General features: G+C 44.7%; 4 protein-coding genes and 2 long non-coding RNA genes across 15 annotated transcripts; 4 read left to right on the top strand and 2 right to left on the bottom strand.

Moving 5' to 3' along the window:
• Positions 1 to 96480: 96480 nt before the first annotated feature.
• LOC310742453 (ferritin heavy chain A-like) lies at positions 96481 to 99419 on the top strand (the record flags this gene model as incomplete). The annotated part of the gene is made up of 4 exons (XM_083571982.1): positions 96481 to 96681; positions 97659 to 97805; positions 98508 to 98633; positions 99252 to 99419. Exons 1-4 carry the CDS (start codon positions 96580 to 96582, stop codon positions 99417 to 99419), a joined length of 543 nt encoding a protein of 180 aa, XP_083428108.1. The 5' UTR covers positions 96481 to 96579.
• Positions 99420 to 140861: 41442 nt separating this feature from the next.
• SLC4A4 (solute carrier family 4 member 4) lies at positions 140862 to 493014 on the bottom strand. 9 transcript variants are annotated; one of them, XM_083571036.1, is made up of 27 exons: positions 491627 to 493014; positions 450888 to 450961; positions 435513 to 435683; positions 390519 to 390654; positions 380528 to 380688; positions 379295 to 379447; positions 372177 to 372272; positions 370726 to 370802; positions 361163 to 361320; positions 359621 to 359708; positions 357717 to 357871; positions 357049 to 357162; positions 356507 to 356681; positions 349886 to 350019; positions 348112 to 348383; positions 340777 to 340847; positions 336843 to 337031; positions 335848 to 335961; positions 334140 to 334301; positions 329337 to 329515; positions 328622 to 328694; positions 324771 to 324839; positions 320607 to 320780; positions 317994 to 318155; positions 312011 to 312090; positions 305327 to 310758; positions 140862 to 141091 (listed from the first exon to the last, which is right to left on the bottom strand). In XM_083571036.1, the coding sequence occupies exons 1-26, from the start codon at positions 491656 to 491658 to the stop codon at positions 310656 to 310658; spliced, it is 3372 nt and encodes a 1123-aa protein (XP_083427162.1). In that variant the 5' UTR covers positions 491659 to 493014; the 3' UTR covers positions 140862 to 141091; positions 305327 to 310655. The 9 variants fall into 9 exon arrangements, with proteins under 9 accessions (XP_083427162.1, XP_083427168.1, XP_083427169.1 ...); XM_083571042.1 differs by lacking the exon at positions 372177 to 372272 and adding an exon at positions 314186 to 314282 and having other exon boundaries at positions 379268 to 379447; positions 491627 to 493011; XM_083571043.1 differs by lacking the exon at positions 372177 to 372272 and adding an exon at positions 314186 to 314282 and having other exon boundaries at positions 491627 to 493011.
• On the top strand, positions 141334 to 143183 carry LOC310742571. Its single transcript, XR_014538569.1, has 3 exons — positions 141334 to 141447; positions 141911 to 142366; positions 142984 to 143183. It is a non-coding gene; the product is annotated as an uncharacterized lncRNA (long non-coding RNA).
• Positions 212183 to 261839, top strand: GC (GC vitamin D binding protein). Its single transcript, XM_083571488.1, has 13 exons — positions 212183 to 212480; positions 232151 to 232220; positions 233910 to 234042; positions 235235 to 235446; positions 240024 to 240156; positions 247750 to 247844; positions 249313 to 249442; positions 251771 to 251979; positions 253537 to 253669; positions 256135 to 256226; positions 258190 to 258322; positions 258626 to 258726; positions 261686 to 261839. The coding sequence occupies exons 1-12, from the start codon at positions 212417 to 212419 to the stop codon at positions 258680 to 258682; spliced, it is 1461 nt and encodes a 486-aa protein (XP_083427614.1). The 5' UTR covers positions 212183 to 212416; the 3' UTR covers positions 258683 to 258726; positions 261686 to 261839.
• Positions 391237 to 422676, top strand: LOC310742547. Of its 2 annotated transcripts, XR_014538538.1 has the most exons (4): positions 391237 to 391382; positions 391757 to 391911; positions 413504 to 413610; positions 419228 to 422676. It is a non-coding gene; the product is annotated as an uncharacterized lncRNA (long non-coding RNA). The 2 variants fall into 2 exon arrangements; XR_014538537.1 differs by lacking the exon at positions 391757 to 391911.
• A 69297-nt stretch (positions 493015 to 562311) lies between the features above and the next one.
• DCK (deoxycytidine kinase) lies at positions 562312 to 574892 on the bottom strand. Its single transcript, XM_083571917.1, has 7 exons — positions 574287 to 574892; positions 571415 to 571530; positions 567824 to 568017; positions 566351 to 566498; positions 565700 to 565815; positions 565242 to 565341; positions 562312 to 563614 (listed from the first exon to the last, which is right to left on the bottom strand). Exons 1-7 carry the CDS (start codon positions 574354 to 574356, stop codon positions 563588 to 563590), a joined length of 771 nt encoding a protein of 256 aa, XP_083428043.1. The 5' UTR covers positions 574357 to 574892; the 3' UTR covers positions 562312 to 563587.
• Positions 574893 to 576716: the final 1824 nt, after the last annotated feature.

Genomic DNA, 576716 nt, shown 5'->3' with positions numbered 1-576716 from the left:
GCCAAGCCATCACGGCAAGCTCTTTTAAAGCCACCCAGGTTGGTGGCCTTCACTTCGGGGGCGAGTGCCATAGTTTAACTCTGCACTGTGTGGAGAAGTCCTTTTTTTGCCTGTCCTGATTCTTCCATCATTCAGCCTCATTGGATGTCCACGAGTTCTGCAGTTACAGGAGAGGGAGACAAACTTTTCTCTATCCACTTCCTCCATGCCATGCAGATTTTTATCCACTTATGCCATGCTGTCTCTTTCTTGCCTTTCCTCCAAACTAAAAAGGCTCATTTAAAGGGAACCAGGTGGCACCATGGTCTAAACCACAGAGCCTAGGACTTGCCAATCAGAAGGTCAGCGGTTCAAATCCCTGCGACTGGGTGAGCTCCCATTGCTGGGTCCCTGCTCCTGCCAACCTAGCAGTTTGAAAGCACGTCAAAGTGCAAGTAGATAAATAGGTACCACTCCGGCGGAAAGGTAAACGGCATTTCCGTGTGCTGCTCTGGTTCGCCAGAGGTGGCTTAGTCATGCTGGCCACATGACTCGGAAGCTGTACAGTAAAGCGAGATGAGCACCGCAACCCAAGAGTTGTCTGTGACTGGACCTAACGGTCAGGGGTCCCTTTACCTTTACTAAAGGGAACCAGGAGTAGCCCTAAATGCTCCATAACTTGATTATGAATGCTTGTCTCATTCACATCCTCCTTCAATGAATTTCCAGTGCTGCCATTTGGGGAGTTTAAAGTTCTCTGTCTCCTCTGCCCTGTACTTTGTGTTTAATCAGCACTTATCCAGCCCAATGCAATCAATTCCCATTTACACAAATGTGACCTGACCTGTACTTTGTCTTCTAGCACACTGACAATGATTTCCCCACCACCACCACCACAGGAGCATCCAGGTATTGAGGGACTGCATGTGAACTGAAATTAATCAAACAGCAATCTTTGCCGTAAACCAAAATTTACCAGACACAAACACAGAGACAGAAAGACAGATAGTGCTGTAGGCACACACCAAGTCTCAGAATCCGTGGCCTTTGTGCTTAATGAAGTTTAAAAGAGCAGTCACAGAGGGCATTTGAAAAGTTGCCAATCATCTGAGGCACTGACTTTGAAAACCAGCAAGGTACCTTATGGAGCAAATCAGCTTGAAATAATAAAAAAGGCTACACTAAATATGTAATAAGAAAAAGTCTTAAAACAGCACAGCACAGCACAGTCAGGACAAGAATTTTTTTTAAAAGAGATTGTCAAAGCAGAGAGAAAGCGTTAAAAGCAGTAATAAACTCCTTCATGGATCACTGCCTTGTCGTGGCAAAGGGGCTTGAATAACTCAGAGAAGCTATGAGCTATGTCCCAAGACGGACAGGTCATAGTGGAGAGTTTTAACTAAACGTGATCCACCTGGAGCAGGAACCACCAAGTCACTCCAGTATCCCTGCCAAGAAAACTCCATGGACCAAAACAACAGTCATAAACAATGTATCCTAAATACGGTAATTGCTTTTCTCCCATATTTATTTTACAATTCCCCATCAGTTAATGAGAAAAGAAATTGCATTTGAAAATGATCAATAGGGAAAGTAATTTTCAGCGAAATTCTTATAGGTGGAGTGCCAGAGTTTTGTTGTACTTAGTTTCCCTTTGGCGTGGCCATGGTGTGTTTGTGAGTGTCTTTTCCCCCCATTCATTTTTTCACATTAACTCACCAGCGGTCTGCACTTTGCAGCCTTCCTGGGTGCTCACACTTCAGCTCAAAGTCCCAGGGAAGGCAAGTCCCTCCTTATGGCCTTTCCAGATTGCAGAGAGCTGGAGAATGGTTTGCAGGAAACAAAAAAACGCACACACCACCTTGCCTCACCTTGCAACGATAAGGGCAGCTCAATAACCCACCACCTTTGCAGGAATTCTGAAGTCCCCTGGGAATGATGCACAAAAATGGAAGCCCCTTCCACAGGTGCAGAAAACTTTCCACAGACTGAAGGGCAGAACCTGGCTCAACGCTATCCTAAATATTCAGAATACACAGCCTTTGAGGGCAGCAGGGGGTGGGGGGTGGGCAGAGGTCATAGCACAGTGGTTAAAAAACTACCTTACCAGGCTGCCACCAAAATGTTGCCCCCAGAGGGAGCTATCCCTTTTCCAAAAGATCAGATTCGGTCTTTGGAAAATATCAAAGCCATGTGCATCTCTGCACTACAGTCAAGGTTGTATGGACATGAATGTACAGTGGTACCTCAGGTTACGTATGCTTCGGGTTACATTCGCTTCAGGTTACATACGCTTCAGGTTACAGACTCTGCTAACCCAGAAATATTACCTAGGGTTAAGAACTTTGCTTCAGGATGCGAACAGAAATCGTGCTCCGGCGGCACGGCGGCAGCGGGAAGCCCCATTAGCTAAAGTGGTGCTTCAGGTTAAGAACAGTTTCAGGTTAAGAACGGACCTCCAGAATGAATTAAGTTCTTAACCCGAGGTACCACTGTATCCTATCAGTGGCATTAAATAATAATTTGCTGTTTCACTGTACAGTAAGAAGAATGCCCTTTATAGTCAAAAGATCTGCTTGAAATGGAAGTAATTTGCCAACCTTTGCGACAGGGCATCTGTTGGGCAGTTTTTAACTCCAGCATGAAAGAAGTTGAGGTTGTCAATGGAACAGCTAGATTTTTTTAAAAAAAAAATGCAAACCCTCAAAGAAATGGTTCACATTCCATTCCTCCATTCAAATAATGATTTGGTATAATGATAGGCCTCTGTTGCATTCAGGGCTTAAGGAAGCAGCTGGAAAATGAGGGGGGAAACTCTGTGGTGAGATTAGTTGAATGGAACAGATGAATCCTGCAGCTTGCGACAGTTACTGACTGTACAGTTGACATGTGTGCTTTGCTGATAATTACTTGTCTTTGAATGTCAACCATTACTCTGGGCACAGAAGAAAGCAAAAGCCAACAGTGAATTACAAGTAGTAGCTCATGAAGATGCTTCCAAAATTCTCCCTTTATGAATAATTTCCCTCTCCTTCTGGATTCCAAATTCCAAATTCTCTCTTCTGAAATCAATGCTAGGGGAGTAGCTGGGGAAACCCAGCCAGATGGGTGGGCTATAAATAATAAAATTATTATTAATGCAGTAGGAGTGTTTGACGTGCATTTCCAAATTTTGCACAAGCACAAAGGAGAGCCCCCCAAAATTCCAAAATTCAGTGGATCAGTTGGACAGCATAAGAAAGAGTGGGAGTGTTTAATGAAAAAGCAATGTGATAATACCAATAGTGAGGCATCTGATCATAGCCTGCATTTTTATCAAGGCTTATATTTTGATCAGATTCCTGTATTCTAAAAATGAGCTTAAAATTCACAAATGTTTCTTTCGAGACAGGGAACCAGCAGGCAAGGTCTTTGTCAGAGGCCCCTTTGGTTTATTGCGGTCATAAAACAGGCTGGGAGCAAAAGGTCACACTGACCATACAAATGATAGAATACAATCAAGGTTGCAAAAACAATTAATTATTGTGCCTCCCATTAAACTTGAGCCACATCTTCCTAAGGTTAAAAGGGCAAGAGCTAATACAAACAGCAGCTGGCTAGGGAAGAGGCCTCTCTCTCTCTGAAGCTGCTTTGAAGCTTCAGAGAATTTAGGGAACTTAGGGAACTTAGCTTTTACTAAGTTCCTTTTTACTTAAGACAAGATCTTTGCTTCTAAAAATCTATATATGTTATGTATGAAATATATTGGCTTAAATGTAATTATGCAAAGGATTTAGAAAGTAAGAAATTATAGAATCATAGAAGAAGTTGGAATAGACCACGAGGGCCATTGGGTCCGGACCCCTGCCAGACAGAGAGACGCCATCGGAGCACTCCTGACATATGGTTGTCAAGCCTCTGCTTAATGACCTCCAAAGAAGGAGATCTTTCATTGATAATGTGTGGGAAGGTGAACAAAAAGATCTGTTCAGATAAAATTAGCCACCATCTGTTTTGGAGTGAATAGGGCAATAGGGCAAAAGATGAAATGTTAGTTAAGGCGCCTAGTCTAGGGCAAAAGGTTATCTGGTAATTAAGGTGCCTTGTAGAGGTTAATGGCTGTTTGCCAATTATAAATAGAAGGAAATATAGCTCTTTGTCTCCCATAAAAGGTAATAGGAAATGGGTGTATCTTTTTTGATTGGTTCTAGCAAACAGCCAATAGGAATTTTAACCAGGCTGATTGGACAGAGGCAGCCAAAGGAGGAGCAAGGGGGCTGAGCTGAGGGAATATAAGTGCTGGCCATAATGACAGGAGGCCAGGCCAGAGCTTGGTAACCTTATACCACTGTGCCTCACATTTATTTGTCTGACAAATAAATTATTATTTTAATTTCTCTATTGCTGCGTTGAATATTTCATTCCAGCTAAGCGTTAACCACAAGCAGGGTGCTACAATAGTACATAAAAGCACATGGGAAATGAATTACAACCACATTACGACTCTGGGGTTGCAGCACTCATCTCGCTTTACTGGCTGAGGGAGCCGGCATACAGCTTCCGAGTCATGTGGCCAGCATGACTAAGCCGCTTCTGGCGAACCAGAGCAGCACACGGAATTGCCGTTTACCTTCCCGCCGGAGTGGCACCTATTTATCTACTTGCACTTTGACGTGCTTTCGAACTGCTAGGTTGACAGGAGCAGGGACCGAGCAACGGGAGCTCACCCCATCGCAGGGATTCAAACCGCTGACCTTCTGATCGGCAAGTCCTAGGCTCTGTGGTTTAACCCACAGCGCCACCCGTGTCCCTACAGATTTATATAGTAACCAACAAACCACTGATGAGAAAGGTAGCTATAGCTTTCTGCTTTACAGGTGCTCAAATGTATGATGTGCTTGTGACCATGGTCTTGTAACATCCAGACAGCACTCCTTCAAGATACTTTGTGTGGGCCTTTCTTTAAAGATTACCGTATTTTTCTGTGTATAAGATGCCCCCATGTATAAGACGCCCCCAAATTTTTTAAACCCAAAATTAAGAAATTAAGTTGTTTAGCTTTTTTTTGGGGGGGGGGAGGTCTCTTCCACCAATCGCTCACCCGCCTGCCCGCCACTGCAGATGACTTGCCACAGCCACTGCCGAGCGCACACCTTTAAACATTGCTGTTGCTTCTTCTGTGCTTTACTAAAAGTGTCCTGCTACTATTTAAAACTGTTGCTGGGCGTCTTGTTTTAAAATTGTAATGATATGGTTATGCATTTTTTTCAATAGTTTCATATTGTTTCAATTATGATTGTAAACCACGTTTGGAAGACTTCCCCACCCGAAAGGCAGCATATTAATTCCATAAATTGCTTGAGACTCTGTTTATTTATATTGAGCAATATGATATTTTTTCACATATATAAATAAAATGATGAACGAATGAAATACGAGTCAGAAGCCTTGCCAAAATTGACATTACAGAATTTCTGGACATCTTTGTCTGGGCAACTGTAAATAAAGAAATAGGTTGATAGATCTACAGATAGGTATTTTTTTATTTTTCCCAGCTTACTGCAGACACGCTTTCGAGAGACCTTCTTAAAACATTGCTGTTGTGAGTTTTGTGAGCTGTCATGCTTCAGTGGCCATCTCCCTGAACAAAATCTATAGCTCTAAGTGATGCCGGTGGGCTGTGTGTGTGGGTTTCTCTTTACCTTTAACCCGCACAAAAACGCTTCAACGCACATGCATAAAAACACAGGCACCAAGAAACGCGCAGCCTTTTCACAGGCCGGAGAAGCTCGCTTTGAACCCAGTCAATAAAAGACTGCAGGACAGCAATTACGTTTTCCGAACTTCTCTTCAATCCCAAGTGCCTAACTGCTTCTTAAACAAGAGGTGGGCAGAGGCTTACTGGGTGATTTTAGTGAATGCAGCATAAGAAGAGGAGGTAATGGGGTGGATGGGGGGGAGGCTTGGACAGTCAGCCTGGTTATGGGAATGGGTATGTTAAGAGTGTGCCCTGATTTTTATATTTGAGATCTGGGATGTGTGTGCAGAGTATGGTAGAGCTTAGTATTGGCTGCAGGTTGTAACAAAACTGCACCAGTTGGCGGGCGCCATCAAATAAAGTCAATGTGCTGGTCCTGGGGGTAACCCGTGAAACGCAGTCCAGGACCAGACCAGAATCCAGAGGTTCTGCTAGGAGTCAGTCCGACAGGGCCAAGGCAGGACACGAGGCAGGAAACCAGGCAAGGACAGGTACAGGATCACAGGCAGGATCTAGCATACAGCAATGTTGTTCCCACAACCTGGGGCAGGGTCCGACAGCCTTTTATCTTTGTTGGGGTAGCAGCCGGTCCTGATCCCCCGGTGACTCACCTCCCTGTTTTGCCCGAAGGCAAGCACTCCTCCTGCGAGTACTCAGGTCTCTCCTTCTCTCAGACCTTAGTCTCTGCAGCTCAGGAGACTTCGGTGTGTTACTAGACCCAGGGGCCGCCTCAGCCTCCCCTGACCCAACCGGTAGTGGAGCAGCTGTAAGTGATGGCCCCACTGAAGGCAACAAGGTAATCCCCGCATCTGGAGCCAGGGCAGGCTCAGGCCCCTGACTCGGCCCAGCTGGTGTTTGTTGCAGGGGAACCTATGCAGACTGGGACTCTTCAGGACCAGGCCCCAGACTTGCTTCAGATGCTGCCTGAGGCAAAGGATCCGGTGCAGACTGAGACCCCTCTGGTTCCGAGTCCGAGTCCCAGGCAATCACAGTCAAGTTAACAGGACAAACATGAAACATCATTATTAGCAGGTGTTGTAGACAAGCTGGAGTCAGGGGAGGGATGGAAGGCAGCAGGTGGGGAACCCTCAAGGGAAGAAGGCTCAGAGTCCAGGGAGTGGTGGAGGGATGGCAATGAGTGGTCAAAGGGAGAAGAGGGAGCTGACTGGGAAGAGGAGGTGTCAGCAGAAGAGGTCCATAGGCTCCATCTCCACATTGCCAACAGAGGCCCCGTGGCAGAGGTGGAGCGGAGGCCCCAACCCTGTCATTGCCCCTGCGCCAGAGAGCAGTGGAGGCAAGGCAGCAGGCGTCATGATCTTTCTTTCTTCTTCGTTTCTTTGGCGATCACTCGTAGCCGAGTAAGATTGTCTTCCAGAAACATGGTTTTAACAATGACTCCATAAGTGACTGTGCAAACCACACAACCTTCCACAGTGGGGACATAGGTTTCTGGGTGGAAGTTGATGACGGTGAGGGTTTGCCAGACATGCCTTCCCCTTAGCATGTTTCCTCCTTTCGTCCTGAGTTCAAGGGTCTTCAAAACCCATGATACCTTTGGTAAAGGCTGTTCTCCAATTGGAGCGCTCACAGGCAAGTGTTTCCCAGTTGTTGGTGTTTATACTACCAACCTAAATATCTTCGCAGAAGCTTACAAAAAGCTTGGCCTATCGCTCAACATCCAAAAAACCAAAGTGCTCCACCAACAAGTACAAAATAACCCCTCTGCAGTGCCACAAATCCAACTCAGTGGTGTAACGTTGGAAAATGTTGATCATTTCTCCTACCTGGGCATCATGACATCACATGGTGTGCACCCACAACCTGGGACTCAAGTCAGTGCTTCTGGTCGCAAGTACAGGAGCCATATTGAGATGCTACATTTGCATATAAGACAAGTACACATATCTGCTGGAAGTGTAAAGAAAAAGGCGGCCTCTTCTGCCATATGTGGTGGATGTGTAAGGTAACAAAGGCATTCTGGGAAATGATATATAATGAATTGGGGGGGAAATGTTTAAAGTATTTTTTGTTAAAAAAGCAGAAGCTTTATTAATCAGGAATTGTACGTACCGAGATCCCAAAAGAGCAGAAAAGACTTTTCATGTATGCAACAACAGCTGCACGGATGTTACTAGCCCAGAGATGGAAAGAAGACAAAGTCCCTATCAGAGAAGAATAGCAAACTAAGCTGTTGGACTACGCCAAAATGGCAAAACTGACCAGAAAGCTCAGGAACCAAGAAGACCAAAACTTCAGTAATAGGGGAAAATTATAATTTACCTGAGAGACCACTGTAAGCAAATGAAAACATTAGGAGGATTACAATAACACTTGTAATGTAGAAGATGCCATGGAAAAAATGGAGAGACATAAAATTTGGATGATGAAATAATATGCAGTTGAAAAGATTTTTAATAGGACCCGTGGAGGGGAAGGTGGGAAGTCTAGAGATTTGGAGAAATCTCTAAATAGGGATGTGCATTTTGTATTGTTATAATTGGCCACCTCATGAGAAGAGAAGACTCCCTGGAAAAGACCCTGATGTTGAGAAAGATTGAGGGCACAAGGAGAAGGGGATGACAGAGGATGAGATGGTTGGATAGTGTTCTTGAAGCTACCAACATGAGTTTGACCAAACTGCAGGAAGCAGTGGAAGACAGGAGTGCCTGGCGTGCTCTGGTCCATGGGGTCACGGAGAGTCAGACATGACTAAACGACTAAACAACAACTCTACACTTGTAAAACCAAATGAAAATTATTATTATTTGGGGGGGGGGGAGAGATGCTACATTCACCACTGGCAGCTGTAACTGGAAGCATCAGAAGGATTTATAGTGCTATCAAGATGCTCTGAAAGACACCAGCCATTTTGATATTATGGATGTGCCACACCCTGCATCTTGCTGAATGGAAACGCAGGAAGCCTGGCAAGCTTCCTGTGTGTACTTGCTGATTGTTTTTCTAAAAAGGGGAAATCTTTTCTTTTTTTAAGGTCTTCCTGCACTGACTTTTTCTAAAGCAAAAAGACTTAACTTAAAAAACAACAACAAGCAACTACCAGGAGCATGGTACACAGTCTTCCCCATGTCTTGCAATTGCAGGACATCCCAATGGAGGACATTGTGTGGTTTTCAGGCAGTGTAGACATGCAGATTGCAATCCACCAGGGAGTTGATCTGCAGAATGACAGGGAAAAAACCGCTCACAAAATCCCTTAGCTATCTTGAAAGTAAGGTAAGTGCAACTCAGACCTTTGATAATTCTTAAAAGCAGTTTCTTTTATCATTAATTAAAAGGGTGGACAGGGAAGAAAATTTCAGCACAGCACTATTCCAAGCTGCTGGCATTTGTATGCCTCATCTTTAATAACCAGGCTTTCATTTTCATCACAAATTAATTATCAGGTACATACCTAGGCTGCATCTTTCTACAAACAGAAAAATAAATTGCTCGCATTAGGGTGCACTTTGCCATCAGTTGATCTATTGTATCTCCTGTAGCCCTGAAGGTGAGTAGAATAATTTGTCATGCACAGGTTGGGGGGGGGGTGTGAGCAGAACCAGCCCTCCCCAAAAGCAGCACCCCCTCACATGGAGTGAACAAGAGAGGTCCACAAATGTTTGGACCACAGCATCAGTTGGCGGGGATGTGTTGCTGACTTGTCTGATTTAAGCCAACAGCAAAGAAGACTCTGGTTCCTTAAACAAATAGATGCCATATTTGTTGCACAGGCTATCCTGTGACATTTGGCAAATAGAAGGGGGAAAAAATGGAGGCAGTGAGAGATTTTACTTTCTTGAGCTCCATGATCACTGCAGATGTTGACAGCAGCCATGAAATTAAAAGACGCCTGCTTCTTGGGAAAAAAGCAATGACAAACCTAGACAGCATCTTAAAAAGTAGAGACATCACCTTGCCAACAAAGGTCCGTATAGTAAAAGCTATGGTTTTCCCAGTAGTGATGTATGGAAGTGAAAGCTGGACCATCAAGAAGGCTGATCGCCGAAGAATTGATGCTTTTGAATTATGGTGCTGGAGGAGACTGTTGAGAGTCCCATGGACCACAAGAAGATCCAACCTATCCATTCTGAAGGAAATCAGCCCTGAGTGCTCACTGGAAGGACAGATCCTAAAGCTGAGGCTCCAATACTTTGGCCATCTCATGAGAAGAGAAGACTCCCTGGAAAAGACCCTGATGTTGGGAAAGATGGAGGGCACAAGGAGAAGGGGACGACAGAGGACGAGATGGTTGGATAGTGTCTTCGAAGCTACCAGCCTGAGTTTGACCAAACTGTGGGAGGCAGTGGAAGACAGGAGTGCCTGGCGTGCTCTGGTCCGTAGGGTCAGAAGAGTCGGACACGACTAGATGACTAAACAACAACATCCTGTGACATATTCATTTTGCTATGAATATGCTTGTCCGTATCCATTTTGTGCTAACGAAACCCTTGGCATTTGCATAGCTTTGGGTACTTCTAAACTGCATCCCTGTAGTTTGGGGATTAACGGCAGAGCAATAAGAGTGGATCTTGCAAGCTTGTATTTCGTGCCTGGGAGGTTAAACTCCCACAGCCTATTACAAAACGCTCTGAGGACCTCGCTGCCCTTCTTGCATTTGAACAAATTTCTTATAAAGGTCAATTTAATGTGGATGCCCGTCTGGACATTTGGGTGGCTTATATTGATTTATATGTTTAAATGAAGATGGAATTATTGATCGTTATTGTATTTTAATGTGAACTGAGGGTTGTTGTTTTCTTCATCTGACCCCTCCTGTTTTTGGTTCCCTCCTTCCTTGCTTGATATGTATATCAGTAAAAAAATGATAGTACTGAGTAGATGGCTTTAGGAAGAACACAGAAATCTGCCTTATCCCATGTGCTTGATACAGTCCAAGCATAAAGGTCATGACAATACAGTGGTACCTTGGTTCTCAAACTTAATCCGTTCCAAAACCAAAGCGTTCCAAAACCAAGGCACACTTTCTCATAGAAAGTAATGCAAAACGGATTAATCTGTTCCAGACTTTTAAAAACAACCCCTAAAACAGCTTTAACATGAATTTCACTGTCTAACGAGACCATTGATCCATAAAATGAAAGCAATAATTAATGTGCTGTACTATAAAATAAATAAGACAGTATTGTAGATAGTAAAAATTGAAATCATTATTTTTTCTTACCTGCACTGATGATAGTCATTGTTTGGAGAGGGGTGACTTTTATCAATTTTCACAGTCACACTATCAATCAATCAATCAGTAGCTGAACTGGGTTCCACGCAGTCACAACAACAAATTAACTGAAAAGGCCTCAAAAACAAAAACACAAAAAGCGCCAAACTTAATCCATTCCAGAAGTCTGTCTGACTTCTGAAATGTTCAAAAACCAAGGCACAGCTTCTGAATGGTGCAGGCGCCCCAGAAACAATAGTCGCCAGCCGCATCAGACGTTCAGCTTCTGAAAAATGTTGGAAAACTGGAACACTTCCGGGTTTTTGGCTTTTGGGAACCAAGGTGTTTGAGAACCAAGGTACCATTGTACCTGCTTCTGTGATCAGGATTCCTCACTTCATGTAATTGAGGGCCAAGGCCTCATGACCCCGCAATTCCTGGAAGAAATAAATAAACCACACTGGACAACAGCATATTGGTTTTGGGGTTCAAATAAGGGAAGAACTTTTATTGGTTACAGAAGGGAATGGTTTGGCGTAGGCAGTGGGTAAAGCCTTTGCTATTGTACTCCAGCCCGTCAGCTGGAAGTGTATCTAAGTGTAAGCCACATCTTGGAGGGGGTGTCCTATGACTTACATCAAATAGGGGTACCCCCTACGGGGTCCTCGTTGGAAGAGTGGGATGAGAGTTATCACCGGGAAAGCACCATGCTGGCTACTTCAGCCTTAAATAAAAGGTAGCATCACGTCACAAATTATCAATGCCACGTTTGGGGAAAAATAATATTAGGTAGGGCTGCCATCTTGGCTATGGCAACATTCCCACCACACATCTGAAGCGCTAGCATGCCATTTTAAACAGCCCTGGCTTTGCCCAAAGAATTCTGAGTGCGGTAGTTGTTGTTAAGGGCGCTGAGAGCTGTTAGGAGAAACCTGTTGGAGCAAGGATAGTGAAATCACAGCTAAGAAACTCAAATCATATATATGACTGACAGCCTTCTTTGGAAATTAAACCAATGTCCAGACTTTAACATTCTAAACTTTACTTGCAGAAACTTATAGTTATCGATAAATTAAAACATAATATTTGCAGTCACATGCTTCTCCAAGCATGGGCTTACAGTCTCTTCTTCCAACTGTGTTTTCCTCCCATTCCAGAGCTCAGCACTCAGCCTTCCATATCTCAGTTAGACCATGCCTTGCAGCTCCTTTGAGAGATTTCCACTTTTACCGTCTCCTGCAGCACTGTTCTCTTTCAAGCAGAGAAGAAGCACTCCAACACTCTACTCAACTTAGCAGTGTTCACAGTGGATGCTAAACACAGCTAGTCTCTCCTTCATGAGATACCTCCCATGTGACCAACATTAGCCAATCACATGAGACCTACTAGACAACTCTCTAGAATTTGGTTACCAACTAACCAAATTTAGACACATAGTAACGCATACAAACATTTACCATTTCAGTGAATTAAATGACTGTACTTAACATTCCCCCTCCCAGAACTTCAGTTCTCCAAGTTCCCAGTGAAGAAGGGTTGATCATTAAACCATTCTGGGAACTGGGGCTTTGCAAGGGGAATAGGGGCTTTCTCCTTCAACAACAATCAGCACCCTAACAAACTACAGCTCCCAGAATCCTTTGGGGGAAGCCAGGGCTGTTTAAAGTGGCACCACAATGCTTTAAATGCATGTTGTGAATGTGGCGTTTGTTTAGACGAAGGATGAGCTGACCACTGATCCCTTCCCTTTAAAATGGGGTTGGATAAATCCACAGAGGATAGATCTGTTTGTTGTTGTTGTTGTTTAGTCGTTTAGTCATGTCCGACTCTTCGTGACCCCGTGGACCAGAGCGTGCCAGGCACTCCTGTCTTCCACTGCCTCCTGCAGTTTGGTCAAACTCATGCTAGTAGCTTCGAGAACACTGTCCAACCATCTCGTCCTCTGTCGTCCTCTTCTCCTTGTGCCCTCCATCTTTCCCAACATCAGGGTCTTTTCCAGGGAGTCTTCTCTTCTCATGAGGTGGCCAAAGTATTGGAGCCTCAGCTTCAGGATCTGTCCTTCCAGTGAGCACTCAGGGCTGATTTCCTTCAGAATGGATAGGTTGGATCTTCTTGCAGTCCATGGGACTCTCAAGAGTCTCCTCCAGCACCATAATTCAAAAGCATCAATTCTTCGGCGATCAGACTTCTTTATGGTCCAGCTCTCTGACTATTATTCAGGACAGTGGGGGAAAGAACAGAGTTCCAAGGCAGTTTGCCTGTTGGGATTCCAGGTGCTAGGCATCTAAACACAGGGAAGGGACTGTTGCCTTTGTGTCCTGCTTGTGGACTTCCCAGAGGCATCAGATTGGCCCCCATGGAGAAGAAGACGCAAGACTGCAGATGGGGCTTTGCTCTATTCCAGCAGGGCTCTTCTGATGTTAAATTGGATTAGTCACCACCAGCAGAGCTGCTTTGTAATTGTAATTGCTCTGATCACAAGCATAATTCTCCAGGCAGCCTATGAAAAGACTCACGGGCTACTCCCTTTTTGCTATGTTTAATGCCACTTTAGCTTAAAATCTGTTTCCCAGAATATGTTGACTTATCTGAGGGAAATACGCAAATGCCTCTGGAAAATGTGCTTTTCTCAACAACCGATTTTTCTGCAGCAAGGGAGCCTAAGCATAAATAAATAGTGCATAAATGTTTTCCCCACATTTCTCTTTTACCATTTTCCATCAATTAATGAGAAAAGAAATTGCATTTGAGGAGTGCACTAAATACGTAAATTGAAGCTCTCTAGACACAAAAGGCTTACTTTCTGATGACACATACATAAGGTGTTTGATTCATTTTCAATGATACTACATTGCTGAATCGTGTTCAGGTATGTGAATCACCCATAAGCTGGCAATTCTATGGTGCACATTGCACTCTCGGATGCTTCCCAAGAACATGATCACAGGAACATAGGAGGTTATGCCAGTCCATTGGTCCATCCAACTCAGCACTGTCTCCATTGACTGGCAGCCGGCAGTGGCGTAGCAAGGTCAGGTGGTACCCGGCGCAGAAAATTTATTGTCACCCCCCCATTGAATTTCCCCCCCTGCAAAAATGGTTTGCTTTTTTGGGGGGGGGAGCCAAAGTTGCAGAGCTCTTTTGGCAGAGCAGGAGTTGTTGAGCTTTTTGGGGGGAGTCAAAGTTCTTCAGCAGAGAGGAGAGCCAAAGTTCTTGGCTGCCCTTCAGAGGGACAGCCAGCGGGTAGACCTTTTCGGCACCAGGAACCCTGCGCATGCAAAAGCCACACAGTCTCTCACAGACGTTAAGTGTCACACAGCATTTTGTCACCCCCCTCGGAGGTGGCACCCGGAGCAGACCGCACTGACCGCACCCACCTTGCGATGCCTCTGGCAGCTGCTCTTTGAGATTTCTGTTGGGGTTCTCTCCCAAGCTGTAGGTGCCAAGGAATGAACTTGAGACCTTCTGCCACTGAGCTATGGCCCTTTCGTTAAGAAGATAGAAAAATGCAGAGAGCTTTTTTGTTGTTGCTGTTGTTACCGAGCAAGCGGGGATGAAAGCTGATTTTGAACTCAGTAACCCCTGGACTCCAGTGCAGATGTACTATGTACATGATGGGACAAAGCAAAATGGCAGCCTTTTGTGGGCTGGATGCGAAAATAGAAACTGCAAGAGTGTGGGTGTTAAAACGTGAGGTCTTTGGGGAGCTTTCCAGTGATCAAATCCTTCCGAGATGCATCTTCCACTATCACTGCCAGCTTCTCAAGTTGACTGATGTCTTCCATCCTTCTGCATTGCTATGCAGGACTCTTCTGTGCTATAGAATAACATTGTTATTTATGGCTTTTGTGGCTTTCTTTTATTATATTTAATGTAAAACACATTTGCTATTTCTGTAACCCACCTTAGGACTGTTGGGTGGAAAGTGGACAACACGAGAAATGTAATTTCTCCCAGTCGGCTAGTTTAGACACCAACTCACACATCTCTCTTTGTCATCCATCTGGGCAACCAAGAGGCACTAGCAGAGTTCAAGGACACATTCCAGCCAAGCAAAAGCATTCAAGGAGGATATGAAGTAAAGTTGGTGAGGCGTGTGGCCTTGGGAGAAGGGAAACCTGGAGTCTCCCAAGGCCCTGATGTTCCCAACCCATAGTTCAGAGATTTATATGCACTGGGATCCAAGCCTTTCAGACATTGTAGGGTGTGCTGACATTGGGGAAATAGGCTGCTTCCCTCTCCTCAATGAATGCACAAGGAAGTGTGGTCTGGACACCTCTAACGTCATTTTAAGGAAGCTTGCCATCCATTGTAAGAGTGTTTGTTGATGGAGCCCTCATAAGTGTTCAACAAAGCCCAGGGCTCCAACTTGAACATGGTTGCTAGACACAATGGCTGTGTTCTACCTCCAGAGGCAGTATGTCTGTGATGGCCTGGGAATCTGATTCAGAGGCTGAACTGGAGGAATCCCAGCCTGCACAGGAGTCCCCGCCTCCAGGGCCGGCTGAGCTGGGGCAGGGCCTTGAATCTGAAGTGCCTGCACCTGTGCCGGATCCTCAGGAGCAGGCACCAGGTGAATCCACTCTGGCTCCGGAGGTGATTGAGGACACATTGCCTACAGGTGCGCCTCTCCCAGCCCTGTCAGGGGAAGGTGAGTCTCCCCCTGGGTCCAGTAACCCTCCAGCCTCTCCTGAGCTGCAGAGGCTCAGGGCAGAGAGGCGGAGGGAATTGGTTTCTCCCAGGAGGAGTGCTCGCCTTAAGGCCAGAAGAGGCGGGTCACCTGGGGGCTGGGACTGCCCCTGGCCTCAGAGAAGATAAAGGCCAGTCAGCCCGGTCCCAGGTTGCGGGAGCAACGTTGTTGAAGACCTGTTTCGGCCAGCACCCAGACCTGTTCTTCCAGAGTTCCTGTCCTTGCCCGGCTCCTCGCTTTGGACCCCGCTTCGCCCATGGAGGACAGTCTCCAGACCCTCGACCCAGGCCCCTGACCACGCCTCACGGTAACCTCCCCCCGGGACCAGCACAATGTCACTGAATGTCAGCTGTTGGGAATCACAAGTGGAGAGAGCTCTCTTGCTCTCCTTTTGAACTTCCATTGAAGCATCTAGTGGGCTGGACTAGAAGGGCCATTGGTCAAATCCGGCAAGTCTCTTCTTACCTGCTTATGGAAACTGCTGGAATAGACGATCCACAGGACTCCTTTCAACACTACGAGTCATTTTTCCTCTCCAATATGTACTTAAATTCTCATTAAAGTTATTATGTACCCAATTAATCTGGTTCACTGCTCTTTTTAATATCACCCTTCCTGGCTAATCTTCTTACGTGCTATTCATATTTGAGGAGCCCCCTCCGCAATCAACCTAAAATGTGAAGTTTTTCCATGTTTCTAGTGAAGGCATCAGTGTGCATCTAGCGAAACATCGAGCAGCGCTGCCTTCGATCTCAGAATCACATGTTTGCTCGAGCGAGGAACAAGCAGCATTAGCAAGGTTATTTCTTTAAAGAAGGATTAAGAGCAGGTTGTTCTGCAGAAATGTAATTCATAACATTATTTTGTCAGTCATGCCCACTCTGAGAACGGCTATGTAAATAATAAGGCACTATAATGATTGTTTTCAGATTCCATGCATAAGAATTGAGAACAAACTACTGAACTCAATAATAGGCATGTTTATACTTGGTCCAAATATGTGGTTGTTTGTTTTTTAGTTTGTATACCACCCCCTATATGGAGATCTTGGGTTCCATGATCACTGCAGATGGTGACAGCAGTCACGAAATTAAAAGACTCCTGCTTCTTGGGGAAAAAGCAATGACAAACCTAGACAGCATCTTAAAAAGTACAGACATCACCTTGCCGACAAAGGTCCATATAGTTAAAGCTATGGTTTTCCCAGTAGTGATGTATGGAAGTGAGAGCGGGACCATAAAGAAGGCTGATCGCCGAAGAATTGATGCTTTTGAATTATGGTGCTGGAGGAAACTCTTGAGAGTCCCATGGACTGCAAGAAGATCAAACCTATCCATTCTTAAGGAAATCAGCCCTGAGTGCTCACTGGAAGGACAGATCCTGAAGCTGAGGCTCCAATACTTTGTCCACCTCATGAGAAGAGAAGACTCCCTGGAAAAGACCCTGATGTTGGGAAAGATGGAGGGCACAAGGAGAAGGGGACGACAGAGGACGAGACGGTTGGACAGTGTTCTCAAAGCTACCAACATGAGTTTGACCAAACAGCAGGAGGAAATGAAAGAAAGGAGTGCCTGGCATGCTCTGGTCCATGGGGTCACGAAGAGTCGGACACAACTAAATGACTAAACAACAACAAACATATGGAAATCTCAGGGTGGTTCACAACACAAAAATGCAAGGAGAAACACACAGAATGCATAATAAGAACAAGAACAAACTAATAGCCCCCCCCTTTTCACAACACATTTAAAGCCTGATTAAAGAGGAGCATCTTTGCCTGGCACATAAAGGTGCATAATGAAGGCACCAGGTGAGCGTCCCTGGGGAGAGCATTCCACAAAGGGGGAGCCACTGCAGAGAAGGCTTGTTCTCATATTGCCACTCTCTGGACTTCTCATGGAAAGGCACACAAAGAAGAGCCTCAGATGATGACCTCAGGATCTATGTAGGTTCATATGGAGAGAGGTATTGCAGTCCTGCACCATTTAAGACTTTATAGGTCAAAACCAGCACAAAACGTAATTTGCAGCCAGTGCAGTTTGGTCAAGATCATTGTAATATGTTCAAACCATCTTACCCCAGTAAGCAACCTGACTACCGAATTCTGCACCAGCTGAGGTTTCTGAACCATCTTCAGAGGCAGCCCTACATATAGCACATTGCGTGGAATGCCTTCCATTAGCTTCAGCTGGTGGTCCAGCTGCACCCCTATCTGAAGAGGGATGGCCTAACTCCTGTTTATGCTCTGGTAACCTCTGGATGTACATTTCCAAAATATAAGATAAAAAAACAAATAAAATAAAACCTACATATAGCAACAGTGTTTGGTGTTGTGTAGGCTCCTATGATGTAAGTAATGGGCCCCACCTGCTAGCCTGCTCCCTAAAATATCACTGGTTTGCTCATTTCTGTATATAGGGTGCCTACATTCTGCATGTGCAAATGGCTTTAGATAACTATTAGGTCCATAAATTACCATATAGCGTATATTCAACACAAAAAACAGTGACAATTCGTTGTTGACAAAGGTCAGATGGACATATAAAGGGCCCCATTACCTTCAGTAGCTTAGGGCCTCATCAAACCTAAATCCGGCCCTGGATAATGGGGATCCATACTGGGGTGAAGGAATTCTCCTCTATTTGTCCCCATGCCAGTTTCAGCCTATTGGTTAAAATGCCACTGTTGAATCCATAACCAAGACAAAACAAGGAAGGAACCAGTCCCACTGACAGGAGTTGCAGGAACTGTAATAAAGTTTTAGTAATTAAATGTATGAGAAAATCCTTTTTTAAATGCATCCTACTTTTTTTAAAAAAAGTGCAATGAGATTCCTTTTATTTATTTATTTTAATAAGGGAGTGAGGGAAATCAGTTTCATTACAGACCTGTGTTCAGGAGAGCAAAACCCTTATGTCAGTTACCCTGAAGCAATAATGAACTCCTAAATCCCAGCTTAACTTTCTTGCTTTAATTAGTCTTGTAAGTTTTAATTGCATGTTTTTGGAAGGACGGCGTTGATTGATTAAATTCATAATATAGGGGCTGCTCCATGGGGTTTAGTTTTGAGGCCGTGCTTGCAAAAAAAAAAGGCAAATACGAAGTGAGACAAGGGGAAAGTTGCTCAGTCCATTGATCCTCCAGGTGCAGGAATGGTGAAGCTGCAGCTCTATGGTTGTTCCTGGACTACAACTCACATCATGCCTAGCCATTGTCCATGCTGGTTGAATGTGTTGAAGTCGCTGTGGCTGATGGCTAATCAGCAACATTCTTTTTTTGTAGACTCAGGTGAGAAACGGGCTGTCAGTGAACTGCCATCAGTGCCGGAGGGAGAGAGCAAAATCCAGAGGGATTCCAGAGAGCGTCCCGGGATTGGGAGAGGCAGCCCATCTTCTGGGGAAGACAATCAGCGTAGCACCAGTGGAGAAGGGGGGCAGATGGGGGAAGCGGCGAGATAGTCCCATGACTCCTTGCCGGGGACCAGCGGGGAGAGTAGGGGTCCTCCGCTGCCTACGCCCTCCTTGTGCAGAAGGCTTTCGCGCAGAGAGAGTAGGAGGAGACTAGGCGTCAAAGAGCTTCTTTGTTGGAAGAAGTTTAAGAAACGCCCACTGATGGATTCTGCCAGAGATTGAGACAGCCACGGGTGAGTGGCTGTCCGGACAGAAAAGGTTCACTCAGGCAACCCAGCCAGGTGTTTGCACCGGCTTACGCACGAGCAACCCCTAGAACCATTACATGGGCCTTTTTAGTAGTGACCCCTAAGCTATGAAACAGTCTCAGGGAATGGTTGGTTGAGGAAGAGTGGTGGGAGACAGCTGCCCAAGAACACCCCCAGGGAAGACACAGAAGATGACAACGTAGTTGCGTGTCGAGGTCCCCAGGGCCACCCCAATAACTCACACATCACACGGAATTTTTTGTTTAAGGTTTTTGGCATAATTTTGGCCACAACTTTATTAAAATACAAACATGTGAGTGGTTGCTTAGGCATTGGTTGCAACTATCTGCCCCCACCGTGGGGGACAGACTGACATTCCGCACGCCTGCGAAAGTCAGAAAAGGAGATTACACTTGGGGGTAGCGACGGAGCAGGGAACCTGCCCTCAGCCCTCCCCAAATGCAGCCAGGAGCTCTTGCAGTGGTCCGAGCCCCCTTGACAGGGTGGACAAGCAATAGTTAGCTCCCAATTCCTTTAACGGAATCCCTTGCAGCAGCAGCATTAGAGGGGCAGGCACAGCCCATCCATGCCCCTCAACCAACCAAACCATAAACCAATGCCTAACCGCAACCTTACAAGTTGTGACAATTTGCTACACAGTAGGCAAAAACCAAATGGCCCCAGCCAATCAGCCAGATGGACAAAATTCCTACCGGGCCCTGCCCCAAGAGCAGATGACCCCATGACAGGCATAGCAAGGTCAAAGCGAACAACCCTAATTCTAGGGAGGGAGGGACTGGCAATCCGACGCACGGGCGAAAAGAGGAAGCCCTAGCCTCGTGCAAGGAGTTTTAGCAGTTCTGGCTGTCAATCAACAAATGGCAACATTAACTTCTTCCCAACAACAAGGGAAGCCCAATCGCATCAGTGGCCAACGGTCAATTAGCCCGCCCCACAACTTTGGAGTGTCCTGGCGGCCCCCACCGCAACACATGCTCTCCATGAAGGAGAACACGCTATGTCAGAATGTGGTGGTGGGACACTGAGTAGCAGTCTAGGGAAGGGACAATCTGGGAGGTGCTAGAAGCAGGGAGGTTGAGTGAACACGCAGGGAAGTAGGCTCTTCCAGGACTTCCAGTAGTGTGAGTGCAGACAGTCCCGGTCCTGCTGGCTCTACTCCCCCTCTGACACCCCACTTGAGCAGAGTCCTGCATGTTGCTGAGCAATAGTCCAGACAGGCCTAGAGGAGGAGCCTATTGCCTTGGTGCAGCCTTTGTCTTCTTGGGAGGGATCCAGAATAAGAGGCTCGAGGGGGCACTTTACCATGAACTAATCTACATAGGTGAGTTATAATGTTGTTGTTGTTTAGTCGTTTAGTCGTGTCCGACTCTTCGTGACCCCATGGACTAGAGCACGTAACCTGATTGGCCTACCTAACGAGGATGCAAATGGTAAGAAGAGACTCTTTTGTGGATTCAAGGAGAGTAAAAATTGCCAGCTCTGCCAAGGGCATATAATTGGATAACCAATTATACTGTATGTGTTGGCTCACAGAAACAGCTACCTGTGGCTTTATGACCCTGAACAGGAAACAATGGGTGCTTATGAGTTCACAAGTGGGAGAAATTGGGACGGAAGGACAATGCAACATTGAGTACAGGAAGAGCTGAATTTCTTGCTTTAGACCTGCTGAACACTTCACTCTTCACTTTGTCTGTCCTTCAACTGCTTTGTGACACCTTCTCAGAAGGAGAAACTTCAAGAACCGGTAAATGTCTGGATCTATGTTCATTGCAATTGTACTCTGATGCTTCACATCTCTTCGTGGGGTAGGACATGTTTACAAGCTGGAACATGTAGAGGGCAACCAAGATGATCAAAGGTCTGGAAATCAAGTCTTATGAGGAATGGTTGAAGGAGCTGGGTATGTTTAGCCTGGAAAAGAGGAGACTTAGAGGAGATATGATAGCCATCTTCAAATATTTCAAGGGCTGTCACATGAAAGAAGGAACAAGTTTGTTTTTGCTTGCTCTGGAGCATAGGTAGGCAAACTAAGGCCCGGGGGCCAGATGCAGCCCAATCGCCTTCTAAATCTGACCCGCGGACAGCCCAGGAATCAACGTGTTTTTACATGAGTAGAATGTGTGCTTTTCTTTAAAATGCATCTCTGGGTTATTTGTGGGGCATAGGAATTTGCTCATTCCCCCCCCCCAAAAAATATAGTCCGGCCCCCCACAAGGTCTGAGGGACAGTGGACTGGCCTCCTGCTGAAAAAGTTTGCTGACCTTCTCTATAGGGTAGGACTTAAACCAATGGCTTCATGTTACAAGAAAGGAGATTCTGACTAAACATCTGGAAAAACTTTCTGACAGTAAGAGCTGTTCAACAGTGGAACCGTCTCCCTCGGGAGGTTGTGAACTCTCCTTCCTTGGAGGTTTTGAAGCAGAGATTGGATGGCCACTTGTCATGGATGCTTTAGCTGAGATTCCTGAGTTGCAGGGAGTTTGACTAGATGACCTTTGGGTCCCTTTCTACTCTACAAGTATATGATTCTATGTCAGGGGTTCCCAAACTAAGGCCTGCAGGCCGGATAAGGTCTGAGGGACTCATTTATCCAGCCCGCAGCAACCCCTGCCGCCCGCTACTGCCGCCCTCTCTTACCGGCGCGGCGCTGCGCAGCTACCCACTTCTGGGTCGGAGGAGCAACGGAAATAGCTTGTGCACATGCACGTTATTTGTGCATGCGCAAGCATTATTTCCAGTGTACATCCAGGTGGAGGAGGCCCGTGCACATGCACACAAGCTATTTCCGGTGCTCCTCCGACACAGAAGTGCGCCGGAAATTGTGTGTGCATATGCGTATGGGCATGTGCTCCCCCGCCCTCCGGCCCGCCGTGTACTCGGCACTGGAGACACCGGCTCGAGGCACAGTAAGTTTGCTGAACCCTGTTCTATGTGGCCAGATTAAGCTGCTGGTAACATCCAGGTAATAAAGCAAGCACCCAAATGCTTTCAGAATTCAAATTGGATCTAAGAGCTTTGTGGTTGCAAGAGAGAGGGTCTTTAAATGTATGTATATACATTTAGCCCAGCATTTTCTGCACCAGATTCCCAGATTCCAATAAATCTGCCACCATAACAGATATAACCATGGGTGATAATTATAATGAGAACAATTACAACGATGGCTTTATGTTTATGCAGTTTTGGACCACATCAGCTCAGAGACTTTCAGCAAGCTGCTAAGCAGAAGTGAGCTTTATTCATAAAGTTTACGATGCAAACATCTGTTCCTATAACTTTGGTTTCCAAATGATTCCTCCCTACCCTGACTGGGGAGGTGGATTATGAGTGGAATTTTCGTATTCATAAATCAATATTAAACTATCTGGCAATAAAGCTTCATGTCTGTACCAAGCGTAAGATAAAACCATAAATCCATTCAGGTTCGTTAGCTTTTATTAGTTTCAGCTTTTAATCACATTGTAATTTGAGCTTGCAAGTCAATATCCTGGCTTAATTACTTGGAGTCTATAAACAAAGACAAACAAAAAAAAAAAGAACATTTAATCAAGTGATATGTAAATAACCTAAGAATCCCATTTGTAAACCACCCTTAAAATATTTACATTGAAGAAAAGCACCGTAACTGACACAGGCTGCTGTGTGGCTGTTGTGTAGGGTTGGGCATTTGACTGGCCAAAAGGAAGAACAGGCCAGAATATTCGCAAAAACAAACAAAACTCCTGCCTTTTACTTGTTAGTGATTAATACAATTATGACTGCAGCTTGCAGCAACTCTAGAGAGCTTATTAAAGCTCTAAAATGGCAGGAAATATATACTGGCAGTCTCCTACTTGGCATTCTTCAGAAATTCTAAAAGCCATGACGTTTTAAAATCAGTGGTTAAAGTCAGCGCAGGTTCGAAAGGTTTCATTTGCCATTTTGAGTCAAAATGGTACCCAGTTGTATCCAAACATTGGCAAAAAAAAAAAAAACCCCTGCTCCTTGATCTCAGGAACCATCACTCAACTTTGGTTACAATATCTTGAAAGGTGTCCAAACACAAACAGCACACAGATAGTCAGTCAACTTTCCAAAACATGTTATTGTTGTTTAGCCATTTAGTCGTATCCGACTCTATGTGACCCCATGGACCAGAGCACGCCAGGCACTCCTGTCTTCCACTGCCTCCCCCAGTTTGGTCAAACTCATGCTGGTAGCTTCGAGAACACTGTCCAGCCATCTCGTCCTCTGTCGTCCCCTTCTCCTTGTGCCCTCCATCTTTCCCAACATCAGGGTCTTCTCTTCTCATGAGGTGGCCAAAGTATTGGAGCCTCAGCTTCAGGATCTGTCCTTCCAGTGAGCTCTCAGGGCTGATTTCCTTCAGAATGGATAGGTTGGATCTTCTTGCAGTCCATGGGACTCTCAAGAGTCTCCTCCAGCACCATAATTCAAAAACATATAGCACACCATATAACTTTGCAAAACCAATCAGTGCCAGATTCCCCCTCCATTTAAAAACAAGGGCCACCATAATCTAGTTTTGCTTCTTCCCGTGGCATAATTAAAAATGCTTTTATTCCAAATACTAATTTGGCGGAATCAATTTCCCTTGTGGAGGGTGCCGTGGTTTCATAAAAAGTGAAAAATGCATTTGAAGTAGAGCAGGCATGTGCTTATCTCTCCTATTGTTTCCCACCCAGCCGGGAGGCATGGTAAAAAATATATATAAATAAATAAAAAATGCCATCCATTAACTCAAATCCAGGATTCAATTTTCTCTGTGTTGTAAGTAGCTTGGCTGCAATCTGACTGCTAATAAGGACAGTGTCACCAAAGGACTGTCATACATGGATGGAATACAATACATAAGACTGTCTGCTTCCTTCCTTTATCATTCACAGCTAGCAGGACTGGTGCATTTCTTTTTTGCCATCAGCAGATTCAACAGTTAAGATTCAGTCTCAGTGCAATATTTTTATTACTTTAATTTATATACCGCTTATTGCCAAATCAAGCTTCTAAGTGGTTTACAAAACCAGGTGCCGAAACATTAAAATATAAGCATTGATGATTAAAAATTATTTATTTCATAAAAATTATATACCACTTGATTTTGTGTGTGTGTGTGTGTGTGTGTGTGTGTGTGTGTATAATCTCAACAGCAGTTTACAAAAAGAATAAAACAATAAAATTATAAGGAAAACAGCTATTTAAAACATACAAAAAAGTGGTTAAAATCAACTATAAAATAAAATGAGATTTAAACACAGTTCAATGGTCTATATATCTGGGTAGGCTTGTCTAAACAAAAATGATTTTAGCAAATGCCAAAAAGGATACAGGGAAGGTACCTTTCTGATAGCGATAGGGAGGGAGTTGCAAAGTGTGGGTAATGCCACACTGAAAGATCGATTCCTTATAAATGCAGAATGAGTATTATGTGGCATCTGTAACAGTAAAATAAAACAATTCCATTAAACCATTAAAATAGAAACACATATAATTAGTGCTTTTTTCTGGGAGGATGCAGGCGTAATAATAATACTATTATATATAGATAGTATATATATAATAGTATAGATCTATAGATCTATAGATCTATACATATTTACTTGTATCCTGCCCTCCCCAGCCAAAGCAGGTTCGCATACCCCTAAACATTTTGCGAATCTAACGGCAGAAGAAATTTTAAAATTAAAAATTATAGTTTCTTCTCTACCACAGTGAATCGTCAGTTCTGTTGCTACCTCCGATGGTGGCCTCATTTCCTTTCCCAGTGTTTCCTGAGCCTCAGACAGAAGCGAGCGTTTAATGTGTGAAGCAATGTGGAATGTGTGGCGTTTTACTGATGAAAGTTTGGCCTCATTGAGGAGCAATATTTGAATATGAGTAGGAAAATTACTAACGACATCTGGCGACGGACACCAACAGCAAGCAGAGGAATCGGAAATACATTAGTGCACACAACCTCATGCCAACGTGGAAGATACTGTGAGCTGTCAGCTGTGTAATATGAGGTAATGTACGTTCTTTGTACTTTTGTCCATTTAATGTATTTATTTTTCCCAATTTGAACTATAAAATGGTGATTTTCTTGAGTCAAAATGAGAGTACAGTGGTACCTCGGGTTACATACGATTCAGGTTACATACGCTTCCGGTTACAGACTCCGCTAACACAGAAATAGTGCTTCAGGTTAAGAACTTTGCTTCAGGATAAGAACAGAAATCGTGCTCTGGTGGTGCGGCAGCAGCAGGAGGCCCCATTAGCTAAAGTGATGCTTCAGGTTAAGAACAGTTTCAGGTTAAGTACAGACCTCCGGAACGAATTAAGTACTTAACCCCAGGTAGCACTGTACCCCTAAACATTTTTTTTTTTAGAAAAAAAGCCCTGCATATATTTAAATTAGCATCTCCCCCCATCCTATTCATGCCACACAACAATTAAGAGAGGAACCTCAGTCAAGCGAACAAGAGAATGCCAGATAGATAGATAGATAGATAGATAGATAGATATAGATAGAGAAAAGGTAAAGGGACCCCTGACCATTAGGTCCAGTCATGACCAACTTTGGGGTTGCGGCACTCATCTCGCTTTATTGGCCGAGGGAGCCGGCGTACAGCTTCCGGGTCATGTGGCCAGCATGACTAAGCCACTTCTGGCAAACCAGAGCAGCGCATGGAAACGCCGTTTACCTTCCCGCTGGAGCGGTACCTATTTATCTACTTGCACTTTGACGTGCTTTCGAACTGCTAGGTTGGCAGGAGCTGGGACCAAGGAACGGGAGCTCACCCCGTCGTGGGGATTCAAACTGCCGACCTTCTGATCAGCAAGCCCTAGGCTCTGTGGTTTAACCCACAGCACCACCCGCATCCCATGGATGATTGATAGATAGATAGATGATAGATAGATAGATAGATGATAGATAGATAGATAGATAGATAGATAGATAGATAGATGATAGATAGATAGATAGATAGATATAAAAGTGAAATTCCAATACAGACGAATCCTCTTGCATTTCTAACCCATACATAGATTCTACTTAAGATAATATCTTTATAATATAAACGCCAGAGCCGCAATAGCCAATCGATATGTATCCATATAAAACACATGTTGGCAAACTGGATACATGTAAATATATCAGTCAGTTAACACTGACATTCACAGTGCACATGAAACAGAACATTTCACAGCCAATAGCCAGATGTATTTTGACTGCAGTGTCTTCTTCAGCAACAGATCAAAAATTCTGAACACCGGCTTGAGCACAAATCCAGAGGTTATAATCATGCTGAAGATTTGCTTAAATTAAAAATCCCCTTCCTGAGTTTTCAAAATGAAAACTGTAACTCTCTTAATCTTCGTCTAGACAGCACTGGCCAACATCCCCAGAACACACACACACACTGCAAATATTATTGTTTCGAACAAGAAATATCAGCTTATAGGACGGTAAAGATAATCCACACTTCCATACATTGTAGCTTTTATATGTGGAATAGCATTTATTATATATTCACAGGCTGCCTTGTGGTTTTTGTATTCATAGATGGAAAATAAAGCTTGGTTTTTGCTTTTCCTATTTCGGCAAGGAATATTTCAGCAAACTCACCTTCCATTCTGCTTAATTCATTACATCATAGTTGCAATGACCTGTGGCATCCACTAGGCTCAGCACCCAGTGTGGTGGAACTGGTCATGCTGCCTTAAATCCACCTCGGAAAAATTTTCACTTCTCATATTTCAGCAAGAAGTTCATTCCATTGTACAAGTACCACCAGCTGAAAAGCTCACCTCCATATCACTGCCAGCTGATAATCATCAGGCTGTGGCAAGACACACTGGTGACAGGGAGCAGCCACCAGGACCATATAACATCAATCCTGAAAGACCTACATTGGCTCCCAGTATGTTTCCAGGCACAATTCAACAGGTTGGCTCTGACCTTTAAAGCCCGAAACGGACACAGTCTTATATACCTGAAGGAGTGCCTCCTCCCTCATCGTTCACTGAAGTCCAGCTCCAAGGGCCTTCTGGTGGTTCCCTCACTGTGAGAAGTGAAGCTACAGGGCCTTCTTGGTAGTGGTATCCACCCTGCTGAACACCGTCCCATCAGATGTCGAGGAGATGAGTATCTATATAGCCTTTAGAAGACATCTAAAGGCAGCCTGTATAGGGAAGTTTTTCATGTTTAATGTTTTATTATGTTTTTATATATGTTGGAAGCCACACAGAGTGGCTGCGGCAAGCCAGTTAGATGGGTCGGACATCACCATTCTTCTTCTTCCTCCTCCTCCTCCTCCTCCTCTTCTTCTTCTTCTTCTTCTTCTTCTTCTTCTTCTTCCTCCTCCTCCTCCTCTTCTTCTTCCCAGGCTCTGTTTATTTATCTTAATGCAAGCTGCATTGACCAATAACATGGTCCAGAGTTGTTTAGGGCTTTAGAATTGTTTAAGTATCAAGAACCTAAAACTGACGTGGTGGCGAATAGGCAGCCAATGCAGGACCTTCAGGGCTGGGGTGATATGTGCCCACTAAGGGGCACCTCTCATCACATAGGCCATGACATTCTGCACCAGCTGCAGCCAATATTTTGCCCTGTGGATATCTATGGATGCAAAATCTCATGTGGGTTATGTGCAAGAGTTCCAAGGTCAGAAATGGGCAGGATCCAGTCTGCTGAACACTGCGATGGGACAAAGTGTAAACTCAAATAATATGAAGGGTTAATTTATTTGGAAGCTTTTTTAGGCTGCCTTTTAGGGCCATGGCAACACAAGGTGGCTCTGTGTGTGTGTGTGTGTGTGTGTGAAACATCTGAATATAATACAGTTGCCAATGATAAGGTTTAATCTTGGAAATACCAAATCTTTCAAGTAGTTTACCCATGGACTAGAAACATGATATTTTGTGAAAACATAGGCAAGTCTCTACTAGAACTTATAACAGCATCTCCAGGTTTGTATACTGGCCCTGCCTTAAATACATACATGTGGTATTTTATCACTGTCCTCTTACAGAGCAATTCTTGTCCCAAGATTCACTGCCTGGAGGACGTTAGGATGGAGTGGGGGTGACCTCTTTTTGTAAAAGTGTACTTCTGAGAGCCAGTGTTGTGTAATGGTTAAGAGCAGTGGACTCGTAATCTGGTGAACCGGGTTTGCGTCCCCATTCCTCCACATGCAGCTGCTGGGTGACCTTGGGCCAGTCACACTCCTCTGAAGTCTCTCAGCCTCACTCACCTCACAGAGTATTTGTTGTGGGGGAGGAAGAGAAAGGAGATTGTTAGCCACTTTGAGACTCCTTAGGGTAGTGATAAAGGGGGAAATCCAAACTCCTCCTCCTCCTCCTCTTCTTCTTCTTCTTCTTCTTCTTCTTCTTCTTCTTCTTCTTCTTCTTCTTCTTCTTCTTCTTCGACTCCCAGCTTGCTGTGACTGTGGATATCAGCAGAGATCTGCCATGGTTGATACTTTTAGCTGGCAGACGCCATTGCTGAGCCAAAATAAAGAGTGCTGCTATCGACCACACACCCACCCCACAACACTTGTTGGCATCAGTCTGTCTTGAGAGACAATGGAGTATGCCTCCGGGGGTGAAGAAAAACCACTGAATTAGCAGCACCAGTGTGACCTTTCCAGGGTGCAAGCCTGGGCACTGCATGGAGGTCCTGGGCTGCCCAAACAACAAGGCCTCTTGACCTTGCTGATGTGGCCCAAAGGAAAGCAGAATTAGGCACCAGCTGTGCTGCAGAAATTGCCAGAAGGAGGCATGAAAAGCTCCGTCCAACTGCTTTAGGGTCTCCACTCCAGATTTGTGTAGGGTTCAATCCTTAGCCTTTTCTTCTCCTGAAGATATCTCATGAAGCAGTGGAGGTTTAGGATAAGAGCTGCAAAGCTGGGTAAGGAAACATGACAAGTAGAGTTGCAAGTAGGTGGTTGGGCAGAGGGTTTCCTGACCAGTTCCCCAAAGGCAGAGATATGGGAAGGGTAGGTGAGTTCATTCCCGTAGTTTCAAGAGGCCCTGAAATGGGATCCTCTGGATAAGTCTTTTAAATTTTATTTTATAGAATTGGGCAGTGTATTATTTGGAGGCGCAAATGGGGTCCATCAGCCTGGAAGATAGCCCATCTAAGAGAAGAAAAACTCTGATCCTAAAGCCCCACACAATTAGGGGCTAGAAATCTGAACAGACAATGAGAGATACCCCAGCTAGAGGAATAATCTGGTGCTCTTACATAATGTCCAGGAAGTTTGTATTTATAGTTTCATTTTCTCCCATACAAAACTTTCCCCTACCATTTCAGTGACATATTGTCATGCCAGCACAATAGAAAATATATTCCTGGAACAAGACCAGGTTTCTCCATTATTCAGTCTCCTTTCATTTAGCTGCAGAATTTTTCAAAGTTCACGGCTTCACTCTTTGACATGGATTTGGAAACTGCCAACAGGGAACAATTCTTAAGCATTGCTGTTTTATTCCCTCCCCACCCACCCCCTTTTTTGGGGAGAAGTAGACTGTTTCTGAACTCTTCCAAAGTTTCCTTCAGCTGCGGTTGGGTGAATGCTCAGATTTGGCAAAATGAAAGCCAGGAGCTCAACTCAACACACCTCTTAATGACATGGTGGCTTCATGTGCACATTAATTCACTGGGACTCAGATTTCACTTCAGAAATTGGGTCCATTGAGGATTTGCCACGACAAGTCAATTTAGAGAGCAGTTGACCAAAGGACCATTGGTAGCAAACATAGCTGCAGATGAGAGATGAAAAGTACAGATAAGAAAAGTGAGCAGAATACAGAAAGGAAAATGATTTAGGAGAAAGCTTACGGTACATCTTAGGGATAAGGAAGGAGAGGCAGTAAAAAAATATCACAATAGGGGGAACAAAACAGTAACAATGCACTGTTAAGCATTATTCAGCTACATTTCTCCCCCGAGGCTGTATAATTAAGAGATGGAACCTAACTGAGAGTATTTACTGGTACAACAGGAAGCTTGATTTGGTCCCTGGATGATTCATCTAGTTGGGTTCTCAAGCTGAAGGCACCATGGTTGGTCAGAGATGCTGCAGGTGTTCTCAGAGCCCCTCTTGAATGATGGTCTGGCCACAGCTTGCCTGCTGCTTCAAGAACACGGCTGGCCTGCAGCCCCAGCTGTGTCTGTACAGCTGGAGGCAGTAGAAATGGGAAGCACGTGTGGTCCTCATCAACTTCCAGAAAGACCTTAAAGCCTACTTCAAACTCTTGGTGCAGACGAGCATGTCATACAACCTCACTGAAAAGCTGACAAACAAGTTAGAGGAATAAAACATATGGACACTTTTGCAGGAGGCTGGTGGAATTTTATTGTCTTTAAAAATACACCAGAAAGTGGATGGCCAGTCCCTAGAGTTTGTACTCACATATGGTTTTCATGACAACAATTTTTCAAATGGTATATATACCTATGTATAGAAATATCTGCCTTTATATTGTGGGAATTATTATCACAAAAGTGAAGGTGTCGGTTTTCCAGGTCTCACCACGATACGTGCCTTCTTTAAGGGAGGACCCAGTTAAGAAAGACTGGGAACCATTCATGTCTTCTATACAGAATCAGTGTAAAGAAATGGACTCACTTGCAGGGTTTGATTAAACACTTGCAACTAACAAAATAAATGTAGGAACTAGAATGAGGGTGCTAAAATGATAAGAGAATAATAATAATCATGTTCAAAATGTTAAAGAATAAGAACAAGCAGGGAGAGATAATATGCCAAAAAACCAGAAGAGGAAGCTGAGGGAAGTCGGGGAGGGGAGGGGGAAATTGGGGGATGGTATCTTTGTTATATGTTATGATATTTTGATGTTAAAAAATGTAAAATCTCAACAAAAATATTTTTAAAAAAGATTTTGATTATGCAGCACAAGTGTAAAATGGCAATAAAAAGCTGGCAACAACAAGAAGGGGGGGAATCAAAGTACCGTATATGTTCTGGATGTGCGCTGGATTCCATGTGAAGTGGGCAGGGATCTGTTGTGCCCACAAAATTGATTTCATGCTGACAGACCCTCTGTCAGGCTTCACTCCAGGACAGTCAAGGGAAGAGTGAAGCAAGAGCTATGTGAATCTCAGCAGGTCTTGTAATTGCTCAGGTCGATGTGGAAGAAAACCTCTCAGGAGGTCTCTCTGGAGAACCACCTGATTTGCTTCAGCCTGTAAGAGCAAGGAAGACTTCATGGACAGTGTGGTTGGCCTCCCCGAAGCCCAAGAGTGGCTTCTCTAGTGGGAGTGGACCTGCAACAATGGTCTTCTGACAAGAGCATCAATGAGGTGGTGGCGAGGTTGGAGCTGTGAGGGCACACCAGTAGGCACACTTGATTGGCTCCACCGGTGTACCTAGGCAAGCCTGACCTCACCCCCCTGCCCCAGTAAACAGCAGTGTTGCCCCTGCCAGGAAGCTCTTCCTGCAGCAATACCTTCCATTGTCTTCCATAAACACAGTTTTAACAGTGAGTCCGTAAGTGACTGTGGAGGCCAATTCTGGATCCACACGTCCTTCCACAGTGGGGACATTGGTTTCCGGGTGGGAGTTGATCACGGTGTGAATTTGCCAAGCATGCCTTCCTCCTAGCACATTTCTCCCTTGCGTCCTGAGTTCAAGTGACTTCAAAGCCCATGACACCTTTGGTAAAGGCCGTTTCCCCAATTGGAGCGCTCACAGGCCAGTGTTTCCCAGTTGTCAGTGTCTATACTACGTTTTTTAAGATTTGCCTTGAGGCAGTCTTTGAACCTCTTTTGTTGACCACCAGCATTACGCTTTCCATCTTTAAGTTCGGAATAGAGTAGTTGCTTTGGAAGATGATCATTAGGTATCCGCACAACATGACCAGTCCAACGAAGTTGATGTTGATGAATCACTGCTTCAACACTGGTGATCTTTGCTTGTTCTAGTACACTGGCATCAGTTCGCCTGTCTTCCCAAGTGATGTGTAAAAGTTTTTGGAGACACCATTGATGGAATCTTTCGAGTAAACTATTAAACGAGGAAGCTTCTGCCCGGCTTAGGGATGGAGGCACAATGCTCACATGTGTGGTGCCGGAACATCACAACGTCAGCCCCACCCCCTTGCCTTTGAAAACTGGTGCTTCTGGCCCTAACTGCTCCCCTATGAAAAATTTCGCAGCACACCACTGGCAGAGTGGTTCAACAAACAATCCCTCATCCTAAAAAGACTATGGGAATTGTAGCTCTGTGGAGGGAATATGGGGTGTCCTAAGAACCCTTAATTACAGTTCCCAGGATTCCTTGGGGGAAGCCATGACTGTTTTAAGTGGTTTGATCCTGAATTAAATGTGTGGTGCAAATAGCATTTCTTACCAAAAACCAGCTGACATAGAAACAGCCCAGGGGCAGGAGACTCCTAACGGATGTGGTCTTTCAGCAGAGCTGTCGAACTGAGCCCTGCTTCCCATCTCTCCCACTGAGGCAGCCTGATGGCTTCTGCCATTTGACAGTTGACGGAGCTGGGCTTTCAGCAGAGCTGGTGGAATGATGAAGGTACGCAGGGCCATTTCCTCTGCTTATGGCTTAGATGTTTTTCCTCAGCTTTTAAAGACAGATTTTACAGCCTCTCCCCCCCCCTCCCCATTCCTTGGCTACACCAAGTTAGCTTTGATCAAATAATACGCACAAACATCTTCCTGCCAATATTGCTTCTATAATATTTATGAATATCATTTCGGAGGAGCGTTTAAACTTTGATGATCTGCTTTTGAAGAAGAGAAGAAATGTAACTCTTATAGAAAGAAAAGAAAGAAAATCAATCAAAACTGTGTTGCAGATGGAAACAGACTAGTTCTAAATAGTTGTCTTTTCTCCTGTGAATACTTTGTCCCTATCTGGATGTGGGAAGAATTTTTATTCCTGTATTAATGGGCTCTGAAGTGTTATCAGCTTTTTTCAAATCCCTTGTTATCTGGTGGGATAGCACCCCTGAACCACCTGGGATGATGATACTTCTCTAAATTCCCTTGTTTAAAAGCCACCTCTAGCATGATACACCTGAATAGGACATGATTTCAAATGCACCAGCCATTGTGTTAGAGCAGCATGCCTCCATTGATAGTGCAATCTTGTGCAAGTCTACTCAGAACTAAATCTTACATGCATTCAATGCCCCACTGAACTCAGTAGGATTTATGGTCCACCTGCGCAAGGCAGAATCCCTCCCTCTGGCTCAAGGAAGAGGCAGAGCCAGAGAAATCAAGCAGGAAGGATAAGAGATGTTCTGGAAAGTTCCCTTCTCCCTCCATAGCTTCCATGCGTACACACAGGCACGCCAATTAGAAACAGGAGCAGATTATTATCATCAATATCAACATCACCACGGGTTTATCAATTGCCTTCTAAACAACCATCTCAAGAAGGTTTACACATTAAGCAGGCAACTATATCTGAAGGAGCGTGTCCACCCCCATCGTTCTACCCAGACACTGAGGTCCAGCACCGAGGGCCTTCTGGTGGTTCCCTCACTGTGAGAAGCCAAGCTACAGGGAACCAGGCAGAGGGCCTTCTCAGTAGTGGCGCCCTCCCTGTGGAACGCCCTCCCACCAGATGTCAAAGAGAACAACAACTACCAGACTTTTAGAAGACATCTGAAGGCAGCCCTGTTTAGGGAAGCTTTTAATGTTTGATGTATTACAGTATTTTAATATTTTTCTGGAAGCCGCTCAGAGTGGCTGGGGAAGCCCAGCCAGATGGGCGGGGTATAAATAATAAATGATGATGATGATGATGATGATGATGATGATGATGATGGAGGATGTGGTGTGGGGAAAATATAGGACCAGGATACAATGGCGGAGCTTCATGCTCCAGCACCAGGGGGCGGAGAGCAGGTGGGAGCGGGGCTAGCATGCGTCCTGGGGGCTTGGCAAGCCACCTGTGGGGGCGTGGCGCCCAGCAAATGCGGGGGGCAGCCGCGATGGCACCCCACTGGGATTGCGCTGCCGGGGCGGTGCGCTCCCCCAGCACTCCTCTTCCTCTGCCAGTGCCAGGATACTTTTTTTTTCCCCAAGGCCCATGGCAGTGTGGTCTAATGCTTAGAGTGTTGGGCTGTGAGCTGGGAGACTAGGTTTCAAATCCCCGCTCAAGTCATGAAGCTCACTGGGCAGCCTTCCTTTATTTCTTATCTTCTACCAGCAGTGGAAATCAGTCCTGTTCCCCCTGTATAATTCCTAGGGATAAAGGGGCATTGGGAAGGGCTCTCTCTCAGATACAAGATTGCCGTCACAACTTGCCCCCTCAAAAAAACCCCACAGCCTCTTACCTTCATTTTACTTTCTGAAATAAATGTCCTGCTCGCATCGGCAACAGGCAGACACACTCAGAAAGATGTCGCTATACGTTGCCTTCAGTGTACATGACAGTGGCAACTATGGTTGAAAAAATTTGTTGGAAATCAAAGTTCTGTGGGGGGTAAACCACAATTCCCAGAATTCTTTGGGGAAGCCACATGTGTTAAATTGTATAGTACATCTGGTTGGCCACCATGGGAACCGGATGCTAGATTATATGTGCCATTGATCTGATACAGCAAGCTCCATTGTTCTTCTTATGATGTTATATGCATTGTTGTTGTTGTTTAGTCGTTCAGTCGTGTCCAACTCTTCGTGACCCAATGGACCAGAGCACGCCAGGCACTTCTGTCTTCCACTGCCTCACACAGTTTGGTCAAGCACATGCTGGTAGCTTCGAGAACACTGTCCAACCATCTCGTCCTCTGCTGTCCCCTTCTCCTTGTACCCTCAATCTTTCCCCAAATCAGAGTCTTTTCCATGGGACTCTCCTCCAGCACCAGAATTCAAAAGCATCAATACTTCGGTGATCAGCCTTCTTTATGGTCCAGCTCTCACTTCCATACATCACTACTGGGAAAACCATAGCTTTAACTATATGGACCTTTGTTGGCAAAGTGATGTCTCTGCTTTTTAAGATGCTGTCTAGGTTTGTCATTGCTTTTCTCCCAAGAAGCAGGCGTCTTTTAATTTCGTGACTGCTGTCACCATCTGCAGTGATCATGGAGCCCAAGAAAGTAAAATCTCTCACTGCCTCCATTTCTTCCCCTTCTATTTGCCAGGAGGTGATGGCATCAGTGGCCATGATCTTCGTTTTTCTGATGTTGAGCTTCAGACCATATTTTGCGCTCTCCTCTTTCACCCTCATTAAAAGGTTCTTTAATTCCTCCTCACTTTCTGCCATCAAGGTTGTGTCATCTGTATATCTGAGGATGTTGATATTTCTTCCGGCAATCTTAATTCCGGCTTGGGATTCATCCAGCCCAGCCTTTCGCATGATGAATTCTGCATATAAGTTAAATAAGCAGGGAGACAATATACATCCTTGTTGTACTCCTTTCCCAATTTTGAACCAATTCAGTTGTTCCATATCCAGTTCTAACTGTTGCTTCTTGTCCCGCATAGAGATTGCTCAGGAGACAGATGAGGTGATCAGGCACTTCCATTTCTTTAAGAATTTGCCAGAGTTTGCTGTGGTCGACACAGTCAAAGGCTTTCGCATAGTCAATGAAGCAGAAGTAGATGTCTTTCTGGAACTCTCTAGCTTTCTCCATAATCCAGCGTATGTTTGCAATTTGGTCTCTGGTTCCTCTGCCCCTTCGAAATCCAGCTTGCACTTCTGGGAGTTCTCGGTCCACATACTGCTTGAGCCTGCCTACATAGCCCAAATCTAAACTGGCTTTGAGCAGCAGGCTGCTGAAGTGGCGGGGGCAGGGGCACACAGGGGCAGTTGCACTGGGCGCAAAATTGTTAGAGATGCAAAATTTCAACACCCGGTGCTGCCTTAATACAGCTGTATGCTTCTGTTGCTGAAAACGGCTTCTCCATGCGAACCAGGAAGTCACCTCTCCAGACAATGGAACCCCTCTTCTTTTCTTAGCTCTGTGGCTGCCATCTTCTGGGTGACGTGGACACCATTAGGCAGTTGAATGTGCATGTGTACTCTGTCCATTTTCCTCCCTCTGTGTCTCTCTCACACACACACGACCCCGGGTACTGGCAACCCACGCTATGCCACTGGGTTGCTGACTTATGGAAATTACTGCTGAGAGGGTAAAATTCCTATTACTTTCAACATTCAGAAAGAACCTTAAGGTTCATGGAAGGATGCGTTTGTACTCTAACTTTCCACATGCACAGCTGCAGCAAATAGTTCTCAAAGCTGCTCATTAAATCCCATATTTTCAGTGACATCGAGAGAAGTATCGCTAGGAGGGAGTTACTTCTAGCACTGTGTCCTGTTAAAAATTAACAAGCCCCTGGTCCTTGCAAATTTACCTTCTTAATAATTTTCCTGGTTTCATCACTCCTGGTAATTTCCAAGATTAATATTTGGAGCAAATACATGTTTCTGCAGCCAAAACTTTGAATACCGTTAAGAAGTATGTGTAAGGCACAGAGAGTATTTATTGCAACAGGATGTCATACGTGGGTGTTCTGTTAGGAACACTCCTGCAATTCCCATCACGAATATTATACCACAGATTTCTTAATTCACTTGCTGACTTCACTAATGAGAGAGCTTTAGTTTCCAGGCTTTTGGGTACATTAATTAAATCTGCTGGTTTCATACGCTCTTATGGACTTGGGATTTGCAGGGTTGATGGTATGTAAAAAAAGCATACTGCTAATTAGGAATGAGCTGCATACTCCCCCGTATCGATTTTCAAGCAGAAATTAGCTAATTAGGAAGGTGAGGGAATGCTTTGACTGTGTCAATATTGCGTGTTTGTATGTGCTGTTGTTATTGTCTCCCTTCATGGCAGCTCCTATCAGAGACTGAAGCTTCAAACCAGAGTATAGATTTGTGAAACCAAGTTACCAATATATATATATATATAGAGAGAGAGAGAGAGAGAGAGAGAGAGAGAGAGAGACCAGAGAGGAGTGGTCTATTTTATTTTCTGCCACTTTCAGGGTGGGGAAACTCCACTTCCCACCATGATTTACTAGGCATGACTAGGCGAGGTAGATTAGGATATCAGCTGCTGCATTTCTCTGTAGTATCCAATTTGACTCTTATTCATGCACAAAATCATCCAAATGTCATAGACCGAATGGAGCAAACAGCACGCAGACCTAGTGGTGGGAGGAAAAAATCCTTAAATAAGAGACACGGGGGAATGATTAATGGACTTCAATGTCTGTACACTAATGCGCAAAGTATGGGAAATAAACAAGATGAGCTTGAGCTCTTGGTACAGCAAACTAAATATGACATAATAGGAATCACTGAAACCTGGTGGGATAAGTCCCACGATTGGAATGTAATAATGGAGGGATACAATCTATTTCAGAGAAACAGACCAGACAAGAAAGGAGGAGGAGTGGCGTTATATGTCAGGGATGTGTATACCTGTGAAGAGATCCAAGATTTAGAACCTCAAAGCCAAAGTGAGAGCATTTGGGTCAAAATTAAGGGAGAGAAGAATAACAGTGACCTCATTGTGGGAGTTTACTATAGATCCCCAAGCCAAACGGAGGACATAGATGATGCCTTCCTGGAACAGATGGCCAAGCATGCAAAAGGAAGGGAGATAGTAGTAATGGGGGACTTCAATTACCCGGATATTTGTTGGATGTCAAACTCAGCCAAGAGCATAAGGTCAAACAGATTCCTCACTGGCCTTGCAGACAACTTCATTGTCCAGAAAGTGGGAGAAGCAACAAGAGGAACAGCCATTTTAGATCTGGTCCTAACCAATGTTGATGACCTGGTTAGTGGGGTAGAAGTGGAAGGATCATTAGGCGCGAGTGATCATGCTCTTCTGAAGTTTACTATACAGCGGAAAGGAGCAGCCAAGCATACTAGGACTCAATTTCTCGACTTTAAGAAAGCCGACTTCATAAAACTTAGGGAAGTGCTTGGTGAGATCCCATGGACAGTAATACTAAAAGGAAAGGGAGTTCATGATGGCTGGGAGTTTGTTAAGAGGGAGATAGTAAAAGCACAACTTCAGGCAATACCAATGAGACGGAAACACGGAAGGTGCCTAAAGAAGCCAGGGTGGCTATCTAAAGAACTTTTAACTGAGTTAAGATTAAAAAAGGATGTGTACAAAAAATGGAAAAGGGGGGAAACCACCAAAGAGGAATTCAAACAAATAGCCAGCACGTGTAGACACAAAGTCAGAAAAGCTAAAGCACAGAATGAACTCAGGCTTGCTAGAGAGGTTAAAAGCAACAAAAAAGGCTTTTATGGGTATGTTCGTAGCAAAAGGAAGAACAAAGAAACAGTGGGGTCACTCAGAGGAGAAGATGGTGAAATGCAAACAGGGGACACAGAAAGGGCTGAACTCCTCAATGCCTTCTTTGCCTCAGTCTTCTCCGATAAAGAAAACAATGCCCGACCTGAAGAATTTGGAGCAAATGATTCAGCAGAGGAAACACAGCCCAGAATAACTAAGGAGATAGTACAAGAATACTTGGCTAGTCTAGATGTATTCAAGTCTCCAGGGCCAGATGAACTGCATCCAAGAGTATTAAAAGAACTGGCAGATGTGATTTCAGAACCACTGGCAGTCATCTTTGAGAATTCCTGGAGAACAGGCGAAGTCCCGACAGACTGGAGGAGGGCAAATGTTGTCCCTATTTTCAGAAAGGGGAAAAGAGAGGACCCAAATAATTACCGCCCAGTCAGTCTGACATCAATACCAGGGAAGATTCTGGAGCAGATCATTAAGCAAACAGTCTGTGAGCACCTAGAAAGGAATGCTGTGATCACCAATAGTCAGCATGGATTTCTGAAAAATAAGTCATGTCAGACTAACCTGATCTCGTTTTTTGACAGAATTACCAGCCTGGTAGATGAAGGGAACGCAGTGGATGTAGCCTACCTTGATTTCAGCAAGGCATTTGACAAGGTGCCCCATGATATTCTTGTAAAGAAGCTGGTAAAATGCGGTCTTGACTATGCTACCACTCAGTGGATTTGTAGCTGGCTGACTGACCGAACCCAAAGGGTGCTCATCAATGGTTCCTCTTCATCCTGGAGAAGAGTGACTAGTGGGGTGCCACAGGGTTCTGTCTTGGGCCCGGTCTTATTCAACATCTTTATCAACGACTTGGATGATGGACTCAAGGGCATCCTGATCAAATTTGCAGATGACACCAAACTGGGAGGGGTGGCTAACACCCCAGAGGACAGGATCACACTTCAAAACGACCTTGACAGATTAGAGAACTGGGCCAAAACAAACAGGATGAATTTTAACAGGGAGAAATGTAAAGTATTGCACTTGGGCAAAAAAAATGAGAGGCACAAATACAAGATGGGTGACACCTGGCTTGAGAGCACTACATGTGAAAAGGATCTAGGAGTCTTGGTTGACCACAAACTTGACATGAGCCAACAGTGTGACGCGGCAGCTAAAAAAGCCAATGCAATTCTGGGCTGCATCAATAGGAGTATAGCATCTAGATCAAGGGAAGTAATAGTGCCACTGTATTCTGCTCTGGTCAGACCTCACCTGGAGTACTGTGTCCAGTTCTGGGCACCACAGTTCAAGAAGGACATTGACAAACTGGAACGTGTCCAGAGGAGGGCAACCAAAATGGTCAAAGGCCTGGAAACGATGCCTTATGAGGAACGGCTAAGGGAGCTGGGCATGTTTAGCCTGGAGAAGAGGAGGTTAAGGGGTGATATGATAGCCATGTTCAAATATATAAAAGGATGTCACATAGAGGAGGGAGAAAGGTTGTTTTCTGCTGCTCCAGAGAAGCGGACACGGAGCAATGGATCCAAACTACAAGAAAGAAGATTCCACCTAAACATTAGGAAGAACTTCCTGACAGTAAGAGCTGTTCGACAGTGGAATTTGCTGCCAAGGAGTGTGGTGGAGTCTCCTTCTTTGGAGGTCTTTAAGCAGAGGCTTGACAACCATATGTCAGGAGTGCTCTGATGGTGTTTCCTGCTTGGCAGGGGGTTGGACTCGATGGCCCTTGTGGTCTCTTCCAACTCTATGATTCTATGATTCTATGATTCTATGAAAATCATGCTGTTTTAGAGCTGGAAAGGGTTTTGGAGCCCATCTAGGACTGCCCCCCCCCATGCTCAGTCCAGAGGTCTTTCAACTACAGCACCCTCAAAATATACATGTAGGAATTTTACTTTATAAACACCAGTGCCTAAATTTGAAGAAACAAAAAATATTGTGTGTGTTTTTAAGTGGATAGTGTAAATTTGTAAATTTCAGGGCCCTGCACACCTCATGCGGGTGGTCTAAACCACTGAGCCTCAAATCCCCAGGATGGGATGAGCTCCCATTGCTCTGTCCCAGCTCCTGCCAACCTAGCAGTTTGAAAGCACGCCAGTGCAAGTAGATAATTAAGTACCACTGTGACAAGAAGATAAACGGCGTTTCCGTGCGCTCTGGTTTCCGTCCCGGTGTTCTGTTGCGCCAGAAGCGGTTTGGTCATGCTGGCCACATGACTCGGAAAGCTGTCTGTGGACAAATGCCCGCTCCCTCAGCCTGAAAACGAGATGAGTGCAGCAACCCCAGAGTAGCCTTTGACTGGACTTAACCATCCAGGGATCCTTTACCCTTTACTTTTCACATACACACCACTGGAGGCTGGCTTTTGGAGTCTCTGGTCTGAAGCATTCTTTGGCACTTCATACTTACGCTGGCAGCTCTTCTGTAGTATCCAAGACCATAATCCTCTGCCAGAGACTTTCATAAACAATCGGAGTGAAACTCAACAGCCTGGTACCTGCCAAGTATCTCTGCTCCTTCCAAGCAGCCGTTGCCACTGGCCTTGTGTGTGAACTTCAGTGATACTTTCTGCTAGCCCTTTATGCTGAAAGACAAAAGCACAACAACACCAAGATTCATAGCTGTTGGGAGAAAAATCTTAAGGAGCCCACAATCCATGTAGCTATATTTAAAAGAGATGGATGAGTCTAAGATGAATTTGCCTACCATTCTGGCTTTACAGTGCAAATTTCTCTATAAATCACACGCTCTGTGAACAATCAAAGTGCTCTCTTTTAAGCTGAGGAGCAATTACTTCCCAAAGACCAGGATAAATGATTCAGGATTGTTAGGTCTTATTAGAATTTCAGAGCAGAGGGTCTAATAGTAATACTAGGACACATGAATAATTGTTCTGGCAACAGCGGCGTCAATGGTTCATTCAGTATCATAGGACGGTGGGGGACCTCATCCCAGGAAGAGGCATGAGAACCTTGCAGAGAACCCCAGCTCAGTAGGGAATTCAGAAGAGCCCGCTGACCTACCCAGCCTCATGGATATCTTGTTGATCTCTGGTGATTTTCATTCTGGTTCTTAAGATGAAACCCTTCTCAGGTGCAACAGTGAATTCTGCTTGCAGGTCCAGGCGTTGTGTCCTCCAATCATCATCATCATCATTTTTCACCATCATCATTTTATATGTATGCCACCTTTCCATAGTGAAAACAATGCACAAGGTGGCTGACAGCATGACAAGATTTACATAATTACCAACTTAACAAAAGTCATAAATGATAAAGGAAGCACATTAATAATAACAATAATAATAATAATAATAATAATAATAATAATAATTAATTTATTTATACCCCACCCTCCCCAGCCAAGACCGGGCTCAGGGCGGCTAACACCAGGTATAAAAACAATGGATTAAAATACAACTTAAAAACAAGATTAATATACAACATTAAAGGTACACAACCAAATGGAAAACAATTTCCACATAAATCATAAAAAGTCTAAAACTAAAAATGCAACGTTAATATCAGTAACAAATTAAAATGACATAGACAAAAAATAAAATACAATTTAAATAAAAACAATTTTAAAAAGGATCCATCTCTGTCGAGCAGCAGCAGCCCTTTGTGTGGCGAGTTCCCCCTTCCCACCAGTAGAAATAAAGACACTGGACAACATTATTTAGGTTAATGGGCTAAAATTGGCCACAACTTTATTGGTTACAGGTGATGAGTGGCATTGGCTTAGGCATTGGTCCTAAACAACTATCCGGCTTCAGTCTGTCTTTCTGAGAGGCCGGGAAGGGTTAACACAAGCAGGGGGAACCCTGCTGATGCACATCAACTAGGCACTCCCCCGGGGTCACCGCTCGGGGGCGTGCCTTGGGCCCTGGCCTCCATAGGCTTCCAATGGGGCCATGCCCCCCAGAGTCCTTTACCGGACTACCCTTCACTATCCGGGGGAGGTGATGGTGCTCCTCTCCCCCATTCATCTACATAACAATACCAATACCAATGCCTAACCGCCAAACCGTGGAAGTTGTGACGATTTGCTACGAGGTAGGCGAAAAAACCAAATGGCTGGTGCCAATTTGCCAAGTGGAAAAATTCCTACCAGGCCCCTTAACGGCGACCAACCGAAGTCCATAGCAAGGTCAATAGAGAACCTTGAAGGGTGGGTGGGAAATTCCCCAGCTGATTGGCAGCAAAAGAGGACGCTCCTCTGCCGCGCTTGCCCTTAAATGGGGCAAGCCACACCCCCTGAGCCAGCTGATGGCTGGCCAGGGAATGACGCGGCAGAGGATTCCTCTGGTCGCGCGGGGCTGGGAGTCAGCCTCCGCGCGAGTGTTGGGGGTGGGAAGCCCGTAACACCACCTCGTCCTTAGGTTGGAAGTGGCTTTACGGAGCCCTCCATGCCCCACCCCAAGTCAGGTGTAAAGAGGCACGGCAGGGCCCTTCAGGCTCCCAGCAGGTCAGTCCTCAACCCAGATAAGTAATACACCAATACAGCAGGTTTGTATCAAAACAAACCACACCTTTATTGAATACAGATGAAAGACGTTTGGCTTGGGCATGGGGCAATCAAAATACCACCCACTGGAAGTGATATGTAGGTCAATCCGGGGGGGGGGGGTCCTGACTACATGAAATAGGGCGACTCCCGCAGGGACTGCTGTTTAGGGAAGTGCCTTCAGCCCTGGCCCTGCCTGGGCACATGAACATGGCCACTCCCATCAGATCCCTTTAATGGGATACCCCAGCGTTTGGAGGGGCAGGAGGAGACTACAACCTCCCCTCCATCCAAGACAATGGATTGCCCCAATGCCCAACCGCCAACCGAGAGCAAACAGGTAGTTCCCAGGCACAGGCTGTTTAAATGGCCATGGGGCAGACCTGAGGGGAGCCTTCCCTCTCCATTGGCCCCACCCACTGGCACAGCCCAGGTCCCAGCCTGCACCCCATTTGCCAAAGGAGGGTGCAGGCTAGGATCCGGCTCCTGATAGGCCACCAGGAAGGGCACCAAAGCCATTGCTCCTCCATCAGGGCCCCAGGGGAGCCCTGCACTAAAAGGATGAGTGGTCTTCCCATTTTAATATGAGAAAAAGGTATACCTTGGCTAGAAGAATTCTGAGAATCATTGCTCTATGGCCAAGGTGGTGGATGGCTGATCCATAAGGCATTTCTTCTAAGACCTGTCTGTGGCAACAGGATCCTGCATACCCATCAGATCTTTCCAATTTAACCCAGACCACTCCAAGTCACATTGTTAAGAACAACAACCAAGGAATGAACTGGTTGTAGAATTTTCCTTTCTTTTGCTTTGCCTCGCCTGATAGAGTGCATTTGATACTCTAGCAGTGGCACAGATGCCGAACAGCATATTTACCTTGTACTCTTATAACAATCACATCACTGGATTTATAGTGTGTCTGGTCTGCCGTAGGGGTCAAATAAGCACACAAGCAATGCTCATTTCGGCAGCTCTCACTGCAGATTGAGATGCCATAAAGTTTAACTCGTGGAATGTTATCAGTCTGAGTCAGAGGCTGTTACCAGGCTGAGTTTGGGGGCTTTGTAGTACCCTTTCATGCCAAAGACCTGGAAGGGTAGGCAATGATCAAAAGTAAAAATACAACAAAAATAAGAATAGGTAAAGGTAAAGGGACCCCTGACCATTAGGTCCAGTCGTGACCGACTCTGGGGTTGCGGTGCTCATCTCGCTTTATTGGCCGAGGGAGCCGGCGTTTGTCCGCAGACAGCTTCCAGGTCATGTGGCCAGCATGACTAAGCCACTTCTGGCGAACCAGAGCAGTTCTGGCATTTACCTTCCCGCCAGAGTGGTACCTATTTATCTACTTGCACTTTGACGTGCTTTCGAACTGCTAGGTTGGCAGGAGCAGGGACCGAGCAACGGGAGCTCACCCCATCGCGGGGATTCAAACAGACGACCTTCTGATCAGCAAGTCCTAGGCTCTGTGGTTATGGACAAATCTGTAAGTTTCAGTTTCTCTCTTTTTTTTTTAGTTCCCCACATTTCCACATCAGTTTGTAATATCTATAGCCAGTGCTTTTTTCTGGGGGATTTGGTGGTACGCATACCCCTAAACATTTTGTGAATCTAGGTTTGGCCTCATTGAGGGGCAGTATTTCAATATGAGTAGGAAAACGAGAGTACCCCTAAACATTTTTTAAGAAAAAAAGCACGGGTTATATCCACCCATCCATCCCTGCTGGCCTCCCTTGGGCAGGGGTATATTAAAGACCCCCATGTCCATTCCCTCAGCTAATTCCATCCCCCTCTTATTTCTTCACACAAATGACCACAGTCATGTCGTTAAGTTCACAGCTTTTATTAGGGATGAAGTACTATGGCACTAGGTATGCGGGTGGCGCTGTGGTCTAAACCACTGAGCCTTGGGCTTGCCAATCAAAAGGTCGGTGGTTCAAATTCCCTGCGACGGAGTGAGCTCCAGTTGCTCGGTGCAAGTAGATTAATAGGTACTGCTCCAGCGGGAAGGTAAACTGTGTTTCCGTGCACTGCTGTGGTGTCGGTGTTCCATTGCACCAGAAGTGGCTTAGTTATACTGGCCACATGACCCGGAAAAACTGTCTGCGGAGTGGACAATCGCTGGCTCCCTCGGCCTGTAAAGCGAGATGAGCGCCGCAACCCCAGAGTCGTTCATGACTGGACTTAACTGTCAGGGGTCCCTTTACCTTTACCTTTACCTTTACTATGGCACCCTCTAATAGCTACCCCAGCCATACAGCAGTACCTCTCCTTGGTTTAGGGTTTTAGACAGCTTCCCCCCCCCCACACACACAGAGCAAGAGTCAGACAGTGGTTCCACTCAAGAGTGTTTGGGTAGCCAATAAATACAGTCCAGTAATTCCTTGTCTGACAGCTTTATCTCTGTGTCCCCTGGTGCTAGCATAAAGGAAGGAAGGAAGGAAGGAAGGAAGGAAGGAAGGAAGGAAGGAAGGAAGGAAGGAAGGAAAACTCTTTCTCTTCCTTACCAGGCAGTGGCGGAGCTTCATGCTCCGGCACCGGGGGGTGGAGAGCAGGTGGGGGCAGGGCTGGTGTGCGTCCTGGGGGTGTGGTACGCCGCCTGTAGGGGTGTGGCACCCAGCGCGGGGGGGGGCAGCCACAATGGCACCCCACCGGGATCGCGCTGCTGGGGGCGGTGTGCTCCCCCCGCCAGTGCTACCAGGACTGTCCTGCTTCCCTGGGAGTTGAGGCAAAGGACTCCACTGAATGAGGTCTGTCTCGGTGTTTGCTCCCTTATGCCACTCAGGAAGGCTCATTTCATCAGGCACTAGGGCTTCTGCTCATTAGGCCCCCAGGTTCTGCCAGCCGCCTTTGAGTTGGTTTCAGAGCCAGCTCTGCCATTAGGCAAAGCGAGAAGCCCCCGAGGCAGCAGCCCTACAGCGCAATGCCTCTCTCATCAGCTCTGCTGCCAGTGCAGAAGCAGCAGCAGTTTTAGCCGAAATCATGCAAGGTGTTGCAGAGACTGGCATCAGTGCCAGCAGCAGAAGTGGCAGGAGGTAGTGATGGCTACCAACTTGGATGGCTTTGAAACAGGACAGGATAAATTGCTGGCCAATAGGGCTATACATGGCTTCTAACTATGATGGCTGTTCTCTGCATCCACAGTTGAAGATAGTAATGCTTCTGAATACTAGTTACTGGAAGCTAAGGGAGGGGAGAGGGATGTGGGTGGCGCTGTGGGTTAAACCACAGAGCCTAGGACTTGCCGATCAGAAGGTCGGTGCTTCGAATCCCCGCGACGGGGTGAGCTCCCATTGCTCGGTCCCTGCTCCTGCCAACCTAGCAGTTCGAAAGCACGCCAAAGTGCAAGTAGATAAATAGGTACCACTCCAGCGGGAAGATAAATGCCGTTTCCGTGCGCTGCTCTGGTTTGCCAGAAGCGGCTTAGTCATGCTGACCCCCATGACCCGGAAGCTGTACGCCGGCTCCCTCGGCCAATAAAGCGAGATGAGCGCTGCAACCCCAGAGCCGGTCACGACTGGACCTAATGGTCAGGGGTCCCTTTACATTTACTAAGGGAGGGGAGAGTGCTCTTGTGAATCCTGTTTGCGAGCTCCCCATGGGCATCTGGCTGGCCACTGCGAGAAAAGGATGCTGGACCAGATAGCCCATTGGCCTGGTCCAGCAAGTTCTTCTAATGTTCTCCTGCATCCCTAGAATAGGCATCTTTTTCTACCTACGCCTGCTCCTCTCGTTGTTCTGCTCCCCCTCCCTTCTCATCAGTAGAAATGAGTTAAGCAGCCCCCACTTCTCCAGAGGCAGCAAAACATAAGAGCAGAGCTGGAATTTGGAAGATAAGCAGCTGCAAGAATGGGAGGCTTCTGTGACACAGTAACGTTCAGGCTTTCCTTTGAAAGATGGGTAAAAGCATATCCAAAGCATGTGGAAAGAAAAGACACAAAGAATAGCCACCTGGGGGCCATGCCAGCTTTGGGAAGTGAGTGCATGGGCACAAACTAGCTTGTTGCTACAGCAATTGCTTTGCTGTTGTTCCTCATAGAAAACGTTGACTGAGAAGGGTGTGGGCTTTAATAATGTTTTTGGATGGCATGCATATTTGTGGTACGACAAGGTTAAAGCACACAAAGCATTTAAAAACCATATTGTCAGAAAAGCATTGTTTAATGTCTGGATAAGATATAAAGACTTACTTGAAAATAAAACCCCAAGGTGGTTGTCACCAATGGAAGCAAAGGCTCAGAAAAAGCTCAATATGGAGGCCAAGTGGCCGAAATATTGGGAAATATTGGAACAAGAAGGAGACAAATTGAAATTGCAGAGTTTTGAAAAATTAAAAGATAAAGTGCGAGACTGGCTTCATTATTATCAAATAAGAGAGGCCTACAATTTGGATAAAAAAATTGGCTTCCAGGTGGAAAAATCAAAATTGGAAACAGAACTGTTAGATCCCAAAACTAAGATACTTTCAAGAATGTATAACTTGCTGTTAAAGTGGAATACGCAGGATGAAACGGTTAAATCTGCTATGATTAAATGGGCACAAGATATTGGTCACAACATTATGTTTGCTGACTGGGAACAGTTGTGGACCACAGGTATGAAATTTACGGCATGTAATGCCTTAAGAGAGAATATTATGAAAATGATTTACAGGTGGTACATGACACCAGTCAAGCTTGCAAAAATCTATCATTTGCCCGATAATAAATGTTGGAAATGTAAAGAAAAGGAAGGTACATTCTTTCACCTTTGGTGGACGTGCCCAAAGATTAAGGCTTTCTGGGAGATGATATATAATGAAATGAAAAAGGTATTTAAATATACCTTCCTGAAGAAACCAGAGGCCTTTCTCCTGGGCATAGTCGGCCAATTGGTGCCAAAGAAGGATAGAACTTTCTTTATGTATGCAACAACAGCAGCAAGAATACTTATTGCAAAGTATTGGAAGACACAAGAGCTACCCACCCTGGAAGAGTGGCAGATGAAGGTGACGGATTATATGGAATTGGCAGAAATGACTGACAGAATCCGAGACCTGGGAGAAGAGTTGGTGGAAGAAGATTGGAAGAAATTTAAAGACTATCTTCAGAAATACTGTAAAATTAATGAATGTTAAAATGATGTTGGATTGAAAATAAGTGGCATTAGCAACAAAGTTAATAATATGCAAAAATGAATTGAATGGATGAAAATATAGAGTTATAATATGTTAAGATACAGAGTTAAGATAAATGAAAGAGGATAAGGATTTGCTGATTTGATTATTTAAATGGGAATACAAAAAGGGGAGGTGTGAGGAAGCCAAGGAAATAAGCTAATGAGTTCAAAGTTACAAAGTTCAAAGTCCTTTGTATTTTGTATTTTTATTCTTCTTTTTTCTTTTTCATGTATTTTTCTATGTTCTTTTTTTTGGTATCTTTTTCTTTTTGTATGACCTTTTTTCATTTTGTAAACTTATGTTTTTGTAAAACTTCAATAAATATCTTATAAAAAAAAAATAGAAAACGTTGACTGATTTGCCATTGAAGCATCCTGGAGGCTTATCTCCAGCCCCCATTTAAAGCCCCATAGGATTTGCTGTGAAGCGTGGCACTGCTGCTGTTCAGCAGATGGGACCATCGTTTGGGAGTCCCCAAGGAACTTTGGGATGCTTATTTCTTTATGGCTTTTCTGTGCTGCTCGTTGGGCAGACCTCGCCAACCTGCTGGCGTAAGATTAGTAAAACAATAAGCATCCAGTTTAATATTTCTTTTGAAAATGTGAATGGACCTGATCCACACCAAGATGCAAATATTTCACACTTCTCTTAAATCAGCAACAGAGGTCTTGGCTTGAAATATGCCCAAACGAATGTGTTTTTTTAGGGTAAAATATATTTGGAAATGTATACGTTGCAAGAAAGTATGCGTTTGAATATGGAGGGTTCTTTCTTGAAGGCTGTTTCTTGAAGTCACAGATTGATGTGGAAAGAGGACACAAGCCACCCAGATTGGTTGGGGAACCCAGTCAGATGGGCTGGGTACAATAAATAAATAAATAAATAAATAAATAAATAATACAGCGGACGCTTGGGTTGCGAACGTGATCTGTGCAGGATGCACATTCGCAACCCACAGCAGCGCATCTGCGCACATGCGGGTTGTAATTTGGCACGTCTGCACATGCGCAAAGCGTGATTTAGCGCTTCTGCACATGGGCGACCACCGAAACCCAGAAGTAACCCGTTCCGGTACTTCTGGGTTTTGGTGGTCCGCAACCTGAAAAAACACAACCTGAAGCATCTGTAACCCGAGGTATGACAATAATCCTCATCACTTTTGGGGTAACTTCACTTTGAGCCTAGGGAATGCACGAGAGGCTGCATAACTTTCCAAACAGAATATTGCAAATGAAGTTTGTGTTGAATGATTTCAAGTAACTGACTGCACCTTTGGCTGCCAGCCTATATTTGTGTGTGTGTGTGTGTGTGTGTGTGTGTGTGTAAACGTTTGCATAAACAAGTGCCTACTGGTTCCTTAACTCAGCACTTCTAATGGGAACAATAACTTAAACAATGTGTTCCGCCAAGCATACCCCACCATTTTTAATCACTTTATGTGAAATTGACAATGTTTGCTGAAGTCAGCAGCAGGTTTTGCATAAGCAGATGCAGCAGTTTATTACCCTGAGAAGCCTTCAGTAAAGTTTCCAAAACAGCAAAGCCTCAAGCTAGGTGAAGCAAACTTTTAGGATTCTGACTTTAATCATGCATTTTGGGTAGGGCATCGGGGGGCAGGGAATTCATTGTTTCAATCATAATCTAACACAAACCTACCCAATTTGCGCTTCCTGAAACAATTTCATAACTCGAAATTCAGCTTTATCCTTCGAAAATCACACTTCTCCAAATTCTGCGTGGCAATTCTGCAACTCAGGAAATGTGTACAACAATGAATACGTTAGGCGATACTGTGCACAGAAACGTGTGTATTTGTGATTCAATTGTACCAAAATGCATCCTACTAGGAGAAGGTACTTTCAAAACTGTGCGTGTTTAAGATAAATGTACATGGGAATACGGACAATGTCTTAGATGTCATCTATAATGAATTGAAAGAAATGTTTAAATTCCCTTTTACAAAGAAACAAGGAAGCCTTTCTGCTCAGTATCATTTCTATGGAAATCAAGAAAACTTTTTTTTTAATAAGATATTTATTAAGGTGTTTTTTTTTATAAAATATTTATTGAAGTTTTCAAAAAGTTTAAGAAAAAACAAAACACACACAAAAAAAGAAAAAAACCCAAAACAAACATATACCTTTCAATAACATTTTTCCTTGACTTCCCCACATCTCCTCTTCTTGTATTCCAATTCAATTTTTAGTTCAACAAGTTCCTTTATTATATTTAAATCCTTTTTGTTTAACCAATTTTAACATAAATCTCAATCTTAATACATCAAATCTTATTCTTAATACCTTTTTCTAAAGTCGACCCCAATTCCATTTCACGATTTCCCCATTTTAATCTAAAATAGCAAAACAGATTATTTACAAGAAAGAAAAAAAAAAGAATATATTTATACCGCCTTTGGATAGCCAAAACCCCACTCCCCGCTTTTCCCGGTTTCAATCTCCAACCACTGTCCATCAGTCCATCTGGTATCAGCCTGGTGATCTCACATCCGAGGCCCTTAAGTCTCTCTCCTTTCCTCTCTGCCGGTTTTTTTGATAGTCCTTTGTGTTAAACGCCAGATCTCGGAGAAGCTCTGTCCCCATAAGGTCCATACTTCTTCCTGCCAGGCCACCATATTTAAAATTGTAATCCAAATCTTGTTTTTTACTTCTTTTAAGTCCAAATGTCCCAGGAACTCCTGCTTCCACTTTGGTCAAATTTGTCTTTCCCTTTAAGTCCATCTTTACAGGCCTCTGGCCTGCCAGGTCTCCATATTTATAATTGTAATCCAGATCTTGTTTTTTGCTTTTTTCTTTAATCCTCTGCTGCATTATAGCTCCTCCTTCCTTTCCCTCTAAGTTGTCATATGTAGCTTCTTCAAATTTCTCAAATTCCTTTTCTTGCTCAGCTGCAAGAGTTTTTAGTTCAAGGGCACAGTCTTTTTGTTCTGGTACAGAGACTTGAGTCAAGTCCCTTCCAATTTCCACAGGTTTGTTTGCTTTTTCATTCAATATTATGACATTTTTAGACAAAACAATGCTTTGTTCATGAAGTTTTCCCAGGCTACGAAAGATCTTCTCAAGTGCCGTCTGTATTTTTCCACTTACAGCCATTCTGTAATGTCCCAGAGCCCCCTCTAGGGGAGTACTGGTTACTTAGTATTCCTTCCAGTTGTAAATCCAAAAGTCCTTTATTTTCCTTGATTTTCGACAATTTGTTACCTAAATGTAACAAATATGACCAGCCGAGGCAATAGAAACAAAGTTCTCTCTCTTTTTTTTCCCTCTCAGCTTTGACAGCTAATTTGACAGCTGTCAAAGTCTTTTAAATCTCTCCAACAGGCTCCCTCGCGGATCGCTCCCGGGTCCTGGGGGAGGGGTAACAATCCACTTTCAGAATTAATTCTTATCCTCCAGCACATTCACTTATACTGCCAAAACGTGAAATTAGTTACTTTTGACTTCCCACGAAGAAGATGTTCTTTTCAACCTTAGTTATCTAGTCCTTGCTTTAAAATGTTTACAAAAGGGGGAGACGGACTTCCTCTTTGCGCCTTCCCCGCTCGTGCCGAATCAAAAAAGGTGATTTTTAATATCCAATTTCCATAATACTCACGGATTGTTACTTTTAGTCCAAATTTCAAAGGAAGAAGTCAGCGCTCTCCAACCATGGCATGCGTCTTCGCTTCGCGGAGACGGGTAGACAGCTCTCAGCTCCGCGCCGCTCACCCCTGGTATGTTCCGGAGCCTTTAAAAAGGCTCCTTTGCAGCGGGGGGGGGACGCAAATGGAGCCCGCCGAGCCTTCAGTTCACAGGCTTCCCCGCCTGTGATTTTTTTCGGGTCCCCGCTTCGCCGTAGCGGTAGAACCCTGGCTCCACGAAGCAGATTTCCTCCGGAGATCGGAGGAAATCCGCCATTACAGTTGCTGGCGCTGACCGGAAGTCTATTTATTAAGGTTTTTTAAAGTATTACAATAAAATGAAAAAAAAACATAACAAAAATACAAAATAAAAATAATTAAAAACACACAAATTTTCCATTGCTTATTTTCCTTTAGCTTGTTTCCCAGACCTCCTCATACCTCCCTTTCTTGTATTCCACCTCAAATTGTTGGTTCAGCAAATCCTTACCATTATGTTTTTACCTATTTATAACCCTTTTTTCATATTCTCTTAAAGCATTACAGCTGGAAACCACTTAATTTCTATCCAACATCATTCTAACATTCGTTAATTTTACAATATTTCTGTAGATAATCTTTAAATTTCTTCCAATCTTCTTCCACCGACTCTTCTCCCTGGTCTCGGATTCTGCCAGTCGTTTCTGCCAGTCCCATATAGTCCATCACCTTCATCTGCCATTCTTCCAAAGTGGGTAAATCTTGTGTCTTCCAATACTTTGCAATAAGTATTCTTGCTGCTGTTGTAGCGTACATAAAAAAAGTTCTGTCCTTCTTTGGCACCAATTGGCCGACAATGCCCAGAAGGGGACTTCCGGGTTGGCGCCATCGCCGAATGGCGGACTCCCTCCGAGCTCCGGAGGGAGCCGGCTCGGCAGGGGCTGGGTTTTACCGCACCGGCGATGCGGGGACCCTTAGAAACCACGGCCACGGGGGCCGTGGACTTGGAGACTCGGCTAGCACCGCTAGCGCCCTCCCGACTCGTGAAGGAGCCTTTTTAAAGGCTACGGATCGGGTGCCGGGGAGAAGCGTGGTGCTTTGAGTCCTCTGCCATCCCTGCCGAGCGAAGCCGCATGCCATCCGGCGGAGAGCGCTGACTTCTTCCATTGAGAATTTGGACTTTTAACAACAACCCGTGAGTAAATTGGAAATCGGGTTTAAAAGAAGAAAAATTTTTGGGATTTGATTTTTTTTTTTTTTTTTTATAATATATTTATTGAAGTTTTCAAATAAAGCATATATTAGATAAGCACAACTTATCATTGTCCATTTAACATCTCTCAATTGTTACATGGGACTCCCCCACACCTCCCGCATACACTTACATCATTATTAAATTAATTTCAAACAAATTATCATTTAACTCATCTTAATTAATAATCTTAATTTGGTTTGACATATAATTCAGCCTTAAATCTAATTTAATGGTAGACAATTGTCTGCACTGGCATCCAATTCAACACTCAGCCAAATTACAATATTTTTGTAAATAAATCTTAAATTTCCTCCAGTCTTCTTCCATCCTTTCTTCTCCCTGGTCTCGAATTCTGCCGGTCATCTCGGCTAATTGCATATAGTCCATCAGTTGCATCTGCCATTCTTCCACAGTGGGTAGCTCCTGAGTTTTCCAATTCTTGGCAATTAATATTCTTGCTGCTGTTGTTGCGTACAAAAAGAATGTTCTGTCCTTTTTTAACACACTCTGGCCGACAATACCCAGGAGAAAGGCCTCTGGTTTCTTAGTAAAGGTGTATTTAAACACCTTTTTTAATTCATTATATATCTTCTCCCAAAAGGCCTTCACTCTAGGGCAGGTCCACCAGAGGTGAAAAAATGTTCCTTCATTTTCCTTACATTTCCAACATTTGCTATCAGACGAATGGTATATTTTAGCCAGTTTAACAGGGGTCATGTACCATCTATACATCATTTTCATCACATTTTCCTTCAACGCATTACATGCAGTGAAGTTCAGCCCAGAGGTCCACAACCTTTCCCAATCCTCAAACATAATATTATACCCAATATCCTGCGCCCATTTTATCATTGTTGATTTTACCATTTCGTCATGTGTGTTCCATTTCAGCAGCAAGTTATACATTCTTGAAAGTACCTTAGTCTTAGGTTCTAACAGTTCAGTTTCTAACTTTGACTTTTCCACTTGGAATCCTAACTTTTTGTCATTTTTAAACACTTCTTTAATCTGAGCATAGTGTAACCAGTCTCGCACTTTGTCTCTCATCTTTTCTAAACTCTGCAATTTCCAGTTGTCACCATCCTTTTCTATTATCTCCCAATATTTTGGCCAGTTGGCCTCCATATTGGCTCTTTTCCGAGCCTTAGCCTCCAGGGGTGACAGCCACCTCGGAGTTTTATTCTCCAGTAAGTCTTTATATTTTGTCCAGACATTAAAAACTGATTTTCTGACAATATGGTTCTTGAAGGCCTTATTTATCTTAGCTTTATCATACCATAAATATGCATGCCATCCAAACGCATTATTAAAACCTTCCAAATCCAAGACATCCGTATCTTCAAGAAGTAACCAATCTTTTAACCAGCAGAAAGCTGCAGCTTCATAATACAACTTTAAATCTGGCAGGGCAAAGCCCCCTCTTTCTTTCGCATCTGTTAATATTTTAAATTTGATTCTGGGCTTTTTGCCCTGCCAGACAAATTTAGAAATATCTTTCTGCCACTTCCGGAAACACTCTGTCTTGTCTACAATCTGCAGTGTCTGAAACAAAAATAACATTTTTGGCAATACATTCATCTTGATGGCAGCTATTCGGCCTAACAAAGAAAGTTTTAGTCTTGACCAACTATCCAAGTCTCTCTTAATCTCTGACCAACATTTTTCATAATTATCTTTAAATAAACTCAGATTTTTTGCTGTTATGTTTACCCCTAGGTATTTAACTTTTTTAACCACATTTAGTTCTGTCTCTTTCTGAAGCTGTTCCAACTCAATATCTGTCACGTTTTTCCCCAAAACTTTAGTTTTTTGCTTATTTAACTTAAATCCTGCCACTCGACCGAAGTTTTGAATCAGTTGTAGTACTCTTTTCAAACTAGACTCCGGCTCCTGTAATGTCAAAACTAGGTCATCTGCAAAAGCTTTAAGTTTATATTGTTTCGCTCCGACCTGAATCCCTTCCACCAACCGGTCCCCCCTAATCATATTCAGGAGCACTTCCAGAACCGAAATAAACAGTAATGGGGAAATCGGGCAGCCTTGTCGTGTACCTTTTTCAATTTTAAACTCTTCTGTAACCACATTGTTAACTATCAGTTTAGCCTTTTGTTCTGAATATATTGCCTCAATCCCGTTCTCAAACCCCCGTCCCACTCCCATTTCTTTTAAATTCCCCTTCATAAATTTCCAAGATATGTTGTCAAAGGCTTTCTCCGCGTCTATAAAAATTAAAACTGCTTTAGTGTTTATGTTTGTTTGTAAAAGTTCCAATATGTCTATGATGTTCCTTGTGTTAGTAAACATATGTCTGCCCGGGAGAAAGCCTGCCTGGTCTTTATGGATTATCTCACTTAAAACTTTCTTAAATCTTCGTGCCAAAACATCTGCAAATATTTTGTAATCCACATTTAAAAGGGAGATGGGACGGTAATTCTTGAGTTGTGTCTTTTCAGTTTCTGACTTTGGAATCAATGTGATAAATGCTTCTTTCCACGATTCAGGCGCCTTCTTCCCCTCCATTATTTCATTACTGACCTCCAACAAAGGTTGTATCAAATAATCCTTCAATGTCTTATAGTAGTTAGAGGTCAGTCCATCTGGCCCTGGTGATTTGCCCTGTTTCAGACTCAGGATGGCCTGTTCAATCTCTTGTCGTGTTATTTTGCCATTTAAAATTGTTCTATTTTCTTCTGACAGCTTTGCTAATCCATTTCTCTCCAAAAATTGTGTAATCTCTATTTCATCTTGTGGCCCTTGAGTATATAACTTTTTAAAATACCTCTGGAAGCACTTTCTAATCTCTCCCGGGTTCTGAATGTTCCTTCCTTCAACCTCTAAGTTTGTTACTGTATTTAATCTTTGTCTCCTTTTCAACTGCCAAGCTAGCAGTTTCCCACATTTATTTGCCGATTCAAAAGTTTTTTGTTTCATTGTTTTAATCTTCCATTCTATTTCCTGATTTATCAGCTTGGAATATTGCGCCTGATAAAGTTTAATTTCTCTCAGAATCGGTTGGGACTTCGGGTTAGATCTTAACTTCTTCTCCAACTCTTTGATACTTTCCAGAATTTTATCTTTCTTTTCATTTTGCAGTCTTTTCTTTAAGGAATTCTGTTGAATCAAGAACCCTCTCATCACAGCTTTACTTGCATCCCAGATAGTTCTTTTTTCCACCGTAGTGTTCAAATTAATCTCAAAATAATCCTTTAAGGTTTTTTGGGCCTTCTTTACAATTCTTTGGTCTCTAAACAGGCCATCATTCATCTTCCATCTAAAGGAGCCGATTGGGATCAATGTCATATCCATTCTCAAGGCGTTATGGTCGGAGCATGTTTTGGGGCAGATTTCCACCTTCCTCACCTTAGGTGCCAGACTTCTAGTTATCCATATTTGGTCGATTCGTGTCCAAGTCAGTTGAGCTTCAGAAAAGAATGTTCCTTCTCTTCCCAGGGGGTTTCTAACTCTCCAGATGTCAACCCAGTCCATATTGTCAGTCATTTCAAAAAAGGTCTTAGGTAGTCTTCCCTCTTTAGTAATGTTCTGGTTCTGTGACTTATCCATATTTGTTGATACGACCCCGTTCATGTCCCCCATCATGATGACGTTGTTGTAATCCAGATAATCCAGCATGGTCTCGTGCAACTTCTTATAAAAATCCGATTTTCCTTCATTTGGAGCATAAATTCCTAATATCAAAATTTTTTCTCCTTGATACTGTACTTCTATTGCGAGGATTCTTCCACTTTCATCTTTAAAGAGAAATTTTGGTGAAAGGCTCTCTTTTGCATAGATCACTACACCTCTCTTTTTAACTGTATCCGATGATATAAATTCTTGACCAAGCCTTTTATTTATTAACACCTTTCTATGGAGCCTAATCACATGTGTTTCTTGTAAGCATATAATGTCCAATTGTTCCTTTTTTAAAATATGAAAAATTTTAGACCTTTTTTCAGGACTGTTACAGCCATTTATGTTCCAGCTCAAAAGCTGCAGAGACATCCTGGATAGGTCTGGTTATTCTTTCTGGGGTGGTACCTTGTTCTCCGGTCCTTGAGGATCCGAGGGGGCGGGCTCCTCTGGAAGTTCTGGCGCTGGCAATCCAAGTCCTTTGTGGAGGTCTTCTCCGTGTGCTCCCAAAAACTTGTCTCTATCTTCCACTGTTTTGATTTTGATCTTTCTCCCTCTGTAGGTAAAGGATAATCCTTGTGGAAACTCCCACCTGAAGATAATTGCGTTGCTTCTCAACAGTCTTGCCAATTCCGTGTAGTTAGATCTAAGGTCCAGCAACTGCTTAGGAATGTCCTTGTAGATTTCAATTCTCTTGCCCAAAATGTCTAGTGACTTTTCGTAGTGCAGGCCCAAAATCTTGTCCCTTTCCTCCTTTGATCTCAGTGTTATCAAACAATCTCTGGGCTTCTCTGTCCTTCTGACTCTGCCAAGCCTGAAAGCAGATACAATTTTAAAGTCTTTTTCCTCTAACTTCCAAAACTTGGCAAATTCCTTAGTTAGAAATTCAATAAAATTATCTTCTTCCACCTCTGGTATTGACCGTATCCTCAAGTTGGTCTCCCTGTTTCGCAGTTCTGTCATCAAAAAGTAAATCTGATGTTCTCCAACTTGTTTGCTGAGTGGTCTTACTTCTTTCTCAAGTTCTTCCAATCTTTGACTAGTATCTTCAGCCAGTTTACGATTTTCACCTACAGCCTCCTTTAATTCTCCAATAGACTGGGCATTCTGTGCAACTTGTCCAGTCAGCTTATTCAAGCTTTCTGTGTTCTGTTCAATTTTAGCTGTATGCAAATCAGCCTTCTTGTCCAGAGCCTCCAGTTTCTCCAAAATTTTCTCCAAGACAGAGCTACTTGTCCCTGAAGCCATATCTCCCAGGTGCAGCTCCTCTGTCTCACCCTCCCCTGCCTGTATTAGGGAGGCCGCCTCTATGTCTGGAGGCAAAGTGGAAGGCAAGGCCGGCACAGAAGATCTACGCTGTGAGGCTGCAGATAAAGTTAGAGTTGTTTGTTTAGTCCTTCCTCTTCTCCTTGCGCCACTCATTCCAAAGTTATCTGTAATCCAAGGTCAATCCAAGTTGTTCCCATGAGAAAGCAGAGTCCCAGATACAATAGTCAAACAGAGGCCGGGAAAGGGAAAGTAAAACAAAGTCACTGCTGTAAGTCCAAAATCCTCTAGAGGGAGCTTAATACGTCTTCAGGGAAAAGATCAAATCCAAGTTAAACTTATAAATTTAAATCCATGTCCATCGCCTCCACAATGTATTATTTTTAGCAGAGTAAAACTTAAAGCGAAACAGTGTTTCTTACAGTGCCTTGACTGCAACAGTTTCAAAGTATCCAGTTCCAACTCAGAATGTTTCAAAACCTGAATTCAATGTATCCAAAGTTGCAAACTGGTGCTCATCCAGGCAGCTCCAGCACCAGAGATTCTTATTTATTTTATAATCCACTGGTGCCACAGAAGAAGGATATCAATGCACCCCGAATATGACCAGCAAAAGTCAATAGCTCAAAGTCTTTCACTCAGAAAACTGCTTTAACAGGGTGCCAGCATTTAGTTAACGCATAACTTTTTGTCTCCACTCCTCCTGCTCTTTGCTTAAAGTTCAGTATAGCGGGAGATGGGCTTCCTGCTTATCCTCACTCCGTTTTCAGCCAGATTTCAACTTTTTTTAAAAAAGTTTTAAAAGTTTCATAAAGTTCTCAAAAAGTTTCAGAAAGTTGACAAAAGTTTCAGAAAGTTTTCAATGTCCAAATTTACTCACGGGTTGTAGTTTCCAAAGTTCAGAAAAGTTGCAGGAAGAAAGGACAGCGCTGACCGGCAACAGCAACGCGGCTTCACTTCGCTGTTTGCGCAACGACCCACAGCGCCGCTACCCCCTCCGCGATCCGGAGCCCCTTACGGGGTCCCTTCAGCGTTTTGGGGGCTGCTTCTGGCGCCCGCCGGGTCCCGAGACCACAGGCTTCTGCCACCTGTGGTTTTCCTGAATGGGTCTCCGCTTCGCCGTAGCGGACGACCCGTTTACAGCGGAGCTCCCTTCTCCTTACTCGGAGAAGGCAGCCATTACCGGTCGCGCCGCCTCCGGAAGTCTGAAATTTTTGGGATTTGAGACGAGCGGGGGGGGATCTAAAAAGGAAGTCAGTCCCCCTCCCTATTGTAGACATTTTAAAACAAGGATTGGGAAGCCAAGGCCCAAAAAGAACGGTATCTTTGCTAAATTAAGAATTCCATGATGGGAAAGTACAAGAATTGTGCTGGAGGAAGAATTGAAGGAGAAGGAAAATGCACCCCCCTCCCTGGGAACCGGGGCGATTGAGGAGTGAGCCTGGTGAAAAGAGCCGGTGATTTTGACAGCTGTCAAAGTAGCTGTCAAAGTCGGAATATTAAAGAGGATTTTATTACAAGGACCTTGCTGGTCAAATTTGTTACAACTTGATATAATTTGTTAAGACTTGAATACAAAATGGCGAAAATACGGAGAACAATCGGATTTTTGGAAACAAAGTTACAACAACCCCCCTAGAGGAGTTTCGGGACATTACAAAGATGGGCGTAAGCCGGGAAAAATACAACACTCCGGAATTTCACAGAACTGGTTATCTCCTGGGAAAGCTGCAAAACGGAAACTGAATCTTGTCTACAGGGTGTTTAGACTAAAAGGAGACAACAGAATACCTTACTGAAGAAGGAAGGGACTGAACGCAAGTTTTTGTTCCTGAATAACAACAACCCATGTAGAGTTACTAAACTTCTGAATAAGAAAGTTTTAGCAGCGGAACAAGAGGAAGCTGGACTATAACCTTGAAAGAACAATGGGGGGAATTTTATAATTTGACATTTTTAAAGATTTAGGAATTAATTTTTAAAGAAAGTAATCCTAGAAATGGGAAATAATTCTGCAAGGAGTTGGGGGAAAAATGGGATTGATGGACTTAAGATTTCCAGGCTGGAAACATAGATTGGAGGATAAGGGAAATTAAACCGGGGAAGGGGAGGGAGAATTAGAATCCAAAGGCTTGCAACTATTTTCTGAATTGGTTTTCTTTTTTCTAATATATTTTTTATTTTTTTATACTTTTATTCTGTGTGCTTTTACTTTAATGGGAAAAAAGGGGGACATTGTGGAAAGAAAAGGGGGTGGGCTATGGGGAGAGATCTTTTGCTTTTTTTTTATCAAGGGTGTTGCATAAGGTTTGTATAAATTTAAATTTGAACAATGGGGTATATAAATTGTGCTTTAAATCAGAAATAGAACTTGTGGAAACAACAATATGAAAGGGGAATACAGTAGGGGTGGGGGAAGGGGGGAGTCCCAGAAAGTGGATGTTTGAAAATAAGGTTCTGAATGTATCTTCATAATTTCTTTTCTTCTCTTTCTGTATTTTGGAAACTTCAATAAATATTATTTAAAAAAAAAAAAAAAAGACAATGCCCAGAAGGAAGGCCTCTGGTTTCTTCAGGAAGGTATATTTAAATACCTTTTTCATTTCATTATATATCATCTCCCAGAAAGCCTTGGGAAATCAAGAAAACTTACCGGTATAGACCTTTATTTATGTACACGACCACAGCGGCGAGAATTTTGATAGCCAAAATTTGGAAAACTAACAATAACCCCACAAAATCTGACTGGTTAGCAAAAAAGATTGAATATTTACATCTTGCAAAACCAACAGGGAGAATAAGAGGAAATACTATTCAAAAAGTTAATAAAGAAGAGTCAATCTTCAGAGAATATCTTAAAAATTATACGGACAAGGCAAGACTCCTGGCAGATACAGAGCAAATCTTGAAGATAGAGGGAAGGAATGGTAAATTTGATTAGATAAACATAAAGGAAAAGTAGAATAACTAATATGATATGCGTATAGAGTTAAGTTTGGAAACAAAGTATAAAGAGAAGAGTTGGAAGTCAAATATCTGTGGTGTATACGTCAGATATGTAGGTATGTATTTTATGTAATGTATGTAATGTATTGTATTGTTTTTGTTAAGTTCTATGTAAATTGATCTATAATAACAATAAAGATCATTATTTAAAAAGGAATACTGACAATGTTTTGATGACTTTTGTTAATAAATTTGCAAACTGATGCAGAAAGGAGGCAAATTGACGATATTTTTTTTAAAAAAAGAGAGATAGAGAAACTGAGAGAAACCAACATTGTTTGAGCCATATATCCATGAGATCATAAGAACCTCCTGCTGGGTCAAGTAAAGGGCATATCTTGCCCAGTCTCCTGTTTTTACGGTGGCCAACCAGATGCCCATGGGAATCCCATAAGTAAGAGCTGAGCATAGTAGCACTTTTCCACCTTACAATTCCTTTGTTGTTGTTGTTTAGTCGTTTAGTCGTGTCCGACTCTTCGTGACCCCATGGACCAGAGCACGGCAGTCACTCCTGTCTTCCACTGCCTCCCGCAGTTTGGCCAAACTCATGCTGGTAGCTTCGAGAACGCTATCCAACCATCTCGTCCTCTGTCGTCCCCTTCTCCTTGTGCCCTCCATCTTTCCCAACATCAGGGTCTTTTCCAGGGAGTCTTCTCTTCTCATGAGGTGGCCAAAGTATTGGAGCCTCAGCTTCAGGATCTGTCCTTCCAGTGAGCACTCAGGCTGATTTCTTCCAGAATGGATAGGTTTGATCTTCTTGCAGTCCATGGGACTCTCAAGAGTCTCCTCCAGCACCAGAATTCAAAAGCATCAATTTGGCGATCATCCTTCTTTATGGTCCAGCTCTCACTTCCATACATCACTACTGGGAAAACCATAGCTTTAACTATACGGACCTTTGTTGGCAAGATGATGTCTCTCCTTTTTAGATGCTGTCTAGGTTTGTCATTGCTTTTCTCCCAAGATGCAGGCAGTACAGTATATCAATTTTAATAATAATAATAATAATAATTCCTGTTCACATTGTAAATGAGCAGAGACTGTACGTCTAAATGGTTCCTGTGTTGACTATATCCCTGCACATAAAAAAGAAGAGTTTCCCCAGACAGGCTAGCTTACGGTATGCAGGATTTTTTGCTTAAATGGTGGAACATTGCAGCATGCAATCCCATGTCTGAAGTGATACAGGCCATGAAGAGTTTTACCAAAGATAAATGGATAACTGGCTCAGAGATAGTTGTGTTTTGGTTTAGTTTTTCACCACTACTGAACTCAGGAGTGCTTGCTTCTGACTGCGCAGATTCAACTTGCAGAACAAAAAGAGTTCTTAAGAAAAGATCTCCAGTCAGCTGAAATTCAACCATTAACTGTCAGTAGGAAACACAATTTCTTGTTTTTATTTTATTTTTGCTTTTAGCTTTATGATTCTTTGGTTTGGATTTATGCTTTCTTCCTTTCAAAGTTTTTTTCTGTTTTATATTCTTTATTGAAAAAATAAAAAAGCACACAATTACAAGTGCACAGAGTAAGATAAGATACAAAAAAGAGGTGAGGAGAAATAGTACCCATGTAGAAAACAAAACAGAACAAAAGAAAAAGAAATTGTGTACATTTTAAAAAGAAAAAAAGAAAGTTATAGTAGTTAACCAGACTTTAACCTAATAAGGTATTTATAAAAATGAATTCCAAATACCATTAAATTTTTCCATGGCACGTCTATGCTTGTATTTATGCTTTTAGATTGTTGTAAACTGTTGTGATATATTTTATAATGCACTAGGATAGAAATATTTTTATAAATAATAACTAAATAAATATAGCTAAGGAGTGTGATAGTTTATTCTGCTAGCATTAAGCTTTTAATGTTTGATGTGTTATAGTATTTTAATATTTTTGGGGGGAAGCCCAGCCAGATGGGCGGGGTACAAATAAATAATAATAATAATAATAATAATAATAATAATAATAATAATAATTATTATTATTATTATTATTATAGCATTGTAGCAAATATTCCCATACTTCCCATATTTTTGCATCCAATTTGGCTGGTTTCAGAGATATTGGATGAGGTCCTATAGATGATTTTTCCCACTCCAGTGCAACATAATTAAACTTGGGAAAATGGGAATACAAGGCAAATTTCTACTTTTGTGATATTACTCTCCATTCCCTACCTTGCACCAATACCCTGATGTCTCTTGTAATAAAAAGAAAACCTTGAATAGGCCTGTCTTAATCAATCTACCTTTGTAGGTTAGTTAAATCAGTTGTGCTCACTGAGAATGCTGTTTTTAACACTGATACTTGGTATGATCAGATGTGAACCAAACACATTCTCGTATAATTTAGGTTTTGATCATATGCCTAAGTAACTTCTATTTAAAAATAGCTAATGTCTGGTGCACTTTTATTAGCTGCTGCTAAAATTATTTTGCTTTGATGATAGTAGGCTACGTTTAATCAAAACTGTTGCAAAAGTAGCAGTGTATGCATTTTGGCACATCAATTATCCTTCCGATCCTTTCATGTAGCTGAATGTTTTGGATAATATAGTATTATTTTTCTTTGATGTCTGAGAAAGTTTGGGGAAATGAGGAACTTGAATCTTGGGGAGTTGAGTTTCTGCAAATAGGTGGTAGGGGAAGTAAATTGGAGGTCAAGGAGTCTTCATTAAAAAAATAATAATACTCTGTGTGTCCATGTCTCATGTTGCCCCCTTTCTAAAATTTATTTATTGGTGTTTTTTCCTTTTTGTAAGTCCACCTAAGCATAAAATAAAATAAAATCAGGATTAAAGGTTTTTCTCAGGATGGTAGACGCCATGTGTGCTGTGCCCCATTGGTGCAATGCTGGTGGCACTTGCCCTTCTTCTGATAGAAAATGCTTTGGGTGGAGGACAAAAATGGGGGGTTGAGGAGGGTCAATGGGGGGGGAGTGAGAAATGTCCCTATTTTCATCTGAGGAATGTTGGAGGGTTGTTGTTGTTTAGTTGTGTCCAACTCTTCATGACCCCATGGACCAGAGCACACCAGGCACAACCACTGCCTCCCCCAGTTTGATCAAACTCATGTTCATAGCTTTGAGAACACTGTCCAACTATCTTATCCTCTTACGTCCTCTTCTCCTTGTGCCCTCAATCTTTCCAAACATCAGAGTCTTTGATTAGATAAACATAAAGGGCCTCAATCTTACGACCCTGATATTGGGAGTCTCACCTGATAAGAAAAATGGTTTTGCAACAGAAAAATCCAAATTGGAAATGGAATTGTTAGACACTAATGTTAAAAATCTCTCTAAAATGTATAATTTGTTGTTAGAATGGCATACAAAGGACAAACAAGTTAAATCTGTTATGATTGATTGGGCAAGAGATGTTGGACACAATATAATGTTGGAAGAGTGGAAAAGGCTGTGGAAGAAAGGGGTTAAGTTTACTGCATGTACTGTATTAAAAGAAAATATTATGAAAATGATGTATAGATGGTACTTAACCCCAGTGAAATTAGCAAAGATGTATCATACAAATGATAACTTATGTTGGAAATGCAAAGAAAAAGAAGGTACTTTCTATCATATGTGGTGGATGTGTCCTAAGGTGAAAGACTTCTGGGGAAAGATATATAATGAGTTGAAAAAAATGTTGAAAAATACATTTATTAAAAAACCAGAAGCCTTTCTACTTGGAATAATAAGATTGGAATTGCCCCCAAAAGATGTTAGACTGTTTTTGTATGCCACTACAGCGGCAAGACTTTTATTAGCCAAAAATTGGAAATCGCAAGAGATATCAACAATAGAAGAATGGCAGATGAAGATGACAGACTTTTTGGAGCTGGCCGACCTGACTGGAAGAATCCACGACCAGAAAGAAGAGGAGACACAAGAGGACTGAAAGAATTTTAAAGAATATTTGGCTAAATATTGTAATATAAGATAAAGAGAAATTTCTTGGAAGTAATAATTAGGCTTAGGGGTAGAACAAGAATATATTGTTAATAAATATTAAGGATTAGAATATTAGTAAAGGAGAAGAAGTTAGTAAATGAAAGAAGTTAATATTATTAGAAATACGAATTTGGAGAACTGTTAAACAGGTGATATAATAAAATTCAGTTAGAGGGGATTCGAGGAAGTCAGTTATCAATGTAATGAAATTAGGATTTGGAAGTAAAAAATCTTTTTTATGTGTTTTTCTTTGTTTTTGTGTATTGTAATGTTTTTCTTTTCTCTTGTTTCTTTTTTATGTGATGTGTGAAAACCAATAAAAAAAATTTGGAAAAAGAAGAAGAGAGATTGGGAGTCTCATGCTCTACGAACTGAACTACTCTCAAGGTGAAGTACTTGAAGAGGGAACTTCCTTTAGAGGTGAAGGGCAGAAGGAAGCCAACATTGGCCCAGAGGCCAAAAAGTAAGCAAGGCTCACTGTCTGCCATACTTAAATAAAGCCGCTCTTGTCTGAGTTTGCCTAAAGTGCCTGGAGTCTATTTCTAAGAAGGGCAGCTGTGCTAGACCACGACACTCCCACTTGCAGTCTCTGTGCTACACTGTTCTCCGTGAATCTCCTTTTTTAAAAGCTGTCTAGATAAATTGGCTCTGCAAGAGTATTTTCTAATGACAGAATGTCGGGGGAGGCATTTCCCCCTATTAAGTGTAGCACTCTAAATCAAAGAACTCCGCCTAAGATCTCAAGGGCTAACAATCTTAACAGCGCTGTTGTTTATTAATGGGGGCAATGGTTTAGTGCTTCATTTTTCATTTTCCCAGAATTGGCTTAGAAATCTCTTGACCTTTTTGCCACTCGCATTTCCATCCACAGCGCCATTGTAGCAAATGGCACTTAACCCCAGCAACGTCAGAAGAACCACCCAAGAAAAGACAGATTTCTCTAGTTTCTCTCCTCCTTCTTGAAGTGTGAAACCCGGGAAGGTTACAGACAATATTAAGTTAGAGATTTCAGAAGGAACATTTCTGGGTACTAAAAAAGATTTGGGGCATGCACCTATATAGTCATAAATTTGCATACAAATGTCATATGTTTCTTTATATGTATATGCAAATTTAGATACCATACCCCCTCAACTGTTCTGATTTAATCAGGATATGCCATTTGGGTGTGGGTGGGTGCTGTCACGCAACATTGTGGCTGCAAAAGATGCATGTTTCGGGACAGGGCATGTGACTCGTGCAGGTATTTAGCAGAGTCCCTAAATACTGAATCCTGGTCCAGTATGGTGACTATATCACCAAGAAGGTCAGACCTCCTTTATTTACCTTTACCTTACCTATTAGGATAATAATCCACAGTTATTTACTTATTGTATATTCATTAATTCGTACCCAATTCCATATCTTCCATTGCCATTTCCTGTTGGCCATGATTTCCTAGCTTAATTTAGAAAGAAAAGTTCTCTCATTTCCACTTCTTCCATTCATCTTCCAAACAAATTGCCAGGTGCTTGGTGGCTTCTTCCTTTGAGTTCACTTCAGCTTGTACACAAGATCCTCCCTCTGTCAGCTTAATTTCTGCCATTTCAGGATGTTTCTGAATGTTTGTATCCATGGTTCCAACCTCTACTTCAACATCACAACATCACCATTTGTCTGTTTCAGTCTTCCAGACACCTGTGTGGAGATCCTCTCCCACTTTACCATTCCACTGTCAAATTCAGGCAGATCTTGATCAATATTTTTTCTCCAGAGATCCTGTGGATTCTTTAGTCTTGCCTTTCTCACATCCATTTTCATTCACCATTCTGCACATCTCAGCTCTTCCAATTGCTCTTCCAAAAATCTTCCACATGATACCAACAGCCAGTGGGGTATTTGTTATGTAGTGAAGTTCTCACCCTGGGCCAGCAGGGGGTTACTGTAGATAGTTATGCAAATAAGGGATCGAAAGTGACGTTCAGTGATTGGATAGTTTTAGAAAATTGTTACAGTTACGTTGTACTGGAGCTCTATATAAGCAGGCTGACTGAACCCTTCAGTTCAGTTCTGTCCTGGCCTGTGAATAAACAAGAGCTGTTTGAAGAATCGCTGTGTCGTCTGATATGTTCACCCACAACTTAACAGTATTCAACAGTCTCTTTGCCATATTGGATTCTGTTAGTCTTCCCCTTAGCAGCCTCTACTTTGAAAACCTTGTGTCTGTCTCTTTAAGTAAACAGTGCATTCCATTCCCATGTTAAATAAAGTTGTACTTTTACAGTACAGACAGAACAAAGAGTTACAAGTAATAAAAAATTCAGATTTTTAACCAACCAGGGCAACTTCATCCATTTGTAAACTTTCATAATCACTGGTAATTAAGATAAGTTTTTTTGTTTTATTGTTCTGCCTGTTAACCAATGTTTTGTTACTCGTTCATTAGAATCATTTTGCGAAGGAGGGGAGAGCTCGGTCATTCAGAAGCGGTTGATTCATTTGGACTCCTCCCATTTGTTTTCATATTTTAGTTTGTGTCTGTTGACCTATCTCTCTGAAATTTGGCAAGTCCAGTGCTGTGAAGGAGTAGAAGGGAACCCAAACGCTTTGTGTATACCAAAGTCCCAAAGCTCAGGAGATTGGCTGCGTCTCCCATTGAAACAAACAAAAAACAACTGGATGATAAATTAATGGGTTTTCATTCAGAACCCATTATTTGTGATTTCCATTTGTTTTTGTAACTGAAATAAATGAAACTTTTTTTCATTTTCCTTTGTTGGAGCTATTTGACTTTATGGTCAGTGGATTATTAGACTGGTAAGGTAAAGGGACCCCTGACCATTAGGTCCAGTCGTGACCGACTCTGGGGTTGCGGCGCTCATCTCGTTTTATTGGCCAAGGGAGCCAGCGTACAGCTTCCAGGTCATGTGGCCAGCATGACTAAGCCGCTTCTGGCAAACCAGAGCAACACACGGAAATGCCGTTTACCTTCCCGTCAGAGCGGTACCTATTTATCTATTTGCACTTTGACGTGCTTTCGAACTGCTAGGTTGGCAGGAGCAGGGACCGAGCAACGGGAGCTCACCCCATTGCAGGGATTCGAACCGCCAACCTTCTGATTGGCAAGTCCTAGGCTCTGTGGTTTAACCCACAGTGCCACCCGCATCCCATTAGACTGGTAGATATATATATATAGGGTTTTACCATTGCTCTGTACAGAAAAATAAAACTTATTACATCATATATAACAAAACAATAATTATCTGTTGGGTTATAATCAGTTTCCTACAATCAGTAAGTAGGAGACAGGATTTATACACTGAGAGGGTCAGAGGTTCCCCATCTCTAGTGGAATTTCGCCCTGCACTGATCCACGCCTTGACTAGCTGACCACCTAGTAATCTCCTAACGCTATGATTCCAGGATGTTATAACTATGGACCTCTAACACCCCAAATCTGTCTATCTGAATAAAGGGGAGAGCCTTAACACATCTCCATTCACTGAATTTTCCTTGAACTTGCTGCATGGTTGCTAGGAAATCGCAGGCACAACACAATGCTTTAAAAAAACTGGTCACACTTCTCCCATTACTTAATGCACTGTTAAGAGCTGGCTTCAAAATTACTTCCATGGCCAGTGGGCTCACAGCCATATCATAAAAGCCAGATGTCTCCTGAATGCTTTTCTAAAGTTCCACACGCACCTTTGACGTAGGAAGAAGTTAAGGGCAAACAGCTGTGAAATTGGGAAGGATAAACAGCATCACAGGGGGCACAGCCTGGCAGCCGGATCCTGCTGTCTCAGATATGTCCCAAATGTCCGGCCCATGCCTCTGGGAGAGGAGTGAACTCATCTTGTCTTGCTGAGTGCTCAAACATAGACTCATGGAATCATAAATCAGAGGGCAGAATAATAATAATAATTATTATTTATTTGTTTGTTTGTTTATTTATTTATTTATTTATTTATTTATTTCCCGCCCATATGACTGAGTTTCCCCAGCCACTCTGGGTGGCTTCCAACAAAAGATTAAAATACAATAATTCATCAAATATTAAAAACTACCCAAACAGGGCTGCCTTCAGATGTCTTCTAAAAGTCAGATACTGTAGTTGTTTATTTCTTTGGCATCTGATGGGAGGGCGTTCCACAGGGCGGGTGCCACTACCGAGAAGGCCCTCTGGCTGGTTCCCTATAACTTCACTTCTTGCAATTAGGGAGCCGCCAGAAAGCCCTCGGTGCTGGACCTCAGCGTCCGGGCAGAACGATGGGGGTGGAGACGCTCCTTCAGAAGAAAGGGGGAGCAGAGCGGAGCTCAATGAGTCTTTTTTTATATTAAAAATATGCTTTGTGTGTCCATCTCTAATCTTGCCACTTTCTAAAATTTATTTATTGGTGCATGTTTTTCTTTTTGTAAATCCACTAAAGAATAACATAACATAAAATCAAGATTAAGAGGTTTTCTCAGAACGGTAGAAGGTGGGTGTGCATTTGCCCTTCTGATAGGAAGTGGTCTGCAGGGGGACACAAAAATGAGGGATTGAGGAGGGCCAATTTGGGAGGGAGGGAGGGAGAAATGCCCCTATCTTCTTGATTTTCCTTCTTGTTTTTCATTACAAAACTTACATAGGGAAAAAACACAATTCTACAAATCTCTGATTCTTATGGAACATTTCCTATAATATATTACAGCTTTGTTCTTCATAAGCAGCTAATAGATCAAAGTCGTTAGTGCTAGAGAACAGTAATGTTCTTCCCACATTTGTTACATCTCATCTCAGCTGTGAAAAAGTGTTAAATGGCTGTATCTCATCATTCTGCTCCATGGACCTTTCTCTGAAATATCACCACGTAAGGGGAAATCAAGATGTCTCGATGGCAAAGCACAGGAACAAAACAGACAGGCAAGATAGCCCAGCTTTGGTGGTCATTAAAAGCAAGGTATAAATAGGAAAGAGAACTAAAGACAGATTATTATTATTATTATTATTATTATTATTATTATTATTATTTATATCCCGCCCTCCCCAGTCGAAGCCAGGCTCAGGGCGGCTAACAACAATAAAATAATATAACATTCTAAAATCATTTCATTAAAAAATTACTTCAAATCAAATTGATGGCAACCATTGGGCTAGAGTTCTGTGAAGATTGCCAAAGGAGGGAGTCAGGCTGTGCCCTGGCCAAAGGCTTGGCGGAACAGCTCTGTCTTGCAGGCCCTGCGGAAAGATGTCAAGTCCCGCAGGGCCCTAATCTCTTGTGGCAGAGCGTTGCACCAGGTCGGAGCCACAGCCGAAAAAACCCAGGCTCTGGTTGAGGCCAGACTAACCTCTCTGTGGCCTGGGACCTCCAAGATGTTTTTGTTTGAAGATCGTAAGTTCCTCTGTGGGACATACCAGGAGAGGCGGTCCCATAGGTACGAGGGTCCTAGGCCATATAGGGCTTTAAAGGTTAAAACCAGCACCTTAAACCTGATCCTGCACTCCACCGGGAGCCAGTGCAGCTGATATAGCACTGGGTGAATGTGATCTCACAGCGAGGACCCCGTAAGCAGTCTCGCTGCGGCATTCTGCACCCGCTGGAGTTTCTGGGTCAGTCTCAAGGGCAGCCCCACATAAAGATGTGCTGAGCCAAGGCTGGGGTGTTGCACATCTCTGTCTCACAAATGCACATGTACAGGATTGTTTCGTTGGTCTTCCTTTAGTAATTTTCATTTGCTCTGGGGACGAGCAGGAGGAAGCTAATGGGTCACTCTGGGAAACAAAATACTAGAGTGGGCTAGTCTTCTATTCCATCTAGCAAGAGAGTTATTCTGGTTTGGTACAGTGGAAAAAATAGCATGTTTGTTTCCATAGAGATAACTTTGAAGACCAGGTGGGCTCAGTATCTTAGCCTTCAATCCTATACCTCAATACCTCATTGGGGCTTGCTTCTGGGTAGATGTGCACGGGATTGCATTGTTAGTGAGGAAAATCACTGCTGGAAGAACCCGATGGATAGATAATAATGGACGAAGGCATGTCCTGCATCTTTGAGCTTTAGCATGGGAATAAAACAATGTCCATCCTTATCTCTACTACCAGACATGATCATTCAGGAGTGCCGACTTGCCTCTCACATTGAGGGGGCCCAACCACGTGACGTGATCTTCACTTTTGCTTGTCCCAGCCTCTGCCTGGCTCCTGGGGTCCTGGGCTGCAGAGGGGCGCCATCCCCTGCCCCAAAATATTGGGGGGCCTGAAGCCCCTTTTGCCTCCTGTAAATGCCCCCCCATGATCATTTGATTCTTGAGAATCCATAGCACTGCAACCAGCATCTCTTTAATAGGCCACTACAAATCTTGTTGACACTCTATTATTGGCCCTCATCTTGTGCCTGTAATAGCTGTCTTGGCTGACCCTTTCTATGAGAAGCAGGTAATAGATCTCCTGGGAATTTAGCAGATAATAGATCTCCTGGGAAAGCTTTTCCAGGCTTTCTATGCCAGGAGCAGCTTTTTGAGCTGAACTGTTGATAGTTATGCAGCTCATGAAGTCCAAGGAGCCATCTCAGAAAAATGGCTGATAACAACTTTTCTACATGCTGTCTGGATGATGTCCTGAGTCCCTTCCTCTTCTTGGGATCCTGTACCCAGCGTGGTTAGAATCTGACAAGAGGAGTTTGCTGGACTAGTCACACAGGTTTCTTTGTAAGACAGTGGTCTTAGCACCCCAAAAGAATGAGCAAGGCTGCAAGAGCTACAAATAAGTGATTGTGTGCTCCAGGCAAAGGGGTGAGTCTCCCCCCACAACCTTGCTGCTAGGTAGAAGAGCTTTAGTGCATCATTAATAGCCCCAATCTCTCTCCCTCCCTCTGTCAGGCTTCTGGGAATCCAACCTCCCTCCCTCATGGCTGGCAGCCAAAAATGGGGAAAGAAGATATTCTTACCATGGTGTTTTCTTTAATATTCACAGAGAGAGATGCAGGAGGCTACCTCTCAGATAATGGCGTTGCTCCAAGTAAAGTCCCACCCCCTATGTCTCTCCTATTCTACGTCGCCCCTGTGTTGGCTAATCTGAGCTTTCTGCCTCTAAGCTTTCTGCCCTACTACCCTTAATGCTCGCCTTGTCCTGGGAGGGGGGCAGGATCAGGAGTGCTTTCCAAAGGCTCTGAGTCTGTCAGTTGTCTCTCCCCTGGTGCTGCTTCTTCTTGCTGTTCTTCTCCCAATATTTCCCAGCTTCTCTCCTCTGCAGCCTCTGAACTTTGACCTTCTGCAAACCACTGTTCTAAATCTATACTGTCCTCCTGTTCTTGAGAAGGTTCAGGAGAAGGAGGGGTCGGGTCTGTTAGAATTCCTGATCTATGATTGCAGTCATGGGATTTTTGTCTATCACATGAAGGTGTATGATTTGACTCCACAGAGTGGGAAGTGACGGAGACAGGATGTTTGTGTAACTGTGTTCCGTGAAGTGGGACTATTTTCTTTTGTTCTTTTTCTCTTTGCTGTCTGATGCTAGAGAGAGAGGGAGCCATGTTGCAGTGCTCCGTGTGTGTTTATATGTAAATAAAGTAGATTAGCCAAAATGCTGAGTTGCTGAGGTCTGTAATGCATGATGCGCAAACTCTGCAGATCCCTAAGTGTGCCAGTGTCTGTTGGCATCGATTGCTGTGATGTTCGAGCAGAAGTTTTGAAGCTCCCGAACGAAAGACCAGGAGGGAGAGAACATGCCAGTCGGGCATGTGTCTCTGCCAGGGTCCTACTCGAGTGTAGGCTGAACTCCTGACAGGGTCCGCACCATTTCTCCTCCATCCAGCCTCTGACTCTCTCCTCTCTTTCCCCCCAACCACAGAATGTCTATAGCAATAGTGTTCAATACGGAATAGAAACAAACTGTGAAAAAGTCTCTATGAATTGAAAATGGAAACGCCATATGTACTTTTCCTTGTTCATTTGTTTGTTTTGTAATACAAAAAAAAAAACCACCTTCAATAAAAACTACCGTTAATTTTGGAAAAGAGCTTACTCAACATTTTAAAAATAAAAATAACACAGAGAGAGACAGGAGAAGTCACTCCAGTGTAAGGAATTGTCGTGGTCCAAAGGGTGGCTCCAGGTCATAGACCTAGGAAGTAGCTGCCTTGCAGCAAAACACTGACCTCGGTGAGCTGCGCAGAGCAATTATGTTTGAACCATGATGGTCTGTTTTTGGTAGGATGTCCATGAAAGGAGAAGGAGTTTGCAGGCACTAGTGTCAAAGCTCTATCAAGGCTTTGAGGGATTGTGATCCGTCCCCTAGTGGCAGTCAAAAGGCAGATAACCAAAAGAGTTCTTAAAATAAAGGTAAAGGGACCCCTGACCGACTTTGGGGTTGCAGTGCTCATCTCACTTTATTGGCCGAGGGAGCCGGCGTACAGCTTCCAGGTCATGTGGCCAGCATGACTAAGCCGCTTCTGGCGAACCAGAGCAGCGCACGGAAACGCCGTTTACCTTCCCGCCGGAGTGGTACCTATTTATCTACTTGCACTTTGGCGTGCTTTCGAACTGCTAGGTTGGCAGGAGCAGGGACCAAGCAACAGGAGCTCACCCTGTCGTGGGGATTCGAACCACCGACCTTCTGATCGGCAAATCCTAGGCGTCCCTTAAAAGAGTTCTTACCACGTTATTAATTCAGTATTCACAGAGAGAGACAAAAGAACGCTGTCTCTACAATAATGTTGTTGCTCCAACTGAGCTCCTTCCCCCACCCTTCCTAGCAACAGCACTTCCCTTTATGGTGGCCGCCAAGGGCTAATTGTCTCCGAGTCCTTCGCTCTTCCAATTTCCATGCACGTTGAGTTCCGGGAGAAGGGGGGTCAGAAATGCTCTCCATTGATAATGTGTCAGCTGGCTCCTCTGGCTCTGGCTTCCCCTTCTCTTCTCCCAACATTTCTGTTCACCTGTCTCCTCAAACCACTGCTGTAATTCAATACTGCCTTCCTCTTCTCTGGAAGGTTCAGGAGGAGTGGGGTGGTCTCCACCATTCCTCCTTAGTATCGTCCCCCTCAGTCCAGTCCCTGACAACTAGTGAGAGATTGGGAATGAGATCTACCTAAGAGCCGGAGAGCAGCATAATGAATGTTTAAAGTGGTATGGCGCTGTTTGAAATGAGCAATACAGATAGGACACTAGAGTTCTTTAAAGACTTCTGGGTAACCAGAAGACCTACTTTCTGACACTGCTTCTGCAGGACCAAGCACTCTGGGCTCACCACCTTCCACTTGGGTAATTCAGTGATTTGGCATATAGAGTGTGGTTGGATGAATCAATCACATCAGATACATAGGCGATAGGAGATTGTCAGACTAGATCAGCACTTGCAACTTCTCAAGGGTGCACATTCCAGAGCTGACAGAGGCTGGGAATCTAAGCAAGCCGAGGGAGATAAGGACACTGGAATGTGAACTGGAATGTGAGAGGGAGGAGCGGAAGCCGAGTGGCATAGCTTCAGAAAAATTCAGAGAGCAAGCAGAAGATAGCTCAGAGATAGAAGGGGGGAGGCCGGGAATAGCTAGCCCAAAAACTCGAAGGCGCGAAAAGGTCAGTGAGAGGAGGGGGAAAGAGCGGAAGCGAAAGGGTTTTTTCCTCTGTTGGAAGAAGAGGAAGGGGTGGAGTTTAGACTCGGCAACTGCTAACTTGGAGTCAGATACGGAGTGAAGGAGCTCCGGAGTGATTTATGTGTTTGAGCAATAAACCTGAGATAATTACTGCCGGTGTCTCGCTTCTGTGGGAGAGCCAAGCCATTACAGCACAGTTCTTGTTCTTGAGCAATGTAAAATGTGTTCACTTCAAATGGAAGCATGTACTATCCATAATTCAGTGGGAAAGCATTTCTCTGCCATCTAAGGTTTATGAAATAACGGACTAAGCATAGCCTGGACTGGGGAGGTGATGGTTTTTGTCTCTGCCTATACAGCAAAATGTCGCTTCGTATAATATTTTATGGGTAGTTAAAAAGAATTGTAAAACTCAGTATCTCCATTTTTTTATGTGGACCCACAAATTCTGAAGAGGCAATCCATGCACTTTTTTGCAATATCAGTATTGGTCTGTAAAACTGGTAAGGGATGGAAGAGAAATTCTAATTTGCTTGCATTTTAATAAGAAACTACCTAATTCACACTTTTCTCAAACCAATATTTGTTTGTTTGTTTGTTTGTTTAGCTATTTATTTATTTATTTTATATACAGTGGTACCTCGGGTTAAGAACTTAATTCATTCTGGAGGTCCGTTCTTAACCTGAAACTGTTCTTAACCTGAGGTACCACTTTAACTAATGGGGCCTCCCGCTGCCGCCAGCCCGCGATATCTGTTCTCATCCTGAAGCAAAGTTCTTAACCCGAGGTACTATTTCTGGGTTAGCGGAGTCTGTAACCTGAAGCGTATGTAACCTGAAGCATCTGTAACCCGAGGTACCACTGTACTGCCCTTCATCCTAAGATCTCAAGGCAGTTCACAGAATAAAATATAAGATAAAAACACAAGAAAATAAATTAAAGCAACAACAACAACCTTATCCAAACTGAAACACAGGTATCTTTTGAAATTTGTCCATCAAATTTTTCAACGCAGCTCTCTAACCAAACAATATGTATACGTTTTGCACGTTGAAACTGCACTGCAAAATCCAGGGAAGTTTGTGATTGGGCTGGAAGTTGCATTCCAATTGGCAAGCAAATTTGGCAGCTTCAGATCAGTTTGCCCCAAATTAATTCCTCCCCCACAGCATCCTTACCTGCCACTCACCTCCATATAACAACAACAACAAAAAGCCTTCACCTGCTAGATTTCTGCATATCTGGCAACCTCTAACACAAGTTGAGCCAAGTAAAAAGATTACCTCTTTAATTCCAAATGATTTATCATGAATTTGAGAAAAAGCTACCAATAAGGTTTTTTGTCAACTTTTTTTTCTGCTGACATGGCTTCTCTGTCTCTCACACCTGTGCGAGGAGCAGAAATTCAGTGGGCAAATCTTATCTCAACCTGCACATTCCTATGCCAGGAAAAAGTTCACGGCCTGAACTTCTACTTGCCATGGAGTTGATATAGCTGGGGAGCAGTGGGGATTTGCAGCCCAACCTCCCACAATTCTCCTATTGCACACACAAGCAAAAGTCACATACTCACACAACCCACCGCCTCTCACGCCCTTGCTTTCCCAAATGCAGCCCACTACTTCACCACTTCCCAGATCCTCCAGCTAAAACATTTCAGGATTTCACATTCATATGAACCAGGACTGTTGGTTGAAGGAAGAAGACTGAATCACTCAGTGTATGGATCCTTTATTGTGCCAACAAGTCATTAGAAATTTAGGTTTTAGTCTTCTCCCTTCAACCAACAGCCCTGGTTCATATGAACGTGAAATCCTGAAATGTTTACACATCACTTGGGAAGACAGGCAAACTAATATCAGTGTACTGGAAGAAGCAAAGATCACCAGGGTTGAAGCAACGATTCTTCAACATCAGCTTCGTTGGACTGGTCATGTTGTGCGGATGCCTGATGATCGTCTTCCAAAGCAACTACTCTATTCTGAACTTAAAAATGGAAAGCGTAATGCTGGTGGTCAACAAAAGAGGTTTAAAGACTCTCTCAAGGCAAATCAGTATAGTATAGCAAATCAGTAGTATAAACACTTGACAACTGGGAAACACTGGCCTGCGAGCGCTCCAGTTGGAGAACAGCCTTTACCAAAGGTGTCATGGGCTTTGAAGACACTCGAACTCAGGACGCAAGGGAGAAATGTGCTAAGAGGAAGACACGCTTGGCAAATCCACACCATGATCAACTCCTGCCTGGAAACCAATGTCTCGACTATGGAAGAATGTGTGGATCCAGAACTGGCCTCCACAGTCACTTACAGACTCATTGTTAAAACCATGTTTATGGAAGACATGGTTTTAACTCGGCTACAAGTGATCGCCAAAGAAGAAGAAGCAGCAAATTTAGTATACCCTAGAGCAGTGATCACCAGCATGGCTCCCACTGACAGCAGTGTGTCGGCCAGGACTTCCGATGGTGCCCTCAAAAGGTCTCAGAAAATATTGCTCTCTACAACCCTGCAGGGAAGGCATTGCATCAAACAATTGCTATCCCACTCTTCCCAGGGAAGTTTCCTGACCCTTGTCTCTAAAGTGGAGAAGCAGGCTGTTGTGCAAGAGTTCTCCTGTATAAGGAAGCTTTTGAATGTTTAATGTTTTACTATGTTTTTATTTATGTTGGCAGCCACCTAGAGTGGCTGGGGCAACCCAGTCTGATGGGCGGGGTACAAATGTATTATTATTATTATTATTATTATTATTATTATTATTATTATTCCGCTTTGATTTCGCCAACTGAACTTACTGATATGTGACCGAATTCCACCCCAAAATACTAACAGTTGGTGAATGTCCATAGTTCTCCCAGTCGCTGAATAGTACAGTGGTGCCCCACAAGACGAATGCCTCGCAAGACGAAAAACTCGCAAGATGAAAGGGTTTTTCGGTTTTTGCGTCGCTTCGCAAGACGATTTTCCCTATGGGCTTGCTTCGCAAGATGAAAATGTCTTGCGAGTTTGTTCGCTTTTTTCCTAAAGCCGCTTGAAGAGGCGCAGTTGCGAAGGACCGTGCTTCGCAAGACGAAAAACATCGCAAGACGAAAAGATTTGCGGAACGAATTAATTTCATCTTGTGAGGCACCACTGTATAGGGTACTTTCAGGATGCTCTCAGTGGCTCCTGGCTAGTTGCCCAGGAAAGTATAAAGACAAGGAAAAGTTTCTTACAGTCCTTTTTTATTTCAAACTATAGAGAGAAGCTATAGAACCCAGCCTCTTGGATAATGGCGTTGCCCTGAGCGAACCCGTCTCTCCCACTTCCTCATTCGTCGACGTCATCAGCTCCTCTACGGGTGTCGCTAAATGCCCTCTGTCTTTGAGCTCTTTGCTCTCCTACTTTTAAGGCTCGCCGGGTTCTGGGAGATGGTGGGTCTGGAATGCTTTCTACTGACAATGTTTTCAGTCAGCTCCTGCTCTTCCTCTCCCATTATTTCCCAACTTCCCCCCTCATCTGCCTCTGAGCTGCGACCTCCCGTGAACCCCTGTTGCAAATCTATACTGTCTTCCTCTTCCTCCTCCCTGGAATGGTCAGGATGGGGAGGTGGTCTCCACCATTCCTCCTCCTCCTCTGCCCAGTCCCTGACAGGTACAGGCAGAGCTGGTCCAATATATTTTGCTACCTGGAATGGATATGATTGCTCCTCTCTCCATTCCACAGATAAAAGCTGGCCAGAGTGGCAGCTGAACCTCACTTCAGCACTGGCCTCTCCTGCACATGAGGCTAGCAGAATAGCTCAAGGGATGCAGAACACACACAAATCTGTCCTCCAGCAGAGACTAACAACCAGAAAACTACCACTGCTGCTGCTGCCGCCCCTCCACACCACACATCAGCTGCCACCCGAGGCAGCTGCCTCACTATGCCTAATGGCAAGGTTGGCCTTGCTTGCGATCCCCGGGGAAATTTGGCTGACCACTGCTGGAAACAAGACGACTAGTGCAGTTGCAAAACTCCATCTTGACAATGAATGAACACCATTCTTTATACAAGGAAAGGGACTGCAAGGGGATATGGACAACTCAAATCAGATTCATCAATAGCAAGCATGATGACAAATAGGTTTCAGCTGGTGTTCAAATGCACAGATTTTCTTTCTGCAAAGATGTTATCCCTTTTTCAATATTTGAGTATGTTTGGATGGTACCAATTCAGTGTTTTCCATTGTCACTCAGGCTTGATGCCAGATCTTGCTCTTTTCTCTTTTGAGGCATCAAACATGAAATTTTTCAAGCTGTCATTCAAATAAGCTTAGGAAACCATGAATCCTGTGTTCTCTGCAGTTTTCTGATTCCCTTCTACCTATCTTTTCCCAAATAAAGAATTAGGGGTGCTTATGAAATCCTCTTCCTTACAAGTTTCTCCCTGGATTTTTTTTTGGGGGGGCGGGATGTTCAGAGTAGTCAGAATGTATACCCCAGCTATTTCTCTTTGCTTTTCGAATTAAAAGAATCCATTCTCTGGAAGATTGCAGCACTTCAGAAATGAATTTACCTTGGCATTCCCCTGACTGGTTCTGGATGCTGTAGCTACTGTAATAACATTCTGATGATCCACTTAGGCACTTCACTGCATCACTATTCATTTGAGTTTATCTGGTATGTTGTGAATAACTTTGACATTTTATAAATGAAAAGCAGTATATTCTCTCTTTCTCTCTTCAATTATACAAGCACAAGAGTTCTCCTATGAAGACAAATAAGAAAGTTCTATCATTACAAGCCTCAAAATCCCATGAAAGGACGTTTCGTTTGCATTCTAAAGAGAAACGACCTAATTTGCACTCTGTGAACCAAAAGGCCACTATATCTAAAAGTTCTCCAAACTGAGCAGTGCATTTCTCCAACCAAACACTATGTACCAAAATGCATTATATTAGGCGGAAATGCACATAAAAACCAGATATTAATGAAAACAAAAGACAAAAATACATTATATTAATAAAAACTGCATACAAGCATTTGATTCCTAGGAGAAAATTGCACTAAATGCTGATGAATTTTCCTGAGGATTTTTCCTAGCCAAAATTGCTGCAGAAAAGTGAAGAACTGAATTGAAGAGAACCAAAAACTTTTTTAAAAAATATTTTTTATTAAGTTTCCCATTTTAACAATCCAATCAAATCACATTGAAGGTTCCAAATTATACAAATACATATCAAATAGTCCAAATATTCTACCTAAATTATAATTTTTTTTGTTGGTACTTCCCATGCTTCAAGTTCGGGGGGGCTCTGATCATCTCATATCTCTGCTGCCTTGAATAGTCTTTCCAATAGTTCCTTTAAATCTTCCTGTTGTTAACCTTCCTTCTTTCATGGCCTCTGAGTTGTTTCCACAAGCAAGTTGAAATAAGCAATGATGTGTTTCTGTGTGAATTTTATGTGTTTGACTCTCCGATGTTGTTGCAGTGTCTCCTCATACGCTGCTATTTATGCCAAATCAACCCAAAAGTCATTTCACTGCTGGCAGACGCCATCTTCTCTCAGTTCCAATGAAATCAAATCTAGGTGTTTGCTCATTAATTTTCCCAGACTGGTTGCATCAAACATTAACCTTTCCAGGGGAGATTTACCAAATCAGACTTGAAATACAGATATAATGACATATCAAGAGCTCACCTCCCCTATATCTATTTATAACTCTGCAGCTCGGTCTTATTCCATAATGGCGAATTTCCAATTAAAAATTGCGTCACATTCTAAGAACCCGTCCAAAAAATTTTGAACTCTCTCCAGCGGCTAACAAGATCTTGCTTCTTTCTAAAATCAGCATTTGGAGGGTCTTTTATCTTCTTCCATGCAATTCAAGAAACAGAAGCTTTAATTACATAATATTTTTATTTCCACACAGTTTATATTGTCCAATCTCGCTTGCTGTAAATAATGTAAAAGGTTCTTCGGGGGGGGGGGGTTGCCAAGTATTATAATAAATCAAAGTACAATAGTAAAAAAAAAGGCTTTACCCCCCCCTTTTCCGTTCCGTTCCAACATACCAACTTAAAAGTTATCCTTCTTCCACTCCGTCTCTTTTCGCACCTCAGTGGCTGGCTTAATTGGCAGATTAATTTCCCCCTCCTCACTCGATGCATGTCCAAAACTTAAATCCAGTTTTTCATCTTAAGTAATAGAACTTGGTGTGCTCGCGGGGACAGCATCCAGTAGATCTGAACTCCCTCGGGGGCTTTCCATCCAGTGCCCCCCCTCCTTCTTTACGAACTTGGGGGTGGTTTATTGGGCATCCGCGGATGAGACTGCATCTTCCCTTACCCCAGGAAGAATTTGGGAGGCTGATTACTCCCATCTCAGCCTCTAATTACCCCGTGGGAGCTGGAGCGATGGTATTGTCAGCCATCTTCCGTGGCCCTTCAAGCGGAAGTGAGGAGAACCAAAAACTTAACGAGAACCAAAACTGATGGATTCTTCCATCCCTAACTGGGTTTCAGATTGACCTTTGCAAATCCTTTCCTTCCAAGTCCCTCTAAGCATCAGAAAGGAAGATAGTACATATCCAAATAAAAACAATGTTATAAAGACCCAGGTGCTCACCTAGGGTCTGTGTTCCTTTGAGAATAAAGATGCAGTGGAGATGGTTATAGCTTTAAGAAATATGGTTTGTTCACATATTTACACCTGAATTTGGATGGAGGGAGTCCAGATCTTACAGCATGGTCATTTCAAGAGGGGCTTGTTCCCCGTAGCTTTCCACAAGGGCCGACATTGATGCCAAAATCCAGCATCATCCGAGCTCTGCAAGTTCAGCTTTCTCCCGATTGCAGTGCAGAGTGTTTGAGAACTGGAACATTCGCAGGGAAACCAAAATACTTGTTTACAAAGCTATTGTACTGCCAACCTTACTGTATGCTTGTGAAACATGGACCACTTATAAATGCCATCTCCAACTCCTAGAAAGATTCTATCAACGGTGTCTCCAAAAAAATTTACACATCACTTAGGAAGACAGGTGGACTAATACCAGTGTGCTGGAAGAAGCAAAGATCACCACTGTGGAAGCAATGATTCTTCAACTACAACTTTGCTGGACCGGTCATGTTGTGCAGGTGCCTAGTTATCGCCTTCCAAAGCAAGTATTCTGAACTTAAAAATGGAAAGCATAATGCTGGTGGTCAACAAAAGAGGTTTAAAGACTGTCTCAAGGCAAATCTTAAAAAATGTAGTATAAATACCAACAATTGGGAAACACTTGCCTGCAAGCGCTCCAATTGGAGAACAGCCTTTACCAAAGGTGTCATGGGCTTTGAAGACACTCAAACTCAGGACGCAAGGGAGAATCGTGCTAGGAGGAAGGCACGCTTGGCAAATCCACACAGTGATCATCTCCCATCGGGAAACCAATGTCCCCACTGTGGAAGGACGTGTGGATCCAGAATTGGCCTCCACAGTCACTTATGGACTCACAGTTAAAACTGTGTTTAAGGAAGACAATCTTATTTGGCTAAGAGGGATCGCCAAAGAAGAAGAAGAAGATGTTCCCCATAGCAGCAGGGCAGCATTGGAGCTCAAGGCATCTCTGTCAGCCTCCCTTCAGCCAGCCTCACACTCACACATCCCACTCACACCATCACCTTAGCAACCTTTGTGTGCCCAGGGCAAAGGATTCCTCTTTGTGGGTCATCAACACCTTTGTCATGTTAATGGATTGGTTTATCCCCTCCACCCCCTACTTATGGGAAACTGCCTTGGCTCATGATCTTAAATTGAATGCAGCAGTGCCTGGCTTAGTTTTTATTAAGCAAATTTGTCTTACTTCATGGATTTAAGAGTTTGCTCAATTTTCAGCTCTTTGCTGGCTCTAGCAATGACGGCAAGTTGCCCCTCCTCCAAACTCATAAAGGTAAAGGGACCCCTGACTGTTAAGTCCAGACGCAGACGACTCTGGGGTTGAAGCGCTCATCTCGCTTTACTGGCCGAGGGAGCCAGCGATTGTCCACAGACAGCTTCCGGGTCATGTGGCCAGCATGACTAAGCCACAGCAGCGCACGGAAACACCGTTTGCCTTCCCACCAGGGTGGTACCTATTTATCTACTTGCACTTTGACGCACTAGGTTGGCAGGAGCTGGGACCAAACAATGGGAGCTCACCCCATCGCAGGGATTTGAACCGCCGACCTTCTGATTGGCAAGCCCGAGGCTCTGTGGTTTAGACCACAACACCATCCGCATCCCCCCCCCAAACTCATAACAATATGTAAAAAGAAAACAGATAGTTGGTAAGACCAAGGTGGCAACTCATGTCATAACTACCTCTGCAATCCTGTGCCAACTTGCCTGGATATCCCTGGATATATGAAAGATTGTGGAAAAAGACAAGAAATTGAATTTTTCATCAAATAAGGTGCTTGATTGCGCAACACTGGAAAAGAAAAAGCTGTGCTGAAAATTGAAATATGAGGAAATAATGTGTTGTGAAGTGACATAAGTTATTCTGGTATTAGCATAGTTTATTAGATACATAGAAGGCAGGATTTAAGAAGTTGAGAACTTACAATACTGAAGCAGACACAGAGGAAATAAATAATAAGCCACTAGCTGTATTAATATTTTGGCTGCCACTCTACAGTCACCTGGGTGTAGGTCCCATTTAACTCAGTGGGGCTTATATCTGTGTAGACATGTATAAAACTGCACTTTTGATGCTGAGTGAATATGCGTGGTCATTTGAGATTCAATTATTAAAGGATGATCGTCTGAAGATTAGTATACAAAATATGTTATGATGTATTTTTTATATATTTATACATTTATAATTTATAAACAAAACACATAAACAGACTAAAAGCTATTCATTAAAAACCAAGGTGGCAGTGGGGGAATAAGCCATGAATTTGATGTTTGGGGCCAATGTAGTCAGGTATAAAAATTTTAACTTGTAATGTCTTCCAGACACAAGACAAAGTGTGTGGAAACATAGAACTGCATAAGCCTTATTATTACTTTCCCAGTTCCCAGCAGGCTGTGCTGGAAGTAAGCAGACATGTGACATACAACAATCTACACATCTGTTTTAAGGTGGAACGGAACATCATAATCCTAACATCAGCAACCTTTTTCAGCCATGGGCCGGTCCACCGTCCCTCAGACCATGTGGTGGGCCGGACTATATTTTGAAGAAGAAAAACAATGAATTCCTATGCCCCACAAATAACCCAGAGATGTGTTTTAAATAAAAGCACACATTCTACTCATGTAAAACACCAGGCAGGCCCCACAAATAACCCAGAGATGCCTTTTAAATAAAAGGACATATTCTACTCGTGTAAAAACACGCTGATTCCCGGACTGTCCATGGGCCGGATTGAGAAGGCTTTTGGGCTGCATCCGGCCCATGGGCCTTATGTTGCCTACCCCTGGTGTAAGGGGAGTGGTGAGCCCTGAAGGAGGGATAGGGACCCGAGAGCTGTGAGAAGGGGAGGAGCCTAAGTGAGAGGGGGCGTGGCCTCTGTTGAGGTCGTGCCCTGATTTGCCTCACTGGGATGTTGGAGGGTATGCTGCTACGGATAGAGCCTTGCAACTGTACAGGAATTATGGTGTCTAGCATTGGGCTGGATGCCAAAACTAGATATGAAATAGCAGAAGCTGTCGCAGCCGTCTTTTGAAAATCAAACAGGAAACATTGAATAGGCTTTTCATTTCTGCCTGAGCTTCAGTCTGAGCTTGACATGAGTGATGTCTCTGTTCCATCTCACCCTTAGTATGAAGGGACACTTCATTCAGAACCCAATAGGCAGAATTCAGTGTCTGAATAGAAGCCCATCTTGGGTGTCATTTTGTCCTTTTCCTGTGCCTGTCATTATTTCAGTTCAGGGACATGTCTGCGAGTATAAAACCGGCACCATTAATGAACAGAGTCTGTCACCATGGAAGCAAGTATAATTATCTCATTTTGATCAGAATGTGTCCTACCTAAGTTCCAGCTCATTCTAAACCAGCATCTGTTCCCTGGAGCTTTGGCTGTTTTCTATCTAGCAAACAATGGACAGGCCTCATCTCTTTGCAGTAGGCAGATAGCTGGGGGGTGGGGGCAGAGTACTCCTTGACCTCATTGCCAGCTGTCCCAGCTTACTTTTTGGAACCTCACCAGGGCTCTGCAGGCATTACTTACTGCAATGTCCACTATATATAGACAGTGGCGTAGCAAGGTCAGGTGGTACCCGGTGCAGAAAATTTCTTGTCACCCCCACCCACCCACACACATTGAAATTATTAAAAGAAGGGAAAATAAGATACTTACAGTTGCAAGTGTTATTTTCTGGTTTATTTACTTAACATTGTAACATCATAGTTTACGACTAAGTTTTGTATTACCTGTGGAAGTTCGTCTTCTGAAGTTGTGATCAGATTCTTGGGCTTGAGAACCACAAACCGAGCTGATATACTTTCCACGTCTTTGCAGCGAGTGTTGATTTCTTGATAAAACTTTTCAATTCTTCATTCAACGCGAGTGGTTCACCTTGAGCCTTTTATCCAGGTATCATTCTCTTCTTTCTGACGGTTCTTCTTTTCGCTAAAGGAATGTCCATCTCTTCACAGGTGTTTGTTGCAAACTGTACAGTGGTACCTCGGGTTACAAATGCTTCAGGTTACAGACGCTTCAGGTTACAGACTCCGCTAACCCAGAAATAGTACCTCGGGTTAAGAACTTTGCTTCAGAATGAGAACAGAAATCGCGTGCTGGCAGTGTGGCGGCAGCGGGAGGCCCATTAGCTAAAGTGGTGCTTCAGGCTAAGAACAGTTTCAGGTTAAGAACAGACCTCCTGAACGAATTAAGTACTTAACCTGAGGTACCACTGTAGTGCTATTTCCATGATCTCATTTCTTTTGTCTTTCGGAAAGATCTTCAGATTTCTCATTTTGATAACACACTTCTCAAAACTGATTCCAACAATCTGTAGGTATTTCTGAATGTAGAATGAGAGTACTGAGTAACAATGCAACTGTATGCATGCTTAATTCTGAGTAAACCCCACTGAGTTCAATGTGGAAGGCTCTCCCTCAATATACACCTTTAGGTGCCAGGCAGAAACATTCCTCTTTAACCAAACCTTTGGCTGATTGACATTCAGTGCCCTTTAAAAATGTGTTGAGGAGAGGCGGAATTGGGTTGTTTTTATCTTTTATTATGTATTTAGTGATTTTATGTTGTGATTTTATGTTGTAACAGTCCTGAGACCTGCGGTATACAAATTTAATAATAATAATAATAATAATAATAATAATAATAATAATAGGACAAAAGAACTGGATAAACTAGGGGTCAACTGCAAAGGGGACTCATATTTAATTTGAACATTTTATATGAGAACTGTCTTTTATTCTATAGAACAAAGAATTTTAGTAGATTAGCCTGTGGTTTTACTGTATGCTGTGTAGTGACTGTTAAAGTTTTTTGATGATGCCATTGCCTTCAGCTAGTGCAATAAAGAATTATAATGATGTTGCTTTTTCAGAGAGTGTTAATTGGATAGGTTTGCCTTTAAATGTAACTCAGTGGAATTTCTCCCCCATTCTTCCTCTTGAGGCTTAACAGCTTGCAAAGCTGTCTGCCCAGACCGTGTACACACAAACCCTATGCAACATATCATTGCATTTTCTAACCCCTTATATAGAAATCACATCAAGATCAGGGTAGTAATCGCCTAGAAATTCTGCAAGGAGAGAAGAAGGTCATGTGGGCCAGACAGGATCATGGTCACAAGGTGGCAGGAAAAAGAGACCCTCCTGAGAGGAGGGGAGGAACTTGCTGCTCTGGCACCCATGCTGTGCACCCGGGGGCAGGGCCATTGGGGCAGGGCGAGCGTCCCAGGGGGGCACCGCCCATGGCGAGCATCCAAGGGGGCACCGAGGCGATCGTCCCAGGCGATGAGCCACCCATGGCGGGCTACTTCCTGGGCAGGGCGGGGAGGGAGCCACACCGCTTTGCCAGCAGCCTTCCTCCCTTCCCTCTTCATTTTGATAGCTCAGGGGAGGCTCCCCCCCCCCCCCCCGGAAGCAGCTTGGGAGCAGGGGGCAACGGTGAGCCACCAGCCTGCGACTCCCAAGTCTCCCCCGAGCTGTCAAAACGAAGAAGGAAGGGGGGGAGGCAGCTGGCAAGGCTCGGGGTGGGCTTGGGAGTCACGGGCAGGGGGCGCATCGAATGTCACCCCCCCCCCCAGTGAGGAAGGAACCAAATGCTGTATAATACTGTTTTATAATTTATGATAATTTAGAATTTAAATGTATTTTCATGTACCGTGGTACCTCGGGTTAAGTACTTAATTCGTTCCGGAGGTCCGTTCTTAACCTGAAACTGTTCTTAACCTGAAGCACCACTTTAACTAATGGGGCCTCCTGCTGCCACTGCACCGCCGCTGCATGATTTCTGTTCTCATCCTGAAGCAAAGTTCTTAACCCGAGGTACTATTTCTGCGTTAGCGGAGTCTGTAACCTGAAGCGCATGTAACCTGAGGTACCACTGTAATGTTTGATACTTCCAGCTGATGAAGGTGAATACATCAAAACAGGGCCCTGTTCTAGTTTCTGATCCATAACTGACTTCTGACTTCTGCTCAACGATTGAAACTAAGACCTTCACGTCGAATCTGACTATGGACTAACATGAACTTATCTCTACTCATAAACTCTTATCTCTAATATTGTAACGAATTATACATATCCTTATGAGTTTGAGTTTGTAATCTCTGTTTGAGTTTGTAATCTCTATTTGAGTTTGTAATCCTTGTCAGAATACATACCTTTGAATGGATTAGTTTTTGTTACAAATGACTATTGATTTGTGAGTAGGGACCACTCTCACTATTGAAACTTAAATTGGCCAGAGTTCTTGCAGTACTTTTTTCTTGGTATATTTAATCACAAGAACTCCAACTTATTTAACCCCCCTCAGTGATGACACTCGGGGCAGCATGCCCCCACCGCCCCCTTCCTCCGCCTCTGCCTGGGAGTCTTCCTTAAGAAATGCCACTGTACTCGAGACTTAGAATGATGGAATCATAGAACTGTCAAGTTGGAAGGGGCCACAAGGGTCATCCAGTCCAACCCGCTGTGATGCAAGAATTTTTTGCCCAACATAGGGCTCAAACCATTGATCATGAGATTCTCACGCCCTACCGGCTGAGCTATCCCAGATGCATCCTGAATATTGGCATGGGAAAGAACCGAAATGCTTTTTGACGATAGTTCTGAGGGCTGCAAAACAAGCGTTCTAATTGTGTGGGAAATGATTCATATTTAGAATGTAATTGCTAGCTTCAAAAATCATCTTCAAAAGAGCAGCGTTTCTATTCTGGAAGGTAAACTTGTGATGTGTACATCTTGTGAGTCTCAATAGGGCTGCGTTTCAATCTCTAAAAGTTTTAGGTACATAACCAGTGGCGGGTTTACATATAAACTAAACAAGCTATAGCTTAGGGCTGCACTCTCTTGGGGGCCCAAGGGCCCACAAATACTAAGATCCTGCCCTACACAGCCATAAACGCCCAAACCAAAGTTGTGTTGATGCTTCTGTAGTTGCCAAGGACTTGGCTATGCATTCTGCACATTGGAAAGGGGACTTCTATTCTTGCAACAGCTACTAATAAGGGCATAAGGCTTCTACTTTGGAAAGTACTCTATAATTAGGGCTATTTCGATGATATTATTTTTGGCTGACTCTCCTCGGTGGGCAAATCATGCAAGATTATTCCGGGGGAAATAAATACAGCTAAAATGTAGTATGGCTAGGTGATTAGTCTTTAATGAAGGAGCTAATTTTGAGTGGGGTGCAGGTGTGCCCCTTGACTGGCCTTAAAACTTCCATTTCAGCATTCATGTGTATATGGTTTGCATTGAATGCTTCAATGTGACTTTCTCCATAGAAGCCAGGGAAGAATGTCTGGGGCGACAGCCTGCATCTCAGGTTGCCAGTGTGGTGGCAGAAGGTGTTGGTGAACTTGCCAGTATCTCTGCCCCAAAAGATCTCACTAAATACAGTGGTATCTCTAGATGTGAACGGGATCCATTCTGGAGCCCCGTTCACATCCTGAAGTGAACGCAACCTGGGTCTGCACGTGAGCGGGTCGCCGCTTCCACGCATGCACGTGACGTCATTTTGAGTATCTGCGCATGCACGAGCAGTGCCTGGAAGTAACACGCTCCATTACTTCTGGGTCGCCGCAGAGTGCAACCCGAAAACGCTCAACCTGAAGCATATTCAACCCAAGGTATGACTGTATCCCTTTAAAAACTTACAGTGCATGAGAGACTGTTTGTTCTTCCTGCTTAGATCCCGCTTGCATTAGCTCAGCCTTATGTAACTGAACATGCCCTGTCATATAACTATATAACATTCTTGTTGATGCCAAGAGGATTAATATTGGGTTCTCGTACATTTTTGCAAATCAAATTGTATTCTCTAAAGCAGGCATGCAACTCTATAGAGACTGTGATCTACTCCCAGGATAATAAAACTGGGAGTGAGCTACCCATTGTCATTGCACATACTTATTGAGCTTTTTTTTTGGGGGGGGGGAACCAAAGTTGTTGACCTTTTTTTTGGGGGGGAGACAACTGTTGTTGAGACTTTTTAAGGGGGGAATCAAAGTTGTTGAGGTTTAGTTTGGGGGAGAGGCAAGAGTTGTTCAGCTTCTTTTTAGGGGGAGAGACCCTTGGAATAAGTTGCTCATGCAGACATGTCTAAAGTCTGATTCCAGGGCCTAATCCTGCCCACTGGTCGGTTTAATCCAGCCCCTGTGGCAGTTTATTTCCTCGGGTAAAATCCTGAAAAAACCTCAACAACTTCAACTTTGGTTGGCCCTTTGGTTGGCCCCCAGAGCCCTTCTCTTCATCAAATCTGGCCCTCTTTGAAAAAAGTTTGGACCCCACTGCGTACAGTCTGCAGCTCTCACTCCTTCATGCACTTTGACTCACCAAAGCTCCAGTGGTGGCAAGGAGAAATAGAAATAGGGAGTTGATTGATCAGGGTCATGTGATCGACCAGGAATGCTCAGCAATCAACCAGTAGATCAACTGTGTGTTGCATCCACAAGAGACAGAAATGATGGTAGCCACAGGGCGTGGCTGCAGGCTGCCTGCTTGACAATGAAAGGCTGTGTCACAGGCCCGGCCCAACCATGAGGCAAGGTGAGGCAATGGCCTCAGGCAGCAGGATTTACCAGGGCAGCAGATCCCAGTGTCAATCTTTCTCACCACCCCTTGTTCCTGATGTAACTCTTCCCTCACCCCTTCTTCTCCATGGGGAGGGAGCTGCCATTTTGGGATCCAGGTGCCAAAATGTCCTGAGCCAGCCCTGCTTTGTCATTAGGTACCACTGCTGTGTGAAGCTGAAAACTGAGCAAGATGAATATAGCATCCCTGCTTGAAAATGAATTTCTTGAGCCTTGGATAGTAAGTTCAATCCACCGCTAACAATATAGATGATCGCCCCATGACGGAGGATATATGCCTTGCCACGAATGAGTTATCTAATCTCTGGCATGGAAATTCAATTTTGGAAAATGTTGTCAAATGTCAGGCTATGTCTCTGATGTCAGATAAATAATAAAAATAAAAATAAAAATTGATTACCTTCAGGAATACTGACAGCAGTATCTGAGACTGCCTTCCTGCTTTGATAGAATGGGTGTTTGCTAGTCAATCAACCTCAGTTTCATCCTGAAAGATTACATTCAAAATTCAGAAGGTGTGCTACAATATTAGGATGGGTGTGATGGGATTATCCTACATTCCGCTTTTTAGCTTTATCATTCTTCCATATTTTATAATTATTTTAGCCCTGTTATGAGGATATGCCAAGGAATAGCATGAGTCTGATCACCTCTTCCTCTGTTTTCTTTTTCTAACTCTGTTTTTAAAAGCCATGCCAAGAACAGACATTAAGCAGGTGATGCTTTTTCCACCAGGGCATCTCCATGATAGAAAAGTGTCACTGTGCATTAATCCACAGGAGCTCTGTCATTCATAAAGTTGGAAGCCTCACTTAGAATAACTCTTTATCATGTATGCACACACACCCCACCTTAAATACTTAACGCAGACAAACAAAATGCTGCACACCTCATTTCTCCCAGTGTGTTAATGTTTCTCTTCTGGTTCTAATGTATTTCATAAAACTAACAGCCTGGGGAAAACAGTGGTTAAGTAAAAAAAATGAAGAAGCCAAGAGTGAAGCAGTTTCAGGTTGCCAAGGGAATTGGAATACTGGGGCACCAGCAGTTGCGATGGGGGGATGGAGGGAGAAGAGAAGGAATGGGGGAGCTAGTGCAGAAGAAGAAAGTGGACTCAGCTACATTAGTCAAAAAACCAACATTGTGAATTCATTATAAACATGCAACACCAGATGGCACTAGAAGGCAAAATTATTTCTAAGTGATTTTTACATAGCGGTTTTTTTTCTTTTGTTATAATGATTTAATTTCTGACTTATTTATAGCGTGTGTGGTTTCCCCCCTGTGTGTAGATGCACCCAGTGTGGTGGAGGTGAAATGATGGGAGTATAAAATTCTGAATAATATGGAGAAAACGGATAGAAAAATGTTTTTCTCCCCTCTCCTGGAACACTAGAATTTGTGGACATCTGGACATCCAATGATATATGAGGATGATCTTCCCATGAAGGGATTCAAAAGGAAACAATGTGAAAGGCCTAAAACCAAAAGGCCATATGATTCCCTCCAATATTTCTCCGATGAAAATAGGGACGCCCTATTTCATGATGATGATTATGGTGGTGATGGTTGATAATAATAATACAAATAATAATTTTATTATGCGTACTGGTTTGCCCCAGCTACTCTGGGCAGCTTCCAACATATATACAAATATAATGAAACATTAAAAAGCTTCCCTATACAGGGTTGCCTTCAGATGTCTTCTGAAGGTTGTGTAATCACTTATCCTCTTGGCACTGGGGGTCACATAACTCCATACCCTCCAACGTTTCTCTGGTGAAAATAGGGACGTCTAAAGGAAAAGTGGGGCATTCCGGGATCAAATCAGAAACCGAGATGACTTCTGTAAATCCAGACTGTCCCTAGGAAATAGGGACACTTGGAGGGTCTGCCATGCCACCGTTTAATTTTTTGGCAGAGCTTTTCACAGAATTGAAAGAGGTCATTTATTCAAAGGTCATTTATTCAAACCCCAAGAGTGCAGGAAATCCTCTGTTACCCCAACAGGTCGCCATCCAGCCTCTGCATAAACCTCCCATGAAAGTGGCCCTGGCACTTTCTGTGGGAGTCTGTTTCACTGTCAAATTCCTGTGCCTTTCACAGTTCTGCAGACAGATAGGTCCAGGGGCTTCTTGTGGTGAAAGGTAACTAGGAAGTACCGTATTTTTTGCTCTATAAGACTCACTTTTTCCCTCCTAAAAAGTAAGGGGAAATGTGTGTGCGTCTTATGGAGCGAAAGCAGGCTGCACAGCTATCCCAGAAGCCAGAACAGCAAGAGGGATTGTTGCTTTCACTGCGTAGCGATCCCTCTTGTTGTTCTGGCTTCTGAGATTCAGAATATTTTTTTTTCTTGTTTTCCTCCTCCAAAAACTAGGTGCGTCTTGTGGTCTGGTGCGTCTTATAGAGCGAAAAATACGGTACTTTCATCCATAAGCCCTTATGAGGAGAGTTGGGGCTTATCTCTTTCTTACTTTAAAATAATTAAGAGGAGAACAAACGGCTCATGTTCTTTCTTGCACGTTTTTTTTAAAAAAACTTGGCAGCTTCACAACAGCTTTTCTTTTCCAGTGTTTGTTTGTGTCTTTTGACAGGCTTTACATTGTGAGGCAATCCAAAATGTTGCCTGCCGATTTCTGAATAGCTGTGAGGTTGTTTGGTTTGTTAAAGCAGAACAACAAATGTTTTGTTTTGTGTGTGGTTTTTTTAAAAAAGCTTTTAACATCCTTTTTTTTAAAAAAACCTCTGTTGCTGTGCTTTAACAAATAAATAATAACTCCAGAGCTCTTCAGTGCTCTACAGGCAACTTTTGAAAAACCCCTGAAAAACCCAGGGAACTATAGAACTATAAAGACACTGGAAGACAAATAGAGATATAAAAGGTAAAGGATCCATGGACAGTTAAGTCCAGTCAAAGGCTAATTTGCTGAAGACATCCAGTTCTGTTGCTTGTTTACATCTGATTCAGTTAAGGCAGTGAACATGGAACATCAGTTACCAGGCATCTGTAGTAGACTGGATATGGGCCAATGAACTGAAGCTCAGTATTTATTTATTTATTTGTGGCATTTATGCATCATATCCTCTAGGTGGTTCACAAATTAAAATCAGTAAAACACAAAAATGCAAATTCTCAACTAACAACCAATACAAAGACAGCACCAAGACAAAAATTAACGTAAAACCAACGTAAAAACTAGAGATGGAGACACTTGTGTTTGTGTTCAGTAATGCTTCAGTATTAAGAACCCTCCTTTGTAGAAGTCAATGGTCTCAAGGTAAATTTTTAAAAATGTAGTATAAACACCAACAATTGGGAAACACTTTCCTGCAAGCTCTCCAACTGGAGAACAGCCTTTACCAAAGGTGTCGTGGGCTTTGAAGACTCTCGAACTCAGGACGCAAGGGAGAAACGTGCTAAGAGGAAGGCACGCTTGGCAAATCCACACCGTGATCAACTCCCGCCTGGAATCCAATGTCCCCACTGTGGAAGGACATGTGGATCCAGAATTGGCCTCCACAGTCACTTACGGACTCACTTTTAAAACCCTGTTCATGGAAGACAATCTTACTCAGCTATGAATGATCGCCAAAGAACATAGTAAAGTCGTGCATGAGCTCTGAGCTAGCTACAAAAACCATGGGCAATGTTTTGTGGCAATAAATCCTGTGCTCTTAAATTTTGTACACCAGCAAGGTATTTAAAATCTGGACAGGTATAAATCATCTGCTAGCTTTTCCCAGTGGTTTAAGCTAACTGCCCAGCAGTTGATCATATATTCTCCTCCAAAGGAATTCGAGATTTCTTGCACCTCTCTATAATCCTGCTTAATCCTTATAGTACTATGCCCAATTTTAGCAGCATCTGCCTTTAAGAAACCTTTAGCCGCTTGACTTCCAGAAGTCTGGATGCCTGGAGGAACAGGTGAAGGCTAACACACACCTGAGCGATTATCTCACTAAACTGAAAGACCCCTTTGAGAGTCCCTAGGATGGTAATAGGGGAATACCTGTTTGATACACTCACATTGCAGAAGAGCACCTGCACCCCTTTGCTGATACCTCATATGCTGCCACGTGATTTGGGGGGAGGGGACGTAAACTCAGACATGCTGTGTCTGCTGTAGGGAAACAGAAGGTTGTCTCAGGGAGGGAGATAAAGGACAGTGGCCACATAGCCAGTATCCAGTGGCGTAGCGTGGGGGGTGCAGGGGGGGCGGGCCGCACCGGGCGCAACATCTGGGGTTAGGGCAAATCCATGGGTTAGGGGGCACAAATCCACGGGTTAGGGGGCGCAAATCCACGGGTTAGGGAGCGCAAATTACTTGCCTTGCCCCGGGTGCTGACAACCCACGCTACGCCACTGCCAGTATCTGATGTATTTTTTGTTTCTTCCAAAAAATATTAGTGGTAAACCAAAGTTTTGTTCTTGTTCTGGGGGCCACAGAGAACTTACCTCACCCATTTGCTAAGTACTGTATTGGCTGTTGGTCAGTTTTTAAGCACAGTTCAAAGTGCTGGTGCTTGCCTGTAAGACAAGGATTGGAAACTGTGGTCCTTCAAAAGCAATGGTGGACTACAACTCCCATCATCCCTGGCTACTAGCAATGTTGGCTGGGGTGTATGGGGTTTGTAGTCTAACAGTATCTGGTGTGTGGGCTTGTCTAGGGTCGAACCTCATGTTCTAAACTGGTACTGCTATATCAGTCTTCTGTATTTGCCCAGGGTTTTCAACAGATCATCTTGTTCAGAGGTAGCCAACGTGGTGCTCTCCAGATCTTGTTGGCCTCTGACTTCTATCAGCCCCAGGCAGTATGGCTTGTGGTTGGGAATGCTGGGAGCTGGAGTCCAGAAACACCTGGTGAGGGTTCAAATTATGGGGCAAATTATGGGGGCAGGGTTCAAATTATGAAAACAACATTAAGTGAAATACAGGATAGTTGTACAGTGCAGGTTAAGTACTTAATTCGTTCCAGAGGTCCGTTCTTAACCTGAAACTGTTCCTAACCTGAAACACCACTTTAGCTAATGGGGCCTCCTGCTGCCACCGTGCCTCCAGAGCACAATTTCTGTTCTCATCCTGAAGCAAAGTTCTTAACCTGAAGCACTATTTCTGGGTTAGGGGAGTCTGTAACCCGAAGCGTATGTAACCTGAAGCGTATGTAAGCCGAGGCACCATTGTATTAGATTAAAGTACTGTATGTCATATAAAGCAGTAGGTATAAGGTAGGAAAAGCAATAAAATGTTATGTCTTTAAAAATGCAACATTGGGAGGGGAAGGCATGGAGAAAACACCCAAAGATCTGGCTTAACTCCACCTGACATTAACGATGTGATTAGTAATTATCTGTTTAAGAAAAATAAAAAAATACCAGGTGTGTGGGATTATTATCAGTGTACTGCAGAAAGGGAGGTTTGAGCCTTCCTTCCCCCAGGTGCAAACTCAGTGAAATCTGCCCCACCCTTGCAGTAATTAACATTGGAGGGGGTACCTCCCATTGATAGCAATGGAAACACCTACTTGATTACTCCATGGAAGCAGGGGTGGAAAGTCATTAGAAATTATAGCTGGGGAAAGATGATTTACCCTGCATCCTGAGAACAATCTTCCCGCATAGACCTAGTACTCAATTAAAAAATAATAATCACACTGCCCAGTTGATAATCACATGAGTACATAGCTGTCAACGTTTCCCTCTTTTTAAGGGAAATTCCCTTATTCCGAATAGGATTCCTCGCAAGAAAAGGGAAAAAGTTGGCAGCTATGCATGGGTAACATTATATGTAGAGTCAGATGAGGAGGGTGGCGCATCATCCTTCACCCTGGGCACCAAAATGTTTTGGATTGGCTCTACTAGACTGCATCGATTAGACAATACTATTCCCAGTTCTTATGAGGGCTGTAGTTCATTGACAGAGCATCTGCTTTGCATATAGAAGATTCCAGCTTCAGTTCTCAGCATCTCCAGATGGGGCTGGAAGATAGCTTAATCCATTGTTTCCCAAACTTGGGTCTCCAGCTGTTTTTGGACTCCAACTCCCATCATCCCTAGCTATCAAGACCAGTGGTCAGGGATGATGGGAACTGTAGTCCAAAAGCAGCTGGAGGCTTTCACTGCCCACTAGGCATGATAGCTATGTTTTATCTCTACTACCAGCGGCATTGTTCTTCTGCATACCAGTTGCTGCTGACCACAAATTGCTGCACTCATTTCTTGCATTCCCATAGAAGAGAAGAAGAAGAGTTTGGATTTGATATCCCGCTTTATCACTACCCAAAGGAGTCTCAAAGCGGCTAACATTCTCCTTTCCTTTCCTCCCCCACAACAAACACTCTGTGAGGTGAGTGGGGCTGAGAGACTTCAGAGAAGTGTGACTAGCCCAAGGCCACCCAGCAGCTGCATGTGGAGGAGCAGAGACGCGAACCTGCTTCACCAGACTACGAGTCTACCGCTCTTAACCACTACACCACACTGGCTCTGGCACATAGACCACATTGGCTCTGGCACATAGGCCACTGTGTGAACAGGAAGCTGGCCTAGATGTGTCTTTCTCCTGATCCACCAGGGCTCTTTTCATGATTAGACCCCCGTGAATAAGGGAGAGCCACATAATGCCTCCTTCAGGCCAAAAGGCTATGAGATAAGGCAGAGCCTTTGTTCAACACAGCTGCAGGCTCTCTCTTCCCACCTCCACCCCCACCGACCAACAGCTGAGTCATTAACCCGCCCACAAAGCCAATTGGAAGAGAAATTCTATTGGGCAGCACTGCTGCTAATCACTAGCTGGCCTGCCTCTAAATGGTATACATATAACACCTGGGATCCAAGCAGCTTTACAGGACGTTTGTGTTACTGTTTGTTGTTGCTGTTTGTGTTTGCTGTAACGTGAAGATGGTGTCTCAGGTGTGCCAGAACTACCATGCTGACTGCCAAGCTGCCGTAAACCGAATGATTAACCTGGAACTCTATGCTAGCTATGTCTACCTGTCCATGGTAAGTTCTTCTTTGCTATCTTTGCTTGTTGGGGAGAATAAACTTCACTGGCTCCCCCCCCCCCAATGTAATTTCACCCTTGTCTGATCCTATGCATATCTCTTCACAGCTAATGTGCACTGAGTTCAGTAACATCTATTTCTGATAAGGCTTGGCAGATAGGTTCCAGATAGGCCTTGCAAGGTTCCTCAAATGTCCTCCACTATTAATGCCTATGGGATCTTGCAGGTGTTAAATGTTTCTCTATGAAGCCTGAGTTGGGAGAACATAGTCCTGTTGAAGAAACCAGGCAACCATATATCACCTTGAGCTCACTGGAGGCCCATCCAAATGTTGCCATCTAGCAGGGTGGATTTGATTTAAATCGCTAGTCAATAAGACTTGATTTAAATCTTTTTTTTTTACAGAAAAACTCATCCTTGCTGGTGTAATCTTAATATTTACAACCAGATGAAGATTTCATTTTTGGAATAAATTTTCTGAGTAGTTTTTTACAGTTATATCAAAAATTACTGATTTGGTTATATAATAGATAATTATGAAATTGCGAGGTTTAATAAGTTAACTGTTTATATTTGGACACCTTTTCTGCTGTACTTTATTAGGAGAATAATAATCATTTCCTTAACAATTTAAACAATTAACTAAAACAATAACATTGTAGCATATGTATCCAGGTTTGTTAACTGATGTGGTTAAACAATTTTTTTAAAAAAACTTAGACTGAGTTTTAGCACACATGAAAAACTTAAAACAAATCCTTATTTCCTGATAAATAGCCTTTGGACTATAATGTAACTTAAATAGAAAACTATCTTTAGAAAGATTTTTTTCCTCCCAAAGAATTTTATTTTAAAAATCCAATTTAAATTTTAAAAATCCAATTAAAATTTTGAAAAATCAATTTTTTTGTTTTTAAAAAACATGTTAATTTTTATCCACCCACCCTGAAATCTAGTAACTTTGTCTCCTTCTAGTCCTACCACTTTGACCGTGATGATGTTGCCTTGCATCACTTGGCCAAGTTCCTGAAAGAGCAATCCCAGGAAGAGAGGAAGCATGCAGAGAAGTTCCTGCAGTACCAGAACAAGCGGGGAGGACGCATCCTGCTGAAGGACATCAAGGTGAGGTGAAAAGCGAGAGGTCTTTGGGCTGGGCTGAACATAAAAGAATATCTTGGGCCCTGATGCAATATCCCTTACCCATAGCTGTCAAGTGTCCCTTATTTGAAGGGACAGTCCCTTATTCCAGCACCATGTCCCGCTGCTGTCCCTTAAATGTCCCTTAAATGATGTCCCTTAAATTTCAAAGGAAGCAGCTCCTCTCCCTCCCTCCCTGCCGGCCAGGGTGGAGGGAGGCTCCAACTGTGTTGCTTGGCTGCGTTGCTCACCCAATAAGTCTAAGAACGACTGGGGGGTGGAGCTTGCATGCCTCGTGTGTGGCTAGTTAATGCAAGCTGAGGTGTTTTTTGAATGCTGGATGCCATTTTGTTGCACGTGCTGCAGCAAACTTTGCAGTGCAAAGCCAGGCCGGGGAGCCATCTTAAGTTGAGGCTACATAGGCCTTGTGGTGCATGTGATTCAGATTCTATTCACTTGAACCTCTGGTTACAAAGTTGGTTGGACAGTGTTCTCGAAGCTACCAGCATGAGTTTGACCAGACTGCGGGAGGACAGGAAGACTGGAGTGCCTGGAACAGGTGAGGCTGCAGGTCCCTTATTTTGGCTGCTGGTCCCTTATTTTCAAGGCTGCTGGTCCCTTATTTTCAAATCTGTAAGTTGACAGCTATGCCCTTACCTCTCATCCTTGCATCCAACTCTTGCACAGAAACCAGAGAAGGACGAGTGGGGCAACAGCCTGGATGCCCTGCAGTCTGCCCTGGAGCTGGAGAAGGTGGTGAACCAGGCCTTGCTTGATCTGCACAAGCTCGCAACAGAGAAGGGAGACCCTCATGTGAGTTTTCAGTAACGCCACATTGTCCAGAAGCCTTCCTTATATTTAGGAGGCTTAGAGGGATGAATGCACCATAGTTAGCTGTGATAGAGGAAAAAGCTATATAAAAAAGCTTTCCTTCCTTCCATAAAACCAATGCCTCTTACTTCTTTCCTGCCTCCATGGCATTTGAAAACAGGAAGACTCAACTAGAGATGGACAAATCTGTCAACTGCTTCTTTTCTTGGCAAGCAAGCCTGTTTGGTGTATAACAGTCTTTCCTACAATCCATAAAATTATTATTTAAATCTAGAAAGCCTTTCCATGATTTGGTACCATGAGTGTCTGTTGGTTTAGCTTGTCATCTAGAGAAGGTTAATGCCACATGCCTTATTCCCCCTTGTGTCCTTCTTGTTTGAGGACAGGTTCACAAAAGCTTGTCTTAAACCAGGGGTAGGGAATCTGTGGTAATCCAGATGTTGTTGGATTACAGCTATCTGACTGCTGTCCAGGCTAGCTGGTGGGATCTGAAGTCCAACAACATCTGGAGGGCCAGAAGTTCCCCATTATCTATACTATTCTATAACCTTGCAGTGAATACTTGTGTAGTTGACCAAAGCTTGTCTCTGATCTTTTCAGCTATGTGACTTCCTGGAGACGGAATACCTGGAAGAGCAGGTGAAGGCCATCAAGCTGCTTGGAGACCACCTCACGAACCTGAGGCGCCTGGGGGTGCCCCAGAATGGCACAGGAGATTACCTCTTTGACAAGCTCACCTTGGGAGAGAGCAACTGTGCAGCATCTTAAAATGTTATAGCATATGATGGTGTTAAAAAAATAAATTATTGTCCTAAATGCAAAGTGGTGTGTATGTGTGGTGCCCTCATATTATTGGAGAAGTTGCTGGATTGTCTCATACACTCAAAGCAAACTGATCTCTTTCAGATCTATTTAGAGCAGAGGTTCCCAAACTGTGGTCTGCAAGCTTCATTAGAGTGGTCCATGGCATATTTATACCAGCACAATTAAAAATTATAGCCACTAGTACAGTGCCTTAGAACTGCTAAAAGAGGCAGAGTGGTCTGTTCAACAAATTTCAAGTGTTGGAGGGTGGGTAAGAATGTTTAAGAACTACTAATCTACACTAGCCTGATGTCCCCCAGATGATTGGACTACAGCTCCCATCATCCTCAGTTGGGGCTGATGGGAGCTGCAGTCTAAAATATCTGGAGGGCACCAGGTTGGTTAAGTCTGATATACAGTGTGTGGGCACATTATGAGTCCCCTCTGAAACTGACTAACCAATTCATGAAAGGATGGAATGGAGGTTTTTATAAAATCTTCTGATCCACGTTGGTTGCCCTCTCCATGTTTGGTAGCAGTACACATCTTGACTAGAGATGTAAAACTACTCTTGTGGACAATAATGTAGAACAAAAGTGGGGGGAACCTCTGGCCAAGGGGGCTGATTGTGGCTCTCTCTCTGGCCCTTGAGACTCGCCAGCTCCCTCAAGTGCTTCTGCCTGGCTGTAATGTGTCCTTGAAGTGAGGTTATGCCTCTTGTCTGGATGGAGAGAAACCTTTGGCCTTTCTTGCCTGCCCTACCTGTAAAGCAGTGATGGCCAAACTTGGCCCTCCAGCTGTTTTGGGACTACAACTCCCATCACCCCTAGCTAACAGGACCAGTGGTCAGGGATGATGGGAATTGTAGTCCCAAAACAGCTGGAGGGCCAAATTTGGCCATCACTGCTGTAAAGGAAACAGTGTGTGTTGATCCACCTACTTCTGCCTCTTTCTCCACCCATTGCCAGCATGTTGCCCATGAGAGAATGTGGCCCTCCAGCTGAAAAATGTTCCCTGTTCCTGACACAGGACATGAGTGATGTAAGGTTCAATATTCTGCACATGCATTGGAGAAAGGCACAGAAGCCTCATCCAGTTGCCCCCATGCTGGCATCTCCTGCGCTTTGCTGTGGAGTTAAGTCACCCTGGTCTGATGGACTCTTGTCTTCCTCCCTCTAAAGCTGACTTGTCTCACAAGCTGAAAAAGGTCTGCCATTTCCCTCGCTGCCTCCCTCAGGATCCCCAGTCCACATAATGAGAAGACTCTTTCATAGACAAGTGATGGACAGGAGGTGTGGATTCACTAGGTATGAATTGTAGTGTTGAAGTGATGATAGAAACTGTCCTGATCTGGTAGAGTCTTCCCTTCCTGTCAGGTACAGGAGGCAGCTGAGTTTTTGATAAGCGATACAATAATCTGTTGCATTTCCATCGTATTAGACAGAAAGGAAATGAGAGACACTTCTTGTGCATTGAGCTGGAAATACTTCAAGCTTATACAATCATAGAATTGTAGAGTTGGAAGAGTAATCTAATCCAATCCCTTGCAATTCAGGAATATCAACTAAGGCATGCTTGACATATGACCATCCAACCTCTGCTTAAAAACCTTCAAGGAAGGAGAGTCCACCACCTCCCTAGGGATTTTGTTCCATGGTCAAACAGCTCTTACTGTCAGAAAGTTCTTCCTGACGTTTAGTCAAAAACTCATTTCTTATAACTTGAAGCCATTCGTTCAGGTCCCACACATGTGACTTTAGCCCTTTAGCAATTTGAAGATGGCTATCAAATCTCCACTCAGACTCTTGGAAAGAGTTTTCCAAGCTAAACATACTCAACTCCCTCAGCTGTTCCTCATAAGGCTTGGTTTCCAGATCCTATTAATACCTAGCAGTATTAGCAAACACAAATGTACGCCTTCCTTTTGTCTTTTCGCGGGTTGTGTGTGATGCTTTTCATTTTCGCCAATGTGAAAGCAGCTGCCCTGATTACACTCCACCCTCTTTCTTTCCACTTATCAATTGCTTCCAGCAAAACACCTCAAAGTCATTTAAAGATAAAAGCTTCAACAGTGCAATTTCATGTATAAAAGGAATCGAAATGATTCCATATACGAAAACCATTTCAAATCCACAGATAGAGAGCATGATTTTACAAAAAAAAAAGAGAGAAAACACTCAGCTGAAAAAGGCTTGTTGCCGGAGGGGAAGTAGGTTGCTTGTTAGAATGCATGTTCCATCAAATACCCTCATTCTCCCAAAAAGACTAAACTGATGGGCCTGTGTCAAGAGCTGTAAGGTGACCCACAATAAACTTTTTGAGTTTCACACAGCCTGTTCAATTCTTCCGGTTGACAGACTGTTTGTGAACATTCTAAGGCACCCACGTTCTCTCAGCCAACGAGACTCACAAGCTCTACTCCTCAAAAATAAGTGTACAAAACATTATACCCAACTGATTCGCTCAAAGCATTTTTTTAAAAAAAGTTTGAATGCAGGTTATCACTCTTTTTGCCATGCCATGCTTGTGAACTTCAAAGCACTGCCTGGCTGATCACTTGCTAAGAACAAAAGAGCTTTGGTGATTGAAACAGGGCTCTGAGCAGGAAGATCTGCCTGACCATGGAACATAAGAGCCTTACGAGATCAGACTAAAGGCTTATCGAGTCCAGCACCCTGTTCTCAAACTAGCTAGCTACATTCCCAGCAACTGGTCTTCAACTACTCCCAACAGTGTAAACACAACAAAACCATCACTGCTACTACCAATTGCTAACCTTATTCTCCACAAATTTGACCTTTTACATCCATCCAAGTTGGTGTAGAAAAAACATGGGGTCTTAATAAAGGGATCTGGTATTGACAAAGATAGAACATGCAAGGTCATCCCCAAAAGCAGCAGGATGAGTAGATTTTTCTACTGCATTGTTGTGGACCCTGATTTCTTTTTTTAACTTTAATCATCAGAGAAAGGTCTCTGCTCGTTGCAAAATGCTGTTTCTATGGTGATACTTTGTCAGGAATTACAGAAGTGGCCTGTGGTGCAGCTCGAAAGTTGAGATTACCTTTTAAAAATGAAATTTTAGAAAATCTGATCAAATTTCAGGGCTTTCCTTGAGAGAGTAGAATTACAAACCACAGAGAGAAGGGTATAATATGAAAATGTATTATACCAATGAAAATTGATTGCAAAATGCAGGTTTGGGGGCAAAATTGCATACAAATATGGGTATACAGTGGTACCTCGGGTTAAGTACTTAATTCGTTCCAGAGGTTCGTTCTTAACCTGAAACTGTTCTTAACCTGAAGCACCACTTTAGCTAATGGGGCCTCCTGCTGCTGCCGCGCCGCCGGAGCATGATTTTTATTCTCATCCTGAAGCAAAGTTCTTAACCCGAGGTACTATTTCTGGGTTAGCGGAGTCTATAACCTGAAGCATATGTAACCTGAAGCGTATGTAACCCGAGGTACCACTGTATTAGGAGAAATGTACACACACACTGGTGTGCAAATGCGATGAATTTAATTTAAGACTGGGCAAATGAGTATCATAAGAAAACCCTTCTGCATCAGGGCATCTGCTCTCTGGAGTGGGTAGAAGATGTCCTCTCTGGGCTCTGGGGGGACAAATCTCCTCACAAACTGGAGGCACAGTGAGGCTTTGTTGAGTCTGGTCAGGTTTCTCCCCCCACTTCTGGGTTTCTGGGGCCCAGCTCAGCCTGGGAACTTCCTGTGCTGCCCACCTGAGAGGTGCCACAACAGCACTCTGGCACGCTCTGGCTGGTTTGTTTGTTTTTTAGCCTTGACAAAACCTAATTGTTGCAAATGTCTGACTCCCATTTCTTCCTTTCCTCAGCAAAGCGCAAAAGAACACTTCGTTGATTCATATTCTGTATCACTTCCCTACTTAGTTTTCAAAAAACCACTTATTTTTGTTCGTTTGGACTGAGCATTTAAGATTATTTGTTGTTGTTTAGTCGTTTAGTCGTGTCCGACTCTTCGTGACCCCATGGACCAGAGCACACCAGGCACTCCTGTCTTCCACTGCCTCCCCCAGTTTGGTCAAACTCATGCTGGTAGCTTCGAGAACACTGTCCAGCCATCTGGTCCTCTGTCGTCCCCTTCTCCTTGTGCCCCCAATCTTTCCCAACATCAGGTTCTTTTCCAGGGAGTCTTCTCTTCTCATGAGGTGGCCAAAGTCTTGGAGCCTCAGCTTCAGGATCTGTCCTTCCAGTGAGCACTCAGGGCTGATTTCCTTCAGAATGGATAGGTTTGATCTTCTTGCAGTCCATGGGACTCTCAAGAGTCTCCTCCAGCACCATAATTCAAAAGCATCAATTATTTGGCGGTCAGCCTTCTTTATGGTCCAGCTCTCACTTAAGATTATAAGTGAAGCTTTCATTTAAGATTATAGGATGTAATGAATATGAGCTGGAACAGAAGTCATGGCAGCAAATGCATTGGGGCGGGGAGGATGTGAGAGCATTTTGAGCTAGACTCACTGCATCAAGGTCCCTGCAAGCGTAAATAGATCAGCACAGGCTGGTTCTCATGCCAACCGCAAGGTTGACTCTTTCCATGCTGTAAGCAGAGGATAAACCCAATTTATTCACAGCAGGCAAAATGTGGATTGGCCGATCATCTTACTATGGTGTGGGTGTGGGTGTGTCAACAGGAAGCTCATAAGAAGCCCACAACAGGTGCCGCAAAATCCTTTTTCCTTGCTGAATTAGCTTATATCTTGCATACTGGCACAGATAATGGAACTTAAGGCTGGCAGGGCAGAGGTGGGAGGGTGAGAAACTGATTCACCTACTGCTAGTCTGGCCCCAAGATGAACCTTATGCAAAAGATGCACCTGGACTTTGTCCACTAAGGTATTTTGGGGGGATTCACCACTTTCATTTTCCTTAAACCGCACTGTGCTGCTTTTCAATAGGATTGATTTACTGTTTTTACTTGTAAGATCGCATTGTAAACTTCCCTAGGATCTTAGAGTGAAGGGGAGGTAAGAAATTTTGAGGAAGAAATAAACTGGGAGCCTGCCCACATGAATTATTCAGCTCTGGGGGTGGGGTGGGGAATGTATTTATGAGACATCCATTTTTGATCCAAGCCAATATTGTGTGTGCACCAGCCCATATATCACACATTTTTAAAAATCAGGTTTTAAAAATGTATTTATTAACAGCTGCCTTTTTTGAAATGAGACGCCTTTGCGCCAAATTTTTTTGATGATGGAAGTGTTTTTAACAGGTTGTACACGGGTGACGCTGTGGGTTAAACCACAGAGCCTAGGACTTGCTGATCAGAAGGTTGGCAGTTCAAATCCTGCGACGGGGTGAACTCCTGTTGCTCTGTCCCAGCTCCTGCCAAGCTAGCAGTTTGAAAGCACGTCAAAGTGCAAATAGATAAATAGGTACCGCTCCGGCGGGAAGGTAAACGGTGTTTCCATGCGCTGCTCTGGTTCTCCAGAAGTGGCTTAGTCATGCTGGCCACATGACCCGGAAGCTGTACGCCGGCTCCCTCAGCCAATAAAGCAAGATGAGCGCCACAACCACAGAGTCGGTCACGACTGGACCTAATGGTCAGGGGTCCCTTTACCTTTACCTTTACTGATTGACTGGATTCTGTGCTGCTGGAGTCCACGTTCTGACCTTTGGATTTTTTTTTTAATAGTTAACTGACCATGAGCTTATTCCATGAACATGTAAAGCTGCTATGTGAAAAAGGATGCATGAACCTATCAATTTACTGGAAGCAATTTATCCCAATATAATGTATTTTATGTGTTATTTTCACTAATATATTCCTTTCTATGCATGCTCCCCCCCCCCAATATATGGCCCTTTCAACCCATTCATTGCTTGGAGAACCACATCACAAAATTTGGAGAAGTGCGCTGTCAGGGGCTCGGGAGCAGGAGCACAGGGGAGAGAGGAAATGGAGAGCGAAGGGGAAGAATCCGAGGGCAGCGTAGGGGAGTATGACAGTGACCCGAGAGATTCCATGAGCTTCTCCAGCGAATCAGAAGATTCCCAGAAGGGGGCGCCGATGGTCAGGGCAAGGGGGGTCCCAGGGGGGATGCACCAGAAACAAGGAGCCAGCGGGGACCCCCAAAGCAGCAGCGGGGGATCAGGACCAGTTTCCCCACCAGAGCGTAGTGGGGGGGAAGAGTCACATGTGTCAGGACCAGCGTCTCCTCCAGCGGGGAGAGAAGATGAGTCAGGGCTGACCACGCCTCCATCGGAGGGTGGGGGAACGGAGGGGAGGTCAGTTGCAGCTAGCCTCCCTGAAGGGGGAAGCAGTGACAGCAGCAGTGAAACGGTCAGGAGGAAAGTTGCCGGCTGGGCGCGCGCGCCAAGTTCAAATGTACAGGCGCGAGGGACAGCAGGAGACCCGGATTGGGAACCAGCTCCTAAAGCCCGCCGGAGGGAGGGGGAAGGCTCAAGGGATTCAGCGTCAGAAGAGTCTAGAAAGGGCGAGACCCCGACGGACAGGCGGAACCAGAGGCGGAAAGAGCAGAGGAGGAGGTGGAGCAAGGCTAGAGTCTTAAACTGGTGTCTGGGGGGAGGAGATTCAGACGGAGCTTCAGCGGTCTAGAGTTTGAGACGTAGAGCTGCACGCTGTGGCTGTGGAAGTGAAACTGAACTTCAATAAAGACTTTCGTACTTAACAACGAAGCGGTGTTGGTCCTTTGTGAGCTGGGACCTCGCGCAGCTCTGACATATGCGTTTTGAAAAGCAGTTGCATTTTTGGTCTATTTACTGTTTCAAGAGGTGCAGATTAGGTAGGTTAGTATGAAAATGTGGATCTATTTTCCCCCTCCATCCCTATGGGGAAGAGGGCATAGCTCAGTAATGGAACACCTGCTTTGCATGCAGAAGGTCTCAGGTTCAATCCTCAGCATCTACAGATAAGGCTAGGATTGTCCACTCTGTGAAAACTCTGGAAAGCTGTAGCCAATCAGTGTAGGCATGGAGCCAAGTACATCACTTAGGTAAAATATGAAACGACCCTTTGCTGCAACAGATTTATGCACCATAGATTTTTCCATTAATAGTTTTGGCATCTGTACTGTTGCATTCTCTTTTTGTATATTTCAGTACTAAATCTCTTTCTTAAAGCCCATTTAATCCAGATGGCTTGCAATGTGTGTGTCTCCCCTCTGAAAGTTAAACAATTAATTCTTGCCAGGAGAGAGTATGCATGATGGGTCAACTCCTGACACTTGCTGAATAAATCCTGAATTGCAGATGTCATCGCATTGTTTAGGTGTTACAATGGATGCTGAGCTTTCTGTGCAAATCTCCTCTTTTCCTTTTCCTTCTGCAGAGGAGGGAGACATTTTCTTGGTGGCACTTTGACTTGCATAAAAAAACACAACAAAGGAATCGGGGACATGCAAAGGACTTTGAGTCATGTAAAACAGGCAAAGGCAAAAGAAGAGTTGTTTGGATCCTGTGGCTGCTGCAAACAGGGCTGTGAGTCACGGATAAAGCAGGTTGGATAATTTTGATGTTCAATGAACTGCAGAGAGCTACAAGGCAAAGGCGGAGTGTGTGCAATTGTTTGCTTCAGAGTGGTGAGATTGCTGGACTCTTAAATTACCTGGTTCAGAACATGCATTTGTCCAGCATCTATTCCTGTTAAACTGAAGCACTGAAAACAACACCTCAAAAACTGGCACTTTTATTATTTTGTAGACTAGACTGCCGTATTTGGTGTGCACAGTTCAGAACCAGGTTACTTGAGAGACACTCCCTGCATCTCTCATATAAACCACTGCAATATGCAGGAGAGTTTCTTGAAGTCTTCAAAATAGCAGAAGCCCAGCTTCCATACTACAGTGGTACCTCGGGTTACAAAGGCTTCAGGTTACAGACTCCGCTAATCCAGAAGTAGTACCTCGGGTTAAGAACTTTACCTCAGGATGAAAACAGAAATCGCATGGCGGCAGCGGGAGACCCCATTAGCTAAAGTGGTACCTCAGGTTAAGAACAGTTTCAGGTTAAGAACGGACCTCCAGAAAGAATTAAATTCTTAACCAGAAGTACCACTGTACTTCAGAGCAGGGTTTTCAGTATGTCTGCCTCTGTTTTGTGAAACAGCTTCTCTCTTAAGACATGACAGGCACCCACAATTTCTAATTTTCTGAAACCACTGAAAATATTTTTGTCTTGGCAAGCCAGTGTGGTGTAGTGGTTAAGAGCGGTAGGCTCGTAATCTGGGGAACCAGGTTCGCGTCTCCGCTCCTCCACATGCAGCTGCTGGGTGACCTTGGGCTAGTCACACTTCTCTGAAGTCTCTCAGCCCCACTCACCTCACAGAGTGTTTGTTGTGGGGGAGGAAGGGAAAGGAGATTGTTAGCCACTTTGAGACTCCTTCGGGTAGTGATAAAGCGGGATATCAAATCCAAACTCAAATCCAGATGGGTGGAAAGGGCTTTGGTGTTTACCAGTGGCATAGTGTGGGTTGCCAGTGCCCGGGGCTGCACGGAGGCCCAGCAACGGAAGAATGCAGCTGCACTGAGGCAGCACTGTGTATTGAAATTTTGTGCCCTTAACAAGTTTGCACCCAGGGCAACTGCCCCTCTGTGCCCCCTCCCCGCACACTGCACCCCTTGTGTTTATTCTGTATGGCTTTGTGTTTGCTGGGTGTTTATTCTCTAACTTCAATTGTGTCTTCGTACTGTTCTGAAAAAACAGTAATACTATCTCACCCCCTACCAAAAAAGTTCTCCAGCTCAGAATGTTAGTAGATTTTTTTTGTTTTCAGGGCATGCAGAATCAGCCTCAGCAGGCAGAGTGCATGAGCAAAGCTCTTTAATGTTGAACCCTCCACACTCACTAAAACCTGAGTGTTCTGCATTTGAGACAGTCACAAAGACTCAACCCCTTCTGGAGTGAGCAGCAAGATACTTAGGCATCCCTCATGACAGTAGGTTCAGTATTAAAATAAGTCATTTCCAGGCACTCTTCCTCATGCATTGTTAATCTGTAAAAAAAGCAGGGAGGGGGGGATTCATTAGTTCTGCTACCTGTCACTATTCTCCTTTTACAGTTCCCAGGGTTCTAAAACCTCCATGAAATCAAGAGACTCGTTGATTCAGAAGTCCATCTTCTAACTTATGGCAAGCAGATGTGTGAGTTTGTGGGAGTTTTGGGCGGGGCAAAGGTGTGCATGCGATGTCATGCATGACACAACATCCTGACGCCAAGCCCGTGATGTCATCATGTCAGGAGGAGCCAGAGTGAAATATACTTGGAGTTGAGCGCTGATTTCATGCTCTTTATTTCAGCTCATGGTAAACAGTGAATGAGTGCTTTCCCCCAAAACCTCTGGCTATATATGCATTATTTACACCATGGGTCCCGTGATGGCTGATTCAACTCCCCTCCTGGAGCCTGATTGGACTGTTCCTGCAGGCCAATCAGGTTGCTGATTCACTTCCTCCTGGAGCCGGATTGGGTGGCTCCTGCAGACCAGTCAAGCTGCTGCCTTTGAGGATCCTACCTCCCTATTCTTCTAGGATCCAAGCTCAGTACATAACACAGAGGTGAACCAGACATGTTGGCCATGTAGCTTCAATGGTCAGCGGCGCCTCCTCTGCCTTCTCCTGGCACAACCCAGGCAGGAGGCTGCTTCTACTCTCCTTCCCCTCCCTCTCTGCAGCAGGAGGAGGAGGAGACAGCCACTGGAGCCACGCCACACTCAGATCCGCATTCAGCCTCCTTCACCCCTCAAAATTTGGGGGTGGTGTCTTGTTGACATGCAGAAGGCCAGGAGACCAGCTGGCCAGCCCCAGCTGGGCCATCTCCTTCCAGCTGTCCACTGCTAAGACCCATCTTCCATTGGCCTCTGCTCTGACATAAATCAGCGACCCGGGCTTCAAAGCCAGGGCACACTATCAGCCATTCAAACTGTACACACAGAATAGGCATGAGGCTTGTGAAAGCATACTACAACTACAGATTTATTCATCATAGATCAGGACAAAGAAACATGTTGTCTCTCTCTCTTCGTCTTCTCAGAGGGACCGGGAAAAGCAAAAGCAATACACATAATGGAAGTTCCCAGCAAGCTGTGCTGGAATGTAAACAGACATGTGACACGCAACAGTTCCACATGTCTGCTCCTTAAGGTGGAATGGAAATTCTCAACATGTCTGGCCCCCTCCCCAAATATATGGGGGGAGGCAAAATAGCTCAGCCCCCAGGAGTTGGCACCCCTGATGGCAAGTAGACTGGTGATGGAGAGGAAATGGCAGAGCCGGTATGCTTGCCCCTGTGCACCCTTACATATGCACAACTTTGCACATCCTCATATTCAAGAATTTGGATATATGGGTCAAGGCTCTGTCAAGGCTTCAGGAAAGCTGTTCCTCCCCAGGTTGCAGCAAGAGCAGAGAAAACGAGGTAGAGTCCTTTTTAATGAGTTTTAGTCAATCCTAATAGCGAGAGACAAAAGAACGCAACAAGCATTGCTGCAAACTGGGCTCCTCCTCCCTTCTTCCTAGCAACAAGGCCTTCCCTTACGGTGGCCACTCGTGGACAAATGTCTCTGATTCCGTTGTTCCTGCATTCTTAACGAACGCCGAGTTCTGGGAGAAGGGGGATCAGAAATACATCTGGCTGCCCTGCCGCATTTCCCCACCCCACCCCCTTCTTCTAACACTGCCCAACTTTTCTGTTCGTTTATCTCTGAGCTGTGACTCTCCTCAAAGCGCTGCTGTAAATCAAGGCTGCCTCCCTCTCCTCCTGCAGTATCAGGGGAACCATTCCTCCTCCATCTCACCCACTTGAGTCCGATCCCTGACAATATGTATATGAAATATTACACATTCTAATTCAAACCTGTGTAAAAAAGAATGTTATATCAAACAGTATAATGAGAAGGATGGGACGGATTGTGTTGATGAGTACTTTTACTATGTACCATATTTTTCGCTCTATAGGACGCACTTTTTCCCCTCCAAAAATGAAGGGGAAATGTGTGTGCGTCCTATAGGGCGAATGCAGGCTTTCGCTGAAGCCTGCAGAGTGAGAGGGGAGAGCCCCAGCGCCAGCCCCACAAGGTCGGGGGACAGAGGGAGGCGGAACACCGCCATCCCGCTGTCTCCCGAAGTGGTTTGGAGGCTGATGGCGGGGAGACCCCGCCACCAGTCCCGCAAGCTCCGGGGACAGTGTGGAGGCGCAGCGCGTCTTCCTGCTGTCCCCGGACCTGGTCTGAAGGCGGGCTGCGGGGTGAAGAGCGCTTCTCTCCGCTGCCGGCACCACAAGCGCCTGGGGGGGAAATAATTTTTTTTTCCTTTATTTCCCCCCCAAAAAACTTGATGTGTCCTATGGGCCGGTGGGTCCTATGGGGCGAAAAATACGGTAAATAACTTTATCTTCTTCTTTTTATTTCTTTGTTTCTTATCTTTGTTACTTCTTTATTTTTTATTTCTTTACTTCTTTATAAATTTTCTATTTTAAATAACTTTCTTTTTTCTACCTGTTAAGAGATAGTACATAATGTTTGTATAGACATGCAAAATTTTTAATCAATAAAGAATATTATCAAAAAAGGGGGGGGGGAGGAAAAAAGAAAAATTTCACATTCAGCACTGCTGGGGTCAAGCCAAAGACCCATCTCATCCAGCAACATGTTGCGTGGCGAGTTCCCGCCCCCCACCAAGGATAAATAAAGACACCAGACACCAGAATTTAAGGTTAAATGGGTGAATTAGGCCACAACTTTATTGAATTCAGGAATGAGAGGCAATGGCTTAGGCATTGGTCCTATCGACTATCCAGCTCCAGCCCATTTGCTGGAGACACAGGAAGGGTTAACACCATAGAGGGGGAGTCTCCTGCTGAGGCACGTCAACTAGGAGCTCCCCCGGGTCACCGCTCGGGGGCGTGTCTTAGGCCCACACCTCCATAGGCTTCGGACAGGGCCACGCCCCCCGGAGTCCTTTATCGGACCACCTTTCGTTCTCTGGGGGGAGGTGATGGCGTCCCCCCCCCACATCCTCTTAACCACTTCTAACCCTAACCCTAACCGCCACACGAGCAATCGCTCGCCGCCAATACTCTCATGCCTGAAACCAATCCCTTATCCCCTTTGCTATATCAGTCAGCCAAATATCATTTCCCACATCCGAAAGATGTATGCCATCAAGCCGGTAGAGGGCCTCACAGTTGAAACGTATGCCCGGGTGGTCAATGACCCTCCCACCCAGGGCTGCCACTCTACGCACCACCGCCCGATCCAAGGCTTTCCTAGCCCTATTTATGGCTATCGATTGGCTGGCTGGGTGAATGATGCGGCCGGGATTCCCCTGCTCTCGCGGGGTGTGAAAGCAGCCCCCGCTCACGTGGGGTGGGCGTGAAGCCTGCAACCCCACCTCCTGGCCAGTTCTCTGGAAGTGGCTTTCTCATAGTGACCAGTGAGAAGCCTGCAAGCAGCACCTGGGTACTCCAGCATTCTGCTCACCTACTATCCCAAGCAACTGGTCTTCAGAGGCATTCTTCCTCCAACAGTGGTGGTAGATCATACCCATCATGGCTAATAGCCGCTGGAGGCCTTATTCTTCCTGAATTTATCCTCCTTTAAAGCAATCCAAGCTGGTGGCCACCACTAATAGTAAGAGCTCTTTGACAGTGGAACGGTCTCCCTTGGGAGGTGGTGGACTCTCCTTCTTTGTGTGATGGCCTGGGACTCGGGTTTGGACTCAGAACCAGAGGAGACTCATTCTGCACCGGATCCTTTGCCTCAGGCATCATCTGAACCAAGTCTGGGGCCTGATCCTGAAGAGTCCCAGTCTGCACAGGTTCCCCTGCAACAAGCACCAGCTGGGCCGAGTCAGGGGCCTGAGCCTGCCCTGGCTCCAGATGTGGGGATTACCTCGTTGCCTTCAGCTGGGCCATCACTTACAGCTGCTCCACTACCGGTTGGGTCAGGGGAGGCTGAGGTGGCCCCTGGGTCTAGTAACCCACCGACATCTTCCGAGCTACAGAGACTAAGGTCTGACAGAAGGAGAGACTTGCAGGAGGAGTGCTCACCTTCGGGTGAAACAGGGAGGTGAGTCGCCGGGGGATCAGGCCCGGCCGCTACCCCGACAAAGATAAAAGGCTGTTGGACCCAGGTTGCTGGAGCAACATTGCTGTATACTAGATCCTGCCTGAGATCCTGTAGCTGTCCTTGCCCTTGCCTGGTTTCCTGCCTCGTGTCCTGCCTTGGCCCTGTCAGACTGACTCCCAGTGGAACCTTTGGATTCTGGACTGGTCCTGGACCGCGTTTCATGGGTTACCCCCAGGCCCAGCACAGGCCTTGGAGGTTTTTAAGCAGAAGTTGGATGCCCATCTGTCATGGATGCTTTAGCTGAGATTCCTGCATTGCCATGGGTTGGACTGGATGACCCTTGGAGTCCCTTCCAACTCTTTGACTCTATGATTCTATGATCATTGTCTCCTGTGGGAACAAATTTAACTCTGCACTGTTTGAAGTAGTACTTTCTTCTGAATCTTTGTTGGATGTCTCTGAGTTCTAGTATTATGAGAGTGGAAAGAAAACTCCCCATCTATTTTCTTCACACCATGCATGATTTTATACACCTCCAGTGCTTTTGACTTCAGCAAGCTGAAGCAAGGGAAGGTGGTGTATTAATAGTAGCGAATGCGGAACTCGAATATAACTTTCACACTCAGACATGTGGCATAAATAGACAATAGGTTTTTTTTCACCTCTTTGGATAATTTTACTAATACAAAGAATGTTAAGCTGAATTTTCTGTAAAGTTTCTTAAGCTTTCAGATATTAGAAGAGCCTGTGACAATTGGAAACCTAGTCCAGCATCTTGTTCTCAGTGTCTAAACAATTGCCTGTAGGAAACTTGCAAACAGGAACCAAGCAATGACCGCTCCCCACATTAAATGGGGGGCACCAGGGGATCGGCCAGGTAAGGGGAGGGACCACCCTGCCCACACAACATAAGGTGAATCTTACCTGCGAAGCGTCAGTTGGCTCCAGAGCTTCTGCCACCCTCCCCTCCCTCAGTTAAGCCTTCTTTTGCAGGTTAACCTCTTCTCCACAGGTACGCAGGCGCTGCTACGTCAGGGTCGCTGTTGAAGGGCCGGAAAGGAATTTTCCTGCATTGGCAGGTTTTGCCTTCCCCGTAGCAAAACATCACAACTTTGGCGGTTTCAGGCCTTGGGTGGAATCCTTTAGTCTAGCTTCCTAAATGGGGGGGGGGCGTGAAGTGGTGACCCACCCACCCCTTGTGCGGTGATCCCAGGGTTCCCCATTAAAGGGGTCTTGAGGGGAGGCATTGGCCATATGCTGAGAGGTTGTCATTGCTCTCCCCTGTGACGGCAGCGAAACGGGGGGCGGGCTCTATGCTTGAACATATGTATGACCCTCATACCTACGGGACCACCTCTCCTGGTATGTCCCATGGAAGACCTTACAGTCTTCAAATAACAACACTTTGGAGATCCTGGGCCACAGGAAGGTTAGGCTGGCCTCAACCAGAGCCATGGCTTTTTTGGCCGTGGCCCCGATCTGGTGGAACGCTCTGTCACAAGAGACTAGGGCCCTGCAGGACTTGACATCTTTCTGCAGGGCCTGCAAGACAGAGCTGTTCCACCAGGCCTTTGGCCAAGGCACAGTCTGGCCCCCTGCTTCAGTAATCCTCATAGAACTCTAGCCCAATGGTTGCCATTAATTTGATTCTGAATTGATTTTAGAATGCATTTTAATTAATTGACTGTGATTTTCTGTAAATTGTGCTATTTTTACTGTTGTTCCGGCTTTGGCTGGGGAGGGTGGGATATAAATAAAATTTTATTATTATTTATTAAATACATTTAGCCCAGCATTTTCTCCACCAGAATCCTAGATTCCAATAAATCTACCACCATAACGGATATAACCTTGGGTGATAATTACGATGAGAACAATTACAATGATGCCTTTACATCTCTTGTGGGAGTCATTGTAATTACAATGGTGCAATTAGGAAAAGCGGTGGACTCTCCATCCTTGGAGGTTTTAAGCAGAGGTTGGATGGCCATCTGTCATGGATGCTTTCGCTGAGATGCCTGCATTGCTGGGGGTTAGGTTAGATTACCCCTGGGGTACCTTCCAACTCTAAGATTCAATGATTCATAGTTTGACAAGATGCTCTACAAAGAAGCCCTTTTCTTTATCTGACCTAAATCTTCCATCAATCAGCTTCATTGGAGTCCATGAGTTCCAGGGTTATGACAGAGGAGGGGGAAGTTTCTCCACTTTCTCCATGTCCATACAGAATTTTATAAACTTCCACCATGACACCTCTTAACCCCTCCCCTTTCTCTAAACTAAAGAATCCCAAGCACGGCAACTTTTCCTCATAGGGGAAACCTCTCCTCATAGTCACTCCAACGCCTTGATAATTTTGGTTCCACTTTTCTGAAGCTTTTCCAACTCTAAAGGTACCCCTGACCATTAGGTCCAGTCGTGGCCGACTCTGTGGTTGCGGCGCTCATCTTGCTTTACTGGCCAAGGGAGCCGGTGTACAGCTTCCGGGTCATGTGGCCAGCATGACTAAGCCGCTTCTGGCGAACCAGAGCAGTGCACGGAAACACTGTTTTCCTTCCCGCCGGAGCGGTACCTATTTATCTACTTGCCCTTTGACGTGCTATCAAAGTGCTAGGTGGGCAGGAGCAGGGAACAAGCAATGGGAGCTCACCCCGTCGCGGGGATTCGAACTGCCAACCTTCCAATTGGCAAGCCCACCCGCATCCCTTTTCCAACTCTACAATATCCTTTTTGTGATGAGGAGAATTATGCGCTCAAAGTCATGGAGTCTTGTGTCAAAACATTTGTGGAAACTGATATTCAAAGGTGCGGGGGGGAGATGACTAGTTAAACACACACAACTATCCCTGTTTGAGTCCTGGATCTGAGAAATCCATTCATTGTTAAGCTGTCACTCCACCTCCACCCCCAGATACATTTGATTTTTTTAAAAAAAAAAATCTACTCCAGCTACAATGCACACATCAGCTATAACTCTGTAGAGGAGGAAGTCTCTTCAAAGCTACTGTTTTGATTCAGATACACATATACACCAAGCTGAACATTCCAGTTCTGGGGAATGTCTGTGGCTCATTGCATCTGCTTTGCATGCAGAAGGTCGCATGTCCAATCCTTGGTATCTCCAATCAGGAATGGGAGATACAGTGGTACCTTGGGTTACATAGGTTTCAGGTTACAGACTCCGCTAACCCAGAAATAGTACCTAGGGTTAAGAACTTTGCTTCAGGATGAGAACAGAAATCGCGTGGCGGCAGCGGGAGGCCCCATTAGCTAAAGTGGTGCTTCAGGTTAAGAACAGTTTCAGGTTAAGAACGGACCTCCAGAACAAATTAAGTTCTTAACCCGAGGTACCACTGTACCTTTTCCTGAAAATCCTGAGAGTTGCTCCCAATCAGTGTGGACAATGCAAGGCTGGATGGACCAGTATAAGGCAGTGATCCACATTCCTATGAATCAATTCAGTAATCAAGCAATCATCCGAATTTATAATCCATGCCGTTGATAAGCTAACAGTGCAATTCTGCACAGAAGTAAGCCCCGCTGGGTTCAATGGAACTGATAGCCAAGGTAAACACATGTAGGATTGCAGCTAAGTGTTATTTAATTGAGTGTCTGCCCTACATCAGGCAGCTACGAGCCTTTGAATTCTTTGGATCTTGGCCTTTGTTTGAAATTCAGCATTGTGTGTGCTGGCAGGGACACAGCCATTTCTCAGTTCTTTGTTTCTAAGTGCGATGACATCTGAGCCTTCCTGAAACTTTTCATCTGAAACATTCCGTGTACTATGAAGCTGGTTAAAAGCTCACCAATACAAAGAGCTTTTGGAAAGGCACTTCAAAATAATAGAAGTCTTGTGTTCCTTTTTTATTGTCGTTTGAACTGTGGGGATGCTGTTGAGCATTTTCTCATTAGCTGGCTGACTTTTCTGGTTTTATGGTCATCCCAACCATCACTGCAACCTACAGGTGGCACTGCTGAAGTCGAAGCAGTGGAAAGTTTGTCCTGTGAGAAGTTTGGACTGAGTCCAGATGTCCGGAACATTTGCAGCATTTCCGACAGGCGACATGAAGCAAGGCCAGAGATGCAGAGCTTCAGTGCAGAGTTGGTGACCAGCTGTTCCAGGACTGAGGTGCAAGAATCTTTTGTGCTAGATTCTGAGGCGAAGGCACACCTTTGTGGAAGATAGAACTGGTTCATCACAGAAGGATTTGATCCACCAGTCGAGTGGAGATTCCTTGGGGGTGCATAACATATTTTCGTGGTATATTTTCATTTGTTCACATGGAACTAAAAAGCTGTAACGTTGTGATGTCTAGTGTGTTTTTCATTCCAGGTCAAGAAGCCCAGCTGGTGCAGCGTGACTGTTCTGTTTATGGCAACAAACAGAGTGAAACCATCCAGAAGAACGAAAGCGACATGATACGATACAATACGATACGATACGATACAATACAATACAATACAATACAATACAATACAATACAATACAATACAATATGATAATCATTATTGTCATTGTCCCATACAGAACAACGAAACTGAAAAATCTACATCAGACATTCAAAAACCAACAAGCCTGCTATCCCAACTATCCCATCCTGGTTAGCCCCAAAAAACTCTGATACCCCATATTTGAATACAATATACTCACATAGAGACTACCTTAGGTAAAGGTAAAGGGACCCCTGACCATTAGGTCCAGTCGTGGCCGACTCTGGGTTGCGGCGCTCATCTTGCTTTATTGGCTGAGGGAGCCGGCGTACAGCTCCCGGATCATGTGGCCAACATGACTAAGCCACTTCTGGCAAACCAGAGCAGCACATGGAAACGCCGTTTACTGTCCCGCCGGAGCGGTACCTATTTATCTACTTGCACTTTGAAGTGCTTTCGAACTGCTAGGTTGGCAGGAGCAGGGACTGAGCAACGGGAGCTCACCCCGTCGTGGGGATTCGAACCGCCGACCTTCTGATCGGCAAGTCCTAGGCTCTGTGGTTTAACCCACAGCGCCACCTGCATCCCAGAGACTACCTTACACTGCGTTTAAAACCAAAATCGCATTTGGATAGAAACTGTTTCTCAGGTGGCTAGTTCTAAATGGCTTGTTCTTGCTATGTTATAATGTAAACAAAGCGGATGGTGGAATGGTTCGAGAGACATGTAATGTTTTGTCTGTTAACCATGTTCTTCATGCAGGATGTAAGCATGAAGCTCCCAGATTGCTGGTATCTAACATGAAGATGGGCAGGTGTTCCAGCTGTGTTTGAGGGCAAAGCAATGGGGGAGACAGTATGGGTATCCTAGAAAGGCACCCTATTGGTGATGATGTTTCTGATGGTAAAGAAACAGAGGCCATGTCAGAAAAGGTTTCTGATGGGAACTGTGACAAGATAAACCCGGAAAAAGCCAGGATGCCAATGGATGGGTCTGACATGTGGGTTGAGACGTCACGAGGCAGGGAGCTTGCCTTTTCTCTAAGCTGAAATGCCTCAAACCCTCCAACTTTTCTTCATAGGGGAGTTGCTCCATCCTCTTGATTTGCCTATAGCCCCTCCCACCCCTAGCAAGTGGCCCTAGAAGGTTGCCCATCATGGAATGTGGTCTTCATGCCGAAAACATGCTGTTGTGCATGGCACGAAACCAAATCTTTAAGGATCAGCTGGCAGTCATGGCAGCGTGAGCTTGCAAAGAGTAGTTTAGAGGTTCAAATTCCTTTCTGCAAGGTGGAAGCTCTTGCCCACATTGATGTGGCCAAAAAAAACCGACTCTGTTTGGTACTTTTCAGCTCTCTACCACTGCTACATTCTGTACTGGTTTCCATGACAAAATGGCAGACCTGGTAAACAACATAATTGCCGTGCCAGAAGCAGAGCCAGCTTGCAAGGAGAAGGAACTGAGTCATTGTGGCAAATTATCTTTGAGGGCACTTGGGAGATCAATGCACTAACCAGCATATTAGAAATTATTAGAGGATTTTTAAAAGGCATGTGCAATTAAAGGAAATCATGATGTTTTCTAATGTTAAGTTTGAATAGCCTTTTTTTTTTGTTGTCACCGCATTATGCCGTAAAATTGGTCTCCAAAACTAGATCTCCCCTGACGTGGCTCATTCTTTTTGTGATAGTTTACATGCTTGGGATGGAACAATTTGCCCCAATCATCATTCCCATTTGCACATGGTGAACTGAGAGCAGTGCCATTTGGATGCTGTTATGGAGGTCAGCTGAAAGGCACTGACTTCAAGCTCTATGGAATCAGGTGCACTGTGGCATTTCCCATTGAGAACTCTGCAGCCAGACTATCCTTGAAGAGCCATGTAAAGACACCGCCCTGCTCAGTGCTTGGAACAACAATGATCTGCAGTGTTCTTTGCAAGCGCTACCCAGAGCCCTGTTTGGTGCTTTACAGCTGATCAGTGGCACCTCAAAGCAGTGCACAGGGATCCTTGCAAGCACTGTGTAGTGTTTTGATGTGCCCATGGTCATTGGGAATTCAAAGCGTCCCATCACTGAGCATCTAATAATACCAGGTGATTGGCACATGGGTTCCCCACCCACATGTCAAATCCCCATGAGAGGCGACCCACCCTGGTTTACTGTATGAAAATCCCTTCTTTCAGATAGCTTGTGTTGACTTGGCTCATACCTGCTGGTGTACTACAGCATTTGGAGAACAGCCTGAATTTCATATCAATTCACAAACAGGCTTCGAAGACCTCGGAGTTAACTCTCCATTAATGCTCCATAAATATTTTAGCATATTTTCATTCGTTCACATGAAGCTTTCCACTTATTTTGGCATAAAGAGCAGCTGCACTAATTAAATCCCTTAAAATATCCCACATCCTCCACAAATGGCTGACAAGGATGGCAATTCACAAGCAGTCAACAGGGGAAAGGGCACCACTGATGGAAGTCTGCAGTCAATTAAATATCAACACAATTTATCGTAGCCATAAAGAACAAACGTAATAAAGTGCTTTGCAGGGCTCACTCCTCTTCAGCCTTGCTGACTGGCTGGCTCAGCATCCATGAATACTTAACACAGGACCGAAAATCACAAAACGTTGCAGCTTTCAAAGCTACCCCTAATCCTCACCACAAGAGGTTCTCCCTTGTGCATGGAACTTTTCTGATGGACCTGTCCTCTGTATCTCTTCCCCTCCTGAAAAGAGGTTGGCACCAACTAGAAGCAAGGCCTTTTCAGTTGTGGCTCCTCAGTTATGGATGGCTTTCTGTCTTGAAGTTTTCTGTCTGAGCTTATTGGCAGTCTTCCAGAGGTAGGACTGATTACTTTCGTATCAACAAGCCTTTGGACATCAATTTTAATGACCTGCTGCTATGTCTTTTGTCATTTTTAATAGAACTTACTTTGTTTTTAGGTTTTTTTAAAAAAAATGGGATGCATATTGACTTATTTCTATATGTTATCTTCTTTCTAATGGGCCTCAAAGGACCTATTGGGTGGGAAGGTGTGATAAGAAATGGGGGGAAGAATGAAACAAAGCAGAACAAAAATGCTTTGCTTCCTGAAATCCTCCCCTGTAAATTTCGGTGCAGAATATTCAATAGACATTGTTATACACATATTCAGTGTATAACATGCGCCCGTGTATAAGACTACCCCTATTTTGGGGGACTCCAAATTGAGGAAATGGGGGGAGATTGCCCAGAATTGTTCAGCTTGGGGGGCGGATTGCCAACAATCGCTCACCCGTCTGACCGCCACTGCCAATCGCACGCATCAATGAAGACACCAATCATCTACCCGCTCGACGCCAGCAGCCGCCAATCGCCCACCCAATTGCCGCAGCAGCCAATCGCCAGCAGACCTTGTCGCAGCCAACAACCGCAGCCAAAAACTGCACAAACGCCACTGAGAATCTCTTGCTCATGGCAGCCACCAATTTCCTGCGCCACATCTGCACTTATCCGTGTATAAGACAGGGTTTCTTATTTTTTTAAAAACCGCTAAAAATTGGGGGTTGTCTTATACATGGAAAAATACTGTATATGAACAGTCAAATGTTTATCCAACTGAATATGTGGCATTCATATTTGACAGACGGTGATGTTTGATTTTATATTTGATATCTGACTCTGATCTATTCCTTTCATTTTTAATATTCTGCTTTTATATTTTATGGTAATTATTGGCCAATGTGCAATGATGTTTTATACTCGACCTGTATTTGTTCATTGCTCTGTAGCGCCATTTTGAATGTTACCATTGTGAATTCGTAAGGCAGAGTGGGGAAGCTTTTCAAGATTGAGGACTATCATCCCTCGTGAATATTCTACCAGGGGCCATGCACCAGTGGTGGGGGGAGCAGAGGCAAAAGCGGACAGAAGAAAGGACATAACTTTTTACGAAAAGTCGGGTTTCTGCACAAATGTGCACACCCCGTTCCAGCCTCCATCCAGGCAACAAGATACACTGTCGTGGCTGAAGGACATAGTCAAGCCAGGCAAAAACACCTGAGAAGAGTACAGAGCAAGGCTGGTGCTGTTGTCTTCAACCCACATAGGTAATACATAGTTAATTCACCCGGGAACAAAAATTTTGTTGCATTGACACCTGAAGTTGTTCTAACCTAATTTTGACGTGCTGATTTCATATCTGAAGTTGGTTTTGTTCCGTAAGCTCTAGGTTTTTTTGCAATTCATGTTTTTCACTTTTCACCATAATCTTTGTTTTTCACAATGCAAGAATTCAATATTTTATTAAACACGTAGCCAAAGTAGTACAATATGAGTATAAAGGTAAGTGACTTATATAGCATTGAACACGACATGTATAGCATTGAAAATGACGTGTATCTATGTACAGTTGGAGGCATGCAAAAAATGTATTCCCTTGGGATACACGGTATACTGGGGAACAATTTTTTTTCATTTTCTGTTGCATGAGATTGATGATGTTCTTATACAGTGGTACCTCGGGTTACATACGCTTCAGGTTACAGACTCTGCTAACCCAGAAATAGTGCTTCAGGTTAAGAACTTTGCTTCAGGATGAGAACAGAAATCGTGCTCCGGCTGCGGCAGCAGCAGGAGGCCCCATTAGCTGGTGCTTCAGGTTAAGAACAGTTTCAGGTTAAGAACGGACCTGCGGAACGAATTAAGGACTTAACCCGAGGTACCACTGTATGTTCTTTCAGTGCTGATTTTAAATCTGAAATCGGTTTTCATGTTCGTGCTATAGTTATCTTTCAATTTCCGACTTTTGCTGATATGTCATATTTGCACTGGGGATAAATGGACACTGACACGTTGATCTACCCTAACCACATGGTAATGATTGTTTTGCAAACTTAATTTTTCTTTATTTTTATAGTTTTGTAACCTAAATATTTGGTTTTCTTCAAGTAGACCAGTGATTCCCAGTTGTCGGTGTTTATACTACTTTTTTTAGATTGCCTTGAGAGAGTCTTTGAACCTCTTTAGTTGACCACCAGCATTACACTCACCATTTTTAAGTTCAGAATAGAGTAGTTGCTTGGGAATACAATAATCAGGCATCTGCCTATAAAGTGATTTGCCTATAAAGTGATGCCCACCCAGTTGACTTAGCTTCTACGTTGACAGGAAAGTCTGTTCTGTCCAAAATTATTATTTTACTGGCTTATAAATTAGGTTTTTTTAAGTACCTTGTTTATATGCCTGTTCAGCCACTTTGCCAAACAATTATTCCACAGGTTAAAAAAGAAAAGAAAAAAAGATGCTCTTCAGTGATTGGTCTCAGAAAGTTATTATGGGAATGTGCCGTAATGATTATGACATTAACTACCAGCTGGAAGAAAATGTAGGGCATGTTCCAAATTAGCTCTTGATCTTTTATATAATAATGGGGGGGGGCGTCAATAAATGTCAGCAATAAATAACATGCAAGTAATTTGTAAAGAAGGTTATAACTAAGTGCTTTCCTTTAAATTGACCTTTAAATACACACACACTGTTTTTGCTACATACTGCTATTTCCAAAATTATGCATAGCGTAGGGCTGCCATACATCCAGTCAAAATGTCTGGGGAAGCCCAGGGATATGGCAACCCATGTTGGAAGTATACTTTTTTGGTGAATTTCCTTTAAAATAGTGGAAAAACTTCTTTTTTAGTTTCTGCAGAAAAGCTCATCAACTTTGCCCCCCCCCCAAAAAAAACCCTTTGTTTCCTGATTTTCACCCTAACATACTGGCACTGCTGAATGTTGTCCCTGGGAATATTAACATTTATGACCACACCTTCATTTTGCAAACAGGACTAGAAACATACTAGTTCCCTGGTATAATGTAGGCAAATTTGCACCATGGCTGCTCTTCCACTGGCAGGGTGGGCAAAGGAGGCAAAAACTGAAGCTGAAATTTCTCTTTCAAATAATACATTCCCCCTCCCCATTCAATTTCCTCTGTAAAGTGTTATCAGAATTTCTTTTGACTCTGTGTTGTTCAAGTGACTCTGATAACTATTTTAACCTTCAAGCATGCAATCCCTCCCCTGCAGCATAAAGTGGTGCAGTCCTGGAAGGACTGTGTCGTGTGCTATTGTGACATTAAAGGATCCAAAGATAATCAGCTGATGGTTTTGGAACTGGATTAACAGCTTCAATGTGAATGTGCAACGGCACACGCACACGCCTGCACGTAGTGTGTGCGGCGGCTGGCGGCTCCTTTTCCTCTTCCTCTCCGCAGCCAGTGAGGCACCCTTTTCTGTGGGGAAGGGCTCAGACTTGGAGCACACATACTGTTGGGAATTCCATTCCACCCTTTGCTGCAGATATGTGGGATTGCTACCTGTCACATGTATGTTTACATTCCAGCACAGATTGATGGAGTCCCATGAGTGGAACATCCGCTCTGTATTGCTTTTGTTCTCTCCCTCTGAGAAGAACGACAAGGAGAGAGGCCATGTTTCTCTTTGTCCTGATTTATGTATAATAAATGCGTAGTTTAGTACAGTATCCATGCCTCGAGCCTGATCTGTTGTGTGTTTACTCTGCTGAGTAATGTGTGCTCCTGCATGCACCGCAGCAGGAGTTGCGGACGCACGTCGGAGGAGGATGACTGATGGATCTCCGCAGCGGCAAGGCTGAGAAGGGAGACACTCCAGCTGGGGCCAAGCCAGCTGGCTTTCCATCCACTGTTCCAACATACACCCTGCAAAAGGGTGTCTCACTGGCTGGCTGGCTGCTGAGGGTGGAGCTGAACTGGGTGGGGAGCACCGCGGGGCCTCCAGAGTCTGTCTGCCTCCTCCCACTCAGCCGCCCTACAACTGGGAGGGAGGCAGGGGGCAGACCATTTGGGCAGAGCGGAGCTTGTGCGCGCCCAAGCCACCGCGTCTCTCCCAGGAGAGTCACGTAACTCGGGTGCGCTGCAGGCCCCGCAGTGAGTGCCACCCAGCATTTTGTCACCCCCTCAATGGTGACACCCGGGGCGGCCAGCCCCTATCGCACCCACCTTCCTCCCCACCCTGTCTCAGAGGCAGGACCACTGCTGCCTGCTGGCTTTTCTTATTGACTTTGTGGGTGCCCAGGCACCCAAGGCCCCCTGGACTTATCTCCTATGAACACTACCTTGTCCAACAGTTCAATGTATTGGCGTTTCATTTAAATGTGGGCCTCTCCTCTGAAGTGTTTGCAACCCAGCCCAATTTTTGTCTCTCAGAATCAGCAGTGAGCACTAAACAGTTTGGATAGATAGATAGATGATAGATAGATAGATAGATAGATAGATAGATAGATAGATAGATAATGGAAAGCTATGACTCAACTTAATGTGCATAAGCTCCAGAATAATGCACATAACCTCTAAAAAAAATATTTATGTCATTGTTGAAAATATGACATTTCCCCTCAAGCTAAGTGAAGAGGTTATAATTCACGTTTTCAAGCTAAAATTAATTAGCTAGCTTTTAGCTCTCTTCAGGGATCTCTGCAACTGAATGATGTTGACAGATGGCAGATTTGCCCAACCTCGCTAGAGCAGAAGGACATAAATACAAGTTAATCCAAATGTATTGTTTATTCTCTCCCCCCCCCCCCATAAGTCTTCACACTGCCAGGAATTGCTTTAAAAGAGTGTTTGAAGCAGCACTTAATTGTATTTTCACATGGTCTTTATTTATAATTGTTTGTTTGCTATTAAATACTGTTGTTATCACGGCCATTAATACAGAATGCTTATTACGCACTGTCAAGTTCACCTTGTGGCGCAGGTATGAGACTTGGGAGCCCACATTTTGCCTTTGGATTTGTTTACTGCAACTCCTGACACGTTCGAAAGCTGCCACTTCCTTCCTGTTTGCTTCCCCTTATTTTTTTTAACTTCGCTATCAAAAGTAATGTCTTTCCTTCACTTCAGTGTAGTTTCAAAACAATTGAAAGCAGTGTTGTTATATTTGAATATATTTTTGTTTGGGTTTTTTTTTATGCTTTTAAAATCTGGTTGTATGGATTGGGGAAAACACAAATGTCCCCCAGCTGTCTGAGATCAAATTGGTAGGCTTCTGCCATGTGTATTCTATTTATTTAGAGAATTTACAGAACTGTAGAAGGGACCCCAAAAGTAATCTAGACTAACCCCCTGTAATGCTGTTAAGATATCTGCCCCCCCCCCGCCGCCTTTGTGATATGAGGGAGAAAATCAGCAGCTCATTAATCCTCCTCTCTACCCCACACTCTGGGACTAACTAAGGTAGAGCCAGTGCATAAGTCAGTTCGTAAGTCCCTATTTATGAATTCTGCACCAACCATGTTGTTTAGTCATTTAGTCGTGTCTGACTCTTCGTGACCCCATGGACCAGAGCATGCCAGGCACTCCTGTCTTCCACTGCCTCCCGCAGTTTGGTCAAACTCATGTTGGTAGCTTCAAGAACACCATCCAACCATCTCATCCTCTGTCGTCCCCTTCTCCTTGTGCCCTCCATTTTTCCCAACATGAGGGTCTTTTCCAGGGAGTCTTCTCTTCTCATGAGGTGGCCAAAGTATTGGAGCCTCAGCTGCAGGATCTGTCCTTCCAGTGAGCGCTCAGGGCTGATTTCCTTAAGAATGGATAGGTTTGATCTTCTTGCACTCCATGGGACTCTCAAGAGTCTCCTCCATCACCATAATTCAAAAGCATCCATTCTTCAGTGATCAGCCTTCTTTATGGTCCAGCTCTCAAACTTGCATACATCACTACTGGGAAAACCATAGCTTTAACTATACAGACCTTTGTTGGCAAGGTGATGTCTCTGCTTTTTAAGATGCTGTCTAGGTTTGTCATTGCTTTTCTCCCAAGAAGCAGGCATCTTTTAATTTCATGACTGCTGTCACCATCTGCAGTGATCATGGAGCCCAAGAAAGTACCGTATTTTTCGCTCTATAGGACGCACTTTTTCCCCTCCAAAAATGAAGGGGAAATGTGTGTGCGTCCTATGGAGCGAATGCAGGCTCCCTGGCTTCAGCGATAGCAAGGCAAAGCCTCCAAAGCCTGCGCTCCGGAGGCTTCGCGTTGCTTCCGCTGAAGCCAGGAGAGTCTGCTCTTTGAGGCTGGCGGTGGGGAAAGCAGCGCTTCCCCCATCGCCAGCCCCAGAGGATGGGGGGCAGCGGGGAGGCGCGCAACGCCTTCCTGCTACTCTCCAACCCTCCTGTGGGCTTTTGCGGGAGATGGGGAAATCCTGCGGCCCGCAGGAGCCGCGCACCCTTTAAAGAGCGCGCAGCTCTTGGGGGCTTTTCCCCAAGGAGGGAGAAGGGACTGACTGGCCGAGTCCGTCCCTTCTCCCTCCTGTGGGCTTTTGCGGGAGATGGGGGAATTCCCCCACCTCCCACAAAAGCAGGCAAAAGCCGTGCGCTCTTTAAAGGGGCTGCATGGCTTTGCTGGCTTTTCTAGGAGGTGGGGGAATTCCCCCACCTCGCAGAAAAGCCTGCAAGAGCCGCACAGCCTTTAAAGAGCGTGCAGCTCTTGGGCGCTTTTCCCCAAGGAGGGAGAAGGGACTGACTGGCCAAGTCCGTCCCTTCTCCCTCCTGCGGGCTTTTGCAGGAGATGGGGGAATTCCCCCACCTCCCGCAAAAGCCGCGCGCTCTTTAAAGGGGCTCCGCGGCTTCTGCTGGCTTTTCTAGGAGGTGGGGGAATTCCCCCACCTCCTAGAAAAGCCCGCAGGAGCCGCGCAGCCTTTAAAGAGCGAGCGGCTCTTGCGGGCTTTTCCCCAAGGAGGGAGAAGGGACTGACTGGCCGTTTCAGTCCCTTCTCCCTCCTGGTCGAAAAGCCCGCAGGAGTCACGTGGGGCTCCTGTGGGCTTTTGTGGGAGGTGGGGAAATTCCGCCACCTCCCGCAAAAGCAGGGAGAAGGTCTTGGAGTAGCGCACAGGCTGCGTGCAGCCTGTCCACTGCTCCCAGAGCTGCGGGGGAGGGGTGTGGGAATCATATTTTTTCCTTGATTTCCCCCCCTGAAAACTAAGTGCGTCCTATGGTCCGGTGCGTCCAATCGTGCGAAAAATACGGTAAAATCTTTCACTGCCTCCATTTCTTCCCCTTCTATTTGCCAGGAGGTGATGGGACCAGTGGCCATGATCTTAATTTTTTTGATGTTGAGCTTCAGACCATATTTTGCACTCTCCTCTTTCACCCTCAATAAAAGGTTCTTTAATTCCTCCTCACCAACCATACCCAACCACTATCATGCAGGCTCTGAAGAGAGATTTTGGCATGGCAATGAAAAGCTTTTGTCAGCTAAGCACTTCTGAATTTTCTTCAACTCTCCAAGCAGGGGGGAAATATAAAACTTTTCTCATTTCTGTTTGCAATGATGCCTCCTTTACTGCTGCATTCTGCTTTTGGCATTCTGTTCCTTTGGAACTGATTTCTTATTGCCTTATCTGACCACCAAATGATCTTACTTGGCAGTAGGAAGCAGCAGATAAAACACTAGAATCCCAGAGACTGAAAATGCATTTAGCTCCCTTTCCACCCATCATATTGAAACTTGGTGTGATCCCAGATCCCTCCCATGTGGAAGAAGCCTTAAAAAAATATATCAAACATTGGCAACTGTAGCTGCTTTCATCAGTGTAGAGAGGCTAATTATAAGGTATCTTGGGTACCTGTTATGATCCACCATGTTTTTAGGGCCACTTGGCATACCTTTATTGTCTATTGAGAATTTGGATATTTATGAACCCTATCCATCTTTATTCGCAGAGCAATATTTATTGCAGAGCAATAAAGATATCCATCTTTATTCCAATTATCACAGATAAATTCAGAGCAATATTTATTGCAGAGCAATAAAGATATCCATCTTTATTCGCAGAGCAAATCCTGCTATTTTTTTATTTTTTTTTCATTTCTGGAGAAGCATGAAAATAAATCAGTGCCGCTACAACACGCCATGAAAGCACTGAACAGCGGAAATGTTTCCATTGTATTCTTCTTTTGAGACAAATAATTTCATGCACTGCAAGAGTAGTTAATCGATTCTTACCCATATATGTCATTATTCAAAATATTACCCTTGTTCTGCTTCATTTCATCAATTCAAATGCTCTATTTATAGTGATGCTGTTGGCATAAAAAAAAAATGCTCATGTTGATATTAGTTTCGAAACTTAACTTCCGGGATTTACAACACAGATATAAGATTAAATGGTGCTCCATTGATAATTGGGCACCCAAGGTCTCTGTGTTATTTTCAGCATCAGCAAACAGGAGGAAGCTGTCCTGACTCCCACCCAAAACACAACAGAAGAGGCTCTTACTTTTTGAATTCTGAATTTATTGTTATTCACATTTTATACTGTATTTTATGCTGTTTTTTGTTGCATCAATTGTTTTAAATTTGTTGTTAGCCACCCTGAGCCCGGCTTTCTGAACCGGGAAGGGCGGGGTATAAAATTATTATTATTATTATTATTATTATTATTATTATTATTATTATTATTATTACTTTGCATGGCATGCAGAGATTTTTATTTAGGCAAGTCACAGTACAGGCTCAGATGCAGACACAGCACTAGGGGGGTCCAAGAGTTCAGGAACCAGGCAAGAAGTTCAGAACTGAGCAGAAGCAATGAAGATGTCCCAAAAAAATTCCACACCTTCACACCAAGCTTTTAAAGGTGAGGCATAGAAGCGTCTCTTCAGGCAGGAATCACTCCCCCAACCCCCACGGCAGGTTGCCAGGAATGGATAAGACAAGGAAAATCCTTATCCCCTGCTTTTTATTCAATATTTTCAGAGAGAGGCTTGGGAATGCAGCCTCTTGGAATAATGGCATTGTCCTGAGTGAATCTCCATCCCCTCCGTCTCTCCCACTTCCTCGTGTGTCATCACTACGGGTGCTGAGAAGTGCCCTCTGCCTTTGAGCTCTTTGCTCTCCTACTTTCAAGGCTTGCCAGGTTCTGGGAGGTGGGGTCTGGAATGCCTTCTAAAGACACTGTGTCTATCAGTTGTCCCCCACCCCAGTGCTTCTTCCTCCTCCTCTCCCATTATTTCCCAGCTGTGATGGCCTGGGAGTCTGATTCAGAGGCTGAACCGGAGGAATCCCAGCCTGCATAGGAGTCCCCGCCTCCAGGGCCGGCTGAGCTGGGGCAGGGGCTTGAATCTGAAGGGCCCTCACCTGTGCTGGAGCCTCAGGAGCAGACACCAGCTGAATCCGCTCTGGCTCCAGAGGTGATCGAGGACCCATTGCCTGCAGGTTCTCCTCTCCCAGCCCTGTCGGGGAAGGTGAGGTTGCCTCTGGGTCCAGTAATCCTCCAGCCTCTCCTGAGCTGCAGAGGCTCAGGGCAGAGAGGCAGAGGGAACTAAGTGCTCTCAGGAGGAGTGCTCACCTTAAGGCCAGGGGAGGCGAGTCACCTGTGGGCCGGAACCGCCCTAGGCCTCAGAGGAGATAAAGGCCAGTCAGCCAAGTCCCAGGTTGCGGCAGCAACATCGTTGGTTACCTGTTCCTGCTGGCACCCGGTCCTGCTTTCTGCCAGAGTTCCTGACCACACCCGACTCCCTACCTTGGACCCTGCTTCAGCCTTGGACCACACCGCACGGTAACCCCCCGGGACCAGCACACCAGCTTTCCCTCTCAACTGCCTCTGAGCTGTGATCTCCCTCAAACCCCTGTGGTAATTCTGAACTGTCTCCTTCTTCTCTGGAAGGGTCAGGCTGGGCAGGTGGTCTCCACCATTCCTCCTCTGCCCACTCCCTGAGATCTGGAGATGTTGAGGATTAGACTTGGGTCCTTCTGTATACAAGGCTCTGCTGCTGAGCAACGACCCTGCCCAAGAGGATTGCGTCTCTCCTTCTCAATGAATATTACATACATTAATTTAAGCCTTCTCAAAGGTTCCTCGGGCCTTTTGCACACCCAGATTGTAATAATCTGCACTGTTATTTCATTCTGATTGTAAGCAAGAGGCGGCTGTCAAAAAACTGACAACTAGTTCTGAAAAGCAATTACGGGAAACATTTATTTATAAAGCCAACCAGTTGTGTCAAATGCTGCACTGTTTGCATCGATTCCAAGGGACTAAATTGTGGGATTTTGATCAATAAAGGAGAGCAGTAATTAAAAAGTGGAATAATTAAAATTAAATGGATATTGGCTCAGCAGTTTTAGTAGCTGCATCATAGCCTACAGGAAGTCAAGCAGGGAGGAAAAGTCGGAAAGACAAATTACTGACCATAACTGACATATTGATGTTTAGCTTACTAAAAATGATTACCTAACCATCTCTTTTCTGTCACTTTCTCAGACTATGGAAACAAACAGGTTGTTCCCAAGAGTTTGAGTTGGTACCTAGAAATTGCTCATGAGAGAAAGCCATTGAGAAAGAAAATGTAGCACATCAGAACCAAAAATACATCTACTAAACTACCCATCATCAACTGCAAGGATGGAGGGCCTGATGGCTTACACATGTTGTATTACTGCAACTCCCATCAGACGCAATGTGCATGTCCAGTAATCAGGGGTGATGGGTGTTATGGTTCAGCAGCATCTGGAGGACCAAAGGTTCTTCACCCATTGTCTGGTTCAATGTGGCCCCTCTTGCCATGGATCTCTAGGGCTTTAGGCTGTTATGAAACAGTCCTCCCAAACTCGCCACTCACCTGTGCAGGTGGCAGATGTGTATGTTAAGGTTTGCCTCTATCACCCTTCAAGTGCTGTACTCATATAGAAGAAGAAGAGGAGGAGGAGGAGGAGGAGGAGGAGGAGTTTGGATTTGATATCCCACTTTATCACTACCCTAAGGAGTCTCAAAACGGCTAACATTCTCCTTTCCCTTCCTCCCCCACAACAAACACTCTGTGAGGTGAGTGGGTCTGAGAGACTTCAGAGAAGTGTGACCAGCCCAAGGTCACCCAGCAGCTGCATGTGGAGGAGCGGAGACATGAACCCGGTTCACCAGATTACGAATCTACTGCTCTTAACCACTACACCACACTGGCTTATCTAACTGTTGGAGATGCAATATGGATAATGCTTCTCTAAAACATGTGTTTCTCCATTGTCCTATACTGAAAGATTTTTGGCAGAAGGTAACTGAAACTATCAACAGAACTGTACGGAACAACCTTACATTTACAGAGCAAAATATCCTCTTGAATTATATACCCGGCACATGGAACCTTACAAGAGGACAATACGAGTGGATTCTCCATGCCCTTACCACAGCAAAAAGACGTATATTGATGAATTTGAAAAAATTAAAATGCAGCTCCCTTCTATGATTGGATTGAAAACTTCTACAAACTCACAACATATGAACAACTTGAATATAAACACAGACTTGCCATGGACAAATTCAATGATATTTGGAATCCATTCTTACAAATACTGTAATAGGTTAAGTTGCGGTGAAGTGCAATAACAACCTTGTGAAGCATACAGTTTTGGGTCGCCCCCCCTTTATTTTCCCTTCTACATGGGTTCTCTTTCTCTTTTTCTTTCTCTCTCTTTTATTTACGTCTCACCATGTTTAGAGTAGTGTTGTACGGAAGTGAGAGCTGGACCATAAAGAAGGCTGATTGCCGAAGAATTGATGCTTTTGAATTATGGTGTTGGAGGAGACTCTTGAGAGTCCCATGGACTGCAAGAAAATCAAACCGATCCATTCTGTAGGAAATCAGCCCTGAGTGCTCACTGGAAGGACAGATCCTGAAGCTTAGGCTCCAATATTTTGGCCACCTCATGAGAAGAGAAGACTCCCTGGAAAAGACCCTGATGCTGGGAAAGATGGAGGGCACAAGGAGAAGGGGACGACAGAGGACGAGATGGTTGGACAGTGTTCTCGAAGCTACCAGCATGAGTTTGACCAAACTGCGGGAGGCAGTGGGAGACAGGAGTGCCTGGCGTGCTCTGGTCCATGGGGTCACGAAGAGTCGGACACGACTAAACGACTAAACAACAAACAACAACAATGTTTAGAGCACATATAATTATGTACTTTTTGAACTTTCAATAAAGATTTTTTTAAAAAAGGTTCTGTACTCATGCATGGTTCTAAATCACACAGAGTCACTACAGGTAGCAGGAGGCTCCCTGCTTCAGACTTTCTCTCTCCATGACTTGGAGGACAACGGCGATGGGGGGGCGGTCGTGCAGGTCAGTGTGCTCACTTCTGCTCATTCTGTTCACTTCTACATTCTACACATGAGCAAAAAGCCTGAAGAGACCCAAAGCTTCCCCACCCTTGCACACTGAATGTTTATGATTAGGAATACATGGTCCTTCCTTGCAATAATTATATCTGTATTTCATCACACTGTTTTTTAAAAGAAGAGGAAGCCCTGCAAAATTAGTTCGAGTAAACTTTTCTGGAAAACAATTTCCCCCCATAATATTCTTTATTGATTTTCATTTGTACACTCCACATACACATATTGTATTACATTTTACATTTACACCTGCTCCCAAGAGCCGACTTCCCTCCTTCCCACTTCTGGCCTTTTATATCACATCTAACTTTTTCGCATTGTCTTCATCCGTTTTGTATATTATTGTTTGTTCTCCTTTTGTATTTGTCCATAGAGTGTCTATAGTCAAATAAATCCTCCTGTATATACAATTCTTATTGTGTGTATATTCATTTACAACTAACATTGGTTACATTAGTCACCTTGTACATTTTACTTTTTATTATTTTCTTTATTCAGAAATTTTCTTTGTATTTCACATTATGAGGTTTATTTCAATTCTACTGGTTTCACTATTTCACCTTATCCTTCCTATGTATGAGATAATTTTTCCCATTCTTTTTTAAATGTTTCATTGCCTGTTGTCGAATTTCCCCCATTCATCTAGCTATTTCTGCATATTCCATTACCTTCTGTCGCCATTCTTCTACTGTTGGTACTTGCTGTTGTTTCCAAACCTGGGCTAACAATAACCTCACCGCTGTTGTTGCATATAAGAACAGTTTCTGGTCATTCTTAGTAATGTCTTCTCCTACCAGTCCCAACAAGAATGCCTCTGGCTTTTTCAAAAACGTATATCTAAATATCTTCTTTAATTCATTATATATATTTTCCCAAAACATTTTTACCTTATATTTCCTTACCTTTTCTGGAAATTTTTAACTGCTCTAGAAAGCGACATTCTTTACTTTGGTGTCTCTGAGATTACATGGTAAGTACTGCAGTAACTATATGTGTCTTCATCGTGGGTGGCACCAGAGGGGTAGGCAGTCAACCCCCCCAAAAAAAAAAAACCCCAAGCAGCTTGACCCTCACTTTCTTCCTCCCTCCATTGCAGGACTACTGTCTTTACCAAATACGCACTGTTATTTTTCTTTCAGAGAACTTGCCCACTTAGAAATACACTTTGACCCTTCTGTTCTCCCCCTTAAAAAAATTATGGTGCTGCCACCCTATTAAGTCATTACTGCTGGGTTGTTGAATGGTTTTTTGACAATGTGCTCTTCTAATGAGGTCGCCCATTGTAAATCAACCTTTGAAAAGAGCATATGTTGTATCAGGAGGTTAAGAAAGGGCATCTCAAAGTATTAATCAGAGATGTGAGAGCTCTACTAATCAAAGTCCAGTTTGGAGAGGGAAAGAGTGTCTGCTTATAATGAGAAAATGAAATATTAAGTCAGAAGCAGTAACTTAAACAGGGGGGGGAAATAGCCTGCAGAAAGAGGACTGAATAAATTCTTCTTCAGATAAAGGATTTTTGCTTCTGGTGTGATTGGTAATTAATCCACTTTTGAAGGAGCACCATGCAGATATACTTAGCACAGATGTCTCCCAAACTCTCCAAAACCCATGGCCCATGATGCAATGTTCTCCGAGGGAAGGATCATAGCTTAATGTTTTGCATACAGAAAATACTGAGTTTACTCCCTGGCACCTCCAGGTAAGACTGGGAGAGACTCCAAGGGATGTTAAGTATGATTGTTTAATGTACATTGAAATGGTATATATATTGTATACTGTGAAGTATGGCTGGAAATTTCCATGAAGTTTGATAAGAGTCTACCTGGTTAATCATTAGTGGGGCTGTATCTCTGTGGCTCAGTCACAAGGTGATTAGTTCACAGTCACATGGAAGAGATACTATTTCAGGTCTATGCATACTGTATACTAATCTGGTAGGCATCCATGTTGGGTGCTTCTTTGTTCTAAGCTACTGAAGAGAATGCATTGCAGGGGATTGGGCTAGATGATCCTTGAAGTCCCTTCCAACTCTACGATTCTGATTCTATGATAATTCTCTTTAACTTATATAAGAAAGTACTGATTAATAGGAGGGGGCTCTTGATGAAGGTTTTAGTGCCATATCCCTGGGCTGATATCAATACGCAACCACAGCAATAAACACATTTATTTAGATATGGAGTCAAATTGAGACGGTGGCTTCATGTAGAGCAGCATAGCAACCACTGTTACAGCAGAATCAGATATTCTTTTCTTGGCTTTATCTGCTTTTTCATCCACACTTGGACCTTTTTAGTTGTTTGCCATATGCAAGATTAATATAATAATAAAATTTTATTTATATCCCGCCCTCCCCAGCCAAAGCCGGGCTCAGAGCGGCTAACAACAATAAAAGTAACACAGCATTCTAAAATCAAGTCATTCTAAATTCAATTCAGAATCAAATTAATGGCAACCATTGGGCTAAAGTTCTATGAGGATTACCAAAGGAGGGGGTCAGACTGTGCCTTGGCCAAAGGCCTGGTGGAACAGCTCTGTCTTGCAGGCCCTGCGGAAAGATGTCAAGTCCCGCAGGGCCCTAGTCTCTTGTGACAGAGTGTTCCACCAGATTGGGGCCATGGCTGAAAAAGCCTGGCTCTGGTTGAGGCCAGCCTAACCTCCCTGTAGCCCGGGACCTCCAAGATGTTTTTGTTTGAAGACCGTTCAGTTTGCAAAACATCCTGATATCTTACTACTCTGTTTCTAGAAGCCTCTAGGTGCCTGTAGCAGCAGGCGTCAGAGCTGATTGCTATAATGGAGAATCATCTTCTAGCTTTCCTACCACCTCTGTGCTAGCTTCTTCATTCATTCATCCGCCTGTAAAGCCCGGTTCCTTCAAACCTAGCTTTCTCCTACTAGGTGCCCTAGAGCTAGGTTGATGAAGTAGTTAAGAGTGTCATGTTAGGACCTGGGAAACCAGAGTTCGAATCCCCTCTCAGCTATGAAGCTCACTGGGTGATCTTGGAGCAGTCTTCATCTCTCAGCCCAACCTCTCTCCGAGGGTTGTTGTGGGGATTAAATGAGGGAGAGAAGCATATTCGATGGAGAAACTTTCTCCTGGAAAAAGTTAGCCAATCATGGCAAGGTAGGAGAAATGACCAATCGAGAGAGACTGGGGACGTTAAAGGGAGAATTGGACAGTTTAACAAGCAGATTGGATGTGGCTAGGGAAGTAGCTAAGAGGCCTTAGGGATTTGTCAGGCAAGATAAAGTGGTTTAATTTCCTCATGTGGAGGAAAAGCACATAGAAAGGGAATAAAGGTGTTTTACAGGCAGAATAAAAACATATAGCCATTCTGGGAAGAAATAGATTTAATCGAAGCAGTTCTGTTGTGTGGGAATATAAGTAAAGTTCTTGTTTAAACCTGAAACAATATTTCTGACGGGAAAATAAATGTTGCATCTTTAAGAGTGAGACAGTCAAGCTTTATCCTTCATTGTGTGCTTGTTAATAATAACACAGTTTTCTTTTTTCTTTTCTTTTTTTATTCGTAAGATTTTTAAAAAAACTTTATTCCAAAACCGAAAAAGAATTACAAACATCAAATTCAAAATCCATATTTGTTTTGTAACATAAGCCTATTACTTAGCTGACTGGATTAAAATATACCTAATTGCTACAGACTTCCCTTTGCTATATATAAATGCAATGCAATTAGAAATATTATATTAGAATTTTTTATAAATTCCCCTATACCCCCCACTCCCCTTCACCCATGTGTGATCTCAATATTTTTTTTACTTCTTCCATCTTGTTGTGTTGTTGTAGTTTAATAATTATTCAATTAATTCTTTTATTATTTCCTTGCTTACCCCTGCACGTTTTACACATGATCTATTAATATTCCAGTTCCGGAACCATATTTTTTCATGTATTCCCTCACTCCATCCCACTCTTTAATTATTCTCTGATTTGAATGGCCTCTAATGATTGCCGTCAGTTTTGCCATTTCCACAAACTCAGAGCTTGCTTTGCCATTCTAATAATGATGGCATTTCCTCCCCCTTTAATAATACAGTTTTCATTTCCATTGTGCCTCAGCTTTGTAACAAAGTAAGTAAGTAAAACAAATTTATATCCCGCCCTCCCCGGCCAAGACCGGGCTCAGGGCGGCTAACATCAGATATAAAATACATTAAAACACAATCAAACAATTGATTAAAATACAGCTTGAAAATTAGAATCAGGATAAAATTAAATGACTGCCCACGAATTACAACCATAGGGGTCTGGAACCTCAAGTATTCATCAGGGCCAGCTATCCATGTTGATCCCACATAAGCCGATAAAAGGGCCAAAGAGGTAACTTACAAGGTCCCATAGATGGGAGGGTCAAACTGGGCCAGGTGGAACAGCTCTATCTTGCAGGCCCTGCAAAAGGATGTCACGTCCCACAGGTGGTTAGTTCAGGGAATAACTTGTCACAGGAGCCCCAATATTGAGAGTTCTTGCTGAGGATTTGTATTATATGTTACCACAGATCTGTGCTGCATATGAATAAGGGATATCGTAACATCCCTTATTCATATGCAGCACTGTGAAAGCCCCTGCACAATATTAAGTTTCCTTCACAAGAACACTTTAATATCTCTATCCTGTTTCTATAATCTGCATGACACCACATTGCCCCTGCCTTATATGTGCTAAGATAACATGGGAAACACCCCACATTTCCAGGTGAACTGTCTGTATTTTCTTGGAGCTGAAAGGCACTGTCAGAGCCATCATGTGGTACAGCTTTTGCTGGGCTGTGCCATTTCAGGCTGAAACCGGCAGTGGGAATTGGTTGTTTGAATTCTCTCCCATATTGAAAACTCTGTGCAAATATAAAACACTGAATGTCAGCAAGAGCAGTTCTAGTTCAGTCTTCTGCCTGCCGTGCTAGTTTCCCATGTGCAAGTAGCTGTTAGGTTTTGCAAGGAGGAAAACTCACACATTTTCCCCACCTGCAGTCTGAAATGGTTCCACCCAATGACAGTTGCACTGCATGGATGTGCTGATCATGCATTTCAGTCCTGTATCAAAACTGATGAGTTGCTTGAGCTTTCCCTGGGAGAAGCAGTTTATCAAATCAGCATGCCTTGTTAGCAAAATGCAAGCAAAATCAGCTCTCATTTACCTTCTCCCCTCACTGCTTTTGCATGTCTTCTCCCCCAGTGTCAAATTTTATATTGTAAGATGCTTAGGGCACAGACCTACTAAGTACCACATCCATTGCTGTCAATCATCACCATGATCCCAAATGCCCAGTGGGTGCTTTTGTTGGGAATGCCATTGTTGTATTGCCAACCTCCCATAAGGAAACCGTCCCATTTTATTTTGACCTGTCTTTGCAGAAGCCTGAAAGCAGGTGACTCAAATGTCATTTGGCTGAAAGGCCCAATAAGGGTGAAATTGGAAAAGGCTTCCAGCCTGCAGATAAGTAGTTCAATGAACTGACATGAAAGCTTTGTGCAACTGTGTTGCCTGGATTAGAACCAAGATAGGAAATGACAGCCTTTGTTGGATCAATGTCCATCTCCCCGAAAGCCGCTTCAAATGTTTCTCTAAATCATTTGGTTCCGATGCTGTGCTGCACTTTATAACACCCAAGTGGCTGAAAGCAGATGGCAATACAGTACATCATTTTACATTACTGCATAAATCTCAAGAAGAATTTGCATTTTTTTATTATCTAGTGCTCACTCAAACAACATATTTAAATGGCTTCCTGCATAGCTAATAAGATAAATTACATTTTACTCACATGCCTTTTATAATGAATGCATAGAAAGGGCCAGAATCACATCCACTAGACCCATCACCAGGGGCAGAGGAAGGGGGGGTGGTATGACCTGGGTGTCACCATTGAGGGAGGTGACAAAATGCCGGACGGCACTCACCACGGGGCCTGCAGCACACCCAAGCCACACGTCTCCTCTGGGAGAGACGCGATGCCTTGGACGCATGCAGGCTTCATGCTGCCCAAATGGTCCACCCGCTGCCTCTCCCCCTGCTGTAGGGCGGCTGAGTGGCAGGCAGACTCTGGAGGCCCCACGTTGCGTCCCGCCCTATGGGCGGCTCACCCTGCCCCTGGACGATCATCATCATTATCATCATCCCAAAGGCGATCAGGCCAAAGGACCATCTAGTGAAACCAGCAGAGTGGCTACAACTCAAACGTGAATAAGGAGGGAGACAGGGCTGTCAGGACTTCAGCCTACACTCAAGTAGGACCCTGGCAGAGACACATGCCCAACTGGCATGTTCCCTCCCTCCTGGTCGATCATTTGGGAGCTTCAGAAGCTTTCTTCATCTCAAACATCACAGCAACCGATGCCAACCGACATCGGCACACCTAGGGATCCGCAGAGTTTGTGCATCATGCGTAACAGACCTCAGAAACTCAGCGTTTTGGCTAATCTACTTTATTTACATATAAACACACACGGAGCACTGCAACATGGCTCCCTCTTTCTCTAGCATCAGACAGCAAAGAGAGAAAGAACAAAGGACAATAGTCCCACTTCACGGAACACAGTAACATAAACATCCTGTCTCCATCACTTCCCACTCTGTGGAGTCAAAACATATACTGTCATGTGAAAGACAGAAATCCCATGACTGCAGTCATGGAGCAGGAATTCTAACAAGGACACCCTGATATCATAACCCAAGTTGAAATGCTGCCTGGGGTTCACGGATCAGAGAAATGGCAGAATTGGGGTGATCTAATATGCCCCCAATGACTCACTCCTGACTCTAGACACCCCACAGTCACACCTGGAACTCCAAAAAAACCAAGTCAGTGAGCCTGATGCAAAGCTCAAGACTGACAGCACCATTCTCATCTGGCATCACAAGGCAGTCCATTTCAGAGCCTGCTGATAAACAACAAAGCTTCCTAAAGTACAGTCAGGTTCAGAGCCCCACAAGGACACCAGATGCAGTGAAGCAACCAGAATTGTTCCATCAATTCTCAATTGCTGTCTAGTGCAGAGATATAGAATCTCTGGCCCTTTGGGAGACCCTGGGCTCCAGCACCCACAATCCCTGGCCATTGACTATACTTGCTGGGGCTGATGTGAACTGGAGTACAACAACAACAAATGGCGGGCCACAGGTTCCACACCCCTGGCCACTGTGGTTGCTGGCGCAACAGCTCTATGGATCAGCTACTAATTCCACAACTAAGCAATACGTAGTTCACAAACGTGCTGAAGCTGCTGGACAGCTCCCCTGTGCTCTTGAAACCAGGTTCATTTCCCCAGATATGCCGCAACACCAGAGCACACCAGAGCAAGAACCATGGCAATGACAGTCAGGGCTATGCTCCTGGCCGAACTAGCAGCTTTTAAACCCTTTTAAAGCAAGGGTCTGGGGAAATGAGAAGACGCTAGATCACAGCCATGGAAACTTCCCTCTTCTCTGCTGAGACCATTTGGAAGAGGGCAAAAACACCCCTTAAATTGTCACTGACTAACTCTCCCACCTGCGCATGGGTGTTGAGTTTGAAGGGACTGTTTCATAACAGCCTTAGGAAGCCATGGCAAGAGTTTACTGTATTCAACTAGATTAGGGGTGAGGAATCTCAGGCCCTCCAGGTGTTGCTGGACTACATTTCCCATCATCCCAACCGGACACGTTGTCCAGGGCTGATGGGTGTTGTAGTCCAACAATCATTGGAGCACCTGAGGTTCCTCAGTTCTGAACTACATGGACAAACAGTAAGGCCCAGTTATAGGTCGGCTCATGGCTGGATGCATGCTACACTAAATCACATAGGTAATATTTCATTTTGAAGGCATGAACTTTTAAGGAGTGGTGTTTGCCCAACAATGTTCCTGGTAGGATCATGTCTTCCATAGAAAAGTGTTCACACCAGAGCAATTCAGTGTGCAGATAATGTTATAGGCTTGTTTGCTTCTGATCGTTCATCTCCTTTACTGTCTTCCATGTGGGAGTGCTCTTGATGACGCATTGAATGCTTTGTCTGAAGCAGCAGATGGCCAGCCCTTTCGAGTGCATTCTCTTCATGTTTTATCGCCTGTTAAATATCACCTGCCCTGAGCCCTGGCTGAAAGAAAGGAGGAACTAACACAAAATTTAAGAAATAAACAACATTCTGAAACTATTTCGCTTTTCTAAAGCCTTGGCCAATGACTGGTTTTTTTTTAAACTGGCACATAAGGACCAGTACATTGGCTTCCCTGCTGTCACATTTTTTGATGAGCTGAGGCACTATGTACTTTAACCCCTTCCTCTCCAGTGTGAACATTAATAGTGTCCTCAGTGGAGTCCTCCCCCAAGTTTGCTCCAGTGTGCCTTGGCTCATGAATCCAAGGTATGATTGTATTATAATTCTGACCAATATTGCAATTAATTGATTGATTGATAACTTTCTAGACCATTGTCTAAGGTGGTTTAGACATAAGATCATTAAAAAATAGTTAAAAACACAAATAAAACAAATGTGTATAAAACAAGGCTAAAAGCCTAACAAATGCACACTCATGGCAAAGACCCATTCATTCAGCTGGGAAAGGCTGTTTCTCCCACATCCCAAGAAACTAGCCAGCCAACTATTTGCATGAAGGAGTTTAAATAATGATAATAAATATATTTATACCCTGCCCGTCTGGCTGGGTTTCCCCAGCCGCTCATTGCAAACAATTGCGCCTATGACAGAACCAACCAGAAATTTCATTGTGGTGGTGATGGCATTTCAGAGTTTATTGACAGAGGACACTGTTCATTCTCAAGCAAGTTGCTGGGATCTTGTAGGGCGAGGTTGCCTCAGGTAGTCTGATGGGGGATGGCTCTCGAGTGTTGTTTAGTAGAGACTGAACAGGGCAATAGCCTGAGGCTTTGGGTTTCATGGGGCCTGACATGTTCTCTTTCTCCTCCGCCCACCTCTACGGCTTTTGCCACCTGGGGAGAAAAAGTAAAGTAAGGTTTCCATAGAATCATAGAACTGCAGAGTTGAAAAGGACCCAAAGGGTCGTATAGTCCTTGTGATGGGTCTTTGTTAGTACATCTGTCCCAGTGCTGTTTGGTGCACTATTATTATTAATTTCATTTATAAATCACTTCCTAGAAGCATCTCAAAGCAAGTTCACAGTGCAATAAAACATGTCTAAAGCAATCATATATATAATAACAGTTAATTACTTACACACACACACATCTCCCAAATCCAAACCAGTCAGCAGCTAGGATTAAAAAAAAAATCCACTTATTAGACTTCTTGAAATAGGAAAGAAAATTAGGGCCAATGTAATTCTAAGGTCCGTATAGTAAAAGCTATGATTTCCCCAGTAGTAATGTATGGAAGTGAAAGCTGGACCATAAAGAAGGCTGATCGCCGAAGAATTGATGCTTTTGAGTTATGGTGCTGGAGGAGACTCTGGAGAGTCCCATGGACTGCAAGAAGATCAAACCTATCCATTCTTAAGGAAATCAGCCTGGAGTGCTCACTGGAAGGACAGATCGTGAAGCTGAGGGTCCAGTACTTTGGCCACCTCAGGAGAAGAGAAGACTCCCTGGAAAAGACCCTGATGTTGGGAAAGATGTAGGGCACAAGAAGAAGGGGACGAGATGGTTGGACAGTGTTCTCGAAGCTACCAGCAGGAGTTTGACCAAAGTGCGGGAGGCAGTGGAAGACAGAAGTGCCTGGCGTGCTCTGGTCCATGGGGTCATGAAGAGTCGTACATGACTAAATGACTAAACAACAACAACAAAAATTCTAAGGACATATGTTTCTGTCAGATTTCACACCTTGGTTCTATTGGAAATAAGGTTGAAATTTGGTCTCTGCCAGTTTTTGCATTATTGTTTTTTTATAGTTTGTTCCCTTCCACTTGAATAGTAATGTGTGAACTTAAAACCATAGAGACAGTCATGCATTAATGTGGATAGTCTTTGTTTTGTAAAATCTTCCTGAGAGCTATCATCACCATTTTCTTTTCTTTCTTTGCCTTTTTTTCTTTTTATATATTGCAATTTTATTTCATCTGCTCAAACAAAACAAAGTTAGCATTTTAAGAAATTTAAAAATGACACAATATGGTAAAAATAGCAGAGAATTAACTGAAGAACCTCAAAAGGGGGTAAAACTAAATGCATGAAAATTCAACATTCATTAGTGTTTCACAGCAGCCAAACTTTGTAGCTTTTCTAAGCAACTAAATATATGTCTTTTAAAAGGTGGGGTGGGGTTCATAGCTGTCAAGTGTCCCTTATTTGAAGGGACAGTCCCTTATTCCAGCGCCATGTCCCGCTGCTGTCCCTTATTGATGGATGTCCCTTAAATGTCCCTTAAATGATGTCCCTTAAATTTCAAAGGAAGCAGCTCCTCTCCCTCCCTCCCGGCCGGCCAGGGAGGAGGGAGGCTCCAACTGTTTTGCTTGGCTGTGTTGCTCACCCAATAAGAAGTCTAAGAACGACTGGGGGGGTGGAGCTTGCATGCCTTGTGTGTGGCTAGTTAATGCAAGCTGAGGGGGGGGGGTTGAATGCTGGACGCCATTTTGTTGCACGTGCTGCTGCAAACTTTGCAGTGCAAAGCCAGGCCGGGGAGCCATCTTAAGTTGAGGCTGCATAGGCCTTGTGGTGCATGTGATTCAGATTCTATTCACTTGAACCTCTGGTTACAAAGTTGGTTGGACAGTGTTCTCAGAACTACCAGCATGAGTTTGACCAGACTACAAGAGGACAGGAAGACTGGAGTGCCTGGAACAGGTGAGGCTGCAGGTCCCTTATTTTGGCTGCTGGTCCCTTATTTTCAAGGCTGCTGGTCCCTTATTTTCAAATCTGTAAGTTGACAGCTATGTTGGGGTTAAAATTCTGAAAAGCAGCCTTCATACCATGTCGTAGTATTTACTGTGGTTCTGAAATGGAGCAAAATCTAAGACATAGGGGTGAAGATTAGGTGAGTTCACATCCACCATCCTGACTTTCATATCCATCTTGCATGGTTTCCAAATCATCCCTTTAAATCCTAGGATTCTTTTGGAGGATCTCTGGGACTGTAAAAATGTTATACAGTCACTATAGGCTTATGTTTTTTAAAAGATATACCACTCCTCACATGGAGGCTCACTGGTGATGTGCTGGTTTTCTCCAGCTTTCATTCCTCGCTTTGTTTTCCTGGTGCTGGAAATATTTCAAGAGAGAGTGACATGCTGTTGATGTACATTATTTAGCAGCCAATCATTTAAATATCAGTTATTTACCACTGTGTTCTGCTCTGTTGTTGATACTCGGCTGTGCACCACGACTGAGAGTGCTGTGTAGATAAATAGGGGAGGACACCGAGTCGCCTCTCTTTGTATCTCAAGAGCTTTTTCACATGCTGAAGACTTAATTGGCATTGACAAAAGCTGTTTCCAAAAAGAAGTACATGAATGCATTGCAAAATTCCAATGCTGAGCTGAAACCAGTCACTGGTTTTGCAAAGGGCTGGGCAAATTATTTGGCCTTCTTACAAAAAAAAAAAAAGTCCATTCATTTATTCAACATTCATTCATTTATTTATTTTACACTTTTTATAGTGCATCCGTCTCCATTTATTTTCACAGTGGGGAAAGGGGAGAAATTGGATTCTGTTCCTATTTAAAAGCAAACTTATCTGAAAAGCACTTTCTGAAATAATATGAGAACCAAAAATACAGCCGTCCTCCAAATTGCATACAGTCGTACCTTGGATCTCAAAAGCCTTGGCTCCCGAAGAAATCGGCTCCTGAACAACAGAAACCCGGAAGTGAGTGTTTCAGTTTTTGAACGATTTTCAGAAGCTGAACATCCAGCGCAGGTTCTGTGGCTTCCAATTGGCTGCAGGAGGCTCCTGCAGCCAATTGGAAGCCGCGCCTTGGTTTTCGAACGGTTCCGGGAGTCGAATGGACTCCCGAAATGCATTCTTTTTGAGAACCGAGGTACGACTGTACTTCTTTACATTTTGCATTGCAGTTCTCCAGTCATGTAATAGGCAAAAAAATTCACATACTAAGGTAAAGTGTACATAAAAATGAGGGGAAACAACATACAGAAATATACTTTCTTGGGGAAATTTTTGCTTTGCAAATATGTGTATGTTAGGAGAAATTTGCACTAAAATCCTCATGAAGCCTATTCTTTTAAAACAACAACAACAACAATCATGAACTGATGTGTAAATGTTGAGACCTAAAGAGTACCAATTGCTGGGAACTGCAAGTGAAAAGTGGGTTCTCATACTCAGGTCCTGCTTCCGGGCTTCCAAGAGGCATCATGCTGGCCAATGTGAGAACAGGATGGTCAGCTGGGTGGGCCTTTGGCCTGATTAAGCAGGACTCTCCTTATGTTGGCAGGAGATGCTTCCAAGCATGGTCACCAAATGCCCTTAGAAGGTGCTTTCAGACCTTCCTGCTCAACACAGGAAGGCCAATGTTAAAAAGTAGGCAAGATCATCATGCACATGAGGCTGTGTGTGTGCAGAACATTGGTGGTAGCACTGACATGCATGTTCCATGCCTCCTATTCACATTGGCCTTTTTAGTTCAAGCATAGGTTTTATGGAGGCTTATGGGCAGTAGAATCACTGCACCAAGGCTGGTGAAACCCACCCAAATTTGAGGGAGTCCTTGGCAAAAATAGCATTGGCGCCGCCTTCATGTTCACAGAGGGGAGTCTTACCTTGTAGCACAGGTGAGTGGCTACTATTCTTATTCTTAATACTAATTTAATTTAATTTTTTGGGCTATGAGAAGCAGCATAGTTCTTGAGAAGCACAACCTCTTGGCCATTTTGTTCCCTCCTGTTTTGTGCTAACGTAGGGAATTGGTGGGAGAGGAAACAAAATGGCATCTGGCACTCGCAAAAATGGCAGCCACCAATGGGTTCCACCATATTTTCTGTTGGCTGCCATTTTGGGTTTTTTTCCAAAAGAAAAAAAGATGCTCTAATGCACCAAAGCATTAGATGAATGCACAGGAAAAAGGTTCATGATAGCAGAAGGGGACAAAAGAATAGGAGATCATCTGAAGGGTGGGATGTGGAAAGAACTGTTGTGTAAAAGGCCAGTTTGAATGGGCCCTTCATCATCACCACTAACTAGAGCAGGGGTCAGCAAACTTTCAGCAGGGGGCTGGTCCACTGTCCCTCAGACCTTGTAGGGGGGGTGGACTATATTTTTTAAAAAATAAAATGAATGAATTCCTGTGCCACACAAATAACCCAGAGATGCATTTTAAATAAAAGGACATGTTCTACTCATGTAAAAACACGCTGATTCCTGGACCGTCCATGGGCTCGATTTAGAAGGTGATTAGGCCGGATCCAGACCCCGGGCCTTAGTTTGCCTACCCATGAACGAGATTGTGCAGGAAGGTGGATGTCATGGAGAAAGTTGACCAGCCCAGTGGTTCCCAAACCTTTTCAGGTCGCTGCCCGCTTGCTTCCACAAACTCATCCCCAGTGCCCTTTACCCAACAGAAAACATTTTTCAGAATAGCAGTTTACACAGCCCACTAAGGAATATAATAGCATTCAAAACTGTAACAACTAATGGCACATTTATTCAAGTCGAATTAAAGCTATTTAGTTTAATAAAGCTGGAATGTACATTGACTTATTCACCAGCACATAGCTAAACTATGGAACTCACTCGTACAGGAGACAGTGGTAGCCAGAAATTTGTATGGCTTTAACAGAGGCTTGGACAAAGTCATGGAGGAGAAGGATACCAAGGGCCACTAGCATGATGACTATGCTCTGAATGCTTCTGAATACCAGCTGCTGGAAACCACAGGAGGGGAGAGTGCTCAGGTGCTCAAATCCTGTTTGCTGGCTTCCTTCAGGCATCTATGTGCGCTCTATGTGGGGCTACCTTTGAAGGTGACCCGGAAACTACAACTAATCCAGAATGCGGCAGCTAGACTGGTGACCGGGAGCGGTTGCCGAGACCACTTAACACTGGTCTTGAAAGACCTACATTGGCTCCCAGTATGTTTCCGAGCACAATTCAAAGTGTTGGTGCTGACCTTTAAAGCCCTAAACGGTCTCAGCCCAGTATACCTGAAGGAGCGTCTCCACCCCCACCGTTCTACCCGGACACTGAGGTCCAGCTCCAAGGGCCTTCTGGCGGTTCCCTCACTATGAGAAGCCAAATTACAGGGAACCAGGCAGAGGGCCTTCTCGGTAGTGGCACCTGCTCTGTGGTACACCCTCCCACCAGATGTCAAAGGGAACAACAACTACTAGACTTTTAGAAGACATCTGAAGGCAGCCCTGTTTAGGGAAGCTTTTAATGTTTGATGCATTACTGTATTTTAATATTTTGTTGGAAGCCTCCCAGAGTGGCTGGAGAAACCCAGCCAGATGGGTGGGGTATAAATAATAAATTATATTATAAATTATTATTATTATTATTATCTGGTTAGCCGCTGTAAGAACAGCATGCTGGACTAGATGGGCCATTGGCCTGAGCTAGCAAGCACTTCTGCTGTCCTTATCTCCAGTGGCCATTTCCCCTAGAATGTTGGCTCTCCCATGAATGAACAGGGTTGATATAGGAGTTTAAGGACAAGTGAACAAGCTATTGAATAAAGGCAGGGTCAAGTCAAATAAATATTCTTGCTAGGAACATGTTCATTTCTGAAAGAGGCAGTTAATTACCGCACAACGGTTTTGATCATTAATAATAATAATAATAAATTTTATTTATACCCCACCCTCCCCAGCCAAGACTGGGCTCAGGGCGGCTAACACCAAATATAAAACAATTGATTGTAATACAACTTGAAAAACAAGATTAAAAGACAACATAAAAATACAGCCTCATTTCAGCAGAAAGTCAAAAACTTTTCTGGGGATGAAAACGTCAAGTCCTCACCAAGGCCAGCTATCCAGACTGGTCCTACGTGGGCCAGAAAAAAGCCAGGGAAGTCCCCAAGTAGGAATTCCATCACAGAAGGAAAAAGGGAAAAAGAAAGAGGGGATCAAATTAATTCCAAGCCAAAAGCCAGGTGGAACAACTCTGTTTTACAGGCCCTGCGGAAAGAAATCAGATCCTGCAGGGCCCTGGTCTCATGAGACAGAGTGTCCCACCAGGCCAGAGCCAGTGTTGAAAAGGCCCTGGCTCTGGCTGTGGTTAATCTGACTTCCTTAGGGCCCGGGACCACTAGGGTGTTGCTATTTATGGGCCTTAAGGTCCTCCGTGGGGCATACTGAGAGAGGTGGTCCCATAAGTACAAGGGTTCTAGGCCATGAAGGGCTTTAAAGGTCAAAACCAGCAAATTAAATCTGACCCTGTACTCCACCGGGAGCCAGTGCAGCTGGAAAAGCAGTGGGTGAATATGCTCCCATGGCAGGGCCCATTGTTATGAAGAATCCTCTACAACTGCATTGGCCAACTTGACGCCCTTCAGAACTTTTTGGGCTACAACTCCCAGAAGTCCCAGTCAGCATGGCCACTTGACAAGATGATACGGCTCAGGGTGCTTGCAGAGGCCTTCCCTGGTGCCCACAGGGGTCCTCGCCCCCTTATCCACTTCACCTCTGCTAAAATTATGCTTGAAAGAATCATTTTGTTGAACCCAGTAGAAAAGGTTGTGTTGTGTGCTTGGTTGCAGGATGTGTGTGGTACTCAACAATAGCTTTTCCAGGATGCAAATGTGCCTATGGTCCCTCAAAGATTGGTGCAACCTGGTACAGATGGCCAGGTTACCCCAAGTATCTTGGCCATCTCCAGTGGTGGTCAGTGTCCATTGGGACTGGTAGAGTGGAAGGCAGGGAGGTCAACAGTAGATGGCGCCAAAGCTAATGGCAGACACAGCCACCTAATTCTACTTTTCCTCCCATTCTCCTCCATAGATGTCCACTTTTCCCAAGGGAAATTCCCTTATTGTGAATAGGATTCCTCGCAAGAAAAGGGAAAAGTTGACAGCTATGTTCTCCTCCCTGCTGAGTTCTATGAATGGCAACACTGAGACTAATCTGGAAGAAGCTGCCCCAGGCAGTGCTACTCCTAGGCTGGATGTAAGAAAGAAGGCAAGCAGCTAGGATGCTGTTTGGGGGCTAGCTGCAGTTGGTGGGCCCATGCCCTATTTGCCTGAAATGAGCCAGCCACCACTGGTTCTCTCTATGGGTCACTAGAGGCCCAAAGAGTTACCCCATGTCCACACCAAACGTGACCGCATCTCAAGAGGGGCCCAAGACACAAATCAAACCCTGAGACCCACCTTTTCTCCTTCCGCCGCGTCTTCCCCTCCTCCTCCCTTTGCCCCGCCGTCCGGAGCCACCCCCACGGCGTCCCCTTTTCGCCATCCATTTGCAGTTCCTGCTGCTGCTCCTGCTGTGTTGGAATCTCGCCATGTTGTTTCAGTTCCTTTGGTGTGCAAGGTCTGGGCGAACAGCAGGAGCCCCACCTGTGGGCTGAACGGCAGCCCTGATGTCTCTGGGATGTTTGCCTTGGTCCCAGCCTGTTATAGGCCGGCTGTCCATTGTGACACTGAGTGAAGCCACAAGGTGTTACTATGGGAACAATAGGCTATTTACCCATGATGCACTGCGATGAGTTTTGCCCTTTCAATCCTGAGCATAGCAAAGACAAATTGTAAATCTTTCAGGGGGACACGTTTGTTTGTTTGTTTGTTTGTTTGTTTGTTTGTTTGTTTCATCTGAAGATCTCAGGGTGGTTCACAGCATAAAAATACAAAATACAAACACAAAACACATAATAAAATTGTTTTGCGCTTGAAGGGAGCTCGCTGCAGGCACAGTGGGTCCTCTCCAGTCTCCCTGGCTTCCCCTGAAAGTCACCAGCTCCCCCTTTGCAGTGAACCGGAAGTCTCAGTTCATAGTAAATCCTTTGTTCCTACACATTAGTTCTGTTAATTGAAACCAACTTTGTCAAAGTCAAATATTTCAGCCAACATTTCTGAACTGCTGGGGGTTAAGAGTTTTTCCAGTGCTCAGCCCACGATAACTTTGCTGCAATCTATAAATTTGTAATCAATTATTTCATTGTGCTGGATAAAGCATTTTTCAGTAACATTAAATAATTCCAGTCCATAACATTAAGAGCTATTAAATGACATTGATACAGTAATTTGTTCAGCTCCTGAAAGCAATAGCTCTCTCCAACTTTTGCCTTTCTGGAAACGGAAGATTCAAGTTGTCCAGTCCCAACGTCCCAGAGGGGGTAAAATTAACAGTATGCTAATTACTCTACCTTATTCCTCCATATATCTATGGCCACATTATGCCAGTTTCAACAGGAATGTCTTAAACTAATTCTGCAAGATTCACATTCTTGGGGTTTGGAAGAGAAAGAGAAAGCCGCAGGTGAGGAGAATATATCTCTTTCCATCCTTGCCTGTCCTGGAAGAAAGACAAAATAGAAATATAAGACATGCTTTTTTAAAAAAATGCTTCCCTTTTTTTAGTTTAGTTTGTGGTACTCTTTGTGCATAAAGGAATAAGAACCCCCTGCTATTTTTGCACCATTTCAAAGAAATATTTCTGCTATGAAGTTGATGTCACCTGGTGCTGTTACTTTGCAAAATGACATGCAGTTCTTTGCTTTCTTGATATAAGGGGAGGAAAGCTATTGAAAATTAGCTCAAAAGCTCCCCCCCCTTTCCTTAAGACTTTTTTTTTGTCAGTGGGAGTTATAGCTGCACCAAGATATTGTTATTTAAATCTGGTAATTATATGCCTCGGCAGATTACAGACCTCACAGATGCAGTCCATGAGATTTGTAATATAATTGAAGCATGGTATATCAAAAGACCATGTACTGGAGCCATTAGCTGCTCAAGTAAGGAAAAAAATGGGTTTTTTAGCTGTTAATAGCACTCCGGGTTCTGTTCTGTGTGACTTTTCCAGCTAACGCCTTCACTCCAACCTTCATGGAGCTAAAACTCATCTGGCTCCGAAAAAGATCCCCTGTGAATTCTGACAGTAAATATTTTCCAAGGTTATCCCTGGTTTGGCAGCTACTGATATTCTGCACTGATAATGTGTAACACTTTAGTAATACTAAATATAGTAGGAAGGGGGAGATCCAGCTTGCATTTTTAGGTGAACCTAATGAATTCTCCCTTTCCGAAACAATACACAAACAGAAACACAGCGATCTTTCAAGATTCACACTCTTTCTGAATTTTGCAATGCAGTTCTCCAGCCAAGCAACGTGTAAGAAAAGATTCATATAGTAAAGTGTGCACAAAATGCATATATAGTGTAGACAGCATATTCTATTGGAGAAAATTACTTTGCAAAATTATGTACATCAGGTAAAAGTGCTTGATGAATTTGATCGTTGCAAATTGTGGCAGGAACTGACCTGAGCTGCTCCTCTTGGATGTGGAAGGCAGGCAAACTAATACCAGTGTGCTGGAAGAAGCAAAGTTCACCAGTGTTGAAGCAATGATTCTTCAACATCGGCTTTGTTGGACTGGTCATGTTGTGTGGATGCCTGATGATCGTCTTCCAAAGCAACTACTCTATTCCAAACTTAAAAATGGAAAGCGTAATGCTGGTGGACAACAAAAGAGGTTTAAAGGCTGTCTCAAGGCAAATCTTAAAAAATGTAGTATAAACAGCGACAACTGGGAAACACTGGCCTGCGAGTGCTCCAGTTGGAGAACAGCCTTTACCAAAGGTGGCATGGGCTTTGAAGACACTTGAACTCAGGACACAAGGGAGAAATGTGCTAAGAGGAAGGCATGCTTGGCTGCAGCCCTAACCCTCCTTAATGCAAAGCAAGGAACATTTTAGTCAGTAGGATTTTATTATTTACTTTTGAATAGACATGGTTAGGACTGAATGACTAGTTTTCCATCAACACTTGCACTTTTCAAAGGTTCTGGCACAGTTATTGGCTCAAAACCACATTTTAAATATGGGCATTTTGAGAGATATTCAGCTACGTTTTACTAACGGGAGACCCACTGAAATTAATGAGCATACCCAGATGATCTATCTAACCTAGTTCCAAAGAAGGGGAAGGAGAAGAAAGTAAGATGATGTGAGGTGTTCCTGAAATTTTATCTGAACTGGCTCTAATATTTATATCCCCTTATGTGCCAAAACCACATAACACTGGTCTTGAAAGACCTACATTGGCTCCCAGTACGTTTCTGAGCACAATTCAAATTGTTGGTGCTGACCTCTAAAGCCCTAAATGGCCTCGGCCCAGTATACCTGAAGGAGCATCTCCACCCCCATAAGAGAAGGCTCCGAGGGCCTTCTGGCGGTTCCCTCACTGCGAGAAGTGAGGATACAGGGAAGCAGGCAGAGGGCCTTCTCGGTAGTGGCACCCGCCCTGTGGAACGCCCTCCCATCAGATTTTAAGGAAATAAACAACTATTCGACTTTTAGAAGACATCGGAAGGCAGCCCTGTTTAGGGAAGTTTTAAATGACTGATGTTTTAATGTAATTTTACTATTTTGTTGGGAGCTGCCCAGAGTGGCTGGGGAAATCCAGCCAGAAGGGTGGGGTAAAATAAATAAATAAATAAATAAATAAATAAATAAATCTGTTACTATTATTATTATTATCTCATTATCTTTGCTGCTGATTTTTTAACTTAAAAGAATATCTGAGAAGAAAGGGGGGTTAGTTTCAGATTTTGACTGAAGGCCGATACAGCCGTACCTCGGAAATCGAATGCCTTGCGAGTCAAAAGTTTTGGCTCCCGAACACTGTAAATCTGAAATTGTGTGTTCTGGTTTGCAAACATTCTTTGGAACCCGAATGTCCATCGTGAGTTCCATGGCTTCTGATTGGCTGCAGGAGCTTCCTGCAGCCAGTCGGAAGCCGCACCTTGGTTTCCGAAAGTTTTAGAAGTCGAAGGGACTTCTGTAATGGATTCCATCTGACTTCCGAGGTACGATTGTATTTGTTTCATTTTCATGACATTATACATTATGCTGTTTGAACTTTAGAAATACCCCTTTCTTGACTTTTAAGTTACTCTAAAACTATCTGAACTGTCTGAAGTCCACTCTATCACTACAGGCCAGCATTTCTTCAGCTGAGTTCCTACATAGCAAGACACTTGACTTTAGGTCATGTCTGAGAACCCTGCCTTTTCTTTCAACCCCAGTGTAACCGCTTTGAAGCCCCAAGAACATATTTCAGCTCATATTCAACTTATGTTAGTAAGCAGTGTTAACAATACTAGCTTACCCAAGTTTCTTTCTCTTAAATCCCATTCAAGCAGTGGGGGACCAACATTCTGGGAGCCCTGAAGCTTGCGCTGTTACAGGAGGCCCCTTCGCAACCAGAGATGAGGTCTGGGTAAACCACTGTTTTCTTCCTCATTGGGGTTGTTCTGCAGATCACCAAACCTTTATCTCTAACTTTGGGATTGCTGAAATATATACAACAACAAAAATAATCGATTTGAGTCGTGCAATGTGGACTAAATTAAATTCTGGGACTCCTCCAAGTTTAGCGGCCCTGAAACCTTCATTAGTTTCTTAGCAGATCCACCTCTGCACTCAAATTCTTCATTTTATTTTCCTTCAAGAGATAGGGAAAAAAGCAGATCTAATAATATTTTAAGCAAATATTAAGTAAACAAAGGTAGGTTAAGAATTCGGAGGAGAAAATGCAGCGGCTCTCTAGGTGAATGGTTACAGGAGTAGTCAAACAGAATGAAAGAATCAGCTGCAATCAAAATTATTTTGGTTCATATATTTATTTTTTCACATAATTGTTCTGAGATTATTAGCACCACCTTTAGGATTAAAGATTGCCCAGACCCATAATTGTTATTTAAAACTTTACTAACCAGAACGTCTTCAAAATACATCAATGATACATCCAGAAAGCTGTATAAAGCATATGCATTTTCATATATAGGCTCTTCTTAAATATACGGTCAGAGGAAAAATCAAAGCTGTGTCTCTCCCATAGCTTGTATTAGCTTACATCCAGCCTAAGGCTGGGCAGCTCCTTCAGAGGCATCTCATCACATCCTTCTCACACTGTGCCCAGGAACAAAAGACAAAGGCTAACCCCCTTCAACTTTGCAACTGAATCATGCTAAGGTTAAACACTCACATGAGTGCTAGCAGAGAACAACAATAGTTAGTTATCAACTCAGCTAGAAGCTGAGAGACAGCTCTTTCCAGCTTGTTGTTGTTGTTTAGTCGTTTAGTCGTGTCCAACTCTTCGTGACCCCCTGGACCAGAGCATGCCAGACACTTCTGTCTTCCACTGCCTCCCACAGTTTGGTCAAACTCATGTTTGTAGCTTCGAGAACACCGTCCAACCATCTCGTCCTCTGTCGTCCCCTTCTTCATGTGCCCTCAATCTTTCCCAACATCAGGGTCTTTTCCAGGGAGTCTTCTCTTCTCATGAGGTGGCCAAAATATTAGAGCCTCAGCTTTCCAGCTTAGTACACTGCAATGGAATTTTAAACATACATATAGGCATTCTCCATTTCAGTGTGCAATTAAACAATTATACTTAACACACACACACACAAACAAACAAACAAACATAGGCACTATGGCACTACTTTTAAAAATCATGGTTTCCTACAAAGAATCCTAGGAACTGAAGTTTGTTAAGAGTTCTGAGAGCTGATAGGAGACAGCTACAATTCCCAGAGCTCCCAGGGAAGAAGGATTGATTGCTAAACCACTCTGGAACTGTAGCTCTGTGAGTCTTCATTCTGGGTGTGTGGACAAAAGGATAGTCCCTCAGGACATCCCTGTGGATGCAGAACACAGTTCATGCCTCGTTTTCAAAACATGCTTCACTGGTGACTGGATGCAAAATGGCTTTCTTCTGGATCGTTGTGGAAAATTCAGTTCTTTATTAAATTGTAAAATTTGAACATCTGAACATCTGTCACTGGTTATCTGAGGTCTGTCTCAATGGCACACTACAAATACAGGGCAGAATAGAAAACAATGCCATCTGGCATTCTGGTATGACATGTAATGGGAGGGAATCCTATCTTTGCCTTTGCCTCAGGCATCAAAATATCTTGGGCCACCCCGGAATGTGTGAAAAGAGAGCTTCTTCTGCAGAGCCACCACCCACGTTGTCCTGTCACAAATAGCTCAATGTGTGCCTGTAAACCTGTCTTGTTGGAGAAATGGAATGTTGCACCTTAAGAAAGCTTTTCAGTCGCATCACTGAAATTATTTGTATTATTCCTGTCACTTTAATTTCTTTGGAGTGTCAGCATGCTACGAGGTAAGGCGATAACTGGAACAATCTTGCAGTTCCATTTTTGCATTATTCTGACATCTCAGGAGAACAGGTTTATTGAACACTTTCCCCGCTATTGCAAAAAGAGATTTGGGAAGGAATTTGAATTATTAAATCTTTTGTGTACAATTGAAGTGTGTGGCAGGGGCGGGGTGCCACGGCATCATCTCTAGATAAGTCCTGGTGGGAAAGGAAGAGTAAGAAAATGATTAAATTCGATCGCGTTGATTAGAGGAATATCCATCCACTTGGCTAATGAGCCTGGGAATCATTTTTACATCAGCACTGACAAAGTAGAGGCGACAGAATGTTGGCTGCTAGACAACAGCATAGAGAAGTAAAAACATGCAGAAGAGCACAAACGCATTGGAGTGGCTAAGAGAAAAATAGCTTGAATTTTCATTTTTTTAAAAATGTGGAAGCCACTGCATTGCAGGTCAAAAAGATCCTGGATTTGGCTACATTGGCAAAGAAAAAGTGTGTTGTATGTGTTGTATATGCATTATAACACTGTAATACTAGATGGCGCTGTGGAGTTCTGTTTTTGCCATCCCGATTTCCCATACAAAGTTTAGAATGCGTTTAACTGAAACTCTTCTTTGATGTGTCTAGATACAGCCCCTGTTTTGCCCCAAACTCCAATCCCCTTGTCTTCTCTGAGCTCCACTATGGGCTTTCCAATTTGAAGCCTGACTACAGGTTGATAAATTATCAATGTCAGTTTCTTCTCGTGAACCAAAAATGATTCGTTGAAATAAAAATAACCTGACAACTATTTTGAAATAAAATAAAATCTGTAGGAGTCTTTCGCTTTCCCCCCTTCAAATGCACTCAGTTTGAATGCACGTTGAATTATTCAACAGGTGACTCTACTGCAAAAAGTCACCATGCAACATAGTCTTGCATAGGCATGGACATTCGTGGAAGGGGAAACAGCTTCATAATTTCCAATTCCTCAGTTTCCAATTAGAAAAAAGAGAGAGTAGGTTTCCTGCATTGCCTGTGGCATGAGGCAAAATGTACTAGCATTATTTTCAACGTTTTTGTAAGAAACTAGCACGCTCCCACTTTCAGCGTCTTCTTTTGTCCTCCCTCAGAAAGAATCCTGCAGACACCAATGCAAATATGCAATGACGGATGCCTTCTACAAGTAAGAAAGAGGTTAGCACTGAAAAGCTTGCACATGATATCCATGCTTGTCAATGGAAAGAAAAAACTGATGCATTTTCTCAGCTTGGTTGCATTTATTCCATACCGAAGCAGAAAGAACACGAAGGACCATGGACTGGTGTACACTTCAAGATCTGGTCTATGTGTCTTCTCCTAAGATAAGATAAGATAAGAACATTTCTGTAATGGTTGACTGCGACAACACCATCAGGGATGGGGAGGTGAGTGGGGACTATGGTGTGTTGTTTGTTACTATTACAATTTGTTGCTCCTTGCGTATCAACTAAGGTGCTAAAAAGATAGAAGGACAAATATTAGCATGCTGCACATAGAGCCACTGATTGTTTCTGCAAATGGAGGAGAAATTAATTTGGTCTGCTTTTTGCAGTAAACGGAACCAATCCATTGCTGCCAAACATCGTGGTTGACCGTCTATGTCAGGATTTACAGTCTCCCTCTCACATCAAGAGGCAGCAGGCTGGCAGTTTTATGGTTTTTCAGATTTATTAGTATTTACACAGAAGCTCCATCGGAGCACAGTCAATCATCACCTTCACTAGAGATGCCAGTTTAGCCCACCAAAGCGCGGGCTTTGCATAAACAGGAAATGCACCACTGACTCCTCCTCTTCTTGTGGGCATGATGCCAAGCCTGCAATCGGCCCCATCTGAAAGAGCAGAGTGATTCTGGCACAGATTGGCCGGCCTCCCCCTCTCCCCCTGAGAGCTGTGTCTACTCTTCCTGCCTTCCGTCTCCCTGTGAATTAACGACAGGCAGTCTAGGGAAGGAGATGTTAGAATTCCTGCTCCATGATTGCAGTCATAGGATTTTTGTCTATCACATGACGGTGTATGTTTTGACTGCACAGTGTGGGAAATGATGGAGACAGGATGTTTGTATTACTGTGTTCCGTGAAGTGGGACTATTGTCCTTTGTTTTTGTTTTCTCTCTTTGCTGTCTGATGCTAGAGAGAGGGAGCCATGTTGCAGTGCTCCGTGTATGTTTATATGTAAATAAAGTAGATTAGCCAAAGTGCTGAGTTGCTGAGGTCTGTCATGCAAAGTGCGCAAACTCTGCGGATCCCTAAGTGTGCCTGTGTCGGTTGGCATCGGTTGCTGTGATCTTCGGGCAGAAGAAAGCTTTTGAAGCTCCCGAATGATCGACCAGGAGGGAGGGAACATGCCAGTCGGTCATGTGTCTCTGCTAGGGTCCTACTTGAGTGTAGGCTGAACTCCTGACAGGAGGGGTTCTGTTTTCCCTCTGCCTGTACAGAAGGCAAGCCTCCTTCTCTTTCTGTCTCCCTTCCCCCTGGCTCCTTGTCTTCTCCGCTTTCACTCGGAACACTCTTGACAGTCCAGATGTTTGTTCAACTAGATGGGCCTTTGGTCTGCCCCAGTCTGCCCTGTGCTCTCTAAGCCAATGTGCTGCCCTCCAGTTGTTGTTGGCCTCCAAAGCCCATCAGCCCCAGCCAACATGTCCAATGGCTAGGGATGATGGGAACTGTAGTCCTACCAGATCTGGAATACATTATGAAGACCTTCCTTGGAAAATCAATACAACACAGGTGGTTAAGAAAGCCCAACAGAGACTCCATCTCCTCAGAGTATTGTGAAAGAACAATGACAATCAACATTTGATGATCTCCTTCTACAGGTCCACAATAGAAATTGTCCTTTCATACTGCATCACGGTGTGGCACGCTGGTTTGACATCAGCTGATAGGAAGTGCCTACAGAGGGTGGTGAATACAGCACAAGATATTATGGGCTGTCCCGTGAATCTGCTGGATGAAATAGTGGAAGAACGTTGCCTCAGGAGAGTGAGGAAAATTCTCAGGGATGATTCACACCCTGGCCGGCACTTTCTTGATCTCCTGCCCTCGGGCAGAAGATATAGAAGCATGACTACCCTGCAGCAACAGGGTGAAGAACAGCTTCTATCCTTGGGCTGTTAGGCTGCTGAATGAAAAGATAACAACAGGGCAACTGACTTTCGGGTTTGGTGGGTGTGCGTCAGTAAACGAGGGGAATTACGACTAAGAGAGCTGAATGGGGGGTCCTCGTGTAACCTCACTGTATACAAGTTGTACAAGTGACAATAAAGTATTTCAATTTCAATTTTCAATTTCAATACATCACATTGGCTCCCCGTGCTCTGCTACCCTCAGGTGTGGTGGGGGATGTTGTCCCACCCCTAGTGGGGAAGGAAGACTCAACTGCCAACCAGTTGACTTGAAATAGGACCGTGCCATCCTGTTCCTCACACCAACATGGCACAGGCTAGCCCTGTGCCATCCTGTGTAAACCAAACAGAAGAGATTTAGCATGCACTTGACACCCATACTGTCAACAGTCCGAGGGAAGCATTTTTCACCAGTTGAACATTCTGAATGTTTTTCAGAGAAAGCCCCACAAAGAGGGATTTAGGGAATAATCCAGACGCAGAATACACCAGGAAGAGCAGACTTTTGAACAGGTGAATCTCCGACTTTGCTCATCCAAGGCTATGTGGACTGATGGTCCTTATCCCAGAGATGTTCTGCCATAAGTCCCCCATCCTGTCTCAGTCAGGGCTCAGAGGACTCAGCTCAGTTCTGAGGCTAGAGCAATTTGTGCAAAGGGGGCAGCCTGGGAGAGTGGTGAGGGCAGGATGGAGGAGAGGGAGACTTACCCCTATTCCAAACCCCCTTCAGCTTAGTCACATGACTTAGAAACCTGTTGAGGTTTGTGAGAAACTGCAGCTTTGAAGTGGACAATTAGTGAGTTGACAAGAAGCCAAGTAAAGCAAGAGTACGTAAGAAGTCTGCTTGGAGATAGGGAAGCCTAGCAACAGGTGGTGATTGGCTAAAAGTTCTCCCTTATAAGCAGCATGACACAGTAGTTTGGTGGTGGAGTTCAGAGGTCGGTGTGTAAAGTTTGACTTGAGTCTGTGTATACAGTAACTTGTATAAAGCTGTGCTATACTCTGTATATAATAAAAGCAAATACAAATCAAGTTACTGTTCAGCACGTTATGTTCCTGAGTCGTCATCCTGGACTACACAGACTAAGCAGCCGGTAGCAGAGCATTTTGGTTGAGATCCATCAACAAAACCTAGCAGAAGTTACACTGTCAAAAGGGGTGGCTGTGACATTAACATTTGATAGTGCTGGAGGTGAAATAGTTAAACAGGTTACCCAATCAGAACCCAGGGGGTGGAGTCAGAGGGACTATAAAACCAGCTCTGGGAGGGGCAAAGGGAGGAGTTCGTTGGGAGATGGGTGGTTGGTTGGAGTGGGAGTGAATTGGGATAGAGTCTGTGGGTAGGTTGAGTTAGTGTAGCGAAATAAGCTGAGTCAGGAACAGTTAGGAGCTAGGAAGACAAGTCAATATCTGAGAGGTGGTTTAGTGAGTGAGAGCAGGTAGCGGAAGTTATAGGTCTGGATAGGCACCCCATGATTGTAACTGACCGATACCGTTTACCACACGCTTGTTAAACTGCAATAAATAAACAGAAGTTTATGTTCCAATTTAACCCTGACTGGACTCAGTATTGTACCAGGTAGGGCCTGGGTGGGGGCAGCGAGAAATAAAGTGGTGGCACAGGGGTCAATAGACAGTGAAACGTCCGGGGACCCTGTGTGATCGCCACAGTGGCGTAAGTCAAACTCTGTTTTAAAGCCTTGTTTTCCCTCTGGTGGGCTCAGGCCAGTAGAGCTGGCTGTACTCTTGATCCCAAACAGAGCTGGAACAGGGGTAAGTTACACTGTTATAATTTACCCTGCCTTCCTATAGTTTGGATAGCTCTGCCTTAGACATCTTTTCCTGTGATTACCTGCTTTCGTTCACAGAGGAAGAGAGGCAATCTATGGTCTGACTGGCAAATCTCAAGGGCTAAACTTGCTTGAGGTTTATCTTTCTGGGCCTGCTCTCCCACTCTGAAGATTTAGGCAGCAATTTTGCAGCGTGGCACTGCGCAAATTCTCCCATCGCCGCCACCCCGCCCCGGTCCTCTGTATGTAGCAAAGAGAAGCAAAGTTATCCATCAGAACAAAAGACCTGAAATGAAGCTGTAAATCTTGCTCCGCTGCCAGGCTGATGGCACGGGTGATTCAGCCCCCAGAGAATGGTCATAATTCACTTCCTTCTTTCATTTCTGATCCCCTGGGGAGAATGTTAAATTAAAAATTCTAAGTTGAAAGTCAATGAACTACTGCAAATGGATCAGTATGCATCTTTCCCTTAAGAAACAAGAAGCAGAAGTTAATAAATGAAGCAGTCATCACTTCTTACAGATATATGTATTGTGGCACGCCACCCCTGAGTGAATCCCTGAGTGAAGTGAGATTCCAGGAGTTCCTGGTACTTACCCAGGGTTCATATTTCCTTTGGGGAATGAGACACAGTGAAGACGGTGGTGTCTTTGTGATATATGATTTATATATATAACATGAGCCTATGATGGAAGGGTTCGTGGGGTAACACCCCAAAACGGCCCTGTTTTTCCCATAGCAACAGCCTTGGTAAGATTCAAGCAGAAATCTAACATGGTGCGCTCTCTCTCTCTCTCTCTCTCTCTCTCTCTCTCTCTCTCTCTCTGCCTTTCCAGCTGGCAGCCTTTTTGCATCCAGTTTCTACCATAGTAAAAGCTATGGTTTTCCCAGTAGTGATGTATGGAAGTGAGAGCTGGACCATAAAAAAGGCTGATCGCCAAAGAATTGATGCTTTTGAATTATGGTGCTGGAGGAGACTCAAGATCAAACCTATCCATTCTGAAGGAAATCAGCCCTGAGTGCTCACTGGAAGGACAGATCCTGAAGCTGAGGCTCCAAGACTTTGGCCACCTCATGAGAAGAGAAGACTCCCTGGAAAAGACCCTGATGTTGGGAGAGATTGAGGGCACAAGGTGAAGGGGACGACAGAGGACGAGATGGTTGGACAGTGTTGTCGAAGCTACCAGCATGAGTTTGACCAAACTGCGGGACGCAGTGGAAGACGGAAGTGCCAGGCGTGCTCTGGTCCATGGGGTCACAAAGAGTCGGACACAACTAAACGACTAAACAGCAACAATTCTAACTAACAGAACTCCTTCCCTAACCTCTCTACTCTAAACTCTGGCTTTCTGCCCAGGTTAGCAGTTTGCACCTCCACCAGCCAGCTTGTGCCAGCGGTCTACATCAGCTGTGTTGTTCTCTTTACCTTGAGGACTTTTCTGTTTTTACCTAAGGATTGGGTTATACAGGAACTTACAAGAAGAAACAGTAAGAAAAGCTAAGAGAAGAAGAAATGCATTAATACTGGAATTAGTCTCACAGGTTATATACCGTACATATGAACTGTATATGTTGCACGTACTGGGCTAGACCTTGACGTTAGGAAATAACCCAAAAAATGTTTACAGTTATTATTATTCAGCCTGTTGAGCATTGTGTATTGTGATAACTGTATTTGCGTAGCAAGGGAGCTAGAGATCAGCAACAGCCAGAGGGCAACGCCTTCCTTGCTCCTGCAGTTAAGCAAACATAACTTTGATAAAAGGAACTGGCAGCAACCACCACCACTAAGTATGTTGCACACTACCACCAGCATTAATGCTGTTATAAGAAAAAACTGCTCCTTTTCCCTTATGGGGTACCCAAGAGCCCATACAGAGTCCCTTTGTAGGTTCTCTATCGGTAGGAGAAAATAACAGAGGCCAACCAGAGAATATTGAGAAGCAAAGCAGCTAGTAAGCCTGATCTTTATTAACTTTTGCAACAGGGTGCTCACTGCCACACGCAAGAAGCAGGAGGGACCCTGAACAATGGCGCACAAGCCCTTATATAGACATTTCAAATTGCCATCCCTGGAGCCCAAGACCACCCCCAAATACATCATACAAACATCAGAGAAGAGGCAGTCTACAACAGAATTCTGTCTGACACAAAACCTGTTGATGGGTTTAGGTAAAGATAAAGGGACCCCTGACCATTAGGTCCTGTCGCGGACAACTCTGGGGTTGCAGCGCTCATCTCGCTTTACTGGCTGAGGGAGGCGGCGTACAGCTTCCGAGTCATGTGGCCAGCATGAATAAGCCGCTTCTGGTGAACCAGAGCATCGCACGGAAACACCGTTTACCTTCCCGCCGCAGCGGTACCTATTTATCTACTTGCACTTCGTGCTTTCAAACTGCTAGGTTGGCAGGAGCAGGGAACGAGCAACGGGAGCTCACCCCATCGCGGGGATTCCAACTGCTGACCTTCTGATTGGCAAACCCTACACTCTGTGGTTTAACCCACAGCACTACCTGCGTCCCTGTTGATGGGTTTACCTGGCTGTTAATGGGTTTAGTGGACAGCCTGGCTATTCTTTTGTGATGATAACGACTTAATTCCTGAGCCCTGGTCACAGGCTCACCCTATTCATATCTTAAATATGCCCTTAAGGCAGGATTTGTGAGCAATGGGGAGGTTTTTCTCATTTCCTCCCTCCTTGCACAGAAACATTTGAGGTCAGTTTGAGAGAGATAAAATGGTTTCAGGACTTTTTCCTGTACTGTTTTCAGACATGTGGTTTATATATACATAAGACCTTAAAATTCTTATAACAATGCCCTCCTTGCCAGACATTCCCTGATTATCAGTGCCTGATTATCAGTGCCTCCATGCCAAATTCAAGGTGTTGGCACTGACCTTTTAGGCCCTATGCAGCTCAAGACCAGGTTATTTATCCCTCATATACCTAGTTGGTCTGCAGGAGTTTATCCTAGAAAGATATATGCAGCCCACTCCACAGCAACTCAGAACAGAGCTGTTCTGTACAATAACATTCTATGGAATCGCATGTTGTGATACAAAAAGCACCCCCGATCTGCGCTTGCTGGAAACAACTGAATACATTTTTGTTTCGACAGCCTTTTCCAGCTGGGTGAATAAGTATCTGCCATGGGTGCCTCATTTCATTGTTTTTCTATTCATTTGCTGGTTTTTTCTGTTTTGTTTTCAACCGGGTTTCTTCAGCTGTTTTTATTTACACTGCGTCCGTCGCCTCAAGGCATAAAAATGGGAAGTGAAATCCTCATCCTCTTTCTCAGAAAAAGAAAGGGAATGCACACCCTTCCCATTCTGTCACCAGCCAAAGTAGTGTTTCTGGCAGCTAACAGATTGAGGTTGAATCCTGACAAGCCAGAAGTACTGTATTGGGGGGACAGGGGGTGGGCAGGTGTGGGGGACTCCTTGGTCCTGAATGGGGTAACTGTGTCCCTGAAGGACCAGATGCGCAGCCTGGGAGTCATTTTGGACTCACAGCTGTCTATGGAGGCACAGGTTAATTCTGTGTCCAGGGCAGCTGTCTACCAGCTCCACCTGGTACGCAGGCTGAGACCCTACCTGCCTGAGGACTGTCTCACCAGAGTGGTGCATGCTCTGGTTATCTCCCGCTTGGACTACTGCAATGTGCTCCATGTGGGGCTACCTTTGAAGGTGACCCAGAAACTGCAATTAATCTAGAATGTGGCAGCTAGACTGGTGACTGGGAGAGGCCGCTGGGACCATATAACACCGGTCCTGAGAGATCTGCATTGGCTCCCAGTACGTTTCTGAGCACAATTCAAAGTTCTGGTGCTGACCTTTAAAGCCCTAAATGGCCTCGGTCCGGTAGACCTGAAGGAGCGTCTCCACCTCCCTCGTTCAGCCCGGACACTGAGATCCAGCGCTGAGGGCCTTCTGGCGGTTGCCTCATTGCAAGAAGTGAGGTTACAGGGAACCGCCCTGTGGAACGCCCTCCCTTCAGATGTGAAGGAAATAAGCAGCTATCAAGACATCTGAAGGCAGCCCTGTTTAGGGAAGTTTTTAATATTTAATGCTGTATTGTTTTTAACACTCAATTGGAAGCCACCCAGAGTGGCTGGGGAAACTCAGCCAGATGGGCGGGGTATAAATAATAAATTATTATTATTATTATTATTATTATTATTATTATTATTATTATATTGATGCTTTGCCCGCAGCAACATTTAAGGGAAGCTTAAACGGTTTTGCTAAGAAGACAGACGTAGGGATGGTCCTGCAATGAGGCTGAGTGATGTGGTTGCCTCAGGTGGCAGATGCTGATGGGCAGTGAGTGGACAGAGCTCTGTGTGAGCGTGTCATGAAGTCTCTCCTGTGCCCCTTAAGCTAACCTGCTGCCCTCAGATGAAATGGTGGATGCTGAAGAAATAGTCATGCCATACATTTAAAGCACATGGCTTCCCCCAAAGGCTCCCAGGACGTGTCATCTGTCCCTGGCAAAAGAGCAATTCCCAGCACCCTCAACAAACTCCAGTTCCCAGGATTCCTTGGGGGAAGTCATGTGGTGTGTATGTGTCAGGGAACTGCCATCGGAGCCAAGAGTGGAGGTAAGGCTCCCCAACGATGCAGGAGAAGGGACCAGCAGGGAGAGAGAGAACACTTCCTTTGGGGAAGGAAATCGGCGTGACACCAGGAAGAAAGGGGAGCAGGGAAGGACTTCGGAGAGATGGCTCCAAGACTCTTCCACAGAGACCAGCGGGGAGAGCCCAGGACCTCCGCTGGCCATGCCCACTCTGCGCAGAAGACTTCCGCGCAGGGAAGCTAGGCGGAGACTTGGCGTCAAAGAGCTTTTATGTTGGAAGAAGTTCAGGAAACGCCCACTGACAGATTCTGCCAGTGACTGACACAGCCACGGAGAAAGGGCTGTCCAGCCAGGGAAAGGTTTAGTCAGACAACGTTGCCTAGAGCAGCAGCCCCCTTACGCACGAGCAACCCCCAATTCCCTTTACAGTATGTGACCTCAGTTGCCAACCTGGTCAACTTTTGTAGGGGGGAGAAATCCTGTTCTTTGCCTCAGGCAGCGAAGTGTATTGGGCCAGCCCTGGTCAGATATGTAGGGGTGTCAAAGGGAGTATAGATAATTTTGATGTGGTTAGCAAAATTGTCTGAGCAGGGTTTTGCAGAATTTTAAGAGGCCAACAAATTTTGCCGATAATGAACTCTTATGTCAGTTTGAAGTGTTCTTCTGCTCAGGGGAATGTGTGAGAGAAACTAACCTCCTTTCTAAAAGATCAGTGAAACTTTCAGAGAAATGAGGGGGTTGTATAATTATGGTCCAGTGCGGTATCTTCAGAAACATTCTTAAAAGGTTCTGGAAAAGAAGACAAGGAGAGATTTTAAAAGTCTTTAAAAGGAAACTTGAAATAGATGTTCGTGTACGTTCATATATAGAAGACGCCTTGATGCTTTCTTTGCTGATCTGCGTAATGAGCTCTGTTTTGGATTTATCAAGGCTATTCCAGTCAAAGAAAATAAGCCTCTATAAATAGAGAATCATTTCGGGTTTGAGGTACAATGTAAAAGGCTGGCAGACTAAAGAAAGTTGATGATCGTTGGAAAAACACACCCTATTTAGCTCGAATACTTGTCATTTTCTGTGAAGAGGAGGACAGGGAAATAAGTATTGACTGCATCTTTCTTGACAAACTGCTAGAATACCAAAAGTTAAGCTGTTTATATTCCTGTTGTTATATGGTGTTGGCAAGAAATCAGATTTTCAGACCCTCAATTTGAATATCTAAGTGTAATCTGTTTTTCCATCCAACATTGCTCTTTTTTCCAACACTAACTCTGATCTTCTCCTGTCTTCTAATATCTAGCTGCTTCTTTTCAGCTCCCTTTTTCCCATCTCCTCCATGTAATTTAAAGCAAAGCACAGCTGACCCTTTCCAGTAACAGATGCCTTCGCTGGCGATGCAAATTTCTTGCCCAGGGTGACTAATGTGTGTGCTTTTCCAATCTTGTCCCCCTGTTAAAACAATATGTCTTAAAATACTCCCACGCTATCACCCACAAATGGAAGAAATTATTATGAATATGTGCAATTTAAATGTCAGAAAATGAAAGATAAGTGAAACCAGGCAGTAAAGCCCATAGGACCAAGCTGTAATTATTATTTTTGCCCTATCTGTTTATAAGTATCAGATCAGATCAGATCAAAAGACAGAAAATGAGAACACTTAGGGATCAACAGGGAGCAAGTTTGCCGTGGTAAAAGATTCTATTTTCTAGCACATGTAACTGTTTTTTCACTTTGTTGAAGGTTGGCAGGTCTGCGAAAAGGCTTTCACATCTGCCTGAGCTAACACAAATGTTATCCCAGAGTCATCCATCCCAGATGTATTGACAGTAAATTCCCCTTGGCATGCTGAGAAATCTCTCACATTCAAAAAAATTGTTGTACAGCATAAGGCATGTCTACATTTGTTTCTATATAGAGCTACTCCAAACTAGATTTTCACATGTATACACACACACACACACACCTTTTGCAGCTTCTACAGGCCAAAAGTAAGGCGACTATCTGACACTCATTTCCCAGGGAGTAAAACCCATTGAATTCAGTAGGACTTACTGCTGAGCAGACATTTGTTTATTTATTCGTCAGAAATCTTGATAGCCCTCCTTTTGTCAGTGCAGATACCAGGGTGCTATAGAAAAGTAATCATAAAATGTACTAAAATACACCATCACACAAAATTATGGGGCTAAAAATAAAAAGTGGATGAAACACCATTCAACAAAATGCCTAGGGAAATTTTATTATTATTATTATTATTATTATTATTATTATTATTATTATCATTATCATCATCATCATCATCATCATTATTATTATTATTATTTGCTTTTGAATTATGGTGCTGGAGGAGACTCTTGAGAGTCCCATGGACTGCAAGAAGATCAAACCTATCCATTCTTAAGGAAATTAGCCCTAAGTGCTCACTGGAAGGACAGATCCTGAAGCTGAGGCTCCAATACTTTGGCCACCTCATGAGAAGAGAAGACTCCCTGGAAAAGACCCTGATGTTGGGAAAGATTGAGGGCACAAGGAGAAGGGGATGACAGAGGACGAGATGGTTGGACAGTGTTCTCGAAGCTACCAGCAGGAGTTTGACCAAACTGCAGGAGGCAGTGGAAGACAGGAGTGCCTGGCGTGCTCTGGTCCATGGGGTCACAAAGAGTCAGACACGACTAAACGATTAAACAACAACAAAAATTATTATTATTATTATTATTATTATTATTATTATTATTATTAACCCTTGTATCCCACCTTTCATTGGAGGAGCTCAATGTGGCTTACATAGTTCTCCTCCCCATTTTATCCACACAACCCTGGGAGGTTGATTGGGCTGAGAGCAGGGCGAGGAGGTTCAGCCGAAACTCATCAAGACTCCGTTCTGGGAGCTCTCCAGTAGGTGCCATTGCCATTATAAGAGAACAAGGGAAGCATTCGTGGTCAGTTACAGCACCTCTTTTCTAGAAAAATAGCACTGGCTGGGAGTAGGTGGTTGACCCAAGCTCACCCAGAGAGCTTCATGGCTCAGCAGGGATTTTAACCTTGGTCTCCCAGGTCATAGTCTGACACTCTAACCACCATCAATGCCAGTTCGCGTTCTCCAGGTGTTTCTGAACTCCAATTTCCGTTGGCCGTGCTTGCTAGGGCTAATGGGAGCTTCAGTTCAGCAACATCTGGAGGGTCAAAGGTTCCCCACTTTTTCTGTAAGGAGGAGGGGTTTTCCACCGACAACAGCAGCACAGAGAAGGCTTATAGGTAGAAGGAGTTAAGTGAGCTGGCAACCACCAGAAACTGATGAAAGTAATTTCCTCCTAGCGAGTAACGGGACTGTTTGACCATGCCAGAATTCCAGTATCCGTCAAGATGAATCTACGGCCAGGGAAACAAAGAAAGTAGCAAAAGATTATTCAAAGATGCCTCTTTTTAAAGCCCCCCCCCCCCAGAGCAAGAGTAAACAAGCTTGCTCCATCTTCCATGTGGCAGCCCTTGAGAAATTTGAAGATGGCTATCTGTCTCCTCAGTTTTCTCTTTTCTAAGCTAAACATATCCAGCTCCCTCAACTGTTCCTCATAAGGCTTGGTTTCCAGACCCTTGATTCTCTTGGTCACCCTCCTTTGCACACGTTCCAACTTGTCAACATCCTTCTTAAATTGTGGGGCCCAGAACTGGACACAGTATTCCAAGTTTGGTCTGACCAAGGCAGAATAGAGTGGTACTATTACTTCCCTTGATTTGGACACTAGACGTCTGTTGATGCAGCCTAGAATAGCATTTGCTTTTTTTGCTGCTGCATCACCCTGTTGACTCATGTCAAGCTTGTGGTCTACTAAGACCCCTAAATCATTTTCAGATGTACTACTAGTAAGCCAGGTGTCCCCCGTCTTATATTTGTGCAGCTGGTTCTTCCTGCCTAAGTGTGGAACCTTACTTTTCCCCCAGTTAAATTTTATTCTGTTAGTTTGGGCTCATTTCTCCAATCTGTTAAGGTCATCTTGAATCCCAGTTCTGTATTCTGCAGATTCTTGGGATGGGGGCATTAACCCACCCACCTATTCCCATTTCATGAGCTGCTACTTTAACAGCAGTCATTATTATTTGATGCAGACCTGGGGGGAAATTCTGTCTCACCTAGATGTCTTATCCCAGTGCATCCCTGGGAAATATTTCTAATCTAGCAAGCTTTGCACTGTGAAAAATAAAACTAAGGTTTATTTTAAAGCCACGTTATAAATTCCTGACCATCAGTGTCTGGAGGTAAATGCTGGCTCCCCATATTTGTCAGACTAGCAGAGTCCTGAGATATGGATAAGAACCATAAAATCATCTGTCTTCAGATAAGAGCACTTTTAGGATCTCCACCTAATTGTGGAGGTGTTTGCTTTTAGTGGGAGCGAGGTTAATAAGCACTTTTTGACTTAAACAAGACACTTTGGTCGCACTTCTTAAAAATAATTGTTTTTATTGAAAGATTTTCATGGATAGCAAAGGTACATGTAGCGTCTCTGTTTTCGATTCATAGAGTTGTGGGAAGAGAGAGGTGGGAGAAAGAAAGAAAGAAAGAAAGAAAGAAAGAAAGAAAGAAAGAAAGAAAGAAAGAAAGAAAGGAAGAAAGGAAGGAAGGAAGGAAGGAAGGAAGGGAGAGAGAGAAGGAAGGAAGGAAGGAAGGAAGGAAGGAAGGAAGGAAGGAAGGAAGGAAGGAAGGAAGGAAGAAAGGAAAACACTTTGGGGACATGAAGAAATGGTAGGAAATGCCCCAGTCCCTCTATCAATGGATGGTAGCCATGAAGCCCATTCACACTGAGTCTCCTTTATTCAGCAAGTGTGTGTGTGTCTATTAATGTTCATCTTTGTAATATATTGTCTAGGCAATGAAGCACAAAGAGTGTAAGTTGAATAAAGAAAACAATAAAAGAACATTGGCTCTTATTATATAAAATCTGCCTGTGGTAAATCGAGTGCTTTTGCTTTTATTCGAGTGCTTTTATTTCCTTAGTCTTCTGTCATGATCATCATTGTTGGACATAAATTTCCAGATCTCCAAGAGTAGAAAAGAAGGCAGTGGGGAAACTGGCAAAAAGAGACTTTCAAGTAGAACTTTTGTAGAGAAGTTCTGCTTGAGAGTCTCTTGAGAGTGTGTAGTTTTTTACACAAAATTTGACATTATTCAATTCACTTTCAGTATAATAATTTCTTCCATTTTGACTTCCTATCTTTACATTTGTGATGTTTCTGTTGTATTCCTTTATCTACTGCCATAACTGCCATTTATTTTCTATTGTATTATAACTTATATTGCAATCATTTATTTATCCTTCTTCCCTTGCTCGCAATTGCATTTGACTATAGTTTTTTCTCTCAAATAGTATGAAAGGAACCAACACTCTTTGACAAAGTTCTCCTCTATTGGATCTTTTATTTTGCTGTCAACTTCACCACCTCTGCATAGTCCATTAACTTTAAAATCCATTCGTCTTTCGTTGGGACTTTTTCTATTTCCACTTTTGCACATGCAGGATTCTGGCTGTAGCAGTAGCATACATAAACAACTTAGCCATCTCTTTTGGAACCTTTGCCCCAGAAGAAATACTTCAAGCCTTTAGGAAATAGCTATTTCAAACATCTTCTTTAATTCATTATGTAGAACTTGTCTACAAAGTTAGACAATGTGAAATGAGGTTTAGGCAAATTCATTACTTCTGCTGATGCCTAGAATAGCATTAGCTTTTTTTGCTGCTGCATCACCCTGTTGACTCATGTTAAGCGCCTGGTCCACCAAGACCCCTATATCCTTTTCACATGTACTGCTAGTAAGCCAAATGTCCCCTATCCTATATTTGTGCATCCTGTTCTTCCTGCCTAAGTGCAGAACCTTACATTCGTCCCTACTGAAATTCATTTTGTTAGCCTGGGCCCAGTTCTCCAATCTGTTAAAGGTCATTTTGAATTTTGATTCTGTCTTCTGCAGCATTAGCTACCCCTCTCAGTTTCATGACATCTGCAAATTTGATGAGCATCCCCTCAATTCTTTCATCCAAGTCATTTATAAATATAGTTAATAACAACGGGCCCAGGACAGAACCCTGCGGCACTCCACTTGCCACTTTATTCCAGATAAATGAGTACTCTTTGAGTTTGGTCAGTCAACCAGCTACAAATCCACCTAACAGTTACCTCGTTCAACCCACAGTCTACCAGCTTCCTCATAAGAATATCATAGGGGACTTTGTCAAAAGCCTTACTGAAATCAAGATACACTATGTCCACAGCATTTCCCTGATACACCAAGTTTGTAATTCCATCAGAAAAAGAAATCAGATTAATAAAAAAAAAATCAGATTGGTGTGGCATGACTTATTTTTGAGAAACCCATGTTGGGTTTTAGTAGTCACAGCATCCTCTTCTAAATGCTCACAGACCGATTGTTAAATTATCTGTCCTAGGACATTCCCTGGTATTGATGTCAAGCTAATCTGGGTCTTCCTTTCCCCCCTTTTTGAAGATGGGGTCACAAAGGGTTATTTCCCATGCAGGTGCAATTTGAGGCCTGACAGTGTTTTGGGTTGTATAGTGGTACCTGATACTTCATGTTACAGATGCTGCAGGTTACAGACTCCACTAACCCAGAAATAGTACGTCGGGTTAAGAACTTTGCTTCAGGATGAGACCAGAAATCGTGCTCTGGCTGCGTGGTGGCAGCGGGAGGCCCCATTAGCTAAAGTGGTGCTTCAGGTTAAGAACAGTTTCAGTTAAGAACGGACCTCTAGAACGAATTAAGTTCTTAACCCGAGGTACCACTGTATGTGTGTATGCATTTAACAATAGCTAAAGAGCTTTATCATGTTATCTTATGCTGTAAACTCAAGATTTTCCCAAGTCACCACATCCTTCTGAAATAAAAAAAGAACAACTATCTCAGATGTTTACTCCAAAACCACAAAGAAGGAGATCTCTGTGAAAAACATCAAAGTGTGCTGAGATCTTTATCTGTGGGAAAATAGATTTTCAGCTCAATGAGAAGAATTGTTGGCCGCAAGCAAAGTTAGGTGGTCTCTGAGCTGAAGATGATGGGAAATGCCAACAAAACAAGTTCACAACCAACACCCAGAAGCCAAGACCTTCTGTTCTTAGATAATTCATTCATTAATTTCATTCTACTTTGGATTCCCTCCCTCCTCGCTTAAAGTGTTATTCACAGCATCAGTTAAACACTGGGCTGCTATGTGATCAGGTGTCCATTGTTAAAAATGTGGGCTAACCAACCTCATATATCCCACATGCTTAAGTCTAATTATTGCATGAAGGTGCTAATGTCATAGAGGAAGGTACCCTGCCAGGCTTAGCTAGGTCACTCCCTCTCACCTTCGGAGGAAGGTAATCAAGTGTATTGTTCTTCTTCAGTCTACCTGATGAACTCACCATGTGAAGAGGTTCAGCTGGTTGCTCCAGTTTAGCCACATGGCTCTAACATGCCACTCCTGAGTTTCTAGACCAATAATTTAGGAACTTTCAGCACAGTAACTAACTTTCACTGCCTGTGAAACTTTCTCTGAATGCTGAATGGGAAAGCACATGAATCTGACCTTTGGAGAGTTTGTAAGTAAACCATTTTTGCCTTACCAAATGTGTGGTCTTTTTCTACGTTAGGGGAAGAGATTGCTATATTTTAAAGGTCTAACAGGCTATATTTCCATGATTTACTTTGCTGAATGTTTTGTGATCTCTGCTGGGGTTCTGTCACCAAAGAGTACTTGCCCCAAACATGGATCTTGGCATCCATGAAGTCTCCTTACTATATATATCTATTTTTTTCCTGGAACCAACAACAGCAAAAAGAGTAGACCTTAATGCAGGGGTACACAATCTGCGGCCCTCCAGATGTTTCTTTACTACCATTCCCATCAGCCCCAGCCAGCATAGCCAGTGATCAGAAATGATGGGAAGTGTAGTCTGACAACATCTGGAGGCCGCAGGTTGTGCACCCCTGCTTTAATGCTTAAAAAGCAATAGACAATATAGTTTTCAAGATGCTTGGGTTTCTGCTTTGGTTGGTCTCTGTGCAGGAGAATGAGATGCTACAGAGAGCAAGAGGGCTCCGCCCTGCAGAGAACACACTGGAGAAGCAGGATTGAATACTCCATTCACCAGCTGGTGAGCCAATGGTCTGATCCTGCTGGGGACTACTTCCCCAGTGCATTTCCTGTGGGAAACATGTTGGTGAAGCAAATGATTCAATCCTGCTGAGCTGGACTGTGTGAGCAGGGGCAGAGGAAGGGGGTGCGGCGGGGGCGGACCACTGATGGGGGTGACAAAATACCAGGCGGGACTCACTGCGGGGCCTGCAGTGCACCCAAGCCATGCGTCTCTCCTTGGAGTGACACGGTGGCTTGGGCGCACGCAGGCTCCATGCTGCCCCCAAAGGTGTTGGCATGCAACCAAGGAAACAGGGGCAATTGACAGGCCCCCAGCTGGCTCCAGCCCACCAGCCAGTGTGCCAGGTGATCTCTGGTCCTGGGTGCAGCATCAGTGACCCAAGCTTCAGAGGCTAGGGCATGCTACTCAGCAGAGTAAATGCTTACACAACAGAAGTGTCAGGAGAAGTTGTGTAGGCATATTCACAACCAGTTTATTCGGCATGCATCAGGACAAAAGGAAACATGTCTGAACTCCTTCGTGTCCAAAGCAAAACAGAAAGCAGTACGCAAACGGAAGTTCCTAGCAAACTGTGCTGGAGTGTAAACAGACATGTGACATGCAACAATTCCACACGTCTGTTCTTAAGGTGGAATGGAATATCCCAACAAAAGGTTGCCCGCTGCCTCTCTCCCCACCCCCCACCCCCCAGCTGTAGGGCGGCTGAGTAGGAGGAGGCAGGCAGACTCCGGAGGTGAAGCGTCCTGCCCCAGCTGGCCCCACCCCACAGGCGACTAGCCTCGTCCCTGGGCACAGGGCATACACACCACCCCAGGCACCCGATTGGCTTGCCCTGGTGCTGTATGTGAGTAGGTGCCCCTACCAAGAACAGACATGTGCAGCCATAGCTCCTTTTCTGCATTTAGTTCCCTGCTCCCTGAGACAGATGGCTTGAGGAAGCCTGACCTGACTCACAGTGATCTAGGGCTATCTCCAACTGACTCAGCCAAAGCCTGAATCAAGCCAATTCAGTTTGGGGATCGGCCAGATTGGGTGGCACGGTGTGAGCAGAAATGCTCTGGATGCTTAGCTCAGTCCCTCCGTGATCATCAGGGCTGCAGCTGCTGAATTCCTCCCCTTCATTACGCTGCCAAAAGTGAATACGATGATCTTGAGACATGGCAAACACCTCTCAGTCTCTAATCTGGCTCACAGGCTGTGGGACATTGAAATCCCATGGAATGAAATTTTTGAGGCTTGCAATCAGCTTGTGGAGTCATTCAAGCCTGTGACTCATTGATTTTTTGGTTTTGTGTTTTTTTTAAGGATTAGCTTGTTACTCAGTGAGCTGGAACCAAAAAAGAAAGACAGAAAGAAGTGGTATCTTTGCATACTTGTGGACAACTAATCTTCTGTTGCTAATTGGAAAGTATTGAATACATGACACATTTCCATGTCGCCATTAGAAATAACTAATCCCCTTGCAACGGTGACCGGAATGTCTAATTATTTCCCAAGGGAAGGAGAAGGTTGAGTTGGTGTTCTAAGATTATTCTATGTGAAATCAGGCTCTTTGAATGGGCACAGCAATCAGCAACGGTGATTTGCAGCTCCACGTTTCACTTGCTGATCATTCTATTTTTTTAAAAAAGCACAGAAGTAAAAGAGAGAGGGGCACATGGTGGGCGACAGACAGAGATAAATCAGTAAATGCCTTTGCAGCCGAGGATGTTTGGGAAATTTTGGGATACAGTCCATGGTTCTGATGCTGCATGTTTTCTGAGATTAAAAAGCCATTTATTCACTTGCAATCAGCAGGCTGTCATGACTGTGTTTCAGACTTGGAAGAAATCAGAGCCACCAGAATTGGAAGTTTGGGTACTCAACATTTGGGATATTGTCCGCATGATAATATTTACTCGTGCAATTAAGCTTAGAAGGGGGAATAATAGATTTGTTGGGGGGGAGTCTTTTTATATCTTACTGGAATGAAAAGAATATGTCTGGTGCAATTAAACCCTTTTATGTTGTTGGGTGAGAGATTTTTTATAAATGTATCTGTAATATGGGAACAATGACTAACCGCTTGGTATCTTTATGACTTGATTACTTTAATAACCATTTTACACGCAAAAAGAAAAAGAAATGAAATGTTTACAGATTGTGTGTCTGTGCACGCATGCACGGTTGTTTTTATTATTATATTGTGAGATCAAGATGCATTACAGAAATATATAATAATATGTATACCCGGTGCTTTTTTTCTGGGGGTACTCAATGGTACTCAGTACTGGCACCCTTTCTTTTCCAAATGTTAAAAATGTGGCACTTACTGTAACAACTTCATAGTGAGTACCATTTTTTTTCTCCCCCCCCCCCCATGTATACTTCCCTGCGAGAAGTGAGGTTTCAGGGAACCAGGCAGAGGGCCTTCTTGGTAGGGCACCCCCCTGTGGAATGCCCTCCCATCAAATGTCAAGGAAATAAACAACTATCTGACTTTTAGAAGACATCTGAAGGCAGCCCTATTTAAGGAAGTTCTTAATGTTTGATGTTTTATTGTGCTTTTAATATTCTGTTGGGAGCTGCCCAGAGTGGCTGGGGAAACTGGCGGGGTATAAATAATAAGTTGTTGTTGTTATACCTCTATGTACATTTATCTATTAATGCATTCAACAATTTTTGTATAAATTTTATAGGTCTATCATAAATTTTATATCTGGTTTCCTCAAAACAACCATCACATCCTAATGTGACCAAGAATTGGAAACTAAGATGATGCTATGCCAACAATTGCCAAAATGGTGCCCACAGGGGCACATACACCCTCAGAGGTCTTCGCTTGTGCCCTTAGGGTCCTCGCCCAAGCTCCTCCCCCTGCTGACCTTAAGTTTGAAAGAAGCATTCTCTGTTGCAGCTACTGTTATAGGTTGAGGTGTGTACTCTGTTGCAGACCACATCTGGTGCCCATGACAACTTCTCTGATTTGCAAATGTGCCCATGGACCCAAAAAGTTTGGCAAATCCTTGGCTATGCAAATAAATGCTGGGCCCATTCTCAGTGGCCGTCACAGTTTGCTGTGGGGGAAAGCAGGTTGGAATGTAATCAAGAAAGGGCTAAAATTGCCCTTTGGCCAAGATGCTGGGGTCACCAAGTGTGAGTTATTCCACCCCCCATTATTGTCACCGAAGGTACCCCTTTATTTTCTGCACTTGGGGACATAAGAAAAGATCAGCTGGATCAGACTAAGACCAATGTAGCTGAGCTTCCTGTCTCTACCACCATCCTGACTGCAAAAGTACAAATGTCAGTGTATTAGTGTTTTAAATATCCTCACCATTAACTCATGCTTAAAGGAAGGAGCTAAGGTGTGTGACTTGATGAAGAGTTTCAGCCCATAAACATTCTACTTAATGATCAGTAGTCAGAGAGCAGCTTGTCAGTTCACTCAGGGTGAGACCACTTTAATTAACCTTTTAAAATGAACTGTGATATTCATCCTTTTTTCTTGCAGTTCCACTCCGACATCCTTCTGTGACACAGTCACCATTATCTTCTGGCCAAGGACCATTTATCTGGTGAGGACAGAAATGTCAATTACAACAATGTAAGGTGAACACCCCTAGTCATAAGTTGCAAATGGAAAAGAATAACAACGAGATGCTGTGCTTCACTATCCTATCCTGCACTTCTCACCAGGGCTTGCCAATCAGAAGGTTGTCGGTTCGAAACCCTACAACGGGGTGAGCTCCCATTGCTTGGTCCCAGCTCCTGCTAACCTAGCAGTTCAAAAGCATGTCAAAGTGCAAGTAGATAAATAGGTACCACTCCAGTGGGAAGGTAAACGGCGTTTCCGTGCACTGCTCTGCTTCGCCAGAAGCGGCTTAGTCATGCTGGCCACATGACCCGGAAGCTGTACGCCGGCTCCCTCGGCCAATAAAGCAAGATGAGCGCCGCAACCCCAGAGTCATCCTTGACTGGCCCTAATGGTAGGGGTCCCTTTACCTTTATCTTAAAGATAGCATACATCTTTCCCTCTTTCAAGTAGTTATGGTACCAACGTTTGAAACCTAGGGGATGAGCTTGAATAAGTATACTTAAGAGTTCCCAGAGGTCATTAAGAGCCTAGAATCATAGAATTGTAGAATTGGAAGGTACTTCAAAGGTCATCAGGTCCAGCTCCCTGCAGAGGTACATCTTGGTAACATGACACCTTCTGCAAGGTCAAAATTTGAGGGGGGTCAGCCCAAAGCCAGGTAAGGGAAGCACCAGGCTTTGGGAAGGAGGTGCGAGTCTCTAGCAAGGTCCAAGAGCCCTCCCACCTCCTTTCCAAAGCTGGGAAAGTGCTAACTAGGCTTTGGGAAGGAGGTTGGGAGGTGTCCCCCTTGGCCCCTGGTTCAGAGGAACCAGTTGTGCTGCCCTAAATCTGCCCCTGTCCACTGCAGCCCAGAAATCACAGCTAAAGAATCCCTCACAGCTGGCCAGCCACAGCTTCCAGTGAAGGAAAGACCACCACTTTCCGAGGTAGTCAATTCCACTGTCAAACAGCTCTTGCTGCCAGAAAGTTATTCCTGATGTTTACTCGGAATCTCCTTCCTTGTAATTTGAATCAATTGGTTCAGGTCCTACCAGCCGGAGCAGCAGAAAACATGTTTCCTCCATCTTCCACCTGACAGCCCTTCAGATATTTGAAGATGGCTGTTGTATCACATCTCAGTCTTCTCTTCTGCAGGATAATAACACCCAACTCCCAGAACTATTCCTCATTAGTCTTGGTTTCCAGACCATTGATCATCTTGGTCACCTTCCTCTGAACATGTTTCAGTTTGTCAATATTCTTCTTAAATTGTGGTGTGCAGAACTGGACACTGGTTGGTTGGTACCTGTGATGTCAGTAGGAACAGTGCTCACCAAAACAAACACAAAAAAACCTGGATCAATTTGTGCTTTTACAAATTAAATTTTAAAAAATCAGCACATATTTTTAATCAAAAATGTAATGGCTGACTAAATAGATAAAATGAGTAATCATTCTTGTGGCAGCTTTAGCATCTGCATGCAAAAAAAAACCAAAATAAGAATTGCCCTGCTGGATAAGACAAAGTCCAGAATCCTGTTCTCACAGGGGCCAAACAGATGTCCCCTTTGGGGAACATAACATTTTTGAAACTACTTTTTTTAAAAAATAATAATTTGATTTTAAAAGTATAAAATTATAACAATAACACCATACACATACACATTTGGAGATTCCTCCAAATCTCTGGACTTTCCCCTCCGTGGGTCCTAATATTAAACCTTTCCTACTGCATCTTTTTCAATAGTCCATATTTTATATAAATTCATTATCTCCATAGAACTTGCTACATTATGAGTGTTATGGCAATCCTGCTAATGTTTTCGTCTGCTTACAGTGGTATCCAAAGTAAATTATACATTTTCCCCATTCTTTGTTAAAGTTTTTTTTTAAAGATATTTATTGAAGTTTTACAAACAAAAGAAAATTACAGAATAAAAAGAAAACAAGAGAAAGAAAAGGAGAAAAATACAAAAAATACAAAAATACATAGAAAAAAAAGATACAAAATACAGAAAAAATATATAGAAAAAATTAAAAACAAATCAATTTTTTCATGTCTTAAATTTCGTTTGCTTATTTCCCTGACCTCCTCACACCTCCCTTTTTTGTATTCCCATTCACATGGTTAGTTCAGCAAATCCTTACCCTCTTTCATTTATCTTAACTCTATATCTCAACATATTATAACTATATATTTTCATCCGTTATCAATCCATTTTTACATATTCTTATTGACCTTGTTACTAAGGCCGCTTAATTTCAATCCAACATCATTTTAACATTCATTAATTTTACAATGTTTCTGCAAATAGTCTTTAAATTTCTTCCAATCTTCTTCCACCGACTCTTCTCCCTGGTCTCGGATTCTGCCAGTCATTTCCGCCAGTTCCATATAGTCCATCACCTTCATCTGCCACTCTTCCAGGGTGGGTAAATCTTGTGTCTTCCAATACTTTGCAATAAGTATTCTTGCTGCTGTTGTAGCATACAAAAATAAAGTTCTATCCTTCTTTGGCACCAATTGGCCGACTATGCCCAGGAGGAAGGCCTCTGGTTTCTTCAGGAAGGTATATTTAAATACCTTTTTCATTTCATTATAGATCATCTCCCAGAAAGCCTTAATCTTTGGGCACGTCCACCAAAGGTGAAAGAATGTACCTTCATTTTCTTTACATTTCCAACATTTATTATCGGGCAAATGATAGATCTTTGCAAGCTTGACTGGTGTCATGTACCACCTGTATATCATTTTCATAATATTCTCTCTTAGGGCATTACATGCCGTAAATTTCATACCTGTGGTCCACAACTGTTCCCAGTCAGCAAACATAATGTTATGTCCAACATCTTGTGCCCATTTAATCATAGCCGATTTAACTGTTTCATCCTGAGTATTCCATTTCAACAGCAAGTTATACATTCTTGAAAGTATCTTTGTTTTGGGATCTAACAGTTCTGTTTCCAATTTTGATTTTTCCACCTGGAAGCCTATTTTTTTGTCCAAATTATAAGCCTCTCTTATTTGATAATAGTGAAGCCAGTCTCACTTCACTATTAAAGTGAAAAGTTTGTTAAAGTTTTGGTCTTCTTGGTTCCTGAGCTTTCCGGTCAGTTTTGCCATTTCATCATAGTCCAACAGTTTAATTTGCCATTCTTCTCTGGTAGGGACCACTTTTGAAACTACTAGCCAAATCAAAACTCCTTGCCTAGCTCATAATGGCTGCAGTCAAGGCCCAACACTCCAACCCATCATAGTTTCTTTTCTTTCCCTGAAATTGTCATGAATGAGACAGCTCCCAGTGAAGGTTTGCAGCCAGCTGAAGAAAGCAGACAGGAACAGAGAGAGTTAACTGTCATGCAGGAGGAACATCGGCTAGCGCCGACTCCCCCAGCCCTTGGAATGCCAGCTGATAAGGAAATGACTGAAAGCGGGCGGGAACCTAACCAAAGCTCTCCAGGAGCTCAAGTTGGCATGAAAACACACAGAGATAGTACATCAGAGCAGGAAGAGGTTGGGGCTAGTTCAAGCTCCCCAAGGAGTCATTGAATGAGAGGGCTGCTAGATCGGAAGCAAAACCAGAGGCACAGAGGACGATGGTTCAATATATTCTGTCGAAAGTGAAAGGATTCTTCAGAAGGGTCATCTTGATTGATGATGTCAGAGGCTGTGTTATAGCCGTCCAGAGCTATCTGTTTGTTTTGACAATAAATCATCCTTTTTAATTAACTACGCTTGCTGTGTTATCAAGTGGGAACCTGGACTCCTGACAGAAATGCACCCTTGTGGCATTTGAACTTTTTTGTAAGTAGAGTAGGATTGCAGAGGAGATTTTTTGGGGGGTGGGGGTCAGGAAGGGAGGGTTTATTTCCGTTCCATTTCTTACTTTCAAAACTGTTCAAGTTCAGAGTCAGGGCACATAATCAACAGTCCTCATGTGTGAGCAGCAACAGCTTATTCTGAGCAACATCGGCACCCACACCTGCATGGGAAACCATTAGCATGCGCTGGGGGCTGCATGAGCCCATCCAAAGCTTTCCCCATAGCCTCTGTGTTGGGACATAATTCCAACCATAATTGCAGAAATGGCCATGAGCTGTCTCTATGTACTACAGCAGCAGCACACTTGTGCACCAAGGGAGATGATGGTGGAGAGCAAAGAGTTATAATAGGGCCCTGTGGGAGCCACTCCACACCTGACTTACTCCGACCATTTCGCTGGGGCGTTAAGTGAACCGCGCAAGCCAGTCAAATCAGGTTCAGGACTTGTCATATTGAATCACAGCATGGAGTTTCCATAGCAAACAGAAACAAACTTTTTCACATTTGGTTTCTTCTTCCAGGCTCAGAAGGGGTGGGGGGCAGTGGAGTGGAGCAGGAAAGGAAAAGAAGAATGGTATTCAAAATGTGACCTTTTTATTTTATTTTATTTTATTTTTATTTTTTAAAAAACTTTCCAGGAGATTTTACAAGGGGGAAAAACACCCGCCAGACAGTCTGCTAGACGATAAAAGAAATAATATCAATAAAGCAAGGCTTGTGAAGCCGTTGTTTACTGCAGGATATTGTTGCTTTTAAAAGAAAGGCCAATGCAAAATTAATGACAGGGCACGAGTGGAAGGGAGGAAATTCAGCTTTTGGCAATATTCATTGTTATTCACAACCTAGGCAGGGGTGCTGCAAAGTCTAAGCCAGGGGTCAGCAAAGTTTACCTCGCCTGGGTCAGTTCACTCCCATGGAGATCACTCCGTGGGCTGGATCGCGTCTATGCAGATGCAATTTCCAGCACCGCGGAAGCTAGTCCCCACTCCGTGCTGCGCTGGTTTAGCACAGCACATGGGACTTGCCAAGTGGGTGGCTCGGTTCAGAGCGGCTTGTGGGCCATTTAAATGACCCCCATGCTCCCCTTGTGGCCCATGGGCTGCAGGTTGCCAACCCCTGGTCTAAGCAGTCCACAAACAAGTCATCAAATCTTACCATCTTTCAGCTGGAAGCATACTAAACATTCGCTTAAATCCATAAGCATCTAGGATGCAGCTATGTGGCTTAAGTTGCTCCCAAAGTTTGCAGAAAGTGGAGCCCAAGCCTAAGGTTGTGGTTCCTTTCTGAATGAACTTCCATACCCTGCTGAGAAAATGATGGTGTGTGGACTGATTTTACGTGGCGAGTTCCCGCCTCCCCCCAGTGGAAATAAAGACACATGACACAATTATTTAAGGTTAATGGGCTAAATATGGCCACAACTTTATTGGTTACAGGTGATGAGCGGTATTGGCTTAGGCATTGGTGCTAACCGACTATCCGGCTTCAGCCCAACCGCTTGAAGGATTAACCACCAATAGGGGGAGTCCTGCTGATGCACATCAACTTGGAACTCCCCCAGGGTCACTGCTCGGGGGCGGGGGCCTTCATAGGCTTTGGACAGGGCCACACCCCCGGAATCCTTTATCGGACTACCCTTCAATATGCGGGGGAGGTGATGGTGTTTCCTCCCCCCTTCCATCTACATCTTGAAGCAGGAGCCAGTCTCCAAAGCAAAGCCACTCAGATGCCTCCAAGAATTAAAGGCAGGAAAGGGAAAAGAAAAAGACACAAGGCACAGGCTCCCTAGCCAGTACCAATAAAAATCTGCACACAAGCTCCTCGCAGGAAAAAACAAAACAGGAGCAGCTGAAAAAAAACCAAACCGGAGCAGTTGGCTGGAAGCGGCAAAAGAGGGAGCTCCCCAACTGCACCTGCATTAAATAGAGCAGGCCACGCCCCCCCGGGCCAGCCAATTGGCTGTCTGGGGGGATGACGCGGCCGGGGATTCCCTCAATCGCACGGAGGCTGAGAGCCAGCCACTGCGTGCATGGTGGGGGCGTGAAGCTCGCAATCCCACCTCCTTTTGTTTTGTTTTTTTAAAGATATTTATTGAAGTTTTCAAAAAATAGAGAAAAAACAAAAGAAAAATTAAAAAAAGAAAAACACACATAGAATTTACATTCCTTACTTTCAATAACATATTTCTCTGACTTCCCCACACCTCCCCTTCTTGTATTCCAGTTCCAATTTTTAGTTCAGCAAGTTCATATCCCCAAATTTTACCTTATTATATTTAATTCATTTTAGTTAACCAATTTTAACATAAACCTCAGTCTTTATACATCAGTACTTATTCTTAAAATCTTTTTCTAAGGTCGACCCCAATTCCCTTCCACGAATTCCCCATTTTTATATAAGTAGCAAAACAGAATAAAAAGAAACAAAGTATAATTGTACACCCTTTGGATTCCCAAAGCCCCACTCCCTGCCTTTCCCGGTTTCGAACCCCAACAAATGTCCATCAGTCTATCTGCTGTCAGCCTGGTGACCTCACATCCGAGGCTCTTAATTCTCTCTCAATTCCTCTCTGCCGGTTTTTTTGATAGTCCTTTGTATTGGACACCAAATCTCGGAGAAGCTCTGTCCCAATAAGGTCCATGTTTCTTCCAGCCAGACCTCCATATTAAAAAGTGTAGCCCAAATCTTGTTTCTTACTTCTTTTAAGTCCAAATGTCCCAAAAACTCCAGCTTCCACTTTAGTCAAGTTTATAATCCATAGGTCTTCAGATCTCCACATGAGGAGATCTCTCCATTCTTCATTCTTCAATTCAAACCAGATTTTCATCATCCCGTTCTTATTTTCCTTTATATCCATCTTAACAGGCCTCTGGCTCTCCTTAATCATCTGCGGCATTGTAGCTCCTCCTTCCTTTCCCTCCAAATCATCATATATCTCTTTCCCCACTTTCTCAAATTTCTCAGATTTCTTTTCTTGTTCAGCTGCAGAGATTTTTAGTTCAGCTACAAAAACTTTTTGTTCAAATGCAAAAACTTGAGTCAAGTCCCTTCCAGATTCAGTAAGTTTATTTACTGTTTCATTCAGTGTTGTGACATTTGTAGCCAAAACATTACTTTGTTCTTGTAACTTTCCCAAGAGAAAGAAAACCCTCTCCAGTTCAGTCAGTATTTTCCCACTTGCAGCCATTCTTGTAATGTCCCAGAACCCCCTCTAGAGGAGTTCTGGTTACTTAGTAGTCCTTCCAGTTCCAACCCAAAAGTCAAATTAGCTTTTTCTTCTTTATTTTCAACAATTTATTACCAGATTGCAACAAATATAACCAGCAAAGACAACAGAAACAAAGTTCTCTTTTTTTCCCCCAGCTTTGACAGCTAGTTTGACAGCTGTCAAAATCTTCTATGTCTCTTCAACAGGCTCTCTCACGGATCGCTCCCGGGTCCTGGGGGGGGTGACAGTTCCGCTCTCAAAGTTAACTCTTATCCTCCAACAAAATCGCTTATATTGCCAAAACGTGAAATTAATTACTTTTATCCACCAAAGAAGAAGGTGTTCTCTCAACCTTAGTTATCTAGTCCTTGCTTTAAGATATTTACAAGGCGGGGAGACAGACTTCCTCTTTGCGCCTTCCCCGATCGTGCCTAATCCAAAAGAAAAATTTTCCCTCTTATAAGTCCAATTTCCGTATTACTCACGGGTTGTTACTTTTAGTCCAAATGTTCAAAGGAAGAAGTCAGCGCTCTCCGACCATGGCATGCGGCTTCACTCCGTAGGGGAAGCAGTCGACTCTCAGCACCGCGCCGCTCCCCGTCCCCCGTTCCGAAGCCTTTAAAAAGGCTCCTTCGCGGGTCGGGGGGCGCAAATGGTGCCCGCCGAGTCACCAGGTCCACATTAGTCCTTCTTCCGCTGTTTCATTCTATCATTAGGTATTACTTTATTAAATTTCCCAGCATTGTCCTGTCATTGGTTTCTTTAAAACTGCTTGAGTAATTGGAGCAAATGATGCATGCACTAATTTGAACGGTTTTCGGGACTCGGTTAACAGAGAGAGAAAACGCCAGGTTCTATGGGGAGGCATTCTGCCTCTCAAGGCACTCAGCGAATCATCCATGGTACAGCACTAGCAGCTGCTGTAGCAGATTTGGCCACCCTCCTCAAGAAGATAAGAGAGAGAAGCTTAAGAAGGCAAGGAAGTATATAGCCACTGACAGGCTCCTCAAGGTAATCTTTGTTTCAGCTTAGCACAATTTCACCTGCAAGAGTTGTTACGTTCCATTGCTTCCACGTATATTGGAACAGAGACACAATGTCTTCCTCCATATTCTGTCCGCCTGTAAAAGCTGCAGTCTATAAACTCCCCCCCCCCCCCGCTTGTTTACAGCTTGCCTTTCTTGTCCCGAACAATTATCCAGTTATCCCAGATGGATGAGCAATTGCAAGAAATCATCTGCTCAGGGTCACCTTCAGGCTGTCAGTATTTTGCAGGTGAGATTCAGGTTCATCCCAGACCTTGAGGTTTGTGCAATGAAAGTGGATGAAAGGTCCATGTTGCTCCTGTGCAACAGATCCATTTTTACAGTGGTACCTCGGGTTAAGGACTTAATTCGTTCTGGAGGTCCGTTCTTAACCTGAAAATGTTCTTAATCTGAAGCACCACTTTAGCTAATGGGGCCGCCTGCTGCCGCCACGCCGCCAGAGCATGATTTCTGTATAAAGAAGTCAGTATCTTTGTGGTTTGGAAAGCGATGGGGAAACATGTTGAAAAATACGGGGTACATGATTAATGGGAGGGTGTATGTATACCCCACTAGCACATGGAGATTAATGCAAGATGAATGTGCATTGTTATATAACCATCCTACAAACAAATCATTGTGAATGCTCAATAAGACCCAATATAATCTATCATCCACACAGATGTGGGGGGATAAATTCAATACAGTCCTAACTTAAAGGCAAACCTACCTAATTCACTCCTGGCATCACATGGGGGACCCATGAAATTTGAGGTGCCAAGATCTGCCATTGCCTTTACCCACCAGCTCCTATGCAAGCTTCCATCTTGAGTTGTTCCACTGATGCAGCAACAGCTCTCTCCTAATCTCTGGCCTTCCTGATAAAAGAGACAAGAGGTGAACTCATAATCCATACTTATTATGCACTGTGCTAAAAAAAAAATGAGGCATAGCAATGCCCTTTGTGCCACAGTGTGCAAATTTTGTGTACCGTATTTTTCGCACCATAGGACGCACTTTTTCCCTCCTAAAAAGCAAGGGAAAATGTGTGTGCGTCCTATGGAGCGAACGCAGGCTTTCACTGAAGCCTGGAGAGCGAGAGGGGTCGGTGCGCACCGACCCCTCTCGCTCTCCAAGCTTCAGGAAGCTCTCCACTAGCCATGGGAGACCCAGCTCTCCCACGGCTAGCGGAGTGCTGCATTAATCCCGAAGCTTGGGGCGTGCGGAGCTCAGCGCGCCCCAAGCTTCTGGGTGCCGGCAAGGTCTCCGCTAGCTGTCTAGCGGAGACCTTGCCGGCACGCAGAAGCTTGGGGCGCGCTGAGCTCCGCACGCCCCAAACTTCGGAATTAGCGCAGCGCTCCGCTAGCCGTGTCTAGGCTGCGGATGGTAGCCTGCTTCCGGAAGCGTTGGGCGCCCTGAAAGCAGAGCGCCCGGCGCTTCGGGAACATATCCGCAGCCTAGGCAGCCCTGCGGGAGGTCCCGCAGGGCTCTCTAGGCTGCGGATAGCAGCCTGCTTCCCGGAGCGTCGGGCGCCCTGAAAGCAGAGCGCCCGGCGCTTCGGGAACACATCCGCAGCGTGGGGAGCCCTGCAGGAGTTCCCCGCAGGGCTCCCCACGCTGCGGATAGCAGCCTGCCGCCCGGCGCGAGGGGCGCCCTGAATCAGAGCGCCCCTCGCGCCAGGCAGACATCTGCAGCGTGGGGAGCCCTGCAGGAGTTCCCCGCAAGGCTCCCCAAGCTGCGGATAGCAGCCTGCCGCCCGGCGGGTGGGGCGCCCTGAAGCAGAGCGCCCCTCGCGCCAGGCAGACATCTGCAGCGTGGGGAGCCCTGCAGGAGTTCCCCGCAGGGCTCCCCACGCTGCGGATAGCAGCCTGCTGCCTGGCGGGTGGGGCGCCCTGAAGCAGAGCGCCCCGCGCGCCAGGCAGACATCTGCAGCGTGGGGAGCCCTGCAGGAGTTCCCCGCAAGGCTCCCCAAGCTGCGGATAGCAGCCTGCCGCCTGGCGGGTGGGGCGCCCTGAAGCAGAGCGCCCCTCCCGCCAGGCAGACATCTGCAGCGTGGGGAGCCCTGCAGGAGTTCCCCGCAAGGCTCCCCAAGCTGCGGATAGCAGCCTGCCGCCCGGCGGGTGGGGCGCCCTGAAGCAGAGCGCCCCTCCCGCCAGGCAGACATCTGCAGCGTGGGGAGCCCTGCAGGAGTTCCCCGCAAGGCTCCCCAAGCTGCGGATAGCAGCCTGCCGCCCGGCGGGTGGGGCGCCCTGAAGCAGAGCGCCCCGCGCACCAGGCAGACATCAGCCAGCCCCACAAGCTCGGGGGACAGCAGGGAGGCGCAGCGCCACCATCCCGCTGTTCCTCGACCTGGTTCGGTTTCCCTGACCTGCTTTTGGGGGGGAAATAAAGGGGAAATTTTTTTCCTTTATTCCCCCCCCAAAAAACTAGGTGCGTCCTATGGGACAGAGCGTCCTATGGTGCGAAAAATACGGTAATTATTTCTATTTCTGCAGTCATACGGAGCTATCCAAGGTGCTTAAAAAGCCTTGCCCGCTAGGAATCTTGCTCATTTCCCTTTCCGCCTTTGAAAGTTGAAATTAGCATCATCTGCATAGGTTCATGCCTATTTTTGCAGCCCAATCTTCCCAAACAAAATAAAGAAGTTTTGTGACATGTCTGTGGCATCAGAGTGCAGTCATTTCAAGTTGGGTATAGTCATACATTCATTACATTTAAAAGGAAAAGGAAAAAAAGATCTGTGTTCCACCTTGTCACTGATGCCCTCAAGACAGCTTAAGATAACAAACTAAAATACATAAAATATATAATAAGAAAGCCATGAAAGTTGCAGATGAAACAATTTTTGTCAAAATCCACTTTGTAAAAATTAATCAAACATCAGCAAGCAGCAGGAAGTATATTAAAGGACACTGCTAAGAGCAGTAAGGATGATGCCCAATGATGAAATGTAGAAATAAGCTTTATATTGAGCAGGGGTGCATTTTGGTCTTTTGAATTTCTGCATCACCCTGTGGGAAGGCAAAATTTGCAAACCCTCCCACCTCTTGGCTTCTCTTCTGCACATTCACTACATCATATTTGTGCCACCCTGCAGCACCCCCCTTTGGCTCAGTGCTCACTGCATGGGAACCTGTCACGCTGCCCTAAGTCCGCTTCTGTACTGAGTCAAGCTATTGGTCCATCTAGTTGAATATTATCTGCAGTGACTGGCAGCTGCTCCCCATGGATTTAGGCAGGAGTCCCTCCCAGCCCTACCTAGAGATGCCAGGAACTGAACCTGAGACCTTCTTCATTCAGGGTCAATAGTCTACCGTCTAGGGATGGAGCTTCATAGTTGAACACCATCCCAACTGAAAAGTCCACCTTGCTAGTAATGAGCTGGGACACTGAGAAAGGCATTGCTAAAGCAGATGTCAACTGTTGGACAAGTTTATGTCCACTAAAGAGGTCCTTTAGATATTAAGAGCCAAATCTTCTTCTTCTTTTTTAAGATAACCAACCCATTTCTACTTTAGCCACAACCCCAACCAATCCACTGCCAATAGTATATTCTTCTTCCCTGCAGATTTCTTTACACAACTCTTCTCTACCTTTTAGGAACATAGGAAGCTGCCTTATACTAACCCTAAGACTTTTTTTTTTTGCCTGTGCAGCATATTCTTTACCACTAAGCTATGGCCCCTCTCCTTTCAAGCAATCCATATTTAAGCTGCAGGACAGGGTTTTCACATCACACTAAGCCTTGTTTATGAAACTACAGTCCATTACCGCCTGCCAAATCCATCCACCAGCAAGTCCATCACTCACAATTCCTTCTTGCCAATGACTACCAGGCTAGATGCTAAATACAAGGCTGCCTTTGGGTCTTCTGCTAGACCAGCCACCCTTATCAATCCCCCAAATTCACATTAGGCACTCATATGCTGCCATCCATCCTACCTTTCATATCTCTCTTCTTTATCCTTCCTCAACATAATATTGTGACATTCCCCACTCCATCCCTCAGAACAGGGATGAGGAACCACTGGCGCTCCAGATGTTGCTGGATTCCAACTCTGATTAGCCCAGATTTTTGGCTGCGTTTGGTGGGAGTTGGAGTCCTGCAACATCTAGACAGCTACAATCTCCACAACATAATCTAAATGAATGTGCTTTCCTGCTCATTATGATACCTTGGAATATACTTGTTAACCACCACAGCAATGTAGAATGACACAATATGCAGGAAGAAGGTCAACCCATTTATAGTAAAGATCTTCTGAATTCACAGGCAAGGCTCCAGCTGCGCTATACGTTTAAAGCTGTATCATATCACTTTTAACAGTCATCGCTTCCCCCAAAGAATCCTGGAATTTGTAGTTTCTTAAGGGTGGCGCTGTGGGTTAAACCACAGAGCCCAGGTCTTGCCGATCAGAAGGTCGGTGGTTCGAATCCCCGTGACAGGGTGAGCTCCCGTTGCTCGGTCCCAGCTCCTGCTAACCTAGCAGTTCAAAAGCACCGCAAAGTGCAAGTAGATAGATAGGTACTGCTCCAGTGGGAAGGTAAACGGCGTTTCCCTGCGCTGCTCTGGTTCACCAGAAGCGGCTTAGTCATGCTGGCCACATGACCCGGAAGCTGTACGCCGGCTCCCTCGGCCAATAAAGCGAGATGAGTGCCGAAACCCCAGAGTCAGTCACAACTGGACCTAATGGTCAGGGGTCCCTTTACCCTTTACCTTTAAGGGTGCTGGGAGATGTTAGGAGACTCCTATTCTCCTCACAGATCTACAATAACAGAGTGGTTTAACAGTCAGAGGGAACTCTGGCTATTGTAGCTCTGTGAGGGGATGGGAGGTGTGTCCTATGAATTCTTAGCACTCTTGACAAAGGACCATTCCCACGATTCCTTGCAGGATCTCATGACTACTCATAGTAGCATGATACTGCTCTAAAGGTTTTGTGCAGGTGTGGCCTTTGTTTGGTTGCCATTTCAGGGGGGAAATCTGAACATAGTATCATATCAGTCTCCCTTCATTCAAAGCAAGGGACAGCCTAGTTAGTACCACTGATTATGTCCACAGTTTGAAAGTTGGCTTGCACTCTGCAGGGGAAGGTAAGAAAATGCCTCTCTCAACAGCTGATGGGTGAAGAAATAACTGCATATAATGAAGCCTATTGTGCCCTGTCCTACTGAGATGTCTTAACGATTGCAGCCAAGGCAGGAAAGAAAATCTGTTCCACAAGTTTACTCTCTATTTCCGACTTGTAAGGATATGATGCTCCCTCTCGGTGATGAGGGAAAATTATATAACAATCGGAAATAGTCAAAATTGCAATTTATTTATTTATTTATAATGTTTATTTTTTCCTAGGGGGCAGGAAGATGGGGGGGAGGGAAATAATGGCCTATCTAAGCCAAAACCTGGCCATTTCGCATCTTAGAAAAGCTACACCAGTACTAGCAGCTGAGCTGTAATGACCCTGCTGTAATGAAGATTGCTTTCACTAGGGGAAATAGCTTGAATAAAAAATAAAAGAAAACAACCTCACGTATTCTTCTTCTTCTTAGGGAGCAGGGTGTGAAATTGTGTTCTTCTTTTCTAGAACAAAACGAGCAAAATGAATCATGTGTAATGGAGGCTTAAGAAAGGAGCGGCTGTGAGCTTTTGTAACATGGCATTGGAGACAACACCAAAAAAGGCTTTCAGTAGATTATAATGTTAGCCAAGAAATTGGTCTGAATAAAATGGGCTGCTTGAATAGGTGATATTAGAGTGGGAGGGACAGAAGGAATTGAAGGGAGTGCACCAATATTTGGCCTCCTGGGCCAGTGGACAGATGAACGGACAGACACACACACACACATTCTGATTAGGTACTCCAGGCAGCACCTTTTAAATTACCCACAATTCCCCTGAGAAGCATTGCTTGGATCTTTGTGGGAATTTTAAAGGGCAGTAAGTATCTGCCCATTTCAGTTTCCCATTTTATAAATTCAGTTCTCCACATTTCTGCATCAGTTTTGCAAATTTTCATTTCATGAAAACATTTCAGTGCAAATTTATCTTATTTGTATGCAGTTTTGACCAATATGCACATATTTTTTTGCATGTAATTTTCCCTGATGTGATGCATTTGGGCTCCTTTGAGAGAAACAGAGGAACAGAAATTTAATTAATATTAAAATAGAATAATTTTTGCATGTTTGTTTTCACTAACAGCTGCATATCTACGCGTACCTTTCTCGAATATATGCAGATGTTTTTCCTACACATTGGTCGGGGAACAGGATTGCAAAATTTGGAGGAGTGCATGAGGACACTTGTGTTTCAGGTCTAGTAAATGGTTTATGAAGTGGGAATTAGGTAGATTCTCCTTGAAATGCGAACAAAAGCAAATTTCTCCCCCATCCCTCGTTGCTAGTACCACTCACATGGTTTGGAGCACTGCCACTGCAACCAGATAATGCTCCAGGGACACCTGACAGAATGGACCCATCAAGGGACATTTTGCCCTGGAAACATACCATAAAACCTGAAGCCAGTTCTAGAAACCTTGGTTCACACACATTGTTTATAATATAAACCACTCTGTGATCCTCAGATGAAGGATGGTATAGAAATATAATAAATTATTATTATCAAACCATGGCTTAGTGTTACATGGAAACCTTACCCAGCAGCTTAACTATGGTTTGTTTACTGCAAAGAAACTACAATCTGTAAACATGGTTTCTTGTTGGTTTATGTACCTTGGCTTGTTTTAACTATGGCTTGGTTTTATGTGTGAACTGAAGACACTTCCTTAATCATGGTTTGTATGGTCACCCCACTAAGTTACAAAGCCACAAGGCAGAAAAACCCCCAGAGAAATAAGCCATGGTTTGTTTAAACTTCATAGACTGCTAAATAAACCATGGTTTTAACAACTGTGGCTAAGTGATATGTATGGACCACACCAAAGCAAGCACACCTTTCATAGCTGAGAAGAGCAGAGGTTATTAGAATTACTAGTGTCCTGTCGGGAACATTCTCACAATGAAATATCATGTATAGTCAATGTGATTTAATACATTTTCCAATGACATTTTTGTCTTGGCCCTGGATGACAAAACCAGTGACCATGCTAGCAAAAATCTAGTGTTAATTCACAACAGAGATGGGGAACCTCAGGACCACAGGTCTAATAAGTCACTTCTCATTTAGCCCACAAGGCCATTTTGGCCAAACCACACCTACCTGCCCTACCCCAGATATCATATATGATGTAAAGTGCAGGGCAAGACCTGGCTCAGCAAAAAGAGAGATCTGCAGGCACTGACAATCAGCTAATCAGGAAAAGGGCTTCGCATAGCCACCTTAGTTTATAATAGTGTTCCATTTTTCTTTTAACAACTTTGTTTATTTTAGTTTTGCTCCTTCGGATAAGTACCCTTAAGCAGTTCAAGCAGTTCGTAATGTTCTCTGAAAACAAAAATTGCTACTGTTTCTCGGGAATTATAAATTAGCTCTGGAACAAGAAGCAACAGGAAGGACAGATATAAATAGGAAGAATAATTACAGAGAAAACCACCTATAAATTAATGACCTCTGTTAGAGATGGGGAGACGGGCAGTTTTTTAGGCCCTGAGCCGCTCAGGAACCCACTCACCAGGAGCTAGTATCATTGTCCTGGTTCTCAGTTGTTGCCAGGCTCACCTGCCTGATTAGAGTACTGCTCTGTTTTGAGCAATGGCCTCAGCAGTACAGTACCTGGGATAGCTCTATGTAGAGCTCAGGCTGGACTAGAGTGTTGTTTCAGCAGCTGTCATCCTTGGACTGAGCCTTAAACAGGAGCTGCAGCTGTATCTCAGTAGCTGCCTCTGCCTTCCATGAAAGGAACCTCTTCATTGAAAGGGGATCAAGCCTGCTTTAGCAGTACAGTGGTACCTCAGGTTAAGTACGGTACTTAATTCGTTCCGGAGGTCTGTTCTTAACCTGAAACTGTTCTTAACCTGAAGCACCACTTTAGCTAATGGGGCCTCTTGCTGCCGCTGCGCCGCCACTGCACGATTTCTGTTCTCATCCTGAAGCCAAGTTCTTAACCTGAAGCACTATTTCTGGGTTAGCGGAGTCTGTAACCTGAAGTGTATGTAACCCGAGGTACCACTGTAATTGACTCTGATGGAGTGTGGGTGACTGAGGTTCCACTAGGGCTTCTGATGTGTATTCAGAGGAGGGCAATGCAACCTTCTTGGGCTAAGGGAATGGCACAATGGCTTGCACAGATGCTTCCAATCTGCTATGTACCTCTGGGCCCGATCCTGAGGGCAATTCCCTTTCACAGTCTGAATTCCCAGCCTCATCCCCTAAAGAAGAGGAGTCTTACCTCAGGGTCATGATGGCTCTGTTCTGCCTCCACTGTTGGAGAGAGTACTATTGTGCTCACATCCTTCTTGTGGGCTTCCCATAGGCATCAGGTTGTGAGCACAAGATGGGTAGCCTATGATGGGCCACTGGTCTGATATAGCAGTTTCTTCTTATGTTCTTGATTTATTTGTGTGATTCAGCTCAGCATGCATCTCATTCTAGAAACCCTTTGAATCAACGTCCTTTGAGCCCAGTGATCTGGGATGCTGAGCCAAGTTTCCCTCATTGTTTGTGATGTGTTTTTGCAACAGGTGGCGGTCCTGCACTCTCAAAACTAGCATGTTTGCTCCCTCCCTTGACCAACTGGTCATTAACATTATGCCCAGCTGTGTCTTCTGGCAACTTAAAGACCATTTCAAACATGGCTTTTTGTCTGCACCTCCAGGCTCCCTGGAGCACCATTTCCCTAACATCATCGTTTAAAGCCGGATGTGGTGTCAGCGGGTTCAAGCAGACCCAGCCGCTGGGGAGTGCCTTTTGAAAGGAAGTTTATTAATGATTAGATCTAATGCTGTGTACTCACTGTGCAAACAGCCCAAAGGAGACCACAGGGAGAGAGAACGAGAGCCAGAAGTACATTGACCTCCCCCCTGTTTGCTGAATGGCGCTCTTACGGGATTTGAGCAAAGTGTCGGAGAAATGAGAAAATATTTAACCAGCTCTGCAAAAGCACCACTGAAATGTTAACTTAGCAATGGAACTCCCCAGAGCTGCTAATGGTGCAAAGAGATGAACATCACCCTAGCTGGTTAAAAGGCTGTTATTATAAAGGTCCCTTGCATCTGTTAAGCACTTTTGCAGCTCAACATTTTACAACACAATTCTCCTTCTTTTTTTAGGTGGGGAAAGAGTAGCCTGAAAAGCCTGAGTTGTCCCAAAGCTCTTCAGGAAGCTAATGGTTGAACCCACACAGAGGCAGCTCCCATCACGACCACTCTGTGCAGGCACTGGCTGCACCGAAGAAGATGAAACCGTAAGACTTGTTGGGAGGCTCACAAAGTAGGTGGAGTGTTATTACAGCGGAACCTTCCGTTCCGGAAGACCATCCAACTTCCAAAATGTTCAGCCGTTCGACTTCCAAGGTGCATTTGAAAATGGAAGCATTCACTTCTGGGTTGTCAGCATTCGGGTTCCGAATTGTTCAGCTTCTGAAGCATTCAGCAACCGAGGTTCCACTGTACAGTGGTACCTCGGGTTAAGAACTTAATTTGTTCTGGAGGCCCGTTCTTAACCTGAAACTGTTCTTAACCTGAGGTACCACTTTAGCTAATGGGGCCTCCCGCTGCCACCGCACGATTTCTGTTCTCATCCTGAAGCAAAGTTCTTAACCCGAGGTACTATTTCTGGGTTAGTGGAGTCTGTAACCTGAAGCGTCTCTAACATGAAGCGTCTGTAACCCAAGGTACCACTGTATAGGATATAGCAAAAGTCATTTTGCACTGAGCCACAGCACCGACCTGTGCCCTCAGAAACTCTGTAAAAGGAGCACACGTTCTCTTAGGCATACTAGCATGCCAGAAAGAGGATTCTAGCCTAGCCTTCTTCCAAAGAAGAGGAGCATTTCAGTGTGTACTTCCATACCTACACTCTGTACCCAATCTGCGGTCCTAAATCATGCAAAACACTAGGAGTGAAGTTGTTGTTGTTGTTGTTGTTGTTGTTTAGTCGTTTAGTTGTGTCCGACACTTCATGACCCCATGGACCAGAGCACGCCAGGCACTCCTGTCTTCCACTGCCTCCCACAGTTTGGTCGAACTCATGCTGGTAGCTTCGAGAACACTATCCAGCCATCTCGTCCTCTGTCTTCCCCTTCTCCTTGTGCCCTCCATCTTTCCCAACATCAGGGTCTTTTCCAGGGAGTCTTCTCTTCTCATAAGGTGGCCAAAGTATTGGAGCCTCAGCTTCAGGATCTCTCCATCCAGTGAGCACTCAGGGCTGATTTCCTTCAGAAAGGAGAGGTTTGATCTTCAGCGCCATAATTCAAAAGCATCAATTCTTCGGCGATCAGATCCCCTTCATGGATCACTGCCTTGCCGTGGCGAAGGGGCTTGAATAACTCAGAGAAGCTATGAACTATGCTGAGCAGGGCACCCAAGATAGACAGGTCATAGTGGAGAGTTTAGACCACCTGGAGGAGGAACCGGCAAGCCACTCCAGTATCCCTGTCAAGAAAACTCCATGAACAAAGACAACAGGAGTGAAGTTAGTTTCAAGTATATCAAATGCATGTGTCAGATGGCTCGTGGCATGCAAGAAATTAGACTAATCCCGTCAAGGCTTGGAGCACATAGTTACTGAAATGATTTAACAAGTGAAACTTTATGTAAGAGAAGGAACAGGTTGAGCCAGGAAACACAGGTGATAAAAATGGGCTAGAGGTGCTCGCCTTGGAACAACGTGGAAAGGCTTAGCGTAATGGGAAAGCTGCTCTGCAGGGGAAGAAGGGAGATAATTAAAAACAGCCAAGAAGAGGGAAAAATACAAGCAGTTATATTCGTGGGAAAGGAGCAGTAATTGACAGCAACGTTAACACAATTATAGCCACTGTGATAATTAGATGTATAATTTCCCTGCCATTCTTACAGCTAATGGCAGGATGTGTACAACACAGTATAAGAGGAAACCTGGCTGGTGTACAGAACACTGTGGTCAAGGGAAACATAGGTGAAGTTCTTCAGATGTTGTTGAACTCCATCAGCCCCAGGAAGCATGGCCAAATGTCACAGGCAATGGGAGCTAGAGTCTAACAACATCGGGAGGATTCCCCATTGGCTACTCCTACATTTAGGATGAGCAGAACAGCCCTAAGTCTGCAACTATAGATGGCAAATCGATCAGCAACTTAAAAGTTGAGTCCTAGTCAACTAAGGCTACACTACTAAGCAAGCTTACTAGGAAGCAGGGATGAATGATTATTTTACCTGTGAAGTTAATCAACTGAAGGTTTAGTTGATTAAGAGGTGGAGGCTAATTTTGATGGGGATGGGACTGTGAATTATAAGCTGTCAGTGACTGGACTGAACAGGAGGAATGGGAAATGAGCCCTTGGTCTGATCAGCTCCTCTCAAAAGAGGAGGAAGAGTGGGAAGTTTCACCCTCCCAGTCTCCAGCAGTTTCAGGAAGAGAGGGAGACAGGGATGATGTAGAGCTGAATGAGGAAATGCCTAGTTATGCGATAGTGGAGGATGATGAGGGGGAAGTTAGAGAGCAGACAGCAGAGACCTCCCTGGAGAGCATGGGAGACCCTCCTAGTCCAAGGACTCGCTGGTCCCTCTGCATTCAAGAACAGAGAAAGCGGAGGAATGTGACTCCTGTGACTTCCAGTCAGTGCGGTGTAGTGGTTAAGAGTGGTAGTCTCATAATCTGGTGAACCGGGTTCGCTTCCGAGCTCCTCCACACGCAGCTGCTGGGTGACCTTGGGCTAGTTACACTTCTCTGAAGTCTCTCAGCCCCACTCACCTCACAGAGTGTGGTTGTTGTGGGGGAGGAAGGGAAAGGAGAATGTTAGTCGCTTTGAGACTCCTTCAGGTAGTGATAAAGCGGGATATCAAATCCAAACTACTACTACTACTACTACTACTACTACTACTCTTCTTCTTCTTCTTCTTCTTCTTCTTCTTCTTCTTCTTCTTCTTCTTCTTCTTCTTCTTCTTCCTGTAGGTTTCCAGGATGTTGTGGGAGATGGAAGAGGAGGGACTCAGAGTAGCCAATGTCTCCTATGCATGGAGACATGGATCTTTTATCTTGCAACCAGATGACTGAATGAAAAGCCATTAAATACAAACTGTTTGTTCTGCTTACCTCTGAGGCTACCGGGGGAAGAGAGGATACTCCACACCTGACATAAGCATGCTCACTTATTTTTGTTATTTTGTTTTACTGTGCCACAAAAAAAGACGACTTGCCCTGGGTTCTCTGGGATTGATAGTGTTACCACATTGCAGTGCCCGCCTCTGCTACTCCAGATTCAGGGATCTGAATCTTTCTATTCTTTCAATTGACCGAGGGCAATGGAGCCCATCGCCCATCTCTTTGGAACAATATTCGCCTATCCTGAAGAAACGAGTGGTCCATGTTCAACTGCTGTTCACATGGAACCCTTCTCTACTTCGGCCTTCAAAGCTCTTAAAAATAAAAACGTTATTAGAGGTTTTATTTAAAACAATAGAGTTTTAAAAATAAAAGGTCAAAGGTGTTCTTCCTTTCATATAACATATATTTTGTTTCGTATCTAAGATATTTCTCACCTTGCATCTGTGGTAGAATTCTTTTTTTAAAAAAGATGTCTTTATAGTTTGATCAATTGCTGTTTGCTACCCTGTGCTCATTTTAGAGGAAGGATATAATTTTAATAAAAAGTACATATTTATGCCAACTTTGTTTTGTTTTGTTTTCAGTGGCTTTACCATATCCCAATCATGTGGGATAAAATGGTCCAGGAATCTCTCTTGCTACTGTGATTTTGCTAAAAGTAGCTGTGCATTTAGACTACTACTTAAACACCCAGGGAAGGCTTGTTTTCACTTTCCTGTAGTTTAAGCTTTGCTCTTGACTGCCCTTTCTGTGCTTGCCATATGCACCAGTTTCACATCAGGACATTTATTCTGAAATGGACCGATCCAATATCCCACAAGGATTGCTGATCTTTACCAACAAGTGTCCTGAGCATCCGGTTTGGCCTTTTGAAATGTCTTCGGGGGATTCCGCTCCATCCCTTCAAAGGCAAAGAGCTGATATATCACATGCCATCATCCATAATGCACCTAATCTTTCCCCAAGGAGGTCCCAGGCAAATGCAGGGGGGGGAGAGAATGGGACTCAAGGGTTTTGACAACAATTCACTGTTACTGGTTAACTATCCAGAGCAACAGAAGAAATGGCAGGTACCTAATGTGCTCCAAGTGCTAAAGAATGTAGCTCAGTGGTAGAGATTCTGCCTTACATACAGAAGCTGCCAGGTTCAGACCCTGAAGTCTGCTGGTAGAGCTGGGGAAGCTCCCTTCTTGAATCTCTGGAGAGCCACTGCCCACCAGTGTAGACAATAGTGAGCCAGGTGAAACAATGGACTGACTGAATATAAGGCAGCTTCCGATGTTCCAATTATCCCTCTTATTTACAAGGGACAGCCTAAGAACATAGTGGCACCTGTATTGCTTTGGGTTTGATCAGTGACATGCAGTCAGTGAGCTAGGGGGACTAGCTAAGGTTACCAGACTTTTTTTCAATGAATCCAGGGACACTTTTCAACTTCAATGGATTTTGTATGGGGACTGATTTGTAAATCCGGGGACTGTCCCCAGGAAATGGGGATGTCTGGTAACCTTAGACTAGGCTAGTCCCATAAATGTGCCCAGTAAACTGAGGTATTCAAAGCTGGTGCCTTCTTCTGAAAACCTGGTAAGGTACCATACTCTTTATTGTCATTGTCCCATACAGAACAATGAAATTGAAAAATCTACATAAGACATTCAAAAACCAACAAACCTGCTATCCCAACCTGGTTAGCCCCCTAAAAACTCTGATACCCCATTTTTTAAATACAATATACTCCCATACAGACTCCTTACAATGCGTTTAAAACCAAAATTTCATTTGGGAAGAAACTGTTTCTCAGGTGGCTAGTCCTAGTCTTTATAACCCTGTACCTTCTTCCAGAAGTCAGATGCTGAAAGAGATAATTTCCGGTGTGCGCACTATCTTGCACTATCTCTGCAGCTTTCTTATGGCACCTGGAAGCATAGATTTGATCCAAGGTGGGAAGAATGCACCCAATTATTCTCTCCGCAGTCTTTACAACCTTGGACAGCATTGTTTTTCCCCTGACCGTGCAGCTCCCAAACCACACACACAGACCATAAGTTAATACACTCTCAACAGTACAATGGTAAAATGCCATCAACAGGTCCTTTGAGAGATTGTTTTTCCAGAGGATTCTCAGAAAATATTACCTCTACTGTGATCTCTTCATCAGGTCTTTGATGACTTGGTGGGTTGACGGACCTAATGAGCACAGCAGCTTATCCCTGTTAGGTCTTGCAGATCACACACTCAGATCCGATGGGATCCAGGATCCCTCCCACCACCTGCCCAGCTTTGAGAAGGAGGCAGGAGGACTCCATTATCCTATCAGGTGCCTGGTGCCTCCTTCCCAAAGCCTGGGAAGCTTCTGTCTGGCTTAGGGAGGGAGGCAAGATGCTCACAAGCATGGCGTCAGGAAATCAACTTCAGCCTTCCCCCAATCGCCCTTGTAAACTAGTGCCTCTGACCCTAAGAAAAAAAAATCACCACACAACACTGGGTTTGATGTGGGTGGGAAGGTGGGAGAGTGGCAGTGTGAAGCACAATGCACTTCGTGTCTGGATACACATGGGAACATGGGAAGCTGTCAGAGACTGAGTCAGATCATTGGTAAAACTGGCTGGCAGTGGCTGTCCAGGGTTTCGGGCAGAAGACATTCCCAACCCTACTTGGAGATGCTATCCAACATCCAACATCCCATTCTCACAGTGGCCAACCAGATGCCCATGGGAAGCACACAAGCAGAATCTGAGCACAGGTGAACTCTCCCTTCCTGCGCTTTCCAGCAACTGCTATTTGCAAGCATACAGCCTCTGCCATTTGTAGTTTCATCCTCCATGAATTTGTCTAATCCTCTTTTACAGCCATCCAAGTTGGAGACAGTAAGAGATTTTACTTTCTTGGGCTCCATGATCACTGCAGATGGTGACAGCAGCCACGAAATTAAAAGATGCCTGCTTCTTGGGAGAAAAGCAATGACAAACCTAGAGAGCATCTTAAAAAGCAGAGACATCACCTTGCCAACAAAGGCCCGCATACTTAAAGCTATAGTTTTCCCAGTAGTGACGTACGGAAGTGAGAGCTGGACCATAAAGAAGGCTGATTGCCGAAGAATTGATGCTTTTGAATTATGGTGCTGGAGGAGACTCTTGAGAGTCAGGTGGACTGCAAGAAGATCAAACCTATCCATTCTTAAGGAAATTAGCCCTGAGTGCTCACTGGAAGGACAAATCCTGCAGCTGAGGCTCCAAGACTATGGCCACCTCATGAGAAGAGAAGACTCCCTGGAAAAAACCCTGATGTTGGGAAAGATTGAGGGCACAAGGAGAAGGGGACAACAGAGGATGAGATGGTTGGACAGTGTTCTCGAAGCTTCTACCATGAGTTTGACCAAACTGCGGAAGGCAGTAGAAGACAGGAGCGCCTGGCATGCTCTGGTCCATGGGGACACGACTAAACGACGAAACAACAACAACAAGTTGTTGGTCATCACTGCCTCTTGTGGGAGTGGATTCCATAGTTCAACTGTGTGCTGTGTGAAAGAGTATTTCCATCCAGTTTTCTCCATGCCATGCATTACTATATGCACTTCAGTCGTGTGGCCTCTTGCTCACCTTGTCTCTATCCTGAAAAGTCCCAAATTTACTGAGATTGGAAAACAGAGGTATTGTTATTAATTCAAAAGCTTCACTCCAAATAAAGATGTCCACAAGTGTTGCAGTCATTTGGCTCGAGATACAGAACTTTCTCCAAAGCTATGTTTCATCACATGGGCACTTTGTTTGTCCTGGCAACCTGTCAACTTGCATAAGTCAGGGACAACCTGGCACCAATGACCCTTTTGAAGAATAGGCTATCTCAGGCTCCATTTCTGGGGTCAGAGAAGAGATGACAAACTACAACTTGTCAAATCCATTTCCTGTGCGGCTAAACATAGGGTGGGAGGGGACAGTGCAGAGGCAGAAGGGACAAGAGTGAAGGATACAGCAAAAACGGATCTCCTGATCAGGGATGAATCTCAAAGCAGCTTACAAACAATAAATAACACTAACATAGTAGAGCATAGAACATCACAAGTACGGCGTAAATAGTGTAAAATAATTCACAAATCTTCAGTAGAACAATTACAATCTATAAAACACTATTAACAAAGAAGTTTGCAGGTTCGATCCCCGTGCGGGACACTGCATAATTCTATTATTCTATGAAGGCAGTAACTAAAAAATAAGCTAATTACAGCAAAAGTCATATTATGTGATTAACAATTCAATACAGCATTTATAATCTATTTTTTAAATAAATATTTATTCAATTTTCCAATTTTATACAAACACAAAAAGAAAAAGAAAAAGAAAAATATTAAAAACAAATCAATTTCGATATCAATTTTTCAATAACATGTTTCTTTGACTTCCTCATACCTCCCCTTCTTGTTTTCTAGTTCAAATTGTTAATCCAGCAAATCCTAATCTCTTAACATTCCTTTTAACTAACACCTTATTTTCCAATCAACTTTTTAAATTTTATAACTTAAACAATATTAATCCCAATTCTTTTTATCATAACAGCTAGAGACCACATAAATTCAATCCAGCATCTTTCAAAGTTCATTAATTTTGCAATATTTCTGTAAATAGTCCTTAAATTTCTTCCAATCTTCTTCTGCCGACTCTTCTCCCTGGTCGCGGATTCTGCTGGTCATTTCTGCCAGTCCCATACAGTCAATCAACTTCATCTGCCATTCTTCCAGAGTGGGTACATCTTGCGTCTTCCAGGGCTTTCCTATAAGTATTCTTGCTGCCGTTGTAGCACAGCATTTATAATCTATAAAACAGTATTAGCAACATTAGCAAAGTAGCAACTAAAAAAACAAGCTAAGCGCTGCTAAGTTCATGCACACACTCTCCACACCTCCATGACTTATATTTTTTCACTCTGTTCAGTTCATGAAAATACACACAACCCCTGTTGCTGAGCCAGCTCAGCCAGATGTTCTGTGAGCTGGGATCCTCAGGTAGCTGGCCATGGTGGAGATGATGGGGCACTCGGGCCTGCTGCTGGAGGTAAAGTGGATGTTGGCTCTGGGTAGCCAACCCAGGTGCCATTGATGAGGAACTCACCCATGTCACCCTCAATAACCAGAAGGTCCATTCCCTCTTGAGGAAGGCTCAAGATGAGCCTGTTCCTCCAGAGCAACTCCCCTGGTTCCTGCCTCTTGCCACCTGGCCCAGGGCGGGGCCTGAATGACCTCATAAGGACTGTGGCTGCGGCTGCTGCCCAGCAAGGACTGGGGTATTTGGAGGGAAGTTGTTGGGGGAGTTTTTGCTGTTGTTAGTGATATTAACTTTTTGTATCTTTATTTTTATGTGAAAATTGTTCAGTTTGGTTATGTAGTTTTTAATGTTTTTTATGACTACTTTGCTTTATTTGTAATTGTGTAAATCTTTTCATATTGTAAGCCGCATTGAGCATTGTTTTAACTGTAGAAAGGCGGCATACAAATAAAATGATGATGATGATGATGATGATGATGATGAAGAGTTTGGATTCGATATCCCGCTTTATCACTACCCGAAGGAGTCTCAAAGTGGCTAACATTCTTCTTTCCCTTCCTCCCCCACAACAAACACTCTGTGAGGTGAGTGGGGCTGAGAGACTTCAGAGAAGTGTGACTGGCCCAAGGTCACCCAGCAGCTGCATGTGGAGGAGCGGAGACGCGAACCCGGTTCCCCAGATTACGAGACTACCGCTCTTAACCACTACACCACACTGGCTCCCATGATGATGATAATGATGATGATGTATCTGAACTTCTTGGTGGCAACATAGGTGATACATAGATGCATTTGTTTTGTGGCAAGGAAACAAAGCAGTTCTGGCATGTTTCGGCAACTGTCATTACTCAGTTATTGAGTTGGCATTTGAGAACGTTGGGTGCAGTGTGCCTCTGAATATCAATTCCTGGGAAGCTCTAGTGAGGAGAATGCTTAAGGACTTCCCATAGGCATCTGGTTGGCCTCTGTGAGAACAGAGTGATGGTCTAAGATCGACCTTTGACCTGCTTACATCACTGCTTACATTACTGGTATTGCTGGTCTCTTTTCAGGGCCCTTCATTTGGGAGGAGGTGGATATTGCTGTACAGCCTGGATTCTTGTCCAGCCAATTCTGGTTCCAGTTTGGGATTTTCTGTGGAGCTGAGATCCAAAAGTGTTTGAAGCTTATCTTAAGAAAGTAGCATGAAAGGTCCGATTCCACTGTATTTATTTATCCCGCAGTTCCAGCAGTTTTCTTCTAGAAATAAAGTTTACTTTGAAAGTTTGGGATCCCCCCCCCCTTTAAAAACTTGTGCAAATTTTCATTAAAACTTCATTAATTCCTCTTACTTTCATGGATTGACCCACAAACTTTCTTTCTTTTATTTATTCAGGGCTGAGTCCTCTCTCTTGCTAATAGGGGTCATCATTTCTCTCTACTCCTGTTGGAATTTGAAGTGGGAGAATTGATCTTTCTCTTTCTTCAGGGACTTCCTGGGCTCCATCAAGATTATAATATTGTAAAAGCCAACCAGCTTCATTACAGTAGATGTCTTTGGAGCTTGTGGGGAAGTTACCTTTTACCAAATTCTCTAGAAATGTTAATCCTTATTAGATGGCGATTAAAACCCTCTTTACTTAAAATGAGAAATGTCAGCTGCTCATTGTAATGTCACGTTAATCTTTCTAAACACAAAGCACAGTATTACAGACAAATGCATTGCCTTTGTGTCAACCCTTTTCTCATTGTTAGTATTCCCTTTCTCCCATTTACAGCTTTTATAAATGAACGGGACCCTTGTCTCACTATGCCTCACCTGACACAGTGACAGTCTGCTCTTCATAAAGAAATTGCATACAGGAGCATCATGGGTTGTCCCCTGATGGTGAGGCTCAAGTATCATTGGTCCTGTACTTGGAATACTCAGCCAATAGAGATACGCCAGGAAAGCTTTCTTTCAACCTCTAAACAACTGCCTAAAACTTTGGACAAGAATCGACCAAATATGGATAACTAGTGGGATGGCATCAAAGGTCAAGAAAGTGGAAATCTGCCCAAAGACTTGCTCCGACCATAACGCTGTAAAGATGGAAATGAACTCAACAACAGCTGGTTCCTTTAGATGGAGGATGAATGACTCCCTATTTAGAGATGAAGAGGTATATAAAAAGGCCCAGAAGGCAGTTAAAGACTACTTTGAGATAAATCTGAGAACAGAAGTGGAAAAAAGAGTGGTTTGGGACGCAAGTAAAGCTGTCATGAGAGGATTTTTAATACAACAGAATGCCGTAAAAAGGAAGAGACAGAATGAGAGAAAGGACAAGATCATGGATAAGATAAAAGAAGGAGAAAAAAGACTGAGATCTAAACCAAAGTCTCATGAAATCCTGAGGGAAATCAAGTTTTATCAGAGACAATATATGGAATTGATGAATCAAGAGATAGAATGGAAAATAAAACAAATGAGACAAAAGACATTCGAATCGGCAGACAAATGTGGGAAACTTTTGGCATGGCAGCTGAAGAAGAGACAAAAGCAGAATACGGTTACCAACTTAGAAGTTGAGGGAAAAAACATTTATAAACCTAATGAGATTAGAAACTGTTTTCAGAGCTATTTCAGGAGACTTTATGCACAAGGGCCAGTGAACGACAAAGAAATTGAAGAATTTCTTAAAAAATATGGATTACAAAAAATTTCGGAACAAGATAAAGTGATTTTGAATCAGAAGATAACTGACCAAGAAATTGAGGGAGCCATTCAAAATATGCAATTGGGAAAATCTCCAGGACCGGATGGACTGACCTCCAGATACTACAAAGCTTTGAAAGAATGGCTTATGCAACCGTTGAAGGAGGTCTGTAACGAAATTTTGGAGGGGAAAAAGGCACCTGATTCGTGGAAAGAAGCATATATTACGCTTATACCAAAGACAGAGACTGAGAAGAACCAGGTCAAGAACTACCGCCCTATATCATTACTCAATGTGGATTACAAAATCTTTGCAGATATTTTGGCAAAAAGACTGAAAAGAGTTTTGGTGGGGGAGATTCATAAAGACCAAGCGGGCTTTCTTCCAGGAAGACATTTGTCAGATAATGTGAGAAATATAATAGACATTATGGAGTTATTGGAAGTTAATATTAATACTAAGGCAGTATTAATATTTGTGGATGCGGAGAAAGCCTTTGACAACATTTCTTGGAGTTTTATGAAAAAGAATCTCCAAGGGATGGGGGTAGGCCAAGGTTTTGAAAATGGTATAAGTGCAATTTATTCTGAGCAAAAAGCAAAACTGATTGTAAATAATGTGGTCACTGAAGAATTTGCTATTGAAAAAGGGACACGACAGGGATGCCCAATATCCCCACTACTTTTCATATCTGTCCTGGAGGTTCTATTAAACATGATTAGAGAGGATCAGCTGGTTAAAGGGATTCAGGTCGGAGCTAAACAGTACAAACTGAGAGCATTTGCAGATGACTTAGTTTTAACTTTACAAGAGCCAGACACTAGTACGAAAAGAGTTTTAGAACTAATACAAGTATTTGGTCAAGTAGCAGGTTTTAAGTTGAACAAACAGAAAACGAAAGTACTGGACAAAAATCTAACAGCTGTTGAAAGGGAAAAGTTCCAGAGTGAAACTGGTTTAATGATAGCAAAGAAGGTGAAATACCTGGGGATTAATTTGACATCTAAGAATGTGAATCTATTTAAAGATAACTATGAGAAATGCTGGACAGAAATTAAGAAAGACCTAGAAGTATGGTCAAATTTGAGACTTTCCTTGTTAGGCCGTATTGCTGTTATTAAGATGAATGTCTTGCCTAGAATGTTGTCTTTGTTTCAAACATTGCAGATTTTAGACAAAATGGATTGTTTCAAGAAGTGGCAAAAAGACATATCTAGATTTGTCTGGCAGGGCAAAAAGCCCAGAATAAAGTTTAAGATATTAACTGATGCAAAAGAAAGAGGGGGGTTTGCCCTGCCGGACTTAAAGCTGTACTATGAATCAGCGGCGTTTTGCTGGCTGAAAAGTTGGCTGCTTCTTGAAAACACAGACATTTTGGATTTGGAAGGGTTTAACAACAGATTTGGCTGGCATGCATACATATGGTATGACAAGGTAAAAATCCATCAAGGTTTTAAGAACCATATTGTTAGGAAAGCATTGTATAAGGTTTGGACTCGATACAAAGATTTGCTGGAAAACAAAACCCCCAGGTGGTTGTCACCAATGGAAGCTAAGGAAGTGAAAAAACTTAATATGGAATCCAAATGGCCAAAGTATTGGGAAATTATAGAACATGAGGAGGGGAAAGTGAGATTGCAGAGTTATGAGAAGTTGAAGTCTAAAGTAAGAGACTGGCTACATTACCACCAGATAAATGAAGTTTTCAAACAGGACAGGAAAATTGGCTTCCAGGTGGAGAGGTCAAAATTAGAAACAGAGCTTTTGGAACTCAATACTAAGAATTTGTCAAGAATGTATAACTTGCTGTTGAAATGGAATACACAGGATGAGATGGTTAAATCAGCTATGATTAAATGGGCACAAGACATTGGCCATGACATTATGCTTGCTGACTGGGAACAGTTATGGACTACCGGTATAAAGTTTACGGCATGTAATGCCTTAAGAGAGAACATCATGAAAATGATCTATAGGTGGTACATGACCCCAGTCAAGCTTGCAAAAATTTATCACATGCCCGATAATAAATGTTGGAAATGTAAGGAAACTGAAGGTACTTTCTACCACCTTTGGTGGACGTGCCCAAGGATCAAGGTTTTCTGGGAAATGATTTATAATGAAATGAAAAAGGTGCTTAAATGCACGTTCGTGAAGAAACCAGAAGCCTTCCTCCTGGGTATGGTAGGCCAATTGGTGTCAAGGAAAGACAGGACGTTTTTTATGTACGCTACAACAGCAGCAAGAGTATTATTAGCAAAGTATTGGAAGACACAAGAACTACCCACACTGGAAGAATGGCAGACTAAGGTAATAGACTATATGGGACTGGCTGAGATGACCGGCAGAATCCGTGACCAAGGGAAAGAGACGGTGGAAGAAGATTGGAAGAAGTTTAAAATCTATCTTAAGAACGGTTGTAAAATTAATGAATGCTAAAATGTTTTGGGTAATGCAAAACAGAATTGCAGTGACTAGCAATTGGATATGAGAAACAAGATCTAAAGAAAGTCTTATATGGAAATTAGGGGATGCTGAAAAGATTGATAACAGGGATGCAGAAAGGGGAGGTATGGGGAAGTCGCCGAAAGAAGGTCAAGGAAAAAATGTTAAGAAAGTATACGTGTTTATATGTTTGTTTGTTTATGTATTGTCTTGTATTGTCTTTTATTATGTGTTTAAAATCTAATAAAAATTTTATAAAAAAAACAACAACAACTGCCTAAAACTTTACTGTTCTGCCCAACATACACTGGCAATTAAAAGTACATATTTCTATAATGGTTAGTTGATGGCTTCTGGTTTTAAATTTGCACATGCCTTTATTATTTACATGTATCATTGTAAGCTGTTTTGATCAATATTTTTATGATACAGCTGATATGTTTAAAAATAAATAAAATAATACCATCAGGCCCAGCAAAGGAATGCATTCAAGGTCATTTAATGCAGACATCCTAGCCCATAATATGAGTTGCAGTAGGCTGTCTCACTGCCTTTCTCCTCTCCAAAGCCTTGCAAACAAAGCACACCCTCATTCCTCTAAGGAAGATATGAATAATTACTGATAAACTCCAGGACAGATTGCACCATGCTTTGGAATGCAGTAAATAAATCAGAGGACAAGACAGTGATATTGAGAAAATTGACTGAGCTGGAAAATTGCATCCATTCCAAAAGCTCATGCAAGTGCAATGGAAAGGAAGAAAAATGGAAGCTGTTTCCACTGAGTGGAGTTCCTTAGTCTTCATTGAGTCACAATGCTGAAAGAGAGTCATTGTCATCACACAATGTTCAAATCCATAAGCCTTCTTCATAAGCATTGCTTATGAAGTTGCTTCTGGGAAATAACATGAATTAGCTGGGCTTTTTAGTCTTCATACTGTGGTTTTTTAATGTGGTTTTAATTGATCTACTTTGTAGGCAGAGCATGTTCTGCAATCCAATCCCATTCACTCAAAGTTAAGCCCAACCGAGTTCAGCAGGAACTTCTATGAAATAGGCTTGGGACTGGGGACTTAACATTCTTGATGCCTACAAGGCTCAATGGTAGATCATTTGGCTTTGCATGCAGAAGGTCCCAAATTCAGTCTGCAGAATCTCCAGAAAGGGCTGGAACAAGGCTCCCTGCCAGAAACCTAGGGGAGCCACTGCTAGTCAGTGTTGACCACTCAGAGCTAGATGGACCAATTGTCTGACTCAGTGTAAGGCAGCTTCCTATGGTCCCATGGCTTTGGAACACACCTTTAATTGCTGGGCTTCCCTTGAAATTCTCCATGTCTAAGGGCTATCATTGCTCAGCCTAGGTCCCATCCTGAACAGGAAGGCTTTGTTGCCCTTTCCTTTGTGAAAGCGATGAAATGATAAAATAATATACACTCAGAACAGCAAATGGTCAGCTTGGCTAAGTAGATTCACTCCTGTAGCTGGGACACCTTTTCTAGCTAGGAAGATGCTTCACCACGTGTGGCAGCTGTATACAAAACCGTGAGTTCCCAGTCTGATCTCCCAACTGCTTGCTTATCTGAGCATCTAGGTTATTCTGCTCTTCCCTATAAGTCATGGGTGGCCTAGAGGTGGCCCACGTTTGGCCAAGGGAGTCAGATCTTTGTCTCCCTGCATGGACCAGCTTTGATAGGTAGGTGGGTCATGATGATTTCAGCTGTCATGATGGCAACAGCTGACTGATAGCAGACCACTACGGTCTTCCAACCCAACACTCTGGCAGTTCTGGATCATTCTGGGTGGCCCAAACTAACCCAGGATGATCTAGAGTTATCTTGACCCAACTCAGGTCAAGCACCAGTTTCCTTGAATCAGCCCTATTTTAAAGGGCCATCCTTACCATCATTAACCCTTGCCCAGTATACCCATAATACCTCGTCGTGTCTCATAAGGGTTGTTTTTTTTAAAGACCTTTTGACCTGTGAAAAGAAGAAAAGAGATTGTTTAAGAGCTATGGGAGACGTCTTGCGATGAAAGTTTTTAATAGCCTCAACCTGCTAAGTTTTATTGAAAAAGGTCAAGTGGTGGCTTGACCGAGGGGTGAGCTCTTACATAAAGGATGAACACAAAAGGTCCCATTTGCTCTGATTAAAGCGAAATCCAGGCACTTTCCCCAGCTGAGCTTGTTCAGTCAATACTGGATGTAAGAAGAATGCACAGAGTGCGCAGACTGTGATGGAGGTTTGAAACCCCATGGATGAATGACTGAGTTGGGAAACAAAGTGCAGCAATCTCCCTCTTTGCAACAGGTGAGAAGCAGTCCTGTCACAGAATGCAGGGTGAAATTTGAAGCCCTTCTCGCATATTCTTTTGTTGATTCCATTTATATGCTACCTTTCCTCCAGAGAGCTTGATACTTCCCCTCCTGCCCATTGTATCATCAATTGTTCTGTTTGGCCCTTGGAAGTGTCCTCAGACCACACGCCCTGCTCAGCCACATCTTCCTTGAGTGTCATTGTTGTTGTTTGCCTAGCTGGAACATATCCTCGAATACTCTAATAGCTCTTGCCTGCCTGGATGAAGGATAGTGAGGGGCATGCAAATGTGTGTCAAAATTAGCCCACACGAAGAAAAAACTAAGGCCAGAGCCATATGCTGAGGAAGGGTCAAGTAATGGCAGGGTCCAGGGGAGAGGTGAAAATATGAGGGGGTCTTCTAGGGAGTTGAGGCAAAGAAATGACCATGATTAGGGGTGAAAGAATGAAAATTGGGGGGGGGTGTCAAGAAATAACAGGCTGTGGTGGAAGAGGAATTAATAAAGCCTTTGGGTGAAGACTTGATTTTTAAAGAAAATAAGAAAAGCTAGCCAACTCATACAAAAGATAAATTTTTGGTTGGTTGCACAGTCCATTTTGTCTCTGGCCCCACCCACCACTGGCATGTGCCCCTCCCAGAAGGTTGTCTAGAAGATAATGTGGACCTTGAGGTGCAAGAGGTCTCCCTCTCCCCCACACCCATTTTACAAGAATGGTTGCTAAAGAAAACCAGACTGTAAAATACTTCTAGAAGCGTCTGATTCACCCCAGAAAGTGTTTTTCATGAAACAAGAGCTGAGCAAGGATGAGCTCATCATTCCCTATTTCCAAAAAATGTGCAAACAAATTCAGCCTAAGGTCCCTTGCCTCTGTCCCTTGCTCTTGCCATGCTTACTACCCAGGATAGAATAGGAAGGTATACATTCCAATAAAACACAGCTAGAATGTCCCATGAAATATATCAAGACATCTCTATGTCAGGGGACTGAATAGGATATTTGTAATGGGATCAGCCCTCCTTCTGCCTGTCTAGTTATCTGCATTGGATGTTTGCAATGTGTTATATAAGCACCATGATATCTGGCAGACTAGACTTCAACCTTTGTCTCAGGAGGAGATTAGCTCTGCATTGTACATGCAAATGTTTTATTTAAAAAGCTCGGCTCACTCACTCCACTTGCTTGTCTTTTGTTAGAAGCTGTGGACCTCTTGGGGGGGGGTGTTTGTGTGTGCATATGCAACCTTATACAGCGTCAAGACTACCTAGTTCAGAACAGTGAGAGTGGGGGACCTGTGGCCCTCCGAATTTTGTCGTCCTGCAGCTCCCACCATCCCTACGCATTGGCCATACTGCTTGCACATTGCTTTCCCACCCCATGCATTCATCTCCCCTGAACCCAGAGCAATTCAACCAAGCCAGCTGGAATCAGAGCACCACACATTCAATTTTGTTGAAGAAAATGTTCCATTTAACATTTGTGTAAAAGCCTGAAGCTTTCTTGTTAGGGATTGTGGGAAAAGACCTGCCAAAGAAATTTTAAAAACATTTTCATGTATGCGACAATGGCGGCAAGAGTATTAATAGCACAAGGATGGAAGAATGAGGAAACCCCGACTAAAGAACTGTGGCTAGAAAAATTGATGGACTATGCGGAATTGGCAAAATTGACACACAAACTACATGACAAGCATAACTGTGACTTTAAAGATGAACGGGAACCTTTTACAAAGTACTTGAAGAAACAACAAAATGAACTGGACTCCCTTGCAGGTTTTGAATAAACATTCACAAACTCTTTATTGGTAATATACAGACAGATAAATTGAGGATCATTACAATTTTATAACATGCAGACAAAATTATGTACTGAGAAACCAGAGAAAGGAACTGAAGGAAGTCGGGGGGGAGGGAGGGTTTTTTCTTTTCTTTTTTAGGGGGGAGGGGGAAAATGAGGGGGGAATAATGTGGATTATGTATGTCTGTTAAAATTGTTATGTTGGAATTTTTAATAAAAACACTCAAAAAAAACCCCACAATTGTATTGTCAGTTATCTTGGTTTATTATTATTTTTGCAGATGCATTTCGCAAGGTTTCAGAATAGAGCTCAGCTGCTGTTCAGGGTCAAAGGGTTTATCCATACATGTATCAGAGAGTGGGTTTGTAACATTTGTGGTTGCAGGACTGATCTAGCCTTGCTGACAGCAGTTCTTTGGAGTCTTAAGGAGATGTCTCTGTTTCTAAGCTCTGCTGCCAGAGGTCCTTTCAGCTGGGAATCTCAGAGGATGCCCTGAGACCTTCTGCATCCATGCAAAGCAAGTGCTCTGCTATAGTTCTTCTCCTCCAGCTCTTACAGTACCCCGAGTGGCAATGGATTCTGCCCTGTCCATCACAGCTTGTAGGTTCAGCTCCTGGATTTGAAGACAAGAATTCACAAATGCCCAGGAGCAGATTGCCAGTTTTTGATTTCCCAAGTTATGGTACCTGGATGGAGCCATCAGGAAGAGTGAATGACAGATCCAGGGCAGGCAGGCAGGCAGTTATATTGCACATAGCCAAAGGCTGCCGCAATATACACAGAAACATTCAACAATTAAAAGAAAATATACTGGATTGATACAAAAAACTTAAAACATTTATATTATCAAGACATTACCTACTCTAAACTATAAAAGTACTTTAATATACAAGTTAAGACATTAAAAAATAAAATTTATAAGCTAAGATTATCACATGGCCACTAATATATTAAGAAATAATGTTAACTGATACAATATGCCCTTGTGAGTTCTTTCAAAAAATTCCCCTCTTCCCCCACATAGAAAAAGACTACATATTTGGTAAGTTTAAAATACTTTACTTGCACACTCTCCAAAGGTCAAGTTCATGTGCATATCTATACAGCATTTAGAAAAAGTTACACACGCAGTAAAACTTGGCTGAGCATCAGTGGTGAAAGTTCCTAAATTATTGGTCTAGGAACTCAAGAGTGACTTTTAAGACCCATGCAGTCTGAGCTGCAGCAACCAGCTCTGATCTCCTCACACATTGAGCTTCTCTGGTAGATTGGAAGCTTCATCACCTAGTCCCTCCCAAGGAGAGCTAAGCCTGCCAGGACAGCTTACTTTATGATGTTAACCCTTTTGTGTATTAATTAGACTAAAATATGTTGGTTATATGAGACTGGTTAACTCACAATACTGATATTATATCTTAATTATCTCTGTGTATAGCATTAATGCACTGTGTCATTTTCACACTAGAAAAGCCCTGCTGGATCAGACTAAAGATCCAGCATTCTTCTCTCCCAGTGGCAATCAGATGCCCATGGGATGCCCATAAGCATGAGTGCTATAGCCTCTTCCACTAAAGATCTACAGCAAGTGTTATTCAGAGGCACACTGCCACTGATACTGACCGGTACAGTCTAGGGATGGGGAGAAAATTGATTTAGTTTGCCTTTAAGGGTGGTCTAGCTTCTTCTGGGAAGATGCAGCTGGTAGTAGAGGAGGTCTTTTCGCAGGGAAATGTGATACCTAGTTCTCCTTCCTGCCTGATACCCCACCCACTGACAGCCCTGGATCCCTTTGGGGCATCCAAACTGACCCACAGGGATCTGTGGCTGTCTCAGCCCAAGTTGTCTAAGGCCCAGTTCCCTCCAAACAGGCCTGATTTGCATTGGGATTCTGGACAAATCTGGTGCACAGTGCCAGAGTCTACTCTTTTATTGGATAAATGTGCCACATTTGATGCGGAGAGTCCTGTCAGAAACAAGATGTTGCAGCAGAGGGACCACATAGGTCCTCTCTCTTTTATGTGCCAAAACCGAGCATTCTTAAGTTAATGTTTAAAATGGAATATGGTCTGGAGTCTGTCAGCACCCACCAGGGTCTGTTTGCCTGATGAAGAAGCTTCAGTTTATCTCAGCCAGGCCAAGGATGCATGCCCCCTGCCCCACCCCAAAATTAATGATTGATCAAAAAAATTGGGAGTAAATAGATATAAGTGGCATAACAAACTTTTCCGCCGCCTTTGTGAAGCAGCCCAAGGGAAGCAAACCACGATCGTATCATCTTCCCTTTAAACTTGTGCAATTGTCAGGGGACGAAAATGAAGGCCGTCATCATAACCGCCTTGCTGCTCATGTTAACGTATAGCCATGCAATCGAAAGAGGTAAGGACTTTAAAAAAATATACATATGTATGCAGGCACACGTTGTGTGTTGCTGCTGTGGAAACTTCCATTGGAAATTTTGGGTTGCCTCCGACAGCAAAGAGAAAGGGTTCGATTTTGGTCTTTCTAAGACCCTGTCAAGAGCTTCATAATACGGGCAGAAACGTTTGAGAGGATTTGCTTGCACTTGGACAAGAAATTGCTGTTTCAATGGGTTCGTAAGCTACACTGATTGCTTCTGGTCCTTGCTTGGCAGTGAGAAAGAAACTCATTATCACTTGCTTGGGAAAAATGTGTTAAGCAAGTGAATTTGTAAGAGTGTTCTGAAGCAGTGGCGTAGCATGGGTTGTCAGCACCCAGGGCAAGGCAAGTAATTTGCGCCCCCTAACCCGTGGATTTGCGCCCCCTAACCCTAACCCCCAGATGTTGCGCCCGGTGCGACCGGCCCCCCCTGCACCCACCATGCTACGCCACTGTTCTGAAGAGAAATATTTTGTGTGTGTTTGTGTGTGTGTGTGTGTGTGTGTGTGTGTATGAATTGCTTGGGCATTATATGAACTCCTAGATTGTGTGTGCCATACTTCCACATGTATGTTAAAAGGTCTGAAAGAGACCCGTCCCAAGTCACAATTTGTGAAAATGATTTTGCTCACCTACATGTATCACTGGCACCCCTGCTTGTTCAGAACTTAGAGGATGGAAACCTTTGAACCTCTACGAACCATTGGGTCCATTTAATTAATAAATAAAACAATTTATAAATATTAATAAATATATAACATATAGTGGTACCTCAGGTTAAGTACTTAATTCGGTCTGGAGGTCCGTACTTAACCTGAAACTGTTCTTAACCTGAAGCACCACTTTAGCTAATGGGGCCTCCTGCTGCCGCTGCGCCGCCGCTGCACAATTTCTGTTCTCATCCTGAAGCAAAGTTCTTAACCTGAAGCACTATTTCTGGGTTAGTGGAGTCTGCAACCTGAAGCATCTGTAACCCGAGGTACCACTGTAATGTAATAAATAATTGAAATGAATAAAATTTGACGCTCACTCCCATTAGCCCTAGCTAGCAAGGCCAATCATTATTTAGCTTCGAATATTTATTAAGTTTGTTAGTCGCTTTATCTTGCCCAAGGCAAATCAAAGCGCCGTACAACCAAAACAAAACAAAAAACCCACACATAGATTCATTAAAACAGAGTGTTGGGGGTAAAAACATTCCCCCCACTTCTAATAGGCCACAGATAGTTAGAGTCCTGGTTACAGAGAAATGTTTTGGCCATGGATACTGGAATTTGAATTGAACATCTGGAAGGCCACCGGTTCCTCATCCTAATATATAAATGTCCAGAGTCCAGGCAGGCATGACCATCCTCTGTATGTTCATATGGGTTTCACCTATCAAACCCCGTAAGCAGAACTCCCTTGCAAATACTTCGATTTGTACAATGGGGCTCTCACACACACACCCCACGAATCTTCTATCTGAGGTATTCACCGTCGCACTAGATGAATGTTCCATCTGCACAAGGGTATCAGTTTACCAAATTAAATGAGCCCACTCTCCTCCTGCCCCAAGCACCTTGCACACCCCCAAATTGGCGCTGGGGCAGTCAAGAGAACCCCCAGAAAAGCACATGGGAAGGATAGCTCCATCCAGAAAGCTGATGTGCTTCTGCAGGCAGAACATTCATCTCTGCATGACGTCAAATCCCACCCAATGTCTGGAACAACAACTCCCGTCTTTCTTGCCCATTTGTCATGCCAGATGAGGCTGATAGGAATTGTCGTTCAGCAATATCTTGAGGGCACCAGGTTGGGGAAGTCTGAATTTGATATCCCCTCTAAAGACGAAATAACAGTTTCCTAATTCATCCTAAAAAGAATTCAACAAAGCTGCTTCACTGAAACCTGAACCTCTACAAGCACACAATCCCTAATTATGCTCACTGGTGGGTATAATATTTTTTTGTTGTTGCTAATATAGAATTGAATTTAACAAGTGGCAAAGATTTCAATTGTAGAACTAGAGTTAAGCAAAGAGAATTTTTTTTTTTTACTATCTCCTGATTTACAAAGCCAGCCACCCACTCAATTCCTCTACCCAACCCATATTTCCCAGTAAATACCAGTTCTGAAAAAGGATTTCTTTTAAAGCATTTTGACACAAAGGGAAAATATTAATTAAATATGAGAAGTAGTGGGAGAGGGAAAGGGGAGGGCGGAGGGCTCCTTGCAAAAGGGTGAGATTCCAGTAGAAAATTCATGTTGGATTAGAGAGCAATTCTAAAAAGTTCAGCCAGGAAAGAAGTCTAAATGTGACCCCAACCTTGCTACATTTGTAAAAGAACACCCCTCCTGCAATGCCTAATTTGTTCTTAATATGCAAGATTATCTTTAATTATCAAATCTAAGATAGCTATCTGGAGGATCCAACATTGGCCAAGGCTGCTCTAAGACAACTTGAACTCCAATATTTATTTATATGCTCAGAAAATCTGAATAAGTATTGGTATAAATATAGTGCAGGCATGTCCAACAGGTAGATCGTGATCTACCAGTAGATCACTGGACATCTGCGGTAGATCACAGGTAGATCATTGGTTCCCCCCCAAAGAAGCTGAACAACTGTCGCTCCTCTAAAAAAACTCAACATTTTACTTCCTTCCTGAAAAAAATCAACTTTGACCTGAACCCCAAAAAAGGGGGTAGATCACAGCCAGTTTTTAACTGTGAGCAGATCACAGTCTCTTGGGAGTTGACCACCCTGATATAGTGGATATCAACAATCCTTGAATTCAAGAGATAAATCATAGAATCATAGAATTGCAGTAAGAGACCGAGATGATCATCTGGTCCAACCCCCCTTCAATGCAGCTATCCCATAGAGGGATAGAACCTGCAACCTTGGCATTATCAGCACCACGCTCTAATCAACTGAGCTATCCAAACAGGCAGCCTTCTAGCAACTGTTCAGATATATCCTTCTAGCATTTGAACATTCTGGTTGGCCTATCCCAGTATGCCAGTTGATGCAAAATTGTCCCCGTTTGCCCTTCACCTCACCACTCACCTGTGTTAGAACACTCTGCACCTCCAGGCATATCCTCAGAAATTTCGTGAGCAAGTTCTGTCAGGGCAAGAGGCTGCCTGATACTGAGTCCATCTTGCTCAGAATTATCTACAGTATCTGTCCGTGGTTCTCTAGAGTTTCAAGCTCAAGTTTCTCCCAGTCTTACCTGGAGATGCCAGGGATTGAACCTGGGACCTTCTGCATGGACCTTCTCCCCAAGCACGTAGCCAAGCTCAGACGTTGAGTGAAGGAATAGAAGTCCTTGGAATACAATAAGATGCCTTGGTCCCTCTAGCCCAGTAACTGGCAATGACTATCCAAGGGGTCTCTCCCAACCCTAACTGGACATGCCAGGGATTGAATTTAGGACCTTCTGAAGACAAAAGATGCTCTACCACAGAGCTGTGCCCCCTTCTTCAGTTGCTAAAAGCACATTTTATTTCTAGGAGTTCCCAGGGTAAATGCATTATCTGGTGGAATTCCAATCACAAAAGGATGAACCCACCTTTGCCATGAGAATATTGCGCATTTCCTCTCCTTTTGATCTGCGTTCAGACACCGACAAGCTCTTTCTCTTAAGACCTTTTCAGCCATAGAACAATACAACTCCCCAAGGCAAACGAAGGTGACATTTTCACATTGCAAGTAGCTAACAAACAGGAACAGGGAAAACACAGGGAGCGGATTAGATGATAAAGAGCTAAATATGCACACCGAAGGATTAAGTATTGAAGCTATTCATACTTTAAAAAAAATGTGTTTTGGAACAAAAGAAAGAAAAACGCTGCGGAGTCTGCTTAGAATACTTTCTTTGCTTCAGCAGCACATATATTAAAATTGGAACAAAACAATACAAATAAGTTGTAACTCCGCCGTCAGATACAGTGGCTGGAAACTGCAGGAAGGGAGACCATTACTGCCCTCACGTCATAGCCATGCCTGCCAGCTTCCCATAAGCATCTGACTGGCCACTGTGAGAACACAATGCTGGGTGAGATTTGCCTTTGGCCAGATTCAGCAGAGCTCTTCTTATGTTCACAGTGTGAGTCCCTCTTTTCTATTATTATTCTGCAATGTTACTTTCACAGCTGGCTGGAGAGATGAAGCTGCCATATTCTGAGTCAAAACTTTGGTCCATCTAGATCAGTATAGCTCTGCGTGACAGAGGCTCTTGGGCTCTTACACTGGAGGACCTTCATTAGACCTTCTCCCAGAGGTGGTCAGGGGTGAGGAACTCCCAGTCTGTGGAGCAGATGAGGCCTGTGGTCCCTTAGAATGCAGCTCACCTCTTCCCAGACTCTGCAGGTGGAACGTTCCACAGGCAAGGCATCAGGTCTTCCACCGGACTATGAAAGAGCAGCTTCCACCAGCCTGGCAACAGGAGAGCCTTTTAAGGATGCATGAGATTGTACCTGCAGTCTAGGGTATGGGAACAGTGTGTCCTATGGTTTGGGTGGCACTGTGATCTAAACCACTGAGCCTCTTGGGCTTGTCAATCAGAAGGCCGGCGGTTTGAATCCCCACGATGGGGTGAGCTCCCATTGCTCTGTCCCAGCTCCTGCCAAACTACCAGTTTGAAAGCACGCTGGTGCAAGTAGATAAATAGGTACCGCTGTGGCTGGAAGGTAAACGGTCCAGTGCCGAGGGCCTTCTGACAGTTCCCTCACTGTGAGAAGCCAAATTACAGGGAACCAGGCAGAGGGCCTTCTCGGTAGTGGCACCCGCGCTGTGGAACGCCCTCCCACCAGATGTCAAAGAGAAAAACAACTACCAGACTTTTAGAAGACATCTGAAGGCAGCCCTGTTTATGGAAGCTTTTAATGTTTAATAGACTATTGTATTTTAATATTGTGTTGGAAGCCGCTCAGCCATTATTATTATTATTATTATTATTATTATTATTATTATTATTTTCCATGAGTTCTGGTTTCCGTCTGGTGTTCCGTTGCGCCAGAAGCGGTTTAGTCCTGCTGGCCATATGACCTGGAAAGCTGTCTGTGGACAAAGGCTGGCTCCCTCAGCCTGCAAGATGAGCGCCGCGACCCCATAGTCGTCTTTGACTGGACTTGACTGTCCAGGGGTCCTTTACCTTTTCTTTTTTTACCTTTCCCTTTGTTTCTCTCACAGTTGCAAGACAAAGATATCCTTGCACTGTTTTGCATGTGCGTTTCAAAATGCACAGTTATCCTGCCATATAGTATGAGGGCGGCATTAGCACAGCTAGGCCCATGCTATTTAGGCAAGCTAGGCTAGGGATAGGGAATACAGTGGTACCTCGGGTTACAGACGCTTCAGGTTACAGACTCCACTAACCCAGAAATAGAACCTCGGGTTAAGAACATTGCTTCTGGATGAGAACAGAAATCATGCTCCGGCGGCAGCAGGTGGCCCCATTAGCTAAAGTGGTGCTTCAGGTTAAGAACAGTTTCAGGTTAAGAACGGATCTCCGGAACGAATTAAGTACTTAACCCGAGGTACCACTGTACTCGGCCCTCCAGATATTGCTGAACTTCAACTCCCATCATCCCTTGTCCTTAAACATGCTTGCTGGGGCTGATGGCAGCTGTAGTCCAGCAACATTTGGTGGGTCAAAGATTCCCCCATAGCTGAGCTAGGCAGTTTTTGAGGGAGTTCCCCACCCCACCCCACAACTATGCTACAGATTGTTCCCCCTTACCAGGAGCTGCCAGTGGGGAGGGGCTATTTGCAGCTGTGTTGCTGCCACCTACTAGAATGGGCAGGGGGTGGCAAGGTCAGGGCAGTTTGAGCACACAAGTCAATTGGGCACTCCCATTGGGATGCCCAAACTGCATCAAGGGCTCCACAGCACTGCCTCATCACTGTTGCAGGACATGGTACCAATACCATTGCCAGACCAGGTGCACTGAACTGCCTCTGCCAAGTGAGAATTGGGGTGCCAGAGTTGTGTGCATGATGTCAGAACAGCGAAGGAGCCAGAGGGTGGAGCTGGACGTGGTGTCAACATGGCTCCTCCTGCTGCTGCCACTGGCTTGGGGCTGCTTCCCCACACCAGCTCCTCGGAAGCAGCAAGAGGAAAAGGAGCCGCCCACTGCCCCCCTCATTGAACATGGGGGTGCCCCTCCCCCAAAATATTGGGGGTCCCCAAAAGTGCTCGGCCCCCAGGAGATGACACCCCAGCCTCTGCCCACTGCTCACCCCCGCCTCTTGCCCTTACAGGCATTTCTCAAGAGAAGCAAATAAATTATTTGCAATAGCTACACAACCCTAGGCGGGGATCTTCATTCCCTGTGGATCCAAAGGTAGATGTGGAAGGGGCTTTCAGTCTTACCCTTGCTTAGCAAGGGCTGCTTTCCATCTCACCACTTCTCTCTCTCTCTCATCCCAACCACGGCCCCCTCAGGAGCTAAATGTATACAGTGGTACCTCGGGTTACAGCCGCTTCAGATTACAGACTCCGCTAACCCAGAAATAGTACCTCGGGTTAAGAACTTTGCTTCAGGATGAGAACAGAAATCGTGTGGCGGTGGTGTGGCAGCAGTAGGAGGCCCCATTAGCTAAAGTGGTACCTCAGGTTAAGAACAGTTTCAGGTTAAGAACGGACCTTCAGAACAAATTAAGTTCTTAACCCGAGGTACCACTGTAGATGGAAGGGGCCAATATTTATGGCGGTGAAAGGGTGATGGGGCAGAACAAAGCTCCTTTTCCGCCCCCTCCCCAAGGGCCAGGCTATGGACAAGCACACATCTCCTTTGTTAAAGGAGGAGATTGTCTGTCTACTTTGGAGAGGCTTCTTGTGTCATTGCAAGTGCACCTCTCTGGTTATTTGGCAAACACATTTGTTCATTTGTTCCTGGGACAGAAGGCGTTCTCTCTATCGCTCTCATGCCCTCCCTCATTAAGCCTCAGAGTATTTTCCTGAGCCTAAAGACTACAAATTACATAGTAATTAATGCTTCAATTGCTCTGGAAAGGCAGTTGAAGTGATGCTCTGTTTTTATCAACGCTCTAATTGGATTTTCTTGATGTGATAAATGGAGAGGTCTCCACATTAAGCAGCCAAATGTGTTTTCAAAGCCAGTAAAAGTTCCGGGAGCTTCTTCATCTGCAGCCCTCTTTGACTAAGCTGTGTCCCAGGCCTAAACAACAACTTATTATTATTATTATTATTATTATTATTATTATTATTATTATTACTTATACACCACTCCACATCCAAAGAGCTTAGGGCATTTCACAAAGTAAAATAAGCCCACAGTGTCTATAGTGTGCTCCAATGGCTCAATTTGCCATATTTTTGCCTTGGGGACCAAAAATTATTTGCTTTTTGACCAGGTTGTCATGTCCCATAATACACACACTTCCCCCCCCCCAATCTCATTATTGTGTTAAATCAAGAAAGGTTTGCAGAGTCTTTTTGTAGATGGTGAGGCAGAAGTGGCTAAGAGCTAAGCCAAATTTTATCTATTTTTTGGAGAAATGTTCTGAGATTTCTTTCTTTTTCTCACCCCTCCACCCTTCTGCAGCCCCGACCTCTAAACAAGACTGACTTCTGGCCTTTTCTTCTTGTGTGTTCGCCAGTGACCTCACTTCCTGCCAGGGAAGTGAAGGAAGACCTGTCTTCTCAAAGGATCTTTAGCTAGTAGCTTCTGCGCTCTTCAATCATGCAAAGAGATACTTAACGAAATTGGCTAGAGCCATTAACTCAATAAATGGATTGGTTTGAGAACTTAAAGATACCCTTCAGCTGCAGAAGCCCATCTTACAGATATAAAGCCACAGGCTTGAAGACAACATCACACCTAAGCCTTTTCTGTCCTGCCACCAAGCCAGTGTGGCGGTAGTCTTGCAATCTGGTGAACCGGGTTCGCTTCCCCACTCCTCCACATGCAGCTGCTGGGTGACCTTGGGCCAGTCACAATTCTTTGAAGTCTCTCAGCCCCACTCACCTCACAGAGTGTTTGTTGTGGGGGAGGAAGGGAAAGGAGAATGTGAGCCACTTTGAGACTCCTTAAAGGGAGTGAAAGGCGGAATATCAAATCTAAACTCTTCTTCTTCTTCTTCTTCAAGCCTACAATATTGTAAAATTGGTCATCCCTAGCCTAAATCAAGATTATCACCTTCGCAAAAATTACTTTTCAGCTTAAGAAAGGAAAACTCCATACCCTCCAACATTTCTTTGAGGAAAATAGGGATGTCCTATTAAATAATGATGATGATTTTATTATTTATACCTCACCCATCTGACTGGCTTGCCCCAGCCACTCTAGGTGGCTTCTGAAATATATAAAAACATAATTAAACCTTTAAAAAACTTACCTACACAGGGCTGCCTTCAAATGTCTTCTAAAGCTTGTCTAGTTACTTACCTCCTTGACTTGGGGGGGTCGCATAACTCCATACCCTCCAATGAAAATAGGGATGTCTTGCCATGCCCTCCAACATTTCTCCTATGAAAACAGGGACGTCCTAAGGAAAAGCAGGACATTCTGGGATAAAATCAGAAACCAGGACGGCTTCTGTAAATCCCGGACTCTCCCTGGAAAACAGGGGTACAGTGGTACCTCGGGTTAAGTATTTAATTCGTTCCGGAGGTCCGTTCTTAACCTGAAACTGTTCTTAACCTGAAGCACCACTTTAGCTAATGGGGCCTCCGGTGGCTGCCGCGCCACCGGAGCACAATTTCTGTTCTCATCCTGAAGCTAAGTTCTTAACCTGAGGTACTATTTCTGAGTCTGTAACCTGAAGCATATGTAACCTGAAGCGTATGTAATCTGAGGTACCACTGTACTTAGAGGGTCTGAAATTCTCAGAGTGGTTTAAGAATCAATCCCACTTCCCAGAAAATTCAGAGAATTGTAGCTCTGGGAGGCAACTCCTGCAGCCAAGCTGGTACCAAATGTATTGTTTTCCTTTCATTTGGACCACAAAAGCGAGGCCTGGAGTGAGGTCCTGTCGTCTGGGCAGCCCAGGACCTCCATCCACACTGCCCAAGCTTGCGTCCCAGGGAGATCACTTTGGTGCTGCCAACATCACCCATGATTATTTGAGGGATACCATGACTGTTTAAAGTGGTATGGTACTGCTTAAAATGTAGAGTGCAAACGGGACCTGAGACGTTCTCCACAGCTCTGGCTAGCCACCCGAAGCAAGCTCCTCCCCGATTATCCTGTGGCTGCAGCAACTGTTTTTGTAGGCAAAGGTCATTAGAGCAGGATAATGACCCTGAGATAACTGTCCTTCTCAGTTGCACAAGACGGCCTTGACCAAACAGAAAATACGTGTGCAGGGTGTACTAGTCCTATGCTAGATTGAGAAATCCTTGCAGGAATTTACCAGAAATAAAAGGCATTTCAGTGCCGGAGTGATGCTCGCTTATTAAGCTGCAGATAAAAACAGGCTGTTGTTGTTGCTGCTGCTGCTGGATAGCATTTGTTCCAATTGCTGCCACTGCTACGCTATAAGATCTGTAAAGTCTCAATAATCTGTGTCTCCCAGTCCTTACTGGTGATGCCTAAGACTGAACGTGGGACCTCCTGTGTTATGATGATGATGATACAAATTAAATTAAATTTGTTATTAATTAAAATTGTATACTGTCCTTCATCTGTAGATCTCAGGGTGATTCACAGCATCAAAATAACATAAAAATAACAAAATAACAAAAGAAAAACACAAAATGCATAAAAAACCAAGAACAAAAAAGCACAAACGAATACTACTCCCCCCACACAAGCACATTTAAAAGGACATAGGATGTTAATCAGCCAAAGGCCTGGTTGAAGAGGAACACTTTTGTCTGGTGCCTAAAGGTGAATAGTGAACTTCCCCTGGGAGAGGATTCTAGCTCATGGGAAACCACTGCGTTCTCATGTTGCCACCCTCCAGATCTCTCGAGGAGGAGACACACAAAGAAGGGCCTCAGAAGATCATCATCATCATTATTTTTAATTTGTATACCACCTTTCTATCTTGCAATGCTCAAGGCGATTTACAATGGATTGAGGTTGAATCCTGACAAGACAGAAGTACTGTTTTTGGGGGACAGGGGGCGGGCTGGTGTGGAGGACTCCCTGGTCCTGAATAGGGTAACTGTGCCCCTGAAGGACCAGGTGCGCAGCCTGGGAGTCATTTTGGACTCACAGCTGTCCATGGAGGCGCAGGTCAATTCTGTGTCCAGGGCAGCTGTCTACCAACTCCACCTGGTACGCAGGCTGAGACCCTACCTGCCCGCGGACTGTCTCGCCAGAGTGGTGCATGCTCTGGTTATCTCCCGCTTGGACTACTGCAATGCGCTCTACGTGGGGCTACCTTTGAAGGTGACTCGGAAACTACAACTAATCCAGAATGCGGCAGCTAGACTGGTGACTGGGGGCGGCCGCCGAGACCACATAACACCGGTCTTGAAAGACCTACATTGGCTCCCAGTACGTTTCCGAGCACAATTCAAAGTGCTGGTGTTGACCTTTAAAGCCCTAAACGGCCTCGGCCCAGTATACCTGAAGGAGCGTCTCCACCCCCATCGTTCTGCCCGGATGCTGAGGTCCAGCGCCGATGGCCTTCTGGCGGTTCCCTCACTGCGAGAAGCAAAGCTACAGGGAACCAGGCAGAGGGCCTTCTCGGTAGTGGCGCCTGCCCTGTGGAACGCCCTCCCATCAGATGTCAAAGCGATAAATAACTACCTGACATTCAGAAGACATCTTAAGGCAGCCCTGTTCAGGGAAGTTTTTAATCTGTGATATTTTAGTGTATTTTTGGTTTATATGGAAGCCGCCCAGAGTGGCTGGGGAAACCCAGCCAGATGGGCGGGGTACAAATAATAAATTATTATTATTATTATTATTATTATTATTATTATTATTATTATTACAAGCTGAAGAAACAAAAAAATGTACATCTTATAACAATCTAATGCAATACAAAAATGTGATAATAAAACATATCTTTAAAATAGGCAACCTCCATCAAAAAAGTAACATTCAACAATCATTAGAATATTATAAAATAATATCAACATATAAAAGTTAAACAGAAATCCACTCAACAGTTACAATAATATCTAAACTATAATCAGTAAAACAACGGCAAGCCACAGTACATAAAACAATACAATACACATTGAGAAGCAGAGGGTAGGGCAAGGCAGGTGGAAGGAGGCCTTGCCTGAAGGAGTCTCTCCCCTCACAGTTCTTCCTCCGGGAACAGCTCCCTTATGAGGACTCCTAGGGCCGGATGGTGGGGCAAGGCAGGTGGAAGGAGGCCTTGCCTGATGGAGTCTCTCCCCTCACAGTTCTTCCTCCGGGAACAGCTCCCTTATGAGGACTCCTAGGGCCGGAGGGTGGGGCAAGGCAGGTGGAAGGAGGCCTTGCCTGAAGGAGTCTCTCCCCTCACAGTTCTTCCTCCGGGAACAGCTCCCTTATGAGGACTCCTAGGGCCGGATGGTGGGGCAAGGCAGGTGGAAGGAGGCCTTGCCTGATGGAGTCTCTCCCCTCACAGTTCTTCCTCCGGGAACAGCTCCCTTATGAGGACTCCTAGGGCCGGAGGGTGGGGCAAGGCAGGTGGAAGGAGGCCTTGCCTGAAGGAGTCTCTCCCCTCACAGTTCTTCCTCCGGGAACAGCTCCCTTATGAGGACTCCTAGGGCCGGATGGTGGGGCAAGGCAGGTGGAAGGAGGCCTTGCCTGATGGAGTCTCTCCCCTCACAGTTCTTCCTCCAGGAACAGCTCCCTTATGATGATCTTAAGATGATCGCAGGGTGGAGGTCAGGGTGGAGACAGGTGGTCCTTGAAGTATTGTGATCCTGAGCCATTTAAGTCTTCATAGGTCAAAACCAGCACTGTGAATGCTCTGATTCTGTGATTCCTCCTCTACAAAAAGTCCCAGAGTTGTGCTCCCTTCTGCAGCACCACCGTCTCTCCCATGGCTACAATTCCAGAACCCAGTTAACCCAAAACCTTGTGGAAGAGTCATAGCTCAGTGGCAGAACATCAGCTTTGTGTGCCAAAAGTTCAGTCCCCAGCATCTTCAGGTTAGCTGCGGTTTTCAACCTGTGGGTCCCCAGATGTTTTTGGACTACAACTCCCATCATCCCTGAGCTCTGGCCTTGCTAACTAGGGATGATGGGAGTTGTAGTCCAACAACATCTGGGGACTCAGAGGTGTGTATTCCTGCATCTCAAGGGGGTTGAACTAGGTGATCCTCATGTTTCCTTCCAACTGTATGATTCTATGACTGATCTTCACAAAAGGAGAAGAAACTTTTGAAAACTTGGAACTTGAAAGCAAAAAAATAATAATAATACTTGCGGGTGTGTTGGTTGGATGGGGAGGACTAGCATACAAATCAAAACACGGTATGTATCTGCAAATATCTGCAAACAAACCTAGACAGCACCTTAAAAAGCAGAGACATCACCTTGCCGACAAAGGTCCATATAGTTAAAGCTATGGTTTTCCCAGTAGTGATGTATGGAAGTGAGAGCTGGACCATAAAGAAGGCTGATTGCCGAAGAATTGATGCTTTTGAATTATGGTGCTGGAGGAGACTCTTGAGAGTCCCATGGACTGCAAGAAAATCAAACCTATCCATTCTGAAGGAAATCAGCCCTGAGTGCTCACCGGAAGGACGGATCCTGAAGCTGAGGCTCCAAGACTTTGGCCACCTCATGAGAAGAGAAGACTCCCTGGAAAAGACCCTGATGTTAGGAAAGATGGAGGGCACAAGGAGAAGGGGGCGGCAGAGGACGAGATGGCTGGACAGTGTTCTCGAAGCTACCAGCATGAGTTTGACCAAACTGTGGGAGGCAGTGGAAGACAGGAGTGCCTGGCGTGCTCTGGTTCATGGAGTCACAAAGAGTTGGACACGACTAAATGACTTGTTGTTAGCCACCCTGAGCCCGGCTTCGGCTGGGGAGGGCGGGATATAAATTATTATTATTATTATTATTATTATTATTATTATTATTATTAAACACATCTGCAAATATAGCCCAGGTTTCGATTCAAACAGTCTTTTCAGGAGAGAAATACTCCATGGAATTGAATGTAAAAGTGGATGCAAAAGCCAGCACCATTTCCCCAGATTCCCCACTTGCATTTTAACCGATGGCCGTCTCTCCGGAGGCCGAGCCAGCACACTTATGCAGCTACTCGGTGAGATTAGCTATTCATTAATAAGCCCTTCAGCACAAATGGAAGCTACGTGAGTTGCAATATTCTCTTTTGAGGTTTCATAATGGAGATGCAGTGTGTTATTTCATTGGAATCATATTGACTTCTGTATGTTTCTCCAGGATATTTCCAGCCAGAACAATATGCGCTAGCAAATCCTCTCTCTTTTGACAATGTGTGTCACAATAGTGCCCTCTTCGGGTTCTTACCGGAACAGAAATCTCCTTCTTCCTTTTGTTAACAGGCAAGGGGCAAGAGAAGCAACAGGATAGTCTAGACCCCAAACCAGCCTGATAAGGCACATCTGTTAAGTGTGGGGTTCTCAGAGTGGGCAATACCACCCCCTGTGTGGCAGTGCAATTACCTGGGAGGGGGCACTAAGAAGCAGGGGGCACTGAAGGTGTAAATGACTATGAGACTTTGAAAAACTGGTATCACTGAATCAAGTTCATCAGTTTTGTTGGATGAATTGAACTAAATAGTTTCAATTGGATTTTCAATCAATGTGCACCCAATTGTTACTGTTTTGAATTTCATTGTGTTGTTGTCTTCCTTAGTGGGTTGTGCAAACCGCTATTTTGAATAATGGTAGGAGGCATAGGGGATGAGTTTATGGGATGGAGGGATTCACCTCCTGTGACCCCTCTACCACCCTCTTGCCTCTTAGGAGTATTGTGGAGGGGGTGACATGAACAGTTGCCCTGGATGCAAAATTGTTAGGGGCACAAAATTTCAACACCCGGTGCAGTCTCAATGAGCTTCTGTTGTTGGCCTCGGTCTAGTATACCTGAAGGAGCATCTCCACCCCTATCATCCAGCCCGGACACTGAGATCCAGCGCCGAGGGCCTTCTGGCAGTTCCCTCATTGCGAGAAGTGAGGTTACAGGGAACCAGGCAGAGGGCCTTCTTGGTAGTGGTGCCCGCCCTGTCGAACACCCTTCCATCAGATGTCAAGGAAATAAGCAGCTATCCTGTCTTTAAAAGACATCTGAAGGCAGCCCTGTTTGGGGAAGTTTGGGGAAGGCACAACAAAAAATTGTAAAACAGGGTCTGAGTAAAACACTTTGAATTTTTCTCTACTGTCAAGCACTGTATAAATTTTATAAAATTCACAGGAATTCACTGTTGGACTGTCTCCTTTCCACTCTAATACCATCTTCAGCAGAACCTATATCCATTGTGAAACAATTTCAAATGTTCAGTTTGGTACAGGGATGGAGCAGGGGAGAAGGAGCCAGGAGCCTTCTAGTTATCTGTTGGACTACAACTCCCATCTTCCCTGACCGCTGGCTGTGCGGGCTGGGACTGATGAGAGACAGAGTCTAACAACTTCCAAAGAATCACTGATTCCACATCCCTGCCTGTAGAACTCACTTGCTTTGCAAGATCTTGCACTCATTCTAACTTTTTCTCAAATGTTGCTTCAAAAAGACGAAGAATCCTGCCTGCTTCTTGCAGCTTTTGGCACTTCATGGATTGCCTCTGTTTATTTATTTATAGACTTGAGTAATGCACCTTCAAAGTGAATATTATGTATGCTGCATTCTCTAACGCTCCCATACTTTCTTATTTTCTTTTTATACTGCATTTAATGAACCTCTCTTTTTTCCTTTGCATCCTCCTCCATTTATTTTCAAGGAGCCGAGTCTACTTTTCACTCATTTGTTTCCCTTCGTTGAAAATACTGCTGGGAGCACCTGGATGGCGCCGATATGGTTGCTTTTAGTTTTACTTATTTTATTATTTCCCTGAAATACCATCTTCGCATTCTCTCCTCTTTCTCTATTCTCCACTTCTGTAGACTAACCTGCATTTTTAAGAATGCAGATTTATTTTATCAGTCTTTTTTTCTAAGATGCTTGTTTTCCAAACTTATACAGACCAACTCAGTATTGATTATTCTTCTGTTCCTGTCTATTTCTCTACCTCTTTGCTAGTTTCTACTCTCCAATGCCCTTGGCCTCTGTACTGAATCGCTTCCTAAAACAGAAGTTGTAATCTTTCTGTTTTCTCATTATTATTGCTCTAAGGCAGTGGGGGGGTCATTCCCAGGGTCAAAAATGGCCCTCCAGCCCCCTCTATCTGGCCCTCTCAGAATGCATCCTAGACTAACCTCCTCACTGGTGCTGCTTCACAGACAGGCTCCGGCAGATTGAGTGGATGAGACTAAGAGTGGGTTCAGTTTTCAAGAGAAGGCTGTTTCTAAACCTGCTGTAGAGGGAACTGAGTGGCAGATGGGGCTCGCCCATCTAGAAGAGAAGTTCTGACCCTAAACCTCCCCTACCTTGTGGGATATCTTCAGGAGAAGAAAAGGCTAAGGAGCATACCCTACACACATCAGGAGTAGAGTCCCTAAGATCGTTGTGTTAGAATTCCTGCTCCATGATTGCAGTCATTGGATTGTTGTCTGTCACATGATGGTGTATGTTTTGACTCCACAGAGTGGGATGTGATGGAGACAAGATGTTTGTGTTACTGTGTTCCGTGAAGTGGGACTATTGTCCTTTGTTCTTTTTCTCTTTGCTGTCTAATGCTAGAGAGGGAGCCATGTTGCAGTGCTCTGTGTGTGTTTATATGTAAATAAAGTAGATTAGCCAAAATGCTGAGTTGCTGAGGTCTGTTACGCAACTGCGAAGACTCTGCAGATCCCTAAGTGTGCCGATGTCGGTTGGCATCAGTCACTGTGATGTTCGGGCTGAAGAAAGCTTTTGAAGCTCCCAAACGAAAGACCAGGAGGGAGAGAACATGCCAGTCAGGCATGTATCTCTGCCAGGGTCCTACTTGAGTGTAGGCTGAACTCCTGACACGTTGGATGGTGCCTTCCAGCAGCTCCTGGAGCCAAGCTGGTGCCAAACGTATTGCTCTGCTTTCCTTTGAGCCTCACTGGCGAGGGCAAGAGAAGGGTCTTGTTGTCTGGGCAGCCCAGCACCTCCAGACACACTGCCCAGCCTTGCACCCCAGGAAAGTCACTTCAGTGCTGCTAATGCAGCTGCTTGACTTCACTCCATTGTCTTTCAAAACAGAGAGATGTCAACGATTCACGAGCATGCAGCTTGATTTGCATGTGGGGTGTTTATACATCTTCCCATTCATCTTTCATTCGCCCGACACTTTTCTAGGCATTTTTCTTTTCACTCACCAGGTAGCAACAAAAATCCATTGTTTAAAGTGGATTTAAACTGCCAGAGTATTTTCACCCACTCTTAACTGCACAAAACTTCCTTGAATCCCACCACTCTTCTGAATAATACCCTTCCCCACCCTCTCACTATATATAAGCGTCTGGTGACTTCTGTTTCAGTGTATCTGAAGAAGTGTGCATGCACACGAAAGCTCATACCCGGAACAAACTTAGTTGATCTCTAAGGTGCTACTGGAATGAATTTTTATTTTTTTTATTTATTTATTTTTTTCTTTCGCCTGTGAAGAATGACAGTCTCAAGGCTCCCAGAGGAAAGCACAAATCCTTCCTTCATTGTTGCATGGGTTTCCATGCTCGCTCTCTCTACACGAAGCCTTTGACCGGAATTAATGAGCAGAAACAGCAATTTCCCTTAGAAATTCTCAGCTTTTGCTTCTAGAACATAACATACCCATTTCCAAAATGTGCACTGAGGATGAAAGAAGCAGCGGTAAAAAGGATGCTGGGATTTTTTATTTTATTACATTTTGCAGCCCTATTAGCCTTAATGAATCAAGAGGAGACGAGAGAGGAATTGTGGAAATTGGGGCCCTGGAGGGGAGGAAACGAGAGAGGTGGGTTTAGGATAAAATATCTTCCCCTTGGTGATTGTCAAGACTCATTTCAGCGCCGTAATTGCACTCAGTGGCAATTGCTGAAACAGTGAGCTGCCTTTAAGTTGTGACTTACGCCTCTCCAAAGGTGTAAGCCATCTTCTAGAAACTGTTCCTAACCTGGAGTTATTGAAGAATAAACAGCAGTAAGCTTTCAGGATCTTTAAGCTCAGCCATTATCAAGCAAGCAACCTTCCCCCCCCCCCCCAATTTTTATTAAATTTTCTGTTTTACATTTTAGAATATTCGTTTAAACAACCTTAACATATCCATGACTTCCCTTCTTTTTCCCTTCCCATGATTCATTTTTCATAGCATAAATCCCTGCATATTTTATATAAGCTAAACCATTGGGTATTCCATTATTGCGTCCATGAAAACTTATTTACACAGTTGAATTTATCTTAATGCTGCCCACATTTTCAAATATACACAATTTCCCACCATATATTCAATAAACATTTCCCAATCTTCTTCAAACATATGTTCTTCTTGTTATCAAGTGGGCAACCTTGCAGGAATCTGGAGAAGGGCACATCTTTGAAAGATGGACAAATGCTTTCCGTTATGTTGTGGGCCACCCCACCTACATCAGGTGTGACGTACAAAAGAAAGAACACAAAACAGAGTTGAAGTATGGAACTTCTTCCCAATGGCGACAATGACGGTCCCCAGCTTAGATTGCATTAAAGGAAGATTAGACAAATTCATGGAGGGGAAGACTATTTAAAAAAAAATTATTAGCAATTTCAACATAACAAATTATCAAACCATATAGTCACATACACTATTTTCCCCCCTTCCCCCTTCCATCCCTCCCTCCCCCCACCAGAGACTTCCCTCAGCTCCTCTCTCTGATTTCTCAGCACATATTATTCTCTGCATGTTATAAAATTATACATATCCTTACATTATCTCTCTATCATGTTACCAACCAATAAATTTGTGTATGTTTATTCAAAACCTGCCAAGGAGTCCAGTTCATTTTGTTGTCTTTTTAGATAATTTGTAAAAAGCTCCCATTTTTCCTTAAAGTCACAGTTGTCCTTGTCCCACAATCTGTATGTCAATTTAGCCAGCTCTACATAGCTCATCCATTTTTCTTGCCACTGCTCTTTTGTTGGGATTTCCTCCTTCTTCCATCCTTGCGCTATTAAGACTCTTGCCGCTGTTGTAGCATACATAAATAGATTCTTTGTTTTTCTTGGCAGGTCTTGTCCTACAATCCCTAACAAAAATGCTTCTGGTTGTTTTTTACAAATGTCATTTTTTTAAAAAAAATAATATTTATTAAAGGTTTAAAGATTACAGAAAAAAGAAGAATGAAAAAATGAAAAATTAAATAGAGCAAATCAATACCTCACAATACATAGGAAAGAAAAAAACAAAAAACAATACAGTAAAACAGAAAAAAGAAAAACAAAAGCATTTAAAAACACATCCAATATTTCCATATATCTTTCATTTACTTGTTTCATCGACCTCCTCACACCTCCCTTTTTTTGTATTCTAGTTCAATTAGCTACTTCAGCAAATCCTTTCCATCTTACTCAATTTTTTTCCCATAATTTATCTTAACCCAATCTAACCTTAAATTTTCCACTTTGACCCATTAACAATCTATTTTTACTTAATTCTTTATAACATTTCTGCTAAAGCCATGTAACTTCATTCCAGCATCCTTCTAACATTCCTTAATTTTACAGTATTTCTGTAAATAAACTTCATTTTTTTTCCAATCTTCTTCCACCGACTCTTCTCCCTGGTCTCAGATTCTGCCAGTCATTTCTGCCAGTTCCATGTAGTCCATCAACTTCATCTGCCATTCTTCCTGGGTGGGTAGATCTTGTGTCTTCCAGTACTTTGCGATAAGCATTCTTGCTGCTGTTGTAGCATACATAAAGAAAGTTCTATCCTTTTTTGGCACCAATTGGCCGACCATGCCCAGGAGAAAGGCCTCTGGTTTCTTCAAGAAGGTATATTTAAATACCTTTTTCATCTCATTATAAATCATCTCCCAGAAAGTCTTAATCCTTGGGCATGTCCACCAAAGGTGAAAGAATGTACCTTCAGTCTCATTGCATTTCCAGAATTTATTATCGGGCATTACATTTTAAGGCATTACATGCTGTAAACTTCATACCTGTGGTCCATAACTGTTCCCAGTCAGCCATCATAATGTTGTGTCCAACATCTTGTGCCCATCTTGTGTCATTTTAAACATTTTTTTCAATTCATTATATATAATTTCCCAAAATTTTTTTAACTTCTCTACTTTCCCACCACATATGATAAATTCATGGAGGGGAAAACTATTGATGGCTAGAAAGCCATGATGGCTATGCCCTGCCTCCACAACTGGAGAAAGCAAATGTTTCTGAATGCCAGTTGCTCAAATCCTGCTCACAGGTTTCCCCCAGATATCTCGTTGACCACTGTAAGAACAGGATACTGGACTAGATGGACCACTGACCTGATCCAGCATGCTCGTATTATGTTCTTATTATCAAACTCCACCATGGCTCCGGAGAATTCAATCCTCATTTTACTGATGACTGGTGACAATGATGATAACAGTAACTGGGGTGATATGGTAGTTCTTTCAAATGCAAACGGGCTTTTGAATTAATTGCTCTTCCTCCTGCTTGGTTTTTCAGGACGGGATTACATGAGAGACAAAATCTGTCAAGAATTCAACCACTTGGGGAAAGACAAATTCCGTTCTCTGTACGTATTTTTGAAGGCGATGCTTATTCAGAGCCGCACACCTGCTGTCCTTCAGACCAGCCAAAATGGGGTAGCTCTGGTCGTAAAAGGGAGATATCAAATATCTGTTTCTGAACAGGGCTGCCCCTGTTTGGTTTCGAAAATACTGAGCTAAGCCGGGGGGGGGGGAGGAGCCAGATCAGAACCCAATAACTTAAGGAGAGAGTTTGGTGGATCACACAGCCATTTGGTAAGGCAGGCTGAATCTGAGGGAGAAATAATAATAATAATAATAATAATAATAATAATAATAATAATAATTTATTTATATCCTGCCCTCTCCAGCCGAAGCCAGGCTTAGAGCAGCTAACAACAATAAAAGTAACACAGTTTACATAAAATCACAATCAATTAATTGAAATATATTCTAAAATCAATTCATTCTAAAATCAATTCAGAATCAAATTAATGGCAACCATTGGGCTAGAGTTCTATGAGGATTACCAAAGGAGTGGGTCAGGCTGTGCCCTGGCCAAAGGCCTGGTGGAACAGCTCTGTCTTGCAGGCCCTGCGGAAAGATGTCAAGTCCTGCAGGGCCCTAGTCTCTTGTGACAGAGTGTTCCACCAGATTGGGGCCACAGCCAAAAAAGCCCGGGCTCTGGTTGAGGCCAGTCTAACCTCCCTGTGGCCCGGGATCTCCAAGATGTTTTTTGTTTGAAGACCATATGGTCCTCCATGGGACATACCAGGAGAGGCGGTCCCATAGCTCCTACTGCATTGTGGGTACAGACTGCCAGAATGTGGAACTGAATGGCTTTTCGTGTCTAGGGTTTTGATGGCTGCAGCTGGTGGCCAAAGTATAGCGTGGAAATATTTGGGGTTTTTTTACCCTTATTAAACAAAATTGATAGATTGCTTGTTTGCAACAAACCCCTTGGGATCCCTCCCAACTCCACAATTCCATGTTTGTCATTTTGTTTGTTTGTTTGTCTGTCTGTCTGTCTGTTTTGCATTCCACCCTTCATAGATCCCAGGGCGGTTCACAACATAAAAATGCAAGATAAAAAACACAAAGTACGTGATATAAAAAATAAGAAGAAAAGTAAACCAAGGAGCCCCACCCCCTTCCCACAACACATTTTAAAAGGTATCAAATGTTAACCAGCCAAAGACTAGGACTAGTCGCCTGAGAAACAGTTTCTATCCAAATGCAATTTTGGTTTTAAACGCTGTGTAAGGAGTCTCTATGGGAGTATATTGCATTTAATTATGGGGTATCAGAGTCTTTAAGGGGCTAACCAGGTTGGGATAGCTGGGATAGCAGGCTTGTTGGTTTTTGAATGTCTTATGTAGATTATTGTAGATACGTATTGTATAGTATCATGTCGTTATCGTATCGCCTGGTTGAAGAGGAATATTTCCGCCTGGGTCATAAAGGTATATGATGAAGGTGCCAGGCAAACCACACTGGGGAGAGCATTCCACAAGTGGGGAGCCACCACAGAAAAGGCCCATTCTCATGTTGCCACTATCTGGACCTCTCAAGGAGGAGACACATGAAGGAGGGCCTCAAAGGTTGCTCTCAGGGTTTGTGTAGGTTCATATGGAGAGAGGTGGTCCTTGAGCCATTTAAGGCTCCATAGGGCAAAACCAGCACTTTGAATTAGACTAAGATTATTATAATACCCTTTCCCTCCTGTTGGTTCGCAGAGCAATTATCATGAACAGCAGGAAGTATACCAACAGCACCTTTGAGGAAGTCAAGAGTATCGCGGTGGAGATTGTCGCCCTTGCAGAAAAATGCTGTGTTGAGGGAGCCGACCCAGAATGCTACACAACAGAGGTACACTTCCACAAGCATATATGTGCACCCAGACCTTCTCGGTGCTAAGTGGTACCAACTTGAGGAGAACATTGGGGGGTATGGCAGGTGACGGGAGGTTCCCCTGCCCCCTCCATGCCCCCTCATCATGCCACGCTCCTTCCAAGTTGAGGTCAGGCCACCGTGCGCTCAGGCAGGCTCAGTGAGCAACAGTTGGTGGCAGCGTGTGTGGCTGGTCAGCTGGCCAGACGTGCTTGTCAGAGCTTGGACCACCACCGTGGTAGTTTGGGGTAGCTCCCGGGGGGCTGCTGTCCCTGCCGTGGGAAGGGGCTGCCTCTGCTGGTTCACCCATGCGCTCCTGCTGTGCTGCTCCATTCCAAACTGTCAGGGATTGGCGAGACGGATGAGGAATGCTGGAGATCACACACACACCCCTTCTCCTGACACTGCAGGAGAAGAGGGATGCAGCACTGATTTACAGCAGGGGTTTGAGGAGTTTGAGGAAGGTCATGTGGGAATGTTCAAGGATGCAGGAGAGCATCTATTGTTTGATTATATCCTTTCCAACTTGTGTTAACAAGTTCTACAATTTAGCAGAGTAACATTCCCCTTTTTAAACTCAGCGGATGCGTTTGCTCAGGCTCACCAAAGCCTCTAGAATAACTGTTCTGGTGTTTTCCCCTTATTCCCTCATTAAAGATAAGACACGACACAGTCTTCTATAAAAGTATAAAAAGAGTTTACTCACATTCTGTTCACAATTGGATCCCAGAAGGCTGACTTAGCTTAGAAAAGTAACATACACCTGGAAACTACCACATAAAGAGACAGTCCCTTTGTCCTCTCTTGGCTAGAAGCCAAGAGAGCATCTTTGGCTAAGCAAATGTTGCTTCTTCGATGCATGTAGTCAAAGAGAGAGAGAGATGGCTGCCCTGCCCTGTACTTTTGTCGTTACCTGCACAGGTGAGGCCACGCTCACCTCTAGTCACATGCAGAGGTAATCTGTCCCAAAATTCAATGTATTTTTCAAAACGTTTTTCAAAAAAACATTTTCACAGTGTTTTTTATGCGTGTGTAGATTCCACCTAGATTTCCCTTTGCTTTGATCAGACAGTGCTTTTTCTTGTGATCCTATGTATCAGAGGCTGTAATACTTAGGCAAACCTGTAACCTTTCCCTCTTTTTTCCTTCCCTCTCTCTTCCTCCCACCCAGTCTTTAGCACTCTCGGCCAAATCCTGTGACCCAAATAACCCTTTCCCGAAGCATCCAGGGACAGCTGCCTGTTGCCGCGAGGAAGGCCTTGAACGAAAGCTGTGCTTGGCAGCCTTGAAGCATCCACCCAAGGAGTTCCATACATATGTGGAGCCATCCAATGAGGAACTATGTGGGGCCTTCAGAAAGGACCCCCAGGAATTTGCAGACAGGTGAGTCATGTGTGCAATTCAATTGTGCCACTTACCTATCCCATTCAGGCACCAGAGTCCATCTCTGATGGCTGTGCCACTTACCTGTCCCGTTTAGGCACCAGAGTCCACACACTGATGGCTGGTCCAGGTCTCATGGGCTCAGGGGAGCCCTGGAGACAGATCCCTGCTGTTGGAGAGAATGCTAAAGGTCCTAACTCCTCCATCTACTGATTATCCTATCATAATATAATAATAATAATAATAATAATAATAATAATAATAATAATAATAATTTATTATTTATACCCCGCCCATCTGGCTGGGCCTCCCCAGCCACTCTGGGCGGCTTCCATAGAAACCAAAAATACAGTAAAATATCACACGTTAAAAACTTCCCTGAACAGGGCTGCCTTAAGATGTCTTCTGAATGTCAGGTAGTTGTTTATCGCTTTGACATCTGCTGGAAGGGTGTTCCACAGGGCGGGCGCCACTACCGAGAAGGCCCTCTGCCTGGTTCCCTGTAGCTTTGCTTCTCGCAATGAGGGAACCGCCAGAAGGCCCTCGGCGCTGGACCTCAGCGTCCGGGCAGAATGATGGGGGTGGAGACACTCCTTCAGGTATACTGGACCGAGGCCGTTTAGGGCTTTAAAGGTCAGCACCAACACTTTGAATTGTGCTCGGAAACGTACTGGGAGCCAATGTAGGTCTTTCAAGACCGGTGTTATATGGTCTCGGCAGCCACCCCCAGTCACCAGTCTAGCTGCTGCATTCTGGATTAGTTGTAGTTTCCGAGTCACCTTCAAAGGTAGCCCCACGTAGAGTGCATTGCAGTAGTCCAAGCGGGAGATAACCAGAGCATGCACCACTCTGGCGAGACAGTCCGGAGGCAGATAGGGTCTCAGCCTACGTACCAGATGGAGCTGGTAAACAGCTGCCCTGGACACAGATTTGACCTGTGCCTCCATGGACAGCTGTGAGTCCAAAATGACTCCCAGGCTGCGCGTCCAAAATGACTCCCAGGCTGCGCACCTGGTCCTTCAGGGGCACAGTTACCCCATTCAGGACCAGGGAATCCTCCACACCTGCCCGCCTCCTGTCCCCCAAAAACAGTACTTCTGTCTTGTCAGGATTCAACCTCAATCTGTTAGCCGCCATCCATCCTCCAACCGCCTCCAAACACTCACACAGGACCTTCACCGCCCTCACTGGTTCTGATTTAAAAGAGAGGTAGAGCTGGGTATCATCCGCATACTGATGAACACCCAGCCCAAACCTCCTGATGATCTCTCCCAGCGGCTGCATGTAAATGTTGAAAAGCATGGGGGAGAGGACAGAACCCTGAGGCACCCCACAAGTGAGAGCCCAGGGGTCTGAACACTCATCCCCCACCACCACTTTCTGAACACGGCCCAGGAGGAAGGAGCGGAACCACTGTATGACAGTGCCCCCAGCTCCCAGCCCCTCAAGACGGTCCAGAAGGATGTTATGGTCGATGGTATCAAACGCCGCTGAGAGATCCAGCAGAACTAGGAAACAGCTCTCACCTTTGTCCCTAGCCCGCCGAAAATCATCAACCAGTGCGACCAAGGCAGTTTCAGTCCCATGATGAGGCCTGAATCCCGACTGGAAGGGATCCAAATGGTCCGCTTCTTCCAGGCGTGCCTGGAGTTGTTCGGCAACCGCTCGCTCAATCACCTTGCCCAAGAATGGAAGATTTGAGACTGGGCGATAGTTGGCCATCGTGGCCGCATCTAAAGATGGTTTTTTAAGAAGCGGTTTAATAACCGCCTCTTTCAGCGGGTCTGGGAAGGCTCCCTCACGGAGGGAAGCATTCACCACCCCACGAAGCCCATCGCCCAGTCCTTCCCGGCTAGCTTTTATAAGCCAGGATGGGCAAGGATCCAGGAGACAGGTGGTTGGTTTCACTCGTCCAATCAGCCTGTCCACATCCTCGGAGGTAACAGATTGGAATTGATCCCACTCAACTTGACTAGACAGAACTCTAGCACTCTCCCGCCCCGGCCCTGCTCCCACGGTGGAGTCTACTTCTTCCCGAATCTGAGCGATTTTATCTGCAAAAAACTTTGCAAAATCATTGCAGGAGAACATGTGGCCCGTACTGGGCCCCGATGTTGCAGGTGGTTCCACTAAATTGTGAACCACCTGAAAAAGTCTCCTGCTGCTGTTTTCTGCAGATGCAATAGAGGCGGTGAAGAAATTCTTCTTCGCCGTCGCTATCGCCACTTGGTAGGCTCGAAGTTGAGCTCTAACCTGTGTCCGGTCAGATTCGGAATGAGTTATCCGCCACCGGCGCTCTAGCCATCTCAACGATTGTTTCATTGCCCTCAGATCCGTGGAAAACCACGGGGCTGTCCAGGCTTCATGCAATCGGAGAGGGCGCTTCAGAACCAAACAGTCAATAGCCCTGGTTAACTCCACATTCCAGTGGGCCACCAGGGAATCAGATGAAAGGCCATCAACATGGAATAAAGCATCCCCTACCACTCTCTGGAAACCATTTGGATCCATTAAGTGGCGGGGGCGGACCATCCGAATTGGTCCCACCTCCCTGCAGAGGGGATGGGTCGCAGAGAAGTCCAGTTGCACCAGGAAGTGATCTGACCATGGCACTTCTTTCGTTTCGCTTTTACTTAGTGTCAGATCACCAACATCCATAGAGGTAATCACCAGGTCCAAGGCATGTCCGCGGCTATGGGTTGGGCCAGACTTATTCAGGGACAGCCCCATGGAGGCCATGCTTTCCACGAAGTCCCGAGCGGCCCCTTGTAAGGTCGTGTCGGCATGGATGTTAAAATCCCCTAGGACGACCAAGCTAGGTGTCTCCAGGAGAACATCCGCCACGACCTGAAGCAGCTCGGGCAGGGAATCCTTGGTGCAGCGGGGAGGTCGGTACACCCAAAGGAATCCTGTACTGCTCCTATTGCCCAACTTCCAGAACATGCACTCGGAAAACTGGGTCTTCCCAATAGGACGCCTGGTGCAAACTAATGACTTCCTAAAAATCACTGCAACCCCCCCTCCCCGCCCACATGACCTGGGTTGCTGTGTGTAAGAGAAACCTGGTGGACAAGCAGCGGCAAGGACAGGCCCATCTGCTTCATCCAACCAAGTCTCTGTTACACATGCCAGGTCAAGTCCTCCATCCATGATCAAGTCATGGATGGCAGTGGTCTTATGAATCATTGACCTGGCATTGCACAGCAGCACCTTCAGGTCATGTGGGTATCCCTTGCTGATTCTAGTATCCATCTGGTCAGGACCAGACCCGGAGGCAGGAATAGTCCTCAGACAACGACTAAACCTGCCCCCTCTGTAATGACATGGTCTAGTCTTAGCCTAACTCCTCCCCCTACCCGTGATCACTGAGATCGGTTGTCCCAGTGCATCCCCCCCTGTGGAACATGCCCCAGCCATTTTGTGGGCTGGGGCCCACTCCCCGGCAGCCCTGACCCCTCCCCCTAAGAACAAAATAACACCTTAAACAAACAAACTAAACCAATAAAACAATACAAACAAAAAAATGTAAAAATTACAAAAACATCAAAATAAAAAAATAATTCCCCAAGCCCAACCAAACATCCATCCCACCCCACCCCCCACATACAAAAAATCCAAAAGAAAAATTTTAAAAACATTTTAAAAACACTCTGTGCCCCTCCGGCAGTAACAACTGTCCTAGTGAGGCCTGTCAGGCCCCGCCCTGGGCCAGGTGGTAAGTGGCAAGAGCAGGGCCCTCAGGGACTCACTCAGGGGAGTCATACCTCATGTTACATTTGCTTCAGGTTGAACATTTTCAGGTTGCATCCCGCAGTGACCCTGAAGTACTGGAAAGGGTTACTTCTGGGTTTTGCCGCTCAAAATGGCGTCACGCACATGCACAGAAGCAGCGAGTCGCGACCCACAGATGCAGGTTGCGTTCTGCTCATGTTGCGAACGGGCCTCCAGAACGGATCCCGTTCGCAACCAGAGGTACCACTGTAGTTCTTACAAATCTCACCCTATGAAGCTGCCTTCTGCTGAGTCAAGATCATTGATCCAGCTAGCTCACTCCTGTCCACCAACAGTAGTCTGGGGATTAGTTTTCTACTCTCAACAACAGAGAGGAAAAGCTGGGACCTTCTGCACTCAAACCACGTGATGTGCTCCACCCACTGAGCTATGGCTCCTTCCTGGGTCTGTTATAATGCAAATATACCACCCCATATATTTTCCTTCTAGAAACTTATTTTTTCTCCAGTTTGCCCAAAGTTCTTTTCAGTGAGGTGTCTGTGAAGCAAGAAAGAACTTTAAAACCACAAACGGGTTTTTATCTTGTTGTTTTGCACAGCTGGGGATTTAATATTGGAAGGATTTGGAGGTTGGATAGGATATTATTTATTATTTATCCTTCCTCTTATCACTTCTATGAGTTAACATCCAGTTAGGAGAATTTAAAATTTACCATCCCTTTGCAGCATAAAATGTGGAGACTCAGCACTTAGAGAAGTCTCACAACGGAAGTAGCTGCAAAGATTTCGCTGACCTCACTTGTGATATGCAGTCACTTATGTTCTACTTTGTGGTCCATTTTCTAGGTTTCTGTATGAGTTTTCCATTGACCATAGCCATACACCTTTGCCACTCTTGATCGCCTCCACAACGACCTACTTGTCCATCGTCGGAACATGTTGTACCCATGCGCAACCCACAGTCTGCTTCTTAAAAGAGGTAGGTGCTTTCTTTTCTCAGGACTAAACGCATTGCATTTCCAATTCAGCTGCAGCCCGATGCCGGCAGCCATTTCTCTGACAAATGAACTTTAAGCACCAAGCACATCAAATGCCTTCTCAGTGATGCTTCACAATTTATTCCACTTGGGTAGCATTGCCAGCCACCTAAGGGCGCCATGTTGTGCATATTTGCAATGGGTTTTTTAAAGAAGAAGAAGAAGAAGAAGAAGAAGAAGAAGAAGAAGAAGAAGAAGAAGAAGGTGCCAGAACTCACACTTCCCTGCCATTGTGCATTCCTTGGAGTCTGGATCTGCTGCCCGTGTGGATCTTGCCACCTGAGGCATTTGCCGCACCTTGTCTCATGCGTGGGCTGGCCCTGCTCCCAACCTCAGTATCTGTCAAAAGCTTAAACCCACAGAGTTAGGAACATAGGATACTGTCTTATACTGAGCCAGACCATTGGTCCATCTAGCTCAGGCTTCCTCAACCTCGGCCCTCCAGATGTTTTTGGCCTACAAATCCCATGATCCCTTGCTAGCAGGACCAGTGGTCAGGGATGATGGGAACTGTAGTCTCAAAACATCTGGAGGGCCAAGGTTGAGGAAGCCTGATCTAGCTCTGTATTGGCTACACTGACTAGCAATGGCTCTCCAGGGTTTCAGCCCAGGAATCTTCCCAGACCTATCTGGAGATGTTGGGGCTTGAACCTGGGACCTCCTGCATGCAATCAGATATTCTTCTACTAGGCTACAGACCTTCTCCATTGGAGAAGTTGGGTGGAACTCACTCTTTGCTGTCCTTGACTCATGTGCAGAACTATTCAAAGTACAGGCAACTCCCAATTTACACGAGGGTTACGTTCCAAGGCACCGCATGGTTACGTGAAATTGCGTATATTGGAAACGCCATTGGAAAAGCCTGCAAACACCCTCTAAATCGCCGGAAACCCTCGAAAAACCCAGCAGAATTTACCAGACGCCAAACTCTCACTACAATCGCTCCCTCCAAACCTCCTAGCTGAAACGCCAACTCTCCACAGGCCTCAAGGGTCGGTGCAAAGGCTTCTGGGATTGCTAGGATTTTTGCAAATTTTGCCCTTTCTGGGTGCTTTTAGGGGCGTTTTTGCCATTTTTAAAGTTGCCAATGGGTTCGGCACAATGCGCATGTTCACAGTCACGTGCCCATTGGATGTGTGTAAATTGGCCGTTGCCTGTAATGCAGTTGATGGAGAGTCACCACAGAGATTCTCACATCTCTGTGAGGTAAACATTTGATTCTCACTGTCAGGATTTACGATCTCCCTCTCACACCAAGAGACGGCAGGCCGGCGTTTTCATAATTTTCAGATTTATTGGTATTTACATAATAGTTCATTCCAAGCACGCAGCTCAGTCTTCCGCACTCGAAGGGTCAGATGAGCCCAATTGGGGGGGGGCTCTTTTCCAACAGGAAATAAGCCATCTGCTCCTCCTTTTGTGGGCTTGACACCAAGCCTGAACTCTGCACATCCTTCTAGTATGAGGAGATTCATGAGCAGCTTGTGCCTTCTCCCCTGAAAGCGTGTCTGAGAGTTGCGGCCCCTCTGCCTGCCTGACACCGTCCTGAAAATTTATGACTTGCCTTCTGGGACGGGAGTGTTAGGATATAGTTCCATTCCACCTTTGGAACATGAAATATACTCAGAGTCGCAAAGTGATTTCATGCTCTTTATTCAGCTCATAGTGGTGAGGAGGAATGAATGAATGTCCCCTCAAAGCATCTGCTTTATATACATTATTTACACAATGGGCTGCACATGATTGGCTAATTCCGGAATTCTACTTTAAGCCAATCAGGTTGTGGATTCACTTCTATCTGGAGCATGATTGGGTGGTTCCTGCCAACCAATCATACTGCTGCATTGTTCTAGGACCAATCAGACTGCTGCCTTTTGGATCCTATTGTTGTAGGACCAATCAGACTGCTGCAGTTTGGATCCTATTCAACTCAGTACATAACACCCCTCCCCTCTAAGTCCCAGTCCTGCCCGGGAGGTCGCATTCATAGTCCTCAAGGTACGCCGGCAGCCTACGTGTGCGTTGCGGCCTGGGGTGTTCCCTGGTCCGGGGTTCAGGTTCTGGCTCGTGTTCCAAGGATGCTGGCTGTGATGGGGCTGTATGGTCTGGCGCAACCGGCTCGCTCAGTCGTGGTTCTGGTTCCGGTGTCCTTCCGGCCTCACGGGTCCTCTCTGTATTTACTGATTCTGCCTCTCCTGCTTGCCCCTGCTGCTCTATGGGCCTCACTGCCCCACTGTTCCCTTGGGACTCCTCTGACCTGTCCTCCTCCTCCTGGTTTTCTCCCGGGAATCGTCGCCGTATCTGGTCGCAGTGGCGGCGCCAGCATTGCCCCCCATCTGTTAGCACCTCGTACGACATGGGGCCAGTGACCCTGGTGACTGTGGCGGGTACCCATGCAGGGCCTGCCCCAAAATTCTTTGCATACACTGGGTCCTGGGCCTCGAAGGTCCGGGGGTTCCTGCCTTCCCCCACCACTACCTCATCCTGAGCTCTATCGAGGTGAAGGCGGTCCAATCTGATTGCAAGGCGCCGACCCATTAGTAGTTCAGCGGGGCTCCGGCCAGTCGTTGAGCTGGGGGTGCTGTGCTGTGCTAGAAGGAATGTGGCAAGGCGGTACTCCCAATCCCCTTGCGTCATGCGGCAAAGGGTGTCCTTGGTGGTCCGCACCATGCGTTCTGCTTGGCCATTGGTGGCAGGGTGGAATGGCGCCGAACGGATGTGGCGGATGGCGTTCTGCGCTGTGAAGGTTTGGAATTCTCCTGACGTAAATGCAGTCCCGTTGTCTGAGACGAGAGTGTCAGGGAGCCCGTGGGTTGCAAACAGCCTGCGTAGTACCCGGATGGCTGCGGACGTAGAACTGGACGGTACCAGTGCGACTTCCAGCCATTTGGTGTAAGAGTCCACCACTATGAAGAATGTTTTCCCCTGAAAGGGGCCAGCGAAGTCCACATGCAGGCGTGACCATGGTGCTCGGGCGGACTCCCAGGACTGGACTGGGGCCCTTGGGGGATCTGGGCGGGATTCTTGGCAGGCCTGGCAGTGTTTGACCCAGGCCTCTATCTCTCCGTCGATCCCCGGCCACTACACATAACTCCTGGCAAGGGCCTTCATTCTTACTACCCCTGGGTATGTCTCGTGTAGGGCTGTGAGGACCCTTTTGCGGAGGGGCTGGGGAACAACGACCCTGCTTCCCCATAACAGGCACCCCTTGTGGGCCGACAGTTCATGTTTGCGGGTTGTGTAGCCGGCGAATTCTGGCCCGGGGCTGCTGCTGGGCCATCCCCTCCACACCCAGTCCAGGACCCGGGAGATGACCCTATCTTTCTTGGAATGGTGTGCAACTTCTTGTGCCTGAATGGGGCGCTCGGGAAGCAGCTCCAGGCTCATAACCTCTTGTGCAGGTGCTGGGTCGGGGCCTGTTTCCGGTAGTGGTAGCCTGCTGAGGGCGTCCGCATGGCCCATCGCCTTCCCAGGGCGGTGAATCAGTGCATACTGGTAGCTGGCAAGGAAAATTGACCACCTGAGGACGCGAGGAGACAGCACTTGGGGGGTCTGCTTTTCAGGGGCAAACAAGCCAAGCAATGGCTTGTGGTCAGTCACCACGGTGAAGGGCCGCCCGTACAAGAAATCATGGATTTTTTTTACTCCCTTCACGATTGCCAGACCCTCCTTGTCGATTTGCGAGTAGTTCCACTCGGTTGCGTTGAGTGTCTGGGAAATGTATGCCACCGGTACCTCTCTTCCATCCGGGAGTTGGTGTCCCAGGACAGCGCCAATGCCATAGGGTGAGGCATCGCATGCTAGCACCACTGGCAGCCTCTCGTCGAAGTGTGCCAAGACCGAGTTTGAGACAAGCAAGCCCTTGACTGCCTGGAATGCGGCCTCCTGGCGCTGGCCCCACACCCAAGGGGCCCGCTTGTCCAGGAGTCTGTGTAGGGGCTCCGCTACCGCCGCCTTGTGGGGAAGGAAGGAATGATAAAAGTTCAATAGTCCCAGGAAGGCCTGAAGTTCAGTCTTGTTCTTGGGTGCTGGGGCATCACAAATGGCCCGTACCTTGTCCCCAGTCGGGTGGACCCCTTCTGCGTCCACCATAAATCCCAGAAAGTCCACCTGAGGCACTCCTAGTAGACATTTTTCCCGCTTCACCTTGAGACCCGCCGTCTGGAAATGGTGCAGAAAGGTGCGGAGGCGGTCCTCAAACTCCTCTGGTGTGGGCCCGGCAATCAACACATCATCGAAGAAGGGGGTGACACCAGGAATCCCTTTAAGGAGAGAGTCCATTAGATTCTGGAATATGCCTGGTGCCACGCTGACACCGAATTGCAGCCGCTTTACCCTGAATGCTCCTCTGTGCATCACAATCGTCTGTGCCTCTGCTGTGGCCTCATCTACTGGCAGCTGTTGATATGCTTGGGCCAGGTCCAGCTTGCCAAAAATTTTCGACCCAGCCAGGGTGGCAAGGACATGGCTGACCACTGGCACTGGGTATGCATGGGCCGTGAGGGCCTTGTTTATGGTACATTTGTAGTCTGCGCAGATGCGGACCGAACCATTAGGCTTGACGGGTGTGACGATTGGGGTTTCCCAGGGGGCATTAGGCACCGGCTCCAGCACTCCTTGCTCCACGAGTCGGTCCAATTCCTCGTCTATACGGGGTTTCAAAGCGAACAGGACCCGGCGGGTCTTGAGCCTGACCGGTCGTACTGTGGGGTCAAGCTGTAGAGCAATGGGGGAGCCGTATACTGTCCCAATTTCCCATCGAAAACCCCTGGAAATTCCTTGCATATGGCATCCACATCCACTTGTAAGGTAGTGTGGTTCACCCCGGTGACGGCTAGCCCCAGTGGTCCAAACCATGCCAATCCCAGTAAGCTAATGTAGGGGCCCTTGACCACAAGCAAGTCCAGTTGCCGCGTCCGCCCTCGGTACTGCACCCTGAAGGTCCCCACCCCCATTGTGGGGACCTTACGTTTCTGGAAGTCCCGGAGGGTGAATGGGGCCGGCCTGAGTTTGGGACCCCCAGTAGGACACAGTTTCCTTAAGGTCCTTTCCGAGATTATGGATAGAGTTGAACCCGTGTCAAGCTCCATGTGGCATGGGGCCCCCTCTATCTGTACCTCTACATAAATTTTCTCTACGTTGGGGTGGGGCAACTGGTATACCTGGAAGTCCGTGAGCTCCGTCGAGTTGCCTTGGTGCATTGGGCCCCGGGACCTGGGGCTCTTGGATTGGTCATCTGATGCCTGGCGTCGGGTGGGCCGAGCTTGACACACCCGGGCGATGTGTCCCAATTTTCTGCACTGCCTGCACTCTGCGTTGCGGAAATGGCAGGTCCTCCTCTCGTGACTTTCTCCACAGCTTGCGCAGTTCCCTCCTTCTCGTCGAGGCAGCTGTGGTATGTGGGCTGCTTGAGTGCGCTGCTGTACTCGGTGCACCTCCTCCCTGTTGGATCCTGAGTCGTCGGTGAGGTCTTCATGGTGGACCCTTGGTTGGGAAGGCTGGCTCGGCCGTGCCTCTTGCGTCGACCTCTCGGCAGCTTCCGTTGCCAGGGCCTCCTCCAGAGCGACCTGGAACGTTAGGTTCTTCTTACCGTAGAGGCGTCGTTGCAGCTTCTCATCCTTCAGGCCACCGACGAGGCAGTCACGAAGCATGTTCTCCAGCTCTGAGAAGTTGCAGAACCGGGCAGCTTGGCGGAGAGAGGTCACAAACCCAGTTTAGGTTTCCCCAGGGGCTTGCCGCTTTGCGTAGAAGGCATTTCGACGAGCCACCACTGAGGGCTGTGGTGAAAAGTGCCCCTTCAGCTGTTCCATTATTGTTTTGTATGGAACAGTAGCAACGTCTTCAGGCGCAAGGAGAGCCCGGGCGATTTCAAACGTCTCCTCTCTGCAGACGCTGAAGAATATTGCCCTCTTCTTGGCGTCTTCTTTATCGGTGACCCCTTTGGCTTCTAGGAGGAAGGTGAAACGGGAGGCGTACGCTTCCCAGTCTCCAGATGCTGGGTTGAACGGCGAGAAGCTGCTGTCGGTTGCCATTCTGAGTTCCTTGTGTCCCGGAGCTGAAGCCTGGATACACGGTGCGAGGCAGCGGTGCGGCAATTGGCGGTACTGCGATGCTGTGTGTGGCAGTCAGCTCAGCAGGATCCCACCTTCGTCGCCAGTGAAATAGAGTCGCAAAGTGATTTCATGCTCTTTATTCAGCTCATAGTTGTGAGGAGGAATGAATGAAAGTCCCCTCAAAGTAGCTGCTTTATATACATTATTTACACAATGGGCTGCACATGATTGGCTAATTCCGGAATTCTACTGTAAGCCAATCAGGTTGTGGATTCACTTCTATCTGGAGCATGATTGGGTGGTTCCTGCCCACCAATCATACTGCTGCATTGTTCTAGGACCAATCAGACTGCTGCATTCTGAATCCTATTGTTCTAGGACCAATCAGACTGCTGCCTTTTGGATCCTATTGTTCTAGGACCAATCAGACTGCTGCAGTTTGGATCCTATTCAACTCAGTACATAACAGAACAGATGTGTGGATTGTTGTATGTCACATGTCTATTAACTTCCAGCACAGTCTGCTGGGAACTTTCGTCGTATATTGCTTTTGCTATACTGCTGTTTGCTTGGACACGAAAGGGAAGCAGACATGTTTTTCCCTTTGTTCCTGATGCTGAATAAATGCCTGTAAATAGGCTTACACATGTCTCTGTCCACCACTTCCGTTGCAAAGAGTTCTTATCTCTGCTGGCTTCCGCCCGGCTGCTGGCCGGTGGCTGGAGCCAGCTGGGGGCCTGCCAAATAACAACAACAACAACAACAACAACAACAACAACAACAACAATTTATTATTTATACCCCGCCCATCTGGCTGGGTTTCCCCAGCCACTCTGGGCGGCTTCCAACAAAACACTAAAATACAATGACCTATTAAACATTAAAAACTTCCCTGAACAGGGCTGCCTTCAGATGTCTTCTAAAAGTTTGGTAGTTATTTTTCTTTGACATCTGGTGGGAGGGCATTCCACAGGGCGGGTGCCACTACCAAGAAGGCCCTCTGCCTGGTTCCCTGTAACTTGGCTTCTCACAATGAGGGAACCGCCTGAAGGCCCTCGGCGCTGGACCTCAGGGTCCAGGCAGAACGATGGGGGTGGAGACGCTCCTTCAGGTATACTGGACCGACTCCCTGGACGCATCCCAACAAGGAGGGGCTCGCTTCACTCTCCGCATGTGAAGGAAGCAACCCTCTGTCTCCTCCTTCCTGCCACTCCCCTTGTTCCTCAGAGCTCTCTCTTTCACTCTTGGAAGGAATGTTCCTAACACCCATCTTACGGGTTGGTATTCTATGACAGAGTTCTAGGACTTCCTCGTGACCACTCGCCTCACATCCCTGACAACTAAATTGAGTGAAAATGTGCGATTGCAAAGCTCTGTTATATTTCGGATTCCTGTTAACAGGCACTTCCAGATCCGCTAGAAGCAGATCCCTTCACTAAGTGTGTCAAGTGTTTGATCTCACCTCTTTCTTTTACACTGCAGAAGCTGGAGAGGAAGTCTCTCATGATGCTCACTGATCTGTCCAACAAAGCGTGCTCCCGCTATTCCGTGTTTGGGAAAGAGAAAACAAAACTCAGGTACAAAGCAAACCTTCTGCATCCTATGTATTTATGGCAAGTCAGAACTTTACCTGTTGAATCTCTGAATTTTTGGTAGTTCCTGTTCATTGTGAAAGCTTGGATAGATCTATCTGGGTTGGAAGAAGCAAACTGCAATGGAATTTCACGGGATAGTACCAAATTTGCTACCATATCCAAATGTGTCTTTCAAGTTGTGTTTTTCAAATGCGGCAGTGCATAAGAATTCTGTCTAGGGCACACAAAAAATGATTCACTTCATATCTAAAGGTAAACCTACCTAATTCACATGTTGCAAAACAATATGAGAACTGAAACACAACCATCGTTCCAAAAAATAAATAAATCACACTTTACTGAATTTTGCAATGCAATTTTCAACTAGACAATAATATAAGGGGGAGTTTGCATAAAAATGAATGTATTGGCGAAAATAACATACAAACATGCATTATGTTAAGGGAAATGGTTTGCTAAAACTTGAACATTAGCCCAAACTGCATACAAAAATGTGTTTGTTGGGCAAAATTCACACTAAAATGCTAATGAATTTTCATGAGGATTTAAACAAAAAATCACAAATTGCTGGAGAAATGTGGAGAACTGAATTTAAGAATGGAAAAATGAGAAACTGGGAGAGCCACAGTCTCCCTTTTGTGAGATGCCAGCTTCACTCAGGAGCTCCCAAATTGGGCCAGAGGTTCCCTATAGTATAGATCCTCTATAAACATTTTGGTACTCCCATCCACTGTGTCCAGGTCACTGCCTGAAGCCAGATCACGACAATAGACCTATTATTGCCTGGACACATATTAGGGACTGGGATTCTTCACACATTTAGCTTAGCATGGTTAGAATACACCACACTAAATGTGGGAAGGTCAGAGAGTATCAGAGGATTTGGGAAATGGAGCCAATCACTGCCCCCTTTCCTACACTGCTTCAGACAAGAATGCCATATAGGGCTAATAGGCATGTTGCAGCAATTCTGTGAACTGCCCTGAGACATCTGGGTATAGGGCAGTATATTATAATAATAATAATAATAATAATAATAATAATAATAATAGGAGCTGCACGGCCAGGGGAAAAACAATGCTGTCCAGGGTTGTAAAGACTGCAGAGAGAATAATTGGCTGCACTCTTCCCACCTTGGATCAAATCTGTGCTTCCAGGTGCCATAAGAAAGCTGCAGAGATAGTGCAGGATAGTGCACACCCCGGAAATGATCTCTTTCAGCTTCTGCCTTCTGGAAGAAGGTACAGGGTTATAAAGACTGAGACTAGCCGCCTGAGAAACAGTTTCTACCCAAATGCAATTCTGGTTTTAAACTCAGTATAAGGAGTCTCTATAGGAGTATATTGTATTTTAAAATGGTGTTTCAGAGTTTTTAGGGGTTTTTGAACGGACCATTTTGGGATAGCTACACTAATTTAAATTCCCACTTATTTTCTCTGCCCATGTCTAGCTATTTCATAACATATACTCAGAAAAGTCCAAATGCTTCTGTTGAGGATATCTTATCCCTCGCTGAAGATGCTTCTGAAGTGCTTGCCAAGTGCTGCGATTCATTGGAAGAAGACTGCGTCCAGAAGGAGGTGAGCATTCAGGAGCAAAGGGCCATTTCACATTGATGGCCGTTGTCATTCTGCTGAAAATAGTAGAGCATTCTGTGTCCGACAGGAATGGCTGAGTCCTCTTATCTGCAGAATCAGGTGATGTAGCTCTTGTTGGGTTGTACCGCTTCCAGCTCCACATAGAAAAGGAGCAAATCAGGGAGACAGGCTTTAACTGGGCCTTCTCAACCAGTCTTCTATGTGCTGGTTTTCCATCTGCAGAACAATTTTTATATGGGGCATTCAAACATGTGATCAAGACAGGAAGAGCTGTGTCATGTGATCATGCCGACTACGTAACACAGATTGAGTCTGCTAGTTCTACTCATATACCTGGATGCAAGTTCTACATATTTCAATAAGACTTACTTCCAAAGAAGTGTGGATTTAGTGCAATGAGTCTATGAATTCCAAAAAAGAATATCCAAAAGTTTACCTATAGGAAGGTAGGCATGTTTCAATCAGTTCATTTTTGGTTTGGACAACGTACAGTGGTACCTCAGTTTTCGAACGTAATCCATTCCGGAAGACCATTCGAGTTCTGAAACGTTTGAAAACGGAAAACTCAATACAGAAAACTCAGTACAGAAGCCGTGTGGCGTGTTCGACTTCCGAGGCGCATTTGAAAACCAGAGCGTTTACTTCCCGGTTTTTGGCGTTCGAGTTCTGAAATGTTCTTCAACGGAGACTTTCAAAAACCGAGGTACCACTGTATATGTCAGGGCTGGTTCAGATGTAGGTCAGCACTCAAGACGTAGAGACAAGCAGAAAAGTTAGCTCTTTATTCAAGAAAACAGCATCCCAAGCACCAAGGACTGGCCCCCATGGAATAGTTGCCAGGACTGAAGGTCCTTGTCTAATAATAATAATAATAATAATAATAATAATAATAATAATAATAATTTATTATTTGTACCCGGCCCATCTGGCTGGGTTTCCCCAGCCACTCTGGGCGGCTTCCAACAAAGATTAAAAATACATTAAAATGTCACACATTAAAAACTTCCCTGAACAGGGCTGCCTTCAGATGTCTCCTAAATGTCAGGTAGTTGTTTATCTCTTTGACATCTGATGGGAGGGCATTCCACAGGGTGGGTGCCACTACCGAGAAGGCCCTCTGCCTGGTTCCCTGTAGCTTTGCTTCTCGCAATGAGGGAACCGCCAGAAGGCCCTCAGCGCTGGACCTCAGCGTCCAGAGGTGGAGACGCTCCTTCAGGTATACTGGGCTGAGGCCATTTAGGGCTTTAAAGGTCAACACCAACACATTGAATTGTGCTCTGAAACATACTGGGAGCCAATGTAGGTCTTTCAAGACCGGTGTTATGTGGTCTCGGTGGCTGCTCCCAGTCACCAGTCTAGCTGCTGCATTCTGGATTAGTTGTAGTTCTAGTTGAAGGGTCACCTTCAAAGGTAGCCCCACATAGAGTAGATTGCAGTAGTCCAAGTGGGAGATAACTAGAGCACTTCCCACTAACTCCCCTCCCCAGCTGGATGCCTCCAAAGCAGCCTTAAACATGGAGGCAAGGGAGGAGGGGAGATTGCTACAGTAGGAAAGGCAAGCTCGGTGGATGCTTCTGCTGCCTCTAGCCCCTCCTTCTCTGCTTCATGTTCTGAGTCTGCCTTGCTTTCTGCATCTGGTTCCTCTCTCTCACTCAAGCCTGCTGCTTCTTCAGCCTCCAATCATTCTGCCCCCGCTTCATCCTCTGACTTGTTCTCAGTGTCCCACCACCACTCCCCGGGCTCTGAGCCTTCCTCCTCTGAGATCGCCCTAGGGCAGGTATAGGCAAACTCGGCCTTCCAGATGTTTTGGGACTACAACTCCCATCATCGCTGACCACTGGTCCTGTTAGCTAGGGATGATGGGAGTTGTAGTCCCAAAACATCTGGAGGGCCAAATTTGCCTGTGCCTGCCCTAGGGGGTTCTGCCACTACTCTTCAGCCAGTCCTTGATGGTATATTTCTCCCCTGGGACATTTCAGGTGAAGCAGGGACATATGGCTCTTTTTTATCTTGAGTAAAGTCACTGGTTTATCTACTTTAGTATTGTCTACACTAACCGGCAGTTAAGTCTCTGGAGTTTCAAACAGTGGACATTTCCAGTCCTGCAAAGCAGATGCTCTACTACTGAGCTATGGCCCTTTCCCAAAAGGTGGATTTTAAAAACGTCGAGTTAGTTAATTACTTTGAAATTGGCCTCTGTGGCTGGACACGCCACGTGAAATTGGTCCCTCGGTGCCCGCATCCTTCCACACGAACCATCGCATGTGGTTCAGTTTTGTTGCGAAATCATTGGCTGCCTTTCCTCCCCAGGTGTCGAACCACACTGCCAAAACCTGCAATAAACTCTCAACCCAAGATAAAAGAATTAACGACTGTTGCCTAGACAATTCTGGCTCCTTGCAGAAATACGTATGCATATATTCCCTGCCATGGGACAAGAATACCGACAGTTCAAATGTTGCACGTCCGACTCCTGAATGCCTGTGTAATGTGGACTGTAGACAGCGGGAAATTTATAAGTAAGTGTCTCCCTACACACACACACACTTTCCTAGAGATAAGCTTTTTAATTAGCTGTAATTTAAATGTGCTTATTCATTACTGGCAACACCTGCTGGTTCCAAACTCAAAATTGCAAACTGACCTTAATTCCCATTTCAACATAAACCTGCGTCAAAAAGGTGGGAGAACCCACTTATATGCTTTTTTCCCACCCGACTTGAAGGTAACAGGACATTTCTTAATTCATCAGTGGTAGGACTTGTGGAAGAGACTGGGGCCTTAGGCACCAAGGAAAAACATTTAAGTTCTCCCAGACAAGCTATGATGTGTTGTAATATGCAGGACTGAAACTGAATGTGTTTATTTTGAAGAAAAAAGTAGCCACGCAGCCCTAATTATCATTATTATATATTTATTTTTCACAACCTGCATTTCCCCCCGGACAGGACTCAAATGCAACTTACAGTTAAAAACAAGAACCGGTACAAACATTTTCTCAAAGAAGCCAATCATTTAAAAACAATTAAACATTGATAAAATTAAAACTCTATACATATGTGAAATCTGTTAAACCCAGTGCTTTTTTTCTGAGGGGACACAGGGGTACGCATACCCCTAAACATTTTGTGAATCTAAGTTTGGCCTGATTGAGGGACAGTATTTCAATATGAGTATTATTATTTTTTAAGAAAAAAGCACTGGTTAAACCCATACCAATAATTAAAATAGAAAGAGAACTGTACAGTGGAACCTCAGGTTGCGTACATGATCCATGCGGGAGGCACGTTCGCAATCTGCAGTATTGCGTCTGCGCACGCATGTGACGTGATTTGGCGCTTCTGCGCATGCGCAAAGTATGATTTAGCATTTCTGCGCATGCGTGAGTGCTGAAACCCGGAGGTAACCCATTCCGGTACTTCCAGGTTTTGGCACATCCGTAACCTGAAAACGTGTAACCCGAAGCGTCTATAACCCAAGGTACCACTGTACCAGCCTTGACCCAGAGCCTTGGGTACTAATTCATTTGTAAGGTGAGGAATGAACTGGAACGAATTCCTTCCTAAAACAAACTTTTCAAGAACTTATTCATGAAGAATAAAAGTCCTGGTTAGCTGCTTGATATAAGAGCATATAGGGTCATATATATATATGATATATGGGACGCGGGTGGCGCTGGGATACAGGTGGCGCTGTGGGTTAAACCACAGAGCCTAGGACTTGCCAATCAGAAGGTCGCGGTGAGCTCCCATTATTTGGTCCCAGCTCCTGCCAACCCAGCAGTTTGAAAGCACATCAAAGTGCAAGTAGATAAATAGGTGCCACTCCGGCGGGAAGGTAAACGGTGTTTCCATGCACTGCTCTGGTTCGCCAGAAGCGGCATAGTCATGCTGGCCACATGACCCAGAAGCTGTAGGCCGGGTCCCTCAGCCAATAAAGCAAGATGAGCGCCGCAACCCCAGAGTGGTCACGACTGGACCTAATGGTCAGAGGTCCCTTTACCTTTATAAGAGCATAGGAAGACCTAGCGCAAACGTTCTGTGAAATGTTCTGAGACGCTTTTCTCTCTGTTGTAGCTATATACACCACTTTGCCCAGACATTTACGTATGCCCCAGAAGCTCTTCTCGTTGCTCTCTATGACGATAGCCTAACAGTGGCGAACAGTTGTTGTGGCATGGAGGACCCCGCTGCTTGTTTTGCCGGAAAGGTATGATGCAATATAGTTCTGAAAGTTTCTTTTCATTTCTAAACAGAAGCCCAGCCGGCTAGCATCTGCATTTTGTTTTTTATTAAATCATTTTTATTGATTTCCCAATAAAAAACATCCAATTAATATATCCAATCATAATGCGCCAATTAAATAAATTAAAATAAAAAAACTAAAATAAAAAAGACCAAGTTATGGTCCAAATTATAATTATTAATTTTTTGGAGCTCCCCAAGGTCTGGATCTCTGAAGCATATCTCCACATCTCAGTCCTACCTCTCCTCCTTGTTTCCATATTTTCCACATCTCGATTTTGACGCTTGATAATTCTCTGTCCCTGAGTCCACGATTCTCAATAATGTCAAACATCATGTACTTTCATCCGTCGAATGCAGCTTCGTTAGTATATATTTTTCCAACTGTCTTTGTATCAGCGCAGCTTCCTCTGTCTCCGTTCCAATCCGGGATGTTGTCCAAGCCTGTTATCTGAAGTTTAATGGCGCAGCAACTTCCAATCATTAATTGCCCAAACCTTCCTTTTGAGCTTCATTCAACCAGTACCTTCCAAGTTAAATTGTTAGGCAAAACTGTTTGCAATATTACAATGTAGATAAACCTTATTCCACAGTTATCAGTCATTTGACGATCCATCAGCCTTTGGAGACCGCACTCTCCCCCCTCTGGGCCCTAGAGGGGGGGCTAGCAGCTGCATTTTGGACCAGATGAAGGTTGCATGTCAAGGGCAGCCCCATATATAGTGTGCCCTAGTTTTAAAACCTGAAAGAGCCCGGTCTGAAAGAGACATAGAGTTGGAAGTAATCCACCAAGGGTCATCTAGTCCAACCCCTTGCATTGCAGCAATCTCAACTAAAGCATCCATGACACATGGCCACCCAACCTCAATCTTAATTTCAGGATAATGGGTTCAATCCCTATGTTGGGCAAAAGAGGGCGGTTGGACTAGATGACTCATGTGGTCCCTTCCAACTCTTGGATTCTATGATGTAATAAACGAAAATCTGCCCTTATTCCCTTATGTGGGATACAAGAGCCCTTATAGAGTCCTTTGTAGGTTCTCCATCGGTCGGAGAAAAGAACAGAGGCCAACCAGAGAATATTGAGAAGCAAAGCAGCTCGTAAGCCTGATCTTTATTGAACTGTTGCAACAGGGTGCTCCCCTCACATGCAGGAAAGGAGAAGGACCCCGAACAAAGGTGTGTCTGCCCTTATATAGACATTTTAAATTGCCTGCCTTGGAGTCCAAGACCACCCCCAGAAACATCATACCTACATCACAGAAGAGGTGATCTACAACAGAAATCTGAGTGCGTTGTTTATCTCCTGTCTGGCAAGTTACTGTATTTTTCGCTCTATAAGACGCACCAGACCATAAGACGCACCTAGTTTTTGGAGGAGGAAAACAAGAAAAAAAATATTCTGAATCTCAGAAGCCAGAACAGCAAGCGAGATCGCTGCGCAGTGAAAGCAGCAATCCCTCTTGCTGTTCTGGCTTCTGGGATAGCTGCGCAGCCTGCATTCGCTCCATAAGACGCACACACATTTCCCCTTACTTTTTAGGAGGGAAAAAGTGAGTCTTATAGAGCAAAAAATACGGTACCTGTTAATGGTTACTTGATTGGATGCCCTGGAGAGCCTAGCTAGTCTTTTGTAATGACAAATACTTAGTTCCTGAGCCAGGTCACAGGCTCACCCTATTCATACACAGACAAACCCTTAAGACAGGATTTGTGAAGGAAAAGACAATGGGGAGGCTCCCCCACCTCCTCCCTCCTTGCAGAGAAAACATGTGGTCCGTTTGGGAGTGAAAATGGTTTCAGGGCGGTCCTCCTGTGCTGCTCCAGACATGTGGTCCACACATCTATGTATGCGCCTGCTTGGTACATTTATGAACATTTATTATATATATATATAAAAGACCTTAATTTTTTTTATTTCAATGATAAACCCCCTCACAACAGTGAATCTCACTGAGTTACCTTGGGCCAATCACGAGCGATCTTCTGCCTCCATAGGGTCTCCAGAATATGGCATGGCATATTAACATGAAAAACTGCCCTAAACGAAACCCTTTCCGCTCCTCATTTCACATTAAAAATAAAATAAAAAATATGAGGGCAATGTGGGCTTCTAGATGTGGGCTTCTAGACTCTAACCCCCATCAGCCCCAGCCAGCATGGTCAAGGATGATGGTAACTGTAGTCCGACAAATGACTGTATGACCACATGTTCCCCATCCCTGCCCTAAAGGGAATGCTAAAAGAACTAGTACTGCAAACGGAAACCAGTTAGTTTAGACATGGCCTGATTATTATTGACTTGCTGTGACACGGAGACAGGTTTTTTCACTGGTGGCATCAGCATCGCAGAATTTCATTATTGTTTTAAAAGCACTTATATACTGCTTAAGATGACTGCCGTTCTACATTTTTCCTTATGAACTCCAGAAACCACCGACAAAGTTGTTTGATTTGCTTTCGAAAGGAAATGAAATGTGCGGAGCTTACACAACTCATAATTTCATGGATTTCAAGAAGAGGTGAGCACTACCTTCTAGATAAGGAGTGGTTGTATAGTAAGCCCTAAATTTGTGGGCATTCAGTGTTATGCACGCGGCATAAATAAATAAATAGGAGGCAGAAAGCGGAGGGTTCTGGGGGAAATGACTTTGGCAATCCCAGCCACCATTGAACCCAGTGTGTTATGACTACAGTAGAACCTTGGTTCTCGAACGGCTTAGTTGACTAACAAATCGGCTCCCGAACGCTGAAAACCCAGAATTAAGTGTTCCTGTTTTCAAACATTTTCGGAAGCCGAACTTCTAGTGCGGCTGTCAGCTATTGTTTCTGCGGTGCCTGCACCAATTGGAAGCCGTGCCTTGGTTTTCAAACATTTTGGGAGTCAAACAGACTTCCGGAACGGATTAAGTTTGAGAACCAAGGTACCACTGTATAAGCAATATTGGCTTTAGCATGATCCCCAGAATATACTGTAACCCCCATGTAATTTACAGTGGTACCTCTGGTTGCGAACAGGATCCGTTCCGGAGCCCCGTTCGCAACCTGAAAGGAACGCAACCCGCATCTGTGCGTCTGCATATGTGCGGGTCATGATTTGCCTCTTCTGCGTATGCGCGTGACGTCATTTTGTGCGTCTGCGCATGTGCGAATGGTGAAACCCAGAAGTAACCCTTTCCAGTACTTCCGGGTCGCCGCGGGATGAAACCTGAAAAAAATGTATCATGAAGCAAATGTAACAAGAGGCATGACTGTATAGGCTTTGCTGTATTTCTTAAGATTTTATTTCAGCTTGTAGATTGGGGTGGAAAACCTCAATCCCAATTGACAATGGCCACCCTCCAAGTCTCCCTGTCTGGTCCTCACGCCTCTCATCAGCCACACCAATTCTGACTCTGCTTTTCACTGTCCTTGAGTGTTTTTGTATGGCTGGGATGTGCCTGGTTATGTTTCCTGCTTGTCTGGATGAAGGGTAGAGAGGTAGCATGTTAGAAACTACCCTAGTGCACAAAGGTAAAAAATTATATCCATTGCTCCACCCACTTTACCTCTGTCTCTTCTGATCAATGGCATGTGCCCCCTCCACCAAAAATATAGTTGCTCTTGGGTTATAAAATGTTCCCCAACCCAATGTAGATGTTAAGGATTCGATTTGGAGGTGGGGTTCCATACAAAGTGCTAGCGACACAGCCGTATTGCTTTCTCCAGTTTTAAAGTTTTTCTGGAATAATCAAAACATTTTACGATGCAACGAAACAAAGGACCAGTTGGTGACATGCTATTATAGCTCTCTAATGGATATGTAGATATTACTTCAGAACGTTAAAAGGTTCAACCCAAGATCAGTCAAGAAAAAGGGAATCTTGTTTTCATAGATGCAAAGTAGGCTAATAGAAATGAATATTCACATGTGATCAGAACCAAGTAAAATCAGTTTTGGTGGGAACCTGCCAGTCATCCTCTGGGTTGCTAAATTTACGTTAAAAAAAACATCCACTATGTAGCAGTATGAGGGACACTGGTGGCGCTGCGGGTTAAACCACAGAGCCTAGAACTTGCCGATCAGAAGGTTGGCGGTTCAAATCCCCACGACGGGGTGAGCTCCCATTGCTTGGTCCCAGCACCTGCCAACCTAGCAGTTCTAAAGCACATCAAAGTGCAAGTAGATAAATAGGTACCGCTCCGGCGGGAAGGTAAACGGCGTTTCTGTGCGCTGCTCTTGTTCGCCAGAAGCGGCTTAGTCATGCTGGCCACATGACCTGGAAGCTGTACGCCGGCTCCCTCGGCCAATAAAGCGAGATGAGCGCCGCAACCCCAGAGTCGGCCACGATTGGACCTAATGGTCAGGGTCCCTTTACCTTTATGTAGCAGTATAGTCCATTGGCTTAGTAGTGACTCATGAAACACATATCGAATGAGTCATTTCCCCCCTGAAATTGCAAAAAGCAAGGCCTTCTTAAACCAGATATTATGCCCATTCTGCAGACTAAGAGAGCACTACCACAAGGCACTTCCCAGTGCCTCTGAAGATACTATTTCTGGGCTGGTCGAGCAAAGGTCGACGTTTGCATCCACCTGCTGCCATTTGAACGCACCTCCATCGTATTGCGGGTTGAAGGTAAGGAGCCGTCTCTCCAGTTCAGCAATTCAAGGAAGCAGCCCTTGGATTTCTGGTTTCTAGGACCTACTAGAGACATTGCTGAAATGTCCAGGAAATGTATGTCCAGATGTATGGCAACCGATGTCGGAAGTCTAAATTTTAGCGAATTTCATAAAAAATAAAAACTTCATTCTCTTCTGAGATTTCGCAACAACTTTGCCCAAAAAAAGAGCTCAACGACTTTTTGTTTCTGGATTTTCACTTTTTGAAATATGGCAACCCTAGAAAATAGAGTTTTAAAACATCCCCCCCTATTTTCAGGTTCAAAGTGAAGTGGCTTACACGTGCACCGGGGATGACTGCTTGGGACAGAACTAATTGTGAGAATATGATTTGTGTCTTCTGGAGCGGGGAAGGCTCAGGTAGGTAGGAAAGCAAAAATAGACTCTGTGTGTGATGCAGGGTACGGTGTTGTGCCTGTGTATGCACTGAGAAGTTCTTATTTCACAAACATCTCTTTGGGATGTGTCAGGAGTCCAGTCCCCGGCTTGATAACACAGTGAGCGTAGTTAATTAAAAAGGATTATTTATTGTCAAGACAAACAGATAGCTTCAGATGGCTTTAACACAGCCTCCTCCATCATCAATCAAGATGACCCTTCTGAAGACCTCTTCCGGTTAGAGAAGATAATGAAATTTCTCACTTTATGCCTTTTGCTTTGTTTTCTGTCTATTTTTTTATTATTTTTTAAAATAATCTTTATTACTTTTAAGACTTACAAAAAAAGGAAAAAGAAGAAAAAAGGCAAGAGAAAAAGACAAAATAGAGCAGAAAAGAAAAAAGAAAAAAAGAAGAAACAATACAATGCAATATATAAACAATACAAAACACAACCTTAACACACTAAACTAAACTAAACAAAACAACAATTTAAAAACATATACCATACCATTTCATTACTCTATCTTTCATTCCCTTATTTTATCAACCTCCTCTCACCTCCCTTTTTGTATTCCACTTCTGTTACTTGTTTCAGGAATTCCTTTCCATCTTTCTCTATTTTTATCATTATGAATATCTTAACATATTTTTAGCCTTATTTTCCATTAATACTAAAGTACTTATTTATACTTAACTCCTTATAACATTTCTGCTAAAGCCATAAAGTTTCGTTCCAACAATTTTCTAACACTCATTAATTTTACAATATTTCTATATATAAACTTTAAACTTTCCCAATCTTCTTCCACCATCTCTTCTCCCTGGTCTCAGATTCTGCCAGTCATTTCCGTCCATTCCATATAGTTCATCAACCTGGAGATCTTCTGTCCGAGGTTCTTAAATCTTTTCCAAGTCCCTTCTGCAGTTTTTCTTCATATTCTTTGATGCTAAAGATGCTGAAGAGCAGGTCTCGGGGGGGGGGGCGACCCAACCATGCCCCCATTCCCTCTCGAGAGGCCAGCCAACTCTCCACAGCCAGAACCAAGGTCCATACAATATCTCAAATCATGTTTCAAAGCTCCTCCAGATCCAAAGGCCCCCACAACTCCAATCACCTCCTGACCCAGATTCAGGACCCAAAGGTCAGCAAATCCCTGCATGAAAGAGTCTATCCAACCTTCCTTCTCCAGTCCAAGCAGGGCTCCAATCTTCAAATTCTGACTTTTTCTATATTCATTCATAAAAGGACTCCACTTATAGTCCTCGATTTGCCTCTGTAAGACTGGGGCTCCCACTTGTATTACTTTAGGTTCAACAACAACAACTTTCTCCTTCGTCTTCTCCCCAGTTTGTCCTGTCAAAGTAGGTTCCTGTGTCGAATCCTGAACAGTTTCTGTATTGGTGATCACTTTTTGTCCCAAATTAATCACTTTTTGTCCCAAGCTCTCAAGTTTAGTAGTCATAACATCCGTCTTCTTGTGGAGCTGTTCCAACGAATAGCTTATCTTACATAATACAGTCACTAAGGCTCCTTCTGTCGACATTCTTAAGATCCAAGGTCAATCTCTGATTCTCACAGTTCTTATCTTGCAGCTGGAAGAACCCCAGCTCCACTCTTGTAACAGTTTCAAAAGCTCCCTCTAGAGGGAAACAGTCTCCACTTGTATCAATCCTTTCAAACACAATTTAAACTATAAAGTTAGCTTCAATTTTCAGTTACTTTTCCTCCTTTTTAAACGCAGAAGGGGACAATGGAAACAATATATTTCTCTTATTTAGCCATCTGTCAACATACTTTCTGTTCACTGTCAATGAACTCTCCCAAGACGTCAATCTTACTGGCAGCCCGTTTCCAGGTTCAGAGCAGTGGTAATTTGATTTTTCACTCTCTCCTGCAGGCTCGCTAGGTCCAAAATTTCCCCCCTCTTCTCCTGCTTCCAAGGGGCGTTTAATAGTTTTAACCGATGGAGATTTAATCCTTTACAAAAGACTTTCCAAGGCTTTAACTTGCGACGTCTTTGCTTCAATCTATTTACAAAAGAGGAAGGCGGACTTCCTGTTTAAAACCTTCCTGTTTCGATGCCAAATTAATAAATTTAAAGATCCAATTTTCCGTTCTACTCACGGGTAGTTGTTTAAAGTCAAATTGTCCACAGGAAAAAGTCAGCGCTCTCCGGCAACAGCGATGCGGCTTCACTCCATGAAAGAAGCAGTCAATTTGAAGCACCGCGCCGCTCACCCCACTTCGCTCCGGATCCCCAAATCAGGGTTTCCCCGCGAGTAGGGGAGGTGCAAAAGGTGCCAACCGAATCCCAGGTTCACAAGCTTCTCCCGCCTGTGATTTCAGTGGGTCTCCGCCTTCGCCGTGGCGGTCAGACCCTGATTTCCACGGAGCAAATTCCTCCCGATCAGAGGAACTCCGCTATTGCTGGAGGCGCTAACCCGGAAGTCCTGCTTTGTTTTCCGTCTAACAGCCCTACCCTTAGCCTAGTGTTAAAAGGGATTGGCTCAGCTCACATCTCATCTCGTTCTGACAAACTGCTTTCTTCTATGTCCACGCCAATTGGCACTTCCCGAAAGCATTGGTTGGGTTCCGGCCAGCTCCCCACCAGGGTGGGAGAGTTGGCACTAGCCGACGCTTGTCCTGCATGGCAGTTACCCCTCTCTGTTCCTGGCTGCTTTCTTCATTTGGCTGCAAACCTTCACTGGGGGCTAGCTGCAAGTCTTCCCTGGGAGCTGGCTCATTCATGACAGGATGCTACACCTGTGCTGTTGCAAGTGACTGAGAATTAAAAGTGTAGCATGGCAAATCCTTTAGGCTGATCATGTATTTCTCTGCACAAATGAATCCAGTGCTAACACTGCACAAGCATATCTTTGCTAATTAATTCATCCCTTTCCCATAGCCATGAAAGAAACGTTCTTTTTCATATTTGCAGGTGCAGCGAGAAAAGACTTTCTGTGACTTCAGATTGCACACAGACCCTAGATTTTGCTGAGTCAACACTGCTGACCTCTGAACACATCTCTTTGTCTAGTTTTCTAGAAACCTGATTAGGGCATATGGGCATCTTAATAAAAGCTGTATTCATATTTCCAGCCTTGTGATTGTTTCAATACAGGTGGGGGGAGGGGAGAGAGAGAGCCTTAAAAAAAAGTTCTCTAAGTGCACACCTAGAAATGATAAGAAAAATAATCCCATTCATTATAATTTACAAATTCTACTTAACATTGTTTGTATAGCTCTTTTGCTTCAGAGGGTAAAATGGTTTGCAGCTGTGATTCAGCATCACATAAAAAACGTCCATTTTACAGACAAGGGAACTGAGCCAGAAAAGGAGTGGTGGCAAAAGCAGAATCATGCTAGACAACAGATTCGAAACCCTTTCAAAATAAAAAAGAAAATTCATAGGACAACAAAGCCCAGTAGGCGATGTAGCCAGGCAGACCTACCTCAAGGAGAACACCTCAAATGAAAATAGTGACCATCTTATGTACTTTAGTATCTATTGTTCAGTGTATGGTCTAGTAATCCTCCACACACATTTTATATGTGCTAGCGGTAAGATATGTTCTTCTTGCTACATTTCCAGAGACCTGGGGAAAAGGTTGAGGCCTAATGCATGTGTTCACATTAAATAAAATAAAAAAGACATCCTCAAACTTTTTTCTAAAAGACAACAACAGGAACAGGAGCAAGAGTGTCCACAGTACATAGGGGCAATTGAAGCCACCACTGAAAAGGTCCTGCTCCAAGCAGCTACCAATCTAACCTCAAGAGGAAATAGGCATGCTTGCAGAACTTGTTCTTTGTGGATTCTGATTTGAAGAGCTAGTCTGATGCACACCTCCTGAGCTAACATACCGTCCAAAACTGAAGTCCCCTTTCACCAGAGGCTGATTTTGGGAGACAATCTTTCTGGTGGCATTTAAATTTCTGAGGTAAGCAACACTACTCCCAAGTAAGGTAAAGGTAAAGGGACCCCTGACCATTAGGTCCAGTTGTGGCCGACTCTGGGGTTGCGGTGCTCATCTCGCTTTATTGGCCAAGGGAGCCAATGTACAGCTTCCGGGTCATGTGGCCAGCATGACCAAGCCACTTCTGGTGAACCAGAGCAGCGCACAGAAATACCGTTTACCTTCCCACCAGAACGGTACCTATTTATCTACTTGCACTTTGATGTGCTTTCAAACTGCTAGGTTGGCAGGAGCAGGGACCGAGCAACGGGAGCTCACCCCGTCGCAGGGTTTCAAACCGCCGACCTTCTGATTGGCAAGTCCTAGGCTCTGTGGTTTAACCCACAGCACCACCCGTGTCCCTTACCTACCCCCAAGTATTTCATCCCAAATATCAAACTTCAGAATGCAGGACAGGTTTTGAGATAGGAGATGTATCTCAATATGCCACAAGGAAAATGGAATAGGCCCTCTGAGTTCTGGAAGACTTCCCAACATCTATGTAAGGCAAGCTAGAAGACCAGCCAGGAGAAAATGAACCAGGGAGGAAGGAGGGGCAGCAGACCTTCCCACTCACATTGTTTTTATATCTGGGTCCAAAAGGTTAATCAGCTCAGACTAAAGGTACTTAATATGTGTTGACTTGTACCATACAAATCAGCATTGGAAAAGGAGCTCAGCCCTTATTATGAAACACGTCTCTATTTAGCCATTCCCATGGTTTGAGGAATCTGTAAGCTTTTGGGACGCAAGAGGCAGAGCTAAGTTGAGTCAAAGTTGCCGCTGTTGGCAGAAGCTAAGCCCCATGTACTGCATGCAGAGACAGACAGGCCTCAGTCTAGCACCAGGTCCCTATTTGAAGGAATACCCTATTTGGAGAACTGTGTGGTCCAAGCCCTATGCGGCCAAGGACCCATGTACCTATGGGACCGCCTCTTCTAGTATGCCCCACGGAGGACCTTAAGGTCCACAAATAACAACACTTCGGAGGTCCCGAGCCTCAAGGTGGTTAGATTGGTCTCAACTAGGGCCAGGGCCTTTTCGGTACTGGCCCCAACTTGGTGGGACGCTCTGTCACAAGAGACTAGGGCCCTGCGGGAATTGACATCTTCCTGCAGGGTCTGCAAGACAGATCTGTTCCGCCTGGCCTTTGGTTTGGACTCGGTCTGACCCTTATGTTTCCCTCCCTTTATGGTTTTGATGAGGCTGCATTTTAAACCGCATTTTAATCTGTATTTTAAATTGGTTCCCCCCCTCTATTTCCCCTATTATGTTTTTGCTGTGATTTTATTGGTGTTAGCCGCCCTGAGCCCAGCTCTGGCTGGGGAGGGCAGGGTATAAATAAAATTTATTATTATTATTATTATTATTATTATTATTATTATTATTATTATTATTATTTTAAAGACAACCATAAAAAGAAGACCCAGTGTGGTCTAGTGTTTTGAGTGCTGGACCAGGACAATGGAGACCAGGGTTTAAATTCTCCGTCAGCCATCAAGCTCACTAGGTGACCTTGGGACAGTTGCTCACCCATCTCACAGGGGTGTTGTGAGCATAAAATGGGTAGGACAATAGGTATGCACACCCCCTAGAGCTCCTTGGAAGAAAGGTGGGATATAGGTTTGTGAGAGAAGGGGAAGGCCATGGAGGTGCCCTTCCACGTATCTGGACAGTAGAGAGAGAAGGACACAAATCATCTGGCCACGGTTTCCCCCAGTGTAGTGAAATGTGTTGCAGTGGTTGACAGCCCTAAAACAAAACCTAAGTTTCCAATAAGGAACATGAATAGGCAAACTAAGGGCCAGGGGCCGGATCTGGCCCAATCACCTTCTAAATCCAGCCTGCGGACGGTCCGGGAATCAGCATGTTTTTACATGAATAAAATGTGTCCTTTTATTTAAAATGCATCTCTGGGTTATTTGTGGGGCCTGCCTGGTGTTTTTACATGAGTAGAATGTGTGCTTTTACTTAATGCATCTCTGGGTTATTTGTGGGGCATAGGAATTCATTCACCCCCAAAAAATGTGTGTGTGTGTGTGTGTGTGTGTGTGTGTGTGTGTGTGTGTATAGTCCCCCCCCCCACAAGGTCTGAGGGACATTGGACCAGCCCCCTGCTGAAAAAGTTTGCTGACCCTTGCACTAGAATATCAGATTCCTAGGATTCTTGAAGAGATCTCTAGTCCACCAAAGCCTTAATAAACCTAGTTTTATTTCATGAAGAAATGTGTATTCTTATTGTTTTAGCCTGCAGATGGCAACATTGCACTATCTGTGAAATAACAGCTGCAGGTCACAGCTCTAGTCTTCCTCTGGTCTCCTGACTCTGTCTCCTGTCTCGGAATATATTCCGTTTACCAGCAATGCTCCTTTTTTTGTGGTACCTGCTCCTGGACAAACAATTGCATTGTTTTTATGGTATATAACATTTTATAGCGCAATGTTCTATTGTATCACACGATACAGTATGCACGCACCATTTGAATGAAATGCCCATCAACTTTGCCTCCTCCAGCCCCCTCAAATATTTTATGGAAGGGATGAAGGGTCCTTGGCCCCTGGGAGCTGGCTCCTATGCAAGAAACTCTAAAACCTCTACAAAATTCCACTCTGACATCAGAGTCAATTGCATCAAGAGAGGAGGAGGTGGCTAAAAGCTCAGAGGTTGAGATGGAGACCGCAAGAGCAAATAGAAGTTGCCAAAGGGTATGTAGGGGTGAATCTACACTAAAAATAAGTCATAAATTAAATCGTTATAACAAAAGAAAAAAACTCTATGTAAAATCGCATGGAAATGTTTTGTGCTCTACAGCACCATCTGGTGTTGCATGTCTATAATGCATTTTAAACGCTGTTTTTTTTGGCTAATGTAGCTGAGCCCTAAGACTGTTGAGGAGCGTTCCTGAGGTCACTGAACATCTGCTTTCGATATGTCATTGTCCATGGTCAATGTTACCAGCTTGAATAAAGCCGACATTGTGGATAAAGCTCATAGTGGACCATGCTAGCTGTGCATAAGTTCTAATTGATGGAAGGAGTGATAGAACAGAGCATGCACAGCAACAATTTGGATCAGGGCCACTTTCCCCAGTCTTTTTTTTTTTTTTTGAATGATATTTATTAAAGTTTCAAAGAAATTACAAAAATAGAAAAAAGAAAAGAAAAAACAAAAAAGAACAAAAATACAAAATACAGAAAAATAGAAAACAGTTAAAAACAAATCAGTCTTTCCAAATCTTATCTTTCATTTACTTATTTCCCTGACCTCCTCTCACCTCCCTTTTTTGTATTCTAATTCAATAGTTATTTCAGCAAATCCTTACCCTTTTGGCTTTTATCTTAATATTTTATCTTAATATATTGTAACTTTACATTTTCACCTGTAACACTTCCTCTTTACTTAATCCTTTTATCTTTCTTGCTAAAACCACATAGTTTAATTCCAACCTCTTTCTAACATTCCTTAATTTTACAATATTTCTGTAAATAGACTTTAAATTTCTTCCACTCTTCTTCCACCGACTCTTCTCCTTGGTCTCAGATTCTGCCAGTCATCTCAGCCAGTTCCATATAGTCCATCACCTTCATCTGCCATTCTTCCCGGGTGGGTAGATCTTGTGTTTTCCAGTACTTTGCGATAAGTATTCTTGCTGCTGTCGTAGCATACATAAAGAAAGTTCTATCCTCCTTTAGCACCAACTGGCCGACCATGCCCAAGAGAAAGGCCTCTGGTTTCTTCTGGAAGGTATATTTAAATACCTTTTTCATTTCATAATAAATCATCTCCCAGAAGGTCTTAATCTTTGGGCATGTCCACCAAAGGTGAAAAAAGGTACCTTCACATTCTTTACATTTCCAACATTTATTATCGGGCAGGTGATAAATTTTTGCAAGCTTGACTGGAGTCATGTACCACCTGTACATCATTTTCATAATATTCTCTCTTAAGGCATTACATGCTGTAAACTTCATACCTGTGGTCCATAACTGTTCCCAGTCAGCAAACATAATGTTATGTCCAACGTCCTGTGCCCATTTAATCATAACAGATTTAACCGTTTCATCCTGTGTGTTCCATTTCAACAGCAAGTTATACATTCTTGACAGGTTCTTAGTTTTAGGTTCTAACAATTCTGTTTCCAATTTTGATTTTTCCACCTGGAAACCAATTTTTTTGTCCAAATTATATATCTCCCTTATTTGATAATAGTGAAGCCAGTCTTGTACTTTGTTTTTTAATTTATCAAAGCTCTGCAGTTTTAATCTGTCTCCTTCTTGTTCCAAAATTTCCCAATACTTCGGCCAATTTGCCTCCATATTGAGTTTTTTCAGAGCCTTAGCTTCCATTGGTGACAACCACCTTGGGGCACTTTCCCCAGTCTTTGAAAGCACTTCCAGACAATCTGTTTATTGAACAATCATCCTGATTTGGTTGCATGGTGCTTAGATGATGTTGCATCAAAGCAAGTGTTACCTGTCTACATTCCAGTGCATTCCAACTTCACTTTTCTTATGAATGCACAATAACAAAAGACCTTCTAATTTGAAAGCAAGAGGAGTGAAAATGGCAAAGAACCCTTTTTAAAGGCAGAATCCGGATGTTCAACCTATCTGGAATGCTGTAGAAGTGAATTTCCTGTATTGGCAAGTGGGGGTTGACAGGTCCCTCCCAATTCTATGATTCTCAGATATTCAATATAGGAAGAAAGTATTTGAAAAGCGCTACAGGATTATAGCAAGGGCACCAAGGTAATGTTCTACCGAAAACTCCTTTCAAGTCCCTGCTGAATGATTCCATTGACCTCATAAACCCAGTCCTCAGGCCAGGAGGCAAACAAATTGCATGGGACATTTCAAAGGAGAGTGGAATCATAAGGAAATCCCTGAGAGACATGCAGGATCTCCAGGCACAAACAGGATCAGCTGGGAGAAGTACAGCATGCTCCCATATATCTTGGTAGCCCCGGCCTGGCCTAGCAATATTTCCCTTTGTTGGGCAAAATTAGGGGTGATATGTTACCATGGGAACTATAGAGCTGGCCAATTGCTTCTTGGGACAGAACAATCAAAGAGGGGACAGTAAAGGATGGGGAAACCAAGCTGGATCTCTGTGTGAAAAGAATAGACTAGCAGTTTGAGGCAGACTGAGAAAAGATGCAGAGAACTATAGTTTAGACTCAGGGGGGAAAAACCTTTTGTTTTTTCTCCTTGGAAATCTGATGTGAGAACAGGGGATTGTGAGGGTGTGCTGGGGGGTTTAAGCTATGCCTCCAAATTAACTTGTATGGGGTTTTTTTGCGGGGGGAGGGTCAAATATTCAAACATAATGTGTCGACTTTTAGAAGCAACTGATTTTTAGAGAACTCATCTCTTCGTCCCTAGTTTATCCCTTTCCCATGGCTGTGGGGGAAAACAGATTTTCTTAATTTGTTCTGAAGTTGGGTGTTTTTTTAAACAAAAAAACAAAAACCGCCTAGGTGCAGTGTTTCGTATAAGCTTCTGAACAGCATGTTCTCAGAGACCTTGATACTTAATAAGAGCATTTTGATTCCTTTCCTCCAAGCATTCCTGACCACATTTTCTTACTTTTTTAACCTTTTTTCTTTGGGGGCTGACATTTCTCTGACCCCTACAGATTAATCTTTAAGTGAAAAATGTGACATTTGGAACCATGGGAGCCAACTCTTAGGGGCCAAGGGGTCTTTGGTCCCCCAATAAAATATTTGAGGGGTCCGGGGGCCCCAAAGTTGACGGGCAAGTTTATTCAAGTTGGCACCCCTGGTTCCTTGAAACCATCAGTTTTAACTGCTCTAACATCACAGTTCAGGCTAGGCAGTTATGCAAAAAAAATTCACATGGGAAGCAGGTGATAAATGCGCAGTTGCATTCAGTGTGATTCTTGCTCATGTATCTTTCAGCTGCTTTTCAAATTCTCATCAATAACCGCCAGCTGAGAAGGCAAAGACATCTGAATGGACGCATTTATTGCTGGCATAGAATCTTGACTTGAGATCACGGCCTTTTTACGCAGCGTCCATGTCAGTAGAGTTTCTCAGAGACCAGAAGGCATCACATGGGAAGTGAGGATCGCATGAACGGAGAGAGTGAGAAAGAGAAAATGCCATTTGTCGTTTCTAAGTAAACAACACTTCCATCATTTATTAAAATAATGTTCTTTCCATCCCGGTCTCATATCACCAAAGGGCGGTTCAAAGTGTGGGAAAAATAGCTTGGTTTATCAATGCATCAAACATTAACTTGCTTAGACCTATAAATGCTGCTGGTTTTTAACTAAGGTTTGCTTCTTCCATTCTTTTAAAGGGATATTTCCTTAAATAGCCTTTTATTGTCTCTGGTGGATAGAGGCGCTGGGCCTTTAACAGCGCTAGAACAGGCAGAAACCTACAGGTGAAGCTTTTCACATCCCTGAACTGTTCCATTCAGCAAAGCTTCATCTTAATATTGCCATCGCTCAGCTCCCAGTCACTGTGCACATAGTAATAGATGTGTGACTGCCCTAGGCTTCCCAACTGGTCAAGTTGGGGGGCAGCAACAGCCCTGCCTACCCCCTGGGTCACTTTTCTTTCCATAGTACAAGTAGGAACTGCAACAAATTGTTGCACTGTGAAGTATTCCTGTTTAGCATGCCAGCCATGCTCCCCACCATCAGCCCAACACATACCCAGCATCTTGTGGCCACTGAGCATGCTCAGTTCTTGTTGGACATTTTGGGAGGGTTCGTTCTTAGAGCTTTTTCCTAAAGCTGTTGTCTTGCCACCCTCGGGGGCCAGTCTCCCCACCGTGCCTGCAGATAGCTTCTTCTTCAGTGTGGATGGTTGCATTTGAGCTTCAGAGGAGTGAGCAGCCTGAAGGTGGCTTTTCTATAAATATATAAATGGAAATAAGCGTTGGTTCATTAAGTTTATATCTCCCTCTTCCTCCAATAGGCAGGAAAAGGAGGGAACCTGCCAAACTCCCCTCATCTCGTTGGCATAGTTGTCAACGTTTCCCGTTTTTGAAGGGAAATTCCCTTATTCCGAATAGGATTCCTTCCAAGTAAAGGGAAAAGTTGACAGCTATGCTCATTGGGCAAGCAGAAATTCTCGTGCTGATTGAGTCTCAGTACAGTGTTGAGTTCTTCCCTTTACAACAGGGTAGTGCAAACCCCTTCAAACATTTGCCAGACAGAACACTGATCTAACTTCGAAGAGACCTGAGTTCAAATCCCCACTCAGCCATGATGCCCACTGGATGTGCTTGGATCCATCACTATCTCTCAGCCGAATCTACTTCACTAGGGTGTTGTGAGGATAGAAGTGTCCTCCTGCTCCTCCCCCTCGCCATGCCCTGTTCTGGGGGTTTCTCCCAACCCCCCAGAATAGATTTGTGGGAGGTGTGCTGGGAGGAGTGCAAAGAAAGTCCTATTGCACTAGCTGGAGTCTTTGCACTGGCTTCTGCTAATAGAGCGGGTTAGTTTAATCCAGCTCAGTTTTGCATAGCAATATTCTCTAACACAATGCAGTTGGGTATGTTACTTTCACCAACAGATGCATTGTTGTGGACACATCATCCTAATGTATGCTTAATTGTATGCACAATTCAAAGTGTTGTTTGTGACCTCTAAAGGCCTAAATGGCCTTGGTCCTGTATACCTGAAAGAGCATCTCTACCCCCATCGTTCAGCCCAGACACTGAGATCCAGCGCTGAGGGCCTTCTGGCAGTTCCCTCACTGAGAGAAATGTAGTTACAGGGAACCAGGCAGAGGGCCTTCTCAGTAGTGGCACCCACCCTGTGGAACACCCTCCCATCAGATGTGAAGTAAATAAACAACTATCTGACTTTTAGAAGATATCTGAAGGCAGCCCTGTTTAGGGTAGTTTTTAATATTTGATGTTTTATCGCTTTATTCTTCTTATTATTAATATTCTGTTGGGAGCCACCCAGAGTGGCTGGGGAAACCCAGCCAGATAGGCGGGGTATAAATTGTTGTTATTGTTGTTTGTACGGATTACTTCGCCAGAGAACTTAACTGCAAAATTCAGAAATGGCGAATTCTGAAGGATTGTTGCATTTCAGTGTTGTATATTATTTTGGAAGGTGCAGATTTGGTTGATACACCTTTAAATGCAAACAGAATTCAATTTATCCCCCATTGCGACCCACCTGGGCATAATACTGGTGCTTAGGTGCCTCATTTAGAGACTCTCCCGAAAAAAGTAGCCTTGTGATCTTGTAATGTTTCGGTTTGGGACGTCTGGCACAAAGTTTTGTTTGACAGCAAACACTGGCGTAAGCTTTTTTTGGCACCTTCTCTTTATAGTCTGTCTCCCCCCCCCCCGCCCCCAACCTTTTTTTTCTTTTCTATTTTTGCAGTGGGTTGGGATGATCTGAAGGAACAGGATTTGCACCGCTGAAGTAATGTTATGTTTTATTAATAGCAAAGGCCGAGCTATCAAGTTAAATGTCACCTTGCAGTCAGCTCCTTGGGCTTCTAAGATATCACGGGTCATGGAGCTAGATATTGAAAGGAAAAGTCTGGCTCAGAGCATGTTGCGTGCAGACTGCTGTTTCCATGATGCTACGGCAGGATGTCCAAATGTCGGGGAAATGGCTCCGTTCTCTCTTCACTGTCGGAGGCAGGATGCTTCGGAATACTAGTTACTGGAGGGGAGCAAGCTGTTGAGCTCAAATCCAGATTAGAGGACCATGGAACTATGGAGTTCGTTCCCACAAGAAATAGTGATGGCCACCAACTTGGGTGGCGTTAAAAGAGAGTTAGACAAATCCAAGGTAAGTCTATCAATGGCTACTAGCCATGAAGGCTATGCTCTGCCTCTATGGTCTGAGCAGGGCCGGATTTAGGCTTGATGAGGCCCTAAACTACTGAAGGTAATGGGGTCCTTTATATGTCCAGCTGTCCTTTGTCAACAACAAATGTTCATTTTTTATGTTGAATATTTGCTATATGGTAATTTATGGACCTAATAAGTATCTAAAGCCATTTGCACATGTTGCCATGCAGAATGTAGGCACCCTATATATAGAAATGAGCAAACCAGTGATTTTTTAGGGAGCAGGCTAGCAGGCAGGGCCCATTACTTACATCATAGGAGCCTACACAACACAAAACAAAACACTGTTGCTGTATGTAGGTTTTATTTTATTTGTTTTTTATTTTGGAAATGTACATCCTGGTTTTTTCCCCTTTAATTTTTTTGGGGGGGCCCAAGAGAGTGGGGCCCTAAACTATAATTTGTTTAGCTTATACGTAAAACAGGCACTGGATCTGAGGCTCTCAAGGTCTTCCAAGCAACCAGGGACTGTGTTTGTGTGCCACTTGCCTTTCCTCCACCCTTTTTATGCCTCTCCTGGTTCTGGGAGACCACTGGGGAAAGGAGCTTGTTGCAGCAGAAGGGGGAGACACTTGTGACTCTTCACCAGCCAGACTCCTCTCTGCCTCTTAGCTTCCCTCCTCCTACCCTCCTGCTTCAGCTTCTGCCTCTGATTCTGCCCTTCTCTCTGCCACAGACTCTCCCAGCTCACTAAGCCCTGTTACCTCCTCAGCTTCCAACACCTCCTCCTCCCAGTCTTCTCCCTCTTCTCCCACCACCACTCATCATTGTCCCACCACCACTCCCCAAGCTCTGAGCTTTCTTCCCTTGGTTCCCAGCTGGTTCCTCCCACCTTTCCTCTGCATCCAACCAGTCCACGACAGAGCCCCTCCATCGTAGGCTCAGGTTGTATATATGTGTAGATAAACCATACATCATAAAAACACCACAGTCTCCGCTGTCCCTCATTCCAAGGGAACTGAACCCTGGGTAAGTGGCTAGAACCCCTGGCACCACTCACCACTTGGAGATTGAGGTGGCCTGCAAAAATATGTTAGGAACCAAAACATGGTGGGGAGATCACATTTTTAAGCTGTGTGTGTGTGTGTGTGTTTGCTGGGTGAAAAGTCTCTGACCTATCCTTCTCCCAGCTGTGTTGTTCTTGTTGTTTATAAATTTAAGCCTATCCTAACCCAAAGTCCAAGGACACGGGTGGCACTGTGGTTTAAACCACAGAGCCTAGGACTTGCCGATCAGAAGGTCAGCGGTTTGAATCCCAGCAATGGGGTGAGCTCCTGTTGCTTGGTCCCAGCTCCTGCCCACCTAGCAGTTCAAAAGCACATCAAAGTGCAAGTAGATAAATAGGTACCACTCCGGCGGGAAGGTAAACGGCGTTTCCGTGTGCTGCTCTGGTTCGCCAGAAGCGGCTTAGTCATGCTGGCCACATGACCCAGAAGCTGTACGCCGGCTCCCTCGGCCAATAAAGCGAGATGAGCGCCGCAACCCCAGAGTCGGCCACGACTGGACCTAATGGTCAGGGGTCCCTTTACCTTTAACCCAAAGTCTACACCTAACCATTACCATAAGCAGTGCTATTTTTCTAGAGAAAAGATGCCAGAACTCACCACGAACGCCTCCCTTGCTCTCTTATCATGGCAATGGTGCCCACCTGAGAGGTGCTGGAACTGAGGCTGGGGGGGCAGCCCTGACCATAACTAGCCTAACCCCCTAATCCTTGGACAAACGTGGCTTAGCTCTCTGCAGAATGATGTGGAATAACCCATCAAGAGATGTACCATGTGATCGCATGACCTGATACAGAGATCAAAAGAACCGTCCAGCTCTCCAAAGGCTGAAGATTCCTGTTGTTAAGAGCAGAATGGCTTCTAACCATCTTCTCCAGATTGTTTTATGAAGCACGCAGCTTATAAAAGAACCAAATAACTCTCAGAAGCCCTTCCTCCTTCTGCTGATATGTGTCAGCCTATGCCTAAGGACAGCTTCAAAGACCCATCATTCATATTTAGAATGCCTAGCATTTCATTCATTCCTAATATAAAGTTATTGAAGGTAGCGAACGATAATACTTTGTGGATGAGTTTTTTTTAAAAAAAATTGTTTTCTTATTGACCCAAAGAATTTAAGCTCACTGTCCAGCTCATCTCCTAGTTAAGATAGCTTCCATTTCACAGACATGAAAAGGGAATTGCTCGAGAAGCACCGGTTAAGGGAAATAATTTGTGTCTCTTGCCTTCGAATATAAACGCACAGTCTAAACACTAAGTCAAAGGAGCAGGGGTGGCGCTGAACTGTCCTCAGATGTTATTTCTCCGAAGAGGTTTCTCTGAAGCCATTTTCACGTGATGTGTCTAGACATCTCAACACTGAGGGTGGTAGCCAACTAAGTTTTACTCAAAGTTGACCCGTTAAAATTAGTGGCTCTAACTTAATCATGGTCATTACAATGGGTCTTCTCTGAAGCTGAAGACCACCTATGAAGTAGAGAAGGGAGGGAAATTCACAGGCTCATCAGAGCTCATTCTCATAGTGAGAAACCAAGGCAAACTCTGAAGTAGAAGTCAGTCTTTCCTCCCGCTATCAGAGAGCACCCCCTAGCCCTCTCTGGGCCAAGCGAGTTCCATGGCCAGGGAAACCAAAATCCTGCAGAGTTGCTGCAAAGAGAATAAATTAACACACGAGACATAACCGGCTGTGTTCTTAGATAAATAAGGTATACTATTCACATATCAAATCATAAATTTCAACGGAAGTAACTCATAAAGTTCATCAAACGAACAAAGCAGAAGACCTAGTGGTTCTACTACTATGCCATAAGATCCACTGTCCTGTAATATCACATATGAGCTTTAACTACTGATGAAGCCCAGGACGGCAAAACAAGACCAATATTCCGGAAATCCTTGTCTTAGACTCTGTGAAAGGATTCTGTGGAACTGCTGCAACCTTTCATGTGGATTGTTTGGACCTTATGAACAGACAGGTGGAATAGACACTATTACACGGATGGACCTTATGCATGAACTGACTAGAGAATGATCTGAACCACTGGGTCTTCTGCTTTGTTTGTTTGTTGAACTTTATGAGTTACTGCTGTTGAAATTTATGATTTGATACATGAATAGTATACCCTATTTATCTAAGAACAAAGCCAGTTACGTCTCATGTGTTTATTGAGTATGCTTTACGTGACCATAGGTTTGTTAGTTGTTATTTTGAAAGAGAATAAATTAAGCAACATTTCACCTGATTACTCAGTGCTGCTCAGATGTCGGCAACAGGTTTAGCTAGTAGGTCCATCGCAGCCCTTCAGAATGACATTGGCTTAGCTTCCCTGATGTCACAGAGGGTCTGAGCAACCATTGGGTCCTCTGGCAAAGTACGGAGAGGAACTTGGGAGACCTTTGAATTCTTCGCTGTAAAACGAACCACTCACATTCCGTGAACATGTCATGCAGTTCCAAAACAGCTCCTTGCTAGTGCAGACAGACAGGCTTTGGAGCCATTTGATGTTAACAGGCTGACAACATTTGCAGCTTGGGTAAGCAACACTATGCAAAAATGCATGCCGTAATAAGTCAGTTAACCTATAAAACATCTTTTAGTTACTGCATAAGACAAATACTTTTAGAAGATTCGGAGTCACTTAGTCGTGATAAAAAAGATCCACAGAACAAATACTGAATATTTTTTTTTGTTTTTTTACATAAAAAATACAATTTCCTCCAATATCAACAGAACTAGATGCTTTCAGAGCTTATCCCAGCAGCAGAATAGCTACAATTTTAGGAAACTACCTTTCTATCAGTAATGGGTCACACCCACATCATGCATTTAAAGCACATTTACAGTGTGTGGCTTCCCCCAAAGGGATCCTGAGACCTATAGTTTATTGAGGGTGCTGGGAATCGTAGTTACGTAAGGGCAAACTACAGTTCCCAGAATTCTTTGGGAGAAACCATGGGCTTTGAATGTGCTATAAATGAATGCTGTGGGTGTTATCAAGATCCCTAACACACACACCATCTCTGCTTGAATTAGCTTGACTCAGAAAGGCTGTTCCCACATACAGTATTGAGGAATAGATTGGGGGGGGGGTTCTCAATAAATCTGAATTCCATCAGCCTGTCCCCCTCCCCTTCAGGCACTCTCTGAGCCCAATCCCTGAGCCTCCAGTGACAAACTTCCTTTCACCCACTGCTTCACCAAAGCCCCTTTTCCTGCCCTCCAAGTTTCCCAGTAGCAAAAAGAGGCAAGAGATGGGAAGAGGGGGCAGGTGGGCATCCTTGCCTTTCCTGCTTTCCACAACCACCACCCTCAAGATAACATAGCAATAGCATAGCACCTCGGACAGAGTTTTCAGGAACGCGGGAAGGAGGAAAAGCACCTCTTTTCTTTTCTGTATCTAGAAACTACACACACAAACACGGTGATGATACAGTGGGCTAAAGATTTTGGATATAATATTCAGTTAGAATCTTGGGAAAGGCTGTGGAATGAAGGTATTGATTTTACTGCATGCAGTGCACTTAAAGAAAATGTGATGAAAATGATGTATAGATAGTATTTAACACCATCAAAACTTGCTAAAATGTATAGGACAAGATCTAACGAGTATTGGAAATGTAAAGAAAAGGAAGGTATTTTTTACCATATGTTGTGAGCTTGGACAGAGGTAAAGGCTTTCTGGGAAATGATATATAATGAGTTAAAGAAAATGTTTAAAAACACTTTTGTTAAAAAAACCAGAAGCCTTTTTACTGGGTATAGTAGGTGAAGAGATACCCCCCAAAAAAGATAAAAGAGTGTTCATGTATGCAACAACAGCGGCAAGAACCCCTTTAGCCCAAAAAATGGAAACAACAAGAAGAACCAATGAAAGAAGAGTGGAAGATTAAAATGATGGACTTTGGGGAACTGGCAAAGCTGACGGGAAAAATCCGAAAATAGCACGATCAAGAATTTCAAAAAGACTGGAGTAAATTTACACAATATTTGAAAGATCATTGTAAGCAATTAACAACACTTAGTAGGGTTATCTGAAGATTTGTAATGCAGAATTTTTTACCTTTCTACATTTGTTTAAATTTTGAGGTATTTTGTAATGAGTTATATTAGAAATGGAAAATATATATAATGCTGTGATATAAAGGTTATTTTTGAAAGCCAGGAGGTGGGAGGGAAGGAAAAGAAGCAAAGTAGATAATAATGATGTGATTATATATGTTTAAATGGAAAATTAATAAAAAATATTTTTTTAAAAAATAGAAACTCCACACACACGTAGACACAAGCCCTGAGGGGTGCTGCACGTCTCCTAGTCCAGACTGACTGGGGCCTGAATGGAAGCAGTCCTGTCAGGGCTTGAGCCAGGATACCCAGCAACATTTTGTCGCAGATCCCAACTTGCTTTAAAAAAAATTATTCCAAACAAATTGCAGTCATTCTGCAACCTCAGGCATGGATGGATGAAAGAATATTGCCAGCAAATGCAATAACGGCACAAAGCCATTGCCCATTGTTCAAATTCTTCTCTCTCCTTTCCTCTTATTGCTTTTGCTTCCTTTGATGCAAATTTTGCACCTGGGTGCAGCTGCATAAAAAAAGGATGTATTGCATTTTTCAGTTAATTGAATATGGCTATGAGAGAAATAGAGAGAGATTAATGTGGCCCCAAACAATATATAAAGGCTCAATTCAGCCATCATAGGTTGTCATTATTTGCACTGGCCTTGATTTAGAACAGGCATGGGAAATGTGTGACCCCTCTCAGTGTCATTGGACCACAACTCCCATTCTTCTGGAGGAGGAGGGGTGGGATATAAACCAAATGAATGAATTAAACCATCCCTGATCATCTGCCATGCTGGCTGGAGTTGGTGGGAGTTGCAATCCACAACAGCGTGGCGCAATGGTTAGAGTGTTGGACTAGGACCTGGGAGACCAGGGTTCGAATCCTCACTCAGCCACGAAGCTCACTGGGTGACCTTGGGCCAATCACCATCTCTTAGCCCATGGGTAGGCAAACTAAGGCCCGGGGGGCGGATCCAGCCCAATCGCCTTCTAAATCCGGCCTGCAGACGGTCCAGGAATCAGTGTGTTTTTACATGAGTAGAACGTGTCCTTTTATTTAAAATGCATCTCTGGGTTATTTGTGGGACCTGTCTGATGTTTTTACATGAGTAGAACGTGTCCTTTTATTTAAAATGCATCTCTGGGTTATTTGTGGGACCTGTCTGGTGTTTTTACATGAGTAGAACGTGTCCTTTTATTTAAAATGTATCTCTGGGTTATTGGTGGGGCATAGGAATTCGTTCTCCCCCCCCCAAAATATATATATATATAGTCCGGCCCCCCACAAGGTCTGAGGGACAGTGGACCGGCCCCCTGCTGAAAAAGTTTGCTGACCCCTGTCTTAGCTTTACCTACCTCACAGGGTTGTGAGGATGAAATGAGGAGGAGAACCACCACTGTAGTTTCATAAAGGGGGCTGATAATATTCCTTTTAAGCCACACTGTCACACAGAACCTCTTCTAGGTGGTGTAAAGTTCATAGACCTCATAGAGATTTCTATCTTGGGAGTGTAGCAGCAAACAACGGGGAACTACCACATTCTATTCTCAACGTGCCAAAAGGAAGAAGCTGCCTCAACCTGCCATTTTTATTTTTAAGCGAAATTATCAAGATTATAAACATTTGCATAATTACTGATTTGGCAACCGCAGGATTAAAAAATATATATGAATCAGAGTGCAGCTATTTCAGAGTTCAGCTCCCGCAAAGAATTCCAGTTTGCTGAGCGTAATTTATGTTGCTCACAGGAAAGTTACGAAATGTGGCTTCTCCGGTTGCAGAATGTTTTGATCTTCAGCAAGTTCTGATTTGCAATGATGAGGCTCGAAAACATTAGAAAATAAATAAATCTTGTTTACTGTACGTTGAGGTGAATCTCAGGACTGAGTGTGCCTGGTCCGCAAACAATCCAGCAAGCTTGCCCAACCTACTGCTCTCCAAGCTGTTTTGTACTACAATTCCCATCAGCCCCAGCAAACATGACCACACTGTCTGGGGCTGGTGGGAGTTTATAGTGACCATGGACCATTTATAAAGGTCATCTCCAACTCCTCGAAAGATTCCATCAACGGTGTCTCCAAAAATTTTTACACATCACTTGGGAAGACAGGTGAACTAATACCAGGGTACTGGAAGAAGCAAAGATCACCAGTGTGGAAGCAATGATTCTTCAACATTAGCTTTGTTGGACTGGTCATGTTGTGCGGATGCCTGATGATCATCTTCCAAAGCAACTACTCTATTCCGAACTTAAAAATGGAAAGCGTAATGCTGGTGGTCAACAAAAGAGGTTTGAAGACTGTCTCAAGGCAAATCTAAAAAAATGTAGTATAAACACCAACAACTGGGAAACACTGGCCTGTGAGTGCTCCAGTTGGAGAACAGCCTTAACCAAAGGCGTCATGGGGTTTGAAGACACTCAAACTCAGGACGCAAGGGAGAAACGTTCTAAGAGGAAGGCACTCTTGGCAAATCCACACCGTGATCAACTCCCGCCTGAAAACCAATGTCCCCACTGTGGAAGGACGTGTGGATCCAGACTTGGCCTCCACAGTCACTTACGGACTCATTGTTAAAACCATGTTTATGGAAGACAATCTTACTCGGCTACGAGTGATCGCCAAAGAGAAAGAGAAGAAAGATAGTACCCAAAACATCTCTTGTGTTGCAGGTTAAGGAAGGTTGAACTGGAGAGTGAAGCAGGTGACACACTGACCTCCAGTAACCCGGTGAGAAGATGCAAGACTATATGTACACACAAATGTGCCACATAATGTTTACATCACACTTGCGAGAAATCAGTCTTATAGATATATTGGAAGTGGTCTTATACTGAGTCAGACTTTAGGTGCCAAAATCTTACCATTCTCGTGTTACCTGGAGATGCCAGGGACTGAATACCTTCTGGACACAAGGAAGATGCTCTGCCCCTGAGCTGCAACCTTCCCCAAATCTTTTAGCAAGCCAGCACCTATTCTCCAAAACATCCCACCTAATAATATTAGGGTTAAGGTTGTGCCTCAGCTATACTGTTTTCAGCACCTTCTAAAAACTTTTTTTGCTTAGGCAAAACTACCTGGGCAATTTTATTTTGTACATTTGGATTGGGGGGGGGGGGAGTTGGTCATTTTGTCATGTCCACTGTTTTTGAAGTCTGTTTTAATTGCTATTTTATTTTATATTTTATCGCATTTTAGGTAAACTGCTAAAAGGTTGAATTGTATATAAATTTTGCTAAATCTATAATCTGCATGAGGAATATTCTGGCCACTAAAGCTGTATACAAGAATCCTGGGAATTGTAATTTATTAAGGGTGCTGGGAACTGCAGCTGTCTGAGAAATGATATTTGCTTCCCAGGGTTCTCTGTGGGAAAGCCATGTATTTTAAGTGTGTGTGTGTGTGTGTGTGTGTGTGTGTGTGTGTGTGTGTGTGTGTGTAATCAAAGACTCTCCATCATCCATTCACGATTCACAGATTCCCTGGAGAGAAAATTCTTTCTCACAATTTCTCAATAAATAATGACCTTGGCTATTTGCTCATTCGTGTGAACAAAGGACACCTTACTTTCCTATTGGATCTTGTGATGTTCTATTGATATTTTGCTACGATCCTGTTCTTCAACACACGTGGCGTTAACGAATATTTGGAAACCGCTGACATAAGGTGCTCTGAGGTTACCTCTGTGTTTGCAGAACCCTACTGTGATCTGGACATTTCCCACAGGGAAGAGCCAATAGGTTAGTGGTAGGGCACACACTTTGTATGCAAAATGTCCTAAATCCAATCCCCACCCACCAGGAACAAGGGCATATAGGTTTGAGGCAGCTATAAGCAAAATGTCCTCTGGTGGCCCATTTCTGACTCTAAAGTTGGCTAAGAGGCACTGCTTAAATTTCCCACAATACCCTGGAGTGCCTGACATGGCCTCACTCCAGGGCATTATGGGAAATTAAAATAGCAGGCTGAAGGTCCAGTTGACCAGAATTAGGCAGATAATGTTGATGGGTCCTACTCAGATGCTAAAGTCACAACAACTGTTCTCAGGTACCAGATTCCTGGTGGGAATGCTAGGAAAGACCCAGGAATGTCATTGCCAGGACAGGAGAGACTCAATACAAGGCTGTCTTCTTCTACCTTGGATCTTTAAATGTTGGTGGACTACAACTTCCACCATCCCCACTGCCAGCTGAGCTTAGCCAAAGGTCAGGGATGAAGTGAGTTGGACCCCAGGTTGAAGAACACTGATATTAGGCAGCTTCTTATACTCAAAGCATTTTGACACACAAATATTTTACTGATGTTATGGCAAGAGAAGAACTCATCTGTGGATTGTGGCCTTTTTCTGGGCTGGCTGCCATTTGAGAGCGAATGAACTTTCCCCACAAAAGCCCACTAACCTTTCCCTGGTTCTAAATAAGAGCAAAGCCTCTAAATGCCACGAATGCACCTAAAGTTCAAGGAACTCGGGTAATCTCTCATGCAAAATTCCCACAAGCACAGAGTCATGCTAGCCAGCTACCCAGCAACAACCTTCGGTGGAGATTTCACAACCTTCATCTCTCTCTTTTTTCCAATAGAGAAAGGTTTTTGCTAATACTTCTCTGTACAACAGCCAGAAGCCTCCTGCCACCCCAGCCCAAAAATCAGGCTTGAATTTCCCAATGAGGCAAATGCCTCATTTGATCATCTAAGGGATGATCACCAGACCCAATTCCTTTGAAGGGGACGGATGCGCTCTTGCCAGCGAGAACAGATCTCCTAGACATCCCAGTTAGCACCAGAAGAGCAAGCTCAAGGCTTTATCTGTGGGTGGGTGAATGGTGAGCTTCCCTGCTACATCATTTGTCGCTTTGCACAACTTTGGGGGCCACCCCTTTCCACTAACCAGCTCCAAGCAGCGGGTGAAGACAATGGAACATTTGCCTTGGCAAGCGAGGCAAACGGAATTGTTTCACAGTGGTGTACCAAAGCCAACACCATAACAGAAGGTGAATCTTACCTGCGAAGTGTCAGTCGGCTCCAGAGCTTCTCCCACCCTCCCCTCCCTCAGTTAAGCCTTCTTTTGCAGGTTAACCTCTTCTCCACAGGTACGCAGGCGCTGCTACGTCATGGTCGCTGTTGAAGGGCCGGAAAGGAATTTTCCTGCATTGGCAGGTTTTGCCTTTCCAGTAGCAAAACATCACAACTTTGGCGGTTTCATGCCTTTGGCAGAATCCTTTAGTCTATCTTCCTAAATGGGGGGGGGCGTGAAGTGGTGACCCATGCCCCCCTTGCGGTGGTGATCCCAGGGTTCCCCGTTAAAGGGATCTTGAGGGGGGAGGCCCAATGCCTGAGCCAAGGTCTCCCTACATCTGAAACTTAAGAAAGTTGTGGCCAATTTTAATCCCATAACATGTTGTCTTGAGTCATTAATTCGCTCGGGGGTCACTTGGGGTTGGGGGGACTCTGCCTGTCCACACAATGTATAGATTTTCGATAGTATGTGACTGCTAGTTGTGGTGATTCATTGGCCATTGTTGGTGGTGTGCCCTAAGAATTCTGCCTATTCCAGTAACACATCAGAACCAAAAACACCCAGTGTGTCCTTATGCTACAAGCAAACCCATGGATAAAACCTGCTTCCATTCGATTAATCAACTATAATTTTAGCTATCAAACTTCGTAGCACTATTTGTTATCCCTGCAAGTTGTGCTTCCACACCTGATGGGCTTTTTCGAAGGCAATATTCCTTCAACTGTCATTGAAGTGCTTAGGAAGAAAAATCAACGCTGGTGGATGATGAAAGTTATTATTTCCTCCTCCTCTTCCCCATTCTGCTCTTCCTCCTGTAGGGAAGAAGCCAGCTAATTCTTGGTTCTACTTTAAAGAACTTTCCGTGCTCGGGAATATTTCATGAAAGATGTTGGTGGAGAACAGAGTGTGAGAAGGAATTGGATGCCGTGCCAGATCAAACCTTGTGCTAATGTGCTGTAATTGAGCAACAAGAGAACACCGAGAGACTTATCTTGGGCAGCTGAGGTCAGTCCAACATCTTCTAATGGGTGGGGGAATGGTACTGACTAACTTCCAAGGGAAACTAGGAGACGCCTGTTTAGACAGCAGGCCAAGGCCAACCTGGCATTTTCATCCTGTCCGGCATCTGCAAGCACCTCACTATGATAGCAAGCTGCAAGGAAGAAACTTCAGACAGGCGTGTCATAGACCAATAGACTCATAGAACTATAATTCTATGAGTGATCCTGACATTGCCTGTCATATACGTATCTTATGCATGCGCACTGAATTGGAGTGCAAATGAAATACCTCAGTTTATAAACTTAATCCGTTCCGGAAGTCGGTTCTTTTTTTTCCAAAATTTTTTATTGATTTTCCACATTTATCACAAAAATAACAAAACAAAACACACAACAAGGAAAAACACACCACACTACAAGAAACTAAACACAAAGAAAAATTGTTTCTTCAAATACCTAATTCTCATTACATTGATAACTGACTTCCTCGAATCCCCTCTAACTGAATTTCATTATGTCACCTATATAACAGTTCTCCAAATTGGTATTTCTAATAATATTGACTCCTTTCATTTACTAACCTCTTCTCCTTTATTAGTATTTTAATCCTTAATATTTACTCTAACATATTCTTATTCTACCCCTAAGCCTGTTTATTATTTCCAAGAATTTTCTATTTATCTTATATCACAATATTTAGCTAAATATTCTTTAAATTTCTTCCAGTCCTCTTGTATCTCCTCCTCTTTCTGGTCGCAGATTCTTCCAGTCAGGTCGGCCAGCTCCAAAAAGTCCAACATCTTCATCTGCCATTCTTCTATTGTTGGTATTTCTTGCGAATTCCAGTTTTTGGCTAATAAAAGTCTTGCCGCTTCCGGAAGCCGGTTCTTAAACCGAAACCATTCTTAAACCGAGATGCACTGTCTCTAATTAGGCCTCCCACTGCCTTCCATCGTTCGGATTCAGTTCTTAGACTGAGGTAAGGGTCGCAAACCTGGACACTACTTCCGGTTTTGCGGAGTTCGTAAACCGAATTGTTCGTAAACAGGACTTTTCTTAAACCGAGATACCACTGTATTTGAATGGCAATGACCATAAATTTTGGGGAGGCCTCAAATATTTTATGGGGGGCAAAGACCCCTCAACCCCTAGGAGTTGGCTCTTATGAAATCCATTGAGCATGAGCACACACACACAAACATACAGGCTCAAACTCTGTGTGAAAATAGGAGGAGTAAACTGGCAATTCCACCCTGCGCGGTTCAAACAGAGGCCTGCCTTAAATCTGTTGGATTTTTTAAATGTCAGCTGGAATGTAAAATGGATTATTGCTGAGCAGATAGCAACGCCCCTCATGCAAGGCAGATTTTCGTGCTTTGATGGAAAGGGGCTGAATTAACAGTTTTTCCCATGGGCTTGCTTGTGAATTATGAAATAATGTGCAGGTGAAACAGGGCAGGAGTTTGGAATGTCTGGGTCACACCAATCCAGGACAGATTTAGGGTCACTGGAGTTGGATAGTCACATGCCTAGAATTCTGCGGTCAAGCAGAATTTTCTCTTACAGTAATACAGGGAAGGGAAGAGGAAGAGGAAGAGGAAGGAGCAGGAGATTCTAGTTCTCTCTCCATTACTAAAAGCATGAGTCAGCAAACTAAGGCTCGCTGGCTGGATCAGGCCCAATTGCCTTCTGGATCCGGCCCGTGGACGGTCCATGAATCGCCACGTGGATTGCCAGTGCACACATTCTTTCCCTCTCCCTCACACGGTGGCGGCAGAGCCTCCTCCCTCCCTCCTCCTGTCTTCTCCCTGCCCTGCCTAGAGAAGGAAGAGGGCTGGGCTTCGTTGGTGCCAGCAGCAGCAGCGCTCCAGCAGCTGCCATTTTAAGCAGCCCCTCTCTGGAGCCCTTTCGTGTTCCACTCATCATCCCTCCGCCGCTGCCTTCAGCCCCTGCCGCTCACAAGACACAGGTAAACAGCCACCAGGGCTCGTGGTGCTCTTGCATCATTTTTTTTTTTCAAAATATAGTCTGGCCCCCACAAGGTCTGAAGGACAGTGGACCAGCCCCCTGCTGGAAAAGTATGCTGACCCCTGACTAAAAGCAGTGACAGCGGGTTACCATTATAATAATAAAACTAACAAGGAATAAAGCAACAGTCAGAACCAAAAAACCTGACAACAGCAGACTGAGCAAACCTGGGGAAATAAATAGGTACTTAACTAACAATTAATCATAGAGTTGGAAGGGACAGAAGGGTCATCTCATCCAACCCCCTGCAGTGCAGGAATCTCGGCTAAAGCATCCATGACAGATGGTTATCCAACCTCTGCTTCAAAACCTCCAAGGAAGGAGAGTCCACAACCTCACAAGGGAGACTGTTCTGCTCTTCCTGTCAGAAAGTTTTTCCGCACGTCTAGTCGGAATATACTTTCCTGCAATTTGTACCCATTGGTTCGAGTCCTACCTTCCAGAACAGGAGAAAAGAAGCTTACTCCATCCTCCAGGACACAGCCCTGCAGATATTTGAAGATGGCTATCATATCTCCTCTCAGCCTCCTCTTTTCCAGGTGGAAAATACCCAGTTCCTTGATAAGGCTTGGCTTCTAGACCCTTGGTCATTTTAGTTGCCCTCCTCGGCACACGTTCCAGCTTGTCAACCTCTTTCTTAAATGGACATGCTATACAGATGGCGCCATACTCCATTAAAACTTGCTAAAATGTATCAAGGCAGGTCACCAACATGTTAGAGATGTAAGAAGGAGATAGGGTCATACTATCACATGTGGTGGACTTGTGCAACTATATGTGAATTCTGGAACAATATCGAATTTAAGAAATTATTTAAATTTACCATCAAAAAAAGACTAGAGATTTTCTTATTAGGAATATTACCAATAGAAATTTAATAAAATAAGACCATTGTTCATGTACGCAGGCAAAAAAAAAAAACACTTGAGGGGGAATAGAAGCAGGTGTGACTTGCGGGGGGTTGTGAGGGCCAGATTGGGAATGATAATGATAATAATAATAATAATAATAATAATAATAATAATAATAATTTATTATTTATACCCCACCTCTGCCTGGTTCCCTGTAACTTTTTGCAGTGAGGATCAGAAGGTCCTCAGATCTGGATCTCAGTGTCCGGGCTGAACGATGGGGGTGGAGACGCTCCTTCAGGTATACAGGGCCGAGGCCGTTTAGGGTCAAATATAGCCTTCCTGACTAGTAGCCATCAAAAGAACCTAACACTCCATAAATCTGTCTAATCTTCTTTTAAAGCCATCCAATTTGGTGGCGGTCACTAGCTCCCGAAACAGGACTGCCTTCAGATGTCTTCTAAAAGTCAAATAATTATTTATTTCCTTGAGATCTGAAGGGAGGGCGTTCCACAGGGAGGGCTCCACTACCGAGAAAGTCCTCTGCCTGGTTCCCTGTAACTTGGCTTCTTGCAGTGAGGGAACCGCCAGAAGTCCCTCAGCACTGGACCTGTGTCCGGGTAGAATGATGGGGGTGGAGATGCTCCTTCAGAAGGCCAGAAGGGCCACATTTGACCCTTGAGTTTGAGCTTCTCCAGCCCTGCACTAAGCCCACCCAATGTCATGGCTACAGTCAGTTCCCCAACAAAAGCATTTCTCCAGCAAGGAGGAGCAGCCTCGGTCTTCTGCCTTCCTCTATGCTAGCAGATGCTGTCGATACATGATTCCAACCCAGAAATAATGTCAGTTGCATCAATTAGGCTTAATTGCGGGGAATTAATTTTGCCTGCCTGGGTTATACAACTGAGCAGAAGCCATCGGGGTCAGCCTCAAGGCGGAAAAAGGCAAACTGCTTTGTGCACAGTTTCCGAGCCTGATCAGTAGTTTCTCTATTGATATCTCTCTCCTTTTGATGCAATTTTAATCACCAATAAATTCCCTGCCCCAGATTACGTGCCTGACAAGAGCCCACCGTAATGGTGACAAATCGCTTTCTTTTTGAATCATTAAAGGCAGGTCTGGATAGAGGCCCTCATATTTGCATACGTGTATGTTAAAGTACATTGGCGCTTAATAGCATGACTCAGGAGTTGGGAAGCATTCCAGGCTAATAAAAGAAAGAGCTTTAGCCGCACCTATGGCTGCTGTGGTTATATATAATGGGAGGTGATTTAATGGGGGGACTTTGGAGTTCAACAGCTGAGTAATGAAAAGCCGCCCTCTCCAAGGGAAAATTAGGAATGTTCAGGGTACACTGGCAAATGGCCTCCCTGAACTCACATCTTGGGAATACTGGTCGGAAAGATCCATCATGGCTGCCACAAATCAGCCAGGGCCCAGGCACATCAGGAGTCTTGGATCCACTTGTTGCAACCAAGTCCAACATTCACATTTTATTAACTTTTGGCTTGAAATTTTGGTGGGTGGGGCAAAAGCAGAGGGAGGTAAAATCCAGGCATCGTTCCAGGGTGGGCACTAAAATCATTAAAAAGATCGCATCATCTGAGGGTGATGGGGAAGAGTGCCAGATTGGTGGGGGCAGCAGCAGAGTTCCTCTTCTTGGCCACCCAGAATGTCCCTTGGAATGACCTGAGAGAGAGGAGAACAGCAGAGACATCTGCCACACTAGACAGAGGCCACCATTTCATCCGCCCATCATTTTTACTGCACAATGTCCTTGGTTGTCTTACAAGGAAATGGAATTTGGGTGGTGGGGAGAGACAGCTGCTCCATGGGGATTTTAAACCTATTTAGAGTGCGCAGATTGTAAAGGATTTCCCCTCTAAAAATGTGCACAGACTCAGGATAGAACAGTCCTTCTCGTCTACTCATGTGCAATGGCTACAGATGGGATCAAGACTATTAAACTCATACTTTCTCTGTACCAAAAGAGAATATTGAAGCAGTACAGGCATATTTAGAGGCTCTCAAGTTGTTGCTGTTGTTGTTGTTGCTATATCCCGCTGTTATGTACTGAGTTGAATAGGATCCAAAAGGCAGCAGTCTGATTGGTCCTAGAACAATAGGATTCAGAATGCAGCAGTCTGATTGGTCCTAGAACAATGCAGCAGTATGATTGGTCCGCAGGAGCCACCCAATCCAGCTCCAGGTGGAAGTGAATCCGCAACCTGATTGGCCTACAGGTGAATCCCAGAATTAGCCAATCACGTGGGGCCAATTGTGTAAATAATGTATATAAGGCAGACATTCTGGGGGAACTTCCATTCCTCCTCACCATTATGAGCTGAATAAAGAGCATGAAATCCACTCTCGACTCCGAGTATATTTCACCCACCTATCTGGCTGGGTTGCCCCAGCCACTTCCCTACACAGTTACTGCCTTCAGGTGTCTTCCACAGGGAGGGTACCACTGCCAAGAAAGCCCTCTGCCTGGTTCCTTGTAACTTCACTTCTCGCAGTGAGGGAACCACCAGAAGGCCCTCGGAGCTGGACCTCAGTGCCTGGGCTGAATAATATAATTACAAGTAACAACAGGGTGTTCACATGTTATATTCACTGGGTGTGCAATCAGGGTACGTGCACAAACAAACAGTTGAATTGTACACTAATAAGCTTTTTTCATGAATCAATAACTCTAACCTTGGCGAGGTCATTCATCTCCCGTGCTTCCAGCCAATGGCTTAGAAGAAAAGGAGCTCACCTATGAACACCTGGTTTCATTTAATAAATGTCACCTTCAAGTCCCGCAAACTTTTTTTTAAAGAATCTAACAAATCTGTCCCATTAATACATAAAACTAAAGTGGAGTACTTGCTCATCCAAATGGGTTTTAAAAAATCCTTCTGCATTTGGTGGAGTGGAAAGCAAAGAAAGAGGCAAAGTGGATTATACTTGTGGATAACATCCATAGGGGTTTCATTTCTCTTCCCCTCCTCTAAAATACCCACAATATTGATTATCAAGCAAGAGAGAAGGAATTATTTGATGTTACAAAGGTCAGTGAGAGGAGACAGCAAAGTGATCATGGACCTCCCTTTTGTATGTACCAAAAAGGTGTAGAGCCCCTGTACAAACCTGCAAGTTTACACTCTTTTGCACAAACACTTGTGTGCATTTGTTGAGACTGCACCCTAATACTTTCAGAGGGTACTGGGCCAAATGTAGTATAAACACTGACAACTGGGAAACACTGGCCTGCGAGTGCTCCAGTTGGAGAACAGCCTTTATCAAAGGTGTCATGGGCTTTGAAGACACTCGAACTCAGGACGCAAGGGAGAAACGTGCTAAGAGGAAGGCACGCTTGGCAAATCCACACTGTGATCCACTCCTGCCTGGAAACCAATGTCCCCATTGTGGAATGACATGTTGGTCCAGAATTGGCCTCCACTGTCACTTACGAACTTACTGTTAAAACCGTGTTTATGGAAGTTTATGGAAGACAATCTTACTTGGCTACAGGTGATTGTCAAAGAAGAGTGGATCCACTGATTGCCTTTAGAAGAGTGGATCCACTGAGCAATGGGCTGGTTTGTTCCAAGCGCCTGACACAAGGCAGCTTCACATGCTTAAGTCAAGGGAAAGATCCCCTAGACAGAGTGGCTCCAAGTCAGGCATTTCTTCCCAAGAGAAAGTGGGGGAGGGGACAATGCCACCCATTTTAAGTAACTCACATAAGCCTCTGTAAATCTGGGAAAGGGAAAGAACCACAGATCTCAAGAGCCAGGTCTGAAGTCAACTCATTAATCCCCTTAGGTCCCATGTCACAAAAGCTTTGCGAACTGGAGGGGATTTTCTAAATACCTTTGGGAACCAGCGCATTAAAAAAAAAAAAGTTAAATGATTCTGCTTATGTCCAGGTTTGGGCACATTTAATGATGGGAAGGTGCAACATGCATCTTTCCCCACAAAGATAAGTGCACAGAAGCAGAAGAGAACCACAGTCTGCCCATTCTGGCCCCAGTCCAATCACAGCCATGCGCAAATGGGTCACGTACAGTGGACCCTCGGGTTACATTACCTTTGGGTAACGTAACTTATGGGTTGCGAACGCGGCAAACCCAGAAATATATACTTCCGGTTTCGCCGCGTGCACATAAGCACTCTATTGCACTGTGTGTGCGCGCAGAAGCGGCGCGTCATTTTGCGGACTTTTCGAGGTACGTAAGGACCCTCAGAACAAATTAAGTTCATATCTGGAGGGTCCACTGTACAGGATTTGGAGTCTCCAGACAGGTCAGCACCTTGCAGTAAATGGACAAAAGTACAAAGATTCACAAAATGTTTAGGGGTGTGCGTCCCCCCAGAAAAAAAGGCACTGGGTACCCGGTTTCAAATTCCTGCTTGGCCATTTCAGACATTCCTTATGCTTTGCTCATGAAAACTTGGAAACTTTCTTTTCAGGTGTACATCATTCCCCTTTTCCACACCAGTAGTAACTTTATTTTAAAAATCCACTAGAGGGTGCTCTATCAACAGCAAAAAATCTCTGTATTCCGTGTGAGAGTATACAGGATTAACTGGGTGTTTGGAGAGGCTTAGATGCCCAGGGTGGGTGAGGAAACCCAGCCAGATGGGCGGGGTATGAATAATAAAATGATGATGATGAAGATGATGGTGGTGATGATGAGATGATGTCTCCTGGCTGCCTGTGCCTTGTAATGTCTTGGTAAACGCAACACATGTTATTTGTTTATTTGATACTGAAACATGGACATCATCTGTGTTCCACCTTAAGCAGCCATGGCTCCCTCCCCCCCCCCCAAGAATCCTGGGCACTGTAGCTTGTTAAGGGTGCTTTGAGAGTTGCTAGGAGACCCCCTATTCCCTTCACAGAGCTACAGTTCTCACAGTTCCCCATGAAGAGGGATTGACTGTTAAGCCACTCTTGAGTTGTTGCTCTTGTTTAAATCATGTGATCCGCTTGACCCGTCTAGTTTTGTCCCTGGATCAAGCAACATCAAGTAGTATCACACCAGCGGAGAACCAGGGAGCTCAACTGACAGCCACGCTTGGCAATATTTTGCATGCATCTCAACGGTAACCATAACAGATACTCAGAGCCACCTTAGGCACTGATCTCCTGGTTAGTGTTTGCACTTCCATTAACTTTAATTATTCAGAGGCGGCAGGGAGTAGGGAAGGAGTCATGCAGCTTCACCATATCCCCTGCAGGAGATCATTAGGATTAGACAGGTGATAGGATACTGAGCCATTAGGAAAATTGCATCTATTACATACAACTGCACAAGGCCACCTGTGCCGCTGCCTGTCTCTCTCTGTCTCACATGCGTCAAAACCCTCCATAAACCCACTTTTCCGTGAAACCTTCAACTTCCTCAATTCTTCTCCCCAGCTAAATCAAGCCACAAGTCCCTGAGGCTTCATTTTCTCACATTTATCCTTTGTCACCCTTGCCGTTTCACTGTCCTCCACACCAACTCTTCATTATGTCTCCTGCAATGCAATGAAATGAAATAGGCTGTCAATTCATAGGGAAAGGGGTCTGTCTATGGGGGCTGCATAGGATGCCACTATATGTTGATGGTGTCTGTGACAGAAGCACATTCATTCCTTGCCAGCATGTAAAAGTTTCAGGATACATTTAAACCACACATGTAAAGCTTTCCCCCCCCCAAAAAAATATTGGGGGTTGTAGTTTACCCTTTACAGAGCTACTGTCCCCGCACCTTTAACAAACTACAGTTCCCAGCATTCTTGGGAGGGTGGTCATGTGCTCTCCATGGAAATGCAGGTCAACTCTGTGTCCATGGCAGCTGTCTACCAGCTCCATCTGGTACGCAGGCTGAGACCCTACCTGCCCGCAGACTGTCTCGCCAGAGAGGTGCATGCCCTAGTTATCTCTCGCTTGGACTACCGCAATGTGCTCTACGCAATGTGCTCTACTATGAAGGTGACCCAGAAACTACAACTACTACAGTCTAAGCCAGACTGGTGACTGGCAGTGGCCGCTGAGACCATATAACACCGGTCCTGAAAGACCTACATTGGTTCCCATTATGTTTCCAAGCACAATTCAAATGTTGGTGCTGACCTTTAAAGCCCTAAATGGCCTCAGTCCTGTATACCTGAAGGAGCGTCTCCACCCCCATTGTTCAGCTCGGACACTGAGGTCCAACGCTGAGGGCCTTCTGGCGGTTCCCTCATTGTGAGAAGTGAGGTTACAGGGAACCAGACAGAGGGCCTTCTCGGTTGTGGCACCTGCCCTGTAGAACGCCCTCCCATCAGATGTCAAGAAAATAAACAACTATCTGACTTTTAGAAGACATCTGAAGGCAGCCCTGTTTAGGGAGGTTTTTAATGTTTGGTGTTTTATTGTGCTTTTAATTCTGTTGGGAGTCACCCAGAGTGGCAAGGGAAACCCAGCCAGATGGGCGGGGTGTAAATAATAATAATAATAATAATAATAATAATAATAATAATAATAATAATAATAATTTTATTATTATTATTATTATTTGATGTGCATGCAGCCTGACTGTAAACAGTTTGAAAACTGCAGCTCTGTGCTAAAGAGACCCAATTATTTAAGACTTCCTTTATGGGGAATATGATCTACGCAGCCTTGATCATTTTACTCTTTCCTGTGCCTTAATCATCTCTGCTATAGAGCCATGGCAGTGGAGAGTCACACAGCACAAGCCCCTATCTGTAATCAAAATCCCTCTGAAAGCTGCCTCTTGCACTTTAAGCAAATGAGGCTGGGGGGGGCGCAGGTTGCAGGAGGATCAACCTGCCCCTCAAAGGTAGGGAACTCAATGTCACTTGATCTGTCCGCTTCAACATCCTGAACAAGACACCATGGCAGGTGCTCTCCTTGGACGTATGAAGATAGCTCCCTCTTTTTTTCTTTATTCTTTTGAAGAATGAAGATGCAGCTTCAGATATCCAGTCTACTTTGGATATCTGGAAAGGTGCACACCTGACATGTTGCCTTTCTGGATGTGCACACAGTTTTCTGGGGAAACAAATGGACATCTTTGGGCACCGTTATGTGAGAAGACGGGGTGGCATTGTGGTCTAAACCACAGAGCCTAGGGCTTGCCGATCAGAAGGTCGGCTGTTCGAATCCCCGCAACGGGGTGAGCTCCCGCTGCTCGGTCCCTGCTCCTGCCAACCTAGCAGTTCGAAAGCACGTCAAAGTGCAAGTAGATAAATAGGTACCGCTCCGGTGGGAAGGTAAACGGGGTTTCCGTGCGCTGCTCTGGTTTCACCAGAAGTGGCTTGGTCATGCTGTCCGCATGATACGGAAGCTCTACGCCTGCTCCCTCGGCCAATAAAGCAAGATGAGCGCTACAACCCCAGAGTTGTCCGTGACTGGACCTAATAGTCAGGGGTCCCTTTACTTTTACCTATGTGAGAAGACCACAGGTTTATTTTAGTGTCTGTATCCACTGGGAAGTCACAAAGCAGGTACCACCACAATCATGCTGGCATAAGCAGATTGGTTTACCCAGTGCTTTTTCTGCCAGGGGGATTTGGGGGTATGCATACCCCTAAACATTTTGTGAATCAAGTTTTGGCCTCATTGAGGGGCAGTATTTAAATATGAGTAGGAAAATGAGAGTACCCCTAAACATTTTTTTTTTAAAGGAAAAAAGCACTGGGTCTACTAAAGCACTCAACAAGCTCATGAAAATTCATCTGTGAATTTCTCTGAATAGACACATGTACAGAGCAATTCCTTCAAATGTAACACACTAGCAGGGAGTGCCTGACGCTGCCCAGGGATTTGTAAAACCCAAAAATATTGTGAGTTTCGGACCTCTCAAGCAAAGAATCAGGCGCAATCACCCCAACGTCGCATTTCGGTCCACCATCTTGACTTAAAATGGCATCTGGCACCCAAACCACCCATGAAGACCACTGCCCCCACCATGGGAAGCTTTGTGCTGAGTTTGCTGAGGATAGCTCTAGGGTTATCGAGTGGCGCCATATTAATAAACACATAATATTGACAAAGAGTGGAACGGGAGGTGTGAGGCTTTGGTTTTTAGCTGTGCCTGGGCACCCTCTGTTGTGTGGAACTACAATCTTAGCCAGCGGTGTCCATTGTACATTCGCAGGCTAGAAATGATCCTAGTTAGGGGGTCGCCAGTCTTTTTGGTCTAGCAGGCATATTTCAAATATTGAGAGAGATCTCTCACAAAATGCATGACAAAAATGAGAGAGAGTAAAAATTAATTAAATGAAATCCTGACCCGTAATGATAGAAGCGAAAATATTTGCTTTGTCTGTGGATGATGCCTTTGTCCACGTCGGTTTCCAGCAACCCCACGGAAAGTGTCTGCTTCTATTTTTATTCTTAAAAGACCTATATTCTTGAAAGACCTACATTGGCTCCCAGTACGTTTCCGGGCAAAATTCAAAGTGTTGGTGCTGACCTTTAAATCCCTAAATGGCCTTGGCCCAGTATACCTGAAGGAGCGTCTCCACCCCCATTGTTCTGCCCGGACACTGAGGTCCAGCACTGAGGCCCTTCTGGCGGTTCCCTCACTGCGAGAAGCCAAGTTACAGGGAACCAGGCAGAGGGCGTTCTCGGTAGTGGCACCTGCCCTGTGGAACACCCTCCCACCAGATGTCAAAGAGAAAAACAACTACCAGACTTTTAGAAGACATCTGAAGGCCACCCTCTTTAGGAAAGCTTTTAATGTTTGATGCATTACTGTATTTTAATATTGTGTTGGAAGCGGCCCAGAGTGGCTGGGGAAGCCCAGCCAGAGGGGGGGGGTATAAATAAATTATTATTATTATTATTATTATTATTATTATTATTATTATTATTATTATTATTAAAACATCATCCCATCATTGAAGCTGGGGGATGGGTTAAGAAATGGTATATTTCTCTCATGGAGTCCAACCCACAAGCCAGTGTGGTGCAGTGGTTAGAGTGTGGCACTAGAACCTGGGAGACCAGGGTTCAAATCCCCACTTGGCCAAATGAAGCTCACTAGGTGACCTTGAGTCAATCCCTCCCTCAGCCTAACCTTCCTCGTGGGGGGGGGTGTGGGATAGCAATGCAATAATAGTATATAATAATAATTTATTATTTATACCCCACCCATCTGGCCGAGTTTCCCCAGCCACTCTGGGTGGCTCCCAATCAAGTGTTAAAAACAGTACAGCATTAAATATTGAAAACTTCCCTGTACAGGGCTGCCTTCAGATGTCTTTTAAAGACAGGATAGCTGCTTATTTCCTTCACATCTGAAGGGAGGGTGTTCCACAGGGTGTTATGTGGTCCCGGCGGCCACTCCCAGTCACCAGTCTAGCTGCCGCATTCTGCATTAATTGCAGAATTAATTGCAATGCAATGCAATGCAATCAATAAAGCAGTGCATAGGGCATCTAGCTGCCCATCAGTTCTGCTAATATTTAATAAAATGCCCTTTCAACTTCTTGCGGCTTTCTCATTCTTATTTATTTTCATTAGGTAAAATGCCCCGGAGATAACATTCCTCTTTTTCCCCCGAAGGGAAAGAATAACTTCCATCTCCTTGAGTGGAAAATATTTTCTTTTATGGTGACTATACAAATGTTTTGTGCATTTTTGCTTTATAAGAACAGCAGATTTTCATGATCAACCCCCCCTCCCTCCCTCCCCGACACGTGATGCCGAGAGCAAGGGGCTGTTTTTATTCTTTTGAGCCTTATTTATGAACAACAGTTCTGCTCGCTACCTCCAGAATTCAGATGCAGGCCTCTTATTGAACCAGTGTCAGCAGGGTGTTGGCCAGTCACCTTTAAGCAACAGAGAAGGGCAAATTCCCCAATTCAAAGCAGAACCATACCCTGATGGGGAGGCAGCTGGGTGACCCAGGAACAAAAGAAGCAGCCCAACTAGCTCAGCATTGTATACCCTCCAGCATCCTGCTGATCAAAATTGGGACAGCCGGGTTTTTTGGTCCTGAGCTCTCACTGGAAACAGGTGATGAGCATGAGACAAAAAAGAGTGCTTTTTGGTCCAGCTTTCTGGTGCGAACCAGCTAATCTGTGCCAGAGCACTGGAGCAAAAGGCAGGATATTCCAGAATCCAATCAGAACCCAGATTGGCTGTTGTATTTCTGGGATGTCCTGTGGTTGAGTGGTATGGCGTTATGAACACTGACAAGCTGTGGCCATGCAGGGTTTCAGGCAGGGGATATTCTGACCATCCTACCTGGAGGAGCTAGAGGGTGATCCTGGGAACTTCTGCATGCACAGCAGTACGGTAAAACATGTAGCTCCTCTGCAAACCCACACCCAGTAATCAGGACTGTGCATGCAGTTTCTGCACTGGACATGGACAACCCAGCACTGCAATACTGTACCTGCTTTGCATGCAGAAGGTCCCAGGTTCAGTCCCAGCATCTTCAGGTAAGGAGATGCTCAGGGAATTATAGATGGCCTAGTGTCATGGACCGGCTGGATGCAGAGGAGTGGTTGGAGGCCCATCTGGGGAACCCCCAGGGGCAGGCACTTATAAACACCATCTCCAACTCCTCGAAAGATTCCATCAATGGCATCTCCGAAAACATTTACACATCACTTGGAAAGACAGGCGAACTGATGCCAGTGTACTGGAAGAAGCAAAGATCACTGGTGTCAAGGCAATTATTCTTCAACATCAACTTGGTTGGACTGGTCATGTTCTTCAGATGCCTGATGATCATCTTCCAAAGCAACTATTCTATTCCAAACTTAAAAATGGAAAGCGTAATGCTGGTGGTCAACAAAGACTTTCTCAAGGCAAAGCTTAAAAAATGTAGTATAAACACCGACAACTGGGAAATACTGGCCTGTGAATGCTCCAATTGGAGAATAGCTTTTACCAAAGGTGTCATGGACTTTGAAGACGCTCAAACTCAGGACGAAAGGGAGAAACGTGCTAAGAGGAAGGCACGCTTGGCAAACCCTCACTGTGATCAACTCCTGCCCAGAAACCTATGTCCCCACTGTAGAAGGATGTGTGGATCCAGAATTGGCCTCCACAGTCACTTACGGACTCACTGTTAACACCGTGTTCATGGAAAACAATCTTACTTGGATACAAGAGATTGCCAAAGGAGGAGGAGTGGCTGGAGGTTCCACCTGGGGAACCACCCAACATTGTGGGTGCCCGGCATGTGTCCGTGACATCATACACATCCATGATATCACACATCACAGCAGCAGGGCTCAATGGAGTGCCCCGCTTCAGTGCGCGACACATTGGGTCTCCTGGCTGGGCACGCACAGTGAAAATTTTGTGGGTGCCTTAGGCCCCCCTGGCCCCTGCCCCCCCCCCCAGAGATGGTGCCTATGCCCAGGGGAAGGAGGCTCAGAGGCAGGGGATTGGTGGTGGGATGATGCTGAGTGCTCAGAGGGAGGATCAGAGGGAGGAGGAGGTCTCAGAAGCCAAAGAGGCAACAGGGTTTTGTGAGCAGGAAGAGGCCGTGGCAGAGAGCAGTCCAGACACAGAGGCAGAAGCAGAGGCTGGAGATGAGGGGGCTCAAGAGGCAGAGATAAAACAGGCTGCTGAAGGACCCAGGGAGTCTCCCCCTCCTGCTGCGACCAGGTCCCCTTCCCCCTGGTCTCCCAGGACCAGAAGAGGTATGAAGGAGGCAGAGCAAGGGACAGGCTCAGTGAAGAAGTCTCAGGTTGCTTGGGATGGAACTGGGGGAGAAGGAGACTTAGGGAGATGTGGGAAGGCAGGGACTTTCAGTCATCACAACTGCCTCATTGAGGCAAGTTCTACCTGGACGAGTTGCTGTGCTCTCTAGGGCTGACCTTCTGAACTGTCTTGTTTCTTTGAATCAAGAGTTCACTGAAGCCATGTGAGTTATTGTTGACCTGGCACCTGCTCCTCACCCCTTGTAACGAAAGATTCCCATTTCAGAGTGGATGACCCCTATGGAGAACTCAATTTCTGATGCTGCAGAAGACAGATGAGCTTCTGCATCAAGGTGCTAATTCAGAATAATGGTTGAACTTTTGTGGACAAGACACATTCCCACCTGGAGCCACTTGTTTTTATGCTATGAGTATTGGGTCAGAGCCACTGTGTCTTGTATTTGCGAGGATACCTTTCAGTAACAGGTAGCCCCTACTGAAATATCTCTCGACATCCTTCCAGCAGTTTAAGATTATGTAGAGCATGTAGGCTGTGTTATTCTGCAATGTTCTGCACGTGGGATTTCTTTCTATGCCCATTACCCCTAGAGTGCAAATTCAGTTCAGCACGTGCCATTTGAAGTAATCATTCAGGTTCAACTTTTTACTGGGACAATAGCAAGCACTCACTACGGCTCAAAAATGAATGCAGTTGCATAATTGAATCTGGTACAACTTGCTTGTAAAAATGTCTCTCTGTGTTATGTTCTGAACCTGCTGGCACACAATAAAACTTATTTTAGAGATGGAAGGAAAACACATTGTGTTCCTGACAACTCCTTTTTCTAACTCGCCTGCGCAGACTCTGCAGTTTAATAATTCTGATTTCCCCCCCTGCAATTTCCTGGAAATAACATGCAAGGAGTACAATTTTCACTGTGTTCAGTGTGGCTTTCTCCCAGGTAGAAGCGTACAAACCAGCCAGTTTCACTTTCACTCTGTTCCTCATTTTTCCAATTTTAAATGAAGTTCTTAAATCAACATGAGTCCTCATGAAAATTCATCAGTGAATTTCTCAGATCTTTGTATGCAATTTTGCCAAATAAACCCCTTTTTGCAATTCAGTTTTCCCTAATGCAATGCAATTCTGCATGTTATCTTCACGAATAATGTGCATTTATATGCACACTTTACCCTAGTATGATATGCATTGTTGTATGCGTTACTTGGCTGGCGAACTGCATTGCAAAATTTGGAGTAGTTTGAATTTCAAAGGATGGCTGCGTTTCAGTTCTCGTGTTGTTTCAGAAAATGTGAATTAGGTAGGTTTGCCTTTAAATGCAACGCGAATTTAATTTCCGTGCCCCCTTACCATAACTACTCCCAGGATAGTAAGCCTATCTTTGCAGCCAGATGTTTCACATCTGGGCTACAAAACCCTGTCATTTTCAGCCTGATTTTGACATGGACACTGGTCAGCAGTCACATAGCTGAACACACACAGTCACAGACCCTCTGGCATTAGGGAGACCCTGATAGCTCAGCCATCTTTGCTTCATCTCTCCCCGCGCAATGGCTTTGCGAAGGAATCGCCTCCCTAGATAATGAAAAACCTACTTAAACAGATTAAGGGATTCAGACAGTGTAATGCCTCCATAAATTATCATCTCAGGGCTACAAACCTCCATTCTATAAAACACTAGGCTATAAATACACCCAGAGAGCATGGGTGCTTAAGGCAGGCGGGGTGGGAGATATTCAGTATTATTCAGGCTAAGGCAATGGGTTTAAACTCACATGGATTGTTATCGGTGCATTTTAGCCATTGCAAACCACTTTGGGATATTAGTGTTTTGAAAAAGGTGGTTTATGCCCTTTTCAATGAATGAATGAATGAATATTTAAAGCAAGCACAGCCTGGCAATTTATTGGCTCTTTTTTGGAGCACAGATACACACATGGCGCTCTCAGGTTATTTAAGGATGCTGATGATCTCGGCTGTCTACCTCCAAGAAGTGAGCACTGCCAGCCTTAATTTCCTCCCCATCTTCTTCCAGGGAAGTCAATGGACAGCAAAAACACAGCTAATGATAATAATGATTTTATTATTTATATGTCGCCCATCTGACTGGGTTGTCCCAGCCACCCTGGGCAGCTCCCAACAAAATATCAAAACATCAACGCAATAAAATATCAGCTTCATTTAAAAGGGAGGGAGGGGGTTGTGTGTGCGTTTGTACATTTTTACACAAACTGCTCACTGAACCTGAACATTTTTGGCACATATGTTTCTAAATTTCAGTGCAGCTTTCACTGTCGGGAAAATGAGAGCAGGAAATCCACTTTGCTCCAGAGTCTCCTTTTCCAATAAAATAGAACTTAATCCTTTTTGTGTGTGTGTGTTTAGTAACATGCCAGGTATGGCCTGGACTGTCTTTTGAGTTTAGAGCAATATTTTTCTTCTAATCAAAATATTTGGTTCCCTTGCAGCCCTTGTTTGTGCTGCACGAGGCCTCAGACGCAGTTAACAAGTTTTGGGTTTCTATAAATACAGTCTTGCATGCTGTTAGGTCAGCAGTCAAGTTGGCACAGCCCTTGATCCAAGTCCGCTCACCCCATCTCAAAAATGGGAATCGTAAAGTTGAAATGGGCTAAGATCGGGAGACTGGTGTGCTTTCCCTACAAGGAAAACCCAAGCCATTCTGGGCTCTTCTTGGACTGTAAAAAGTATGCTCTGTGGGATATTTGATTCAGCAAACTAATTCTTAGCATGACTGCTTTCAACCTGGAGCAAGGAACCTTTGGTCCTGCAGATGTTGGAGAACTACAATTTCCATCAGCCCTAGCAAGCACAGCCATGGATGGTGGGACCTTCAGAGGGCCACAGGTTCGCCACAACTGCCTTAAACTATATTACGCTGATCATTTATTAAATGTACAAAGGGGATGGGTAGTACCTCTGGTAGGGGACATTTCAAGCTCTTTCTGGAGTAGTTTGTCTTACCTTTGGTCCCCACCCAGCTCTCACCAGTGGCTCCTAGAAGCTGTCAGCATGCGGAAGCAGCCACACCTGAGAAATGGTTTCGACTGGCCAGCTAAATGATGTAGATGATGGGTCTCAAATCCTTGGTTAGTTAGGGACTTCCCCTGAGTATGAAGACAGGATCTGGCAGATTGAGCGGATGAGGCCAATGATCAAGAAGGTGGTTTCTGCACATGCTATAAAGGGAAGCAAGGAGCCTTTAGAAAGAGACCTGCTCTGCTCCGGAGGAAGAACTGTGGGGAGAGAGACTGTCTACAGGCAATGGCTTTGAGAACAGCAGAAGCATCTGGGATGAGAGTTCAGATATAGTTTTGTTTTGTGTGTGTGTGTGTGTGTGTGTGTGTGTGTGTGTGTGTGTGTGTGTGTGAAGGGACCCCTGACCATTAGGTCCAGTCGTGGCCGACTCTGGGGTTGCGGCACTCATCTCGCTTTATTGGCCGAGGGAGCTGGAGTACAGCTTCCGGGTCATGTGGCCAGCATGACTAAGCCACTTCTGGCGAACCAGAGCAGCGCACGCCATTTACCTTCCCGCTGGAGCGGTACCTATTTAGCTACTTGCACTTTGACGTGCTTTCGAACTACTAGGTGGGCAGGAGCAGGGACCGAGCAATGGAACCTCACCCCGTCGCGGGGATTCGAACCACCGACCTTCTAATCAGCAAGCCCTAGGCTCTGTGGTTTAACCCACAGCGCCACCCACGTCCCACATATATATATATATGTTGTGTGTCCTTGTTTCTTAATTTAATCCGTTTACATCGTTTTGTATGATTTGTGGTATTTTATGTATTGTGATTTGCTGCTATTTTTATCGCTTATAGTTGAGTAATCCTTTCTTGTAATTGATAAGTGTAAACTATTTATTACTTGCTGATGTCTCTCACATTGTTTGTAAATGGAACTGAGCAGCAAGTAACTGGATAGAATAACTCCATTAATTTCCCCAAAACAGCCCTCTTGACCTATGGGCATATGGGTGACATTTCCCCTCCCCCCCCAAAAAAAAGTTCACGAGCATGACTTCTTTGCATCCAGATTGTCTTGGGCAACTGACAAAAGAATTATTGTGTAGCCTAGTAAGTAGCCTGGCAACCAAATGGCACCTGTTGTTTCCTGCAGCTCTTTTGCAAAAGCAAAAAAGGGCACCTTTTGTCTTTCTGAGCCGGATTCATTTAATGCTAAGGTCAGCTGCGAATGCAGGGGCCTCCGAGTGGAAACGGTTATTGCAGGTAAATGCTAGGAGAATCGCCAAGCTCATTCCATGCCAGCTGGAACTGGGGAGGGGTGACAGGGAAAAATCTATTTGTCTGGCTAAGACTAACATCCTCATTGCTTATTAAAGCTGAATAAACACTGAGCTTTATATGTCGGGCATACTTTGAGATGGGCAGTGTGTGACAGCTAATAATACAACTATTACTTTCAAATTGTTAAAAAAAGGAGTAATTTATTCTGCTTAAACCAGTGCCTTTTTCTGGGGGGATGCAGGGGTACGCTTGCCCCTAAACATTTTGTGAATCTAATGGGAGAAGAAACAATTTTTTAAAAAAAAAATAGTTTTTTTTTTCTAGCATGGTGAATAGTCAGTTCAGTTGCTACCCCCGATGGCAGTTTCCTTTCCTTTCCCGGTGTTTCCTGAGTCTCAGATGGAAGCGGGCGTTTAATGTGTGAAGCAGTGTAGAATATGGATGTGTGGAATTGGGAAGATGTTAGTGCACACAAACTCATGCCAGTGTGGAAGTTACTGTGAGCTGTCAACTGTGTAATGTGAGCTAATGCATGTTCTTTGTACTTTTGTCCATCTACTGTATTAATTTCTCCCGATTTAAACTATAAAATGGTGATTTCCTTGAGTCAAAATGAGAGTACCCCCTAAACATTTTTTAAAGAAAAAAAAGCACTGGCTTAAACTATACTGTAGTGCGAAATGTCTAGCCTGTACTTGCCCCAGTGGCTGTAATTTCATAATATGTGCGTCCCACAATCCAGGGATGTGCTTCAAAGATCTCCTTCATGAGAGCAAGGAAAGGAGATGCCTGGAGGATTCTCTCTCATCTAAAAAGATCCATAGGTGGAGCCACTTCCTGCTACCATGCTACCCCAAAAAAGGAAGTGTTCTCCCCTTCCATTCAGAAATTAGAATTGGTCGGTCTGGGTCTCTTTGAGCAGCACATCCACATCCTCCTTTCTCAAAAGTGTCCATGCTTGATCAGCTTCCTCGGGGACAAAGGATCCGATTCACTTCCAGGGCACGCAGTCTACTGCTTAAAGGTAAAGGTAAAGGGACCCCTGATCATTAGGTCCAGTTGTGGCCGACTCTGGGGTTGTGGCGCTCATCTCACTTTACAGGCAGAGGGAGCCGGCGTACAGCTTCCGGATCATGTGGCCAGCATGACTAAGCCGTTTCTGGCGAACCAGAGCAGCGCACGGAAACGCTGTTTACCTTCCTGCCAGAGTGGTACCTATTTATTTACTTGCACTTTGACATGCTTTCGAACTGCTAGGTTGGCAGGAGCTGGGACTGAGCAACGGGAGCTCACCCCGTCGTGGGGATTCGAACTGCCAACCTTCTGATCAGCAAGTCCTAGGCTTTGTGGTTTAACCCACAGCGCCACCTGTGTCCCTAGTCTACTGCTTAGCCATCCCTAATTTTTAGGAGCTCAGTGTGCCCCCAAACCACCACCAGTGGATGTTTCCCAATTCAGAAAAGCAGCAAGCAAGCCAGCAAAAGCCTCGCCCTCCTCCTGTTGGGTGTGACACCACAGTGTTGCTTCACCAGATTTTAAGCATCGAGCATCTGCGTGTTTCTAACAAGAAGCTGCTACAACAAAGACACCTCGAGTTGCTTGCCGTACTGTTTTAACGAATATCAAAAGCCAAGTCTTTGGCTCTGATTTATACATCCAGAACAACAGCACAGCTGTCAGCTCCAGGGAAGGCTCAGGAGGGACTAGGGCTCAGTTCAAGCACCTGCTGTGATTATAACATGTTTTCTGGCAGAGGCTTCCAAAAACAACGAATATTATCCCAAGTAGTAATCATTCCTCTCTACTCAGCACGGATCGGGCCTCAGCTGCAAGGCTCGGCCCAATCCACGCAATGGAAATGGAGGGATTTTTGACAAGTGGAACTGTTTCGACCAGGGAGAATCTACAAGGGTGACAAAGGCAGCAAAATGCATGGGGAGGTTGAAGCTGTCCGTCTGCAAGAAGACAAAGAGAGGTGCTTTGGCCACTTGTGGGATGAATTTGCTTAATTCACACAAGGAATCCTGACAAAATAAGGCAGCATGGGCTAACATTTCCCTCTATTTTGGGGTGCATGCAAAACTTTCCAGGGCATTAAAGGTAAAGGTAAAGGGACCCCTGACCATTAGGTCCAGTCATGGCGGCGCTCATTTTGCTTTATTGGCCGAGGGAGCCGGTGTACAGCTTCCGGGTCATGTGGCCAGCTTGACTAAGCTGCTTCTGGCGAACCAGAGCAGCGCACAGAAACGCCGTTTACCTTCCCGCCGGAGCGGTACCTATTTATCTACTTGCACTTTGATGTGCTTTCGAACTGCTATGTTGGCAGAAGCAGGGACTGAGCAATGGGAGCTCACCCCGTTGCGGGGATTCGAACCGCCGACCTCCTGATCAGCAAGTCCTAGGCTCTGTGGTTTAACCCACAGCGCCACCCGTGTCCCTTCCAGGGCATTAAGATTGCCCCAATTCTAACCAGCGATGTCTTGTACCTATCAGGTTGTGTCCAAAGTCAACTAGATCAACAACTGGTGAAGCCAGAGCCAACTAATTCTAGTCTTGTCCCGATCCTCCTTTCTTCTGAGTCTCTATGGGTAACGCCAAAATGGAGGGGGAAGAGGCTCCCACCCCCTGCACTGGATGGAAGTAATGGGCCAGCATTCACTGGTTCTTGCAGGAGGCTGTGGATGAGAAGCCTCAGAGCGCTTGCAGCAGCTATATGGCAGTTGCTATAGCCCCTTTCAGTGCCGCTACTGCTTGCTAGCTCACTCATTCACCTTCCCTCCAGCAATGCCTGGTGGTTTATTGGATTCTGCTGTGGCTTTCTTGTTCTCCACCACCGCTGAGAGTATAAACCTAGCAGCCAGGCACTGCCAGAAAACATTCCCCCAACCATGAATGCTAGGAACTTCTCTCAAGTGTGAAATGAAGCAACAGAGTCTTGCAGGGAGCACAGTGAATCTTTGGGTTCGGCAAGTGGCATTTGGTGATTTCAACAAGCCTACTCAGATTATGACTTAGTTGGAGATCATCCGATCTTTTCAATTCCTGGTTTGGTCATACAGAAGACAACTTTGCACAACAGGTTACAGACAGGGCAAAAACCAATCTTTGTGTTATGTTAGAAGGCATGCAAGCAAACAAAAAAAGCTGGTACGACACAGATAAATGCATAAAGTTACTTTATTTTCAGTATACATTTAATTTTGAAAAATATAAATGCTAAAATATCTCATCTTCTTCATTTCTTGATTCCATAAAAGTCACAATAGAAAGCCTCATAAAACTGTAAAATCCTATAATTTTATAATAAGGAATCTCATGGTTTTACTTTTCATATTCCGGGGGGGAGGGGGGAATCATTCAACAATTTGAAATGTTTTCTTCTCTCTCTCTTGAAAAATTCCTGTTTGTTCCACTGTGTTGATCTACTTCATTTCAAAATAAAGTGGCTGTGTTTTCGTTTTAATACGTCATTCCTCCAAAGCAAGTACAGACCTTTCAATAAGAGTTTTACAACGAACAAATAATAATAACAACAACAAATAACAACAAAAAAAGTATCTGAAAGTGCATCTTGATTCCGAGAAATAATGTGAATGCATGTATTGTATCGGGGAGGAACTACAGAAATGAGACAGAAAAGGACAGACAGACATGAGTGGTCAGTACGTTCACATTCTAGGTCTGGGACAAAGTTATCTCTGGCTCTTTAAAAGTTTCACTCAACATTAGCCCTGAGCAAAAAAAAAATAAAATCTCTTTGCAGAGTTTGGCTGTGAAGTTGGTCTAAGCAGCACGCCTTCCTAAGGCTGTAGTCCTCAGTGAGGCCAATCATGCCTCTCTGACTGGCCCAATCAAAGCCACCTTTCCTCCTTCCCTTTTGCCTTCTCTGCTCTTGCTGCTCCTGGTGGCTCTTACAGATCTAGAAAAAGACTTGAACCACACATTCATAGCCTGAGCGCCCCGTTTTAAACCACAAGCCACTGCTACTGGGCCAGGAGTCTTAATGCGCACAGAGCGGCACTCCTCTATCCCTGCTACCTCTGTGGTGAAAGCCGCGTACCTTTGCGCAACAGCAATGAGTGATCAAAAAAGTTCGGTTTCAGAGTAGGAGTGACCATTTGGACTGTGACAGGATGTACTCCATCTTTTGAGGGTCACAGAGCCTCCACCCTGGCTCCCATGTTTGCTTAGATGCTTCATGCAACGCACACATGGACTTGGTGCCTGGGATGGGAACCTTATCAGCCACTGGATGCCGTGTGTACCCCCAGAGCAGCAGTTGAAGAAAGAGTAGGGCTGGTTCCTTCTACAATTTAATTTAATTTAGTACGACTGTCCAAAAGGCTCCACAATTAGCCCTTCTGTGGAGTTTGAAGTGAAGTGCAGGGATAAATAAAAGGTTTGAAACCACAACATTATAACCAAGACGTAGAAATGTGATGTCAAAGTCTGAAAGAATGACACTAAATCTCTAGGGGTTCCACACTCAAGTTGGTGGCAAAAGTAATATAACTTCTGTGGACTGCGCTCCAAAGATCTACAGGTTTCAAAGCTATTCTGAACATTTACCTTTTACTTGACCACCGGCACAATCCTATAATAAGTGTCACTGCGTTCAATGGGGCTTACTCCTTATGAAGTGTCCTTTAAAAAGCAGCATGAATTGTGTACAGTACTACAGGAGAGAATAGCAAGCTTCCAAGCTGCAGAGCAGTTTACTTCTGGTAAGAATCAGAAGGGTTTTGTGCATCCTGAAAGTATGCGTCACTCAGTCACTCTCTATTCCTTCTCTCAACTGGCATCAGTCGGGTGATGGGATGAGATTTATGGTGCAGTAACCTCGGAGCTCTATGGCACCACACACAAGAATGTGTTGCTATAGCCATCTATCTATTCTTCTGTATCCCATTTATATGTGAAACTTTGTTCTTCCAGGTTCCCAATAGCTCCCAAGGTCTTAAACAGAAGGGAGCGGTGACTTTGACAACCAGCGAGACAACTGGGTCTGGCTGGCACATAACAATGAGCCATGGTTTAACAAACCATGGTTTAGCATCATGTGTGAACTCTGTCCAGCAGCTTCACTGTGACCAGCTTTCTGCCCAAAACCACACCTTGAAGCCATGGCTTGTTCCTGGTTTATAAACCTTGGCATGGCTTGGTGTTATATGTGAAGCCAGCACCTTTCCTGAACCATGGTTTGTTTCGGTGCTCCAACTCAGATGTTCAACAAATAACACAGACATGAGGCAAGAGCAACTGTAGAGTAGCTTTGGAGGAACAAGCCATGGTCTGTCTGATCATCTGTGAAAGTCGAGGTTAAGCCATCGTTGGTTAAGCAAACAGCAGCTTAACGAAACCATGGCTTAGTATTATGTGTGAGCCAGGCCTTACTCTCACAACACGCAGGAACCAAAACGCTCCTGCACAGAAACCAAATACTACACAAAAAGTGCTCATTTCCTGTAGCAGAAATATTTAGAGGGTAACTTTACACTACACAGTCTGGTTTTACATTCCTTCATCTAAGGGGATTTCTGTGGTGAGAGGCCATGTGGAACGGAGACCCCGAACGGAGACTTCTCTGCACCCTCACCAAACAACAATTCCCAGCGCTCTTTTTCAGAGGGAAGCCATGCCAGTTAGACTGGCAAAAAGAACGATTTGCAGCTGTAGTGTAAATAGACCCTTAGCGCTGGAAACTGCAAAATAAATAAATAAATGGTGCAGCCAGGCACGATGAAGGCCAGGAGTGCATGAAATGCAATATCTCCAACCCTTGTTCCTTCCTTCCTCCTCCTCCACCGCCTCACCCCAAAGATTTAAGTAGTACAAGCAACTGAAAACAGTGTTGTCTCCACCCTCAATTCCAATGCCATTTTCTATAGTCAGAAGTTACCACAGTAAATTCAAGTACATGTTGAGGAGTGGAAGACCCTTGTCAGGAAACAATGACACTAGGAACATACCAATGGGAAAATGGGCATGTGTGTGTGTGTGTCACATGACATCTCAAAAACGTCACTGTTGGTTTCAAGGTTCTCGGCTTCCTTTTGTGCTTTGCGCCTTGGTGCACATATAGAATCACTCCCAGCTAAAACCAGGGAGGTCAAATGGGTCTCTGCTCCCGTGAGCAGGATTTTACTCCTGCAGAAAAGAAACTTGCTTCCACGCTCTCTGCACCGCCAGATCAGTGAAGAATCCAAGGCACACTGTGCTGTTCGATACCTGTGACAACAGGAGTCTCCAATGAAGTGGTGGTTTGGACAAGCACAGAAGTGAGGTACTTGGCTGCTGGAGCAAAACTACGCTTGTCTGAGAGCACCAGTAGATACAGACCCATACACAGCGCACTGGTCCTAACCCAGAAGGGTGGTGTGGTCAACAATCTATGCGCGATGGGGACGCCAGCTCTTGCATGCTCCCAAACTGCCTAAAAAACTCTGGGGAGCCTTAAAGTCTCGACCCAAATGCAGTGCAAGGAGCTGCTGTTTGAGAAAAAAGGGAGATGTCCTAGGTGCACACCCAAGCTGCTGCTCAGGGATTGCCTAGATGATGCCCGGTGTCCTTAGTTCTCCCTTGCAAGAGTAGCCTGGCTAAAGAGCATTCTGAGAGTCACTGGAGTGGCTACAGCCAGTTTCTAATTATCATTTTTAACAGCCACTGCATATAATGCCCATCCTATTTTTATACCTCTGCATCTCATCCGCTGTGCACCTGGACCTAGTTGGATTTGGAGCCAATCTATATGCACAGCAGAATCGTGTGGGGCACCTTTTCCCAGGCTACAGGTGGTGGAGATCATGTTTCAGATCTTCTCTCAAAGGAAATATTCTCTGAACATTTTTATAATAAAAAAAAACCTAGCGCATCAGCGAGAAGGGTTGCCTAAAACCATTCTCCAGCATGTGCTCTCTGTGCAGTAAGGTTTTTGTGGGGGAACTGCATACAAGTCATTTCCCCCACATGCAATATGAAGTAGCATAGTCCCCCCTAAAAGACACATAATGAGATTTTACTCTATATAGATTGACATGGGGTGAAAAGTAACTTAGTGTGGTATCACCCTTGCCTGGAGGACTTTAAATCCACTCTACAGAAGGTTTGGGTAGGCAGGAATGAGGCTGGTAATTAAGGCATTAGAATAGCCTCCCCATCCATCAGTTCCACACCACTTTGTTTACACCTGTTTGCAGTGCTTTTTTCTGGGGGTACACACACCCCTAAACATTTTGTGGATCTTTGTACTTTTGTCCATTTACTGCATTTATTTCCCCCGATTTGAACTATAAAATGGCGATTTTCTCAAGTCAAAATGAGAGTACCCCTAAACAGTTTTTTAAAGAAAAAAAGCACTGCCTGTGTGGACACACACACACACACACAAACACACACACGTACGTGCCAACAAGTGTGTATAAATGAAATAACGCTAACAATTCTGGACAGGGACTCAACACGTGACTACAGTCTGCATCTGCTCATTTGACCTTACTCATTCCCCGTTGGAAGGGAGTTTGCAAATTGTTTCCGCTGTGCACTCCTCGTTCACGCTGACGGCGTTTGCGCAGAGGTCTCCATGAGATGAATGGCGCCAGTGTGGCAGCAGAGTGGGCCGACTGTGCTGGTTGCGTTCAACAGAACCACCCAAAAAATCACATGACGTTTAAACTTGGGCCCCGATTCCTTCATTGGCTGCAACTCGGAGTTGACGCTAAGCTACTAACTCTGGTTAAGCAAATTAGCCTCTTGCGTATGGGTTTCTCCCTTCATCCAGCAGGAGAACAAAACATGGAGCAGCTAGCTTGGTATTACAATCTAAATCAGCACTTGTGGTCTGTGGTCCTCCCAAACCGGGAAACCAACAACAAACCTTGGCTTTTAGATTGTGTTCGGTTTGGAGAGGAAAGAAACCACAAGTCCTGATTTGGGTGTAACGCAAAGCCAGCTATTCTGTGGCGAGAGGGAGGGAGGAAGAAAACAGGAGAGCTTGAGCTTCATGCACAAACTAATTTGCTAATTTGCTTAGCCGTAGCTCAGCTTCAGGTCCAGGCTCAACCGCTGGGTGATCAGGTTGTTAAGGAAGGAAGGAAAGAAAGAAAGAAAGAAAGAAAGAAAGAAAGAAAGAAAGAAAGAAAGAAAGAAAGAAAGGTTCCAATGAAAGGGATTAATATTATCTGATTTCAGTTCTATGCCATATACCCTTGAGATTGTGGTTTTGTTTCTGTGTTTTTTTGTTTTTTCTTCTTTTTGTAAAAATCACATTATATAACATACTATACAATTATTATTATTATTATTAATCTTCTTTTCCTTTTTTTAAAATAGAAAGTCCGACATCTAGAAATAAGAGGTAGAACTACTGAAAACTATTATGTTTCCTGCTGCAGGAAAAAAATGCATTTTTTTTTTTACAGTAATTCTTTAAAAAAAAAAGTTAAAAAATTGACAAAAAAAATATAAGTCGCAGGTTAGGCCCCCATAATTTAAAACAAAAACAATGAAGGGGGAGAAAGAAAGAAAAGAAAATAACACTTGTCAATGCAGCTGACAGGTTAAGAATCCATTAAATTGGGACTGAATAGAAGTTGCATAGGGTAGGGTCCACACACTCACAACAGTGATGGGGGAAAGGGATGTACCGTTTTTGATTCCTTTGCTTGTGACTATTGAAGCATGGGTGATGTTAAGAACATGTTACGGTTAGCAGCATTTTACCGGAGCAGAGGACTAACGAGAAAGGGTTCTGAATTAGACCAGAGGTCAGTTTTGTTCTGATAAAGAGGGAAAAGACATGTGGGCGGGGGCCAAAACAGAAGAAAAACACTGATTCACAACTAAAAAAAAAAAACCCCAGTCAGTTCTGCTGACGTTTCACAAAGCTGTGATATTATATCCTTAATACTTCCACCCCTCTGCTGAAAAGCTCAAGAGGAGGGCGTACGACGTATTGTGTGTGACTGAAAAGGCAAAACCAAGAAAGAAAAGTGTCTTGGTCAGAATGAAAGCAAGGAGCGAGTGGGGGGAAATAAACAGAGGGAAGGAGGGGGGGGAAACCTAAATGCTTTCGAGAGAAGAATCTGCCTTGGTTTCACCTAGGCAGAGAGCATTTTGGATATTTGGCTAGTAGTAAAGGAGGAGAAGGAGGAAAAGGTAAAAAGCCGGTTTCAGCTGAAGATTAACGAACACATTACAACGTAGTTTCTGTTCCCTTGCTCCTCCAGAAATAACTGTCTTCAGGATCAAGCTCTATTCTAATTTGAGGCACAACTTTCATTGGAGTTCGTGGAGGGCTGGAGAGAGAGACGAGAAAGAAAACCAAAATCATCAAAGCAGAATTTATACACTCAGATGAATCCCCCCTCCCTTGCTCCTTCTAACCACCCCTATCTTTTATGTGGGTGCAATAATACGAAAACTACCCAACAGGAATATGAAGACAGCAACAGGGTTTGTTGCAATTACTCCATTCTGCCGGTGGAGTCCCTGTAGATACGGGATAACAACATTCCTTTGAACATTTGAAAATGCAACAAAGGTGCTACGCATCGCTTATGCCATGTAGGACTTGCATAGTGGGCTGAAACATGGGCCAGGGTTTAAAGAGAAGGCCCAGAGATGTTACCTAACTTTGGGAGGTATGTTTCAACTGGGTGGGAAGTTATTTCTTACATGATACGTGCAGGAATAAACACACTGGCATGGAGCAATTCTAGAAGCCTTGGCACAGAATGCCTTTCTAGATACATCCCAAGGAGAAGCCAAGTGGGGTATAGTTCGTAAAGCGGATTTCCCCAAGTGGGTACCATCCAGAGTTCCCTGACACCTGGTCATTTATATTCTACAGCAGAAAACCATAATTAGACTTGCTGGGTGGTGCTGACATCTTGTAATTCAAAGATGAGGTTACCTCGTGACCCCCAGAAGTTGCTGGGCTGCAAATTCCCATAAGTCCTCATGACAAAGCATTACACTGTTGACTCGTGTTTAGCTTGTGGTCTACTAAGATCCTTAGATCCTTTTCACATGTACTACTGGCAATCCAGGTGTCCTCCACCCCATCTTATATTTGGGCAGCTGGTTCTTCCTGCCTAAGTGCAGAACCTGACATTTGCCCCTATTGCATCATGCCGTCCTTTCTGGTTATCATTTCTGTCCCACCCGCCCCGCTCAAAAGGACACCGTCTGCTACACGATTACTTGTTCTTAAGCATCTCCCATGCATCACAGCCTGGTTCATCCTGAGTTAGGCGAATGCCAGCCCTATAAAAGAGCTTTAACTTTTTGTGTAGGTGACTTATTTCGCCCGGAGGGGATCAATGTTTCGGTGACACCAAGCATTTTGAGAAAGTGACAAGCTTCACTGAATCATTCACTTTTGCTGATTCTGCGTAAGGGCTTGATCCCAGCACATTTAGATTGCTGTCAAAGCTTTATTTCATTTGCAGTGGAACTTCTGCACTGGAGTTTCAACCCACCATACCAATGAAAAAGATGAATTACAAATAGTTTGTGTGCAGGTCATACATCCACATAGATCCTCACCTTGGCATTGTGTGGGAGTGCAGGAAAGGAATTTTATCAGCATGATGTATGGCGTTCAAGGAATGTTGGTGATTTTTCTCCTGTTGTTTTTTTGGAAAAAATAAAATAATAATGCTTATCGACTGCTTGATTTTAGAAATCTCTACCCCTCTTTTATTTATGAATAAACACAAAGCTGCTAAAATAAAGTTGCTACATCTTGAGCCCAGTACAAAGTTGCCCATTACCAAGGCAAGATGGCGGCCCAGGAAATCCAATGCCACACCTCCAAGTGCAACGAAGAAGCAGAGCTGTGTGCCATCAACATATTGCAGACAACGTACTACAAAACTCCGGATGACCCCACTCAGTGATTTCATATAGGCGTTAAACAACACAGGATATTTTTGCGTTCAAGCTGCGGATCTTCAGATGTTGTTGGACTCTAGGGCTGCCATATTTCAAGAAGTAAAAGGTCCAGACACAAAAGTTATTTTTTAGGGGGCGGGGGAATCACCCAAAAAGTTGTTTGGTCAAACAGATGCTTACTTGTTCTGTTCGCAAAAACCCGGACACTTTAATGATTTTTTGAAATTCCTCCCGGGATGCTAATTTCGCTGTGGAAATCCTGGACATGTCTGGGAAATTCCGGACATATGGCAACCCTCTTGGGCTCCAGTTCCATCATCTCTGCCCAATGGCCACCCTGCTTGGGGATTGATTTGTGCTGGGAATGCAACAACCCCTGGAGGACCACAGCTTCTACATCTCTATCCCCATCCACACTCAAGAGGGAAATGGAAAGCTCCATTTTCCTGGGATGGAGAGGACTGTGACACTTCAGTGAAGACAACAAAATGGCAGTTTAGTATTCAAGATGTAGCAACTTTTTAAGACATTTGTGGTCCCATCTGATTGTTCTGCTGTCACCATAGTTACCCCTGAACCAAGCAACCCGCTCACCAGTGCTACACCTTACTTATTCCATCTCTCCTGCATCTGAAGCTTTTGACACTTACCATCTTCCTGTCTACCCACCCAGCCAGCATCATTCCATTCAATTAGCATGTCTAACAAGCCCATCTCTTTCCACCATCTTCCCCTACCGAAAATAGGCAGTCTGCAAGTCTGGTTCTCTTGCTCCGCATGTTGCAATGGCACCATGAGGGCAGGCAGGTTCTGATCGAGTCTACACTGATATTTCCCCCCTAGGATATGTGCCGCTTGGTTTATATCTGCAGAGAGCCAAGCCATGCATTCTTCTCCCACCAACTCGCAAAATATCCCCCTGCGAGTTTTGCATGATTTCTCCTATTCAGCAAAATGCACATGGAACCATACAAGACCTGCCATATGCAATCAATAAAGCAACAAACAGAAGATAGGCAAGGGAGTAAGCAGAGGTGGGGCTGCAGTGTTTTGTTCTCATTTTGAAATGAAAAAGGCAATCACGTTTTAGCACAAATTGAAGAAGAAAGTGAATATCACCCAAGCCACCTAAAGGAAGACAAGCGTGTTAATACTGCTACATGATTCACAGGATGACCTCTTTTTCAAAAACAACAACGACACAGTGGACAAATATTATATGCTTAAGTTCTGATTTTTGGCGGGTGAGTGGATCCTAAGGAAACAAACAGCGCGAGACAGTGGTGGTGGTGCTTCTATAAGGCTGCAAAACCAGAAGATTAGCCAGCAGGGAGGGAGAGCTAAAGGAAATCATTGAAGAGCGTTAGAAAGTGCAAACACATCCACCGTGCGGGGTCAGAAATATACCATGCCATAAATGGGCTGGATTGATTTGGAGGGTTAGAAAGAGAGAAAGAGAGAGCTAGTGACGGATCTGTTAGCAGCTGGATAAAAGCAAATTAAAAAAAAGTGGAGCCACAAAAGGAGGGAAGAAAGAAAAAAAGCAAAAAACCCAAAACCAACGAACTTACAAGAAAGAGATATTTTTAAAAGCCAACCAAATATATTACATGCTGTGTAAGAAAAGACTGGTTTAAAGAAACAACATGTAGATATAAGAGGGGAAAAGAAAACATCTACGGAACAAGGGTTTTTTTTTCTTTTAAAAAAATCAATATTGTAAGTATATATAGATATATAAACCTATATCTATATATCGCTATATAGCTGCTTTTTGGAGGTGCAACTGAGACTGAAGCAGGCATGCAAGTTGTTAGTTCTACTCACTGTCGGAAGGTTTGCTATCACTTAGGAAAGGTTCCTGTTCCATGATGTCCATTGGAATTTTAATACTTGGGACTTTTTCTGAGTAGGGGCAGTCGGACTGTGGAAGAAACGTGCACAAAATTTCTTAGAATGCTTCCATCTCGCCCGTGCGCTCTCTCGCTCTCTCTTGCCATTCCCCACAGGTTTATCCAGGGCGTACCAGCCCAGCTCTGGCATTTCAGGGATTCCTTACCAACTTGCTATTGCTTTTTTAACTGCGGCATCAAGTTCGGCAACAGCTCCACCTGCTGGCAGTTAAGGAAATAACCGCGCAATGCACTTCAGCGCACTTTGCTGCTGTCCAGTTTACGAAGGTTGTTTGAATGATACTGCAGAACTTTTAGGCCAATAGGCATTTCTTTTTTATTTTGTTGTTTATCCTTATCATCCTTCTGCTACTCCAAGCAGCTCATGGTCATCAAGGCCACAACTGCTAATTTGACAGAAGTAATATGCCTCCAGAAGGGTCTTCATCACAGCTCCAGAAGTAGTCTACTAAACTCGGGAAACAGAATGGGGTTGGGATCCAGACTCCATTTCTGCAGTATAAGGTGGGTGTGTTTGTGGATCGGCCCAAAGCTACACCTCAGTTGGTAGGTCCTTATAGGTTTTGATGACCATAACTTAACCACAGAAGGCACAAATCACATGAGACATTTTGCACTCGTTTTATGAAAAGCATGGGAGCCCTAGCTGGCAACAAGTCTGAGCAGGAAGTCAATCCATCACTATGAGGGTGAGCCATCAAGACCAAAGACATAGAAGAACAGGCAAGGATGGCCAATAAACCCTAACGACTGAATTAGAAAAGCCAAGTGATGGTGCCACATTTTCTCTTGAAGTCAATGAAGGCAGACTTACAAATATGTTAAGTGCACAAACACTGCCCCCTATTAATAAATAAATGGACCACTGCCTCTTAATTAACAGTGCAAAATCTCTGAGTCACCGTGTTTGACGGTGCAGCCAATCCTAAAGATCGGAGTGGTCAAGAGGTATTCATGCTTCCAGGGATGTCACAACAATTCAGTTAGCACCTGGGAGCTGTGGCACCTGAAACTAGCTGGCTTCATGACAGCTGGGCTCAGGAATTATTACAGTGGGAAAATGAAGAGAAGTTGTGTGAGAGAGACAGCTGAGCACTGATGCAATTATCCTAATGCTTCTGGAAGCCTGAAACCAGCCTTCGCCAACTGGAACCAGTAAGCTAGCCTTCGCCAAAGTTATGCACTCAATGTAAGCTGGCTAGGTCTGATGGGGGCTATAGTAAGGAGAGCACCAGGATGGCAAAGGCTGCTGTAAGCAATGCTTTTGTTGCTCCCCAACTGTCTTACACTTTTATACACACACACACACACACACACACACACACACACACTCTTCCTCCTTTATTCAATTTACTGCTTTCTGAGGCTAGTCAGTATGGAGCTTCCTGGAAAGTTACACGCCTCAGCTGTGTCACACACACCTAGTGGCCAATAAAGACCTTCCTTAGTCCAGGTTCTGCCCCATGGGCTGCCAGTTGCCGACTTCCAGAACAGAGCCTCATAGGAGCAGCCCTTAAAGGTCTTCTGAAGTTTCCATCTGCCTTAACAACATGTGGAAATGGCGACGGTGGCCTAGGGAGTCTTTGTAATGTGGAAGAACAGCTGAAGGCACATGAGCATTAAAAATGAAAACCCCCAACACAATTCAACACATTGCAAGGCACAAAGTTGGGTTGGCATGCCCGTCTGTCAGTCAGGCTCAAATACCTGGAATCAAGAGATCATCGAAAGCCACCCTACAGGCAGACACTTTTCTTGTTGCTGTTTCTAAAGTGAGATCACCAACAACATATACAATGCAGAATGTAATTGAGCAAGTCAGATGCTTTGAAAGCATTAAAATAAAAGGCAAATGAAAAGGAAAGAAAACATCAAAATTATATTCTCACTGTTAATGTGGACGGCTGCCAAGATTGTGTGTGCTCTGAGATAGGACGGTATACTATTCTTATTCTTATCCTTATTATTGTTGTTAAAAACAGAGACTTAACTGAAAAATCAAGACTTGGGAGCATAATAAACATGAAAAAGGAGAAGGAACTGTCATATATCGATAGACTTTGATAAGGGAGGGGGAAAATAGGTTCTTGAAAATTAACCCTTCTCCCATAACTTGGGAAAGGCAAGACTTGAAAGTAAGGCTTTGGGTGGTTTCTCATGAACATATTGCCCAGATTTGCTGGGGACATATTCATATGGACAAACGTAATGTGTGATCAAAGCTGCTGATAGCAGGAATTCCTTTGACTGTTGAGACTGAAGAAAATTCAGCTGCATTCATAAGAAAGCTTTGCCAGCCATCTCTCTCATCTCCTGGACTCGTGTTAGAACCAGCCACCCGAGAAGGTTACCAAGGGCTGTCAGGATTCACAAAAGCATTGTTGGGCAATATCACTTTTGAAAAGAGCTGGAAATACAGGAGACAGGAACCCCAGTGGGTTCAGTGCCAGACCAGGCAGGTAATGAGGCAATTCCCCCAGAGCAAAAAAAAAAAAAAAAAAAAAAAAAAGACATTTGAAGAACTTCTATAGGTGGGTGCAAAGAGACAGACTGGGTGCCTTTGTGCGTTGTGATCCCAATGTAGCCAGACAAATATGAGGTCACTTTCATGTTTGGCTGGATGCACAAAATTGTCAGAGGGAGAAATTCCACAGGCTATTGGTGTATGCACAGCTAAAGATTACAGAAGCTTCCTTTTCAAAGTTTGCCGTTAGATGTGATGATCCTGCGCTGTCAGCCAAATGCAGAAGTAACTACGCATTCAACTGGCTGAGTGGGACCACCACGACTGAGTTTGCTCAGCGTTGTGTAGCAGAGGGATGGTTCGGAGAATTGCGAGGGCAACAGCTTAGGGATGCTCCAAATCCATTTAGGCAGAAAAAGAGCATCAGCTGGGCTATGTCTATTTTGTGCTGCAGTAGATTAAAATCCTGTAGCCACGTAACCTAAATTCTGTGTGAATTCTGCCAGGGCCTTTTCAGTACTGGCCCCGACTTGGTGGAACGCTCTTTCACAAGAGACTAGGGCCCTGTGGGACTTGACATCCTTCCGCAGGGCTTGCAAGACAGATCTGTTCCGCCTGGCCTTTGGTTTGGACTCAGTCTGACCCTTATGTTTCCCTCCCTTTATGGTTTTGATCTATGGGCTACTTTTAAAATGAGGCTGCATTTTAAACTGCATTTTAACCTGTATTTAAAATTGTTCCCCCCTCCCCATTATGTTTTTACTGTAATTTTACTGGTGTTAGCCGCCCTGAGCCGGTCTGGCCGGGGTATAAATAAATTATTATTATTATTATTATTATTATTATTATTATTATTATTATTATTAGGGAAAGGTGCATTCTGCAATTTGACGAAGTATTTCCTCTTATTTTGCTAGTATTAGAGAGAGATTACCATGAACCATACAAGACACTCATTTGGCTTCCCCACAACCATCAGACCAACATCCTCCTCTTTTTTGAAAACTTTGGCAGGCATTGCCCACTTCAATATTGAATTCAGCACCTGCTGCAGAACTGTGAAATACACACAGCCCTGTGCATTAGGCGTATCAGCCTCTGTCTCTAGCATCAGACATAGCCAAGAACCTGTGATTTCATGGCTGACGTGGCATGAAGATAGTTATGTACGTAATCCAAACCTGAAGAGCTGTCACAAGTTAGCCAGGATAAAAAACTTTTTAAAAAAAAATGTTAACAATGGTGAAAATGGCCTTACATCTTCATTGTCACTGTCCAGGCTGCCTTTCTTTTTCTTCTTTTTCTTCTCATCCTCTTTCTTCTTCTTGTCCTTTTCTGGAATGACGTCGTCGAGGAAACTGAGGTCGTGCTGGGAGAAGAGGTAGTCCATCGCCTTTCTGACTGCCACCAGCGCCAGGATCTATCAGGACAGAAGCCAGCACTCCCTTACTGACATGCAACATCTCCCCCACCTTTCTGGCACCAAAGCTTACCTTCTTTGCCTCACCTGATCCAACGCAGGGCTCCTCCCTCAGCCTCTGGGCTGGTAAAGAAAGGGTTAACAATATTTGAAACCTGAGCGGCCGCTGCAGTCAACCCGGCTTGAAATCGATCAGAAGTTCCGCCACTCAGATTCCAGGTTTCAATTTCTCGAGTCACCCGCAGGTTGGAAATAAATGGTACAATATTCAGAGATCATGATGTCAAGCGCCGCTTGTAAACTCTGCAACAGGCAGAGCTGCAAAATTGCACTGTCTTTATTGGAGATGTTCAGGAGAATAAGACAGGATAAAAAAAAGAACAGCAAGCACAAGGATTTCCTAGCTGCACCTTGTAATTTGCAGCAAAGGGACCCTAACATAATTTGCATGGCCGCTGCAGCCTAAGGGACGACTACCTTGGAGTACTCTCATACCACAAACAAGTCTGGCAAGAGACATTCTGCACATGGATAGCTTTTAGCTGAGACCTGTAAACTTGCCGCATTGTATAGCTGTGCGGCATATTGTGGCTTTGAGGAATATCCACCAGGAAGCGGGGAGAGGTGGGGAGGCAAGCCTCTGTTTATCTTACGTACAGACAGCATAGAGGCAGCAGAAAGTAAGGGACATGGTGGTTCACCTATCTGGAAATCATTATTTATTATTTTATTGAAGGTCTGCACTGCCCTTCATCCAAGGATTACAGGGAGGTTCACAATATAAAAACACAAAAATACATGACATAGTAACAAATAAAAACGATCGCCCATGATACATCAGAGTTTAAAATTCCACAGATGGTCTATTAACCTGCGCATTGTCTTTAGGGGAAAGGGGGGGATTGGGGAAGGGAGAAATAACCAGCAGGAGTGATACCCTTTCAAAATTGAAATGTGAACATGGGCCCAAAAATGTGGACGCCCCATGATGCAAAGTGATGCACACTGGAACAACAGCAAAAGTCCTAATGACTGCACATAACTGAATTTGCCACAATTACTCTAGGATACAGTGGTACCTTGGTTTACAAACTTAATCCATTCAAAGTCTGTTCTTAAACCAAGGCATGCTTTCCCATAGTAGTGCGGGACTCAATTTACAAATGGAACACATTCAACAGGAATGTTCTGCTTCCAAGGCAAAGTTCACAAACCAAAACACCTACTTCCAGGTTTGCAGCGTTCTTAATCCAAGTTGTTCATAAACGAAGCTGTTCTTAAACCAAGGTACCGCTGTAGTATGAAAATGTCCACTCAGTGAAGGTCAATTTTTCTGCCTTCCACTCCTTTCCCCTACCCCCATGTTGTTGCCCTGAGGAAACCACCCAGTACTTAAGGAAGGAAGAAACAGAAGGAACTAGTAAAACTTTCCCGTATTACCAAAACTCTAGCCTACAACTACTGGGCTTCCTTAACTTGAAAAAAAATCTCGCTACTATTATGTCCGATCAGATAACGGAAAAAAACCCCTGAAATATATGGCTGATCCACACAAATTAAATCTACAAGTTATTAGCCACTGACTCCTGAAAGGTATAGAATCCAACTGCAAGAGGACACCTCTCTTTTTGCAAAATAGGAAAGACGGAGACTTCTCAGTGGAAGACTGGTCCAGGCTATGTATAAACTATGAATAAGTGATGAATAAACAAGGCAAAACAAAGAACGTTGGCCATCTTACCAGCATACCTAATTGTTTCATATCCACCCATCCCTCCTTTCAAACATCCTTTGAAAACCTCTACAACATGAGGGTTCCCCTCCCCCTTTTAATCAATCAGCATTTACACAGGTGAGTTTTGTGGGTTGTTGTTTTTTAAGGAAAAAGAAAGGCTTGTTCTCTATCTCACACTGCATTATTAAACTTAAAGGTAAAGGAAAAGAGCCCCCTGACCATTAGGTCCTGTCATGGCCGTCTCTGGGGTTGCGACACTCATCTCACTTTACTGGCCGAGGGAACCGGTGTACAGCTTCCGGGTCATGTGGCCAGCATGCCTAAGCCGCTTCTGGCAAACCAGAACAGCGCACGGAAATGCCGTTTACCTTCCCGCCGGAGCGGTACCTATTTATCTACTTGCACTTTGACGTGCTTTCAAACTGCTAGGTTGGCAGGAGCAGGGAATGAACAACGGGAGCTCACCCCGTCGCGGGGATTTGAACCGCCGACCTTCTGATCGGCAAGTCCTAGACACTGTGGTTTAACCCACAGTGCCACCCGCGTCCCTTATTAAACTTACTTTTCAGCAAAATAAATATGTTCAAATTGTTTCCATCTTTGGACAGGGAAGGAGTAAGGTTGTGGAACTGTGTCACTGATCAGCAAGGCAAGTTAGGCGGCGCTAGAAGGAAGGATGGGTGCAACAGGTGGCAGTCATGATCACGCCAACCTACCATGACTGGGAATATGATAGCAGCCACTGTAGACTTCAAGATCCAAAGGAGAGCCAGACACACCACTTGGAGGAAAGTGAAGAGGTGGACCCGGCGAAGGGGGACATGGCGCAGGTAGATGAAGTCAGGCTGGTGCTTCAGAGGCATCAAGAGCAGCTTCAGGCGGTCCATGAACTGGGGTGGAGAAAGGAGGAGGAGCAGGAGGAGAGTTCAGCAGTGTGGTGCTGGCATGCGCCAATGCAGAAAAAGCAAACGGTAGGTTTAGTTTTGCTTCTAGCACCCAAATGGGGAATCAGCAAGGCTTTGGTACTGCTTTAAAGCTCAAAAGAGGTGGGAGCTGCAGGATCCTCTCCTTAAATGCACAAGCGCCATCATGCAGATCTACTGCAGTGACAGGAGGGTTTCCCCAGTGGTCACCCTGAATCTTCTGGCAGTTCCCTCACTGCAAGAAGTGAAGTTACAGGGAACCAGGCAGAGGGCCTTCTCGGTAGTGGCGCCTGCCCTGTGGAACGCCCTCCCAGCAGATGTCAAGGCAATAAACAACTATTTTACTTTTAAAAGACAACTGAAGGCAGCCCTGTTTAGGGAAGTTTTTAATGTTTGATGCTGTATTGTTTTTAATATTCAGTTGGAAACCGCCCAGAGTGGCTGGGGAAACCCAGCCAGATGGGCGGGGTATAAATAATAAATTATTATTATTATTATAGATTCGCTTGGAAATAAACCAAGCTAATTCTCAGTGGTGTTAAGCAGTGGGAAAATAATAATAACCTGGGTTTGGGTTCTATACAACGTTGGTCCTACCTGGAATAGGTCTATTGAAATTAATGGTCACGACTAACTTATGTCCATTCATTGCAAAGGTTCTGCTCTAACTCTCGAAATTTCCAAGCCAAGCCAACTTGGGAAGTCCCACACTTCCTCCCTCCTTCCCAGACACGCTGACTATCAACCCCCCCCCCACCCCAGCTTCATCAGCACCCTAATGCCCCATCCCTGCACCTCTTTTCCACTTATCCCAGTCATTGTTGCCCAACAGAAGTGTGATTCAAGGCAAAGGGGATTTTTGAGAACATAGAGTTGGAACAGGCCACAAGAGTCATCTAGGTTCACATCCCTGCAATGCAGGTCTCTTTTGCCCAAAGTGGGGCTCAAACCCACAACCTCGAGATTAAGAGCTGCACATTCTACTGACTGAGCTACCCCAGGAGCAAGCAAATCTTTTTCGGCTTTGATTTTAATTTGAGTCAAACGAGCATTATGAGATTTGTAAAACTTGCTCCAAATTTGAGACAGGTTTTCGCCTGAACTCAGATGAACTTCACCATCACCGTCACTCCTTTTCAGAGCTCTTAGTCCCATCCCAGCCACCACTGATACGAACGTGCCAGGGCCAGCCCAAGACATTTTGTCTGAGGCAAAACACAAAATGGTGCCGCAAACGCACACATCCAGGCAAGGAGGAAGAGGTGATCTACATTGAGGAGACCAGCAGCAGCATCTACTTCCCAAGAGGCCACCATAAATGCACAGCTGAGGAGCGATGCATTCCTTGGAGGCTGAATCTGCTGTACTTGTGGATGCTGCCGCCCGAGGCAATTGCCTCACCTTGCCTCATGCGTGTGCCGGCCCTGGAACACGCACACATTGTAGTGAGGCAGGAGGAACCTACCGTGTGCATAATGGAATTGTTGCCACAAGGACAGGACGACATGCAACTCAAGTTTTAGCTGATGTGTAACCTAAGAACCAGCGAGTGTTCCTGCAGTGTGTTGTTCTAGGTAAAGATGCTCCCTCGTCTATTTACCGTATTTTTTGCACCATAACACTCACTTTTTTCCTCCTAGAAAGTAAGGGGAAATGTCTGTGCGTGTTATGGAGGAAATGCCTATGGGTGGCATGCCTATGGATTTTCCTCCTCTAAAAACTACGTGCGTGTTATGGTCGGGTGCGTGTTATAGAGCGAAAAATACGGTAGTTAGCTTGTATGCCTGTGCTGAGAACCAACCTCCCCTCCTCAGCCCTCCTCACTTTCCTCCACTTGAGTGATGGCCTCAGTAAAGGCCTAAGCTCAGGCAAGAATTAACAATAAACTATTTGTCCTCTGGCAGCGCCCTGGCCCGCTGCCCACAGCTGGCTGACTCTGAAGCCAGATTAATCTCAATCCAGTGAATGAAACCAAGGCCCAAATAAATCTCTAGGGGAGGACACAAAACATGCACTCCTTTTTCTATTAAGCACAGAAGAGCAATGCAATTAACAAGGTGCCAGAAAGTTAACAGAAACATGACCAGCTTTTCCTGGTGCCAGTTCCAAGATGCTAGGCTCTCCAAGGCAAAGAGCTTTCGTGCAGCGTTTTCTCAAGCGACAAGACAATCATTTTTTAAAGTGGCCAAGGTTTCAAGATTTGCCAAGTTTTATGAACTGTGAGCTTCCCATGAGCTTATGCCAACTCAGCCACATCAACTCAAGCCTCTTCATAAATTGGAGGGAGAAAGTCTCATTTTAGGGGCAAGGCTAAAATTCATCATACAGCTACAGAGCAGGTCCCTATGACAATTGGACCTGCTGGTATAAAACCGCATTCTACAGTTAGATTCCCTTGAATTAGATGGCAGATGAAGATTTTGTGGCCCCATCCGCATGACACATTTAAAGCAATTTCATACCACTTTAAGGAGCGAATGCTTTCCTGCTACCACAGGGTATAACACTGATTTAAATGTACAATACAGATGGAGTCTGTGTTCAGATGGCTTTTCCTGAAGTGTGACCTAGTCATATCATGGAATTTTAACTATGCATCTATAGAAATGTTCTTATTGTCTGTTTGTTTTAAAGTTGGTAGAAATGGTTTGGTTTTTAAGAGTCATTTTTTTCTGCATTTGATCTCATTTTATCTTACTGTGCACTACATCCGTAACTTCAGGCTGTGAAGCAGTTTATACATTTGCAAAATAAGGAAGTACACAAATTTCGGCCACTGCGTTCCAGAACCAGGAGTTCTCAGTTGTGCTGTTTTTCCTCCAGAGATAAATGATTAGAACTACAAACCAATTATCTATGTTGCTTTCTATAGAGTTCGCAGTGAAACATAGGGGGCCAGTAAAAGACCCCAGTATAAGAATGTGGGTCAGTAAGAGTCCTCTGTCAAGGGGTATTAAACCCACCCACGTCATGCTTAGTTGGACAGCTCTACAGTACTTGCTTTTCCTGAAACCCTGCACCCTGCTGATATTAACAGGCTTAGCTCTGAAGCCAATTCTTTTTAAAAATACATTAATAACGCATGTATTGTTTTAATTAATAAAGCGTGTATCATTTCAGGGTAGGGCTGGATTTAGGTTTGATGAGGCCCTAAGCTACTGAAGGTAATGGGGCCCTTTATACGTCCAGCTGTCCTTTGCCAACAACAAATTGTCACTGTTTTTTTTGTGTTGAATATGCTATATGGTAATTTATGGACCTAATAGGTATCTAAAGCCATTTGCACATGTTGTCCTGCAACTGGTCCATGCAGAATGTAGGCACCCTATATATAGAAATGAGCAAACCCGTGATATTTTAGGGAGCAGGTGAGGCCCATGACTTATACCACAGGAGCCTACACAACACAAAACACTGTTGCTCTATGTAGGTTTTATTCTATTTGTTTTTTATCTTATATTTCGGAAATGTACATCCAGTGGTTTTTTTCCCTTTACATTTTTGGGGGGCCCCCAAGAGAGTGGGACCCTAAGCTATAGCTTGTTTAGCTTATATGTAAATCCAGCATTGTTTCAGGGAATGGTATAAATCTGCACCACAGTCCTGTACTTTGTGTGTGTGTGGTGCACATACTGGTCAATTTTCTGCATGCCTTTCTGAATGAGAACGAGATGGAAGATGAAAGGGCAAGAGACGATGTTAATCAAAATAAACAGAGTTCCAGAAGAGGAAACATATTGGCACGCAGCTGGAAGATGGCAACAATGGGGTCTCCCGCACCTTATTGGCCAACTGACTAATTGAGCCATGTGCTTTATTTCCAGGAGCTGAATGACCTACTTCAGATGTGTGAGAATGAGGAGGCTGGTTAATGTTTACCATCTTTCCCGACAAGGGACTTCTATACCGTGCACCCCACCAATCGGAAGACCTTGGGTTGCCAAGGAGAAAGCTTACCTGAACTCCATTAAGGGAAGCGACGCCCATATATAGAAACACACCATACAGCACAGGCATGGGAATAAACTAAAAGTGGGGGAGAGAGAAAAAAACATGAAGTAAGCAATTCTGGGCACAATTCAAAGTGTTGGTGCTGACCTTTAAAGCCCTAAACGGCCTCAGTCCAGTATACCTGAAGGAGCGTCTCCACCCCCATCGTTCTGCCCGGACACTGAGATCCAGCGCCGAGGGCCTTCTGGCAGTTCCCTCATTGTGAGAAGTGAGGTTACAGGGAACCAGGCAGAGGGCCTTCTCGGTAGTGGTGCCTGCCCTGTAGAATGCCCTCCCAGCAGATGTCAAGGAAATAAACAACTATTTTACTTTTAAAAGACAACTGTTTAGGGAAGTTTTTAATGTCTGATGCTGTATTGTTTTTAATATTCGGTTGGCAGCTGCCCAGAGTGGCTGGGGAAACCCAGCCAGGCGGGCAGGGTATAAATAAATTTATTATTATTATTATTATTATTATTATTATTATTATTATTATTACTATTATTATTATTACCCAAAAGAAGCAGCAGCAACTATGTCAAAGGATATGCAGAGCACAATTGCTAACTGCAGTAACAGCCACGAGCCACTATATGGCAGGCAGTGCTTACTCAATGACTTTCCTGAACTACTTTATATTCTCCTGCTTCGAGATACTATATTCACTTTTAAGCACCTCCAGTGCACAGCAAAGCAAGACACACACAAAAAAGCCCATGCCAGGAACTTTAAGGAATCAGTGCATTCCCTATTGCTTTAATAATCTCTTAGAGATCTGACCTGCAGGAGAACACATGACCCCAGTGTGTTGAGGAAAGAATGCTCTTCACTACAATCACAGTGAATTGAACATGACCAACTGCACGGTCAAGGGTGAAAAGCCCTGGGGGCTTCTCTATGTGCTCAGGATGGAGGGGGGAAAGACATGATCCAAATGTCTCAGGATTACTGCAGAATGCAAGGTTGGGAACGTATGTTTAAATGCCCAGGTGGCATGACAAACCGAGTAAATTGACGGAGGTACCACAACTTGCATGCGAGACCATTTGAAGTTTGTGGAAATTCACCCCCTGGGGAGCACCTCGGCAGCCACAACTAAACTCCGACCTGGTTTCTTACGACCTTGAAAGAACTCCCTAAGCTGCTCATCTTCAGAAATTCCTGTCTGGCTTGGCCTGACCTGAGCTCTAACTGGCCTCTCTCGTTTCTTCCCCGTCACAACTCTGCAGGTAGTTTTATTGCTAGGTGCATAGACAAAAAAGACTCTCCAATTGCTATTTCTGCTCAAATGTCCTGAGGGCATATTTATTTTTAAAAAGGAGGTGTTAAATCACTTTTTGAATTTTCCCACAATGGCATCATCCTGGAACGCTTCGTGCTTTCTCTAATTTTTCTGTTTTAGAAAAGAAACTGCTCCATTTTCTAGAGCGGGAGATGTCAGCCAACACAGGAAGGGAGGCCTAAGTACATGGAAAACAATGAAACTGAGCCTCCATGTACAGAGGCACTGTATAGCAAAAAGCTCTTCCCACCATGCCTTGCGTTACTGCTTCACTGATCCATCGTCAGATTTCATGGCTATTTTTTATGCTTCAGGGTTTGGTTACAAATGATTATATAGACCCATGCACTGGTATGCAATTCTACCTCATCTGTTAATGAACAACCCAGAAGCTGGAGGGCTGGTTGAAAAAGTTCTCTCTTTTTTTAATTAAAAAAAGGAATAAAAGAATTAAAGAGGATACAGGCTGTGCACTCTTGCCCTTGCCTTCTTGGTCAAGCAGGAAAAACAACATTTAAGATGCTGCACCTCTTTTTTAAAGACACAGAATGCTCCTCACACGTTGCCCTGATCTGCTCTTCGTACTCAATATGCTATTCCTACCCAAGGTTGCAAACAGCACTAACTGCTTTATAGCGAGTCAAGCCATTTGTTCAGCTGGTGGGTCACAGCCTGACTTAAGGCGAACTGCAGCAGCAGTTTTGCTACTCTGTCATTGTTTTGGGGCTCAGTTTCATAATTTCAATTGTTCTAATAGTGCTTTATTGTTGTTGTTACCTGCCACGAGCCGTTTGGCTATGAGCACAAAATAACAATGATCTGAGCCTGCAAAGCGGAAAGCAATAAAACAAAACAAAACAAAAAATGCCATGCCCAGATTTGAAACATATAACCCTTGCAAATTCGGGGAAATTCCATTTCAGCACCACCAGGTTAAACCACGAAGGATGGAACTGCATGTTAGGAGCAGCTCAGGGCTGCTACCCAAACCAGGAGCCTGCAGTCCACGCCAAGTTCCTCCCTCTATGTCAGGGGTCAGCAACCTTTTTCAGACGTGGGCCGGTCCACTGTCCCTCAGACCATGTGGTGGGCCGGACTATATTTTGGGAAAAAAAATTGAACAAATTCCTATGCCCCACAAATAACACAGAGATGCATTTTAAATAAAAAGGATACATTCTACTCATGTAAAAACACACTGATTCCCGGACCGTCCGTGGGCTGGATTGAGAAGGCTGTTGGGCCGCATCCGGCCCCTGGGCCTTAGGTTGCCTACTCCTGCTCTATGTTGTATGCAGTACTATAACCCTCACGTCCTAGAATCATAGAATGGGCGGGGGGGAGAATTTTTCTATATGCAAGTACAGCTGCTAGAATAGTGATTACTGCTAGGTGGAAGACACAAACTATCCCCACAAAGGGGGAATGGATTTGTAAACTAAATGAATATTTAATTTTGGCAAAATTAACTGCTATAAGAAGAAATCAGTCAAATCAAAAAATTAAAAAAAGGTGTGGAAATGTTTTGATGAATATACGGCAAAATATTGCTCAAAAAATATATATATGCTAATATGCCTAGATTGAAATGTGAAGTACTGGATGGAAGAAAAATTAGTAAGGAAAGATAATAAGAACATATAGATGATTTGAGAAGACTATAGAATGCAAAGATTATTGGAAATTGTATAACGTGAAGGAAATCGAGTGGGGGGCGGAGGGAAGTGGGAGGAAGAAGAAAAGAATAATATGTTGGATTGAGGAAATATAAATGTAAATGTATGGGGGGGTGGGGAAGAAATGGTGTTGGCTTTGGTACATTTGTAATGCAATCTGTGAAAATAAATAAATAAATAAATAATAAAATAAGATAAATGGTAGGGGTGGAAAGGAACACAAGGGTCATCTAGTGCAGCCCCCTGTGATGAAGGAATATTTTGCCCCATGTGGGGCTCAAACCCATGACCCTGTGATTAAGAGCCTCATTGCTCTACTGACTATGCTATCCACAGTGGCCAACCAGATGGTTCTACTATGGTTTTCCCTTGATGTGGAACAAGGGTGGAGACCTGCATAGCATGACATAGCATGAGGACAAGGAGGGATAATTTGCAAAACATTATGGGCTGGGCAGTGCTGTTTTTGGTGACAGGCTTGTTCTTCACAAGACATGTAGTTCCACCATCCTGGTAAGGGTTTTTCAAGTGAAAGGTGCATCGTGCTTTTCAAATTTAGGGAGGCACATTCCCTGCAAGTGTTGTGGCAACTCTTCAATAGTTTGCCAAAAACACTTTTGCCCTAAAACGTTCTTGCCTGCCCTCTGTATGACTTTGCTCCCGAGAAACATTATTACTCTACAAAGGCAATGCGTTTTGAAATTCTTCTTTTACGGTAATTTATTACAGCTCCTTAAATGTGTTAGAAAAATCCTTCCAACTGTTTATGGCAGACTTAGTAGCTTTCTCAAGACAGACACACGCAGCTCAGCGTTGTGTGGAGGGTGAAGCAGAGGCAAAAATGTTGAGCAATCATTTACCTTCAGAATGGGAGCCATGAAGACTGAAATTCCCGTCAGAATGAACACAATCACTCCAGTCACTCTCTGCTCCCTGAAATAAAAGCCAGCAATTATCAGACCAGTTCCTATTAGAAGGAGTTTTCCACCGTCATCCAAAGATAGCGAATTGCCACGAAGAACTATTATATACACAACTGACTGGAGGGCCTTTTCTCTCTTCATTTCTTTGGGCTGCGCTACTATTCTAGGGACGCGGGTGGCGCTGTGGGTAAAACCTCAGTGCCTAGGACTTGCTGATCGCAAGGTCGGCGGTTCGAATCCCCGCGGCGGGGTGAGCTCCCGTCGTTCGGTCCCAGCTCCTGCGCACCTAGCAGTTCGAAAGCACCCCTAAGTGCAAGTAGATAAATAGGTACCGCTTTATAGCGGGAAGGTAAACGGCGTTTCTGTGTGCGGCGCTGGTGCTGGCTCGCCAGATGCCGCTTAGTCACGCTGGCCACGTGACCCGGAAGTGTCTCCGGACAGCGCCGGCTCCCGGCCTCTTGAGCGAGATGAGCGCGCAACCCTAGAGTCGGACACGACTGGCCCGTACGGGCAGGGGTACCTTTACCTTTACCTTTTACTAAGCTAGGTTTCCTCCTACTCTCTGTGTAAGACTCAGATTATGGGCCCTGCTCCCTGAAGAGTGCCACTCCTCTCCAGTTGCCCAATGTCAGGGCCGGCCCTGCTGGCATACCTGACTCCCAGGAACTTGGGTTGCTCCCCAGGTGCAGACGTCTCCGTCTCCATCTTCAAGCTGTCAATGTGCGCGATGGAGATCACCGTAGCAGCAACGTACCAGGGAAGGCCCATGAAGGAACATATAATCATCAACACAGCGACCAAGAACAGATCCAGGTGATAGCCAGCACCTTTCTGCAAAGAGGGAAGAAGAGGAACAGTGGTAGGGTGCTTGCTCCATGTGGTGGGGAGCCATGCTGGAAGAAGCACAGGATCATTACAGGATTAACCTTGACCCTGTTTGCTAACTTAATTATCTTTGAAACGGCTGGATGAGTGCTCCTGAAATGGCTTTATGCAGTGGAGAAGCACATGCAAACAAGGAAAGGGGCTTATTTTTTTTATTTGAAAAGTTGCAAGTAAAGGTTCCTGGGCAGGCAGGGCATAATTTAAAGTACCTGGTGGAGGACAGCCCAGGTATGTTTAGTTTAGAGAAGAGGAAATTAAAGGAGAGACAAGACAACTGTCTTCAAATATTTGAAGGGGTGCCATGCCTGAAGGGATGGAGCAAAATTGTTCTCTGTTGCTGCAGAAGGCAGGGGGTAGAATCAATGGGTGGAAATCGCAGGGAAACAGATTTTAGCTTAACTTTAGGAGAGGCATCTTAGGGGTAAGAGATGTTTGACAATAGAACAGATGGCCTCAGAGGTGTTGGTATTTAAGCAGAGCCAGAGCTGAGTGTGCTGTAGGGTTATCCTTTACTGCAGATCTGTACTGAGTTTTGCTCCAGAGAAAAGCAAGTGCTCAACACAGGCCACCACCTGATATCTCAGTGCAAACAGAAAGCAACCTATGGAAAGCAATCATTGTTTATGGCACGGTCAAATTGGATTGTAACCCATGTATATGGTTATGTTTGGCCTCAAGACCCACCTTTAGCTAAATCCATATCTCATCTTACCCACCCACCAGTTTAGATGTGTAACAGTTGTGAAGACTGCACAATGGCTGGCTTGCTGAAGGAACCTAAAAGCTAGGGTTGTGAAACTGCGTTTTTTTGGTAAGGCAAATATTATAGGTGTGACTCACTCAGCTGCAAAAACACAAGGAACTCGGAACCTATTAAACAAATTACAGAGCACACCTGGTTCGCACAGAGGAGTTAAACATTGAGGTGGTACTTGGGTCCAGGCTGTGCATTTCAAACTGCAGATTTGAACTCTTCCTTCTGATGGAACTGGTCTTTCACATACAGTCATACCTCGGGTTGAAGTAGCTTCGGGATGAGTATTTTTGGGTTGCATTCCACGGCAACCCAGAAGTAATGGAGCACATTACTTCTGGGTTTCGCTGCTTGCGCATGCGTGGAAGCAGCGAATCGTGACCCGTGGATGCAGGTTGCATTCGCCTCAGGATGCGAACAGGGCTCTGGAACGGATCCCGTTCGCATCCAGAGGTACCACTGTGGAGGGGACTTTGGGGGCAGGATGGAGCATCACAAGGGCCTCCACCCACAGTATGAAGAAGAGTTTGGATTTGATATCCCGCTTTATCACTACCCGAAGGAGTCTCAAAGCAGCTAACATTCTCCTTTCCCTTCCTTCCCCACAACAAACACTCTGTGAGGTGAGTGGGGCTGAGAGACTTCAAAGAAGTGTGCTGCATGTGGAAGAGCAGGGAAGCAAACCCGGTTCACCAGATTACGAGTCTACCGCTCTTAACCACTACACTACACTGGCTATTGTATGAAGTATATAGCCCAGAAATGAAGATCTGCCATCTGAGTGACAATTGGGTCCTTGTTTATCTTTTAGCAAATCCTCCCCTCTTGACTGCATCCTCTTCCTTGTTACTGATATGCACTTTAACAGGAGGCTATTTCTGCCAAGGCGAGTAGCCCTGGTGTGTGGTGAACTGAACACTAATTGGAGCCTGGGAACAGACTCCTGGCCTCTTCTGCCGAAACCCCTGAGAAGCAACCAATCCTGAATTCTGTGGGTTTGTTTGTTCTTCCACAACTGGCAGATAGTAGTAGGTTCTGTTCTCCCCATTGCCTCCCCACACGTCACATGAGCCTTATAAATCCAGCAACCACGGAGTGGGAGATGGGCCTCGCTAAGAGATGCCGTTATTATCATTTACATAACACCATTAGTGCACATGGCAATGTAGGCTCTTTGGCCTGAGAAATCTAAATCTAAATTCTGACAGTGGGGGAAAGATAACAAAGAGAAGTGGGGCGAGAGAAAATGAAGGTTAACAGGATGAATGTGCACAAACGCAGTGGGCTTCAGCCTTGTTTCAATTCCTGGTGATGACTAAGGAACAAAGCTCCATTAACTACGGAGCTTTTCATAGAATCACAGAACTGTAGAGTTGGAAGCGTTCCTAAGGGTCATCTAGCCCAACCCACAGCAATGCAGGAAGCTCAGCCAGATTCAGCTGGGGTCTGAATGGGACAAAGGATAGAGGCAAGAAGCGGTACCACACAGGTGTTTTAAGAATTTTGGGCGTAAGAATGGGTGCAGCAAAGAATGGGTGTGATCCAGTGTTCCCCAAACTGGTGCCTCCAATGTGTTTTGGACTACAGTTCCCATCATCCCTGACTGCTGGCTGGGGCTGATGGGAACTGTAGTCCAAAGAAGCCAGACGGTACTAGATTGTGGGTGACTTGCATAATCATTTGGCAGAACGGAAGCTCTATGCGCAGCTGGCAGCATATGAATTGGAGTTACAAAGGCTGTTGAGAGTCTGATTTAAAAATGTGCTCAACTATAATCAAGGTATAAGGAAAAGGGGGAATGAATATGATGCCATGGATGGAACTCCGAGGCCCAAGGTGGCTAACAACCCATTGAAATCAAGCCCTCCTAGCCACTAATAACATGGCCTACTATATGAGCTTGGACAAATGGGGCTCATCCACCTGGGAAGAGAAACCCATCTGGGAAAAGGGAAACTCTGATCCTAAACCTCCACTGCCATGCGGGATATCTTTGGGAGAAGAAAAGGCTAACTCCTACACAAATCCAGAGTGGAGTCCCTAAGACGGTTGGATGGTGCCTTGCATGCCTCCTTCCGGCAACTCCTGCAGCCAAGCTGGTGCCAAACGTCTTGCTCTGCTTTCCTCTGGACCACATCAGCAAAACCAAGAGAGGGGTCTTGTCGTCTGGGCAGCCCAGGACCTCCACACACACTGCCCAGGCTTGTACCCAGGGCTAATGCAGCGGTTTGACTTCACCTCCAGAGGCACACCCCACGCTGCCCAAATGTTCATTTTGCTTTGGCCAAGTTCAGATGACAAACATTTTTGTTGCCCGGAGTTGTCCCTATGGTCCTAAATAGCAAAACAGCAGCAGCAGCAGCAGGAGAATAATAGTATCCGGAGCCTTTCTGAGCGCAATACACAGCTTGGCACACAACCATGTGGCGGAAACAGGAAGATCCATCTGCTGCACCCCCACAGGAACTCAATGCTCTTGCTGAATATGTGTGTGTGCATGTGTGTGTGTGTGTGTGTGTGTGTGTGTGTGGTTCAGGTTTAATTCCAGCTACTCACCTCACATTTGGGCATGCAGAATTCGAAGGAAACTGCACATAGCTCCCATTATTACCCTCCTTGCAATAGTAAAACAGTGCTATGGAAAGTTTGACAGCTGTTCAAATCCTCCTTTGGTTGCTGCTACAGAAGGTGAAGTAACTACCTCTGGGAGGGGGTACATGACGAACTTTGCTAGCAACCTACAGAGACTGGTGCCCTTCTTCTGCAGCAGATGTGGGACCAGGTCCTATCTAAGCAAGAATCAGCCTCGGCAGAGGTTTGAATAAGAGCCTCCACCCAGCTGTATGCAGATGGAAGAAAAATAGTATGCAGACACCGGTATGAGATAAACAAGGAGTAAATGTTCATTGAGAAAGAAACCAAGACCGGTGGAGTCCAAAAACATACTTCCTGGGCAGCATTTCCTGACCTAAAGCCAAAACAAAGGCCATCTTTATTTCTTTAGAAAACATTTTCAACTCCTCTTCTTCGGCGCAAACTAGATATGACAAAAGAAACCGTGTTTGTTTAATTACAAGTTTTCTCCATTCATGTATAAAGCGCCCACAGGGGTGGGATCTGAAATTCATATCAAAAGGGGTTCACAAGTGCAGATAGCTGAATCCTATGACACCTTATTAGTCTATTGCCCCAGGCATTTTTATCCTAGCCCAGTTCACTTCTGGTATCTGAGCTGAGCAGAGACAGAGAAACTTTTTATACAACAGAAAAAAACCCAAACCTTTTTTACCTATAGCCTGGGTTACCAAAACTACATAATGGTAAGACTAGCGTGAGGTGTATTGAACTAGGCCAGTGTTTCCCAAACTTGGGTCTCCAGCTGCTGTTGGACTACAACTCCCATCATCCCCATCTAGCAGAGATGATGGGAACTGTAATCCAAAAGCAGGTAGAGGCTCAAGTTTGGGAAACGCTGTACAAGGCCAATGGTAAGGAACCAAGGACCTTCCTGATGTTGTTGGATTCCAGGTCCCATTAGCTCCAGCCAGCATGGTCAATGGTCAGAGAGGATGTGAACTGAACTCTAGCCCAGCAACCACTAGAGATAACACAACTCTCCCACCCCTGACCTTAAGTACAGCTACGAAGTGACCCTGAAGACCACATTGGAAGTTGTGTTTTTTTTTTGCCAAAACATTTGAAGACGTCCCTCTGAAACCTTGGAAGGTTAGAAAGTTACCCACCCTAACTTCGTTGGTGAGATTCTTATAATTATACCCATGCGTTTCTGGATTCATCCCTGTTCCAGGCACCAACCTTGAGTTTGTGTTCTTTCCGGTTGACAATAACAGCTGTGATCTGCTGGTCCATGAAGATAAGGATGGTCACCAGCAATGCAGGGATGGCTGCTGCCAGATACACCCACCAGGGATTCTCGCCAAATGGCGGGATGATCCAGCCTCTGTGGGGGCTTGTTGGCTTCGGGGGAAAGGAGATGAAGACGAATATTAGAGAGACATAGCAAAAAACGTATCTGGACCAAATGAACACTTTGCTAGATCACTGGAACACCAAGTTCTTAGAGAAGAATGCAGGACCTTCAGGGACCATAACAAAAAAAATAAATCCCAACCAGCAGGGGCGTATTCTCACTTCTTGGTGGCACCTTATTAATTTGCAAAATGTTCCGAGCTGCCAGCGTTAATGCTTGACAAAGAGCATAAAATCAACAACAGAATTACATCCATAGAGCAAATATAAAACCAACCGCCCATCAGTAGTTCAGTAATACATCAACTGAACACCTTGGCGAACAGATGAGTTTTAAGAAGGCACCTGCCAATACTGAAGGTCTGATGTTCCTTGGGGGCATATTCCAAAGGATAGGTGCCACCAAACTAAAGGCCCTTGTCTTAGAGGACATAAAATGGACCTTGGGAGAATAAGGAGCCACAAAGTGTCTCTCCAAAGTATTGACGTGACCAGGCAGGATAGTCAAGTGTTATAACCCGGCCCCATGTTGTTCAGGGCTTTAGTTCAAGAACTTAACCTTGGCTTGGCAGCATATTGGGAGTGAGTGCAATTCGTGCGGCCTTCAACAGCCTTGCTGCAGCTCAGAGAAGAGGGCAGAAAGAGCCAACAGGGTTGGCGAGGGAAGCTCAGAAACCCACAAAGCAGAAAATAGTGGCAGCACTGGCTGCTCTCAGGGACGCTTCATACACTTCTGTAGTGTAGTAGCCAGTTTCATGTAGCTGTAATGCCTGCCAGAGGGAACCAGGTGGGAGAGTCAGGTCATGCTAGCTTCCCACATTAGTGCTGTATATTAGGGTTGCCATATTTCAGTAAGTGCAAATCTGGACACAAAAGTTATTTTATTTTGGCCAAAGGTGTTGAGCGTTTTCGGCAAAATCGCCCCAAAAAGACGTTTTTGAGCTATTTTTCAAAAAAGAAAAACAACACTGGTCAGTGAGAAAGAGGAGGATTGGTTTGAGAAGATATTGAATCATTTGGGTAGGTTTGAACAATTTGAGGCAATTAAAATGTTAAAAGTTCAATAAACCTTGTGGAGGGAGGAGTGTTAACGTAGATAGAAGTGTACATATGGTTGATTTGAATATGTTATTATTGAATATGTATATTATTGAATAGGTATACCCAATGTATCAGCCACCTGGGGGGTTTCACTGTTTGTGTTTTGTTGGCTGGCAAAAAATAAAATATTTTTAAAAAGAAAAAAAGAAAAACAACAATGCCAACATGGGTTGCCATATGTCCGGATTTTGCCAATTTCCAACCGGATACTGCTTCCGACAGGAATATTCTGGGTATGTCCAGGAAATTCCAGACGTATGGCAACCATATGACGTGCCCATCCCATGCAGTACCCAGGTGCATTACATTACATCATGGGGAGTGGGCAATGGAGAAGCAGCATCCACAACACAAAGGGACATGTTCGCTATGTCAACACATAACAGTTTCTTGCCTTCTTTTATGGGAGCTGAGGATGCAATGATTGACTTACCTTGAATTCGCTTGGCACAAGGAGTTTCGGTGTGTCCACACCTACCAGAGCATCAATTCCACAGAAAATGAAGATGGAGAGGATGATGGCGAAGTCGCTGATCAACTTCCTTGCCTGGAAAAAACACAGGTGTTGACTGCGGTGGTTGTTTATGTATTATATGTATTATGTATTATATTCTGTTGTTGTTCTTATTTGAACTTCCTAGTTGCTTGTTACACACACACACACACAAAAAAAAGATCTCCAAGCAACTTACAACATATTTAAAAGCATTGGCTTAAGTAAAAAGAATACATCGCAATAGTGACACACTTACGCAAAATTCATTCAAAATATGCATAGCAATCTCCTGCCCGGCAACACACATAATAACAGTAACAGAAAGGTGCATTAGCACAACTAACAGCAGGCAACATCATCATAGTCTGTGTAACTGCTCTTCATCCCATAGGGTCAAAGGGGCAGTGCACAGAATAACCAGTCAAAACACAAAGCTCTAACCCAAAATATGGACATTAAAATTATTTTAAAAATTAAAACGATAAAATAACATTCAGTAGGAAGACATTCCATCCTTAGTTAAAAAGTAGTACCAGGCTACTGTGAACAACTATTTCATTTTACTTCGGCTGCCACTTAAATAAGGCACTGCCCAGTGAGTGTTTGATGGACACTGAAGGAAAAAGCAAAGAAGCACACAATGAAATCAGTGTTCAGAAAAATGCTTCTGGAGAATACCATCAGCTGGTTCTCCAGTAACCAATGGACCAGAAAGGCAGGTGAAAGGAATGCTGACAATGACAGAACCCTTTGCAAATATATTCCCTGACCTCTGGACTGGATCCTTGGCTCTGATGATCTGGATTCCCTGACCTCTGGACCGTCTTGTGTGGATTCTGCTCTCAGGCAAGCGTTCCTTGCAGATTCCTAGCCCCTGCTCACTCAGCAATGAGACTTGGACAGGGCTATGACAGACATGCCAAGATACTTACGGTGGTTGGGAAATAACGGCTGGTCTTGAACTTCTTCAGGGCCATCGAGCAGGTATAGGTGCCCAAGAAGAGCATGCAGGACATGAGTGTGATGTCGGGAACGTATTTGCAATTGTTGCCGAAGAGGACTCCCCCGTATTTCAAGCACTCCTTCTTTCCCAGAGATGACCAATCGATCGTGCCATTGTGCTGCAAACCAACAACAGAGATGGCATCTGTTAACTAATTAAGAGAAGCTTACTCTCCTGGTGTGCCCCACGGAGGACTTTAAGGTCCATAAATAGCAACACCCTAGAGGTCCCGGGCCCTAAGGAAGTTAGATTAGCCTCAACCAGAGCCAGGGCCTTTTCAAAACTGGTTCCGGCCTGGTGGAACGCTCTGCCTCATGAGACCAGGGCCCTGCAGGATCAGAGTTGTTCCGCCTGGCCTTTGGCTTGGAATCAACTTGATTCCCTCCCCCTCTTTCTTTTTTCCTTTCTCCTCCTGTGAAGAGGCTGCGTCTTAATGTTTTAATGTTGTATTTTAATCTTGTTTTTAAGTTGTATTTTAATCAACTTGTTTTTATTATTGGTTGTTAGCCACCCTGAGCCCGGTCTTGGTCGGGGAGGGCAGGGTATAAATAAAAAATATTATTATTATTATTATTATTATTATTATTATTATTATTATTATTATTATTACAGCAATCCACCGTTGCTTTCTCAATCCACAAAAGGCATGTCGCAAAGCTGGGTGAAATTCAAATAAGCCCCCAGATGAGGGGCAAAGGTGCTAAGTTTCCTGACAGCGAGTGCTGACAGCGAGGACGACAGCAATCCAGGGAAGACCAGTGGCCACTGGGAGACCAACAGCAGGCAAAGCCAGAATCAATGATAGAATGGACCAATTCTGGTTTTGCTTCCATCCTCCTCCCTGCTGCATTCTGCAATGAAAACACTGGGACCACACAGGAATGATACTAAGGAAGGAGGTAGAGCTTGGTGGAATAGCCTCCCCTGGAGTAATCTGTCACGCAGGAGTTTTGGCTGTGTGAACCAAAACTTTATTTTGCCTTGGGGTACATCAATTTGAGAAGCTGAGCACAACACAGTAAGATCTCACCAGTAATTGGGCACGGGCAGCATCTTTAGGTTTGCCATCGTCTTTTGCTTTTGGAAACAGCCTGGGTCCTCTAAACCCTTTCAAGAAAATAACACAGGACCTAGAATGATTTAGCCAAAAGCAAAAGCTCCTGCCGACACCTTTTGTCTAATCTTAATACCGCAGTAAGGGAAGGAGGATTCGCTGAGATCTTTGTTTTTGCTTCACCTTCCTTCCCAACCCTCCACATTTGTCCCATTGTGTTCCTCTGTGTCACTTTTGAAGATTGCCATCTAGCACTCGTGATCTTCCTTCAATCTATATTCAGAAGCGCTACACCGGAGGCATGCGGTCCTCTTCAGGCTATTTCTTTTATCACCCAGTTTTCAGAACAGGATTCCTTTTGTTCAAGCCCCAAAATCTCACTGCGAAGGCAGATTTCGCTGCCAAGAAACCTTAGGGAGGATGGCCCTCCCTAGCGCTGCGGAGTGGAAAATAAAATAGAATCCAGAGACCACGGTGGTGCAAGAGGCAATGTAAACTTGTCGAGAGAGGACTTGGCAGGCTCTTTTGATCCATTGGTGTCAGCAAAATCATGACTCGACTCTACTGCAGCCTCGGAAAATGTCTAAGGAAGTCTCGCTCCAGTTCAGAGAGCCTCTCAATGCTCTCGTTGACTTTGGCAAGTGAAAACTGTCACCAAAGAACCAGGCCACAACTCAGTGCAGGGACGGAGAGCTTGCAGCCTTCCAGGCGCTGCCAGACTACAATTCCCTATAATACAGGTTTGTTGTTGTTTTGTTAGACTACAATTCCATCATCCCTGACTATTTGCCTTGCTGGCCGGGGCTGATGGGTGATGGACTCCAACAACATCTGGTGGGCCACAGATTCCCCACCTCTATTTTATATAACGTTTGTGATATACAGTACACGTAACTGAAATGCACGCATATTCTCCCCCTATCTATGTACTTCTTCCCTTTCCTCTTTTCTCAGTGGCGTCAAATTTAAGACAGTAAGCCCCATGGGGCAGAGACTTCTCTTTTTTGGGCTCTGTAAAAGACTAGACACCAATGGCACGGTATAAATATTGATGCCATCTACGTATAAAGTGTGCCGCTGCAAAATCAGCAAAAGAAAAGAGCCCTGCCTCAAGGAGCTTGCAACCTACTTTTTGCAAGGGAGGGAATGCAAGAGAAAGGAAAGCCAATGATTAACATGGAGAGAGAGAGAAAGAAAGGAGGAAGGACCAAGGGGGGTGGGGAGGAAGATGCCAAAGCGAAGAACAAGAAAAGCTGACCCTAGCAAGCCAGGCTAGAGGAGGCGGCGGGGGATGAGAAGGCGGAAGCTATTTTGGCAGCCGATGCACAGGGGGACTGATGGGACATGCCATTTCCTATGCAAACACAAGAAGCACCTTGAGGCTATGGCACTTTGTCACAGTACATTGTAATGCTCAGCAGTTTCCTCCTCTTTTGCTGGCTGCCTTGCAGAATTTCTAATAGGATGCCCTTCCCATTCTTAATAGCCACTTAAAACAGGCCAAGGATGCTGTATGGTTCCCCTTGCAAGGGTGAGTTATGTGCAAGCAAGGGTTCATGGCCCCAGTTAAGGCATGTATCTCACCTGCCCGGCATCGTTTCACAGACCTCAGGACAGACACAAGCAGAGGGCTTGTCGTCACTGCACATTGCTCCTCCGAGAAGCAGTCCTCCTTGGCCACTGCCTCATCTCCCTCCACGCAGGCTCTCTCTGTCACTTCCCCCTCATCCCCATGTGTACAGGGTCATGCTATCATTAGGGGCAGCTGGAAGGGAATGGCAGCACTGTGATCCTGGGGCCCCTGCCAGCCAAGTTACAGTGCTTACCCCGAAGGGAGAGGTGGAGCAGAGGTCAGCAAGCGCAGAGGAGAGCCAATCGCCAGACTTGCCACTGAGGCCACACAGCACTGATCCGCCTGATACTTTGACCTTCCTGGTAAGCACAGTGATGTGACTGATGCACAGCTGGGCACATGGCCCCCGCAACTGCCCACCAGCCTTCACTCTGTCTCCCATTTGCTGCCATAGGAGTCAGTGTTGCACAGAGGTTAGAGACCTGGGAGACTTCAGTTTAGATCAGGCATGGGCAAACTCGGCCCTCCAGATGTTTGGGGACTACAACTCCCATCATCCCTAGCTAACAGGACCAGTGGTCAGGGATGATGGGAATTGTAGTCCCAAAAACATCTGGAGGGCCGAGTTTGCCCATGCCTGGTTTAGATCCCCACTCAGCCCAGACGCTCAGCAGGCGGCTTTGAGTCAGTCACTGTCTCTCAGCCGGACCTACCTCACAGGGTCGTTGTGAGGGCAAAATAGAGAGGTGAAGAAGTGTGCATGCCACTTTGAGCTCTTTGGGGGCGGGGTGTGGAAATAAAGGCTAATAATAATAATAGTGCCCATGCTGAAACACTCCCCGTCTGAAATCCTACAAAAAATCACCATGCTGTTGATTTTAAACACCAGGTGGTGTTTCATTTCCACATGAAAAGGGGAAAGAGTTCGGGCAAAATTTGGCATTTTTAATTCCTTTTGAAATCAAAAGAACTTGTTCATGACTAAATGATTTAAGCACACACCGTTTCCCTCCAGCTCTATCAGTTTGTTCCTTTATGTTATGAATCTGAGTACAGGGGGGGAAATTAAAGCTATAACCCTCTACCCACTTACCTGGCAACAAATGTCACTGAATTCCAAGAGATTAAAAATAAAAGGTTCAAAAGAGTGGCGAAGCACTGAAGTGTAACAGATAATGTAACTTGCACAGAACACAGAAACGTCAAGTGTCCGTTTTCCTCATTAGCTCAGCTTACCATCTCAGTAGAATTACTTGCAGGCCAATAAGATGGGGTTGTGGCTGTCACGTTAAATGCAGAAGAATTAACTGCAAAAGACAAAAGAGAGCAAAGCGCAGCGTTTAAATGTTGTGGGAAGCAAGTTGCAATTAAAAAGAAACTCACAGCCCCTTCGCCTATCTAAAAATAATATCCAGTTAAGACTTGCAATCCTCTTATGCTTCAACCTATAAACAGCCCAAAGAGCGATTCTGAATTACTCAAAAGACATAGAAAAGCTTCAAAAAGTAGACAACACTTCACTCCAAAACCTGCATCGCTCATCATTTGCTTTCTACTCAATATAGACACACACAAAAAACCTACCCCATAATTGTCCTGGATTATTTCGGTGCCTGCATGACTAGAGATTGGAACCCTTATCAGTATTCCATTGCAAAATCATCATTAATAAATCCTCATGTTATCCAGGAGATCAAAGTGCATTACAAGATCAGAATTTTCAACTCTTTGCCATTTTATTCCTTCATTATATAGGGATAATAGTTTGAGTGCTAAAATGGTTGTGCTTGCAGTTAAGGTGTGTTGAAGAAGATTCAGCATTTCCCTTGTGGGTGGCAGGTGGGTGTGGGAGAGATCCTCCAACCTGTCAGAATTTCAGAAAAGACTGAAACATGCCTGCATAGTACATTAAAAGAATGATACAGTCATACCTCGGGTTGAAGTAGCTTCGGGATGAATATTTTCAGGTTGCGCTCTGCGGTGACCCGGAAGTAACAGAGTGCGTTACTTCCGGGTTTTGCCGCTCACGCATGCACAGATGCTCAAAATGATGTCACGCACATGCACGGAAGCAGCAAATCGTGACCCGCGCACACGCAGACGCGGGTTGCATTCGCTTCAGGATGCGAACGGGGCTCCGGAACGGATCCCCTTCACATCCAAAGGTACCACTGTACTTAAAGCAACCACAAACAGTAGTTTGCATCCCTTCAATATACTTGTACGCTGTTGGAAAAATCACTGGCGATTTTTGTTTTTCAGACCACAGTGTCATAGAACCATCAAGTCATAGAATTTTAGAGTTGGAAGCGACCCCAAGGGGTCATCGAGTCCAACAGGAATCTCAGCTAAAACATCCATGACAGATGGCCATCCAACTTCTGCTTCAAAACCTCCAAAGAAGGAAATTCCGCCACCTCTCGAGGGAGCCCATTGCACTGTCGAACAACTCTCTGTCAAGAAAGCTCTTCCTGATGTTGAGTCGGAATCTCCTTTCTTGTAACCTGAAGCCATCGGTTCAAGTCCTCCCCTCCAGAACAGGAGAAAACAAGCCTGTTCCTTTTTCCATGTGACAGCCCTTGAGATATTGAAGGTGGCTATCATATCTCCTTTCAAGGCATCAGTTTTACACTGTAGCATTTGAGAGGTTTTGGTATGCTGTTTCCGAAAAGGATCGCGGGGATGGGGGCTTGGGTTATTGGGTTGTCACTTTTAATGTTGATTATGTATTTTGTGGTTTTGTATTTTGATTTTATTCTGTGAACTGTCCTGAGACCTCCGGATTTAGGGCAGTACAGTGGTACCTTGGGTTACAGACGCTTCAGGTTACAGACTCTGCTAACCCAGAAATAGTACCTCGGGTTAAGAACTTTGCTTCAGGAATGAGAACAGAAATCGTGTGCCAGCACTGCAGCGGCAGCGGGGGGCCCCATTAGCTAAAGTGGTACCTCAGGTTAAGAACAGTTTCAGGTTAAGAACAGACCTCCGGAACGAATTGAGTTCTTAACCTGAGGTACCACTGTATATAAATGCAACAAATAATAATAACGGGCCTATCAGGCAAGCTTTATTAGGACAGTCCTTTGGGGCCCAGAGAGATGAAGGTGGGGGCAGGTGGGTGCCAGGAACATAGAACGTGACCTTATACCAAAGTCAGACCACAGGTCTACCTAGCTCAGTAATGTTGACTCTGAATGACAGGAGCTCTCCAGGTTATGAGAAAGAGGACACCCCTAGCTCTGCATGGGGATGCTGGGGGTTGAATCTGGGTTCTTTTGCATGCAGTCTTCTACCACCGAGCTACAGGCCTTCTCAACATGTTCTCAACAGTTCCCATGCAGGAGAAATAGAAGCCAAACAGATCTGGTGAATGGTGGCCAGTCTACACGCCAGCTTCCTTGACAGAAGGTGAGGGGTTGTTCCCTTTCACTGGCATCAGGACCAAGGTAGGTGACCCTCTGCCATGACCGCAGCCCAGCACTTCACAAAACCTGGCTGTGATGCTCAGCATTGGAAGTAAAGCTCTAGATCAGGGACCAAACTTTTTCAGCAGGAGGCCGGTCCACTGTCCCTCAGAGCTTGTGGGGGGCCAGACTATATTTTGGGGGGGGGGAATTCCTATGCCCCACAAATAACCCAGAGATGCATTTTCAATAAAAGCACACATTCTACTCATATAAAAACACCAGGCAGGCCCCACATATAACCCAGAGATGCATTTTACATAAAAGGACACATTCTACTTGTGTAAAAACACGCTGATTCCTGGACCGTCTGCGGGCCAGATTTAGAAAGCGATTGGATTGGGCCTGATCCGGCCCCTGGGCCTTAGTTTGCCTACTCCTGGTCTAGATAAAGGTGGACCTTGCCTCATTCCTGCAGCATCACCAGATTTCACCGGGCGGCGGGGGGGGGGCAGGACACACAGCCAATGCTTGAATGGAAAACTGCAGTTACTTTAAATAGCACCACAAAGCCTGCACAGGTTCAGCCTCACAAGCGCAGCTCTCCCAGTGTTAATACACACTGGAAACAAATCAAGCCTTTTTTTCCCCCCTCCTTACGCTGTTAACGAATTTTATACAAACATCCTTCTTTTTTTAAAACCGTGTCCATCCCTAGGGAAAGTCAACAATAAATGTGCATGAGATCAGACGAAGAAAGAGACTTGCAGACTTGCTTTGTTGTGCTTACTTTCCAATTTCTTTACTTCCACTACCCCGAACTACTTTGCTGCAGTACTGGCTGAAAACCAGCAGGAGATGCAGTAAGCCAATAATCAAATCTAGCTCCTGAGCCTAAGCAAAGGAGGAGGGATCTTCTCCCACCGCTTATTTCATTCATCAAATGGAATATGAGTGCAGGCACATGTGTGCAAAGGGATTTCAATAGCTGGTTTCAGAAAAGGGCTGCTGTAGGAGTGTGGCTTTTAATAGATGTTGGATTATCTGTTAGTGACACACACACACACACACACACACACACACACACACATTTAATTTAAGCTGTTCACACATTATTAAGCACCTAGTATAGAATTCGAAGAATTAACTGTGGAATGATGAGCAGTAAATGCTGCCAACTTAACCGGAAGAAACTATACCAGCCAATTCCACCTGGTTTTCTAGATCTTGGAGTGCCTGTTCCAGAGAACAAGTATGTTCCGCAGTAAAGCACATTCCTTACATCCTCCCTGGAAAGGACAAAACTGGCGAAGCCATGCGTGGCACCTCAAAGACTAAAGGATTTATTGCAACATACCCTTTCATTGGTGATAAATCCCATTCATCAGATGCAAAAAACCAAGATACGGTCATTTTTTTTGCTGTTGCAGGGGATGAAAATGAAAATGTATCCCACAGCCTTTAAACCTGGCTGGGGTAAAAGCCAGAACAGGAACACATGATCACTACTGCTATTTTTAAAAGCGTTTTAGGAGACCTGTGACACCCTAAGACTGGCCAATTTATTTGAGGTAGGGAGAACCCGTTGCCCATCAGGTTCCAATCAGCCCCAGCCAGCATGGCCAACTAGGGAGGCATGATGGGAGTTGTAGTTCAGCAACATCTGGAGGAATACTGGTTCACCATTCCAGCGATAAGACCAGGGGGAGGGGGTTAGATGGTGTCACAGCACTTTCAGGCAGGGAATGTCCAGAGTGAGGTAGTAGCTATTGTCAAAAGTACACTTAAAGGTAAAGGGACCCCTGACCTTTAGGTCCAGTCATGGCCAACTCTGGGGTTGCGGCACTCATCTCGCTTTATTGGTCAAGGGAGCCGCTTCTGGCGAACCAGAGCAGAGCACGGAAATGCCGTTTACCTTCCCGCCTGAGCGGTACCTATTTATCTACTTGCACTTTGACTTACTTCCAAACTGCTAGGTTGGCAGGAGCAGAGACCGAGCAACGGCAGCTCACCCTGTCATGGGGATTCGAACCGCCGACCTTCTGATCAGCTACGTCTCTCAGCTACTTCCAGGTGTGCACCTGATGAAGCAGTTGCAGCAGGAACCCAGCCTCAGCTTATGCATCTCTCCCCCCGTACTGAGCGTCACGCAAGCAGGCGAAGACTATGCCTGCGTATAGCCTTCTGCTCCTCCCACTTCAATCCTCTCCTGGTCCTGGGAGCAGGAGAGATGGGGGCAGGAGGAGGACCACCAGCCTGACCTCTCTCTCCTTCCTCATGTACCTGTTCTTGCAGCTTCTCCTGCCTCTGACTCTAGCCTCCCCAGGTCACTGTTCCCTTCTTCCAAGTCAGTCTCCAACCCCCACTCCCTTCTCACGATCAGAATCCAGCCATCACTCCTCAGCTGCAAAAAGCAGTCCTGAAACTATGCCCATTTATCCACACAAGAGTCCTGCTGGATCAGGCCAAGCAAGGCCTATCTAGTCCTGCATCCTGCTTTTACAGGAGACATCAAGGTGCCAATAGGAAGCCTGTAAGCGGGACCTGAGAACAAGAGCCCTCTCCTGTCTTATGATCCCGGGCAACTAGTATTGAGAGGCATGCAGCCTCCAATGGTTCAGGGAGAACACCAGCCATTGTGGCGAGTCCCCGTTGATAGTCTTAAAGGTGAAGGTACCCCTGACCGTGAGGTCCAGTCGTGGCCGACTCTGGGGTTGCGGTGCTCATCTCGCTTTATTGGCCGAGGGAGCCGGCGTACAGCTTCCAGGTCATGTGGCCAGCATGACTAAGCCGCTTCTGGTGAACCAGAGCAGCACACAGAAACGCCATTTACCTTCCCGCCGGAGTGGTACCTATTTATCTACTTGCACTTTGACATGCTTTCAAACTGCTAGGTTGGCAGGAGCAGGGACCGAGCAACGGCAGCTCACCCCATGATTGGGAATCGAACAGCTGACCTTTTGATCGTCAACTCCTAGGCTCTGTGGTTTAACCCACAGCACCACCTGTGTCCCGTTGATAGTCTTATCCCTCATAATATTGCCTAGTCTTCTTTGAAAGCCATCCAAGTTAGCAGCTAAATCTTTTGGAAGCAAATTCCAGTTTTCCAATGCGCCGCATGAAGAAGTGTTCTCTTTGCCCTGTATCTCCCAACATTTAGCTTCATTTGCTTATTTACTTGGTGCATTTGTACCCCACCTTTCCTAAAAGGAGACCAAGGCAGAATACTCTGTGGTCCTTTCCCCTGTTTTGTACCCACAACAACCCTGCAATGAAGACTAGGCTGAGAGACAGTGACTGGCCCCAAGGTCATACAGTGAGCTTCATGGCTGAAGCTGGATTTGAACTAGGGTCTCCCCCCCCCCTCTAGTCAAAACACTCTAACTACTACACTGTGCTGCCTCTCATTATAAATCTAGGATCACAGGGAAGCACTTCTAGACAAGAGCATCTACCTGCCTGCCTTCCAGCAGGCTTGAGGTCCAGCACCTCTCATATTAAGCACTCTGGCTTCATATTTAATGCATAATGCCTGAAATGAATCCAGGCACAGGCCACCTGACGTACGACAGGTAGGATGCAGAACGGGTCATGTTCCTGTTTGGCAAGCATGCTGAATGCTCAAGTTTGCTTTGCTCAGTGCCAAACTTCTGACTCACTGCTGTCTCAACGCTGGACATACCTCGCTACTGACGAAAGTTGACTGCCACATATCGTGCACTACTCAACTCGAGCTCTTTGTACTCCTGTTTCTACCACCAAGGCAAGATTTAATTTTAGTGTCCAAGGACATCAGACCTGGGGCAGGTGGGAGGGATGGGAGAGGGTGAGCCACTTTGTGGAAAAGGAGGATGGAGATGTTTTAATAAATTATAGTCTGCTGGCTCTCTTGTTTCTCGTACAAAGGATGCAATGCAAGTAAATCATCTCTCTAGGAGGAAATTTTCTTTTTTTTTATTTAGAAGTGGGTAAAAAGCACCTTGCACAAAAAATAATGAATCCCTGTTAGTTAGTTATCATGTTGGCTCCGCTAACTGGAATTAAATGGAAAATGGGTAATGGATAAAAAGTTTCATATGGAACCTCTATGCCCGTCAACCCTAACCTGGTAACCTCTAGATCTTTTCATACCTCGTGCTGCCTTTGCAAAGCTGGATACGCAAGGCAGGGTCCTAGAGCCCTCCCATAGCTGGGAAAGCACTATCTAGGCTTTGGCAAGGAAGTTGGAGTCCTCTTGCAGCCTGTCAAGAGCCCATGCGCCTCCTTTCCAAAGCCCAACGCCTCGCCTCTGGCAAGGAAGCACAAGAGCTGGGAGGAGCATCAAATGTTGCCAAAGGCTGCCAAAAAAGGCCTCCAGAGCCACTTGAGAGCCAGTGTGGTGTAGTGGTTAAGAGCGGTAGACTCGTAATCTGGTGAACCTGGTTCGATTCCCTGCTCCACATGCAGCTGCTGGGTGACCTTGGGCTAGTCACACTTCTCTGAAGTCTCTCAGCCTCACTCACCTCACAGAGTGTTTGTTGTGGGGGAGGAAGGGAAAAGAGAATGTTAGCCGCTTTGAGACTCCTTGGGGTAGTGATAAAGCGGGATATCAAATCCAAACTCTTATTCTTCTCTTCTTATCTAGATGTTTCAGACTATAATCCCCCCTTAAGGAAATCAGCCCTGAGTGATCACTGGAAGGACAGATCCTGAAGCTGAGGCCCCAATACTTTGGCCACCTCATGAGAAGAGAAGACTCCCTGGGAAAGACCCTGATGTTGGGAGAGATGGAGGGCACAAGGAGAAGGGGACGACAGAGGACGAGATGGTTGAACAGTGTTCTCGAAGCTACCAGCATGAGTTTGACCAAACTGCGGGAGGCAGTGGAAGACAGGAGGGCCTGGCGTGCTCTGGTCCATGGGGTCACAAAGAGTCGGACACGACTAAACGACTAAACAACAACAACAACAATCCCCCCCTTGATCCCAGCTAGCATGGACCATTGCTAAGGTTGTCGTGAGCATCTGAAAGGCAGCAACCTAAGGAAGCATGCTGTGCGTGTTGGGCTGACAATATGGAAGGCCAACACAGGTAGGGAAAGTTGCAAGTTTTATTAGTCTGTCGGAGTGCTGAAAACCCAGACAAGCGAGTGTACTTGCAGGTTGCTGGCAAGAAGTCTCCCTCTTACCTGGGTCTGGCGGCATGCAGGTGCAGGAGTAAAGGGTAATCTGGTTCACTTTAAATTTGGAGTTGATGGGGTAGTAGTCTGCCAATTTGATCATCTTCTTGAAAGCGTCATAGATGAAGATGAAGCTGATGAGGGAGGAGAAGCCCTCTTCCGTGAACCGGGTGAAATACTGGACCAAGAAGCTGGCGTCAGTGGCAACCAGGATAAGACACAGGAAGGCGGACCACAAACCGATCCAGAGGCGGAACTCCAGATAATGCAGGTCATTGTCTCTGCAAACAAAGAGACAACCCAAGTGAAAACAAGGGACAAGGGGGCTACACGAAAGGAATAGAGTATTTCACAATTTCAAAAGAAAGTGCATTCGGAAAAGCTACGTCAAGGCAAAGCGTGGGAAGGGGAATCAGATTGTGCAAGCAAGGTTCAGTTGGGAGGTTTGTTCTCATTCTTCTACTTAGGGGGCAAAGAGGTGGGCATGACATTGAAGCCCCATCTCCCTAAACTCTGGATAACACGCTTGATTTTGCCCCTACACGTGTCTTCAACATCAGCTTTTCAGCAGATGGAGCTCACATATTTCAAGCCTACTACCCACAGCTATGAGGGCCAGAAACGTCTTTAAATAGTGGAAGAGTGAGAGTACAAGTTGCTGCATTCAATGCATTAAACTCCATTGTTTTGCAGAACAACAGCAGGAATGCGCAATGCTGCAATGGTGATTATTTCTCCACAGAGTTAGGAATGAGGTGGGGAAATATGATGCCTGAAAGGGAAGGAACCATGAGCTCCTCTACTATGCATGCAGAAGGTCCTGGGTTCAAATCTTCAACATCTCCACTGAGGGTTTTATGAAGCAGATGCCTCCCCACTTGAAGAGCCACTGCAACCAGAACAGACAATTCTGGACTAGATCAGGGCCTGGGAACTTTTTTCAGCTGTTTTCTCTTCTGAGCAACCTTCTTCTGCCCATGGTGGGCAGGTAAAGGTAAAGGTAAAGGGACCCCCGACCATCAGGTCCAGTCGTGGATGACTCTGGGGTTGCGGCGCTCATCTCGCTTTATTGGCCGAGGGAGCCGGCGTACAGCTTCCGGGTCATGTGGCCAGCATGACTAAGCTGCTTCTGGCGAACCAGAGCAGCGCACGGAAATGCCGTTTACCTTCCCGCCAGAGCGGTACCTATTTATCTACTTGCACTTCGAGCTTTTGAACTTCTAGGTTGGCAGGAGCAGGGACTGAGCAACGGGAGCTCACCCCATCGCAGGGATTTGAACTGCCGACCTTCTGATCGGCAAGTCCTAGGCTCTGTGGTAAAATTGGATGGAGCAAGAAATATGAATGTTAACTTTGCTGCAATTGGGGCTTGACAACTTTGCTGATAGACTGCAGATCACTCAGAGATCTCCCATCAGATGTTGAACTATTTTCTGTCCTGCTTGCAGTACTGGTGTTAAATGTGTGACCAACTTGAAAATAGCAATTCCTTTGTGGAAGGGGACTTTGGTTTCCAACAAAGATTTCCTTGGTGGAGAAGGAACCAGGCAGGAATGCACAGCAGAAACTTGCATTTCCTTGTGTGCAAATCTAGAAATATCCCACAGCTGCGACAGGAAGTGTGATGATGAAACCTCTCTTGCCCCTCTGTGTTTCATAACTCTACCGTGTTGCAAAATATCTAACTTGCACCAGGAAACATTCACATTACAAGTACAGTAGATCCAGGGCATTCTGTTGCAAGCAGCAGCTGCCCGCCATCGCCAGCCTCTCCCTTACTTACTTGCTGAAGTTAAACAGAAGCCTTTCGAAGACCAAGACAGGTCCAGTGCTGCTCAGAATAGTGAGTGGTTGGCCAGCGAAAAGGCAAAAGAGAGCTCCTGTCACTGCGGTGCCCAGAAAGCTTTCCAACACGCCCTAGAACCAGAAGAACGAAAAGGGTAAATGCATTTCAGAAGCCGGTTCCTCTTCCACTCTATTCTTTTAGTACCAGCAATGATCGCATAGGGCAGAATTAACAACCCACAAACCACAGTTAATTCCTTTCCCTTGAATTTGCTGCGACTCTAACATAAACTAACTAGGTGACTTCTCACTCAGATTCAGCTCTGTCCTGCATCTACGCTTTGGGAACCATGATACTTACCTTCTGCCTTGTTGGTAAGGATTGCAACAAGATAAGCACTGAAAAACACTTTGAACACCCCAAAGCACTAAACAAATTCTATTATTAGTAGCCGTAGTCAAAGTAGATGACCACAACTCAATGAGTACAAGAGTTATCTTTTTGGCATCTGAGATATGGCCATGAATATTGAGTTACTAATAATTACAAATAATAATAACCACAAACCATTTCCAGCACATGCTAGGATGTCACCATATACATATTAAAATTTAACAGCAAGAGGAAAATCAGTACTGCTGAGGAGATCAAGAGCTATTTCCACCCTCCAAATGTTCGGAAACAATAAAAAGTCATCCTTAAAAAATTAAGAAATTAGCTTAGAATCCGTAAAACATGAAAAAACCCTAATATTACATGATTGGCTTTCTCTGCTTAGCAGCTTCTAAATGTTTGAGAATGCAGCAGATGGGTGCTTTTAAAGCTTCTCCCAGCCACCCTGAGGTGTAGCAACATACTGTAAAATAATTAAATCCACAACATAATGGAAAGGCAGAATTCTGCAAAGGTGAAACTGAACCCTGCCCAAGTGCTCCTCCTGGCCGAGTAAGAGGAGGGGAGAGGAGTGTGCAAGCCCAACACTTCACACACAGCTGGCTAATAAATAAATAAATAAATAACAACAACAACAACAACAACAACAACAACAACAATAATAATAATAATAATAATAATTAGTTATTTGCACCCTACCCATCTGGCTGGGTTTCCCCAGCCACTCTGGGTGGCTTCCAACAAAGATTAAGAATACATTAAAATGTCACACATTAAAAACTTCCCTGAACAGGGAAGATGTCTTCTGAATGTCAGGTAGTTGTTTATCTCTTTGACATCTGATGGGAGGGCGTTCCACAGGGCAGGTGCCACTACCTAGAAGGCCCTCTGCCTGGTTCCCTGTAGCTTTGCTTCTTGCAGTGAGGGAACCGCTAGAAGGCCCTCAGCGCTGGACCTCAGTGTCCGGGCAGAACGATGGGGGTGGAGACTCTCCTTCAGGTATACTGGGCCGAAGCCGTTTAGGGCTTTAAAGGTCAACACCAACACTTTGGATTGTGCTCAGAAACGTACTCGGAAATGTGCCAACTAACACTAACCATGGTTTAGTGCTATGTACGAATGCGGTTTTTACTGTCCATTTTAAGGGTGGAAGCTTTCAGCTCCAGTTTCAGAGTTTTCACCCAGGCAGGAGGCAACTTTTAAACATATTTCACATGCATTTTCCAACCATGGCCAAGTGTTTCATCAGAAACCCCTCTACTCGTGCAACTTCCCCAATCCATGAATTAGTGTGTCCAGCAGGAGAAGGGTTTTTGCAGACTGAAGTTCAATTTTTAAAAGAAGTTCCTTCAAGTTTCTTTGTCTTCCCATAAACATGGCTTTGTTACACACTGCGAAGCAAACAAACCTTATGTTGTGTGCCATGTAGCAATGTGAAGAATGTAGTTCAGCAGGTCACAGATACCAACTTTTGTGGATGCTATAATTTCCTTTTACAGTTTGTAAATATGCAGAATGAATAAAAAAGATACTTGACAGAGCCTCCAGGACCAGTACAGAATATTTATGTGGGGTGGGGGGGGGGAGAAGAAAACTGGAATTGGATGGATTGCCTCCAGGACCTGTACAGAATATTTATGTGGGGGGGGGAGAAGAAAACTGGAACTGGATGGATTGCCTGACCTTATTTAATTAAACGTAAGCAAAATTCTTAGCAGCAGAAGTTATAAAAAGCAATAAAAGAGAGAACTACATTGCTGAAGGCACTTGGAAGAGGCCAAATACTGCACATTTCAGAGTCCTTGGCTGGCTCCTGTAGATGGTAACCGTGAGTGAGGCCCACATCCTGACCCCTTGAGCAATAATTTTCAGCCTGTTTTATGTGATCCATCATCCCAAGGGCCCCTAAACCCACCTCAGTCACTTTTAACATTTTTTTTTACACATTCAAATGATAAATTCAAAGGCTAAAGGCCTATTTGTTAATCCTATTTATTAACAAATAAAAGTAAATTCAATTCTGATTTACACAATATTCTATTCTATTATACAAGAAGATATTCTATGTCTAAGAACCCTGTTTTCTCAGAAACACAAAGCCTTGATTCAAGGACTCGGAAACCAAAACCGCCAGTCATATTAGAAGTAAACATCCTCACTCTGTGTTACAGAGTCAAAATCCTGGACATAGCAATGATAAATGCCTCAAGTATTTCTGAGCCAGTGCTAATACTGAACAAACTACTACACGAGGAATACAATACACCGAATTGTAGCACTGTTCCTAAGAATCCACTTTCTTCAAAACTCTTGTTTGCAGAGATAAGGGAAATGTTCCAGTGCGTCAGCAAATGTAAATAGTGTAGTTTCATTGAACACAGAGAGGAAAGAATGCAGTTACAAATTGCACTGACCCAGTTCAAGCAAAGCTCTGTTTGTTGTGGAGGCTACACACAGTGAGGATCACACCTGCTTCCTGCTTCACCCAGTGGAAATGTCTGACCTAACTCTGGGCCAAGTGAACTCTCACCTGTGGGCATAATGTTTGCATATAGACTACATGCATGCAACACTCAACATTTAACAACCTGGATGTGGTTGTTTAGCTACATAAAAATCTTGGAAATGACTGTGTGATTTAAATATCTGTACACTGGATTTTATGTGTGCAGGCCCCCATGAAGATACTACAGACACACATGGACTTGCCCTGAATGAGAGACAGTTGTGCCCAGTGTGTGTTAGTGGGGTGCAGTACAGCTCTCCCACTATGCCTTTGTGCTGCTGATGTTCATCTGATCCAGTTGACTGATGCAGAAATCTGGCTCTTCTATAATGCTACATGTGCCACTAATTTTGTGCCTGCTTTCCATTGTTCCATTTTCCTGGCTCCACCTCTTTCTTGTTGACCAGACTGAGCCTGATGAGCTGCTCAGACTTTTTGAGTATGTATCTGTCACGTCCCTGGGGTCAGACTCCCCTTCTTTGGAGCATGAAGCCAGGGAGTCAGTGGGAGAAGGAACGGCCCCCAGGGCCAGTCCAAGTTGCACACAGTAAACCAGAAGGTGCTTGTGCAAGAGGAACCCACTATAGTTCTACCTCTCTGGCCCAAGGTCATGTTGAGCTCCTCTGACTCCAGCTCAGAAGCCCTAATGGAACCACAGTCTTCCCTGCTCTGTTGGAATCAAAGTAGGCCTATTTAAATGAAGAGGTTGCTCTCACAAAAAGTTACACCAGCTCTTATTTCAGGCTCAGCTGAAGGGTGACTGTTGCTGAAGCAACATTTGAGCCCTGCTCATATGGAGGATTCAACCTATGCCCTGTAAGGAGCTGTCCAGGGTGCTACTGGAGCCTTGCCTCTGTACTGCAGAGGCTGTTGATCAAAACAGAACAGTTTTCTGTGAAATCCAGCTCGAGGCTTCCTTAAATCAGCTCTCCATGCTTCTCTGGAGGCAGTGGGTGGCGGTGAGGTCTATAGACTTGTCTGCTTGTCTGGCTCTTCATATGGACTCTACCCTAGAGCTCAGCCTTCTTGACCTCCTTCCTCATCTGTCTCCCTGTCCTAGAGAACTAACACTGGATCCAACAGACAGCCTGAAGTTCTAACTTTGCCCGGATTTTACTGGGATATCATTCACCAAAGTGCTCTACTTTGTGTGGATTTGCTTTTGGCCTGGGTTGGGGAACCTGTGGCCCTCTAATTGCTGCTGAATTACAGTTCCCTTCATCTCTGAGCACTGGCCATGCTGGAGCTGATGCAAGTTGGAGTCCAACAATCATCTAGAACAGTGGTTCTCAACCTGTGGGTCCCCAGATGTCGTTGGACTACAACTCCCATCATCCCTAAGCTCTGGCCTTGCTAGCTAGGGGTGATGGGAGTTGTAGTTCAACAACATCTGGGGACATCTGGGGACCCACAGGTTGAGAAAGGCTGATCTAGAGGGCAACAGGCTTTAGACTTTTTCAAGATTAATTATTCCCCATGGTTCTGGGGCTGAATGAGCCGCTAACTGAATCAGCTTTTTGCTGGATCCCAGGAAAAACAGCAGCATTAATAAAACTCCGCCCCTCCCTGCCACATATGCACACACACACACAACAGCAACAACAAAAGTAGGAAGAAGATAGATCACTGTTTAGCACTAGTCATTATCTCCTTAGTTACTGTGTCTTTCCATGTTCTTCCCAAATGCACTTCTCTGAGCCCAGGGCAAAGGACCAAGTAGTTCACTTTCTAGCCTTGGCCAAGAATTAATTTCAATCCTGCCTGACTATGACTTCTGAAGGTACACTCAGGATTGACATGCAGGGTGATTTGCTCTGCATAATTCATTTAAATGTCAAGGAATTTAATATTTCCACTGAACGCAAAGATTGGAGGGGGCCCGGGGGTTGGGGAACCACTCTAGTGTACATACATACATACACACACACACACAAACACAACACAACACAAGATCCAGCTGAAACTAAGCCAAATGTAAAAAGGGAATGTGCTATAAAAATTGAAGGCTAGTAGCAAAGCCTCACAGACCAGGAAGCTTTGTTCGAGGTAAAGAAACCAGAGAGTTCTTTGTTAAGCTAACTTCCTTCATTTTGAGAACAAATATTTGGCCAGTGATAGGGAGGCGAAGGAGGCATTCACAGTACTTGACACTGATTTATTTCCCCATCTCCTGGAGTTTCATGTAAGCAGATGAATTTTGTTTAGATTTGCAGCAGACTCAACGTGGAACTGAAAAGGTTTCTTTTTTTCCACTCCATGCACGCCAGCAGGAAGCTTCTTTTTTTCAAAGGCAAATCACTTTCCATGGATAGCCTCCTTTGTTCCCTTCTGGTGGGAACATTGGGAGCCAAGAATATGACAGGGCTCAATACAGGAGTGCTGTGACATAGACCCAGAACAACTTCCAAATATCAAGGTTCAGTCCTAAAACACATGGCAGATTTGTAAAGTGAAGTGATGGGTCAAGAGCATGTGCAGAGTGCATTCTGTGCCCCTGATTATACAACCACAATAGCACACGGCATGCATAGGATATGGGGAAGTAGTGGATAGCATGGCAGAACTGTCCTACTCACCTGACTTCCCTCTACACTGTTGACAAACACCAGAATGGAGAGCACTAGACTTTCTCTGCCAGCGCATTTGCACTGCACTGACTTCACCGCCACCTTGCCCCTATCTATCCCAATACCCAGCAGTGACGCAACCTGCGCCAAGTGAGCAATGCAGCCCCGCCATGTTTGTTATTGATTAGGAAGCTTTCCTGATCAGGGAACGCACCTTCCCAATACTATCATGACAGCACTCTCTTTAAAGATTTAGCACTCATTGATCACTGCCTGGTGCTGTTTAACCTAGTTAGAGTATTGTGGCCAATCTGGGCTATCATTCTTAGTGCTTGTTTGAGTGAATACTTCTGTTTTGCTCTTGCAAATTGTGACGTTACTGATCTCGCTGGCATATACAAGATTGCTTATAGCATTTTTGCCCTGGTGCCCTGCCCACTTTCCTCCAATATCTGATGCATGCAAGGTTTTTAAAGTTGCAGCCAATGCAGCAGAGGTAATCTTGCACCACCTGAAACTGCTGCACAGGTGCAACACCCCAAGTGTCTCACTGGACCAGTTTAAAAAAAGGTAAAGGACCCTTGGACAGTTAAGTCCAGTCAAAGGTGACTATGGGGTTGTGGCGCTCATCTCACTTTCAGGCCGAGGGAGCTGGCGTTTATCCACAGACAGCTTTCCGGGCCATGTGGCCAGCATGACTAAACTGCTTCTGGTGCAACGGGACACCGTGACAGAAACCAGCGTGCATGGAAACACTGTTTCCCTTCCTGCCACAGCGGTACCGATTTATCTACTTGCAGTGGCGTGCTTTTGAACTGCTAGCTTGGCAGGAGCTGGGACAGAGCAATGGGAGCTCACTCTGTTGTGGGGATTCAACCCGCCGACCTTCCAATCGGCAAGCCCAAGGGGCTCAGTGGTTTAGACCACAGCGCCACCCGCTTCCCTGTCACTGGACCAGTGCAACACTACGACTCACAACAGGACGCTGGAGCAATAACTCTTGCATCTCAAACTTGTTTTTCTTTGCACAGCAGGTCGTAAGGCTGTGCTGTTTCAAGCGGTCGTAAAAAAAGAAAAAAACCTGTTTTTGACCAAGCCCAGAGTACTGCAGTTGAAGAAGTCTGAACTGTCTTGCTCTGAGCCATGGCTCACCTGCATGTTGTCCGTAGCATCTCCCAGCAGCCCCCCAAAAGTGATGGCGTTGGTTACAGTAGCCAGATAGATGAAGAGAATGGCAGACAGGGCTTGGATGTTGAATGCATCATAGAAGTCGCTGGCAAAGAAAGGGGCTTTCCTCTTGATGTCTTTGATTAAACCGCCACAGAATCTAGCAAGGGGAAGAAGAAGAGTTTGGATTTGATATCCCGCTTTATCACTACCTGAAGGAGTCTCAAAGCAGCTAACATTCTCCTTTCCTTTCCTCCCCGCAACAAACACTCTGTGAGGTGAGTAGGACTGAGAGACTTCAGAGAAGTGTGACCAGCCCAAGGTCACCCAGCAGCTGCATGTGGAGGAGCAGGGAAGCAAACCCGGTTCACCAGATTATGAGTCTACCGCTCTTAACCACATTGGAGAACCATGCGCCACAATTACATGAGTCAAGGCACAAAAGGAGAATCTGGAACCGAGAAGCCTGTGTGCCAATGCAATCGAGCGAGATGCCCCGTATCAGCGCACAGACTTTTGTCACTTACCTGCCAGTTCGTTGCAACTCCTCGCAGTCCCCGTGCCCTCCACCTCCATTTCCCCCGTCGTGTGGAGTGTCCCCATTCATCTGCAGATTCTCACCACCCGAATACATGTTTTTCCTGAGCAGAAAGAAAGAAATGAGAATTCATCTGGGCTTCCATATATCCAGGATCTTTGGCCTGTGACTTTGGATGCTGCAACTGCGGCGAGGCACGTGGCATTAAGGCGTGCCATTTTAGGCGGTGAAACTTTAATTACTGCAACCATATCCAGTGACGGGGTCTTACCTTTTTTTTTTTTTTTTTTTGAGGGGGTGAGGAATTCAAATATGCTATTACTTTTGTGACTGGACAACATTTAGCTTGGCAAGTCTAGGTTTGACGAAGAAGCGCATAAATTGCTTTCGGAAAACCAAAGAATTTTAATTTTACCTAATGAAAATGCCGGGTCATACTAAACAAATAAGTACGTATAACTGCAAGTACTTGGTCATCATTTTTAATGATTCCTATGCAATTTTACACACATTTTACTTAGCAAGCAAAACCAAATTCTGTTAATTTAACCAAAATATCCCAAGTCCTGATACAACCTTTTTTGGCATGCCTCGATTTTGGAATGTGAAAGTTGAAAAAGTTGGCATGCCTTATTGCGGCATATGCACCTCTCTTACCTTTTGTCTGAAGACGGGAGGGACTTGGGGGGCTCTATCCTGATGGCAGGGTCCCACTCCCCCGGGGGGAGCACAATGACTTCATCCAGGAACTCATCGATCCCAGCAATCAGGTCCTGTCTGTCTTTGGCTTTGTAGGCAATGTCGTGGAACACCTGCACATAGGAAGGAATGGGAAGATTGCCATCTAGCAAATCCTTCTACAGGTGCACAGAAAGACGCCTCATTTATGAGGTCATCCTCTTTGTCCATCTAGCCTGACACTCTTCTCTTCTGCCTCGCAGCAACTCTCCAGGCTGTGGTCTTTCCAATAAGCTGTTACCTGATCGTTTTAGATCTGCAGTCCTCAAAGTCCACAGCACATCCACTACCCACTGAGCTATGGTTCCTCCCTGTTATGTAGCACTAGTCAAATTGCCACTAGCCAAACTGACAGATTACCTGTGGCGATCACACAGGGTCCCCGGACGTTTAACGGTCTATTGATCCCTGTGCCACCACTGTGCTCGCTTCCCTGCTGCCACCAACCCGTTACTCTCGGGTAAAACACTGAGTCCAGACAGTTGTTAAAATTGAACCAAATAAACAAGTTTATTTTATAAGCATTAACAAGTTTATGGTTTCTCAGATAATATTCCTGTCAGTTTCTTAACTTTAGTTTCTTTACCGGCCTATACCTTCCTAATACCTTCTGACTGATTATATCAATGGTTTGACTAACTCCTCTCAACAGATTCTCTCACTCTCTCACATCAGACTAGCCCAACCCACAGACTTATCCTCTCTGTCTCTTCTAAATCCAGACTGACTTCTCAACCACCCTAACTCTAACTCCTTCCCTTGGGTTCCCATTGGTTTGTCATTTTACAATTAGTTAACCCTTTCCTTATGAACCCAGTATGATGTCACACACCTAGGAGGGCAAACGCCACATTACCTTTTATTTTGCAGAGCTTTTGCTTAATGGGGGAAAAGCTGCCAATATATTTTCAGCAAAGGAGGAAGCAGCAGAGGGGTGCTTAACTTTTCCTGCACCCACAACTTTTCAGTGCAACAGTTTCCCAGGCTACTCCTGCTGCCCCTGCAGCTGGGTTTATTTCTGGTCTCTGAACCAGCGATGCAGCTTTCCTGGAAATTGTTTTGCATTGGAATATGTTCCTGTGCAAATTAGTTTAATTGGGATTGCAAAAATTTCAGTTCACGTTGGGTGATTACCTGATGCCCTGGAGAGTGATCTAATTTAGGACGGTTAATTTACCTGTATTTAGCAAACACTTGAACAACCAAGCTCAGCTAATACTGCATTTGAAGTTGGTCCTTTTCACCTGTTCATTGCTACTAATGAAATTATGGGACAGAGAATTTTCCATGGAAAAATAAAGCACTGGAAAAGTTTGCTCCCCACATCACTGCTCTGAACCTAACTGGAAATAAAGTGGGTGTGAGGAGCTGAAAGAGGAGTGATAGGCAAGGAAATTACTCATTGGCCACCTGTTGCCTAGAAGTTACCTCCATCCTGCCATTTTACTGATGTTTGGTGGAAACCTGTGTTCAAAGATACAGGACTGCCACCGTCCCGGGAAGTTCTGATTCTAGACAGTCAAGATCGGTTGCTGTTTCCTATTACTTGGTGGCAACAGAACAATTTATCCAATGTAATACATGGAACAGCCTTCAAAATCTCCCATTCCTGGAAATTCGCAGAAGACTGCCCTGAACATTTCCTGGAAGTATTGCAAGATTGGCTCTTTTGAGGCTGTGGCTAGAAAAGCGAAAGCTTTTATCTTGTGAACCACCCTGAGAGATTGTGATGAAGGGTGGTAAATATATAATAATAACAACAATAATGCAAATATCGGTTAATGCTAAGCGAACTGCACTCAGCAACACAGAAGGGAGATTACCTCATCAGACATCAAGGTAGCGATGGCTCGGCCAATCTCATGGTACGATTTAGCTTTGCCTTTGGGACCCAGCAAAATGAAGAGGAACCTGACCCCCAAGGAGGAAAAAGAAAGAACAAACAAATGTTGTCATGATTCACTTTTTTAAAAAAACCAACACAGTATATATTCAGTAAAATATGTACCACCAGATTAGATAAAAGCAGTGGCACATGGAGATTCATAAAATTTGTATCAGTTGGACATTAATCAACAACAAGAAGATATAGCAGAACTTGTTATATCATTAACGTCAGAAAAACTTTATTAAAAAAAAACTTAACGTCTGGCAGCGATCCAAGGAAACTGGAAGGCTATGAATCATGGAATTGTAGGACTGGAAGGAACCCACAAGGCCATGTGTTCAAACCCTCTGCAATGCAGGAAAAGCGCTTCTCCAACAACCTGCTTAATTTGGTTGGGACCAAATCCCTGCTTAAGATGAAGAGGCCGATTCTAATAGTTGGTCATCCCATCGGGTAATTACAGAACTTTAATGTAACTGAATTTTGCTTATTTCCTCTTCCTTTTCATTCTTCCATTTTGTGTCATGTCTATCAGACATTCCGGCATGACCCTGTTTTAGTTTGGCATGCCGCGTAGTTGCCTTTTAATAATAGAAAACAGGATCAAGAATAGGAACGGAGGGGGTGGGAGGGAAGAAGAAGAGGAGGAGTTTGGATTTGATATCCTGCTTTATCACTATCCGAAGGAGTCTTAAAGCAGCTAACATTCTCCTTTCCCTTCCTCCACCACAACAAACGCTCTGTGAGGTGAGTGGGGCTGAGAGACTTCAGAAAAGTATGACTAGCCCAAGGTCACCCAGCAGCTGCATGTGGAGGAGTGGAGACGCGAACCCGGTTCACCAGATTACGAGTCCACTGCTCTTAACCACAATACCAAAAGTATCCTTAACTGGGAGCTGTGGGGAGGTGGGGACTTCAGTCTCAGCAACTGCTTCATGGGGGCAAGACCAATGTAAACAACTAAAAACTTTGGCAGGATTAGAGTAATACTTGTAAACTACAAAACACGATGGAAAAGTTAATAATATTTATAATGAATTGGGAGGGATAAGCTGGAAGAAAAAGGGATTGACAATGAAAACCAGAGAAGGGCGGGGGGAGGTCAAGGGATTCCGAGAATCTAAAATGTGAAGGTGAATGATATGTTTAAATTGAAATGTGTTATGTAAAATTTAAAAAAAATACAGTGGTACCTCTGGTTGCGAACGCGATCCGTTCCGGAGTCCCGTTCGCAACCTGAAAAGAACACAACCTGCGTCTGCGCATCTGTGCACGCGTGGGTCATGATTCACCACTTCTGTGCATGCGCATGACATCATTTTGCGCGTCTGCGGATGCGCAAATGGCAAAACCTGGAAGTAACTCTTTACGGTACTTCCGGATCGCCACGGGACGCAACCTGAAAACGCATAACCTGAAGCAAACGTAACATGAGGTATGACTATATATTAAAAAGAAAAAGAAAAGGCTCCTTTACCGGGTAGGTACAGGGACTTCTGTAAGAGCACCGAGCATAACTGCTTGCTGCAGCCGAACGAAGGCAATGAAAGGGGCTTCCAGGAAGTCGACTTCTCCCACCAGGACGTTGGAGGCCTCAGCATCTCGAGGTAACTTCTTCATGAACTTGTTCTTCAGCTGCGTGGGAGAGAGAAGAGACACAGGCGTCTCGTCAGAACGAAAAGGCTCTTGTGGTTTAAGGCAAACAAGTTTAATTGTGGCAGAAACTTCTGTGGGCTGCAGGCCACTTCATCAGATGCATGGAATACAATCTTCAGTCGTCAGGTATATAGATTTACCACATTTTTTCCGTGTATGAGATAATGCTTTTCCCCCAAAATATTTTTAGTCAAAAATTGAGGGTCATCTTATACATGGAAAAAACACGGTATATGCATACCTACGGACATATATGTGCATGGCTGGGTGGGGAGGAGGTGGACTGCAAACAGTGAGATCTGATGAAATGCAGAAAAGTACAAACAGTGATAATTAACAATAATTCCCAGGTACAACTCACAAAACAAGATTTTTAATTATTTATTTTTATTTAGTGGATTTCTATATCACCCTTCATCATAAGATCTCAGGGCGGTTCACAGAAGAAAATGCAGGACAGAAACAAGGAAATAGTTAAAACAAAACAACAAAACAATAATCCTTCTCCCTTTCCCATAGGTAAAGGTAAAGGGACCCCTGACCATTAGGTCCAGTCGCGGACGACTCTGGGGTTGCGGCGCTCATCTCGCTTTATTGGCCAAGGGAGCCGGCATACAGCTTCCAGGTCATGTGGCCAGCATGACTAAGCCGCTTCTGGCAAACCAAAGCAGCGCACGGAAACACTGTTTACCTTCCCGCCGGAGCGGTGCCTATTTATCTACTTGTACTTTGACGTGCTTTCGAACTGCTAGGTTGGCATGAGCAGGGACCGAGCAACGGGAGCTCACCCTGTCGCGGGGATTTGAACCACCGACGTTCTGATTGTCAAGTCCTAGGCTCAGTGGTTTAACCCACAGCGCCACCCGCGTCCCTCCCTTTCCCATAGACAGATGTAAAAGGCTGTAGAATATTAATCAGCCAAAGGTCTGGCTGAAGAGGAACGTTTTCGCCTGGCGCCTAAAGATTTATCATGAAGGTGCCAAACGAACCTCCCTAGGGGGATCATTCCACAAGCAGGATCCCACCCTCAATTCCTCCAGTTAACACCAACACGTAAGTTTGTAATATATGCAATTGTATCTACTGGACAGTTCAGATATACTGTTTATTATTAATTTACAAATTGCCTTTTACCCATATGTCACTGCAATTTAATAATGGCAGCACACCATAACAGCCACAACAACAAGAAGAGTGTCCCATTTACGTGTGCAGTATTACGCAGAAGTGCCCGAGCTGCATTTCCATTTGGAGGTAAATGCAGAACTGGGGAAGGAGGCAAAAATGTTTGTGGAATGAAATACGTCCCTACCATCACCTTGATAGATTGCTGGTGGAAACCGCTGGTGGAAACTGCATGAGAAAAAGGTCTAAATTTCAGAGTAGCTTAAGGTGACGAATTGATCCTAGATGCTCCAGTGAAGGGCAGAGAAGTTTCCACTTCTTATTCTTTCTTCTTTGAAAAGTGCAGCTGGAAGGATATTCCAGCTGCAATTATTCATCTTGTCCTTAGTGTTCTAGCCAACACAACACACGTGATGTTCTGCAGATCCCTTGAGAATAAATCACGAAACCACATTTGCTTCGGAAAGCCCACGCAAACTGAGCACATACTGGAGATATTGCGATGCTTCCATCTCTTACCACTCGTACCAAGTTTCTCCCCTGGAAGATTTCACAGACTACCTGGCAGCACAAAAACACTGTGTCCAATTATGCAATCTTGTGGTCCACATACCCGAATGTTTAAAAAGTCAAGGGACCCCTGACTATTAGGTCCAGTCGTGACCGACTCTGGGGTTGTGGCGCTCATCTCGCTTTATTGGCCGAGGGAGCCGGCGTACAGCTTTCGGGTCATGTGGCCAGCATGACTAAGCCGCTTCTGGTGAACCAGAGCAGCGCACGGAAACGCCGTTTACCTTCCTGCCGGAGCAGTACCTATTTATCTACTTGCACTTTGACGTGCTTTCAACTGCTAGGTTGGCAGGAGCTCACCCTGTCACGGGGATTCAAACCACCAACCTTCTGATCGGCAAGTCCTAGGCTCTGTGGTTTAACCCACAGCGCCACCCGCATCCCTACCCAGATGTTTACAGGGTCCCTAAAATCCCACACCTAAATGCCTAAAATGGTCATTGCCTGCAATCCACTTTAATTACACAAACCTAAATTTCCAGTATGCGCTCGATTCCATCCCAAAGAATATTATTGTTGTTGCTGTTTATATTTGTAAACTGACAGTATAAAGGCAATCTGGTACTAAAAGATAAAGCAACAACAGCAGAGCTGAGAAACTGCCATCAACATGCAGGTAGGTATTGTTAACAGAAGATGCTAGGCTTTATTGAATAATCTCCAGCTGTCGAGTGTTTTGTACTTTCCAAAGAATGCACTCACTTTATTTTCTCTCCCTGAATTTGGCTTTTTGTCTTCTGGGTCCTCTTCCATCACCAACATCTACCATCACCTACCTGGGTCCAAATAGTATCTCACCCCTTTTTCCTCCTCCTCCACATTGTCCCGGAGTGACCCTATCCACTCAAAAAGCTTCAGCTAAAATCTTTATGCTAGTAATTCACAGATTAATTCACCACTCCCGATACGTCCAACTTCATCAAGTCCTGCCTCTGTTAGTTGCTGTGATGTGTTCTCTTAAGACATTTTGCCAACAGCTTAAAAATGCTAACAGGGTTAGCTCCTTATCTTTCTATCCGCTGTTACTTCTTTCCTTCCATTCCCACTTAAAGCAGACAATACCAGTCGGTGGTGAAAAGGCTGCTCTGAAGAAGAGATCTGTGAAAGTCAAAACCTTGCACACACACACACATACCCCAAGAAATATTGACTCAATATGCATCGATTGGGATTTTATGAAATTCACCCAGTGTCCAAATATACCATGCACCTCTGGGTGCATGTTTGCAGTAATAACATAATACAGATAATGAAAGATGGGGGGAGCATTTTGAATTAAGACAAGTGTGTTGCAATTTATACATACAAGCAAAGCAGGCAACTCTGACATGGTGAAGGAACTAGGATGGCAAGCAGACCAGGGCAATTAAGGAATATCAAAAGCACTGGGATTTCCCTTGCTTGAATACCTTTATAGACAAAAGCATTTCCCTCCAATCTATCCCAGCTAAAAGTGTATATTACTACAATACAAGAGTATCATTCCAGATTAACTGTTATAGTTTCTACCCCAAAAAATCCTGGGAATTTTATTTTGTGAGGATTCTCTGTTAGAAACTGCTACACTCGCCCTCTCAGAGCTAGAAATCTCAGAGCGCCTAGGGCGAAGGAAACAGCTGTTTGTCTGATAAGAACATACGAAGAGCTTTCCCCTTAAACTGGACTTAAAAGCCTAAACTGAACCTATAGCGGGCTTGAACTGAAGGCTAAGAGTGGATGTTTACTCTGCAATGGGTGCTCCTTGCGCATCCAAGTTCTTTGCAGCATCCACACGGCATCACTGGCATCAAAATGCCAACCCCATTTCTCCCTGCCCCTTCTAATCCAGAGTTACCCTTCCACAGATAATCCAATACATTGTTGTTGTTTAGTCATTTAGTCATGTCTGACTCTTCGTGACCCCATGGACCAGAGCACGCCAGGCACTCCTGTCTTCCACTGCCTCCCGCAGCTTGGTCAAACTCATGCTGGTCGCTTCGAGAACACTGTCCAACCATCTCGTCCTCTGTCATCCCCTTCTCCTTGTGCCCTCCATCTTTCCCAACATCAGGGTCTTTTCCAGGGAGTCTTCTCTTCTCATGAGGTGGCCAAAGTATTGGAGCCTGAGCTTCAGGATCTGTCCTTCCAGTGAGCACTCATGGCTGATTTCCTTCAGAATGGAGAGGTTTGATCTCCTTGCAGTCCACAGGACTCTCAAGAGTCTCCTCCAGCACCATAATTCAAAAGCATCAATCCAATACATTACACACTCACAAAAATACTGTTCCCAATGGTGCGTTTGCAGATTTGGGAGGAAGATGGGTGCTAGCTGCTGAACACAAAGCCTTGTGACTCTCCGTGGAGGGGAATTAGCTCCAGTGGTAGACCACTCACTTAGCATGAACCAACAGGAACAATTAATGGAGGCTTCCCCACTCTTCCTTTTCGGGGAGGGAGAGACGACCCATCGCTTAGCAATAAAGCACATGGTATGCATAGATTCTCCTGGCCCCTGACATTATAAGTTAACATGGTCAGTTAGAAGGGGGTGTAGAACCACAGAATTGTAGAGTTGGAAGGGAGCATGATCTAGTCCAACCCCCGGCAAGGCAGGAAACTTACCTAAAGCGTCCATGACAGATGTGATTTGAGACTTTTCTCTGCCCGGCATACTGGAGAGTTTCTGCAAGTCAGTGTAGACAACACTGGGCTAGATGGCTAATAGTGTGACTTGTCAACAGGCAGCTTTCTATATCCCTCCTCCTCTCTATCCCAGTAACATCTAGCAACACAAACAGAGTGTTGTAACCTCACTCTGCTGCGAATTCCCCCATGCCTAAAGGAGCTGCGGCTTTTGGTGACTGGCAGATGCATTCAGTGTGGAAGCACCTGGAGACTCCCAATCTTAAATGGCCACAAAGTGAGTGGGCATTACTCAAGGCACTTGGCTTCTTCTCAGACCAGAAAACGGGACATTTTCTGTAGATCTCTGGCCCCCACTTTTATTTCATTTGGGTGTTAAGGAGTTACTGTGCCTGTTTGAGAGGAGTGGGATCTGTTGCTATGTTTGTGCTGCTTTAAGGGTAAAGGTAAAGGGGACCCCTGACCATTAGGTCCACTCATAGCCGACTCTGGGGTTGCGGCGCTCATCTTGCTTTATTGGCCGAGGGAGCCGGCGTACAGCTTCCGGGTCATGTGGCCAGCATGACTAAGCCGCTTCTGGCGAACCAGAGCAGCGCACAGAAACGCCATTTACCTTCCTGCTGGAGGTCTACTTATCTACTTGTACTTTGACGTGCTTTCGAACTGCTAAGTTGGCAGGAGCTGGGACCGAGCGATGGGACCTCACCCCGTCACAGGGATCTGAACCGTCAACCTTCTGATCGGCAAGTCCTAGGCTCTGTGGTTTAACCCACAGCACCACCCGCGTCCCTGCTTTAGTGCTGCTTTAGTCAGACTTTAAACTTGCTTTCTACTTTTAAGCTACAGTCTTCTAGATGCAGCAGACTGTAAAATTCAAATAAGTTGGTTCAAAAAAACAACCCAACAACAAGATCAAGTAGCTGCCTGCTCTTTATTATCTTTTATGTCAAGTATGAGGACAGGGGGAGCCTCGAGGCGGGTTAGGTGGCTCAGGAAGAGCTCCTGAGGTCATGGGGCTGCTGAGGAAAGAGGCATGCAGAGCTTCCAAGTCACGCTATGAGCAGCGCATGCAGAAAACACAGCAGCCTACCATATAGTATACAACCAGGCCTGGATCTGAACAGAAGAGAAACCAAGGCAAGGGTTGCAGGGACCTGTATCTCTCCTATCATGAACTCACCATTGTTATGGCTTGGCGCCAAAGGCATTACTCAGCTCTGCTCTGAAATATCCAGTGTATCAGAAGAGCAGGAGGTGGGGTGGAAACCCCAGATATCTAACCACCTGGCTTCCTAGGAATTTGATGCAGGCACTGAGGAATGTGAAGAATTTGGAATGTCCAAGCTATAATTCATAGAAAGCTCTACGGAAATTTCACAGCTGCACCCTGCGTTCCGTTCCCTCTTCATTTCCCTCTGCTTTCTCTACTGCCCTTTTTGCACCTGACACTCTTAGTTCAGAGATCTGACAGCATATCTTCTGAAATTTAGCTGGCGACCTGTAAACTGGCTTCCCTTCAAACAGGTGTCAAAGCAAAAAGTTGCGCTCTCCCTCCTACACCAGAGTCCTCTCTGGGTCTGCCTTCCTCAACTTGGTGCCCTCCGCTGAGGTGGGGCAAGGCTGGTCTAGGGTGAATCCAGGTCACCGTGGCAATCAGATACGGTAATTAGGATAGTCCCAGCAACGGGGAAGGTTAAACAATCGCCAGCACAGACAGAAGAAAGAAAAGAGAGGCTGCAACAGGCCCTTACACAATCCATCAATGAACTGAGCTCCGAGAAGCAGGAAGTCCTGGAAACATCTCTAGCAGAACCAAGCATGGGGTACACCCCCCCTCCATCCAGGCCAACTTCTTTTAAACTTTAGAATTAGTTTTGGCCAGCAGCAGAGGAATGGAGAGAGAGAGAGAGAGACTTTACTGTTGATATGGAAACACAGGAGTCAGGGAAGTGCTGCAAACACTGGGGACAAGGGTTTTTTGTGTAAATCATCAAATCAATGGTCCAGCTGGCTACACTCATCTGAACACATTATGCATCTTAAGCATGCACTTTTCCCCAAAGGCAGAGGAACCCACTTCCCTTCAACGTGCTCTGAGAGCGTTTGTAAACATCCGTGCATATTCTCCTGCGGTTTCTATATGGAACTGCGTGAAGCTGAGCAGCAAGCACAGCCCCCAATGCTGCTTAACCCAAAGTTTATTTAACTTGCATGCATTTAAAATGCTAGCTGGTGTGGGGAGGAGGAGAGATTGTGGGGGGGGGGAAGGTCCTTGAGATTCATCGTCCATAAGGGCTTGCCAAGGACATTTAAACAAAGCACAGAGAACTGAAAGATTTCTGCAGGGTTCTGGGAACAGCGACACCGTTAAGGGAGGGTGAAAGCACTTGGAACCCGGTTTCCTGTGGAGCCTTCGCATAATCCCCAAACAGGAGGGAGTTAAGAAATAAATTTGGGGTCTTTTATGTTGGAAGATACTAGAGTCTGCTTCTGTTTTCAAATAAAACCAGATGAGGGACATTTTTAAAAAGCAGGGGTCCTATCACACAAGTCTTCTCCAGCATGTGGATCCACATGCATGTATACACACAAACACACAAACTGTATTCCGTGGCTATTGCCCTCACTGGCTTGTATCCAGCACTGTTGTAGCACCAGCAGACACCAAGTTAGGCAACTGGACTGCCCAAGGCAACAAAAATGCATCTCCAGCAACTTCTGAACGGCTCTGGGTGCTTTTTAAATAAATAAATAAGGCCCTACTGGAACACAGATTAACCTGAGTCCTGGTTACTGTCTTACCATACTGCTGACTGTAACATTCTCATTTATGACATTGCATAACTGAGTCCACTATTCTGATACCACACACTTGCAGGTTTTTCACACTAGAAATCCCAGGGTCACTAAAAGAAATAGAAACACTATTTTCTGGACATGAGCAAAGTGGCTGAACCCATAAACAGAAAACATGATCAGGGTAGACTGATTCAGTAACGGGGAGTTAAAAATCAGTGAGACAAACGCTTGTCTAAAACCAGTAATATAAATCAGTTATCCCATTGTTTAACTGATACAGTTCCTGAATAAAGATGCATGCTAACTGGCTGCCAGAAATCATGTCGGCCTGTGGTGAAACAGAAATTTTGTAGAACCTAAGTTTAGCTGACACGGAATACACAAACCTTTTGGAACATGAAATCATCTGCTTAGAGACAAAGTAGGCAATTTGAAATTATTTATTTTTATTCTCTGTGTACACGTGCGAAGGCACCAAGCAAGACCACTTACTAGATGACCAAATTTATGGGGCGATACCTAATGTAATACAAGTATAGTTCTGCTCATGTAACAGGTCTTTCCCCATCCTGTCCTCTCCCATCATGCACCCTGAGTCTTTTCTGGATGGTTCCACAAACCTATGGAGAAAAATTTGAGGGTGTGGAGGGCAGGGGGCTGCAGAGAAGAGAAGTGGAGAGCTCCATTGCACAACTTAAAATATTCTGTGCAGTTGAAAGAGCAGCGATGGATTGAGCAGAACAGGGTTTCTAGATGAGCTGGGAAGTAAGCACAGAGTATATTTAACTGCCACTATATAGACGAGTGCTGCATGGACCTAATCCCCTCTCTCTGCAGTCGATGGGATTTAAATGATTTAACGTGAAGTGAATGGTGACCTCAGTGTCCGTTCTGTTTGGCTGACTGTCATAAATAGCCATAGCTTCCTACAATGAAACATGACCTATTAGGGTAGGTCAGATGAGCGTCTTTGCTCAGTTTTATCGCTTTCTCTGTTTGAGGAAGGATGGGTTTCCATCCTGATGCAAATGAGGTTGTCATGGGCATAAGGATAATAATAAGGAAAATAAAAACAATAAGGAAATGTCAGTATATTAGCACATACTACCCCACCCCCTAGCCTCCGGTGGACAAAAAAGCAAAACAAAACAAGAGAGTGATACAGCTCTCCAATTTTTCGGTATTTATTTTCTGAACAGAATGGCATTTCAAAACAAAGCCTTGAGGATTGTCAAACTTGTAGGAAGCACAGCAAACTAATGAATGCAAGCCAGTCAGCCATCATGGGAAAGACAAAGGTCTTTTCATCTACCTCAAGATGCCACTAAATAATGTATTATTCCCTTGCTGCACTTAGATTGACTCCTCTCTCTCTCTCTCTCTATATATATATATATAAATAAAAGCACACACATATCACCTGAATCTGTCTGGTGTGAGATAGAATTTGAAGGATCAGCACGATCAAATCAACACCCTCATCCACCCACCCCATCAAAATGATTTCTTTGTTAATTTTATGAGATTAACAAAACCATTTGCAGTACTTCAGCTCACCAGAACCTTGCTGTGTCTTTGTGTGTGTGTGTGTGTGTGTGTGTGTGTGTGTGTTGGGATCGATGGGAGGAATTGGTGTTGAACTTGGGATAGGATTCCTCAGAGCTCCGGGGTGGAGGGCTCCAAGTTGTCAAATGCTGGTGTAACATAAAACAAAAACCTACAACTGATTACGCACACATAAACAAAACAGGCCAATCGAACTTTTCCATCATTTGCTAAACCTTGTTTATCTTCATCTAAGCTTTGTTCCTGCTCCTTGTCTTAGTTAAGGATGAATTTTTCTAAAGCGATTGATAATTAAGAAGTTTGAATGCAAGCAAGAGTATGAGGGAAGGGCAGCAGTGGGGAATGAATTTAGACCTGCAGCACCACTTGCATTTGACCTCCTTATGTGAAAGATAGAGGAAAAACTCTAGAAATTAAGAGCTTTATTCTCCAACAGAAAAAGGGCAGGCAGGCTTGCTTTGGCCTATTGAAAAGCTGAAAGAATTCTGCAAGATCTCTTGGGCAAAGTGATAAACCACCAAGTCAGGAGCCTTCAACGCAACACTGGCAATAAGACGATAGCCTCTTAAAACAGCCAGTGCTTTAAAAATTGCAACTGCTCACATTTTCCCTTCATCCTAAAGTGCTCATCTCCTCCTGAGCATCACATTCTTTCCCGGTACATCTTTGCAAGGAAATGATGATCAGGAATTCCAGGCTTACCTGTTCTTTGTCAGGTTTGTCAGAGATGTCGTTCAAACTAGAGGAAGTCAGGTTTCTGTGCGTCATGGCTGGGCTGCCTGCAAGAAGAAGACCAAGGTCTGTTAAAATACCGTTTGCTAAGGGACACACAGAGTCTCGGGCCACAGCAATACCTGAGCAAGGCAGTTTGCCAATTACATGAAGGGTAGTTGAAAGCTCAATATAAGACGGCCGCTATCTGCTAAAGCAAGTACCAACACCAAGCAATGGCAGAATACATATATATATGGCTCTTTTATCTCTTTTATCCTCAACAATTTCATTTGGAGAAATTCTTGATTCTCCCCACTTGACTCAATAGGTGTTTAATTTTGGCTGGATTCCATTAAGATCACAACTGGCCAGCCAGGAGACTTCACTAACATGCAAAAGGTTATGTTTCCAGAGGCCTTGATCAGAAAAGTTTGAACTTTTATGTACATCTAAACCAAAAGCTGACAGAAAGAAGGGGTGAAAGATTTGCTCACTCTACTAACTGAAGATAATGCAAGAAGCAGCATGTTGACTGAGCTACAGATTTAGGATCAACATGAGTGTAAAACAAAAACATCCTGATTTGGTTAGCTGGGGGCACATAATAATCCCATGGAGGCTCCCTTCATCTTCAGCTTGTTTTTGCCTCTGAGTCACATAAAGAACATGCAAAATAAATAAGAGGGTAAAATCAATTACAGAGCTTGTGCATGTAGTGCTTCCATGTTGGGTTGAGATATGGTCCAAACCTCTATTCAGGCACAACTTGATAGAATTAACAAGTCACTAGGCAACATCCTTAATCACTGCATTAGTGAGGGAAGTTGAATTGTAACTCTCCATATGTGATAAACCTTCACCACCACTGCAAGGAAATTATCAGGTCATGTACACAAGGAGGCCTGGTGAGTTCAATTCAGTAGCATCATGGAAATCAGGTCCTACACCCCAACTTTGCAGCTGTCCTGCACTGAACCAACCTAGATACGACGTCAAACAGATGGTTTGGGGCCAGGCTACAGCCAAGGGCAGTTCTACCTGAACATCTAGTTCTGGGTCCTTGAGGTCAGCGAGTTTAGAGAGCAGTGGACTTAAGACTGGCTTGTAGCAACCATGTGGTATGGCTCTGTTGACCAAACTAAACTAGAAGGATGGTTTTGGGGTACTTAGTCCGCCTGCCAGTCACAGGGCATGCTGTTGCATTCCCCTATCCTTGCAGTCTGCAGTAGCAGAAGCATCTTAGCTCACAGAGTTCCCGGTTCAAGGATAGGGTCAGTTTTCCCCATGCAAAGATGTATTTTGGAGCTTTAATTCCTTGGAAGCCCACCATTTTTGCATGCCGTCGTCATCTCCAGACTGATCCCCTGACACACAACCACACCCCCTTCATGCACACCGTTTCCCTGGAAAGTGCAACTCCTTTCCCGTCATCCACTTACTTAGCCATCCCACGCTGGGGCTGCGCTGCACCCGGATTTCATCATCCAACGTGCGGGTTGCTAGGCAGGGCACAGAACTCTCAAGCGGGCTGCGGGCTTTAGAGTCGCAAGCAGGAGGAAGAGCACACATTCGAGAGCAGCAGCAAAGAGGAGGAGGAGGAAGAGGAGGAGGAGGAAGACAGCAGAGTTAAGGCAGAGGAGAAAAAGAAAGGCCAAAGCAGCTGCAGAAGCAAGAGAGTTAAGACAGAAAAGCATTCAGACACTCGTGTTAACACACCACAGAGAGCTACGCACATCCGCAGGTCAATTAGAGACCGTTCCAACACCAGATTTTGCCGTGTACATGTAGAAAACGTGGCACTGAGTGCATTTTCAGTGTTTTGTGATATTTGCCCTTTTGCAACCCTCAAACGTGAAGGACGTCTGTATATACAGATATTAAATATTCAAAATAAAAGGAGAAAGAGGAAATGGCAAGGTGCAAACACATAATTGCCACAACTTACTCAGATTCAATCCAAGAAACTAGTTCAGAATCATAGGGATTTGGCCTTCAACTGGGTGGCTCATTCATACAACTGGTTTTTTTTCTCCCCTCACTAATGAAGATCTGGAAGCTAACCTCTGGGAATGAGCCCTAGGCTGAAAAATATTACCTCTGAGTGACAGTACTGTATTTTATCCTAGCAATCAAACAGATGCATGCTGGCTGGGGATGATGTGAGTTGATACCTGAGCACTGCAGGTTAAATGCTCACTTATGGCAGCATCTGTTTGTTGATCTATGTAGAGATGTAAGGACATTAAGCAAGATCACTCACTTGAAGCTGAAATAGTAGTTTGTGGGAGAAATAGTGTTTTTCCATGACATTGGAATTGAATGTCCGAGTGTAAATATTCCTAGTTTGCCCAATAACGAATGTATTACATGGGCTGCAATGTCCTATTTTGCCACCAATGGATTCAAGTTACAAGAAAGGAGATTCCAACTAAACATCAGGAAGAACTTTCTGACAGTAAGAGATGTTTGACAGTGGAATGGACTCCCTTAGGGGGTTGTGGACTCTCCATCCCTGGAGGTTTTTAAGCAGAGGTTGGATGACCAGCCATATGTCGTGGATGCTTTAGCTGAGATTCTTGGACTATATGACCCTTGGGGTCCCTCCAACTCTAGTATTCTGTGAATGGGATTCCTTCTGAACACCTACGTCCAATGAATAGGTTGTCGGATGCTTCTGTGGCTTAACGCTTTGTAAATAACCATGGCAAATTCTGCAACCAAAGGTCGTAAGAGATGGCCAAAACTTTTGCTGTCACTGGTTTGTAACCCGCAACCTGACAACGGTACCCAGAAAACATCTGAAGAATTTAGAAAGAAAGCGGTTTCTTTGGCTGTTACTCACAGCCAACATGCACAACAATGGGGGGGGGGGATGTATTCCATTTTGTAACACTTCAAATAACGTGCCAATGATTTGCATCACCTGGAGAAACGTCTCTTCTTTCGCACACCCTTCCCCTTCTGTTCCTCTTTCTACTCTCATTATTTCTAAACTCTGCTGATGCATTATTCAGCTACTTAGAATAACCTGAATGACACTTAAAGGAATAAAACCCCATTGTTCTGTCCAACAACACGCCTTATTGTCAACTGCTGCCTCAATGCATTTTTAACAACTTTCAGTTTGAATAAGTAATTGTGATGAATAAATGATAAATTCTATGTTTCCAAACTATTGTTTTATCCTAAAGGGTAGCATTGAGATAAAAAAATAATTTCTAGCATGGCTACTAGCTCAACTTTTAAGGCATTTCTCTTTGAATCAATATTTGGGAGGAAAGTCCTTAGGTCAATAGCTCAAGCTGTTGGCTTCTGACTGAACTACACCAACCCAAAGCCCTGCTCTGTTCACCTGCCATACCATAGCCCAGTGTTTCTCAAACTTGAGTCTCCAGGTGTTGTTGAACTATAGCTCCCATCATCCCTTACCATTGATCCTGCCAGCCAGGGATGATGGGAGTTGTCATCCAACAACAGCTGGAGATCCAGGTTTGAGAAACACTGCCATGGCCAATACAGAAGACCCATAGGGCCAGTCATGTCCCAAAGGACTATGATGCCTGAGTCCACAGTAACTTCCTAGTTCTGTTCCCAGACCCTCAGATTCTTGGTTCAAGGCCCACCAGACTCTCAGCAAGCCTTTTCTGAATTATCTCAGCCTCTCCTTGCTAGCAGCTGTTCTACCAGTGCTACTGAGCATGCCCACGTAATTCAACGAGCTGGTTCACATGTAACACTAAACCATGGTTTAGCTGCACTGTGTTCCCAAGCTAGAACCAGCCTGAGCAAAGTCTTGAGCTTCTCCTCCTGTGCAGCCAGAATTTGGTTTCACTTTCCACTAATCCTGGGTTGTTGTCACATACAAAATAAGAAACTGAAGGGTTGTTGAAATCAGCAAAACACAGGTATTGTAGTCTGTTTGTTTAGAAAAGGACTAGAGTTTGTTTTAAACCTCAGTGTCTGGTTCATACAGAACAAGCAGCCAATATTATTTTAAAATAAATCTAAACATCAGAATATTCTCCTACTGGTCATTCCACACAGGAGAAGCTTGTTGCCATATTTCAAACAGTGAAAAGTTTGTTGCTCAAAATCGCAGAGAAAAATGCCATTTTTGAGCCAACATGGCTGCCAAACATCTGGGTTTTACCGATTTCCACCCAGACACTGTAAGAGACAGCAGCATTCCGAATATGTCTGGGAGATTCCGGACGTATGGCAACCCTAGGTTTATTCTAGCTTGTGCATGTAACACTAAACCATGGTGAGAACCAGCCCAATGAAAGTCCCACTTGAGTAAAAATATCCTTAAACCAAAATCTAAATGCTCATTCAAGCAGTTCTTTAAATCTTCTCCCTCACCAAATCACCTGCTATGTCAATTCCCTCGCTCCCATCCCATCTTGTTCACCTGTTTACAGCACCAAGTTTATTGTTTGCACTATAGCAAACAAAAGCACCAAGGAAAAGATCTGCAGGAAATATGGAGCATGCAGAAATATGCAGTATATGCAAAGCAGCCTGGAACCAAACACAAGGATTGGCAAAGAGCAGCATTTGGAGATGGACCCAGTTCTCGAACATTTGCATTGAAATACTTTCTTAACAAATAAAATATTCTAGAGTCTATGGGGTCTAAAGGACAAAGAGATGGGGTTTGGGATGTGAGGAATGCGGAATCCAGCTTCTGCTATGGACTCGCTGCGGCAAGCAACTTTCTCCCCGACCTCAGCTTCCCATCAGCAAAGTGGGAACAACTTAAAGAATGCATTCCTCCACATGAATCTGCCAATGACATAATTCACACGTCACGCTAAGCCAAACTATAGCTTAGCGGCACTAAGAGAGGAAACTATGACCACTGCATTCCTCTCCCAGTTCTGCTGCTGCCATGGTACCTGGAGCTAAGCTTAACATGTTATCTGGACCCAGGCTCATGGTTTGTCTCGCTTCAGATAAACCATCAGTTATTTAATTTCCCATCCTTCCCTATTAGGGCTGCTCTGGATAGCATTGCAGCAAGTTGGCTTCTGAAATAGTTGAATGTAGGACTCTATGAACACAACCCTTGCTAAAGATGCTACTAATTTACATTAATAAGAAAAAAAATTAGCAGAAGAACTTATCATTGGACAGAGTAGCCAAACACGAGATGGGTGAAACCACCTCTAGAGACAAAATTACACAGTGCTAGCCACATAATTCAATGAAAGCTCCACTTGCTTGGACATAAGATTTACAGTCAGAATCAATTATTGGATGCAGATTTAAACAGCATAGCTTTAGCAACAGATTTACTACAAATCACTGCATGCCAACAAATTTATAGAATATTCTAAATCAACATATATGGAATGAACCACATGGAATGTTTTCTTTTTTCCTAAAACATGAGCAAGTCATCATGCAAATCAGGGTTATCTACACTGGGGAGTGAGGATTGCAACTTGTTCCCTTTGGAGGGCTGGCTTTCAATGGTAAATTTTGATCAAATGTTGCGTTTTACATGAGTGTTTCATTTATTCATTTTATTGATCTATGTTTATTGACCATGCACATTAATGGAGCTGTACACATGAATAAAAATGAATGAATAAAACCAAGCACTCATGATGGGCCAGGAATTTAATAAACAGTATATAAAGAATTCAAAAGTTTTGTACTAGGTTGTTGAACAAGATTGAGAGATGATGTACTCGTGGAAGGTTGACTATCCATTTTACCGATTACAATGATTATTTGCTTTTCTCTGATTTGCTACTTTAAATTATTCTTATTGGATACTTGGTAACATGCATATGATTTTAGGTTTGAGCCCAACCTTTTGCTTCACCCTTGTGTCATCTGTTGGGGTATGTAATTCCTTGTTGCTCAGTCTACTTGTGGAAGGCCACAGGTTTAAGTGCAGGATGTTTTTCTGTGTGCCTTCCATTTACGTGCAAAGCAGGTGTCTGCTCCACACCTGTAAGCATGCTCTTGGCAACACATTGCTGCGAAGCACTTTGGAGTGTTCCAAACCTTTCACATGCATAATCTTGTGATCCTTGCATCGTCTCTGCAAGAACAGACTTCTAAATGAGCCCGCAAAAATGAGTGGAAGGGCTGAGAGCTCTCTGCCTCCTGAATGAGCTTGCTGCATTTCTTTGCTAGAGAGAAACCTCTCTCTTCAGCAGCTCATAAATAAGCCCTACTGGGCTCAATGGGTGCCTACTCTCCAGGAAAGTGTCACAGGATTGTGCCCTAAGGCACCTAATATCCACTAGAAAATGAATGGTAGGGCACGGACTTAAAAGCCACCTTGCCTTCCGAAGTCTGCATCTTAAAAAGTCTCGGATCATGCTATGGTTCAACAAGCCAGGTCAACTGAAGTCCAACAGCCGATCTGCACATTCGCAGCAATCATATTATGCTGCCATGTTAGGCCTACCCCACTAAAGTCTGCAGATGGGGAGTTCAATAGTAAAATACTCAATAATCCCATGCATTGTAATTTCCTCGTAGAAAAGTAGAATATAAGAGCAGACTATTTTGGAAGATTTCTCCCCAGCATGCTCATTATTATTTTTACATGCAATTCATTATTTTCTGTTCTTTGCATGGAGAGCTCTTGCGCCACTTGCAGTGTTAGAATTTAAGAAGGTTCACAACAACTGGCTCTGGCTTCTGCAGAGTGCATCACACTGAAGCCAGAAATACCTGTCTCCACTCTCTCTAAATCAGCCTTCCTCAACCTGGTGCCTTCCAGATGTTTTGGAGTACAATTCCCATCATCTGGCTCAGCTGCTACATCTGTGCTGGTAGGAAATATTGTCCAAATCATCTGGATGGAGGAACCAGGCTGAAGAAGGCTACTTTGTATACTTACCAAGAGGAATTTCCCCAACAGATAAAACATTTTGCTTATCACAGCCTTGAGCCAAGTACTTTTTATTAAAAAGATGCAACTTACCACCTGCATTCCAAGAAGGAGCGCTTCTTGGAATAATAAAGTGTGGAGGGGGGGGATGAATATTCACATGTTGCAAGTTTTGTTGAGATCATATGAGAAGCCATGATTCTTGGCCTTAGTGGTTCTCTCCCTCTTTTCTTCAATCAGATTATTTTTCCCTCGCATGTTGAGAAGCAAGAAAAGTCCCCTCTCATCCCAGCAGGGATGCACGGCCTTAAACAATGCTGATCCCCCCAATAGACAACATCACTCAATCATGAGATTTCAGAAAACAGTGTTACCTAGGTTCCCATACACCTCCACTGTCGTATGCTTCGGTTCTCGAACGCTGAAAACCCGGAAGTAAATGCTTCTGTTTTTGAATGTATTTTGGAACCCGAACATGCAACACAACTTCCACTGAGTGCAAGAAGCTCTTGCAACCCATGGGAAGCCGCGCCTCAGTTTTTGAATGTTTTGGAAGCCGAACAGGCTTCCAGAACACATTGTGTTCTAGAACCGAGGTACCCCTGTAGTAATATAGCTGATGATTGCTCTGTTCACCTTTTTTGCGTTTCTGAAGTTTCTCAACTCAACTATAGAACTGTTGACCTTTCATACTTGAGGAGTAGAGAGGATCCCTCTCTTTCCAGTTAATGCACTTGTTTCCCAGAATTCTAACAAAAGCCTCCGGAGCTGCAGGGTTGGGATGGGACCTGTCCTCTGGATATTGCTGGACTACAACCCCCATCATCCATGATCATGGATGATGCTGGTGGGGATGATGGGCGCTGGAGTCCTCCAATACCCAGAGGACCATGGGTGAGACACCCGAGCTCACAGAGGACTATTACACAGCCCATCTGCTATTTTGCACACCAACACTCAAAATGACTTCGGGACAATTTTCACCCGCCGTTACGGTCTAACACATTCTAGATAGCTCAATGTGTCATAGGCTGCATTCGTGTGGCAGCTCATTCCCATTTTCCTGACGTTTCCCTAACTGGTAATTTCCACCTTCTATTTCTGCATTCACGTGACATAAAAGCCACTCCTGGGAATATAGTGGGACGTAGTGCAAGGTTAGAACTCAATTCCATGTTGTTTGCAAACAGATTTTTTTTTTCCTGGAAGCCAATAACATGGAAATGAGTGCCAAGCTTGTATTCCATTTCTGGAAGTTGATTTTACACCACATGAACGTTCCAATATAATGAGGAAATTAACTGTCAGGGAAACGGGATGAGCTGCTGTGTGGATGCAGCCCGATTCTATTCTGGAGGACACATCGTTGTTTGTGTTGTGCGTTTTGTGCGTGTGTCACGCCAAGTGTTTTACCGAAATGACTGACTAAAGCAGACTAACGAAAACGAAGCGCGCCCATGTCTCTTCTCAGTTAGCCCACGGAGATATGGTTAGAGCAATGCGCCACAGCATTAAGAAGCCTTCAGAGCCCATAACTGATACATCCGTCAGTATGGTCTGCTACTCTACTCGTGGGGTTAGATGCGTTGCCATGAGATGGTGATGGAGTTAGTTGGGAGCAGGGTTTCGGTGGGTCTCTACGGGAAGGCCAAAGCCCACTGGCTTCTGCATTACCATTATCTGGGTTGGTAAACATCCTACTTGCACTGGAGACAGTCTTCCCGATGTCGGCCAAGGAGCGCAGGTTGGATTTTTTGGTCTGGTGGCGATGCTTCCTGAGCAGGGTGTAAGTGACCTTGTCCTTCATTTCTTGCTTCAACAGGCCTGTCTCGATCTGGTTGTCAACAACCATCTCTGCAAACACGAGGATTTGGGGAGAGGGGGAGGCAGGGAGAGAAGAAAAGGAGTAAATCCATGTAAACAAAAATAAAAACGGTTTCAGAGTAGGCTGGTATGTGTAAGTTCACATACGCATAGGGCTGGGCAGTATCTGGTTTTCAACATCATGATATACCACCAGCGAAACATTGCGATATACTGATATATCACGATGTCTGAAATAAGGGTGGCGCTTTGTAGAAGCACTGGCTGGCTTCAGGATTTGTTTGTTGTTGTTTTTTGTTTTGTTTTGTTTTGTTTTGCATCACTCACATACACACATACACATCATGATGTGCGATATATTGCCAGGTCAAAAATTATGAAACAGGTATCATGATATGGACTTCAAACCAGTTTTGGACAATGGATTGATATATTGCCCAACCCTCTACACCAACCTTTCTCAACATGTGGGTGCCCAGATGTTGTTGAACTACAACTCCCATCACCCCCAGCTAGCAAGGCCAGAGCTCAGGGATGATGGGAGTTGTAGTCCAACAATATCTGGGGACCCACAGGTTGAGAAAGGTTGGTGTACACTGATGTGTTTTAATCCTTAAACAACAACAACAACAAAGAAACTAGCAAGAGGTATACAAAGTGGGAGTTAGGAGTCCCACAACATCTAGGGGACTACAGATCCCCCACTCATATCTTGTAGACTATCCAAGATACTGAACGAGATGAACAGACACACTATCAAGACAGCTGAGACCCCAGCAACTTTTGGGTCATCCTCTCCTTGAACTGTTTCCATCCCGGTAGGCAATTAACTTGCACCTAAAAGAACTGGTACCCAAGTTTGCTTGTTTCCTCCTTCCTCAAAATCCATTTTCCTTTTGTGTTATGTCTTTTTAGATTGTAAGTCTGACGGTAGAGGCCATATTGTTCTCATTGATCTGCAACCCACCCCAGGAAGCTTGGTTGCTGTTGCTGTTTTGCTGAAAAGCAGCGTAAAATAAACACATGCCCAGATCCAACATCCCATTCAACGGACCAGGTTGGTTCTTGCGATGTAGGACAGTCCAGAGCACTGCGTTCGAAAGCACCTACCTACTACCTGAGGGAGCGATGAGGCCTCCAGATCCAACATGATCGACCCTTTCTCTATACACGTCCTCAACTCAAACAAGCTGTGAAGGGACAATGTGGCAACGTGTGGTTTGCTCCACCTCTCTCCACCCTGTTCCACTTTCTCCTCAAACTTTATCCACCTGTGAGAGAGAGAGAGAGAGAGAGAGAGAGAGAGAGAGAGAGAGTTGAGAGAGACTTTGTAAGGATGAACTTACAAAGAAGCGCTGCTGTATGAGCTTTCAAGAACAAGCATCTACATCATCAGATATTTCATTAAGAAATTCGTGCCACAACAAAGCCATTAGTCTCAAAAGTATTGCAAAGTTCTTTCCCTCCTCTTTTTACATGTTATGGCTTATTTATATACCGATTTTTGGCCTGGCGGCCTTTAAAATACCAAATAAAATATGCATCACATCAATTTAAAATGATATAAATTAGCATTTGTTTAAATAAAACAAACAAACAAACAAACAACTGGGTATGCATTAGGAGCAGCAGTCAGCTCCAAGGCAAAGAAACAGAAAAACCAGCCATCAACACAATACTATCTCTCATCTTTGGTGCACATTCTCCCACTGGATTAAAGTTGGTTTTGCATATTGGTTATAAACCAACCCCTGTGGAAATACAGTCGGATTTGTACACAGAACATAAGCATTGCAGGGGGCTGGACTAGATGAGCCTCAGGGTCTCTTCCAATTCAATGTTTCTATGATTCTATGATATAGGGAAAGGCAGTTTCAGAAAGGCAGAGTATCCACTAGAAACATGTCTCTATGCCTCCCGCTGTTTATTATTTGCTACGCATGAGCCACAAATATCTCTGCAACTGTGGAGCCCAAATGGATTCCAGGGAGCATCTTTTCTGATTCCAGCTGTGCTTTTCGTGACTGCTTCTTCGGTCTCGAATGAACAGTGGTCTTCATTCATTCAAAAAAGAAACCACTCAGTTCAATTTCACCTCTATACCAGAGATGTTTATCGTTTAAATCAGTGGTCCCCAAACATTTTTGGGCCACCACCCACTCCATCCTCAATGCCCCCTACCCTTATAAAATAGAATAGCAGTTTGCATGACCCACTAAGGAAGATGATAACACAATAAAATTCAAAACAATAAGAATTGATGAAATGATCCAGTGATACCAGCTTTTCAAAGTCTGTTTACATTTCCAGCCACACCACCGCCGCCGCCCCCTAGCCCCCAGAAGTAGAGCAATGGCAGTAACCGAGACATGAATTCAGACAACACACAAAACCACCGTGAGCATAAACCAGCAACTATGGCTTCAAAGGGGGGAAATTTTGTTATTTTTGTTGATTATTGTAAAAGTAACACAATATTTTCGAATGCACAGTATAGTTTTTCCATAATTTAGATCAATAATTTAAAGAAACATTTTTTAAAAAAAGTATGAATTCATGTTAGCTAAGTCATTTACAGTGGTACCTCAGGTCAGTGGCGTAGCGTGGGGGGTGCAGGGGGGGCCGGCCGCACCGGGCGCAACATCTGGGGTTAGGGCAAATCCATGGGTTAGGGGGCGCAAATCCACGGGTTAGGGGGCGCAGATCCACGGGTTAGGGGGTGCAAATTACTTGCCTTGCCCCGGGTGCTGACAACCCACGCTACGCCACTGCCTCAGGTTAAGTACTTAATTCGTCCCGGAGGTCTGTTCTTAACCTGAAACTGTTCTTAACCTGAAGCACCACTTTAGCTAATGGGGCCTCCTGCTGCTGCCGCGCCACCGGAGCATGATTTCTGTTCTAATCCTGAAGCAAAGTTCTTAACCCGAGGTACTGTTTCTGGTACTAAATTATTGTTTTGTATTTTTTTGGTGATTTGACTACCGGTATATTATGGAGGGGAAATAAAATAAGGCCTGATAAATAATAAACAGAATTTTTTTTATTATGGTTTGCCAGCCAACTGCAAATCGTGGTTTGTCTATTCAGATCTTCAAGACAAAGTAAAGTTTATTTAATTGTGGTTTGACGCAATGTCTCAAGGGAGCCCCGTGCAACCCGCTCTTTCCAGTTCCTGCATGATCTCCCTTCAAAACAGTGTTGATTTAATGCGAAATCCTGCAGCTGCTCAACCTGCCATCATTACGGTGGTGGAGATTTAATTATGCACCTGCTGGGCCTCTCTCCCACACACAGCTATTAAAAGCTAAAGAAGCTACCCTACAGGTCAGGAGTTTACAACCCTTGTCTGTGCTTATGAAACAGCCCTTAGGTGTGGAAAAATGTTTCTACACCAAACGGCATTTGCCCTTTGTCCTAATCTACAACTAAAAGAAGATAAAGACAAGACTTTGCTTCCCCACCCCCACCCCACCATGGTTTGTCCGGACAAATTTTCCCAGTCAATCATTTTTCACAGCAGAAAAATAAGGAAACGTTCGTTTCTGTCCTTTTTGTTGGCAATCTTCTTTTTCATTTAATTTAGTATGTTGTCCAAACCAGAAGTCGTGGTTAAGATCATACTTTAATGACCATGAGCTGTACACAAGAACAAACCTTAGCAGAACAAACTCACAGTTATTCTGGAGAGGCCTTAACCACAAGACAAGTGTGTTAAGTCAAACCATGGTGCAGTGTAGCAAAAAAGACTGCAGAGGAAGCTCTCTGAGAACCTGCTTGTTCACACAGTCTCACCAAACCAAAGTTTGGTTTACAGTGCAAAAACCAGCTCCCTGGGGGAATTTTATGGGCTTCAAGGCAGACAATACAGAGCTCAAAACCTGCCTTGTGCCACAGATGGTGGAGAAAAATGTGTTTGACTTGGAAGATGCCTGTAGAATTAATTTAAAGCCTTAAAACTCAAGCCTAACCTTGGTCTGAGAAACAGGGGCAGACCATGACAGTTGTGTTTAAAAACATAAATCTCTGATCCAAACATTTCTGTAAAAATTGCAGATGTGTTGCAGACACAGGTTCACATATAGCACCTTTTCTGTACAGTGGTACCTCGGGTTACAGACGCTTCAGGTTACAGACTCCACTAACCCAGAAATAGTACAGTGGTACCTCTGGTTAAGAACTTAATTCGTTCCGGAGGTCCGTTCTTAACCTGAAACTGTTCTTAACCTGAGGTACCACTTTAGCTAATGGGGCCTCCTGCTGCCGCCGCGCCACCGCCACACAATTTCTGTTCTCGTCCTGAAGCAAAGTTCTTAACCCGAGGTACTATTTCTGGGTTAGCGGAGTCTGTAACCTGAAGTGTCTGTATCCCGAGGTACCACTGTAGCTCGGGTTAAGAACTTTGCTTCAGGATGAGAACAGAAATCGCATGACGGCGGCGCAGCAGCAGTGGGAGGCCCCATTAGCTAAAGTGGTACCTCAGGTTAAGAACACTTTCAGGTTAAGAACGGACCTCCGGAAAGAATTAAGTTCATAACCAGAGGTACCACTGTACTTCTGTCACACAGAAATATAGTGCTCACCCCTTTACGGAGGTAAAATACAATTTCTCTGCATAACGTAGCAACGGCTTGAGCCCTGCTAGAGCAAGTCAGAGGTCACCTAGTTCAGCATCCCATTCTCAAAGTTGCCAACCAGATTCCTGAAAGAAGGACATAAAGGAAGGGAGATAGTAGTAATGGGGGACTTCAATTACCCGGATATTTGTTGGATGTCAAACTCAGCCAAGAGCATAAGGTCAAACAGATTCCTCACTGGCCTTGCAGACAACTTCATTGTCCAGAAAGTGGGAGAAGCAACAAGAGGAACAGCCATTTTAGATCTGGTCCTAACCAATGTTGATGACCTGGTTAGTGGCGTAGAAGTGGAAGGATCATTAGGCGCGAGTGATCATGCTCTTCTGAAGTTTACTATACAGCGGAAAGGAGCAGCCAAGCATACTAGGACTCAATTTCTTGACTTTAAGAAAGCCGACTTCATAAAACTTAGGGAAGTGCTGGGTGAGATCCCATGGACAGTAATACTAAAAGGAAAGGGAGTTCATGATGGCTGGGAGTTTGTTAAGAGGGAGATAGTAAAAGCACAACTTCAGGCAATACCAATGAGACGGAAACATGGAAGGTGCCTAAAGAAGCCAGGGTGGCTATCTAAAGAACTTTTAACTGAGTTAAGATTAAAAAAGGATGTGTACAAAAAATGGAAAAGGGGGGAAACCACCAAAGAGGAATTCAAACAAATAGCCAGCACGTGTAGACACAAAGTCAGAAAAGCTAAAGCACAGAATGAACTCAGGCTTGCTAGAGAGGTTAAAAGCAACAAAAAAGGCTTTTATGGGTATGTTCGTAGCAAAAGGAAGAACAAAGAAACAGTGGGGTCACTCAGAGGAGAAGATGGTGAAATGCAAACAGGGGACACAGAAAGGGCTGAACTCCTCAATGCCTTCTTTGCCTCAGTCTTCTCCGATAAAGAAAACAATGCCCGACCTGAAGAATTTGGAGCAAATGATTCAGCAGAGGAAACACAGCCCAGAATAACTAAGGAGATAGTACAAGAATACTTGGCTAGTCTAGATGTATTCAAGTCTCCAGGGCCAGATGAACTGCATCCAAGAGTATTAAAAGAACTGGCAGATGTGATTTCAGAACCACTGGCAGTCATCTTTGAGAATTCCTGGAGAACAGGCGAAGTCCCGGAAGACTGGAGGAGGGCAAATGTTGTCCCTATTTTCAAAAAGGGGAAAAGAGAGGACCCAAATAATTACCGCCCAGTCAGTCTGACATCAATACCAGGGAAGATTCTGGAGCAGATCATTAAGCAAACAGTCTGTGAGCACCTAGAAAGGAATGCTGTGATCACCAATAGTCAGCATGGATTTCTGAAAAATAAGTCATGTCAGACGAACCTGATCTCGTTTTTTGACAGAATTACAAGCCTGGTAGATGAAGGGAATGCAGTGGATGTAGCCTACCTTGATTTCAGCAAGGCATTTGACAAGGTGCCCCATGATATTCTTGTAAAGAAGCTGGTAAAATGCGGTCTTGACTATGCTACCACTCAGTGGATTTGTAACTGGCTGACTGACCGAACCCAAAGGGTGCTCATCAATGGTTCCTCTTCATCCTGGAGAAGAGTGACTAGTGGGGTGCCACAGGGTTCTGTCTTGGGCCCGGTCTTATTCAACATCTTTATCAACGACTTGGATGATGGACTCAAGGGCATCCTGATCAAATTTGCAGATGACACCAAACTGGGAGGGGTGGCTAACACCCCAGAGGACAGGATCACACTTCAAAACGACCTTGACAGATTAGAGAACTGGGCCAAAACAAACAAGATGAATTTTAACAGGGAGAAATGTAAAGTATTGCACTTGGGCAAAAAAAATGAGAGGCACAAATACAAGATGGGTGACACCTGGCTTGAGAGCAGTACATGTGAAAAGGATCTAGGAGTCTTGGTTGACCACAAACTTAACATGAGCCAACAGTGTGACGCGGCAGCTAAAAAAGCCAATGCAATTCTGGGCTGCATCAATAGGAGTATAGCATCTAGATCAAGGGAAGTAATAGTGCCACTGTATTCTGCTCTGGTCAGACCTCACCTGGAGTACTGTGTCCAGTTCTGGGCACCACAGTTCAAGAAGGACACTGACAAACTGGAACGTGTCCAGAGGAGGGCAACCAAAATGGTCAAAGGCCTGGAAACGATGCCTTATGAGGAACGGCTAAGGGAGCTGGGCATGTTTAGCCTGGAGAAGAGGAGGTTAAGGGGTGATATGATAGCCATGTTCAAATATATAAAAGGATGTCACATAGAGGAGGGAGAAAGGTTGTTTTCTGCTGCTCCAGAGAAGCGGACACGGAGCAATGGATCCAAACTACAAGAAAGAAGATTCCACCTAAACATTAGGAAGAACTTCCTGACAGTAAGAGCTGTTCGACAGTGGAATTTGCTGCCAAGGAGTGTGGTGGAGTCTCCTTCTTTGGAGGTCTTTAAGCAGAGGCTTGACAACCATATGTCAGGAGTGCTCTGATGGTGTTTCCTGCTTGGCAGGGGGTTGGACTCGATGGCCCTTGTGGTCTCTTCCAACTCTATGATTCTATGATTCTATGATTCTATGGCAATTGCCCTTATGATTGCATTGCTGGAGGTGTAAGACAGAAGCCACTCGGAGCCTCCATCTTCCATAAATTTGTCTAATCCTATTCTAAAGCCATCCAAGTTGGTGACCATCAGCACATTTTGTGGCAGTGGATTGTAGTAAGAATACCAGATGTTTCTTTTATCGTAAGCCAAAAGCTTTTTACCCCTCTGGCTACCAAAACTTCTTCAGCAGCTATACAGAAACATTTGGAAATCATTCTAGAGCAGGAGCCCTGTCTAAGTGGAAACTATCAGGCGTGCCATGGTTAGTCTTTGGCCAACCTAACTCTTGTTCACAAAATGTAGATTGTTCCAAATCCATAACAGTTCAGCTCACACCATATAGTTAGTTTCAGTATTGTTTTAAAAGTTGTAGTATATTGTGAATTCCTAATTCTGTTTGTTTTGCGTAATAATGGGTATGATTACCGGTATGTTTGTTGTTAGATGGCTAGATTAGGGCGTTAATAATAATAAAAGGAAGTGTTCTCCCTAAAACATTTTCTCTTAAAAGTATCCATTTTGGGGAGGGTACAAAATCCAGATCTGTTTAGCTTTAGATACCCTGAGGGATGGTCTTGGGCAACCTGAATTCACTTTATTTCTTCTGGACAATTCATTACGAAAATTTGCATCACAAGTCTAATCACAATTGTGTGTGGGAACTTGGGAGAAGAGAGGCATTCACTCAATTTTAAAATAGGTAGATAAACAAGACAGGACCAATTTTTTTATTGGTGTGCTTCTGAGTGTGGAATAAGGAATCAGTGGTGGCTTCATTTATTCAGCTGTAAGTTCAATATCTGAAAAGTCACCTGTATGAATCTTGCATCTCCCTGTCTCCTCTCTCCTCCCCACTTTTCTGTATACCAATATGTGAATCCAGTGTATGATGCTTCGTTCTTCTTTAAAGGAACTGTATACAAAATGCCCTTTATGAGTACCCTTTGCTTTTTCTGTATTTAACAACATTTTGTTGTCTTTTTCAAAGCTGCCCTTTTATATATATTTTTTAAAAAAGGTGTTTCAATACTGGTATTTTCTCTTTAAATTTTATTTTAAAAGATTATTTACCAAAAAACAGCATCTATATGAAGTTTTTGATAATAAACACAGTGATTTAATTGATCTAAGGGTCTCTCCTCTTTCACCTCTGAATCAGCTGTGAGGAATTTATAAGTTTTCTCTTTCATTTTTTATTAACCTCATTGCTGTTGTTATTTAAATTTGCATAGTGCCCTGGAATCCGAAGATCCCAGGGCAGTTCATAACAGAAAAACACAAAATGAGAATACAAAATACACAATAAAAACAAAAACCAACCCATAACTCCCCTACAACAAACACATTTAAAAGGCCATTTTTATGCAATGTGCATAAAAATTTTGGGAAAGCTAGAGATGTGTAGGACAAGTGCAATTATTATTTTTTTTGGGGGGGGAGCAGATTATCTAATGCAAAGCAACCCAGAGGAAGCCAGTGTGGTGCAGTGGTTAAGAGCGGTAGTCCCGTAATCTGGGGAACTGGGTTCGCGTCTCCGCTCCTCCACATGCAGCTGCTGGGTGACCTTGGGCCAGTCACACTTCTTTGAAGTCTCTCAGCTCCACTCACCTCACAGAGTGTTTGTTGTGGGGGAGGAAGGGAAAGGAAAATGTTAGCCACTTTGAGACTCCTTCGGGTAGTGATAAAGCGGGATAGCAGATCCAAACTCTTCTTCTTCTTCTTCTTCAGAGCCTCTAAACCAGGCATAGGCAAACTCAGCCCTCCACATGTTTTGGGACTACAACTCCCATCATCCCTAGCTAACAGGACCAGTGGTCAGGGATGATGGGAGTTGTAGTCCCAAAACATCTGGAGGGCCGAGTTTGCCTATGCCTGCTCTAAACCTTACAGAAGCAAAAGTATGAGCTCCTCGTTTTATGATCACATCACGCAACATCAACATTTCCCTGCATGGAAAGTATGGCCACATACATTAATCATCCAGTGTACACTCATCTGGGAAACCTGTCTGAATCAGTTTTCCTAGAAAAGTGTATACTGGTGTAGAAAAAGGCGCACACATTTTGCGACAGCCCCATGGCATGCATTTGTTGTAAGAGGGTTAGATTTTGGGTTAGGATTGGTGTGTAAGACCAGTGTCCCACTCAGTAATCCTCATGCATGGAGCTTCCCTTGAGAAGTGGGAATCCCAGAGTTAGGGAGAACAAGGTGATATTCACAGGTAGGGATTAATATATCCAAACACAGTAAGAAGCTCTTAAGGCAGACGGTGGGGGAAAAGATTAGCAGAGCTCTGATAACAAGAGAAAACCGAAGAGCTAATATTTAAAAGTGTGGGGGGAGAGGTGGAGGGCCCTGGAAAACAATGACTCAGCACTCGAAGAGAAAAACAGAAGTCTAGATTTGGGGAAAGGGGTCAGTTATTGTAATGTCACAGCAGAGTCTCGCTCAAGCAAGCCCCACTGGAATTACGGCTAGGTTGATTACACGATAGTGACTTGATTAATTATTGTTGAATTGTGTCATCACTCCAGCACAATTTATCTGCATACTGCATTGCTCGTAAGTGACCAAAATGTTTTTTATGAGTCTAATAAGAAACTAAGCATGGTGTGCATGCAAATTAAAACCCAACCTCGAGGTGTTAAATTCATGCTAATCCCAAAATGAAAATATCTAAATGTTTGAATGACCGCCTTTTGGGAGCTTTATTCTGTTACTTTAAAATTATTTCAGTCAGAAATTATTCAAGCCAAGGGATATAACAACAACAACACTTCATTTTGTATCACTTCAGCTACCTCAACCCTAAAAACAACCCTGTGAGGTAGGACGGTGCTACTGTCCCCATACTGCACAGGGGAAACTGAAGCTGAGAAATAGCACCTTGCCTGAAAACAATCTTGCAAGTTAATGGTTGAGGTGAGAGTTCCTGTCTGAGATCCTATATAATAACCACTACACTAGATATAGATAGATAGATGATAGATGATAGATAGATAGATAGATAGATGATAGATAGATAGATAGATAGATAGATAGATAGATAGATAGATAGAGGAACTATATTTGAAATTCATTTTTAAGCACAGATGGTTTTAATATGAATTAATGATGTTATAACTCAATCACCTTTCTGACAAGTGCCGTGCAAAGATCACTGTCTATGTGTTGTTTGTGTGCTAATCTTCTGAATAAAGGACAGGAACATTAGGAAGCTGCTTTAGACCATTGGGTCTGTCTAGCTTAGTCTTACATACACTGACTGGGTGTGACAATTCAGGATTTCGTGCAGAGGTCCATCCCAACCCCACCTGGAGATGCCAGGGATCGAACCTGCGACCTTTTGTTTGCAGGGCAAACACTCGGCCACTGAGATACGACCCTTCCCCATAATTAAGGATAACATAGTAGCTCTATTCACCAGCAAATGCTTGGGAAATCCCTCTGGTTCCTTTTTATTGGAAAAGCTTTCCAGAGCCACCAGAGAATAATAAGGAGGAAAGGGACAGAGAAAGCTGACTTCTACTGAGTCGGACCATTGGTCCACACATTGCCTATACTGGCTAGCAGAGGTCCTCCAGGATTCAGGCAGGAGTCTCTCTCCCAGTCATACCTGGAGATGCTGCAAACCGTGGATCATAGGATCAGAGAGTTGGAAGGGACAGAGTCCCAATGTGGGACTCAACCCATAACCCTGAGATTAAGAGCCTCATGCTCTGCCAACAGACCTATCCAGTTCAGGTCCCACCACTGAGCTACAGTCCTAATGATACTTGTGGAACCCCCCAAATTTCCAGAAGAAGGTGCTCCCCAAAATTAACACATGGCTTGCCACAACTTCTTCCTCAAGGGGCCGTCCGCTTCCCCCAGAAAAGACAAAGCAATGCCAACTCACCTTGCGGTCTCCTTCCATTCCATCTCCTGCCCATCCACAGCCAGGAGCTCGTCCAGTTCCGTGAAGAGCTGGGGTGGCGCAGGGCTGTCATCGTCTTCGCCCAAAATGAAGCGGATGCGTTCGGCGGCGGGGGAGACTGCAGAGGTGAAAATACTGCGGTTAACGGACTGCAGGATGATCAGGGAGGTGCGATTCCTCTCCCTTCCCTTCTCTCCACATCCATTTGGTTGCTTCTCCTCGTCGCCTGCTCCATCTGACATCTCAGCTCTGAGTGCGGGCTGTCGGCTCTTTTTATTATTATTATTATTATTTGCTAGGTGCCTACTTCTCAAGTCTCTCTTTTCTTACAACTTACTTCTTAAAAAAAGAAAACAACTTTCAAGCTGGGGGTAAAGTTCAAAAGGACGTGCGTCTTCTTCCCCCACTCCTCTAAGCTCTGTGTTCACAGCAGACCCACACAGCTCCTCGTCCAAAAAAACAGGAGAGAGCTTCCAGGCTCAGCACCAATTTGCTCTATGGTGCATGCCCAGGGACCTTTAGTACTCTGATCAGCCGAGGTCCTTTAAAGTCTTTTTCTTTATAGGCAGAGAACCAGTTCCAGCCAAAACTATTTGGGGGGCACCTCGGGAAGAGGAAGTGGCTTCCCACTGCCAACTCCCCCCCCCCCCGGTTTGTACAAAGCTGGAACTTTCATTGGCTTGTGAGGCAACACTCATTACCAGCGTAAAAGGGAACATTTAACAAAATAGCCCAGCTCTTCTTTTGCATGGGAAGCTGTGTACTCTGGTCCATTTAGTCAAGTATCAAACACAGTGAGGAAAAGGGAAGGAGCAGAAAGGCACAAAGCAATCAACCCATCCACAGGTAAGCCACGGTGTAGCTAAAAAGAACACTAGTTTTGGTCACATGTAGGTTACACCTGCTATACCATGCCATACCTAGAACATGCCATCCCTAGGCTAGAACCATTAACACCTGCTGCTCTGTAATGTCTTGCTGTTTTAACATTTTGCTCAGGCATCTCCAACTGCAACTAACCGTCAACCATCCAAGCAACTTATGTTTAAAGGCATTTCCACATCACCTAACACTCAGCAAGTGCCACTTCTTTAAGATGCTGCATTTGATGAAAGCTACTGTTCAAAATTAGAGGGGGGAAAGACCACTGTTAAGATGTTCTTTTTCATACCAGACCCAAAGGAATAACTGCATGCCTAATTGACTGATTGTGTTTAAAGCTGTCAAATACATACAGGAACCTGTAGCCCTCCAGATATTGCTGGTGGACTCCAGCTCCTAACAACCCCAGCCAGCACAGCCAACAATCATGGATGATGGGAGATGTAATTCTGCAACTTTTGGAGGGCCATAGATTCCCCAACCCTGCTCAAAAGTGAGTTGTTCTCATCTTCTTACTCCTTTGGGCTGCAAGGGTAAAATGTACCTCCCGTATTTTAACTCAGAAAGCAAGTGTGCATGTCAAAGTTCTGGGAATCCCTGGTTCAGACTCTTTGGGCATCTGGGTCTTGATATATGTTTCATCTGGAAACAAGTCACTGGAAGTTACTTCTGCAGTCTCCTTGGGCTGTCAGCCTGAGCTTACCACACCTTGTGCCATTCTTTAGATTTACTGGAAAACTCAGAAAAGCCTTTGTCCCATGTCTTTTCTCCCTACATTGCATGACTATAACATGTTCTAATGGAAAAAAGCCACAAGCCTAGGACAATTATGTCCCACCTTTCAACCTAAACTGCTTCCAAAACAGATAAAACTACAAGATTGGCATAGTGATATCATCCTTTGCTTTTAAGGATTTTATTTGGGTTCAACTTTCTTCTTTCACCGATATATTTTCATAGTTATGGTTCTTATATACATGGCTTCGCTGTTGTTGTTGTTGTTGTTAATTAAGCATTTTCAGGAGGTGTTGTTGCATTCTGCTTCTGTGTTTTTCTTTTCCTTTTTTCCTTGGATTATACTTGGTATTCTTTAGTTTCAGGACACTGTGCACTCATTATGTCTGGTTTGTGTACTTTTAGGTTAATTTGGACTGCTGTGTTACTGCAACACGTGGAGGTTTTTTGGATTACTGAGTTAGTACAATATGTGGATATAATTTTAATTAGTTTATTTTTAAAAAATAATGTAACGGAGGAGAAAATAATTAAAGTAACAGCTATGAAAACTCAATCAAGATCCAGTTCCTAGACTAAGAGTGGGTTGAGCAAATCAGGAGTTGCAACTATAGTCTAAAGAACTCTTACTTAAAACAACAATAACAACAACAGCTTTTTAAATACAATTTTCTCCCTGGTTTCCTGTTGCCACAAAAGTTTCCCATCGTGAGACAAACAAGACAAGAATATCAAACCTATTCTGTTTCTGTTTTTAAAACACAGAATAGGATCAAGATCCATTCTAACTGAAGGTGGGGGGGGAGAGATTGGGGGAGACAGGGATCATAAAAAAAACCTTTTAGTGAGAGGAGAGGTAGTTGTTTTGTAAACCCACCTGGTGAATCAAAGCACAATACTGTATTAATTACATGCATCCAAGCTAAAGAACTGAAAACTTTGCCAATATCTTCTGACTCAAGACAAATCCAAGTAGTTCTTTCTAGCCTGGTGCTGATGTAACTGACAATTCGCTCAGCAGTCCATCTAAAATTCAAGGGTCCCCGTGTCCATTATTTACATCTGCATTTTGCCTTGGTCACCAACTTTAGATAGATAGATGATAGAATTATTATTATTATTTTACACAGGGGGTCATATTTTGAACAGAACAAAAGGGTCAAAGAGCAAGCTATATTTACTCCTTTCCCATGCAAACCAAGAGGGCAACGGGTCCCTTCCACCACAAGCAGGGGCAGCAACAAAACTTCAGCTAAAAGTTCTCGCCTTCTGCACCTCAGCTGCTGACCTCTGTTTTCTGATTCATACATGTGAGTCAGCAAGGGGGAGCAGAAGACATGAACTTGAGGAGGAATTCTGTCTGACATGGAATCCTGGATCCTGAGCTATCTCCAAACTCTTTTTATGCCTATTCTCTTCAGGGTGCTGGTACTAATGTACGGAGCCATACACAGCTCAGGACCAGACTACCTAAAAGATTGTCTTGCCCCTTATATACCCGGCCAATCACTCCTGCTGATCACATCTCACCAGGAGGCCCTTTCTATATGACGTAAGGAAGTGGGTCTTTTTTCTGTGCCTATTGAAAACCTTCCATTTCCAACAAGCCTTGTTAGTAGAGAGTATATACACTTCAGAATGTTTTATAGGAAGCGATTCATAAATGAAATGAATAGTTAACTGTTGTCTACTCTCTCACAGCTCCCGATTTCGATTCAAGTTCTGTAAAATTAGACTTGTATTGCTTTTTGAAACAATACAAGTAGTGTATTTTTAGTGGTGCTCTCCCCGCTGTGGAATGCCCTCCTGTCAGATGTCAAAGAGATAAATAACTATATAATCTTCCAGAGACATCTGAAGGCAGCCCTGTATCGGGAAGTTTTAATGTGCGATGTTCTGCTGTGTCTTTGTATTTTTGTTGGAAGCAGCCTGGAATGGCTGGGGCAACCCAGTCAGATGGTCAGGGTGCAAAAAATAAGGTAGTAATAGTAAATAAAATATGCAGGGCTGGTGTCACCTTTTGGCAGGTGGTGTGGAACGCTGACTATGCTGAGACTTTCTCAAAATGCTACCTGGTCATGACCAGGTCAAGGCATTTGCAAAAGAGTTATTAAACCCACAGGAAATCTGGGAAGGGAAAGGATGGAGCAACTTGGATGGATAAAAACTCAGAATTCAACTCATTCAAATTGGGCGAGGGTTGGGAAATATTCAAGCTTGACCGAACCGTTCCCTCTTTCCGTAGTTGAAATGTATCTCATTCCCATGGGACAGGGCCTCAACCCAGACACTTCCACATCAGTAAGAGAGTCCTGGACCCTCTTCAAAAATAGAGAGGCCCTCTCCCTCTAGCAGGAGGAAGAAAGGGCTGTGGTACCTCCATCTCCTTTTTCCAGGCAAGGTTGCTTACTCTGTCATCCAGCACCAACTCTTCCTCACAGAAACTCCCTCACTTCTGGGGATCCTGCTTTCCATGCCAAGACATTCCAAAATGCATCAGGAGGCACTGCAGGATGCCCCAAGAACAGAGCACAGCCAATTTCACCAAGAAGCAAGACCTAGAACACACAAGACCTAGAACAAGGAAGCAAGACCTAGAACACACACCTCCCTGCTTCAGAAGTCTCCAGGTTATTTGTTTTCTATTCAAGGGCCTGCCAGTGAGCCTAGTCTCATCTCTGACTCCCACCATGCGCTGACCAAGGTGCTGACTTTAGACTTGCACTACATGCATGGGCTATCATCCCATACCACTGGCCATGCAGGCTGGGGCTGATAGCATCCTATTGGCTATCCCTGCTTCACGCTGTTACCTGCTTGCCCTTGTACCAAGCCTGGGCAGTGCCTCTTCTCTGGGCACCAACCTTCCATACAGAGATTTATGCATAAGGCCTATTTGAGCATTCACATACACGTACAATTGCCACCATGCGAGAGGGAAATAGGAACCAGCTCACAGGCCCTGTCCCTCCTGCATGTCCACGCTGCATTTCCTGCAACCTCCAACATCTCAGGGGGCTGAACATCAGCAGCAAGGAGCCTCTTTCTCTCAGTAACACTACCCATGTGGTTAGAAGATACGGATTCTGAATCTGTTTGACTTCAGCAAGCTCCATGCTACAGCTGTTCAGCCCCAAACATGTGTGGCATGGTAGGAGGAGAAATGCAGGAGGGGGAAGGAGCAACAGGCTTCTCCCCACTTCACCCCACTTCACAGGGTAGCAACCACAAGAGGAGGATAACAATTGAACAGGGCATTAGGGTCTGAGGAAACACAGAGTTCAGTTCATGCCAGTGGCCAATATTTATTTGAGCGTAGGAGCCATGTATTTAGTCCATAATGCTATTTAATATATACATATGAAGCTGTTGAGACAGGCCATCAGCAGACCTGAAGGACAAAGTCTTGAGCATGCTGGTGACACCTAGCTCTTGTTCCAGGTCACATCTGAATCAGGAATGGATGTGCAGGTCTAGAGACAGTGTCTGGATGCAGCAAAGCAATACACTACCAATTATCCCAGTAATGTTGTACATATATTCAAAAAAGCCTACCCAACAAAAACAAAAACAAAAGTCTTCACTTAACTTCTGATAAGTATCAAAGCATGGGCTCAGGCATGCCTTCTTCATAGAGAATGGACAACACTTTTTTGCTCCTAGAGCACGAAAAGCCTTTGAATTCTGACCCAGCCTCTGAACCTCACACAGTGTCAGGGAGCCCTGAGGAAGGTGCTCAATTTGAGTAGTGTCTGAGTGCCATTCAGTCGCACAAAAGTGGCACATGACCCTTCCTTCCCTATTCCTTTTCTAGCTTGCAGGTAGCAGACTGCATGTTAGAATGCTACTCGCCTGTCCCCCCTCTAGGGAGAAAGCTAAGCAAAACCCCTTTCCTACAATTGCCCCTGCCCTGTGAAATGGCCTCCCCTCTGCTGTGCACACAGCATCAACTATTATCTGCTCCAGATGCCGTGTGAGGATGCATTTTCTTTGCCCAAGCTTCTCCTGACCCACAAGATTGGTTGATTTTATTCCTGTTTTTGCCTGTTCTTACAAGGGTGTTTCACTGCTATTATTGCTTTTGTGTTATTTTTATATGCCAGTTAGGGATTTCTTTAAAAACACACACGCATTAAGCACCTTAGAAATGCTTTTAAATAAATACATAAATAAATGAAAGCCCTTCCGCACTTGCTGCTGCACATCCCAGAAAAAACTATACCGCGTGCTACTCTGGTAAAACTGAATGCACTCATGCCCAGACGCATTAAAATTGGATACCATGTTAACACAGATTCCCCCTCCCTCTCTATTTAAGCCTCAGTTGTGCGTTTAAAACATGCACATTAAAAGTCCAAAATCCAAATGCGGAATTTGCTGGGTCACAAGGTCTGCCGCAGCTCAAACTTCACCGCACTGGTCTTTTTAGTGCCACTGTGGATTAATGGGCCGTTCATTGGTTATTTACATGCTCTCTTTAGCAAGAACAGCATATTTTCATGTTGGCCGCTGGAGGGAACAGGATGTGCTGAGAGCAAACACCGCAAGTCCCAAGCCCAAGTTACAAGCTAGAGCTCCAATTAACCCGAAGTAATGAACTACCAACCTTTCCCTCTTCCTCTTTGACCTGCATGTGTCGCACACAGACTCCACCAGCCTAAACTCCCCCTCTACTCTTCAAATCATACTCAGCTAGCCACCAAAAGGTAGTAGCATTAATGAGAAGAACAGCCATTAGGTGTACAACTTTTCCTCTCTTTTTTGTTACTGCCTCAACTCTGTAAGCATATTAGAAAACTGATATCCATAATCTCATGGACTCATAATCAATCAATGGCACACCATGCACAGAATGTTTTACATAGCTTTAAAAAATAAGTATCATCTGTGTTTTAGGCAGTAAGTGGCTACCACAGGTGGACTTATGGGGATAGGGGAGCAAAAGACCAAAGGAAGCAAAAGAAGAGGTTTGAAAAGGGATAAAAGATCAATTTTTATAAATAGTAATGGCCTTGGTGGAATAAAAAGGTCTGAAATATTTCAGATGTTAACTTGCCAGGAGTAAGGTTGTCCTCTTAAGGGAACATTTATCCCACAAATGACTACCATAGACTGACGTACTTGCAAAACTTCTGCACATTCTGTTTTCTAAAATTGCGCGGCAGCACCTATCAGTTTATGTATGTACATATGCATACATATCCCATTGATTTTGTTTTTCCTAAACTCATGTTGTGGCATCTTCTTTCCCCAGAACTAATGTTTTGCTTCTTCAGAGCTTTCATTCATTCCAACGGAGCTGCTCTGAATGAAGCAAATGGAGCAGGACTCCCAACTCACTCATGCACCCCACCTATTTTGTTTCATCTGCAAGATGTAGCAAATGCCTACAATGGATTTCAAAATGAACAAATTGCTATCTAGAGATCACACACGTCAGCAGTTTCTTGTGAGTTCGGCTAAGGCCACTCTTGTGTGTTGAAGTTATGCCCTCAAGTACCCAAAGGCAAAAAGCAATTTCCATCAGGGTTGGAGGAATCTCAAAGATCTTGCAAGAGCAAAGAGACATGCTAGAGCATCAAAACGTTTCATGTCAATTGTACACTGTATGATGGTGTGAAGTTCTTTCTATAGTTTGTTTTCAATCTACTGCCCCATCAACATCACTGAGTGATTCACACATTCCAGTATCACATTACCAAAACCATATGTTTGTTTGCTGCAAAGCAAACATAACCAATCTGTTCACCATCCAAGTTAAAAGCCTGTGCTTACCACATGCATATATTACCCTACTCTCTCTCCAAAAATCATACATCATGCATAGAGACCTAAGAAAGGGATTCTGGTCCTTGGAGCATAGGATTAATCAGCCAATCAAATTAAATCATGTCCATTACGTACAGTGGTACCTTGGTTTAAGAACAGCTTAGTTTACAAACAACTTGGATTAAGAACGCTGCAAACCCAGAAGTAGGTGTTTTGGTTTGTGAACTTTGCCTTGGAAGCAGAACATGTTTCACTTCCTGTTGAGTGTGTTCCATTTGTAAATTGAGTCCCCCACTGCTATGGGAAAGCACACCTTGGTTTAAGAACGCTTTGGTTTAAGAATGGACTTCCGGAACAGATTAAGTTCGTAACCAAGGTACCACTGTACTGAATGAGGAAACCAACAGCTGACAATTTAAGAGACAACTGCAATAATAGAATAATACGAGTTCTAGAGCTGGGAGTCATGTAGTCCATGGGTAGACAAACTAAGGCCCGGGGGCCAGATCCAGCCCAATCGCCTTCTCAATCTGGCCCGCAAACGGTCCGGGAATCAGTGTGTTTTTACATGAGTAGAATGTGTGCTTTTATTTAAAATGCATCTCTGGGTTATTTGTGGGGCCTGCCTGGTTCCTGCAGCCAACATGCAAGCAGATGCCATAAGAATGGATCCATCAGCAATATTTTTTTTTGCCTTCACATTTCAAACTTCGCTCTAAACTCATGAGCACTAGAAGAAATGACAACACAGGACTTGATTATCAAGAATATATATAAAAAAAACTGCCAGACCACACAGAAGTATAAATGTTGTTAATAAAGGAAATAGAGAAGATGTGATCCAGTTTAAAAAATGAATGTGCATTCTAGCCAACAGATTTATTTATGATTATTTATTTATAATTATTTATGACATATTATTTGATGCATCTTTATCCCAGACTTCGGCCAAAAAGAGTAAAAAAAATAAAATGCCAGCGATGAAGGAAATGCTGAAAGCATTTTAGTATCATAGAGAAAAACACCTATATAAAACTTAGTCAGATGTTTGCTCCATAATCTGATGACCCATCATCCTGTCTTAGCAGTGAATCTCTTTGCCTTAATTTCACATAGAACACAAACATGAAATATCTTTGATGTGGCCAGATAATCCTGGTTTTACCCACTCGTTTCTCAAGGCTTTAGGGCGGAGAATTGCAGATAAACAAACATACACCGGCAGTGATGGAAATGTGTTTATCTGAAGGTGTGCATCTCATAAACTCAAGCAGCAGCTGGATATCTCTAAGTGTCATCAGCCGCTTTCCTTCAAACCAAAATCGCTTCGGTGCTTGGGCTCAGTAAATATTGAGCCTATCACAGTGACTGAAAAAGGCAAATCTGCAAATTAAAGCCAATTTCATGTGGGACTTGTTCCAAACCAAGTAAACAAATATGGCACAGTGTGGCTCCTAAACTAAGATGAACTTATATTGCGTTCTTATCATTATGCTGATTGGCAGGAGGTTTGGGACACCCAAAAGGAACTATTTATTCACACAGCAGTTCAGTCGCAAGTGGAGTTCACAACCACAGTATGGAATGATGGGCACTACTTGTTAGGTGGCATTTTTTAGAGAAGCTATTAAAAATAATAAACTTAGGGTTTAAGGCAGATTCCACTAGCATAGCTAATGTCTGCTTCCACAACAACACTTCCACCCACCTCTCCTCTGCAGTCTCCACTCCATTCACCCACAAAATCTGTTCCAAAGGGTTGGAGGACCCTGCTGAACAGATTTTGGTGGTGCATGGAGAAGAAGGTGAGGAAGAGCAATTCCCACTGAGCAAGCCCAACTCCTCGTATGAAGTGCTGGAAACTATCCAAGGACTTTATTATGTACCACATTGACTGATGCAGCTTGTCATGAACTGGTTGGACACAGAGCAATGGCGGGAAGAACCAACTGGGGAACCCCCAAGGGAAGAAGGCTCAGAGCTTGAGGAGTGGTGGTGGGACAATGATGAGTGGTCAAAGGGAGAAGACTGGGAGGAGGTGGTTTGGAAACTGAGGAGGTTACAGGACTTAGTGAGCTAGGAGAGTCTGTTGGAGAGAGAAGTCCATATCAGAGGCAGAAGCTGAAGCAGGAGGGTAGGAGGAGGGAAGCCAAGAGGCAGAATGAAGTCCAGCTGGTGAAGAGTCACAGATGTCTCCCCCTCCTGCTGAACAAGTTCCTTTCCCCAGTGGTCTCCCAGAACCAGAAGAGGCATGGAAAGGGAGGAGAAGAGATTGGCAATGTACTGTTTGCTTAAGGGGGAAACTCTGGAAAGGAGGCATCTGTGGGGAAGTGGGGACCTTCAGTCTTAGAAACTGTTTCATGGGGCAAGACCAGCGGAAATGAGTTGCTGTGCTCATTAGGCCTGACACGCCTCTGCAGACCCTGTTTTTGCTGATAAGGAGTTAACTCCAACTTGCACAGTGTGATTTACTCCTGGCTCGCTCCTGACACAGCCTGATGCAACTTTTCCTTTGCACCGCTTTGGCTGAAGCCAGATAGACAGATAGATAGATAAATAGGTAGATGGCATGGAAGGATTTAATAAATACACTGCAACACACAGGAAGAGAAAACAAATAAAGCATTGGTTATCGACTTGAAGATAACAGCACAGGGTTAAATTTGGTGTCTACTGAGAGGCTCAAGTGAAGCCAGAAAAACGGGTGACCTAAAGTCCTATTCAATGGCCTCCTTTGGGCAAGAGGAACGGAGAGTTCTGCTGAAAAGGCAACCTGGACAGCACTAGAGGAAGTGCCTGGCATCGTTTAACTGTGACTCTTTCAGGCCACTTTAATGAATGGTGGCAACTGTCTCCAAAAGCTGAATGAGATCTGCACATCCTCTCCTCTCCTCTCTCCCCTAAACAGTCTACGTTTATTATCACTTTGTGCACTATTCTAAATTCCCCTCTCTGGAAACAATATTTCATTTTGCAACCTGCAATATCCCAAGGGCCAAAATTAGGGGAACGAACACACATACGGAAAAACAAAGAACCTGGCTATATTCTGAAAGCAAGATGGATGCACCAAACAGGAAAAACTCATAGAAAAGATATTCTGTAGAATTAGGATGGGGGATGGGGAGCGGGGCCTCAAAAGCTTTGGCTGGTAGGAAGGTGTTTGAGGACAGGGAGTGCTGAGGGTTATGCCACACAAACAAAAATGAGAGGGCAATATATCCTGCGAACAGAAACAAGGTAGATAGGAAGCTGTCTTGTGCCAAATGAGTTCATCTAGCTTAGCATTGTCTACACTTTTCTGGCAAGAGCCCTGCTTGGAGATGCCAGAGGTTGGATCTGGGGCCTTCTGCATTCAAAGCATGTGTTCTGCCACTGAGCTTCAGCCCTTCTCCTGAAGCAGTACATCTGAATCAAATAAGTGGTGCAGGGGGTTCATATGGAAACAGGAGAGGGGTTTCATGTCAAGATGTACAATGAAAGTCTCCCAATTTGGAAAAGTCTGCATGGCAAGAGGAGGAGGAGGAGGAGGAGGAGAGGAAGAGGTAGAGGTAGAGGTAGAGGAGGAGGAGGAAGAAGAAGAAGAAGAAGAAGAAGAAGAAGAAGAAGAAGAAGAAGAAGAAGAAGAAGAAGATTAAGCTACCATGATGATGTACAGAAAGCTTTTCTTTTCTTTTTAGACAGCAGAGAGGAACCTTCAAACAAGTTAAGTAATAGATAAACCAATACTCTATGTAGAATGTAGGGTCTATGTAGAAACGTCAGATCTGATGGAGGACACATTGTGTTCCTTCTGGGGTACTTCAGCCACCTTTGGTCCCCACCCTGCACTCTGTTCTCAGCTGTGGGTCCTAGAATCATAGAATTATAGAGCTGGAAGGGACCACAAGGATCATGTAGTCTAACCCCCTGCAATGCAGGAATCTTTCACCCAACATGGGGCTCAAACCCACAGCCATGAGATTACGCTCTACTAACTGAGCCGTCGGCATGCAACAGCAGCCACACCCTGGGAAATGGCTTCTACTGGCTGGCTAAATGAAGTGAGGGTAGCTGATGGGTTGCAAACCCTCAGTGAGTTAGGGAGGGACTTCCCCTGCATGTGAAGACAAGCTCTGGGAGATTGAGCGGATTAAACCAATAGTGGGTCCAACAGTGAAGAAGGTGGTTTCTGCATGTGCAGAAATGAGGGGGCAGATGGGCTTGTCAACCTGGGAAGGCAGCCCATCTAGGAGATGGAAAACCGATCCTGAACCTCTGCTGCCTTGTGGGATATCTTTGCGAGAAGAAAAGGCGAAAGAGAAAACCCTACACAAATCCAGAGTGAAGCCCTAAGGCAGTCTTGTACACCTCCTTCCAGCAGCTCTTGCAGCCAAGCTGATGCCAAACATATTGCTCTGCTTTCCTTTGGACCACATCAGCAAGGCTGAGAGGAAGGTCCTGTCGTCTGGGCAGCTCAGGACCTCCATACACACTGCCAGGCTTGTGCCCCAGGGAGGTCACGTCAGTGCCGCTAACGAAGTGGTTTTACTTCACCCCCAGAGGCGCACTCCATTGTCTCTTGAAATAGATGGATGCCAACAACTGCAACACCTTGCATTTCACAGTCTTTTGTTATACTATTCATGAATGTGTGTTGAAGCATTTTAGCTCATTAAAACCAGGGCTTTCTTTCAGAAGGAACTCATAGGTCCACGTACCTACAGGACCACCTCTCCTGGTATGCCCCGCGGAGGACCTTAAGGTCCACAAATAACAACACTTTGGAGGTCCCAAGCTGCAAGGTGGTTAGATTGGTCTCAACTAAGGCCAGGGCCTTTTCAGTACTGGCCCCGACTTGGTGGAACGCTCTGTCACAAGAGACTAGGGCCCTGCGGGACTTGACATCTTTCCACAGGGCCTGCAAGACGGAGCTGTTCCGCCTGGCCTTTGCTTTGGACTCAGTCTGACCCTTATATTTCCCTCCCCTTATGGTTTTGATCTATGGGCTACTTTTAAAATGAGGCTGCATTTTAAATTGCATTTTAACCCGTATTTTAAATTGGGTTTTTTTTCCCTATTATGTTTTTACTGTAATTTTACTGGTGTTAGCCGCCCTGAGCCAGGGAGGGCGGGGTATAAAGAAATTTTTTATTATTATTATTATTATTATTATTATTATTATTATTATTATTATTATTATAACTTGGTTCCAGCACGTTGCCATTCTAAGAAAACGAAGGAGGTGTTCATAGCAAGTTCCGGCACCTCTTTTTCTAGCAAAATAGCACTGGTTAAAACTAATGCTACAATGAAACTGCTAATCTTCAAGGCAGCATTAGTCAACAGGATACCTGTTGGATCCCAGCTCCCACCCACCACAGACCACATGAACAACGGTCAGGGACGATGGGAGTTGTACTCAAACAAATTGGCAACTTCCACTTAAAGCTGTCAGCAAGAGACTTGCTTTTGTTTTTGCTGACAGACAGACAGGCACAGCTTTCCCCTCTGGAATTCGTCACCCTGCCAAAGCAAAAGATCAGCGCCACGTACCATTAAATTTGGGCAGCAATACACACCTCCTAATTAATTAATTGCTTTGCACATTTGTGAAGGCTTTGTCAAGTGGCAGACAGAGCCCCCGGTTCATCTGTTCCCCTGTTAATGAGGCATCACATGAAAAGAAGCCACACCGTTTGGCTGCCACTCCAGAAATGATTTTTAAAAATCTTTTCAGCAAGCCTAGATTCCGGACATTCAGCTGCATCCAACATTAATCAGAGTCAAAGCAGACCCACCCTTTGAGATAAACAGCCACAGCTAACTTACACCTGTTAATTTCAATGGGTCAACTCTGAGCAGAAATTACTTGGATGTAGTCTACATAATTTAGTTATGTACACTTTAGTTATGTATCTGTATTGGATTTGAATTGACTTTATGTATGTGCAGATAGACAGATGTATAGACATTTAGGGAGTTACAGTTTTTATATGTGAAACTATTTTAACTGTTTTTACATGAGCAACAGTTCTACGTATGTTTTTACTGTATTGTAAATCGTTTTGGGAACAGTGGCAACAGCACTTGTTTTGAAATTCAGGAAATTTTATCTGTATAACACTGATAAATATTCTACTGTCTTGTGGTGTTCCCAAGATGCTATTATGAAAATATTTAAAATTATTTCCCTGTTGCTAATGGGAAATGTACCTTGTCCTGACCTCCAAGGCTGATATAGTCCATTTCATGACTATTTTTTAAATAAGCTCGCTGCAAAGTCTCATTTAGGTGTGGGTTATGCATGCAAAGAACTCTTAAGTTCCGTCACCCATTGGCTAGCTGTAAGTGGTGCTCCCTCTCTTTCTCTTAGAAGGAAGAGCTGTGGTTCAGTGGTATAACATCTGCTTTCCATGCAGAAGATCCCAGATAGGACCAGAGGCCCTGCCTGAAACCCTGGGCAGATGCTGTCAGTCAGTGCTGGCGATACTGGGCTAGATGGACCAAAAGCCATAGCATATGTTCCTAAATATTTTTATATTCTGTTTAATTCCATGTTGAGCACATTTCTGGTGCTCTTTTCTGGTGCTGCTATGTGTCCTGAGGCTACAGTATGGAGTGGGCTGTTCTTGAAATGCTGCGTGGAGGTCAAAATTAGTGGGGCTCTCGTCTAAATGATGGGTTCCTTCCTGTGCCAATGCAATCTACCCCCCACCCACCCACACCTAAAATTAAGCTTTTTTTCTGCAACCACAGCTCAGCGGGAAAGACAGACGCTGCTAGGAGTGCGGCACGTGCTCCTAAATTTAATAACCCCAACTTTAGCTCTAAGTGGTTTGGCAACATGTGCTTCTCTTACCACCCAAAGGCAGCCCTTGAGTTCTAATGAAATGAAATAACTCTGTTCCCCAACTACAGTTCAAATGAAATAGTGACATTTCGGTTATTGAACATGAGAGAAACAAATCAAGTTCAAGATCCACTTCTTTCCATACAATTTGTTCCCAGCTCTCCCAGTCGATTGTTGCATAAAGCTCTTTCGTCTGATCCACATGTTTTAGTTTTGCTACCTAATTTCACCCAGGAGGTAGGAAAATGCCCAAAAACGAACCAGGCCTTAAGGAACTTAAGAAAACTTAAGAAGAGCAAAGGGCACAGCATCTTGTTCTCACAGTTGCCAACTAGATTCCAATAGAAAGCCCAGAGGCAAGACATGAGCACAGCAGATTTCTTTCGCCATCTGCAATTCTCAACAACTGATTTTAAAACAAGCTCCAAAACTTCTCAGAGGAACAGAACAAAGATGGTGAACATAATTTGTTTGCAATGTTGTGCTGTGTACCAGGTAGTATAGTCTCTGGTTAGCTACGACAGCTTCAGAAGCCTTACTTATCACTTGTTACTAGAAACTTTGAAGCAGAGATGCAAAGGACTGAGCACTCCCAATAGCTCAGCTGGTTAGAGCGTGGTGCTGATAACACCAAGGTTGCGGGTTCAATCCCCGTATGGGACAACTGCATATTCTTGCATTGCAGGGGGTTGGACTAAATGAGCCTTCCAACTCAACAGTTCTATGGAAAGCATATGCTCTCGCATGGGCTGTGGCATATCCCTCACCAAACTACATGGATGATTGAACTCAATGATCTTCAGAAGGGGTAGGCAGTTGATAAGACAAGCAAGGTCTCTAGATGATACTCTCATGCACACACACTGTATGAATATAGATTCATTCATAAAAAACAAAAACCACTGGAATTGTTGTTGTTGTTTTACATCCTGCCCATCTGGGCAGCTTCCAGTGCATATAAAACATAGTAAAATGTCAAACATGAAAAACTTCCCGATACAGGGCTGCCTTCAGGTGTCTTCTAAAAGTTTGAAGCTCTTCGTCTCCTTGACATCTGATGGGAGGGTGTTCCACAGGGAGGGGAATTTCTCGATGCCCACCATTGCTCTGTACTCAACCTGCGTCCAGGTGAACAGTCAAAAAGGATCCAAGTGTGCTCAGGTCCCTAGTATCATCTGCCTCCATTCATTAAGAAAAAACAAAGAGGCCTTGGTGACCTTTGGGTAGGAGCAGCCAATTAATAGTTCCTGACGGACAGCGTTTCCTCTTCTACAGTTGTTGTGATGGGGAGGGGGAGACGTTGACGCGCTCTGTGCTTTGAATGAGGGCAGGTCCCTGAATGACAGCTCTCTGTTCTGCCTGAGCTCATTAGTGCGGATTCAGAGAGGTAGGCTAGCGAGGTGCCAAACAGCAGGTGTTGCAGCAAAATGTCAGCGCCAGAAATAAGCAACTCTGGGAGATGAAGAGAAGCAGAGATGAAAAGGGGAACAATCAGATGGAACCGAAAAACAGGCCAAGAGACCAAAACAATGGTCAGGAAAAGAAAGAAGAGAGAAACAAATCCGTAAAGAAAAATGGTTTGCAAATGTTGTCCTCAGTTTTGCCTTGAGGTGCATAAAGCAGATCCTGAGGATTAACGGTTGATTCTGCCAAAAGGGAGACCAGGAAGGATCCAAACAGCAGGTGCTGCAGCCAAATGTCAGCTTCGAAATAAGCAAACTCTGGGAGAGGAAGAGAAGCTGAGATTAAAGGAGGCTGCTTGTGGATTAGGCCTAAGTGGAAAAGAAATAAATATATGCAGGATGAAGAAGATTCTGAAGCGTTGTGCAAACAGCTTACATGAACACAGGAAGCAGCCTTCCACAAAGTCAGAGGTCTGGCCCATCTAGCAGAGTAAGGTGCTACCTCGGGTTAAGAACTTAATTCATTCTGGAGGTCTGTTCTTAACCTGAAACTGTTCTTAACCTGAAGCACCACTTTAGCTAATGGGGCCTCCCGCTGCTGCTGCCATGCAATTTTTATTCTCATCCTGAAGCAAAGTTCTTAACCTGAGGCACTATTTCTGGGTTAGCGGAGTCTGTAACCTGAAGCATCTGTAACCTGAAGCGTCTGTAACCCAAGGTACCACTGTACTGTCAACACTGATTGGCAGTTGCTCTCCAGGACAGCTCCTAGCCCTAGCACTCCCTCACACATATCCAAATGCCTCCTTTGGCGTCCCTTTCCAGTGTGAGAGGACAGAGGGGAAGAAGAAGAAGAATGCAAGAAGAGCCTGCTGTTTATACAATGGCCAATGGCTCATCTAGTCCAGCATCGCGTTACAATGGCCAACTAAATGCCCAAATGTGGGAAACCCCTAGTAGGACGTAAGCATAAGAGCACTCTCCCTTGATAGCCTCGTCCTCCATGAGTAGCCATTGATAGTGTTTTCGTCCATGAAACCATGTTTTATTATGGCTTTTCTTGCAGATCTGCCAAAAGAGAGCTTGCATCCCGGCCGCAGATGTGGCCAAGGTCAATGCACACATGAACAGTTGCACACTGAGTAGAGATGGGGGAACAGAGAGACGTATCTGGACCAAAAAATGGAAGGAAGCGCTCCTTCCTGTTTCTTCAAATGTCTAGACTTTCTATAAAAGGGTACCTTGACAGAGGGAGAGGTAGCACTTTTCAAAAGTTAAGGAAGTTGTATTGAAGGCAAAAAGACAGCTTTGTGGAACAGGTCTGGTCCTCGGGTTCACAACCCCTGCTGAAAGTCCTACCCATATATTGATGGGAAATGAATAGGAAAGAACTGGGAAATTGTTTTGTGTGAGCTGTGCCACACATAATGTTAGGATGCAACATAAATTAAGGCTTTGCTTGTTCTGATAAAAATTACTCAGATTACTTGACATTCAAGGGCTTGTTTTATCTGTCATTCAGCATTATACAACTGAACCAACAGGCTATTGTGCTCTGTATTCTATCACTCCTCTAGCAATATTGATTGAACTTCAGAATTAATTATCTACCCGAGTTCAATAAGTAAGACAGATGTAACAGGTACACTGAGAAAAATGAAACTTTAGGTGTGGGTGGGGTTAGTTTCGAATTTTATCAGGCACGCATGGATGTGATGCCTTAATTAGCAAATCCTTTAAAATAAGTGCTTATAGCTCTTTTTTAAACATGGGATTATCCTTCAAACACAAAAATCTATTTTGGGGTGTGAGCAGCAAGATGTGAAGAAAACTATCCTGTGTGAGAAAGAAACAGAAGCATAATGATATGCAAAACTTTTAGGAGGAAACTCTTTTAAAAGCGGGGGCTACGACAAAGCTCAGTGGATATTTTTACACACTCATCCTCTGTTTATGGTAGCAAAGAAACGAGATTCCAGGTGCAAAGCTGGTTTGGGAAAATTATAGTTATTAGAAGAACAAAAACGTGCTTGTGCCGCTAGTGCCCTTTCTTCCGATGGGTGGAATTCAACATATCCATGTGCTCAAAATGTGATAAAAAAATAAGAAGTATGAGGATTAAGTGGGGCAGAGAGAAGACTTAGGGCCAAGAAGCACACCAACTAAACAGCAAACTGTCACCTTGATTTTGCTGCTTTTAGCCAACGTCTTGCAGAAGAAGCTCAATCAATATTCCTATTTTTACCAGCATTCCCTATTGTGCTAAATCAATGAGCACGACACTCATTTGTGAGCAGTCAGATAAAATAAAAGAGTGTTCTTGTAGCCCTAAATAGATTGCACAATATAACTCTGCAATACTGAGTCAAATGAGCTGTCCACCAAGCTCAGCATTATCTACACAGACCAGCAGAAGCTCCTCCAAGGTCTCAGGTCAATTTCTTTCCTCAACTCAACCTGGACATGCCAGGGATTGAACCTGGAGTCTTCTGCAAATGAGGCAGATGTCTTGCCACTGAGATACGTCCTTTCCCTAAATGTTTGAGAAGCCCCTGTCCCAGCATCCCCACTGCAAGATTTTGACTCACAATAAGGCCTTTAATTTTAAATAGCATTATTAGAGGATAGAATCTGCAGTGAACTTGAGTTGCCCTGGCCTGTTTAGACTTACTCCCACCTAGACAGCTGTAATACAATAAAAAAAAAAACACAACTCAAACCCATTTAATGGATTTCCCCCCCTCCAACCTAATTACAGTTCCACCTAAGCAAGCTTTTTCTTCTTCAAGCTCTGTTAATGAAACTTTAGCAATTACCGCTTTAAGTAATTGCATGGCATTTAGAGAAGCATTTTACAACCCATTTACATGTCATTTTCCTGGTGCTTTAAGAGTAAATTGGTGGGGGTGTTTTTGGTTCGGCACTAAATAGCTTGTTAGTTATTAGTCAACAAGGTAAGGAAGAACAGCTGGGAGGTCATGTTTATAGCAATTTGGATCACATAAAGCAACAATTTGCAATTTGCAAGCCTCCAAGCTGGTACCTTCTGGATTAAGCATGGATCTTGTGATTACCCCATAGTTGGGTGTAGAGGAGGAAGGTCATAAAGGAGAGGAATATTTTGACAACCTTCCAGCTGAAGGAAAAAATGTGGACAACCCATTAACAGTTTCCACTTAAGCCTTGCACAAGGGATGGAATAGGAAGAAAAACAGGGCACTAAGGAGAAACGTAACTTTAAATAGACTCAACTTAAATGGAGGAAAGCAAAAGAAATAAGGCCTACATTATGCCATACAAGTAACAAAATGGATGAATGAAAAGAGAGAAAGAAGAGGTTTAAGACAGACTTTCAATATTGTGCCCCATCACAAATGTACTGGTGAGTTTTGATTATTTACTTTAAAGTTGTTGGGGGTGGATTTTAGAACAGAAAGGGAGGAATACAGAAAACGTGTGGGCTTTCTCCCAAATTCACTGAAACCCATGAAGGTGTACCCAATTGTGCCTAAAGTCAGATTTTGGTGTTATTCAAAGCACTGCCAAAAAAAAGTTGGGCACCTTGAATATTGGAACCTTACTTATACCCCAAGAAAGAGAGAGAGATGGATGCTATACGGGGAGATGACTGTGGCAGGGGAACATTACAAAACTTTTTGAAGTCTGGTGTACCAAAGAGAACTCCAGTTATATCAGCTTGTAGATCTTCCAGGAATTCCTGACAGAATTATACAGTTCAACTTCTGTCTGTTCTGCACAGTTCAAAGCACAGGAGCTGAGAAGCAAGATATTCAACAAGACTTTAGCCCACTGCCAAGCAACTTGCTGGAACTCACAAGGGTCTCTTTGTCTTAGACTGCCCCCACCAACCTTTTCTGAACACATGGGAAATTGGGAGGCGGGGAATACCCGTCTGCAGAGGGGCAACTAAGCCGAGCTGCTTGGCAGTGCTGGATCCCAAAGTCATTCGGTCAGTTGAACCCAGGCAAATTTTCAATATGCATTGGATCCTGCACACAGCTCTCTGCTGCTCCTAACAACTAGTCTTTTTTGTCTTTAAAGAGGGATTGTGGGGGGGGAGCATATTTCTCCAGCTAATACCTTAAAATCCAGATAATCGTTTAAAAAAAGCAAATCTGTAAGTACCCAATATATGTTAATTGCTCGTTTTCTTCTCTTGTTGGCATGTCATCAAGAGTTTACATTAATATGCCTATAATAGGGATGAAATAAGACCTCAACAGTTACTGAAATTCCCACGTTTTATTTTGCGGAGGGGGGCAGCTCCTTGCTGAAGACCACACAGTGAAATAGTTGATGTCACAGGCTTTAAAAATAATAATAATAATAATAATAATAATAATAATAATAATAATAATAATCCAACGACACAATGTTGAGGTTCAGCCTTGCGATCTGCGGACAAACAGGTTAGTGCAAACATAACTCTTTTATCATTAATGATGGTTTGTTAATCCACAGCTAGCTACAGAAATGTAGTTTCTTCTCCTCCCACGGCACAAATTTCCCTCTCTTGTGCTCAGGTCCTACTTAAGGGTTTTCTGCAGGCATCTGGTTAGCCATAGTGAAAACAGGATGCTGGACTCAGTGGGTCAACTGGCCTGTTCCACCAAGCACTCCTTATGCCCTTATCCCTAGGGCAGAGATCTCAGCTTAATAAACCGAAGAACCTGTTGCCTACACATGCAGCCACTTTGCTGTTACTTCTGTAGTGAGAGAAAGCCAAGAAGCCACCAACTGACCACGGTTTCTAAACTGAGAACCCACGGTTACCAGCTTCAGAACAAGTCAGTACATCAAACCATGGTTTGAAGTTTAATATTCTGGCTCATTCTGAAGCTGGCAATCATAGTAATGGTTAGTGACAAAACAGGAAACTTTGGTTAATTAGAGGTTTCCTAGTTCAGAATCCTGGGAAGCAGGTGGCGCTGTGGTCTAAACCACTGAGGCTAGGGCTTGCCGATCAGAAGGTCAGCGGTTCGAATCCCCGTAACGGGGTGAGCTTCCGTTGCTCGGTCCTAACTCCTGCCAACCTAGCAGTTTGAAAGCACGTCAAAGTGCAAGTAAATAAATAGGTACCACTCCGGCGGGAAGGTAAACGGCGTTTCTGTGCACTGCTCTGGTTTCGCCAGAAGCGGCTTAGTCATGCTTGCCACATGACCCGGAAAAACTGTCTGCGGACAAACGTCGGCTCCCTTGGCCAGTAAAGCGAGATGAGCGCCGCAACCCCAGAGTCGTTCGCGACTGGACTTAACTGTCAGGGGTCCTTTTTTCAGTTCAGAATCCTAGAATGGTTACTGATGCTGCAAAGGGAGGACCAAAGGTCCATTCATATCTCAGATTCTTAAGGTGAGGAGCAATCGACTGGATGTAGCTATTGAAGGTCACCTAGCGGCTGATACACGCAAACCCACTTCCAGCAACGAACGAAGGCTGTGAAGTGACAAGTTTTCAATGCCTGGGCAAGCTGCACATTGTCAAGACTGCAAAGTGTTCCTGAAAGCAAAACAAAAAAAGGGAGAGAAGACAATTTTCTTCTCCAGTGGTTTATGAAGGTGCCATGGAGGTAAAGCACTGAACCCTCTCGTGGATGCACTGCAACACGATAATTGCTTTAGGAAGGTCAGACAAGCTGCATCCAAGAGAAAGTCCTTATTCAACAAAAACGGGAATGAGTGCACTGGGCACGTGACAGCCCAAGGAGATACACTGGCTAGGAATTTAGGGGTGTGTGGCTTCCTTCAGGAAAGCAGCTTAAAAGCCCAGAGAACCCAAGGCAGCTTTTCAGATGAAGCAATTGTACTAGAAAAGATGTGCACCTACAGTGCTCTGACATCCACCAGACACATGCAGCATAAAGTTCTGTATTTGTTTTTGGATCAGTGTTCTACAGCCTTTAGTCCCCAGATGTTGTTGGACTACAACTCCCATCATCCTCAGTTAGCTTAGCCAATGGTCAGGGATGATGGGAGTTGTAGTCCAACACCACCTGAGGAACCAAGGTTGAAGGACACAGTTCTAGATGCTAATGCTAACTGGTCTCCACCCTTCCCTGCTATGTTTTTATTCATTTAATACACTTCTTTCTCACCCATTGGTGAAAGACTGGGGGTGGCATATACAATGTCCCCAGGTGGTCTCCTACACCAAGCATTCATTATGTCTACACTATATAAGTGACAGAACATGTCAGGAAAGCAATAGGTATCTATCATATTCGGAAGGGCACATGGTGATGAACCTATAGAAGTTTTACTCAATGGCAGAATCTGCTGTCCAGCACAGAACTGTGCATACTACTAACTCCAGCTTTTTAATCTAAAAAAAAAATTGCATGTTTCTAGACCCCGTGATTGACGGTATCACCAGGCATTGCCCCTATATGTGCAAAAGTCAGACAGGGCCTGGGCAGGACTTTCTGTAGTCATGGAAAATGGGTCTCTCTCATCCTTTCATTCCTTCAGTGTAAAAAAAAAAAATTCCACGTTCTTTGAAATCATCAGCGATGATTTGTGTAAAAATGTTCAAAATAGTCACAAGGTGCAAATGTACTATACGAATTGAGTGTTCGCAAAGTACACACATAGTGCACTTCAATTGTTCAAAGGGCCTTTCATGCAGTCTTAGTAATCTTTACAAAGAGCCCTGCAAAGTAGACTGCTTTGGTTATCCTCATTTTGAGACTGGAAGACTAATGACTTAGCTTATCTGTACCCAAAGAGCTTGTCATTCGGTTGCAGTGTGAACCAACCATTTCCCATCTCCCACAAGCCCAATTTGGTTAGCCAATGTTTGTTTCCTTTTTTAAGTCCACAGGTGGAACCATAACTAAGGGGCAGGGAATTCAATTCAACCCAAATTCATATTCCCCCTCCTCACAACTCCCCAAATGCTACGCATTAACAACAGATGATGCTGCAGTATGCCTAGGGCTGAGTCAAGAGCTCAGGGCAGAATTTTCAAGGGAAATTTTTGGAGGAGTAATTGCAGGAGAGAGGAAAAACATGTTGCAATTCCCTCCAGCTCCCACTTTCCACTGCCGCTAGTTCTGCTAGCACCCTCCCCAAAAGTAACCTATTCACAAGGGTATTTGTGGGGCAATCCTGCCCCCCCAGCAGTCAGAAGACTCGCCACCAGTAACCTCCCTTTCACACACACAACTGAGAATCCCTGATATGCCCCAGCCCATTCTCACTGACTGCAAATAGTGTGCAGAGAGGGACATTTAAGGTTCAAGCTTTGTTTACTTGCTCATTCCTGGTCTCCAGCGCTGCCTTGAGGATACTGGCAATGATTCTAATTACTTCTTCTTTCTCTTTTTAAAGACCCATGTTGATGCTGAAGAGCAGGCCTTTTGGAACAGGAAGGGGGTGAAGCCACACTGAACCAGCATTATTGAGCCCAAACCAGAACAAGCAGCCAGTGTTTCCAGGTAACTGCAATCTTTTTAAGGATGCAGGTGGCGCTGTGGGTTAAACCACAGAGCCTAGGACTTGCCGATCAGAAGGTCAGCGGTTCGAATCCCCGCAACGGGGTGAGCTCCCGTTGCTCAGTCCCTGCTCCTGCCAACCTAGCAGTTCAAAAGCACGTCAAAGTACAAGTAGATAAATAGGTACCACTCCAGTGGGAAGGTAAACGGTGTTCCCATGCACTGCTCTGGTTCGCCAGAAGTGGCTTAGTCATGCTGGCCACGTGACCTAGAAGCTGTACGCCGGCTCCCTTGGTCAATAAAGCGAGATGAGCGCCGCAACCCCAGAGTCGGCCACGACTGGACCTAATGGTCAGGGGTTCCTTTACCTTTACAATCTTTTTAATAGCAACAATGAGTGTCAGTTCACACGGCCAACACAGCCCAATGGCAGCTGCCTTCTACGGCTCCACACAGGGGAGTTGCAACAAAGAATTGCTTAGCGGATCGATTCCCCAGATTGCATGATTCTTTACAGAGTAGACAACCCTATACTTGAGTTTCCCTCCCCAGTGGGACTGACACCATGCAAGATCTGACAGCTGCCATGTGGAAACCAAGACTCAATGACTGACTCTGGATCTCTGCATGGTGCTATTTCTAGAATAGATAAGTGCACAGCTTGTACATGTCCCCTAGGTAGGGATTTCTTAGCTTAGTTCAGTCACTACTGCTTTGGCACTGGTCCCCTCGTCCATTTACTTGGCTTTTACCAGAATTGCTAGTGGGGTCATGGAAAGTTTGACCTTGCATAGATTTGCACGTCCTGAGAATTGATGGGCTGTTGCAGGAGCAGGAGGGGGTTCCCTGGGGAGCGTCAAAACAGGAAGGTACTGTCTCAGCTGCTTAGAACTAAATCTGAATCCAGGTGAATTTATGTGTAGAGGCTAAATTATAACAGTGCACTGCATCACTTTAGAGCATTCAAGCTATTTAATATACAGTTGTACCTTGGATCCTGAATGCCCTGGAACTCGAACGTTTTGGCTCCCGAATGCTGCAACCCCAGAAGTGATGGTTCCGGTTTGCGAACATTCTTTTGGAATCTGAACGTCCAAGGGGAGCTTCCTGCAGCCAATCAGAAGTCGCAATTTGGTTTTGGAAGTCGAACGGACTTCTGGAATGGATTCTGTTCAACTTCCAAGGTACAACTGTACATTATCTCGTAACCAAAAGAGCCCTGTAAGGGGTAAGTATGATTATCCCACATTGCAGGTGGAGAAACTGAAGCTTGGAGAGCCAGTGTGGTGTAGTGGTTAAGAGCGGTAGACTCGTAATCTGGTGAACCGGGTTCGTGTCTCCGCTCCTCCACATGCAGCTGCTGGGTGACCTTGGGCTAGTCACACTTCTTTGAAGTCTCTCAGCCTCACTCACCTCACAGAGTGTTTGTTGTGGGGGAGGAAGGGAAAAGAGATTGTTAGCCGCTTTGAGACTCCTTCGGGTAGTGATAAAGCGGGATATCAAATCCAAACTCCTCCTCTTCTTCTTCTTGGAGAAGGCAGCTTGTCTAAGGGCATAATCCAAACAATGACCCACTCTCAGCAGGTCACTGCAAAGTGTATGCTGAGCCCAGCCACTCAGAAGGTGTGGGGCATTCAGCCCTGAGGTCAACACCAGCTCCAGGCTGATGTAGTGGTCAAGCCCAGATCTGGGCCAATGAATGCCACTGTATGACAGCAGCAAGACCAGATTGGGACAGAGTGGATTCTGGGCTGACTCAGCCCTGCCCCATCTCCTCCATCAGGGCTTTCTGCTGGGATCTGCCAGTGAAGACTCCACCAGTGAGCATCCTACCAACCCTTACGTTGGGTGACTAGCAGAAGAGCAGCTCAGTGGAGAGAGAGCTCTGCTCACTCCAAGCCCCAAGCCGAGCACAAGATGGGGCTGGATTGCTTTTAAAGGCTACTAAGCAAATGAGGAAGGCCTAAATCAGAGAACTTCCAGCTGGCACACTCAGCCACTGTGCTAACCCTCGTACACAGTCACTAGTTGTAACTTTTAACCACCGAACCATAAGCCAAAACCACAGGTCTGATAGGGCCAAGCCACACATGAGATTAATTGACCTTAGGGGCTGCTGTGCCTCTTTCTTAATGAAAAGCAGGTGCTCAGGGCCACAGCATAGGGAAAAGGGAATGTACTAAATAAATACAGAAGCAAAGGCAGATGTGCACATGGCCTGTGTAGCATAGCAATGAAAAGGAACTTCTATGCACAGCAGCGTTTAAAATTCACCAGGTGCATTTTGCACCTGGCTATCAGCCACTTGCGACCAAGTAAAGATGACCTGGCAGCAGGATGGCACCTGACGTCTCCACCATCTGGAGGTACATTCCTGGGGATCCCTGGATCTTGACCATTTTCAAGCACTAGCAACACATCCCGTAGAATTCTATCTGTGATATTTTTACCTGCACAATCAGATCAAATTTCAGGAACCAAAAAGTCGTACTGAAAAATACACATGGCCCCCAAATGGCAACTAGACATTCTGTTTTGGCCACAGTAACCCTGGTTTAAGGAGCCATTTGGTGCCTGGCTTATATAGCTGAGTCTCTAACACTGATACACAGTACCATATGAAGTGGCCTCGAGGATCACGATAGCGCATGCTGAAACAGGTGAGTACTATGGAAAATTACCACATGTGCTGTCATTAATTTTTTTAAAGCAAGTGCATTTGTTCTTACAAGTGTACCAAATGCTGAGGTCGTGTTTTAAGAGCTATCTGGCCTTGCCCTACATGACTGTATCCTCCAAATGAGAAAACAGATGATAGCCTTATAAGATAAGGCATACTAAAACAATTACAACACAGTGTATTACTCATTGACTAAAGATATCAAAAAGCTTTCAGAGAATACCGGTTCTAACACACTGCTGTGTGTCAGTGACGAACCTTGGCTAATCCCAAATTCCCCGTGCCAACTCAGGGAACAAATTAAAGCACCTAACTCCTAATACTGTCTAGATACCCTGTGGCTTCAAGCAAAAAGATTTCCCTAGGCATTCAGTTAGCAAAAGTTCTAGCCCATCTGGGGCCACCATAATATGAAGCAAATGTTTCCATAGACTTTTATGTTTCATAAAAAAACCATAGAGTTGGAAAGGACCCCAAGGGTCATCTAGTCCAACCCCCTGCAATGCAGGAATCTCAGCTAAAGCATCCATGACATGTGGTCATCCAACCTCTGCTTCAAAACCTCCACCAAAGAGAGTCCACAACTTCCCATTCTGTTGGATGCCTACCCACCTCAAGACAATACTCTGCCCCTCCAGCGAATGCATTGGACAGGGCAGACAGAAACACCTCTCAAATTGGGAAAAGCAAGGTCTTAACCTCTCACTTCCTTGTGGGAAATGCAAACTGGTCAGCTGGAAAATGGCACACAACTTTCACAAACCACTCTAGGCCTGGGCAATCCTTGGAGAACAGCACTGGCCAGGCGAACAGCAGGATGGGAGATTCAGCTTCTTAACTGTTAGGGACCTTGATCAGCAGGAAACATAAGGTTGCCCCAGAGGCCTCCCCCCATGACCACATGAAGGAGCACTTCTAGGTGAGTGAAAAGAAGAGTGGGAAGAAGTAGACAAAGCTTGCAGATCACCAGCTGGCCAGATCTGCATGGGGCAACAAACCTACTTCTTATACCATAATTAACATTAACTTTTCTGGATTTCTAGTGTAGGACAAAGCTAATGCTAACTATGGTATAAGAAGTGGGTTTGAAACAATTCAGCTTCATAAACCATGGTTTGAACTTTACATGTTTCAACACATCATAGTTAAAGTTAACCACATTTGTCCATGTTGGACATAACACTAACTGTAGTTAGTCCCCCAAAAAACAAGCAACCCTGAGCTAAGTGAAGGAATGGCTAACCTGTAGCCCTCTATATGTTGTTGGATGATAACTCCCATTATGGCCAACGGTCAGGAATATCAGAAGTAACAGTGCAACCTTTAGAAGACCAGAGGTTAGCTACTTCTGGTTTATCATCATGTCCAAACCGGGCTAAGGTTTTTCCTTTGTGTCTCATGAAAGCTTAATCTGCCATTTCAAGCAGATCAAGCTTCTGGTAAAAGTACAGAAGGTGAAACCTCTGATCAGCTGGCAATGCTATTCCTGGTGGAAGTAGAAATACTGGTCAACTCTAAGTCATCCCTAAGTCAACAGCTAATATTGTTATTTGAATTTGGAGTTCCTGGATCATCACTCCTGAACTCACATAGGCGGCAGCAGCAGCAACAAAAATCAGTGCCAAACACAATTTGGCCCTAATTGCAAGGTTTAGACAGCCCCATAATCAGCTAAAACTATGCCCGTTTCTTGTATGTGTGACTGCTGTGCTTGATCACAGAGGTGTTTTCTACCAAGAAAATGACACATGAATTCAACTATAGCAGACACAGTTTCTGATTAACTTCCCTCTAGAAACAAAAACAACCGTACAAGTGTACTCAGGTATGATTATCAAGAGTTCAAGGCTAACTGGGCACACGTGTTAGATTTTTTTATCAATGAAATGTTTGCAAACTTATCAGATAAGATGCTAACATGAAATCATTTATGCTTTCCTTCCAGCATAGATCTATCCCCACTGATGCCCATTTCTGCTTATTCTTGAGCATTCCTTGAAAGCTTCAGATAAGTTAGATACATAGGACCCAGGAATGTGTTTGGTCTAGAATACACTGATCCAGAGATCTGAGAAAACCAGAGAAGCACAAACTACTTAGGGGAGGACTGAGTAAGGGGTTGCAACTGAACAAATTTGTACAAATTGTGGGGTAACCAACCTGGCATCCCCAAAATGTTGCTGCATTACAACTCCCATCATCTCTGACACAATTGGCCGTGCTGGCTGAGGTTGATGAGAGTTGGGGTCCAACAACATCTAGAGAGCCACAGGTTGGCCAACTCTGCTGTGAAGGAAGCCAAAAATCCCACCAGCATGGGAAAACTTTTCACGGGGAGTCATCAATTCTGCTTAAAATTTAATTGCAAAATTGCTCGTATTGTATTTAAGTTGCACCACAGAGTCAAAGAGAACTTGCTTTAAAGGAGGCATGTTTGCAGCTGCAATCTCATGCTAAATGATTTGCAAAAAAAACTATGCACAGGCTCACATTAGTACCCTTTAGTCCATTTTCAACAGGGTTATAAAGGCCTATTATCCAGAAAGAAAACTGAGCCCTTTTTATCACCTGTGTCTGTAAGGAATCCCTCCAACTTCACACCAAAAACACAAGGAGCAAATGGAAAGGAGAGCTTCTTTTTCTTGCCCATGAGAGCATTAACCAACAGGGTCATTTAACTTTAACAGCAGGTGGGGACATTGGCTCAGCCATGATGGAGAAAAAGAATCGACCCCAACCTAAATCTGATCCGCTGTGAAGGTTGCACCCTGCAGTGACAGTGTGTCATCACCCTAACCCCCTTTCTGCAAGGAAATGGGTTCCAAAATAACCGAAGGGCTGGTTATTTTCACACAAAATAACAGGGGGAAGCTCTGGAAATCAGAGCGAGCTACAAAAGGGATCACTAGGGAAAACACTGAAATCTTACTCTCTTTCTAGAGAGAAGCATCAAAGCTATATAAAGCTCACGGTCAACTCTCCCATGAAAAGGCAGCTCTACTCATCTTTCCATCTGCTCATCATTCCAAGATCAGTTTACAGTAAGTCCTGCAAAGGATATCTTGTGAGACTGTCACTCAGAGCAAATCTATAGACAATGGGGAAATGCCGCACAAAATGCACACACACACACACACACACACACACACACACACACACTTGGGTTTCCCTTATCAGAATATCAACACCTCTGTTTGAATTCCCAAGACTTTTCCCACAAAGTAAATATTTATGTAGAGCCAGCAATTGAGCACTCAGCAGTGCAGAAAACCCACAAGGACTGCCCTGAGATTTGTTGGTGGAAAAATCCAACAGGCATATCTACAAAAAAAAAAAAAATCTTTGATAGTCATGTCCCCACCACAGTAAAATCTGGAGGCTGCAATACTATGATGGAGGTCTGGGTTCTCCTACAGTGAATGCTGTTTTCAACTACCAATTTCCCAGGGTTCTCTGGGGCATGTGAGCCATGATAGTTAAACTGATATAAAACCGCAATTGGTATTTAATGTTCAGAGAGCCCTTCTATCTACTTTTCTATTAGTTTAACTCAGAGTGGTACAATGCATGGTCCGAGGGCCCTCAAAGACCTTTTGGGAATCTCTTGGCAACATTTGATGCCCCCCCCCAAGCCCTCACACTGCCTTCCCAAAGCCAGGTAACTGAGGCGCTGGGCACAGGGAAGGAGGCATGAGAACTCTGTCAGTGCCCTTGCAGTTCCTTCCCAAACCCTAGCAAACACTTTCCCAGCTTGGAGAACGAGCTGGGAGGACTCAAAGACCCTGACAGAGCATTGCACTTCCTTTCCCAAAGCTTAACCGACTTTGGGAAGGCAGTACTGAGGGGGGGGAGTCAATTTTTTGCCTTGCTACCCAGCCCCATTAGGCAGCCACGCATTGTGTGGCCTGCAGGTTCCATGTTGAAGTACTCTTGGGGTCCACTTGGTGTGAAAAGTTGGACCGCCCTGGTTTAACTTGTTCCCATCTCCACAAGAAAGCTCCCTGTCTAAGCTTAACCTGCCACAAGTGACTATTAGACACTGCCCAAGAGTCACCTCTTGGCATATTGTGCTTACTTGAGGTCATCCTGAAGGTCACAACACATGTTGGCTTGCTAGTCTAGCCTTTAGAACAGGGGCCACCAATGTTACGCCCTCCAGGTGTGTTGGACTGCAACTCCCATCATTCCTGACCATTGGCCATGCTGGATGAAACTAATGGGAGTTGTAGTCCAGGGACATCAGGAACCTTGTTGGGTAATTATCATTGTTGTCATTATTTATTGAATTTATATCCTGCCCTATACCCAGGTCTCAGGGAGGTTCAGGGAATAAAATCAAAATATAAAGCCGCAAAATACATAATCAAAATAACCCTGCTTTAGGCACACTGAAAGAAATCTCAAGGGCTCAGTGGTAGACCATTTATATGCAAAAGATGCTGGTTCAAACTCTGGCAGTTTGGGGAAAAAACTCTTGCCCCAAACCCTGGAGAGAGCCAATCAGTGCATAGACAGTACTAAGCGGGACAGACCAACGGTCTGACTCTGTGTAAGGCAGTTTTCTGTGTTCCATTTTGAACACCACACTCCATCTCGGGAGCAGGGGAGAAATCTGGAAGATGCAGCTGTGACTCACCCACCCCACCTGGCATTCATTATTCAGAAACTGCCTTTACTCTCACTGTGACCCTTTCAGAAGGAAGGTATCAAACCCCTCTCAGCTTGGAGCATGGCACCTCCTTGTGCATGTTTTATCTATTGCCTTTATGACTCAAGGCCTTCACAAACTTCCCAGGAACACCCACACTCACCTGAATCAATAAGCACACAATTATTACGATTCAGACAACAATACGGCTGTCAACAAGGCTCTGTTCCCTTGGATGCCACTGCAAGTCACCATATCAATGCTCCACTGTGCAAACTGTTGGTACTCCTTCTCTGCAGGGAGGGCTGAATACTCTGACATCCCCTTTGATCAGGGAGCCCTGTCTATTGCAGAGTGCAGATTTGTTTATTTTAAAGTGATCCTGAGTTGAATGAATGTGTTGGTCTCTGGATGCATACACAGCAAACATTTAAAGCATGTGCCTTCCGCCAAAGAAGCATCTAAAGCTTGCAGAATATGCTGGGAACTGTAGCTCTGTGGAGGCAAACTATGGTTCCCAGGCTTCTGTGTCCTGGGGTTGTAATAAGTCATTGTTTTTCCATTCTGCCCTGTATCGATCATATGCAGAGCTGTTTCCATTCCACTGCGGTTTGCCTTCTACCAAGAACTATGTTAACTGTCTCGCTGTCTGTTGTGGTGGAAGCACATAACTTATATCAGTGATGTAATCAATTTTGTTAATTGCGTAAGTTGCATTGCCTTATGCTATTCCACCACATTCATTTCAACGCAAAGGAAACACAACGCAAATAGGGAAGGAGAGACATAATCAAATTATGCATCATTTGTGGGCAGAAAGCAAAAGCAACAGTGAAAACCGTTTTTGAATATTGGCTGGATTGATTTCCGTTCCAGGTATGGGCCAAATAAGCAAAGATTTCCCATTAGGAAATAACAGCATTGAGATTTTGCCATTTTGCCCCCACTGAATTCAAGCAGGGCTATTTTTATGGGAAGAGAACCCTCACTCCCCTTACCTGCTCCATCACAACATTTCTATAATGTGTTGAACAGTCAAATATTCCAGTTCAAGCAGCAAAAGAGAACCTCGACAACTGAGGAGCCACCGCTGAAATGACCGCATACGTTCTCTAAAAAGGAGAACAGCATTTATCCAAAAATGTGACTGCTTCCATGCTACAACATGCTTTCTGCACACTGTGCCATACACATTACATGTCAGGTTGTTTTATTCCCAAACTCTTTGTAGAAATCAGGTCTACACACACACACACACAATTTCACTGTGACATCTACTCGCAGCATCTTAGTGCAGCGGTAAGGCAGTAATTAACCCACAAGGCTACCATCTGCGCTCAGAAAGAACACGGCAGACCAGAGGAGGTTAGTAGGTCACAGAGGTAATTCCGGCCCCCACCTCCCAGGAACACGTGTATGATGCTCTTGCAAGAACAATCTTCCCTCCTCCGAACCACCTTCTTACTGCTCTTCGGAGCTGTTCTCAGAAGCTCCAGCCTTTTTTCATTCAACAGGAGAACCTTCTTACCTAAGCCACTCACAATGATGCAGAGACTTTGCTTCTGCATTTTTCTCTTTAGCAGAACCACCCACGACCTGCAACTTGAAGAAGCCATTTAATTAAAGACATAAGAAATCCCAATTCTGAAAGCTTAAGCTACAGAATGAAGCTGGAGACTAACAACCATTGTCTTCGTTTTGATGGGTCAAGCTGAAAGAGGTATAAAAGAGGTGTTTTGTTTTCTGTGGGGTACAGATTCATTCCACTGTTGTTTCTGGTAGGTTTTGCAGGGGGTTGGGAACTGCTTTGGCCAGAAGTGGCAATGCAAGAAAATAAAATTAATATGTACATCTCATACAACAACACCTCTCAGCACACCACTTCTGCCTCTGCATCCAGCTTTGGTTGATCTATACAGATCATGTAGGTTTTATCTGCCACTTGAGTTGGCAAATAAATCAATTTCAATTCACTAAGCACAGGCCCAGTTTGACGGAAAAGAGTAAGGACACACTCAAAAGTCAGCAGAAGCAGAGGAAGTGCTGCTTCTAAGGGCCAGGAGGGAAAAGAAGGCAGCTGAATACTCTACAACCAGACACAAGAAGTATATGTTTTAACCACAATAGCAATTATTAGCGCTGTCAGTCATTGATTCAGGTGCCTTTTGAGAACGATTAGACAACTTAATGGATGATAGGTCTATCAATGGTCTGGCCCACACTTAAAACCACATCATGGTTTGTGCAGCCAAAGTGTGGTTTGTTGAGCAATTGAACCTAGCCCAGTAGACTAGCCATAGTTTGTTTACTAGCAATTAGCCATGGCTTCTTTACTGGCAACAAACCCTGATGTGAAACCATGATTTGCTATTGGCTTCCAAACCACCAGGCAAGAGCGTTGAGCTTACACCTGGAAGGCTTCATTCATTATTTTTCAAAGAAAACATTCGAGGCATCTTACAAGTAACATAGAATAAACGTTAACTCAAACTCACAGCCAACCACATGCCAGCAGCTTTCCTTCCATGCTGGAAGGAAATAACTGGAAATCCTTGAATTACTCCTGCCTGTAAGGTAAAGGTAAAGGGACCCCTGACCATTAGGTCCAGTCGTGACCGACTCTGGGGTTGCAGTGCTCATCTCGCTTTATTGGCCGAGGGAGCCGGCGTACAGCTTCCGGGTCATGTGGCCAGCATGACTGAGCCGCTTCTGGCGAACCAGAGCAGCACACGGAAACGCCGTTTACCTTCCTGCTGGAGCGGTACCTATTTATCTACTTGCACTTTGACGTACTTTCGAACTGCTAGGTTGGCAGGAGCAGAGACTGAGCAAAGGGAGCTCACCCCGTTGCGGGGATTCGAACCGCCAACCTTCTGATCGGCAAGCCCTAGGCTCTGTGGTTTAACCCACAGCGCCACCCGCGTCCCTACTCCTGCCTGTAGGAGAGCCCAAAAAGTAACTGGACTCACTTTAAAGGTCTGTGAGCCTGAGTGCAAGGCCCATTTTAACAGTAGACCTTCACAAGCCACTCAGTGATACTTCCCAGCTGAAGACCAGGTTAAATACGGTTTAAATAAATAAACAAGCCCCAAACTTCCTACTCGAGAGGTCAATGTCTTCTGCTTCTCCATTTACCAATAAGAAGACACCTAGAGGTTTAGATTTGAGCAAGGGAGTATGTTCTCAAAATGCCTACTTTCTACTCATGCAAAAATGAGGGTCATATTATACGGCTGTAAGCAGGCAAACACAAACACACCAGTTCCCATGTGTCCAAAGTCTCTAAGTCAGCCTCTTCATAATCTGCAAAGGCATGAGACCTGACTTATAAAAGATTTTGCAGAGCAAAACAAATCCTTTTTGGTTTTCAGGAATCTTGTGAATTCTCACGATGACAAAAAATAATACTACTACTACTCTGAGAAAGCACTGTTAAGCACCACTTATTATTCTCTAAAGCGGTTTGCAGCCTCTCTCCCAAGCATCTCAACTACAGTGCATGCAGAAGCACCTGGGTTCATTCTCTAACATCTCCAAGCAGAATCATCGAATTTGTAGCATTGGAAGGGACCACAAGAGCCATCTAGTCCAACTCCCTGCAATGCTGGAATATTTTGCCTCACGCTCAACTATGCTGAGTTAGGAATATCGCTGGAAAAGGCTTCTGTCCGAGACCCTGGGGAGACAATGCTGCACTAGGTGGACCAATGGTCTGACTCAAGTGTGAAGGCAGTTGCCTACTTCCCTGCGTTCTTATGTGCTACACCAATTTGCTGATGGAGCGACTGGTAGGATTGGCCAGGTAGTTTCTAAGCTTTCCCACGCTTCTCAGGAGACTTGGACAGAGAATGCTTAATCCAAAAGAGTGGGGTGAGCAATGCTAGCTATCAGCTGTGTCATTTCTGAGTGCATGTAAAATCTCTTTGGCTTACAAGCAGAACTTTACTCAAGAAGGATTTTTTTTCTTCTTCTTGCCTGCTTTTGTTTTAACCTCCTTCTTCTCAGCACAGCAAATTCCTCTGACTTTTTCTGTCCCTCAGCAGTTTCACGTGAACACACACAGAGCAGAATTAGTCAAAGAATTAAGGTGGCTTAGGTAATTATAGCCACACATGCTAGCAGTTTGAGACAGGATTAGAAGAGGGAACTGCCAGTTAAGAGGTCTTCCCATGTGCTGTGAAAGTGTGGAGGGGGCTCGTTTTTTAATCAACCTTTGGGTTGGTTTCAAAGGGCTTATATCAGGCTGCAGTCTGTGTGCTGCTTTTGAACGGCGTGTTACACTGAAGCAGTTCATTGGATAGAATCACAAGCGTGCATCATAAGAGTGTAAGAACATAACAAGAACCTGCTAGATCAGGCCAGTGGCTCATCCAGTCCAGCATCTCGTAGTGGCCAATCAGATGCTCATGGAACGTCTACAAGCTGGACCTGAGCACAAGACACTCTCTCTTCCTGCGTTTTCCAGCAACTGGTATTCAGAAGCTTTGGACCATGAAGGCAGAACATAACCACCATGGCTAGTGGCCACCGGTAGCCTTATCCTCCATGAATTTGGCTAATCCTCTTTTAAAACCATCCAAGTTGGTGGCCATCACTGCTTCCTGCATTTGCTTGTGCAAATACAGTCGTATCGATCGGAATCGGTTCCGGAAGTCCGTTCTACTTCCAAAACGTTCGGAAACCCAAGCGCGGCTTCTGATTGGCTCCAGGAAGCTCCTGCAGCCAATCGGAAGCCGCAGAAGCCCCATCAGACATTCGGCTTCCAAAAATAGTTCGCAAACTAGAACAGTCACTTCCAGGTTTGCGGTGTTCGGGAGCCAAACGTTCAAGAACTAAGCTGTTCGAAAGCCAAGGTACGACTGTATACAATACTTCCTAGTAGCAAACGAACCACTGGTCCATCAGTGACTCTCTAGGTGTCAGGCAGAGTTTGTCCCCAAGTTCTGCTCTCCAATGTATTTTTAGCTGGGTGTTTCAGGGATGGAACCTGGGACCTTCTGCATGCAAAGTGCATGCCCTACCAATGCGCTCTCCAAATCTCCTCTCAGAAAGAAAGGGAAGAAGAACTGAGGCATGAGAAATGCAGGCGTGCCACCTCTGTGGCACAGATGGGGAACCTGCGATTCTCCAAGCCAAACTCCCTTCAGCCTCAGAGAGAATGGAGAATGGTGGGAGTTGTAGTCTAGCAATGTCTAGAGGACCACAGGTTTCCCCTTCCCTCCTCTACTAGGAGGCCTCAATTAGACTCAGAGGAGGGCTTGCTTCCTGTGCTGAAATTAGCTGAAATCAATTCACATGGTTCAAAGGCGAACCCTTCCTCTAGAATGGCATTTCTAGTCCTACCCATTCATTGAAGAAGGCGCTATTTTCACCAAGGCCTTGTCACAAACCCCTTTTCCACACACAGGCACTGAAGTGTGCCACTCTGAACGCAGCAAGGAATACTGCAGACCTATAAATAGAAGAGGCATTATCCAGAGAGACCTAAAAATAGCAAACGTATTATAATCCTTACATGACACGCATTGTCCACTTTAATTCTACATAAACCCTGAGGCTCCCCTTAGTGTGGGTACTCTTATAAATCTCTGTAGGTATCGAGTTTAATTGGGTGGGAACACAGGTAGCAACATGAGACAGAGAAAGTGGTTACGGATTTCACCATGAATCTGGTATGTGATGTATGGTGAAAATTCTATACCCTCCAAATTCCAGTGGCAAAAATCAGGATGCGCATCTTTTGGTGTCACGTTCTTGCGGGAGTCAGCTTACACATGTGAGAGCAATACACCTCTGCAGGAGACAGCTCATCTTCCTCCCTGAGTTTGGAGGGGGGAAATGGGACATTCTGGAATCCAATCAGAAGCCAGGATGGCTTCTGTAATTCCAAGGTGTCCCAGGGAAATCAGGATGGTTGAAGGGTATCAAATTCTCCTTTGCAATTGATGACATAAAACATATTGTGCGAGAGAGGTGATTTCAGAGCTGGGAGACCAATCCATTTGGCAATACAGTGGTACCTTGGGTTAAGAACTTAATTCGTTCTGGAGGTCTGTTCTTAACCTGTAACTGTTCTTAACCTGAAGCACCACTTTAGCTAATGGGGCCTCCCGCTGCCACCATACCGTCGGAGCACGATATCTGTTCTCATCCTGAAGCAAAGTTCTTAACCCGAGGTACTATTTCTGGGTTAGCAGAGTCTGTAACCTGAAGTGTCTGTAACCTGACGCTTCTGTAACCCAAGGTACCACTGTATTAAGCTAGGCAGGTCAATGACCTGACTAGGTGCAAGGAATCTTCCTAACAGCCTCTCTCAAAAGCCACCCACCACAAGGCTTTAATCAGAGGCCTTCCAAAATTGATGGCGTGAGGGCAGTGAATCAAAAATGGAAGCCAAGTGTGGCCTTTTCCAGCTCAATCAGTCCGCCAATTGCTTGGCTAGCTCGGTGCTGCCTTCCAGCATTTTCATTTCTTTCCTTCCCCCGCACCCCTTTCCATCACAAAGAAAAGCCGTGCAAAGTGCCAAACGGGAAAAGGGAAAGGTGGGTGAGGTCCAGCTTCAAGCAAATGGAAGTGTGGGGTGGCAGTGGAGGAAATGAAACCAGTACACAAATGAAGTAATTTCCTTTGTAGACCCAAACCCACAAAACAATCGGCCTGGGAGACGAAAAATGATCGGTGAAATGATTCATTTATGCGATGCGTTCTCCATTACATATACGATATAACAGCTCTCAAGTTCCCAGCACTACTGAATTGCCAACAGCTCTGTTAAGGTGGTTTGCTGGCCAAGCTACCCGATCGTATCCCTGATTATGATGCTGATGCTGCAATCAATCCACAGCCCCCGCCAAGTGGGGGCATTCCCTCCCCACACCCCAGGTGACCGGAAGCAACACAACTAGCTGCCACACACCCTGCCAGAAGCAGACAAGGGGATAGCCAATTTTCTGCTCTGCAGGGAGCAAATGTCCCTATGAAATTTAATCACTTAATGGTTTGCCCATAACAATATAGTGACCTTTGAGAAATTATTGCTTGCTGTAATGGCCCCAAGACCTGATTGTTTCTTAAAACCAAAAATATAACCAGCTCTTAATTCCCCCATGGCACGTTTTGGAAGCATTCTACAGGTTTCCAATTAGAAGAACGGAGGTTACGTTGGACTCAGAAATAAGTCCCACTGCATTCAGTATAAAAGACTGCGACCTTATCTGATTTCACCAAAAGGCTTAATTGATGAAATGTATGCTTGTTTAACACTAGCTCTGAATTTTAAAACAGAGTACTTTCATAGTTTTTAATCTCAAAGAGCACATTTTAATTGCACGTACCATCTCAGAAGAGGAATTCCCTCCTATTTAACAGTGAAGGAGGTGGTGCCTCTTAGAGAGAATTTTTTTTTATATTTTATAAGTATTTAAATTAAGAGTACAGTGGTACCTTGGTAGTCGAACAGCTTGGGTCCCGAACAAATTGGCTCCCAAACGCCACAAACCCAGAAGTGAGTGTTCCAGTTTGCAAATGTTTTTCGGAAGCCGAACGTCCGACCAGCTTCTGCGGCTTCCAATTGAGTGCAGGAAGCTCCTGCAGCCAATCAGAAGCCACGCTTTGGTTTCTGAACCGTTTCGGGAGTTAAACGGACTTCCGGTATGAATTAAATTCGAGATCCAAGGTACCACTGTAACTGACATGGTTAAGAAAATGGATTGCCTTGTTGATCAGGGACTGCTTTTTAGTCAATTAGAATGTTTTCAATTAACGAATCCAACCAATTAATTAATTAATCAAGGCTGTAGCCCGACATACCAGGGACACAGAGTGGGGGCGGGAGGAGGGGGCTTGGCGAAGTATTTGCAAAGCAGGAACCTCTGCTACAGAGGTGTGCGAACTTGGCTTTTACAGCTCAGGAAGACAGCATGTTTTGTGTTGCTCTCTCTCAGATGTCAAGCTATACACTGTTTTGAGTTCATTTAAGGTCAGGCAGAGCCAGGTGACTGGGTTCAAATGGCAGCATACATGAGATGTACAGCACAGCCCAAAATGAAAAGGCACACCAGGACCTTTACGACGAGTTGGCTGAGAAATCAGGGCATGAGTGGGCACAGCTCCCAAGATGAAGTATTTGAGAAAGCCTTTAATATTTCTTCTGCATACATCAAGCTGGTTCCACATGCAATACTAAGCCATAGAAAGCCATGCACTCTGCCCCTCCCTCCTCTAATACAGTGCAAGGAGGAGCTCAGAAGCTTTAGTTTCATTTTTAAGTTAACCCAAACCAACCAAACCGTGGTTAATGTTAACTATCGTTTGCTGAAACAGGCCAGCTTCCAACCATGGTTTAGGCAGTTGCCTTGTTTCGACAAACCATAGTTAACAATGGCAGTTTAGAGTTTGCATAATATACACTAAACTACGATTAATCTAAAACAGTAGGGGATGCATCCCATGTCCTCCTCACAGCCACACCAGAGGAGAGGGAAGTGGGGAGCTCACGGCTTGCTGTGGCTCATCCTCATTGGGCTGGTTCACACAGAATGCTAACCATGGTTTACCACTATGTGCACAAGTTGGAAAGAGCCCAAGTGATGGATTGGGCTTCCGCATTTCTTCTCCTCCCGCACAGTGGCAGACTTTCAAATCCCCCCTCCTTGTCCCACACAGCTGGGAGAAGGCCTTCATTAGTACTTACTTTTGGTTTAATATCCCCATGGTTTGAAACTCAACAAGACTGAAGCTTGCTCATGCACCGCTAAACTATGGTTTGTTTCTTCTTCATTTCATAAAATTCAAACACAGCTTGATTGTTTTAAAAGCAAACAAACCTCGAAGCAGTTTAGTGTTATGTCTGAACCAACCCATTTTCACAGCACCTCAGCTCCTTATGTAGAAATTTTATTATCTGCTTATTGGAGGGGCTGAAGATGAAGAAACATTTGGTAAGCGTTGTGCTTTTAAAGGAAATATAATTGATCGGCAAAGATCAAGCACAGCAATGAAATGTTTACTACAGGGTCCTTCCGACTTTAAGTCAATTGTGCTCAGTGGTAATCTCTACAGCAAGCCTGTACTACTAGTGAGCATCTACACTGAAAACAGACTACCAAGCTATCTAACATGCCCCTTCCTAAAGTATTAGACAACACCTGTTTATGCACTCCCAGGTAGGAAAATAAGCAGACAGGATCATCATGGGTACATCTCTGCTTGGTAGGTCACGAGTTGTGCTGGCTTGCTCCACAGACAACATGGTAAATAATGCCTGATAATTGAGACGAACTAGTGTTCCTTCAGACGCCAGAAATGTCAATGAATCCCCTGGCTCCAACTATCCAAAAATAAAAAAGTAAGGTCAAAATGACCCACGATCGTCAACATCACCACATGTATTAATGGGTTTGTGTGATTGCATCTATTTTAGTTTGGCATGAAGAGTGGGGGTAAAAGCAGCTTTAAATAAAATACAGTGAACTACAATTAAGCTATAAGCCAGGGTGAGTCAACAAGGTACTCTACCAATGTCGCTGGACAACAGTTCTCATCATTTCAGACGACTGATTCACTGTGCTGCCTGGGAGTCTAGCATCATGAAGAGGGCGCCACATGGACTATTCCCAAACTAAAGTCTGTGCATACACAGTGTGATTATGGACAAACCATAGTGGCCAGGTTATCACCTTGCAAGCAGAGAGACCGGAAAAGTAGACAAACTGGTTTTAACCATGGTATGCTTGGTGCAGCGCAAATAGGAAACAAAAGCCCACTTCAAACCATGGTTTCCTGCTCCTAGTTTGCGGAAGGAAGATCCTTAACCATGGTTTAGATCACGCATAGGCAAACTCGGTCCTCCAGATGTTTTGGGACTACAGCTCCCATCATCCCTAGCTAACAGGACCAGTGGTCAGGGATGGTGGGAATTGTAGTCCCAAAACATCTGGAGGGCTGAGTTTGCCTATGCCTAGTTTAGATATTCAGACACTAACACTTAACCACCGCAAAACACCATCTGTATATATAGGGCCATGCAGTTTAGCTGTTGTTGTTGTTTTTTAACTGATAATGGATTCTCTGGCATCTCTTACCTATGGGCAATTCCAAATGCTGAATTTGTTACATATCTTCAACTGCTAATTTTCTCTCACATTCCTTAAAGACAGGTACTGCCCAACACCCAGAAAAAGCATGCAGCCAAACAGAAGGATGCCTTCCCAAAAAAAACAAGCGTCTGAGCCATGCTAGCTTTTCTGCCTAATCAGATTATGTAGCATTTACTTTCCAGGGAAAGCTGCATTTTGAATCACAAATGTTAAAAGCTGCACATTAACCTCAGGCCTTAGATGACACGGCTACCGCTGAGACAGTAGCAGAGGTTACATTACACACTCACCAGGAGGAGAGGGGGGAAATCCCCGCAGAGACACAGAGCATAGCAATCCATAGATTAATTTGAGTAGCTGAGTCAGATCCACATTAGCGGCCATTACTTTTTTCAAAAATGAAACCAAAGCCATATGCACAGCATTTCAGCTCAATCGCTTAAGTGCCCGTGAAAACAAGATCAAATATTGTGAGATAACAATCCCTTACTCGGAGATGCTTTGGATGCTAACATGTGGCGGCAATACGGGGAATAAATTTTGCAAGCAGTGCCAAAGGAGGACTATGCGAGTCGCACATATATTTTTTAAGGCTGAGCTCCCTCTGCTACATGGAAGGGGAGAATTTTGAGTCCTCCTCACAAGAGATGCCACAAAGCCCTTAACAGGCAATGGCAGGAGTAACGGGGGGGGGGGGGAGCAAACAGTTTTTAGGCTTTAAAGGCAGGGTAAGAACTTTGAACAAAATAAAGCATGGGCCTTGAATCAACAGGATTTCCTGTGCAGATACCTGCCCCTCGGCCAAACAACACCTTTCTGTTTACTTACACACACACACGCACGCACACACACAAACACTTGTCTCGACTGGGCCAGAAGATAGACATGTAAGCCTTTTCACTTGATTTGCTAGTGCCCTATGGAGGCCATTTGGAAAAGACGCCTATTTCAGGCATTTTAATAGGCAGAATTGATCATCTTTATTTGTGTCTCTGTCAAATGTGGGCATATTAGAATAGTTCTCCCTCATGCACACACCCTCCCCATTCTTTTCCTAGTCATAAATACAGTGGTACCTCGGGTTAACTACTTAATTCCTTCCAGAGGTCCGTTCTTAACCTGAAACTGTTCTTAACCTGAAGCACCACTTTAGCTAATGGGGCCTCCTGCTGCCACCGCGCCTCCGGAGCACGATTTCTGTTCTCATCCTGAAGCAAAGTTCTTAACCCGGGCTACTATTTCTGGGTTAGCGGAGTCTGTAACCTGAAGCATATGTAACCCGAGGTACCACTGTATAACTAAAGCTCTTTTTGCTTCTCATTGTTCATCCAAGTCACACTTACAAGAGCAATTTACTTGGTCACCCTTTTTATTGGGCGTTCATGATTATTTGTGACCAGTGCTATTTTTCTAGAAAAAATAGATGCCAGAACTCACCATGAACGCCTCCCTTGCTCTCTTATCAGGGCAATGGCGCCCACCTGAGAGGTGCTGGGACTGAGTTCTGATGCGTTCCAGCTGGAAAAAAGGCCCTGTTTGTATCCTTGATGGCGACAGGGAGGTCATACGACAGCCTGCTTTAAATACTGTTTGCACCTGCGAAAGTTTTGGGGTGGACATACTGCTTCTCTTCCAAATGGCGCACGTCCCGTAGCTTCCTGGTGAAATATTGTAACTTTTTATACCACAAATCTTCTAGGGGTGGTTGAGTTGGCTGCTGGCCCCTCTTTTGTTGTGCAAGAGTGCCCACCCAGACAGCAATAATGCAATAACACTGGAGAAGCATCCCAGAACAACTAATGAAGATGAATGACAGTGTGGAGGAGCCCTGAATCCTTTGCATTAGACGCAGCTAGAACCCAAGCAAAGTGAATTTAAAATACTCCTCTACAGATCTGTCATCTTGTGGGGATCTTAACTGTATTTTACTTCAGATTCCTGAAAGAATTCCAATTATGTTACAGAAGTCTTTTTGCTCCTAAGCAACCGCTGCAAGTGCAGGAAACATTTTATTTGCATTGACTTTGCTTTCAAGCAGATAATTTTCTCGTTCGCTTTACCCTCCAAGTAAAGGCATAATAATGGGCACCGGTGATAAAAACAAACCCTCAAGCCCCTTCTAGACAAGGGCTGCGTGTCACTTCTGTAGATGTGATCTAGGGACTCTGAAAGCCTTTGGTGAAATCTGCATCTAGGTTCCCAGTCAGAACTGTAACTCGGGAGATTTTTCATCACTTGTTAAATCAGCACTGGCTGAAGCCAGTCTTGAGCAAATCAGTCTTATGCAAGCCTGATGCACACCAACATCCATCCCATCGCCCCTTAATCTTGTGAACTAGCAGCCCCTGCTAGTCTATTCTTGGAACTCTTAAGGAACGAGACAGTTGCACTGAAATCTTTCAGACTGCACAGTAATAACAGTGCCAGGTGGACAGGAGGGATTTCAGTTACTTTTTCCTTACAGCAAGGACAACTATCCAAACCTATGTATGGTTATGAGGGAAGCACATCCCACCAGTAAGTACCCAGGAGACTGCAGCTTATTCACAGTTGATAGGAGATGGAAAATGCTGGCCTCTAAGCCCAAAGTGGGGTGGAGAATCCAAGACCACCTGCTCACTTTGCCTCCTAGAAGTTTGATTGAGAGCCAATTAGGAACATGGAGTAATTATCGCTCCCTGTGCTGGGTTGGTGCCTCTGATCTAGTCCATAACCCAGTTTCAAGCTACAGCAAGTTAAAATGCCTCTGGGACGCTCCCACCCAACACACAAACATGGACAACTGCTCCTACTTGTATGTAAGAAAGATGCATTTATTCAAGCAAGTGACAGTATAAGCCCAGCAGCGGACAATGAAGCTCAGGAACCCCGATTCAGGAGTTCAGAAACAAGGCAACAAGTTCAGAACAAGACAGAAGCAATGAAGATGTCCTAACAAGTTTCCACACCCTGCCTGCCAAGCTTTCAAAGAGGAGGCATGGAGTGCTCACACAAGAGACTCGCTCGCCTTGCGGGAAGTATCAGGATTGCTGTGCATGGGCTCTGTTGGTGTGAGTGGGTCTGATCACATCTGTGAATGAGGTGCCTGGGTTCTGGGCAATAAGGCTGCACCTACTCCAGCTCCTGTTCAGTCACAGCTGCCTCCTGCCTCCCCCTTGGCTGCTCACATCCCTCCCTAGCCTCCAATGAGGCTCTCTGCTCCATGGGAAGGTTGAGAAGGAACCAGGATCCCTGCTCCCCCGTTCCAAAGCAGCTGAGCAAAATGGGGAGATCCCCCTGCATTCAGCCCCACCCCACCCCCCATTTCTTCTTCCTGCTCCTCCTGCATTAGAGGCCTGCCAACCCCAGCCCTGTGGGGGTTTTGTGACACCAGGTGGACATAAAAGCTGGCTGGCGTTTGTCTTCAGCATCTGTTATTCTGGCTGTGGCACTGCTTCCAAACACCTAGCTATTGGGACTACTAGGCACTGACGGGTCTTGCTCTCCGTGAATTTGCATAAAATGCTAGCACTAGCCATTCCATCAGGCTGCAGCAGATGGAGAAAAAGAAAGCCAGGTCAACATGAGAAGTAAGATCCATTGGGATCCTCCCTCAGTTGTTACCTGGAAGTAACCATGCCATAAATCTGCTGCAGAGGGAGAGTAGAGAAGGAGAGCCACTCCACTGACTCAGCTGAGAGACTAGTAATTTTTGGCTGCTCCTCTCTGGGGTGAGAATACCCCGTGCACTCAATACAGTCGTACCTTGGTTTTCTAACAGAATGTGTTCCAGAAGTCCGTTTGACTTCCAAACGTTTGGAAACCAAGGCCCGGCTTCCGATTGGCTGCAGGAGTGTCCTGCAGCCAATCGGAAGCCGTGCCAGGTGTTCAGCCTCCGAGGCAAAGTTTGCAAACCAGAACACCTACTTCCGGGTTTGCGGCATTCGAGTTCCAAGTTGTTTGGGAACTAAGCTGTTCGAAAACCAAGGTACGACTGTATCCTAAATGAAAGGATACTTCAAGAAGTTCCCCAAACAACATTTATCTAGCTCAGAGACACTGAAATACATATCTGTATCCTGCAAAATTGTGTAAGGAGAAAGACTATGAAGCCATGATCCGTGGAAGGAAGATAACATTGAAACTTCAATCTTTGCCATCCCAAACTTGGCTCCGTTAAATCAATCCATAACTGACATCTTGAGAGACGTAGCCCTTTGACTCACAAACCTCAACTGTTACCAAAAAAAATAAAAATTCCAAAGTGCACGAAAACCCAAAATGTTCGATGAAATCATTTCAATCAATTCTGAAGGCAAATCAAGTTTTATACACATCTTCGCAAACAACTGGTCTAAGGTGTGTGGGGTTTCACAAGGAGCATTTTTCATTGCATAATTCTGTTGGCCCACATATTTCAGTTATATACCTCCCATAAAGAGCCCTCACCATTTGTACTGTGGTTCCCTGAGAAAGATTGCAAAAAGTGCCTATTACTCACTGAGTGGCTTGAGGATGCTGCTGCTTGTCTCATCGGCATTTTCAACATCAGATTTGTCCGAGTTTTCAGAGATTTTCTCCTTTTCTTTCTTCTCCTTGGGCTTTCTTCTGTGGCGCCTCCTCCTTCGGTAGCTCTTAGGCACGTGAACCCCAATGTAGACTGTATGATGACCTAGGACGCATAAACATGTTGCTTTTTAATAATCTTCATATTACTTCAAGAAGCAGCAATATATCTCAGCCATGTAATCAGCACAAAGCAGTATCATTCTTAGGCACAGAACAACAAAGAGGTTGTGTATCATTCTCAGCACGTGAACTTCCTTGCCTGCACAAACCAGCCATGGGGAATGGAGAAGTGGGGAAGAATCATAGAATTGCAGAGTTGCAGTGGATCCCAAAGGTCATCTAGCCAAACCCCCCACAATCTCAGCTAAAGAATCCCTGGAAGATGGCCATACAATCTCTGCTTAGGTAAAGGTAAAGGGACCCCTGACCATTAGGTCCAGTCGTGGCCGACTCTGGGGTTGTGGCGTTCATCTCGCTTTACTGGCCAATGGAGCCGGCATACAGCTTCCGGGTCATGTGGCCAGCATGACTAAGCCGCTTCTGGCGAACCAGAGCAGCGCACGGAAACGCCATTTACCTTCCCAACGGAGCTGTACCTATTTATCTACTTGCACTTTGACGTGCTTTCGAACTGCTAGGTTGGCAGGAGCAGGGACCGAGCAACGGGAGCTCACCCCGTCACGGGGATTCGAACCGCCGACTTTCTGATCGACAAATTCTAGGCTCTGTGGTTTAACCCACAGCACCACCCGCATCCCTTCAATCTCTGCTTAAAAACACACCACCTTCCAAGGCAGTCCATTCCACTGTGAAACAGCTCTTACTAGTAGAAGGTTCTCTCTAATGTTTATCTGTCCTTATTTTGTAATTTGAATCCATGATGCATAATGGCATCATGTCAGACACACAGTGGAAAGAGAACTTGGCCCAGGGCTGCCATTTTCACCATCAGCTCCACATCCAACATCACACTTGTTATGCCCCAGTTTTGAAAGAGCCTGGCTTTCACAGCAACTTAAAACACTGCACATTGCTAGCCTTTAGAAATTTATTTTTACGTGCCTATCCCCATGATTGTTGACCATAAGAAGAACACTTGGAAACATCTCTTGAAAGGTACCCCACTTCCTACAATGAATTTGTCATGTGCAAGAAATTTGACTTGGGGGGGGGTGTAGCATTCTCATACCCACCCACCCCAAAAAACCCATGTGCCAAAAGTCAAACCTTGCACACAGCTCCACATACAGGGTTTCCCAGCAGGCAACATGCATGCAGATGGCCATAAGAATGGATCCATCAGCATTCCCCCCCCGTTTTTGCCTTCGCATTTCAAGCTTCCTTCTAAACTCATGAGGACTAGAACTTTTTTTATCAATCTCAAAGAAATGACAACACAGGACCTGATTATCAAGAATATTTAAAACGTTGCCGGACCACACAGGGGTATGGATGTTGTTAATACAGGAAATAAAGAAGAAGCGCTCCAGTTTTAAAAATGAATGTGCATTCTAGCCAACAGAGATTTATTTATGATTTGTTTGATGCATCATTATCCCAGTCTTCAGCCAAAAGGAGCACACACAAAAATGTCAGCAATGGTCCCTCCCTAGGTGAGGGAAATGCTGAAAGCATTTTAGTGTCATAAAGCAAAACACCTATAAAAAAATTAGTCAGATGTTTGCTCCATAATCTGATGACCCATTATACTGTGAATCTCTTTGCCTTAATTTCACATAGAACACAAACATGAAGTATCTTTGATGTGGCCAGATAATCCTGGTTTTACCCACTCATTTCTCAAGGCTTTAGGGCGGAGAACTGCAGATAAACAAACATACACCAGCAGTGATGGAAATGTGTTTATCTGAAGGTGTGCATCTCATAAACTCAAGCAGCAGCTGGATATCTCTAAGAGGGATCAGCCGCTTTCCTTCAAACCAAAATCGCTTCGGTTACTGGGCTCAGAGTGACTGGAAACAATCATATGCACCAACTCTCATGGCCTGGCTGAGTCAATGTATTATTAATATTTATTTATTTATTGCATTGATATCCCTTCTTATCCAAGGAGCTCAAGGTGGTGTTCATAACTCTTCTCCTCCTCATTTAATCCCCACTTACCCCTGTGAGGTAAGTTAAGCAAAGAGGCAGAGAGTAGCCCCCAAGATTACCCATTGAGCTTCATGGCAAGTGGGTATTCGAACCCCAGTCTCCCAGGTCGTAGTCTGGGCACACTGGTTCTGTGACGATGGAGAAGGGTGGTTCGTCAAGGATCTTGGGGAAGGTTCTCCAAGTGGGGGAATCCCTCAACCTGTTGTTCTGCCCCATCTGTCACAGTGGGAAGGCCTGCTCACCCTGCCTCCCTCTCCCCAGGGAGCCTATCTCCAGTGTTACAAAAAACTCAAGATATATAAGCTAGGCTCCAAATGGCTCCTTCAACCAAGGTTACAATCACCAAAATGGAATGTCCAGGTGCCAGACGGCTCTAAAGCATTCTTTTTCAAATGGCGGACTGGCTGAGATTGATTCTCAGTTAAACATCTGGCTAGTTCAGATGACAACCTTAAGCTAGGTTAAGAACTCTGAGAACTTAAAGAAGACAAGTCGCTTGATCTAGGGACAGTCCACCTATGTCCATCAGATGTCAAAGAGATAAACAACTACCTGACATTTAGAAGACATCTGAAGGCAGCCCTGTTCAGGGAAGTTTTTAATGTGTGACATTTTAATGTATTTTTAATCTTTGTTGGAAGCCGCCCAGAGTGGCTGGGGAAACCAAGTCAGATGGGCGGGGTACAAATAAATTATTATTATTATTATTATTATTATTATTATTATTATTATTATTATTATTATTATTATAGTGGTACTTCGGATTAAGTACTTAAGTTCCCGAGGTCCGTTCTTAACCTGAGGTACCACTTTAGCTAATGGGGCCTCCCGCTGCCACTGCGCCGCCGCGGCACAATTTCTGTTCTCATCCTGAAGCAAAGTTCTTAACCCGAGGTACTATTTCTGGGTTAGTGGAGTCTGTAACCTGAAGCATATGTAACCCAAGGTACCACTGTAGTAGTTGTAGTAGTAGTAGTAGTAGTAGTAGTAGTAGTAGTAGTATTTATTGGCCTATTCCTACCTATTTTTCTCAACACGGACCATTCCTAACAAAAGAATATTCTTCACAATGGTGAGCAGAGCAGAGCAGTGGGGGGTGGGGGTAAGCGAAGACAAGCTACAACAATTAACTGCTAACCTTCACTGCTCCTACTCAAGCTGCACAGGAAAAGCATTTCAGTTCCTGAAATTCATTCGGATTGTGCAGATAAAGTATAACAAATAGAATTGTACAGGATGTGGTATTAAGTTTGTGAAAACAGTCAAGATCCAATGACACACACACACCCCAGGCATGCAACTCCAGAGGTGCAGATGTCAGGCACCATCCTAGCACCCAGGCATCTTCAGCTGGTTGCAAGTGGCCGATAGCCAGGTGCAAAATGCGTCTGGCTCCTGGCTAATTTCTAACACAGCCTTCCCCTGACACTACCATGCACCTGTCGCTCAACCCACCCCAGAGTCATCAGACAGTGGGTCTAGCCCCACCTCTCCAGAGGGGAATGCTCCACCCACCTAGGAGACAGACCAGTCTCCTCCATCACCTAGGTCCTGTAGATGCCAACAGGTGGAGCAGGTTCCGCCTTCTAGGCAGGACTGCTAGACTGCTTGGTAAGGAACAGAACCACCTGCCATGCCAACCTGAACCCAGCCAACTTATAACGGGGTTACAAGGGCTGCATCGTCGTCAGATCAACCTGAATAACTGGCTCACCTGCCTTCCACCTATGTGTATCTGTGCCTTGGATTAACTACCTGTGCTTCACAATGCTAAACATTAAAGCTTTGGGGGGAAATCAACAACATCCGAGTTCAAATTCTCCAGCAACTTTGAGCCAGACACCAAAATACACATATCCGGCGGTGGGGGCCATATCCCATATAGGCAACTCCCAATTTATGCGGTGGTTATGTTCCAAGGCACTGTGCGTTTAAGAGAAATCGTGTATATTTGAAACACCGCTGGAAAAAGCTTGATCAGCTTGAAGCTGAGTGGGATTGTGGCAAGAACCATTTACAGTCTCATTCTCATGGGAAAACTCAAGTTGCATTAGTAAATGGGGGGGTGGGGGAGATCTCGTACATAAAGGCTCATTGAAAAATTGTGTCAAGTGTTTCCTGCAGAGGCACTCCTGGGAGGAAAGTCTAGGAGTTTATCTTGATATTGTATACACATGCCAACCATTTCCTCCAAGAAAGTCTCCGATGGGGGCGGGGAGGGGGGAAGCAGAAAACCCATTCTCTCTGTCTGTCTGTCTGTTTCTCTTACACATAAAGCAATACTGTGGTTTTCTCTCTTCTGCAGAATACGGGGAGAGCAGGAAAGTAATGCACACACACACACAACTTCAGATTCATGCTACCCAAAGCTGCACTGGTGCACATGTGATCGAGGGATTAAAGAGATTGTCTAGTTCTGTTGGCAGCATATTAAAGTATTAGGACTACAGGCTTACTATGATGTGTTTCTATTATCAAGCTGACCGCGGCATTAAAACAATTCATCAGAGGTAGCAACTGCTGCTCCAACAACCAAAGGACGGCACCAGTTTTCTACTGAATGTGCCTTGCAGATTTGATCCTGCTAACTCTGATTTTCAATGGCACGTAATGCCGCTGTCCTGAGAGGCACCCTGCGCTCATCTTTTCATCCCTAGCTCAATGTCAGGCTTGCCGCAAAATGCATCCCTTCTTATTTATCCATTGACATGTTGTAGATTGAAAGATGCAGGGGAACATATTGAGTCCCCTGCCCCAAGGAGCTTACAATCCAAATTTCAGCAGTTAGGGAAATTAACTAAAGGGCTGACGAGGAGAGAGGGATGGGAAGGTAACAGGGGATTGGTGTGTACAAGTGCAATTCCACATGCTTTGGATTTGTTCTGGGGTGGGAGGGAAGAGCTAAGGTTTCAAGGAAAAGATTGGTTTGGTAGTGGGAATAGAAGAGATCTTGTCTGTCGGATGCTCTCCCCAAGGAGACACACCTGGCACCATCATTGTCAGTCTTTAGGTGCCTTTAATTCACACCTTTGGTAGCCAAGTTGCCTCCTACATCAATGCTCATCTTTTAGCGTAGTGGGTAGAACTTATTAATGAGCATTTTATGAAATTTGCATTTTTCATTGTTTGCAAATTTTTGGTTTTCAATTTCTTTTAGTCATTGTATTTCATCTTCTTGAGCTGCTTTGAGACTTTTTCTAATGTATAAAGCAAAGGACAAATGCAATACAGTGGTACCTCAGGTTAAGTACTTAACTCGTTCCAGAGGTCCGTTCTTAACCTGAAACTGTTCTTAACCTGAAGCACCACTTTAGCTAATGGGGCCTCCCGCCACTGCCGCGCCACTGCTGCGCGATTTCTGTTCTCATCCTGAAGCAACGTTCTTACCCCGAGGTACTATTTCTGGGTTAGTGGAGTCTGTAACCTGAAGCATATGTAACCTGAGGTACCACTGTAATTAAAAATGAACAATTACAGTGGTACCTCGGGTTACATAGGCTTCAGGTTACATACGCTTCAGGTTACAGACTCCACTAACCCAGAAATAGTACCTTGGGTTAAGAACTTTGCTTCAGGATGAGAACAGAAATCGCGCAGCAGTGGCGCGGCAGTGGCGGGAGGCCCCATTAGCTAAAGTGGTGCTTCAGGTTAGGAACAGTTTCAGGTTAAGAATGGACCTCCGGAACGAATTAAGTACTTAACGTGAGGTACCACTGTATTGGTTGTTGCTTATGTTTTGTATTTTGTTGCTGCATTTTCATGTTATTTTTATTGTTGTATTGTGACTCTAAGCACTTGTGAGCCACACTGAGTGGCAAAGAGGCACTGGAAAGGTGGGACACAATCTTTTGTATATTATATAAATAATATACTGCTTATGAAATAAAAGAAAGGGACAGGTGGAATTACGCAGGTCAACCTGGGATGGGAATTCTGGGCATAGGAACCATAAGCAAAAGGGAAAAAAGGTCTAGCCCTGGAGAGCAGAAGAATTTGGGGCAGATGAAACACATCAGAGCTGAAGACATGAAAATCACCGACAAGGACTATATCTTGGCATTTCAAAGGTGGTATTAACATTTTGAAATTCAGGAGGGGTGTAAAATTTGTACCACGCTTTGCCAGATGGCTTTGGTTGATGGGACCTGTAGTCCCAAACATTCAGTGGGCACGAGGTCAGGATGATTTAGAGCGAAGCACTTGAGCTGAGTATCTGAAGATCCAAGACTGGCAGGTGGCTTTCCCCAAAAGCTGAGACGGAGAGAAGAGTTGGCTGAGAGGCATGGGAATTAGGTTATGCCAGCCACAAACTGCAGCCAAAAAAACAAAAGCAAAACCTGACAAACTGTGAGAAGTTGCCAAGGTGGGGCCAGAGAGCCCTCTAGCTAAAAAGCTGGAGAGAGAGAGCAGCTGGAGAGGAACTGAGAATTCTGTAATCAGCAGCTAGGGCAAACTAATGTTCATTTTCTCTTTTCCGTGCTGGAGGCATCAGGTAAACTCACTGTTTTCGATGTATTCAGGCCTTGGGCCTGGTTTCGAGGCCTTTCTCACCCTAGCACAGACATGTTCAACCGGTCGACCGTGGTCGACAGGTAGATCCCCTGGTGATCCCCGTCGATCGCTGGCTCCTTATCGACCGCAAACTTTTGAATGATTGTTTCCAGCACCCACCCCCCTGGCTCTGTCCCTCCGCCATGTAAAGTGTGCACTGTTTTGTGTTTTCTTACTGCGCTGTTGAATACATTTCGAGTGTTTGTTATTGGCAGAGTTTGAGATGAGTAAAGTATTTGATTCTCCCGCAAAAAAAGCTCAACAGCTGTGGTATTCCCAACAGAAGCTCAACAACTTTTGTCTGCCCAAAGAAAGCTGAACAATTGTAGATCAACAACTCTTTGTCTCCCCCCAAAAAGCTCAACAATTCTGGTCAATTCTCAATGACAATGGGTAGATCACTTCTAGGTTTTTTTTACACTGGGAGTAGATTGCAGTCTCTTGGGAGTTGGATGGGCCTGCCCTAGTAGACTGCCTCTGGGAGGGGCTATATAGGGGGAGCGTCTCTGTTGGTCCCATTAGAACAGCCTTTCTCAACCTGTGGGTCCCCAGATGTTGTTGAACTACAACTCCCATCACCCCTAGCTAGCAAGGCCAGAGCTCAGGGATGATGGGAGTCATAGCCCAACAACATCTGGGGACCCACAGGTTGAGAATCACTGCCTTAGAAGCTTTCGCTCCTTCCAGGTCACCTTGTGGGAATGGAGGTTGGATGGTTGGGACTGTAGTGCATTGGCTCAAACCCACCCTTGAAAGGTAGTCTTATGAGGTTGTGCTAGGAAGGGGACTCATGTTTGGTCTCCTTGGTCTACATAATCCCACATGGTTCGTTCTTCTCCCCAGTGCTCGTCTAGAGGACAGGGAACCTTTGGCCTTCCAGATGTTGGTACTCCAACTCCCACCTGCCCCAGCCAACATGGCTGTCAGGGACTGGCTGGACAAAGAGGAGTGGTGGGAGAAACCAGCCGGGGAACCCCCAAAGGAAATCCCAGAGGTGGAAGGCCCAGAGCCAGGGGATTGGTGGTGGGGCACAGAGGAGAGGTCATAGGGAGAAGATTGGGAGGAAGGGCCAGATGCTGAAAGGGCAACAGGGTTTAGTGAGTAGAAAGAGCCTGTGATAGGAAGCCGTTCAAACTCCGAGGCTGAAGCAGTGGAGGGGGCACAAAAGCCTGATTAATAATCCAGGGAGTCCATCCCCCCACCCCTGGGTTATATAAAACATATCAGAACCACCAGTTTCCACTAACCCTTATTTCACAAGTTCTCTAGCTTATCGAGACTGGGAAATCTAAGTGGGGATTCAGCACTTATCTCAAAGTTATAATTAAACCTTTTATGGACAATGAAAAGGATAAGAAGCGGGGGGGCACGTCTTATCAAGTATGCAACAGCAGAATAGCCTGATCATTTCTAATCAGGTCTTTGAAGCGCAAGTGTCTTCCAAAGGCCAGTGTAATCTTTTATATAAATGACCTCTGAAGACTTTCATGACATGCAAGAACACGCCAGAAGACTTTGGCTTGCAAGACGGTCTGATAGTAAAGGGAGGAGGGGAAGAGAGGGGAAGGTCAGGGGACAGCTTTTCTGACCCACACGACCAGTTTAAACCCTGTGCTCCAAAACGCACGCCTCTCTCACCCCATTTCTTACAAAGACACAGAACTACTTCCCATGTTACACCCATTTAGCACCAAACTGTGGCTTGCACAAGGCTTGATCTGTAATACATTAATGCTTGTTCTATCCACAGAAGTTCCCAGGTTCAATTCCTGGCATCTCCAGAAAGGGAAAGACTCCATCTTGAAACCTTGGAGAGCCACTGCCAGCCAGTGTAGACAATACTGAACTAGATGGACCAATATCTGGAAGACCACCCCCATCCCTACAGACCCTCTCAGGTGATGAGATTAGCAGAGGGGGCTCCCCAGGTAGTTCCTTCACTGTTAGAGGCTCAGGGAAGGGGAGGCCTGGGAGAGGGCCTTCTCTGGGGCAGCCCCTAACCTGCAGAATTCCCTTCCCACAGAGGTGTGCCTGGTGCCTTCATTGTCCAGCTACCAGAGAATACTAAAGGCATGCCTCTTCACCCTGATCTTTGCCACTTGAGGTTTAGATTTTCAGATTCTCAAACTTTTAAAAAGGTAAAGGTACCCCTGACCGTTAGGTCCAGTCGTGGATGATTCTGGCACTCATCTCGTTTTATAGGCTGAGGGAGTTGGCGTTTGTCCGCAGACAGCTTCCGGGTAATGCGGCCAGCGTGACTAAGCCGCTTCTGGCAAACCAGAGCAGTGCACGGAAACACAGTTTACCTTCCCGCCGGAGTGGTACCTATTTATCTACTTGCACTTGACGTGCTTTCGAACTGCTAGGTGGGCAGGAGTAGGGACTGAACAACAGGCGCTCACCCCGTCACAGGGATTCAAACCGCCGACCTTCTGATCAGCAAGCCCTAGGCTCAGTGGTTTAGACCACAGCGCCACCCGCGTCCCTTCTCAAACTTTTGTTGGCATATATACAAGATTCGAGCAGGGTTCAATAAAAAAAAAAACCAGCAAAAAAATACTCATCCAAAAAAACACCACCCACCCCTAAACCCCTATATCTAAAACTTAAGTTAGTGTTGTCACTAACTCATTAAACACTGCAGAAACCTCCATCCTATCCCCAGCCTGAGTAAATGTAAGGAAGGCTACCTCACATAAGCTGAGGTGAGTATTTTTAGCACCCACATTATTTTGTGATTGAAAGTTGTTTAAAACTGTTTCTTAATATTGTGTTGTTGCTGTTGCTGTTGCTGTTGTTGTTGTTGTTGTAGTAGTAGTATGCTGAGCTAGTTGGGACTCCGCATAAGGCAGCTTCCTATGCTCCTATACTGAGGGAGTTACATGTCAGAGTTAGCCCCTTAAACTGGAAGCGGATGAGCAACCATTGCAATGCAGTCAAGGCAGAGATAGAAAAGCACTTCTGAGGGGATTGGGGCAGTCCTTTCATTCATCGCTTGTAAACCTGTTGCTAGAGTCGCACTCCCAGGCATCTAATCTGCTTTTCTTCCTTTGAGAGTGTGAGAGGTTAGAGAAGCCATGAGGCTTGCGTTGCCATGATCCCTGCTCTGATCAAGCAAGTGCAACTTGGATCCTACTTTAAAAGGCAAGGTTTTAAAGGTAGGGCTGAAATTTGAAATGGGACCACACTGAATTTTTCTGAGCTTCTATTTAACGCCCCCCCCAAAAAAATATATAAAGGCTTCCATTACAGGGGGACCACAATAGGGCATGGGGAGGGTGATGCAGAAGCCTATCTTCCAACTCTGGGTGCATTTTCATGGCTTTTGACAGCACCATTTTCTTTTTCCTATTTTTGTTTATTTTTTTGTTAAATTTCTATACCACCCTTCATCCAAGGATCACAGGGCGGTTGGCAACATAACACGATGAAAATACATAACATATTAACAAACAACACGTACAAGCCTTTTCTGCAGTGGCTCTTTCCCCTGGGAGGCTTACATATCTATAAGCGCCAAGCAAAGCTTTCCTCTTTGCCCAGGCCTTTGACCATGAGTAGGCAAACTAAGGCCCGGGGGCCAGATCTGTCCCAATCGCCTTCTAAATCCGGCCCATGGGAATCAGCATGTTTTTACATGAGTAGAATGTGTCCTTTTATTTAAAATGCATCTCTGGCTTATTTCTGGGGCATAGGAATTTGTTCTTCTTTTTTCCCCAAAATACAGTCTGGCCCCCCACAAGGTCTGAGGGACAGTGGACTGGCCCCCTGCTGACAAAGTTTGCTGACCCCTGCCTTTGACCAATTAAACAATCTATAGCTTGTTAAACTGTGGGGGGTATTGTTTCTGTCTGAAACTACAGTGCGCATTGTCTAATGTTGGGCTTATCATTTTTTGTTCCTGACATGTTATGATTATTGCCTGTACCTAAATGTTTTGCATCAGCAAAACTGTGATACTGGAACTCTAGAATCCCTAAATGTTTTTTAAAAAACAGGAAATATAGATAGTAGGACAGGAGTTTGGATTTTTAAAAGGAAAGTCGTTTCCATGAAGAAAAGCTTGCTACTGGCTTTCTAAATGCAACATTTCAGGTCCAGGCAGCATGTTCCTGGTCAGCAGCTATGATGGCTATTTTGTGAATGAAAATAGAGGTGGAGGTCAAATGGTCCTTTCTCCCATTCCGCCCCAGGCTTGCCTGTTGTCACTTCGTTTCACACAGTTCTCTTGTCCTCCAGAGACAGGATTTGGCCTAGAATCCAGCCCCTAATTACAACACCAGAAAAAGATGGAGGCAGCCCCAACTCCAATATTGCATTCAACATCGTGAATTGGAGCCACAGAGAAACAATAATCCCCTGCAGTTGCTGAGAAGGCAAGTAAGATAAACTTATCTCTAAAGCACTCAGTCTGATGAATGCACTATACACACAAAAATTGCTCATAATTTGTGGCTAACTTCCATCTGCGTTAATGTGAGTCGTGTTAATCCATTTTCCATCCTGCAGAGTGTTCTAATTAACCCTCCAGACAGAAAATCTGAGCAACTGCTGAACATCTGTCTATTACAGGTACAAAAAAAAATATGAATGGACAAGCCCTCCGGGACCCCCTTCCTGCTTCCTTTAAAATTCCAGTAATTGAGCTGTCAGATGAGAAATCTCAATTTCTCCACTCCCCTATGAAGTCATAGAGGCTGCCACAACTTTCACAGGAATTCACGTTTGCTGAGCCAAAGGGCTTATCTCGAAAGGATAAAGGTGGAGCTCTGAAATGCTTTCCAGTTCTTAGGGCAAAAATGTTTTATCTTGTAAAACACATCTGAAGCTCCACCAAGTTCAGGATTTAAGACTATTTGGCCTCTCAAGGAAGGAATGTACCAAGAAGCCAAGGAGGGGGTAAACTTGCTCCTGCCATGACACTCTCTGTTAAGAACCAGGCCAGGAACCTCTCTGAACACTTTTACTCTAATTCAGTAGGGACCATGTGTGAGGACTAGGACTAAAACCCCTTCGGAAGGCAGGAGCCAACAGTGGGGCATTCAAGTTCAGAAAGGAACAAGCTATCAACAAGGTGGGCTCCAGAGGCAAGTGCTTCTAAGGAAGGATGTTTCAGAGCTCAATTCAAAGTGTTGGTGCTGACCTTTAAAGCCCTAGACAGCCTCCGCCCTGTATACCCGAAGGAGTGTCTCCACCACCATCGTTCAACGTGGAGTACAGGGTCAGGTTTAAGGTGCTGGTTTAAACCTTTAAAGCCCTATACGGCCTAGGACCCTCGTACCTATGGGACCGCCTCTCCTGGTATGCCCCGCGGAGGACCTTAAGGTCCATAAATAGCAACACTCTAGAGGTCCCGGGCCCTAAGGAAGTCAGATTAGCCTCAACTAGGGTCAGGGCCTTTTCAACACTGGCTCCGGCCTGGTGAAACGCTTTGTCTCATGAGACCAGGGCCCTGCAGAATCTGATTTCTTTCCGCAGGGCCATCTTTCCTTTTCCTTCTGCGATAGAACCCCTATTTGGGGACTTCCCTGGCTTTTTTCTGTCCCATGTAGAACCAGTTTGGATAGTTGGCATTGGTGAAGATTTGATGTTTTCTCCCCCCAAACAGTTTTTGATCTGGGCTTCCACTGAAATGAGGCTGCATTTTAAGTAGTATTTTAATCTTGGTTTTAAGTTGTATTTTAATCAATTGTTTTTATACCTGATGCCCAGTCTTGGCCAGGGAGGGTGGGGTATAAATAAAATAAAATAAAATAAATTTAAAAAAAATAAACCCTGACACTGAGGTCCTCCTCCAAGGGTCTTCTGCTGGTTCCATCACTGCAAGAAGTGAAGCTACAGGGAACCAGGCAGAGGGCCTCCTCGGTAGTGGCACCCTCCTTATGGAACACCCTCCCATCAGATGACAAGGAGATAACCAATTACATGACTTTCCGAAGACATCTGAAGGCAGCCCTGTTTAGCGAAGTCTTTTAACGTGTCGTGTTTTGTTACGTTTTTATACACGTTGGAAGCCACCCAGAGTGGATGGGCACCCCAGTCAGATGGGCGGGATATAAATATGAAATTCTTATTATGAAGGAGGATATTCGAGTTTCCAAAATATCAGCACATAGACGAAAGGACCAGAGAAACAGCATCTTCCGGGCAAGCAAGAAGGTACACTTCCTCAAGGAGTAGCAGCCCCTGTGAGGAAAAGCAGTGTGCAGGTGTTCACTTTGGTAGGAACTTCTCACTACCATAAGCTTGGTAGGTGAACAGCAACAATCAGCTGACAGTCAGTGCCCTTGAAGTGCTACACATAGGACTTCCCCAAGCATCAGCAACACTTTGTAGATGTGGCACATAAGGTTTCCCAACCGCCAGCGATCAGCTGATTGTCAGCATTTGGGATCTGCTGCATGCCCTTCTTTGTCCGTGTGTGGTTGGATTTCAAACCCTGTGAGCAAAAGCAGGTCATCTGACATCACTGTGGCATCAGGTGGTTGACAGGTGGGTGAGTCCGCCCACCTGTCAAATTTGGCCAAAAGGTGTGTGTGGAAATAAGGATACAGTAGGGTCCAGTTCCCCACATCTGAATTAAAAGACTGAAGAGGAGCCCCAAAACTGAGGTTTGCTTTCCAGTGGGTTTTATAAACGCTGCTTTGGTGGCACTTAAGGAAAACCAGCCTGTGGTTGATTTGATTGACATCCTATGCCCTTTTAACAGGTTTGTGGGGAAACTGTGACTTCCCAGATGTTCTGGACTCATTTGGTGATTAGTTAGGGATGATGTAGTCTGTTTAGCCTGGAAAAGAGGAGATTGAGAGGAGATACGATAACATCTTCAAATATTGCAAGGGCTGTCACATGGAGGATGGAGCGAGCTTGTTTTCTCCTGCTCTGGAGTGTAAGACCCAAACCAATTGATTCAAGTCACACACACAAAAAGGAGATTTCAACTAAACATCAGGAAGAACTTTCTGACAGAAATAGCTGTTTGATGGTGGACTCTCCTTCCTTGGAGGTTTTTAAGCAGAGGTTAGGTGGCCATCTGGCATGGATGCTTTAGCTGAGATTCCTGCATTACAAGGGGTTGCAGTAGATGGCCCTCAGGGTCCCTTACAGCTCTGTGATTCAGTGATACATAAAGGAAAGTCCTACCGCTCTCTGCCAAGTGAGCATGTTGAGGGAGGCAGCATCTATGAAAAGTCTGGGCCCAGTGGAGTTGCTGGAGGGGACTCACCTTGGGGTCAACCTAAGGACAGGGTCTTGCAAGGGACCCCACCCACTTTGTCTGTAATTACAAGGCCTCACTTTTCTGGTGCCTTCAGGAAGGCTGCCCAATCTAGCCTTAAGCTGTCTCTCAAAGTTGCTATCATAATAAAACGAGGCAATCCCATGAACAGCAGCCTGCATTCCTTAGAGGAAAGACGGGGTGCAAATGTTATCATAATACTGTCAAATCTCATATTTCAGCGTGCATGTTTTGCCAGCGAGGGAAAATGTCGCTGGCAATGTGTCCCTCGTTCTGCCAACCCATTTGGCAAAACAAGTCATTCTAAGCATGAAAGCTTTTTCAAAAAAAAAAAAAAAAATTGCTGAAGTAAAGGCAGTTGGTATGAGTATCCACGACAGAAAAGATAATAAATAAATAAATGCATTTATTTTCTAAACGGTGTTAACTAGAGATGTTCCCCAAACTCTGACTGCCCACCAGAGTTAGTTTGGCATTGACTCTGGGCTTTTAAATCCATGAGAAACAGTTAATGAAATCAGTTTTAAGGGTTTTTTTGGCTTTTCTGTTTGTTAAAAAGCAAATGAACACACAACAGGAATATTTTCAGCAACTGAGCCTTCCCAGAAGTTTTTTTTGGAGGGGGCGGGGGGAGATTACTAATTTTTCCCTGCAGGAACTTCATGTGTCCACAAGCCCTCATTGAGCTCAATGGACTGGCTTCCATGCAAATCCAAAGTTTAAAGCTGGCCCATGGAATCTGAAAACGCTACCCCTCTCTCCAGGAGCTTTCAAGAGTCATGCGAAAAATCTACCAACGCGTGGCACTAAAAAACGTTTTGCAGATTGACAGGTATGCTTCCTTTCCGCCTTTGTGGAAAGGCAAAAGGGAAAACTTCTCTGCCACTCTGCTCGGCGAAGTTTTAAGTGGGAGGGGACTGGAGAGAAAGCCTTCCGTCATGAAAAGTCGTGTCCTGATCTGAAAGAATCCCTCAGGAAAGAAAAGAAGTGATCCTCTTAGAGAAGGCTCCGCCTCTGCCCCTCCAAGGCCTCCCTTTCATAGCCAGCCCTGCCGGCCTCGTTTAGCATCAGGCTCGCTAAACGCCTTGCCGTCTGCATTATCCTTTACGGAGCAGCGATTCGCTAAGCACCGATAAGTATTCCACACATCAAAAGCCAAAACTGCATGAGAACCAAGTATGCATTAACTCGGAAGTGTGGAAAAACCGTGGCACTCAGAAACACCCCATAGACGTTCTCAAAACAAAACTCTCCATTATTAATGAACACTCCCCATTCATTCCCAAGTGCAGTTCAGCCGGTAAGGAGACTTCCCCATCCCACAATGCCTCTGGATCATGAAAGGGGCAACCTTTGATCCATTCACGAAACCAAGACACAAAGAAACGAGGGACGGCTCCTTACCTTCCACCTCCTCGTCGTCGCACACATGCTTCAGGAATGAGGCCCCTCTGTCCAAAACCGCCTCATCCTCCATCCTGTAGTAGTAGAAAAGGAAGAAAGAGTGTTCAGACTTCTCCTGGAGGGAGCCACTCGAACTGGCCCAGCTCCTGGGCAGATTCACTTGCAGGCTATTGTTCATGTTACAAGAGAGCAGGGTCGCTTTTCACTCTGGGCTCGCCACTCCTTCATGCAGCTTCCCCCCCACGGCGCTCAGCTCCTAATCTCGACGGGGCATCGCAAGACGGGGCAGGTGGGAGAGGGGAAAGGGTGCTTGCAACTAGAAGGCTTTTGTCTTCTCCTTCCTTTTCTTTTTAATTAAAGAGATGCCGCGAAGAGGAAGAGGGGCTAGAGCCGCTGGCGGAAGCATTCACGTTTAAAAAAAACCCCACGCAAGGTAGCTGTCCACAGAGAGGCGCGCATCGTCTAGCAAAAGGCGGCGGCAGATGCGTGCAAACCCACAGACGGGGCCGATGCTCCCACCAGCCCCCTTAATACCAGCAAAGCACACTTCTTCACTGCGAGGCAAAGCTGCGTGTCACATGTTAGCCTTACGGAAATCTGACATCTGAGGATTATCCAGGAACCAGCAAGCTCCAGCAAGTCAGAGCGCCAGGCTCATTTGCATATCTCGGACGGTCACCCACCTATCGTTCTTCTCCAGTTCCCTCCCTCTCAAGCATGTGTATCTTGTCGATTCCCTCCGTCCCCTTTATCACAAATAAAAACGTTAATGAGGTTGCAACGGTTATTCAATTCCATTCATTGATTTATTTTTCCCCCTCCCCCTTTTAAAAACAACAACTGGCTTAAAAGGTTTCCCACAAGAGACACTTCCCGTTCTCTTCCAAGCATGCGTGCATAGAAGGAAAGCATGCTTCATGCGTCGGGCAGAATGATTTTACTAGGACACCGAGGTCCAGCACCAACGGCCTTCTGGCGGTTCCCACACTGCGAGAAGTGAAGCTACAAGGAATCAGGCAGAGGGCCTTCTCAGTAGTGGCGCCCTCCCTGTGGAAGGATGTCAAGGAGATGAGCAATTATATATTAGAAGACACCTGAAGGCAGTCCTGTATAGGGAAGCTGTTTAGGGTTTAAGGTTTTACAGTGGTACCTCAGGTTACATACGCTTCAGGTTACAGACTCCGCTAACCCAGAAACAGTAGCTCGAGTTAAGAACTTTGCTTCAGGATAAGAACAGAAATCATGCAGCAGTGGCGCAGCGGCAGCAGGAGGCCCCATTAGTGGTGCTTCAGGTTAAGAACAGTTTCAGGTTAAGAACGGACCTCCGGAACAAATTAAGTACTTAACCTGAGGTACCACTGTACTACGTTTGGAAGCCGCCCAGAGTGGCTGGGGCAACCCATTCAGATGTGCAGGATACAAATAAATAAATTGTTGTTGTTGTTGGCGGATTTAATTGATGTTAGGCTAGCAGATGGGCAGAGCAACCCAGAGATGGCCAGTGTGGGGTGGTGGTTAAAGTGTTCAGCTAGGACTTGGGTTCAAATCCCCACTCGCCCGCCAGGTGACCTTTGGGCAGGTCATTGCCTCTCAGCCCAGCCTACCTCACAGGGTTGATGTGGGATTAAATGGAAAGTTATAATAAATCACTATACAGTGGACGCTCGGGTTGCGAACGTGATCCATGTGGGAGGCACGTTCGCAACCTGCAACGTTCGCAACCCGCAGTGCCACATCTGCGCACGCGCGGGTTGCAATTTGGCGCTTCTGCACATGTGTGACTGCCAAAACCCAGAAGTAACCCGTTCCAGTACATCCAGGTTTCGACGGGTTCATAACCCAAGAAAACGCAATCTGAAGTGTCTGTAACCCGAGGTATGACTGTATAGGCAAACAACTAAAATTTAATATATGCTTATCTAGTGTATAGGTATATAAAAGTGTTACCAACAATATGTGGTTATTTACAACCTACTAAGTTTTGTATAGGGACGCGGGTGGCACTGTGAGTTAAACCACAGAACCTAGGACTTGCTGATCAGAAAGTTGGCAGTTTGAATCCCCACAACGGGGTGAGCTCCGTTGCTCAGTCCCTGCTCCTGCCAACCTAGCAGTTTGAAAGCCCGTCAAAGTGCAAGTAGATAAATAGGTACCGCTCCAGCGGGAAGGTAAATGGCATTTCCGTGCACTGCTCTGGTTTGCCAGAAAAGGCTTAGTCATGCTGTACGCCGGCTCCCTCAGCCAGTAAAGCGAGATGAGTGCCGCAACCCCAGAGTTGGCCACGACTGGACCTAATGGTCAGGGGTCCCTTTACCTTTATATATACACCAGCACACTTTAATGCAACAGTCAAATGTGGAGATTAGCCATGTCTGGTAACACTGTTTCCAGTATTGCCTTGTGAGTTAAGTACATCCCTGCATCTTTGCAGAAAAATAGCATCTGCGCACTCAAGTGCACAGTTACATACAGCATGCAAAAACCTGTATTCCTTTGGCGAAACCCTCCAACTTTATCAGCAGGCAGGCAACAAGCTACTCTGTGAACCAGTGTGATGATAAAAAGATGTTGCATCCTCCACAAGCTAACATTTGCCAGCTGAACACCCAACACCCATTCCCCATTCAAAGCTATGCACGCACACAAGTTCCCCTAGAGTTCACCATGTTCATGAAATTGTTCCATGTCATGTATGTGTCTCTGGTTGCACACACCAAATGGTTGTTCTGGCCTGTCCACCATCTTTGCATCTGCATACGCATGCAATTCTTTTGAAGCAGCAAAGTAGTCTCTTGCTATAAATTCAGCTGAATAACAGCTGGAACAGATGGTGAGGAATTTCTGGTCTGTACAGAAATCTTCAGCACATGTATTGCTCCCTTGATTACTGAACAAAATCTATTTATATTGTCTGGATAGCAAAAGGTTGTCTGCTTAAAAACCATGAAGGATTTTGAGGCCACGCATTCTGGGGAAGGAGGGAGAGAGCAGTTGCACAGGAGCCCACTATTTTGATCCACTTTCTACTAGTTGTTATGTCTTTTTATTATTATTTCAATCCGCTTTTTATTAATTGTTGTGCTCGTTTTCAGGGCTGCAGTGTGGATCGATGGGACCTTAATATTGTCCACAATCGCTTATCGTGGAATTTCTTCATATGCCACCTCGTGAGGGCAACTGCCCTAAAAGCCACTTTAATGCACTCTTTTAATAATAGTAGCTTTGGATGTCCTAAAAATACGTGTTTGAAACTTGTGGGTTGACAACCACGCAAACAGGCAATCGTGAATTTCGCCCTCATAGTGTGAAGGATTTGAATTGTTAATCAGTGTGTCCAAGCCAGATGCGAGCAGAAATTAAGCTGCTTCTCTCCAAAGGAGTAAAAGCAGCTAAACAGATGGGGTACTGCCACCTTTCGGCTACAGAGTCTCATCACAGGCTACAGATTTATATATTTTTAAATGATTTTTAATGCAAATCAACTGTGCAACAGAGGAAAGGCCTTCTTGTGCTAAGTTTAAATGGACAATTATTTGCTGACAGCCAATGAAAAATAATTTTCTTTTTTCTGCTTGAAGAAGGAACAGGTTCATAATAATAAATAATAATAATAATAATAATAATAATAATAATAATAATAATAATAATGCATCCAGTGAAGCTATATGGGCAGAACTCTTCATATAAGTCTAGAAAGTGATCTGTTGTTTTTTTATCTCCCCATATCCTGCCAGTGGGTCTTCCATAAGTATCTGGTTGTCCAGGTTGGCGGGTCTTTTGTGTGAAGTAGAGCTCTTCATAATCTTTTTAAGTCCACATTGAAAATACACATTTCTTACTGCGAGGCCCTTTAACTCCCCAACGGTTTGACTTCACCCTTGAAGGCACAACCCTTCCATTGTCTCCTGAGACAGATGGATGCCAGCCAGGTAAAAAATTACAGCTCTAGTTCAGTCTTGAAGATGTCAAGATGTCAAAGGCTTTCAGAAAAGTATATTTCATACTTGGTGAGAAATGCACTGCTATTAATTTTAAATACAGAAAGCGGGTAGTCTGAAAGTTTATTTGCTGGGAATACTTTATATATTTTTATTTAAAACATTCATAACAACTAAAAAAAAAGTGAACATTTAATCTGTTAGATCAACCTGTTCTTGTAACAGTTGATTTAAAAAAAAAAGGAAGAACCCGAGTGCAATCATATGTATGTCTACTCAGAAGTAAGTCCTGCTGAAATCAACAGGACTTACTCCCAGGTAAGCACACTTAGTGTTGTACCTTGAATTGCAGATATTGACATAACATTGGAGCTATCACAAATGTGAATATATGGCAAATGTATTTCCAATAATTTCTACTTATGGGCTTTTCTAGGGTCTAAAATTAAGATTTCCCAAAATGACATACAAATTAAAGTGAGGGTTATGGATAATTCAAAATGTTGCTGCTATTTTTTTATTTTAAAAAATCCATTTGGATATCCTCATTTAGTGTCCTTTTTTATTATGGTTCCACACTCTCAAGCATGCACATTTACGCTTCTCTTAAAGCTACCTAATTCCTTCAGAAGCTCTTCCATCTGTTCTTGGTATCTCTCTTTTTAAAAAAGGAAGAAAGAAATTGCACAAGCCCTCAGTATATACCTCCTTGTAAATGCTTCGTACGCAAGTTGTTTTTGTGTCAGAACCAAAGTTCAGACCTCTGCCACAGTCCTAGGAATCTCTGCACAGAAATTCCAATTTGCTGGGAGAGGGAGCGGAAATTTTGACTGCTGTCATTTCAAGGTTGCTTTCGAAACCTGCAGGGAAAATGTAGCAAAAGTTTATGCCAAACGCACTGAAGGAACATCAGTCAGCTGCGGAACCTATATGGGTAGCGTTCAGTACGTCCAATAAAAGAGCCCAGTTGAAATACCACTCCCTTTGCAGTCGGTGAAGTCAGAACAGGCTACGAGAGCATGCAAAGTCAGGGGAGGGGAGAGAGGCAGGCAGGCAGGCAGCAGTGGGGCGGGAGAGAGAGAACAGCGACTCCATTAATAGCTTGAGCCTGTTGGTCAACACAGGAGCATAATGTTAGAATTACACAGAATGAAACCGGCCTTGGCCCCTCCCATTTGTGAAATTAGATCTTCTGGCTACACAAATAAGTACCACCAGGACAGTTAAGCATGATCCAGCAGGAAAAAGCACACACATACACACACACAAATATTTCTGCACACAAAATTCAAAATATGTTTCGCCTACCTAGTACCTGAACTTCCACAGCAGCAGTCTGCTATTGAAACGGAGGTAGAGGTCTGGTTTACTAACTATACGATGTAGTTTAACTTACTTCCATTCCGGAAAATATTGGCTCACACATCCTGTGCTTGAACATATGATTTTCAAACACCCTGTGCTCTGGGAACATTTTCCTCATGTATACGTTTAGCAAGGAGTCCCTGCACAAAATTTGCACCCTGTACAAAATTTCATCTAACTAGGTGACATTTCCCCATCCTTGGCGTACTTTTCCTCCAAGTCGCCGAAATGAAATGTAGACCTCGTATGGGGCTCTGAAAGAGACTTCCAAATAGATTTCAGCATGTCTGCAGTTCAATTCAGTTCACGGAGTGCCAAAATTAGAGCTCTTCGCCAAACCTTAGCAGGAATAGCAAAGTATTTACTACAACTGAAAGCTTTGCTCCAGTGCTTCACTCAACTAAATTTTTACATATCAGGATGGCAAAGGGCAAAATTTAATTGGTTTGCTTGCCACCTTATGGACACGCTTGTGTGGGATGCTCTTCCTGTGTCTTTTAACAGAATATATATACAGTGGTACCTCGGGTTAAGAACTTAATTCGTTCTGGAGGTCCGTTCCTAACCTGAAACTGTTCTTAACCTGAGGTACCACTTTAGCTAATGGGGCCTCCCGCTGCTGCCGCTGCGCAATTTCTGTTCTCATCCTGAAGCAAAGTTCTTAACCTGAGGTACTATTTCTGGGTTAACGGAGTCTGTAACCTGAAGCATCTGTAACCTGAAGCGTCTGTAACCTGAGGCACCACTGTGTGTGTGTGTGTGTGTGTGTGTGTGTGTGAGTGTGTGAGTGTGAGTGTGTGAGTGAGTGTGTGTGTACATACACACATACACACACACACACACACACACACACACACACTAAAGGACATGCTCTACAGAGAGCTGGCTTCAGGCATCAAGTCTATTGGCAGACCAATTCTGCGTTACAAAGATGTCTGCAAGTGTCATGGCATGAAACCTGTCAACATCAACCCCGCCATGTGGGAATCCCTTGTAGACAGTGCCCAGAGACAGGCAGTCAGGTCCTGTGTCCATAGCAGTGACCAGAGTAGGGATGACCGCAGGGAATAGCCCAGAGACAAGAAACGCCATGGTGCATCTGCAGCAGCACAACCGGACGCCTTCATCTGCCCCAGCTGCAACAAAACATGTTGTGAATATCCCTTACATACAGTGGCCCATCTAGTCCTGCATCCTGTTCCCACATTGGCCAACCAGATGCCCACAAGACGCCTGCATGAGCACAGCAGCACACTGCCCACCTGAGATTCCCAGCAACTTGAATAGCAAGGGTTTGGCATTGTGCAACCTACATGTACCAAGTTCTTTTTGACTGATAAGTCACCTAGAAATTCTTTAAATCAGTTGATCGCCCCAAGTCAGTCACTGACTCATGTAACTTCCCCGTTGAAAGGAGTTTCTCAATACAAGCAGGAAGTTTGAATTAATCATTGAGAAAGTTTGAATAAATCATTCAAAAAAAAAACCACCCTCCCGCGCAAACCAGGAAGTGTCACAAAATACTTCATCAGGCCCTATGTACATATTCAAATAATGTTTACACACACACACCTCAAAACCAGTCAGGCACCCCTTTCCACCTTTTGAGGAGAAAGCAAGGGGGTATCTTAAAATCAAAGGAGGTTCCATGAACATCACACTTCTTCATAAGGTGCAGAGAAACATAGCAGAAAATATCTGAGCAAAACAAGGGCAATCTCATTCATCCAAAGGGACTGGGGGGAGCATCCCAGAGTCTGGCACCCCAATCCAGCAAGGGGGCTGTGATAGGAATTTTGAGGTCTTAGATATATGTTAAATGTTCACAAGTGTACCAACCAAGCACGTACATAGATCAGCACAGGAAGACCGACCTGAGACCATTTTGATTCCCAAACCGACCAAATGTTTTCCCTGCAAGGAGGGAGGGGGGCTAGGAAACTTCCCCATTGTCTATTTCCTCACAAATCCTGTCTTAAGGGCACATTTAAGATATGAATAGGGTGTGAGCCTGTGACATGGCCCAGGAGCTAAGTATTTATCATTACAAAAGACTGGCCAGGCTCCCCAGGCAATGCAATCAAGTAAGCAGGGTATCCAATCAAGTAACCTGCCAGACAGGAGATAAACGACAGGAGAAAAACAACATTCAAATTTTTGTTTTAGACTGCCTTTTCTGTGATGTAGGTATGATGTATCTGAGGGGTGGTCTTAGGTTACACCACTTCTGTGATGTATGTATGATGTTTCTGGGGGTGGTCTTGATCTACAGGGTGGCAATTTCAAAAGTCTTTATACGGCCTTGTGCGCCATTGTTCTGGATTCCTCCTCCCTCCTGCGTGTGGTGAGTGAGGACCCTGTTGCAACAGATCAATAAAGATCAGGCTTATTAGCCGCTTTGCTTCTCAATATTCTCTGGTTGGCCTCTGTTATTTTCTCCTACCAATAGGGAACCTACGTAAGGACTCTATATGCGCTCTTGGGTGCCCCATAAGGGGAAAAGGGCAGATTTTTGTTTACAACAGTGCTTAGCACAGAGTAGCAGACACCAGCATACAATTGCTTCAGCTCCAGTGTACTCCCACTGCTGGTGTATGAAGCAAAGTACACATGACATAATCCACTTGTAGAGTTGGGAGGGACCCCAGGGGGGGGTCATCTATTCCAACCCCGTGCAAGGCAGGGATCTCCTTGCCCAACATGCGGCTCCAACCCACAACCCTGAAGTTAAAAGCCTCATGCTCTAGCTGAGCTATCCCATACCTATCCTGTAGTTTCTTGAGAAATGCTATCGTTTGATGCGTTCTCCCCTCAAACCAGCTTCCATCCAATTTGAAAACATAAGCCACGGTTAAGCTGAGGTATGTACAGGACAGGTAGCCATTGCACGTGCTCCACCGACAGTGCGGGGAGTTGCAGGCATTCGGAAACAAATCAGGCAATGTGTATCGGGTAAAAACATCCCCACTTGCTCCCTGGTATGTAAAGGTAAACGGACCCCTGACCATTAGGCCTAGTCGCAGACGACTCTGGGGTTGCGGCGCTCATCTCGCTTTATTGGCCGAGGGAGCCGGTGTACAGCTTCCAGGTCATGTGGCCAGGATGACTAAGCCACTTCTGGCAGAAGCAGAGCAGCGCACGGAAACGCCGTTTACCTTCCCACCGGAGCGGTACCTATTTATCTACTTGCACTTTGACGTACTTTCGAACTGCTAGGTTGGCAGGAGCAGGGACCAAACGACGGGAGCTCACCCCGCCGCGGGGATTCGAACCGCCGGCCTTCTGATCGGCAAGCCCTAGGCTCTGTGGTTTAACCCACAGCACCATCCGCGTCCCTTCCCTGGTGTGTACAGCAATCTAAAAATGTGACAGAGGGGAAGGAACTACCTCACCGCATTCGAAGCCTCTCTGTGTACGTAGCCTGAGTTTCTGCAAGGAACATGTTGATGGATTGGCGTCCTTGGGAAATCTGCTGGACTGTAATCTCCCTTTCTCCCAATAAAGGGAAAATATTCACAGTTCTGACATCCCTTTCTCTCTTAGAACTAGCCTTCCGGAGTTTATCATTCCAGAAGGACTCCCTTGCAAGGCATCATCCTTGAAACATGAACAAGTCAGCTGCTGGGAAAGATGTTCGGTGCTTTGGCCATGAGATCAGCTGAGCTATGAAATGGAAATTCTGCTTACAGTACCCTTTCTTTGCAGTTACGCTGGGTGGGGCCTCAAACCACACTGCCATAGTCACGCTATGAATTAGAATCATATTACTAGAATGACCCAACCAGAAAAGGAGCAGCAACGCAAAGCGGATTTTTCAAAAGCGAGGGTGTGTTAAGGCCCAAATCATTATAAATGGGGCAAGCTATACCAACAGCCAGTCTTTGTGAACAGGCAAGGAATGCATCAAAAGTGATGAAGAGACTTCATGAGCTAGGAAGTCCATGCTCCAAGTCTCATGTTCACCTTGAACTTGCTCAGTTTAGGGAATACCCTCCCACTCTGCCCCCAAGCAGTTTCCCACTAGAAATCCACGCTAGTAACTTGGGATATCATTGTAAGAATTGCTGAGATAATGTGCTGAAGTGCTTTGAGCACCCAGGAAAAACACTACAGAAACACCAAATAATCATATCCCTTGCAACCTTATATCCAGATTGGTTTTTAAGTTCCCTTTGTCTTCCATTAGGTAATTTTATTTTAATATTTTTTTTTCCCAATTAAAAAACACAGCAGCCGCCAGCTGGGCTGCCCCTCTCCAAATCAATTTCTACCCATTCGTTAGATAACACTTCCTTGTCACAGGCCAGTATGCAAGCTGGTGCTTGGACATTTGAGTCCAAACGTTTTTCCTTCGGTTTGCTTGGGTTCCTATGAAAATGTGGGCTCAACAATATTATTGGCACAAAAATGGAAGCAAGAAGAATTACCAGCGAAAGAAGAATGGAGGACGAAGTTGATGGACTATGCAGAGTTAGATAAATTAACAGGAAGCATTCGAAACCTGCGGGATCAGAGATTCTTAGAGGACTGGAGTAAATATATGAACTATTTGAAAAGTAATTGTGATGAACAGATCACGCTAGTAGGACTGCAAGAAGTTTTGTAAGGTGGATTATCTGAAATATTACAAGAAAGAGTATGAAAAGAATTATTAGTTAAGGACAATTAAATGCAATATAGAAATTAAGAAATGCAGAATAAGTGATAAAGAATGGAAAATCATCAGAGGTGTTGACGGAAGTCTAAAATATTGTATAAGATGAGAAGATATGTTGTATGACTGTTGGAACTGATATGTTAAAAAAATCAATAAAAATGTATAAAAAAGAAAAGAAAATGTGGGCTCAAAATATAATTCATAGGGCACAGGGAAATCTAGCAAACCGTGTTAAAACCGTAGGGAGTGCTAGGAAAGGGGAGGGGGGAACTGGTGCAAGAAAGATAACAATGAACAAGAAAGAGATCAACAATGAACAGAGGAAAGCTGACTGTTTGCAAGCGAACCATTTCCCTTACACATCACAGTCACAAAGCAGCTCCTTTATACCCGATCATATGCCCAGTATCCTCCCGCTGTGATGACATTATATATCCGTAGAGAGAAGCAAGGGTAGAAATCTAGACATGAAATCACATGTTTCTACACCACTATGGTAGGATAGTGACCACAAAAAACAAAAAAGGCTACAGTGGTGATAAATACACTTTTAACAAGGTCTGCGGTTAAGTAAACTCCAAAATTGCTAGCCAAGAAGCAGGTGTAGTTCATAATAACTGCATTTGGTTGTCATCTAGGTCTTGTTTTCTCCGCTAATGAAATGAAACTTCCACACATTAGGACCCAACAGTAAAAGCAACAGGGCCAGAAACACCTGCTTCTGATTCCTGTAACTCTTGCCACCTTAATATCCAGCTTGTGACTCAGAAGCTCACGTTTTCAATACAGGTTGTTCCAAACTGAAAGGTATTGGCTGTGCTTGCATGCAACAATAAACTAGACCTTCTGGCTTTTCATAAATTTATTTAGGAACGAATGCAGCTTTGTGTCTCCCACATTAATCCTCTCCTGCCACAAACAAGATAAGCAAACCAGGAAGCCATTAGCTGCAAGCCAAGGAGCATGGATTCTTGCTCCCTAACAAACCATGGCTTCAGGCTGACTAGAGTTTGTGGCTTGCTGGGGAGCAACAAACAACGATCCCAGGTTCATTAATGGAAAGCCAAGGTTTCTTAGGCCGTGTTTACACCCACACTCCTATTTACTGGGTGTTTAATTAGTGTTCACGCAACGCTATCCGAAATGCGTATGTATCCTATACACCTTGTTGTAAGATACTACTGTTTGACGGCTTGTTTCTCAAACCAGCCTCATGCCGATTAAGTTGTTCCTATTTCATCCCCGGCCAAAGTGGGAACATCTTTGCATAGGGTGAAGACATCCCTGCCCTGTCAGAGCCCCCTGGTTTGTTACTAAACAGCAACGAATCTGACACTGAAGAAGCCGTGCTGATGTGAAAAGCTGCAAAATGCACCAAAAAAACACCCCCAGCAAATTAACTGTGCTCTAATGCAGTAATGTGAACTCACCCAGTGTTCGGAGGAAGAGTGATGTGGGCACCATTAGGTACTGAGAACCAGCATGCTGCTTGTTCCTAATAAGCCAGAACGTCTGGGCTTAACATTGCATTCAAACACAGCCGATTATATTTGAGACCGCTTCATGTATTACAGTTCTTTGAGTGGAAATAAGTTTAATGTAGAAAATGGAAAAAGCTGCACCTAGCACCATAATGTCTACACTAAGGTGTGAGTAATCTCAGGTTTGCAGGCCAAATGCAGCCAATCAAGACCACTCTTCTCTCTTTTTCACGACTCTCCCTAGCCCTTGGGGGGAGTCACACAACCCAGTAACCCTACAGCTGCTGAGACTGGTAGTTCTGTTTGTGGAATACAGGGGATCAAGAACAAAAAAACCCAACAATTATGTGCCTTCAATGGAAGACTTAAGATTGCCATCTCTCTTCCGAGCACCCCCATTCTGGGTCTCCACAGGGCTGTCAGGCCCAGATGAACCTTTTTTTATAATTTAAAAAAAAAAACATTTCCGATATGGGGCCCACTCAGCCTTCCTGAAGCTGAGGCTCCAATACTTTGGCCACCTCATGAGAACAGAAGACTCCCTGGAAAAGACCCTGATGTTGGGAAAGATGGAGGGCACAAGGAGAAGGGGACGACAGGGGACGAGATGGTTGGACAGTGTTCTCGAAGCTACCAACATGAGTTTGACCAAACTGCGGGAGGCAGTGGAAGACAGGAGTGCCTGGCGTGCTATGGTCCATGGGGTCACGAAGAGTCGGACACGACTAAATGACTAAACAACAACAACAGCCTTCTTTTGCCCTTGATTTTAAGTCAAGGTGGGCTCCGAGATTCAGGCTTTACCCCAAAATTTTTCCTAGAAACCAGAGAAAGGTTTAAGGCTGTTTGGCTCTTTTGACCTTCCAGGCCGGGTGGAAGGTCCTCACACACATCAAGGCAAATGCAGGGCCTCCCTGGTTTATTTTTAAGTTTTCTCCCCAAGTTAAGGGAAACAGGGGACAAGAATGACAGACAAGGCCGACATTCTGCGCTCGCTCGCTCTCCCCACATGGAAATCAAGGTGTAAAGCCGGAATGTGGAAAGATGCCTCACACAGACTCAGATCATTGGTCTGGTTGATTCACTATTGCCTATACCACTGTTTCCCAAAACTGGGTCTCCAGCTGTTTTTGGACTACAACTTCCATCATCAACTCTAGCTAGAAGGACCGGTGGGCAGGGATAACGAGAATTGTAGTCCAAAAAGAAGCTGGGGATAGTAATGATATCTCCAGCACATACTCCCCAGATCTTGTTTGACCCCAGATCCCATCAGTGCATGGCCAATGGGACAGGGATGATGGGAGTTGTAGTCATCTGGAGGTCACCATGCTGGCTACCTCTGGTCTACACTGGCAGTGGCTCCCCAGGATGTCAGGCATGATTCTCTCCCAGCCCTACCTGGAGATTTCGGGGATTGGAGCATGTGAGACAAATGCTTCTACCATTACGCTGCAGTCCTTCCCAAGTTAAAGGCAAGTATCCCTTGGCAACAAAGTTTTAAAGATGCTTTGGCAGAGTTGCTGCAAAGAAACCACAGTTGTAGAGATCCTGGGCAATGCTTCTCTAACTCTCATCGCCCTCAAAAACTTGCCCTGATGACAGAATTCAGGTTTATGCTTGTAAGCGAAAAGAGAGGCCCACTTTCTCAGCGGCAAACCCAGTCCCCTCTTCCTCCCAACAGTTTTAAAAGGCTTTTAAGACTACAGAATGTTAATGTTGGCAAAGATCTATTTTAAGCCCTTGTTGGTGTGTTTATATGGGTTCCTCCACAGCAGGACTCATATTTTCGGTTTAAGATCGGAAAAGGACTAACGTTTAAGAGCAGTAACACAGCAGGTGCAATGTGCAGTGATTTAAGACATGCAATGATGTTTATGGGATGCGGGTGGCACTGTGGGGTAAACCACAGAGCCTAGGACTTGCCGATCAGAAGGTCAGCGATTCGAATCCCCACGACGGGGTGAGCTCCTGTTGCTCGGTCCCTGCTCCTGCCAACCTAGCAGTTTGAAAGCACGTCAAAGTGCAAGTAGATAAATAGGTACCGCTCCGGCAGGAAGGTAAACGGCGTTTCCGTGCACTGCTCTAGTTCGCCAGAAGCGGCTTAGTCATGCTGGCCACATGACACAGAAGCTGTACGCCAGCTCCCTCGGCCAATAAAGTGAGATGAGCGCAGCAACCCCAGAGTCGGCCACGACTGGACCTAATGGTCAGGGGTCCCTTTACCTTTAGCTTTAATGATGCTTATACCATGGCAGTAACTCTTATTTACAGCAAATTCAGACAACTGTCAAGTCAGAGCCGAGGAGACAAAGGCAGATTCGCACACTCACAAGTTAACTGCTCACAAGGCAAGTGGTCTACTGTCATAATCAATGTAATGTAGGAACAAGCAAGCTCATGCAAGATCACCCAGTTCCTGCCTATGACCTAGAGAATTGCAACTTGCCACTTTTCAGTCCACGGAAGGAGAGCCACAATCTTATGTGAGTTCAAGAACCCCACATTACATTGCTCATGCATGTAGACAGGCTTGCTAGAATTGGGTTTTTTGTTTGCTTGCTTGCTTTTGCAAACTCTATCCTCAACATATTTCCATAGCCATCTCAGATAGCCATGCAGTAGGCTCTCTCAAAATGTGTGGGACATGGAGATGTAGTAATATAATTAAGCCTGGTGTTTATGTCCTTCTGCTTTGGTGAACTTCTGAGTGGCAGTAATGTTAGTTTCGAAAGCATGGTCAGAGTGTCTCCCTCTTCCTCAAATTCAGTTCTATATTACACAATATTCTTTTAAGCAGTTAACAGCATAGAAGGTAAACAGGAAAAACAGAACTAACCTGTAACAAAACAAAACAAATCAGCACTGTATTTACTGATCTGAGAATGCAAACATTTTGCAAACTAATTCATTTCATCCCAGTGTTAAATGCAACATAAGTAAAAACTACTGTAACAATGTTTCCCAAACAAATTGTTGCAAGTGATTGTAACTGCCAGCAAGACCAAGTCTTCACTTTCAGACCACAGATATATTCTACACAAAAACAGCCAGATCACACAAATGGAATTGCCCGTATGATTATTATTATTATATTAGCAAAAGATGTTAACAACAGCCAAGATATGGACTAATCTCTCCACAGAAAAAAAAAATAAAAACCTGAACAGTATTATTTGGTGCAAAAGTAAGTGTTGCCTCACATATTCTGTATTTCTTGTCAATGTTGTGAGAGTTAATCCTGAATGCTGGCTGCAAACTAGGAATGCAGCAAACATCTGTGTATTAAAACAGGAATACTAAATAACAACAACAACAACCCAGATTCCAGCAAGGACCTTTCTAACCGAAGTCTGCTGCCATTTTACATAGCCTTGAGTACATTCTCTGACACTCCATACTAAACCACATCCATAGCGCTGTTCTTATGAAGTTGTCTATTCAGCCCAGTGTCAGCATCCTGGAGTAGCTGCCAGGTGTGCTGAGCCCCACACTACTGCTACACAGGTGCCTGCCGTGGAACTTCAATGCACCTGCCCAGCAAGCCTGGGTTTTCAAACCATGGTACTAAGTACCTTGAAATCACCGTTTTAAGAAACCAGAGGCCTTTCTTCTGGGCATAGTCGGCCAAATGGTGCTAAAGAAGGATAGAACTTTCTTTATGTATGCAACAACAGCAGCAAGAATACTTATTGCAAAGTATTGGAAGACACAAGAGCTACCCACCCTGGAAGAGTGGCAGATGAAGGTGACGGATTATATGGAATTGGCGGAAATGACTGGCAGAATCCGAGACCTGGGAGAAGAGTTGGTGGAAGAAGACTGGAAGAAATTTAAAGACCATCTTCAGAAATACTGTAAAATTAATGAATGTTAAAATGATGTTGGATTGAAAATAAGTGGCATTAGCAACAAAGTTAACAAGAGTATGCAAAATTGAATCGATAATGGATGAAAATATAGAGTTATAATATGTTAAGATACAGAGTTAAGATAAACGAAAGAGGGTAAGGATTTGCTAATTTGATTATTTAAATGGGAATACAAAAAGGGGAGGTGTGAGGAGGCCAAGGAAATAAGATAATGAGTTAGGGTTACAAAAATGGATTTTTTTATTCTTTTTTTTCTTTTTTATGTATTTTTCTATGTTTTTTTGTATTTCTTTCTTTTTATATGACCTTTTTAAATTTATGTTTTTGTAAAACTTCAATAAATATCTTTGGGGGGAAAAATGAAATCACCGTTTTAATTTTGCACAATGCTGCATCAGGGGCAGGAGGCAGAGGGGAAGCTAGCTCAGTATTGCTTGCACTGACCGCCAGAGGCTCTCCACACTTACAGGGAGCCCTAACTGGAGACACTGGGGCTTGAACCCAGGAAATTCTGCTTGAAAGGCAGGAGCAATACCACTGAGCCACGGTCCACCTCTACATGGTGGCTTTAAGTCACGTCCTGCCCACCAAAGGAACCTTAACCAATGGAGAAGCAGGTCCACATAAGGACATTTTGGCAAGGGTCTCCTCACACCTGGAGCCAGACCTGGGACAACTGACTGGGGTGTTCAAGGACGGACCCACAAGAACATACGGTGACTCTCCAAAAACAACAGCAGTGAAATGAAATTGGGTAGGAAGGAAATAGAGGGGAGGGCCATAAATCAGAATTAGACTTAATAATCCACAGCAGCACTAATAATAATAATAATAATAATAATAATAATAATAATAATAATAATAATAATAATAATTTATTATTTATACCCCACCCATCTGACTGGGTTTCCCCAGCCACTCTGGGCGGCTTCCAACAAAACACTAAAATACAATAACCTATTAAACATTAAAAGCTTCCCTAAACAGGGCTGCCTTCAGATGTCTTCTAAAAGTTTGGTAGTTATTTTTCTCTTTGACATCTGGTGGGAGGGCGTTCCACAGGGCGGGTGCCACTACCGAGAAGGCCCTCTGCTTGGTTCCCTGTAACTTGGCTTCTCTCAGTGAGGGAACCGCCAGAAGGCCCTCGGTGCTGGACCTCAGTGTCCGGGCAGAACGATGGAGGTGGAGACGCTCCTTCAAATGCAACATGGAATTGAGTAACCTCGGAATCAGCTGTCACTTTGCTTTGTTTTGTTTTTTAAAAACCTAAGTTTCTAGTCCTCAGCTGTTAGAAAGGGTAGGTGTGGGAAATAACTTGCGAGATTTCAAAAGAAAGGAAGGGCAGCAGTGAGAACCAAGCGGGATTTGCTACCGGCAGGACTTTCACTTTGTGCCATTCCCCATGAGTAACGGGAGAACAATAAAAATTGCGCAAACCAATCTGGCACAGCATCCAGGTTAGCCTGGCACAGAGTGTTATCCATTGTGGAGTATGTGCAGGACTGCCTAGAATTCTTACTGAGCTCTCCTGAGTTACAGTACCAACATCTGTTGGTGAATCAGAGAATCTGGTTTCTCAGCCATAAGCTCAGAGGGTGACCTTGGGCCAAGTCATCTATCTCTCAACATCAACTTCCCATCTGCAAAAAAAAAGATGCCACCTCCAGGCTTTATTGCAAAGACAAATGGCATAACGATTACAACAGACTTTGCACACCAAATATGGCAGTGTAATAAATCAGCCTCCAATTACATACACCGCCTTGATATTTTCCATGGGATTGACTGTGCTATCATTGAGCCATTCCACCTCTTAGCTGAGCAAACATGTTCTGGAGAGAAACCTATTAAAAATAAGCTCCTTTACATCCAATTCCTATTCAGAATTTATGCCTTCTTAAAGGTAACAGGAAGCTAATAATACTAAGCCCTAGTTATCTACACCCATTATCTTGGTGTGTTTTTTATGGCTCTAGCAGACGGAATGAGTGCACTAGGCCTAAAGCCAGATTATACTAGATCGAGAATTCAAGGTTTCTAAATCAACTCAACAGAACCTTTAGACTAACGCCTAGCTTTCACTGAGGTTGTAAGTGAGGTTGTGTCAGGGACGCAATGCTCTGACTTCAGATGGGGGCTAACATTACTGAATGTTCCTTCCATTCATAACATGCCCTCCCCATAGAAAACTAGGTGTCAAAATGACAGCCTTCTGCATGAGTTGCTAGTTTTCTGTGTGCAGGGAATTCCACCCACCCTCTGCAAGGTATGGTTGCAGCATTTGGGGCTACAGTGGTACCTTGGTTCTCAAACTTAATCCATTCCAGGAGTCCATTAGACTCCCAAAACCAGCTTCTGATTGGCTGCAGGAGCTTCTTGCACTCAAGCGGAAGCCAAGTTGGATGTTCAGCTTCTGAAAAACGTTTGCAAGCCGGAACACTTACTTCCAGGTTTGCGGCGTTCGGGAGCCAATTTGTTCAGGAGCCAAGCCGTTCAAGTACCAAGGTATCACTGTAGTTTCAAGTCTTGTCTGAGTGACGTCTACGCTGGCCTGGTCATGTCCCCAGAATGGAAGATGACAGGATCCCCAAGGATGTGCTCTATGGGGAGCTGGCTTCAGGCACCAATCCCATTGGCAGACCATTTGCAGATGTCTGCAAATGTGGAGGGAAGGCTGGCAACATCAACCGCACTGTGTGGGAATCCCTTGCAGATAATCGCGGTGCCTTGAGACACAGTGTCAGGTTGTACATCCATACCAGTGACCAGAAGAGGAAGGACCTATGTTGTCAGCGTCCCTCCACCTTTCTGTTCATTCTCAACCAGCACATTAAACTTGTTTGCTGCATTAAACCAGAAATAGTCTGCTTCTCTCTCGCAGCTAATAATGTAATTAAAGAAAGCCATTTCCCAGCCAAAAAGACAAGAGAGCATATCCCCTCCTGCACTGCAAGGACTAAAATTAAACTTCTGGCACTGTTTATAGAGGCAGGATTTGGACTCAAACTCCAGAAAGGTGTCAAAGCCAATTTCCCCCCCTCCTGGGTAAAATTAAACATCCACATGCAGCATCTGCTGAAGGTCAGGACTGATGTTTTCAAAGCATCCTTCAAAATAATTGTGAGGTTAATGCGCACACAAACACATTGGCTTTTCATTTCCAACATCCCACCCAGCTTCTGCCTGCCAAGGCCAGAGGGCAAAGAGACCAATCATGAGGCAGCAATCCTGATGAACACTTCCTCGGCTGGGGACAAGGGCGGACTGTCCCATTTCGCCTCAGGGGGTGAGACAGGAAGGTGCCACACACCCCCCCCCATGCTTACCATGGTTGTGCCATGGCAGCTTCTGGCAAGATCCTGAGCAGCAATTATCTTGCCAGAAGTCACTGTCACAGGCTCTGCCCCACAGGATTCCACCACCTGAGGCGGTTGCTTCGATCTGCCTCACGGTCAGGCCGGCCTTGCCTGCAGAACACAGCAAAGCACTATGGCTAAAGCTAAAGGTAAAGGTAAAGGGACCGCTGACCGTTAGGTCCAGTCATGGACGACTCTGGGGTTGTGGCGCTCATCTCGCTTTACTGGCTGAGGGAGCCAGCGTTTGTTCGCAGACAGCTTCCGGGTCATGTGGTCAGCATGACTAAGCTGTTTCTGGCAAATCAGAGCAGCGCACGAAAACGCCGTTTACCTTCCCGCCGGAGCGGTACCTATTTATCTACTTGAACTTTTTGGTGTGCTTTCGAACTGCTAGGTTGGCAGGAGCTGGGACCGAGCAACGGGAGCTCACCCCATTGTGGGGATTCGAACCGCCGACCTTCTGATCGGCAAGCCCTAGGCTCTGTGGTTTAACCCACAGCACCACCCACATCCCGCACTATGGCTACTAACAGTCTTTTAGCACACCTCCGTTTTGTCTCTCTCTACCCCCCTCAGGTGGAAAACATGTGATTTTCCAACATGGACCAACAGTCAGGAATGATGAGAGGGCCATAGATTTCTCAGGGTTCTTACAAGGGAAAAATGATATCACAAGCTACCGTAACTCATTGCACTTTCCCAGGAGATGTAAGAATATAAGGAGAGCCTACTGGATCAGGCCAATGGAGCATCTATCCTGTTCTCACACCAGCCAACTAGATGCCTGTGGGAAACCCATAAACAGGACCCAACAGTAAGAGCACGTGCCCCTTCTGCAGTTCCCGGCAACCTCCTCTAGCAGAAAGTAGCCAACATGGGTGGCAGCCATTGATAACCCTCATGAAGACATAGCAGAGAGCAACAGCCTATGCCAGGGGTCAGCAAACTTTTTCAGCAGGGGGCCGGTCCACTGTCCCTCAGACCTTGTGGGGGGCCAGACTATATTTTTTTGTGGGGGGAGAAGAAGAACAAATTCCTATGCCCCACAAATAACCCAGAGATGTATTTTAAATAAAAGCACACATTCTACTCATGTAAAAACACAAGGCAGGCCCCGCAAATAATCCAGAGGTGCATTTTAAATAAAGGACACATTCTACTCATGTAAAAACACGCTGATTCCTGGACCATCTGCGGGCCGGATTTAGAAGGCAATTGGGCCGGATCCGGCCCCCGGGACTCAGTTTGCCTACCCATGGAGCGTCTCTACCTCCATCGTTCTGCCCGGACACTGAGGTCCAGCGCTGAGGGCCTTCTGGTGGTTCCCTCGCTGCGAGAAGCCAAGTTACAGGGAACCAGGCAGAGGGCCTTCTCGGTAGTGGCACCCGCCCTGTGGAACGCCCTCCCACAAGATGTCAAAGAGAAAAATAACTACCAAACTTTTAGAAGACATCTGAAGGCAGCCCTGTTTAGGGAAGCTTTTAATGTTTAATAGGTTATTGTATTTTAGTGTTTTGTTGGATGCCGCCCAGAGTGGCTGGGGTAACCGAGCCAGATGGGTGGGGTATAAATAATAAATATATTATTATTATTATTATTATTATTATTATTATTATTATTATGGCCTATGCTCACGTGCAGCAACAGTAGAGACCATGTGAATCAGACCCACTGTTCCATCTTTCTCCAGACTGCATATACACCGACAGGCAGTGGTTCCTCAGGATCTCAAGCAGGAATCTTCTTCCCCATTGCTGAATCTGCCTGCAAAGCAGATGTACTACCACTGAACTTCCCCATCCATCACCCGCAGGCAATTTTTATCTCAGCCTAGGCAGCCAAGCAAGGACAGAACTACAAGATTGCTTTCAGAGATTCTGCAGCAGCACAGTAAACAGAAGAGCTATTTGCGACAGCCTCTTCTTGCTCTCTCAGATCCAATAGGCATGTGCCATTAAGGCGTTATGAGCTGGAAATTTATGGGGAAATTGGTGCACATTAAGAGACTACAGTACTACCAAAGGCATCTTTACCCCCCCCCCCCCACAAAAAAACCCACTGTGGTGCCTTGAGAGCCAGTGTGGTGTAGTGGTTAAGAGCGGTAGACTCGTAATCTGGGGAACCGGGTTCGCGTCTCCGCTCCTCCACATGCAGCTGCTTGGTGACCTTGGGCTAGTATAATAATAATAATAATAATAATAATAATAATAATAATAATAATAATTTATTATTTATACCCCGCCCATCTGGCTGGGCCTCCCCAGCCACTCTGAGCGGCTTCCATAGAAACCAAAAATACAGTAAAATATCACACGTTAAAAACTTCCCTGAACAGGGCTGCCTTAAGATGTCTTCTTAAGTCACACTTCTCTGAAGTCTCTCAGCCCCACTCACCTCACAGAGTGTTTGTTGTGGGAGAGGAAGGGAAAGGAGAATGTTAGCCGCTTTGAGACTCCTTAGGGTAGTGATAAAGCGGGTTATCAAATCCAAACTCCTCTTCTTCTTGACACAGTCTGCCATTCCTCACCCCCAACTTGCAGAGAAGGTCCATTCATCCAAGTGCTACTACCTGTAAGGACCTGCTGCTTCTTTCAAGATACAAAGCAAATTGGTAGGCATTTCATGAGCACACATTGCGTGACGCAGCATGCTTTCAAATGAAGATGCGTAACAGCAGCAGGCCACCAGGAAATATTGCTTTAAAAGATAAGAACTAGTGATAAACGTTCTTTAAATATACCAGTCATGGGAAGTTAGTGGGAGAGGCAGTAGGGGGCTACTCAGGATGACAAAATTATAACTCCAGAATGCAAGTTCACTTGTGGCAGAGAAACTATGAGCGACCACCTACGGCACAGAACCTCTCCTCTGACCTGCAAACACAGGTACTCTTAACCTGAACTGTTTTTAACCATTCTGCAATGCACCCCAAGCAGATCCTGAGACACTATATAAATAAATATAGCCGCAATGTAGTAGAGACAATATAAATAAAGCTGCCCTCAGGAGACCCTGAGTTGCGGGGTTAATTGAAATACAGTCAGGATTTCAAGCCGAAAGGCAGAATGGAAAAAGATGCAAACAGATCTACTGCATCTTTCTGTTAATTGCTTCTGAGCTCATACAGAATGGGTCCTTCTACAACTTGGTGACCTCCAGATGTTTTGGACTTCAACTCACCCATCAGCCTCAACCAAGCATGGTCAGAAGAAAACAGCTCTCAGTTTAATCCAAGCTTGTATTTCACAAGTTAAAGCAAAGTTTTCAGACCTTCTAAAATTTCACCTTCTAAAATTAAAACCAAACTGTTTCAATTCTCCATTTCCAAGCAAGTAAGGAAAAGCCATCAAATATGGCACCAAATGTAGAATTCAAACTTTTAAGCAAGTTTATTATCTTTATGGTTGATGAATATTGGAAAATCTGTGGGGAAATGTCTGGTAAATCTCCAGAATGATGCTCAGAACAACTTTCAGACACCAAGAAGAGGAAATTCTATTATCTCCATGTCTCCTTGCCCCTCACTATGATTAGCCAAAGCAGACTAAATTATTGTTGAAACAAAATTTAAAAAATCCTTCCAGTAGCACTACTGGAAATAATTTTTTTCCCTCCGACTACGGCAGACCAACACAGCTACCTACCTGTAACTAAATTATTGTTGTTATCATCATTAACTTACACATTTTTAATGAGTCACTCTTTTTATTTTTATTTTTATTTTAAAAAATGAACTCAAAGCGACTTACGAAAGCCCAAATGGGCTTCTAAGTGCTTTACAAGTAAACAAAAACCCAATGACACAAGCATTAAGATAAAAACATCTGTAGTTAAATGACACGGTTAACTGGCACAATAAAACAACCCTATTAAAAGATTAAAATGTATACTTTCATAATTGAAATATCAAAAAGCCAATCCCATTTATTGCGAACTATGCAAACCAAAGAACTGTATGCAAATGCGTATGACTAATACAAGTTGTGAAATCCAGCTTTCCTTGGCAAAGAGAATGCACTTTCCCACAGTCATTCCTTGGCCACTGTGAGAACAGGACGCTGGACTAGATGGGCCATTCGTCTGATCCAGCAGGCTCTTATGATGTTCCTATCTGTCCACCTAGACCATTATTGCCTACTCTGTCTGGCAGTGGCTTTCCAGAGTCTCAAGAAAGGAAAAGCCAAAGTCTCAAGAAAGGGTCAAAGGTGCCTCTTCAGCTGAAGTTGTCCGGGTCTGAACCTGCAGGCAAAACACACATGCAAAACTTTGACTCTGCCACACTGAGATGCAACCTGTCCCTTACAAACTTTGGCACATGCAAACAATATAGCATGGTTTGAACAGTTGAAGCTCATTCCTATGTTGTGAATTGCCCAGAGATCTATGGGTGAAGGGTGGTTTAAGAATTTAATAAATAATAATAATTCCAAAATATTCCTATTTTAGAAATAAACTCAGTTTACTTTGGTGAGTTTCACTCCCTTATCCTGTAAAGTTACGGATTTCAGCTTTTGTTTGTTTCATTAAATTTATATGCCGCTCGATTGTAAGAAAACCTCAATGCAGTTTTTGTCTTTTGTCTTTCACCAGGCCTTCTGAACATCACCTGAAGCAAAAGTACAAACTCAAAAGTAGAACTTTTCAGCGATTCCAAATGAACAGCCCACAGGAAGCCGAAATATTCACAGACTTGTGTCACTTCACTCACAGTACATCGAACACCGAAACACGTTCATGTTCCCACGACTTTAATTCAATCACAACATTGATTTGTGAATCCTGCAGATTTTGCCTCTTTCAATCCCATCCATTTTAATGCAGTTCTACTGCATGTTCCATAAATTTCCACCAGAATTACTATACACCAAATAACATTACATTAAATATCCTATCACATACAGTATACCCATTTTTTCATTCTGTCTCATTGTTTTCAGCCATCATTTGTCTCACAAGCATCATCAATATGGCAACAGATTTATTGCTGCTATATAACGCAGGATATTCCATGCAAAAGGCAGCCTGTTTACTCTACAAATGTCATATGCAAAGTTCAGCAATAAATAATTTCTAAAAGCACAATAGAATTTGGCGTTTCCAGGAGACTAACAAACCCTGTCATTTGAGAGTACAGTGGATGCTCGGGTTGCAAATGTGATCCGTGTGGGAGGCACATTCGCAACCCGCAAAGTTCGCAACCCACAGCGCCGCGTCTGCGCACGCGTGGGTCACGGTTTGATGCTTCTGCGCACGTGCAAAGCGTGATTTAGCGATTCTGCGCATGTGCCAAAAGCCGGAAGTAACCCGTTCCAGTACTTCCAGGTTTGGCGTGGTGCGCAACCCAAAAATGCACAACCTGAAGCATCTGTTACCTGAGGTATGACTGTACTACTTGTAATCCCATACTGCAGGCTACTAGGTGGTGATCAAAGTGCGCTCTGCACATTTTCAGGAGCAAGCTTCACAAATTCTAGCTGTTACAAGGCTGAACTTTCAGTATCCACAATAGGCTCTAAAGAGTTGCCCTGGTTTGAATGTCCCACCGAATTCTGTTAGGCTTGTATAAGAGTTCGTTCAAAGCAATGGTATTTGGGGTGAAGCCACTCAAGTTTCCAAAAAGGCACACAACACCTAAGTTCCAAATAGCATTCGCTTGAAAAATTCCTATTGAGAATGCATGCACGATACTACTATTCTTCGTCTTTCAAGCTTTTCTCTCACACATCTGGGTATTAAAGTGTGCCTTTTACAGGGTCATCCTGAGCATGTTTATTCAAAAGCATGTCCCACCACATTCAAAAGGATTCGCTCCCTAGGAAGACTGCAACCTCAATCACTGTCCTTCCTCAGCCGTCACCAGCATTTGAAAACCGCCAGGCACATTTTGTACCTGGCTATTGGCCATTTGTGACCAACTGAACATGCCCAGGAGCCAGGATGGTGCCTGAAGCCTCCACCATCTGGAGGTGCGTGCCTAGGGATCCATGAATCTTGGCTGTTTTCACACACCGGAAAGACATCCTGTAGAATTCTATCCATGATACTTTATCTGTACAATCAGAACAAATTTCAGGAACCAAAAACACATATTGAAAAATACATGTGGCCCCAAAATGGCAACTAGACATTCCATTTTGGCAACTGTAACACTGGTTTAAGGAGCTATTTGGCCCGTAGGTCATATTTCTGATTTTCTAACACTGCTCATTCATCATCACTGTACCATTTGACTGCACCCTGTGTGCATAGGGTGGGGAATCTGTGGCCTTCCAGATGTTGGACTCCTAACTCCCCATCATGACCAAAGGTCAAGGATTATGGAAGCTGTAGTCCAGCAACATCTGGAGGGTCAGAGGTTCCCCACCCCTGGCATAGTCCTCAACCCAAGGACCCTGTGTTTATGTGTGGGGTTGTCACAGACAGGGCAGATGAGTTTGGGGTGGGGCAAAGAACCCAGGTGTCCCCTCACTTCCTTCCAAGCACCTGGCCAGGCCAGAAAAAGATATTGCCCAGAAGGTTGGGAATTGGGCTATTTTAAAATATGTGAAACTGAATAGCATCTATGATATGGTAGTGATGATACTGAAACTGCCAACCTATAAGCCTACACGGTGTGTATGTCATTGTGCTGCTCCCCATTCATTTTCAGTGAGGCCTGATGATGAAATGTGCACACATACTATGTACAAAGTATAACATATGGTGCAAATCAGCTAGGTTTTACTCAGAGCAAACCTATTTAAATTAATCAACCTAAGCAAGTCATGTTCATTTATTTCAATGGGACTACTCTGAGTAGTTGAACACCACCCATGGATCCTCCCCTCTAGTTATCAAATTCTGAGACCAAGGCCAGACCAAGGTACCTGGAATTAGGTGTAAGGTTCAACTGCACTGAGCCAACATTAGCCTGATAGCCAGATATGATAAAAGCCGTTAACCTTGATCAGAAACTTTCTGCTCACATTAGAATGCTGAGGCCAGGAAATCCCAGAGATTACAATCAACGAAGCAAGCTGCCTTCAGAGTATTTTAGCTTCATTTCTGACTGCACTATGGAGAGGACCCTGAACTCCCTTGGGGCTAGGATGGACAGACCTGCTTCAGGATTATATGCAAGGATGTTGAAAACTGCAAGAACGTCCATCCATTTCTGCTCATGCAGCACACACAAAAACCAGTTGCAATTTCCATCAGATGGACAGTAGAGTAAAGGTTGTATATTGGCACAGTTCAAGCACACAGTTCTATGTATTTGTTCAGGTCATGCACACACAAAATTGACTTCTGGAAACAGATTCTGTCTCGTTACAAAACAACACATGTCATTCTCTCTTGCCATGCGCAAGATGCAGTGTCTAAAAAGGTTCACTCATTCACAGCAATAACAAGGAGTACTTCCCTTACTCAGATCTGGCTTCATAACATGACATAGTCAACTCATTAAGTAATGATGGGACAGCATCATGCTGCTTATATGCCCATGACTACCTGTGATTGTTTCAGGAAGCAGTTAACTGCTGTGTTGTTACTTAAGGTAAAGGTAAAGGTACCCCTGCCCGTATGGGCCAGTCGTGTCCGACTCTAGGGTTGTGCGCTCATCTCACTTAAGAGGCCGGGAGCCAGCGCTGTCCGCAGACACTTCCGGGTCATGTGGCCAGCGTGACAAAGCTGCTCTGGTGAGCCGGCACCAGCGCAGCACACGGAAACGGCGTTTACCTTCCCGCTATAAAGCGGTACCTATTTATCTATTTGCACTTAAGGGTGCTTTCGAACTGCTAGGTAGGCAGGAGCTGGGACCGAAAGACGGGAGCTCACCCCGCCGCGGGGATTCGAACCGCCGACCATGCGATCGGCAAGCCCTAGGCACTGAGGTTTTACCCACAGCGCCACCCGCGTCCCGTGTTGTTACTTAGATGGCACCAATTGTATTATCTCTATTGATTTATATAGAGATAATACCAATTGTATTATCTCTATTGATTTAATGCCAAAACTGGATTCTAAGCGGCGTACAAAATATAAAAACCAGTTGCACAAACATTTAAACAGCCCACAATTAAAACACACAATGAAATAATATCACAACAGAGACACACATAGAGGTCAGCAGCATTTGAAGGCACCGAAGGGTAAAAGTAGAGAAGAGTTTTGTGGAATGTCCCCCTCTGAACCCCTTGCCTTGACCCGACCCCCCCCCCCAAAAAAATTCAATGCAGTCCCCGAAGAAGAAAGCTACAGAAACATTACATATAACTGAGATCAGAACTCTTGCTTTTTAAAAACAAAGGTGATAAAATTAAAGTTACAAACTTTCAGGATGGTACTTGACACACCTGCAAATGAGTCACATCTGCAACTGCATAATATTCTAGCTTAATTTGGGCAAGACATGTGGAAGCTGAACCAACAACAAAGGCTTAGGAGTGCAGGTGCAGAATACAAATTTACATAATAGGCAATACTCATTGAGAGGAATATAGAATAAGAAAGTTGCTCCAGGTCTTTCCCAGTTTATTTACACAACACGTAACATTAAACTCTGTGCAAGAATAGTAAGAAATCTGACCATTTACAGAAGTTTGGAAACGGACGTGGTGTAGCGAGTTTATTAGTCCTTGAGGAGCTTGACACTGAAACTAAATGCAGAATAGATGCACGCTTTTTCCTCCCTGCGATTGTGTGCCTCTGAATCACTTGTTTAAATCTCTACACTTGTCACAGAGTGGAAAGACGGGTTTTATACCGGCTTTTCCTTCTGTCCCTTTCCAGTTTTCTTTTCAGTTATTTGTTGACTTAGGAAGAACAATGCTCCACCAGAGCCGTACATCCTGCTCAACCATCGTGCTTTTATCACATTTGCAAACCTCTCCCTCAAAATACCATTACAGTGCAGTTGCCTGCAAGCTTCGAGTTGTTATTTTCCAGGCACTCAAAGCTCTGCCTGTTTTAGCAGGCATGCGGCAAAAAAAACAGGACAGTTTTGAGGCCCAAGGTGGGCCTGATACACCTGCGAGCTGTGTTTGGCTTGGTAGGTCACAGGTTTCAGAGGCAGGTGCCAGCCATACAGGTAATCCAACTCACCTCCTTACAGGTTCACAGAGAGTTTGGAACAGCTGAGAAAAAGGAGGCTACTGTAAGGGGGCAAGTTCAGCAGAGTGCTAGGACATAAATCACTTAGTACGAACCACAGACACCTTGTTTTTTTATTGTGTTTCACACAGCAACATACCATCATATTCCACATCCCTATGTGAGACACTCCAGAAGACAGGGGTGTAAGCCCCTGCAAGGAATCAAACAGCCCTACTAATCACTATCCCTCCCCGATTCACCACGAATAATGAATTAATTCAAGCTCAAGTAGCTAATACAGCAAAGCACAGGCATCTTGCAAAAGGCATAGTACCTGTGACTCAGATCCAGCTAGAGTCAGTGGGGCTTAAGCCTCATAGAAACGAACAGGACTTAAGACAGTCACAACATACATAAGCTCCATTAATGCAATGGAGCTTAAAAGAAACAACAGAGTTTAGCTGGATCAGGACCAATTTATATTACAGATTAAGGGCCAGGTCAAATGTGAAATGCAGCGTAATGGTTTCACCTGCTCTGTGGCTTTTAGCTGTTTCATTTGGTTGATGGAGTATTTTAGTATCTATTGGTTGTTTTTATTTTCTGCTCTGCACCCTGCCCTGGTATCCATAAAAGGCAGTATATAATTTTTTTTAATACATGCATAGATATACTGTCGGGCTGGGCAAAAGGCCAATATATCGTCCAAAACTGGTTTGAAGTCCATATCATGATATCATTTTCATGTTTAACCTGTCAATTATATCACAAGTCAGGGTGGGTGGATGTTATGCAAAAACCACAATGCGGGAAAAACCGTGAAGCCAGCCGATGCTTCTACATAGCTCCATCCTCATTTCAGACATCGTGAAATATCAGTATATCGTGCTGTTTAGCTGCTGATATATCACCATGTTGGAAGTCAGATATCGCCCAGCCCTAGACAACAGACTGTCTGAACAATGCCATACCTGGGAGCAGGTAGGGGCGAAAGTTTGTCTGAGTTCTCCGTTTAAGGGGGGGAAATCCCCACATTCATGGAAAAGTCATCCCATCAGGGAGAAGAATAGGCCACAAACCTTCTCCATAAACTGCGAGGTAGATATTCAACTTAGGAGTAAAACTGAAGAAATCAGGTTGCTCCTACTGCAGCGGTGAGGAATGTTTTTCCACCCGGGGGCAAGATTCCCTAATGGGCAACTTACTAGGCCTGAATACTAGAGGTGGTTTGGGCCACAGGAACAAGTGAGTACATGCCCTTCTCTATCCTCCATTCAGGCAAGCAAGGAGGAATATAAAGTTCAAGCACACATTCCAGTCTAACAAAGACACAAAAGGAGGGTGCAAATCAAGGTCACTAAGGGATGTGACCTGGGGAAATCAAGTGTGGTTAGCGTGGCCGTGTGAGAGTTCCAAAGGCCAGACAGAGAGGCCTGGGGGTGTCATGGACTGGTTGGACGCAAAGGAATGGTGGGAGGAGCTAGCTGAGGAACCACCAAGGGAAGAAGGTTCAGAACCCTGGGAGTGGTGGTGGGACAATGATGAGTGGTCAGAGGGAGAAGACTGGGAGGAGAAGGTATCAGAAGCTGAAGAGGTAACAGGGCTTAGTGAGCTGGGAGAGTCTGTGGCTGAGAGAAGTCCAGAATCAGAGGCAGAAGCTCTGAGAGGAGGGAAGCCAAGAGGCAGAGATGAGTCTGGCTGGTGAAGAGTCACAGGTGTGACAAGCTGCTGTGACAAGCTCCTATCCCTCTTTGTCCCCCAGAACCAAGAGAGGCATGAAAAGGGTGGAGGAGAGGTTGGCTTCACATAGGCACAGTCTCCAACTGCTGGGGGGGGAACCTGTAGAGGAGGGGAGTTAGGCATCTGTGGGGAGGCAGACACATTCCGTCTCAGCAACTGCTTCATGGGGACAAGACCTAGCAGTGACGAGTTGCTATGCTCGTTAGACCTGACATTCTTGTGCTGATAGTGTCTTTGCTAATAAAGGGTTAACTCCAACTTACACTGTGATTTATTGCTGGCTAGCTCCTGACACAAGGGCCACATTCAGCCCCTGGCCCTGAGGTTCCCCACCCACCGTACTACTGCCTCTTCTGCACCACAGTTGCACATTGCCAGATCTTCAGAAACAATTGTCATACAAGCAGGCTATGGGGAAACAAATTTCCAAGAAACCATACTAAAAGGAATATTCATAACTCCGAAAATAGCTGCAATCCTTTCCCGTAGGACCTGGTTACCAATGAAATCTCCCCAAGAAACTTCAGGCACAGAAGCTTACGAAAGGGCCAAATATGTGCTGTATGGTTCTGAAAGCCCTCTGTACACACACGCTAAATCTCCTATATTGCGCTGCTCACGAAGCCATCAGGCTGAACACTACACCACACGGGGGGTGGGGGGGACCTGACCTTATCAATACTGGTTAAGCAGTTTGAACAACCAAATTTGCTATGCTGGGACAGGAAGCCTCCAGGAACGAATGAGGAAAGTTTCTTCCCCCAACACCACCATAAAAAGAGATTTCCTGTATTTCTAGTTAGAAGTGCCTTAAAGCGTTGTGAAGAGAAAGTTCCTGCGCCAATCGCGTGCCAGCTTTGACGTATTTTACGTCAGAGAACAGAAGGAGCATATTGAAAAGGAGCTTTCGCCTCTCCTCTCTCAATTGTACAGTATGAGCTATCAGCAACACGATAATCTCATTAAGCTGAAAACTGAGAAGGTGTGGCGTCTACAGGCCACGGTGCTATGTTCTAACTGTGTTCCTGGATACTGGACTTCCATAAACAAAGACCGACCGAATGCTGGATAAGCCAGTCCGTTTCTTTATTTCTGCACACGCTGACATCTGGCTGTCTTAATAGCAACAGATGGTCAGACACAGGAGCTGTTGCTTTAACCAAGCAAACCGTTAATTTCTTGTCAATATTTACACATTCTTTCGAACAATGCAACCATTAGGAAGCACTTAAAGAGAAATGGAGATGGTAGCAATTACCAAGGCCTGGTGCATCCATTTATCCTCATTAACTCCTCGTTAAATGAACCAGATATTTGATAGGAATATTTATTCCCTACTGAGCAGAACGTTTGGTATTCGGCAGACTTCTTCTCCCTCTTCAAAAGAAAGAAATAATTTTGTCTTATTAAATTGGCTTTTCAAAGCTGTCTAGCATCAGGTATTACCAGAGCCCCGAGGTGTTAACAGATATTAATTTGCACCAGTCGATTCGCAGCAACTAGCCATACTTCCGTTATCGATGAAGCTATTCAAATGTGAAAGCAAGAACTGTTCCTGGGGAGTCAGCCTGACTTGCAGCTGTTGCAACAAAACTTTCTCTAATTAGGTTCTAGCGCCCTCACTAACAGCCAGGTAAGCTCAAGAACAACATACTTTACAAGCAAATAATGGTCTTAAAGTAAGTTGTCTCACCATGTTCTCTATAAGTTTGTCCTGCGCAGCAAAGCCACTAGCTTACCAAAATGCATGTCGAGAATGAAGGCTCTTCACTTCCTCAGATCCTAATTTTCTCCACTCTGTGTGCCTTCAGCTCTTTTCTTTCTCAGGCATCTGCTGCCTCCACCAACTCGTTTTCCCACTGCTACCTGCTTAGATGTGTGCTTCGTTCACAGCACCCCTGACTTCCAGACCACTTCTTACTCTTTTCCATCTCAGTTCTGCTTGCCAGCTCCACCGCTGAAACAATACAAATTTTCCTGGCCCCAGGTCCTATGTGAGGTTTCCTCCCACCCCACCCCAAAACCCTGCCTTTTCCTGTTACTACTTTTTTCCCTCTACCTTTCTCTCAAATTCCTGCTTCTCAGACTACAGTGCTGCTTTTCACCCTCCCTGTTCCTTAAAATTCCTGACCTCTTTGCTTCTAACACCCCAGTCATCCCAACTACCTAATAGCTTCTCCCGGAAGTACCTTCAGTACACCATATGTAAATTTCATTTCTCTCCCATCCAAACTGACCTTTCGCTTCCCTCACAGAAGTTGCACTGTTCATTGTGATTCTGTTGTGAACACCTACACCCGTAAGCAATGAAAACACGACACCAAAGGAGACTGGACAACGGGGAATTAGGGAGTGGGGTGGGGGATAACCAGGTTTATATTCTATAGTAGCATGTTAAATCGTACAGGCCCCTTTTCAGATTATGCAAAATCAGCAAGTGGGGATATTCTACTGATAACACTGGATACTTAAATCTTGATATCTGCCGTGCACTAGCAAAAATTAAAAATAATAAATGTCCAAACTTATCAGTTGAATGGAATGCTGACAGGATCTGACAGCAACACGACTTGCAGGGACATTCATTCCCTAGCTGGGTCCTGAACCAGGGGTGTAGGAAGGGGGGGTCCCCCATGTTCCATCATGGAGGGGGGTGACAAATTATCAAGGAACAATTACTGCCCTACTAGGGCGGATCATAAAAAACTTTTTTTAAAAAAAATGCCTGCTCCAAAGGTCTTATCTTACTACACTAGGGGTTATATAGCTATATATGAAATTTCATGAATATCAGTTAATATATTGACCCTCCTCCACGAAAATAGCTGTTTACTTGGCCATTTTCCTATGTCGTGAAGGCTGAAATTTCAATTCAGTGGAGCACTTACTGTTCCCAACCCTAACCCTGCAGAAAGCCATCTAAGTAGACTTTAATTTGATTTTGACATGTTTTTAGGAGGTAATTTAATTGTTGTTTGATTTTATATCAGTGTTATGCATCTGATGTTAGCCGCCCTGAGTCCAACTTCGGCCGGGGAGGGGGGGATATAAATAAAAGTTTATTATTATTATTACTTATTATTATTCCTTTGTAAGGAAATATGAAATAACGTAAAACCATTTTTGCCGGCAAAAATAAATAAATAAATGGGGGGGTGACTAGAAATTTTCCACACCGGGTACCACCTGACCTTCCTACACCTCTGTCCTGAACACGCGAAACCAAACTGCATCACCCATTATCAAAAGCACATGTAAGCCGAAGCCTTTCTGCAGGGCCAGCCTACAATGGCAATGATATGCTAGGTGCGTTTGTCTCCACCTGAAAGCCTTGAAGCCTCTCCTGCTGTTCTACAGCACTGTGTGGATGCTTTGCAGCCAAAGTTCTACGACGATACCAATAGTAGTGATGAGAAATAGTGGCTTGACATGTAATAAGCCCTATGTATCCTTGTGATTTCTTAAATACTGAAGGAACAGAACACCCAACACCCAAAAGGTGGTATTGCTTTCCCATAGTTCACTGCAGGTTATACAGCAGGCTATGTGCATTAAATAATCAAAGAGTCCTGTGGCACCTTAAAGAGGCATCTGAAAAACTGGGCTTCCGTCCAGGAAAGAGCCTATGACATAATAAATTTGTTAGTCTTTTAGGTATAACAGGACTCTGGCTGGTTTTGCTGCAAGAGGCTAACATGGCTACTACCCCCTCTGGAAATTTTTACATAAAATAGTTTGCAAATCGGAAGCTGGCCTCAGGCATGTTGCCTCTTCCTCTCCACTCCCCATTATGCGCAGTGCATGTCTCTCTATGCTATATTTGTTCTAGTCCGTTGTCGTGCTGGTGACAGACTGTGTATGCTCCAGGGGGAGGGAAACACTGGAGACAGGCAGGGCAAGTGACCGAGGCGGCAGGTGGAGGGGTTGGCTTGCAAAACAAACCTGGGCATCAGCCCCTAATAACATACTTGCAATGGGAAGCCAAAAAAAATTGTGGCGAAAATGGAAAAAGCAGCAGAAATTGTTGCAGTTTGTGTACGGTCGGGAACTCAAATCAAACAAGCACAGACTATTGGTATCCATTAACATTGTTGCCGTTTTAAAATCTGCAAATGGTGTGTTATTAATTACTTTACATTGTTTCAATGCTTCCTTTATGCCGAGATGAATTCAACTTACATAAATAATTACATATGTTACGTAACCTATGTTAAACAGCAGACAGCAAGACAAATACAACGGTACCTCGGGTTACAGACACTTCAGGTTACAGACGGTTTAGGTTACAGACTCCGCTAACCCAGAAACAGTACCTCGGGTTAAGAACTTTGCTTCAGGATGAGAACAGAAATCGTACTCCGGCAGCGTGGCGGCAGCGGGAGGCCCCATTAGCTGAAGTGGTGCTTCAGGTTAAGAACAGTTTCAGGTTAAGAGTGGACCTCCGGAATGAACTAAGTTCTTAACCCAAGGTACCACTGTTATGTAGTATTTGGTGGAAACTGAACAGCAGCAGAAGAGAAACAGCGCTGGTGGTCATGAATACAGGTTGGAACAGAAACACCTGCCTTCTGTACATGCATAAGCCTCATCCACATGCTCCAGCTGCTGCTTTATGGGGAAGAGTGAATGAATTGGATGTCCTCCACACATAAAGGCCTTCATATGGAATGTGTGCTTGAGTGAGGAAGGTACCGTATTTTTTGCACCATAACACTCACTTTTTTCCTCCTAGAAAGTAAGGGGAAATGTCTGTGCGTGTTACAGAGGGAATGCCTACGGGCGGCATGCCTACGGATTTTCCTCCTCTAAAAACTACGTGCGTGTTATGGTCGGGTGCGTGTTATAGAGCGAAAAATACAGTACTCGGCTGCTTCTCCCCCAGGGGGCCACCCAGTAAGCAGCGAGAAGAGAGAATGGGCCACATGTACAGCATTCATTGCTCTGCCCCCTGTTAAAAATGTTTCATTAGGTCCCCTCATCCACCCTTCTATTCCAACGCACAGTTCACAGTTCCCAGGAATTCTGAATGGCCTAGCAAAACACCCATCAAATGCAGATAAGAATGGAGGGAAGTTTGTATATTGCAAGAACCCGAAGAGTAAAGTCAAGTGCCTCTGTGGAACCCCGAAGGAGCTCTGCCAATATGTGAGTTGCACAGTATGAGGGAGGCAGCAGATCTTGCCACCCCATCCAATATCCTCCCCCTGTGCAGGGCTTTGCTTTTCCACATTGACTTATATGGGAGAAAGTAAAGCTGGGCACTTGGATAGGGGCCAAATTTTAGGTTCCGTCTCTTGGTCACACTAATAGTGCGACAGATTTCGGGGGGAGGGGCTTTGTGTAGATTAGCCTATATAGCAGAGGAACGCAATCTATATTCAATCAAATTATACCATGCCACGCGAGAACAGGAAAGAGCAAAGTGCAAGATGCCCGATAAGATTATAGATCAAGAGCAGTTGCAAGTATTAATAAGCAAACACAGGTTACTCAAGTTGAATAAGCTGTGCCACAAACTGTACAGTGATGAAAGCAAGAAATGCAAACCTAAAGGCTTACCTAATCCCTAACACAATTTGAAAAGGAGAAGTTTTCACCCCACTTCCAAGAAACATTATGTGCAATGGAGATTCACTCACATATCCTGTCTCCTAGCGGACACACAACCAGTGAAAACCAAAGCAAGGAAAGGAGGGGGAGAAGACTGCAAACAAAAGGCAGGCTTATTACAACATTATAGTGATCTGGGGGGGCGGGTTTTGTACAGAGAACAAAAGCATGCTAAGACACCAAGTTTAGAAGGCCCAAAAAGAGGGAACAGAGCACACCAGGATTAGCAGGAAGTTTATTTCAAGAAAGCAAAGGGAAGGTTGTGCAAGAAGTTAATTCTACTATAGTGTGGGCATGCAATATTTCCTCTTAGCACAGTGTAAGATTGTTTGGATATTACATGCCTTATAGAAACACGTCTTTCTAGAAATGAGGAGCCGATGCCACTTCATCCGATTTAATCAACACCAAGTCCTTAAACAATGCTTTTGTGTTTATCCACTGTTGTTCTTTTTCTAAATGAAAACGCAATGCTAGACTGAACTGGAAATGCAATATTAAGCAGGTGAAGAGAGGAGCTGGTGTAGGTTCCATACCACCTTTCAACAAGACTAAGCCACCTGAACTGAAGCAGGCTCAACATTTTGAACAGTGCAGGGAAAACCATGTGAATTTTGTATTTCAGATCCAGGAGGGTACACATACACACAAAAATCGAATGCAATAGTTTCTACAGCCATCCAAACTGGCAAAATATGCACACTGCAAAAAAATTTGCTCTTTCTGTAGATGCACAGGACCTGAGACTCAGGCTGGGGCTGATGATGCAAATTGGTAGTCCAAAACTTTTGCAGATCATTAGGTTGGCGAAGACTGAGTAAAAGGGGAGAAGCAAAACCCACACGAAAGAGAAACGAGTTGAGAGGCATTTCTGTTTTATTATTTATTATTGTAGTTGTGGTGGCCTCTAGGCACTTATAGTCAAGTTTAAAAGCAACATCTATCAAAAATGTAAACAACTGAATCAATACATAAAGCCTTGCCAAAGGGAGCGAGCAGGGAATGACTTATCAGCAATCCAGAGTAGAACTTTTGACTCGGCTGGATCAAACGTCACCATACGCCCAGGAGAAAAGGAATGTGCCATAAAGATGTTAGTGTCATGTGCCATAAAGATGTTAGTGTCATGTGCCATAAAGATGTTAGTGTCAGCACCAGACAGACATCACTTGAGGGAGCATTTCACATGCACAGGAGGAGCCACAATCGAAAAGGCCCTGCCTCCGTGCCACCTTCCACGCCTCTCTCACAAGGAAGCACAGTAAGATTGTGCTATTTCTGCACAATCAAACCTTTGAACAAACAAATATATACTAGCTATCGCTTTCTTGCAGACAGGTACTACATGAGGGAGTGTCTGGTTTGCATGAGTTATTTCTAGAAGTGGGCCATGAAAACCTCACTGTTTCTCATCCCACCAAGGTTACTAGGATGCACTTTAAAAATCAGAACTGGAGAACAGTTGTTTTGCATTAAGAGCAAGATCAGCCCTTGGCAAGATCATCATCACCTTTCTTACTTGACAGATCAGGCTGCAATTAAACACTGGTACAAAAAAGCATTTAGTGTCGCCTTTTCCCTACACCTTGAGCTGTCTGGGGGTGATGGAAACTGAAAGCTCCAAACATCTGAAGAAGGTTGGAGAAGACTGGTTCAGAGCAGCAGAAATGACATAGTGGAATATGTCTTTTTTCTCCTGCACATTTCTCCACAAGATGCATGGGCAAGATTCACACACTATCGTATTTCACCACATAATCATCGCCACCACATAATTGCCACACTCTGTTTTTTCAGTCCCAAAATTGGGTTAATTACCTTTCATCACATAATCACGCTGGTATAATTCTGTTTGTCTCACTACCTTAATGGAGCAGCAATGTATTCACCAGTAGCCTATGGATACGCATTTATCTCTCGCACATTGCCAGTATACCACATTTCTGTAGGCACAAAGGGAGCGGGCAAGCAAAGCTGCCATAGGTGAGGCACGACTTGCATCTTCCCACGACAGCTAAACTGTACAGTGATACGTTAACATGCAAAGACTGTTTAGTAATTATAATTTTTTGCTTCACATAATGGTCGCACCCCGCATTTTTGCAAAAATATGCAAAAAATGGCATAAAATGTGGAGAGTGTGTGGGGAATTACAGTACCTCCCTAGGCAACTCTCTTGCCTAGCACCATGGCCTGACCTAGTGCCCCCCCCCCCCATTTCTTTGCCCAGCCAATACCAGTGTCAACACAGCACACTTCTGTCCCTTCAGGAGGGACTGAGCTTGGTGCCTGGCGCTTACAGACCACAAACGTGTGTCCAACCCTTCTGCTCTTTCCTCTGTTTAAGCCCAAACCTTGCAAATTCCCAACAGAAACCTTTATGTGCCACAGTGGTGAAAACTGGAGGAAATGGGCAGGGAAGAAGGTAATTACTACAGGCAGGGCAGAGTTCCAGAAATACATTTTATCCATGCTTTTTGCTGAGTGGAGCCTTTAAAATAAGCATTAGCCTGGTTGAAACGGGAGAGAATGAATTGCGCACACAGGAGAGTGATCGGACTGGCAGAGGAGGGATAGAGAAATCCGTCCTTCTGCACGCAATATAAAAATGCTTTATTTTCTTCATTTTGTATGCCTATCACCAGCAGACTAGGGGGTGGGTGGAATTACAAGCTAGTTATGTTTGCGGACTTGATTTACAAGGCTCAACTAGCAGCAATAGATGGTGGCAGTTCTGGCAAATAAGTACTCTGGTCGATAGCCAAGTCGCTACCAGCTCTTAATGCGCCTCTTCCCAAAGCCTCAAATATATATCCCCATCTCACAATGCAAAAACCTCCAAGCTCACTGCCCCAATTTTCCTCCCTCATCACTTCCCACTGCCTTCTTCCTCAGCTGCTCCACATGTGAGTGACGCAACTCCATCCAACTTGCCATTGATCTCCCCAAACCATAGTCAAGTCAAAACCATGGGTTACGCATAGTTGTGTGTTCTGAATCATGCAATGCGGACCCAGCTACAACCTTGGTGGGAAGGTTGTTTAGCCTTTCTGCCACCCCGCCACCCTTTAAGCCATTTCTGTGCTCAGTATCACACACTCCATAAGTGGATTATTCCTTACAAATGAAAAATACCCAGGTCCTCAACTTCCTCCCCGCTCCATGGAAAAAAGCAGCTGGGAGAGGTGATTTTGAAGGGGTAAATGGCGGGAGGGAAAAGATTTAAATGGTTGCTCCTGCCTGCTACTGTCCCATTCAAGACAGCAGTCTCCAGAGGCTGCTTTTCATGTTTATTTTTTAAATAAAAAATTTGCACAGGCAAAGGGACACACAACTCTTTGAAACATGTATCTTGGTCCTCAGCTTTCAGTATCTCGTCTACCCGGGCTTATAAACTGAATGCTTCCAAGCCCAAAACCTCATCTCCAAATATTCCCATGGCATATTAATAATATCTGTGCTCCCCGGCTTCCACAACTTGCTAGTTTAGATTTTTAATTCTGTGGCGGAAAAGGACTTCCATTTTGCTTATGTGACAGTAAGGGATGGGGCTATAAAATAAATATGCCCCATTCCTATACTTCGCTGCCCCAAAGCCCTCTGCTCCACCCCAGCTGTGCTCAGATTCCAACACCGATAGTTGACTCCCTTTGCAGTCCCTCTGACCTGACCCCTACCATTTCCCACATCTAGTGTTCCTATATCACAAGAGACCTCTATCAAAAACACACTCCATCTGCTGGCCACCTGAAGCAGAAAAAAACTCTAATCCTCCCACAGATCCCCATTGGTTGTCTTGATATAAACCTCAATGCTACTCTATCACTCTCTTCCACTATGCAAATTATATCTCCCAGCTTCCTTCCCACAACAAGCGAGAAATAATTCCCTTTCCCCGTCTCAGCCAATCCTGATTGTCTAGCTCACCCTAAACATATCCCTCTGGGCAAACTATCCTTGCATCTCCAGCAACTCACTCTCTCTCTTGCCTCCAAGCAAGCAGCCCTTGAAACCCAAACTCCAGCATTGCTTTCCAAACTACTTCCCTTGCCAATCTTTCTCCACCAGCCCACACCCCCAAGCACCTAGCCTCTCTTCGGTAACCCTACAACTTATATCCCAAACCACTAAGCCCTGCTACTCTCTTTGTGGACAACCAGTGCTGAAATTCTCCCTGACACTTATCACCTCTCTGCCAAATTACCTTGCAGTCCATCTATCCTACTTTTATGCAGTCCCTAAACAACTCCTGAGGTTCTCTGCATTCCCACTACTTTGCCCAGACCTCTCAGGTCAGGTTTGGCTCCCTGCAGAGTTTCATTTTAGCCAGAACTCACCAAACCTTAGCTATGTGCATACATGGCTTTCCATGCCCAGGTTCAGCCTCACAAGAGAGTTTGTCGGAGCATGTGCAAAGTGCTTGCCTTTCTCAACTAAGTAACCACAATCACACCTGATTGTAAGCAAGAAGAGTGGGTCAATATGCGCAACTTTCAGGCAAGTCTGAACACACAACACCCCTTCCAGAACTGTATGTCAGAACTTAAGCTATCGCCCCCTCCTGCCCAAACAAGAACCCCTCATACCTCTAAATCCTGCACTTTTAATCACCTACCCCCATTGCGGTCACTTCCCAATATATGGAAGTTAGATGTGACGTTGGGGGACACTTTGCACATGCTCTGCAGCATACATTTTTACTGTCCTTCCTATGTTCCCATTTCCACCACCACCAATATCATTCCACCCTCACACACAAAAAAAATTCGTCTGCGGTCTTATCCCCACTTTGTGCCTGTCAATTATTTAAACCTTGTCAGCAGACCCGAGCAAAATGCTTTGCTTTATTTTAATCCAGGCTATAAATAAATAAGCACAAGGAAATATTTTTTAAAAATACTTTTCTTCTCCAAGTCTAGCAAACTGTGAAGAAGTCCTGTCCCGAACAAAGTACTTTTTTCTGGGGGTGGGGGGGTCTCAAGAGTATGCAGTACCGGTACCTTCTCCCCCCCCCCAAAAAAAATGTTAAAAGTGTGGCACTTACTACAACAACTTCATGGTGTGGCACCTTAAAAAAAAAAATCACTACCCCAAACTATTTCCATGTAGTCCTTAGAATGGATTTGGGGGATCCCTGCTTCCAAAATCGCCTCCCTTCCATCCACGAATCTCGCTCCCAGCCTTAGCCTACCTGGCGGGGCGGTTGTGAGAACGCGAGAAGAAAAGCGCCAGGTGGGAGCAGTGGCGTAGCGTGGGGGTGCAGGGGGGGCCGGCCGCACCGGGCGCCAGTGGCGTAGCGTGGGTTGTCAGCACCCGGGGCAAGGCAAGTAATTTGCGCCCCCTAACCCGTGGATTTGCGCCCCCTAACCCGTGGATTTGCCCTAACCCCAGATGTTGCGCCCGGTGCGCCCGGCCCCCCCTGCACCCCCCACGCTACGCCACTGCCGGGCGCAACATCTGAGGGTTAGGGTTAGGGGGCGCAAATCCACGGGTTAGGGGCACAAATTACTTGCCTTGCCCCGGGTGCTGACAACCCACGCTACGCCACTGGGTGGGAGCAGGTGAGCTGTTTGCGGGAAGGAAAGCGAGCGGGAACGAGAGGGCGGCAACTCCCCTCCTCGGCCCACCCCCGTCGCCTTCCTTACCTCCGGGGGTCTCCTTTGCGTCTCTCCTCCATCGCGGCGGCCAGTCGGGGCTGCCGGAGCAGCAGCAGCAGCAGAAGTAGTCGAAGCCTTCGAGACAAGCCGGGAGCTGCGCGCGCCCCGCGTCCTCCTCCTCCTCCGGAGTCCTTCCCTCCTCACACGCCGGCGGGCGGCGAGCGGCTTCGGCGCAGCCCCAGAAGCTCCGGCAGCGCCACCCAGCGCAGCCCGGCGACGGACGGAGGGCGAGAGAAGGGAAGGGAGGGAAAGAAAGAAAGAAAGAAAAAGTCGCCTCAACTTGGACGCCGAGCCCAGTCAGTCAGTCAGTGTACTGTCCGTCCCCTCCAGGAAGGAGAAAGGCAGCGCGTGGGTCTCCGCTCCCTCAGCGGCTCCCTGGAAGGCGGGCGCGTCGTGCCCCCTGCCCGCTCGCCTCGCCTCACGTCAGGGGGCGAGCCAGGGAGCGCGCGCGCCGAGGCAGCCCCTCAGAAGAAGCGCTCCTCCGAGGCGGCGGGAAGAAGCGAGCGCGCGGGAGAGAGGCGGAGACGACGGGGAGAGAGAGAGAGAGAGAGACCCGGCAGCCTCCAAGCGCTGGGAGCTTCCTCGCTTCGCCCGTCCAAGATTTAAAGCCGTGACTCGGTCGCCTGGGCGCCGCCTCCGTCCCTCCCGCCCGTCCCCACCTCCTTCTCTCTCCTCCTCCTCCTCCTCCAGCCGGATCCCATTCCCTTGCCAGCCCTGGTGCGCTCTCGCCGCCGGGAAGCGTCACGGGGGCCCCGGCCAGCCGGAGGAGGAGGAGCCACGCCGCCTCAGCTCGGGAGAGCGAACCTCCGGCCGCGTTAGATCTCCCGCCTCAGAGTGCTTTCGAAGCAGCTCCCAAGAGGATTTTTACAGTATTTCCCCCCCCTTGGGAATTGGAGTCCCGTTGCTCTGTGGCGACGGGCGAGGGGTCGCGCTGGAAGGCAGGCTGGTTGGACGCTGTGGAGGAATTTGCAGCTTTTTCCTTAGGGGGGGTTGGTCTAGATGACCCCGGGGATCCCTTCCAACTCTGCAATTCTGTGAGTCTATTATTCTTCCATTTGCAGAACGGGCGAAGCTGGCCGGAAAAATCCGAAAGCAGCATGGTCAAGCGTTGCAAAAGGACTGGAGTAAATTTCTACGACCTCTAAAAGATGATTGCAAGCAATTAACATCGCTAAGCAGTAAATTTATTTGATATTTAAAAGATTATTGCAAGCAATTAACATCGCTAGCAGGGTTATCTGAAGACTTGAAAGGAGAAGTTTTCTACCTTTCTATATTTATTTAAATTTTGAGTTGTTTTGTAATGAGCATGATTAGAATTGGAAAACGTACAAAATGCAATGATCTAAAGGTTAATTTTGAAAGCCATGGGGGGCGGGGAGGTCAATAGGCTCTAAAGAGCCAGGGAGGTAAAGTGGATAATAGTGATGTGAATGTATATTATTAAATGGAAAATTTATTTTAAAAAATATACGTAAAAAAGAAACCTCTGTGTTGGTGTTATGTACTGAGTTGAATAGGATCCAGAATGCAGGAGTCTGATTGGTCCTAGAACAATAGGATTCAGAATGCAGCAGTCTGATTGGTCCACAGGAGCCACCCAATCCAGCTCCAGGTGGAAGTGAATCCGCAACCTGATTGGCCTACAGGAGAATCCTGAAATTAGCCAATCATGTGGGGCCCATTGTATAAATAATGTATATAAAGAACTAACTTAGTTGGTCTTTAAGGTGCTACTGGAAGAATTTTTTTTTTTGTTTTGTATATAAAGCAGACATTCTGGGGGAACTTCCATTCCTCCTCACCACTATGAGCTGAATAAAGAGCATGAAATCCACTCTTGACTCTGAGTATATTTCAAATATTATATTCTGCCTTCTCTCCAAGGAATTCAAGGTGGTGTACTTGGTTCTCTGCTTCTTAGTTTCATCCTCACAACAGCCCTGTGAGGTGGGCAAAGCTGAGAGACAGTGATTGACCCAAGGAACTTCATGGCCAAGGGGGGGATTTGAACCCAGGTCCTAGTCCAACACTCTAAAACCACCACACCAGCTTAAGTTTAAAACTTTTCTTCCTTTCAAAGGGTAAGCCAGGTACTCAGAAGAAAACTTCTGGAAAGGGTAAGCATGCTAGATGGCAATCGCCTACCCATCTAACCAGGGAGTACTGTATTTTTTGCTCTGTAAGGCTCACTTTTTCCCTCCTAAGAAGTAAGGGGAAATGTGTGTGCGTCTTATGGAGTGAATGCAGGCTGCACAGCTATCCCAGAAGCCAGAACAGCAAGAGGGATTGCTGCTTTCACTGCGCAGCGATCCCTCTTGCTGTTCTGGCTTCTGAGATTCAGAATTTTTTTTCTTGTTTTCCTCCTCCAAAAACTAGGTACGTCTTGTGGTCTGGTGTGTCTTATAGAGCAAAAAATACGATAAGTCTGACTGAACTGGGTGGAGTTTGCATCTGCAAAGACATCTCCAAGGCAGCACTGCACTGCTGTTGCAGCAAACCCCCGTCCTGTGGCACTTTAAAGACTGACAAATTTATCGTGTCATAGGCTCTGGTAAGCAAGAATCTGCTTCCTGAGGTTGCTCCGAGTGTTAGAAGCCAGGGATGTATACATATGGACGCAGAAGGAAGAGAGGGGATTGTAAACAGTCTGATTAACGGGTGACGACACACGAAAAGCACAGTCTGAGACAATGCAATTGGAGGTCATGTGGCCAATGAGCACTGTGACACTTTCACATCAGCAAAAAATAAAAAAATCAAGAAGCAAAGGTTGGCCTCTGAGGAGGGAAAAACCCAAATCCATATTGCAGTGGCGTAGCGTGGGGGGTGCAGGGGGGGCCAGCCGCACCGGGCGCAACATCGGGGGGGGCGCGCTCGCACTCGCAGCTCTCTGCCCCTACTAAAATCCATGGGTTAGGGGGCGCAAATTACTTGCCTTGCCCCGGGTGCTGACAACCCACGCTACACCACTGCCATATTGGGAGTGACACCATGCAATCGTCTAAGAAGAGAGTAGAAAATTGCTGCCTACTCTGAAAAACGGCCCAATGGCACATTGAAAAACCAAACCCATTCATTGTGGCATGAACATTGTGCCATAACGGGGTAGATTCTGGCCCAAAAAAGCTTCCATCACAATAAATATCACTTTTAAGGAGACACACATGGGCGGGGGTGGAGATGAACATGGCTGCCTCCTTGGAATTTATTCAGCATTAACTGAAGAGCCACTTTTGTGCGTAGTACAGGGATTTCCTTCTTCCTCTTTCCTACCCTACCAGTTGCCTCATGTACCGTAATCTAAAGGAAGTGCTTCAGGGCTATTGCAAAGTAAAAGCCTTTCTCCCCGCCCCCCAGGCAGTATATTCTCTATGTCTGTGTCCCATGGGGAGACCGGCCTTTTTTTCACTGGAGACCAGTGCTTTTTCTGGGGGGACACAGGGGTACACATACCCCTAAACATTTTGTGAATCTAAGTTTGGCCTCATTGAGGGGCATTAATTCAATATGAGTAGGAAAATTAGAGTACCCCTAAACTTTTTTAAGGAAAAAAAAAGCACTGCTGGAGACGTTTTTGTTGAGGGAATATTTATTTTCGCCAGCATTCCCAGAAGAGACACCTCTTGTTTTAAACCACAGGTGGAGGAGGCACCTAAAAAACAATATATATATATATAGGACTGTGCCTTGCCAACAAAGGTCCGTATAGTTTTCCCAGTAGTGATGTATGGAAGTGAGAGCTGGACCATAAAGAAGGCTGATCACCAAAGAATTGATGCTTTTGAATTATGGTGCTGGGGGAGACTCTTGAGAGTCCCATGGACTGCAAGAAGATCAAACCTCTCCATTCTGAAGGAAATCAGCCCTGAGTGCTCACTGGAAGGACAGATCCTGAAGCTGAGGCTCCAGTACTTTGGCCACCTCATGAGAAGAGAAGACTCCCTGGAAAAGACCCTGATGTTGGGAAAGATTGAGGGCACAAGGAGAAGGGACGACAGAGGATGAGATGGTTGGATAGTGTTCTCGAAGCTACCAGCATGAGTTTGACCAAACTGCGGGAGGCAGTGGAAGACAGGAGTGCCTGGCGTGCTCTGGTCCATGGGGTCACGAAGAGTCAGACATGACTAAACGACTAAACAACAACAACATATTGGACTGTACTGTGCAATAAAGTGGCCTGGGAACCGTACCACCTTTGCTACATTTTTTCCCTTTTTAGCCATTTTTTTTCTTTTTACCAATAATTTTTTACTGATTTTCATATAAATACAGGAACCACATCGAACGACAGTAATTTGTCCAGTTAAGTTTGATATATACTACATATTACAAAATCTATTTATTTATCAATTCAAGTATCCTCTGCACAAAGATTCTTGTGTTGGGGATGGAATAAAAGCAGTGGTTTTCAACCAGTGTGCCGTGGCACCCTGGGGTGCCTTGAATGATGGTCAAGGGTGCTGCAGGCAACACTGGCCTCTGCCCCTCTTTCCTTCCCTCGCTCCTCTGATGCCCTCTCATGTGTCTGCCTCCCAAAGGCTTGCACAGCTGTTTGTTGTTTTATTTTTGTTTTTTTAAACATATTTTTTATTAGAGATTTCTTGGTTTACAAAAGTATCTGCAATGTCTCTTTTTCCATGTAACATTTTCTACAGATCAGTTTACGTTAGTGTAACATTAGGAAGAAAAGGGGGAAAGAGGTGGAGAGCGGGGTGGGGTCGGGTGGCAAGGCTCCTATTCTACTTAGTGTATGTGTGGGGTTTTGTGTCACTTGTGTGGGTTCTCTTACTATTTGCTTGTTGTATTTCTTTGGTGGTGAGAGAGGTTGGGGTTGGCCTAGGGTGTGGTTGTTTGTTTGTGATTAGCTGTGGTGAATCTGTGAGTGGATTGGGTGGGTGTTTTTGAATCAGCTTAGCCGGATTGATTTGTATGCTGTTGGCGGGTTCTTGTCATTGCCTTCTTGGGCTGTGTATGTGATAAAGGGGAGCCATACCAGGGTGAAGGCGTCTTCTTCTATTTGTCCCCGTGTCAGTTTCAGTTTATTGGTTAGTTTTTCTTTCTTTTTCTTTTTAAAAATATTATTCTTTATTGATTAAAAATTTACATATCTATACAAACATTACAGTGGGACCTCTGGATGCAAATGGGATCCGTTCCGGATCCTGAATCAAATGCAACCCGCGTCTGCGCGTCTGCGCATGCGTGGGTCATAATTCACCGCTTCCACGCATGCGCATGACATCATTTTGAGCGTCTGAGCATGCGCAAGCGGCGAAACCCAGAAGTAACGCGCTCCGTTACTTCCAGGTCGCCACGGAGCGCAACCTGAAAATGCTCAACCCAAAGCTACTACAACCCGAGGTATGACTGTATGTGCTATCTCTTTATGTATGAAGAAAAAGAAAATCAGGGAGTAAATTTATAAAGTAATAAAAAAGGAAAAGAAATAAAAAAATAAATAAATAACAAAGATATGAAATAAAAAAAATCAAAAGAAGAAAAGAAAAGACAAGACAACATTATTTACACAATAAAAGTGTTCATCCACACAATCCTTATTGGTTAGTTTTTCTAATAAGGCTGTATCCCATACTATTTGATACCAGTGTTCCATGCTTACTCCTGACAGGTCTCTCCAGTGTGCACAGCTGTTTGTTGCAGCAGCCCTGCCTGCAAGCTCCCCAGGTGAATGGTGCCTCTGGGAAGCACCTCTCATCGGGGCAAGGAGGGATGCTCAGAGACCAAGGACAACAGCTGCCCGGAGGACCCCCAAGGAGAGGGGAGAGGAGGCTGAGGGAACCCTCCACAAGGGAGGGTGTTCAAAAACGGGTGAGACTGCATGGGTAGGCAAACTAAGGCCTGGGGGCCGGATATGGTCCAATCGGCTTCTAAATCCAGCCTGCAGATGGTCTGGAATCAGCGTGTTTTTACATGAGTAGAATGTCCTTGCCTGGTTTCCTGCCTCGTGTCCTGCCTTGGCCGTGCCGGACTGACTCTCAGCGGAACCTTCGGATTCTGGACCGGTCCTGGACCGTGTTTCACAGGTTACCCCCAGGCCCAGCACACCTTTATTTAAAACGCATCTCTGGGTTATTTGTGACGCATAGGAATTTGTGTTTTTTTTTTGTTTTTCCCAAAATATAGTCTGGCCCCCCACAAGGTCTGAGGGACAGTGGACTGGCCCCCTGCTGAAAAAGTTTGCTGACTGGGCAAGAGGCTGCCAGCTCTGCAGACAAGGGGTGACATAACTGGGCTCCTGAGCCCCACAAGAGCGCCACAGAAAGAATGCAATTGGTTAAGGGAGCTGTGGACTCAAAAATGTTGAAAACCTCTGCAATAAAAGTACCTTTATAAAGGAAAAGAAATGAAGCCAAGTCTCAACAACAATAAAAAACCTCTTCTTACAAGTATCAACTTGGTGGAGATACCAAGTTGGGGGTATATATTGATTTAAATGTTTAAGTTAAGATGGATGTATCAATGGTGGGGCGTTAGGGGGATGGGCAGTACCTTTGGTGGGGAACATGTCATGCTCCTTCTGGGGTAGTTTGTCCACCTTTGGTCCCCACCCTGCACTCAGCTCTCACCTGTGGCTCCTAGAAGCTGTCAGCATGCAACAGCATCACACTTTGACTGGCTGGCTAAATTAGGTAAGGGTAGCCGATGGGTCTCAAACCCTCAGTGAGTTAGGCATTTCCTCTGCATGTGAAGACATCTGCCAGTAGATTGAGCGGACGAGAACAGTCATGGGTCCAGTGGCCAAGAAGGTGTTTTCTGCATGTGCTGTAGAAGGAATGAAGGGCATATAGGGCTCGGAAACCACGGAAACCCATCTAGGAGAAGGAAAACTGATCCAAAAGCTCTGCAGCCTTGCAGGGTGTCTTCAGGAGAAGAAAAGGCTAAGGAGTAAACTCTATGCAAATCTGGAGTGGAGTCCCTAAAGCTGTTGGATGGTGCCTTGTACGCCTCCTTTTGGCAACTCCTGCAGCCAAGCTGGAGAAGAAGAGAAGAAGAACAGTTTGGATTTGATATCCTGCTTTATCACTACCCGAAGGAGTCTCAACGTGGCTAACATTCTCCTTTCCCTTCCTCCCCCACAACAAACACTCTGTGAGGTGAGTGGGGCTGAGAGACTTCAAAGAAGTGTGACTGGCCCAAGGTCACCCAGCAGCTGCATGTGGAGGAGCCGAGACGCGAACCTGGTTCCCCAGATTACGAGACTATCGCTCTTAACCACCACAGCACACTGGCTCTCATATGGCTCTGCTTTCCTTTGGACCACATCAGCCAGGCTGAGAGGGGAGTCTTGTCAACTGGGCTGCCCTGGACCTCCACAAACACTGCCCAGTCTTGCGCCCCAGAGAGGTCACTTCAGTTCGAGCAGTTTGGCTTCCTCCCTGGAAGCTTACTCCATGGTCTCACCGAATTGATGGTTATTGTATTTTTAATGTGAGCTGGTGGATTTTTTTCCCCTCTCCTGTTTTCCTCTCTTCTTTTTGGTTAAATTTGTTATTAAAGAAATAATTTTTGATATGAACGATTCTGAATGCCAAAGGTACAAATCCATTTGCTTCCTTAAAAAAATGAACACGGGGAGAGCCTGTTGACCTGTGAAACTACCCTGCGCCAAGACAGACAGTTGTTCTGGGTCACCCAGTTTCTGGCCAGTCTCAGTCATAAGTCTTTCATGCACTGACATCCTTTTAACACGAGATGCCGGCAACTGAACTTTGTACTTCTGAAAGCAAAGCATGTGCTCAGATGCTGAGCTACTTCCCCTCCCCATGGCAGTGTTGATAGTATTGCTGCAGTTCTTATCTGGTATGTAACAATATAAAATAATCAAAATGTGCTCTTAAAATGCACTATTGGGGTTTTTTTTTTTTCATATTTCATTTTGAGTTGAAGCCTACCACCTCCACTACTTTTTGTTTGTTTACTGCAAAGATCAGCAGGGCTATGGTGCACCCTTAAAAGAATTTTTTTTTAATTCTAAAAAGTCCTCCCTTTTCAAAATCTGCTCCCCCCCCTTTTCTTTTTCTTTCTGTCTTTTTTTTTTTTTTTTGAAAAATGCTTCTACAGTATATCTTTTTTACTATTAAGTAGCGGACACTAGATAAAAATGACATTAAAGAAACAGACAAGAAGGAGGTACTCTTCATTGCTTACAGCCTTGTACAGTACAGTCTAGCAAGAGCCTGAAGGCCTTTTTTTCTTCATTAGTTTTTATTAAATATTTTCTTGTGCTACAAAACAAGCAAACAAACAGGTGAAAATACATCTTTCATCTTTTTGTTGGATTCATAGAGTCCTTTTCACAGTTCGTTTACATAGAGTGAGAGACACTTTTGTCATGGACATCTAAGTGCCTGAAGTTCTGAATTAATCCTGGTTTTCCTTCCTCTACGGTTGCCATATTTCCAAAAGTGAAAATGCAAACACAAAAGTTGTTGAGCTGCTTTTTTCTTTGGGGGGGGCACACTGCCGAATGTCGTCTGTGTCTGAGGGATTCCATACGTATGGCAACCCGACTTCCTCTTCCCGACTTTGCTTACTCAGCATCTTTTCTGCACAGTTAATGCCTACAGGACGCTAATTGGCAGCTACTCTTCAAGTCCCATGGCCAAGACTACCCATAATTTAGTCTTCCTTCAACAGTCTGGAGGAGGAAAGTTTCTAAAGGTCTTGTTCAAGATGGCCCATTTCTCTCCAGGGCTGAAACACAGTCAGAAGGGTCCCATTCCTTCTAGACCATGGGTAGGCAAACTAAGGCCCGGGGGCCGGATCCAGCCCAATCGCCTTCTAAATCTGGCCCACAGACCGTCCAGGAATCAGCGTGTTTTTACATGAGTAGAATGTGTGCTTTTATATAAAATGCATCTCTGGGTTATTTGTGGGGCATAGGAATTCCTTCTTCTTCTTCTTTTTCTCAAAATATGGTCCGGCCCCCCACAAGGTCTGAAAGACAGTGGACCGGCCCCCTGCTGAAAAAGTTTGATGACCCCTGGTGTAGACAGTACAGTGTTACCTCTGGTTACGTACTTAATTCATTCCGGAGGTCCATTCTTAACCTGAAACTGTTCTTAACCTGAAGCACCACTTTACCTAATGGGGCCTCCTGCTGCTGCTGCTGCTGCTGCTGCTGCTGCGCCGCTGCGCGATTTCTGTTCTCATCCTGAAGCAAAGTTCTTAACCCAAAGTACTATGTCTGGGTTAGCGGAGTCTGTAACCTGAAGCGTATGTAACCCGAGGTACCACCGTACCTAGATGGACCAGTGGGTCTGATTCTGCATAAGGCAGCTTCCTAGGCTCCTGTGTTGTTATTGAGACACTGGATGCAGGAGGCACAATTCAATGGCTAAGAAGCCTCCTCCCTCTGTGAGTTGTGCCTCCCATTCACATCATGGGACTTGTACAAGCTATCATGCCCAAGGTTTGTGCAGGAGGAATAAAGATCCCCTACTTCCCTGCTTAAAATAACCTCACCTCTGTGACCCTGCTGGTGTAAAGCAATTCACATTTGCAGTGCTATAAGCTATAACCTTTACAATAAAATAATAAATACTTTAGAAAAATCAAACCTTTCTTCTGCTTGAGAATTCTTCTGAACGTAACCATTTTTTCATTTCTACTTCCTCCATAAACACTACGGACTGCTGGGTACCTAGATGTACAAGGGGAAAAGCACAGTATAACTCAGCATCACTCGTTTTATGGAGCGTTCTTGGCAACAGGTGGGTATTTTAAATACTTATATGCATCTCACCGTCATTTCCAACACTGAATTTCAAAGGTGCCTCCAGGAAAGAGAGCTTGAGCCCACGAAATCTTGCTGTTGTTTAGTCGTTTAGTCGTGTCCGGCTCTTTGTGACCCCATGGACCAGAGCACGCCAGGCACTCCTGTCTTCCACTGCCTCCCGCAGTTTGCTCAAACTCAGGCTGGTAGCTTCGAGAACACTATCCAACCATGTTGTCTTCTGTCCTCCCCTTCTCCTTGTGCCCTCCATGTTTCCCAACATCAGGGTCTTTTCCAGGGAGTTTTCTCTTCTCATGAGGTGGCCAAAGTATTGGAGCCTCAGCTTCACGATCTGTCCTTCCAGTGAGCACTCAGGGCTGATTTCCTTCAGAATGGATAGGTTTGATCTTCTTGCAGTCCATGGGACTCTCAAGAGTCTCCTCCAGCACCAGAATTCAAAAGCATCCATTCTTCGGTGATCAGCCTTCTTTATGGTCCAGCTCTCACTTCAATACATTACTACCGGGAAAACCATAGCTTTAACTATACGGACCTTTGTTGGCAAGGTGATGTCTCTGCTTTTTAGGATGCTGTCTAGGTTTGTCATTTCTTTTCTCCCAAGAAGCAGGCGTCTTTTAATTTCATGACTGCTGTCACCATCTGCAGTGATCATGGAGCCCAAGAAAGTAAAATCTCTCACTGCCTCCATTTCTTCCCCTTCTGTTTGCCAGGAGGTGATGGGACCAGTGGCCATGATCTTCGTTTTTTTGATGTTGAGCTTCAGACCATATTTTGCGCTCTCCTCTTTCACCCTCATTAAAAGGTTCTTTAATTCCTCCTCACTTTCTGCCATCAAGGTTGTGTCATCTGCATATCTGAGGTTGTTGATATTTCTTCCGGCAATCTTAATTCCGGCTTGGGATTCATCCAGCCCCGCCTTTCGCATGATGAATTCTTAAGCCATGGTAAATGTGCTAGTCTTTAAAGTGCCACAAGACTTTGTTTTCAGCTGCAGGAGATGAACAGGGCTGCCACACAGGAATTTAAAATCCCCTTTTCCATCTGTAGAAAATGCTGGAACACCATTGGGAACAGGTGTGGGGGTAAAATCCCTAGCTTTGCAAGCATAACTGAAATAGCCACTATCCGGTGGCCACCATGGACCTCTCCCTGCATCATATTTGTTGATGGAAGTCTGGACCCTTGTCCAAGGAATTCTTCCTGCCTTGCTGGAGTGACCTGAAAGGGTCAGCTCAGCATCCCTTCCAAAAGTTGCAGGCAGATCGTCCAAGATGCTTTGTCAGCGCACTTAAACAAATTGCCATCCTAGCAATTGCTTGGCTTGGAGTGCAATCAGGCTAGCCCTGGGAGATGTGATCATACCTTCAGAGAAGCCACATAGTCTAATCCAAACTGGGAGTGTTGAGTTAGAATAGCACGGCCAGGAAGATGGCGTTGTGATGCCAGCTAGCTGGCTGACTGGCTGTTATTTTGTTAGGCAAGTAGCTGGAAAGGGCACATTTTAAAGGTTTTACAGCCTATATTTCCACATTTTTCTTTGCTGCACGTTTTGGCGTGTTAAATCTCTGCTGGGGTTCTCCCACCAAAGAGCACTTGCCCGAAACTCGGGTCTTGGTTTCCAGGATTTCCAATAAATCCTTTAAGGCTGTTGGCTGAAGTTTCGCCAGTGGGAACGACTGTTTGCCAGCCCCTCTTCTGATAACTGGAAATCTCTCCACATTTTTGCATAAGACCCCTATCAGAGGTTGGAGATAACAATGCCCTTAGGTAAATTTAGAGTCCAGATTTTGATGGGCTTTAGATGGCAATGTGTTTTACTGCACTTACTTTGAAACGTGCTAAGCTGCCCCTAGGCATCCACCATCCCTTCCTTTTCTTTTTTTTTTATAAAATTTTTATTGGTTTTTTAACACTTAATAATAGACAATACAAAACAATACAAAAACAAACAAACATATAAACACGTATAATTTCTTCACATTTTTTTCCTAAACCTTCTTTCATCGACTTCCTCATACCTCCCCTTTCTGCATCCCTGTTTTGAAGTTTTCCAGCAAGCCCCAATGTCAATTTATAACACTTTTTTTCCCTTTGAATCCTTTTTCTCATATCCATTTATTTTTCCCCGCAATTCTGTTTTACCTGACCCAAAACATTTTAGCACTCATTAATTTTGCAACAGTTCTTGAGATAAACTTTAAATTTCTTCCAATCTTCTTCCACCGTCTCTCTCCCTTGGTCACGGATTCTGCCAGTCATCTCCGCCCACCATCCCTTCCAAGGGTGCAAAACTGGCCAGAGCTGTACTTTCAAGAATGTATAACTTGCTGCTGAAATGGAACACACATGACGAAATGGTAAAATCAACAATGATAAAATGGGCGCAGGATATTGGGTATAATATTATGTTTGAAGATTGGGAAAGGTTGTGGACCTCTGGGCTGAACTTCACTGCATGTAATGCGTTGAAGGAAAATGTGATGAAAATGATGTATAGATGGTACATGACCCCTGTTAAACTGGCTAAAATATACCATTCGTCTGATAGCAAATGTTGGAAATGTAAGGAAAATGAAGGAACATTTTTTCACCTCTGGTGGACCTGCCCTAGAGTGAAGGCCTTTTGGGAGAAGATATATAATGAATTAAAAAAGGTGTTTAAATACACCTTCACTAAGAAATCAGAGGCCTTTCTCCTGGGTATTGTCGGCCAGAGTGTGTTAAAAGAGGACAGAACATTCTTTTTGTACGCAACAACAGCAGCAAGAATATTAATTGCCAAGAATTGGAAAACTCAGGAGCTACCCACTGTGGAAGAATGGCAGATGCAACTGATGGACTATATGCAATTAGCCGAGATGACCGGCAGAATTCGAGACCAGGGAGAAGAAAGGATGGAAGAAGACTGGAGGAAATTTAAGATTTATTTACAAAAATATTGTAATTTGGCTGAGTGCTGAATTGGATGCCAGTGCAGACAATTGTCTACCATTAAATTAGATTTAAGGTTGAATTATATGTCAAACCAAATTAAGATTATTAATTAAGATGAATTAAATGATAATTTGTTTGAAACTAATTTAATAATGATGTAAGTGTATGCGGGAGGTGTGGGGGAGTCCCATGTAACAATTGAGAGATGTTAAATGGACAATGATAAGTGCTTATCTAATATATGCTTTATTTGAAAACTTTAATAAATATATTATAAAAAAAAAAACAAAACTGGCCAGAGCAATGGGTGTGACTCTTATCTTTGTAAGGTAAAGGGGCCCCTGACCACTAAGTCGTGTGGCCAGCATGACTAAGCCGCTTCTGGTGAACCAGAGCAGCGCACGGAAACGCCGTTTACCTTCCCGCCGGAGTGGTACCTATTTATCTACTTGCACTTTGACGTGTTTTTGAACTGCTAGGTTGGCAGGAGCAGGGACCGAGCAACGGGAGCACACCCCGTTGCGGGGATTTGAACCGCCGACCTTCTGATCGGCAAGTCCTAGGCTCTGTGGTTTAACCCACAGCACCACCCGCGTCCCTTATCTTTGTAGAGTAGGCTACATCCCAGCCATGCAAAGGTTAGCTGCTTCTATACACACACATCCTCTATCCTCAACACATCAGCAGGAGGCATTGCCAAAGTTCAAGGACGTGCTCCGGCCAAAAAGAAAGGACTCAATGGGTGTGCAGAGCAAGGCTGGTGAGGGGTGTGGCCTGGGGAGAGAGGTGTGACCTAGAAAGGGGCGTGGCCTGGAGAGAGTCCCAAGGACCAGATTTTGAATCTAGTGTAGTGCACGCATGTCCAAAGTCCATTTTGGGGGCCTAATCCAGCCCTCCAGTCAATTTAATCCACCCCCTTGGCAGTATATGTTCTGGGGTAAAATCTTAAATCAGCAACTTCAGTCATAAAAAAAGCTCAGCAACTTTGGTCGACCCTCACGCATGTTCACTTTCTCCAATCTGGCCCTGTTTGAAAAAAGTTTGGCCACTCCTGTGTAACAATTACCATGGATTATATGGAATGATGTAAAAGCTGGAGGTTGGAATAAGATGCAGTTTTTAATGTTTAAAATGGGACTCCATGGAGGGGTGGAAGTCCTGAGATTCGGAGAAATCTCTGTATATTGATATATATTTGGTTATTTAATATAGTTTTGTATTGGTAAAATCAAATAAAAAATATTCTTTTAAAAAAGGAGAGAGAGAGAGAAGCATATTTAGGGATAGGCGAATCTGTAATTTCAGTTCTCCATTTCCACATCAGTTTGCAATCAAGTAGTCATGTTTTATCATGTTTTATCAAGTAGTCTTCATGGAAATTCACCAACATTTTAGTGTGAGTTTCTCCTAAAAAAACACATTTTTGTAAAGCAGTTTTCCCCATAATGTTTCATTTTTGTATGCTGTTTCACTAAAATATGCATTTCAAGTGCACCTTAGTATATGCATATATTTTTTACAGACAGCTTGGCTGGAGAACTCCATTGCAAGATCTAGAGAAGTATGAATTTCAAAAGAGGGCTGTTCTTGTATTGTTTCAGAAAGGAAGATTCACCTTTGAATTGTATTGTTTCAGAAAGGAAGATTCACCTTTGAATGCAAACGTAATTGAATTTCTTCCCCATCCCTAATCGTATTAAAGCCTTGCAGAACACAAAGGTCCTTGCAGCATGTCTAAAGATAGCAAGAGAGGTGGGTTTGCCAGATTTCTTCAGGAAAGGGGGTTCCAAAACTAGGAGGCCACCACTGAGCAGACCCTGTCCTGGTACCCATCAGTCTAATTTTAATTAATGACGGGTTGGAGAGCAGGACTCTGATGCTGATGTTAGGGCTTGGGGAAGATAGCCACGGACAAGAAGCCACCAGCACCCTATCAGCCTCTTCTTGACCCTAGATCTTCCTTCAACATGAACATAAAGAGAAGAATGCCACTAGCAACCAGGACTTCTCCTCTCTGGTACGGAAGTGACTCAAATTACCAGTGTGCTGTGGAATAAGGTTTCATGGGTGAGAGGTTCTGCAAGCAGAGCATGACTGCTTCATGCAAAACAACCAGTAGGTAGATATGTACTTTGAGTACAATGAGAAGGAAGGAAAAAGTGGGTTTAGTGAACAAGTGAGGTCAAAGATAGCTGTGGGTGTGCCCCGGGGCTATGCAGAGCACAAACTGATACAGAATCCAATCCAATGAATAAGCTGGCTTTCAGAATGTGCTAAAGGCACATAAAGACGCAATGAACTAACGTAAAATCCATCCAGCACATGCCATAACGAGAGCCCAAGATTTCTTTCTGAATAATGAAATCACGGAAGCACCCAAAAAAGGAAATGTAGCAATGGGTGACTTCAGTGAGAACAAAGAGGTGATTATAATTTTTTTAGATACCCTATTTTTTAAAAAGATATCCTAATGTAGCACCCTGCTTGTGGTTAACGCTTAGCTGGAATGAAATATTCAACGCAGCAATAGAGAAATTAAAATAATAATTTATTTGTCAGACAAATAAATGATAGACACAGTGGTATATGGTTACCAAAGCTCTGCCCACTCCAGCCCTGATGGCCAACACTTATATTTCCTCAGCCCAGCCCCCTTGCTCCTCCTTTGGCTGCCTCTGTCCAATCAGCCTGGTTGAAATTCCTATTGGCTGTTTGCTAGAACCAATCATAAAAGATACACCCATTTCCTATTACCTTTTATGGGAGACAAAGAGCTATATTTCCTTCTATCCATAAATGGCAGACAAGTAGCCATATATCTTACATTTGCCTCGACAAGGCACCTTAATTACCAGATCACCTTTTGCCCCTGTTGCCCCTGCATTCCAAAACAAATGACTAAAACAGATGGCTCATGGTATTACATTCTATCTAAACAGAGATCTTGGGCTCACATTCTCACACACCATCAATGAAATAAGAATCTAACATAAGAATCTAGCATTTCTTACTTTCTAAATCCTTTGCATAATTACATTAAGCCAACAAATCTCATACATAACATAGATAGCTTTTTAGAAGAAAAGGCCTTTGCAAAGTAAAAAAGGAACTCAGTAAAAACAGCTTCAAAGAAGCCTCTTCAGTTTACACCCCCCTTTCCCAGCCAGCTGCTTTCCCCATTAGCTCTAGCCCTCTCATTATACCTTAAACCTTAGGAAAATATGGCTAGAGTCTGATGAGAGGCACATGGTATTATTTTCTGTTAAACAATAAATCTTACTATTTACCAACTCTTAATTAGTGTTTTTGCAGCTTGATTGTATTCTGTAATATGTAGGGTCAGTGTAACATTTGCTCCCAGCCTGTATTTCCCTTTTACAACTTTGAGAAACTTGTCTCCTGCTACTGCTATAAATCGGGGGGGGGGGGCTTTTCAGGAGGATAAACAACTGCCAAAGTACTTAGCCAGCTGCTTTCTGCCTGGCATGAAACATACAAACATTTGCAAATATATCTTTAAGCTCATTTTAAAATACAGGCCTTGATCAGATGCCTCACTAGAACACTGGGATGTGGAACTGACCAGAGGGGTGGTGATCCTGGACTTTAATAATAATAATAATAATAATAATAATAATAATAATAATAATAATAATTTATTTATACCCCGCCCATCTGGCTGGGTTTCCCAAACCTGGTGCGAGATGCAAGGTCTCATCAATAGCTTGGCTTAATGTGGACTGTGAACCCTTCATGGCTCCTTTAATTCCTGTTTTGTCCCAATAGCTCAGTCGGTAGAGCATGAGACTCTTAATCTCAGGGCTGTGGGTTCGAGCTCCACGTTGGGCAAAAAGATTACTGCATTGCAGGGGGTTGGACTAAATTACCCTCTTAGTCCCTGCCAACCCCACAATTCCATGATAATAATAATTTATTATTTATACCCCGCCCATCTGGCTGGGCCTCCCCAGCCACCCTGGGCAGTCTCCAACAAAATATTAAAATACAATAGTCTATTAAACATTAAAAGCTTCCCTAAACAGGACTGCCTTCAGATGTCTTCTAAAAGTCTGGTAGTTGTTGTTCTCTTTGACATCTGGTGGGAGGGCGTTCCACAGGGTGGGTGCCACTACCGAGAAGGCCCTCTGTCTGGTTCCCTGTAACTTCGTTTCTTGCAGTGAGGGAACCACCAGAAGGCCCTCGGAGCTGGACCCTGAGCCCCATGAGAATTTCACCCAGTTTCTTTTCTCATTAATTGTGGCGAAATGGTAAAAATAAATGCAAGACAAATGTTTCATGGATATGTGTACACACTGACATTTTCCCCTGCATTTCCACTGCATATATCCAAAAGGGATTCCGAGGCAATTGTAATTACGGTTATAGTGTACACATATAGATAAGCTCTGGCTCTATCAAGCTGTGCAGAATTGGGAGGAAACGCTCCCTGGAGTAGAGGTTATTCCTTGATTGCCTGGCGCAGTTTGTTCCCAAAGCTCCCAAGACTGGCTGCTGACCCAGACAGGATACAGCACAAGACGAACAGCCAGCCCAACCTACGGCTGTAACTACGGCATTCCTCAAATTGTGCAACCTACCCAGGCAGGTCTGCAAGGCATTGCGTGGGGACTGAAATGTGCTTTCCCTTTTACTGTCCTGCGTATGCTTTGCGTAAATCTCTATCCTCATTCCTAGGGATCCCACAGTCCCAAGCTGCCATTCAAAGATCCAGCTAAAAAACATGGGCGTGAACATGGTGCAAATGTAAAAACACAGAGAGAGAAAGCATAACTTTTTTGTTGTGTGAAACCTAACTGTAATTGTTTTTCTAGCTGATTACAGAAAGGGAATGTTTCTGCAGTGCAGAAAGGTTCTAGGGTGGATAGAGGTTAAGTTTACCTATTGCCAGTGTGGTGCAGTGGTTAGAGTGTTGGACTAGGACCTGGGAGACCAAGGTTCAAGAAGAAGAAGAAGAAGAAGAGTTTGAATTTGATATCCCGCCTTTCACTCCCTTTAAAGAGTCTCAAAGCGGCCCACATTCTCCTTTCCCTTCCTCCCTCACAACAAAAACTCTGTGAGGTGAGTGGGGCTGAGAGACTTCAGAGAAGTGTGACTGGCCCAAGGTCACCCAGCAGCTGCAGGTGAAGGAGCGGAGACGCGAACCCGGTTCCCCAGATTACGAGACTACCGCTCTTAACCACTACACCACACTGGCTCTCCACTCAGCCTTGAAATTCATAGGGTGACTCTAGGCCACTCACCTCTCATTTTAGACTACCTCACAGGGTTGTGAATTTTTCTCAATTTTATTATCTTTTTGGAAACCGCTTTGAGGTGTGTGTTTTTTAACAATCAAGTGGTATATAAATTTTATGAAATAGAAAAACAAACAGCATGCCTAACATCACACTGTAAATAAAACAAACCTGTAGCAAAATAGTTGGCAAATGGTAAAAAGGTAAAAGTAAAGGACCCCTGACAGTCGCAAACAGCTCTGGGGTGGTGCTCATCTCGCTTTAATGGCTGAGGGAGCCGACGTTTGTCCCCAGACAGTTTTTCCGGGTCATGTGGCTAGCATGACTAAGCCACTTCTGGCGAAACCAGAGCAGCACACGGAAACGCCGTTTACCTTCCCGCCAGAGCAGTACCTATTTATCTACTTGCACTTTGACGTGCTTCTGAACTGCTAGGTTGGCAGCAGCAGGGACCGAGCAAGGGGAGCTCACCCCGTTGCGGGGATTCGAACCGCCAACCTTCTGATCAGCAAGTCCTAGGCCCTGTGGTTTAACCCACAGTGCCACCCGCGTCCCTCTCCCACCATTGATACATCCATTTTAATTCGAACCGCTGACCTTCCAATCAGAAAGCCCTAGGCTCAGTGGTTTAGACTACAGCACACAGATCTTACAGATGTTCCCAAAGCTTCCAGTCTATATGTACACTGCAGATCATTAGCCTGCCATATTAGCTCTGAACCTGTGTTAATTAGTAGCATAGACAAGCATCGGGAGGAGAAATGTATGTTGGGTGCATTTTGAGCCACAGGAGTAGGTCTCTTCTACCTGGGGCTCTGATTTTGTTATTTTGGAGCCCTCTTCTGGAGAACAGAGGCTCTATGCACGGTCTAAATGCCTAACTACAAATCCCAAATGCCGTTGCATGATCAGCTGGGAAAGGGGCAAGAAACATACTGATCAATCAGTTTCTGAATAAAGCAAATACCTTGTTTGGAAAAATAACTCCAAGGCAATAAGCATTGTACGTGGCGTTTGCCCTGTGTTTTCTGCTGAACCTTGATTCTGAAATTCTGGCTGCATCGGGAAGATATTAAGCACAGGCTTATTAAGCAGAAGGTCTACACCACTCCCTGACAGGGTTATTGATACAGTGGTACCTCGGGTTACATACACTTCAGGTTACATACGCTTCAGGTTACAGGTTACTTAACCTTAGGTTAAGTACTTAATTTGTTCCAGAGGTTTGTTCTTAACCTGAAACTGTTCTTAACCTGAAGCACCACTTTAGCTAATGGGGCCTCCTGCTGCCGCCACGCAGCCGCTGTGTGATTTCTGTTCTCATCCTGAAGCAAAGTTCTTAACCTGAAGCACTATTTCTGGATTAGCGGAGTCTGTAACCTGAAGCATATGTAACCCGAGGTACTACTGTACAGACTCCGCTAACCCAGAAATAGTACCTCAGGTTAAGAACTTTGCTTCAGGATGAGAACAGAAATTGTGCTCTGGCGGCACGGCAGCAGCAGGAGGCCCTATTAGCTAAAGTAGTGCTTCAGGTTAAGAACAGACCTCTGGAACGAATTAAGTACTTAACCCGAGGTACCACGGTACCAGCTTGCAGCAGGGTTTCTCCTAGGCCATGGGAAGAAAGTATCATGGCCCAGTGAAACAGCTGTGCAGGAGAGGGAATTTCAGAAGATGTAGGTCCTAACTCATTTTTTCACCCCACCACCCCAGAAAAGGGTGTGGAGACTCTGGAGACTGAATGGTGCTTTCAGCTCCAAATGTTTCTTCTGCACTCATGGCACTTCCAGACAACCTGCTGATTGAGCGTTCATCCTGTTTGGAGGAAGATAGATGATTTTGGCAATTTAATTAGTATTCACTCTGATATGATTGTGGAGTCTTGACAGACTAGGTCAGTCAGAACAGCAGACAAGACTGTTTTAGATGGACTGTGAGGTCCTCCAGACAGTCTCTTCACTGAACATTCATCCTGATTTGCCTGAACAAAGCTTCCACGGAGGTTAGACTATAATTGCTCCTATCTGAAACAAAATACAGTGGTAACTCAGGTTACATATGCTTCAGGTTACAGACTCCGCTAACCCAGAAATAGTGCTTCAGGTTAAGAACTTTGCTTCAGGATGAGAACAGAAATCGTGCTCCAGCGGCGCAGCGGCAGCAGGAGGCCCCATTAGCTAAAGTGGTGCTTCAGGTTGAGAACAGTTTCAGGTTAAGTACGGACCTCCAGAACAAATTAAGTACTTAACCTGAGGTGCCACTGTAAAAACATCCCTTCCAGTAGCACCTTACAGACCAACTAAGTTTGTTATTGGTATGAGCTTTCATGTGCATGCACACTTCTTCAGATACCAAGCGATACTAAGGTGCTACTGGAAGGAATTTTTTATTTTGTTTCGGCTACGGCAGACCAACGTGGCTACCTACCTATAACTGCTCCTTTCTGAGCATTTACTCTGATTTGTTCATGGAGAAGTTGTATGACAATGAGCATTCATTCTGAATTCATCCAATTTTGCTTGCATGTTGCTTGTACATCTTTTTGTTAAACGTTAGTTCACCCCACATGTTTCAGTGCATTTCCCATCACTTTCCTAACTGTGAAAAGTCTGTTTTGTTTTGTAAGTGGATTTGGTAACAGCATTCTTTAAGTCACTTTAACTTCGCAAACCTAAATGTCCAAATGCCCTTTCCCACAAAATACTGACAGTCTGAAGGCAGCCTTAGTTTAAGGCAACTTCCATGCAAGAATTTTGCAAACTAGGAAGCAGCAGCCTTAAGATACCTTTTTGAAGAAGAAGAAGAAGAAGAAGAAGAAGAAGAAGAAGAAGAAGAAGAAGAAGAAGAAGAAAGCAAATTGATGAAAACGTGAAAAGCAAACAAAAACCAGCACGTTTTGGAAACAATAACGTATTTACAGTTAACACAGTGGAAATGAACAGTCTATTCAAGTAGTCAAATATCCAGAATCATAAGCAGCTTTGTTGCCTTTTTCCCAGTGCCAAAACACTTCCCAGATTGTAAACAAGTCAGATCATGAAGAAAGTCAGCTCCTTATGTTTTTCCATCAACTCATAAATAATAATGCCAGGAGGGCCTTTGCTATGCTAATCTGTTTTGTGACCTTCTGCATCACACAAGGCATTCAACTGGTTGTACAGTAATTCCAGCTTCAAAACCCAAACATTTGGGAACTTGAAAGCAGGAGCAGAAAAGAATTTTAATTTCAAGAATGGGATCATCTGATCATCAGCCTTTTTCTTTCTTTCTTTCTTTCTTTCTTTCTTTTCTTTTCTTTTCTTTTGCTGGATGACATGATCAGCAGTTTCTCCTGCTGGGCTACACCATCATAAATTCCAATTTATACATGTAATTTTGCAAAAAGGATGTTCCTAGCATGGCTTTCTGTCTGGTATGATAATATTAATAATAATAAAATTTTATTTATATCCCGCCCTCCCCAGTCAAAGCCGGGCTCAGAGCGGCTAACAACAGTAAAAATAGCACAATTTACATAAAATCACAGTCAATTAATTGAAATACATTCTAAAATCAGTTCAGAATCAAATTAATGGCAACCATTGGGCTAGAGTTCTATGAAGATTACAGAAGGAGAGAGGGGGTCAGACTGTGCCTTGGCCAAAGAACTGGTGGAACAGCTCCATCTTGCAGGCCTTGCAGAAAGATGTCAAGTCCCGCAGGGCCCTAGTCTCTTGTGACAAAGCGTTCCACCAGATCGGGGCCATGGCTGAAAAAGCCCTGGCTCTGGTTTAGGCCAGTCTAACCTCCCTGTGGCCCGGGATCTCCAAAGTGTTGTTATTTGAAGACATTAAGGTCCTCCGTGGGACATACCAGGAGAGGTGGTCCCGTAGGTACGAGGGTCCTAGGCCGTACAGGGCTTTAAAGGTTAAAACCAGCACCTTAAACCTGATCCTGTGCTCCAGTTTTAGAATCATAGAACTGTAGAGTTGGAAAGCACCCTGAGGATCATCTAGTCTAACCCCCTGCAGGGCAGGAATATGCAGCTGTCCCATGGAAGGATCGAACCTGCGATCTTGGCGTTATCACTACCACATATTAACCAGCCTGCATTATTTGTGTACCATGTTTCAGGTTTGAGGTTTATGGAGAAACAAATACCTTAGCGAGTTTGATAAATATGCCAATCAGTCCATCAGTCAGCCTCAAATGTTGTCAATAATATATGGTGATACTGTTATATTAATCTTTGGTGCAATGTTGTTCTTCTGTATCCTTCAATTACCGGTACTTCTGAATCTTAAATGAGTGCCCTCTTCTGGCTGACTGTGAAAAAAAGTCTGCCATTCATTCGCAAATTTCCTTCTATTAAAAATGTTTATGATTATTTGGTATTTGATGCATCTTGTTTGTTAACTCAGAAGTTAATTGTTAAATTTCCTCTCTTCCTTTCTCAATTACTGTTGTTTCGTTGCTTTGGGTAACCTTTTCATAAACATTTTGTCTTGCACTACTGTCCGGTTGTGTTTCTCTTTATGGTGCTTGATAATAAAGGTATGATAATAAAGTATGAGGGGAAAATAAGTCTCCTGGAGTTTAATGAGACTTGTTTCTGAGTAATCATTACATTTGGTGGAACTAGCCGTATATCTCTCTTGAAGCAAGAATCCATAAACTGCCTACTCCAAAAAAGGTTGTATTTTTTCTGGTTTGGTATTATATGTTCATTTTATTCACTGTTTATTTGTATGATGCATAAGTGTAAATAAAGTATTGAAAAAGAAAAGAAAAGGTTTCCTCTTAGCTAAGGAGCTTGCTTGTACAGTGGTACCTCGGGTTACATGGGACGCGGGTGGCACTGTGGGTTAAACCACAGAGCCTAGGACTTGCCGATCAGAAGGTCAGCGCTTCGAATCCCTGTGACCAGGTGAGCTCCCGTTGCTCGGTCCCTGCTCCTGCCAACCTAGCAGTTCAAAAACACGTCAAAGTGCAAGTAGATAAATAGGTACCACTCTGGCGGAAAGGTAAACGGCGTTTCCGTGCGCTGCTCTGGTTCGCCAGAAGCGGCTTAGTCATGCTGGCCACATGACCCGGAAGCTGTACGCCGGCTCCCTCGGCCAATAAAGCAAGATGAGCACCACAACCCCAGAGTCGGCCACGACTGGACCTAATGGTCATGGGTCCCTTTACCTTTACCTTACCTCGGGTTACGAACTTAATCCGTTCCGGAGGCCCATTCTTAAACCAAAGTGTTCCTAAACCAAGTCGTGCTATTTCCCTAATGAGGTCTCCCGCTGCTGGTGTTCGGCTTCCATTCATCTTCCGGGGCAAAGTTCGCTAACTGGAACACCTACTTCCGGTTTTGAGGAGTTCATTGTCTGAAGCGTTCGTTAACAGGGCTGTTCGTAGACCAAGGTACCACTGTACATTGGGGTGTTATTTTGAAAACAGTCCCAAATATTTCGGTGGCACTTATTTAAATGGCGCCTGAACCAAGGGATGCTCACAGCAGGACAAACATCAGTTGCAGAGATGTATTTGCACCCATATACAAAGATGGGTGGGAAGCCATGTGACATTTTCCACCTCATGTGAAAGTATCTAGTGTCTAGTGTCTCACCAGAGTGGTGCATGCTCTAGTTATCTCCTGCTTGGACTACTGCAATGCGCTGTATGTGGGGCTACCTTTGAAGGTGACCCAGAAACTACAACTAATCCAGAATGTGGCAGCTAGACTGGTGACTGGGAGCGGCCGCCGAGACCACATAACACCGGTCTTGAAAGACCTACATTGGCTCCCAGTACGTTTCCAAGCACAATTCAAAGTGTTGGTGCTGATCTTTAAAGCCCTAAACGGCCTCGGTCCATTATACCTGAAGGAGTGTCTCCACCCCCATCGTTCAGCCCGGACACTGAGATCCAGCCCCGAGGGTCTACTGGCGGTTCCCTCATTGTGAGAAGTGATGTCATCCCATCAGATGTTAAGGAAATAAGCAGCTGTCCTATTTTTAAAAGACATCTGAAGGCAGCCCTGTTTAGGGAAGTTTTTAATATTTAATGCTGTATTGTTTTTAACACTCGATTGGGAGCCGCCTAGAGTGGCTGAGGAAACTCAGCCAGATGATGGGCTGGGTATAAATAAATTATTATTATTATTATTAGTGCCTCAAGGAACACCTTTTTTGCACACTTAAGGTGAGAAGGGGAGTCTCATCCCATGGTATCCTCTTACTGTATATTGTCAAACTGGCTGTGATGTTGAAAGTACAGATAAACCAATCTGTCAATCTTGGTTTCTTTCTTTTCCAAGTTCTCCACATTTCTGCAACAGTTTGCTTTCTTTCTTGCTTGCTTTCTTTTTACATCTTCCTGAAAATTCATGAACACTTTTCTGTATGCAATTTTGCGTAACATACACGTTTTTGAAAGCAACGTATCACGGATAGCTCAATGAGCATCTTAATCTCAGGGTTGAGGGTTTGAGCCCCAAATTGAGCAAAATGATTCCTGCATTGCAGGGGGCTGCACAAGATGCTTCTCATGGTCCCTTCCAACTTTACAATTCTGTAATTCTATAAGTCTTTGATACCTGCAAACTCTCAACGCAAACTGTTCTCCTAGCACCCAACCTTTGGGACTCTCTGCCCAGGGAGGCGATTTATTTTGTTTGTTTCTAAAACCTTCCTATTCTTTCTTTCAGTTCTAAAAAGAGCACCCGTCCCAAGGCAGTTTCCAACAACAAGACATCAATAAATTGATAAGAGGATTCAAAGCCAAAATAAACTAGACAGAACAAAACAATAGCTCAATAGAATTGAGATATTAAAACCTGGCAGAACAAAAATGTGGTAAATGTCTGTCTAATGGACAACAGAGAAGGGGGTCATTCTATCATCATTTAAGAGGGACTTCCCCAACTGGGGTGCTACCACTGAAAAGGTCCTGTTCCATGTCTCCACAAATTGTATCTCTCTTGGCAGAGGAACATTAAGACATAAGAGTGCTGCTGGAACAGGCCAAGTATCTAGTCCAATATTCTGCTCCCACAGTGGCCAACCAACTGGAATTCATTGACATATTGCCTCTGATCCTGGAAGAAATATAGCCCAGCATGACTAGTACCCATTGATAGTGTGTTCATTAATTTCTCAGATCCCCTTTTATTTTATTTTATAATTATTTTATTGGGTTTTGCATTTATATCACAATCGTTGTCGCTTAGTCGTTTAGTCGCATCTGACTCTTCGTGCCCCATGGACCAGAGCATGCCAGGCACTCCTGTCTTCCACTGCCTCCCGCAGTTTGGTCAAACTCATGTTTGTAGCTTCGAGAACACTGTCCCACCATCTCGTCCTCTGTCGTCCCCTTCTCCTTGTGCCCTCCATCTTTCCCAACATCAGGGTCTTTTCCAGGGAGCCTTCTCTTCTCATGAGGTGGCCAAAGTATTGGAGCCTCAGCTTCAGGATCTGTCCTTCCAGTGAGCACTCAGGGCTGATTTCCTTAAGAATGGATAGGTTTGATCTTCTTGCAGTCCATGGGACTCTCATGAGTCTCCTCCTCCTCACAATCGCATTATAACAAATAAGAAAAAATTGAATTCCCCATCCCCCCCCCCCCCGTGACTTCCCTCAACTTCCCCTTCTGGTTTTTTTACATATGAACTTGCCCTGCAATACTATATGTTCTTTGAATCAGATGTTTTTGTATTCTTATCACTTTAACCTCACCTTTATAGATTCTATGCTGGTTTTGTTAATTGTAAGTGTTTACTCAAACCCTGCTAGTGAGTCTATTTCTTTACATTGATTCCGTAAATACAATATAAATGGTTCCCAGTCTTTTAAAACATCTCTATTGTCTTCATCTCTAAGTCTTTCAGTTAGCTTCGCCATTTCACCATATTCCATCAGTTTCTCTTGCCATTGTTCTTTAGTTGGTATTTCATCGCTTTTCCATCTTTGAGCTAGTAAAATCCTAGCCACTGTTGTAGCATACATAAAAAGATCTTTCTTCTCTTTTGGCAAATCTTGTCCTGAAATACCTAGTAGAAAAGCTTCTGGTCTCTCAGATCCCCTTTTAAAGCCCTCCAATGAACACAGAGTGAGGCTTCCGAGGATGACTGCAACTGACATGTAGATTCAGGGAGGGTGGGTGAGGTGTTCCCTCAAATACCCTGCTCCCAAGCCCTTAGCGCTTTACAGATCATTGCCGGCAGCTTGAATTGGGCCTAGAGGCAAACCGGAGGCTAATGCAATTTTAGTAAGGCTGGCATAATATGGCCAGCAAAACAAGCACTGGAAATTATTCTGGCACCAGCTGCACTTTCTGCACACTTTTCAAGAGCAGCCCCACATAGAGTGTCTTGCAATAATCTAATCAGGATGTGGCCAAGGCATCTGCCTAGCTAGCCACTTCCTCCTCCTCCTCCTTCTGCTTACTGGTGAAGATCTTTTTATATCTGGAGGTCTGAACTGTTTTAACAAATAAAACCATCTGTTGCACTGGCATGAGCCTTGCATAAGCAGGTGTACATGTTCCAAGCAGATATGCTTCTCCGTTTATGTGTGCTGTTCAGTTTCCCCACACAAAGTGGCCCAGTATGAGTGTGTGTGTGTGTTTGTGTGTACGCACATGTGTGAGTTTATACACACACACACACTTCCCAATGTAGGCAACCTCTGGGTTTGTTCTTTTCTGCGTGTGCTTTGCTGACTCCAGCGTGCATTTCTGTACGTACAAAAAAGTGATTGTGCACACAAGGCCCAGTCAATTACTGGATCTGCATTGGAGATTTGTTGGCTGGGTTGGTGGTTATTAGGGTGACGTATAGCTTTGATGTGAAACTCCCTGGGACTCATTTTCAGTCTCCTATAACTCAGAAGTTTTGTGTCAGGCTTGACGTTTTTGTTGCTTTGCTATCTCCTCGTTAGAGGCTGAAAATTGCATCTGCGTCATTTACATTTCGCCTCTCCATATATATTGCTCACATTACATTTTTACTCTCTTGGACAGTCTAAAGAAAACTGTTCACATAGGGGGGCTTTAGAAAGCCAAACAGACCCCCTCCCCAAATAAAGGTTTGCAATAAAGTTTCCTGAGGCAGAGATGCGAGCATCGGAGGATAGAGGGAATGAAAGAGGGACAGAGGTCAGTGTTGCTCACGGCATCCCTGAACATCACTCAAGGCACCCCAGGGTGCCATGGTACACTGGCTGACAACCACTGCCACAAATTCTCCCCTGCATATACGGCATTTCCTAGTCTTGTGGGTCCTGTTGTTTGAGATTTGGAAACCAAAGATCACCAGTGTCGAAGCAATGATTCTTCAACATCAACTTCGTTGGACTGGTCATGTTGTGTGGATGCCTGATGATCATCTTCCAAAGCAACTACAGTGGTACCTCGGGTTACAGACGCTTCAGGTTACAGACGCTTCAGGTTACAGACTCCGCAAACCCAGAAAAATTACCTTGTGTAAAGAACTTTGCTTCAGGATGAGAACAGAAATCGTGCAGTGGTGGCTCAGTGGCAGCAGGAGGCCCCATTAGCTAAAGTGGTGCTTCAGGTTAAGAACAGTTTCAGGTTAAGAACGGACCTCCGGAATGAATTAAGTACTTAACCCGAGGTACCACTGTACTCTGTTCTGAACTTAAAAATGGAAAGCGTAATGCCGGTGGTCAACAAAAGAGGTTTAAAGACTGTCTCAAGGCAAATCTTTTAAAATGTAGTATAAACACCGACAACTGGGAAACACTGGCCTGTGAGCGTTCCAGTTGGAGAACAGCCTTTACCAAACATATCATGGGCTTTGAAGATGCTCAAACTCAGGACGCAAGGGAGAAACGTGCTGAGAGAAAAGCACACTTGGCAAATCCACACTGTGATCAACTCCCGAATGGAAACCAATGTCCCCACTGTGGAAGGACGTGTGGTTCCAGAATTGGCCTCCACGGTCACTTACGGACTCACTGTTAAGACCATGTTTATGGAAGATAATCTTACTCGGCTATGAGTGATCGCCAAAGAAGAAGTTGTTTGAGATTTTTTCTTTTATTTACAGTTTTGGTTTTGAGGCAAAACTTTTTGCATTTACGTAGGGGGATTATAAGCTGTCAATAGCTATTTTGAACAAGCTGTATGCATGTGTGCATGTAAGTAATTAGCATTCTGGATGAAGAAGATCTCATGTGTTCCTTGGCAGAAGAACGTAAATCTCCGGATTTTCACAGGCTCTCAGCATGCATGACAGGAGAGTTCTGGAGGTTCCCCCACAAACTCACCTAAGCACTTTCCCCAGCAAACACAACTAATTCCCTCCACAATAGAGAGAATGTTCCCATCCTTTTAATACTTACCATTTGCTTGTTTTTGTTAAGAGCCACATCGTTCTATGTACTGGGGAAAATAGGGTGGAGGGGAGATAATACTTGCTTAAGTCCCATGGACTTCAGTAGGGTTTAAGCACACATGAGAAGGCCACAGGTTCACACAGCCAGTACGAGAATCTGGATCCAGTTGCCCCGATATCTTTAAAAACAAACCAGTTTAAAGGCCATCTCTGTTGGCTGGCAGAAAAAACTCATGATTTTTTTTATAATTAAAAAAACACAGCGTACACAGTTACACACTAGAGTGATGCAGGACGGATGTCTCCTGCTTTTCCAAAATAATCAGAATCAGGGCTTCACCTCCGCGTTTACACAGCAGCGGGGGGCCATTGTCTTGGTGTGGCCGTTCCGTTCCGCTGACTTTACGGGGTTCGGATAAGGCACGACGGAGCTGTGATCTGCACGGAGAAGACAGAGTGTTCTGGGCTCACATGCTGAACGTAAACATTTGCGCTGTCAAAGGGCAAGGCTTTCATTTCAGGCTCTCAGAGAACCAGGACAAAATATTTCCTTTGGAGGATCTCACACATCATTTCGGCTGGATAAACACATTCGCTGATCATCTGCATCTGGGTGGCTCCAGACTTCTTTCCCTTCCCAGAGCCTCGCATCCAACACAGCGTTTCGTCAGGCCAAAGGGACAGGCTACCTCATGACAAACCTAGACAGCATCTTAAAAAGCAGAGACATCACCTTGCCAACAAAGGTCCGTATAGTTAAAGCTATGGTTTTCCCAGTAGTGATGTATGGAAGTGAGAGCTGGACCATAAAGAAGGCTGATCGCCAAAGAATTGATGCTTTTGAATTATGGTGCTGGAGGAGACTATTGAGAGTCCCATGGACTGCAAGAAGATCAAACCGATCCATTCTGAAGAAAAGCAGCCCTGAGTGCTCACTGGAAGGACAGATCCTGAAGCTGAGGCTCCAAGACTTTGGCCACCTCATGAGAAGAGAAGACTCCCTGGAAAAGACCCTGATGTTGGGAAAGAGGGAGGGCACAAGGAGAAGGGGACGACAGAGGATGAGATGGTTGGATAGTGTTCTCGAAGCTACCAGCATGAGTTTGACCAAACTGCGGGAGGCAGTGGAAGACAGGAGTGCCTGGCGTGCTCTGGTCCATGGGGTCACAAAGAGTCGGACACGACTAAACAACTAAACAACAACAGCAACCTCATGACAGGAGGTGCTGGTCATTGAGTGACACTCACCAAGGCTACTTCTGATGTATGGGCTGTTCCTGAACACATGTCCGCACTCGTGGGGCCAGGGTTCTTAATATGTGGGGTACTTGGGGCCCTCAGGATGTCAGCAATACCCTGCAGGGAGACATACACGCACCTTCAAACATACCAGCTTAATGTGCACAAGATGGCATCAGGGTGCAAAGGATTCTGGGACCATTTTGCACCGCACAGTGGAGACGGAGCCATTTAGCCACATATACAGGTTAAGTGTGAAGTCTTTGGAGAGGGGAAGGTAGCTGAAGATGAACATGGTACCTGCAATGACGGCCTTGGAGTTCTCTGCCTGAAAAAGTTGCCTTTTGTGGTTTAACTTGTTTTATTTCACCTTTGCAAACAGCTGGACTTGTGAGGGAGCAGAAATTGAAACCCAACAGAAAAGGAGCAGTATATTCCATTCTTTATCCACCTTCTGGGTCCTGCTCTATGGAGCTGTTGATGTCCATTATGTATGACTCTCCTACTGTTTTCCTAGAGTGCCCTACTTCACCAAGGGGATTCCTCAACTTGGAGGCCTGTCTGGCCTGTTTAACACTAAAGAGTCACAAGAAGGGAGAGCAGAGGGGAATTGAAGTTGCCCATCATGACTTCACACCTGGACAGCAAACAGAGCAACCACAGAGGTCCCCTGAATTATTATTATTAATTTATTACTTATACCCTGCCCATCTGGCCGGGTCTCCCCAGCTACTCTGGGTGGCTTCCAACAGGATATTAAAAACACAATAAAAGATCAAACATTAAAAACTTCCCTCAACAGGGCTACCTTCAGATGTCTTCTAAAAGTCAGATAGTCTTGACATCTGGTGGGAGGGCGCCACTACTGAGAAGGCCCTCTGCCTGTTAGTAATACTAAATGTGCACCTAGACATTTAAATCAACATACAGTGTACCTCAGGTTAGGAACTTAATTCGTTCTGCGGGTCAGTTCTTAACCTGAAACAGTTCTTAACCTGAGGTACCACTTTAGCTAATGGGGCCTCCCGCTGCCACCACGCCACCACCACACAATTTCTGTTCTCATCCTGAAGCAAAGTTCTTAACCCGAGGTACTATTTCTGGGTTAGTGGAGTCTGTAACCTGAAGCATCTGTAACCTGAAGCATCTGTAACCTGAGGTACCACTGTATTTATGCAAATCTGCCTCCTCTTCCCCCCCTTTTTTTTCTTGGCAATGCATTAAGTGCTCAGACCACTTGTTCCTTGTCTTTGAGCATCCTCTCCGGCCTGCATAATCTTGTGGCACAGTTTCTAGAAGGCCTTGTATTGTGGCCCATCACCTAAATGGCAGTACCCAATGGTTCCACGGCAGACTCTTCTTTTCTGAATTGTGGGGTTGGTTGTTGGTAGGGAGCAGAGGGAGAATTCATATAGAGCATTTCTAGAGATGAAGTTGTGCCAGAACTTAAAGTTTGGGCTGGGCCTTCTTCTGTTGCCTAGGCAACGGAGCCCTGCTGCTATGTCTTTGACTGCAGTTTCTGCAGCCCCTGCTAATGACTTCACAGGGATCCTGGCAAACAGATATCCTGGTTTGAATTGGTGCTGCCTGCTTTTCCTGATCTGGCCTTGACAACTGCTACAAAGCCATTATCAATTGATTTGTATTTATTTAAAACCGCTTTATCTTGCCACTCCCCAGCATGCGCCCAAGGCAGTTTTTACAGCAGCTTTTAAAACAACATCCATCAAGCCAATCATATAAAATGAATAAGTGAGATTAACCAACCAAAGAGCAAAGTCAGCGGCGTCAGGGGAAAAAAGTTCAAGACGTCAACCCATGGAAATGAAATCGCTTTCGCCTGGTGCCAAAATGCTAGAAGGATGCATGTCGAGCAAGAATCCATGGAGAGGTTATTTCAAAGATATAGAGGTATAACTTGGAGGGGAGGTTTTGCCATCACCACCAATAACTATCGGTAAAAGCCAAGAACGTCACACCTAGTCCCCAATCCCATTGCTCATGACTAGTGCAGAAAAATAGACCATAATTTTCTGTCTCTGGCACCAAAATATATTGGGCCAACTGATAGTGCGCTATCACTAGATGGGAGAGCTGGGCAGAGTGTGTCAAATTACCTGTGACTCCTACCACTTCAACATTATTGGCTCCCCCCCCAAAAAAATAATAATAATCAGAACTGTAGTTTTTTAAGTGCTGAAAGTTGTTGAGAGGCACCTGACAGAGCTACAGTTCCCAGCACACCCAACAAACTACAGCTCCCAATTTGGGGCAGGGGAAGCCATGAAATGGCATAAGAGTGTTTTAAATGTACGACAGCAATGTGACCATACCGTGAATCCAGTTTTTTAAAGGCCAGGAGACGTGCTGCCTACAAAACACCTTAAACATGATTAAAAAGTGTTTTTTTATTGCACTATTAAAAGCGACGTTACGAGAGGACGTGCCCAAGCCTGAAGAGAAGAAATTCCCTTCTTGTGCTATGGAGAGACCAGCTTGCAAGCAATAAAAGTTCTTATGCAAAGGAAGCCCTCAGGGCATATATCAAAGGCATTGAGATATGATTGGCAAAGGATACTGACGAGAGAATTAACTGGGCCCCTTCTTCACCTTACGCTGCCCTACAAGCCCAGATGGATCACGGAAGAGTAAGAAAATATGGATTTGGCTATGTGCGGAGGGGTGGTTACTTTTTTCCTCTATACGTGCCATGATCAATTTGAGATATCCCTCTATTTCTAATGATCAGGCTGCGAGTGCTGTTGCATTTTTAGCCAAAAGCAGCACCACACAAACGCAAGAGAGAGATACCAGCAGGCTTGGGGGATCCCCATAGTTTGCAGAATTATAAAAATGGGTAGAAGTTCCCAAAGCAGCCCAGTGAGGGCTGGACTTTCTCAGTGGCCACAGAACGCTGCCGAGTTGAGGGTGGCAGATAAACAGAATGGGATGGGATGGGTTAGCTGGGATCCTGAACTGCGGTACCCAGCACAAGGGTCATACCCTCCAAGTATCCTGATTTTCCACTGACAGTCCTGGAATTACGAAAGGGACAAAAATGAGGGGTCAGGGAGGGTCAGTTGGGGGAAATGAGAAATGTGGGCAGATTCGAGGGTATGCCATACGTGGAACGAGTCTGCCCCTGTGGCTTGATGGAGGTAGAAACTGTCTCTCATGTCTTGTTACGCTGCCATGTCTACGGGGATATACGCTCGGTATTTATCACTCCTGTTATACAAAAATCTCCAAATGGGTCCGAACTTCAATGTCTAAAACTCCTGGTAGAGGACAAGGATCCAGAGATCACGCTAAATTCTGTGGCCAAATTCTGTGCGACTGCCATAAAACTTAGGGAACAAGCTGTACTACCAGAATGATTAAGGTTTTAAATGACAATTTTAGTGTTCAATATTTTATATATATTTTTAACTGCTATATCTGTATTGTCTCCGTTATACCCAATTGCAGTTCAATGTATTCCTGTTGTGTTTTACGATTTCCCTGATATTGTAAGTGAGCCGGAACCCATCTGTGACCGTAATAATAAAATTCATCCATTCATTCAAATGAGAAATGTCCCTCTTTCCAACTGAGCAATGTTGGAGGGTATGAAGGGTTATTTTGCTCTTCTCAGCTGAGAGCGACCTCTACAGGCCTGCAGAACTTTGATCCTGAATCTCCTTTCTTCACAGGGAGCTGCCTTATGCTATCCAGTTCAGTATTGACCACACTGGTTGGCAGCAGCTGTCCAGAGTTTCAGGGAAAGGTCTATCCCAGTCCTACCAGAAGATGCTGGGCACTGAAGCTGAGGCTTTCTCCATGCAAGGATAGATGCTTTGTCCCTGAGCTGCAGCCCATCAAGAGCAGCTGGACAAACTGCCCAAGCAGAGGAAAGAGAATTAAATTTAAAATCCCGCACTTCTACCCAAAGAGCAGGGAGACCTGCTGGACTTGCTGGGATCCCTGCCATGACTCTGCCATGTTCTGACGATGGACCTGGACATAGATGAGACCCTCAGGATCCACCGGAGCCTAGGAAGCTACCATATACTGGGTCAATCTGCCTGAGTGTTGTCTACACTGGCTGACAGAAGCTTTTCTTGATTTCAGAAAGGGGACAGTCACAGCTGTAGCTGGAGATGCCAAAACTGAACTTGTGACCTTCTGAATGCAAGGCAGCTCTGAATAAGCACAACATTAGAAACAGCCCTGTGCTAACCCTAAATGTTCAATAAATAGATTTGGGTTGCTATATTTCAAAAAGTGAAGATCTGGACACAAAAAAGTTGAGCTTTTGGGGGGAAATTGTTGAGCTTTTTTCATTTTTGGCCAAAGTTTTTGCAAAATCTCAAAAACAAAAAAAAAGTTTTCAGATATTTTTAAGGATATTTGGTAAAATCTACACTTGCAACCTAGGGACGCAGGTGGCGCTATGGGTTAAACCACAGAGCCTAGGACTTGCCAATCAGAAGGTCAGCGGTTTGAATCCCTGCGATGGGGTGAGCTCCCGTTGCTTGGTCCCTGCTCCTACCAACCTAGCAGTTCGAAAGCACGTCAAAGTGCAAGTAGATAAATAGGTACCGCTCCGGCGGGAAGGTAAACAACATTTCCGTGCACTGCTCTGGTTTGCCAGAAGCAGCCTAGTCATGCTGGCCACATGACCCGGAAGCTGTACGCCAGCTCCCTCGGCCAATAAAGCGAGATGAGCGCCGCAACCCCAGAGTCGGTCACGACTGGACCTAATGGTCAGGGGTCCCTTTACCTTTACACTTGCAACATGGGTTGCCATACATCCAGATTCCCCCATACATTCCTGCCCAGACACTGTTTCCGAGGGCTATGTCCGGGAAATTCCCGACACATGGCAGCCCTAAAATAGATGGAAATATCAATAGATGCACGCATACATTGGGTTATAATTAACTGCTACTACTTCAGGAACGAGATCTGAGAGTCATTGTGGATAACGTGTCAGAACCATCTGCTGTGGTTGCTGCAGCACACACACAAAAAAGGCAGACTAAGACGCATTTGGAAACGCAGAGCAAATAATGTGAAATTGGTAATAACAGCACAGCTGGGAAATATCTTTTGGAGTTGGTTCAAATATTTCTCAGATATGTGAGTGCAACCGGATTAAGACCAGTTCTTATATAATATATAGCATTAGAAGCAAGCAACAGGGTGGGAAGCGGAGTGGTTGTGGGAGCAAGATTCATAAATTCCAGGTGTAATCTCTGGGTGACATCTTCAACTCCATCTCTGGATTTCGTGTCAGCAGAGACAGCCCCCAACTTGTTGGTGCCTGAGGAAAAACTTCCAAACAGCAATCCCTAATTGGTGATTAAAATATGATGGTGCGCTTTAACGTGCTTTGCTTTGTGTGCTCCTGATAATTATAGCGTTGCTCTGTTGTTGTTTGTTTTTGCATTTGCTCAACACCAAGAAAAGTCTCCCAGAGCAGCTTACAAAACCAGCAGTGAGATGAGCCACGGGGTCAGACTTACAATAGAAAAGGACACAACACCGGAGGATAAAGGAGTGGGAGGCAAGAGGGGAAATGCATGATGGGAGTCCAATACGACTGGAGGACCCAACATTGGGGGATACTTCCCTGGGGTGGGCAGCATGGCCAGTAGCCCCAGTTCCAGTTAAACTAGGGTTACCAGATGTCCCTGTTTCCCGGGGACAGTCCCCGGATTTGTGAATAAGTCCCCGGACAAATTCCATCCCCGGAATGTCCCCGGATTTCATCTAATGTCCCTGGGAAATGCAGCAGCGGCAGTCTCAGCAGCCTGGAACAGTTGGCTCTGGCTGGCTTCAGGAGCTGCTCAGAAGTCCCCATATGATGGTGGTGCAGGGCCTCTAAGATGCAGCTTCCGGGCTGCCTCCACCTTCCCTGACCCCAGCAAGTAAGCTGTGAAGGGAGACTTCCTGCAAGCAGGAGGGGGCAGGGATCTCTCAGTTAGGCAACGGGAAGCCTCCCTTCCCAGCTGAGGGATCCCCACCCCCTCCTGCCTGCACGCAAGTAGGAATGGGATTGGGGCTGCTCCGATGGGGAAGGGAGGCATTGCACTGCCTGAGAGATCCCTGCCCCCCTCCTGCTTGCACACAAGTAGGAGTTGGGATGGGGCTGCTCCGAAAGGCAGTGTGAAGCCTTGCTTCCCAGCTGAGGGATCCCCACCCTCTCCTGCTTGCACGCAAGGAGGAATGGGATTGGGGCTGGTCCGATGGGAAGGGAGGCATTGTGCTGCCCGAGCCTCACCGCTGCCGCTGCTCTCGGCCCTCCTTCTCTGCCTTCCATGCCTGACTCACCATGCACCGCTTCCCCATCACCACCAAAAACCAACAACTCAGGGGCCGCCCAGGCTCATGGAGAAAGGAGAGAGAAGCCTCAGAGGAAGGGGGAACATGGTGGTTGAGATCAAGGCGGCAACAGCCCCTCCGCCACCGCCATCGCTGCAGCATCAACGTCCCGGATGTGTATTTAATTAATTAATTAAAGTGTCCCCGGATTCATTGGAAAAAAATATGGTAACCTTAAGTTAAACCCTGGCCTACAGATTTGCAAAAACACCCACCCATGCCCCACGAGACTTAACGTTCTTAATGCTCCATGAAATCCCTGCACACCTTCTCCAAAATTTCCACCTCCGCTCCCCCCCCCCACAAAAAAAGTCTTGCAGGCAAAACTGGATGAAAAACACACACTCCTCGACACATTTAGCCTCAAACCATCCATCTCACCGGTTGTTTGCCTGGTAGCACATGTTGCCAACCATCCACCTGCCCCAGACTGTTCTTTAATATAACTGTCCACGTCAGCTGCAACGCACATTGGCAAACGCCCCACTCAATAATTGCAGGTTAGAAGAGGACCATGCAGTTCTGTCTGCACAAGATCCTCAGAGCCCTCCACTGGAAAGCCTCCTTCCATAAGTCACAGCTGAGCCAACAAAGGAGCTTGAGGATGAGATCTTAAATAATTACAGAATTCCTGGCTGGTGTTTGTCCCACTTCCTTTGTTTAGGGGCGGGGCAAACACCAGGTGGAAAGAGATTGAGTAATTTTCTCCCCTCTCCCCTTTTGCTCCAGCAGGAAGGTCTCAGCCTGCCCAGTTGTTGTGGAGATGAAGTCATGCTTAAAGCTGTCGGCTGCAACAGATCGGGATGGTAGCTCAGTTCCTTGACTGCATTGACCCAAAAATGTGTGTCAGACAAGGTCAAAGGAGCCAGCACGAAAGGTAGTGCAATGCACTCTACGTGGGGCTACCTTTGAAGGTGACCCGGAAACTGCAATTAATCCAAAATGCGGCAGCTAGACTGGTGACTGGGAGTGGCCGCTGGGACCACATAACACCGGTCCTGAGAGATCTGCATTGGCTCCCAGTACGTTTCCGAGCACAATTCAAAGTGTTGATGTTGACCTTTAAAGCCCTAAACGGCCTCGGTCCAGTATATCTGAAGGAGCGTCTCCACCCCCATTGTTCAGCCCGGACACTGAGATCCAGCGCTGAGGGCCATCTGGTGGTTCCCTCAATGTGAGAAGTGAGGTTACAGGGAACCAGACAGAGGGCCTTCTCAGTAGTGGCGTCCGCCCTGTGAAACACCCTCCCATCAGACGTCAAGGAAATAAGCAGCTATCTTCTCTTTAAAAGACATCTGAAGGCTGCCCTGTTCAGGGAAGTTTTTAATATTTAATGCTGTATTGGTTTTAACACTCAATTGGGAGCTGCCCAGAGTGTCTGGGGAAACTCAACCAGATGGGCGGGGTATAAATAATAAATTATTATTATTATTATTATTATTATTATTATTATTATTATTATTATTAAGCACCTCTTCAGTTTGTGTGCTGCTCCGTCAACTGATGGGGAAAGAACATCCTGTTCTTTTGCATCTTTGTCCTGTTGCATCTTTGATGAGGGAGAAGTAGGCAAGAGGAATAAGACAAATGCATGAAGAATAAGTCTACCCATGGCTGTTTTCTGCCTCCTGCATGCCTCTTGCTGGGAGGCATACCAGTTGCCAGGAATTCGAATCACAGACATGAAGAGTTGGAAGGGACCCCGAGGGTCATCTAGTCCAACCCCCAGCAATCCAGGAATCTTTTGTCCAACATGGGCTCGAACCCACAACCCTGTGATTAAGAATCTCGTGCTCTATTGACTAAGCTATCCCGGGCAAGTTGTGAGCAGGCTGTCTCGTTCAGGTCCAGCTTGTGGGCTTCCTAAGGGCATCCAATTGGCCACTGTGAGAGCAGGATGCCGGACTAGAGATGGGCCGCTCGCCTGGTCCAGCAGGGCTCTCCTCCTTCATGCTGTTTACATTATTTTAAAATAACAGCAGCTTGATTAAACTTGACAATTTCTCCCATTTCCGCCTCTAGTTTGCTTGCAGCAGGCTGTGCATTGAAACCGGCACGATGTCCTGCTGCGTCCCTGTTCCTGGAGAGCCTAGATTTTTATTTCCAGAGGCTAAACTAGGACTTGACTGCCTAGCGCAACATTAATTTTGGCATGTCTCTCTCTCTAAGGCACAATGGTGGAAGCAGCTCCCCAATGCATGCTTGGCTTGGCCATCCCTCCTCGGGAGTGTTCCTTTAGGGAGTTGCCCAGTCATTAAAAACCGATTCTCTGTGTGAACCAAGCGGAAAAATCCAGACAGGACATTTGAGGAGAGAAGTTCAACCATTTTATGTAGGCACTTCCTTAGCCAAAAGGCCACCTGGTGGCTAAGCTGGCTAGCATGCCGAATCCTGCCCCTTTTACTGGCGTTGTCAGTCTGGGAAGCTGACCCAATAACCTAGTGAAACAGAGAGAAAGGAAAGCAAACAGCGGCATGTACGAACGGATTGACCTGCAAAACAGAACAGGGCAAAGGATTTTTAAAAGCACCTTCCATCCTGCTTTGGAACACTCCCATGCGGAAGAACTCGAAGGTTAGGAGCCGCCTTGGAGGGTCACAAGCTGTGTGTGCACGCCTATAAGAGCATAAAAGCCCTGCTGGGTGAGGTCCATAGCCCAACTTGTCCAGCATCCTGTTCTCACAGTGGCCAGAGGGAGCGAGTGGCTCTGTGGTCTAAACCACTGAGACTCTTGGGCTTGCTGATCAGTAGGTTGGCGGTTCGAATCCGCAGAATGGGTGAGTTTCCGTTGCTCTCTCCCAGCTCCTGCCAACCCAGCAGTTCGAAAGCACACCAGTGCAAGTAGATAAATAGGTACTGCTGCGGCAGGAAGGTAAACGGCATTTCCGTGCACTCTGGTTTCCGTCACGGTGTTCCGTTGCGCCAGAAGCAGTTTAGTCATTTCTGGGCTAACAATACTCTTGCCGCTGTTGTTGCATATAAGAACAGTTTGACAGCTTGTCTATTAATGTCTTAGCCTATAATACCAAGTAAAAAATGGAAGCAAGAAGAAATTCCAACGAAAGAAGAAAGGCAGATGAAATTAATGGACTATGCAGAATTGGACAAAATGACAGGAAGGATTCAAAACCTGCGGGACCAGAGATTTACAGAAAATTGGAAGAAATATATGAATTATTTGAAGAGCGACTGTAATCAACAAATTACGCTAGTAGAACTACAAGAAGTTTTGTAAGGAGAAATATATAAAGTGTTACAAAGTAGAAAAAGATAGAGATATTGGTTATGAGTTTGAAATGTAATAGGGAAAATAAGAAATGCATACTAAGAGATTAGATTGGAAAATTTTCAGACAGGATTGATGGAAGTCAAAAAAATTGAATAAGATGTAAAAGTATGTTTAATTACTGTTGAAAATGATATGTTAAAAAACATATATATATGTGCAGTTTAGTCCTGCTGGCCACATGACCTGGAAAGATGTCTGTGGACAAACACCAGCTCCCTCAGCCTGAAAAGTGAGATGAGCTCCACAACCCCAGAGTCACCTTTGACTGGACTTAACTATCCAGGGGTCCTTAACCTTTTACCTTTCACAGTGGCCACGCAGGTGCCTGTGGGAAATCCGCAAACAGGACACAAGCACCATAGCAATTCTCTCTTCCTGTGGTTTCCAGCAACTTCGATTCATCCTGCCTTGCCCACCCAAAGCAGAAGGAGAGCGTAGCCATTGTTGCTAGCCTTGTCCTCCATGAATCTGTAGAATCCTTTTTTTAAAGCCACCCAAGTTGGTGTCTATCGCTGCCTCCTGTGGCAGTGAGTTCCATAGGTTAACTATGTGCTGCATGAAGAAGTACTTTCTCCTACCTGCCCTGAATCTTCCAGCATTCAGCTCCATTGGATGAGCACAAATTCTAGTGTTATGAGAGAAGGAGAAAAACTTTTCTCCAGACACTTTCTCCATGCCCGGCATAAATTTTCATAAACTTCTATCCTGTCGACTCTTACTCCCATTTGCTCTGTGAATTCCCACCAGTGGTTTAGGAAGTGGTGTATGCACGACATTAGCCACAATCCGTATCTGGGCTGTATATATCCTGTAAAGTAAAGGTAAAGGGACCCCTGGCCATTAAGTCCAGTCGTGGACGACTCTGGGGTTGCGCTGCTCATCTCGCTTTACTGGCCGAGGGAGCCGGCATACAGCTTCCAGGTCATGTGGTCAACATGACTAAGCCGCTTCTGGCAAACCAGAGCAGTGCACGGAAATGCCATTTACCTTCCCTCTGGAGCGGTACCTATTTATCTACTTGCACTTTGACGTGCTTTCGAACTGCTAGGTTGGCAGGAGCAGGGACCGAGCAACGGGAGCTCACCCCGTCACGGGGATTCGAACCGCTGACCTTCTGATCAGCAAGTCCTAGGCTCTGTGGTTTAACCTTCAGCGCCACCCGCATCCCTTCATCTATCCTGTAGTTTCTCTCAAAATGCTTCGTTTTGATGCATTTCCCCCAAATTGACAAAAGGAAATGACCTAGCTGTGTCTTGAGCCAGTAATGTGTACAGGGAGAAGTCTGTGGATGGTGATCCTCTTTGCTCTCCTCCTCCTCCTCCTCCTCCTCCCAGCTTCCCCTCCATGATGTTCACATAACCAGCAGAAGCAACCAAGCGCCTGTTCTGGAAAAGAGGGAGAGACACGCGGGGAGCTGTTTTAACAACCGCCCACAGACAGGCTGGCTGTGTGTTTCATCCATTTAGATTTTCCTTCACATGCAAGAACGGTGGGCATCAAACCTGCAGACTCATCCGAATGATTGCTGACGGAAACATCCCAATGATGAATTTTGAAATACTATGCACCTTGCTCTCTATGTATATGGTTTCAGAGGCCAGATGCATGCATGCATGCCAGCCAACCAGCCAGCCCTAACTTGTTGCCCTCCAGATTGCCCAGTCTGCAAAGGATGGGAGATGTTTTTATATTTGCTGGAAGCCACCCAGAGTGGCTGGGGCAACAAACAGTCAGATGGGTGAGATACAAATAAAAGAACAACAGCAGCAGCAGCAGCAACAACAGCAACAACTTCTGGTAGAGGAAGGCTTTGAAGCACAAAGCGCCCAAGAATAGATCCGATTCCTTTAAAATATCCAAATGCATAAGGAGTTAGTGTTATAATAATAATAATAATAATAATAATAATAATAATAATAATACTTTATTTATGCCCTGCCCATCTGGCTAGGCTTCCCCAGCCACTCTGGGCAGCTTCCAACAGAATATTAAAATACAATAACCTATTAAACAGTAAAAGCTTCCCTAAACAGGGCTGCCTTCAGATGTCTTCTAAAAGTCTGGTAGTTGTTGTTCTCTTTGACATCTGGTGGGAGGGCGTTCCACAGGGCGGGTGCCACTACCGAGAAGGCCATCTGCCTCATTCCCTTTAACTTGGCTTCTCACAGTGAGGGAACCGCCAGAAGGCCCTCAGCACTAGACGGACCTCAGTGTCCGGGCTGAACAATGGGGGTGGAGACGCTCATCTAGGGCTTTAAAGGTCTGCACCAACATGGCTTGGTCATGTGCACAGAATGGAAAATGGCAGGATCCCCAAGGACATGCACTATGTGGAGCTGGCTTTAGGCACCAATGCCATTGGCAGACCAACTCTGTGTCACAAAAAATGTCTGCAAACATGACATGAAGGCAGGTGACATCAACCCTGCCGTGTGGGAATCCCTTGCAGACGACCGCAGTGCCTGGAGACAGACTGTGAGGTTGTGCATCCATAGCAGTGACCAGAGAAGGAATGACCCCTGGGAGGAGCACAGAGAAGAGAAACGGCATGGTGCATCTGCATCAGCACAACCAGACACATTCATCTGCACATGATACATTTCTTGTATCTGTTAAGTTGTGGGTGAACATATCAGACGACACAGCGATTCTTCAAACAGCTCTTGTTTATTCACAAGCCAGAACAGAACTGAACTGAAGGGTTCAGCCAGCCTGCTTATATAGAGCTCCACTACAACGCAACTGTAACCATTTTCTGTAACTATCCAATCACTGAACGTCACTTTCAATCCCTTATTTGTATATGTGGACCTGAGTGAAAACTATCTACAGTATCCCCCTGCTGGCCCAGGGTGAGAACTTCAGTACATAACAGTATCAGTCTCTACTCTCCCACTGGTATCCGACATGTTACCAGAAGCAAGAGGATTTCTCCCTTCGATATATACAACTACCTCCATGGTAACTGTTATGTACTAAGCTTGGATCCTAGATCCAAGAACAATAGGCAGGTAGGATCGTAGAATGCAACAACTGATTGGCCTGCGGAAGAAGACCAATCAGGCTCTAGGAGGGACGCATAATCAGCCAATCAGACGGAACTCATTGTGTAAATAATGTATATAAAGACCTGAGGTTTGGGGGGAAATTCAATCACTGTTTTACAAGCTGCAATAAAGAGCATGAAATCACTGCAGGACTCCGAGTATATTTCAGTAACCACCAGCAGGCAGGCAGGCAATGTCTGAATGTGCAAGTGAATGTTTAAATGTGCAGCTTAACCCCAAGTGTGTCCTAGGGGCCCCACATCATCAGAGACATGACATGCTATCTTCAATTGGCAGACGATATAGATCTAAAACCAACTCAAGAATCCTTGAGCATGCAGAGTGGGGATCATAAAAATATTGTTGCAGAGAAAAACAGCCCTTCCCCCATTGGCTGAACTTTTCTCCTAAAATGGCTGCCCAAACTTTGACCTCTCCGCCCATGTCCTAAAACAAAAAATTGCACAACATCTTTAAAAGACGTGCCTGAGAATTAATAATTATTACATTGCCGTAGTCCAAAATCAGCTTGACTGAATACCAAACCTGGGCATCGTGCATGGAGGTCCTGGGCTGCCAAGACAACAAGACCCGCCTGTTGGCCTTGCTGATGGGGTCCAAAGGAATACAGAGCAAGACGTTTGGCACCAGCTAGGCTCCAGGAGTTGCCGGAAGGAGGAGTACAAGGTGCCATCCAACCCTCTTAGGGACTCCACTCCGGATTTGTGTAGAGTTTACTCCTTAGCCTTTTCTTCTCCCAAAGACATCCTGTAAGACAGTGGAGGTTTAGGGTCAGAGTTTTCCTTCTCCGAGATGGGCTACCTTCCCAGGTGGACCAGCCCCATCCGTCACTCACTTCCTTCTCTACAGAATGTGCAGGAACCGCCCTGTTGACCGCTGGACCCACTAGTGGTCTCATCCACTCCATCCGCAGGTGCCTGTCTCTGCATGCAGGGGAAATCCCTAACTCAACGAGGCCTTGAGACCCATCGGCTACCGTCACCTGGTTTAGCTGGCCAGTCGAAGCCTTTCCTGGGGTGTGGCCGCTGTGGCATGCTGACAGCTTCTAGGAGCCACTGGTGAGAGTTGAGTGCAGGGTGAGCATCAAAGTTAGACGAACTACCCCAGAAGGAGCACAATATGTCCTCCACCAGAGGTCCTACCCCTCTTCTAACATCCCAACATCCCTTGTAGGACTTAGCATATCCCTGCCTGAAGCCCTGGAGATCAACAATACCAGGACCAGTGGTCTGACTCAGTAAAATGCATCTCCCTATGTTCATAATGAACTCTGAAAGTACATGGGTGACAGTCCTTTAGCTAGTGTTGTGGAGAGCCAGTGTGGTGTAGTGGTTAAGAGCGGTGGACTCGTAATCTGGTGAACCAGGTTCGATTCCCCGCTCCTCCACATGCAGCTGCTGGGTGACCTTGGGCTAGTCACACTTCGCTGAAGTCTCTCAGCCTCACTCACCTCACAGAGTGTTTGTTGTGGGGGAGGAAGAGAAAGGAGATTGGTAGCTGCTTTGAGACTCCTTAGGGTAGTGATAAAGCAGGATATCAAATACAAACTCTTCTTCTTCTTCTTGTGTTGACTTTCCACATGCTTGGGCTATATCTGAGCAATCGGCATGACACGCTGACACCCAGTCAGGAGGGCGGTTGCTGTCAAAACATCCGCAACTCAGAATACATTTCGAAAAGGGAAAAGGTTAGGGAATGCTAACGCACCCTTGCGCGCTGCCGCAGCGTTGAGCTGACGTGTGCACGCAATTAATTGTGCTTGCGCCGTTCTCATTAAAATAGCTGCAAGGGTGGAACTGAAGTCACAGGAACACCGTTTGGAAAGATTTCACACCACGCTTCACACTGAGGGCTTCTGGCAGTCGGTTGACAAGGCAGCGAAAATGCCAGAGCACAGAGAACGTTCGTTTGTTCGTTGTTATCCTCTAGACTACCAGCAAACTCGGTTCCCAGAGTGATCAGCCTTAATGTCGCCAAAATAACACCACCCCACGCACAGGATGGAGGTGATCAGCAGCTTGGGAGAACCCCAAAATTTGCAGAAGAACAATGACAACAACAAAAGTCTTTAGAAAAACACCCTTCTGTTGCAGGGCAGATTGTGTTCTTCATGCAACCTGTTTTGTACCGCCATAACTCGGCTTCTGCACTCAGGTGGTGTGGTGAACACTCTCCCATCCAACTGTCAATCCAGATTCAGTTGGCCATCTATTTTGGCTCCTGTACATGGAACTGCCCCTTCATGGATCACTGCCTTGTCGTGGCGAAGGGATTTGGAGTTATTCAACTCCAAGAAACTATGAGCTATGCCGTGCAGGGCCACCCAAGATGGACAGGCCATAGCCAAGAGTTTAGACTAAATGTGATCCACCAGGAGAAGCAACTGGCAACCCACTCCAGTATTTTTGCCGTGAAAACCCCATGGACATTAAAAGGGAGAAGCTTTGAGAAGAAATTTCCAAGGCATGCTTGGGTTCATGGGGTCATGAAGAGTTGGACACACAACTAAGACAACTAAACAACAACGACATGGAACTGAGGCAGAGGTTCCCTTGTCCGTTGCCTCAGGCAGCAAAAAAAAGGCCCATGCAACCAGCCCTGGCCAACTAAGAGTAGTATCAGGAGAAGCTGGTCCATTCAGGCAAGTGGCACGTTCAGTATCGTGATTTAATTTACTGAAATTGGGAGTGTTTAAATGCCTTACTGTGTGTGTTTAATTCTGGAATGTTCCCCAGCGGCTTTTGTGTGATTGGTTAACTCTGGTCATATGGGACGTTACCGTATTACATTCTGCATTTTGTTTTGTGTGTGAGTGACTTGAGTTTAATGGCTGCATCTCCATGATCGCTGAAGAAGAGATAGTGTTGGATAGCACTCTCTCTCTCTAAACGCAATACAGTGGTACCTCGGGTTACATACGCTTCAGGTTACATACGCTTCAGGTTACAGACTCCGCTAACCCAGAAATAGTGCCTCGGGTTAAGAACTTTGCTTCAGGATGAGAACAGAAATCGTGCTGCAGCGGCGGCAGGAGGCCCCATTAGCTAAAGTGGTGCTTCAGGTTAAGAACCGTTTCAGGTTAAGAACAGACCTCCAGAACGAATTAAGTTCTTAACCTGAGGTACCACTGTAGAGGAGAGGAGGGCTCATGTTTCTGTGTGAATGTATGTGACAGAAAGAAGTGCAGAAGTTGATGTTCTCCCAAAGCTGGAAGGAGAAAGCGGAAACCTCTCAGAAGGAACTGCACGGCTGGGTCATGCGCAGAAGGCTGAGTTCAAGTACTGGAAAGAGAGAAACTCACAGTTTGCTTGAATGTTTAAGGAAGAAGCTGTAATCTTCAACTAAGAAAGACTAAGCCCATGCTTGGATAAGCATGTGAATGCAAATACTTCTTCTTTAGCTATATGTCCTGCAAGTAAAACCTTTCAAATAATGTTAAAATTGTTTTAATTTCAAGAGAAGAGTCAGTATTGCGCATAGTTTGGCTTCCTAGTTGCAACTTAGCTACTCTGCCAACACCAACAACTTCAGTCTGCCCTCAGCCAGCCCCACCTGCCTGTGCTCAGCCTCTGTGCTCCCCCTTGTAAAACTCAGAAGGCAGCGGAGTCAGAATTAGCCGCTCCTGCCTGTCAGTAACTCTAGCGCCACCTGCTGTCGGGCTCCCCTCCTTCCACCCCACCAGTCCCAATGGGCACCTGCCACCACTGGCTAGCATGGGTGGAGCAATGGGGGAACTGCTGCTTTAGGCATGTGTGTGCTTGTCGCTTAAGCCCAGGTGCCACAAAACAGCTCTATGTGACTAAAGAATGACGCAGGCAAACGCTTGGACACGGTTTTGATGGAATTATACTGCTTTCCTAACTGTTCTCCGTGAAATAGCTTTGCTACTTCCACAGCAGCAGGGGATGCATTTAACCAGAGGTTCAAGGGTTCGCATCAAAACATTGCTAAATAAAGAGTGGGGAAGCTATATTGAGAGCACAGGGGGCCACAACCCAAGGAAACAAGCTGCTGTGCTGTCAGGCTTCCTGGTGGGTTTTTTGCTTCCTAAAAATAGGACCCTAAATAACATGGAAATGGAGTTTGACTTGGGGGCTGGCAAGTCATAGGAAGGAAGGAAGACAAGCTCTGTCTATTTGCAGCCAATCTGCACATCGCAAACATGGCTGCACTGACTCTTATAGCATCTCTAAATGCATTTGTGCCCTTTCCACCCAAACAGAGGCCAGATTTTCCCTGAGCAATTGTTCTGCTTTTCCTCCAGCTCTCTTGGTGGGTGTTATGTACTGAATTGAATAGGATCCAGAATGCAGCAGTCTGATTGTCCACAGAAGCCACCCAATCCAGCCCCAGGTGGAAGTGAATCCGCAACCTGATTGGCCGACAGGTGAATCCCGGAATTAGCCAGTCACGTGGGGCCCATTGTGTAAATAATGTATATAAAGCAGACATTCTGGGGGAACTTCTATTCCTCCTCACCACTATGAGCTGAATAAAGAGCATGAAATCCACTCTCAACTCCGAGTATATTTCACTGGCTTAACCCTGGACATTCGAAAGGTTAATCGTGGCAGAATCAGCCAAGCCATCGCAACAGGATTATGTTTTCATGGTGCTTGTAAAAGGGAAGGGGAGAAGGAAAAAGTGGGCTACTCTCAGCACCTGGTGCACCCAACACTTCTCAGCCTTGCCAGTGTGGCTGCCTTTGCTCCTCACCCCCCGGGCCCAACCCACACCATGTCCCCCAAAAGGTGTCCTGAGGTAGCTCCTCTTCCCCCTCAATCTTCTCACTGTTCCCACACCCCCAGAGGGAAGGTGAACAGACAGGAACAGCAAGGAGTTGGACGGAAGAGCCAGGAGGCTCTGGAGATTGGCAGCGGGTCTCCTGCCAAGGCGTGGGCCTTGGCAAGTGCCTGATAATGCCAGTCCCTGATCCAAACCCTGACGATAATCATGATAACATAGCATGTACTCAGTACATTATAAATGCTCAATGAGCTTCAGGTGCATTCATGGGTTGTCTCAGAACACCTTACCACAAATCTGTAAAGTAGATCAGTTTTGCTACCCCCATGTTTAATGTGCGGGACTGAAACAGACAGGTGGTGGGTTCATACCCCTCAACTGTCCCTGGAAAACCGGGGCATTCTGTTTTTTCACATGAGAGCACGGTGGCCATTTTGGTTTCCGCAATCGCATCTCAAAAAAGGTGCTTTTTTCAGAGATGCGCTCTGTTAGGAGTGCATGCAGGAGCCAGGCACTGTGACCAGTAGGGCTTTGCAGGACTGGGTCCTTCCTAAGTTCTGGAGAGGCAAGGTGTGGCCGCACAGGAGAGGCCGCTTGGTGACTCACAGCACCTGGTGACAAGAGCCAGGAAGGGATATAAGGTCAGCATTTCCCTTCGGCTCTTTGCCACAGCAACACATTTCCTGCCTTGCTGCATTTGGCTTCTTGCTTCCTGATCCTCGGACCTCGGCTTCGTGACTCCCTGCTTCCTCACCCTCGGACCCCTAGCTTCTGGACTCTCATTCCTGCTCCCACCCCACCATCTTGCCCCCGGTCCCGACGTCCTCAGCCGGGACTTCGATCGCCCATGGACCGGACCGTGACACGCTCTTGCACAGCCCTGAAAACATGGCATCCTGATTTTTCACCTCTGCATGTTGGAGGATGTGGTGGGTTTCCAGAGGGCATCTTGCTTCTTCCAGAATTTTAGGAGAACAGGAAGCTGCCCTGAAATATACTCGGAGTCGAGAGTGGATGTCATGCTCTTTATTCAACTCATAGTGATGAGGAGGAATGGAAGTTCCCCCAAAGTATCTGCTTTATATACATTATTTACACAATGGGCTGCACGTGATTGGCTAATTCCGGGATTCTCCTATAGGCCAATCAGGTTGTGGATTCACTTCCATCTGGAGCTGGATTGGGTGGCTCCTGCGGACCAATCATACTGCTGCATTGCTCTAGGACCAATCAGACTGCTGCATTCTGAATCCTATTGTTCTAGGACCAGTCAGACTGCTGCATTTTGAATCCTATTCAACTCGGTACATAACATGCCTTATGTTGAGTCAGATCATTGGTCCATTTGCCTCTGAATTTGCACTAACGGGCAGCAGCACCTCTGCATGATTGCAGAAGGAAGTTCTTGCCACCCCTACCTGAAGATGCCAAGGATTGAACGCAGGATCCTCTGCATTCAAAGCAGATGTTCTGCCACTGAGCTATGGCTCTCTTGCAAGGATCCATGTTCCAGCATGATCCTTGATTCCCCCCCCCCCCTTGCTGATCCTCTAAGTGTAATGCAATGTGTCCAACCTCAAGGACATGGGTAGGCAAACTAAGGCCCAGGGGACGGATCCGGCCCAATCAACTTCTCAATCCAGCCCATGGACGGTCCGGGAATCAGCGTGTTTTTACATGAGTAGAATGTGTGCTTTTTGTGATGGCCTGGGACTCGGACTTGGAACCAGAGGAGTCTCAATCTGCACCAGATCCTTTGCCTCAGACATCATCTGAACCAAGTCTGGGGCCTGATCCTGAAGAGTTCCAGTCTGCACAGGTTCCCTTGCAACAAACACCAGCTGCGGCGAGTCAGGGGCCTGAGCCTGCCCTGGCTCCAGATGCAGGGATTACCTTGTTGCCTTCAGCTGGGCCATCACTTACAGCTGCTCCACTACCGGTTGGGTTAGGGGAGGCTGAGGCAGCCTCTGGGTCTAGTAACCCACCGACATCTCCCGAGTTGCAGAGACTAAGGTCTGAGAGAAGGAGAGACCTGAGTACTCGCAGGAGAAGTGCTCGCCTTCGGGAAAAAGGGGGTGAGTAGCTGGGGGATCAGGACCGGCCGCCACCCTGAAAAAAGATAAAAGGCTGTCGAACCCCACCCCAGGTTGTGGGAGCAACATTGCTGTATGCCAGATCCTGTACCTGTCCTTGCCTGGTTTCCTGCCTCGTGTCCTGCCTTGGCCGTGCCGGACTGACTCTCAGCGGAACCTTCGGATTCTGGACCGGTCCTGGACCGTGTTTCACAGGTTACCCCCAGGCCCAGCACACTTTTATTTAAAATGCATCTCTGGGTTATTTGTGGAGCATAGGAATTCGTTCTTTGTTGTTTTTTTTCAAAATAGAGTCTGGTGCCCCACAAGGTCTGATGGACAGTGGACCAGCCCCCTGCTGGAAAAGTTTGCTGGCCCCTGCTCAAGGACCTCAGAAGGTCTCTGTACTCGCATGTATGCTGCAGCCCTATCCTCAACAAGAGACGGGCACATCGGTCCATTTAGATTTTGCTGTCTCTAGTTTTTTCCCCATTCTCCACATCTCCATGCCAGTTTGCAAATTATTATTTTTTTAAGTCTTCATAAAGTTCATCAACATTTTAGTGGTGATTTCTCCTAATATACTCATATGTATATGAAATTTTGCCTTTTCCACACGTTGCAAAGCGATCCCCCCTAATATAATGCATCTGTTGTATGTTATGCATTTGTACGCACAATATAACTCTGGCGTTTGCATTTTCCATGCACGTTATTAGACTGGAGAACAGCATTCCAAATTCGGAGAAGTGCAAATTTTGAAGGATGGCTGTGATTCTCCTCATGCATTGTTTCAGGAAACGTAAATTAAGTTCTCTCTTTCAATGTGAACTGAACCAAATTTCTCCCCCAAAACACCCTGTATGCCAGGGAGCCAGGAACATCTCTGCTGGGACATCCCACTGTCTAGGCTACTTTCTACGTATCTTAAGCACCCTTTGCCAATCTCCGCTACGGTTTCTGGTCTTTGGCATCCGTTCAGAGGCATTTTTATCTCCCCCTCCATGGCTGTTAGTTCAGTCCCTCAGGTAATTGCTTCCTTTGATCCCCTTGGTAAATTATGCAATGTTTGTTGGCCATTTGATCTCCACCGATGATTGTGTCGTAGAAACCCTGGGTTGTTTGCAATGGATGTCATGTGAGCCCTCTGCTGTGGACTACATTTAGGCATTGCGCTGAGATCTTGGGTAACATAGGGAGAGATACCTTGAGTTAATAATGCATGCTATCTAGCTTTCTTCATTGTTTTCTTCTTCTTCTTTAAGATTACGGCATTTGAAAGAGGATTGGGAGCAGCGACAAAAACAACAGAAAATACTTTCTGGGGTCCCCGTAAGAGTTGAACTTGGTTTCACTTGGTTTCACTTTGTTATGTAATTGCCTTGTGTGATTTATCATTTTATTTTTGGTTTTTAAAGTAGTTTTTATTTGATTTTACAAATTCAAAATCACAAATAATAAAAGTTACAGAAGATTCTCCCAGATCTCTAGACTTCCCTCCCCCCCCATGGGTTCTTTAATAATAATAATAATTTATTATTTGTACCCCCGCCCATATGGCTGGGTTTCCCCAGCCTCTCTGGGTGGCTTCCAACGAAGATTAAAATACATTAAAATGTCACACATTAAAAACTTCCCTAAACACGGCTGCCTTCAGATGTCTTCTAAATGTCAGGCAGTTGTTGTTCTCTTTGACATCTGATGGGAGGGCTTTCCACAGGGCAGGCGCCACTACCGAGAAGGCCCTCTGCCTGATTCCCTGTAGTTTTGCTTCTCGCAGTGAGGGAACCACCAGAAGGCCCTCACGCTGGACCTCAGTGTCCAGGCCAAACAATGGGGGTGGAGATGCTCCTTCAGGTATCCTGGGCCGACGCCGTTTAGGGCTTTAAAGGTCAACATCAACACTTTGAATTGTGCTCGGAAACGTACTGGGAGCCAAAGTAGGTCTTTCAGGACTGGTGTTATATGGTCTTGGTGGCTGCTCCCAGTCACCAGTCTAGCTGCCGCATTCTGAATTAGTTGTATTTTCCGGGTCACCTTCAAAGTAGAGCGCATTGTCACCTTCACCACGTAGAGCGCATTGCAGTAGTCCAAGCGGGAGACAACTAGAGCATGCACCACTCATGCCTTTTCAGCTGCATATTATAAATCACTCTAATTTTCTGGTTCTCCATTGTATCCGAAGTCTGTGTAACATTACAAGAGTTATTTAACACCTGCGAAAGAGTTCAGATGTTTACAGTGGTCTCTCAAGTATAGTATAAATTTCCTCCATTATTTGTTGAAGTTTTGATCCTCCTGGTTTCTGATTTTCGCAGTCATTTCTGCCATCTCTGCATAGTCCAACAACTTGGTCTGTCATCCTACTCTGGTAGGGACCTTATCTTTCCAGCGAGTTGGAAATGTGTGATTTATCATTTTAAATTATTGTGTGAACTGGCCTGATGGACCAGGCAAGGGGTGAGCCCAGGAGACCCTTTCCAGGGCACAGGAAACACAGCTAATGCCCCAGAATGCCAAATACTGGTGCTGGACCTGACCTGTCCCAGTAACCAGGTCCCAGTTGGACATAAGCATATTAAGATTGCCATGACGTAGATGAGGGATAGATAACCTGTGGTCCTCCACATGGGTTCATAGATTACTGCAACATGTCCTCTGAAAACGGTTCGGAAACTTCAGCCGGTGCAGAATTTGGCGGCCAGGTTACTCACTGGGGCAAGACGGTTTGAGCATCTTACACCAACTCTGACCTGACTACACTGGCTGCCAATTAGCTTCAGGGCCCAGTTCAAAGTGCTGGTTTTGACCTATAGAGCCTTAAATGACTCAGGACTGCCTCAAAAGCCATCTCTTCCCATATGAACCAACCTGGACCCTGAGATCATCCTCTGAGGCTTTTTTTCATGCGCCTCCTCCGCAAGAGGGTGGCAACACAAGAACAGGGCCTTTTCTGCAGTGGCTCCCTGTTTGTGGAATGCTCTCCCCAGGGAGGCTCACCTGGCACCTTCATCATACACCTTTAGGCACCAGGTGAAAATGTTCCTCTTCTCTTAGGCCTTTGGCTGATCAACATTCTATATACTTTTAAATGTGTTTTTGGCAGGGGAGAGTTATGGTTTGTGTTGTTGTTGTGTATTTGGGGGGGGGTGTTTTTTGTTCTGTGAACCACCCTGAAATCTGCAGATGAAGGGTGGTATACAAATTTAAGAAGAAGAAGAAGAAGAAGAAGAAGAAGAAGAAGAAGAAGAAGAAGAAGAAGAAGAAATACTCTACATTTGCATCCTTCAATTCACTTACTAACAATTTGCCAGAAAACCACAGTTTGCTGGTTAGGACGTAACAACAAACTAAGGTTTGGGTTTGCCCTTTAAATCACGTTCAGTCATACTGAAGCAATGGTTTGGTATTACATGTAAACAAGTGCTTTTATGTTAAGCAATAGCTTGCTCTACTACAAGAAAGTCATATTTGCATAAGTCATGTGGGAATATTCTAGAGCAGCGATGAGGAACGAGTGGCTCTGCAGATGTTGAACAGCAGCTTCCGCCAAGCATTCTGAGGTTGGTGGGAGCAAGATTCCAAAACATCTGGAGCATCACAGCTTAGCAACCACTGATGTAGGTACCATCATCAGACTGCCACCCAACAGGAAGAACACTCTTGCTTCCCTAGTTGTGCATGTAGTCCAAAATAGGGAGGCCGTTTCTGGATTCAAAGTCACCAAGGAAGGCACAAACCTGTTTTAAAGAGCAATATCTATGATTCAACAAAGTAGCAACTTTCTCTGAGTCAATCACACATTTGAATATATTCTAATTAGCTGAATCACACCTCAGTGTGATACAGATCATTCTCACTCTCCAAGTGCGATACACCCTCCTTCAGTATTTCCAAGGTACGTTAATTTTTTGAGGTGGTAAAATCATCACAGAGTAACTGTGGTGGCCCCCACACTGTAGAATGCCCTCCTCTCCAAGGCGCTGGTGGCCTCATCACTGTAGGCATTTAGTCGCCAACTCAAGATGCGCCTTTTTGCACAGACCTTTGCGGGTGGAGAATGAGATCAGAATATGCCTCCATTTAGCAGAGGTCAGCAAACATTTTCAGCAGGGGGCCAGTCCACTGTCCCTCAGACGTTGTGGGGGGCCGGACTATATTTTGAAAAAAATAAAGAAGAACGAATTCCTATGCCCCACAAATATCCCATTACACTTAGAGGGTCAGCAAGGGGGGGGGGAATCAAGGATCATGCTGGAACATGGATCCTTGCAAGAGAGCCATAGCTCAGTGGCAGAACATCTGCTTTGAATACAGAGGATCCTGCGTTCAATCCTTGGCATCTTCAGGTAGGGGTGGCAAGAACTATTTATACCCCACCCTTCCCGGTTCAAAAACCGGGCTCAGGGCTCCTAACAACAAATTTAAAACACTTTAAAACGCTTAATTATAAAAGCAGCATAAAATACAGTAAAATACAGAGGCAGATGGACCAATGACCTGACTCAACATAAGGCAGCTTCCTGTTCTCCTAAAATTCTGGAAGAACCAACATGCCCTCTGGAAACCCACCACACCCTCCAACATGCCGAGGTTCAAAATCAGGATGCCATCTTACAGGACCAAGCTCCCACATGAGTCATGTGACCCGTGCAAGAGCGCATCTCTGAAAGAAGCACCTTTTTTGAGACGAGATTGCGGAACTAAAAATGGCCACCGTGTTCTCACGTGAAAAAAAACCGAATGTCCTGGTTTTCCCAGGACGGTTGAGGGGTATGAACCCACCACCTGTCTGTTTCAGTCCCGCACATGAAACATGGGGGTAGCAAAACTGATCTACTTTACAGATTTACAGTAAGCTGTTCTGAGACAACCCATGAATGCACCTGAAGCTCATTGAGCACATAAAGTACTGAGTACATGTTATGTTAACATGATCATCAGGGTTTGGATCAGGGATTGGCATTATCGGGCACCTGCCAAGGCCCACGCCTTGGCAGGAGACCCGCTGCCAACCTCCAGAGCCTCCTGGCTCTTCTGTCCAACTCCTTGCTGTTCCTGTCTGTTCACCTTCCCTCTGGGGGTGTGGGAACAGTGAGCAGATTGTGGGGGAAGAAGGGCTATCTCAGGACACCTTGCACTTTCTTTCGGGGGCCGGATTTAGAAGGCAATTGGGCCAGATCCGGCCCCCGGGCCTTAATTTGCCTACCCATGATTTAGTGTGTGTGTGTGTGTGTGTGTGTGTGTGTGTGTGTGTGTGTATAGCTGAGGCTCCAATACTTTGGCCACCTCATGAGAAGAGAAGACTCCCTGGAAAAGACCCTGATGGAGGGCACAGAGGACGAGATGGTTGGACAGTGTTCTCGAAGCTACCAGCATGAGTTTGACCAAACTGCAGGAGGCAGTGGAAGACAGGAGTGCCTGGCGTGCTCTGGTCCATGGGGTCACGAAGAGTCGGACACAACTAAACAACTAAACAACAATATATATATCACATGCATGTAAAGACAGGCTCCAGCAGATTGAGCAAATGAGACCAACAGTCCAACTGTCGAGAAGGTGGTTTCTGCATGGGCTGTAGAGGGAAGTGATGGGCAGATGGGGCTTGACAACCTGGGAAGGTAGCCCATCTAGAAGGCAAACTCTGATCCTAAACCTCTACTGCCTTGCGGGAGATCTTTGGGAGAAGAAAAGGCTAAGGAGTAAACCCTATACAAATTCAGAGCGGAGTGCCAAAGATTGTTGAATAGTGCCTTGGATGCCTCCTTCCAGCTACTCCTGCAGCCAAGCTGGTTCCAAATGTCTTGCTCTGCTTTCCTTTGGTTCACATCAGCGAGGCCAAGACGGGGGTCTTATCATCTGGGCAGCCCAGGACCTCCACACACACTGCCTGGGCATGCGCCCCAGGGAGGTCACTTTGGTGCTGCTAGCGCAGCAATGTGACTTCAACCCCAGAGGCACACTCTATCGTCTCTTGAGACAAACGGATGCCAACATGCATCATATACAGTCATGTGTCTTGCAACCACACGGTGAATGAAGGGCAATAAATGCCAATCAATCAGTGCTTCCCTTTCTGCTGAAGTTTGGTATCTGCAATAACTTCCACTCTCAAATAGATTTCCTGGTGCTTTAAATGCCAGGCCTCACCACATGAGAATATCAGGAAAAAGGCCAGTGATGTTGCCCTTTCTACACATGGATGGAGACCCCTTTGTGTGGGTAATGCATGGAAAGAGCTGTAGGTGTTTGGAGATCTGCTTTCTGAAATGAAGAAAAACTCACATTCTAGTAATACTGACATGAAACTAAATCAGAGCACTAGGGAAGGTTATGCTTTTATAATGTCCATAACTGGCAGAAGTCCTTTTATTGATTCTGACAATAAAATTGTGGAGCAAAAGTACTGGCATAGATGGTTCAGAAATACCTCTTTCTCCTCCATGGCAAGCGCTGAGTAGTTGATATAAGGACAGGCAAAACCAAACTACAATTCCCAGGAAGGAATATGTCAATGGTCACATGCAGGGGCGTCGCAAGGGGGGGGCCACCCTGGGTGTCATGCCTAGGGAGGGTGACAAAATCCCCCCAGGCCGACTGGCATGGCAGTGCACCCCTCGGCGAGTGTATTTGTGCGATCAGCTGGCGTATCTGTTTCACGGCCAACCCTCCCTAAAAAAAGGTCAGCAAGTTCAGGGCACCCTAAAAAAAAAAAAAAAGCTGACAGTACCAAATTATTGAAGGTTATTCACCAAAGCCAGACTAAATGTCTTTCCTTCTGCAGTGTTGGATGGCAGGTTGAGAGGAGTTTCCTACCAGGACAGACTTTGCTCGTGTGCTCAAGACATCGATTCTATAAAACATATTTTGCTGCACTGTGCGAAATATGAGCAAGCCAGGGCTGAATTGATATTACGCTTGCTGGTACCTTTCCTGGGAAAATCAGAGGCCCACTATGTCAGATTCCTATTGGAAAACCAGACAAATGCTAGAACATTAGCAGTGGCGAAGTTTTTAATCGGTGGTTGCAAGAACCAATGATCCCTATCTTTAAGTCTGAACAAAATGCTTGTTTAACCTGGAGGTAGGCTATCTGAATTGTGCATTGCTTTGTAACGATTTGTTGGGTCTCTGGACCATAATAAAGATTGATTGATTGAAAAAGCTCAACAACTCTGAGCAACGTTCCCAAAAATTGCAATGTGGGTGGGGGGTGACAAAAAAAATTCACACCGGGTACCAGCTGACCTTGCTACGCCTCTGGTCACATGCAGAGTACCATCAGAATCAATGCACCTTCAAGTCCACGCTTGGCAAGTGGTTCTGGACAAGCTTTTTTCTGAAAGCTCTCCAAGAAAGCTTGTAAGCATTGGGCTAATTCTGAATTTGGTAGAGGGGGATTCACACATGACTAATCCTAGGTTGGCATCAACTGTTGAAAGTGATTGTATAAATTGCAATATCTCACAGACCCCAGAGTTTGAGAGCACTTCCAGACCAGCTATTTTCAGGTGAGATTCAATCACATGCCAGGAAATTCAAGTTGCACAATTATAGTTGATTGGGAGGTCTTGCAAAATAAACTCCCCCCCCCAAGACTTTTTATGATTAGATAGGGTGGAAGCGGAACGGGAAAGACAGCATGGGTTAATATCCTCATCTTCTAACTTCCCCTGAAACAGATCAGAATGAATGCTCATTGTCAACATTGTCTAATCTCCAAGAGAAGAGAAGAGAAGAGAAGAGAAGAGAAGAGAAGAGGAAAAGAAAAGAAAAGAAAAGAAAAGAAAAGAAAAGAAAAGAAAAGAAAAGAAAAGAAAAGAAAAGAAAAGAAAAGAAAATCAGGATGGATGCTCTATAAACAGGTCCCCAGGAAACAGCTTTAATTGTTGCCAAAACTACCTATTTATTAATTGTTGCCAAAACTACCTGGGACCTAACAGGACCAGGACATTGTGAATGGAAACCTGCTTTAAGCTTTGGAAAAGTTTTGAGGGGGTAACCAAAGCAATAGCTTGACAAAGTGGGCTGTGTGCCAGAGGATTATATTGGATCCACCTGTTAGGCTCTGAGAAATGCCATTATTGGAGTCTGCAATAAATCTCCTTTCTCCGTCCTCTAGTATCATTTCGGTGAGTCACTTCTTTATTTTCGTAAAGGACATTTCATGCTATTGGTCCTTGGGGGACCAGTTTGACACAACAACAAACAATTAAAAAGGGGAGAAAAAGGAGCTGTGCACCTCGGGGGGAGAATCAGAAGCCCTCAAAAGAACATACAAGCAATAAAATGTCTCAGTGTCTTAAAATCAGAAGAGTTTGCAGAAGTTCAGTAATTTTGGGAGATGTTACAAAGAAGCAAGACAGGTGCTGATGAAGAAGCCAAGAAGAGAAGAAGAAGAAGAAGAGTTTGGATTTGATATCCCGCTTTATCACTACCTGAAGGAGTCTCAAAGCGGCTAAGATTCTCCTTTCCTTTCCTCCCTCACAACAAACACTCTGTGAGGTGAGTGGGGCTGAGAGACTTCAGAGAAGTGTGACTGGCCCAAGGTCACCCAGCAGCTGCATGTAGAGGAGCGGGGAAGCGAACCTGGTTCCCCAGATTACGAGTCTACCGCTCTTAACCACTACACCACAGTGAAAGCTTAAAGATTTCTCTGAGTTGCAAAGCTGGAAAGTGTCCCAACAGATCATCTAATTCAACACCAGTGTCCTTGGAGTGCACAATCCCGAGTTTCTCACACTTTTTGCACTTGGCCTCCCTTCTATATTTATATACAGACACATAAGTATTATTTATTTTAGCCTGCCTTCTCATATACTATACATGTAAATAGATATGTGGGAATATGAACATTGTTAGGCTACTTCCACATGACAGAGAGAAGAGGGGAGCGAACCTTTTCCATCCCAAGGGCTGCATTGCTTCTTGGCCAACCTTCTCAGGGCCGCATGTCATTAGTGGGCGGGGCCAGGTGCAAAAATTGGGCGTGACAAGTGGCTAAAGGGAGTGGAGCAGCAGATGGGACAGAACTCAGCCATGCAAGGTCCCATTGACCCTATGCAGTTGAAGCAGGATCATACCATAGCCATGGTTCCCCCCAGAGAATCCTGGGAACTGTAGTTCATTAAGGGCACTGAGAGGAAGATCCCTCCATTCCCCAAAAAGAGCTACAATTCCCAGGATGCCTGCCCTCCAACATTCGGCTGATCCAAATTGGGACGCTCATCATAGATTGATTGATCAATTGATCCATCGATATAGATTTTCAGTTTTATACATTTCAATAATTTTACAATCATTTTAACATTTCAAAACTTGACTTCCTTCCCCCTCTTTCTGCAGTTCCTTAAATTTATTTTTAATATTTTTCTGAATATCCAAATTAACTTAATTTGATCATTTATTCATCTACTTTAAATACATACTCTTATAAAACTGCAGGTTACTACAATAATCCTGTTCTTATGTGTTTACAGTTTGCTTGAAAATATTCAACAAACCATTTCCATTCTTTTATAGAAAGTTTGTTATCCTGATTTCTTACTTTTCCGGCAAGTTTCGCCATTTCTGCACATTCCGTAAGTTTTTGTATCCATTCTTTAGCTGGGACTTCTTCTTTCCATTCTTGGGCAAGTTTCATTTGTGCCAGGGCATGCATTTTTTTGGTACTGAGCTCTCGCGGGAGCCAACTGACTAATGCCAGAGCGCCAGACCAAAAAATGATACCTTCTGGGATCCAATCAGAAGCCAAAATGTCCTGTTTAAATCGAGATGGTTTAGCAGTATGAGAGTGCTTTAACAGTCAATTCCTTTTCTGCAGAACTATGGGAATAGTAGCTCTGTGAGGGGAAAGGAGGCATCTTAACAATTTGTGAACTGAAAGCAACAACAGTGAATGCAATTTTCTGGATTGATCTCCCTTCCAGACATGGGAGGAATAAACAATCAACAGTGATTTCTGCTCCCATTTCCAGTAGAATTTCCCAACATCACTACCTTACACCAACCAAAACTCTAAAGTAGAGTTGAGGAAACTTTGATGTTCTGAGGGCTGCATTCTCTCAGGCACAACCTTCTGGGGTCCACGTGCCAAGTGACAGGAGGCCAGAGGCAAAAGTTGGCCAAGAAACAAGAACGACTCCTGCCTTCGTCCAAGCAAGCGACCTCCCGGCTGTGCAAAAGCCAGAGGTTTATAATTCCTTTTCCCACCCGCTGTCACCATTTCTTCATCCAGACTTACAAGAGGCAAGGATGAGCTCCAGCCAGGAAATTCTAAAGAAATTCTCACGTTCCCTGAGAATGAGGCAGAAAAACCGCAGCCAACAACTCCTGAGGCACTGGAGGGAAGATTTTGGGACAGCACCAGTCAAGAGATCCCATTTCCAGCTGCTATTAATGCATGTGTCTCAAGCTCGCTTAGTCATGTATCAAGTCTTATCTTCGTAGGTGTTTGGGAAGTCCCCTCACGACGACGCTGGTATTTATGAGAGGGAGGAAATGAATGAGTGAGTCTACCAGGCTTGCCAGCCTTTTTTCATAGAGACATCCTCCTTCACATGGAATGTGCCTCTGTTTTCCAGATGCTGGCGTACAGGACACCTATTATCCTGGTACTGTACCTGAGCAGCAAGCAAACTTGCTCAGAATCCACTTTTTTTTTGCATTGCAATTCAAATTATTGTGAAAGCAGCTTAGTCATGCGGGCAGAGGCGTCCTTTGCACACCGCAGTTGATGCAACCAGAGTGGGAGTTGGCATGTCAGGTTCCCAGCCAGAGGGCATAGCACAGGGCTGGTGCTTGGAGGAAAGGGACGGTGAGTCAGTCTGAGGCAGAATCTGGATCCAGAAAGGTGTCACCCTCATGGTTACTGGGCCAAAAGAGGGACAGCCCAGAAGCAATCCATGAAGTTGTGTGGCCCAGGCCAATGGCAAGCCTACCTCTAGACAACCATCAGGACATCATTTGGTGGGAGATGGAAAAAGTGGCCTCCTTAGGCTGACTTTTCCACTGTGCAGCCTTATCTGGCCAGGTGTGCAGACCAGTGCGCACATGTGATAGAGCCAGGTAAAGGTAAAGGACCCCTGACCATTAGGTCCAGTCATGAATGACTCGGGGGTTGTGGCGCTCATCTCGCTTTATTGGCTGAGGGAGCCGGCGTACAGCTTCCGGGTCATGTGGCCAGCATGACTAAGCTGCTTCTGGCAAACCAGAGCAGTGCATGGAAACGCCGTTTACCTTCCCGCCAGAGCGGTACCTATTTATCTACTTGCAACTTTGTGCTTTCGAACTGCTAGGTTGGCAGGAGCTGGGACCGAGCAACAGGCGCTCACCCCATCACAGGGATTCGAACCGCCGACCTTCTGATGGGCAAGCTCAAGGCTCAGTGGTTTAGACCACAGCGCCACCTGCGTCCCTGCCGATAGAGCCAGGAGGGACAGAAATAAATATGCTACACATTTAAACTGCTTTGCCTGACCATTGCTTTCCCCAGAAAAACCCTGGAACAGTAAAGATGGGAACAGCGCAGTGGTAAGGCTTTCCATGGAGCAGTTTCAATACCTGGCATCTCCAGGTAGGTCTTGCAAGGGCATAGGAAGGGGGTGTGGGGCTGCGGTCTGCCCCATGTGTCATCCCTGAGGGGGTGACAAAATGGCACACCACGGGGGCGGCACTTACTGTGGGGCCTGGCCTGCAGTACGCCCAAGCCACGCGTCTCTCCTGGGAGTGATGCGGTGGCTCGGGGCCCATGCTGCCTGAAATGGCAGCATGGGACTCACATCCGCCAGGTGGACTCTGTGCACGGATTCCCCCGCCACCCCCGCTCTGGGTGCTGGAGCAGCTAGCTACACTTCTGAGGTCTGGGTGAGACCGCTGTCTGAAATCCTAGAAACGTAGAATTGTAGGTGTTGGAAGGCACCCTGAGGCCGATCTAGTCTGACCCCCTGTAATGCAGGAATACGCAGCTGTCCCATACAGAGATCGAACCTGCAACCTTGGCGTTATCAGCACCACGCTCTAACCAACTGAGCTATCCAGGTGAGAGCTACTGCCAGTCAGTGCAGATAACGGACCAATGGTCTGAACCAGTATAATTTTGGCTTCCTGTATTCTTGCCATGGGACGCGGGTGGTGCTGTGGGTTAAACCACAAAGCCTAGGGCTTGCCGATCAGAAGGTCAGTGGTTCGAAACCCCGTGACGGGGTGAGCTCCCATTCTCGGTCCCTGCTCCTGCCAACCTAGCAGTTCGAAAGCACGTCAAAGTGCAAGTAGATAAATAGGTACTGCTCCGGCGGGAAGGTAAACGGCGTTTCCGTGCGCTGCTCTGGTTCGCCAGAAGCGGCTTAGTCATGCTGGCCACATGACCCGGAAGCTGTACTCCAGCTCCCTCGGCCAATAAAGCGAGATGAGTGCCGCAACCCCAGAGTCGGTCACAATTGGACCTAATGGTCAGGGGTCCCTTTACCTTTGCCTATTCTTGCCATAAATGTTTGTTATATCTGAACTCCTGGAGAGCAGCTGCCAGTCGGTGTAGACAATACCAAGGTAAATGGACCCAAGGGTCTGACTCAGTGAAAGGCGTCCTCATGTGCTAATTCGAAAGGGCCATAGCTCAGTGAAAGAACATCTGATTGGAGCAAACCTGGAATGAATGAGGAAGCTACCTGCCAAAATGCGTTCTGCAGACCAGCCCCACTTCTTCAGTTCTAAGGAAGAGACAATCCAGGTTTGGCAGCCTCTCCTTGCAAACAGAACTCCAACGCTTCAGCTGCTCCACTTCAGGAATGTTTAATTAAACTGGAAAACCCACAGCTATCGGGAGATGAAAACAATTAATTCTGATCTCCCTCTCTCTGCTAAGTGGGATAAGAAAGAGGCTTCCCAACTGTCTCAACAGCTTGGTTTTTAAAAAATGTTTTAGTCAGTGCAATGCACCTGGAGCCAACAAGCCTAAAGGGTCACACCTGTGTGTGTCTCTGAGCAACAACAGGGCCTGGAAGAAGGAGGCTTTGGGCTTGCATATCTCACCTGGGTATCTGACCTCATCCTACGCTCAAGGAGGCTTATAATAGCGGAGGTTGCATACAGTTTCTGAGCCACCTTCAAAGGCAGCCCCGTGCATAATTCATTGCAGCAACCTAACTTAGGTTAACAGAGCATAGACAACAGGAGTTAGGCTGTCCCTACCCAGATATAGGTGTAGCCGGGTCACCCGCCGAAGCTGATATAACCTCCCCACAAACTTTATGCAAACAAAACAGAAAGAATGCTCTTCAAACAGGCCATCTGGATCCAACCTTTCTTCACTCATGCATCAGCCCCCAAACCTCAGTTGTATCCCTTCCTTGCAAAATCTGCAGTTCAAATTGTAAAAGCTCCTGGAGAGCAAGGACATACAGGTACCTCTCTTTTTTTCTTTTCTTTTTTTGCCTGTTCTTCTAAAATGCCATGTTTACTGATGGAAGGACAGACAGATAAGTGGAACATGCAAACCAACTCTCAGTCTCACTTGCCTGTCTTTAAAACTAAGGATACTGGTGACCTACCTCACAGGGTTGTTTTTAAGGATGAGCAAGATTGTTGGTTGCAAAATATCTTGTGCATCAAAGGTGAAATGTGACCGGTTAACAGCAATACCTTCTCCGCCTCTGGAGCTCCTGACCACGTGATTTGTACTTCCCAAGAATGGCTCTTTCTTTTCCCCAAGAGCTGGGCAACTATCCAATGCTGCAGTCTTCCTTTCCTTGTTCTCATGAGGAAGCAACTTCAACCGCCTTCCCATGCAACACCCATAAGCCAGCAAGCCAGAAATCACCGGCGCCACAAGCCAAATTTCCAGCTGTGCCTGAGCACTCCTGCCTAGCTGGTTGCCAAATTACCAGAGTTCACACTCCAGGTGGCTAGAAAAGTAGGCCAACCCAGGGAAGAAAGCATTAACAGTAGCATCAACTGACATAAATATTCTTCGTTCTCTGTCTTCATTCATCCACCTAACTTCCCACATTTCTTCCCCTCCATTCACTCCTCTGTGCCCCTGAAAACACAAAGTCACAAGCTCCATTTTCCACCTGTCCCTGCCGTTGTTGCACTTTACCTTCTGTGGTTATTATATTTAAACATGCACAAACATTCATGTCGTGCACATCAGGGTTTTCTGTGTTTAATTTCTGCCACATGTACCTTCCTCTCTCCAGGCTCCGGGAGGGAAAAAAACAACAGCACTGTTCTGCAATTTTGAAGTAAATGTAAGTTGTGTACAGCACTGATTGGCTAGGACTGTGGTCACATCATTAAAGGCATTCATTTTTTTTTTCTCTCTCTCTCACACACACACAAACACACACACACAGAGAGAGAGAGAGAAAGAGACTTTAGAGTAGTTTTGCAAGAGTTTCTAAAATGTCTCCCTTTTTTTCTTAAAGGCTAAATATGCAGGTGACAATCTTTTTTCTCTTTTTTAAAGTGAGCAGCTGGCATGATACATGCACATTTTTTTTATATCTAAGCAGAGCTGTTTGAAGAATTATTTATTTATATTCCCACCTCGCAACTTTGCGTCTTGCTAATGTGCTTACAATCTCTCTTGTCTTTGTGCTTTCTCTCGCCTGCCTGTTCTTTCCATTTGACTATATTAATTATTTGGGCCTGTTCACGAGCATCACAGGAGCGCAGCGAGCGACGTAGCCAAAGCCGGAGCCGCAAAGACGGGCGGCTGCCACACTTTTAAAGAAAAGCGGCAGGTGCTTCCTTCTGAAGTCCAAGATCCCAATGCAGACTAGAGGAGGGAAGTTCAAGGTTTTCCACCTTTTGAAACAGAATGGAAGGCCGATAGCTGTCTCAACCATCATGCTCACCCTAACTCTGAAGCATATGGCTCCCCCAACAGGGCCGTCTTTACCCAGGGATGCAAGGGGTGCGGGGCACCCTGGCGCCAATTTCTGGGGGGCCCCAAATGTATTATGGGGGCGCCAAATGTATACCTACTGCATACTGGTCCCTCTCGATCGGCGGCAGTCAAAAGCAATGGAGCTAAAGTCCCCGCCCCCTTCCTCCATCGCTCTGTTACTCCGTAGCTTCAAATATTCCTGACGAGTCAGGAAACAAAAGCAGCATCGTCGTTACAGGTGAGCAATTTTCCTCTCCCCAAAAAGGTCAACAACTTTGGCTTCCCCTTCCCCACTCCTTTGGGGGTGGCTAAACTAAATTTTGGGGCACTGGGCGGATCTTTGCACCCCAGTGGCGCATATGCTAAAGACAGCCCTTTTCCCCAAAGAACCCCGTGGTCGCTTAGAATAACGGAATCCTGCAGAGTTGGGGAGGATCTCAAGAGTCACTTAGTCCAATCCCCTGCAATCCAGGGATCACAGATAAAGAATCCCTGTCAGATATTCCTGCCCTGCAGGGGGTTAGACTAGAGGACCGTCGGTGTCCCTACCAACTCTGCAATTCTATGACTACCCAACCTCTGCTTTAAAAAGTCCAACAGAAGTGGAGAAATGTAAATATTTGTTCCCTTCTCTCGCATTATGAAAATTTCAGTTTGTTCCGTGAAATTGATTGGCAGTAGGCAAAGCGTATAAAAATGGGTTTAAGTACCGAATTTTTTGCTCTATAAGACTCACTTTTTCCCTCCTAAAAAGTAAGGGGAAATGTGTGTGTGTCTTATGGAGCGAATGCAGGCTGCTCAGCTATTCCAGAAGCCAGAACAGCAAGTGGGATTGCTTTCACTGCGCAGCGATCCCTCTTGCTGTTCTGGCTTCTGAGATTCAGAATATATTTTTTCTTGTTTTTGTCCTCCAAAAACTACCGGTAGGTGTGTCTTGTGGTCTGGTGCGTCTTATAGAGCGAAAAATATGGTATTTCGAAAACAAACAAGCTCTTCTTTACACATTCTGTAGTTCACCCTCTGCTGTATGCAATGACCTCTGTTAATAGCATGTCTAATTGCCAGGGTGTTGGGGTTTTTTTGTTGTCGCAGTTGTTGCTAGCCTGCCGGTATTAGAACCTCAAGCTGTCTTGTTCCGAGCGCAATAGATTCTGCCCTGGAAGACGGTTCTCATGCAGCGATGCCAGGATTAGTATTATCTGTGCATTAATATCTCGCCGCAGAGCTGAAACAGCTGGGAGCTAAAGAGAAAACCTTCTGGTGTCAAAAATAGTGCCCAGCCTTTAGAGAACCCTTTGCTTAAGCTGCCGGGGCTTACTTCTCAGTTCATAAAATAATAGTTGCCCATTCAGAAGACAATTAATCAGTTAATGCCTTGGGCTTTGGGGCACAGAGACGGAATGACCTCTCTTGCCACTTTGTCCGAAGCCATTCAATGGAGACGCTGGTGCTTCTTCGCTCATGTGAGCAGACAGCGACCCCGTGTGGCACAGCTGAGCACAATCACAACTGTGCGTCCGAAGCGTCTCACTCCTTTCTCTTCTCAAGTAGAAGCATGAAAACCATAGCCAATATCTTAGGGAGCTCCACACAGAAGAGCATTTTCTTGCCAGAGGCCTCAGTGAAGGGAACATCATTCCAAGGTCAATTATATTCAGTGAATCAACCTGCATGGAAATGAGATTTTCAAGGGAGGATTTTTATAATCTGATTTAAACCCAAATAAGTAATCTCTCCTGGCCATGACTTTGAAAGGACTGTCGTTTCTCTGCTGGCAACCAGAAGTATAGACACACACAAAATATCCAATTACTGCTTTTATTTTTATTTTTTTATGAAACCCTTAGAGATTAGACCCTAAAAAGCCATAGCTGCGTAGGAGGCAAGGCATTATTCTCAAAGGTCCAGGAGATGTATACCTGGGAACACATGTAATATTGATTTTTTGTTTATGACGGCAGAGAAAGGGCAATATCCAACTAACTTTCTTCATCAGCGCAAGGATTTTAACCTCCCCACAGAACTACCCTCCTCTCCTTTCCCAAATCTGCTCTGGGTTCTTGCAGAGAACCTAAAGAACAGGTTTAGCATGGAGCCCAGGGGAGGAAGTTCTCTTATAGTACAAATGGAAATCCTTGCACTGATGGAATGAGTAAGATTCTGCCCAAAAACTAATTATGAACAACACTGCCAAAGTCTCAAGTTTGTATCCAACAGCAGTGTCGCACCAGCAGATGCCCTACAATTTGGTTTTCGACAATCTCTTCTACCCAATGTAGCCCCAAAAAGTTTCTCCTGAGCGTTGGGGGAATGGAATACAGCAAAGAAGGCTACAATTAGTAGGGGGAATTATTGAAACCGGGGGACTGAGGAAACACTCCACAAGGGAGGGTGTTTGAAAAGAGGTGAGGAGCTGCCAGCTCTGCGGGCAAGGGGTGACACACACCTGAGTCCCACAGGGATGCCAAAGAAAGGAAGGAAGGAAGGAAGGAAGGAAGGAAGGAAGGAAGGAAGGAAGGAAGGAAATAAGGAAGGAAGGAAGGAAGGAAGGAAGGAAGGAAGGAAGGAAGGAAGACATGGACTCAAAAAGGTTGAAAAGCTCTGGATTACAGCATCCATCTGGATAATCATCATCATCATCATCTGGGTGGCTTCCAGCAAAATATTAAAAACACAATAAAACATCAGACATTAAAAACTTCCCTAAACAGCCAATGGGAGATGTAGTCCAAAACATATGGAAGGCACCAGTTGGGCAAGACTGCTGTTGCTCTACGTAACGGCATCATGATACTGGTTTCTTATCAGCTTGTTTCCAAATCATTCCAAGCACTGAAAAGCACAATCTATTACAACCTCCAAGAACAGGGTAGTTAGATGAAGTTAGGCTATGTTTTTCTCCCAATATGGATCACTTTGCACTTAGGTTAGATTTCATCTGAGACCCACTAACTCACTTGGGACACATTTTCTTCTTTAGAGCTCTTTAAGAACCTGATTCACATTTCGCCACCTTAGTTTTTATATCACAATCACATTTGATAATCTATTCCCTTGTCTCCAATGCTGATAATGCTGGAACGCAAATCTTGAATTCCCTGCTATATAAACGTATATTACTCCCAGCCTTTGCTTCTATTGAGCCAGCTCTTAGACTTCCAGCCTGACCTTTTAACTTACGACTGCCCTGAAATATTGTGCAAAATGTGCAAGAGACTTGTTTTCCGTCGTGTTTTGGGAAAGAAAAAGCAAAATCCTTGTATCCAGCGACCATTAGATCACCTCTTTTTCAAAAACGACAACAACCCTGAAGCTGAAATATAAAATGTTACTCGTGCTGGGTGTATTTTTAGACTCTGTTGATATTTCCAAAATTAAATGAATTGACGTCTTCACTTTCTCTGCTTTGGCGCCATCTCTTAAGCAAACTCTTAATAGAAAAGGCGAGGGCGGGATGAAGCACTCTGCAAACCATTAAGGAATTGCAAGGCTTCGTTTCAGCAATGTTTCGGAAAGAGGAATTGCAGCAGCAGCAAGGAAACCATTAAATGACCTTGTACCGTGTATTGGCCAGGTCAAGATCCCATTATGAAGAAGGGAAAGAGTCCAACAAAATTCGAGACAATTGTGTATTTTATTCTTGCTTGTAAGCAGCAAGGAAATACAGGGTTCAATCTTCAATTGCAAGTAGATGGCACCTCGTTTTTTGGGCTTGCCCCTGCCTTGGGGAACAAAAGTATGTTCATAGACTCAGAGTTGAAAGGGACCTCCAACATCTAGTCCAACAACCTACAATGCAAGTATCTCAACTAAAGCATCCATAACAGATGGCTATCTGTTCAAATCCCCTGTGATTTAGCCAGGGCTGGGGAATCTACAACCCTCCAGATGTTGCCCATCATTATTCCTGAGCGTTGGCCATGCTGGATGCAGCTGGTGGGAGCTGAGAGACCAGCAACATCTGGAAGACCACCCAATTTAATCTCAAGGAGTGCTTTTTTGAGCCTTGACTATCAGATTTCTGTCCACTGTTAGCGGAGGTGCATAAATCTTAGCATTTGGGTTGTAACACCCTGACACAGAATGGTTACTGTGTTAATTTTGTGTACGCGATATTCTCCAGGACAGGCCCAACGTGGTGCCCTCCAGGTGTTTTATTTTTTAATTGAATCTGTAAACCGCCCTTCATCCGAAGATCATAGGGCAGTTCACAACATACAAAATGAGGACATGAAATGTATAATGAAACAAAAAGCAATATGCCCCCCCAAAAAACACATTTCAAAGGCCATAGGATGTTAATCAAAGGCTAGGTTATAGAGAAACATTTCTGCCTTGCACCTAAAGATGTCATGAAGGTGCCAGGTGAGCCTTCTTGGGGAGAGCATTCCACAAATGGGGAGCCACTGCAGAAAAGGCCACTCTCTGGACCTCTCATGGAAGAGACACATAAGGAGGACCTCAGAAGATGATCTCAGGGTCCGAGTAGGTTCATATGGGGAGAGGCGGTCCTTGAAGTAGTGTGGTCCTGAGCTGCTTAAGGCTTTATAGGTCAAAACCAGAACTTTGAATTGTGACCGGAAACTAATTGGCGGCCAGTGCAGTTAGGCCAGGATCAGTGTAAGAAGCTCAAACTGTCTTGGCCCCAGTGAGCAAGATGGCCACCAAATTCTGCACCAGCTGAAGTTTCCGAACCGTCTTCAGAGGCAGGTCTCCTTATAACGTGTTGCAGTAATCTAACCTAGAGGTTACCAGAGCATAGAAAACAGTAGTTAGGCTATCCCTGTCCAGGTAGGATCACAGCTGGACCACCAGCCAAAGTTGATCGGAAGCCACCTGAGCCTCAAGTGACAGCAAAGGATCCAGTAGTACCTTCCAAGCTACGTACCTGATCCTGTAACCCCATCAAGAGCAGGCAACTTCCCAGGCAGATGCTGACTACTACTCCTGTCATGTGACAATTGGTCATGAGAAACTGAGAAATTGAGAAATTTATTACGGCCATAGGCCCATACAGGTAAAAACAACACCTAAATAACAGCTTGTGCCGTAGGGAAATAAAAAAAAAAACAATCGCTAAAACATCACTATAACAATAAAATACTATAAAATGGAAAGGCATACTACGCCTTAATTTGCTTGTAGTGCTCCTTGGCGTCGCTTTTGGGAAAGGACAGCAACTAGGAACCTAGCCACCTTCAGGGTCGTGTGGGTATCCTTGTCCTGCAAGATTTGGGCAAGGTGGAATTTTGGTGGGGTACCCTCTAGTTTCTGTATGATTGAGCCCAACAAATTTGCCCATGGCACATTGAACAAGGGGCAAGTGAACATAATGTGCTGGAGCGACTCCGGCGTCACCTTATCACATTCGCACACGGCGGGGGCTTGGCCCTTTGAGAACCTATGTCTCAGGACATTGGAGGGAAAAACGTTAAACCTCGCTTTGGTGAAGGCCAGTCTATGGGCAACAGTCGAAAGGGAGGAAAGGTATGATGGAACACAGTAAGTTAAAGTGATACCAATGTTCTGGGGCAAACAAACACCTCCCCCCAGCGTATAATTTCGCTGTAAATCGATGTCATCCAGTCTTTGGCGGATCAGTCTTTGACAATTGGTCATGCTGGTTGTGACTGACGGGAGCTGGAATTCACCAGCCTCTGGAACATGGGTAGGCAAACTAAGGCCCGGGGGCTGCATCCGGCCCATTCTAAATCTGGCCGCGAATGGTCCAGGAATCAGTGTGTTTTTACATGAGTAGAATGTGTCCTTTTATTGAAAATGCATCTCTCAGTTATTTGTGGGGCATAGGAATTCATTCTTTTTCCCCCTTCAAAATATAGTCTGGCCCCCTACAAGGTCTGAGGGACAGTGGACCGGCCCCCTGCTGAAAAGGTTTGCTGACCCCTGAGCATCACAGGTTCTCCACAGCTGCTCCAGGAGGAAATGATTTTGCAAAAAGCAGGAAGGCACACAAGAGAATTTGGGGCTGTAAAATTTCAGATTCCATTTTAAAACGATAAGAGCAATGGTTGCAGATCTATGCTTCTAGCCAACGCCTAGTGAACTCTCAGAAATCAGAGGAGCTCTGATAGGAAATGAACACCACTCCCCCCCCCCCAGTTCAATTTCTGAATCTGAGGGGGCCCTAGTGGATCTATTTGTGGGGGCTGTAGCCTCTTCTTCAACGAGCTCAAAGTTTCTGGCTTCGCATTAGACACTGAAGCACAAACTGACCAGCTCTCAAAAACTATTTGGTTGACAATTCTTGACCCAGGTCTAGTTAATTAATCCTTATGCAATGGATAGGCTGCGCTTTTAAAGAGGACAAAGTCTGCTGCTTGTAAAGTCGGTTTTAAACTGCTGCAGTGAATCCAAAGAATGTTTATGGGGCATGGAAGTAGGAGGAAGAGAGACTGTGGCTGGAGACCTCTGGCTATTTATGCATAGAGCAGCTGCGATGCATGTATAAGCAGAGAGACGGACAGAAACGAAAACTGCTGATCTGGTCCCAGCCCCCTTCACTCTACGCTGGACTGTGCCCAAACGGAGAACGCTGAGGTCTAAACACAGAATGTATGTGGAGCGAAGAATGTAGGTTATCCCACTTATTTCAGATATTTGGGGGTGGGGGTAAGGCTTGCAGTTTAGAGATAAAGGGGAAATGAGCATCAAATCCAGGCTAGAAACATGCGAAGAATTGTGACAAATGACTTAAGTGGCGCAGAACTGAAGACGCTTCTATATTTATTTCAGCCAAAAGTTTCCAACATGATCACACAGATCGCAGCACTAACACTGTAGAATCTTCAGGTGCTAAAATGACCTTGAGGCCAACTACATCCAGACAGTAATACATTGCATTAAAATAAATATAGATTTCAAGTGGGTTACACAATTGGTTTGATCCTTCGTAACTTTTAATATTTTTAAAAAATCAGTTTTAAGAATAAAAATTCAAGCCATGGTTATTCCAGAGGTTCCCTTTCCCATAGGGATGCAAAATTCATAAAACTTCACACTCCCATTATCAGTGCGTACGAAATTTGTATGTATACATGCCCACCCATCCTCCCCTCCCCTCAAACAGCCCTGATGGGAAAGGGAATGTTTAAAACAAACCACAAGCAAGTTGTCATTTAACTGCCCCATCCTGCCACTACCCCCATAGGAAATAATTCATTTAAAAGATTTAAGGAGGAGAGGAATCCTATTGGGCATGTTCTTGCCTCTAGTTTTCTGTATGTAGCGCCTTGGCTTTAAGTAAAAAAAGGTTGCATGATTTGGCTAAGTTTTCAGTTCAGTGATTCTCTCCCCATCCCTGACCTGGCTGGACTGCTGTGCCTCTCTACAGAAGCAGGCAAAAGCAGTATCCTGAAAAACAGCAGCGGGGGGCCAGGGATTGCCTTTAAGAACTGCCTTAATTTCTAGACAAACACACACCTGACTACAATGCTGTTGCTTTTGGCTGGTTTGCATATGGCTTTTTTTTAAAAAAAAAATCATCACCCCTTACACACGCAGACTGCTTTGGACAAAATGCAGACCCTATGCCCCCCTTCCTAACCACACATGCATAGAAAATCTAGGTGAGCAGAAACCGTATTCCTTTAGTATGATCCCACTGCTCTTGGAACTTTATGAATATCCCAATCAACTTGTGGGTGTGCACAAAGAGGTCCCATGTTCACACACAGGTTTCCCAAATTCAGTTCCAGAGAAGTAAATGGTTCCGCCTATTTCGTTTATGTCGCAAGCAGAATGTATTTCGCAGGACTCCCTGAACTCTGATTTCTAATATTAGGGATGGGTCTTTCCAAACACTTCACCTAAGAAAGCCAAATACAATATAAGTGCTATAAAAACCCATTCCACTGCAAAGGTTCAACAATGCAACGAAAGCTGGACAATGCCCTCGGACACCTTAAGCAAAAACAGAACTGGCAACGCAAACTAAGCAATATGAATGCCAAGAATGCTTAAGTTCGGTGTGGTTTCGGGAATGGCTACAAAGTGCTCAGAAATTCTTTGACCTGCAAAGACAAAAGCACAGAATTTATCAAAAATTAGTGACCAAGATAAATTAAAAAAAAGCACTGGTTGCTAGATTCTGGGAAACGTCTCTTTCATATTACAGAATAACTAACTTGCCACAAGAGTAACACATTTTTAAATTTAAAAAGCTCCCAAAAGGATTCAGGGTTTGGTTTGGTTTTTACTTCAAATAATCACCCTCACCTCCACCCATCTCTTAAGTGAGAAGCTGCTGGCAGCCCCTAAGGGACTGAAGCACCAAGTTCTCCCAGGCGACTGAAAACAATATGAACAGTGGCCAGAAGTACTAAAGAAAGCCAACATTAATAAATACCACAACCATCTCAGATTGAAAACAAGCACTGCATGGCAGCGTACAAAGTAATGTTAGTGAAGTTTCTGATCACTTTTCCAAAGATGGCACAAAATCCGCACTAACGTAGTTCATAGTAATGTTCTAAAAAGTGACCAAGAGAGGGGAGAAGGGCCTTGGGATTGCACCCGTAAACTTACGAAGAGGGCTGAGTGTTTGCAGCTGCTGTGGATTTATTACTTAAAATATTTATATACTTCCTACTCATATAAAATATCAATGCAGTGTGTATGTAACAACATATACAATAAAACACAGAACTACATAAAAAGAATTCAAAATCATCACTAAAATGACTGGCCAATTAAGAAAGTTTAAACTTTCTTCAATCACCAAAACAAAATCAGGTCTCTATTTCTTGAGAATGCTTTGGAGAAAAATACAACTTTCTGTAAGGAAGCAGAACCATTCAAGTCCTTACTGCAAACCAGTGTTCCTTGGGTAGCAAATGTGGATGTGGAGTAGTTGGGGGTAGAGAGAAAGGAATCACTCTTTCAATCTATTTTGCATCAATATGACGATGAGAGCAGGATTATTCAAGTCTTCCTAAATAAACCTCCATCAAGGACTTAAACAAACCACGGTTTAGCTCATGTGTGAATGTGGCCAAAAACTTTGTACAACAGTGATCAGGGAAGCAACAGAACTTCCTTCGGGCTTTCAGAAACGTGGAAGCAGATTCTGCACTTATATGACTATGAAAATGCAACAATATCTCAAGAGCAGAGCTTTGCAAATTGTGTGTAGCAACACGTTAAGTGTGTCAGCTGCAGTGTGTAGGTGTGTCGCGCGAATGCTCCCTGCACTCCTCCCGCGGCTGGAAAAGGATTAGTTTAACCTCCAGCTTGCTAGTAAAACTGAATTACTGTGTCACGAAATGATGCATGTCTAAATAGTGTGTCACCAACATGAAAAGTTTGGAAAGCTCTGTCTCAGAGAGCTAACCAAAATTAAAAGGTCAACTACTGCTTGTAGTGCAAAGGAGAGAAAAAAGAGGAATATACAGAAAACATATCTGAAAACTATTTGCTACAGGCTGGGCATGAAGACTCCAATGAACCGAGAAAATTCCTGTATTTGCAAGGGCTTCTGAATTTACTCTGATGGGTGGGGACCACTCCACATATGCCCCCCTTTGTATGTGTGGACTTTCATCCTCCACCATCAACATATTAAACCACCAGGGCTTTTAAAAATAGTTAAGTGTGGTCATCCAAGAAGGCAAATGTTAAATACTTTCTGGCAGCTTTTACCTTTTCAATCATATCTTCATGCCTCTCTTTGTTGCCTTTGAAGTCTTCATTTACGTCCAGTGTTAGAACAGGTACATCTTGCAGGTATTCAAAATCTGTTCTGTAAAGAAAACTGGACATCTGAATTGGGAAACTGAAGACATGAAGAGGGCAAAGGGAGTTAAATTACAAAAATACGTCTGTTGCTTGAAGTTTGCAGCACAACCCTACGCGTGTTTCTCCGAAGTAAGTCCTGGCAATGGATCTTACTTCTGGGAAAGTGTGCACAGGATTGAAGCCTTTGCTGTTGCATTTCCAATCGTGGGAGCTGCCCAGGCTGAGAATTCTTTACAGTCTTATAAATTAGGGTCTCAAATATACATGGCAAAGTTTCTAAAGTTAGGTAAGATATCTATAGTTTTCAGCAATGGCAACTATCTTATCAACCGGTTTGAATTCGTAATCTATTTAATATTTACCGCAACGTTCTGTGCTGGAGCCAGCTTTCATGTTTGTAATGAAGTTTTTCCAGATATTCCATAGGAATGCCTTGTTCTTCATCCCTCCCACGCACATAAATCCTATTCAAGCATTTCTAAAAATAAAGAAGTCACAACTGGAATGAAGCAGGAATAATAATCATCTTAAAGGGGAAAAGGCACAATAACACTAACCTTAAAAGGAAAACATGTTAAGGCTGAGGATTCTTTTATAAACTGCTTAGAGACTTTAATGTATGAAATGGTATATAAAATACATATGAGTTGCAGAAAATGTCAACCTGGCACCTTAAAGACTCATTTACTGTATGTACTTTTCAGCATGCATTTTTGCAAAGCGAAACAAAATAGCACACCAGCTAACACAGACCTACAGAAACTTGTGGTGCAGGGAGTCTTTATGGCGCCACAGAACTCTTTGTATTGTCATTCACCCTAAACCTGCAATCCTACACCCACCTGTACACAAGGCACAATGTAATCCTTAGTCACAAAGGTGCATGACAGCACCTGAACTTGTTAAGACGCAGCCCAATGTGTTCTCTCTCACACACAAACACTGCCTTTTCAATAAGATTAGGTTGATTGACAGAGGTGAGGGCCCACAGGCCCACAAACTTCATTTCTTACCTCAGGGGTAGCTCGGAGATAAATAATGCCATCCAGCCGAAGACTTGAGCCAAACTGCTGGTTCATCCAGTTATGCCAGTCTTGGTAAATAGTCCACTCGGTTTCATTCATGCAGTCCGTCTCATATAAATTAGACGCAAAAATGTACCTACACAAAAGGAGGCAATCAAGCTCCATGTCATTTTCTAACCTTTCTAAAAAATGATGAAAGAATATTTGCTGAAGGGAAGGCGAGTGACGATAGGTAACCAATGACTAGGGATGAAACTGTAAACAGTTGAATGCTGTTTATGTAGAAGAGTGGATTCAATGAATAACAGAGGTGAGTGAACAATGATGTGTTTTGGTAGGTGCCCCACCAGTATGGAATGCCCTTTCTCTGGGCACTTGCCACAGTCTGAGTATCTTCCAGGCAACCTGTACATCTTTGGGCTAACACATTTCCCCAAAGGGAGGAGAGCCTACAAAGGAAGAAACCGTGGGGCTCTCTCCAAGCCTTGTTTATCAACTTGCAAACACTCCATTCCCCTGACAACTTCTTGAATGGTCTGTGTATGGATTCTCCTTGAGCAAACTGTGGGGAGGAGGCGCAACGATATACCCAATGATGATGGGGCAGCTTGCTCAATACCAAGATGGTGGCCATCTCTTCGGGAAGGCCTTCTGTTTTTAAAGGCAAATGATGGGTTTATCTTGCATTACATTTTACACAGGAGCATTATAATACAGTTTCTCTTATAAGCCCCCAAACCCCTCTAGATTCAGTTTGAACACAGGTATTTTTTCTAGGGGTCTGCAATTTCAAGAACTAGGTATTCAGGGACTGTTAACACTGCAACTGTAATTCCTGGAAAATCAATCACACCTCCAAAATTTAGCCAACTGATCAACCATTTGTTGCTTTTTGGCTACATAAAGCCAGCCTCCCAGCAGCTGCTTGGAAGTTCCAGAGGAGCAGCTTAAGGTATATGCCACTCCAGGGGTATCCTCATATACTTCTTTCTGCAAAGTGAAAGAACAGCATGGCAGAAACCAATACAGAGATTGCGATCAACACAGCAGCTAACATCTGCTTCTCTCCCTCCATGCCACTTTTTCATATATAGTCGTACTTGGGTTCCCGAATGCCTTGGTACTCAGACGTTTTGGCTCCCGAACGCCACAAACCTGGAAGTGACTGTTCCAGTTTTTGAACGTTCTTTTGGAAGCCCAACATCTGACGTGGCTTCTGCGGCTTTCAATTGGCTGCGCTTTGGTTTCTGAACGTTTTGGAAGCCGAACGGACTTCCAGAATGGATTCCGTTCGACTTCCAAGGTACGACTCTATACGTTTCCTCTGTTCCATTCCAGCATCAAGAACATCGTTCTAACAATCCAGAGGGGGAAAGCTTTTGTCTTACAAACTGAAACGGCCATTAGGAGCAACACATAAAAGAAAGGAACTGCAAGAATTAGCAAGAAACACATTCAAACCTGTCACTGTAAACAGATCTCTCAAAGAAGACGACGGGGTTCTCAGCTTCTTTGAGTTTCCCTTCAAAAGATTTAAGTTGAGCCCGGATTCTGCTCAGGCAAGCATAAGTCTGGAAAGTGAAGGACCATCTCTCTGGCTTCTCATACATCATCTCAAGCAAGTTGCCACCACTCCTTTGAGAGGAAGTAAGCTCCTGTTTAAAATACAAATAACGTGACTTTTAAAAAAGGTAGCATTTTTTAAATAAAAAAGCTGCTATTAAAATATTCCAAGGTCACCAAGTTCTAACAGAATGTCCTAACTTCATTCAGCTTTACCTCCTCAGCTGCATTTTGAAGTTCGCCAACTAACTGAAACTAACTGATATGTATTAGTGGAATAACGTCTGTCAGAAAGGCAGCCATGTCACTGCCAGTTTCTTCTGTGAACAAAAACCAGCAATGTCAGGTACAGTAATACCCCCGCGAACGTCTGCCTCGTCCAGCGTCCACTTCCGCAAACGTCCGCGGCAAACCCGGAAGTACCGGAATGGGTTACTTCCGGGTTTGCCGCTCACGCATGTGCAGAAGCACTAAATCGCGCTATGCGCAGAAGCGCAAACCGCTCTGTGGATGCGGCGCTTTGCCCTGCGTCCCTTTTGGCTAGCAGCCGGGGCTCCAGAACAGATCCTGGTCGCAAAACAAGGTACTACTGTATAAAGACTAAAGATTTGTGGCCAATCAGTGATTTCTAGAACCTTCATAACTTTGGATTCAATCACCTGAAACACCAAACCAGAACATGGTGTTACATGAACAAACCTTGGGCTCCTACTCTATCTTCTTTTGCGTGTCCCAATTCACCTATTATTTTCCTAGTCTGCAAGCAAACTAGCCGGCTCCCCACCACAGCACCTGAGCATTTCCCCACAGGCTATACCTCCCACCTGACAGTGGCCAAGCTACCTGGCGCAGATGGGTATTGGGAGTCCAACATTATCTGAAGCCAAAGCAAGAACACTCTGACAGTTTCCATTTCTTGGTGCAGAAACTATTGATCTGATGTGTAGAGATCTTTCCTAGTCTACTTAATTCAAGAGGGCTCTGGATCTGGAAGCTTCTCTTTGTGAAAGAAACAAGAAGGTTCATGTTTGGGCTCTTCCTTCAGAGAAGCTGAGTACAGCTGGCTTAAACTGGTTCTCTTATCTCTTCTGCCAAGCTGACTATAAAATAAGGCCAGAAGGAGCCTGGGTTTCACTTCCTCTTTCTATCTCTTTTCCTTCCGTTGTGGTGTTCTGTACACAGTATGCTTAGTGTGACGGTTTAGACTTATTATAAGTTATTGTAAGTTCAAGTTAAGTCGGCTGCAACTGGATTTCTTATGGACAGTGCTAATTCTGAATGTATTGGATTTGTGACCATTATGCTCATTTGCCTTCAGTAGCAGTAAAGCTCTGCTAGATGAAATACAGTTGCCTCTGGTCTATTTTTGGGGAATTCTGCAGCGTGATTCAGTTTTTCCTCTGCTAACTATACATTGGAGTTCTGCTCTGGATCGCTATTGAGTAGATTTCCATGACACACTCTCCCCACTAACTGGGTGCAAACAACTACTACAGAAAGTCTTTTCCTAGGAACGAAGTTGTTCTTTCTTTGATTTATTCAACAAAATTCATATACAGCCTGGTAGGAATAAAACGTCTAAGTCAGGCATAGGCAACCTTCGGCCCTCCAGATGTTTTGGACTACAATTCCCATCATCCCTGACCACTGGTCCTGTTAGCAAGGGATTATGGGAGTTGTGGGCCAAAACATCTGGAGGGCCAAAGGTTGCCTATGCCTGGTCTAAGTGGTTAACAAGAAATATCTAAAAATGATCAACAAAAACAGTGAGAGAATTCAATCAGGCTGATTGGGAGTTGACGGCACAAGCTCCCTGGCCTGTTTTCCCTCAGTTCTCAAACAGAGCTCCAGTGAAGGTTGGGAAGAAGCTACGCCAACACTTCTCTCAGGCCATTATTGGTTCTTTCAGGAGCCATTGGCTCAAGAGCTTGAGCTCCAGCACTTATTGCCCTCCATCAGGGGACACTTTAAGCAGCCCCAGGAAAGATGGAAGAGGGTCTGCCCCAAAATTAAACTCACAAACAGTAGGAAGAGAAGTAGAAGTGAGATACACTGGCTAAAAAGCAAGCATCTGGTAATAAATGTTGACAAGTCACTGAAGGTTTCAACCAAACAAAACAAAATAAAGTCTAGGGATTTGGCTCAAAGAAAGCACTTTCTGCCTCAGGAGTTAAAAAGAAGGATCGGCCTCCAAGAGTTTTCATGAGAGCAAGTGGAAGAGAATATCAAACTCTTGATTTAATTTGATTTTGACCCGTTTTTTAGGAGGTAATTTAATTATTGTTTGATTTTATACTAATGTTATATATCTGATGTTAGCTGCCCTGAGCCCGACTTTGGCCAGGGAGGGCGGGATATAAATAAAAGTTTATTATTATTTATTATTGAGGACACTTTTTATTCCTGCCATGAGACAGTTTCATTAAAAATCAAACTGGCCATGCTCATACCATCTGTTGAGGGAGACAATTCAGTAACAGCTGCTACTGATGTCCAAAAGCAGTTGGCGGCATGCTCCTATAACATACAAAAGCATACAATCCAATCTTGATACTTAAAAATAGTATTCTTCCTACCCCCATATGAAGGTAATGTTTTAGCTTGTTATGTCATGGCATTTTCCACTATAAACAGAAATGCTCTAACTTGGATAAGATGAGGATTGTAAGCTTGGTAACCTTCATAAGAACAAATGTTACATGCATAAGATAGCTACAAAAAAAAAAATCATTTCATGCATTTAATACTTAAAATTGCCTTTTCCAAGTAGTTACTTTTTTGACCATGCACTGTGAATTCCAGTGCAGGAAAAAGAGATTCTGAACCTTATAATAGACATTTAAAGGCCCCAAGCAATGAGAAGTCTGTCTTCATTTATTTCAGATCAGGAGACTAAATGGATACTTATCACAACCCACATCTTAAGAATCCCAATCAAAAATACATTTATACCTCAAAAATCCTTGCAATAGTTCATTTATAGTTTGCTGGAAACACAGCTATGTATTGGCATTCATGACTCTGACCACTAGAGAGCAGATCTGCTGCACTAGCATTAAAAACAGAGACGTTTATTTAACATAGATCTTAATTTCCTTTTGTTTTTTCAACTGCTGAAGATACGTTTATATATAAAACACCCACATGGTGATTGTAGGAACGTTTGGGTGAAGAAATTCTGTCTACAGTCAGAAATAAAAATTCTAATGGGTGTAGTTACGAAAATAAAGCAACCTTGGATTAAGAACCTTCATTTCCATATTTATTTTTGCAGTTCTACTTCTGCAATATTTTTTTTTTGTCGTCATGGGTGAATGAAAACAGAGTTCTTGTTTTTCAATCTAGAACTGTGCAAAGATTTGTAAGCATCACTAGTCTAAAATATGGATCATACACCCACTGATCTAGACTGAAATTTGGTGGTGGTTTTTTTAAAAAGAAACTCCATATGTTTGTCGCCCCTAAACACAGAATCATATTTCCTCATACCTCTTTGTCATCAGGGCAATTCTGAACATTGCACCACCTTGCTACTGGTTCTGGAACAACTTCCCAATCTTCTCTGGCTTGTTTGAGGATATTCACAAAAGTAGACTTCCCAGCAGCTGTGGACATAAAATCAATTTGATCAAACTGGCATTTGTGTGCTTGGGACCAATTTGAAAAGAGGAAATGTTTGACAGAACAAATGTAATTGAAACATTTTATTTGTTGAATGTAAACAAGTAAGGAAACTATTTTCATTTTTTAATATCTGGGAAAGTGTAGGGTAATAATGGCAGGCTCCACAAGAGTTTTCTCCACTGCTTCACTCCCACCTGTGCAAATTGCATCTATACATATTTGCATAATGAAATAAACATTATTCATCATATTGTACCAGATACAGGAAACACTGTTTGCTGTAGCATTGCTTTACAAATCATAAAATTTCATCATTTGGGCACAGATTTGGTGTTTTATTTCAGTGAGAGTATAACATTTATTTTCTGGATTGAAGAATGAGCCTACACATGTTTACCAAGACGTAAGGCCATAAGAGCTTAATGGGACAAACCCAAGGTCTGTATTACTGAAACCATGTAGCCTAGTCCTAGCCATGTTTACTCTTGCATGTGAACCCAAAATAAAGGAAGGGACATACAGGATGTATAGCTTTGGATTTTTAGGCTGTAACATCTATGGACAGGGTTTTTGTTTTTAATTTAAATACTGTGAAGCACCTCAAGTCTTCAAGTTTCTTCCCAACTCACCACTTCACTTAAAATTGGAAGTTTTAAGGACACACCTGAAGACTAATTCACTCAACAAACAGGGTGTGCTGTATAAGTGATGAGAGAATAATTGCCGAGGAGTCTTTTGTTTTGGTGTAGGGTGGGGCAAGATAAAGGAAGGTTATACAAAGCTAATATCAATGAGAAGAGTATATAAAGAACATTTTCAAGTTTACCAACTTAGGTTCAAGTTCAGATAGTTGGTAATTTTAGAAGCCGATTTAGAATGCACACCCAAAATTATAGGCTTGAGGGGCTCAACAGTGGACCTCTACTTCCCATCTCCCATAGATCTATATTGATGTACTGTACACCAAATATTATTGCCCTACTCTTTTGCAACTTGTCAAACCCCTACAGTAGGAGTGGCTAACCTTTGGTTGTCCAGGTGGCAGTGGGACTACAATTTCCATCAGTCTCAGCCAGCATGGCCAATGGTCAAAGATGTTGATGGGTGTGGTCAGAAAGTATCTACAGGGCTACAGGTTTACCACTCCTGCCCTAGAGCCTGCCAGAGCTCCTGCACTATATAAACGGTAATAACAATCTTGAGATGATATGTGATGGCTTTTGGCCTCAGGAGTTGTGTGCAGACAAAGGTACCTTTTTAAGCTGTTTAGCTATCTGAATTTTAAAGACATCTTCCATTTCAAGCATTCTTCTGTGACATCACATGAACTTTGAATGATACTGTATGCTTAAAGAAACTGTAAACCTGAAAATATCATGGAAGTTCTTAAAATTAACTAAGTAGAATTGGGGGTGGGGAGAGAGAGAGCAGGGTACCATTGCACTGCCAGGAAAGAAGCCGCACACATCTGCTTAACACAGCAGTGGGGAGAGCTTGAGCATTTCTGCTTGTCATATAATATAAAGACACAGGAACCCCATTACGGGGGGGGGGGGACTGTAGCTTTGGGGACCTATTATGTTCTATATGATTTATGCTGCATTTGCGATGTTCAATCATGTTATTGCTATTTATTGTTCATAAGCTGCTTTGGGTTTCATCTTAATGAAAAGCAGCATGGTAATATAATACACTAAATCAAATCATTTCCATACCATACCCCCAAAGGCAAGAACTATCTCCCCCTTCAGCTTATAAGACCCTTAAGGTCAATTCTTCCTCAGCTCCTGCCCCGCACTGAGAGCCCAATGCCATGGAAGAGAGTGTAATTCAGCTGGTCCCAAGGTTTTCACACTTCCCATATTTTACAGACACCTCCCTCAGCAGCAGCCATTCCTCATTCCATCCAGCAATAAAAATAAGACCACTTTTTCCTCATTGTTGGCATCTGTCCACCTGGGGAGACAATGGAGGAGTGTGCCTTTGGGGGTGAGGTCAAGCTGTTGGAAGGTTGCAGCATCTTGGCGTTCCAACTTGCTGGGTGCAAAAGGTTTTCTTTTCTTTTCTTTTTTTGCCTGGTGAAGCAGCTCAGTCCACTTGTGCAGTGATATACTAAGCTCCATGCGAGACTGTAGCGGGTCAGCCCTTTATGGACAAGGGCTGTCCAGTTAAGGCAGGTGGGTGGGTGGGTGTATATATCTATACAGTGGTACCTCAGGTTACATACACTTCAGGTTACATATGCTTCAGGTTACAGACTCTGCTAACCCAGAAATACTACCTCGGGTTAAGAACTTGGCTTCAGGATGAGAACAGAAATCGTGCTCCAGCAGTGCGGCGGCAGTGGGAGGCCCCATTAGCTAAAGTGGTGCTTCAGGTTAAGTACGGACCTCCGGAACTAATTAAGTACTTAACCCGAGGTACCACTGTGTGTGTGTGTGTGTGTGTGTGTGTGTGTACACACACACGTTTTGTTTTACCTCTGCTGCCTAGTCCAGCCAGTTCTTTCTTACAATAACTTTCGCAACCAAGTCGAGCAACTGACACCTGAGCCTGCGTTTTTTCCTCCTCCCTCCCGGCCCGCTTTTCCTTTTATGCCGTGCTTCTTGAGAAGGAAGCTATGGCCTTATTTATCCTCTGCCCTCTGTAAACCGCCATTGGGAGCCCCACCCGCAACTGACACTGCTGAAAAGTGGGAGGGGAATAAATAAAACAGCGCAAATAAGAGACAATTCACCTATGTTGCCTTCTATGGCGATCTTCTTGATGGCGCTCTCGGCCCGGCTCCGCTTAGGTGGGGTTGCCATGGAAACTGCCTACCGGCTACGGTGCGAAGCTCCCGGGGAAGACGGTGCGACTGAGAGGACAAACCTAGGCGGGAGCGCTCCGGTCTTCCCGCACGCCGAGGCTACGTAAGCCCGTCTGCCCGCGCGCGCCAGCCAGCCGGCCAATCCCGTTTGTCCCGCCAGCCGCCGTTCGAATTTGGCGCGGCCTCGCTCGGGTTGGCTATGCCGGGCAGTGACGTCTCCCACGGGCGTCCACTCAGCTTCTTTCTTCCGGCTTCGTTCTCACCTCAATGACGGCCTTATCATAATAGCAGCCGCAGCTGTCGTCGTTCTCTCCCCTCCTCAGCCGCCTGAAGAGTCTCTACAGGTGCCCGAGAGGGTCAGAAAGCGTATGGCGAAGCGCGCGCGAGCGACCGCGGCTTGCGGCAGAGCAAAAAACCCAACCGCGCTCGCTCGCTTGCCTCAGAAGGGCCGGCTTTCCATGGGACGGGAAGCTCAATCACACACCTAGCAACGGATGCAGCCGGAGGGAGCGCTGTCGAGCTATGAGCGCATCGATCGGCTTGGGTCGTAGAATCCTGGAGGTGGAAGGGGCACCCCGAGGATCATCTAGTCCAACCCCCTTTCTGCAATTACGTCGTTGCCATGGCAGCTTGCCAGGCTTCTGGGGCGAGATCGCGCTCCGCCTTCCAGGAGGAGAAATAAGGTTAAAAATGCCGCGTGTTGTGGTCTTTTTTGCTGTGATCTTTGAAAAGGCATATAGCCTAGGAGACCCAGGATTACGGGAGAAGCTACGCATATTGTGGATCAGGGATGGTGGACCTGAGGCCCACTGGTTAAGGATGATGGGAGTTAGGAGTCTCCGTAACATCTGGAAGGCTCTCAACCCTGGTTTAAATTCTCCCTTAATTCGGTTTTAGATCATTCAGCTTCAGGATAGCATAAAAACATCAGGTGAGTTCTGCTGGATCAAGCCAATGGCCCATCTAGTCCAGCATCCTGTTCTCAGAGTGGTCACCTAGATGTCTAGGAAACCTACACGGAGGATCGCTACCTCCAGCCGTGGAGGCACATCGTAGCCATCACGGCTACCAACCATCAATAGCCTTCTCCAACATGAATTTCACCTAATCTCTTTTCAGAGGTGTACTTGGAATCTGTTGCATCCCTGCAAGGAGCTGAATTGCTGCCGCTGCCAACCACTTTACTGCAATAGCCATATTCGAAATCACTACATTTTACATGACCCAGATACGCAAAGTGAGGAAGAAAGGCCCACTTTTGTGCTATGGTGTAGCTTTTCCCGTGTTTGATCTCACTGCAACAGCGGCAGCATGTTGCCACACACAGAGAGACATACACTCCACAGTCAACACCAGCAGGGGGCAGTTCTGCAAACTAGCTCATGGGTAGGCAAACTAAGGCCCGGGGGCTAAATCCGACCTGCGGACAGTCCGGGAATCAGCGTGTTTTTACATGAGTAGAATGTGTCCTTTTATGTAAAATGCACATCTGGGTTATTTGTGGGGCCTGCCTGGTGTTTTTATATGACTAGAATGTGTGCTTTTATTTAAAATGCATCTCTGGGTTATTTGTGGGGCACAGGAATTCGTTCATCCCCCCAAAAAAATAGTCTGCCCCCCCCACAAGGTCTGAGGGACAGTGGACCGGCCCCCTGCTGAAAAAGTTTGCTGACCCCTGAACTAGCTACACCTCTACCTAAGACATCCAAGTGAGGGTAGGAACCTGTTCTTTTATTCCTTAGAAAATGCTATGTGTAGTGATCTAGAAATATAAACAAACCAAAATGTATGATTCCTGTGCCTTTCACGTGGTTTGCATTTGGACATAGAAACTTTTAAGTTTCATGGGGTTTTTTGTTTGTTGGTTTGTTTGTTTGTTTTAGTCTTCGAAAAATTCTGAAGAATAGGACCCAGGTAACCTTGAGTTCAGCAGTAACATCTGAGAGATTAAGGATTGAGTTGGAAAGGGCAAATGCTAATGAATACACCATCCCCAAACAGAGCTCATTTTGCACAGAAAACACAGCAAACGCCAAACAAATACTGGAAGAAAGGCTAGAGGAACAAAATGAGACATCCACAGAAACCTGTTGCCCAGGTTATGGTCAAGACAACCAGAACATCCAAGTTTTAGTAGTGGCATGCAATAATGGCTTCACACAGGAGATGTAAACTATTGTATAAATTCTGAATAAATTCCCACACGCATTACTGGATGTAGACCACTTCTAAGGGCAAACCTGACTTTAAAGAATTTTCTTACCCAAATGTGTTGCTCAAACTATTCTAGAATCCATACACATTTTTTATAACAGCTGCAACCAGGGGCACAAATTTTGCAGCCGACAGATGCCCCTT

This window comes from Podarcis filfolensis (genome assembly GCF_964270895.1).
Source record: "Podarcis filfolensis genome assembly, chromosome: 9".
NCBI classification, from domain to species: Eukaryota; Metazoa; Chordata; class Lepidosauria; order Squamata; family Lacertidae; genus Podarcis; species Podarcis filfolensis.
Note: the sequence above shows the minus strand (reverse complement) of the source record. Positions and strands in the feature narration are given on the sequence as shown.

What these genes read in the sequence shown, in the direction of transcription:
- GC (XM_083571488.1), top strand. Translation starts at nt 212,417, where the DNA reads ATGAAGGCCGTCATCATAACCGCCTTGCTGCTCATGTTAACGTATAGC. An exon ending in AAAGACAAATTCCGTTCTCT is followed by an intron (nt 232,221 to 233,909) that starts GTACGTATTTTT and finishes GTTGGTTCGCAG; the next exon opens with AGCAATTATCATGAACAGCA. An exon ending in CATCGTATTGCGGGTTGAAG is followed by an intron (nt 258,323 to 258,625) that starts GTAAGGAGCCGT and finishes CCCTATTTTCAG; the next exon opens with GTTCAAAGTGAAGTGGCTTA.
- SLC4A4 (XM_083571035.1), bottom strand. Translation starts at nt 451,065, where the DNA reads ATGAACAATAGCCTGCAAGTGAATCTGCCCAGGAGCTGGGCCAGTTCG. An exon ending in CTCCCGTCTTCAGACAAAAG is followed by an intron (nt 357,163 to 357,716) that starts GTAAGAGAGGTG and finishes CTTTCTGCTCAG; the next exon opens with GAAAAACATGTATTCGGGTG. An exon ending in GCCGTTATTTCCCAACCACC is followed by an intron (nt 335,962 to 336,842) that starts GTAAGTATCTTG and finishes TGTTTTTTCCAG; the next exon opens with GCAAGGAAGTTGATCAGCGA.
- DCK (XM_083571917.1), bottom strand. Translation starts at nt 574,356, where the DNA reads ATGGCAACCCCACCTAAGCGGAGCCGGGCCGAGAGCGCCATCAAGAAG. An exon ending in ATTGCCCTGATGACAAAGAG is followed by an intron (nt 568,018 to 571,414) that starts GTATGAGGAAAT and finishes TATTTTAAACAG; the next exon opens with GAGCTTACTTCCTCTCAAAG. An exon ending in AGATCTGTTTACAGTGACAG is followed by an intron (nt 566,499 to 567,823) that starts GTTTGAATGTGT and finishes CCTTTTGTGTAG; the next exon opens with GTACATTTTTGCGTCTAATT.